The 576,716-nt window shown below is 43.9% G+C and overlaps 1 protein-coding gene across 1 annotated transcript; it reads right to left on the bottom strand.

Moving 5' to 3' along the window:
- Positions 1-117,130: 117,130 nt before the first annotated feature.
- VSNL1 (visinin like 1) lies at positions 117,131-552,048 on the bottom strand. Its single transcript, XM_069235970.1, has 4 exons — positions 551,873-552,048; positions 350,219-350,386; positions 179,333-179,548; positions 117,131-117,477 (listed from the first exon to the last, which is right to left on the bottom strand). Exons 2-4 carry the CDS (start codon positions 350,378-350,380, stop codon positions 117,280-117,282), a joined length of 576 nt encoding a protein of 191 aa, XP_069092071.1. The 5' UTR covers positions 350,381-350,386; positions 551,873-552,048; the 3' UTR covers positions 117,131-117,279.
- Between the last annotated feature and the right edge of the window lie 24,668 nt (positions 552,049-576,716).

Here is a 576,716-nt window from a genome sequence, read left to right as displayed (position 1 = left end):
CATGACGCCTACATCCTGCGCAATAGCAGCATCCCTGATATGATGGGTGAACTCCAGAGGCACAGTGTATGGCTATTAGGGGACTCTGGTTACCCCAACCTTTCCTGGCTACTGACCCCAGTGAGGAATCCCAGGACCAGGGCAGAGGAACGCTACAATGAGGCCCATGGGCGGACTAGGAGGGTGATCGAATGCACCTTCGGCCTCCTGAAGGCCAGGTTCAGGTGCCTCCATATGACAGGTGGGTCCCTATTCTACTCACCGAAGAAGGTGTGCGACATCATCATCGCCTGCTCGATGCTCCATAATTTGGCATTGCAACGCCAGGTGCCTTTTCTGCAGGAGGATGATCCAGTTGACGGTGTTATAGCAGCAGTGGAGCATGTGGAGCCTGTGGACAGTGATGAGGATGAAGCTGATGAAGAAGAAAACGACAACAGGGAGTCAGTCATACAGCAATATTTTCAGTGAGACACAGATGAGTACATGTTCATGTTTAACATTACATTAACTTTCACACGTCTACCTCTATCCTGTACCTACATTTCACTCATTATTTGTTAGCTGAATTGTCCCCTTCCATTTCAGTTTCACTAATGTGGTAACCTACGTGTCAACAGCTTGCACCCATGAAAGGCTTGTGATGTGTGACATTGGTATGCTGGCCTTCAAATGGGTAACCATTTTTGACACTGTAATTAACATTACAAAGTTCAAAATCATTAACTGACTCCAGTTTTATTAGTGTTTCCAGGGTATTTATTTAAGTGCATAACAATGAAGGGGGGTTGTGAGATGGGGATGGGTTATGGTGGAAGAATGTCCATGCCAGAGTTCAGTCTATTAGTCTCACAGGTACATTGCACATCTGGCCATTGGAAGTGGAGCTGGGGCAGTTCCGATTTGGACAGGGTAACAAAGTGGTACAGTGGGGGGACAATCAGGGTGGTCTTATTTCCTGGCGGGGTCTTGCCATCTTGCTCTGTCCTGTTCCTGGATCTCAGGGACCGCTGTCGTGGTGGTTGTCCGTCTGCAGGGGGTGGGGTGCTGGTGTGTTGGTCCTGTGGCGGGGCGTCCTGTCCACTAGCGCCGGCGGAGGTGGTGGGCATTTCATCGTCCTGGTTAGTGTCAGGGGCCCCTTGGAGTGCCACGGTGTCCCTCAAGGTCTTTTGAATGTCCGTCAGCACCCCTACAATGGTGCCCAGGGCGGAGCCGATGGTCCTGAGCTCCTCCCTGAACCCCAAATACTGCTCCTCCTGCAGACGCAGGGTCTCCTGCAACTTGCCCAGTACTGTTGCCATCGTCTCCTGGGAGTGGTGGTATGCTCCCATGATGGAGGAGAGGGCCTCGTGGAGGGTAGGTTCCCATTGGCCTGTCCTCCCTCTGTCGCACAGCAGCCCTCCCAGTTCCCCTGTGTTCCTGTGCCTCCGTCCCCTGGACCGTGTGCCCACTACCACTGCCCCCAGGTCCCTGTTGTTGCTGGGGTGTTGGGTTAGCCTGGGTGCCCTGTAGTGGTGGACACACCGCTGATTGACCTGTCCTGGGTAGGGAGGTTTGGGCCCGCTGGGTGGGTGCTGTGCTGGTGTTACCAGAGGCGTTGGGCTGTGGCTGGGCAAGGGGAACCGACTGTCCTGAGGCCCACAATGGTCCGGGCTGGTCATCAGGATCCATTAGGGCAGAGCTGCTGTTGTCACTGTGGGCCTCTTCTGGGGGTGGAGTGGTGTTGTCTGGACCCTCTGGTGTGGTGACGTTCCTTCGGTTTCCTGCGGGGGTATGAGCACATGATTATTGCATGTGTGTATTTCAAGGTATGCAATGGTTGGGTGTGCGTGTACACCAGTGCAGGCATTCCTGTGTGGTTGGTGTCATGGGTATATTAGTGAGGATTTGGGTTGATAGGGGAGGGTGTGAGGGTGGGGGTGTGTGATAGCATGCAGGTAGGGTGGGGGATATGATAGTTAACATTTGACTTACCAGTGTCCGTTCCTCCACTGACTCCTGCGAGGCCCTCAGGATGCAAGATGGACAAGACTTGCTTCTTCCATGTTGTTAGTTGTGGGGGAGGAGGTGGGGGTCCGCCGCCAGTCCGCTGTACCGTGATGTGGTGCCTGGATACCGTGGAACGCACCTTCCCCCGTAGGTCGTTCCACCTCTTCCTGATGTCCTCCCTATTTCTTGGGTGCTGTCCCACAGCGTTGACCCTGTCCACTATTCTTTGCCATAGCTCCATCTTCCTGGCTATGGATGTGTGCTGTACCTGTGATCCGAATAGCTGTGGCTCTACCCGGATGATTTCCTCCACCATGACCCTGAGCTCCTCCTCGGAGAAGCAGGGGGTGTCTTTGGCGTGACATGGGGTGGTGTGTGTGATGTGTTGGGTGGTGTATGTGTTGATGAGTGTGGTGAGTGTAGTGTTATGTGGTGTTTTGTGCGTGGGTGTTGTGTGGGTGATGGTGTTGTGTGCCTCTGTGTGATGGGATTGTCTATTCTGTGCTGTCTCTCTGGCCTTCGTGACTAATTATTGGTTTTAGGTGTTTGTGGGTGATGTGGGTGATGTGTTTTATATTGTGTTGGGTGTGTGGGAGTGGTGTTTGTATGTGTATCAGGTGTGTGTATTTTGTATTTTCCAAAGTGGCGGTGTTTTGGAGATGTGTGTGTATTTTGAGCGCGGCGGTGTGTACCGCCAATGAAATACCACGGTTGAAAGACCGCCGCGTGGATTCGTGGGTCATAATGGCATGGGCGTGTTTCTGTTGGCGTAAAGGTGGAGGAATTGTTTCCGCATGTTTATCGCTGACCTTTGGTGTGGCGGTGTTGTGTGGGTGTCTGAATTTCGGCAGATTCCGTGATGTGGGTCATAATAGCTGTGGCGGGATTCCGCGGCCGTGGCGGTGTGTTGGCGGTCTTCTGCACGGCGGTAAGCGCCTTTTACCGCCAATGTTGTAATGACCCCCTTTGTGTCCATGGGAAATGGCTATGCAGATCAAGTCGCAAGATTTTGCGCATTGAACTGTATATCGTTCAAGGATCAGTGGGAATTGTTATCGCAAACCGAAAATGACACATGTTTGAACCTTGCATTAAGGGTGGTTGATACACTAGATGAGTTAAAAAACACTACAGGGTCGTGCTAGCAAAGAAGAAAAATGCTCCTGGCAGAGAATGCAATGTGTACAAAGAGCTGACGACTTATGGGTCTCAGAGGAAGGGAAACTGGTTTTGCCAAACAGTCTTCTATCACAATTCGCGAGGCTTTACCATGGGCAGGCACATCTTGGTAGAGATGCAATGATCAGGTCATTCAAGATTGACTGGTTTAACCCAAAATTCAGACATGCCGCAGAGGTTACTTGTCACAGATGCATCATCTGTCAACAGATGAATGCCGGAAAAGGGACTGTGGTAACTTTGAGCCACATAGGGAGAGCTGGTGGTCCATTTAGCAAGATGCAAATGGATTTCATTGAGATGCCTGTTTGTGGAGGATTGAAATACGTGTTGAAGATTGTGTGTGTTTTCAGCCACTGGATTGAAGCTTACCCCACACATAGAAATGACAGTCTCACACTTGCAAAGCTGCTGCTTAGGGAACTAATACCCAGGTTCGGGTTTCCGGTCTCTATAGAATCAGATAGGGGCAGACACTTCGACAATGAGGTGATCAAACTCTTGTGTGCTGCATTAGACATTGAACAGAAACTGCATTGTAGCTACCGCCCTGAAGCATCAGGACTAGTAGAACAAATGAATGGTACCTTGAAGTTGAGAATGGCGAAGATGTGCGAAGCTACCAATATGAAATGGCCAGATGCATTGCCCTTAGTGCTGATGTCAATGAGGAACACCCCTGATAAGAAGACAGGACTATCACCCCACAAGATCCTTATGGGTAGAGCTATGAGGCTGCCCACAGTACCTGCAAATGCTCTTGTGAATATCACAGATGATATGGTGTTGGACTACTGCAAAGGTTTGGCTGCTGTGGTTCGCTCTTTTTTTCACCAGGTGGAAGCTAACACATTGCCACCGATCAGTGATCCAGGTCACACTTTGCAAGCCGGTGACTGGGTGGTTGTCAAGAAGCACATGAGAAAGTTGTGTTTGGAGCCGTGCTGGAAGGGGCCATATCAAGTAATATTGACAACAACCACTGCTGTGAAATGTGCAGGCGTTCCAAACTGGATACATGCCAGTCACACAAAGAAGGTAGCATGTCCAACTGATGAGGAACCTGAAGTTTCCGATTCAACAGTTCCAGAGAGGGAAGTCTCAGGGCCTGAAAATAGCCAAGAGAGAACTGAGACTGCTGGAGAGCCCACTGAGAACAGCCTTTTCCCTCAAACAGTAAATGAGTTTGAGAGAGGTGACAGTGTGCCTATCTCAGTAGAGGCAACATGAGAACTAAATCAAGGAGAGGTTCTCTCAGAAGCAGACGGATACGGGTTAGAGCTTGAACCCGTTACAGATCCAGAAGAAGAAGAAGAAGGGGAAATAATAGAAAGAGATCAAAGTACAACGGCATCCCCTGAGCCAGTTGCAGGTCCATCAAGAGAAAACACCACAGTAGAAGAGGAGGGTGCTGTTCAGCGTCCTGAAAGAACAAGCAGGAAAAAGACGCATAAGGGAGATCACTGGCCAGAGAAGCAGTCTTTAAAAGAAAAGGTCGTACCAGGTGAAACAATAACAGAGGAAACCAATACCACAAGAACAGAAGATCTGAGTGAAGTAGAATTTCAAGGCGAACGCCGATTAAAAAGAAAAAGAATCGCAAATAGAAGGTACGCAGGTCCAGAATGGGTATATGCAACAACATCTGAATGGCAACAAGAATTCTTAGCATTCTGTTTTGATCGAGAAGTACCAGGCCAGTACTACGGTACCTGAAAGCAATCAGGGAAAGAGACTGTGTTGGAACTAAAATATTGAAATTGGAAGGATGAGAAAGAGACTTATAAATTACCGGATGCGACACTGATAACCTGAATTGACTTTGAAAACCTGATTATGACAAGCTGCTAACCTGATTTGACGAAATGGTCCTGGAATGAGTGAAGCGCTGTAAATATACGCAGAGAGAAAGAGACTTTTTGCATTAAGAAAAAAAAAAAAAAAGAGTTTTATATCATCCTCAATTGATTATTGTTCTACTCTCTGATTCTTTATAGACATGGCTTATAATAGAGGTAGTAACAAAAAGGATAAGGTGTGTGGTTGGTTGAGTCTTATATTAGGTATTGTGTGTGCAGTAATAATTGTAGGAGTGATTGTGGGAATGCCGTGGTTAGATAAGAAGGCAATTAACAATGCTTCAAAACCTGAGACTACAACACTAACACCGTGGGAAAAGTTTGAGCAGGATGCAAGACACTTGCATGAGGGAACTAACTCAAAAGGGGAACTTTCCACTAATGTCTTCTATCGCTTGCTGAATGAGTACGTTGAAACAATGGATGCGAAAAACTGTTATGTGTGTACCAAGATTCCTTCATCATTGCAAGAGGGGGTCACTTACCATAGTCTTCCTCTGACTTACGGGATAAGTTGTAGCTTGCTATTAACAAGATTCTATAATCAAGAGCATGTGCAATATTTTTATTCAAATTTGGATGTAGTGTTTTCTTTTGTGCCAGTGATTGAGTTCTTGAACAAATTAGCAAAGGAGCATAGTATAAAATGAGTTAGGGGTTTCTTTGAACCAACGCTTACATTTGGGACAGATTATGCACACCGCAATAATCTGACTTGCTTATTGACACCTGTAGAGAAAAGCTTTTTAGATCACACTGATGATAGACGCAAAGCATTGAAAGAAACATTAGAAAAAGGGTTAGAGAAACGCACATATGCAAATGATTATGCTTACACTGCAATAAAGACGGAAGGCAAACTAGCTACAGATGCATTACATGTAGGAAGGCTTTGTACATACAGGCCAAAATCTGAGCAGGACACTTTATTTGTGGGAACGAGTGAATGCAGGCATGTGTTTTTGTTTCAGAGTAAATGGACATTCATGTTAAATGGACAGGATCCAGTGATCCCTGGGATCTATTATATCTGTGGACTTAATGCTTATTACTGTCTCCCTAAGGGGTGGTATGGGACATGTTATTTGGGGATAGTTTTCCCAAAGATTTACCAGATTGATGACTTAAAGCAAATACCTAAAATGTCTGAATTACAACATGCTAGACAAAAATGAGAGACATATTTGGAGCCATAATTCCTTCAGTAGGGGTTATCTTAAACTCCATAAAGATTCAAAAGTTGTCTACTATTGTGGATAACATGCTGACAAATTTTACAGGGGCTATACTCCTGATGGATACTGAACTTGCTGCGGAAAGAGCTATGACTCTCCAAAATCGGCTTGCTTTAGACATTCTTTTAGCAAAAAGTGGCGGAGTCTGCAAGATGCTCAACAAGCGTCATTGTTGCTCATATATACCATATAATAGTAAAAAGATTAGAGGTATGCTTACTAACCTAACTAAAGATAGTACAGATCTGAAGGATTTGAAGGAACCTGGAATGTGGGAGAAATTAGGAAAAGGAATTGCCAGAGTATGGAGCTGGTTTAGCAATATTTGGAATGGGGTACTTGCAAAAATATTAGGGGGTCTATTAATTGTTCTGGCCTGTCTATTAGGATTATGGGGAGCATGCTAAATTAATGATAAAATTAAAAGAAATTGGACAAAGAGAAACAAGAGAAATGAGGAAAGTGAAAGGGAGAAAATGTTTAATGAAATTTGGGAGAGTACACACAAGGGACAAGATGTTGAAATGCGCACTATGCGCAAGGTGAAAAATTAAAGAGAAAGGTCAAAGGCTTGTGTGATGACGAACGTCATCAGAGGAGGGACTGAGAGAGCATAGCTTATATAATCTATATTAGCATGAAATGTTCATGAATCAATGTGTGATAATGCTGCATAGAAACTATAATGATAGTAGTTTTGCTTAGACGTGCACTTGAATTGTGACCACGGGGAGTGGCCACCAATGTATACGTAGACTAATAATAATAACCAGAATTTTTATATTATGATTAAATAAGTTTATACTAATGATTGCGTTATTGAATCCGTACTGAAATCCTCATAGGCCTTAAGTTAGCATGAGCTGAAGCTTAGCTGCCTTGGCTCTCATATTAAATGCATTTTTCTATTTTTCAGCATACTGACTCACAAAGGGACATGACCCTGCGTGTTCTTTTTTTCTTCAAATTAGAAGACAAATGTAACGATGTTAGATCCGTTCTCACAGTTTCTCTCGTTTGCAGAATAAATGTTAAAAGTAAATTGAAACAGTGTAGATTAATGTAATGTACAAGGTCATTCAAACTGGTGAAAACAATGGAACTGCTGACCAAAAGATGTGCAAAGAATTCACCACTGTTAGAAATGGGGTTTTTGGTTGGCAGTTAGGTTGCCCTCTGTCCAAGCAAGAACCCTCACTCTAGTCAGGGTAAGTCACACACAATCCAAAATCAGCCTGTGCTCACCCTCCGGTAGCTTGGCACGAGCAGTCAGGCTTAACTTAGAAGGCAATGTGTAAAGCATTTGTGCAATAAATCATACAACACCATAGCATAACACCACAAAAATACACCACACAGTATTTAGAAAAATATATAATATTTATCTGGGTATCTTCAGGTCAAAACGATCAAAGTTGCAATATGAATTTGTAAAGATATCACTGAAAAGTGATATAAAGTGTCTTAAGTCTTTACAAAGTAAACAGGGTCTCTTTCAAACACAAAGTACCTGGTTTCTGGTGGAAAATCTCCTCAGAGGGCCACAAAGGAAGAGGTGCGTGGAAAAAGGGTGTGTGCGTCGATTTCTCCCCAGCACACACGGACTTGCGTCGTTATTTTCCACGCGGGGAAGTCGGGCGTCGTTTTCCGGCGCGCGGACAGTCTCTTTCTGTGGGTCGCGGGGATTACCAGATGTCCCGGGTCTGTGCGTGGATTTTCCTGCTTGTTGTCCGGCTGCGTGTCGTTCTGCGGGGCTGCGTGTCGAAGTTTCGATCTCACGGCAGGCGTCGCGTCGATTTCTCCTGCGGAGTCGGGCGGCGTTGTCCTTGCGAGGCCGTGCGTCAAAGTTTTGATCTCACGGCAGGCGTCATGTCGATTTCTCCTGCGGAGTCGGGCGGCGTTGTCCTTGCGAGGCCGTGCGTCAAAGTTTTGATCTCACGGCAGGCGTCGCGTCGATTTCTCCTGCGGAGTCGGGCGGCGTTGTCCTTGCGAGGCCGTGCGTCAAAGTTTTGATCTCACGGCAGGCGTCGCGTCGATTTCTCCCGGGAAGTCGGGCGGCGTTGTCCTTGCGAGGCCGTGCGTCAAAGTTTCGGTCGTCCCGAAGGCGTTGCGTTGATCAGCGTCGGTGTGCGGCGTTTTTTTTGCTGCGGAACAAACTGTGCGTCGAAAAGTTCGGCGCACGGAGCGTCCCAGAGGAAGAGTGAAGTCTTTTTGGTCCTGAGACTTCAGGGAACAGGAGGCAAGCTCTATCCAAGCCCTTGGAGAGCACTTTTACAGCCAGGCAAGAGTTCAGCAAGGCAGCAGGCCAACAGCAAGGCAGCAGTCCTTTGTAGAAAAGCAGACAGGTGAGTCCTTTGAGCAGCCAGGCAGTTCTTCTTGGCAGGATGTAGTTTCTGGTTCAGGTTTCTTCTCCAGCAAGTGTCTGATGAGGTAGGGCAGAGGCCCTGTTTTATACTAAGTTGTGCCTTTGAAGTGGGGGTGACTTCAAAGAGTCTCTAAGAAATGCACCAAGTTCCCTTTCAGCTCAATCCTGTCTGCCAGAGTCCCAGTAGGGGGTGTGGCAGTCCTTTGTGTGAGGGCAGGCCCTCCACCCTCCCAGCCCAGGAAACCCATTCAAAATGCAGATGTATGCAAATGAGGCTGAGTACCCTGTGTTTGGGGTGTGTCTGAGTGAATGCACAAGGAGCTGTCAACTTAACCTAGCCAGACGTGGATTGAAGGGCACAACAAGTTTTTAGTGCAAAGAAATGCTCACTTTCTAAAAGTGGCATTTCTAGAATAGTAATATTAAATCCGACTTCACCAGTCAGCAGGATTTTGTATTACCATTCTGGCCATACTAAATATGACCTTCCTGCTCCTTTCAGATCAGCAGCTGCCACTTCAACAGTGTATGAGGGCAGCCCCAATGTTAGCCTATGAAAGGAGCAGGCCTCACAGTAGTGTAAAAACGAATTTAGGAGTTTCACACTACCAGGACATATAACTACACAGGTACATGTCCTGCCTTTTACCTACACAGCACCCTGCTCTAGGGGTTACCTAGGGCACACATTAGGGATGACTTATATGTAGTAAAAGGGGAGTTCTAGGCTTGGCAAGTACTTTTAAATGCCAAGTTGAAGTGGCAGTGAAACTGCACACACAGGCCTTGCAATGGCAGGCCTGAGACAGGGTTAAGGGGCTACTGAGGTGGGTGGCACAACCAGTGCTGCAGGCCCACTAGTAGCATTTAATCTACCTGCCCTAGGCACATGTAGTGCACTCTACCAGGGACTTACAAGTAAATTAAATAGTCAATCATGGATAAACCAATCAGTAGTACAGTTTACCCAGAGAGCATATGCACTTTAGCACTGGTTAGCAGTGGTAAAGTGCCCAGAGGTCAAAAGCCAACAACAACAGGTCAGAAAAAATAGGAGGAAGGAGGCAAAAAGTTTGGGGATGTCCCTGTCAAAAAGCCAGGTCCAACATGACCCCCTACCAGCCTAAAGCCAGGGGAGAACAATCACTATCCTGATGTACTTCCCTGTTTGAGGCGACAGAACAAGGACCCAGGCCCACAACAGCAGGGGCATGCTCCAGTTCTTCGCCTTCCTGACTCCAATTGGATCACTCTGTCCATACTCTCAGGGCCCACTAAGCCAACCCATGGGGAACATTTCTCCTTACCTGCGGATCCCATCTGTGCAGCACCTAACCTTACTTTGCTCACAGATGTATCCCAGGAGCAGGATAGTACCACCATGACCAACACAGTGGTGTTGCCCACTCTACCCCTGGGGTGTGACACTTGTCCCCGCCCCAGGGATAACTCTGTCCACCCGGACAGCAAGCCACAGTGATTACTGACAGCTGCCAGGGATGAGAGCCAGGCCCCAGGCCTCTCAAAGCTCTCCAACCACTGTGGCTGTGGAGAGTGGGGGGCGGTAGCCCCAGGTGCTGGGCACCCTTTAACCACTCTCCCTTCCACCAGGTCAGGGATGACAGCCTGAACCTGGTCCTCCCCTCTGGGGCTTTGTACCCTCCCTCCTGGAGCGGTACCCCCAGAGTCCAACATGGTCAGGGTGCTTACAGAAGTCACCCTGTACCATTCCTCCACCAGTGCAGGGCTGTTAACCTGCAACTGGCCCTCCAACCTGGGGCCTGTACCTTCAGGTTGGACTAGGGCCCGGGGTGAGGCTTCCCTCCCCTGCCCTCCCTTCTGGGGTCCAGCACCCTCCAACTAGGAGTGGCCTCCTCAGAAGACAACATGGTAGGGGCACTGTTATCAGTAGCCCCTCCCTCCAGGTCCGGGGGGACACCCTGAACCTGGTCTTCCAGCCCAGGGTCTGTACCCTCAGACTGGATCACTGCCTGGCAAACCAGGACTTCCTGGGAGGCACACCTACCCCCCACCAGGTCAGAGTTTAACCTCTGCACCTGACCATTCAACTCAGAGTCACCACCCTGAAGTTGAACAATTGCCTGGCACGCCAGGACTTCCTGGAGGGCACACTGACCCTCCACCAGGTCAGAGTTTAACCTCTGCACTTGGCCATTCAACTCAGAGTCACCACCCTGAAGTTGAACAATTGCCTGGCACGCCAGGACTTCCTGGAGGGCACACTGACCCTCCTCCAGGTCAGAATTTAACCTCTGAACTGGGCCATTCAACTCAGAGTCACCACCCTGAAGTTGAACAATTGCCTGCCGCACCAGGACTTTCTGGGAGGCACACCTACCTCCCACCAGGTCAGAGTTTAACCTCTGAGCCTGGTTCCCCAACCCAGGGTCACCACCCTGAGGTTGGGCAATTGCCTGGCACGCCAGGACTTTCTGGGGGGCACACCTACCCCCCACCAGGTCAGAGTTTAACCTCTGAACCCGGTTATCCAACCCAGAGTCAGCACTCTGAGGTTGAACAATTGCCTGGCACGCCAGGACTTTCTGGGGGGCACACCTACCCCCCACCAGGTCAGAGTTTAACCTCTGAACCCGGTTATCCAACCCAGAGTCAGCACTCTGAGGTTGGACCACTGCCTGGTACACCAGGACTTTCTGGGGGGCACGCCTACCCCCCAACAGGTCAGAGCTTATCCCCTGAACCTGGTTAGCCAACCGAGAGTCACCACCCTGAGGTTGAACCATTGCCTGGCAGGCCAGGACTTCCAGGGAGGCACACCTACCTCCCACCAGGTCAGAGTTTAACCTCTGAGCCTGGTTCCCCAACCCAGGGTCACCACCCTGAGGTTGGGCAATTGCCTGGCACACCAGGACTTTCTGGGGGGCACACCTACCCCCCACCAGGTCAGAGTTTAACCTCTGAACCTGGTCATCCAACCCAGAGTCAACACCCTGAGGTTGGACAATTGCCTGGCACAGCAGGACTTCTTGGGAGGCACATCTACCTCCCACCAGGTCAGAGTTTAACCTCTGAACCTGGGTATCCAACCCAGAGTCACCACCCTGAGGTTGAATCTTTGCCTGGCATGCCAGGACTTCCTGGGGGGCACTCTCACCCCCCACAAGGGACACACCGTCCCCAAGGGCCACACAAGAGTCTGGTTGGCGCAGGTCTCCCGACCTCTGCCCATCCAGCAGAGTCTAGGTTTCCCCCAAACCAGAAACGGTTTCACCTGGGTCATTCCTGGGGGGCTCTGCTCTCAGAGCTGTCCCCTGACTCTCAAGGTCCTCCACTGGGGTCTGCAACCCCCTCTCAACCCTATGTCTGGACTTCTGCACCCCCTCACTAGGAGGGGTACTGCCAGACACCAGAACTGTTGGGATGCTGGCTACAGTCACCCCCCCAAGTTCTTCTGACACTGCGGGGCTTCCCTCAAAAGGTGGCCCTACGGTACAGGCTAGGCTTCCCTCCTGGTGTTCCCTCATGGAACCCTCTAGGACCTGGGACCTACCTGGAACACTACAATCCTCTCCCACCACACTCGGTTGGGAACCACCTAGACCACTCCCTTCAGGAGCACCCCCAAATGCCTCTTCAGACTCTCTGGTACTCACCCAGAAGTCTGCCTCCATTGTAAGTTCCCTGGGGTCAGAGAACTCACACTCCACCTGGTGTTGGCGTAGCTCTGGAAAATAAGGACCAGACATATGCTCTCCAGCAATTACATCACTCTGCCCTTCACATGTATTAACCACAGTACCCTTCACCCAACCACCCAGTAACTCAACCTTGGAAAAGCACTCTACTTCACCCTCCTGAGACTGGTGAGACAGTATCTGTCTGTCCCTGACACTGAACCCAAACTCTTCTGGGATGTCTCTACACTCTATATCCAGGACGTCCACCAGGGGGGAACCCTTTTCTCTGTCACTCTCTGCTAGAGTCAGTAAAGTGTCCCTCCCCCAGTAGGAATATGACTCCCTGTGCCAGTTCCCCAATCCTTCTCAGGGACCCTGTGCATAACGGGAACTACCTCATACCCTTGAACTGCCTGGGGTGTGTCAACTCCCTTCTTCAAGTTGGGCACCACATCTCTGGGCTTGTGCCCTTCTTCAGCAGTACTAGATGCAAGATTTTTGCTGCCACCATCTGAACTGGACTCAGCCCTTCCGGCCTCCAGTTTCAGCTCTTTACAGCTCAGCTCTTGAGCTGCAATCTTTTCTTCTTCCAGGGCTAAGAGTCTTTTTGCCTCAACCTCTGCAAGATACTCCTCTAATTGTTGCTCCTGTCGCCTTTGACTTCGGAGCCATTCATCTATTTCTGGGTCACTGTCCAACTCTGAGTAGTCTTCCTCCTCATCTGAGTAGTCCTCCTCCTCATCTGAGGGGTACTTAGTCATTTGGTTTCTTGCTGCCTCTCTCTCTGCCCATCTTTCCTCCCCCCAGACTATGTAGTGATGGAGCATCTCCGCTTTAGTAGATCTCCTTGCTACAGGAAGGCCCCATTGTCTGCAAAGCTTCCTTAGGTCAGCCTTAGTGAGGTGGTCAGTACGAACAAAGAATGAGTAGGTACACAATCCCATTTTGATAAGATCTTGTCAGCAAAAACCAAAATCCAAAGTCCAAAATATCAATAGTATATCCAGGAGGACATCAGAGAACCAAGAGCCAAAAAAGATGAAAAATCAAGTTGACCTTCAACTGTGGGTAGGTAGTGAAATACTTAGCTACTGTATGTCACTGCACAAACACAAGTCCTATCCTCACCGCTGATCACCAATGTTAGAAATGGGGTTTTTGGTTGGCAGTTAGGTTGCCCTCTGTCCAAGCAAGAACCCTCACTCTAGTCAGGGTAAGTCACACACAATCCAAAATCAGCCTGTGCTCACCCTCCGGTAGCTTGGCACGAGCAGTCAGGCTTAACTTAGAAGGCAATGTGTAAAGCATTTGTGCAATAAATCATACAACACCATAGCATAACACCACAAAAATACACCACACAGTATTTAGAAAAATATATAATATTTATCTGGGTATCTTCAGGTCAAAACGATCAAAGTTGCAATATGAATTTGTAAAGATATCACTGAAAAGTGATATAAAGTGTCTTAAGTCTTTAGAAAGTAAACAGAGTCTCTTTCAAACACAAAGTACCTGGTTTCTGGTGGAAAATCTCCTCAGAGGGCCACAAAGGAAGAGGTGCGTGGAAAAAGGGTGTGTGCGTCGATTTCTCCCCAGCACACACGGACTTGCGTCGTTATTTTCCACGCGGGGAAGTCGGGCGTCGTTTTCCGGCGCGCGGACAGTCTCTTTCTGTGGGTCGCGGGGATTACCAGATGTCCCGGGTCTGTGCGTGGATTTTCCTGCTTGTTGTCCGGCTGCGCGTCGTTCTGCGGGGCTGCGCGTCGAAGTTTCGATCTCACGGCAGGCGTCGCGCCGATTTCTCCTGCGGAGTCGGGCGGCGTTGTCCTTGCGAGGCCGTGCGTCAAAGTTTTGATCTCACGGCAGGCGTCGCGTCGATTTCTCCTGCGGAGTCGGGCGGCGTTGTCCTTGCGAGGCCGTGCGTCAAAGTTTTGATCTCACGGCAGGCGTCGCGTCGATTTCTCCCGGGAAGTCGGGCGGCGTTGTCCTTGCGAGGCCGTGCGTCAAAGTTTCAGTCGTCCCGAAGGCGTTGCGTTGATCAGCGTCGGTGTGCGGCGTTTTTCTTGCCGCGGAACAAGCTGTGTGTCGAAAAGTTCGGCGCACGGAGCGTCCCAGAGGAAGAGTGAAGTCTTTTTGGTCCTGAGACTTCAGGGAACAGGAGGCAAGCTCTATCCAAGCCCTTGGAGAGCACTTTTACAGCCAGGCAAGAGTTCAGCAAGGCAGCAGGCCAACAGCAAGGCAGCAGTCCTTTGTAGAAAAGCAGACAGGTGAGTCCTTTGAGCAGCCAGGCAGTTCTTCTTGGCAGGATGTAGTTTCTGGTTCAGGTTTCTTCTCCAGCAAGTGTCTGATGAGGTAGGGCAGAGGCCCTGTTTTATACTAAGTTGTGCCTTTGAAGTGGGGGTGACTTCAAAGAGTCTCTAAGAAATGCACCAAGTTCCCTTTCAGCTCAATCCTGTCTGCCAGAGTCCCAGTAGGGGGTGTGGCAGTCCTTTGTGTGAGGGCAGGCCCTCCACCCTCCCAGCCCAGGAAGACCCATTCAAAATGCAGATGTTTGCAAGTGAGGCTGAGTACCCTGTGTTTGGGGTGTGTCTGAGTGAATGCACAAGGAGCTGTCAACTAAACCTAGCCAGACATGGATTGAAGGGCACAACAAGTTTTTAGTGCAAAGAAATGCTCACTTTCTAAAAGTGGCATTTCTAGAATAGTAATATTAAATCTGACTTCACCAGTCAGCAGGATTTTGTATTACCATTCTGGCCATACTAAATATGACCTTCCTGCTCCTTTCAGATCAGCAGCTGCCACTTCAACAGTGTATGAGGGCAGCCCCAATGTTAGCCTATGAAAGGAGCAGGCCTCACAGTAGTGTAAAAACGAATTTAGGAGTTTCACACTACCAGGACATATAACTACACAGGTACATGTCCTGCCTTTTACCTACACAGCACCCTGCTCTAGGGGTTACCTAGGGCACACATTAGGGATGACTTATATGTAGTAAAAGGGGAGTTCTAGGCTTGGCAAGTACTTTTAAATGCCAAGTCGAAGTGGCAGTGAAACTGCACACACAGGCCTTGCAATGGCAGGCCTGAGACAGGGTTAAGGGGCTACTGAGGTGGGTGGCACAACCAGTGCTGCAGGCCCACTAGTAGCATTTAATCTACCTGCCCTAGGCACATGTAGTGCACTCTACCAGGGACTTACAAGTAAATTAAATAGTCAATCATGGATAAACCAATCAGTAGTACAATTTACCCAGAGAGCATATGCACTTTAGCACTGGTTAGCAGTGGTAAAGTGCCCAGAGGTCAAAAGCCAACAACAACAGGTCAGAAAAAATAGGAGGAAGGAGGCAAAAAGTTTGGGGATGTCCCTGTCAAAAAGCCAGGTCCAACAACCACAAATTCACGATTTTACAAAAAAACAGGCTATGTATAAAAGTCCTCGAATATAAAACATTAGACTGTATGTAAAAGTCCTCGAATATAAAACATTCTCCCTAGAAAAATTTGTGCCATATTATAAAATCGTGCAAGAATGCAAAAGTTTTTCATAATAAATATCATAGATCAAGTATATTCCTAACTAAAGACAATAAATAGGATAAAAATAGAAAATGTTCCCATTTAAAACATATAAGAATATAAAGACATAAAATATTTGTTGAACGGTAGAGAGTTGGTGTATGCATACATTATAATTCACAAGTAAGTTCGTCTATGACCACTCCCATCATCTGTTGTTTTTTTTCCCTGTTTTTTTAACATATTCAATCTGCAATGCCTAATAGATTCTAAAAATGTTGCTAAACAGCAAGCCACTAAAACAGATGGATCAGACTTAAAAACTCTCAGAGCCAATAGGCAATTCCTAAAACCCATTTTTTTACATAATGGAATAATCCAAGAAGCCCTCTGTTTGTGGTATGCAAAACATTGGAAGAGGACATGTGTTATGGATTCTTCCCTTGCGCAACCCATCGGACACATCTTGGAGCTACAGCTTATATTAGACCATTTATAAATTAGAGTGCGCAAAGGAAGAGAGCCTATCCTAAATCTGATGTATAATGCAAGTGCATGTGGGAAAGTAATGTGTCCGTGTATCGCTCAGGTTCATAATGGCATTTGATTTGTAAAAAACTGCCAGTCATAGATGATGGTGAGACTGCAGTCAATTGTAAGAATTGAGCATTAAGCCAGAATGCATCCTTCAGAATCTGAGTTGCATTTTTAGGAATAGATAACGGATCCTTCCAGTATGACCCCAAGCCAAGTGATACAAAGGTCCGTTCCACATAAGCACACCACTTAATTTTTGAACTGTTGTTAGTATCCATCAGGTTAATTAGCTCGCATCTATAGGGAATAAGAGAATCTAGTGACCATAGGCGAATCCAGAACAACAGAGGCCTCCGGGTGGCAATCTGGTTAATTGGAGGCAAATTTAGATCCATTCGAATAGGAAGTGTTGGGGTACTGGAGGGAACTCTTAGCAGCATCTTTAGGAAGGAGTTTTCCGCCCTTGCCAAATCATCTAAATTGCAATGACCCCACAATTCAGCTCCATATAGAACCCCCCCCCCCCTTGCTTGCGATTTATATATTTCTATAGCGGGTGTCATGGCAAAACTGGGGGATCTAGCTGCAAATCTTACAATGCCACTCGCCCTTTGTTTCAAGCGCAGGGTTGCTTTCTGGAGGTGGGAGTGCCATTTATGTGTGTCTTCTAATTTCAGACCTAAATAGTCGAAATCACCGACTCTTTCCAATGTGGCACCCTCTAAATAGATGGGTCTCATCCTGCCTTTTTTGTCCCCAAACTCCATGCATTTAGTTTTTAATCAATTGATTTCCAGGCCATGGTCATTACAAAAGTCTATAAACCTCGAGAGCAGGGTTGAAAGGCCTGTGGCTGTTTGGGATATCAACAAAGTGTCATCAGCAAATAGGAGGCAAGGAATCTTCTGCCCTCCTATTTTAGGGGCGTCATTGGAACACTCCATGAGATAGTGGATACATGCATTGATGAATAGGAGGAATAATGTGGGGGTGAGTACACAACCTTGTCTCACGCCGCGGGCAGTGGGAAACTCTTCAGTTAGTTCACCTCGCGGACCCCATCTAATTCTGGCATAATTGCCAGAATAAAGGTCTGTGATAATATTTAGGATAGAACAAGGAACTCCCAGTTTGTTCAAGACCTCCCACAACCTGTAGCGGGGTACTAAATCAAAAGCTGATTTCAAATCAACAAAAGCCACAAATAGGTGGCCTAGATCCACGTCAACAATTTTCCATTTGATGGAAATAAAACGGAAAATATGATCTATTGTGCTGACTTTTTCTCTAAAACCCGCTTGGAGGTGGCTTAAGATTTGATTTTCCACTATCCATTTCTTCAGCCTGCTCAACAGTTGGTAGCAAAATATTTTTTGAAGATTATCAAGGAGACTGAGAGGTCTGTAATTTCCTGGGGATTTTCTCTCTCCTTTCTTGTATATGGGCACAATAATTCCCTCCTTCCATGAGTTGGGATAGGATCTAGTGGTCAAAATGGCATTGGAGTGCCTATTGACGTACGGACTCCAGTTGTTCTGATCCGCTTTAAACATGTCTGAGGGGATCCCATCCGACCCTGGGGCCTTCCCTGCTTTCTGGGCAGTGATGGCCAACACAGTTTCTTTTAATGTGAAGGGAGGCAAGGGAGTCACAGGCGAGTGAGATGCTGTCATCTCTCCAGGACTTGGTGCATCATAATCCAGTGAGGAGCCATACAGTTCCTTGAAATGGGAGAGCCAGACATCGGGGATATTATGAGACTCTGGGTAGGATGCTCGATTTTGAGCGCTACAAGAAACCAAAAGCCAGAATCGTTTGGAGTCGTGGACCTTGGCTGCCTCAGCTAGCTCGCTCCAGAGCCCCTCTTCATACTCAAGTTTTCTCGTTTTGCATGTTAGTACATAATGGCACCTTGCGTTGGTAATTCCTAATCTATCCTTTGTCCTTAGCACCTTTATCAGGATGTTTTTAGCCTCTCTACACCTCTTGTTAAACCATTTACTGCTGAGTAGAACACAGGAGTTGGTCGGTGGCCTGACACATTTGGAGAACAATTCTTTCAAGATTGCAAAAAGATCCAAATAGAGAGACGTGACTTCGAGTGGGGCAAATGTGAAGTGGTCATCAAATAACTGGTGGGTAGAAGTTAATGCACGCAGTTAATCTCGAAGCTTATTAGATCTCTGGAAGTAGTCCCATCTTACCGTACACCTATTACTAGACAACTTCATGCCACCAGAAGGAGCGGAAGAAGTTGCATAGTTGTCTCGTACGTGATCTGAAGAGGGGCATGATCACTTGTAAACAGGTTACCCACTTCCACGTCTATTATGTGATGCCAAACTCTTAAGTCAAGGAAAATATAATCCAGTGTGCTACTGTATGAGCCCCTAAAAAAACAGGTCTGGCGGGGGTGTCAGCTGGAAAGCGACCGTTGCCAAGACGGAGACCATGGAGTATCATGAAATCTATTATCTGCGTGGCCCTAATGCAAGCTTTATATAAAGTTTGCTGTATAGGATAAGAGGGGATATTCCATATGTTGTCTTCGAGCTGCATAACCTCTATGAGGTCTGCGTTGAGTTCAAGTTGGGCATTAAAGTCCCCCGCTATTATGATGTAATATTTTAAATGGAGGTCCGGGATTAAGGTATTCAAAAGCTCGATAGTAGCTGAACGATGGTTAGAAGGACCAGGCCTACTATAGATGTTTATACATAGGACCGGGGGAGCCTGAGTTCGGTTGAATGGCTATGGCCAAGATGTCGGGGAGTCTACATATATCTCTGTGATTCCTCCCACCTCTGTCGATTTTACCCAAGTACATAAGCCCCCTGCTGCCCTACCTGCTAAAGATGGCTTAGCTGGTTTAAAGAAGGAGCAAAACCCCTGTCTATACGTACGATGTGTCGCCCAGGTTTCCTGGAACATACAGATATAAAAATTCTCGACATATGCCCCCATTCAGTATCAGCAAGTTTACTATTGATACCAGCCACATTCCAGGACAAGAATTTTGCTATCGCTTGGGCAGTGAAGCAGTTTGGATTGCGAAGAGTATCGTCTAAGGCATGGCTATTAGTATGCTCCACAGAAGGTAAATTTATAGGATTATTAATAGTAACAGATTGTATTTTCCATGGCGATGCAACACCTGGACTAGATGGATTAGGTGAAAAGCCTGTAGCTGGTAGATCAGGGCTAGTATTGGAAGTGCAGGAGTTGAAAAGACATAGGGGGTCATTACAACCCTGGCGGACGGTGTTAAAGCGGCGGTAAGACCGCCAACAGGCTGGCCGTCTTTTTTGAGGATTATGACCATGGTGGTTACCGCCATGGTCATCCGCCGCTTCTCCGTTCCGCCCGCTGGGTTGGAGACCTGGGTATTTTGACCCGGCTTACAGCTGTGGATTTCCAGCGGTAGGAACCGCCATGAAATCCATGCCAGTAAGCACTATCAGTGCCAGGGAATTCCTTCCCTGGCACTGATAGGGGTCTCCCCCACCACCACCCGACTCCCTCCCCTACACCCCCTACACTCCTGCCACCCCCCAAAAGTGGCAGGAGCCCCCTCCCCACCCCGACCTCCGACATTACCTTACACATACACACCCGACACACACGCAGGCACCACCAACACACATACACGCACACACACCGACATACATGCCAACATCCACACACACAGTCAGAAATGCACACCCACCTTCAAACATACACGCACACATCCATACAGACATACCCACAGAAAAACACGCACTCATTCCCAAAACACCCAACACCCCTGCAAGCATACACGCACTCACACACCCCCTCTACATACACCCACGCACACCCCCATGCACCCACACAACACACAACGCCCCCCACCCCCATCCCCTAACGGATGATCGACTTACCTGTTCCGTCGATCCTCCGGGAGGGGACATGGGGGCAGCTCCGCCGACACCACACCGCCAACAGAACACCGCCGCGCCGAATCACAGGACGTGATTCGCTGGGCGGTGTTCTGTTGGCGTGGAGGTGGAGCAACCTCCACTTCCCCGCCGCCCGTCACTATGGCTGTTGCCGGCTCTCCGTCGGAAAAATTACGGAGAGCTGCCAACAGTCATGATACGCCGAGTGGAAAACCGCCACCACTGGCGGTCTTCAGCATGGCGGTCCCTCGGCGGTCTTGTGAAAAGACCGCTGAGGTTGTAATGACCCCCATAGTCAGTCACTGTCTGAAATGGCCCCCTGGGAATCAAGTTCACATGCCGTTTGGCTGCTGGAAGCAGGACCCACTCTAATCATGAAGACTGGATCGGAAGGTGTACCATTAAGAACCTGGTGGCCTGATGGCCTAATATCTTGATAGCCTGTAGTACTACTCAAAGCCAAATTGTCAGTTCTGGAGGAAGGATTCAGCCGCGTGTTACCAGCAGAAAAGTAGCTATCGCTGAGAAAAATGGCAGAAATCTTCCTCTTTTTGTTGCGTGCTTCCATATCTAGAAGTCCTGTTACCAAGTTGGCGTTTTTAAGATTAAGTTTTATGAAATCCCGGCTTCCAGGTGGGCCATTTGCTCGTTCAGCCAATAGGATGTCATCGTGGATAACTGAGCCACAGCCTCTGACATGTCTCAGCCAGTGCGAGGCCTTGTTGACAAGTGAGGCTTTATCGTCCCGTACGTTTGGAGACAAGGGTGGAACATTGCACATATATATATAGTTGTTATTAGTCAGATGTAGATTCCGACGAGGAGCTTTTGTAGTGTCCCATTTAAGATGTACATTGGAAAAAAAGGAAGTATTGCTTTCAGGAGGGAGCACATGCGGGCTACAGAAACGATGCCTTTGCGTAGGGCGTGCTGCGCTTGCTGGTGTTGGCAGGGGCCCAGCTGCCAAAACGCCTTTTGCAAGAGGATATTTGGTTGGCACAGAAATTGACTTGGACTCACAGGTGTGAAGGAGATCTTTGTTTTTAAGAAGAGTAGTGATTTCAAGCAGTAAGGATTTCAGCTCGCCTACTTCGCTCTTAAGGCTAAACTCCAATGCTAGCAAGTCATCTTGCGGGGGGCACTCTCCATGTACAGCAAGGTCTGGGGGTTTAGTTGAGGATTTTCCAGATCTTGAGACTCCAAAGGGGAGAAACGGTTAGAACAAGGAATTGTAAAATTTGTTAGGTTGGTTTTGGATACTTCAGATTCGGAGTGGAATACAAGGGGGGTAGGAGAACTGGGGTTTTGGAAGAGCCTTGAAAGGCTGACACCTGGTAGCGAGAAGTAGTAACTTGTGGGTTGTGAACAGTATACGATCCTGAAGTTAAAAACGGAATAAGAGCGCCGGATTTAGGCCCCTTTCGTGGGGCTCTCTCCTTTTTGTTCAAAATCTGTTCCATCTCTTCAATCAGGTTATCAATTTCCTTGGTGACACAATTGGTATGGGATTGCATGGTCTTGTTAATTTTAGGTATTTTGGGTTTAACAGAGCCCAATACTGGGCTACCTTTCGCCTTGCGCTTTCCCATTGAGAAGTAGATACTTCAGTGCAATACAAAGAGTACTTGAAATGATTTCGAGCACTGAATAACCTGGCACCGTACCTTAGGGCTCAGAGGGGGGGCCCAGCCCAGTCTCCTTCGGTCTCTGACGGGCGCGGACGGGCCCGCCCTTGGCCTGGGCTTCGCCCGGGCGTGTCCCGCACGCATCCCACGCAGCGATGGTGCGCGGTGCGCTTAATAGCACCTGCGTTTCCTTGTTGATAGCCCCCAGGTGAGGGGCAGCAGCGAGGGAGCCTGGGACTTGTTGTCTCACCAGGCTTGATCAGGAGCAGCAGCGATGGTGTGCGGTGCGCTTAATAGCGCCCACGTTTCCTTGTTGATAGCCCCCAGGTGAGGGGCAGCAACGAGGGAGCCTGGGACTTGTTGTCCCACCAGGCTTGATCAGGAGCAGCAGCGATAGTGCGCGATGCGCTTAATAGCACCCGCGTTTCCTTGTTGATAGCCCCCAGGTGAGGGACAGCAGCGAGGGAGCCTGGGACTTGTTGTCCCACCAGGCTTGAACAGGAGCAGCAGCGATGGTGCGCGGTGCGCTTAATAGTGCCCGCGTTTCCTTGTTGATAGCCCCCAGGTGAGGGGCAGCAGTGAGGGAGCCTGGGACTTGTTGTCCCACCAGGCTTGATCCAACATGAGTCTAACATGTCGGTATAGTGAACCCCTTTATATCTAGGCATCTCTCGTAACCTTTTCTCTAAACTCTAGGCCTCTCTGATAACCTTTTCTATAACCTCCAGGGCCTAAGTTGCTATTGCTTTAATGTATGTGCAGCTAAATAATATTTTGTCACAGTTCGGCGAATCTACTTGATATTTTTTCAAAAAAGTTCACCTGATTTGGATTTAGCATGAAAGGGGAAGAGTGGTTAAAAAAAGTGACTTTTTCAATTTTTCATTCCCATCGGATTCTTTGCTGTCCAGTACAAAAAACTGCTGGATGGTATTACATCAAACTTGGCATGAAAGTAGAACTGTACTCCAAGACATGTGTTTGCTTGGTTTGGTGTAGAGTCATTCAGTAGTTTTTGAGGATTAGAATTTAAAAAAGTGAGCTTGAAAGGGTTCAAAAGTAGAGCTATCTAGATTGTTACGTCATAGATTGCCAATAAAACCAGGTTCAGTGAAAGTCCATGGGCTTCATTAAAAAAATGAATCCTGAATCTTATCTGATAATGTAAAGCAGGGCTCGTTGACTGAAAAATCTCTGCCAGATCTGTGCCATACAAGATGTGTGGGTAGATCTTGCATCATTAAGTAAATAACGTAAAGGAGCTATAAGGGCAGAGAGTTAACACTCCCTGACTATCTGGCTCGCCTGGAGGGCTCTAAAGAGACTCCAGGTGTCAACTTAAAAAATAAAATAGAAAATTTGGCATTGGTGTGCACGGACCCCAAAGCAGCGTTCACCGACTCTAGAATGCTGCAAGGTCTATGAACCCCTGTCATGCTTGCAAACCCTGGCTCAGGGTCCACTCGACTGCCTGAAGGCCAGTCTATTGAAGGTGGCCAACCCCTGCTGCATCTGCCCTTTGGTGGCCAAGGATAAGTTGGCCTCCATTTTCTTTTTTGAAGGAGGGCACAGTGCTGGTCAATTGTTGCTGCAAATGAGACATAGGCCAGGCCAAAGGTCAAGCCCTGGAGCCACCTTCCACTGTGCATGACTAACGGCAGATGGTGCACAGGCCTCGCTCAGGGTACCCACAGGAAATGTGTTTGTTGTTTTGCTAATAACTTTTGCGCTGAGGAATGAATCTTCACAAAACTTTCCAAAAAAGTGCTCTTTTTCTGTTTTATTTGTGCATGGAAAGTTTCATTGTGATCCATCAAGAAGGAACCAAGAAAAAAGGGGAGTTCCAAAATGCAAAATGCAAAATGGCCAGGCATTTTTGGTAGACTTTTTTTTAACAGTGCTACTGAAGAAACTGCTGAACGGAGTTATACCCAAATTCGTCAGGAAGCTAGATCTTGGTCCAGAAAGCATGCTGTAGTAAAAAGCCCTTTTTGACATGGTCAATCCCACTTTTTGCTCACTGGTTCTGAGGTTTTTTGACTGAGGTGCACTGGGTTCCTGCTAAACAGGTCCCCAGTGCCAGTGCTGTTTCCCTAAATACAGGTAAAACTGTGTACAATTGGAACGCTCTTTTACCTGTGTCAGTCCCTAATAAGTGGTACCCGTGGTACCTAGGGTATGGGTAGAGGAGAGGGTCCCTAAAGGTTGCAGCACATATTGTTCCACCCTCAAGGGGCACCCTAAAAATGAGTGACACACAGCTGCCATCTTACGTCTGTGTGTCCTGGTGCAAACCAAGTGAAAGCACAACATGGCACACCCCTCTTGTGCCATGTCACCGGCACTACATCTAAATATATGTAAGTCACCCCTACAGCAGGCCTTGGAGCCCTAAGGCAGTGCCTGGGCTAGTATGACCCTGTGATGCCCAGCCTCATTGCTGAACGATGCAAGTTCACATGGAAGCCATTTTAAGGCATGTGCTGGACACTTGCCAACAAGAGCGACCCAGTCACATAATGGCTTCACTAAACCTTATGGTGTTTGGTATCAAACACTTTGGCTTAATAAATCCAGGCTGATGCCAGCACCTTAGAGGTACCCCCTGAACCTCACTAGTCCCTGAGTATGTTGGCTGACTGGTCTCGACCAGCATGCCACCACAGATAGGTTTCTGCCCCCGTGGAGGTGAAAGCCTGTGCTCTCAGAGGTCAAAAACAAAGCCTGTGCCAGAGAGGGGTGTTGTCACCCACTCCAGCAGGATGGCTAGCAGGTCTTCATACCAAGGCCAGGGACTTCAAATGCCCTGTTACCTTTTGTATGCAACCCCTCACCACCCGCCGGCTTCCCCACACTGGGGTGTAGCCCCCCTGAGGCTCATTTGGCCCCAGGACAGGTGGGAAAATTAATCAATAAGTGTGTGCCACCTCTGGGCTAGCCACACCCGTAAGGTGTGCTACCCGAGGTGGACACTCAAAGATGGGTTCCACCATCTTCTTTTTGGTTGGAACCAGTTCTTCTGGGATAGGAATATGCCCACTCCCCACAGGAAGTGGTCATATTGGGGGTGTAGGCACCCAAGGGTAGGTAGCCCATTGGCTACTACCCTACACACCCCTACACAACCCTAAATTTATTATTTAGGTGGCTCTCTGACACCCAAAGACTGATTCTCTGGACCCAAGAAGAAAAAGGACACCAAAGAGCTACAGAAAGCAAGAACTGAGGAGCAGCTACTGACTTGGCCCAACTCTGCCAGCCTGTCTGCAGTCCTCAACAACTGCACCAAAGTCGACTCGTCCTGCAGCTGCACTGCCTCCAGAAGCCTCTGTGGGCTGCCTGCACTTCAAGAAGCACCAGGATCGTCAGTGGAGTAGCGGAGCTACTTCTCTGCACCCTACAGGCACCCAAGAAGGACAAAAAAAGGACACCGGAATGCACCACTGCACCTGTGCCCACTAGCCAGAGTCAAAGTGGTCAAATGGTGCCAGTGTGCTTCCCAGGCCCTCCAGGGTCCTTGAGTTCTTCAACTGTGGACTACCCGACGCCTCCTGCAGTCTCTTTGTGCAGGCCCCCTCTACCGCGACCGTCTTCTGTGACAAAGAACCAATGCCTCAGGACACCTCTGCACACGGCCATTCTGAACCAAGGAGAAGAGGACCAAAGGTGTTCCTACGTCCCTGAGCATCACAACACCTGAGCCCCCCAGGTTGGCTCAGTCAGACTGACCCCCCAAGGGTTTTGACGCAAAAGCACCATAAACCTACAAAATATAGGCCCATATGTATACTCGGTTTGCACTGAAATAGCATAATTTTTTTAGACTATTTCAGCACAAACCTAATTCAATATTTATTCTTTGGCGCTACTCATACCTAGCGCCAAAGTTATGGAGTTAACGTTGTTTTTCTGGATGGGAAAACCTACCTTGCGTCAATGAGCTGCAAGGTAGGCATTCCCGTCCAGAAAAGGATGATATGGCCTTTGCGCCATATTTATCCCCCCGTGCTAAAATCCAGCAAGGGGGCATAGGGGCCTTAAATAATGGTGCTAAGCGTGCTAAGGGCCATTTTTTAATGCCTGGGTATGGGCAGGCGTAAGGGGACCTGTAGGTATATTTCCATGGTCAGAGACCATGGAAATTGCCCACAGGTGCCCTTCCCTGGCCCCATGGACACCCCCACCCACACCAGGAGGACACCTAAGGAAGGGGGACCCATCCCAGGGAAGCTCGGGTATTTTGTTTTTTACACCAACACTGCTCGGGGGCCCAGACTTGGGGCCCTCTGCACAGAGCTTGCCCCAATGGCTGTACTGTACTCTGTAACAGTACTCTGTTCACTCTTTACAAAAGACAAGCACACCTATCCTGCCCTCATTATAACACCATCTTAGGAGTCGAGCACTCTGGTATTGCGCCGATAATTACATGCGTCACATGCTGACCAGGCATGTTGTCTGAACAGCTGCAAGGTAGCTGGTGATGGACCGACGACATTATGGTATTATTGTAAAATTGGATCCAGGTACGTGTTTTTATAATATTGTAAAAACACATAGAGTAACTTGTGTCCTTGTTTGCAACCTGATCATTTACTGAGCTTTTCATTCATTTCTTTTTTTATATAGCTCTGAAAGAATAAATTTTCCATTGCTCTCACCATTTGATTTGCTCCAGGTTGTTGAGGACACTGGTGGTAGAGAAAAGAGTTTTTGGACTCCAATGCGATCAATAAAAATGGCCCTTGTTCGGTATGTAATTGTTGGTGTGGCAAAAGTGGGCTATACAGCTTCGTTGCATTAAAGGCATTCCAGCCTATGCAACAAAAGGGAGCACTACAGTGAGTGGTGGCTTTGGCACAGGGGTGGCTGGAGAATGCCCATTCACCCGGGGGATTGGTGAGTGCCATTGCGATCAGAGTTTGAGGCACAACATCCAGTTCCTGAACAAATAGCTTAATCTCTCCATGGCTATGAAGTGCTTGGATACCTTCTTTGGGGTTTGCGCTTTGTGTAAAGTAGCAAATCAATTAAGAAAAAGAACTTCTGAAACCAAAATGTATGAACACAGTACTTGGCCCTCAGGACACTGAAAAGACCAAACACAAGAGGAACAAGCACTGGTAAATGCAAGAACTAGTGCTACAGCCAATAGAACAGAGGAAAAGTAAGTGACAAGCACAAGAACCAATGAAAAGCAACAAAAGCAAGGGAGCAGGAGCCCTTTTTAAGAGTTTTCATGATAATTAAATTAGACACCCGAGTTGTGCCAGAGCCCAGGGGTTTTCTCAAATATGTTTTTGGGGAGGGAAGTGTAGGTGAGCTATCTAGGGCCCCTGGGACCCCATCTCACTGGGCCAAATGTAATTACAAGGAGAGAGAGTCATGTCACCCACCTCGTGGGCTTGTACTGGGCTCCGGGGACTCCATCCAAGTGGTCAAAACAATTGGCTGGAGGAAGGGAGCAGCATGCCCTCTCCCTTATTTTAATACAAAAGGCCCCTGGTAGGTTTCTCCGAGGCCTGGAAAGTTTCGGGAAGGGGGGACCACATTCCCCCCACCTTGCCAAAATAATATATTGGTGTTCCCGGTGGGAACCGGAATATCCACAGTAAATACTTTTTTCAAAAGTGAATTATAAATGAGTGGCAGGAGCTGCTCATTTTTAATTCACAGCTTCTAAGGAGTGCCCCATAATGCCATGCAAGGGCTTTATTTTTTATATTTTGTTGAGCTTGGTGGTGCCCCTAGAATAGAGAGGGGCACCATGAAGTCTCAATTTTAATATTGTTGGGGTCTGCAGAGAGTCAAGCAGCCCCTCCAGCACAATTAAAAAATAAACAGAAAGTCTCCTGGGTCACTGAATCTATGACCGCAGGAGAACTTATCATATTTTTTTAGACCACGCCTAGTTGGAGCTCTAAACTCTACTGCTGGAGTGCAAGGGCCTCTTGTGGTTGTTTTTATGACTGCATTATCTGGGCTGAAAATATTTTTTTTTAAACTCAGACATGTTTGTTTTATTTATTTACTTTAAAAAAAATCTAGCTGATTATTCGTTTTGACATTTTTCACCCACAAAATATAATAATATCTGTGTAAAAAGAGTCAATAAATAATAATAAACTTTGCATTTTGTGAATTATTAAAATATACATTAAATTAAAAATATTCATGATTTTGAGAAACAGATTATCGATCTGCTTTATATATATTGATGTGCTCCCTTCTCAATAAAGCCAATAGGTTCCCTTTTTATATTTTGGTGTTGCCGAAGGCTGTGACTGGTAACTATAACTTGTGCCTTCACCAAGCACAGATAATTATCCCATATATTACATCTCTCATGACATGCTCTATAACATAATTGACAACATCACTGCAACATTTGAAATGGCATCATTGATGACAAAACTGTGAATGGCAGGCATGTGAGCTATAGTTACCTCAGGTCATGAGTTATAGTTACTAGAGATAACTACAAGTGTTGAGATTAAAAATTTACTTGTGATTGAAATTTTCCCTTAACTATAACATCACTTTAACCTTTGTTTTTTCAGTGAGAAAAAATCTATCTATCTATTTATCTAACTATCTATCTATCTATCTATCTATCTATCTATCTATCTATCTATCTATCTATCTATCTATCTATCTCAGTGTGAAAACAACCTGACCACCCGAGGACTTCGGGGGACTCCTCAAAGAGCTGCTCCCACCCCCAATCCAATAGTCAAAAATGTTGTTCTCATGTCAGGGTCTTTGAACTTGTTTTTGGGACTGTGGACCCAACACTCAAGATGGCAAACTGTATCTGAGTTTTGAGGCCCCTAGACTTAGGACCTCAAAAGTCCCAGACACTGCAAGCTCAATGTCCATAGTTTGGTGTCTCAGCACTGAGATTGTGGACTATGAAACTTGAGGACCCACATTGACTCCCCTTCCCAAGTCTGCTATCTCAGTATTTTGACCCTAGACTATGAAACCCAGGGACCATGTTAGGTACCCCTTCTAAGTACGCAGGCTCACTACTTTGCTCCCCCTTTTTGGGACTTTGTGAAACTTGGGTTTTCTGTACTATGTTTAACTTGCTAAATGCTTGCCAAATTTGCATACTTCTTATTTATTGTAGTAATATGTATTATCATTACTAATTATTTTTTTCAATATTATGCATGTATCTTCATTTTATTATTTATATTATTTATATTTTATGCTTATTTTCTTGCTGTGATTTTGTTATTTTGATTTTTTTTTTAATTAGAAGCTTTTTCTATCGATGTATATAAGGAGTTGGACTGATGCTTTGTGCTGAACATATCAGCAAAATCATACAATAAAAAGGAATCCTGGGGCTGATAAGTTTAGGGATTGCAACAATTTCAAAACCTCAGATAGTCTTTAGTATCGCACAATTTCAAATATTCACTGGATCAATTCAATAAAATATGTCATGACTTACACTTGCAGAAAAGAAGGGGCAACCAACCTGACTGTTGTGACCTTTGACCTGGGTGGCCCAGGTGGAGGGAGGACATACCACAGCTTGATTTCTTAGCCCATGAGAGTGGAGTTTAAATCTAATGCTAAACGAACAATACGAAAACAATAAGAAATGTACTTTGTATTACTTCCTGTACATGAAAACAGGTTTAAACTAGAGATTGCGTAATGCTTGTCAAAATCTCAGAGGATATTATGGGGCATACTTATACTTTTTGATCCAAAACTGTGCTAACGCAGTTTTGCATCAAAAAGATTAGCGCCGGCTTGCGCCATTCCACAGCACCAGCCGGGCTGCATACTTAAGGAATGGTGCAAGCCAGCACTAAGCTTGGACTAGTGTCAGAATAAAAGATGCTAGCCAGGTGGGGGTGGCGATAGAGAAGATTGAGCGTAAAACAATGAGGCTAGGCAGGTTGGAGGCAAATAAAATGCCGCTAACCAGCCTAGCATCATTTCATGATGCACAACGACCCATAACACATGACTCCTGTGTTATAAAAGACAGGAGTCATGCGCACCACCCCAATGGCCAGCACTGGGGCCAAGTGTCTCCTGGGCATGGCCATTGCACCCAGTGCCATGCAGGGGGCCCCGTGTCAGGGCCCCAAATGGCCCTGAAATATTTTATGACAATTACTTACCTATACTTACCCTACTTACCTGGGTGGGGGTCCCCCATCCTCTGGTGTCCCCCTGGTGTGGGTGGGGGTGTTCCTGGAGCTTGAGGTGGGCACCTGTGGCTCCATTTCCATGGTGTTTAGCCATGGAAATGGGTCCACAGGTCCCCTAATGCCTGGTCCGATCCTGGCGTTAAATATTGGTGCTAAGCAAGCTTAACGCCATTATTTGTGTCCTACCCGTTCGTCATTTTAGCATGAGAGATAAATATGGCGCTATGGGGAAGGCGTAAATTTTTGGATGGGAACACCCACCTTGCATCTCATTGACGCAAGGTGGTTCACGCATCCAAAAAATGACGATAACTCCAATATTTTGATGCTAAACGGGTCTAGCGTTGAACCATAAATATGGAGTTAAGTTTACACCGTTTTTGCATCTAAAAACATGACTCAAACGGCACAAACAGAGTATAAATATGCCCCTAAGGGGCTTATTTTCAAGGCCCTAGAGCCACTGTTGTGTTATTTTGTTGACGCAGCGGTGGCACTCAGCAGTCACCTATAGTGCGCCACATTTACAAACTGGTGCAATGGGACGATTGCCCCACTTTGTAAAGGCATTCCCCCGTTAAAAGCCACGCAGAACTGGCACTGTGAAATCTACAAGATTTCACTGCATCGTTCTGCGCCTTCAGTGCGTCAAAAATGTAGCGCCTGTTCAGAGCAAGCCTTTTTTAAATGGGATCCTTCCATGCATTGCTGGAGTAGCATCATTTTATTAACGCTTATCCAGCAATGTATGACCTTAGTGCCACAGATGGGTCAGAATTTCTGACGCACCTGTGAAAAATGTGCACCATGGAGCTCTGTATAGTAAATACAGCGCTACCACATTGTTGTTCGGGGGGGATGCAGGGCAGCGCAAGAAATCTGATGTATCGGAGCCGATACATCAGATTCTTGTAAATGAGACCCTAAATCCTAGACCTACTAGGCTCTGCTCTAGTTATTTGACAGAAATATTATGAAACCAAGTCAAGAATACTAAAATACATAAACACACACAAATGCAATACCCAGAGTAGAGCCTAGTTAGTCTAGGATTTAGTGTTCTAGGGTAAAATTGATGGGGTAAATGCATGTGTCACACTCAGTGGTCCCTCATTTTTTATCTTTTCCATCTCATAAGGTAAGAGGGCCAGCATCAAATCTCTTGAGATGTTCTGCTAAGTTTCCTGGTCCAGATCTGGATTTCCAAATAAAGTGGAAGATGCAAGCACAGGATGGAGGCTTCAACAGTGTTCTTCTGGCTTCTGTCCAGCAGCATCCCATTCAGCTCCTATCATTCTCTGGAGCTTGTGAAAGCAAGGTTTTATATTTGACACATCCACTCCCTCTAATTATGGATGGACAAATCAAACTACAATGTTCTCACCTCAGAGCTGAGCAAATCAGATAGAGGTGACATAATTCCTGACTTTTACGCATGTCTTAAAATGTATACATTTATCGACTGATAAAAGTTCTTTGTGTGACATAATCTATTTCTAACCAGATTTACCCTGATGTTACCTCTTTTTCACGCTGTTTGACTTCAGTCAGTAGCTGTACCTGTGTTACACAATTATTTATCCCAGAATTAGAGAATGCTTTTCATACCGAAGATGCTTCCTGCGCATGCCCTGGTCCAGGACATTGGCAGCCATCCACGACTGAAATAACCTTGGATGACATCCAAAGCAAGTCCTCACAATGTCCTCGCAGAGAAAAGGGAGGAGGGAAGCTGCAGGGGAGATGCACGTTGGTGCATCTGACTTACCTTTGAATTGCTTTTTATTCCAATATCGTTAATATTTTAACTGCACAATTTAGTAGGTTAGTGAAAACACACTTTAAATAAAAACACACCTACCTTTAGCACAAGTTTAAAGCTCAAGCACTGGGGATTTGGGGCCTAACTACGACCTTGGCGGATGGGATACTGCATCACAAAAGTGACGGATATCCCGTCTGCCGTATTACAAGTTCCATTATGTCCTATGGAACTTTTAAAAAGTCAGGAGGTCTATCTGTCACGTTTGTGACAGAGTATCCCATCCACTAAGGTCGTAATCATACCCTCAGTGTTAATAGTTTATGATTACTAGCTTTATCATACTTCACCATGAAGTGATAATTTCACTATATGACCCCCATAAGGCTGAACCAAAACAAGCCTGACAGCAGATCTTGGGGTTTGCTTGAAAGAGGATATGCTGGGACTTGGGGGAGGAGGGTCCCACTTTTAGAAGAAATAAGTGGCAAATAGGAAACAGAATTCCATGAAAAAGATGAGTTGGTGTGATTGACGGCAGATGTACAGTAATGATACTAAACAGTACAGCCAAAATCATGTTACTCCCAAAGGTCTCCAGTCCCTTTAGAACTGAATATGATGAAATGTTGTACAGAAGTAAAAACCTCATTTGTGCATTGGAATAGTCTAGGTGAAATCTCAAGACACAGATACAGATAAAAGGTGGCATAGAAAACACCATAAAATTGTTTTTCCAGGCACATTTGTCATGCAACTATGATATAACATTAGCAGAAGACGACAGGTCCCCATAATTTGTAATATCTGACCCTATAGGTAAGACGATAAAAAAATATATTTATCCTCAATGGTACTTTTCCTAAGTGGTTCCCATGATTTTGTGCCTTTTTATGAACTGTTTTTTTGTTAGGAATATGATTTTGGGTACGGTGACACTGTGAATCAGTATCACAGCATATGTGGTCTTCCCCTTTAGCATGCAGTAAAATTGGCTACACCAAATTATTGTATTTAAATTTCATGTAATGCCATGGTAAAGTGGCAGAGGAAACCCATCAGTGGTATGGAATTAAATGTTCCATGTGGGATGTTATGTACATTTATACCACCAATATATATGATGGAAAAAAGTATAGCTGCAGGTTCATGATTGTGACCTGGTGAGCTGCACTTTAAAAACAGCAGTAACACATGCTAACAAGTACTCTTCCATGTGCGGAACCTACATTTGTACATTACATAGGCTACCCATCATGTACCCAGTGGACTACAGGGTTGGGTGCTTAATGCAGAGTACCGAAGCATGCTGGGCTTGCAAACCCATGTACCTACAGTGACCAGCTGCAGAATATTTTTTGACACCACAGGGAAAGGTAGCCTTTTCCTTTGGAGAGATCTCATTTTGATACAACACTGTATTTCCTCAGATCATTTAGGGAACATCTAGGGAAATGTTTCAAAGTTCTTCCTTAGTGTTTATAAGAAATCTAGTCTAATTGTCAAGGTATTTTTGATGACTTACATCTGAAAGGTAACTTTTAATAATCATACTTTGTGCCATCTGAAATGTTAGCAGAAGTAAATCAGTTCTAATGACTTTTCTCCCCTCTAGCGGTGCTAATTAGCATCCTGATTGATTGTAAAAAAGTACACTACCAGAATACAATAGATCAACTTCTAAAAAGTGGGAAATCTGTTCTAGAGCAATGTCTGAACACTTATCTGGGACATGTCATTTGACAGTGGACAGGAACAGAAGACATAATAAACGACCAGAAAAGAGGCTGGCTTTTGATATTAACATCCGAGAGGGTGGTACAAATTACAAAATCCTTTAATCAAGAGAGTCCTTTCAGACGTTTGTCTCCTCTGCCTGCAGCAAGAGGGATGTCTGATCAATAGGAAGGGGTGGTTCCTCATTTCCAAATGGCTAAATCTGCAAGGGAACTTGTGCCATCTTGAACAGTGGGCTGTAGCCAAGTAAGACAGAAAGTTTTGAAACACTGGGATGAGATTTGGAGGCAAGTCTCCACTCAGTGGGCCTAATCACTGGCTAGTGCACTGAATGAAAATGCCATCCCACCGCAGGTTTCCTACACCATTAACTAGATGAAGGGAGAATCCTACTTGAACTGCATGTAAAAAACGACTGAGGTGTCTCCTGCTCTGCACTTGGAATCAAGTACAAAAATGTCTGAAAAGGATTTAATCTTGAATGAGAGAGGCAGCTTCCCAATTCGCAGTGGACCAAACTGGTCCGTGTGAGAGCCCTGTGTGGAGAGATAATTGAGCCTTCAGAGTTATCTTTGAGAGCCCATGAGCTGTGAGAGACACCAAAGAACCTTTTATTAAAAAAATTGGGGGTCTGAAACTACCAGAGTTAAAGGGTGACCTCAGAGGTCAAGATGTCTAGGTTTGTCTCTGTAAGGAAAAGGAAATAAATTGATGAGAGCAACCCCTCAGAACCAAGGGAATAGGGTATTTTGATCTAGACAAACCAACTAGCCTAGGTAACACAGTCTTCAAAGAATATATAATATATGCATCTATGCCTTCATGTTTGAATGACTGCGTAAGAGTCAGTACGGTTAACTAGCGGAGTTGATTTGTCTGTAAGAATATGGCCCTTTAAGTTGTATGGCGTGCACAAGTAATGGGTCAACATTGACCCCTTCACTGGGACCCAACACCCCATTGTCGCTCTTGATTTTCTCAGAATAGCAAAGCAGAGCAGTCCAAGGCCTACTCCAGGGAGGTGATGTGGGCTAGTAATCATGTTCACTGGCATGCAATAATAACACTCAATAAATTACTTTCCAGTCAGTGTTTTTTTATAGAAAAGCAAAGTCTGCTCTGCGCCAGGCTACCTGTGCCCTGTTACCAGGCTGCGCACAACAGTGGTCTCACATGGGCAGCCCTCAGGCAAGTGCCCATGTGTTCATGTGTAACCAGCCAAGTGCCCCCTTATCCTAGCTGAGATGCAGCAGCCTTAACTTAAAAGGCGGACACCGGTGGTAAACAAGTGCAGTCCATTTACCATGAATGAGTCACCAGTTGTGAGGCTCGCCTGCAGTAAAATGGCAAAAAATCAGGTGATCCAAATGTTACAAATCCGGGCGGATTACATGGGCAGAACCCATATTGTTACAGTCTCATTTGAATCTTTTTACTGTGAAGACAAAGCCTTCATATGGGCTTTGCAATGAAGGTGTCTTGCTTCACAGAGCCCTGCCTGTGGAGCCGTGCCCCATTAGAGTGTTCCGGCTAGCCCCACTATGTCAGAAGTTAAAACTTGGGATGGAGGCGATGTTGCCAATTAACCCCAGAACCAAAGTGAAATCAGTGGTTACAGAATCAGAGATTTTGGTGCCAAAACTAAAGTCGTCAGTTGGGGTCTAGACTTGAGCTATCTGACTTGAAAGGAATCTCACTGCTGGAAGAATCAGAGAACCATAAGAAAGTTGTAAATTCGCATGGAAAAGTGTTTGCCAGTGAGACCTTCAAGGCTTACCCCACACCTTCTCCATCACATTCAGCCTGAAATGTTTTGGTCCGAATCTACTGTGAACATTGAGGAAATTGTGCTAGTTTATAATGCAACACAGGACAGCAACTGACTTTGCTGCACTGCGTTGTGCAAGAGTTAAAACAGTGCTGTGCTGTCAGGTCAATATGAACTGGAGGCATACACTTCCTGTACAAATTTCTATGTCTAGACAAACATGGAAGGATACCACCAACTGCATGTGTGCTGTGAACTTCAGCACATATGCACTACTTGGAAATGAAAACAGTTTGCCTGATTCAAGGAGGCATTTTTTGTTTATGCAAAGTCTAGTCTGGTTATTTTAGTAGTCTGGGCTTCATGTAAAAAGCTATGGATGTTTGCATTATAAAGTCCCTTTGATGCAAAGTGACACAAAGTAGTGAAAAATGTTTTTTTTTGTGCTCAGACAGGGCACCCTTTCAGCGCGAAATTACTTTTACGATAGAAAGTAAATACCAATACCTTGTTTTGCACTATTTTTCAGGACTGTGTGTCACTCTGCAATGGCACAACGTGTTAGTAAATCTGGGCCATTTACCTGAATTGGTGCTTTGGACTTTTTTAGGTGATCTTTACCTTAAAACTTTAATAATCTATATCTCTGGTTTCCTTGTTCCAATTTTAACCATTCTGTGAAATTGTGCTTCTTGGTGCTTGTTGAATTCTCCTTACTTCTTCTAAATCGGAATGTTATTCTTATTTTGTTTTCAATGTAATAATGTTTTCCACTGCTTCAACTTATAGTGCACTTTTCTGGAGAATTGCCTGCTGCTCGGGCCACAGCTACCACGGGTTAGGCAGAGTTTTCTCAGAGAACACTTGTAACCTAAAAGAGTGTGTTACATAAAGTTGGGAGGGTCACACCTCTCCAGATGAATTACACAATTTCTCACGCATGTTCTTTTTGCTCTTATCGTATTTCCTATAGTTTGCTCTTTGCGTTTATTTGCCTTCCAGTAAGTACCTTCATGTCTCTTCGGGTCGTGTTAAGTGCTCTAGTAACCCCCATATTACCTGCTCAAGGTAAAGTATTGTACATTGCCCTGCTCTCAAATAGAAAGCTTAACATGTAGATACCCTATCCTAATGTTGATGACTAAACTATCTACCATACATATGTCTGTATTGAAAGCCTCCTTCAGTAGTGTCAATATGCTAAATTAAAAGAAGTAGCCAGTCCCACCAACACATGACCTCAATTAAATTAACCTAGTTTAAGACTATGCAAAGTGATTTTGGATGAATTTAATATGGTTATTTTGTCAAGCCGATAATATTTAGATTGTAAGTTCAAATACACATTAAAATGTTCAGTTTCTTTCTGTAGGAAGAGGGGAGATTTGGGTCTCGAAATGACCAGTTCTGAGTGCTCAAGATACCGCAAGTAAGTATGCTGAAATTAATACACTATGCAGCAAAATATGCATTCAAGTTTGAAAAACTGCACTGCCTTTTCAAGGATTTGAGCCCACAAGTCAGAGCACAATATTAGCACAAATGCAATGCACCCTCTGTGAGAGCACACTAATATTAAACAATTGGTATTATGAAAAGTAAAACAACGGCGGACAACGTTTTTGTTTAGAAATGAAATCAGAACTAATGTACCATCTAGACAGCGCCTGAAAAACTCTGAGTGCAACAAATCTGAAAGTAAATCTACCATGCAGCTGTGGATTTATGACTAAGGACCCAACAGCAATTCTGAAATGTGACAACATGCGAAATGATAACTACCATGTAATGAACAAAAAACCCACATTATAACAAATTGATGAAAGCACGGATAGGCAATTGAGTTACTGATAGCGGCACCATAGCTGATTTCAAAGTGTTGCTGCTATCAAACATGTCAATGGTGATGTGAGACATGATATCGTAATTGATGTTATCCAAGATGCAATTTGTGACGAAAACTGTGACACTATAAATTCATAATGAGTGCATTGAGGGAGTGATAATTTGTGGGACTGGATGCGTTGAAGGTCTGTTCAGTTCTCTTGTGAATTTCATGAGCAAATGGTGACTCCTCCCAGTAGCCACTATGTCACTGTGAACAGTATAACTAACAATGTAAAAAGGTTTAAGTTGTTTCCTTAGAAGAAGCCCACTCAATAGAGAAAAGGATAAAGGAAAAAAAAAACTCTTAGCAATAGTAAACGATTAGAGATGGAGATTTGTGTTGCAACATCAATCAATCAACCACAGGATTTGTAAAGCGCACAGCTACTCAAAGAGTGTTCCAGCGCTAACAGATTCAGCAAAAACCCAGACACCAAACTTTCCCTGGCATCAGGAATCGAAATGAGCAGGCCAAAATATCCACAAAGGGAATCCAAATGGAATGTGTCAGCAAGAAGCAAAAATCTAGGACAAAAATATAATACAAGAGGCTTATGCATAGGATGACAAACAGGGAACAAATGCACTTTTGTGCATGTTTCACTCGTAATTGCCTGAAACAAGGACTGACATCACAAGGAAGGCTCACGTTTCCTCTTCGATTGGGAACCTCCAACTGAGTTCTATGGCTAATGCACCATCTTGGGAGGGGTTGCTTCTAACCATGACACTTCCTTCAGATTCATGGCATCGCTAAACATGCAAGTAAGAAGACCAAGTTTGACATCCTTAGGGGCATATTTGCGACCCCTAGTGCCTCCCTGCACCACATTAGCGTAATTGTTTCTGACGCTAATGTGGCCCCACAAGGCCTAAATCCCGCGCCATATTTACAAAGTGGCACAATGCATGCATTGTTCTACTTTGTAGCTATTTGCCCCACATTATGCCTGTGCAAAGCATAATGTATACAAAGGGGGCATTCCCCGTTAATGGGGGTTGAACAAATGGTGCAAGAAAGTCTAAGAGATTGCCTTGCGTAATTTTTTTCGGCACTTTTAACGCCTGCTCTGAGCAGGCATTAAAAGGGGGCACACCATTGTTTACAATGGGCCCCTACGCACTCTGCAGGAGTAGCGCCAATATTTTGGTGCTGCTCCTGCAGAGTATATCAATAGCGCCATGAAAAATGCCACCCCTGCGTCATAGTGCACTGTATTTTAAATACGGTGCACACATGGTGGTGGTAGGGGGTCAGTGAAAGTGGCACTGCACTGTGTGAACTTTTCTTAAATATGCCCCTTTTTTACGCTGCTGGATTCTGCAGCCCCACCACTGCCTGCACTCTGGGCAGAACTTTCCTCCATGTGACCATGACCACAGTACCATCAGCATATCCCAGGCCAGCAATAGGTCAGTGTGAGTGCACAGTACTCACAGTCTTCCTCTGACTGAAGATAGTCTCTGGCAAGCCCTGGGCACAGATGCGACAAATGTTTGCATAGTTCACTATAACTAGTATTCAGTGACTTATGGGTTTTATTATATACTATACCTCTAGCCAAGTTAGCCATTAGGCACTAAGGGGCACATTCATGAGCCACTAGTGCCACCTTGTGCCACATTTGTGGGATTTATTTCAACGCAAATGTGGCATTAAGGTGGCCTTTCCCATGCACCATATTTACAAAGTGATGCAATGCTTGCATTGCACTACTTTGTAAACCCTTGCGCCCCAATGTGCCTGCACCAGGCATAATGTGTGCAAGGGGGCGTTCCCCCGTTTGGGGGGGGGGGCTGAAAAATGGTGCAAGGAAATCTGAGATTTCCTTGCACCATTTTTTCAGCACTTTTAATGCCTGCTTAGAGCAGACATTAAAAGGGGGCATACCATTATTTATAATGGGCCGCTATGTACTCTGCAGGAGTAGCGCCAACATTTTGGCGCTACTCCTGCAGAGTGCATCAATAGTGTTAGAAATGGGGTCTTTGGTTGGCAGTCATGTTACCCCCTGTCCAAGCAAGGACTCTCACTCTAGTCAGGGTAAAGGAGAATCACACTCAGTTAACCCCCGCTCACCCCCTTGGTAGCATGGCACGAGCAGGTAGGCTTAATTTCAGGGACAAGGTGTACAGTATTTGTACCAACACACACAATAATATAGTAAAAATACCACAAAATGACTCAACACCGGTTTAGAAAAATAGCCAATATTTATCTAAACAAAACAAGACCAAAACGACTAAAATCCAACATACACAAGTCAAGTTATGAATCTTTCAAGATTAAACAAAAAAATAGCGCTTAGAAACACAAAATGCTTCAATGAGGTGTTAACACGGCATCGTGACGGAGTCGTTCCCAGCAATCTGACGCCAACGGTGCTGGGCACGGAGTCACGTAGACCCCCATGTACAGTACCTTAGTAAAGTGTGAAAACAAGCCGGAGCGCGAAGTTGGGGATCGCAGCGTCGCTGGATCCGTGGCAGCACCGGTTCTGGTGCTGCGGGGCAAAGGAGCGGAGGCGCCACCAAGAGGGGTCGGGTCCTTCCTGCGGAGCGGTGGAGGTGAGGCAGTGTCGGTGTGAAGTGTTGAATCTGCGCACTCCGGGCGGAGTCGATGTCTGGTGGTCATGATGTGGTGCGGCGACTTCCATGGAGTCGCGCACTTCGGTGGGGCTGCAGCGGTGTCGGGCCTGCGAGGGTCGTCGCACTCCACTGAGGACCACGGAGTTGGGTGCAGGCGGCGTCACGGGATTCGGCAGCGGCGTCGGTCCGGAGTCGTCCGAAGTCAGTTTTCTTGAATTTTCACCAGCTTCTCCTTTCAAGGGCCCAGGGACTCAATAGGGCACCATTTGTCAGGGCAGGAGTCTCAGCAGAGAGTCCAGGTGCTGGGAGGAGACGTCTTTGATGGCCCTGTGACTTCAGAACAGGGAGCAAGCTCAGTCCAAGCCCTTGGAGATTCTTCTCAAGCAGGAATGCAAAACAAAGTCCAGTCTTTGTCCCCTTTCACAGGTAGAAGCAGCAACTGCAGGATAGCTCCACAAAGCACAGTCACCGGCAGGGCAGCACTTCTCCTCAGCTCTTCAGCTCTTCTCCTTGGCAGGGCTTCCTCTTGATTCCAGAAGTGATTTAATTTTCAGGGGTTTTGGGGGCTCTTCTTATACCCCTTTCTGCCTTTAAAGTAGGCCTACTTCAAAGGAAAGTTTCTCTTGTTTGTGAAATCCTGCCTTGCCCAGGCCAGGCCCCACACTCACACCAGGGGGTCGGAGACTGCGTTGTGTGAGGGCAGGCGCAGCCCTTTCAGGTGTGAGTGACCACTCCTCTCCTCCCTCCTAGCACAGATGGCTCATCAGGATATTCAGGCTACACCCCAGCTTCCTTTGAGTCACTGTCTAGAGAGAGGTGCAACCAGCCCAACTGTCAAACTGACCCAGACAGGGAATCCACAAACAGGCAGAGTCACAGAATGGTTTAAGCAAGAAAAGGCCTACTTTCTAAAAGTGGCATTTTCAAACACACAATCTAAAAACCAACTTCACTAAAATATGTATTTTTAAATTGTGAGCTCAGAGACCCTAAACTCCATATTTCCATCTGCTCCCTATGGGGATATGCACTTTAATAATATTTAAAGGCAGCCCCATGTTACCCTATGAGAGAGATAGGCCTTGCAGCAGTGAAAACCGAATTGGACAGTATTTCATTGTTGACATGTAAAACACATAAGTACATGTTCCACCTTTAACATACATTTCACCCTGCCCATGGGGCTACCTATGGCCTACCTTAGGGGTGCCTTACATGTATGAAAAGTGAAGGTTTAGGCCTGGCAAGTGGGTATTCTTGCCAAGTGGAATTGGCAATTTTTAAACTGCACATACAGACACTGCAGTGGCAGGTCTGAGCCAATGTTGCAGGCCCACTAGTAGCATTTGATTTACAGGCCCTGGGCACCTCTAGTGCACTGTACTAGGGACTTACTAGTAAATCAAATATGCCAATCATGGAAAGTCAATTACACATACATTTTACATAGGAGCACTTGTGCTTTACACTGGATAGCAGTGGTAAAGTGCCCAGAGTAACAACAACAGCAAAAGCAGAGTTGAGCACACATCAACAACCTGGGGAACAGAGGCAAAAAGTTAGGGGAGACCATGCCAAGGTTGCCAAGTCAAAAAAATAGCATTACATAAAATGACACTATTGCCCCCTACCCAGTGCCATGGTGCGCCATATTTTAAATATGGCGCACATATTGTGGCGCTAAGTGGCACAAGGAAAGTGGCACTGCACTGAGTACAGCGCCACTTTCCTTAAATCTGCCCCTCATAACTGTGCCCAGTTTTCCAGCTGTGAGAGTCTGCTCAAGCTCAGCTGACTTTAAACACAGGCCTTCAGCCCTGAGAGTCATAGAGTATGGCCTTCATTGACATCACCAATGATATTGATAGAGATGTGATATGAAATATCCCAAGTGATTTAATTTCTAGTGTTATTTCAAATGTGTGTTATGTTTCACAAGAACAAGGATAGGTGACATAGAAAACAGTTAATATTATTTGTCACCTACTGAAAGGTTGTACAACACATATTTTCTTAATCTGTTTTAATGGCAATAAAGCAAGATAGGAATATACTTGCTGTGTGAAATGCTATTCCATGTATGCCCCAAGACCTGCAGCTTCAACTCTGTATACATCAGGACTTCCATGACTCTGCTCCAAGTTAGGAAATAGATTAAAATATTCCGTACAGCTCTCCACTATCATTCAGCTAGGTTCACTCTTTATACATACACACATACACACTACTCATGTCATGCATGCTTGGGACCATTAGGAAATACAACAGTGCACAATGGTCACAACAGATGAAAACACATAAATATTTTTCATATTCATTTCCCCCCCTACTCAATAAGAGTTTGTTTTCTTTCTCTCTGTGGGGACGGGGCATGTCCAAAGGAGGGATTTCTGTCATGAGGTAGTGTATATATTTCCTGTGCTGCACCACAGCTTGTGAGTGGAGCAAGATTTGGCAGCTGACAGGTCCCCTGGCCTTCTAGGTGAATCACATTAAAGCATGCTTGAGAATTTAATATTTGATGAATGTCATTGAGGGGCGCTAATAAATTATTTATGATGCATGTTTTGTATGTATGCTTTGTTATTTGTAAATCGAAAACCTAGCTGGCTAACTATAGAGCGTTGTTTACAAAGAGCAAGCCCCAATGGGTATACATGAGTGGCTAGAGGACAGAGGGAGGATCCAGCAGAAGGGTTGAGAACTGTGATCAGATTTCTAGCAGATCCGTATTTGAGTGATGTGGGCAGCGGTCAGCCCAGGTTTCCCTTTTGATATATAGTCTAGGGCCCATATTTAAGAAAAAGTGGCACATGAGAGCTGATGCGCCACTTTTTCTGTGCCCCTCTCCTGGCACCTAACAACACCATAGTAGCGCCAAATTTATAATAGGGCACCCCATTGTGGTTGTTAGCACAATAGCGTCAACAATTTTGACACTATTGTGGTGCTTTACTACACTAGCATTAAACATTTTGACAATAGTGTAGCAGAGTGCAAGAATCTCTATAGGTTTCTAAGGGAGCGTCATTGTAACGCCTGCTCTGAGCGGGCGTTAAAAATTATGCCAAAAATGGTGCAGTGAAATCTGTTATATTTCACTGCGCCATTTTTGCGGGCCTCCTAGTGCCTGACTGCCGTCCTTGCATACATTATGCCTGGCGCAGGCATAATGTGGCGCAGGGGATGACAAAGTGGTGCAATATATGCAGTTCACCACTTTGTAAATATGGTCCGTGGAAAAAGCCACTTTAGCACCGGCTTAGTTTTTAAAAAAAGATGCTTTGGCAGCACTAACACAGCGCTAGGGGCTCCTAACCATGTGTGTTCTTTTCACATCAGTCCAAAGTTTTGCTCCCTAGCCCTTCCGACAGGTGAGAACATCAATGAACAGGTTTCCACTCTCAGAGATTACATTAACAGTCCTTGGGCAAGCCCAGAAGTATTGTTTACCATCAATATCATGGGAACGCCACAGACCCAGAAAGAGACAAACATGTATTCCTTTTGAAACCCTGAATGATGGTCTTTTCAAATTGGGGCAGAGTGCACGCAGGGGAGACTTCGCCACTGGTGATTGTCGGTCTACGGAGCTTTTAATTTGCATCTCCAATTTTGTTTTTCCTATTTTGGGTACAGTGTGCTGACTCATGAGGGACAAACAATTTCCCTTACTTTTGGTTGAAAGGGTAGATGTTAAAAGTTGTGTTGAGATAGAAATGTCCTTTGCATGGTGTACAATCGTGTTTCTGCCCTGTGTTCCCAACTGCAAGTATCTGGCATGATTTCTGGATTTTTGCCCCTAGCCTCAAACTAATGTGGTGAGCGTGCAAGAGCCTAAGCCTAGCCTTGACAAGGGAGTGGCCCTCAATCAGTCCTGGACCTGAATTGGCACACCACATGTGCCACTGTAGTGACAGAATACAACAGTTCATGCAATGGGTTCATTAGTGTAGCACCAGGGTGGCAGCATGCCATGTTTTAAAGCAATCGTATTGTTGCGTAGGCTCTCATTATCCTAATGAGACTACTGGATTTTGAGCAACAAGATCGTCCACAATGTGGGGGACTGAGTCTAACCCACAGTAGATGACGCTTGTCACTCCAAATCCAGGTTGTGCTCCAGCTAACTAGCAGTGCCTCATCCCTCCCAAATGGTAGAGACAATTGGGCAACCGAGCGCATGACATCCTAATACTTCTCAGGGAAGTCGTGGTCACTCAGGTCACAACCGGTTCTCTCATACACAGTGCGGTGTCATATATAAATGACAATAGAAGCAGTATAAGTTTTAAAGATTGGTTTAATAAAACGACTGCATTTTAGATAGCAAAGCGTGAGCTGCGATAACCAGAACTATACAACACAGCAATATTAAAATAGTGACAATGATAGTGAAGCACAAGAATAAAGCTATCATAGTGCCACTAGTTTATTCTCTCTCTAAGTTATATTTTCGAGCACAGCATCTTAAGCTCTAAGCCTGTCTTTCAGGTTCCCCCGGGAGGACATAGACCCTCATACCTGAGCAAAGGCCTGTAATCTGCATCAGCATCTGCAACTGGGCACTCGGCATACAGTTGTGGATCCCTGCCTGGAATCTCCCTCTTGACGTGTACTAGGACTAGAAAGTGTTTATATAACTAACACGCAGATGTTCTAAGAAAATGTCCCTACGTAAAGATGTGTATTTTCTACGAATGCTGGAGACTAAACTTCTACCACGTTTACCGGCAATGTACCAGACTGTAGCCTTGACTGAAGCACAGGGCGATCAAGAATGCATTATTTGAGAACACAGTGCTGAACTAAGCTAAACAGTGTGATAGAAGAAAATAAAACAAGACCGTAAAACTGGTTATTTTAAAATAACAGTGCGAAACTGAATAAAATATATCTAGGGCAAAGTGCACAGCGGCCTAGTATATTAAACTAACGTGCATGAAGCTATATTAAAGATGGCTACACTACAGTATTGTGGCCATGCCTGTCACAGGAGTGGGAGCTAACTGGACCCTTCATATAAATTTCTGCTTCTAACAGTCAACCCGGAATCCTAGCACTAAGGTCCTATGCATATGGATTAATATGTTGTGTGTGAGAATTGTGTTACACACTGCACGAGTGCCCAAGTGTACAAGAGTGACACAGGCCTCTGAGTTCCATTTTGGAAGCCCCTGGCCTGTTCATGTGCACAAGCTGGAGGTGAGGTTGCTTTGCCAGACAGTGGAAGTGTGATTCTGAGATTCCCGAGACTGAAGGGAGGGAACACAGACACTGAAGTGGGGGGGGGAAGAGAAGACTATCTTTTCCATAGAAATTTAATGAGGTCCTTTCTGATACAGAGATCTGCTGGAGAGCCTTCCTGAGACTTCTATTTGGAGGATGGTAGGTGTTAAGGTTGTGATTACAGTTTCTGTTGTCAGCGAGTGAAGGTTCCTTTTAGAAAGGTGTCAGACATTTGTCTCCCTTTCCAATCACTGTCATGTGTGGCTGTTGATAGGTGCAGACTGCTCAAAACTTAGAAGTCCTGCTTGAGCAAAAGGCAAGGATCAAGCCCATACTACAGGAGGCACTAACCGTTGGTGTGGACAGAAGTGGTTGATCCAGGTGGTGTGGTCCATCCACCAGAGATACACAATTTATTTGACTAGCATGCTCTAACCTGGCAGCCAGTTATTGAACTCCACAGAGGATCTGCAGCACCTCTGAAGCATGTCCGATTGCTCTCCACCATCACCCCTCTCATTCCAGGCCAAGTGTGCCCGACTTGTCTGCACAACTGAAGAAGGAATTGACACTGTTCTGCTACACTTATTCCTGTGATTGTGATCAGCATGGCTGTGGCACTAGCTGACCTCTGTTTGACTGGTCCCTGCTGCCTAGGAGCCAGAATCCTGCAAACCTGTAGTGCCTACTCAATGATGATTTGATTGAGTGGCTAGCCCAGCAGTGACCCAGTGAATACTAAATGGACTACACTGCTCTGAAGAAAAAAGTTGTTGCTTCAAAGCACTCTGTGCTGAAGCACTGATTGGCTGTCATGACACTAGAGATTTGCTCACTGAATTGGACTTGGTCACCTGTGTCCCACGCTCCACAAACCAGTAAAGTTACCACCAAAGCACTGAACCTGGAAGGTGGACTGCAACATTTCTGTATGCCACTGAGACCAAGCATGAATTCCAGTGAGACTCACCAGATTGGAGGAGCCAGGCTCGCTGCCACCTCGAGGTTCATTCACTGTTGGCACAGACAGGAGTCCAGAAAAAGGCCATGGTAAGAAAGCAGTCACTCCCATTGGTGTCTTACGCAATCTGTTGATTAGTCTGTTCCTGCATCATTTTAGTGGCTCTGTGTGACTCGACCATGGCCCAGCACAACTCCATGGAGCCAGACTGTGAGGAAAGGTCCATTGTGGTTTGCTGCTGCCCAATGGAAAGGATGAGAGAATATTTATCTGGCCTAGCCAGAGATAAACTATCTGCTAACAGAGGGTAAGCACTGCAACAGAAACTATTTCTATGCCACCAAGCCCTAGACTCTAAGAAGGGGAGGGTAGCGTAAGAGGGAACATATTGAATCGTATTGGAATTGCACTCCTATTTAGGGTATCTGATACGTTCTTGTGTTTTGTGTAGTATTGCTATCACTGAGAGTCAAGTGCTGAAGGGTTGTATTTGGTACAGTTTTTACAGAACCATAGCAGGATGGACCATAGGAAAGTAGAGGAAAACAAGCCCAGCCCTCACAGCTGTGGCCCCATAGCCCCTGCTTGCCCCTTGGTTCACTGAACAGGATGTGACAAATTGTATTTTTTATTTTTTTTATTTTGTGTCTAATTTAGAAATCCTGAATCATTATATTCTTCACTTTCAAACCTGGACTTCACTGGTGGAGGAGGGGGCCAGAGGGAAAATGGGTGTGCACCATACACTAGCATTGCCTCATTCTTTTTCAGGGCAAGTTTCTAGAATCAGCATAGCTAACTCTTGAACCTCATGAAGCAACTATGATCACTCCTCTCAGCTAGTCTTATTTTAGTATTTCTAATATCTGCTTGTCGACATTGTGAGGTCAGGAGCTTTGAATTATGGGAAGTTATGGTTGCATAGCTAACTGGCAAATAAAAGTGATTTAAGGTTTTAGGTCATACTTAGATTGTATGAGTGTGTGCGTGGGTGTGGTGTGTTCTTTAGGGGTGCTGCTCTAAGGCATCATAATTAAGGGGGATATTTCACTTGCCTTTAACTTTTGGGGCCTTTGACCAATCTAAGCTAAATAAATGAATTTAAAGCTATAATATGTTCTGCTGACTAGAAGACAAATGATACAGAGGCACGTGTAACATGTAGTCCAGCCAGTTACATGAGGAGTTGTTGCAAAACAGTTCATAAGTTCCAGTAGTTATATTTTAAGGTGTCCCAAATAGTTCTTGAATGTGAATTTGTACACAACTACTGGCAGCCGACAGGTGTTTCATCTAAATGTGACTTTTTCCAAGGCTCAGTCCAAGTTTCGAAATCAGTTAATTGTCAATGTGTGGTCTATGGAATCCACAATATGGAGAATATTTGGATATAATGTTCTCATAAGGTCAAATGAAATTTGAACTGTGTGAAGTATTGATGATTGTGGATTCTGAAAGGTAAAACAGATTGACTCAGTAACTCAATACCACTCAAGAAATGCTCTTTGTGGTTAGGTGCAGTACTGTGATTGAATAACCGGCAAACTGTCTAATACGGTCAAGTAAGTGGTTTAAAATGAAGGCTATGATAAGCTCAGGCTTGGTTGCATGTATCCACCCTAATGTAGGTAAACCTACTTTTGGGTGGTTACATGCAACTCAGCCTGGGCTTATCAATGCCTTCAGGCTGAGTTTACTTTGATACCTAAAAAGGTGAATAATGCACCTCAACTGTGTTTGAGTACATTGTGCATGTGTTATTTCTACATGTGTTCTGCTTATGTGATCTTGGCTACCATCAGGGAAAAGTTGGAGATTAGTGTAGGCAAAAAGCACAACAGGCCCAGTGACATCTTTATGATTTGTAGGGCCTTGGCCCAGATATATTTTGGGCCCTCCTGTTTGGAGAAATTTTTAACGTAATACCCTATTTCTACTTATTCAAACCCTCCTGATGCCAAAGAATATTGAACTATCTGTTAAACTTCAGGAACACGGGCACTGAAAACAGCCTAAAGCTCAAGTGGCATGGTTCCCACCAGCAGAATGGTATCAAACGAAAGCTTAAACAAGTATTGATCAAGCCATTTCTTTTTTAGTGTGGATCTTGAATTTTCTCTGTACAACAACATGTCATGGAAAATTCACTGTTTAATCTACTTGTTACGCCTGAGAGAGAGTATTTTATAAGAATGTTATTAAGCTGTATGAAAGTGTTTATATGCCTTAAGTAAACAGTGCATTTTTGACAAGGGTTTTGCATTTGAAGCCTGCATGACGACAACATGTACTTGGTTGAGCTGCTAACAAGGACAAATTCCTATTTCTTACTGTTCCTTTGTTATTTCCTAATTGTAAGTTTTGACCTGTGTCATGATCATAAGTATAACATCTCACGATCCAAATGTTCCATGACAACAAACAAGTGACTAGAGAGAGTTTTAGAGCTTTGTCTCATGACCATTTAACCAATGAAAATAATTACTGCAATGTTAGATTAATCTTAAAACGGTTTCTTTGTGAATAGGCTTTGCTAGAAAGATATGTGAGAATTGAAATGGAATCATTTGAAAAAAGTATCATGCTGACCTAACTGTTCTTTACCTTATAGACATTGACAGGTGGGAAGAAACTTGAGTGTTTCATTACTGTTTAGATAATAGCTAATTGTATTGTGTATTTAGAATGCTCTTTGTTAAAACTTGCATCTGGACAGAAGCTGTCCTGTTCACATGAAGACTTCAAGTGCTGACTGGCTAGAGCCGAAGATTATCTGCTCAAGCTTTATAATATGTGCAGTCTATATTATTATGAAAGTATGTTCCCAGACCAAGAGGAGGAAAGGCTAGACTCACCATACTCGCTAGACTGGAAGGACACACGAGACTCTTTACTCAGCTTCTGAAAGACATAACTCTGGCTCTGACCTATCGTGTCCAGTCTCTTGCTGATGTCTTGGATTCGTTCTGAGACTAACTTTATCTTGCCTGAACTTATTGCTGAGTGATTATACTGAAAACTCTCAGTAAGATGCCTGACTAGAAATTATATGCTTTCACATCTGAGATGAGAATTCTTCTGGGGTTCTGCTGACCTTTAATTACCTGAAACTAGATTAAAATAGGGACTAGGGCCCTCATTACGACCCCAGCGGTGGGTGGAACACTGGCGGTAACACCACCAACAGGCTGGTGGTGTTCCACCAGCATATTATGACCGTGGCACATTTGCCACGGTCATACCGCCACTCTCTCCACTATACCGCTAGGCTTCCGCCGGGCGGTCATAGCCCCGAGGGCAGTGCTGTAAGCAGCGCTGCCCTGGGAATTATGAGTCCCCAACCGCCAGCCTGTCCATGGCGGTAAACACAGCCATGGAAAGGCTGGCGGTAAGGGGGAATCGGGGTGCCCCTGGGGGCCCCTGCACTGCCCATGCACTTGGCATGGGCAGTGCAGGAGCCCCCAGGTACAGCCCCATCACACATTTCACTGCCCGAATTACGGGCAGTGAAATGCGCGACGGGTGCTGCTGCACCCGCTGCACATCAACATTGCCGCCGGCTCTATTATGAGCCGGATTCAGTGTTGATGTGACTTTTCCACTGGGCCAGCGGACGGAAATGCTGTTTCTGACCGCTGGGCCAGCGGAAAAGGCATAATAGGAGGCCAAGCATACCGCCAGCACTGGCGGCATGTTGGCACCTGCGGCTTCGTATGAGGGCCTAGATCTTTATGACATACACTTTATGCTCAGTTCTGTAATTTGCATTGATTCTAAATGATTTACCAATAAAGATATTGATGAACTAATGATGTGATAAAATCTTGAGAATAGAAACCAAGCTCTCATTATTGACCCTAATCACACTAAATTGAATGCTTTCTATTTATGAATGTGCAGTTCTTAATAGTATATATTATCTTCCTCCAGGGCTCAGTAGAGGTGCAAGACCTTTACTCATGGAAGGCTCCCAATAGTCCTCAGAGGCATTGTTTCAAACTTCGCTTTAAATCTCCCATTTTAGGAAAAACACTCTAAGGGGCATATTTAAAAGCCCTTAGCACCACCTTGCACCACCCTACCGCCATTTTTTTATGTTAAGGCGGTGTTTAGGAGGCCTTTCTCCCATGTCGTATTTGCAAAGCGGCCCAATGCTTGCACGTGGGGTGGGGGAGGCGTTCCGGTGCAGGGAGGCCCGAAAAAATGGTGCAGTGAAATTTACAACTTTTTAATGCCTGCTCAGACAGAGCAGGAGTTAAAATTACACATCCATTTTAATCAATGGGCCTCCCTGTGCTTTGCTGCACTAGAGTCAAAATGTTTAATGCTAGTGCAGCAAAGCGCCACAATGGCATCAAAAATTCTGAAACTATTGTCCTAATGACAGCCATGGTGCACTGTATTGGTGTATTTCACGAAGGAGAAATTTGGTGTAGAGCATAGTTAATAGACAGATGTAAAATAAAAAAAGAGAGCTGTGATATAGAAAAAGAGGAAGTTACGGTGAGGTGGAGAGATCTATAAAGAAGAGGTTTAGAGAAATAATTATGGTGGAGAGGGTGCGCTGAAATAGAGAAGGTGTATGTGAGCGAGATAGAGAGGGAAAGGAGCTGATGATAGAGAAAATTAGGCCTTCTGGAACTCCCCGGGGGGAGGGGAGAAGACACACTCCTTTTGGAAAGCAAAAGCAGCAGAGGAGGGCCTGGAATGGCATGGCGTCCCTGGGAGACCACCCAGCTGCATACAAAGGGGTGGGGGGCAGGGTCGGTTGGGGTGGGATGGGCCCGCAAAGTTGGACAGATTATTGCCATAAGTCCCAGCAGAAGCCTCGGTCGCCACTGGAAACAGACACTAGTGGAAAACAGCGCTGTGTCCTGTGCGAGTGAATGGTACTGGTGCAGATCCCCTGCCAGAGATCTGGGAAGACACAGGGGCTCCCACAGGAAGGCAGCATCGTAACAGAAGTTAAGGGGCATTGAGGAACTCGAGACTTGGGGTCTGCCTAGAGACTGGCTGGGAGAGCTTATGGTGCGGTCTGGGGAAAACCAACAGGTTGCAAGAGTGACTGGTTGTCGGCCTGCACTCCTGGCAGCTGATGGCAGCTACCTCAGTGACCCCTACGACTTCAAGTGCTGAAAACATCAAAATGACTGGGAAAGGGGAGTGTGATTAGTGCAGCAAATGAAACTGACAGATACCCCCTGCCCTGAGATGGCGGAAAGAAAACAACAACCAGGGATACCTGGGAAACAAATGATGAGACCCCTCGAGAAGGGGATGCCACTACACCTATGGACATTATGGCAGCTATACAAGGAGTACGGGGGTCCCTGGAACTTAAGATTGACATCATTGCCACTGAACTTATACTGGTAAGAGCAGCGAGTGAAGGCGGTGGAAGACTCGATCGTAATACTAAGAATCAACACGACCATCTTGGTGAAACAAGTTGCAGAGCTACAGCGGACTAATAGGAAACCTTAAGTGCCAAGCTTGAAGACATTGGGGGGCGCTCAATGTGCAACAATATCCACCTGGTTGGAGTGCCTGAAAGGGCATAGGGTGCTGCTGTGGACATATTTGTGGAGGACCTAATCCTCAAAGTGCTACAGCCAAGAGGTCTGTCAAACCTTTTTTGCAGGGGAAAAAGTACTTAGAATCCCGGGCACCCTTATGCCCTCCCCTGGACAATCATAGGCCGCATATTCAATTTCAGGGAATTCGCCAGGTGGCCTGCTGGGCACCACCAATCAAGGCTGAAAATGTGGAGATTGGCGCTTACCCAACTTCACCCTGAAAGTTCAGAGACTTTGCAACAGTTTCAATGATGTGAAAAGGGCCCTCCATGACGAATAATTGAAATACTTGCTAATGCGTCCTTCTATGTTAATTTATTACACATTAGGACTCGTTTTAGGCCAATTAATCTTTTGACCCAGTTGAGAGACACCGTAGGACGAGATAACTGATCAATATGTCAATCAATATATCAATAATGTCATCAATATTCACTACAACAATATATTTTATTTTAGTCAAAGTCATTAATCAAATTGGCGACACAACCATGACCTTTGAGCCATGAATAACCACACCAGTTGATAGAATTTTGTGAGTTTTATTCCCTATTAGTTACAATCTAAGATGAAGTGCGTTAATCTCAAAGCCAAGAAACACAACAGCATAGTCATGATATGACAACTTTGATACGATTTCAATAAGGCAAGAATCATAAACATTAGAATATAACACGACGTGAACATAGGTCAGAATATAGCAGAGTGTCGGTATTACGTCAGTTCAACAAAGCATTGTCAGTCATTTGTCCATTTGCGTCAATTTGATGATCACCTGTTCTAACCACTAATTAGCATTGGCATGTTGGGCTTCATGCAAACAATTTAGAACACCAATTTACAAAACATCTAGCTATGGTCTCTATCAAAGCAAGCAGTTGGTACCTAGAAAGGAAAAGCAAACAGACAAATTACAAATTGCATTGTCATAATTACCCTCCAAGGATTAGGTCAGCGAACAATTTCAGTCTTCGTCTTCAGGACATCAGTCGAACGCCATCAGTCAAGGCTCAACTAAAGGACATAATGGCATTTCCCTCATAGGGAGGAAAAGTGCAAAATGGGCAGTCTATGCGTGAGGATGGTTTCAATAAGTCTCAAAATCACCAAACAGAATGACAGAGTTTCTGGATAAATCAATAGCATTCCCTACCTAATTCTAAATGACTTCTCGTGACATGGGTTTTTATCCCTTTTTCCGTAGTACATTCCCCCAAATTCTATTGGACACTTACTATACCCCACTATCTCTAACCTATCAAATTTAACATTTGGTAATCCCAGTTGTCACCCCACATTAGTTCATGGTTCTTTGATTGGTCTTCATAATTGACGTCTTCAATGGTGGCACATCCGGTGTTACTTCACTCTTTGGCACGTCTTTTGGGTCAGCAGATTCATTGTCCATCGGTCTAAGTGACCTTGTACATTTCATTAATCTACATTTGTTTCAATTTATTCATAACTTTTAAACCAAGGCACCGAATATGCATTTGGGAACAGAATTAACATAGATACATTCGTCTTCCAAGTTGAAGAAAAATAACATTTGCAGGGTCATGGCCCTTAGGGAGTCAGCACACTGTAAAAACTAAATAAAATGCATTTAATATGAGAGCTGGTCAGCTAAATCTTGCAGCTCACGCTAACTTAAGGCCTATAAAGATTTTCCATATTGATGTATTAACATAAATGTTAATATAAGCTTAATTAAACATAACATAAACATTTTATTCATCATTATTAGTTTGCGTAGACATTGGTGGCCACTTCTTCGTGGTCATAGTTCGAGTACACGTTTAAGCAAAATCGCTATTATTATTATTTTCTATGCAGCATCATCACACATTAATATAAACATTTCATTTTAATATAGGTTTTGTAAGCTACGCTCTCTCAGTCCCTCCTCTGATGGCGCTCGTCATCACACCAACCTTTCCCTTTAACCTTCCATTTTAATTTTTCACTTTACGCATAATGCGCATTTCAACATCTTGTCCCTTATGTGAATTTTCCCAAATCTCATTGAACATTTTCTCTCTTTCACTTTCTTCATTTCTTCTGATTCTTTTGGTCCAATTTCTCTTAATTTTATCATTAATTTTGCATGCCCCCCATAATCCTAATAGACAGGCCAGAACAATTAATAGACCCATTAGTATTTTTGCAAGAACCCCATTCCAGATGTTGGTAAACCAGCTCCCTACTCTGGCAATTCCCTTTCCAAATGTCTCCCAAACTCCAGGTTCCTTCAAATCTTTCAAATCTGTACTATCTCTAGTTAGGTTAGTAAGCATACCTCTAATCTTTTTACTATTGTCCGGAATAAATGAGCAGCAATGGCACTCATTGAGCATCTTGCAGACCCCTCCACTCTTTGCTAAAAGAATGTCTAGAGCAAGCGGATTTTGAAGAGTCATAGCTCTTTCTGCAGCAAGTTCAGTATCCATCAGGAGTATAGCCCCTGTAAAATTTGTCAGCATGTTATCCATAATAGTAGACAACTTTTGAATCTTCATAGAATTCAAAATAACCCCTACTGAAGGGATTATAGCTCCAAATATATCACCAATGACAGCAGCCACTGATTCTCGTTTTTGTCTAGCATGTTGTAATTCAGACGTTTTAGGTATTTGCTTTAAGTCATCAATCTGGTAAATCTTTGGGAAGACTATTCCCAAATAACATGTCCCATACCATCCCTTAGGGAGACGGTAATAAGCATTAAGTCCACGGATGTAATAGATCCCAGGGATCGCTGGATCCTGTCCATTCAACATAAATGTCCATTTACTCTGAAACAAAAACAGATGTCTGCATTCATTCGTTCCTACAAACAATTTGTCCTGCTCAGATTTTGGTCTATATATACAAAGCCTACCTACATGTAATGCATCTATAGCTAGTTTGCCTTGTGTTTTGATTGCGGTGTAAGCATAATCATTTGCATATGTGCGTTTTTCTAATCCTTTTTCTAATCTTTCTTTTAATGCTTTGTGTCTATCATCAGTGTGATCTAAAAAGCTTTTCTCTACAGGTGATAGTAAGCAGGTCAGATTGTTGCGATGTGCATAAGCAGTTCCAAATGTAAGCGTCAGCTCAAAGAATCCTCTATTTTTGGATCCACTAGATCCAACCACGGCAATTTCAAGAGGTAACTGAATCGCATGTAACAAATCCTTTATTTGTTCACCATTTTTCACAGGGGAACCAGAAGAGGTCATAAAACCTCTCTGCGACCACAGTTGGCCAAAATCATGTACAATTCCGAATCCATATCTGCTGTCAGTATAAATAGTGACTCTCACATTCACAGCTGCGTGGCATGCCTTAGTAAGGGCAATTCATTCTGCTACTTGTGCGGAAAACACTTTCTCAAGCCAGGAAGCTTCGATGATACCAGCTATGGTACATACAGCGTAACCAGCTCTTAGTGTTCCGACGGAATCTCTTAAACAAGACCCATCAACAAACATGATGCAATCATTTTCTTTCAGCTGTGTGTCTTGAATATCTGGTCGTGGCTTGGTACATAATTCCGTTACCTCAAGACAATCATTCTCAAATTCTTCCTCATTGTTAATTTCAGTATTCTCAGCAGGAAGTAAAGTTGCCGGGTTTAACACAGTACATCGTTTCAGCGAAACATTAGGTGACCCCAATATGATTGTCTCATATTTGGTAAGTCGAGCATTTGTCATGTGCTGAGTTTTAGTTCGAGTCAACAATATTTCAACTGAATGTGGAACCATTACTGTTAGGGGGTATCCCATGACTATGCCTTCACACTGTGTAGGGCTCTGACCAACTGCTGCAACTGCGCGCAAACAACCCAGTAAGGCTGCTGCGACGGAGTCCAAGGTAGCTGAAAAATACGCTACAGGGCGATTTGCACCTCCATGGACCTGTGTCAAGACAGACAAAGAAAAAGCATCACGTTCATGACAAAACAGTAGAAAAGGCTTTGTATAATCAGGCATACCTAACGCTGGTGCCCTACACATGCACTCTCTCAATTCCATGAATGACTCAAACTCTTCTTTGGACAAGGCTATGGTATATGGCTCATCCTTGATCTCTTTGCCTGTCAGTTTTATCAAAGGTTTTGAGATGATCGAGAAGTTGGGTATCCACTGGCGGCAGTAGCCCACCATTCCCAGGAACATCCTGATATCTCTTTTTGGCATTGGGGGGTTCATTTGCAAAATGGCTGTTATTCTTTCCTTCAATATCCTCCTGGACCCTCTTTCGATTAGATGCCTTAGGTATTTTACTTCTTTCTGATAGTATTGCAGCTTCTTGGGTGACACCTTATGCCCGTTCTTTCCCAAATGATTCAGTAAGGCACTTGTATCATATTTACAGCTATCCCTTGTTTTGGATGCAGTCAGCAAGTCATCGATGTACTGCACTATAGTCGAGTTAAAAGGCAGTACTAAGGATTCCAAATCCTTTTTCAATATCTGATTAAAAATGGATGGTGATTCAGAAAACCCTTGAGGAATCCTGCACGAACTGTACACCTTATCCAGGAATTTGAAACTGAACAAAAATTGGCTGTCCTTGTGAAGAGGTATCGAAAAGAATGCCTGTGACAAGTCTATAACGGTGAACCATTCAGCATCACACAGAACCTGAAACATGATCACTGCTGGATTGGGCACTATGGGGCAACATTTTACCACAATCTCATTTATTTTCCTCAAATCCTGTACAATTCGAACTTTCCCACAGGACTTTTTCAGACCCATTATTGGAGAATTACATGGACTGCTCAAGACTTCCTTCAGGACTCCCTGTTTCAGAATATCTGCAATTATTTGTGACACTTCAATAAGAACATCTTGTGCCATGTGATATTGTGGCACCTGGGGAAACACTGCATTTGGCTTCACTTGTACTTTAACTGGTTCCACATCTTTTATTAGTCCCACTTCCTTTCCTGTCAGATCCCACACTTTCTCTGTCACTGTTCCCTGCAATTCGACAGGTAGATCAATCATTGTAAGCATCTGGAACAAGGTAATCAAAGGATAATCCCGATTTGCAGTCCTTGTCTCTTCCTCTGAGAACTGACCTTCGTCTCCTTCATCATCACTATTTGTCTGTACTTCGATTCCATCATTGGTACAGGTAATCGAACATTTTGTCTTGCACAGTAAGTCCCTTCCCAGTAGGGACACTGGACTTGAATCACAGACTACGAATCTATGTAGTCCCTGGAAGTTGCCGATCTCAACTTGCACTGGATCTGTAATCGGGTTTGTCAGGTACTGGTTTGCTACTCCAACTATCCTTATAGTACGCCCCGAAAGTGGTAGTTTCGGAACCTCCGCACTCCTGACTGTAGAGCGTGCAGCTCCTGTGTCGACCAAAAACGAGACTTTATAACCCATTACCTTCCCCTCTACATAGGGACCCCTCTGGCCCACCTCTAGGGATGCTGCAAGCCTGCACTCTTCACTATCTGAGCTATCATCCGACCATTCTTCATTCATGCCATTTTCATCTCGTAATGGGAATTGCTGTACTGTATTATTTTGACTCATTACCTGACCTGTGACCTGTTGAGGAAGCATGACCTGCTGCTGCTGTCCCATCAGAGCCATTGGTAATTGCATTTGCTGTCTGGGTACCAGGGGAACCTGCTATTGCACTTGCTGCATCTGCGCTGGCTGAAAACGCGGCATATGCATCTGCTGCATGGGCTGTACCCCTTGCATCTGTACCAGGTTATTTTGAAAGTTTGGATTTTGATGTCTTGGTTTTGGACCTCTTACATTTTGCAATGTACCAACATTAGTGCTTTGTTGAATGACACCGTCCTGCACCACATTCGGGCACTCCCGTTTCTAGTGCCCCACGCCCCGCACGCGTGACATGGTGACATCTTTTTCACCCCTTGTGCGTCATTTTGAACCACAACGGTATTCAAGTCTGGACCGCGACTCACGAACCCTCGGCCTCGACCTCTCGGTTGCGCCTGAAACACACCATTCATTTGTGGCTGCTGCTGTATCATCTGCTGGACTCCATTTCCCTGTATTCCTGCCTGTGCAGCCCTTATCTGCATAACCATCACTTTCTCTTTCAGCTTTTTCTGCTTTTACTCGATTTCATCGCTACAATATTTCGCGGACTGCAACACCTCATCAATTGGCTTCGCTTGCCAACAAATCAAATGATTCTTAATCATTTGACTGACTTCTGGTCTCAGCCCTTCAACAAATCTGAACACGAGATGGTTCATGTCCTTCGGCTCAATGGTCTCAGTACCACTGTAATGTTTGAATGCTTTTAACAACCTCTCATAGTAAGCATGTATTGATTCCTTAAACTCCTGTGAGGTCCGGTCAGTTTTCTGCCAATCAGTTCCCTTCGGCGACACCTTTTGTTTCAAAAACTCAATCACCTTATGATAGTACTTCATCACCTCTTCAGAGGGAGCTCCGGTCACCTTATCCCTTGCCGGCTCTTTCGTCTGCCAATTTACCCCTCTCTTACACTCGAGCCACTAATCAGGCGGAACAATGATCTCGAAGAAGGTATTCAAATCTTCCCAGAGACACTTTGCAAGTTTCATGAACCTGTCTGTTTGCTGATACCACTCAATTGGTTTCTCTCTCAATCTGTGATAATCGTTAGTAAAGGATAAGATATCTCCACTGGACCACGGTACATGTACTAAAACATCACCAGCTGTTTCTCTCATGGGTAGTATTTTTACTGATTCTGTATCGGGTGAGGCTTTGGTCTGACTTAACCCTGGACTGTCACCCTTTTCCTTAATTCTTTTCTTTGCCCATCTGCCTTCCCATTTTTCTAATGCACCCCAAATTTGCGCACTTTGCAATAGCTCTTTTAAGTGCGCCTTCATTCCGGCAGACCTCATGTGCTCAAAATCTTTCGAGTCAAAGTCTAATCTGTAACTTCTTTTCAAATGTTTAGGGGCATATTTATACTCCGTTTGCGCCGAAATTGCGTCGTTTTTTTTGACGCAATTTCGACGCAAAACTAACTCCATATTTATACTTTGGCGTTAGACGCGTCTAGCGCCAAAGTCCATGGAGTTAGCGTCATTTTTTTGCGTGGACACCTACTTTGCGTTAATTATATGCAAGGTAGGCGTTCCCGTCTAAAAAATCGACTCCGAGGCATGTGCGTGGGATTTATACTCCCGGGCAAAAATCACGCCCGATAGTGGGTGGGTCAAAAAAAATGACGTACGGCCGCTTTTGCGCCGTTTTTTTTGCGCCTGCAAAAGGCAGGCGTTAAGGGACCTGTGGGCTCTGAAGGAGCCCAGAGGTGCCCCCCCATTGCCCCAGGGACACCCCCTGTCACCCATGCCCACCCCAGGAGGACACCCAAGGCTGGAGGGACCCATCCCAGGGACATTAAGGTAAGTTCAGGTAAGTGTTTATTTTTTATTTTTTTTGTGGCATAGGGGGGCCTGATTTGTGCCCCCCTACATGCCACTATGCCCAATGACCATGCCCAGGGGACATAAGTCCCCTGGGCATGGCCATTGAGCAAGGGGGCATGACTCCTGTCTTTGCTAAGACAGGAGTCATTTCTATGGGGGTTGGGAGTGAAAAAAAATGGCGCAAATCGGGTTGAGGCGAAAAAATTGCCTCAACCTGACTTGCCCCATTTCTTGACGCCCAAGCTCCATATCCCCCTATGCCGGCGCTGCCTGGTGTACGTCGTTTTTTTTAACGCACACCAGAAGGCGCCGGCGGCTAACGCCGGCTAACGTCATTCAATAAATACGGCGCCCGCATGGTGCTTCAGAATGGCGTTAGCCGGCGCTAATTTTTTTGACGCAAAACTGCGTTGGCGCAGTTTTGCGTCAAAAAGTATAAATATGGGCCTTAGTGTTTTCAATGTCAATATTGTATTTGTCTGCCAAGTTTGCTAATCTCTGATGCACCTTGCCCACTTCTTTGGTAATCTTGGGGCACAGGAATCTCAGTTCTGCTTCAGTGTAGGACTCTAATCTGTTTACCCCCATTGTACTTTCCACTAATTCAGCAGCTTCCACTCCCAGTCTCACAAAAGTTAGGTAATCATCTTGCCCTACCTTTTTCGATTCCATTTCAGTCACTGTAGTCTTTTGTGAAGTATAGGTTTTCTCTAGCCATTCATTCAGCTGTTGCACTGCAAACCCTTGCAGTGAAATGTTTCCTGCAGGTATCATTGGCGACTGTGAAGTGTTCGTACTTATCGTCTGTGGAGTTAAAACCCCTAACCCTGCCTGACGCATTGCTTCCAAGGGTGCTTCTACTGGGCTAAGGTCTATTAAAGACCTCGGCTTTTCGACTGCTTGTTCTCCTGGGGCCATTATCTGGGGAGTTCCTATGGACCCTCCTCTTATCGCATCTTGGGTCATTACTCCCTGATCACATACGCCAGATATGCCCTGTGCATACAATGGCACCGGTGGACCGACAGTGATTGGTAACGATATAGCAGCAGGTGTCTGACCTGGTTCCAAACTCCGTGGAGCAGTAACTCCATAGGTCTGTTCCAAAGTACCCGGGACAGGTACTAATGGAGGACCAGCCACTGGGTTGTACCCAGGTATTAATTGTGGTTGCGGTTGGGACAGCAATTTAGGCGTTGACTCAATCTGCACTAACCTTGATTTTGTATATATCGGGTCTGGCACTATCAGATTTGTAGTAGTCTCAAGTACTGGGACGTCTGGATAGATTCTCTGTATCTGCGATGGAGGTTGCAACTGTATCTGCATGTCTGGCGCAGTGGGTACACTGACACCATTCTGTATCGAAGTTGTATCACTAGTCTGTACCGTATCAGTAACTCCCTTCTCCTGCGTCTGGTTCAAAGGGCCCACGCTGGTGCTTGGAACACTGTCGTTCACCGCATAAGGTGGCGGGCGATCGTGTAATAATAGGTCCATGAATTCTTCATCGTCTGAATCGTCTTGCTCTTCCCAAGATCTCTTATTCTCCTTGGACTTACTAGAGTCCTTATCTGTTTTACAGGAGGCTTTCTTTCCCTGTGACTCTTCTCCCTGAGCTATTGCTGGGAACAATTTTAATCCATCAACAATTCCCCGTCTCCACATTTTGTTCTCATTATCCCACCTAGCTTCTGCATAAGATTTTTCTGCCCTCTTCAGCCTTCTCTAGAACCTTTCTTGTCTATGTTTAAGAGCCATCAAATCCCAAATCGCTAAAGCCTCATATTGAGCTGGCCTCGGAGGTGGTTTTTGTGTACTTAACATCCACCTTAAATTCTCTAATACCTTTGGATTGAACGTCCCATGTTCTGGGAAAGCCAAACATCCCTCTTTCTCTGTTAATTTGCGCCACTGTTTCATCCATAAACAAGGCGCGACACCCTTCTCCTCCATACCCATGTAAACGGGAGTACCCTCAGTCGGTGTGGGCTCCCCATCAGTTGCCATAATTTATGCGTCTCCTTTCAGAGCGCTCTTTAATGCCTTGACAAAATTCATTTTGTGATTTCTCTTATTTGTACTTAATCAGAAAGTGACTTAGGGGGTTATTCTAACTTTGGAGGAGGTGTTAATCCGTCCCAAAAGTGACGGAAAAGTGACGGATTTACCACCAGCCGTATTACGAGTCCATTATATCCTATGGAACTCGTAATACGGCTGGTGGTATATCCGTCACTTTACCGTCACTTTTGGGACGGATTAACACTCCTCCAAAGTTAGAATAACCCCCTTAGTTCCCAGGACACTCTTCACCCACCTTTCTCAACCTATTGCCTCTCACGGATGGCAGCCAATCCGTGCGCGACCCCTCTCGACAACTGACCTATCTCAGCGCGGCACCACTGACATCACACTCACACACTGCAGCTGACAAAGTCTTGCAGCTCGTCCGCCCTCACTGAATTCACACAAACCAATGCAAAATTTTGTGACCACTTTAACAACAACACAAATCTGTCGATTTAATACAGGAAGGTAACACATTCGCTTCAGAACTTTACAGAGATTTCACTTGAAGCCTCGGCCGCTACTCTCTCCTTCTCGGCTCCCGCATACGCAAGCAGAATTCGACCCGCAAATTCTACACTCGACTTGTCAATGGTTCGCCCTGTGTTGCACTTTAGAACTTGCCAAATCTCCATCGAAGGTTTCACACATGCATTTTGATTCAAACTCTACTTGTCAACCACGCCCGATTGACCTATTAAACGGCACAGATTACAACATAAACCCAAGTGTCTCCTACACTTGTCAATATACTCCGGAGTCTTAGACCACGACGGGTCCGTACAAAACAACCAACCACGTGGATAATTTTTTAGCACAAAGCGCCACACTCATATGAAGTACGGCGACTTCCCTTCTCTCATACGCGGAGTACGCCCACTCCTACTAAAACAACATTTACTTGACCTAGATACACACAAACTTCACAATTCACCTGCAAAATGTATGAGCTGAGCAAGCGCAACACCCTATACCACACACGCTATGACGCCAAGAACATTCCCAACTCACTTAGATGGGCTCCGAGATCCCGGGAAAGTCATGGTGAATTTAGAAACCCATCATACCTCCAATTTGCATTATCACAGAAAAACAAATTTAAACAATGATTCTCCGTCCTAGGGCCCCAAAGGGTCAAACCGTCGCTCTGCTACCAGAACTGTAACGCGTCCTTCTATGTTAATTTATTACACATTAGGACTCGTTTTAGGCCAATTAATCTTTTGACCCAGTTGAGAGACACCGTAGGACGAGATAACTGATCAATATGTCAATCAATATATCAATAATGTCATCAATATTCACTACAACAATATATTTTATTTTAGTCAAAGTCATTAATCAAATTGGCGACGCAACCATGACCTTTCAGCCATGAATAACCACACCAGTTGATAGAATTTTGTGAGTTTTATTCCCTATTAGTTACAATCTAAGATGAAGTGCGTTAATCTCAAAGCCAAGAAACACAACAGCATAGTTATGATATGACAACTTTGATACGATTTCAATAAGGCAAGAATCATAAACATTAGAATATAACACGACGTGAACATAGGTCAGAATATAGCAGTGTCGGTATTACGTCAGTTCAACAAAGCATTGTCAGTCATTTGTCCATTTGCGTCAATTTGATGATCACCTGTCCTAACCACTAATTAGCATTGGCATGTTGGGCTTCATGCAAACAATTTAGAACACCAATTTAGAAAACATCTAGCTATGGTCTCTATCAAAGCAAGCAGTTGGTACCTAGAAAGGAAAAGCAAACAGATAAATTACAAATTGCATTGTCATAATTACCCTCCAAGGATTAGGTCAGCGCACAAGTTCAGTCTTCGTCTTCAGGATATCAGTCGAACGCCATCAGTCAAGGCTCAACTAAAGGACATAAGGGCATTTCCCTCATAGGGAGGAAAAGTGTAAAATGGGCAGTCTATGGGTGAGGATGGTTTCAATAAGTCTCAAAATCACCAAACAGAGTGACAGAGTTTCTGGATAAATCAATAGCATTCCCTACCTAATTCTAAATGACTTCTCGTGACCTGGGTCTTTATCCCTTTTTCCGTAGTACATTCCCCCAAATTCTATTGGACACTTACTATACCTCACTATCTCTAACCTATCAAATTTAACATTTGGTAATCCCAATTGTCACCCCACATTAGTTCATGGTTCTTTGATTGGTCTTCATAATTGACGTCTTCGGAGGTGGCACATCCGGTGTTACTTCACTCTTTGGCACGTCTTTTGGGTCAGCAGATTCATTGTCCATCGGTCTAAGTGACCTTGTACATTTCATTAATCTATATTTGTTTCAATTTATTCATAACTTTTAAACCAAGGCACCGAATATGCGCTTGAGAATGGAATTAACATAGATAAATTTGTCTTCCAAGTTGAAGAAAAAGAACATTTGCAGGGTCATGGCCCTTTGCGAGTCAGCACACTGGAAAAACAAAAAAAATGCATTTAATATGAGAGCTGGTCAGCTAAATCTTGCAGCTCACGCTAACTTAAGGCCTATAAAGATTTTCAATATCGATGTATTAACATAAATGTTAATATAAGCTTAATTAAACATAACATAAACATTTTATTCATCATTATTAGTTTGCATATACATTGGTGGCCACTTCTCCGTGGTCATAGTTCGAGTACACGTTTAAGCAAAATCGCTATTATTATTATTTTCTATGCAGCATCATCACACATTAATATAAACATTTCATTTTAATATAGGTTATGTAAGCTACGCGCTCTCATACTCAATGATGTTCCCAGTGCAATTTAGAGTGGTGGCGGAAAGGAAACCGTGGTTCTTTGTGACACCAGAAGCCGCTTGGGAATGGCTGGAGGGGAGGAAGAGAAGTAGAGGAGCCAGACCTACACATCAAGAGCAATGACAGTGGGGAGATCGCACCAGTACAGACCAACAGGGATCTGCAGACATGGGGCAAATCATGACAGCATCACCACAGCATCCTCCCTCCCAGCTACAGAATCTAATTTACAGTTGCCTTACTGGTTTGATGGGGTGGGCTGAACGGCCCACCTGTCAGCATTTCCTCCTGATGCTTGGACTTCACAACGGCGAGGCACTAAGAATGACTCGTCATGGCAGTACAGAGACACTGAGAGGAGTTCAGACAAAGAGTGCCAGGTCTAAGGACTCTTGGTAAAGTGTGAGGTTAAAAAAAAGGGGATGTGTGGGATCATTGTGGCAGGTCAACCACAGTCTTCCACTGAATTTTGAAGGGTTATGGGTGACAGGTACTCTGCAAGTTTGGGATGGCGGTAAGTTCGGAGTCCGCTATGCAGGGAGAGGGGAAGAGTTGGGGGCTAATGTTGGGGTTATCTGTTGCCCTCCACAGGGAGCATCTACACCACACACAGGGATAGACATTAAAGATCCTCTTAATAAGTACTACTGGATGGTCACCGAGGAAGCCCTAGCTGGGTTACTGAATCTAGTCAACCTCCTAAATGACCATGGGATCTTAAGTGTGGAAGTTTACACTTCTATCTTGGAACGTAAATGGCCTCCAAGCTAAATTCAAAAGGGGTATTGTCCTACAGCACCTTATAAAACATGCTCCAGATGTGGTTCTCCTGCAGGACACTTGATAAATGACAAATGCAGCAAGGGGGCATCTGGGAGCTCCATATTGACCCTGCACGAAAATAGTGGATCTTTGTCACACAGTCACTCGAAAATTGGCCTGGAAAAGGATAATCACACATGCCACTCCCCTCTGGGACACATTGAAGCTGGGAACAATGAGACGTCTCCTGGGCTTTGCCAAGTGGGAGCTGATTGGCACCTCCAAAGTGGGGGACTTATGGCAACAGTGAAATGTGGTCCTTTTTGCAGAACTACAACAGGAGTATCAACTAACTCCTACTGAAATATTTTGGTATCTACAAATCAGACATGCACTCAAATCAGTATTGCTGAAGGTTCCAATAATACTGCAATCAGCTTAGAGGACAGATTGTTGGATAAGCATATGCCTAGAAAAGACATTTCACTGACGTACAAGAAAATACTGTACAATATGCCAGACGGATGACGCTTCTGAGAGAGCAAAGGCCAACCAACCTGGAGGAATTTCAGGATGACAAATGGCAAGAGGCCCTCATCTCTCCTAAAGAGATAGCTATACCCTCAGGTTTTAGATTGGTTCATCTTGCATCGTACATACTATGCCCCCACTATATTGGCTAAGATGGGTAAAACAGCAAATACCAAGTGCAAGCAGGGTTACGGTCAGGAGGTTGCCTCTTTTCAAACACTTTGGGCCTGATCCCACATACAAACTTTCTGGGGAAGTGACTGCGTGAATGTTGAATTGCGATTAATCTCACCCCAAAGGTGAAGCTATACTTACCAATTGTATGAGAGGGAACAGAATTGACCCAAATGTGCATTATCTGTGTTACGCTGGGATGTGCCAATTGCGAAAAGAAATATAGCCAGACTGGGGGGATCTGAACAACTCCCCCAACAGGAGGACTGGAGGTGATTTTCATCCCACTGATGACTTTTGTTTGTGACTCAGTGATTACACTTTAAATTATGATACTCAGTCAGGCATGGAGAGGTTGTGTTGAACTTATACCACAATGCTAAAACTGGGTGGAAAAATGAAATGGGTTGTTGGAATTTGCCTTTTCGAAGGGTCATCATAAATCTTTTTGCCTCCTGCCTTCTATTTTTTCTGACCTGTTTCTGTTGGCTTTTGAACTCTGAGTACTTTACCACTGCTAACCAGTGGTAAAGTGCATATGCTCTCTGTGTAAATTGTATGAGTGATTGGTTTATCCATGATTGGCATATTTGATTTACTGGTAAGTCCCTAGTAAAGTGCACTAGAGGTGTCCAGGGCCTGTAAATCAAATGCCACTAGTGGGCCTGCAGCACTGGTTGTGCCACCCACATTAGTAGCTCTGTAATCATGTCTCAGACCTGCCACTGCAGTGTCTGTGTGTGCAGTTTTAACCTGCCAATTCGACTTGGCAAGTGTACCCACTTGCCAGGTCTAAACCTTCCCTTTTCTTACATATAAGACACCCCTAAGGTAGGCCCTAGGTAGCCCCAATGGTAGGGTGCAGTTTACGGTTAAGGTAGGACATATAATAATGTGTTTTATATATCCTGGCAGTGAAATACTGCTAAATTTGTTTTTCACTGTTGCAAGGCCTGTCACTCCCATAGGTTAACATGGGGGCTACCTTTAAATATGATTAAAGTGTAGATTCCCTTTGGGAGCGGATAGACATGTGGAGTTTGGGGTCTCTGAGCTCATAATTTAAAAATACATCTTTTAGTAAAGTTGATTTTAAGATTGTGTGTTTGAAAATCCCACTTTTAGAAAGTGAGCATTTTCTTGCTTAAACCATTTCAGTGACTCTGCCTGTTTGTGGATTCCCTGTCTGGGTCACTTTGACAGTTGGGCTGGTTGCACCTCTCACTAGACAGTGACACAAAGGGAGCTGGGGTGTAGTCTGCATTTCCTGATGGGCTATCTGTGCTAGGAGGGAGAGGAGGAGTGGTCACTTACATCTGAAAGAGCTGTGCCTGCCCTCACACAATGCAGTCTCCAACACCCTGGTGTGTGTCTGGGGCCTGGCCTGGGCACGGCAGGATCTCACAAACAAGAAAGACTTTCCTTTGAAGTAACCCTACTTTAAAGGGCAAAGTGGGTATAAGAAGGGCACCTAAAACCACAGACTTTAGAAGACTTCTGGAAACCAAGAGGAACCTCTGCCTGGAGAAGAGCTGAAGAGCTGAGGAAGAAGAGCTGCCCTGCCTGTGACTGTGTTTTGTGGAGCTATCCTGCAGTTGCTGCTTCTGCCTGTGCTAGAGGACAAAGACTGGACTTTGAGTTGCATTCCTGCTTGTGAAGAACTCTGCAAGGGCTTGACTTAGAGCTTGCATCCTGTTGTTTGAAGTCTCAGGGACAGCAAAGACTTCTATCTACCAGCACCTGGAGCCTCTGCTGAGACTCCTACCCTGCCAAGTGGTGCCCATTAATTTCCTGGGACCCTGAAAGGAGAAGCTGGCAGCCCAAGAGTGATAAATCCACGCACCGACTGCCGTGCGGGGAAAAGATCGATGCATCTCCAATCTGCGGCTCAAACATTGACGCGCCACCGCCGTTGTGGCTGAAAATTAACGCTCGCCTGCAAAGCGACCGGAAGATCGACGCCCGCGGCTGCAGAAATGATGCGCAACATTGCTGATGGAGACCGGTGAGATCGCAACCCGCGCTGCGTGGTTTTCGGATCATCGTGCGGCAGGATTTCTGATGCAAACATCGCTGGGCGTGCAAAAACAACACAAGGCCTACCCGGACCCGAGAGTGCGGTTCGAATCGACACATTGCTCTCCTGTGGAGAGAAGAAATGACGCACGCTGACTCAACTGAAGGAGAAACGACGCAAGGTCCCGCTCGTGAGTGATATTGACGCATCGCAAGCCCTTTTAGACACACATTCGCCCGTGTTATTTTTGACGCACCCAGGTATATTTTCACGCTAACAGCGTTAGCTTTGTGTTTAAAACTTCATGAAGACTCTTTTTGCTTTTTAATTGATAACTTGACTTGTGTATTGTGGATTTTTGTTGTTTTGGTCTTGTTTTGTTTAAATAAATATTTTCTATTTTTCTAAACCTGTGTGGTGTCATTTTGTAGTGTTTTCATGGAATTACTGTGTGTGTTGGTACAAATACTTTACACCTTGCACTCTGAGGTTAAGTCTGCCTGCTCGTGCCAAGCTACCATGGGGGTGAGCCGGGATTAGCTGAGGGTGATTCTCTTTTACCATGACTAGAGTGAGGGTCCTTGCTTGGACAGGGGGTAACATGACCACCAACTAAAGACCCCATTTCTAACAGGTTGGTGCATGCTGGCATAAACTGTACGATGTCTCCTTCCAAATGTGAGGAAATTGCAAGAAGTTATCCAGGTATCTGACAGATCGCAGGATAGAGGTGATTTTCAGCCCGCTGATTACTTTTGTTTTTGACTCCGTGGTTACATTTTAAATTATGATTCTCAAAGTCAGGCATGAAGAGGTTGTGTTGAACTTACATCTCGATGCTAAAACTGGGTGGAAAAATAACATGGATTGGTGCATGCTGGAAGAACAATTGATCTATGAGGGGCAGGCTGCCCACATAAGTGGACAAAGATCTGGAGATAATGGAATGGATATAGAAGAGACATTTGCCATAACCCATGGCCAGGAGGCACACTCAGGGGGAGAGGGTCTTTTTGGGGAGGTTAGAATATAAGACAAGTCAGGATGTTATGCCTAGACTTAATGTCACCGTAATGTGTTTGCTCCTATTGTTGTTGAAATTAATAAAAAGATTTATACAAAAAAATGCCCCACACTCTATATGTGCTGCACAGTGCGGTAAACATACATTATGTGCCATGGTTCCAGAAATGAAAACATTTCTCCATGTTAGCACCTGCTTCAAGAGGCATTACTGTTTGATGCAAAGCTCGATCAGGCTTTTTGTGAGCTGCTTTGCTTCATTTTGCATGACTTCTTCCTAGGGCAAATCCTTAGTAAATATGGCCCTGGGTTTCTGTTAAGCACATTCAGATATGAAATTAAAAAAGAAGCTGTTATTATAAGCAGTGGTATTCTGGTAGGAATTTGGAATTTCCACTCACTTTATAAGGGGACCCTTTGGAAGGGGGCCCTAGGCGATTGCCCACTCTTCCCATGCCTTAAAATGTCTCTGAATGGACCACAGTTTGGTCTCAACTCTAAAGGGCAGTAGTACAGTGTTATACTGGGAAAGAATACAGGCCTGAGCTCCAAACTAAAAGTGGCCCCTATTAGTGAATTTGATAGCTAGAAAAGTGGGTCATGATTCTAACTTGAGGCAGTTTTGAACTTGTAAAGACAAAGGAGAGGATTTATCAATCTTTCAATGCAGCAAGCCAATTATACAGCACATTCCTGTCCATTCCTAGTGCTGGCCCACTTTTGGCTGCCTAGCACACATGCAGGCACCCTTACATCAAGTTATAAGGGTGCCTGCATTGTAGGCAGGATTATTTTGTGCAGGAAGGGGCACCTTCCCGCACAGAAATGAATCCTGAGAGGCATTTTCCTCTTCTACGTGTGATTCAGAATGCAGCACATAAAGAAAGATGAAAAAACAAGGAAAAATAAAGATATTTCTCTTCGTTACATCTCACCTGGGAGGCGTAGCATTTTGACACATTCCCAGGACTACTAATAATGGTAATTGTGTTAATGCTCCAAAATCTATGGGTGGATGCATGGGAACACCCAGGCTGCACCAATGGAACGTCTCCCTTCCGCAGAGTAACGCAAGGCAGAAATTTGAGCTGCCTTGTGTTACTCTAGTTTTATCAAGCCATGCAAGGCTACGCAAGGTGGTCCTGTGCGGCTTGATAAATCTCACTTAGGTTTTGCATCGCCCCCCTGCGTGGTGCAAGGGCGACGCAAAGCCTAGACAAATTTGGGCCACACTGGCTAAGTGGTTTTCAAAGGATGGCAGGCTGCATGGATTTGAACTTGCTGCAGTCATTATTTGTGTTAATATCAGAGAAACAGACTGTGAAAACTCGTCCCAATAGACTATAAAAAAGGCCCAAAGAGCCAAAAAAACGGACCACACATTGAATTGTCAGACCAGCCCTCCGAGCACTGCCAAACTGCACTATAGATCAGTCTGTCACTGGCCTAGTGATAAAAGGTGCAAACGCAGTCCCATCCCTCTTTAGTACTGCTGACAAACTCTTAAGGAATGTTAGTGTTATTAAAGTCATACTTTTGGTATTCACGAAATGTAGATTCTTTAGTCATTTTACGAGAAAAGCCTCCCTCATTCTGCTTTTCATAAAATAGCATGTTTATTTCCTTTTCTTGAGGGGGCGGGGGGTTGAACTGCACCGTCAATAGAATTTTCATTAACATAAACTGGACCATTTATTCTCCCAAAACTCGAAAAAGTTTTCCAGGTACCTGAAAGACAGCAGGTTAGGGGTGATTTTCAGCCCGGTGATGACCTTTGTGGTTTTACTTCCTGATTAAACTTTAAATTGTGAGACTCAAGGTCAGGCATGGAGAGGTAGTGTTGAACGTACTCATCGACACTAAAACTGGGTGGAAAAAATGCCAACTCAATTAGCATGTAGACCACTTTTCTTCTGTGCTTTGGACCAGATGCGCATCTTCATGGGTGAAGGATGGAAATGAGATGCTCAAGCAGATAGTGCTCCCGCTTTGTGGTTGTTTTTTCCTTATGTGTTACTCTTTAGCGATTGCATTTATCACCCGGAAAGAGTGGTGGTTCCTGCAGCACAAAATGGGAATGATCGCAATTGGCGAACGGCTTCTAATCAGTGATAGTTAATAAGCAGCCTCCTATGTTATATTACACCCATTATACCACTAGTGCTTAGGCAAAAGGGATCAGTTTACTATGGCCTCAGATCCCCTACATGCAAATTCTTTCACTGGCATAGCACAAGGGATTAAAATCTGGATCCAAGTGGTCTTCAGAAGTTCAGGAGAACCACTGGCCATGCGAATTATTTCCATTTTTACGCAACTGTATCTTCTCTGGATATCGTGGAAATTTGACATGGATGCCCCCCTCCTCGACAACACTGTCACATTACAACATTGCATCGCAGCATGCTGCCCTGTCAGCTCCAAGCCTTCCTCTGTAGATCAGCCTATACGTCCTTGTACTCAGAGACCCCTTCTTGCAACAGGAACGCATCTAACAAAACTACAGGACTAGTCGAATGTTTTCAGGTCAAGAAAGACTGCCCGTTCACTGCGGGCCGGTATTATTGAGTAACTTATGAAAAAAAAGTCAATACATAATGTGCGACTGAATTTGGGACCCTGGAAGTGAAGAAGGGACTTACTCCAATAGAACTCTTGCCCTCTTTGTCTCTCTGCTATTTTCATAAAACTGGCCTCGCATAACCAATTAGTAACCTTCTGTTTGATGCTAATATTAGAGAGACCTTGAGCAGCGGGCCCCGGCCTTGATGATGCTCAGATGAATTGAAACCAGCAAGGGAATACACGGGCAGTGTCTGCTGTCAGTCCCTTATCTTGACTGAGCCGGGGAGAGCTTTGATAAAGATAAATATAGAGGGACGCTGCCCCTGATCAGTCACTTAGAGGTCGGACATGAAAAATACTCTGACTTAATTGAGGTATGCTTCAGAGACCAGCCAAGATGAAATCCCACTAATGACCACTGAACCGTGGCCCCCGCGTGGCTCGGCCTCAAGGCTTGCAGAAATGTTCCATCCCGGCCCATTTTCTGAAATTGTTGGCCTGTCAGCCGTATGGTTCAGTGACAGAGACTCCTGGAATTATGTGAGCTGGAGCTGTGACAGGCCCGCCTCGGCAGATGTCTGACTTGACACTGTTATTTTTTACTTTTCTGCTGCGGGAGCAGTAAAAACAAGCATTGCAATGTGATAGGTTTCGCATTTGTGAGAGTTAGAGCTTTTGGCGTTGTAAATGACAATGGGCCAGATGTATGACATTTTCTTTTGAAACTTGCTATTTGCGGGTCGCAGAAGAAAATGTACAACAGTGTCAAGCACAGTGTTTGTGATTTCCAATGAGGTCACAAATGACCTACCTCATTAATATTCATGAGGTAGGTCACAATTTGTGACCCCATTGGGAATGGCCACACTCACAGGGATGGTGGCCTGCCGGGGACAGCAGACCACCATGTCTCTGACTGCTTTATAAATATAATTTTTTTTTTTAATGCAGCCCATTTTTCTCAAAGGAAAACGGGATGCATTACAAAAAAAAATGAAAACGTTTCCTTTTCATTTTTTTCAGAGTAGGCAGTGGTCCGTGGGACCATTGCCTGCTCTGAAAAAATGTTGGCACCCCATTCACAATGCGTTTGCGCATGGGTTACAACCAACCTGAAGTTGGTGGTAACTGAGATTGTTTTGCGACCGAATTCATGGTCGCAAAACAATCGTACATAACACTGCGACTCACTATTTGGAAGGGACACCTTTGGCACACCCCTTCTAAATAGTGACTTGCAAACCTATTTTGCAATTCGGTAAACAGATTACCGAATCAGAAAAACAGGGTTTGCACATACCAAAATGCTTTTATGTTGTCGCAAACGGCACTATTCTGCACATAGGCCCGTTTGCGAAAAGAAAAAAGCTATATACATCTGGCCCAATTTCTTTTATCTATGTGTTTTGGTTTGGAGTGTAGTAGATGTATGCTAGGTGCCACAGCAACCCTCCCAGGCCTGTCACTGCAGGAGAGAGAACACAAGTCCACCATCTTGGGAGTGTTTTTGCCTCACTCCCACAGACTGTCTGTGATACCCTAGAGATGCCACCCTGTCTAGTCTGTTTACCAAAACTTTGTAGCACCAAACAAGCCACAAAGAGGCACCTTCATGGCATTTAGCCCAGAGAATGAGGGGGTCAAAAGAGTTAGAAGCAAACAAAAGGGGGCAGCCATATATATATGTGTGTTAAACTTTTAAAGGAATTATTCCTCTACATTGGCAATACCAGCCTAACTTTAAAAACATTAGCTATATACAAAGAGAATAACTGAAGAGGTACCTTAACTGAACAGAGGGCTACAAATGTGTGCAGGTGGGTCAAACAGAGCTTCAGTGGTAAATGGGCCGACAGGATATGTTCCAGATGTGCGACATCTGTGACCTTAGGTCAGTGTTTTAAATGGAAATATAGGAGGGCTGGTAGTCTGTATTCATTTAAAGCACCTCCTTGGATTATTAGTCTTATGACAGCCCTCAGCTCAGGACTGAAGTCTGTAGAACAGAGACGTGTACCAGAATCTCAAGGGCCTTGATGGTGCCTTTTCGGTGCATACATTTGTGCACTGGCTGATGGTTCTGAAGTCGGAATTATCTCTGTTGGGGTGGCTACTCAAAATTTGAAGTCTTGGTCTTGCTATCTGGACCATGCAGAGTAGAGCTGCAAGCCTGGGTTTGGACGATAGAGTATTTTTCGCTTAGATCCTGAGGCTTCTACAGGGCTGGTTCATTTATATTTTTTCAGCCTATGAAAAGGATTTGAATGTATGTTTTGTTGGGAGAATCCAAGGTAGGTCCAGAACCATGTCAGAGTTTCTTGATACCCACATAAGATAAATTACGTAAAAATAATTTATAAGGAACATATTTACACAGTGGTTACCCTGCAAGCCATGGATCCTGCCTGTCTGTTTGCTGTCTTATACAAAAGAAGACTTCAGTCACAACAACACATTTTGCAGAACTGTGCCCTGAGTGTAATCAAAATCTCGCCGGTTCAATCTGGGCGCTAGCCAATCAACCACAGACAAGGAGTCTGTTAAAAAGTGTCATAAGTTTATTGCATTGTACAATGAGGTGTAACACGCTCAGCAGAGGTCCGAGAGCGTGTCACACAGAGTGCTTCGTCAAGCACGTATTTATCCACTTTTTGCAGGTTACATATGGTGGGTAGGAATGTTCAAGAAAACAGTTCAGGCAATAAATCATATATATCTTAGGAGCGAGAGTAACAGAGAGATGGGCTCTGGCATTTTCATGTGACCCTCAAAAGACCCCAGTACCTGCTATTCATCCTATCTGATTAAAGCCACATCCCAAGCAGTCCTACACCTGCCGAAGTCTTCAGTTTCTCAGGACCTGAGGCAGACAGGGAGGAGCAGGAGCAGGTGTATGCACATATGCAGGTAGTCAAAGGTTCAATAGGTCACAGTACCAAACGTTCAGTCAAGAGTTCAACAGTTTCACTGTCACAGGACCCAACAGTTCATTACACAGGAGTTTGATATGTCATTTGATTTTCCCTCTCAACATTTGGGTTACATAAGTACAAGCAGTGGCTGGTTCTGGTGGCCACAGTTTGTGAAACAACAGTTCTCCTGTTGAAAACATCTCCTGCCCATGGAGTATTTACTCTTACTGTCCAGGATTGACTTTGAGATGTTGTCCTTAGGGTGTGTACCTATATAAACAAACATACATATGTTCCTATGGACACAGGGAGGCGTGGGGAAGCACTGAGAGGAACACCATTAGAAGCAGGAGAGAGAAAAGGGCCACTAGATAGGGCCAGAAAGATATTTTCTTGACATTGATTTTCCATGTACTTGGTAACCACCGCAGTCAGAAATTATGCATAGAGTTTACATCAAATGATGCATTGGAACTTAGTGGAGTGGTTACATGAAGCTTGGGTTGGAAGAGAGGAGAGCAGGTTAAACATTACTGGACTGTGACACACAATGCATGGATCATTATACACAGGAGTCCAGAGGGTGATAGGGAAGCGCTCTGCAATTGTGGAGGGTGTTCAAGGTGGTACCTCTTCAAACAGGAAGCAGTGCTATTCAAGCAATGTTTTAGACAGCACTTCTGGAAGTGGCATCTGCAAGGTCACAGTAGCTGTGAGAGGACTGTCATCAAAGCCATGACACCAATGAATTCTGGGAGGAGGAAGTGATGGAGTTTGCTCCACTTGTGTGCCCTCTGATAAGCTGGTCCTCTCACTTTGGCACCCTTGTGTTAGCTTCTTTGTGCTACAGGGTTAGGAAAATGGCTGCCTCTACTAACTGAACTCTGTTTGAAGAGGCCCAATTTACATCCAAAGGCTAGATGTGTTTTGCTGTCAAGCTTGAGGCCGTGAAGTGCTTAGGTCTGGAGTCATGACTCCTTTTCCACCATTTTGGGGACAACACCTTTTGCCATCTTCTTGTCTAGAACTAACTTATGTGCTTGGTTGGGGACCCTCTGGAGCTGATCAAGAGGACATGCTATTGCCTAGTGTTAAGCTCTACTCAAGGCAGTTGGTTAATGCAACCACTGCAGAGGTCGTGACAGAACGAGAATGTCACAGATTATAATCCTGACATAGTTTTTGCACCTCTTCATCTCTGCAAGGTTGATGCAAATGAATTATAACTATGTTGTTAAGAATGGCACCTGCTTTGCAGCTATGAAATCACAGAACCTGTATTACCAAGTGCTATATAGAAAAAAACCAAGTTACTCCCAGACTGCCCCAACACACACCAGGCAAAGAACCTTAGGAGAGAGAGAATGTGGCGTAAGTGCCAGAGCTGCCGACTTTGGAGCTGGGGAACACGGTTTGAGTCTCTTCACCGGCTCAACATTCTGTGATTCTGGGCAAATCACTTAATCTCCCCTTGCCACCAAAAATGAATGTGTTCTTGTGTAATGTAACTGGTGCTTGCGTAAAGTGTTGTAATATCTTTGTATCGAGTTTGCACTGTATGAAATTGCAAAAAGAAAAAATAAAGCGCTCCAATTCCTTTGTGTCGAGTTCACGCTACATATAATTGGAAAAAAATGAAAAAGACCTTTCAGGCATCGCAAAGTAACAGCAAGATGCCCGAAATCAAGGAAGACGAAGGAACAACATACCGCCATGAGCGCAAAGTGGTGAGGCAAAAGAAAACAAGGCGGTATGGGGCAAGCGGCCATGGTGGCCCAGGAGTTAACAAGCGACAGCGGGAGGACAGTGATTAGGTGGCGGGACAAGCAAGAATACGGCGTGGGGGAGTGCAATTTAAGTGCTATGGACAAAGCAGTAAGTTGCTTGTACAGTGTCCTCAAGTTCAGCATTGTAAGCACATTGACTCACGGAAGCAGTAAACCAAGAAAATAAAGTCCTCCAAGGAACAGATAAACACAACAGAGCGTATTTATACTGTAGTTAGTCCCTGATCCCAAAGAGAAAAAGGAAGGACAAAGAGGCATGACTGACCACTAGCAAGCATGGATTTTTAAATGACACTGAAATGAACAAATGAAATGGCTTTATGCCTACAGAAGTAAGTATACTAAAGATATACAAGAGGCCGTATGCTTAGGCTCAACCTAAAGAAGTGGTCCGGGAAAATCGTCTGCACACGTCTTGTTTTTTTAAACACATGGTCCCATATTTACAGGAAATGACACACTGTTGCATTGCGTCAATCATGCTTAAAAAAAACTTGCATCCAAGTATGACAGACTCCTACGCCATGGATGTGTCGTATTTACAATATGGTGCACCATGGCGTAAGGATCCTGCTAGTGTAAAAAAACTGACGCATCCATGTGTGTGATGCTGTAGCTAAATCTGACACTACTGCTGCAAAAGTGATGCAGGGCCGGCTTGTGGCACGTAAAGTGACACAAATTGACCCTGTATATGTTTTGAGTGCAAAATGCATAAAAAAGTACAAAAAAATGACGCTTCATGGAAAAAAAAATGGATCACTTCATAGAAGACAGCTGTAGGAAGCTGGCCTGGTGTGTGGTGGGTAACCAAGGTACTTACACCTTATACCAGGTTTAGGTATCCCCTGGAGTGAAGTGTGGGCAGTGTCTAGAAGCCAGGCTCTCTAGAGGTAGCTGTGGATGAGCAGCCAAGGCTTATCTAGCAGACATGCAAAGCTCATGCAATACCACTGTAGTCACACAGCACTTACACACATGAAAGAAACCACACAGTGTTACAAAAATAAAGGTACTTTATTTTAGTGACACCACACCAAAATTACTAGAACGGCAATACTCCCTTAGGAGGTAAGTAAACACACTAAATATGTACACTAGTAATCAGAAATAGCCATTGGAAAGGTTAGAAAACAATGCAAATAGCCATAACCAATAGTGACCCTAGCGGGAGAGCTAAACCATATACTAAAAAAATGTAATGCGAACACAGGACCCCCACCTAGGTAAGTGGAATGTGTAGAGGGTAGCTGGGAGTACTACAAAACCACAGAGGTAAGTAACACAGTACCCACGGGCGACCAGGAAAGCTGGAGTAAATCACTGGAATTTCCCCAACCCACTCAAAAGGAGGAAAAAGAAGAAAAGAAGACACCCAGACAAGACTGCAAGAAACCAGCAGTGGATTCCTGGGGAAGAAGACCTGTGGCGAGAGGGGACTAAATCCAAAAGTCACAGTGGAGTCCAGGAGGAGTAAGAGCTACTACCCACGCAGCTGTACATGTAGGAGTTGGTCGACAGTGAAGAGGAACAGGTCAGCGCTGCAGCCCTGGAGCCGGAGAAGAGTTCCTGATGGATGCAGATGATGTCCCACGCTGAAGTGAAGATTGCAGATTGGTGTTGGTGCAGAAATTCCACTAATAAGCCTTGGCAAAAGCAAATTTGCAGTTAGTGGAAAAGTGGTGCTGCCGGGGAGCAGCAAGGCCCAGAGGGACTCATCCCAGCAGGGGGAGCCAGAGGGGACCCTCAGCAACACACAGGACCCACAAAAATGGAGGCAGCACCCACAGGAGTCCCACAGGACTGGGACACAGAAGTTGCAGAAGGAGCCTATGCAGCACTACAGAAAGGGATCCCACGCCGCAGAGGGCTGTACAATGCAGGAAGGAGTGCTGGGGACTGAAGCTACACATCACCTGAATATCCCTTGGAGGAGATGCAAACAAGCCTTCACAGCTGCAAGAGATGTGGTGCACGGGGGTACTGTCCTGCGTGGAAAGGCAAATGCTTACCTCCATCAAAGTTGGACAGCTGGCAGAGAGGACCAAGAGGACTACTCTGGACCACCACCCATGATGCAGGATCCATGCAGCTCAGGAGGAGAGGAGATCCACGCAGCCGGTCGTCTTTGCAGCAGGTACCTGTGGATGGATGGGAGTGGCTCTTTCGCTCCAAGGAACATTCCTTCTTCTTGTGCAGGCTGAAGAGTTGCTGTCTTCTGGGGATGCACAGCTGGGGAAATGTTGCAAAGTTGGAAGGAGCAGTGGAAACAAAGTTGCAGAAGTGTTTTCTTCATGGATGGCAGCGTTGTCGGTTCCTGGAGGGTCAAGTCGCGGTTCAAGTGGCCAGAAGTCAAAGTGGAGGTTGCAGAGGAATCCTGCTGGAGTCTTGCAAGCCGAATCTGAGGACCCACCCAAGAGAGAGGCCCTATGTAGCCCTAAAAGGGGGATTGGCCACCTAGTCAGGTAAGCACATATCAGGACGGGGCTCTGACCTCACCTGCCTGGCCACTCAGATGCTCCCAGAGTTCCCTGCCAACCTTGGAAACAAGATGGCAGAACCCAGGGACCCTCTGGAGGAGCTCTGAACACCACCCCTTGGGTGGTGATGGACAGGGGAGTGCTCACTCCCCTTTCCATTGTCCAGTTTCGCGCCAGAGCAGGGACTGGGGTCCCTGAACCAGTGTGGAATGGTTTATGCAGGGAGTCACTAAATTTGCCCCTTAAAGCATACCAGTTGCTCGGGGAGGCTACCCCTCCCAAGCCAGTCACTTCTATTTCCAAAGGGAGAGGGTGATACCTCCCTCCCCAAAAGGAAATCCTTTGTTCTGCCTTCCTGGGATTGATCAGATCAAGCAGCAGGAGGGCAGAAACATATCTGAGGGGTGGCAGCAGCTTGGGCTGCTTGGAAAACCCTGTAAGACTGGTGGTAGCAATACTGGCAGTCCTCTAAGGAGCCCCCAAAGTGCATAGAATCATGCTTCCAATACATGCAACAGTATTGGGGTATGATTCTGACTTGTTTGATACCAAACATGCCCAGGTTCGGAGTTACCAGTATGTAGCTGGACATAGGGAGTGACCTATGTCCAGTAGAGTTATATAATGGTGTCCCCACACTCACAAAGACCAGGAAAATGGGCCTGTAGTTTGTGGGGGCACCTCTGCTAGTGCAGGGTTGCACTAATACACAGGTACCTGCACCCTGCCCTCTGGGCTGAGAGGGCCTACCATAGGGGTGACTTATAGTGACCTGGTGCAGTGACCTGTAGTGAAAACAGGTGCACGAACCCATTTCATGCAGACTGCAATGGCAGGCCTGCATAACCCTTTGCATGGGCTCCCTATTGGTGGCAGAATAACTGCTGCAGCCCACAGGGATCCCCTGGTACTCCAATGCCTTGGGTACCTAGGTACCATATACTAAGGACTTACATGGGGGGACCAGTATGCCAATTGTGGGAAGAAAAAGGTACAGTTAGCACAATTTACAGGCAAGAGCATAACCACTGGGGTCCTGGTTAGCAGGAACCCAGTTGACACAGTCAAACATACTGACAACATGTAGAAAATGGGGGCAACCATGCCAAGAAAGAGGGCACTTTCCCACAGCAGCCATGGACCAGGCAGCAGGTAGTAGTAGTAGCAGAGACAGCAACCCCAGCACCAGCTAGGATATCCAGACAGACTCACAGGGTCAGAGGAAGAGGAAGTGTAACTTCAGTGAGGAGGAGAATGACATCTTAATCACGGAGGTGACAGAACACCAACATCAGCTATTTGTCACCTCAAAATAGCCAGTAGGGAGGAAAGAGGCCATTTTGGCAGGCTATTGTGGAGAAGGTCAACAGCATGGGGCAAGCAAAGACGACCTTTATTGACAACAAGAAGCACTGGTACAATTAGAAGCATCAGACAAAGGAGAGACTGGAGAAGGACTTGAAGGCAGCAATGCAGACCAGAAGAGGGAGCCCTGCATCCTAGTAGGAGCTGGATGACTTGAAGGAGCAGGTGGCAGCAGTCTTCCCATACAAGTTGGTGGCTGCAGTTCCCAGAAAAGTTAGTGCAGCATTCGATGAACCACCACAGACACAGGGTAAGTAACTGAAAGGGGCAGTGTGTTCAACAAATGCAAGGTATGCACTTCCGGTAGCTATGTCCCAAGGCTCCGCTGTGCTGTCTGCAGGGCATAGGGAAGGAATCTGGATTATGTCCTGTCAAACACCACTGAAAGGTCACTCACACTGCTCAGTAATTTAAATGTGCAGCACCAGTCTTTCCTAACCTGTGGATTATGGCACATGTAGTGCAATGCACAAAATGAGCCTTCAAAACTACAGGCCATATTTACAAGAGGCTAGTGCCACCGGTGCATCTCTTTTTTGGATACACCGACAGCACAGGCTGCAGACCCATATCAACCAGGCCATGCAAAGCCATGCAATGTGGCTTTGCATGGCCTGGTAGATATGGAGTAAGGCAATGCAGCACAAATTGCTGCATTGGCTCACTCTGAGTCAAAGAGGCAGTCTATGGGTGTTGTGATGGGGATTCCCAACTAGCACCCATGGATATTGATGCATTCCCAGATTTACAAGGATTTGTAAACTTGGTAATGCGTCAAAAGCAGAAGTCTCCCCAGGGGAGGTATGAAGGAGGTGAAACAATGAGATTTACCTTCATGTAACCTTGTTTTTTCCTGTTCCCATGTGTGCTACATTATGCAGTGCACACACAGACAGATGAAAAAGCCTCCAGGCATTGTTATTGTGCAGGAAGGTGTCACTCCATGTACAAAAACAATCATCCCCACAGCGCCAACACCCTAGCACCATGGACCAAGGGTGTCTGCATTGAAGGAATTAATATTTATGTGAAGGAAGTGACAACTTCCTGCACAAATGCAATCATGTCAGGTTCTGTCCAGTGTATGGCAGAAGGCAGCACACATATAATAAAAAGTAAAACTAGTATAATCAATGACACAACTCCTTGCTATGGGTCACCTGGGAAGGTGTTTCACTTATTGGCAATACCAGAGTCACAAAATCTTGTAAGTGATGTATGTGCAGATGGAACTCCCACTGTCTGAATGGGGAAACAGTGCATAGCAACTATAACATAATGGATATATGTCCTGAAAGAATAAATATGCAGTGCTTGTCTCACAGTTTCACATTTGTGTTGCAGCTGGGAATGGATGACAGAGAATAGGTCATTGGGGCACAACAGCCTAAATCAGTGATACTCAAAGTATGGCCCGGGGGCTGCATGCAGCCCTCATGACATGCCGCCCCTGGGCTGCTGTTTACTCAACTCAAAGAGCAGTAACATCAAAAAGATGTCAAATAAACAGCCATGTACTTATGTAAAAGTTAAATGGAGTTCAAGTAGGAAGTAATTAGGGTGTCCTGGACCGCTTAACTTTAGGAACACCTTAAGTTTTAAAGACATTCTGCAGCGTTTAAAATTGATAAAGTCTTTTCAGAATTCAAAAAGTGTTTTTCATTAACTTGCAGAACCGTTTCACTTAAATACATCAGAAGTGCACTAAGGGAGTATTTTTTTTAAAGTGATAGTTTTTAAACATGAATTTAGAAACACTCACTCTTCTCTCAACCCAGACAACAATGGCAATAGTGAACTAAGAGACAAATCATTTGTTACAGTACTATATTTGGGTGGCCTGGGTTCTTCTTATACATGAGTAACATTATAGTTTCATAAATCAAACACAGGAGGTGGTTTTGTACAGTGCACATCCTGAAGTCATATATATAACGAAGTCATCATATGCAATAGTGAAGAAAAATGAGGGAAAGTGAACTAGAACAATTGCCTAGATCAAACAATTTGGATAAGTGGGAAATGCGGGATAAATCCCAGGTTTTCTGGTTTCACATTATGCAATTCAGCCCCTAGATGTATATGCTTTGCTTCTCCTACATCCACCTTACCATCACCCTACCTCCTGAAACCCCAGACTGCAGCTGCTGGTATCAATGTGGCCCTCGGTCACATCACAGACTGAACTATTTGGCCCCTTTGACAATATTTGAGAGTACCCATGGCCTACCTGTTATGTGGTTCTGAGTGAGGAAGTAGCATCAGGGAGGAGGGAGTCTGCAGGGAATTTGGGTCACCTTGCTTCATATTTCCCGGATGGATCATGTGAAACATGGATCTGTCAGGGGACATGTTAAAATAGTCAGCCAACTCAAAGGGCAGGAGTCAGTGATGTTTGGATACTGAGGTGGATGCTGTCAGTCATGTTGCAAAAACAGTTGGATACATGTCACAATTTCCAGCATTATTACCATGTGGGGTACAGCTTGGACTATAATCTGTAACAAAAGACAGACATATCAGTATGTTGCACATGGTCCCACATATTGTTGGTGTAGTATGCACAAGGGAGTCAGTGTAGGGCCTGGGGCACATCACTGTGTGGTAGTAAGTAGTGTCCCTGCCCAAAAGGATGAGCTGTATAGGATGATTGTACATGTCCAAGTGAATATACTTCAGTCGAAGAATGTGTCACACTATGCTGATACTCAAATCTGCCAAGTATCACCTTGGATGACTGCCAGTGCTACCAAAATCCCTAGTGTGACATTCACCATAGCTTATGATTGTGCACAAAGTACCATCCACAATGAGGCCCCAAAAGTGTATGCAAGTATTACAAATGAGGAGACCGAAATATGTGCTACATGGGAAGTACATGCCCACCCACATTTCTGCAGTCTATCACTTTTATAATGTGTGTAGGTTAGTGCAGGATAAGGGTAACAATTCCAATCCTTTAACACATTAACACATGATATGCATGGTAGACAGCACAACAATGCAGAGTCTCATAGTGCACCTTGTGAAACTCAGATCGCTGGATCATATCGACATCATGGGCAGAGCCATATCACATGCACAGAAGGAGTGGGATTAATACTGGCACAGGGAATGCAGCCACCATGGGGAATAGGTAGAATCAGAACAATACTGGACTCTACATGTAAAAAAAAACAATATAGGCATCATGTCAACCAATGCAAATCAACTTGACAGATGTGGACAAGATTTCTTTACATATGTCCAGGAATGGTAGGCCCAATTACCTGAGTAACAATGTTGCAATATGTGACCTGAGCCTAAATGGTGGTCGGGTCACACAGTGGTTGTAGTGATAATGCAGATTTGCAAGGCAATTAGAGTGCAACTTGTACTCCCTGTAATATTCATCCTAGACAAAAAAGTTTAGAAAGGCAAACATAACCAAGCTAGACTGTCAGTTTCGTCATGTCAACATATCACAAAGGACACCCTAACATTGCTCTCTGCCATTGCACAGGATGTAGCTACACCTACAGAGCAGCTGTCTTTCTGGAATGACTACCTGGCTGAGGATGACAGCCTGCCCAGCCTTGATCAAGTCACCCTACATAAAATCCTGGGCTCCCTTGACACGCCATATCCAGTTGTGGGAAGGGCCGCCAGTGTTGCAGTATCTCCAGAGGAGCCATCCAGTACACAACAAACACCACCTGCCAGACCAGCCCTGGACTCTGTGAACCCCCCAAGTAGAATTTCAATGTCGGGTGGTAGAAGTCCAGCAAGAGATGCTAGATGGGTGCTGGTAGGAATGGAGACCATGGCGGGCATCTTAGAGGCAGTCCATAGGTGTCTCAGTCCAACTAAGAACACATTATCCGCTAAACCAGGCACCTATACTCTGCTTTGTGACTCCGGCTGTTGTCACTGGTGTCATGAGGCAGAGGAATGAACAACTGCCCTGCCAAAGTGGCACCAGCAAGCTTGGCACACAGCTTGGGGCAATGCATAAGATCCTGGAGTCCATGGAGCAGAAGCAGGACACATACATCGCCATTATGGGTGCCTACCACCATGATCTTGGGGCTGTGTTGGTAAAGCAGCAGGCAAACCAGGAAGCCCTTCTCAGTGCACTGCTGCCTTACCTCTTGGCACAAAGAAATGCCACTGTGGACTGGGAAGCCACGTTTTCTGCCCCTGATGTATGTCCCCTCCCCCCTTTTCCACCACCTCCAGCACATACAATACCTCCTCAAGGGATACAACACACACATCAGAGAAAGAAGAGGTGGACTTCACATGTTTCCAAAGTAAAACTGACCGGTAGCCGTTTTCTGTGCCAAGATGCCACTTTCTCCTTTGCTCAGTGCTTATGACTATGCAACTAAACTGGTAATGATCTCAATTTGTAGTCCCACTTGTTGATCTCACCCATGTGTGTACTCTCAATGAGGCCTTCCCTTATGGCATTTTGTTAATTCTCGTCATCACTGAACCACTCCCCATGGCACATGCAGGGATTCACCCATGGACTCTGTCTGAACAGCCTATAAAAAAACAATGTTTGTGTAGTTGCTGCAACAGCTGTACCTGTGATTCAAACACTGTTGCACATGAAAATAAATGCATGAAAACAATTCTGTGTGTTGAATGTCCATAGGAGTATGTATTAAATCGAACCTGGTGTATTGTGTGAGGTAAAAAGTAAAGCAACTCACCAAAAGGACACATGTGTAATGGTGTCATGGATACAGCTCCACCATCTGAGGGAATTTGGTCATGTGAACCCTATGTGTCTGTAGCCTAGGTTGGAGTCATCCACGGTCCCAAGCATAGGGTGCAACATAAACCATCTAGTCAAAGTAGAGAGTGAATTAAGTCACAGTACTGGTGGGAACTCTATACATGGACACTAGGCTATGAACTACACTGCTGTGATAAGCAAAAAAGGGAAAGCTCTGTGCATAAAGTCCTGCCAAATAGTGTGTGACCACGGAGTGCCTGGATTGTTGACGATGCTTTCACATCACCGCACCAACAATGCATGTGGCATGACACACACACAGAGCAATAAAGTTACAAACATGCTTTGGCCTGTCTCCCTTTTTACATTAACAGTGTCACTTACATAGCACAAATATTTAAGCAATCATAGGGTCATTCCGTGACAAACCTGAAAGATTTCTCTCCATATGCATTTCACAGTCATACATGTCTAACAAACAATGCTAACACATCCAAATGCATGTAATTACCATTACGTAGGCACATACACAGAAAACATGAGCTAGACACTTATGTTTATTGAAAACAGATATTATGTAAAGATGAAACAGATCCTATTAAAAAAAACTATGTGCACTACCTTAACCTACTGAAACTAAACTATACATATTCTAAACTAAGATATATGACCTACACTAACATCCTAAAAACATCTAAAACTACCTTAACTTAGCATATTCTAAACATATAACACAACAGGCTAAACATCAACCTCACACCCACCTTGCTACACATCTACATACAGAAACAACACACACTACACCTATACAAAAAATACCTACACATATAAGCCTAAACAAATAGGTAATATTTTTTCAAATATGTTTTTGCTTTTTCTTTTTTTCAAAACACATAAAAAACAAATCAACCCCCTCACCTAAACTCCCTCAATAACCCTACCCACTAAAATCGTACCCACCCCACATAAAAACTATAAAATACTAAACCAACATTTACACTAACCTTACACTAAGCTATTAAAACATTAACAACTAAAAATAACTATATATATATATATATATATATATATATAGGGAAGAGCCAAAATGGTTCCTGTAGCTCATTGTGGTGGTGTAGGTTTCTGGACAGCCTGCTTCACTTCCTGCAAAAGCTGGATCACTGTGTCCATTTTATATTCCAGCCCAGCTGCCCTGTATTTAAGGTCTGAAATGTCCTTCAGAATAATTTGCTAAAAAGAGACCATCTGTCCTGTGGCTGAAGCTGGTGGTAATGTTGGTTCTGGTAGATTGGCTTCTGGAGGTGCTGGCAATGGGGTTGGCTGTCCCACCCTGGTCTGCACTGTCATCCATGGCTTTTGTACACTGGTCCTTTTTAGTGGGTGCCTCAGGTGTCATGCGCCATTTTCCAGAGGGGACCTCCTCTGTACATCTCCTTCCCATTGCCAAATAGGTCTTTGCAACAAGCTGGATGTGGGTGTAGCGTTCCGCCCAGATGTAATGTGCTCTCTTCTGCTCCGAGGTGATGTTGTCTGTGGAAGCAGAATGAGAAACTGTCAATCCAAAGGTCACTAGGAACTGGGTTGATCGACATGAAACCTACTTTCTGTCACAAACATCGCATGTGGCATTTCCTATTCCTAAAAATGAACCCAAACGTGATAGTGAGCATAAATCCACATATTGCTTCCCTTAAACAAATTGACTAAGTTTAAAGTACCCAGGCTTACCATAGTTTGTCCAATGTTTTTGCATAGGTCTAGTAAGTCTAGGTATGACCATATGAGAACAGAGTAGGCTCTGGATAAATGCTGTGCTGTAACCCTGGTATGGTACACATGTCATAATTACTGATTATTAGTGTCTCTTCTGCATCCTGCAATGGCCTGGATTCCATTGGCATCAGTCAAAGAATGATGAGCAATGTCTCCAAAGTACATATATTGTGTGACAGCATTGGGTACCTGATATAGCAAGGACACATGTCTGGACACATTACTACATAGACTTAACACGTGTCAGGTATGAGATCTCAGAATGGAGGGTGGATAGCTAATTCACATCACACAGGGAGTTCACAAACATCCCCTATATGAACTGATGTAGTACCATGGTGGAGCATGCCATTGCTCATTACATGCAGCCAATGTAAGAGCATGTGTCCCTCTGCACAGCCTAGTGCCTGTTCCTACGTGTCAGATATTAATGTCACCTTTCTGCACATCAGCACTCAGCACATCTATGTGATGGGTGTGTGCATGCATGCTCTACATCTCATCTGCCAAGGTATCTTGTAATGTAAATAGTCATTGCTGTCCAAAGTGTGATTCTGGTTGGTACAAATAATGAAGAGTACTGTGTGCGACACATTATGAAGGTGGATTGGGCAATGATATGTTAGATCACTATGCTGTGCAGACATGCCTCTGGTCAGACACACCTTGGCATTTCAGAAAATAAGACATGGCAAAGAAAATGTACTCACCATGGAGTATAGTGCATTGAACAACATGAGGGGGGCTTTCAAGTGCCTTACCTTGTGTGGAATGGTGACACATGTTTGATACACTTAGGGGCTTATTGTCAAGTCCTACTGTCCCGCCAGAACCGCCTGTGGCCCACACAGCAGTGCCATTTTTACTAGCACACATAAAGCAAGCCTGCTGGACTTTCCATGTTCTGCTAAAGATAGCCCATATAATTCCTAACCTTACTGTTGTCATTCATCACCTCCTGTGTGGACTTGCCAAACAAATTGGACATATAATGCAATGTTATTTACTACATCACAATTGGGCATCTGACATGCATTGGGAAGTGTTACCATCCCCAGCCATGTTCACATAAGAATCCACTACAACATATTTTAACTGGTTATGGCATTTGGGTCATTGTGCCTATGTCAGCCCACATATCATGTGGTCCATCAGATATTGGCAATATATTCACTCCGACACTAGTCAGATGTGTCTGCACATGCCTCCCATCAATTGTAGCCTTCCAATATAACTTTCATATGACATATGTTACTTTGTGTTAGGGATGCACATTGCATACAGCATTGCACACAGCATCCTACATCACACACAACCCTTGCACTACACAATAAGCTTTCAGGATGACACTCACTGATAATATCCGGGACCTTAAAGCTCTCGATCTCGCCAATTGTGTATGGCTAAGGTCCACCTACAAGACATAACTTGATTGTCGAACGCACACAGTGTGAGCAAGTGAAGTACAGTACATATGAATGGCAATTGGCTATGTATGTCTTCAGGTTGTAAATAATCAAAATGCACAGTTGAAATGCCATAATTACACACACTGTTAAGGCAGATTGAAGTTGGCACACATTGACACAACATGCATCTGGTGGCCAGTTTGTGGTACTAGTTGAAGTACCTCACTTCTCAAAAATGTCACAAGGGTAGTTATGGCTCTGGGCACCTAAAGAATTCACATAAAGCACTCTGCAAGGTACTGCATTTTCTGTGCCTTTCTCACATCTTTACATGTCCACTACTCTGCTATACACATCAGACATTGGCCATCCTTGTTCCTTAATTTAGCTGACATCGGTACCTGTCATTTCTGCATGGTGTCAGAGATTTTCCATATACAGTATGTCTTGTGCTGCCCCAAAGATGATAATTTGAAATTAGAACACCAAAATGTATGAAATACTTTCAAATGTGTATTATATAGCCTGTCATACATAGTGACAAAGTTACATGTGAGCGGGGTCCCCTGTAACATACATCTTTACAAGAGGCATGATCAACTAGAATGTCAATTATGAGTTGCAGTTCAGTGGCTCAGCCCTCTCAGTATTGTCTATGAGGCAAAGCCATGCCACCCTGCGTGGCTTGGCAGTGCAAAGCACAGTGTAACCATACTCTACAACAAGGAGACATACCTTTACCATAACAATTGCTGTCCCACACAACAGAAATGTTTCTCTACACCTTCTCAGGATTCACAAACAATGTGGAGCATGTAAGGCCTCCTTACTGGGTAGCTACGGAGGGGAGGCATAACAAGGAGGAGCATCACCATCTACATTTGCCGTTTTCAGTACTGTATGCGTGCTGCATTACAATGCACACATTGTGAAAGGCAAACACCTCCACTGAATGTCTTTGTGCAGGAAGGTGTCCCTTGCTGTCCAAATACAATTATGTCAACAATGCAGACACACCTGCACCATGGTGCAAGAATGGCTGGGTTTGCACATGCCAGCACATTGTGCACCAGCACAGGCGAAAAGGACAGAAATGCTTCGTATGTGATAAATATGTCTTTTTCCTGCACTTTTATTTTGACGCAGGGCAGCACAGCAAGATTTTTTACAGCCCTGCTATGTGCAAGAAAAAGGCAATTGTGCCCCGTAGTTTGGTGGAGGCATGACTCGTTTGTGCATACACATATGTGAAGCACTTAAAGTATTATCCCAATTCATGTATAGGCAAATTAAACATAGGTAAGTAATCACCAAATATATGTACCTGCCAACTTCTCCACCATCTTGCATGGGGAGGTGGTCCAAGAAGTCATGCTCACCAGTTCCGCCCAGCAATGTTTTAGTTGATGGGCTGTCCTCTCTATCTTAAACATGTGAAGCATGTGCCTGCACACTTTCTCCCACTTCTCCTTCCGCTCCTGTGTGGCAGCCTTGAATCACGCATCCAGCACTGGCTATCATGCTTGGCAGATAAGCCACAGGAAAACTCCAAACTCCTGGGCAGTCCTGTTCTTTGCACTTCCCTTACCAGATATTGCCTTCCCCAAAATCAAACCCCAACACTACCTGATTACCCCAACAAATCCAAAACCTCCCCTAAGTACAATGAAACCCCAAAAGACAGACACCCAACAATACACAACACAAAACTATATAATACACAATTACAAGGCAAAATAAAAAAAACATTAGTAACAGTACAGGGGCAGCACACACTACAACACTAGCAAAACAACACCAAACACTCTCCAGCACAGTCCAAACACACCCTCAACCAAGCAGAGACAGAAAGACTGTGAGGCTAAGTGAAACCAACTCCTCACTTAATTGTTTGCAGCATGCCACAGCCATTGCATTATTTCTTGGGTGGATATGTCATGTTTTCAGCTAATGCGTTGTTTTTTCACACAACAAATGGATACATAGAAAATCTGTGATATTTGCAAAAAACCTGTCAAGTCACCATGCGGTAATTCAGAGGCATTTGCTGCAAAAATCCATGAATTACGCAAATGCATGTATTTTGTTGATGGAATGGTGCAAATGTATGTGTTATAGTGTATTGTGTGTTGAAATGCATGTAAAGGAGTACACAGATCAGTGTATTGCATAAGACTATTGGACAGGACATGCTTGGTGTATACATGAATGTGTGGCATGTGCATGTTGGGAGTGCAAATATGTGTGAGTAACTCCATCACTGTAAAGCCAATAATAGGCATATCTACAATCCCTTTAGCACAGGGCAACACAGCAACTAACCTTGCTGAGCTGCCCTGCACCAAAGGGAAAGGGCATAAATTGGCTGTATCTACATGATATGATGCATTTCAGTACTCTCCCCCTGCATTGTGGCAAAATGGGCTGCATAGCCCTGATGCAGACACCCTTGTACCATGGTGCAAAGGAGCCTGCCTTGGTGCATGCCAGCCCAATGTGCACCAGTGCAGGGGAAAAGGACAGGAATGCACTGTATCTTGTAGTTACAGTGCATTACTGCCTTTTTCTTATGACACAGGACAGTGCAGCACAAATCCTTGCAGTACTGTCCTGAGCCAAAACGTCATGAATGAGGCCCTTAATCCACTTTATATGTGTGCTTCAGAATGCAGCACATATAGCAAGACGAGAAACAAGAAGAAATTAATAAATCTCTATTTGTTACGCTTCACCTGGGTGGGTATAAGATTGTGATGCATTCCCTAGTTTACAGTTTGTGGTAAATCTGGGAATGCATCAGAAGCCATGAGTGTTGCATGGGAACATCCCCTGCAAAGCTCATGGCACACCTCCCTGACGAAGTGTGGGGCATCACAAAGACATGCACTGCGTTGCCTTACACCATATGTATGAGGTCATAAAAAGCCACGCAAAGTGCCTTTGCCTGGCCTTGTAGATATGGGCATGCACAATGCACTGCTGCTGCAACACAAAGTATGACTCGCTTGTGGCCCCGGGGGCTTATAAATAAGTCCATACCAATGTTGGACATTTCTGACAATTGACTAACCACATAGCTTACAAGAGGTGCATCCTGCATTAACTCTGAAAATGCACACATTTTTTTTTATTGAACTAAGGCATGGGTTGGGGCAGAGTTGCATTGCTGTGGTGGCTGCACCGTGAAGTGTTACGTGGAGTATTATTTAAAAACAAAACACCTGCATTTTGCACTGTGTATGGGGTACTAAGCTTCCATTTCCTGGGCTATCACACATCCCCTTGCAGGCTAATCAGTGACATTATGCAGTGAAGCTAAGCCAGTTGATGGACTGGATTTTGTGAGAAGGAGAGGTCAGGAATCCACCATGAACAGGAAGAAATAGCGGTTTGGCTGGGCCTTCTTGCACTGATGCAGAGCAGGCAGACTGGCACCAACACAGGCACCCTTCCAGCATGGTGCAAGGGTGTCTGCATTGGTGCATGTCAGCCCATTGTGCGCCAGCTTCGGGGTCAAGGGCAGGAATGCCCCATATCTTGTAGATGTGGTGTATTCCTGCCCTTTTCTTCTGATGCAGGGCAGTGCAGTAAGAAGGCTTGTGGCGCTGCCCTGCATCAAAAGCTTGGAAATATGGCCCTAAGTACCCAACTGACAGTAATCAGACTATGAGTTCACTCTCCTATCCTTCACAAGTAAACTAAAAAAATACTTCTCCACTCGCCCTCCTATACAGACACACAGAAGTATAGATAGACCTATGAGTGAATTATCTATACAGGGCATAATAGACACAACAATCTTGCTCTCTCTTACAAATACTGATGAACAGTCTGTTAATAATAGAGATACAGTTGGGGCCTTGGGCATACATGTGGGTTTGAGCATTGACAGTGAATGTAAGCTTAAATCCAAATGGACTCCCAACTTACCATTGGATAACAACTGTGATGTATTTTTTTAAGAAATGTTTGTAAAGATTTGAACAAATTGAAAGAAAAGTCACAGAGGCCAGTAATTTTTGTTAGAGACAACTTGAATTTACAGGAAAGGAAGGCCCTTAAAGCCTTACAGGATAATGAGACGATTATGATCAGGGAAGCGGATAAGGGAAGGTGTATAGTGATCATGAATAAGAGAGATTATACACAAGAGATACTAAGTCAATTAAATAATACATCATGTTACAGCCCCCTATAGAGAAACTCCATCCCTGAGATCATAACCAAGTTCAACGAGAGGATAAAGCTATAGTATGTTGAAGGCCTTCTTACTTTTGATGTATACCTTCTCATAAAAATTGATAAACCTAGACATCCATGTCTCTATACTCTTCCCAAGGTTCATAAGGAAACCCCTTTTCCCCCAGGAAGACCTATTGTGTCGGGCATTGGGGGGACTACGGAAAAGTTGTCACAATTTATTGATGGGTTTCTTCAACCTATTGTTACTAATCTACCCTCACATATTTGTGATACCAAACATGTCCTGAATATACTTAGTTACATTGCTTGGACAGATGATATGTTACTAGCTACTTTGGATGTAGTTTTTTTGTATACCAACATATTAAATGAAATTGGCATGATTGGCATGATCCATTTTTTAAACAAAAGACCTACAGAATTTCTACTACACACTGAAATGCTTCTAGAGATGATATGTTTAGTCCTAGATAACAATGTGTTTATGTTTGAGGACAAGTGGTATCACCAGACATGTGAGACTGCAATGGGTTCCAGATTTGCTCCCTATTACAGTAACCTCTTTATGAGATGGTTTGAGGGGGAGTGGGTCTGGGGCCCTAAGGGTGTGAAGTGGGTACAACATATTTACTATTGCGGATGATATATAAATGACGTCCTGATGGTATGGACTGGGACAGTGGATGAATTTCTTACATTTGTAACTTACCTGAATAATAACACATGTAATATGTTCTTTACGGTGAAATATGACCCTGAGAAGATCCCATTTTTGGATGTAGGATTATTTGTGAGCAGCACTAGACTAGGGAGTTGCTTATACCATAAGGAAACATCATGTAACTCAGTGATTCATGCAACTGTGCTCACCCCAAACACCACATTAAAGCCATCCCATATGGTGAGATGGTTAAGGCAATGAGAAATCGTAGCTCAGATGAGGAATTTAGATATAACTTAAGAGACATTGAAAAATCTCTATCATAAGGGGTTAGGACAAGAATATGGTAAAAGGAGCATCTGATAGAACTTCTAGACTAAGGAGGGATTATACTCTCAGAGATCAAGGAGTGAGGACAAAGAGGTCTCCAGAACAGATTAGACTCATATCTACATATGGGAGAAACATTGGGGACACCAGTAAGGTTCTCAATAGACACTGGCATCTTTTACTTGATGACGATAAGATTAATCCATATATTACTAAATATCCAAACATAATTTTCTGTAAGGGTATAACATTAAGAAATATTGTTAGCCCCAGCTACCCCAAGTGTACACAATGAGGTAATTGGTTACAAAATGGTGTTAGAGGCCTTTTTAAATGTGGTGACTGCTCTATGTGCAGGATAGCCAAGGATGCCACTTCATTTTCATATAATAATAGTCCAGTTTGCTCAGTGAGGACGGATATCAATTGTATTTAATGCTTTGTGGTTTATGTTCTAGTATACAGATGTAATGGAATATATGTGGGAAGAACTATTAGACCAATGAAAGAGAGGATTTCTGAACACTATAGACCAGTCAAAATGGGCGATGAAAGATGCCCATTTTCTTTACATACCTGCACATGTGTAAAGCAGGGTCTTCACAAAGCTTTTCTATTTCATTATATAGATGTTATTCAGTAAGATCAAAGGGGTGGCAACCAGGAACTACAACTCAGACAATGTGAAACATAGTAGATTTTGAGGCTCAAAGCAGTTGAAGAGGGTCTCAATACAGATTATGATTTACATTATTTCCTTGGTGATTGAGATATAGGATCTAATCATTTTGGGCTGGTACCGGATACCTGGATACATTGCTGGCAGTTACAGTTATATGTAATCTACTATATCTAGGGCCCTTTGGGTTGTGTTACTGAATCTGTGATGTAGAGATTACTAAATACCACTAGCGAGATGAGGTACAACAGAAATTATTGATAGTCACTGGGATACTTCATATCTTGCCATTATGTTACAATTTTGTACATGTTTACTTTTGATGTGTCTATGATATGAAATTTTTCTTTAGAATAATATGATTACAAATGACTTACTTAGATACTTTGTTAGCAATCTGGAACAATGTACCTAGTTGTTGAAATGGTGTATGTGAGTAATGTTGGGGTTGACTGTTTTCCTTTAAACCTGGGACTTGTTATTACTCACAAGACCTTATATAACCTCCTCTTTGGACTGTCTCCCACTGTACCTCTTACACTAATAGGAGCTTTGTTGATCATATGCATTATGGGAATATACGATTGATTAAAATACAGGTTTCTGAATTCAGGATAGTCACATTAGATCATGCAGGGCTTAGTTACTGTAGATTCCTCTGCAACACTAATGAAGTAGTGAGGTCCTCTTGATACAATTGAACTGCATTGTTATAATAGTAAGGGTCAGAGCTTGGCCCGATTAATACCTAAGCTAATATAGGCTCTTTAGCTGGACCTACATTTGTGACACTTATTCTAGTTGAATGTTCGGTTAGTCTGGTACAATTGAGTTTATCACGTGCTGTATAAATTGAGATATTATTGATGACTATGCTTTATGGTTTACTTTTTGATGCTGTTATTATTATAGCTCAAGCTTCTCCGTGATATCCATTGTACTTTTAATTGCATTTGTACTGAGAGTGAAGGTGATCTGAATACATAAGCTGGTAAGCACATTGACATGTATTGTTTATTTATATATTCCAAGTTGTAGGACGCATTCATCTATTTGTAACTGCACACTTGTTACTCGGACATTGAATGAGCTCTGGGATTGATTGTGTACCCTATGGTCGCTTGTTTGTGATTTAAGGGGTTTAAACATGGTGCCCAGATTCCAGGCCACTACAGCGGCCAGGCACCCAGGACACAGGGAGCACTCTCCCCTTCTCCCGTAAGGTATGTTCAAGAGTGACACAGATTACACTTTTCACATAGCGGCACTTGCAAATTTAATTTTGGTAAATGTATATTTGTCTGGAGTACATGCCAAGATGTTAGATATTTATATACTCGTCCATAAGGTACATTCAAGAGTGACATAGATTACACTCTATAAACAGCGGCATATACAGATTTTATTTCAGCGAATGTAGATTTGCCTAGTATTTGTGACATTACGTGAGATGTCTAGATACATGTCTGAATTTCGCAAATACCGCAGTGCTGTATTATTATGTTTTTAACATGGGTGGACGCACCTCATTCTATGATATTTTAGACACTGCCTCTGCTTGAGTTTGCATATTGCGGGACTTCACAATTGTTTATGACTCTCACGTTCTATACATAACTTGGCACCAATATGATCTATGATGCTTAAACATGCCTCGGAGAGTCGTGTGTACTGCGATCAAATTAAATGATGAGCCTTTCGGTTGAGACATCAGTGGCTTATATGTGACTTTGAAATTAAATGTATTTTTGACACCGAGTAATGATTTGTGAAGACTAAATATTGTTTTTTGTGTTTTTCCATTACTCTATGGGACAAGTTGAAAACATTTGCTACCTATATACAAATTTGTCAAGTTTGAAATATGTTGCGTTTGAGGTAAGAGATAAGAAGGGGCTGTGAATTGACTAACCTGGCCATGCACCTGAGTAGGAGACTCTGATAATAAGGTGGTGCTTTTATATTTCAGGATGTGTTGTATAACATAGTTCCTGGATTTTGTATGCTTTATTACAGAGAATTAGGTAAGAAGTATTTGTTGTTGGTGAATTACTAACACACCAAGGGTGTCTGTTGATTATTTCAGATCTGGGCAAATGAGGTTCTCTCTATTTTGATTTGGTAGGATTGTAGTGATCTATCCACCCCCACACTAGGCAGCTCTTCACAATTCAATTTCTTCTCCACCTCTGGTGACTAGGTGATGGTATTTGAATACACATGACTGCTCCTTGAATTGACTTCATATATATCAATTTATTTTAGCCCTGAAGAAGTCCGCTGCCACCCATGCAGCACTGACGAAACACATGTTGGCTTGGGCACTGAAACTGTATAGGGCCTTTTTAGTGAACTGTGGAAGTAAAGAAGAACTTAAGTTGGAGGAATTGATAAAGATGTAATTGGCTGAGATGTTGAAATCTTAGGAAATATCTTCTGATATATTAAGAGAAGAATTAAAGTTGGAACTGTGGTTCATGAACACTACATGGTCTAATCATTGTGTGCTTGAAGTTTTCAAAAGTATCTTGGATGTATTAATTGAGGAAGTCAGAGTGGTTTTCTTCACTTCTTGAGCACCAGTTGCTTCTGCTGCCTTGTTACTCTTCAAACTACAACTGGGGCTCAGTGAGAGTGCCATAATTCCCAACCACCCGCTTAACTTAAGTGTATGTTTCACAAGTATGTGGTAGTACAAATGGGTAGCTAAACAACATATGCATGATATTTAGCAAATAATTACTTTTACGCCACTTTATAATGAGGTACTGGGGTGTGAGGCTTAAGATGGCATCAAGGATGGAGGGGAGAAAGGCAGAAAATGACGGCTGGGAGATTACTGCCAATCTGGCGGTTTGGAATGAGCCAGATACCAGCATGTGTAATACAGCCACCAGCTTAGCCTGAAGAGGGATGTTGGTGGACCTCTGTGATGTTCTCTGCAGCCTTGGTAAAATCTGGTGTAGGAGCTGGACAATGGACTCGCTCCTGAGCCTATGGTAGGTGATGACCTCCTCCTTCCTTAAGTCATTGAGGGTAGTCCTCTGGTAGTATATCCTCTCCCTTCTCCTGCAGTGTCTCTATGGTGGTCCCCGTCTTTGTCTTGGTGCTCCAAGCTGGAGTGGTAGTAGCTCCATGGCACAGTTGAGGTTGCCAGAGTGTTCTGCTTATGTACCAGCGCCAATTGCCATTTTTGCCCCAGGGTTGCCAATGCGTAGGAATTTTGACAAGTCTGTGCGTCATTTTATTGCAATGCATCACTTTCCAAAAATCTTGTTAATATGGATGCATCATTTCTGCATGGGTTTGTAAGTGGGAATGCCTACCTTGCACATGATTAACTTAACCTGATGCAGCCAATTGTAGCACAGGTTAAAAATTATGCACAGGAGAGAAAGGTGATGAGTTTTGCAAATGCAGCACTATGTAAATATGGAGCAGTGAAAGTGCAGTTGCTGTGTCAAAAAAATGATGCAACCATGGTGCAAGCTCCTTGTAAATCTGGGCTATGATTTGCAAAAGCACTGCATGAAAAGACACTCAGCAGTCTAACTCAAACAAGAAGGACCAAGAATATGGGTCTAGGCTCTCTAACATGCAGTGTCAAGCAAAGATTATGGAGCAGATTTAAGAAAGGTGGCACTGCACCCAGTACAGCACAATTTTCCTTGTGCTCCATAGTGCCCCCCCTACTGCCACCATGTGGCATTTAAAATACGGCGCACCATGGTGTAGGGTAGGGGGCAATAACATCAGAATTTTTGACGCTATTGATGTAATGTTCCGGGTTAGTGCCAACATTTTTCCGCTAACCCTGAACAGTAAACAGGGGCCCATTGTAACCAATGGTGTCCCCCCTTTTAAAAATGCTGAAAAAGTGACACATTTTTTCAGCCCCACTAACGGGGGAACGCCCCCTTGTATACATTATGCTTGACCCAGGCATAATGTGGCCCAAGGGGTTACAAAGTGGCACAATGCATGCATTGTGCTGCTTTGTAAATCTAGTGCTGTATTTTTGCCATAATATCGCCACATTAGCGTAAAAAAATGATGCTAATGTAGCGATATTATGGCTTAAGGGGTTCTTAAATCTGCCCCTATGTATTTTGCTGCAGCCACAGTCATGAATCTATTAGTAAAGTATAGGGAGGAGAGTCCACTCCCCAGACCCAGTGATTCTTCCATGCTGACCATTTTTTCTGTGTCTCTAGCTGTTCCCTAGAGTTAGCATTTTAGCAGAATTTGTGGGGGCCTTAATTCTGAGAGACACCACAAACTGCAGATCTGGTGCTCCTTAGTGCCCACAACTTGGGAGGGTCCTGAGAGGAGAGACTACCATTGGTTTCCCTACTATTTATTCTTACTGAGTGTCCCCCCTTTACCGAGTACCTTCTGCCAGCAGCTGGTTGGAAGAGCTTTGGAGTGACCACTGCTCTTAGAGGAGAGGCCTCTTGGTCCCTTTGTTAGTCCAAAGGGTCGCAGAAAAGGAGGCCCTTTGGAATGTCCAGTAAAGATTCATCAAATGTATTTTCATTAACTAAAATGTTTGCTCATATTCGATTTTAGCTTTCTCTGGCATGACCCTTTGAAAACATTATTATGTATGAATTGTGATAAGGGATTACAAATGTAACCTGTTTGCCTAAGTTAGTGTTATTCATACACGTTTGTGAACATTAACCATAATGTACGAATGGTGTTCACTAGATGGGAGAGCGGCTCCAGGAAAACAACCCATTCCCCACACTTCCTTATTGGCTGCCACCTTTGAATTGTAGAGAGGAATTTGTATTGATGGGGCAGCGGTCTGCTGCCAGCTACTCACCTTTGTTTTTATAAACAAAATATGCCATACAGCTTACTGAACTGCTTCTGAACTTAGACCTGCATGGGCCCCTTGTTGCTGAACTACCTTCAGATTGTGAAACCTCAATCTCAGTCACTTCCTCCTGGCTGCGATTAAGGAAAGGCCTGTCTGAAAGGCTATTTGTCTATTCTGCTGCTGCAACTCTTGTAGGGCATGTGTGCATTTTGCAGGTGGGTGTACATTGTATCTACTATAGGCTTTGTACTGGAAGTTTATTCTAGTTATAGTAGTAAATCTGACCTTTGAATCTATGCACTTACCCCAGTGTTTATTAGACTGGGGTTAGAGTAATCAATCTGACCCCCTCACTGTGTGAGCTTTCGTCTAGGTTTGTTAGACTGGAGTTAGAATAGTAATTCTGACCCGAGTCCCCAATACACTCACGTTCCCCAACGGTTGATGGCCTGGAGTTAAACAGTACATTTGTGTTAGACCTGACAGCCTTCGGGTGGTCATCTCCCAACTTTTTGCCTGCCTCCCTCCACTTTTCTGACAGTTTTTGCTGGTTTTAGGACTCTGCGAACTATACCACTGCTAATCAGTTCTGAAGTGCATATGCTCTCTCCCTACAAATATGGTAACATCGGTTTGTACCCAATTGGCATATTTGATTTACTTGTAAGGACCTAGTAAAGTGCACTACATGTTCCCAGGGCCTGTAAATTGAATGCTACTAGTGGGCCTACAGCACTGGTTGTGCCACCCACATAAGTAGCCCCTTAACCATATTTCAGGCCTGCCATTGCAAGGCATATGTGTGCAGTTTCAATGCCACTTCGACTTGGCATTTAAAAGTACTTGCCAAGCTCTAAACTCCCCTTTTTTACATATAAGTCACCCCTAAGGTAGGCCCTAGGTAACCCATAGGGCAGTGTGCTATGTAGGTAAAACACAGGACATGTACATGTGTGGTTTATATGTCCTGGTAGTGGAAAACTCCTAAGTTAGTTTTCCACTACTGTGAGACCTGCTCCTTTCATAGGATAGCAGGGGTACCCTCATATACTGTTTGAGTGGTAGATTCTGATCAGAAAGGGGTAACCAGGCCATATCTGGTATGACCAGAATGGTAATACAAAATCCTGCTTATTGGTGAGGTTGGATTTTATATTACTATTTTAGAAATGCCACTTTTAGAAAGGGAGCATTTCTCTGCACTTAAAATCCATCTGTGCCTTACAGGCTGTCTCCAATCCACGTCTGGGCTAGGCTGGTCGACAGCTCCCTTGTGCATTTCACCCAGACAACCCCAAACACAGGCTACTCAGTCACACCGGCACTCATCTGCATACTGAATGGGTCTTCCTGTGCTGGGAGGGTGGAGGGCCTGACACTTACACTTCAAAGGATAGTGGCCTGTCCTCACACAATGGACTGCCTAACCCCCTACTGGGACTCTGGCAGACAGACCTGTACTGAAAGGGGACCTTGTGCACTTAAAAACCAGACTTTGAAGTCTCCCCCACTTCAAAGGCATTTTTGGGTATATAAACTGGGTGCCTGACCCCACCAAATCAGACACTTCTGGACCTGAGCCTGCAACCTGTCAAGAGGAACTGCCTGGCTACCCAAAGGACTCATCTGGATGGCTTTGCTGAGAAAGAATGCTGCCCTGCTGTTGCCCTGCTGGCCTGCTGCCCTCTGACTTTGCTGAGAAGTGCTCTCCAAGGGCTTTGCTTGAGCTTGCCTCCTGTTTTCTGAAGTCTCAGGGCCGAAAAGACTTAGGCCCTCATTCTGACTTTGGCGGGCGGCGGTCGCCGCCCGCCAAAATCAGGCCGCCGAAAGACCGTTCTGCGGTCAAAAGACCGCGGCGGCCATTCTGGCTTTCCCGCTGGGCCGGCGGGCGCCCGCCAAAGGAGCGCCCGCCGGCCCAGCGGGAAAGGCCCTGCAACAATGAAGCCGGCTCCGAATGGAGCTGCAGGGGTGCGACGGGTGCAGTTGCACCCGTCGCGATTTTCACTGTCTGCAATGCAGACAGTGAAAATCTTTATGGGGCCCTGTTAGGGGGCCCCTGCACTGCCCATGCCAGTGGCATGGGCAGTGCAGGGGCCCCCAGGGGCCCCACGACACCCGTTCCCGCCATCCTGTTCCTGGCGGTAAAAACCGCCAGAAACAGGGTAGCGGTAAGGGGGTCGGAATCTCCATGGCGGCGCTGCTTGCAGCGCCGCCATAGAGATTCAGCCCATGCAGGGGAAATCCGGCGGGAAACCGCCGGATTCCTTTTTCTGACCGCGGCTTTACCGCCGCGGTCAGAATGGGCTGGGAAGCACCGCGGGCGGTGCTTCCGTGGTCCCCGGCCCTGGGTCGCCAGGGTCGGAATGACCCCCTTACTCTCTTCAAGGAACTCCTTGTGCCCCAAAAATCGATGCACAGCCTGCCGGAAACGACGTACAGCCTACCCTGTGATGAGAAAATCGCCGCACAGCCGAACCGGAACAACACAGCCCAACTTCCTGAGTGAAGATCGACACAGCGCCTGTGTTGCAACCAGAAATTCGATGCACGGCCCTAACGGATCGACGCACAGTGAGCCTGACTTCCTGAGTGAAGAATCGATGCAGCGCCTGCTATGCAACAGAAAATTAAACGCATCGCCTACCGGATCGACGCAATGCCTGTGACTTCTTCCTGCACGCCCAGGATTTTCCCTGCATCATCCCTGGGTGTCCAAAGATCACCGCATCGCAGTGAGGAACCAAGACTGCTCACCAAAAATCGACGCAAAGCTCCTTGCAGCATGGAAAGAAACAATGCATCATCTGTGCTGTGTCAGAAAATCTGACGCCCACCTTATTTTTCCACCCACCTTCTCCTCTGCGGCCTCAGTGCATGGTAATTTTGATGCAAACCAGGTACCTTGTGCAAACAAGAGACAACTGTTAATTTCTAAGATTAAGGAGCATATTTATACCCTGTTTGTGCAGAATTTGTGTCATTTTTTTTAACGCAAATTCGGTGCAAACCTAACTCCATATTTATATTTGGATGTTAGACACGTCTAACGTCAAAATATAGGAGTTTGCACCATTTTTTGGATGTGTGCACCTACCTTGCTTGCGTCAATAAGGTGCAAGGTAGGCGTATCCCTATAGCCCCATATTTATCCTGTGTGCTAAATTGACGCACGGGTGAGAGGAGGGGCCAAATAATGGTGCAAAGCTTGCTTTGCACCATTATTTAATGCGTGGGTAACACCAGGCATTAGGGGACCTGTGGACCAATTTCCATGGTTACGCCCCAGGAACACTCCCACCAACATCAGAGGGACACTGGAGTATGGGGGACCGCCATCCCAGGTAAGTCTGGGTAAGTATTATTATTATTATTGTTTTTGTCATTGGGGGCCCTAAATTGGGGCCCCCTGCATGGCACAAGCTGCCATGGGCATGCCCAGGGGAGACTTGCACCCTATGCTGGCCATTGGGGTGGTGGGCAGGACTCCTATCTTTCCTAAGACAGGAGTCATGTTTTTGGTGGTTGTGCGCCAGGAAATGGGGCTAGTCTGGTTAGAGGCATTTTTTGTCCTCTAACCAGGCTAGTGTAATTTTCTGATGCACAACCCCCTCCTTTCCCACCTCCACCCCAACCCGGGTAACGTCTTTTTTGAAGGCGCTAGCCCAAATTTAGCGCTGGCTTGCACCATTCAATAAATACAATGCCCGGCTGGTGTTGTTAAATGACGCGAGCTGGCGCTAAATTTGTTGCTGAAAAACTGCGTTAGCGCAGTTTTGCGGCAAAAAGCATAAATCTGGGCCTAAGACTCTTTTTAAACCTGCAAAAGTGATATTTTAACTTGTGCTTATTGAATCTTTATCGTTTGATCTTAATTTAACCAGATAAATATCCTATATTTTTCTAAACCTGTGTGGTGTATTTTTGTGGTGTTTTCATTGTTACTGTATGATTTATTGCACAAATACTTTACACATTGCCTTTTTACACATTTGCCTATTTGGAGAAGGGTGTATACATCTGCCTGCTAGAGACCCCATTTCTAACAATTTGTCACTCCTCTCTGATATGCATTTTTCCCTGCATAGATTAGACTGGAATAAAAATGTTTTTTCTCTGTACACCTTTGTCAAGTAGGCACACAATTTTGGAGCAAACTCAGGTTTACAAGTCTTTCTAAATCTGGGTTTGCATCAAAATACATAGGTGGGTGCATGGGATTACACCCGACTCAAAGTAACGCAGGATAGCACAGTGGCCTGCCTTGTGTTATTTGTATTTACTAAACAGCACAAAGTGGCTTTGCACGGCATAGTAAATGGAAAAAGTGATGCAACCCCAACCTAAAATCATACTAAATTTAGGCCAGTGTATAGAAGGAAAGAAATAGGTAACTGCGCACAACTTGTATTACTCTACCCTATCTGGAAATGCTTAACACCTGCGTGACGTATATGCATGTGGCTGTGGTGTGTGTGGTGTTTGTGTATGTGTATTTTTGGTGTCTTTGTGAATTGTGTATGTGTGAATCTGGTTGTGGTGTCAGTGTAAGTATTTTTGAGTGTTTTTTGGTGTGTGAATTTGTTTGTGGTTGTATGTTTGTGAAATGTGTGTGCCTTTGTAGTAGATAGTATCTACAGAACTATAAATTGTGTTGCATGAATTGTCTATTTCCGTGCTTTGGGGCTGCATACACCGCTGATTTAAGCACTATATAAAAACAATTCATAGTATTCCAATCTAGGAAAGACTTGTGTCTTTTACTTATCAGGTTGCATGAAAAGTGTTTTTTTTAATCCCTCTACTCTACACACTACTATTCCATATGCTTTGTGAAATGTTTGTGCCTTTGTAGTAGATAGTATCTACAGAACTATAAATTGTGTTGCATGAATTGTCTATTTCAGTGCTTTGGAGCCGCATACACCACTGATTTAAGCACTATATAAAAACAAATCATATTATTCCAATCTAGGAAAGACTTGTGTCTTTTTCTTATCAGGTTGGATGAAAAGTGTTTTTTTATCCCTCTACTCTACACACTACTATTCCATATGCCTTACTGCAAAAAGATTCAAATGTAGGTCTGGATTGAAAACGTCAGCTGTCCGACAGAGCATTTGTGACTACTCTACATTTGGGGGCATATTTATGAGAATGTGACGCAGCACAGCAAGTCACTCGCTGTGCTGCATCACAGGGAAAGGGCAGGAATGCTCTGTATTTAAAATAATAATGTGCATTCCTGTCTTTGACCTTGCACTAGCTCCATTTTGGCTGCCTAGCACCAATGCAGGCACCCTTTCACTATGGTACAAGTGTGCCTGCGTTGTAAGGAGGACTGCACAGAAACAATCCCCTGAGGCATTTTCATCTTTCTATGTGTGCTGCAGGATGCAGGACACATAGAAAGAGGAAAGAGCAAGGAGAAATAAAGATATTTCTCCTCGTTACACCTCACCTGAGAAGGCGTAGCATTTTGGCGCATTCCTAAGTTTACCACTCCTGGTAAATCTGGGAATGCATTAAAATCCATGGGTTTTGCACGGGAACACCCATGCAAATGCATGGAATATCTCCGTGGGGCATAGTAATGCAATGCAGCGATTTGTGCTGCATTGCTTTCCTCCAGATTTATGAAGCCACTCAGGACCACGCAAGGTGGCCTTATGTGGCTTCACAAATCGCATCTTAGTCTTGCGTAAAGCATGCACCACATTGTGAGGTGCAAGAACAAGGCAACCTAAGTTCTAAATATGCCCCTTAGTTTCAGAGGAGTAAACTCCTTAACCTCATTCTATTGGCTGTTTAGAGTATCATGTCACCTCCTAGAGAGTTTTTTTGTTGCAGTTATTAAAAAACGATTATATAACAACTACGATAAACCCTCACAATTTTTGTAACATTTTACCATAACGCCATTTTAAACATAAACCACTTAGCTTTTTAGGTACGACTTGAATGGCTGACTTGTCCTCTAGATGTCTCGTGAACAGTGGTGTGACAAAACTTGAAAGGGCCCCCTGCAAAGAACATGGAGGGGATCCCCTCCTACTCACACAGGAGCTCTCAGGGCAGGCTGGTGTGCTGAGGGGGTCCGCTGGAGCTCGGGCCCCCTAGACCCGCTGGGACCTTTGTCTCGGCACTGCTCTTGAATAGTACACAGAGAGTGGGCTTTTGGTTCGCCTCTTTCAGCCATTGGTTGCTTTGGGTCATTGTTTACAGCTAGTATTTTGAGATAGTGTCAATTACATCTTGGATCATCCCTAGAGGAATATTTCTGTCTCACGGTCATGCTACTGACTTTTAGATGTATTATTCTGCCTTATAAGGCAATACACTGTCCATATTAAACAAATGTGTACTTAAAGTCTGATATATGGAGGTATGTAGATACTACGTGTCAGGACTCCAGTTTAAGAAAATCACGTTTTGTGTGCAAACAACGCTGCATCAAAAATACAAAACCTGATCGCATTGAAAAAATGCGTCCTCCCAAAAATTAGACTAAGCTGACAAACTTTTTTTGATTGTACTTCAAGTAAACATCGTTTTCCTATATTATTTGTGTAGAATGAAAAACAAAAATTACACAGATGGGCTTTATGATGATCCCTTTCAGCCGCTGGTTTATTTTGGTCGGCCACGACCAGCCAGTACTTAATTAACGTTCTGCTCACTCCAGGCTCTATTAGACATAGGAAGTACAGAAATATTTTTTTATCAGGGGTAGATTGTTGTGGCAAATATGAATGGTGTTCTTGCTTCACAAAACTGAACAAATGCACTGCTTAATCCTATTTTGCAGCTAACTCATCCCCTATTTTTGAAAGTTTATTTTTTATTGTTCAATGTATTTTTTGGCACTTTGTAAAGAAAATGGCAAACATTTAACAAGATGACAGGGATGACAAAGGCAGAAGCAGCAGAGCAATCTAAAGTGAAATACAGGAAAATCTGTGCATCTGCACCCATTTTTAATTAGGATAAAGCGTGCAAGCGCTTTAGCGTGCTGTAATCTCTCTGTGGGCTTTTAACCATGGCCACCATACGCCCATCAGTTTCATTGATTTGTGGGCTTGCGTTTTAAAAATCTCTTGATTTTATTTGTGAAAGGCATGCATACGTCATACCTTTTCAAGTGCTTAGCCCTCCTCGAGCGCACCCATTGTATTGAAAATGCTCGTTTATTTCTTATTTCCAGCAATTCTGTTGTGGTCTATTAGCCAGACGGTGAGCATAAACACTTCCTCCAAGTGGTTAATTTGTAAATAAAAACGTGCCGGTGCCCAAAGCTCTCCTCTGAAACATGCGGCTGCTGCATTTCAATGTGCGAGCACAGAATACTGATGCAGAGTAATCCTAAAGCCATCTTGGCCCCTTTAATTCATTTATGGCCACTCCCTGCCCCTTCAGCTCACTCTTGCAGGTTTCTGCTTTCTCCATCTGTGACGCTTTTCCATCTTTGTTTGCTCCGTCTTTCCCATATGTGTCTTTTGCTCACAGTAATTTCCTGATGTGGAAAAATAATTGCCGACCCTCAAAAATAGGCACTGGTGCCCTCCACCGGCAACCACTGGCTAAAATTAAGTGCAGCTTCCTCCTCTCCTTTTGATACTTGGACACCCCTGTGATGGGTAAGTGTGCTCTGTTTGATCATCAGTGTGTGCGTAATAGATTGAGGAGTGTGAACATTTAGCACATCGTGAGTCGTTGGAAGACAGTGCTATGTACACCCTGCTGGCTTCTAAAGGGACACTTGCTGCTGTTGCAGTATATCTTTTTATCCAAAGGAAGATTGGCTGTAAAACATCCTCCCAAAAACAGGTGGCATGATACTATTTCCACAATTCATTGACAGTGAACAGGCCATGAGAAATATGGCAAAAGCGTGCAGCTTCTTCTAAAACTGGTTAAAGGCAGGGGTGGATTCTCCGCTAAGGCGGAAGAGTGGCGCCCCACTGGTTTGTGGGGAAAGGAAAAATAAAATGATAATAACGCGATGTTATTGTCATTTTATTTTTCTGGAAGTAAGGGGCGAGGCAGGACTGGGCTGGAGAGAGGGGTCCAGAGGAGGGCTTTTGCTGCACAAAGTGCGCATGTCTGTTTGGTATGCCGTGTTGGGCTGGCCAAACAGACATGCGCACTTTGTATGTTCTCTACCCGGCTGTATTGAACAGCAGAGTGGAGAACATGCCCAGGCTTCCACTCGCAGTCTGAGTGGTGAAGCAGGCCCCTCAGACCAATCACGACGCTGCTGTCATGCTGGTAACAGCAGCGTCGTGATAGCAGCGTTGTGATTGGCTTGGCGCCTGTGTGGAGCCAGAAAGAGGAAGAGGACGAGGACGAGGACGGAGGGGAGATAAACGTGTCTCCCCCAAAGGTAAGCTTTTAAAAAAAATATATATTAGCTCGCTTCCCCGTAACGCCCACCACCCCCGTTGAGTGGCAGCCGCCACAGGTTAAAGGGTTATACTAATCCCCAAATTGCTACACTTTTGAAATAATACTTATATAACAGAAGCTTTGTGTTGAAAACTATATAAACAGCATTACTTTCACTATCGATAAGGAGAATATTTTAACTCAAGCACACAACCGTTGACTGTTTCTGCATTACCAATTATGCTTTGGCAATTTAGCTGAATGCTGATTTACAAAGACATTTTGAAGTGGGGTTCTCAAGCAGCTCTGCCGGCTAACCCCCATCCTATCTTGCTGCACCCTATGCATTCAAATGCATGAGTGGTACATAAACCCGAGAAGACATTTGGCATCATTTCTAGCAAGGCCCTATACCATGCTGCTCACTGCTGATGACGGGCTAAATCCAGAAACATGTGTACAGGGATATACAGCACTTGCTGCGCCTACGGAGGTGAAAGACTTTATTACTTTCTGAATGGACTACACATTCGACTGCATTTGACTTGATGCATTGGGGTTGGACTTTGTTGCAGGAGTGCAGGCAGTGTGCTTCCTTTCTTTTTAATAAAAGTGCGCATGTCTGTTTGGCCAGCCCAACATGGCCGACCAAACAGACATACGCACTTTGTGCAGCAAAAGCTCTCCTCTGGACCCCTCCCTCCAGCCCAGTCCTGCAACAACCATTGCTGTTCATTAATCAGATTGTCCCATACATGCACCAGGGTACAGGTCTTTTCCTGCAGCACCCATTGCTGTCCATTGTGAGATCATAACTGTGAACCTGGATCCTGACCTGTAGCCGCCACTTATTTCGGACACTCTTATCTGCTTTCATGAGTTTGGGGCCAGTTGTATCAAGGGGTTTTACCCATTCAGTATCTGTGGGAAAATGTGTTCATACATATGGTCCTTGGATCTTACCTTGCAGCAACCAATGCTGTTAATTTCTGAGACCATTGTCAAACTGCACCAGGACAAAGAGTTCCTGGCCTGCAACCACTGCTGCTGTCCTTCACTGAGGCCTTTACATGGCTGCACCAGTGTATCTGGAACCTGATCTGCTGCAACCACTGCAGTTCATTACTGATGCACTCACACAGCTTCACCACAGCAGCTGGATTCTGCCATGCAACAAACTGCTGTTTATTTCTGACATCCTTATCTGCTCCATTGCACTCAGATCCTGACCTGCAGCATCCACTGCTGGTCATTACTGAGACAGTAACACAGCTCTGACAGCACGAAGCAGCAGAGCACAAGCCAGTGTCCTTAAGATAGCTAGGTCAAATGTCAAAAGTTACCATGTTGACCTGGCTTGTGTGTATTTTCACTGGAGATCTGTGGTATAAATGAGAAATTCTCTAGAAATATTTTCATATGGTCGTATTCCTTCTAGAAAAAGTTACAATCTGAAGAAACCGTAGTAAAAAATCATAGTAATGTTTTCCCAAATATTGAGAAAAGGACAGCTAACACTAACATTCTTGAACGTTTAGAAAGCTAGCCAATCGAAACATGCCTCTTCAGCTACCTCTTGAGAGTCTTTTTTTCAAGGTCCCCATCTCTCTCACCCCCCCAGCACATTCTTTCAACAACCTTTTCATGATTAATCGTCCGTTTTATACAGTGATCTCTGTGGTCAGTGTGATAGCAAGTTTACAAGGTCTCGACTGCCTTTTCTACCAACCCAGATATATCTCCTATCAAAATGCAGGGTTTGACATTCTGCTCAAATTTTCTGTTGAAGAACACTCGAAAATGTAGCTTTGTTTTCCTACTGCACAGATCGCCATAGACTTTTTATTGTAACGTGACGACGTGCAGCCAACCTGCCCCCAATATGGTCCTACCATTTATTATGAAAGCCATATTGGTGTGTATTTTGCAGATCTTTTGACCTAATACAAAGATGGTAACATTAACGCTTGCAAGATCGTTAACAAAATCCACAATCTCATGTGGTGCCTGGGAGGCCATCTTGAGGTCAACCCATCCCGATCTCAAAGAGAGAAATTCCAGTGTTTTTAGCTCTCAGAATCCATGCATCATGCATCAGTGGTGAGAAGGATGATTGAGTGATAAATATAAAACATAACATATTCCCCCCAGTGACTTCTTGGTGCCTAAACATAAAACACTTGCTGAGGAACAGATTGTTCCTAAGACCAGAGTCTAAGTTATTTTAACAGGAAGGCTTCAATAGCTTTGCTAAAGGCCAGATTTTAGATATGTCTGTTTTAAATTGGGGTGCGGTTTCAGAACATGGTGGCGAGCTATCAGCAAGCCTTTCTATGATGTGGAGAAGATAATGACCATATTATCCTAGAGGTCTTTGATATGAGCATCTTGGTCCTACATACGAGACTAACCCTATGTTTGAAATTTTGATTGCGAACCTTGCAAGTGGTGGCCTATACTAGACAATGGTCAAATCATTCACAAATTGCGGACCTATGCACATGCAAGAGGGGAGGCCAATAAACTGTGCCCCATTTGATGCTAATATGCAGCCACGCTGGAGTCAAGAAGGCAGATTCTTCGACCTTTGTTTTTAACTTATGATATTAGGAAGTGTAGCAAGGCTTTAACTTTCTGTCTCTGAACCCATCTAGATTGTCTGCCAAGAGGGTGGTCCTTTACATGTCCTGGGCATAGGCATTGACTAGATCCAACTACCTTCCTTAAACCTATGATCATCACAGCCTCATGAAACTAATAGTGACCAACTCTTAAGCTTATTCGTAGTGTTTTTAATCCTGATTTTACTATATTTTGTTCTGATTACTAAATTTTAACATTGACTGGGCAGGAACAAATAAATACATTGATAGATTGATTGACAGAGGTCTTTGAGTATAATGATGCTTTGGCTGGTCAACTGTGCCAAAGAAGAGAATTTTAACGTTTATCTTTTGATTAATGGCCAACCAGTGTAGACACCTTTGTGACAATGATCGTGTCATATTTCTTTAGTTTGCAGACCTATCTCACTGCATAGTTCTGAATGCACTAAAGCCGAGTAGCTCCTTCTGCTTGTACAGGGAATTACAGTAGTTTAGCGTACGCATGAAACTACTTCTGCACTGATTCATTGGGGAGGAAAGATAGAATTTTCCTAAGTGACTTCAGTAAGGCAAGTTAAGAACTAAACACAGAAGAAATGTGATGGTCAAAACCCAGTTTTTCTTCAAATATCACTCCTCAATGATTTAAATATGTGCCACAGGGATTAGAGAAATTCCCATGGTCCTGGACCATGGGCAGTTTTTCCAAATGAGTTCCTCTCTTCCGAAAGGTAGGAGCTCCATCTTGTCAGTGTTGAGATTCACAAAACTGTGACCCATCCATTCCTGTACTGCAAATAAGAGGATGTGTAGATTAGCTACTGAGTTATGTGCTTGATTGCTTAGCTGGACCTCATACTGTGTATCATCCGTATGAATATGACTGGCATTCAAATGAATGGATGATGTGCATAAGTAGTTAAACATAGATATTAAATAACATTGGGATTAAGAGGAGCTCTGAAGCATGCCATAGCTGATTGGGACACATAGGGCCTGATTACAACTTTGGAGGACGGTGTTAATCCGTCCCAAATGTGACGGATATACCACCTACCGTATTACGAGTCCATTATATCCTATGGAACTCGTAATACGGCTGGTGGTATATCTGTCACATTTGGGACGGATTAACACCGTCCTCCAAAGTTGTAATCAGGCCCATAGTGACCTAAAAGATAGTCAGCCTTAATGACTGAGAGCAATCAGTCAATAGTAGAGCAATTTCTCACTCTGTTGAAACTGGACTCTGCATCATTTTGGTGATCTACTGTATCAGATGCATCTTAGAGACTTATCACTCGCACTGCTTCATCTTCATCTAGGCAGGCTCTGATAATATCTGACACAGTAGCTAGAACCTCAACCACATCATCCAACAATTTGCCATCTTTGAGGGACCCTGAGAGTTATTTAGCTATCAGCTTTTCTAAGACTATGGACCTGATTGTCCAGGCAGTAGTGTTTGGTAAATTTCTACAGGGATGCCCACGTTGCTGCCTGACAGATGTCCTGGACTGGAACTTTGCATGCTAACACAGTCGTTGCAGCTGTCTCTCTGGTAGAATGAGTGCGCAAACCCTCTGGGGATTGCTTTTTAGCCAATGCGTAGCAGATTTTGATGCAGAGAGCAACCCATATAGGGATGGTTCACTTCTGCACTTCCTGACCATTCTTCACACCCACATACCCAACAAAGAGTTGATTATTCACCCGGAACTCTTTGGTACAATCAAGGTAGAATGCCAGCTCTCTTTTTGGGTCCAGGTGGTGGAGCTTCTCCTCTTCCTTAGAAGGATGAGGGGGTGCGTAAAAAGTATACAAGGTGAAGGATTGGCCTACATTAAAGGGCGTGACCACTTTTGGTAACAAGCATTTGCAATGCAGCCGATCTCGCATTATGTCGAGTTAGAGCTATTAGTGTTGTAAACTCTTAACCAGGCTTTTCTTGCCACATTAAATTTAAAAAAAATCGAGCGTGGTCTTGCTGTGAAATTAAGAGAAAAAGTAGACCAGAAACCATACGGAAAATACAAAGCCTCGTATGTTTCCAGTAATTTACATGTGCTCTCAAGGAGGGCTAAACACCGGAAAAGGCATGACGTATGCAAGCCTTTCACAAATCAAAACAAGCAGATTTTAAAAGGCAAGCCCACGTACCAATGAAAGTGACTGATGTGACATGGGCATGGTTAAAATCCCCCTAAAGAGGGATTAGAAGAGGGACAGAGCACTTTGAGCTCGCCCCTTAAAAAGGAAGGCCTGGTGCAAAGCACCACTTTGTCAGGATAGATGGAAAGGTAGTGTGGCGTAGATGACAATGCCTGCAGCTCTCTCACCCTACAGGCAGATGTGATGGCCACAAAGAAGGCTGTTTTTAATGTCCGAAGCCTGAAAGGACAGTTATGAAGTGACTTGAAGGGAACGCACATTAAGAAAGTAAGAACTAAATTCAAACCCCATTGGGGCATTATGAATGGCAATGGAGGAAACATATGGGTAAGACCTTTAAGGAATCTACTAACAATAGGAGATTTAAACAAAGAGGGTTGGTCAGGTAATCTCAGAAAAGCAGAGATAGCAGACAAATAACCTTTGAGGGTGCACAAAGCAGAGCCCTGCTGGGCCAAAAGTATAAACAAAAGGACCTCGGAAAGAGCAGCAGAGAGGGTCGTCAGCAGACTTGTCTGTTAACTGCTGCTGCACAATCTCTGCACAAGAAGGCGGAGACTGGACAGGTTCAGGAGGAGAACCCTCCCCTGCTGCTGCGGCAGAAGATCCTCCTGAAGGAGCAGTCTGATCAGAGGTTTGATGGCCATGCTCAATAGCTAAGGATACCATATTCTTCATGCCCAGTCCGGAGCTGCAAGGATTGCTTAGGCCCGGTTGTTCTTGATCTTCTTGAGAATTCTGGGCAGAAGTGGCATGGGCGGAAAGGTGTACAGGAGGCCTGAGGTCTACTCGAGATGCAAAGTGTCGCCGAGCGAGTGCCACCTTAGAAACTCCATTGTGGAATATTTCTGACTTTGCGCATACTCTGCGGAGGTGAACAGATCTAACCAAGGCCCTCCCCACTGCTGAAAGAGACCTTGCACCATCTCAGGATGGAGATGCCATTCATGATCAACCAGGCATTGATGGCTGAGTTCATCCTCTCTGGCAACCACCAGAGAAATACCCTGATGTTCCAGCCATATCCAGAGGTGCAGAGCCTCCTGACAAAGAGTCCTTGACCTCCCCCCCTGCTTGTTGCAATATCACATGGATGTGGTGTTGACTGTGAACACCTGCAGAGAGGAAAGAAATGCTTTTAATGCAAGTCTGATTGTCCTGAGCACCAAACGATTGATGGGGAGCCCGGACTCCGCCGGAGACCAGGCACCTCTGATCTCCGCCTCTACCATGTGGCTGTCCATCTGTCACATCTGTCACTACTGTCAGATCTGGTTGGGGAGTAGAGAGGGATCTGCCTCTGACCCAACTGTGGTTCAAGAGTCACCACTGCAGATCTTGTGCAGTACCTTCCGAAAACTGGACCAAGTCGGAGAGATTCCTATGATGCTGCACCCACTGGAACTTCAGGTCTCACTGCAGAGCCCCCATATGCCATCTGGCATGTGTCACCAGCAGGATGCGGGAGGCCATGTGGCCCAGTCACCTCAGAGTCATTATCACCGAAATCCAGGATAGAGGTTGAAACATTGGTATCATAGCCTGAATATCCTAAACTTGCAGCTCAGGAAGATAAGCCCAAAACTGCACCGTGTCCAGCACAGCTCAGATGAAGGGGAGTGTATGAGAGGGAGTCAGGTGTGACTATGGCACATTTATAGTGAACCTCAGCAAATGCAGGAGGTCCGCTGTAGTATAGAGGTAGGAGACAATAGCCTGGGACGAGCCCAACTTCAACAGCCAGTCGTTGAGGTAGGGGAAGACTGAAACCCCTGACCTGCACAGATGAGCTGCGACCACTGCTGTCACTTTGGTGAATGCCCGAGGAGCGCTGGTAAGGCCAAATGGGAGCTCGGTAAATGGAAAATGTTCACAGCCTACCGTGAACCACAAGTAACGTCTGTGGGCAGGCAGGATGGGTATATGGAAATAGGCGTCCTGGAAGTCCAATGCTACCATCCATTCTCCTGGGTCCAAGGCAGATAGAACCTGAGCCAGAATGAGCATTTTGAACCTCTCCTTCCTGAGGAAGAGATTGAGGGACCGAAGGCCTAGGATAGGGCTGAGGCCCTTGTCTTTTTTGGGCACCAGACGGTATCGGGAATAACAAAGATGACCTACTTCTGACAGGTACCCTCTCTATGGCTTCCTTGGCCAAGAGGGCTGTAACCCCCTCATGGAGAAGGTGATCCTTCGTCATCTGATTGTAGGATGGTGGTATGGATAGAGTAGTCTTGAAGGGGAAGGAGTAGCCCTTTTGGGCTATTTGCAAAACTGACCTGTCTGAGGTGAAGAACTGCCATTGAGGCAGGTGATGGCACTTCTTGCCTCTGACTGGTCCCTGGTGTTCAGACTAAGAAAAGTTTGGAGGATTTCGGGGGGTAATGGACTGGCTAGATGGCTGGCTCCCTGATCCATGAGGACATTGGATCCCACATCCCTAGCCATGCAGAGGCTAGGCAGCATGCGTGGTATGGTGGCTGAAGGCGAACGGATGTGGAGGGACATCCCTTCCATACCCACAAAAGGGGCAAAAAGCAGACAGGGGGGGGGGCAAGAGGCAGCTGCGAGGCCCAAGGACCTGGTGGTAGCCAGGGACTCCTTAAAGTGCTTGAGCACCGAGTCTGCTTTGTCTCCGAAGAGATGGGTGCCATCAAAGGGCATGTCCATAACAGTGGATTAGACATCCCCCAAAAAGCCCGATGTCCTCAACCAAGCGTGGCATCTTGAGGCCACCATCGATGTAACTGATCTGTCTAGTGAGTCGGTCGTATCCAGCCCACACTGTATTGTGAACTTAGCTGAGTATCTCCCATCAGCAACAGCTTGGGAGAGAATGGCCTAGGCCTCCCCACCGGAACTCACCCGGAACATGTGGCAACACTTGCTCAACTGTGTCCCATAAGGTATGGGTGTAATGTCCCAAAAGGCATGTGGTGTTCACTGACAGCAATGCCAGGCAGGAGGAAGAAAACATCTTATTCCCAAGTTGATCCAGCCTCTTGGACTCCCTATCAGGGGGTGCTGAATAGAATGCGCCTGGGGGCATAGAGGCTTGGATTACCAAGCTCTCAGGGATCGGTGTGTTGCGTCAGGAACACTGTGTCATTCTTACCTGGTCTATGGTGGCCGGCGATTGTCCTGTTCACGGGAGGCCCTGTGCTGGGTTTGGACCAAGACCCCAGCAGGACATCAGTGAGGGCTTCATTAAAGGGGCAAAGGGGTTCAGAAGAAGAAGCCCCAGGCTGAAGCACCTCTGTCAGGAGGTTAGTCCTCACTGCCACTGAAGGCAGCCCAAAGCCCTACACCTCGACCACTTTCCTTACCACCATGGAGTAGGATGCTCCCTCATCCATAGCCACGGTAGGGGAGAAAGCATGTCAGCATCAGGGGAAGTGTCCAGACCACTAGCCACATCCAGGTCCGTTCGCCGGTCCATGGGCTCTTCAAGCTGGTATTCAAAAGCGTCCAGCAACCTCAATCCTCACCATAGCCCAACCCAAGGGAATAGGGTCAGGATCTGACCTAGGGAGCAAGGCCCCTGCCGAAGTTGGAATTGGCGTCACGTGACACCAGTCTGGCTCCATGTCAGAGTCGCCAATAAAGATTGGGGCGATGCTGACCGTGGGCATGGGTGGCATCAGGACCATCATTAGGGAAAGTCCAGATGGTATGATTGATGCTGTTTTGGATCCAGGAACAGATCCATGAGTGCCCTCAGGAGCCGAGGACTAAGCAGAACCTGAGGGGGCCCCTGCCGTTTCTGCAGGACCTGAAGGCGCTCCAGCAAAGTTGGACTGCCCAAATATGAGGCGCATCACCTCATAGAACATGCAGAGTTGGGCAGGGGTTGCTCTGTGTTCTGGAAACTTGGGGAGGTGCAGAGGGACCCAGACACAGGCTCCGAGGATGGAGGCCTGGAACGATGATGCTCCTTTTCCCTCATCACGTCGGCTGACAGACAGGGGGGGTTAAAGAATGTTTGCTTTTCTTTAACGACTTCTTCTGCCTCAACTTACCCAATCGTCCCGAGGACTTGGAGTGGGACGACAAAGAATGGGGGCTCGGTGACCACTCTGCGGACCTTCCTCTCAACGAGATCGGGAGCGGCGCGGAGCACTGGGCCACAAGAAACTTTAGGGACTGCACCCTCAAAGCTTTCAGATTCATGGCCTGGCACTCGGTGCACAGCTTCAGGTCGTGGTCGCCCTTCAAGCACCACAAGCACACGAGGTGTGGCTTCGTCATGGACATCATTGGATGACAGGATTCGCAAGGCTTGAACCCTGTCTTGTATGACGACATCTTGACGCACCAGGAGTGAAAACACTGAAAAATATTCGACAAAACGTTGAAAAAGATGAGTCAAAAAGTAATTGGGGGTATAGAAAGAAAAGATGTGAAATCAGCACGCCAGGGTGCTGCCTATATAGCTTCTGCGACATCATATCTGGCACGCATGACACTGATGATGGAGGCAGAGCCGACCAATGCCACCTAATGATGTATAGGGGTACTGCTCATGAAAAATCTCCGGATCCAGACTGACGCCTCAATTAAATTCTAAGGTAAGGAATCTGCAAGTAGAAGTCTCTATCAGATACATGAAGTCCAGGGAGTGGGTTCCGAGAGAACCCATAGCCCATGCTATGCCCTCCACTGCATTTGTGACACCCAAGCACCGCCTGCTCCAATAGTAGGAAATTAAAGGTGGGGGAGACTTATACCCTCACTATAAGTTGCAGCCAATGGTTGCATATTAGAAAGTAGCAGCTGAATCAGCATGCCTCCAGCTCTCTACCACATCTTCCTGCTACCAAGAACAGAGCACCTCTACTGCAGTGTAATGGAAGCGTTCTTAAAATGAACTGTTAAACCTAATAGCCAATGACATAAAGATGAGAGAGAAATACTTTGATGTCCTGATCCAAAATGTGACTGAATTACCCTGTCATCAAGCAGTGGCTGGATGGGTTGACAGAAACAAAGTAATGGAAACCTAAATCCTCTCTCCATCTATATTTGTATGTTGATAGGATGCACTCTGTTTGACAGATAATGCTATCTACAGCCAGACCCAACATGGCACAGAAAGCCAACTGCAACACTGCAGATTTAATAAAAAAAGCCCCATCAGTGTAAAGCAAAATATTAGCACGAGAAACATTAATGTGATTGCCCAATTCTTCACGCTCTGAACAACTTTCAGCCGTGTCATTACGTACTTGGTAACTGTGTGCGAGAAATAAAATTGTCTGGGGAAAAAAGTCAAATGTTATAAATAATTTATTTTGGGACATATACTGTATTGCAACTTTTTTGGGAAGCTTTGAAAATCCAGGTAGACATCATCAATACACTGCCAATAAAATTGTACGTTAGTGTATACATGTATATACATGATTCAAGGGAATTTCTAAGCAGGCGACGTTTGTTCATAATGCATTCCTCTGACATAGAACTTTCCAGATTGAATGAATGCAAATGAGGTAATATTTAAGGCAGACCTAAAAGGCATGCAAATGAAGTACATTTAGATTTACCGACGACACAAGCACACATGTGGGGAGGGAGCAGACTCAGGAACATCCCCTCTGGTCTGTCCTGCACTACTTTACAGCAGATTCGAAAACGAGGCTTAGTGTGCACAGTTACATCACCTTAGGAATTCAGTGTCACTAAACAGCATTGGAGGTACACAGCTAGCATCAGTAAAACGTACAATAAATATTATCATTAAATGCAGCACATTTCTGATGCGCAGGCTCAGGAGGGTTAGAGTCCTCATGAAATGACATTGCACACGTCACGTGGTGGCAGTTTTTTTTATATATATATATATATTTATATATATATTATATCCTTTAAAATTTTTGTAGCAAATGACATTCTCATGCACACAAGTGTTTCAAACACAAGAAGCAAGTCCATTTATAGGTAGTCCAAGCATTTTTTTTTGTTTGTCGTTGTTTTTGTGGAAATAGCTGCAAACCGAATGGAACATTGAAACTTCTGTGCAGTCCATAATGCATGTATTGTGGGCTCATTTCTGAATGTCACACTGCAGCAGTAGCACAATGGAGGGGTCGCTCTTGGCGGCCTCTTTGAATTCATCCAAAGTGATCTGGTCGTCTTTGTTCTTATCCATCTTGCTGAAAATCTTGTCCACCCGCTGCTCGGGCGTCAGGCCGTCTTCGTTCATTTTCATCATTATCACTGTGCCAACCATTTTATAGATCGCCTTGGGGAGAAAGAGAGACAAAGAGGTGGTCATTAAGCAACCGTTCTGATAGTACATGAACTTTGATCAGAGGCATCCCTGTAAGTGAACTTTGTAAGGGGGAGGGGGTCTGGGCCTACAGATAAAGCTGGTGGGCCAACCTACACAAGATATATCTATATGTATCCAATCACTCTCCTCCACTTATTAAAGAGAGATTCAACGCGTTTCAGCGGCTAGCTTTGGTCATGATGTGACAGGAGTGAATGGAGTTATATCGATGACGGTGATCCCCAGAGAGGATGCCGTGCACCGCCTCTTCTTAGGTCCCTGGGGGCATTATGCCAAAGAAAGGCATATATATATCAGGGGTGGCTCCTCTGTAACGGCGGAGCGTCACACCCCTGCTCAGAGTCAGGCAGTGACAAATAAAATGATAATTAAACAATTTTATTATCATTTATTTGTCACTGTCTCTCTGACAGACATGGAATCTAGGGCGGGCGGGGAATAGGGAGGAGGAGTGATAGGCACTGTAAAGTGCGCATGTCGGCTGTCCAAGGGCGGGCAAACCGACGTGTGCACTTACATTTCTCCAACCCAGCTGTGCTACACAGCCAGGTGGAGAAAGGGTACAGGCTCCCTCTGCTTGAGCGAGTGTCAGACCAGCCTGCTCATGCCAATCCAGGAGATGAATATGTCCATGCGAATATAAGTTTTAATACAAAAAGGAAAAATCTTCTTAAATACATAAACATATACATATATATACAAAACATGAAGAAAATAAATGAATAGCCATCAGCCGACACGTGTTTCGTCCTGACTGGACTTCTTCAAGGCTGAGAAAATCACAACAGACAACAATCAATACACGACAAACATATATATACAATTTTACACAAAAGTTAAAACATATTTACATTTTATCCTATTGTTTTCCAAAATCACCAAACAAAGGTATTCTTTTGGTCAGTTAGGTGTCCAACATATTCTATACAAATCATATTTATAATATTGATTTGAATCTAAACCAGAAACTACACAGGAAGAGAAGAGAACCACCACCACATAGTTTTAGTGGCAAAGTGTTATTTAATGTCCAAAGATATAGCATAGAATACTCCCCACGTCTCAAAAAATTGGTATATCAAAGCCATATCCAAAGTTCAACATGCCACATGCACACCCAAGTGTAAAAAGACTTCTTTTGTTGGCATTCTAACAGTTCATATCTAGAATTCATATTTAGTTAATATTAGACCGCTCAATGCCTCAAGTGACCCCTCCTTATACCATGGTGTAGAATAATTATGTACCTTTGCTCACTTCTATGTCCGTTATATTCATATCACATCTACCATACTCTATAACAAGAGGGGGGAAAGAAAGACCATTTCATTAACCTCCTTTTGCTTTGTCCAAAATACTCCTAAAAAATGTGGAAGTTACTCATTATAATGCCATTACTGACCTGTTTCAAAACCACAATCAATCACATCTTTTCCTTCTTCATAATCAATTTAAATACTGGACATTGCTAGTTTCGTCTATTGGTGAGTCAACTGGAATAAAGACAAATAAAATATCTCTAGTAACCTTTCTACAAAACCAAATAGCCTTTAGTTTCTATCTACGTCCATTCACCTAACAGAATTTATATCAGTGTCTCCATAGTTTCCAACAATGAAACAAACACATTAATATGGCTCAATTTTTCCATTACTTACACTAAATACCATTACCAACTAACGTGCTATTAACTTACCTATTCACCCCTCTTTCTATTCTTTTCTATTTCTATTCTTCAGGAGAGATTTCGATACAAAGATCATATGTATCTCCAAACAATCGCCTTTTTTACAAAATTACTTTTTGTTGTAATTATGGAACTTGATGTAAAAAAGGCGATTGTTTGGAGATACATATGATCTTTGTATCGAAATCTCTCCTGGACATAATAGCCAGAGGACTAACGGAGGGCACACGATTCCCTCCGTCATTGCTATATATGATCGCGTTTTGAAGAAAAAACGCGGCATGCACTAATGCCGGCGAAGGGCTCATATTGATTTTCGGGCCCACAGAAGACTTACAGGAGGCACATACTTCCCTCGACGTTTCTTTGCCGAGATTTATCAGCAGACGGGCTTGGAGAGTAAACAAAAAGAATAGAAAGAGGGGTGAATAGGTAAGTTAATAGCACGTTAGTTGGTAATGGTATTTAGTGTAAGTAATGGAAAAATTGAGCCATATTAATGTGTTTGTTTCATTGTTGGAAACTATGGAGACACTGATATAAATTCTGTTAGGTGAATGGACGTAGATAGAAACTAAAGGCTATTTGGTTTTGTAGAAAGGTTACTAGAGATATTTTATTTGTCTTTATTCCAGTTGACTCACCAATAGACGAAACTAGCAATGTCCAGTATTTAAATTGATTATGAAGAAGGAAAAGATGTGATTGATTGTGGTTTTGAAACAGGTCAGTAATGGCATTATAATGAGTAACTTCCACATTTTTTAGGAGTATTTTGGACAAAGCAAAAGGAGGTTAATGAAATGGTCTTTCTTTCCCCCCTCTTGTTATAGAGTATGGTAGATGTGATATGAATATAACGGACATAGAAGTGAGCAAAGGTACATAATTATTCTACACCATGGTATAAGGAGGGGTCACTTGAGGCATTGAGCGGTCTAATATTAACTAAATATGAATTCTAGATATGAACTGTTAGAATGCCAACAAAAGAAGTCTTTTTACACTTGGGTGTGCATGTGGCATGTTGAACTTTGGATATGGCTTTGATATACCAATTTTTTGAGACGTGGGGAGTATTCTATGCTATATCTTTGGACATTAAATAACACTTTGCCACTAAAACTATGTGGTGGTGGTTCTCTTCTCTTCCTGTGTAGTTTCTGGTTTAGATTCAAATCAATATTATAAATATGATTTGTATAGAATATGTTGGACACCTAACTGACCAAAAGAATACCTTTGTTTGGTGATTTTGGAAAACAATAGGATAAAATGTAAATATGTTTTAACTTTTGTGTAAAATTGTATATATATGTTTGTCGTGTATTGATTGTTGTCTGTTGTGATTTTCTCAGCCTTGAAGAAGTCCAGTCAGGACGAAACACGTGTCGGCTGATGGCTATTCATTTATTTTCTTCATGTTTTGTATATATATGTATATGTTTATGTATTTAAGAAGATTTTTCCTTTTTGTATTAAAACTTATATTCGCATGGACATATTCATCTTTTGGTTAGTTGTATATTTGTTTACAGTATGTTCTGGTCAGATTTATGAATGTTTAGTTCATTTAAGGAAGAGAGAGGACCAAACAAGCATTCTAGGGGAATTTATTATGATATGTTAATTGGTTTCTTCAAGATATTTGACTATCTCTTAAGTAGAGATATTGTTTTGCTTGGTGTGCACCACTGGTTTGTTTTTGTAGTATTAGAACGGGTTTACTTAGAAACTCGGTTTTACACATCAGGGCAACGATGTGTTTCAGTGTATGAGCACCCATAAGTTTCTTCTTACATAATTCGAATGTGCATTGATTTCAACTAATGAGTTGCCATTTGTTTTTGACTATTCATGCCAATCCAGGCACTGCTCTCATGCTTGGTATAGCATGAGAGCAGCGTCTGGATTGGAAGCCAGTGCTTTGTGTCCCAGTTGACTGCCAGGAGGACGAAGAGCACCGAGGAAGCCTGTGCAGGGACCGGAGGGGCAGGTACATTTTTATTTTGTTATTCTTATTTCCTCCTGCACCCCACCACGTTACATTGGCAGCAGCCACCATTGATAAATATATGCACACAAAATAGGATTTAAACATTTTAAGCAAACAATACTGCTTTGCAAGCAAACGTAGTTTGAGAAATGAATGTGTGTAGCAAGGTGCAGTGTTTGCAGGGGTGGGGCAGGAGAAAAACAGCTGAGGCACATACCCTATCTGCCCACAGATACACCACTAAGTGATGTATTTTGGCTGTAGGTGAAATAAAACTCATGTTCACTATAGGTTTAAAATTATGAATATATGGTCTGTTATAATATGTTGAATTCATTACATTTTGTCATACTTCAAATGAATGCTCTTAAACATAGTAGAACTTCCCGTTTTTTGCTCCAATTGATTTAAACCCCTCACTCCCAAATAAAAAAAACAAGTGTTGGGGTCACTTTCTGACTTGCAAAGATGGCCGCCCATCAGCAGGGTTCTCTAGAGGATCACAGAATAACCACACAGAAAATCCCAGGCTAACTTACAGGACTCCTATTCAGTACTAAACATATCACTAGCGTTAAAGCTGGGCGCGCGTTCAGGGTGATGGCATGGCCTGAATACAGGAACGTTGGCTACATGCCCTCCTCAAGATCTGGGGTGACCTAATGCTATAGCAAAGCCGCCTTGGATTCTCATGCAAGTTAAACACCGGAGCCCCTCCCTCCTTCTAGGTAAGTAAAATACAGTCATTGTTCTGGATACTACCCGCCCCTCACCCCACTTCCCTCTGCCGCCACTGCATCTGCTGCACTAACGCAAGCTGCACCCCGGCATGGTCCTTTGCCCTGGAAGTTGTCTGCGAAAAGAAGGAAACATGGTGGCTGTGTCCAGTAGTTAAACTGCACCGAAAATGTGAGTATAACCCACACTGGCAGAGTCTTGGGTAGGCGGCTGGCAGCTGCCATTGGCAAACAGGTGTCCAGCAGACGGGCAGCAAGAGGACTGAAGCGGCCTCCTCTACTTGTGGAGATTAGTCACCTCAATGAGGGACAGTCTGCCCCGAAATGCATTAGGCCGGTACAATTATTGGTTGGTGAGCATTGCCTGCAAGCAAGCGAATAAGATGCTAATATTCTGAACTAAAGAAACTCAGTTTATTGGGTTTACATTTGAAGTGATGCTTCTTTATTTATTTTCTGTCTTACAACATGAGCACTGGGGTGCTTATGCCACACACATTAGACAAGACCTGTGCAAAGAAACAGGGGACAGGACCTATCAAAGATTTATCGGATGGAAAGATTGATTTTAAAAATGAAACGACAAGGTCAAACATTTATAGCAAAAATATAAAATATGCAGGGCAAACGCTGACAATAAAAGGGCAGATCCTACCGTAATAATTTTTACTACTATTTCTAGAGGTATTTGAGGAAAATAGATTGAGAACTTTGGTGAGAGGTATCAAACTAACGTTTAGCCTTCCAGTGGAAAGATGATTGACTCGAAGGAAATACAAACGGGAGAGATTTTGCTGAATAGAAGATTTGAAAAAACTATTGCACAACACACCTAGCAAAAGCTTTATGGAGGAGGCCATGGTAAAGGTCCAGGGCCAGATTTACAAAGCCTTTGTGTCACTCTTGCACTGTGATGCAGGGCAACACAAAGGCTAATTTGGGATTTGTAAATCTAAGCAAGGCCCTGATTTGCTTGGCTTTGTAAAGAAATGTAACACAACCCATTGGCTTGCACTGCGTTGTTTTACATTTTTTAGTGGTAGGCACTCCAAGAGTGGAGCAGAGGTGCTCCAGGGGAAATATGTTAAGTTTTCCTCATTACTTCCTCTTTCCATGCTTGTTGTATTCTGCAGCACACAAGGAAAGAGAAATATCCCTCTAACTATTGTTTTCTGTGTGGGAAGGTGTCCCTTCCCGCATAAAAAAATCCCTGTCCGTAATGCAGGCTGGTGCAAGGGTCCCTGCATTGGTGGTAGGCAACCACAAGTGTCCCAGTGCTGGGCGAGCACTGAAGAGTGCAACATCTTCGTGCATAAAGCTCTCTCTGATTCACACAAGGCAGCGCAGCAACTTGCCTTGCTGCACTGTGTTGCGTGAATTCTTTGTAAATATGCCCCCTCCCCAACAATTCCCTAGACTAAGACCAATGGTCAACCTATTTCTACAATGAAAGCATAAGTGCTATGAGGAGCTTAAAGAAAAACTAGACATTTAGGCCCATATTTATACTTTTTTAGCGCCGCATGTGCGTCGTTTTTTGACGCAAAATCAGCGCAAATTTACAAAATACAATTGCCTACTGGACAATTGTATTTTGTAAGTTTGCGCCAATTTTGCGTCAAGAAACGACGCACGTGCAGCGCTAAAAAAGTATAAATACGGGCCTAAGCTCCTCATAGCTTACAACACAACAGAGGAGCAGTCATTGGCTAGTTTTCAGATAAGCTTCTCACAGCACAGATCACAACAGAAGAGCAGTCATGATCAAGGGCAAGAACAGTAGTACATGAAACTGAGAAGAATGGTGGAATACAGGGGAGGGAATGGGTACCAATCACCAAGCAGGAAGGAAGAGGCAGAAATATATGGAGAAAGGTGTTGAGATACAGACCCGTCAATTAGCTTTTCATTGCAAGCATAGATGAGGCCGAAAAGAGGTTTAAGTTTAACGCTCTTCATAAGTCAGTGTACATCATACTTCATGCACAAATTAGGATACTAACTTAGGCATTAACTAAGCACCCCTAGGTTTCCCTGCAAGAATTTCACCTGGCAAAATGTGTTATAAATTGGGCAGACACACTGCATGAAATCTGAGTTTGCCCAATTTGCAAAAGGGGAGCATACACACGTAGCACACTGTTCCCATTGTTGAGACTGGAAATTTAGAATGATGCACAAGTTGTCCTCCTGGTAAATGCTACATATTAATTTCACATTCTGTGGAATAAGACCCCCAAAGGGGTTCATCTTCAGCCCAAAGAGTATTCAGTTAGTCTAGGAAGTTTTTTTTTCTTAATTACGTTCTTGGTATACCAGGGAGCCGGCCTTTTACTCCAGGTTCTTTTCTACTTGAATGGGACAAAGTGGTTTAGGATCCTTGACACTGTGTCACTGAAGTTATTAGTCAGTTACTTAACATCTTGATATTGTCCAATGCCAATCACATTTTCTCAGTGACTTCAACCTGCACTAGGGAAACCCTGAGCCATCCTCTTTTTTGCCTGAGAATGAAATCCCCTCAACCCACATGTTAGACCTGTCACTTTAGGGTGGTCATCCACCAGTCTTTTTGTCTTATTCCTCCATTTTTGCTGGCCTCATTGTTGCTGGCCTTAGGACTCTACTTTACTACTGCTAACTGTGTGCCAATGCAGCAACCTTGCACAGTAGTGCAAGGATGGCTGCGTTGAGGGGAAGATTTATTTTTGTGCAGGAAGGGACACCTTGCTGCACAAAACAACCTTAAATGGTGATTTGCTCTTTCTATTTGTGCTGCCAGATGCAGCACACATAGGAAGAGCAGATAACGAGGAGAAATGAAAGCATCCCCTGGGGTGGAGTTAGATTTTGGCACTGCCACAGGTTTATGAAAACTTGTAAATATGAGGCAGCGTAAAGATGCAATGGGTGTTGCTGTGGCACACCCACAGCACACCCATTGCACTCTCCTTCCAGACAAAGTGCTGCGTGAGAAGGGGCTGTATTTACAAGGTGGCGTTAAGGCACAAAAAGTGGCTTAACTCCACCTTGTAAATGCAGCGCAGGGCATAGCGCCACTGGAGCGTCACAAAAAGTGACCTTCCGGTGGCGCTAGGGGTCTTAAATATGCCCCTTAATGTTCTCATAAGACCCTAGTAAAGTGGTGCTGCATGTACCAAGGGTCTGTAAGTTAAATGCTATTAGTGGGCCTGCAGCACCGATTGTGCCACACACATAAGTAGCCATTTCAAATATGCCTCAGGCCTGCCACTGCAGCCTGAGTGTGCAGTTTTAAACTGTAATTTTGACTTGGCAAAATAAATCTTTTACCAGGGACCAAAATGTACTTTTTAATACATATATGTCACCCCTAAGGTAGGCCCTAAATAGCCAATATAGCAGGATGCAGTATATTTGAAAAGTAAGTCATGCACTTTTAAATTTTAATGTCCTGGTAGTAAACAACTCCGTTTTCACTACTGCATGGCCTGCCTCTCCCATAGGATAACATTGGGTTTCCTTGTTACATTTACTACATGCTAACCTTAATTTGTGAAAAGGTAGGAATGTTGAGTTTGGTGTGTCTAAAGAACTGTAATTTAAAGGTCTCTTTAACAGTAAAGTCAGATTTTAAGTCACAATTTTGAAAATGACACTTTTAGAAAGTTGGGACCTGCAGCTTTTATCCTTGGTTACATGACTAGGTGTAGGTAGCAGTTGCTCTTTGTGTATTGCTCCCAGACAGTGAGACAAAGGGGGAGTTGATGAAGGGGAGGAACTGTCAACTACCACACTTGCACACATAGCAAAGGCTCTGCCTCAGCACACTCACAAAGGGTCTCACATCAGACTAATGTGCCCCAGACAAGCTGAGGGCAGGGCAGGAAAGCAGGAAATTCCAAACACCTTGGGGGGAGGGGTGGAAGCCTCCGGAACCTTCCCCTACTTCAAAGCTGGCACTAACTATAACTATCAGACCCTCCAACCCAACTCTTCAGTACACTTCTCGACCTGTTGAAGACTCCGAAGGACTGTTGTGCTGTTGTGTAGCAAAGACAGGAGTCATGCCCCCTTGCCCAATGACCATGCCCAGGGAACTTATGTCCCCTGGGTATGGTCATTGGGCATAGTGGCATGTAGGGGGGCCCAAATCAGGCCCCCCTATGCCACAAACAAAATCTGAAAAAAATACTTACCCGAACTTACCTTTACTTTCCTGGGATGGGTCCCTCCATCCTTGGGTGTCCTCCTGGGGTGGGCAAGGGTGGCAGGGGGTGTCCCTGGGGGCAGGGGAGGGCACCTCTGGGCTCCTTCCGAGCCCACAGGTCCCTTAACGCCTGCCTGACCCAGGTGTTAAAAAATGGCGCCCATCAGGCTGTGCGTCGTTTTTTAAGGCCCACCCCCTCCTGTGCGTCAAAATGACGTCAGAGTATAAATAAGGGGCACAGGCCTTAAAGTCATTTTTTGGAAGGGAACGCCTACCTTGCATATAATTAACGCAAGGCTGGTTCCCCCTTCCAAAAAATGACGCACATGGTGGAATTTTGACGCCCGCGGGGTCGGACGTCAAAGTATAAATATGGTGCAGGGTTTGCGCCGATTGTGCGTCAAAATTTTTGACGCACATTCGGCGCAAACAGAGTATAAATATGCCCCCTAGTGTGTTACTTACCTCCTATTGGACAGTTGCCTCTCTAGTACTTTTTGGTAACTGTGTCACTAAAATAAAGTACCTTTATTTTTGTAACACAGTGTTTTCTTTCATGTGTGTAAGAGCTGTGTGACTACAATGTATTGCATGAGCTTTGCATGCCTCCTAGAAAAGCCTTGACTGCTCATCCACAGCTACCTCTAGAGAGCCTGGATTCTAGACACTGCCTACACTACACTAATAGGGGATACCTCGACCTGGTATAAGGTGTAAGTACCTTAGGGACCAACCACACACCAGGCCAGCTTTCTACATTGGTGGTGCACGGTGGGATTAGCACTTACAATTGCCCTATCACTCTATCACTTGGTACTTTCCACAGGAAAGACCACTTACTGACGAGGGGTACACACTGTACTTTAGCATCAGGGATCTAGTCTCCTAAGTTTGGGTAAGCTAGGGGTTTGGCCTAGCCCTTGCACCGAACTTCTGTAAGGAAACTAAGTTAGAGTAGTTAGGGACCCTACACCACTCTAGCTAGCTGACATGTCTTCAGCAGAGCACACCTCCTAGGCCAAGGATTTTCCCTATGAGAACCTGACCTTCCAAGACGTTAGGGAGATGTGTGCTGAGAGAAAGCTGAAGGCAGGGAGAAATCCCAGTAAGAGTCTGCTTCTGGGCCTGCTCCTCCAGGATGACCAGGCACATGCTGGTAGCCAGGAGGAGGGGGAGGAAGAAGTAGAGTCTGACGCTCCAGTGCTAGAAAAGGAAGACTTAGCTACTGAGGTTGGTCAGGTAGCACCCAGGGAGGGTCAGAGAGGCTCTAGGCAAACCCACAGTCCTGTTAGGAACTCTGTTAGCAGTGCAAAGGGGAGGGGGTCACATCAGTAGGTCCACCTTTGGCCCTAGAGGGCTGTTTGAGAGAGTGTCCAAGAATAGGAATAGATCCTCCTTCTCAGTATCTGAGCGGACCCACTGTTCAACCCTAGGGGAAGAATCCCTAGACAGGGAGCTCAAGCAACTGAGGCTGGAGGAGGCCAAGACAAGGCTGCAACAGCAACAGCTAGCCCTAGATAGGGAGGCCTTGGCTGTGGAGAGAGAGAGGCAGGGGTTATGGTCAGTAACCCATGGTGGCAGCGTACTAGTTTTAGAGACACCAGGGTCAGGGAGGATTCCTTTGACACTGGGAACCTGAACAAGGTAGCCCCACCATAGAAGGTGGGAGATGACATCTACAGGTGGTTCACTGCTCTTGAGAAGGCCTGTAAGATAAAGAGAGACCCTCAGAGGCACTGGGCAGCTATTTTGTGTCTCTCCTTCTCTGACAAGGGTAGGGACAGACTCCTCAGTGTCAGAGAAGAAGATGCAGACAACTACACAGTTTTGAAATCTACACTTTTGGATGGGTTTGGTCTGACTACTGAACAGTATAGGATCGAGTTCAGCGAGACCAGGAAAGAGTCCTCCCAGGATTGGGTTGATTTTGTGGATTGTTCTGTGAAGACTCTGGAAGGCTGGGTGCATGGGAGCAAAGTCGCGATTATCAGTGCTTATACAACCTAATCTTAAGAAAGTATATTTTGAATAATTGTGTGTCTGATCAACTGCATCAGTACCTGGTGGACTCTGATTTGACCTCTCCCCAAGAATTGGGAAAGAAGGCAGATAAATGGGTCCGCACCAGGGTGAGAAGGAAGGTGACAACAAAAAGAAGGAAGCAGGTAAGTCTCGGGATAATTCCTATAGTACTAATTTAACTTAAGTCTTTAAAACAGCATATCTCTGTTTTTTTTGGTAGTTTTGGTCTGAAGTATGATTGTTTTTTTGTAGTTTTGGTCTCAAATTATTTATTACATTTTACTCTATTTCTCTAAATTGGTGTGTGATGTTTCTTCCGTTGTGTTTTCCCTTTATTACTGTTCGGAGTGCTACATAAATACTTTACAGATTGCCTCTAAAGTTAAGCCTGACTGCTTTATGCCAAGCTACCAGAGGGTTGAGCACAGGTTAATTTGGGAGTTGCTTGTGAGTTCACCCTGAAAGGAATTGTGGTTTCTGCTTGAGTAGGGTTCCACCCCCCTCAAACAGTAACCCAATTTCCTACACCACACATTTAATAAGTTTCTAATGAGGACTTGACCCTTGCAAAAATGAACTTTCTAAGAATAAATTACCCTCTCCCAGTTGACTAGTATGATCATCTTCAAATTAATTTCCTCTTGTCCTTCTTATCAAAAATTTCAACCACAGTGATTTGCTCTATGTTTTTTGTCCTCTCCCTTATCCTAAGAATAGCCAAGATTTTAGTGAAATGACAAACAACATCTGTGACACACTAGTAAATATCATGAACCACCTTCCCATATTCAAGGATTAAACAACAAAGAGTAAAAGGGTTGCTCCTTTGTGTACACGGAACTTAATTAAGAAAATAACTCCTCAGATTGTGTAAACACTAATGGTGACAAAATGCATCCAGATCTAATGCTGAACAACTCTGTTCACTCAGAAGATAATATTTAAAAAAGTTTTGAAGGAAAATGGCTGTGTAAAATTTTGCAAAGCCTAGAAGAAACGGAAGAATCTCCTTGAGATAGTTAAAGCAGCTTAGTTGATCTTGACAAGAATGCAAATAATGTGCCTGTTTCTTTGATACCAAATTTAAAAAGACTGAAGTGGCCTCTCACTTCAACAAACTTCTACTCATCTTTTCATGTAGAGAGTCACCTAACAACTGGTCTACTTCAAAGAAATCTCCCAGACTGAGCTTCTCAACACCATCCCCAAACCAAGCGCTCTGATCACTTTACAAATCCACTACCAACAAAATAAGCCAAAGAGATGCGTGCTGACCTAGTCCCTCAAAGGTCAAACCATCCTAATCTATCTCACTCACCAGGAATGTTTGTAGATTACCTAAAAGTTACCTAAATGTTGAACAGTATTTCCCTCATACAAAAACGTGTCTGGGTGACATCATAAGAGTATATGGCCTATCTTATCTTCAATATGCTCAGCTCTAGTTAATGGTCTCTTCTCAGAATAATATCACCCTATTAGCCTTGACTCTTGATAATATAAAGTCTTGCATGGCGGCTCATCACCTCAAATGCAAACCCAACTGAGTACCTACTCATCTCACAATATAACTCCATTCCTCAATTCCAAACTGACTGAATTCCACAATTAGAGTGCCATATCACTTGACATTGTTCTTGACAACAGAGGTAACCTTCATAAAACATTAACACCATGGCTATAAATGTGAACCATCTGTGCAAACATAACAGGGGGATCAAACCTTTTGTTCCATAACAAGACATTAAGATCATAATTCCAGCTCTGGATCTATTAAGACTTGATTATGGAAGCCCAATACCACCTGGTATTCCTAAAATTGATCTGACTCCTCTCTAATCCCGCCCGTAGCTCACATGATATCATGGGCTGGATGCTACTACCATATTACCCCACTCCTCCATTCATTGAATTTGGTTTCTATTAAAGGTACTACTAAATGCAATTCTATTAAATTGCATGTTTTGTTCACAAACATATACACTCTGACCACTAGACACAACCTGACCAAGAACCAGAAGACCTCTGGGTGTACTCATAATCTGTTAGCTTTATCTTCTGATTATCGGAACCACAAGTCTGTAAATAAATGTACTTTAAACCAGTGTTTCTCTGGTTGCGCACACAGATGCCCTCACACATACCATCATCTCTTTACCAGCTTTCAAAAAGGAACAATAAAAGAATAACTATTTATTCATAAGCTGTATGTCTTGTATTCTACACACAAGACTTCTGTTTCTTCTGCTAAGCATCTGGAGAGTACTTATCTATGGCCACATCTGTTTTCTGCATAATCATGTGGACTTGTGAAACATCAAAATGAGTGAAGTACAAAACCTGCTTGCTATGGGCAAATTAACTATTAACTTACTTATGGGGCTACCGACTTCTTACAGCATGAGCATATGGGGATCTCTTCTGTCTTGAAACATGTTTCTGTGATGACTCTTACTCAGCCCAGTATGCTGTGTTCAGGGCATCTACAGGTAAAGCGATGATAACTGAGGGCCCAGGGTTAGACTGGCCTACATGGCAATCTGGCATTGCCAGAAGGGATGGACTGACAGGTTAGAATGTTGGCCATTTTTAGGTCTCACCTACACAGCACATGTGCTGTGCAGCAAGAAGTCTTGTTTACAAATTATCGGGCTTACAACCTACCCAGGGTGTACCATTACTTGTGTCTTTTTCACTCTTAGTTGCAATCTTTCAATTGCTGAGTTCCCGTAGGTTTCCCTTCCTTTCTTGTTTTAGCTCCTTTCTGGAGCATGGACTAAGTATAAGTGTTCTTCCTTTTCTTTGTTCTTCCTCCTCTTTTTGCAAAGCACTTTTTTTTTATTTTATACATGTTTCAGTATTATTCCTGGATGCGGAATGTGCTTCCCTACTTTTAATGCAGGCATATTGTAAGGAAATGCCTCCTTGGCATGGTTACCCCCTGACTTTTTGCCTTTGCTGATGCCAAGTTATGATTTGAAAGTGTGCTGGGGCCTGCTAATCAGGCCCCAGCACCAGTGTTCTTTCCCTAACCTGTACTTTTGTTTCCACAATTTGCACACCCTGGCATCCATGTAAGTCCCTTGTAACTGGTACCTCTGGTACCAAGGGCCCTGATGCCAGGGAAGGTCTCTAAGGGCTGCAGCATATCGTATGCCACCCTGGGGACCCCTCACTCAGCACAGACACACTGCTTGCCAGCTTGTGTGTGCTAGTGGGGATAAAAAGACTAAGTCAACATGGCACTCCCCTCAGGGTGCCATGCCAACCTCACACTGCCTATAGGTATAGATAAGTCACCCCTCTAGCAGGCCTTACAGCCCTAAGGCAGGGTGCACTATACCATAGGTGAGGGCATAAGTGCATGAGCACTATGCCCCTACAGTGTCTAAGCAAAACCTTAGACATTTTAAGTGCAGGGTAGCCAAAAGAGTATATGGTCTGGGAGTCTGTCATGCACGAACTCCACAGCACCATAATGGCTACACTGAAAACTGTGACGTTTGGTATCAAACTTCTCAGCACAATAAATGCACACTGATGCCAGTGTACATTTTATTGTAACATACACCCCAGAGGGCACCTTAGAGGTGCCCCCTGAAACCTTAACCGACTACCAGTGTGGGCTGACTATTTTAGCAGCCTGCCACACACCAGACATGTTGCTGGCCACATGGGGAGAGTGCCTTTGTCACTCTGTGGCTAGTAACAAAGCCTGTACTGGGTGGAGGTGCTTCTCACCTCCCCCTGCAGGAACTGTAACACCTGGCGGTGAGCCTCAAGGGGTCGCGCCCTTTGTTACAGCACCCCAGGGCACTCCAGCTAGTGGAGTTGCCCGCCCCCTCCGGCCATATCCCCACTTTTGGCGGCAAGGCCGGAGGAGATAATGAGAAAAACAAGGAGGAGTCACTGGCCAGTCAGGACAGCCCCTAAGGTGTCCTGAGCTGAGGTGACTCTGACTTTTAGAAATCCTCCATCTTGCAGATGGAGGATTCCCCCAATAGGGATAGGAATGTGCCCCCCTCCCCTCAGGGAGGAGGTACAAAGAGGGTGTAGCCACCCTCAGGGCTAGTAGCCATTGGCTACTAACCCCCAGACCTAAACACACCCCTAAATTGAGTATTTAGGGGCTCCCAGAACACAGCAAGATAGATTCCTGCAACCTAAGACGAAGAAGGACTGCTGAGCTGAAAAACCTGCAGAGAAGACGGAGACACCAACTGCTTTGGCCCTAGCTCTACCGGCCTGTCTCCCCACTTCTAAAGAAACTGCTCCAGCGACGCGTTCCACAGGGTCCAGCGACCTCTGAAGCCTCAGAGGACTACCCTGCATCTAGAAGGACCAAGAACTCCTGAGGACAGCGGCTCTGCTCCACAAAGACTGCAACTTTGCAACAAAGAAGCAACTTTGAAACAACACACGTTTCCCGCCGGAAGCGTGAGACTTTGCACTCTACACCCGACGCCCCCGGCTCGACTTGTGGAGAACAAACACTACAGGGAGGACTCCCCGGCGACTGCGAACCCGTGAGTAGCCAGAGTTGACCCCCCTGAACCCCCACAGCGACGCCTGCAGAGGGAATCCCGAGGCTCCCCGTGACGTCGACTGCCTGCTTCAAAGACCCGACGCCTGGTAAGGAGACTGCATCCGCTGCCCCCAGGACCTGAAGGATCCGACCTCCAGTGCAGGAGCAACCCCCAGGTGGCCCTCTCCCTTGCCCAGGTGGTGGGTACCCCGAGGAGCCCCCCCTTGCCTGCCTGCATCGCTGAAGAGACCCCTTGGTCTCCCATTGGATTACATTGCGAACCCAACGCCTGTTTGCACACTGCACCGGCTGCCGCTGAGGGTACACTTTTTGTGCTGACTCGTGTCCCCCCAGTGCCCTACAAAACCCTCCTGGTCTGCCCTCCGAAGACGTGGGTACTTACCTGCTGGCAGACTGGAAACGGGCACCCCCTTCTCCATTGAAGCCTATGCGTTTTGGGCACCACTTTGACCTCTGCACCTGACCGGCCCTGAGCTGCTGGTGTGGTAACTTTGGGGTTGCCCTGAACCCCCTACGGTGGGCTACCTTGGACCCAACTTTGAACCCCGTAGGTGGTTTACTTAGCTGCAAAACTAACAAACACTTACCTCCCAGAGGAACTGTTGAAAATTGCAGTGTCTAGTTTTAAAATAGCTATATGCCATTTGTGTGAAAACTGTTTGTGCTATTTTGCTAATTCAAAGTTCCTAAAGTTCCTAAGTGAAGTACCTTTCATTTAAAGTATTGTTTGTAAATCTTGAACCTGTGGTTCTTAAAATAAACTAAGAAAATATATTTTTCTATATAAAAACCTATTGGCCTGGAATTGTCATTGAGTGTGTGTTCCTCATTTATTGCCTGTGTGTGTACAACAAATGCTTAACACTACCCTCTGATAAGCCTACTGCTCGACCACACTACCACAAAACAGAGCATTAGAATTATCTCTTTTTGCCACTATCTTACCTCTAAGGGGAACCCTTGGACTCTGTGCATGCTATTTCTTACTTTGAAATAGTACATACAGAGCCAACTTCCTACACATATGGTTTCTGATTTATGTTACTTTCACCCTGTCTGCTATCTCTATTAACACTTTAGTTCCTTGCGTCCACAACTCTATTACTCTATGCCACTCTACTCTATGCCACTCTATTCTATGCCACTTAACTCTAGGCCACTACACTCTACGCCACTCCACTGTATGCCACTCCACTCCACCGCACTCTATGCTACTCTACTCCAATCTACTCTATGTCACTCGACTCAACACCACTCCACGCTACTCCACACTGCTTCACTCCACTCTACAGCACTCTACACTACTCTAGTATACGACACTTTACTGTACTTCACGCCACTCCATGCCACTCTGTGCCACTCTGCTCTACGGCACTTTGCACCACTTTACACCACTGTACACCACTCCACTCTACCCCACACCCACTCTATACCACTCAATTCTGCACAACTCTACAGCACCCACTCTACTTCACTTCACCCCACTCTATACCACTCCACTCTACAGCACCCTGCACTACTCCAATCTATGCCACTCTCCTGTACTCTACGCCACCCCACTCTATGCCACTCCACACCACTCTACTCTGCCATTCTGCATCATTCTACACCAGTGTATGCTATTCCACTTTACTCCATGCCTCTCTACTCCCACTCTGTCACTTTACTCTACGCCACTGTACTCTACATCCTTCTACTCTATGCCACTCAACTCTGTGCCATTCAAATCTACACAACTCAATGCCACTCCACAGCACTCTGCTCTATGCCACAGCACTCTGTGCTACTCTAATCTATGCCACTGGATTCCACTCTCAGCCACTGTACTCTAAGTCACTCTATTCAACTTAGCTCTACGCCACTGGCTCTACGCCCCTCTACTCATTGCCACTCCAGTCTGTGCTCCAATATGGTTAAAAGACATTGGGAAAGCCAATAATTCTCACAAAGGTGAGACCTACTGGCTGTACTAATGCTTGTTTTTGCTGTTGTGGGCCTGTTTTATAGTCTGGTGGGCTAGTTTTTTCCTTTTCATGTCCCTGATATTATCACAGTCATTGCCCATAGCAAGCAGAAATGCATGGAGTGGCCAATCCACTGGAAAATACCTATAAAACGTGTTTTTACAAGTTTAAAGCTATACCGATTTGCAAGTGTGGGCCACAATTTTAGCTGATTTGCTAATGGGGTTCTCTTTTGTTTTGGTGCTAGGTCCTATCGTCTTCCCAGTGCGACTCTGTTAGTATCTAGACACATCTAGAATAATGAAGATATTGATTTTTATACTTTCTATTGTTTTAAATTGTAAATTCTTTTTTATTTTTTTAGCTATCACTGTATGCAATGTTTGACCTTTGTTCTACACATTACCTTTGTTTTAGTTACTTACAGATCGTTCTATGTAGAGTGCTCTATTGCTCTACTGCCTAGCGCGTGCTGTAAAAAACATCTGCAAATGAAATTAAACCTCATTAAGATAGTTACATACAAAACACACTGCATGTGTGTTTGGGGGTCCACTTGCCCACTCATCACACCAGATTCTGCTAATGGCCATTTTCTGAGCGCAGTGGAAAACCAAAATAACAATGTATGTTTAGCTGGGACAACGTGAAACTAACATGCATATGTGAAAGCTTGCATAGCAGTGTGAAAACTGAAAGACTGTCACATCATTCACACCTGGGGTCATTCAATCAGCGCTCTGCACGGGATGGCACACTCAACATCATACTTTTTTAAAACACTAAAAATTTGGAAGCAGTCTGGAATATTTCTTTAACTCTCATACAGCCACTGAAAATATCCTGACATAGTGGAGAGGACGCTGGCGCGATAATATAGATTGGGAATTCATTTTATTTTCTGGTCCCCCTAATGTTTGCGTGCCACTGCTAATCGTTAGTACAGTGGACTGTAAACTTCACACTTGTATAGCACACTACTCACCCGTTAGGGTCACAAGGTGCTGTACACATACTGCTGTGGAACCCCTCCTGGCTTTTCCCTGTGAGGCACCCACTCCTGGACAGCCCCAGGGTGAAGCCAGGCATCCAAGTGCTGTGAGGGGCATTGTGGAGATGAAGCAAGCTATTATCTGGTCCAAGGGAATTGGAGCCCAAGACCCTCCAAGGTGGGAATTGAACCCTGGTCCTGGGTCAGATCTCTGCAACAGGGTTTGGTGCTCTAACCATTGTGCCACGCTTCTCCACCTCAGACTCAGGAAGTATCAGTAAGGACAGACTCATCTGAGGCAATATTTCTATCTTTGATGTATTTTTTGAGATGTCTCTTATTGGCTCTAATAGTGTTGGCTCTTACACTAAGCGTGGCTTTGTAGGGGCAATGGGGCTTTTATGTCCCCGTCCATTTATTGTAAAGCTGGAATGAGTGAGCTGTGACTGCCAAGCACAAAATCCCATTTGTGCAGTTCCGTGCACAGAGGTTATTAAATTCAGCACGCATGTGCACACTCAAACTTCTCTAGGCTCGGGAAAGCCTGGAGGAACGTGTGAAGCATCATGGGAGTGTTGGAATATTCACAATCCGTTCTATTGTTAGGAAAACTAGTTCTGCACGAAAAATGCAAGGGCTGCGCTGCATACCTTAAAAGACAGTGTTTGAAGCAGTCACTGGCTTTTCATTTTGCTTAGCATATAAGAGGCGCCCAGAAGAAGACTAAACTGCTTCCCTGCACTTCTAGTGCCAAACCGGGGACAGTCTGCTCTGTATAATAACAAAACACTGTGACCTTTGCAATCTGAACCGGTAGGTGATCTGTGCTTCCGGAAACCGTGGCCACTTCACGCGATTAAAACCTGATACATTAATTCAAAAACCAGATTATTTCACAAAAGACTGTTCCCTTTTTCATCATAACTGTTAGCATCGGACTATACGGCACAAAGCAGAGGTCTGGAGAATTCATTCCAATGATATCAAATTATCATGCACAAAAGCGAAGTTTATGCACATATAAGATAAAATCATCAGAATGCCCTGAAACAATAACATGGGGAATCCTATTAAGTGTCAGAGAAACACAAGCCCTGCGTAAATACAGTACTAATAATGTATTTCGATTTCAGTCGCCAGCTCAAGAGGCATCTGAACAAAGGGATTTAAGAGCTAGAAAATAATGCAAACATTAAGAAATATACAGTTTCCTGGAAAACGTGAGCCTCGTGCAGTCGACAAAAATAGTAACCAAACAGTGGCTTTCCACCCTTGAGTGGGAAGCAGGTCTAAATATTGAGTGGCATTGGGTTGTTTTTTAAATTACGCATACATAGTCAGGCGAAATAAAAAAAAAAGTATTGACCTTCTTGAAGGCAGCTGAAGTTTTCCGCTTTCAGCTAGTAAAAGCGTCTCCTCCGAGTGCCTGTGCTAACTTGCTGCTTTTCTTAGAAGGGGTACCTTGGGGCAGAAAATGGTGGATACACAAATTTGTACCCTGCCTTGATAAAAGGGGCAGGGGTGCTGAAGAGAGTAGCCACAGAGAATAGAGTGGCAGGGCCCCGGACAATGCACAGTGCAGACAGGCTGGCCAGGTGACTAGAGGACTGTGGCGGTGGGCTTCCAAAGCAGAGTCAGATAGAACAACTGGGAGACTGGGTTTGGATCTTAGAGCCGGACGCTGTGGCTAGCCCCTGGCAGCAGCAGCAATAATCTTCCACTGACTCTACCCCTAATTGTAATTTTTAACTCTACTTTGTGAAGGTTTCCTTTATTGTTAAAAAAATAATAATATTGGAGTTCTCCGGCTATGCACCCGGACACTTATAATGATGCCAAGATTACTATTGTTAGGAAAGGACTCACTGAGCAGAGTAACGTCCCTCATTGCCTTTGCGATACACTGTGTGAAACTCAGAATTACAAATACACAGGACTATACAGCAGAGTCAGACCCTGGACCATACAGCAGAGTCAATGAGGTCAAATGAATACAGTGGCATACCTCACCAGGAATTGAAGCAGATTGCATAAACTGGATGTAATAAACTTGACAGACCTATTCTCCTGTTTCTGCGATAAACTTCATTGTAATTATATTGTTGTGGAAAATACAAAGATTTCAATGCATTAAGATTCCTCAAGTGGAGCAGGCAAATGCAACCAAGCACCACCAAACATCGTAGGTATCAGAAACCACCACTTGTGCTAATAGCCCAAAATTAGATAAAATACCACCAACAAAATACCTCCACTACCTACTGAAAGATAATACTCAACTATGATGGATCAACCGCTTTCTATAATTTTTTACATCATTCACACCAAAGAAGTAATCTGTATTCTACCCAAAGGCATCCAAAAACCACAAGGCACATCAAGCAATGTTGCCATCTATGATGTATGGCATAAGCACTCAGGAAAATCACAAGAGCAAGCATGTTGTTCTATAGACCATCAGTATAATCACATGTCATACTGCCATCAACAATCACATGAGCCCTCAAACCCTTGAACAAAGGAACTTTTGAACAAAACAGATCACCAACATTTCAGAATGCTCTACACATTAACAAGCTGACCTTCATCGAAACTTGCATGGTACAAAGGATAGAATCATTAGCATTTACACACCACAAAGCTATTTTTTTAAATTATTTTTGTCGGATTTCAGCATACTAATGGCAGCACTCTCATCATGAAACTCCTATACTTTCTGTCAGAACCTTTGCCCGTTCAAGTATTCACCGCTGAATGCCATATATTTTATCATGAACCTAACACGAGGTCGAATGTCAAACACTCAACTACACAGAAAGAAAAAAAAATATTTTAAGTCATTTGAGCATTGTCAAAAACATTGTAAACCATAATTTGATAATTCTAACACTTTTAGACAGTTACTCCAATTATCTCCAGGTCAAAGGTATATCAGTCACACAATAAACTCGAGTCAAAACCTACAAAGCTAATAAGGGGAACTGAGGCTTTGCAGGCCAAATATGACCAGAACACTACATTTGTGGCTGGCAACGCTGTGGTGCATATTGTAGGCTCATGAGAAAAAACATGGGAGGCATGCTGTAGGAGGCAGTTTTTCGTAGGAGAGCCCATGTTGTAGCATTTTTGCGGGTGCTGGCCCTCCCAATGGTTTCCTAAACAATGAAGCCTCAATTGGCTCCAGTGTTGCAATTCACTGACCTCTAAAAAAGGAGAAACATGGGAAAGCTTTTACAGGGTATAGTCACCACCGTTTGCAACTGGCCCATTACTGCCCAGCTCTAATAGAAAGGGAATGTCACCTCCTGCACAAATGAGATACCCTACAGCAAACTACAAACCACTCTGTCACAATCACTCTTCAATATCACCAGTATCAAAAACCAACCAAATCCCACAATAACTGTACTTCATAAAAAGATTACTTCAACACCCGGGCATGCATCATATTGACATGCCTTCGTCATCTGAGCATGAAACTTGTGTTAGATTTACAGGGATTTGACTATGAAGTTCTGAGGCGACAAGCAAGCCTCTGCAGCAGGTATTTAGAATACTGATCCATTTCACCAGTCAGAAAAAAGGAACTACATTGTGAAGTCACCCCAAAAATCTTCACTGATGGCTAGGCCACATCACTATCAACACGCATTTGCAATGCACTGGGTCTCGCATTTGCTCGAGTTAGAGCTATTAGCGTTGTAGACTCCTAACCTGACTTTTCTTGCCACATAAATTGAAAATGAAAATTAAAACAGTTTCACATAAGCGAGGCGATTCAAAGCATCATGGCATCAGCGTGAAGAGACACACAAAAGGAAAAAGAAGTTCACTCGCAGCTAAACGTATTGGCAAAAGTGCAATTAGCCATGTAACAGGGTCGATGTCCAAGGCAGTAACCAAACCACCCCAAGGAGGGACAAACATAAAGCATTTACCAATGACAACAAAGGATTTTTGTAGGGCAAGCCCATGAACGAGCTATAGTGATGGGCGTGAGATGGGCATGGTTAAAGCCCAACTAGATAAGTCTGAAAAGCAGCGCTTGCGTGCTGCTATCCTTGATCTAAAAACGACTTAACCACAATGGCCCAACACCTTCTTACTATCAATAGTTCACTGTTTATCATGTACTGAAAAAATAAAGCTATCTTTCTAACACTAACACCACATTGCTAAGCACCTGCACAATCTATCAAACATTCAAGAGGAAATCGAAATCACTCTATAAATTTCTGGCTGGTCTCAGTGCAAGCTATCAACATGTGACCCATAAAGGTATTGACCTGCAGCTCTTTGGGCTATCGAAAGAAAAGGACTGTACCTGCTGTGTCCTACGTATGGAGAAGTTACTACCTAGCCAGAAGCAGAAACTCAGGGAGTCAGTTGGCTGACTTCCTGTTCGCAGCACAGGGCCACAAAAGGATGGAGAAGCCTGTTTGGGGGAATTGGTAGGCCAAATTGCAAGATCCCTGCTCTTCGCCCCCTTGCAGCAAAAGGGACTAGCACCCAATGCTCAAAAGTTGCAACCGAGTCTGATGGTCCTGGGAGAGTCGTTGGAATGCAGCTTGGTCACCCAGAAGGAGAAATACTGCCAAAAGGAAAGCTAATAGAGGACACTGCTGTAACTGGAGACTGGTAGCCCAGTGGCAACTGGACTTCTGCTGATCTGGAGAGGACTACGTGGGACTTATAACCCTGTGGCCAGAATCACCTCACCAGGACTGTGGAGCGAGGAGTAGGCCCAGGAAGACTTACTTTTGATTGAACAACTGCTTCGGCAATCTTGAGCATCTTCAGCATCCTGTCTTCCTTGTATCAAGACCACTACATAGAAGTCAATAGCAAGGAGCCAGTGACACTGGAACTGAATGGAAGACTGTTTTTCTTCTGGTGGTAACTGTTTTGCTGGACCTTACTGGTCCCTTTGACTGACTCCATGCCAGGGTTTGTGAACCAAATTATCCCTAAGAAGCTGTACTCCACTCTGACGAAGATTTTTTGGGAAAACAAGAGTCGATTTTGTTGTGTTTGTCAATGCTTGATTGCAGTTAAGTGAAAGGTCGTGATTTATTGTTTTTTGTACAATCCATATCTCCAGAACCCTCTGTGGAGCTATGTAATTTTAGTGCTCATAAATTCATACACATATACTCTTTTTTATATTGGTGATTGATTGAGTGTGGGGTTTCTTTTTTCTTCAATTATTTTGGTGCTGTTTAAAAGCTTTACACTTGCTCCTTTGTGTAAGTATGACTGCTCAGAGCTACAGCTACCCAGGTTTTAGCTAAGGTTTAACAAACGAAACCTGACTGGCCCTTCACGGATTGGTAGCATATTACATGGTGAGGTCACAAAACCACACCATATAATACACCCTATTTCCTCACAGCATCTTCATCCATTGATGTGTTTAGCTGTTGTACACATTTTGCTTTCTTCTATCCACCATAGAATGGGGCAATGTGTCAGTCAACTTTAGCCATTCTCGCTCTGGGTGGGTGATGCTATTTTTCTAAATCACTTGTGCACATTCAACCATTAGCTCTCTCACACTGTGGGTGATGCTATTTTAGATCACTTTTGCACATTTGCTTAACATGAATAGACTTCAGGGCTGGTGTTACCGGTTTACTCTGCCACTGCTTTTTTCTTTCTTTACGTATTTTAAACATTTTAAAACGTTCTGGTGTGTTTAAACCATGCCGTTGTTTCCGTGATTAACAGTCAATGGTCCCTTTCTTTATGCTTTTAAGAATCATATTTTTCTGTGTTGTATATTAAACTTAAAAAGAGTATGTACACGTCGTTCTTTTATTACTGTGGTTCAAAGTTGCAATAAAATCCATAAAAAGTTATCAAAAAAAATCCCAATTTATGTTTCTAATTTTGCAAAGATTCTCACCTGGCTTCAGCAGAAACAAAGTTTTTTCTATAAAATACGTTAACTGGAACTGAATGACAAGGTTGTTCCAGATTTTTGTGGCGCTGACTCTTCTCTGACTTCTCAAACTGACTTTCCCATTCACACCTAACCTGTACTATAGGCCCTCGCGATCATGACTCTAACCACAAATGAGTAAATAGAAACCAGGGGTTAGAAATGTTTGTGTTTTATTCATTGTTTGATGCTTCTTTATGGTTTGTATTTGTTTTAATAGTTTAAAAAATACACTTTTTCTCATTTTTAGCTCTGGCCTGGAGACAACTTAAACTGTCTGCAGACAAACCTATTTATTCCAATATATAACCTATATTTAGATTGGGCTTTGAATCAGCTCCTTGCTCATGATTGGATGGCTTTGTTTTCTATATCATTTGTCTCTTCTACCTCTTCCCACAGTGCCCACAATTGCACCTCTTCGGACTTCCCCTCCTATGATCTGTGATACTTCTGCCCCATTCCTGCTGCCAATTCATTTATTTAACTTCTCATGAGGGCCCAGCAGCTTCATAGTGCTGCTGGGGTGCTAAATTATTTAACTGCTTGATGCACAAGTTCTATTCATTTTTTGTACATTATACTTTACTGTTGTGCATTGTCTGTTGGCTATGTTAAAAAGGTCAATTAAGAATGGCTGCTTCAATGCATCATGACACATGCCCATGCATGCTTCGTGATCCATGTGTGTGCATGCCTCACGATGCATGCATGTGCATTGATAGCTATCTTGGGAAGGGCTATTTTCATACAAAATCCATTGCAAGATTACCAGGCATGCATATTAAAGAATTAGTTTGAATCCCTAGGCAGGAAGCATTGGCAAAGTCAATAGCTCAGCTTTTTTAGAGACAAAACCTGTTGGCTTTGACGATGCATGTTGTATAATGAAGCAGATGAACCAGTCAGTCCCTCAACTTCCGTTATGTTTAATTTGACAACATTTTTTTTGTGTTTTTGGAAAATTGATAATAATTATGTCCTGGCCCAATTGCATTTTGCACCTATTTAAAATTCACATTAAATAAATTCTTCTATGTCAATTGAAATTAAACTAGTTAACCTTGGAAACATTTCTTCTTTCATATGTGGTCTCATATAACAAATGCAAAACGAGAAAGTGCTAAAATGTTTGTTTTGCATTCTTTGCTTCTATGGGGAAAATGATCTGCATTCTATTAAAGCCCTTTCTTTAATGCAGCCCTCCATACTGCACTTTGTCTGTTTCTAAGCACTGTAAATAATAGGTTTTACTATCATCCTATTTATTAATCCTTAATTTACCAACCTCAGGAGAATGAAAGCCTGAGCTGCCTTGTCAGTGACCTGCGGATCACCACAGAACTCACAAGCCAATTTCCAGCATAAGGCGAATTGTGAGTACAGGAATCTACACTCTCTGAAGAGAGGATGCTGTGATCTTGAAAAGCCAATCGTTTCGGAAAGGAAGGCAAGTGTGTAATTATGTCTAGATAACAGGCCACTGTGGACTAAAATGGAGTGATTGAGGCATTGTGCAGTAAAAAGAGAAATGGAATGAACTGGGTCAGCAGTTGTGGGCCAGGAAGATGGCAGGGTTTGAAAATGTAACAGCAACCCATAGGTTACACAGCAGGCACCGAATCAAAACATTTCACAAATGTCTGACATTGTAAATCTGCAAACATAGTGGGAGATGAGTTCATTCAACCGACAACAGCCAATTAAGTAGAGGTCAGTTTAGTTTAACCTGCCTTCAGCTTTACCCTTTGGAAAAACAGAATAACAATTTATAACCAAACACAATTCCCTCGGGGAGAGATAAACTCACATAACAAAATCAGAAGTACCCGTGGCACTGATGAGGTTATGCATGCAACATTACAATATTCCTACTGTTTCTATATGTGGGTGAGAATATTTGCAATTAATAAGCAAAACGGTAGAGAACTCAGCATCAACGTTTAGACCCTCTTGTACAAAACCATTTTACATAATATAGGGCTCCTTATCAGAAATTCAGAGCCTTTACGACCGCAAAATTGCATTTTTTATTCATCAAATCCAAATAGCGATTCGGTAACATGTGACCGAATCTTGGAATAAATACAGGCCCGGTATTTGGAAGGGGGTGTGTTAAGGTACCGAATCTTTTAAGCTATGCATTATCATTTTGTGAATGAAATCCAGTGACAAAGCACTAATATTTGCCACCTCTTCAAAGGAGGTAATAAGACAATCACAAATGCGAAGGGGCTTCCAAGGGACCATTTCCCCTTTGTGAATGTTCAGAAAAATTGTGTTTTATGAGCTGGCAGTGGCCCATGAGACCACTGCAAGCTTATAAGAAAGGTTTGTGTCATTTTTCTTTTTTAAAGACATCCCGTTTTATTTTCGGAAAGCAGGCTCCCCTTTTTTTTCTTCAAAACTTTATTTAAAAACAATCACGGACGGTGGTTTGCTGACCCCCAACAAGCCACCATGCCTGTCATTGTAGACAATTGTAGTGGGTCTCAACTTATGACCTACCCCATGCATATTCATGAGGTCGGTCTAATTGCGACCCACTGCGAATCGGTATTTTGAAAGCCACCCTTTTAATATATAGGTCAGTTCTTAAAAAAACTATGGATTTGTTAGGAGTTGGCGCGCAAATTGCACCCACTTCTAACCAATTCATTTTTGTATAATCCATTTAAGGAATCACAAACTGCTAATCGTTATTTGTAGCAAATTATGATTCCTTAAATGGAAACTGTACATGAGGGCCATACTGTGGAATGACTGCACATGTTGATGTCTCCAATGCAGAAATACCATCTCATCCAAGCAACACATTTTCCCACAATACTACAAAACCTCCTTCGATTGGGGGCGATTCACAAACGCATTTATGATTAAGGGAAGTAGTTCTACAGCAGTACTCTTTTACGTACTCTTATGCCTTTGTGAAACTGTCCTGAAATGCCCAATTCCATATTAGTTCCAGGGCAAAGTCCTTTCTGCCTGCACTAACTGTATATGAATAGTCCCTGAATATTCCCACCTTATACCCATTTTAGATGTTTTGGTGCTAGTTCACAAAGGCATGCAAGAGTACGTGTAAGAGTACTACTTACATACTCCAAAATGTCTTCTTTGTGAATAGGCCCCACTATTTAAAAAAAAAAGTCCTATTCTCCTGATACCTTAAAAATCCCTAATCCCCATATCGGTGTCCTACTCTCCGCTCCCTCTTCTGCATGGAAGTTTGAATACACTTTCTTTGCTGGCGCCCTTGTCTTACTCAATGACCTTTTGAAAATGCTGACGCCTCTCTAACCAGCATGTACCGCAAAGTAACCCTTGGTTTGTTGTGTTAGTAACATTTATACTGCACATTTGTATGGTCCCACAGTACTTTTGGAACGAAGCACTCTTTACATTTATGGGATTCTCGCTGCTGGTAGTCATAGTGGTCTGTGGATGATATATTTGGTTGTTTTTGGTAGTGTTTTAGTTGTAAATTATTTTGGACAGTGGCTTCAAGGTTGCAAAAGACTGATGCATTATTGAGTAATGGATTATATTGTATAGTAGGCAGCTAGATCTGTATGTATACAGCTACCCAAGTGCCACTTGGGGCAACGTTCACGCAATATAAATACCCCAAGTAATATTAGTAATAATTTCGTGTCAGAGCTGCAGAGTAATAATGTTTGCGCCAGAGCTGCACAGATCTGATGAAACATAAAGATTAACAGGTAAACAGCACAAGGAAGGCGCACTCCCCTTGAAGAGGCCTGCCAGTGAAAAGAAAAAACAAAAAAGTCCTAGCGCCATCATCAAGTACCACCAAGAATCCTAGACTGTGCCTTTGTTTGATGATGGCTGCTGGATTTTGAGACCCATTGTGAACCATTTAATCTGCAGCGTTTACCTGCCACCCTCCTCCTCCTCCCCCCCAAGGGCACCAAATACAAAGAAAGCCAGAACATCACTGCCATTAAAACTGAAGTTTTATGGGGGGTTCGCACCCTTCTGGTTGAGTAGTTATGTCATGAAGGGCAGGAGTCCCAGAGGCAACTCAACATATTTCACGTAGATTTCCTCCGTTCCGTTTAACCGGAAGTGCCGAGGCACTAAAGTGTGACTAAGTTTCATCATATTGCACTGCACAGCTGTCTCCATTTGCTCAAAGGACTTTTTTGTGCAGTGTCTAAAATCAGCCATCAGTCGGCCTGCTTAAACAGACTTCCGCTGTAATAAGAGTGCAGTAGTAACTCAAACAAAGAATTCTCTAAGCAGATAGCATTCTCGTGGCTGAGTTGAAAAGGATGCTGTTATTCACCCATTTCTAGTAAGATGTAACAACAAGACTTTCCCAATCCTTCTCATTGCGATGCTAAACCTGAAAGGTTTCAGTCTGCTCTGTCCTATGTAATCTGGGATTTTCCAGCTGTTTCCGATATTGCTATCTACTTTGTTAAATGGACAATTTTCAAGAATAAGCCAGCTTCCCTTACCCGGATTATCTTTTTCATTCTATATGACCGCATCTGTATGTGCCCTTTACACAAACAGAGCCATCACAGGCATATATTGATCACATCGACCAGAGATCAATATATGCCAGAGGAGTCAGCAATTATTCAAATCTCTGAAAATGTATAAATTTCCCTAATTATGCAGGCTAACACAGCCACAGGACGACATGTATCCAATATGTGCCTTTGAAACCCACAAAAACAACCAAGGGCGCCCCTTCTTTTATAACTGATCTAAATGTGTATGATGGCAGTAACCTGAAATATTAAAGCCCCCAGAGGCAAACTAATACATTTCCGGTTTAAATTGAGTGATCAGATATTATCATTAATTTGACACACACATACACACTGTTTCAACTCAGATGATATTCAGTGACAGTCATCCTGTATTTATGCACTGGAAGAAAGAATGACCGTATCTATACATGTGTTTCTGTTGTAAACAAGAAGTCCAGCGGTGCGTGTGGTTAAAAGCAAATAATGATAGAATGAGGGACCCAGTGCTTAATTTGAGCTGGTGGTGTCCGGTTCTCATAGCTTTAGGGGCCTACCATAGTCTGAACTGTGACACATGTAGGAGAGTGATGGTTAGTGGTTGTGTTGGTATTGTTACTGGCAGCCCTGGGAGAACAAATGAGAGGTGCAAGCTGCAGTGATCTCCTGGCTAGGGCACTAGCACTCAGCAGGCCTGTGTTTACAAGGATCTCTTGCAGGTGTTCGTCATCTGAATAAATAATAACTGGTGGTTTCAGTCTAACTGACCTGTATCCACCTAGATGAATTTAAATGGGGGACAAAACCACTGTGCAAGCACAATTTGCAGACACTTCAGAATGTGAAGATGGGCACAAACACCACCTGCACCTGTTTCACCATTACTGTAGGTCTCCTGTGAGTTGAAGCAGCTCCTTCACAAACTTAAATGTGGCTAACTACCAGCTGAGCTTTCCAGGGCTTAACTTGTAATAGAATAAATGCTGGTGCCCAAGGGTCTGATCAGCATCCCGCGGCCGGTGCTTTTCAACATCGGTTCAACAAATGCCAGTGTTGAGTAGTTCTGAATCAACTTTATGGCTCTTCCATCCACTAAAAGACACTCCCTGCCCTTTTATTTCACCCATGCAGGTTACTGCTGTCTCCCTTTGCAATGATTTTTCTATCTTTCTCGGTCCACTTCTTTATCCTTTGTGTTTTTCCCCTCTCATGCTTGCAGTCAATGTCTGAAGAGGGAAAATAAGTGTCGGTCCCCTAAGATGAGTGCTGGTGGGCCCCACCAGCTGGCACTGGCTCAAATTAAGCACTGGAATTTACACTCCTAAATCAGGCTACCAGTATATATTCCAGGCTATTTGTGTGGCACACAAAATACCTCTATGGCCACTATAAAAAAGTGTATCAATTGTTTCACTTCTTCCTATCGCAGACCCTCTCTGACCTCCCAAAATCAGTTGGCCATCATCCAGCACCCCAAATGACATTGGGACATGCTTTAGTAATCTACAGCTTACTTTGTTTTATGCCCTTTTCATTTGCATATCCACCCGGCTACTCCTCCTTTATGATCAGTGCTTCCGCCCTCGTGTAACTGCTGCTGCTATTCAGTCATTCATATCATATTCAAAATACTTCTCTAGTAACATCAGTATTCTTGAAAGGAAATAAGCCATCACATTTTTCCAATGGTCTGTAAATCACGTTGTCAGTGTATTTTTGAAGTCCGGGCAGTCTGTGCTATACTAGCGGATGCTTTCTCTACTTGCCAAGCTATAGTCATTTTATCAAAGATCTTCAATGACTCAGGAAATAAAAATCAGTACTATCTGTGTAAACTCTCAAAAATGATCAATTCCTTGCACTCGTCATGATGCTTCCCTTCCACACATCAAGGAGGGACATCTCTAGGGCCTCCATCTCTGTGCTTTGGAAGAACACTGCTCTCAGTCCTTTTGTTATCCTTTCTGACTGTAATGAGGGTACGGAGAAAATGGCATATCTTCAACTGCCTTTGACAACCATCACTCCAGTTGAGCACTACCTTTTTCTTATCTGCATTCTATTTACATATCTGTTAGCTGCAAAATTTCATTTATATTTAGGATACATTTCCACTAACCCGAGGAGGGATCCTAAATCATCTTTATTCTAGATGAGAGGTTTCCTTATTTACTGTAAGCCCCTTCACAAGCAAAACGTCCAAAGCCCGAAAATACCTGCGATTGTGTCCTCTTGGCAGCATCCCACAAATAGGGGATAATCGTGGAACTACAACACCCATTCAATATCATTTAGCAGCTGCGCCTCAGTCTTTGAACACCACCAAACTAAAGGCTGACTCAAATGAGATTCTTTTCAACTGGAATGTATCAAGGGCATAAACTTTTGCTGCAACAGTATTTGATGTTTTGCAAACGATAGATCAGTGGGCATACGTACTAAGCCCTCTTATGTTTGCAAACCTGGAAATGTACAAAATCACCAGGTTTGTGGCTGCAAAAGGGCGTTCCCTAATGTACGAAGCCCCCTTTACAAGCTGTAAAAGTATTTCCGACTCGTAATTGGCTGTTGAAATCATTTCCAAATTGCAAATAGGAGGGGGCATGAACAGGGCGTCCCCTTCCTATTTCTGAATTCGAGAGGAATTTATCAAGGTTTTTTTGCAATTGTGGTCGCAAACCGTACCAACCTTCTACCTGGAGGTGCTAAGCCCCCTTGGGACGGTTTCCTCTTTGTAAATTATGTTGGCAGCATCAGGGGGAGTAGGCAGTGATCCAATGGACCACTGCCTGTTCTTCTTGATGAACCACAACATGGTTTTCAAAGCAGCTGGTTTCTTTAGGAAAACTGGGCTGTTTTGAAAACAAAAAAGTTTCCTGATTGAGAATGCAAATACATGGATGGTGGTTTGCTGTGTTTTGCAAGTCACAATCCCTGTGTTGGTAGCTACTCACAGGGTGTCAAAAATAGCGACCTATCTAATGAATATTTGTCAAGCAGGCCGTTCTGCAACTCCCTGCAAATAGATGTTTTACAATGAAACCCAAGAGTGCATAGGTCTCATCGCAATGCAGAATGAAAGGCTGGTCATAAACAAGCATTTGCAATGCAAAGGGTCTCACAATACATCGAGTTAGAGCTATTAGCGTTGTAAACTCCTAAATTGACTTTTTTTGCCAGATTAAATGAAGAAAAAAAAAACGAGCGTGATTGCGCTGGGAAATAAAGAGAAAAAGTAGTCCAGAAACCATACGGAAAACATGGAGCATCGTATGTTTCCAGTATTTTACTGGTGCTCTCGAGGAGGGCTAAACACTGGAAAAGGCTTGACGTATGAATGGCTTTCACGAATGAAAACAAGCAGATATTAAAAGGCAGGCCCACAAACCAATGAATGTGACTGACGTAACGTGGGCGTGGTTAAAATCCCCCTAAAGAGGGATTAGAAGAGGGACGGAGTGCTTTGCTCGCCCCTAAAAATCAGCAATTTGTGACCACTTTCTAAAAAGAGCACTTTAGTGCTGTTCTGGCCCAATGTTACTACACATAATGTGATCATGCACCAATCCCCATATTTCCCCTATATTGAGAAGAATATATCTATCCACTACAATGCTGTTATTTAATCCTCTTAAACTTTACATTAAATTTGACAATGGAATAGGGGGTTGGTACATCCTAAGAAATCATACATTTTGTTCAGTGATGGCTGCAGACTCATATTTATCCGGCCCTGGCACATCTTGCCATAGTGCACTTCTAATTTTGTGCATGTATTGTACAGCTGCTTTCCAAACTTCCTTCAAATTCCCCCTTTTCATACTTCTAAGAGGTAACACAACGTGGTCATCTGGAATCTATTAGAATATTAATGGGAGTTTTTCCGATCAATATATGAGACATATACAGGATTTAAAACTATTTTCTAACTTCAGAACAAAGGAACAATTGTATTCATCAACTCCCTTAGATTTCTAACGTAAATATTGTATTCCAAGTATCGTTTACAATAATAATGTCCAATTGGATGTAACTTTTATATAATTAACACAATATTTCTGTCAGATGTTATTTTTGGTTATATATTGGTCTATATATAGTCACACCCCTGTAGCATATATTTACATTCATATTATTGCTTCTTGGTCATGAATTGTGAAGTTTTTTTTAATGTTTTGCAATGTTGAACCATTTTGCCATGGCCACTAATTCATCATTCCAATGCTGCTATCACTCGGGTTCGTCTTAGCAGCACGGCACAGAGCCTACTCACTTTTGCCATGCATGCCTTGGCAATTGTGTCTTCCAGTTCAGCCTCCACATATACCCATAATGCTCATGCAAAGCTATGATGCTTATGAAACAAACAACACATTAATCAACGATCTCTTCCTTTCCTTGTTTGTTGTGAAATATTTTGTCGGTGTAAATAGGCACATACGTGCTTTGCATATAATTACAATCCGATTTTGCAGGGCTATTAATATATGAATGTCCCTCTTTTAACACTTCCCTCACTTTAATTGCCAATGGTACGTTGTTTCTGAGGATCTATCGAATATAAAACAATAGCTTATAATATTTTAGTGGTCCGCACCTCCACATCCAATGTTGCCAGGTGATTTACAAAATGCCCCTCTATGATTGGCTCCTGAGGTACCAGAAGAAATAACTTAAAAGGAGTAAGTGAACCCTTGCACAGGGTCGTGAATGGTAGGTAAAAACAGTAATCTTCACCACCAACAACGAATGCACTAGAACAGTTCAAGTCCACCTTTCAACACACTTGGAAATGGATCGTTACTTACCGGTGATCTTCATTACCGATTCTTGCCCCAGTCCTTACACAGTGAGGCGACCACACCTCCCGACTGGCCTCTGAAACGCTATTTTTTCAAGTGTTTATTAAATAAACGCATCCCACCCTCCGACATGCCAGCTAGTAACAAGACCAGACAACAACAGCGGGTGGTACGGAGGGAACAGGACTGGGATGAGGAGAACCTTAATCGTGGTATTGAAGATTACTGGTAAATAACGACCCATTACCGCGCATAGGACCTCCTCGTCCCAGTCCTTACATTAGTGAGGACTTCACAAGCCAAAACACAAAAAGAAAGCATGACACCAAAGAGACCTGCTGAACACAGAGTTTTATCAAAGTAAAACAAGCTTAAAACAGAGCTGCGTTCATAACACCAACAGCAAAATTGTCCATGGAAGCATGTAACACATTAAGACGATAATGCTTGACAAGAGTGTGATGTGACTGCCAGGTAGCCATAGACACACCAGCAGCCTCAGACCAGGAAGCAGACACAGACACTGAACATGAGCTGGAGGAGCCAGCCCGATAGGCTTATAAGACTGACAAACTGCTATGTGCACCCACCTACTGGTGGTGGATGTAGACACCTTTTTCCCCTTAGCCAACCTCTCCTCCCCCCTCCCCCCCCCACTGGACACAAAGAGAGCAGGGGAAAGACAAAAGCCCTGGGTACGCTGCAGATAAATCTGAAGGGGCTTCTGAACATCAAACACAGAACAAACTAGAGAATCCTTTTTCCCTGAAAAATCAGGATGAACTTCCTGCTGCAAGTGGAATTTATAAGAGACTTTAGGGAGAAAGGCCAGATCCAGCCTTAAAACTATCATGTCAGGTAATAACTGCAAACAGGAAAAAGGGTAAACAAGGCCCCCAAATCACCCAACCTGCGAGCTGAAGTAGTGGACAACAGGACGGTCAATTTAGCAGACACCTACATTTAACCGCCCTCCAACAAAGGCTCAAAAGGGGTCAATCGGAGACTCTGCAGGACAGTCGGCAGATCCCAACAGGGATCAATCACTGGAGCGACCGGGTGATCGAGGAGAAAACTTTGCAACAGCTGAGCCACCAAAGGAGCCACACCCTCCAGCATAACTTCCGAACCTCTACAGGCTTGCATACCTGCCCAGTAGCTAAAGTAGAGGAGGAAAATTTCTTCAGAAACCCATCCCTGAGAAATTAAACAATTTGGGTCAGTTCCAACGGCAACTTATCCACCCAACGAGAAGCACACCACCTGACAAAGGAGCCCCAAGGCTTATTGTACAACTCAAGGATGGAAGCCCTGCGGGAATGTTGACTATCCAATGTCACCATGGAATAACAACCCAAAGACTCCAATGTTAAACATTCAAGAGTCAGACTGTCAGCTTCAGCTGGCGGAGATGAGGCAATGACAGGCGGGGGAACTGAAGCGGGTATGGGATCACCCGAAGCCAGACAAAACTGCCCCGGACAACCTCAGCAACAGTAGGAACCAAAGGCGGTGAGGCCAAAAATTATCAATCAGGAGAACAGACAACTTCTCCACCTGAATCTCCTGCAGCACCCTCGGGAGGAGGGGAATAGGAGGGAAGACATACAGAAGGCCTGAAGGCCATGGGGTCAAAAGAGGATCCACTGCCCACACCTGGGGACACATCACCTCAGAACAGAAGCGGACAATGAGGCCATTGTGAGGAGATGCAAAGAGGTCGATCCATGGTTCCCCAAACCAAAGACAAATGACCTGAACAGGGGTACTGACAGACGGTACAGAACTGAAGAAGGCAGGTTTCGGCTCAGGCTGTCCACATGAAAGTTCAACTGACCCTGAATATTAACAGCCCACAAGGCCCTGAGGTGTGACTTTGCCCAGGAACAAATCAGGGATGCCAGATGATTCAGAGAGGAGCACCTCACCCCCCCTTGGGGATTCAAGTAACAGTAAGCTACTTGACTGTCGGTGTGGACCAATAGGTTTGCCCCTTGCAGCTAAACCTGAAAGAACTGCATTGCCTGCCAAACGGCTGCCAACTCACACGAATTTAAGGGGCAAGCACTGTCCTCCCAAAACCACTGACCCTTGGCCTCTAAAGACCCCAACATTACTCCCCAAACCCATAGACTGGCATCTACTGTAAGCAACAGAGGAGGAGGAAGCTGGGAACGTATCCCCTTCTCCAGGTTGCGACTGTGGAGCCACCAGCTCAGGGCCCGGAACAGGAGGGAGAGGAACCAGAGAATTGTAATCTGCATGGGAGGGATCCCATCTGAACAACAAATTATTCAGCAGTGGCTTAAGCTGCAGACAAGCCCAGGGAACCACAGCTGTGGTAGCAACCATCAACCCCTGGATCCTAAACCAAGTCTGAGACTGGGAGGACTGCTGAGTCAAGAGATCCAACAGGAGATGCAGCAGTGTAGCAATGCGATCTGGAGGGAGAAAGATCACCCCATCTGAGTGTCGAACAGACTGCAGGTAAACCACAGCCTCTGAACCAGAAATGTTGCCAGGTTCAGCTTAAAGCCCAAGTGTTGGAACATGATCATCGTCGCTTTCATTGCCAGCTGAGCCTTAGGAAGAGAGGAAGAAGAAATCAAACAATCATCAATGTAAGGAAACACAGAGAAGCCCTGAAGCTGCAAAAAACCCACAACCTGAGCCATTACCTTGGCAGAAGTCCGGGGAGCGATGGAGAGTCAAAAAGGCAACACCTGAAACTGGTAATGTGCCCCGTTCACAGCAAATCGCAGAAACCACTGGCTTTCTTGATGCAAAGGCACATGAAAATATGAGTCCTCCAAATCTAGGGGTGCCCAGAAATGTTTCCGGTTGGATGAGTGGAATGATGGACTGCAAAGTGGTCATCAGGAAAGCACCCAGCTTTACCCTTTTGTTCAAAGCCTTCAGATTCAGAATTGGGCGATAAAAACCTTCTGGTATTGGGACCAAGAAAAGAGTCCAGTCGAAGCTCATGCCCCTCTCTGCCTCTGGTACCTCAATATTAGCACCCTTTGTGAGCAATTTCTCCACTCCTGACAACATTGCAGTCCTCTTTCTGGTGTCGCCTGACACTGGAGTATCCCGAAAGGGAGTCTGGGGTGCCCAGGAACAGGATCCAATATCCCTTACTGATGACTGACAAAACCCACGGGTTGGAAATCAAGCTGGACCATTGAACCTGGAACCAACAAAGCTGGGCCCCCACCCTGGCATAGTCTTTTCTGTCCAGACACCTGGGAATGCTGATTCTTGGGTCGGAATTTGTTGGTGAACGCAGCCCCCCTGAACCTAGGTCCATCCACAAAACAGCTGAGAAGAGGAGAGTGCACCCTGAAAACTCTGCTTATGGAAAAATATGTTTTCTTCTGCACAGAGTGAAAAGGCTTCAGCAATTTCTTCTCCTCTGCAGAACGCTGCATCATCTTGTTGGACTCGTCTCCAAATAACTTAGGACCTTCAAATGGCAGCTTATGAATTAAGGACTTTTGAGCTGCCTCCAGACTCCAAAGCTTTGTCCACAGTGACTGTCAACCAGCCACTGCTGCCCCTGCCGAAGAGGAGAAAGCCCACAGGCTTTCAGACTAAAATTGGGCCAACACATTGGGCCAACACCTCCAACTGTGCCAAGAGAGGAGTGGGATCTCCTTGATCCCGGAGACAATCAAACAATTTCTCGAAATCCTTAATAAGGACTTGTGAGGCATAGGCTGAATAAGTACTTGCCCTGATCCCAAAATTAGAGGAAACGTAAGCCCACTTCAAGGCAGCCTCCACCTTCTTCTCAACAGGATCCAAAGGAGAAACCTCTTCAGAAGATGAGGAAGAGGAAGAAACCATGGAGGACAAATGGAATTGACCTTAGGGACCTGCAGAAACTGATAATCAAAATACACCAGGTGGTACCTCCTGTCCAAAAAGCACGGAATACCTTGCTTATTGGTGTCCTTCCATTTCTTCATCAGGATCTCCTTTATGATATCATGCACGTGTAAATCATCCACCACCGATGCACTATACTGGCAACAGAAGCCATTATACCACAAAGATTAAGGCTCAAAACCAACCATGTCCAAATATGAGCCAACATGTCCGAAAAAACTTTGTCTGGACATATTTGCCTTTTGGGGAATTGTCCAGCTCCTCCTCATCATCCCATTTATGCTTTTTTTGCAGAATGCTCAAGCAATGCAGCCTAAGCTGCAGAATACATAAAATCTTGTAAATCAGCCCTGGAAATCTATAAAAGGTCATCCTCCTCCAGGTCCTGAAAATGTTTCCTCTTGGAAACAGACTTGCTTGGCACGGACTCCTCATCCCCCATGATTGTAGAAATTAAGTAGAAAGTATACTGCAACTACTTTCTATTTATAACTGTCTCCTACCAACCAAGTCTCAAGCGTCATGAGACCTTGGAAGCTAACAAGACAGCCTTGCGCCTCCCCAGCAGTCACATACAAATGAGACTTGGCTGCAGGGACCAGGTGCTGCTAGAGTGTTCCCAGCACCCGAACGGCCCGCCCGCAACCGCCAAGAACGCTCACCACCCCAGCCAAGCACATGCGCAGAGAGCACGGTCATAAGAAGAGCAAGTACGTGACCAACCTCCAAACTAAAACGCTGTAAGGGAAGCACGAGAACTAACAAAGAAAGTTGTGAAAAAAGACATCCCAACTGAAAGAAAACCACAAATGTACTCATAGGTCTACTCGATCAGCACAGCACGTTCCACCAGCCCGTCTAGGGACAGGAAAACAAGCCGGTATGGCGGAGGGTGAAAGAGATTTATATAATCAAAATAACAAAAAGAATAGCATTTCAGAGGCCTGTCACTACTGTAATGACTGGGACAAGGAGGTCCTATGACGGGATAATGATTATGATAAATATGAAAAGCAGCCGTTAGTAAACTTCTTTCACAACATATAGGGCCTCATTACGAGTTTGGCGGAGGGGATTACTCCATCACAAACCTGACGGATATCCCGTCCGCCATATTACAAGTTCCATTATATCATATGGAACTTGTAATATGGCAGACGGGATATCTGTCACGTTTGTGATGGAGTAACCCCTCTGCCAAACTTGTAATGAGGCCCTTAGTGTCTAATCCAATGCATACTCAAGTGATGCCATAGTGCCTTAGTATGCTACGTTGTCATGGTCACCAGATAGTCACCAGATGTTCACCAGATCCTGCAATTTATAGTTCGCCCGCCACAGATTTTGCTTTGCATGTGTACTGATGACAGGCTATGCGTCCGTCCTTCTTCAGCCCAAGACTTTCCTGCTTTCTGTTTTATCTATGACTGTGACGTTCCCTAAGTGCATACAATGTTGTGATGCATATGACCCTCTTGCCCTACTAAAAGGCTGCCTTTTAACACAGTCATTTCTTTTGGTGTCTCTTTTCTGTGTTGTTGCATGTTACAACAGTTGCATTCACCTCTGTGTGTTCACCACTACCAGTGCACGATCCACCTAGAGTAGGCCATAACAATCCTGCTCATCTCCAAAATACAGCACAAGCTGATAGTTGTGAGCACTGAAGACCATGCACATACTTTTCCCTGTAAGTGAGTAAACAGTGGGCTACTCAGCCTTTTGCAGATGGTAGTTGGAAGCCCCCCAAATGAAGAGGTATCGCCAACAGGTGCAGAGTCCTGCTCTAGTGGTTCCCTGCAGCTACAGAAGGTTTTGAGCGCAGAACTCTGTATAGCGAGAAGGATATCAAAACACCACCCATATTGTTAGTCCTCCTGTTGTAAGGGTGGGAATTCCTTCAAACCATCTGACATGCCTCCAAGCGCAGCATTAGTAAATGTTTGAACAGGATGGTGGCAGCTGGCTGCAAGGACACACTGGAGCAACTACCTAGGCTGACCTATCTCCAAGCACCACTGAAACCTAGTGGGCCGTAATCAGGAAGTGCAATTGGAGGCAACCATTGTCAAACAGTCATACATTATTTATTTCAAGCACAACCTTCTACTCAGTAACTTACACCAGCATGATCTCCCAGAGCTGTAATTCATAAGGACAACACACATGGCATTCCAAACCATGTGCCCAAGATCTGAGACACCTCATGCAAAGGAGAGGGCTATGAAACAGCAGAAAGTTAGCCCTTGTGCTTGCTTTCACAGCAGGAGGTGTGGACTACAAGCTGTAGACGTCGCCATAACATTTCTATTTTAAGGCACAAATCAGATTCACGTCTTGAAAATGGCCATGTACAGCACGCTAAAAACAAACAGGTCGGTTTCTGTTAGTACTGTTTAGAAGCTGATGGGATCAATTTGAAATCAATGTAGATAGGACAATAACAAGACTATACACCAGAATTTGGTCAACTAAGGAAATACAATCATGTATTTACTGTTGTACCTGCAAGAGATAAAAGGGCATACAAGATCAAAATAAGGAAACCATCCTTCTATAAACGAAGCAGGCCAGATTTGGCACTTAAATATCATTGGAGGAGATACCCAACTCAATGAGAGATGCTTTATTAAACTCAGGAGAATACAACGTTTCACCTTAGAAAGGATCTGATCAACCAACTTGCCATAGGCACAGAAACCAACACACATACTCACCCACATTCGCTCTCTCTCTCTTCGAAGTTATATGTCAAGCTGTACATTTAATTACAAAAAAAATTGCATCACCAATGGGAGTTTCTCGGCTTGCTTTGGGAACATGAGCACAGTCGGATAAGATCCATCCTCACTGTTCCATCTAGAGCTCATCATACATATTCTTGTATTGCCAGCTCCCCTGCATCGTACTGAGGTCTTTTGTTGAGTTATTAAGACTGTGCCTTATGAATCCCGTTCCATGCATACTCACATGTATTGTGCATTAGATGGATTAGCTGCCTCTGCAATGACTCATCCAAGCCCTTGTATATGAGGCACAAAAAGAGGACTGGACTTGATGACCTTACCTGTAGCACTTGAAGGTTGAAGAGGAGCCACAGCTTTACTCTTTGTTCCAAGACTCCTTTTATGAGACACCCAATGCTTCAAACAATCTCTCTAACAAATCCTGTTTGTTATTAATGCAATGTACCTCTGGACTATCACTGTATAATGAGCAGGGCCACTGGAATAATGTGATTGCGCGGCTGTGGTGATTTTCACATAATAACAGATTTGCTGCATTTGCCACATATTTCATCACCTGCTGCATAATCTGTAGATTGTAACAAAATAATTGTTTCTAGCTCAAACGGTTCAAAATATTCTAAAAATGCATGGTACGTGTTGCTGCACAGTGGAAGGCCCTTTGCAAAGCTGGGCTGGTCACCTTTCTGTTGCTTATTGCTATATTTGGGTATTAAACTGGTACTAATGAGGTGCACCCAATACCCAGACGGTGTTACCAAGTTTAAAAATGTTAAAATAATGAAGCAATACTATTAGAAAATGTGCCGTATTCTGCTGCATAATTTGCCCTTTTTGACGCATAATTTATCTAGCCCTGGCCGCTCCTTTCATATAATTCCAGTGACCCTGATAATGAGTTAGTGGGTTAATTCGGAGTTTGTGGCTTTACTAGAAATTCACTTAAATTTCCCATGCATGACAAGCACTTATTGAGTGTGGCTCTAGAAAATATTATTTAGTAAGCATGCATGTTGTACACACAGAATGGTCTTGTACTAGAACACATATATTCGGCAAAGTCACTTTTTGAAAAAGTGTAGAAATCTAGGCCCATATTTATACTTTTTTAGCGCCGCATTTGCGTGCTTTTTTTACACAAAAGCAGCGCAAACTTACAAAATACAATTGTATTTTGTAAATTTGCGCCGATTTTGCATAAAAAAACGACGCAAATGCGGTGCAAAAAAAAAGTATAAATATGGACCCTAATGTTTTGTAGAAGAGAAAGGTGGTCTTTAGATCTCTCTTTCCCTTTTCTGAATTGTGGTAAATCTTTCAGGGGGAGTAGGCAGTGTCCAGGGGACTACATCAAACTTTCAATTAAACTTTTAAAAAACTTTTCTTAAACAGGAAATGTGGCTTTTTTTTTTTTTACATTTTCTTTATTTAAAGACATTCTCAAATATGATGGTTTGCTGGCCCTTGAAGGCCACCATTCCGGTCATTGTGACCAACTGGATTGAGCCACAATTTGCAACATACCTAATGAATATCATTAATTACGTAGGATTGTGACTCAATCTGAATCCTTATTTTGAGAACCAATTATTATAAGTTTCTGGTTCGGGGGTGTGGCCAGGCAAGATGGCCGAATAGATGTTGTTGAGCTTCCGTCCCCAGTAATTAAAATCCTGCATTAATCCTATGTGTTTTGAGACCATCCTCCCCCCTTTAATCTGCTCAGGGGTGGTGCGATGGAGTCTGTTTTGAGGCCTTTTGACTGCTGACTACCAATTTATGGTGTCCTAGCCTCTGCATGACTAATCTGTCTTGAGGGTGGAGCAGAATAGAGGCTAACAGCGGAGCCCCTGAAGATTGAAGGAAGATCTGCGGCGATTGTACCCCTGCCGAGGGGCGCATCCAAAACTGTTCCCATTGGTATTGAGACCTTGGGGACTGCATGAGAAAGAGGATGCCAGGGAAATCCACAGCAGCTGCCTCACAGGCAGATTCGCAGCTGAAAGGCGGTGTGAAACTTGCTACTGTAACAGGGCCTGGGATCCTGGAACTAAAGCCTTGGGGAGAGAACGAGTTGGACAAATACAAAACCTGCTGCAGCTGACTCCCCTGAGCTATGAGTGCCTGGCGTGCTTGAGGCTGGGTAAGACGTGCGCCTGGAGCCATGGAACTGAGGTCTTCTGGGCCTACCACTTTGCAGTGGAGAGTGTTATTGCAGCCTGCAGCGGTTGCTGCCTCAAGGCGATAGTATGGAAACCGGCCTTACGGGTGGGAGCAGAGTGCCGCCAGCTGTTGGAGATAGGCCAGGGGGCCTGAAACTGAGTCAGGGGTTTGTCGTTGGGGGCCTGGAACAGGCCGAGCTCCTGCTACGACCTGTGTGATTATGGGGACCAGCCTTGCCCCAGGGAATAAAAATAATGTAAGTCTGCTGAGTTCCTTCACTGCTGGGGCATATTAGACTGCGCTCCCACCGGGGTCTGGATGGACAAGGCGCTTGGTGAGTGCCCCTGTGATATAAAAGAGGCAAGATGCTGTGGACTGGCCACTGCTTCTCTACTGGGAAGAGAATTATAAGTGGATTCACTAACAGGGAACTCAGACGGGGCCTGCTCTCCATATCTATTCTGCCTCTCACGAACACAGAGCTGATGGCAGTGGGGAGTACGATCATCAGCCAAAGGTGCTTGGCCATCGCTGCCTAAAGACAGGAAAATTCGTCAACAACAGCATACAGATGGACACTTGAATCCAACCCCCTGCGCCCACTTCGGGTATTGGTGTCAGTATTGCGGGGGTCCTGCATGCCTGCATCCCATGGGGGCTCAATAGGGGGTTTAGCCCCGTGCTTGTACCTACTTGGGACGGGAAGCATGTGCACTCCTGGATGCTTCACCCCCTGCTACTCTGAGCTGCTTTGACCGCTCCCCGCTGACTACTGACACAACCCCTGAAGGGCCTGGAGATATCAGTAATCCCTGGTTGGTGCCAGTGGGATTGCTCCACTATTGACAGCTCTAGCCACTATGGTGAAGGATAAAAGCTCCAAGACGGCAAAGACAAACAAAATTGTCAATTATGCTCATTCACTGTCGCCTCCAACTCCAGGTAAGGAGCTGGAACAGGGGAAGGGTCTATCCCGTCGCTGACGTACCTCATGGCGGCGATCCAGGGATCCAAAGTGGAAGTGGTCAACAGGATTGATGGGGGTGCTATAGACATCAAAATACTCGGCGCAGACCTGCACAAAGTACCTGATAGTCTGGCTATAGCTGGACAAAATGTGAATACCCTACAACAAGAGCTTCGCAGCTTATGTACTACCATCTCTGACCTTCAGAAATTGACATCATGCCTAGACACATGTACACATGTATAGAGGACTACGCTGAGGGACACTCCCAAAGAAAAAACCTCTGCTCTGTTGGTTTTCCAGAGAAGGCGGAGGGGCTGTCCACTGACCTGTTTCTAGATGACTGGATAACAACATCCCTCCTGCCTAAGAAGCTCTCCAAGTTCTTCACGAGTGAACGGGACCACAGAGCATTGGCCCCTCTTACAAAACCTGCTCCTCCCCCGAAAGCCATCATTGCCTGCCTTTTTCATTTCTGCAATCATGATGCCATTCTTCAGTGGGTCAGGGTACAGAGGCCGCCACTGTTCCAAGGAAAAACAATATCTATATTCTCAGACTATACCCAAAGAGTACAAGACCAGGGAAAGACTTTCCTAGCTATTAAACAGTGAATTAGAGATCTGAATTTGAAATACAGCTTACTTTTCCCTGCAAAGCACTGAGTACAACATGAAGGTTTAGTCTTATTCTTTTTTAGTTCCGCAGAAGTTAGTGATTGGTTGAATACACTGCCACCAACTGTCGGTCAGAGTGTAGGTCACCGGAAGTGGGGCCCCCTCTAGCGCTCAGCACCAGTCTAACCACCGCTGAAGACAAAATGGACGATGGAGGAGTCTGGATGGCAGTCAACCCTTAGAAAGAATAAAAGTTTGTTCTGATGACCTTCTACAGGCTATAGCTGAGATACCAGGTTCTGAGGAGTCCTTCCGACAGCACCGAAGTGCACCTGACGCCGCTAATGACAGCACTGGCATGGACTCATTCTGAGGGTTTAAATACCAATCAGTGAGTACCAAGTATGATGGGCGAGGTGGCCCCGTGTGCATGTTGATCTAACCTTTCTGGGGCACATCCTGGTGGAACTGCCAGCCCTTTGGACTTCTCACATTTACATGCAACCGTCAAGCCTGAACTAATGCTAGGGGGGAAGGGGCCAAACGGATAACAATGTTGTTTGATGATTACTTATTTGTGCACTTATAATGATGATAGTCTCTAGGTGACAGCTGAGAAATACCGAATGGGAGCTTGAGTGTGATTCCTCTTGCACCCTCTCTGGTATCCTCACCTCTAGCATAGCAGAGAAGTTTAACTATTTTTTGGAGTCCTGACATAGTTAGCTTTCTTTTTTGGGTTAATGGAGTGGCTATGGCAGGCCCTTGGCCGACGTGATGCTGGGTGGGAGGACATGAGGCGGCTGCCCAGGGGGAGGTGGGTGTTGGGAGACTGTTTTTGGTTCAAAGGTTTGAAGAACTGGGGTATTCTTTATTGCTCTTGTGTATGGCTGATCCAACCACTGCTTCTATATCACCTAATCGGGGAGATGCTGGAGACGTAGATGTACCTATAGAGGAATGAAGGAGTCTACCAAAATTGTCCGATGATGGACCAGGCAACTAAATGTATGACATGGAATGTCCGTGGTATTGCCCAGCTGGAAAAACGTAGGAGGGTGCATGCAGTTCTCCAATGCATTCCTACAAGAGATGCATATTAGGGGTGGCTGTATACAGTCTCTCCAAAGGCATTGGAGAGGACAGATATATGCCACCTCCTACTCTGGATATGCCTGTGGGGTACTAATCTGGGTGTCTCCAGGGGTTCCCGTTCTCCACCAGGGTCACGTTCTGGATCCTGATGCCCCATATATAATTGTATATGTTTTGCTGGATAGATATGAGATTTGCTTGATTAATGTGTATGCACCCAATAGCGAATGCCCTGCATTCTACACTACTGTGGCTCAGGCTGTTGCCCCCTTCCTCGCAGTGGATATAATTATGGCAGAGACTGTAATAGTGTTTTAAATGGTAAAGTGGACAGGACCCCGCCCGCAGCACTTTAACCCCATATGATAGAAACACTTAGGAATATGATGCATGAACTGCACGTCAGTGACGTCTGGAGGATTCAACACCCACGTAGTTCTCGTGTTACACTCCAGCTACTGGTACCCACAGCCAGTTAGACTACTCCCTTACTTCCGGTGCTTTCGCTCCTCAGGTGTCCAGCATCACCTATTTGCCTCAATATCTATCGAACCATTTCCCTGTTCTTTTAACTCTGGGAAAATGTAATAGGAGGCTGTTGATCCTGCTCTGACGTCTCCACGCAGGGGCATTGACGGACCCACCATTTGAACACACAGTCGCAAACACATTGGTGTTCTATTTTCAGGAAAACTGGAGTACCTTGAATAGTAAGGCAATGGACTGGGAAGCGATGAAGTCGGTCCTTCGCAGTGTCTGCCTTAAGACGACCTACAGAGTCCGATAACTACTTGAAAAAGACATTCAGGTCTGTTAGCGAGATCGAAGTGCAATAGAAAAGGACCTACCAACACATTCCAAATGATTAATGGAATGGCGTGATACCCATAAATCCTCATTAGATAACTGGCGTAGATGAGAAAAGCACACATACATGGTGAATCATCAGCATCTTCATGCAGAGGGAGAGAAGACGTGAACCATGTTGTCCAGACTGGTCAAACGGGAGAAATACTGAACCCCTATCCTCACTATGACCGACCAAACCAGGCACCTAGTCTGCATGCAACAGGCCATAAGTGAAGTTTTCTGCTGTCATCTCAGTGTCATTTATGCAGAACACACACCTATCCAGTCACGAGACACCATGGATTACTTGCCGAAGGTGCCTCTCCCCAGTATTACCCCTGGCGCTCCGGATAACCTAGATAGGCCTGATATACGTGAGGTGACCTTGGTTGCAATCCGATCCTTAAAAACATCTAAAACACTGTAGAGTTTTGTCGTAGATATGCAGACACATTCGAGGATAAACTGTTGGAGGCCTATGAAGAGTCACTCCAGTGAGGACACATTCCTTCCACATTGCAAGAGGCCATCATAGTAATTGTCCACAAACTGGGTAAGGATCCCACCATGCCCTCGGTTTGTAGGCCTATCTATCTTTTAAACATTGATGTCAAATTGCTGAGCAGTATGCTAGCAGAATAACTTCTTCTGTACCTTTCCTTCCTAAGACATTCCGACCAGTCTGGATTTATCCCTAAGAGAAGCACCTTGCATAATTTAAGATGGCTCGCCCATGTTTATCATTCATCATAACACCTTGATGATGCATTTGCCGTATCACTTTTAGATACTGAACAAGCATTCGATTCTTTGAACTGGATATATCATTGGCACATCTTGAAGAGAGCCAAGCTAACAAGTGGGTAAGCAGGGGTTATCTAAATGTGTTTCTCCTTTGCCCTGACTAGAGTGAGGGTCCTTGCTTGGACAGGGGGTTACCTGACTGCCAACAAAAAAAAACATTTCTAACAATAGGAAAATCTCCGCCATGGCGAGGGAGATATGGCTTACCTTTCCAGATGCCCCACTTTGCTCCAGCACATTAACCACCCTCTTGGAAATGGTGAGAGGATGGTGTTTAGTCTCACATGCCTACAGGGCAGATTTGCTGGAGACACTTCTGCCAATCCAGTCTAAATGGGAGGAATTGATGTTGAAGCCACTATAGGTGAAAGACTGGAACCATATTAATGAGGGAATATGTTTAGCTAGTTCCAATGCACGCTTTAAACTAATACAATATAATTTAATTCACCAAACTTACCTTGCCCCGAGGACCTTACATGCTATTTACCCTACATGTCCTGACACATGCCCTTGATCTGGTGGTCCGAAGATGATCTGAGAATGCACAGCCTTTCGGTATATTAGAGTTTGATCCCGGAGGCCCTTAACAGAGTCTCCGGATGGTGAATACAATTGAATACACGTCAACTCATATTAGACCTTATCACCTCCTAATAAAAAGCTACGCAGAAAGTTTGTTCTATTGGGTCTTACTCTGGCGAAATGTCGAATAGCAACAAAATGACAAAGTGCTGTTCTCCCCCGACACCCAGTATGGGTGCAAAAAATTCCCGAATGGCCGGTGGCTGAGAGGGTCCAAATGAAACATGTTCGCACAGACACTAAATTGAAAGATGATCTCAGAGCCTGGGTGGCTGTGCTCAATGCCCTTAAAGATCCTTCCTCTGATGCCACTGATCATATAACTGACCCAGCTGAAATATAGACCGCATTATAATACAACCGTATCACGCATCAACTTAGGGTTATGCTTTATATTGTTTCACCCTGGATAACTGACACAAGAGTGGGGGGGGGAATTATGCATGTTAGCGGGGAAGTTATGCATGTTTATGTCAAATTGAAATGTGAGCTTTCTGATCTAATATTTATCCTATCTGAATCGGAACATACAGTGCAAAGTATTCTTGCATTTCGGTCTTCTTGTAAAAGTCAAAAAAGATCATATAAGAAAAAAAAGTTTCTGGTTGCAAAAAGAATGGTCACAAATTGCAACTACATTTGTCAATCAGACCTTTAGTACATCTGTCTCAAAATGTTTTACTTAAATGCAAATAAGTAAGCCAACAAACTAAACTGATCATTAATGCTCTAGGCACATTGTATGGACACCAGTACATTGTTGTATTCTGCGCATGCGCACTGGGTTGTCTCATTATGATTTTAGTCTTTGACTTGCCTTCTCCACAGTGGATGCCTGAAAGGCCACAGACTGAAAGTTGTACCAAAGCCACCATATTTTGGGATCACACTATCTATATCGCTGCTGAGATGATCTGGGAAGTACACTCATCAAGCATGCTGCGCAAAGAGACAGGTGCTGTAAAGGACTTGTTTCATTTGACAAAGACAACACTGATCTTACAGGCAAAACCAGCATAATAACCTAATACACTAAATAAGGACATATTACTTCGGGTTGAGAGTTTTGAAAATGTCATGGGCAGTATTTCTCCTCTACGCAATGCAACCACTGCTATGTTGTTGGCGCTAGCAGCATCGTTTGCCAGTTTCTACAGGTAGTAGTTTAGGGGGGGGACATCCTTAAATGTATAGCCTGACTCCTCTCAGAGCTCTTTCAGCTGGTGCAGCTTTCTTCTTTTTTTTTCTCAATAATTTGTATTAGTTTTTTAGTCAGATTCAATGACAAGACATCATTATGACGTTTTGGACAGCATCGCTATAGTACAAAACATAATCGCATACAGCGGTCACACATACATTTCACTTTGAAATAAAACTGGACTCCCAAGTGTCTTGCTGCTGATCATGAGGGAAGGGAGCAACAGTAAACACGATTAGCGAATGAAGACGATACTGTAGGAATCTCCCTTCAGTCTATCCTAAGACTGAATGGAATAACATACTAAAACACATTAGACCAAAAACGTAACAAATATATATGTAAATAAAAAGAAAGGGAGTGGAAACGTCTGGCAGGTATTGGACCTGAACAGTGTAGTCGAATCAGTGGAATGGCAGAAGCAGAAATTATAGGGGTCAATTAGTATGAACTTGAATCTAGGGGAGGGGTGTAGCTCCGGGGGAACATAGGGCCAGATGTAGCAAAGGGTTTTTCCCATTCTATGTCAATGGGAAAATGTGTTCGTACATATGGCCCATAGTTGTTTAAAGCTGAAACAGATGAAGGGCTCTTATGCGTGGATGATATGAGACCATCGGCAGGAACCGCACTAGGGGTCCCCATATATAGTCAAAGCTTTTCTGAGAGTCTGTAAGCCTGTCTGACATACATTCCATAGTGAGCCCTTGCCATAGTCGTGCGTGCCATTGTGACATAGACGGTGCAGCTGGCTTTTCCAAGCCATTGCAAGAGCCATTTTTTATAGCTTTCTGCTATTATTTTGATGTCTGGCCCGACTAAATGAATTGCAGTGCACAGCAAAGTTCTTCATTCTGACCTGCTCTGTTAGACCTGCCAGCCTTAGAGTGGTCTTCACCTTACTCCTCCATTTCTGCTGATCTCGTTTTTGTTGGCTTTAGAACCCTGCCCACTTTACCATAGCTAACCATTGCTTGCACTCTCTCCCTTAAACATGGTAAAATTAGCTTACAACCAAATGGCACATTTAATTTACTTGTAAATCCCCTAGTAAAGCAGTACTACATGAACCCAGAACCTGTAAATGAAATGCTACTAGTGGGCATGCAGCACCTATTGCGCCATAAACTTAAGTAGCTCTTTAAACATTTCTCAGACCTACCTCTGTGGCCGGTGTGTGCAGTTTAACCTGCCATTTTGGCCTGGCAAGATAAACCTCTTGGCAGGCCTAAACCTTCCTTTTTAATACATTTAAGTCAACCCTCGGGTAGGCCCTATACAGACCGCCCATAGGGCAGGACGCAGTGTATTTAAAAAGTTAGACAAATATTTTTAGCTTTTGTGCGTCCTGGTAGTGACAAACTCTTAAATTCATTTTCACTACTACAAGGCCTACCTCTCCCATTTTTTTTTTTTTTTAAACTATATTTTTATTAACATTTTGTTATTATACATTTGTATGTCTATTCAACGTAAACATTTGCACTCATTATACATGATCATTAAAACAATCCGCGCTTGTGGTGTACATTATTCTGCTTCTTTGTATATTCCTGTGGTGCTCACATTAACATTTATACGTTTGTTGGGCACTAACTCCAAAACTCCAGACCCATTGATAATCTGTGCAGCGCAGACCGTTGAACTATAGCATTGATCTGTGTCATGCATATGAGTAACAAGTTAAGGAAGAAAAGACCCGCTCCAATCTACAACTTAGAGGAGAAACCACACAGAGAGAAAAAAAAACGAGAATAAGGGGAGAAAAGGAAGATAAAGGGAGAAGAAGGGAAACTAGGGGGAGGGGTAGGAAGGGTATGTAACTAAACAGAGGGTCAACTTTACAGCGTTATGTGGGTGAGATTTATAGTTGATAATCTACAAGGAACTAGGCACAGTGACATAAATGAGTAAGCCTTGCCCAGGGCGCACCAGTGAGTAAATGGGGCATCAATCTTCACATTCCACCCCCGACCCCCGTGGAGTTGTGGCTGGCAGCGACTCGTTCTTCTCTTTTTCGCATTTCTCCATGGGGACTAGGTATCAGTGCAGGGATCTCAAGGCACCACCTGGGTGACTACCTCCTCGGGACCACCTCCCAAGGTGTGCTAACCCTCTCCCCCTTCCACTTCGGCGTTTGTTGTTCCCTTGGATAGCCCATCCCAAGTCGTTACCAGGTCTTCCCAAGTCGGGGCAATAGGAACCTGTCGAATGCCCTTAGCCTCCTCCGCCTTTAGGACCTGCAGTTCGGCCCTGGACCATTTCATAACATCCCTTTTCCAGTCAGCTAACGAGGGGTGGACCGAGGCCTTCCAGCCCTTTGAGATCAACCTTTTGTAAAGGGCCAGCGTTAGGTCCAGGAAACGCCTGCTTACCTTATCCTTTAACCCAGTAGGCCTGAGACCCAGCAAGCACAGTTCCGGGGTGGGCTGTAGCTCCGCTCCGATTAATTGAGAGAGGACAGCCAGCGCCTCCTTCCAGCCAATTTGAAGTACCGGGCACCCCCACACCATGTGGTCAAAGTCCGCTTCATCCCCCCAGCATCTTGGGCATGTTCTGGGGGCCCCCCGTATATTCGAGATAACCTGTGTGGTGTAAGGTACGTTCTGTGTAGGTAATTATATTGGATGTATCTTAGTCGTGTGTTACGAGAAATCGCCAGAGGGTATGCCAGTGCTTTGTTCCATTCTGAGTCAGACAGTTCCCACCCAATAGCGCCTGCCCAACGCTCCCTCAAGGATTGCAGGGGGTCTGATACAGCTTGGGCTTGAGCCCGATAGATTTTGGCTAATAGATGGGGTTCCCCCCCCGATGTCAACAGGAGGTGCAGTACTCCATGGACTGCGGGCTCTGCATTTATCTTGCACCAGTGGTCTTTCAGGGTGTGAATCAGTCTCCCAAAAAGTAGGAATTGGCCCCGGGGACACCCACTCCCGATAGGGCAGGGAATTCCCTCAGCACTCCCCCATCGAACAGCCCACCCACCGTCTCAATCCCCGCTCTCGTCCAAGGGCCAAGCCTGAGGTTCCCCGGGCCCTTCCCCCCAGATTCCAGAACCAGTGCCGAAAGTGGTAAGGCCGGAGAATACGGGGGCCCACTCCCACTCTCTTCATACATCTCTTCCAGCATGCCAATGCGACACTCATCATTATGTTGTTACCGGGTAGGGCTATTTTCCTGCCTATCATACGTGCCACGATCCATACTGCTTCCATTATCCCCTGGGGTGTGCATAGGTCTAGGAGTCCGCTGCCCGCCAGCCAGCCAGCCACCCACTGCAGTTGGGATGCCAAGTAATAAGCCTCAAAGTCGGGGGCGCCCAGTCCACCCATAAGAGTCGGCCTGCAGAGGGTCATAAGTGCAGTGCGTCTGCGGCCATCGTCCCAGATTAGTTCTCTTAGCAGCATGTTCAGGTCACGGAACCATGACGGGGGGATCAGCAGCGGTAAGTTAACAAAGTAATAGAGGAGTCGGGGAAGCATAATCATTTTGGACAGTGCCACTCTGGCCATTACTGAAAGCTTCAGGGAACGCCAGAACCCAACCGAGGACCTCAGGGATCGTGGTGCCCTGCCCAGATTGCCCTCCCTGAGATCTCCCAATTCGTGGAATATCTGAATACCCAGGTACTTGAAGGTACGTGGGGCCCAGTTCATGTCAGGCGGGCATGTTGCTGGGCGCACACTTCCAGTGGTCAGAGGGAACACATATGTTTTACCGCGGTTTAGGTGTAGCCCTGAGACTTCGCCAAAGTCCTCTAAGACCCTAAGGGCCCAGGGGAGACCACTAGCACCGTCCCTGAGGTATATTAGTATGTCGTCAGCATACAGGGAGATAATATGTTCAGTAGGCCCCCATATTACCCCCCTCCCGACTCCCTCCTCCCGCAGACGAGTCGCAAGGGGCTCAATCGCCAGGGCAAATAGCAGCGGGGAAAGGGGGCACCCCTGTCTGGTTCCGCGAAACACCGGGTATGTTCTGGATATTGTTTTACCTGTCTTCACTCTTGCCAGCGGGGACGAGTACAGTAGGTCCACCCAACTCACCCAATTCTCTTCCAAGCCCATTCCCACCATCACCGATCTCAGGTAATCCCATCTAATTGAGTCAAAGGCTTTCTCGAAATCCACCGCCAGCAGGAGCCCGGCCGGCGGAATCAATTCCTTGGGCATATGCATGATAGAGAAGATGCACCTAAGGTTCAGGGAGGTGCTGCGACCAGGAATGAAGCCGTTTTGGTCTGCATGTATCAGTATGGGCATATGGGGAAGCAGACGGTCGGCCAATATCCTACTGAGGATCTTAAAGTCACTGTTCAGCATTGATAGCGGGCGGAAGTCGGACACCGAAGCTTCCCTGTTGGTGGTCTTAGGGAGTGGCACCACCAGTGCTTCACGTAGCGTGCCTGGTAACTCTCCGCTCTGTACTGCTTCCGCGTCCATCTGCGCCAAGCTAGGAGCTAATCAGGATTTGTATTTTTTGTAAAAATCCATAGGAAGGCCGTCTGTACCGGGGGTCTTCCCGGGGGCTAGTTGTGCTATGGCATCATTGATCTCTTCTACGGTCACCGCCCCCCCCCCCAGGCTGTCCCTGTCCTCTAGACTCAGCACCCGGAGGGGGGTCTGTCGCAGATAATTGTCAAATGTCACTGGTTCAAGGTTACTGGGTCTCCTATACAGGTGCAAGTAATAATCTCTGAAAGCGTCATTGATGTGGCCTGGGCTAAGTCTGCGGTTTCCCTCTTTGTCTGATACACTTGTGATGGGTTCGCTGTCCCCACCCGGACGCACCAGCCACGCCAGAAGCTTGCCCGACCTCCCCTCCTCAGATTGTAGGGATGCCATGTGACTCTGCATGTTATGACATCTGAGCTTTTCTTAGGCCTGGGAGTGTTCCCTACGGGCACGATTATATTCTTCTTCCCCTTGTGTTGTAAGGCCCTGTCTTAGTTCCCCCTCGTGTATGACCTTCTCTAAAACAGTAAGCTCCTTTTCAAGCGTTTTCCTCACTCCTGCCGACTGCCCGAGGCAGAAACCCCTCGTCGCCACTTTAAGTGTCTCCCACTCCACTGCCCTGGAGGAGGCGGATCCCTTATTAATTTCGATGTGCTCTGACAGGTAGTTACGTAGCGCCTCTCTGTACGCCTGATCTTCCAGCGCTGCGGGGGCCAGCCGCCATGATGGAATCCTGTCTATCCTGTGATATTCTCAGTGTTAACAATAATGGGTTATGATCTGAAATTGTGCGGGCGAGGTATTCGGAATATGTCACCCCACGAGCTAGGCCCGGGGTGCAGACCACCCTGTCAATTCTAGTGTGCACCCGGTGGAGGCCCGAGTAGTACGAATAGTCCCTGTCGGTCGGGTGATGCACCCGCCAGACATCCACCAAACCCCATGCATCGAGCCACTTGACCAGGCTTTGTGCTATCTTAACTGATGTTGCACATTATTGGGGCGGGGTGGACCTATCCATGTTTATATCTAGCACTGCGTTAAAGTCCCCACATATTAGTACCTCCCCTACGTGTTGGCGGGTGAGGTGTCGTGATAGGCTCGTCATGAATGGAACCTGGTCTTGGTTAGGGGCGTAGATGCTACTCATGACTAATGGGGTCCCATGTAGTTTCCCTTCTAGTATTACAAACCTGCCCTCCTTGTCTATGTTTGAGGTTTCAATTGTCAGGGGAACACCCGCTCTGATCCATATCATTGCTCCCCTTGCGTAGGCTGAATACTCCGTGGCAAACACCTGCCCCCTCCATCTCCGCCTAAGTTTCTCTCCCTCTCCCGGGGCCAGGTGGGTCTCCTGTAACATTGCTATCTGCACACCCCTTCTCTTTAGGAATGATAGTATTCTATGTCTTTTGGCCGGAGTGCCCATCCCCCTGACGTTCCAGGTTATGATGTTGTAATCTGTCATCTTGTTCTTGGAGTCTGACAGTTGGGGGACCGGTGCGCCCAGTATTCTAATCCACCCACTCCTGTGCCTGTTCCTGTTTTGTAGTCAGATTCTATTGCCCATGCTGTTGATTTAACTCGAAACTGCAAACCCCAACTCCCCCGCCCCAGGGCACCTCCGGAACTATAGGTAGCCCAAAAGATTGTGCAAGAATGCAACTTTTCCAAACACATAACTGCAGTACTCGCCAGCCAAACAAGACAGGTGAGAGGTAAAGTCAGGGGGGAGTGGCCAGGTCCGGAGGGGCCACTCGTTCTCTCGGTTCGTCATGTCTCCAGGCGCAGCCACGCAGCCAGGCTATCCAAGTTCGTCGGCTGTTTGCGGGGTCACCTTTGGTGCTCGGGATGGGCTTCCCGGGTCCCTGGCGGGGGACACCATCATGTCGTCGGACTCTGCCCCCGAGCCCCCGCAAGGGGATACCTCGTTACTCACTCGGGCCACCGCCTCCAGGGCCGCCCTTCTGCCTGTTTCTCTCTGCGTTTGCGTCGGCGCCAAACGCGGATGATCTCTGGACCTCTTCCCCCTGGGTGCGCGGCGGGTCCGGCTCGCTCCAGAGTACACCCGCGCTGCACGTGCTGTTTGGGATCCGCGCCTCTCCAGCCAGTCCCATGCCTCCTCCGGAGATTGGAAGAATGTGGTTTTTCCCTCTACGATCACTCTCAGCTTTGCTGGGTTAAGAAGTGAGTACTGGATCCCCTCGGTACGTAGTGCTCTTTTGACCGCCAGGAATGAGGCTCGCCTGTTCTGAACCTCCAAAGTAAAGTCCGGAAATAGCGTCACTTCCCCATTTGCTACTTTAAACGGGCCTGTCTCTCTGGCTTTCTGTAGGAGAATGTCCCAGTCCTTGAAGTGCAAGAGTTTAGCGATTACAGCACGGGGGTCTGCCAGGAGCAAGAGGCCTCGACGGCACGCGGTGGGCGCGTTCCAGCGTGTAGTAGGGAGTCAGGCATCCCGGTGCAACCACCGTGCTCATCCATTTCTCCAGGAATTCCACCATGTTTGCCCCTTCGGACCCCTCGGGGAGGCCCACCACGCGTACGTTGTTCCTCCTATTTCTCCCTTCCGCGTCTTCAGCACGTTGTTCAAGTCTTGCTACTCTGTCGACCAGTGAGGTTACTTCCGCCGCCATGTCAATTTGCCTCGGGGCGATGTCCGCCAGAGTGGTTTCCGTTTCTTTGACTCTGTCAGCCAGTTTATGATCAGCTCTCAGGAGTCCCACCTCAATCGCGACTTGGTTGATGTCTCGTTGCAGTGTTGACTTTGTGTCCTCTATCGCCCCCAGTATCTTGTCTAGGGTGTCTTGGACCTTGGCATTTGGCTGGTTCAATGGGTCCGCCTCGCCGTCCCCCGGTGGTGTCAGGGGGTCCATGGCTCTGTTCTTGGGTCGGCCCTTGGGGGGCATCGGTCCAAACAGGGGGCGCTCCCCGGGGTGGCCCGGCAGCTGACCCGCGCGCCGCCGCGGGAGTCGCCACTGATCTCGGCCCCTCGTTTCGGTCTTCGCAGTTTTGGTTCTGTTTGTGAGCGCCGCAGGGCGGGCCCCAGGCCCTCCGCCGAATGCGCTCAGCCCCAGGGGCAGGGGGCCCCACTGTTGTCAGTCGCGGTTGCTCGCCTCCTGTGGTCGTTCCGGGCCCTCCGCCTGCCCCGCCGGCAGGGCCCGCCACACCAGTCGGAGTCAGGCGCGCTCCGCCTCCCTTGCCCAACAGATCCCCCGCATAAGACACCCACCTCTTCACTGGTGGTTTCGCTGTGCTCGTGGCCGTTCTTCCGCGCTCGCACGTCGCCTACGCTCATGGGCCTGCGGCGCCCCAGGATGCCCGGAGACTCCTTGGATCCTTCATGCTGACCCCCAAACAGTGGTTCTGAACAGCCCGCGCCCCTACCGGGGGGCGAGGCCAAGGGTGTCACACCCTCTTGCGGCGATCTCCAAGCTGAACATCGCCGGCCCACTGATGTTCCTTCAGGGCATGGATCAGTGCGCACGAGGCAGTCCCAATGGGAGTAGGGCCACTCCCGCTCCTCTGATTCCAGGTGGGGCGCTCCCTCAGGGTGGGCCTCGCCGGGTCCCCAGGTGCCCCCCCGCACTCACCGGGTCCCGCCGTCCAACTGCGGGGCCCGGCCGCTGCCGCCGTCCCCCACGGGCCGCTATCTCCACTCTCGCTGCGGCCCGCCCTTCCACGCAAGGCCGCGGCTTTAAATGGGAGGTGGGGCCGCCGGCCTCCGCTCGGTTCAGGCGGCCCCGCGCAGCCCACAGCGCCCCTCGGGTCCGACGCTGGGGCCCAGCCGCTCCGCCCGCCGGTCAGCCGCACGGCACACAGATTTAGTGCACGGACGGCCCGGGCTGGCGCGCCAGATCGGAGTTCTCCAACTCCGGAGCCGGATCGCTAGGCGTCCGCCATGTTCCGGCTCTCGGCCACGCCCCCAAGGCCTACCTCTCCCATATGATAACATTATGTTGCCTCACTACATCTAATACATGCTAACTTTAAATTGGAAGCAAGTAGGAATATCAAAGTTGTGTCTAAAGAGTTGTAATGTAAACCGATTTGTAATGGTAAAGTCAAATTTAAGTCACTTTTCTGAAAATGCCACTTTTATAAAATTAGCATTTACTTGCCCCAACCATTTGATGCCTGTACCCATTTACTGGCCCAAATGACCACACAGCTGGCACTGAGTCTTTGTATATTTAAGAGTAAGACAAAGGAGCATAGGTGTTGGAAGGATGGGCCATCTCTGATTTGATGAGGGGGAGGCGCTGTCACCTACCACATTTGCACATCAACACACTTACAAAGTTTTTAACACTAGTCTATTGTGGCCCCATCCAAGTTAGGGCCAGGGCAGGAAGACAAGAAATTCCAAACATCTCTGTGGGTGGAAACCTCCAGAACCTTCTCCTACTTTAAGGTGGGCAACAGGTATAAATATTGAATACTCAGACCCAGCTCTTCAGTACACCTCTTGATTTGTGGAAGACTCAGAAGGACTGCTGTGCTGCTCTGCTACAGGAAGAACGGCTGCTCTGCTGCCGTGCTACTCTACTGCTTGAGTGAAAGGACCTGACCTGCATCTTGAACCCAGGACCACCAGAGTCACTCCAAGGGCTAGTTTGCTGGCCTCCTGATCAGAGCCTCAGGGACAGAAAAGCCTCCAACCATCTTGAAACCAGCACCTGGGCTCTATCTGCTGTGATTTTAAGTTACTCTTGTTCAGCGGACCTACCTTGGTCCCTTGTATCTGGCCAGCGTTCCATTGTGGGCGGCCTGAACTTGTGACTTTGTCCTGGCCCGGCATGACCAGATAACCGCAAATGGACACTTTGTGCTTCTAGGCACTTAAAATGTTGAAATTGTATATCTCCGGTTCTACTGATTGGATTTTTGTTGTTCTGGTCTCAAATAATTTATAAAATATAAATCTATTTTTCTAATTTTGGTGTGGAGTTTTTCTTGTGTTGTTTCACTTTGTTGCTGTTTGAAGTGCTGCATAAATACTTTATACATTGCCTCTAGGTTAAGCCTGACTGCTTTGTGCCAAGCTACCAGAGGGTTATGCACATGTTAATTGGATGATTGCTTATGTTTCCTCCTGACAGAGATTGTGGTTGCTGCTTGAGTAGGGTTTCACCCCCTCAAACAGTAACCCAATTTCCAACATGCACTTTCCAATATCTTTGAAATTCTGTTTGTGTAATTTCATTTCTACTAGTTGAAGTTATTTTATTTACCTGGATGCAGATCTTGTTCAAAATAGATTTATGTAAAGCTATGGTATCTTCAGACTTGATGGACTGCTTGATGGATGTATGGCGGCGGATGCAAAACCATTTCCTTACACTAGGTGTCAGCATGACTGTGGTAACTAATGGTAGGCAACAGATTCATGTGGTCTCAAAACTTTTCCACATACTCTTAACCACTGTCTCACCCTATCTTACCCAGTAAAGGTTTGAGGCATCATGAATTAATGAATAATCATGAACTCTGCTCCGCAGACTGAGGACATCCCACAATCAATTCTGCATTGGTTCGCACTGCTTCTCTTTGAATCAAAACGCAGTCTAGAGATATGTTTTTTTTATCTCAGGCAATCTGGAGCACAGTAACAAACTATACTTGTGCTTCCCACAAAATATGAGAACCTGACCACAAACGCTATAATGTCTAGAGTCCACCTAGCAAATAACATCCCCAAATACCAACATATCTCTGTAATACTGGCACATTCTCACTGGTGGCCTGTACTGCAAACAGTTTTATGGTTAGGCCCTTTGTGTTATGCCTTAACCAGTAAAAGTCTTGTGTCGCTGTCCAGGAGTTTACCAGGAGGATGAGATGAGATTTGCACTCTGTCCAAGATATCCCAAACAAGGGGAAGGGCTCGCCTAGATAGTCCCTCCCCTTCGTTTATGCCTGCAAAATAATTATGTCGCATTTAGTGCCCAAGTGAAGAGCCGGGGGGAGATTTATCAAGACTGTGTGCTGCCGCAAAATCAAGCAAAGTGACACAAACCTTTGATATGGTGTTTACTTTCTAGCGCAAACCTTTCTGTGTTCGAAAAGTGTCCTTTTGTTGAGCAACTATCACTTGTGCTGCTTTGTACTACTTTGCAGAAAAATCTGATGAGAACCCCCCCACCCATGTTTTTATGCAAAGCCCTGTCTACAGAAATTGCTAGACTGGGCTTTGCATAAAAAAACGACAACTGCTTGAGGCAGGTGTATGGTAGGAGAAATTATTTTATTTCTGCTTACGTTTCACACAGTGCATGTGTGCTCCAAATTACAGCACAAATCCAACGTGTGAAATGTTTTAAAAAATCTCTAGGCAAGGGATTATTTCACTGGGCCAGTACAAAACCTATGCTAAACAGCATGTATACATCTTTGAACTATGGTACAAAGGTGTGTGTGTAGCACTAAGCAGCCTTAAGCACAGAGGAAGAGAGCAGCAGCAGAACATAATAAGTAAACATGGCTTTGCACAGCTCTTTCCTAGCGCAATGCAGTGCAACAAATTTGTCTGCTGCGCTGTTTTTGCTAAATTTACCTCCTGGTGTTTCACATAATTAGTTTCTATTGTCAAAAGGAGGCTTACACACTACTGCCTAATAAGGAGATTGAGTTCTGCTAATAAACATCTGCCGGTGCCTCCTAAGAATGCAAGGGAAAAAGCTAAAGTGAAGGATTTTCCTGCTTCCTGCTGTGTCCAGCTCTTTATGGAACTCCCTTCTGATGAACATTCCACAGTTTGTCTTTTAGAACACCCTTAAACATGCACCGGTTTATTTAAATTCTCGGCTTGGGCTACAGCTAGTGTTTAGTCACTCCAGGTTAACGGTAGGCCCGAGCATGATTTTAAGTCCGACGAATTTCGATAATTCTGTGTTACTCTTTGATGCAGAATTACTGATAATGGTGTATTTACGTCTGCGTACGTACAATTTGTGTTCTGCTTCAATTAGCACTATTGCTTAACACAAAATGCATCTTTGTGTCCACTTTGAAAGCAAGAGTGCATTTTGCACTAAGAAAATAGTACTAGATGCTGGGAATAAGTCGGTGGAAAATCTACTAGAATATTTCTTAGCCCAAAATGCTTTCTCGTACCTCTTTTGGATGCAAGGTGGGCATTGTGCAATAAGAAAATAGTGCTGAATGCCAGGGGTAAATTGGGTGAAAATCCTACCCCAAGAGCACACTTAGCGAGCATAAGCGGCTGCTCCCGCTTGATATTCATGTTCTATTGCATTTAGCACTATTTCTTAGTGCAAAATGGTTTCTTGCGCCCATTTTGGACGTGAAGGAGCATTTTTGTGTTAATAAATAGCACTAAATGCGAAGTTATGGATAATCTCACAGAATTTTTAGGTAATTTTGTTTGATTGTGCTATAGTGAATTACTCAAGTTAAGCCCACCCCTAATTAGGACCATTGAGTGCTATTTAAATTTTGATTGGATTGAGTATAATAGAACTAAGTCACATTTTCTCAGCTGACACCAAGAAGGCTCAGGTTATTTGAGCACCTTATACATACATATAAATAGACAGAGAGAAAAAATATATAAATAAATAAACAAACAAATAATATGCTGACCAATGTACAAAATTGGCATTTTTTACTGAAAGTATATAGTCAGTGGCTTGTATCTAGTATAGCTTACTAAGACTAGTGATTTTCTAACTAAAATACTCATCACCAATAAGAACATATGAGCCAATGTTTGAAGATTCTTGATGGGCCATCAGCAACTTTGAACGTGGCAATAGTACAAATAGGACATAGACTTGACAGCAGAATTACTTTCCCTACCTTGTAAATTCTGTGCTCAAGCAGTTGACATCAGGGATGGTCATTCAAAGAGAACATTATCAACGTATATGCGGTGTATAAACGTTTGATGAAGTCGGTAAAATCTTAGACCAAATTATAGTTGAATTCGAGGCGCTATGAGGTCTTCTGATAAAAACTGGGCATTCTAACTAGGATCTCAGCGGCCACACCTGCACCTTGACTTGCTTATAGACTGCAATGGCGATCAGAAACTACCATGGGCCGAATTTTCATGCTGGCTTCGAAGATTCTTTGGGAGTTTGCCTCTGCCCACATTCTGTGATTGTGCCAGCACCTAAACGAATCAATTTAATTTTAATCAGTGTGAAGCAGTGATTCCAGAAGGTATAAATAAAGTAACTACTTTTCACCTAAACTGGAGCTGAGTCCAATAAAAAATATAAACCTTGCTTAAATATATTGTCTTTCTGACTGTTATTGTCTTTAAAATGCCTTATACCCGTTCATTGTTCCCCTGTATCTGCATGCAGCTGCTTTGCAATGTTAGAAGTGTACTTTTGTAGTAATCATTCTTACTGTTGAGAATTACCCTCCATCTACCCCGTTAACCGATTATAATTTTATATATGTTTTCTCCTGATACTGGAAAGTAGTGCCTTACTAGAACAATCATCTTGAATTCCAGAATGCTTTTGACCACACTGGCCACACTGTGTAGTTTATCGCCTGGATTTGCAAGCTGGAGTCTGTCTGGGATGTCATTCTTTTTGAGCAATCACATGCAGCAGGTAGGCAAGATGACCACCTATCAGAAATCAGAAAGTGTTGTAGGGTTTGCACCAGATAATGAGTAGTGTGACAATAATAGAACGTTCTGACAGAAAAAGAGCAATACCTCCGCATTTTTTTAACTCTCAACACAGAGATTTGACAGTCACGCCAATCATGGCGCGGATACCCAAACTAAGTGCTGTTGCATGTAGTGACATGGATAGCCAAGAGATTTCAGCAAAGAAGGTGACACGGTGTTGCTTGGGTGGAGCAAATACAATTTTAAGGACTAGAGGAGCTGATGTTGTTGTGCATTGCATAGCAACAGGAGCCAACAATGGATTCCATTGGTTTAGAGTGATGCAGTGATACACTAATGTTCTGCTAGCAAAAATGAATTTTAATAAATTTGGAACTATTCACCCAAACAATAGCAGTCGTTGATGGTATTTATTATAATGAAGAAAAAATGATTGATACCTCTATTATTTCAAGCATCTCTACTCTTGTGATTTTGCCATCGCCATCCAAGTCGTACATGTTGAAGGCCCAGTTCAGTTTCTGTTCAAAGCTTCCCCTAGATGTGATGGACAGCGCACAGATGAATTCTCTGAAATCAATGGTCCCGTCACTGTTTTTATCAAAGGTTCTGAAAGCATGTTGGGCGAATTTTGAGGCATCACCATATGGGAAAAACTGCGAAAAAATAAAACATAAGTATTAAAGACGTGAGACAGACATCAAACACACAGGCCTTTCAACTCAGATATACATTCAAGTATACAGACTTCTGGTGCCCTCTTCTTCAGGGCATACTTTTGGAACATACAGTATTACACACTTTTAAGTGTCTTCTAGGATGTGGTGGTAAGCGGTTAGCACATGTAACAGCGAGTACTAGCCAATATCAGAACTAATGGACTAACATAGAAACTACTCGTGACATTCCGACATCTACTTGAAACATAAATGTGATTCTCCTTAATTAAAATTGAGTACATCATCTTAATGGATGTATTGTTTTCCGTTATATCTGCTTGAGTTTCTGAGGACTTCATTCCTTTTCAATGGATAAATGTGTTGTTTAAAATAGCAGCTCTCACAAAACAAGACAACTCAAGTTTGATCCTTGCTGCAAAAACACTTAGCCTTGACCAAGAAAATAATTAAAATCTGAAACCCAGATGCAAACTGCGCTTTTTATGAAAGTTAATGGTGAAGGTGGTAAACATACAACTTCTAGAGCATTTCATTAGTCAATACCTTCTGTGTAAATACCTGTCTGTGTTCTCACCAAAGTGGATCACAGACACTGCAATGCCTGCCTCACTGTTTAGCTTGACCACTCAACAAATGTTGATACCATCAACCACAAGGTCCTCCATTTTTCGCTTTCCAAGCATACAAGAATATGTGAGTCCTGCTGCACTCATTATTCAGATGAAATTCCCATGATGCCCTGCGATCGCGTTATCATGTAGAATAAACTGGAAGTCGACTTTTGCCACCAACATCTTGTATCTGTCTGCGGGCCACTGGAATTACGCATCTCAGGACACATTCATGGGCTGTCAGGCAATATACTGAAGGAGCCAAGTTATCCTCCTTTAGACACCTAGCAAATCTGGTAATTGGCTGTTCAATTCCACAAAATCAAACTAAAAACTCAACTTCTACTACTGTCCACCCAGAAAGCTGGAGAAATGTGACAATGTGCATCTACACCAACCCTTGTTTTACTTGCCAAATCCTTATGGCTCACCTTTGGTTCTACTAGTAATATGCAGGCCTTGTAACTCCACTAGACAGCAGAATTGTTGGTAAATCCTCAGCATCGCCTACGCAGCTGTAAACCTTCATCATACCCCTTTATCTTATAAACAATTTGCTAATGTTGATGGAAATACCAAAATATCCCAAGTCAAATCTGTAAACCAGGGTTTCTCTTGCTACATACTTTTATGTGTAAGTAATTTTCTACGAACTAGCGTCTTCATGGCTGACCTTTCAGAAAGCCCTTAAAACACAAATATTCAAGGATTTACTATTGAAATAATGTCCTTCGGCCCAGTGGGTTTGTTTATTACCTTGATGCTAGCTGATGTTCTCTCTCAAAGGAAAGATGATACAGTCTTCCTCCCAAATCCAGGCCTGGCAATCGCCTGGTCTGAAGCCACGTACGATTGAAAGGACTATACAAACTAGTTTTGCACAAGCTAAGAGTGACAACAACTTCTTGACGCTCGTTTTGAAATACTTTGCCCTGCTCCAGTGTGCAGTCAGTGCAGGGGAATCCCTGTAATGCCCATTGCACATTAGTGCAAGGCATTAGGGTATTTTAGAACACTGGAATTTTGAGAGTGCCATTAAAGACAATGTAGTGGCTGAAGGCTGATAATGGCTGGTATAAGACTAATAATGTTAGTCTGTGTATTTCTACTTTTTTAATTTAGAACATGTTACCTTCAGTGGGTGGAATGTTTTAAGCTATTCTTTCTCGTGCTATAACCGTTGTTCAAGGCCCTCTCCCTTGTTATACACTGTTTCAGAGCCTTTAACAACCAGTTTAGCTCTCAACGGGGGGTTATAAGGCTATAGTACTAGATCAGATTGCAATACATGTTGATAACTACTAAACTGGCTTGAACCAGTATAAGTGACCTTGAGAAAATAGACTTTTGAGACATATGCAAAAGATTGGGCCATTACCATTGGAAAACAGAAATGTACAACTGCATTCTAGTTCAAATATCAAAAAATAGAAAGACACTCTAAATACAATCCCATTCATCCAGTCTGTTTAAAATAGTGAGTGTTATATTTATATATCTCTCCAGAGGCTGGTTTCTATTTCTAGATGTCTGAAGGACACAAAAAAATGCTTTTAAGAGCCCTGACTATCCCTAAGTGCATTGTTATGTGCACTTGAAATCAAATACATTAACAGATACAGTAATTATAATGGGAACTGGCAAGCTTGTAGCGTACGAATGAGGATCCAATATGCAGCAGTGACATGCCGTTGAGCTAGCTGCACGCCATAGTCAATGGTATGTCGGTAACATTTTAAGTTAATGAGTGAAGTGATACATAAAACATGTTGAAAGTGTGAAACAGGCTGTTCTGCTGCTTACAACATCATGAGAAGTTAGAAACGTAGATGTAAAAATGGATTCAGACCTATCCTCGACAGTGCATGCTAACAGTGTCTCAAATAGTGCCTTCTACACAACAAAAATGCTACATGGGATCTTCCCATATCTTGCATACCAACATAAACTGAAAGCCATCCTCGCGCTCATAATATCCAAGCTTGACTATGGCAACAGCCTATACATTGGAGCACCCGCATTCATTATATGCACAATTCATCCAAAATGCTGCAGTATGGCTTCTTTTGCACCTTCACCCAAGACAGTGCATGACTCGTCCTGCAATCACTCCACTGGCTACCTATAGGTGGAATGGCAATGTTCAACAACCCTTACATTGGCAACAGAGCCTCCCAAGGAAAAGAATCACTATACCTACAAGCTAAATTCAATAAACACAAACCAAGCAAAACAATGCACTTCAGGCTTGCACAACTTATACCACCTCACCATAAGGAATGTGTAGGAGGCACTGTAATCTCAGTACAAGCCGCTAAGCTCTGGAACTCACTACGAGGTGCCATTAGAAGCACTGAGGATCATATACACATCCAAATATAGTTGATAAGTTGGCTATTTCCAAGATACCTACACCACCTCCATCCCAGTAACAGAGGCCAAAAACAGTTGTAGCCTCAAGTGTAATCCTCAGTTTACAACCTAGGAATTGCAAAAAACTCGATTTCATTAAGCAGGTAAGCAAAACAGAGCCTATGGTTTGCTGTGGCATTATATAGTTATGTACAATAGAATTATAGCTCGCTGTAGCGGGCTATACCGGCCATTAAAGGCCCTCTCCAGCGTTAAAGGCCCAAGCCGAAAGGCGTGGGCCTTCAACAAGGGAGTGGGCTTTTAATGGCCGGTGCAGCCCCGCTATGGTGCGCTATAAGGCCATTAAAACATTTCGCCACTATTGGGCAGAATGTTCTAATAAATAAAACATAGGTCTCACAGAACCCGAGGGGACTGAAATCCCCTCATACTCCGTGAGGCCTTTGTTTACAGCTGTTGCTGTGAGACAAACATTGGAATGGTGTTGCTCTGGCCTTTTACCAGCCATTAGAGCCTGCAGCACCCCATTGTCTTCAATGGAGATCCCTACATTCCAATGTTTTAATTCCATATATACCAGTTGTGCCCTGCAATAATACTGAAAGCATAACACGCAGTATTCAGCAACAAAGTGTAACTTATACCTCCTAAATTCACATAAGAGATATCTGCTATGAGGGTCGTCCATCACCACTGCTGTACAGAAAAAAAAAAAAACATCACCAAGTGAATAGGCATGGAATGACTGAAGAGATATGTCACACATTACTGGACAGTTTGGAGGGCTTTAACATAATCATTTACGGCGGGTCCCAAATATCTATGCAATCTGACTGCTTCTTTACAGCTCACAAAGAACCTCAGATGTGGGAAGATAGTAAAAGTATACATCCTAACATATCTCTCCACTTCTCACTCCCTCCAACCATGCTTGCTCAGGAACCCAACTATACACAAAATCTTAGATTGGATACCCCGTGCAATAACCAGATAAGCAGACTTAATCATATTAAATACCATAATGGGAGCTGCTGAACTGTCCAAAGCTACCAGCATGCTGAAAACCATAAAACTGCATGTGTCTCTTACATTTCATCTTCCAACACACTGCGTTCCATAACATGATAACCAAACTGCAATGGTTATCATGCACAATATAGAAACATTTCCCGCATAGGATGAAAACAAAAAAATCCTTCCAGTCACACTCCCCACACGGTGTAGTGTGCTACTCGTGCAGGCAAGCACTTCAGAGCTCCACATAAGGGTAGTGAGTGCTATATAAATGCTGCAGTACAATACTGTAAAATATTTTCCACATTATTCTTTGAAATTATGTATGGGACCAGCACTGTTTACACTTTGAAAGATATTTAATTACTACTATTTCACTTTTACTAGAAAACTTGAAATAGAAACAAACTAAGGCATTCAGGCTCTCATTACGAGTCTGGCGGTTCTAGGACCGCCAGACTCGCTGTGGCCGTTGGACTGCTGCCAAACCGGCGGTCCGAAAGCCACATTTTGACCGTGGTGAAAGCGCCACAGTCCGACCGCCTGCAGCACCACTTTTTCACTGGCCAATGGCCTGGTGGTGCAGGTAGTCTTAATCCTCTAGGGCAGCGCTGCCCTGAGGATTATGATTCCCGTGTCTGCCAGCCTTTGCATGGCGGTTTGACTGCCATGCAAAGGCTGGTGGAGACGGGGTGCCCAATGGGGCCCCTGCACTGCCCATGCATTTAGCCCTCTGTTACTTTGCTAGTCTCACGTGTTTTCACATAATGGTTTGCATAGAGCTCCAGAAAAAAATGGTTCCACTTGGATTCATTCAAATGTTTTCCATCTGCAAAGTGCCACGTGGAGCAGGAGGCTGATGGATGAAAGGAAGGGTGCCACCAGGCTTGATGTTCTTGTAAGTGGTTCCTCCTGAAACTCCAGTCATCCCAGTGTTTAATTTGATCTGGTGGTTGAAACTCTACCCGCCAACACTGATTTTTGGGAACAGGAACTTTTTTCCCTCAAAAGACAATGATCCAGAGCAAGAGAAAGAAAAACACAAAAGGGAACGGAGGAGGAGACAGATGGAAAAACATTACCAAAGGGAGAAAGCAGGGATTAAAAAGAACCTGCAAGACTGAGATAAAGAGGCAAGGAATGTCTGTTGCTGAATTAAAGAGGAATCAAGTTGAATCAATACTACGCAGTCTTGGTACTTGTCACCCTGACCTTAAATAGCACCTGCAGCAGCGTCTGAGCAAACCTCTGTAGCCTGGCACTGATTATTTGACAAATTAAGCGCTGGTCCTCCCATCACTTTCAGTCCAGATTTCATCTACATATGCAGTGTCATCTGGACTTAGAACTTGGTGCTCCCATTTCTTTCAATCATACACATGCTCACCAACACAAATTAGGAACGCTAATCTGTGTAAATTGGGCTGTGATACATTTTACAGGGAAGGCCTGTCTTGTATATGTCATGTTGGTTTTCTTCTCACAGGTAAATCGCAAGTTAGTTTTAAGTAAACAGATGATGGTGAAAAGAGTGTTTCCAACACATCCCTATGGGGCACCTGGAGTTAACTATAACACCCCCTCAGGCTCTGTTTTTGTGGGCATATACCAGTAATTAGGGGGTGACATGGCCGAGGAAGATTCCCATATTTCACCTTAAGCGAAGTTAGGGAGCTCTGACTTTCTGCATGGCGACCCAGACGACTGGAGATCAGCTGATGGTGAAATTGGTGGTGTACCTGCAGCAGCCCTCCGCATAGGTCAAATGCTGTCAGCGACTACAGTGTTTCATCAGGGAGAGTGAGCAGAGTGTGCAGATGTCATCGCCCTATTTGTGACCATCAGATAACAATAGTCGGTGGGTGTGCGGAAACTGTACTCATCAATTACCCAGGTTCCCTTCCTCAACACTCTACCAATGAACCTTAAATTAACGCCATAAAATGACGACTGAATCCTACAGTGGTTCACTGGTATCACTGCAACCGTACGCGTAGCTCACACATCCGGCTCTATCCATCACTTGTTTATTCAACTCTATGCATGACGTTCCAAAGCAGGCAAAACGTGCCCTGTCTTTCTGATATAAGACATAGAAATAAGTATGCAATATATATAAATGTAGTGATAAACCATGTTAAACAACATAGGTACATATGCATTTAAAGCAGAGCAATATTGCAACCACAGTGCACCAGTTCTGATCTGAGGCATTCCTATAATGGGAATGTGTGGCACAGCCGAGGTCTGTTTTATGCGCCTCTGGGGCGTAAACTGAACTCAATTAACCTGATATTTTTTGGTACTAGTACTTTATTTTCATGCAGAACAGCTCGGAAACAGAGAGCCACACCTTGCCTATTATTTCCAAGCTGTACATATAAAAGTAAAGGACTAACTGAAAGCAATATCAGCCTAAATAAATTCACTTTATGCCCTGCGGGCGCATAAAACATGCGCTTGGCTCTGCACTGTGCCAGAAAAGCCCCTCATGATGTGACTCCCAAGATATAACACAGCTCTCTACATCCTCTCCAGTGCGCGGGGGTGCATACTTTTAGGGGACCCACATTCATCTAATAGCCAGTGAATATTTGTGAGATATGAGCAGGGTTTTAAGTGAGATGAAAAAGAGGGGTTTGCTAAAAGGGTTGCATACAATGTAATTAGGGTTGTGGCTTAAAATACAAACTACATTTCTGGGATTTCCAGAGTGTGCCACTCGACCAGTATTTTGGTTCCTCTCTGAACTTTCAGTTATTGATTTCATATATATATATATCACAACAGCTGGGGTACACCTAAAACAGCCAAGAGTATTGGCGTTGTCAGTAGTTGCTAGGTGTTTAAGTTAAATGAGTAACAACAACGATTTTGCTGTATAGAATACTGAAACTGTTCAAATTCCAAAACCAAGCCTTTGAATGAAAAATTACTGAAGTATGTGGAAGGGGTAGATATGTTCAGAGTGCCTCAATCACTTCAGTTATTGTCAAAGACATGCCAACCTGAAAATAAAAATCGTAGTGTGAGAAGGGGGCATGGCTGTGGAGGGGGCGGGCTCTATGCTGAACTGCCTTTGATGCCCGCATTTTTCCTCCACATCTCATCCAGCTGCATATCTGACACTTCATCCCTTCCCTCTAAAGCACCCTCTTTCCTCTCTTGCCTGACTGCACTTCCTTGCATCACCATAACTTCAGCACCCCTAAACACACACAAGAAGAAGCAGGTGGTAAATGCCACAATGCTCGCACCTCCATATAAATATTGGTACAATGTCCATACACAGAAGTCCTTTACCACATCGAGTGATGAAAATATGATGGATGCCAACCCAGCAGGGCACCTTACCACCAGAGGTGTCCAAAAACCACTGACTGGGGAACAGTCAGGGGTTATCAAGAGTATATGCAGAATGCAAGGGCACACCGTAAGTAGTCCTGTGTGGTTGATCCAAGTGGTAGTTCAATCAGAGTCAAAGCCCAAAACGAGGATGAAAGTAGGAATTTATTCACAAAATGAATGGGTATGGTCAATCTCAGGCCAGTGACCCTATGCATCACAATCAGTCTAATATACAGCCAACAGCCGACACGTGTTTCATCTCCTAGACTTTATCAAGGCTGTGGAATAGATAGACAATGTATACATATTGGTATAATAGTACAGTGACTAGTACAGGATGTGAAAACAAAGTCTATAAAAGCTAAAAACTTAGAGGGATGCTAAAAGAAAGAATATATATATAAATAAACAGAAACCCATGTGTGATTGTATAACCAGCATATAAGGAGTATGTGAAGGTATATAGAAAACTGGATGCGCATAGAGCGTGTAAAGAAACAGGAACACAATAATCCCATGCAAGATGTAAAACCGAGAATAAATGCAATCATACCTAAGAGTGAGTGTAGGAGGCTGGCCTGGCTTGTAGTGGGTACCAAGGGGTACTTACACTCTGCAACCAGGTCCAGTTATCCCTTATTAGTGTAGAAGAGGTGTTTCTAGCAGCTTAGGCTGATAGAAGGTAGCTATAGCAGAGCAGCTTAGGCTGAACTAGGAGACATGCAAAGCTCCTACTATACCACTGGTGTCATATGCACAATATCATAAGAAAACACAGTACACAGATATACTAAAAATAAAGGTACTTTATTTTTATGACAATATGCCAAAAGTATCTCAGTGAGTACCCTCAGTATGAGGAAGCCAAATATACACAAGATATATGTACACAATACCAAAAATATGCAGTAATAGCAAAAGGAAGTAATGCAAGCAATGTAAAGTTACAGTAGATTGCAATAGGAGCACATAGGTATAGGGGCAACACAAACCATACACTCCAAAAGTGGAATGCGAACCACAAATGGACCCCAAACCTATGTGAGCTTGTAGAGGGTCGCTGGGGCTGTAAGAAAACAGTGAGGGTTAGAAAAATAGCCCAACCCAAGACCCTGAAAAGTAGGTGTAAAGTGCACCTATAACCCCCAGAGAACACAGAAGTCGTGATAGGGGGATTCTGCAAGGAAGACCAACACCAGCAATGCAACAACAGTGGATTTCCGGACCTGAGTACCTGTAAGACAAGGGGACCAAGTCCAAGAGTTGCGACAGTGTTGAGAGTGGGCAGATGCCCAGGAAATGCCAGCTGAGGGTGCAAGGAAGCTGCCACCGGATGGAAGAAGCTTTGTGTTCTGCAAGAACGAAGAGGACTAGGAACTTCCGCTTTGGAGGATAGATGTCCCACGTCGTGAAGAAGCTTGCAGAGGTGTTCCCACGCAGAAAGACCGCAAACAAGCCTTGCTAGCTGCAAGGGTCGCGGTTAGGGTTTTTGGATGCTGCTGTGGCCCAGGAGGGACCAGGATGTCGCCACTTGGATGAGGAGACAGAGGGGGCGCCCAGCAAGTCAGGAAGCCCTCACAGAAGCAGGCAGCACCCGCAGAAGTACCAGAACAGGCACTTAGAAGAGGAGTGAATCGGAGTCCACCCGAAGTCACAAAAGGGAGTCCCACGATGCCGGAGGACAACTCAGAAGGTTGTGCACTGCAGGTTAAGCGATACAAGGTTGCAGTAGTGGTCTTTGCTACTTTGTTGCGGTTTTGCAGGCGTCCTGAGCAGTCAGCGGTCGATCCTTTGGCAGAAGGTGAAGAGAGAGATGCAGAGGAACTCTGATGAGCTCTTGCATTCGGTATCTGAAGAATTCCCCAAAGCAGAGACCCTAAATAGCCAGAAAAGGAGGTTTGGCTACCCAGGCAGGAGGATAGGCTAGTAAGAAAGGTAAGAGCCTATCAGAAGGAGTCTCTGACGTCACCTGATGGCACTGGCCACTCAGAGCAGTCCAGTGTGCCAGCAACACCTCTGTTTCCAAGATGGCAGAGGCCTGGAGCACACTGGAGGCGCTCTGGGCACCTCGCCCGGGAGGTGCAGGTCAGGGGAGTGGTCACTCCCCTTTCCTTTGTCCAGTTTCGCGCCAGAGCATGGCTGGGGGATCCCTGAACCAGTGTAGACTGGCTTATGCAGAGATGGGCACCATCTGTGCCCATCAAAGCATTTCCAGAGGCTGGGGGAGGCTACTCCTCCCCTGCCCTGACACCTTTTTCCAAAGGAAGAGGGTGTAACACTCTCTCTCTGAGGAAGTCTTTTGTTCTGCCTTCCTGGGCCAAGCCTGGCTGGACCCCAGGAGGGCAGAAACCTGTCTGAGGGATTGGCAGCAGCAGCAGCTGCAGTGAAACCCCGGGAAAGGCAGTTTGGCAGTACCCAGGTCTGTGCTAGAGACTCGGGGGATCATGGAATTGTCTCCCCAATGCCAGAATGGCATTGGGGTGACAATTCCATGATCTTAGACATGTTACATGGCCATGTTCGGAGTTACCATTGTGACGATATAGATAGGTAGTGACCTATGTATTGTGCACGCGTGAAATGGTGTCCCCGCACTCACAAAGTCCGGGGAATTTGCCCTGAACGATGTGGGGGCACCTTGGCTAGTGCCAGGGTGCCCACACACTAAGTAACTTAGCACCCAACCTTCACCAGGTGAAGGTTAGACATATAGGTGACTTATAAGTTACTTAAGTGCAGTGGTAAATGGCTGTGAAATAACGTGGACGTTATTTCACTCAGGCGTCAGTGGCAGACCTGTGTAGGAATTGTCAGAGCTCCCTATGGGTGGCAAAAGAAATGCTGCAGCCCATAGGGATCTCCTGGAACCCCAATACCCTGGGTACCTCAGTACCATATACTAGGGAATTATAAGGGTGTTCCAGTATGCCAATGTGAATTGGTAAAATTGGTCACTAGCCTGTTAGTGACAATTTGTAAAGCAGAGAGAGCATAACCACTGAGGTTCTGGTTAGCCTAGTCTCAGTGAGACAGTTAGGCATGACACAGGGAACACATACAAATAGGCCACAAACTTATGAGCACTGGGGTTCTGGCTAGCAGGGTCCCAGTGACACATAACAAACATACTGAAAACATAGGGTTTTCACTATGAGCACTGGGCCCTGGCTAGCAGGATTCCAGTGAGACAGTGAAAACACCCTGACATATACTCACAAACAGGACAAAAGTGGGGGTAACAAGGCTAGAAAGAGGCTACTTTCTCACACAACCACCCCCCCCCCCAAACGAAGGACAATAAGGCTCACCTTGGTCAGTTGAGACTTTATTGTCTAAGTGGTGATAAGTGGAGAGTAGCTCTGCAATAGACTGATTACTTCCTTTATCATCCACTATATGGTTACTTCCCTGTGGGGATGTAAACCACCCTGTTTGACGTTTTTTAGCTAAGCAACAATGTGAAGATATATTTTCAGAGTTTCTATCAGTAAGTTTTAGTTTAGAGCAGTGGGAATTGTCCACTAGACCTATTTCTAGTGATGAGAATGCCAGACAGGGATGCTACCTCAGTAAAGCCATAGCTGGGCAAAAACTTTGTCCATATGGCTGGAAGAGAGAACAGGGATGCTGTTTCTCTTGAGTTGGAGCAGGGCAGGGATGCTGTCCTATGAGCTCCACACTAGGGCAGGGCTGCTGTCCTAAGTGTTGTGAGGCAGTGCAGGGTTTCTGCACTAAAGTTTCTCTTGGAGGGTTGGAGAGATGCTCCAAGTTAACTAAAATGGTGCTCTTTTTCTCACCAATATGAGTTATCCCACAGAGAGGTACTTCCACCTCAGGGAGTACAGCTATGCCAGCTGATGATTCCCTTGGAACAGGTGCCACCCCAGGAGAGGTTTCTCCCACCACAGGAATGCTATCCTGAATGGCAGGGTGGGTAGGGGATACTGTGATACCCTTTTTACCTGTTGTTGGAGAGGGATCCTGAGTTTTCAGGCCTTTTTCTCTCCTTTGCTTTTTCATTTCAGTAGAAATGAGAGGGAACAATTCCTCAGGGATACCCAGCATGGCTGCATGGGTATAAAACTTTACCTCAGCCCAACCTGAGGTCTCTAGGTCATTACCTAAGAGACAGTCTTCAGGTAAGCTAGGTGATACAACCACCTGCTTAGGGCCAGTAACTCCATCCTAACTAAGCTGAACTATAGCTAAGGGAAGAAACTTAGTGGAGTTGTGGACATCAATAATCTTGTACTGTTGTCCAATGATGTGTTGTTCAGAAGGCACTAAGGCCCGTATTTATACTCCGTTTGCGCCGAATTAGCGTCGTTTTTTTCGACGCAAATTCGGCGCAAAACTAACGCCATATTTATACTTTGGCGTTAGACGCGTCTAGCGCCAAAGTATGAAGAAAGAGCGTCATTTTTTAGCGTGAACGCCTTCCTTGCGTTAATGAGATGCAAGGAAGGCGTTCCCGTCTAAAAAAATGACGGCGACGCAAATGCGTCGTATTTATACTCCCGGGCAAAAATCACGCCCGGGAGGTGGCGGGTCAAAAAAACCCGCATTTGCACCTGAATTTAACGCCTGGGTCAGGGTAGGCGTTAAGGGACCTGTGGGCTCAGAATGAGCCCACAGGTGCCCTCCCCTGCCCCCAGGGACCCCCCCTGCCACCCCTGCCCACCCCAGGAGGACACCCAAGGATGGAGGGACCCATCCCAGTGAAGTACAGGTAAGTTCAGGTAAGTATAATTTTTTTTATTTTTTTATTTTTTTTGTGGCATAGGGGGGCCTTATTTGTGCCCCCCTACATGCCACTATGCCCAATGACCATGCCCAGGGGACACAAGTCCCCTGGGCATGGCCATTGGGCAAGGGGGCATGACTCCTGTCTTTACTAAGACAGGAGTCATGAAATGGCGTCTGGGCGTCGAAAAAATGGCGCAAATCGGGTTAAGACGATTTTTTAGCGTCAACCTGACTTGCGCCATTTTAAGACGCCCTAACGTCATTTTTTCCCAACGTCGGCGCTGCCTGGTCTATGTGGTTTTTTTCCACGCACACCAGGCAGCGCCGGTCTGATTGCGCCGTCTAACGCCATTCAATAAATACGGCGCCCGCATGGCGCTTCAGAATGGCGTTAGACGGCGCAAAATTTTTTGACGCTAAACTGCGTTAGCGCAGTTTAGCGTCAAAAAGTATAAATATGGGCCTAGGTTTTCAGTCACCAAAGTGATACTGGCACCTGTGTCCCTGTAGGCCTGGGCCTCAACACCATTTATTGAAACTGTCTGCCTGTACTTATCCATTGTAAGGGGACAAGCAGCCAGTGTGGCAAGGCCAATGCCACTAGGTGTGACAGAAACTGTCTTGGGACTGACTACCCCAGTTTCTATGATGGACCCATAAGTGAACCCAACTACACCCTTAGTTTGACTGTTGCCAGCAGTCCCACCACTATTACCACTACTGCTAGGGGCACTAGAGTTTGATGTATTAGTGGTGGTTGGCTCAGGGGGTTTACCTGGACAGGACTTATCCCCTTGCCAATGGCCTTTATTTTTACACACATAGCACCAAGGCTTTTTAATGTGTGTATGTTGTGAAGAAGAGGAAGAATTTGATTTATCGCCACCCCCTGAAGAGTGTTTAGGATGTGAAGAAGGATCTTTGGTTTTACCCTTATCCCCATGCTTATCCTGAGATTTCTCACCATCTTTCTTCTTGCCATCCTTGTCACACCATGTATGAACTTTTCTGTTCACTCTTGTTCTGACCCATTTGTCTGCCTTCTTTCCCAATTCTTGGGGAGAGGTCAGATCTGAGTCCACTAGATATTGGTGTAACAAATCAGACACACAGTTATTCAGAATAAGCTCTCTCAGGATTAGATTGTACAGGCTTTCATAGTCAGAAACTTTACTGCCATGTAACCACCCCTCCAAGGCCTTCACTGAATAGTCAACAAAGTCTACCCAGTCTTGTGAAGACTCTTTTCTGGTTTCTCTGAACTTAATCCTATATTGTTCAGTGGTTAAGCCAAATCCATCCAAGAGTGCATTCTTCAAAACTGTAAAATTATTGCATCACTTTCTTTAACAGTAAGGAGCCTATCCCTACCCTTTCCACTGAAAGATAGCCATAGGATAGCAGCCCACTGCCTTTGAGGGACCCCCTGTACCATACAGGCCCTCTCAAGTGCAGCAAACCACTTGTTAATGTCATCCCCCTCCTTGTAAGGGGGAACTATCTTGTGCAGATTCCTGGAATCATGCTCTCTAACAGGATTACTATCAGGAATACTGCTGCTGCCACCATGGGGTCCAAACTCCAACCTCTGTCTCTCCTTCTCTAAGTATAGGGATTCCCTGTCTAGAGCCAGCTGTTGCTGTTTAAGCTTCAGCCTGGTCTCTTCCACTCTCAACTTATTGAGTTCCCTTTCTAACAATTTGTCTTGAAGGTCTGTGGGTTGGGAATGCTTTGACACAGAAGAAATATTGGATTCCACAGAGGGAGACCTGCCTCTAACAGCTTGCACTCTAACAATCTGGCCTTCAGGAACAAAAACATCCCTACTATGATGGTAGCTTCTATTACTACCAGCATTGCTAGGTGGTCTGCTAAGGGGCAGATTAGGAGGAGAACCCTGTACCACTCTCTCAAGGGGCTCCCCTGAGTCAGAGTGTGAGCTATCTATCAACTTTTGAGATGAGGTGCCACCCTGGGCCTTATCATTCTCAATAAGCATATTAGACAATAATTCTCTAGTAGGGTTCTTTCCTACCACTAAACCTCTATCAATGCAGAGACTCCTTAGGCTCTTAAAGTTAAGATTGTCATAAGTTGTATTGACCAAATTAAGAGGAGTTCCTACACCAGACATGATAGAAGAAGGTTTAGAGACAGATAAAAGAGAAAAAGTTTCAGGACATTTTAAAGAACAGAAAAAAAAACTTTTTCAACTTTTTGAAACTTTTTGAAAGTTTAGGAGTACTTTTCAGCACTTAGCAGATAGTGTAAGAGAAGAAAAGCAAAACTTTTTGGTTAGGTGTACATACACTGAACTTGTTTTGTATATTATTCTCTTATGAAAAGTACAAAATGACAAAGTGGTAAGTAGTTACAAGTACTTATCCCACCGCTGCACAACCAATGTAGGAGGCTGGCCTGGCTTGTAGTGGGTACCAAGGGGTACTTACACTCTGTACCAGGTCCAGTTATCCCTTATTAGTGTAGAAGAGGTGTTTCTAGCAGCTTAGGCTGATAGAAGGTAGCTATAGCAGAGCAGCTTAGGCTGAACTAGGAGACATGCAAAGCTCCTACTATACCACTGGTGTCATATGCACAATATCATAAGAAAACACAGTACACAGATATACTAAAAATAAAGGTACTTTATTTTTATGACAATATGTCAAAAGTATCTCAGTGAGTACCCTCAGTATGAGGATGCCAAATATACACAAGATATATGTACACAATACCAAAAATATGCAGTAATAGCAAAAAGAAGTAATGCAAGCAATGTAAAGTTACAGTAGATGCAATAAGAGCACATAGGTAGAGGGGCAACACAAACCATATACTCCAAAATTGGAATGCGAACCACGAATGGACCCCAAACCTATGTGAGCTTGTAGAGGGTCGCTGGGGCTGTAAGAAAACAGTGAGGGTTAGAAAAATAGCCTACCCCAAGACCCTGAAAAGTAGGTGTAAAGTGCACCTATAACCCCCAGAGAACACAGAAGTCGTGATAGGGGGATTCTGCAAGGAAGACCAACACCAGCAATGCAACAACAGTGGATTTCCGGACCTGAGTACCTGTAAGACAAGGGGACCAAGTCCAAGAGTCGCGACAGTGTCGAGAGTGGGCAGATGACCATGAAATGCCAGCTGAGGGTGAAGGAAGCTGCCACCAGATGGAAGAAGCTTTGTGTTCTGCAAGAACGAAGAGGACTAGGAACTTCCCCTTTGGAGGATGGATGTCCCACGTCGTGAAGAAGCTTGCAGAGGTGTTCCCACGCAGAAAGACCGCAAACAAGCCTTGCTAGCTGCAAGGGTTGCGGTTAGGGTTTTTGGATGCTGCTGTGGCCCAGGAGGGACCAGGATGTCGCCATTTGGATGAGGAGACAGAGGGGGCACCCAGCAAGTCAGGGAGCCCTCACAGAAGCAGGCAGCACCCGCAGAAGTACCGGAACAGGCACTTAGAAGAGGGGAGAACCGGAGTCCACCCGCAGTCACAAAAGGGAGTCCCACGATGCCGGAGGACAACTCAGAAGGTTGTGCACTGCAGGTTAGAGTGTCGGGACCAAGGCTTGGCTGTGCACAAAGGAAATCCTGGAAGAGTGCACAGGAGCCGGAGCAGCTGCAAATCACGCGGTACCCAGCAATGCAGTCTAGCGTGGGGAGGCAAGGACTTACCTCCACCAAACTTGGACTGAAGAGTCACTGGACTGTGGGAGTCACTTGGACAGAGTTGCTGAGTTCCAGGGACCACGCTCGTCGTGCTGAGAGGGGACCCAGAAGACCGGTGATGCAGTCTTTTGTTGCCTGCGGTTGCAGGGGGAAGATTCCGTCGACCGAGGGAGATTTCTTCAGAGCTCCTGGTGCAAGAAGGAGGCAGGCTACCCCCAGAGCATGCACCACCAGGAAACAGGCAAGAAAGCCAGCAGGATGAAGCGATATAAGGTTGTAGTAGTCGTCTTTGCTACTTTGTTGCGGTTTTGCAGGCGTCCTGAGCAGTCAGCGGTTGATCCTTTGGCAGAAGGTGAAGAGGGAGATGCAGAGGAACTCTGATGAGCTCTTGCATTCGGTAACTGAAAAATTCCCCAAAGCAGAGACCCTAAATAGCCAGAAAAGGAGGTTTGGCTACCTAGGAAGGAGGATAGGCTAGTAAGAAAGGTAAGAGCCTATCAGAAGGAGTCTCTGACGTCACCTGATGGCACTGGCCACTCAGAGCAGTCCAGTGTGCCAGCAACACCTCTGTTTCCAAGATGGCAGAGGTCTGGAGCACACTGGAGGAGCTCTGGGCACCTCCCCCGGGAGGTGCAGGTCAGGGGAGTGGTCACTCCCCTTTCCTTTGTCCAGTTTCGCGCCAGAGCAGGGCTGGGGGATCCCTGAACCGGTGTAGACTGGCTTATGCAGAGATGGGCACCATCTGTACCCATCAAAGCATTTCCAGAGGCTGGGGGAGGCTACTCCTCCCCAGCCCTGACACCTTTTTTCAAAGGGAGAGGGTGTAACACCCTCTCTCTGAGGAAGTCCTTTGTTCTGCCTTCCTGGGCCAGGCCTGGCTGGACCCCAGGAGGGCAGAGTCCTGTCTGAGGGATTGGCAGCAGCTGCAGTGAAACCCCGGGAAAGGCAGTTTGGCAGTACCCGGGTCTGTGCTAGAGACTCTGGGGATCATGAAATTGTCTCCCCAATGCCAGAATGGCATTTGGGTGACAATTCCATGATCTTAGACATGTTACATGGCCATGTTAGGAGTTACCATTGTGACGCTAAACATAAGTAGTGACCTATGTATAGTGCACACATGAAATGGTGTCCCTGCACTCACAAAGTCCGGGGAATTTGCCCTGAACGATGTGTGCCCACACACTAAGTAACTTAGCACCCAACCTTCACCAGGTGAAGGTTAGACATATAGGTGACTTATAAGTTACTTAAGTGCAGTGGTAAATGGCTGTGAAATAACGTGGACGTTATTTCACTCAGGCTGCAGTGGCAGACCTGTGTAAGAATTGTCAAAGCTCCCTATGGGTGGCAAAAGAAATGCTGCAGCCCATAGGGATCTCCTGGAACCCCAATACCCTGGGTACCTCAGTACCATATACTAGGGAATTATAAGGGTGTTCCAGTATGCCAATGTGAATTGGTAAAATTGGTCACTAGCCTGTTAGTGACAATTTGTAAAGCAGAGAGAGCATAACCACTGAGGTTCTGCTTAGCAGAGCCTCAGTGAGACAGTTAGGCATGACACAGGGAACACATACATATAGGCCTCAAACTTATGAGCACTGGGGTCCTGGCTAGCAGGGTCCCAGTGACACATAACAAACATACTCAAAACATAGGGTTTTCACTATGAGCACTGGGCCCTGGCTAGCAGGATTCCAGTGAGACAGTGAAAACACCCTGACATATACTCACAAACAGGCCAAAAGCGGGGTTAACAAGGCTAGAAAGAGGCTACTTTCTCACAGTGAGCAACATTCAATGCGATATATTGTGCAAGCACTAGTGTGACCTGATCCATGCAGAGAGTGTAGTAAATAGACCACATGTGATAAAAGAAAAAATATCAAGGAGAGCCATAAATTATAAACAGTGTGTGTATAATCAAACCACACGGTAACTAGAATACCTTAAGCGAAAATCAATGAATATGTAAGTGGGCACTGTGGAAAGGTGTGCCTTCCAGAGCATGTAAAGTTTCGGCCTCAGAAAGGGCCAATGACGTCCAAATAGTCAAAGTGAAGTTGGCCCTGATAAGCCTGAGGAAAAAGAAAACATGAAAGCGACAAAAAGATGGAAGGAGGTCCAAGGAGTGAGGTTAATTGGGTAAACGGTGGTGAGTTAAGTGATACAGATACAAACAAAAACTGTATGGAACGTAAGTAGTGCTGGTACGGCCATAATGCGTGGAGTGCATAAAACTGACTTAAACAGTTCTATAAGGAAAAAAAACGATAATGCAAGAAGAGCGATTCCATTGTAAGTATGGATAGCCAGGGCTTGAAAAACTCTAAAATAGATTGCATGGAACCGTATCCAAGCGTATCTATATGGGGACCCGTGAGAATAATATAGAGCATGCTGAATAGTGTGAGGGGGGATTGAGAACGAGATTCTGAAATTACGGCGTAGTACCTTGAACCATAATTCAAAAACATTAGAATAAGTGCACCGCTGCAGAAGGGGTAATATGTGCGGGTGTAAACCGTTATGCACACGCAATGCACGGAGGGACGTAACACGTGTGGGAGTAACAGTAAACACCAAGTTTGCAGCGCGCCAAGAGGTCATGAAGAGAAGCAAAATAGACAGCCATAAGCTCGGTTCTTACCGATTGTCATGAAGTAATGCTGTGCCGATAGGTGTCGGTGGGTGAAGTAATCCACAGGCAGTGTGAAGGTTGTTCCTTAAAACACATGCGGGCACAGAGATATAAAGAGGACTACATTGAATGGAGAGGATGTTTGAGAGGCAAGCGTGGGTGCCATTTTGAAGAAGGTTACAAGTAAGTCACCAGTGTATAGAAACACATACACCAAGGTGGGATGCATTATAAAGTATAAGTAACCCTATGATTAGCATGGTGGAAAATAGATGTCTGGATTTAAAGAAAACCAAAAGGTTAAAATGAAGTAAATAGCCAAAATAAATTGTATGAGGTAGACACATTGTCTGCAGTACAGTAACATGCTCAAAACTGACATGGGCATGAATGTCCCCTAATTAAGTCAAAAGTGATGCTTGTTAGAAACTGAAAAACTAGAATACATACTGAGAGCACAATAAATATGTAGCATTCGTGGAATGTGAACACAATATATTTCATACAGAATTCTGGAAAATAACAGAAGAGAATATCTAGAGTATAACACAGTGTGAATCAAAATGATAGGCAATGAGAGAGGTACATTACAGGAAAATGTGTAGGTCCTTTTCAATGTTAATGCCCTCCTCCACTGCTCTGAGTCTAATGATCCAACTATTTTCCGACTCTGATTGAACTACCCCTAAACACACAGTGTACCTGTTCTGACACAGGCCTGCACCAAAAGGGGGCTTAGGGGCCAGAGCGTTAAACGACGTCAAGGCCCGGCAACGTCCGGTCCTGAGGGATGAAGGGACAAAGGAGGAGCAAAAATGACACCCTCCTTCCCCTCTAAGGTGAGGTGAAGGCGCAGGGGGTCAAGGGCACCAAAAGGTCAAGAACTGGTGCAAACAACCAGCAAATGGAAGGCAGAGCATTATTTTAATTGGGCCCACAGAGCATCAAGCCATTATACAGTGGGGGCAAATTAGGGGCCCAGCCTGTATTCCATGCTGGGATGACCGCTGGACAACAAAAGACCCACCCATGCCAAACAAACAAATATTAGTTGCAGCAGGAAAGGGGTGACCATGACCCAGCGAGTCAACGCCGTCACAACTTCCTGCTTCAACACCCTCCGTATGCTCCGCAAGATCTTCAGATGGATCCCCACCAAAACCAGAAGGACGGTCACCCATGCCCTCGTCAGCAGCAGACTGGACTATGGCAACGCTCTCTATGCTGGAACCACGGCCAAGCTCCAGAAAAAACTGCAACGTATACAGAACGCCTCTGCACACCTCATCCTCAACATCCCACGCTGCAACCACATCTCAGCCCACCTCAGAGACCTACACTGCCCCCCCATCAGCAAGAGGATCACCTTCAAACTCCTCATCCACGCCCACAAAGCTCTCCACAACGCAGGCCCTGCCTACCTCAACAAACGACTCACCTTCCACACTATCCAACCGCCAACTCCTCTCCGCCAACCTCACCCTCGCCACCGTCCCTCGCATCCACCGAGCTACAGCCTGTGGCAGATCCTTTTCCCACCTCGCCGCCAAGACCTGGAACTCCCTCCCCGTCCACCTACAACAGACCCAGGTCCTCCTGACCTTCAGGAAACGCCTCAAGACCTGGTTGTTCGTGCAGTAGCAGTCTCTTTCTCCCTTCCCCCATCAGCACCTTGAGACCCTAGCGGGTGAGTAGTGCGCTTTACAAATGTTTGATTGATTGATTGATTGAGCTAATGGAGCGTAAGGAGTGTTGAAGGGCCACCGTGGGTGGAAGACCTATTACTTACCTTGGGATGCCTCACGGCAGGGTAAGGCGGTCCAAGAGGGGAAGGGACTCACAACACAGCACTCGCAGCCTGGCCTGCCGGTCGGCAGAGCACACCGGTAGATACAAGGTAGCAAGTTGGGTCTAAAGTGAAGAGATGGTGGAATCCCCCTCCCCAACAGCACAAACAGTGAAGCTCAAGGACCCCAATCATCAGCAACAAAGGCTGGACTGACACAGGTTCTAAGTGTCTATCAATCATCATAAAAGTGCCAGGTCATTTGATTTGTGACATAATAACCTGCCAGATTGATTTATGGTTTGATTTAGCATCAGTTGTCAAAGTGTTGATGGATTAATTTACTTTTCTAAATGATTTATGGTTTGCTTTATGATCCGGTGGTGGCTTAATTGAATTACCTAAATGATTTATGACCTATTTACAGTACAGTATTCCCTTATTTTGGGGACAGTAAGATATTGGGATGATTTAAAGATGTCAATAAATCTGCGAAGTATAAGCTGTGCATTTTTGAGTGGGAGTGGCCATGTGCAAAGTTTAACCTACAATCACTGTATTTTCTTTTACTTTTGTCTTGTCAATATATTGACAAATGTGTACCTCCTTCACACACACACACACCTGTTCAGAGTCCCAATTGCAAGTGGAATACTTGAGCATTGCTCTTGTTCTGCAGAGGGGCCAAGAATTGGCTGTCTATGTATTCTAAACACCTTTATGTCCAACTGACAGGTAGGGTGAGAAACTCGCCTGCCTTCAGTCTCAACTCGAGTGCTCTCAGTTGAGGCCCATTATAAACACCTGGAGGAGACTCAGTTCAATGTATGCACTATAAAAGAATAACATGATACACAGAAAAAATACAGGAACACATCTACGAACTAGCTTAATTAATCTTGCATTCCCTCAGAGTGTTAAAGTAAACTATAATCAGGAAGTAAATAGCTGACATGGATTACCTAACCGTTTTCACATTTATTGTTCACAAATTAAGTATTTTACTTGAAAAGTTAAGAATATGAATATAGAGCCTGGTAGCAACCCGTTATAATGTCAGTATTCCATTACTACAGGGTCTGAGACCCGGAGGAAACGGGCCCACTTTCAGCCCTGGATATGGGAGACTCGGGGGCTCCGCCATTTTGCTTTACGTCCCTGGTGCTAATTCGTGAAACTCGGCAAAAGATTCGCCACTCTCGTAAGAGAGATAATGACCTTCTTGCAGAGCTTGAAATGGAAACAAGGAAGTGCAGGTACTCTGTACCAGAGTACCTGCTTATTTCAGAGAAGTGTCGGTACTCTCCAATTAAAAGCATTACGTTTTTCTTCCGAAGAGCAGGTACTCTCCCTCTAAAAATAAAAAAAAGTGCCGGTACTCCGTACCGGAGAGTACCGGCCCATTTAAAGCACGGCCCTCTTGACTTTTCGGTGATGGCCGAACGCAAGTACTTAGAAGCCGGGCAGCCTCGCCGCGCCTCGGCCTGCACTCTCACAAGTTCAGTCAGATGGGCCCTCCACTCCGAGCGCCCCCGGCAGCCCCTGAACGAGCTGCTGCCTGCGAGGATGGGGGGCCCTCGACAAACGGCAACGTGAGGGGCGGTGCACGTTCTGACCGCATCTGCTTATACTTGAGCTGTAATGCAAACAAACATTCCTCTCCCAGGATCCCTAGGCTGACTCAGGCATACATTGACCTTCCGCATTAACCTTGCGATGCTCTTCTTTCCATTCCGCGTCTAATCTTTGATGCTGACATTTCCTGTCACGGCTCACACGCCATGGCCCTAACTGAGAATCTATAAGAAGTGACTTAAATTGAAAGCCGCTTCTTTTCCGTCGGAGATGTAAAACTCCCTCCTGGTAATTGCCTGTACTTTAATGAAGCCTTGTGTCTCTTAATGGCAGCAGAAATGGGGCCCAGCGGTCGGTACTGCGAGCCATGGTATTAAATCAGCATGGCTCACCAGAGAGCCCGCCGGGAGCCGGAGGCCGCCCCTGGAAGCGCTGCAAGTTAGCCTTCTGCATGACTGCGAATAACACCAAGCGGCCAACACTTTCCTTAAAGTGCACACATTAAGACAAATGTCACAGCCTGCACAATACCAGTGTGCTGGCCTGTAATAACCAGCTCAGTAGCAGGGGACATTTACAACAAGCAGGCGGAGTTAAGGCTGAGAGGAAATGGGCTGAGTTTAGTGATCTGATATTTTACGGTGGTGGAGGTGGCTTTCCAAGTTGAAATGCTAGGCTACGGGGCCAGAGCTAGCCATAATGCGTCTCCATCATTCTGTGAGCATACGGCCTAAAAGGCCTTATACACCAATCCATGCTGGCACGGGATTATTTACCCACTTGCAATGTTGTCACATGAAGCGGTAGAATTAACCCTAGCTGACTTTATAGAGCATTGATCTATTGAACTGCCTACACAAAGATATTTTTCCGATTTTTTTCACCACTCATATAGTTCAATGACACGCAATAATAATTCATCTTTACGGGCCCTCAATGTTATTTTCACTCATTTCAACACTTAAGGGGTTATTTAGACACCACTGGTAAAACTAAGTACAAAGGCACTCTGATGCAAATGGCATATGCTCTTGGCAGAGAGTGTATATTTCCACCTAATTTTCAAATGGTGAGTCCTACACACAAGCTTTGTTTGCCCTCGTTTTGCACGCATTTACCTCACTTTTACATTATCACTCAGGTCAAAGTGGCCCAGTTTGGTTTAAAGTGGCTTCACACTCATCCAATACTGAGATAGCAGCACCCTTAGCAACCCAAGGACCCTCCAGACATAAGGATGGCAGGCACGTTTTGGATTGGATTCAGAAATGCACATCTGCCACCTGATTGTGTCTCTATAGCACCTAAACAGAATTCTGCCTTTTCATTGAAGAGAACAAACTTCCATGACAAGTACCTTTCCATCAATTGCTCACTGTTCCACCAAACCACAAAACTAACGAATTATATAGCATTACATTCTCTTGAAGTCCTGTTTATTGCCAGTCCGCTATCAATAGCCCCTTGTGTCAGGTGGGTTGAACCTGTTTAGGGGAGGGACCTTTTAAGGGCAATGGGGTTGCTGATCCAGTGGTACTGCCCACTTGACTGCTGTACTTTAAGAAGTGCCAATAACAAAGATCGAACCTGACATCACGAAGCACTTCACAGAAGAACTCCAATACATAAGAGACAAACGAAACCCCCCAGTCAGACCAGTCCGAACAGGACCCATGCTGATGCCCCATACAGTTCATTAGCCCGTCATGTCCCCCTCCTGTAGGATGTGAACCCTTCCTATTGGAAGCTGATTTCAGAACAACGGTTAAAGTCTTGGTCCTGTCCCACATAAAGACAATCAGAAACGCACAACTACATAGATACAGAAAAAAGCTAAACTGTTGAATGGTATGCGTAAAAAAGCGACACAGAAGTAGGATACAATTCCTTTAAATTTAATGGCAACGAAGTGTTGCGTAGATCAGAGCGCAGGCAGGAGCTCCAGCCATAGCTGCCATCCCGAAGAGTCCTCAAGAAAGAATCCTCGAGGAAGGCAGTTGCAACCAGGACAACAGAACAATACGAAGCACATAGTAAATATAAACAATGCAAGACAAATAAATATAATATAATGCAAGTAAATAACGTAAATACAACACCTCCTCAGACAGTTAGTGCAACACAAGGAGTAGGTACATTGTCAGACTGGAGAGAAAGAAATGCAATAAACTGAAGACCAGAAGACAGGACATCTCCAGCTACAGACCCAGGTTTCGGAACAACGTCCCAATCCACACCAAACTGACTCCAACCTTCCTTCAGTTCAGAAACAGATTAAAGACACATTTCTTCAAAGAGCACCACCACCCTACACAATAGGGATCTTGTTATACTGTGAATGTTCTTGAGTTGCATTTCAGGGCTCACTATTATTGTTCAGTGTTCTGGTGCTCCTCTCGTAGGTTTGCGCCATAAACATAGCAACAAACCAAGGCTCCTAAATTACTAGGCAGCAACCACCTCCTTGCCACACAGTATCTCTTGTTCTTGGTGCACATTCGTTACACTCATTCCTGTGTGATTTCTAAAGTGGGGTCTGTGAGTACGATTAAGCATAGCTGTGCCAGTCACTCATCATCTTTTCCTGCTGTTTTATTTGTGGCAGCCCCTCTCTTAATTACACTAATGATACCAGCACGCATCACCAGCTCTACATGCTGCGCATGCGAGTACTGTTGAACATATGTGACTGTGCAAACCAAAGAAATCAATACATACGTGTCCACACACAGTCCCCTTGTTATTTGTTTTGTTTCTTCAAAAGCATGCAATACTCTTTCCACAACTCTTTCATACAGCCCTGGTTTCCAAGCCTGCGGAATTCATTCCTTTATTCACAATGGTAGAAAATCAATCGTTAGCAAGCAACACAATAATGGATTTTCAATCCTAGCTGTTCTGTAATTAGATTTAAACAACGAGAGTTCCAATATCGCTGTCCTTCTGCCCCAGCTGAAGCAAGTGGTACCAATCAATATCTTAGAATTATTGCTTTAAAATAATTACTAGTAAGCTCCATGGCAGCAGGTCAGGGATGGTGACTGATTGACTGCGTCTTTTAGCTGACTGTGTTTTTTCCCCTTTAAAACACAGCCTGTCAGCCAACAGTCATGGGACATTTTATTTCCTTTCATCATAGCAGAGCACCAACCCAAGGTCAGCCACAGCTACTGTGCTGCTGCGATGGGAGAATTCTGTTATTAATTAGTGCATCCTTTCTGCTGCCACCGAGACTTGGCCTTCCCTAATCTAACTGCGCCCCAGAAGGTGCAGCAGTGAAATTAGCTTTTTCCGGGGAGTCATGCCTTTCCAAAGCCTCTGGCATGCTCACATGTATGCCTCTCCCAAACCTATCTTGAGGCAAGATTTTACTTCTCTGAAGTGCTTAATTTGTGAAAGAAAGAGTGCTAGTATTTGAAGCTCTGCTCAGAAGCCTGCAGTCAGTTCAATTAAAGGTCGACGCAGTGAATATCAAGGCTGGTGATCTTAAATAAACCTCATGCTTCTTTAGTCCACCTCGAGACTGTCCCTTTATCTCACATTTGCAGATTCCTGCTTTCTTCCTTTGTGATAGTTTTGCCGTCTTTTTCTTTCTCTGTTCTTCCCATCTGTGTGTTTTTCCCTCCCTTATACTATGAAAATATCTGTTGAAAAAAATAAATGCTGGTCACCAAAAATAAGTGCTAGTGCCCCCCACCGGCAACCATCAGCTCAAATTAAGCACTGCTTTTTCATGTGGTCAAGGCACGAGAGTATCAATACTTTAAAGAGGTCCTTGTGGTGGTGCCACCTGGCGTGAGTCAGAGTACCCAGCATCTGTCTCGGTCTGTGCCAGGTGTACCCTTGACTGTGTTAACACTGATTTTACTAATGAATAGTCATGTAACTTGAGTGTTGAATTTGTGTAGAATATGTAATAATATAGAGAAAAATAATGCACGCATTTATAGGTGCGCCCACATGAGTGGCCCCCAATGTTCACAAAGTGTACTTATTAATGGCTTATTAATATGAAATATTAAGCTTATGTTTGATTAATGTAGTAATATGTCATATTGAGGGTTATGCATTATGTATTAGCTTTATTAATTTTAGGCCTTAACTTTGCGGAGGTCGTAGCCTAGTTGCACGGCCTCATGTCAAGCTGCATTTCTTAGACGTTTAATAAAATGTCTGCTTAAAGAATTAAATTGTGATTTTCCACTGTGCTCACCAAAGGCTTGTAGCTAAAAGTCCTTCTCATGAGAACTGCTTGCTAGAAGATGATGTACTTGCTAATGCAACATTGTTAATGTAATGTGTGTGAGACTGACTCTTTCAGATGGAGACTCTGACTGGAGTATAAGCTCCAACAATATTGTTACTTGACGAACCGGATGATGAGAGCAGAACGAAAGGAGCCAATCATCGACATGTGAATCATGTACTAGTAAAAGTTGTAAATTTGAAGTTTTAGTTTTATTGGACAAAGTCTGAACATGCGATCCCTTGACCAATAGGGACTTGGGAAGTAGTTTTAGGGAATCTAACTTAGCCGGATTGCGCTGAGGGAAGACAGACCATTTTTGCCCATTTTCCGTTTTGAGAAGAGACATGCTCAATTTTAATGCTTAAAGAGACTTTGCAGTTTCTGAACTTTGATGCTGAATCCTGATGCCTTGCTGACCAGACTGATGTCCTGACAACGAAGACTGTCACAGCTTGCGGATCCAAACTGAGGACAGGTATATCGACTATGATGTTGTTTGCTATGCCTGTTTGCTTTTGTCTCTAGGTACAAACCACTATTTTGATAGAGCCACAGTTAGATGTTTTCCAAATTTATGTTGACTAAATTGTTTTGCATGAAGCCCAAACATGCTATGCTAATTTGATGTTAGTTAGGGTGCTCTCTAATGAGGTTCGCTACATGAAATAACAGCTGATGTCTTTTCTTTGCTGAATCTAAATGTATGTAATATCGTTTGCGCAATTATTCTTGCTATTCATTTGTACTGTAATTTTAGAATGTGTAGTAGCTCAAGCTTTGATTAGACTGCGATTCTTTAGTCGTTTCGGTCAGCCAGTGTTGTTTCTGTATGTTTATCAATTGATTTTGAGATTAACCTACATCACGTTAGCTTTGTTAATATAGGAAAATAAATATTCTAATGTTTGTATAAAAGGTGTGGTTATTCATGACTGCAAGACCATGGTGTGTGACAATTACTGACTCCAACTGATTACTAATGTTATCGATTGTTAATGATTATTGATCTGTAGGTACGGGATATATGGTGGGAACATCTTAAGCGTATTCAAAAGGTTCATCGGCATAATCACGTCCCCTTGTAAGTTTACTTATTAAGGTCAGATGCGTTAACAGTGTGCATGCTGCAGACTGAGACTGTGCACCTGATTTAAATAAAAATATCTCCCCAGGACTGGTGCACGCACAGTGGTGAAAAACGTTGTGCAGAGAAGTACCTCGGTGGTACCAGGAACCATTTGTATCCTCTCAAAAGGCACTTTCTGGGGAGTGCTGTGTGCTCTTTTCTATGTGGCACAAACACAGTGCGCCTCCTAAGAGAATGATTGCTTCTGGTTTTTTTTGGATAGTGCAGCATGAATACCAGGGCCCAGACATTCCCACAATGGCCCGGGGCCAGACCCCTAAACCAATGAGAGAACTCTCCTTTGACACTGTGTAAGCTTTTGCAGTGTATTTTGTAATACAGAGGTGCCACTGGGATTCTAAATGTGTATTCAAACACTTCCTGCACTCTTGGGGCGCTTCTATAATCCAGACCACGGTGTGATCAGCAGGTCACATGCTGGAATCGCAGAACGGTCAAATCAGCCTTTCATCCCTTTGAAGTTGATATATTGAGTACTATTACATCAGGTAATAGTAACACCTGTTACTTATAGAAACTGCAGATATGCTTTTTACAAATAACATTATTATTGTTGTTATAATCATACAGTCAAGGAAGGTCCATTTTGAACAACAATTTGTGCTTTTTTGGTTACAATTTGAGTCGGGATGGCCCACAATCCTAATAGTGAACAGTCACTGCAAATCCTATGAGAACATATGATTAACCCAGCCATTCCCTTAAACAAATGATAGGGCATTAGGATAGGGTACCATATTAGCAACTCATTTAACACTTTCTGAGTAAACTGCAAAACATAATTTGCATAAGTCTGGGTGGGTTTATTGCACTTTTGAATGATTAAAATAGCAAATAGCAAAGAAGATAATAAAACAAACAACTTTTCTCTTTGCAGACGTAGGATTTGAAAATCAACATTGAAAAAAACAGGAATGAACTAATGGTTACGTAGGAAAGAGAGATGTTTGTCAGTCATTTTCAGCCTGAGCTATAAAATAAATGTTCTGACTGGCTTATGCGTGTAAATAGAAGTAACTAATTCCTTTGTAAATTACCTTCAGGAGTTCTAAAACAGATGCAAGTCAGCAAAATAAAAGTGTTTTTTTCTTAAATGTTACTTAAGTGTTTAGATACATCCCAAACAAATGTGATGCACATAACTCAGCTGTAAGTTTTTGGTGATTTACCAGCATTTACAAGTGTATTTCCCTCACTCCGCTGCATACTTAAGTAGCAACAGGAAAGTCTAGACTATGGGTACTCGCAAACATTTTCCCAGGGGCCACAAAATTTGGTCTGTGATGTGACCAAGGGCCACATTAATACCAGCAGACAGGCAGGTGGATTTGGGGAGGGGTTGGTGGTAAGGTGGGTACGAGGGAAACCAGGCATACACATCTAGCGTCCAAATTTCAGAATGTGAAATCAAAAACTTGGGATTAATCCCGGCTTCTCCACTTATTCATATTGTGTGATTCTAGGCAAATTTGTATTTCAATTTCTCTCCTTTTACTTCATTATCACACAGAAGGACCTTACGATACATGGCTTCAGGACGTGTGCTGCACAAAATATTCTCCCTTGTTTGATTTAATAAACTATAGTGATCTTCATGTAGAATAGAAACACAGGCCACCCAAAGGTTGCACAAAACAACTGACTTGCCTCCTAGTACACTATTGGCATTATTTTCAGGGTGGGGAGAAGAATGATTGTTTGTGAATTCATGTTTGAAAACTACCACTTTTAAGAAATACATCTCAATGCATTGATATAATCTGATGTACTAAGCTGAAACCGTTCTGCAGGTTGATGAAATACACTATTTGAATTTTGAACAGACTGTCTAATATTTTTACACTTTTGCTGCAAGATGTTTTTTAAAATGAAGGTGTTTGTAAAGTTAAGCATGGTGCAGGATACCCTAGTTACTTCCTTTCTTTAATTTCCATTACATATTAGTAAATACTCCCAAGCAGGCACAACTTAATATCAGATGTAATTGTAACTTAATAAAGTTGTAAGTTAGGACAATATATGTAAATCCCCCTTCTGTCCTTGACAATGCATTAGAAAGAACTTCATTTGTATCAGGAGGTAATATGCTTTTGTTGCAAAACAGGTAGTCGTAAAGTTAGGTTTCACAATGAATGAAAATTTTCACTGGTGTACTGAGGTGGGGAAAATTATATAAATAGTTTCAATTTCGGATGGGGCATGAGCCCTAATGAAATGCCACATTGTTACTTATTTGAGATCTCTTAAGGTATGTGTAATGCAAGCACGTTCTCTAAATGTACTTAATGTACCAAGGTTTGTGTGCAAATGTACATTTAAATTTGGTTATTTTCTTCAAATAAATTTTTTGAGGGAATTACAAACACGTGGTAAGGCCTTTAACACATTTTTTTGTGAACACTAGTGTTATAGCCACACTAATCTATCAAAAGTATTAAAAAATTATGCAAATGTAGCCCAATCAGTCATTTTGTACCCCAAATGGTTGTAGGGAGGGGGTTAATGGATGCAAATAATAATTGATTCCAGAAAAAATAGTACAGCAAAACTAAATTCCTACATGGGTCATAATCCTACATGTGTAAAGTACAGAACCCTGACACCCTCATGTGCACAACATGGCATCAAAGCAATATAGTTGGCAAATTAGTCAATAGTATCTTTTTCTTACTACAGTAACGTACAACTATCATAAATGAAACAGTAATCTCCATCCAAATACAAACTCCAGTTTCTGGTTGAAATGGCATTACATGTTCCTAGACTTTACTGCACCTAGAATCACTGTGTGCATTAAAACCAAGGCACAAGTCCACCTGCCACAAACAAGTGGAATTCTTGCCCGGTAACTGTGTAAACATGCTGGAAATGTACATTCCATTTGTTATTGCCCATTACCAGACCATTAAAGTTTGAAGGCATTGTAGTAGCAGGTTTGTATTTCACAGAAATTCACGTTGCAAAAAATCTCCCCTGCCATTGCAGTGCAATTTGTGATAGTACCCAATTTACCAATCTCAGAAGGACGTAAGACTGAATTGCCTAGCTGGGATTCGGCCACACAGAGGCACACCACACCATCACCCACACAACATCCACGCACAAAACACCACATACCACTACACTCACCACACTCATCAACACATACACCACCCCACACATCACACACACCACCCCATGTCACGCCAAAGACACCCCCGCTTCTCCGAGGAGGAGCTCAGGGTCATGGTGGAGGAAATCATCCGGGTAGAGCCACAGCTATTTGGCTCACAGGTACAGCACACATCAATAGCCAGTAACCTGTAGTTTGCCACAGACATCACGTAACTCACTTATCCACCCTGCTACATATAGACTACAGGCTGCATATATTATGCTTGAGTTGCAAGTGAATGGTCAAACCAGTGTCCAGCACACACATGCTTAAATTTACTTTGCAGCTTACTTACGCAATCTAGTGTTTTTAGTGGTAATGCAATAAAGTTGAGATTCGGATCCGTGGCCTTTATTGGAAACAAAACCTACAGCTGTTGTAACAGTGATCAAAGTTTTTAACAAATAACTTGAAATTGACATGTAAAGAGGCAACACAAACTCCCGGTAGCCCCTCTCGTGTTTGTGATGAAATAACTGTTGCAAATTACGGGGGTACCATGATGGGATACATTGCACTACGCACATGATCGTCACAGGTCGACAGCATATGTATGAGTGCATTCTTCACTATCGCCCACACAGTTCTTTAACCCCTTCTGTGCCGCAGACATAGTGGTTACGTCCTGCGGCACAGTGCTGCTGTGCCGAGGACGTAACCACTACGTCCTCGGCACACAGCCCAGAGGGAGCGCTCTCGCTCCCTCTGTGTGCTTCCCCCCACCCCCCCAAAGTCAGGGATGGAAGGGGAAGCCCTTCCCCTTCCACCCCCGACCCCCCCACCCCCCCATAATGACGTCAGCGCGCGATCGCGCGCTGACTTCATTATGGGGATTTCGCCGTACAGGAAGCCATTTGCTTCCTGTGCGGCGACGAGGAAAGAGGTGAGTTCCTCTTCCCGGTGGGTGGGGGGTTTGGGCTAAAGAGGCACCGGGGGAAAGGAAAGGCTTTTCCTTTCCCCCGGTGTCTCTTTGAGCATTCCTGCTGCCCGATCGCATTGCGAGTGTGTGTGTGTGTGTGTTAGTGGATGGGGGGGGGCTTGGGCAAGGGTCGCCCCCCACTTTGGGGGCACATGTACCCAGGCCATTTCTGCACCCCTTGGAGACAGATCAGCCTATTATTTTTAGGCTGATCTGCCCCCAAGGGGGGCAGAAACCACTAGAACGCCAGGGTTTTTTTTTTATGTGTTTATTTTTGTGGGGGGGCGTCCCCTTGGGCACGGGGCGCCCCCCCAAGGGGGGCATTGACCTGTTGGCCATTTCTGCCCCCCCTGGGGGCAGATGGGCCTATTTTTCTAGACCCACCTGCCCCCAAGGGGGGCAGAAGCCACGTAGACACCAGGGATAGTGTGTGTGTGTGTGTGTGTTAGTGGATGGGGGGGGCTTGGGCAAGGGTCGCCCCCCACTTTGGGGGCACATGTACCCAGGCCATTTCTGCACCCCTTGGAGACAGATCAGCCTATTATTTTTAGGCTGATCTGCCCCCAAGGGGGGCAGAAACCACTAGAACGCCAGGGTTTTTTTTTTATGTGTTTATTTTTGTGGGGGGGCGTCCCCTTGGGCACGGGGCGCCCCCCCAAGGGGGGCATTGACCTGTTGGCCATTTCTGCCCCCCCTGGGGGCAGATGGGCCTATTTTTCTAGACCCACCTGCCCCCAAGGGGGGCAGAAGCCACGTAGACACCAGGGATAGTGTGTGTGTGTGTGTGTGTTAGTGGATGGGGGGGGGCTTGGGCAAGGGTCGCCCCCCACTTTGGGGGCACATGTACCCAGGCCATTTCTGCACCCCTTGGAGACAGATCAGCCTATTATTTTTAGGCTGATCTGCCCCCAAGGGGGGCAGAAACCACTAGAACGCCAGGGATTTTTTTTTATGTGTTTATTTTTGTGGGGGGTGTCCCCTTGGGCACAGGGCGCCCCCCCAAGGGGGGCATTGACCTGTTGGCCATTTCTGCCCCCCCTGGGGGCAGATGGGCCTATTTTTCTAGACCCACCTGCCCCCAAGGGGGGCAGAAGCCACGTAGACACCAGGGATAGTGTGTGTGTGTGTGTGTGTTAGTGGATGGGGGGGGGCTTGGGCAAGGGTCGCCCCCCACTTTGGGGGCACATGTACCCAGGCCATTTCTGCACCCCTTGGAGACAGATCAGCCTATTATTTTTAGGCTGATCTGCCCCCAAGGGGGGCAGAAACCACTAGAACGCCAGGGATTTTTTTTAATGTGTTTATTTTTGTGGGGGGGTGTCCCCTTGGGCACGGGGCGCCCCCCCAAGGGGGGCATTGACCTGTTGGCCATTTCTGCCCCCCCTGGGGGCAGATGGGCCTATTTTTCTAGACCCACCTGCCCCCAAGGGGGGCAGAAGCCACGTAGACACCAGGGATAGTGTGTGTGTGTGTGTGTGTTAGTGGATGGGGGGGGGGCTTGGGCAAGGGTCGCCCCCCACTTTGGGGGCACATGTACCCAGGCCATTTCTGCACCCCTTGGAGACAGATCAGCCTATTATTTTTAGGCTGATCTGCCCCCAAGGGGGGCAGAAACCACTAGAACGCCAGGGTTTTTTTTTTATGTGTTTATTTTTGTGGGGGGGCGTCCCCTTGGGCACGGGGCGCCCCCCCAAGGGGGGCATTGACCTGTTGGCCATTTCTGCCCCCCCTGGGGGCAGATGGGCCTATTTTTCTAGACCCACCTGCCCCCAAGGGGGGCAGAAGCCACGTAGACGCCAGGGATAGTGTGTGTGTGTGTGTGTGTTAGTGGATGGGGGGGGGCTTGGGCAAGGGTCGCCCCCCACTTTGGGGGCACATGTACCCAGGCCATTTCTGCACCCCTTGGAGACAGATCAGCCTATTATTTTTAGGCTGATCTGCCCCCAAGGGGGGCAGAAACCACTAGAACGCCAGGGTTTTTTTTTTATGTGTTTATTTTTGTGGGGGGGCGTCCCCTTGGGCACGGGGCGCCCCCCCAAGGGGGGCATTGACCTGTTGGCCATTTCTGCCCCCCCTGGGGGCACATGGGCCTATTTTTCTAGATCCACCTGCCCCCAAGGGGGGCAGAAGCCACGTAGACACCAGGGATAGTGTGTGTGTGTGTGTGTGTTAGTGGATGGGGGGGGGCTTGGGCAAGGGTCGCCCCCCACTTTGGGGGCACATGTACCCAGGCCATTTCTGCACCCCTTGGAGACAGATCAGCCTATTATTTTTAGGCTGATCTGCCCCCAAGGGGGGCAGAAACCACTAGAACGCCAGGGATTTTTTTTAATGTGTTTATTTTTGTGGGGGGGCGTCCCCTCGGGCACGGGGCGCCCCCCCAAGGGGGGCATTGACCTGTTGGCCATTTCTGCCCCCCCTGGGGGCAGATGGGCCTATTTTTCTAGACCCACCTGCCCCCAAGGGGGGCAGAAGCCACGTAGACACCAGGGATAGTGTGTGTGTGTGTGTGTGTTAGTGGATGGGGGGGGGCTTGGGCAAGGGTCGCCCCCCACTTTGGGGGCACATGTACCCAGGCCATTTCTGCACCCCTTGGAGACAGATCAGCCTATTATTTTTAGGCTGATCTGCCCCCAAGGGGGGCAGAAACAACTAGAACGCCAGGGATTTTTTTTTATGTGTTTATTTTTGTGGGGGGGTGTCCCCTTGGGCACGGGGCGCCCCCCCAAGGGGGGCATTGACCTGTTGGCCATTTCTGCCCCCCCTGGGGGCAGATGGGCCTATTTTTCTAGACCCACCTGCCCCCAAGGGGGGCAGAAGCCACGTAGACACCAGGGATAGTGTGTGTGTGTGTGTGTGTGTTAGTGGATGGGGGGGGGCTTGGGCAAGGGTCGCCCCCCACTTTGGGGGCACATGTACCCAGGCCATTTCTGCACCCCTTGGAGACAGATCAGCCTATTATTTTTAGGCTGATCTGCCCCCAAGGGGGGCAGAAACCACTAGAACGCCAGGGATTTTTTTTTATGTGTTTATTTTTGTGGGGGGCATTGACCTGTTGGCCATTTCTGCCCCCCCTGGGGGCAGATGGGCCTATTTTTCTAGACCCACCTGCCCCCAATGGGGGCAGAAGCCACGTAGACACCAGGGATAGTGTGTGTGTGTGTGTGTGTGTTAGTGGATGGGGGGGGGCTTGGGCAAGGGTCGCCCCCCACTTTGGGGGCACATGTACCCAGGCCATTTCTGCACCCCTTGGAGACAGATCAGCCTATTATTTTTAGGCTGATCTGCCCCCAAGGGGGGCAGAAACCACTAGAACGCCAGGGATTTTTTTTAATTTGTTTATTTTTGTGGGGGGGGCGTCCCCTTGGTCACGGGGCGCCCCCCCCAAGGGGGGCATTGACCTGTTGGCCATTTCTACACCCCCTGGGGGCAGATGGGCCTATTTTCTTAGGCCCACCTGCCCCCAAGGGGGCAGAAGCCACTTAGGCACCAGGGATAGTGTTGTGTGTGTTTTTTTTGTTTTTTTTTGTTTGAGGGCTGTCCCCTTTGGCAAGGGTCGCTCTCCATGGGGACACAGTACTAAAGGTATTTTCTGGCTTCCTTGGGGCAGACAGGCCTATTTTTTTAGTAGGCCCATCTGCCCCTATGACAGAATCCACTTAGGCACCAATTTCTAAAAATGTTTGATGGTGGGGTGTTTGTCAACTGAAGAAGTCTTTGCATTTGTGATAAAAAAAAATTGCCTCCTTTTTGTTCTAGTTCAAAGCTTTTGCTTTATTTGCTGTGGCTCCTTGCGGTTTTGGCGGTGGTTGACCTGCAGTTTGCACAGTTGCATGTTTTAGGTAAGTAAAAACAATTTACTCCAAAGGAGTATTGTTGCCATGCATGAATGACATGTTTGTAGGGGGTGTACTAAATGCAGGATTGTGTGTGAAATTGTCCTTAGGTTTGTGCACAATGATATTTGTTTTGTCTTATTTCTAATTTGCCTTTCTTTCTTTCTTTTTAGTGGGATATCATTGGTGATTGCTGTGTAGTTGCTGGTGAATCAAGCTTTTTCAGGCAAGTGAGCGGTATAGTTTTTGAGTTTGTAACTCTTACTAACAAAGCTACACTTTGTTACTTGTCTTACACAGTGCTGGTTGTTGGTGGTGAATTTGTCCAGTTAATTTTAGCAGGAGAGATCATGGCTAGCCGCAGGATGACCGCTCAGCAGGTGGTTGGTATGCTTTTTGAGTCACAGTCTGATCATGACTATGAGACGGACTCTGCATCTGAGGCAGAGGAGGAAGTCAGAGATTCTGGCAGTGATGTTTCTGTTGGAGGGGAATCTTCTGATGATGAAGCCACTCTCAGTGCAGATGAAGGTTCTGTTTTAGAGGAGGACATTGATGTGCCAATAGTGCAGCAACCTGGGGCTGAAAGGTTTCCCGTTATAAGACCTGATGTCTGGGTTGCCCCAAACATGGAGCAGCCAGGATTGCCTGCCTTTACTGGTCTCCCGGGGTGTAACGCCAATACAGAGAACTTTATGCCTATCAATTTCTTTGAGTTATTCATGGATGATGTGTTTTTGGAAGAGATTGTTGAGCAGACTAATTTGTATGCGGAGCAGCATTTGAGGGACAACGCTGCTAGACTTAGGCCACACTCTAGAGCTGCCCAGTGGATTCCCACAAATTTGGAGGAGATAAAAAAGTTTTTGGGTTTGACTTTTTTGATGGGGTTGATAAGGAAGCCGTCACTGGCTTCTTATTGGTCTACTAGTCCCTTGATGGCAACAGCTATATTTCCAGCTACCATGAGTCGTAATCGGTATTTGCTTCTTCTTAGGATGCTGCATTTTGTTGACAATGCATTAGCCTTGCCACGAGATCACCCAGATTCTGACCGTCTTTTTAAGATTAGGCCTGTCCTTGATCATTTTGTAGATCGGTTTTCGGAGGTCTATGTTCCAGGCAAAGAGTTAAGTGTGGACGAGTCTTTGGTCCTCTTCAAGGGTCGTTTGGTTTTTAGGCAGTACATTCCTAGCAAAAGGGCACGATATGGAATTAAATTGTATATGCTGTCTGAAAGTAGGACAGGATATGTGTATAGTTTCCTTGTGTACACTGGTAGGGATTCCAATATTGACCCCCCTGGTTGTCCTCCCACTTTTGGAGTTACTGAGAAAATTGTGTGGGATCTTGGTAGACGACTGTTCAACAAAGGTCACCATTTGTATGTAGACAACTTCTACACTGGTGTGCAGTTGTTCAAGGAATTGTTTAGAGTGGACACAGTTGCTTGTGGCACAATCCGTTCTAACCGGAAAGGCTATCCAAGGGAGCTTGTCTGTAAAAAACTTGAGAGGGGACAGTGCTGTGCCTTGCGGAACGAGGAGCTGCTAGCTTTGAAATTTTCAGACAAGAGGGATGTCTACATGCTAAGTACCATCCATGATGAGAGTACTTCCCCTGTGACTGTTTGGGGCCAGGTTGCTGAAGTGCGCAAACCTGTGTGCATTTTAGATTATAATAAGCACATGGGAGGTGTAGATAGAGTTGACCAGAGGTTGGAACCTTATACTGCTATTCGTAAGTCTTATGTTTGGTATAAGAAGTTAGCACTTCACCTCTTCCACTTAGCAACCTTCAATGCTTTTATTGTGTTTAGGGATAGGTCTCCAGACTCAAAGATGACATTTGTGAAATTTCAGGAGTCAGTGATAGAGAGCCTTATTGTGGTGGAACAGGCCAGAGTTCCTAGAGAAGCAGTGGTGGAGGATGTGGCTAGATTGAAAGATCGCCACTTTGCTGAGCACATTCCTCCCACACCCAAAAAAGACTTTCCAGCTAAGAAATGTAGAGTGTGTTTTCGAAGAGGTATCCGGAGGGAGTCTCGAATGTACTGCCCAGATTGTCCTTCAAAGCCTGGGCTGTGTGTCGGTGCTTGTTTTAAGAATTACCACACCCAGAAGAATTTCTGGGAACAACCATGAGTGTAAACTCATGTCTGGTTTGTATTTTCATGTGTTTAGTTTCATGGTTAGCATTTCTGTCATGTTCTTAGTTAGAGCTTTTGTGTTTGTTGTTTTGTAATTCTTTCTACTTAGTTAGGGGTTCCTCTGTTTAAAAAAAATATATATATATGATGCCATTGTGTGTGGAGTGGGGCTTGGCTGAGACTGTACATATTGACTTGATGTTGGCTACTGCAACACACTGCCAGCCAAACACCAGTCCACACACTCCCATCAGCTGGTGTGATTGTTGTATCAGGCATGTGGGCGTATGTAAGTGATGGGCCCTTGAGTGGCGCTGTCTGTCGATGTGAGTGTTGTAATGTGCTGGGCCCGTGGCTGGCGGTGTGAATGGCCTTGTGTGTGTCATGTATGAAAGTTGTGTGAATGGACTGTAAAGCGGTTGGTGCCTTGTCGCGGCTTTACAGCTCACGAGCTGTGAGTCATTGGTTCAGTTTTTTGCCTTTCAGTTACTAACAGTGCTTTTCATTTTTGTGAAAGCTCTTGTTAATAAAATTTGATCCACTGAACCATCACTCACCCTCGTGCCAAATCCAACCAGTATGTGTGGTAAAAATGACCAAACCTGCTCCGCTGTAATCAGGCGTCGCAGCACACCTATGACACGCTAGGTGCCTCAGGTGGGACCCCGATGATGAAGCATGCCACCAACTTGGTTGGTGGGTGAGGGGTCTTTTTCACATAACCTAAGTGTGTTTCTTTTCAAAATTTTAGTGTTTGGCACATCACGGACGTATGTGGGCACATCAAAACGATATATTACAAAACTACTTGTGTTTGGGGGGGGAGAGGGCACCTATGTTTTTGGTCCTGTGTGCGGCCTTCATCTAGGGAAACCTACCAAACCCAGACATTTTTTAAAACTAGACACCCCAAGGAGTCCAGGGAGGTGTGGCTTGCGTGGATCCCCCAACATTTTCTTACCCAGACTCCTCTGTTAACCTCAAAATGTGCTTAAAAAAAGCATATTTTCCTGACTTTTCTTTGTACGATCACCACTCCAGCACAAAATTCCTACTCCCCAGTGTTCCCCTCAGTCTCCCAAATAAAATGACACCTCACGTATGTGGGTCCCCAAAGCAGAGTCAGTCTAAAGATGTATAAAATAATATGTCCTTATAAACTCGCAGTGCTATCCCCTGTATCTCTACAAGTTTTGGGCCTTATTCTGTTGGAGGCACCTGGCCCACCCACACAAGTGAGGTATCATTTTTATCGGGAGACTTGGGGGAACGCTGGGTGGAAGGAAATTTGTGGCTCCTCTCAGATTCCAGAACTTTCTGCCACAGAAATATGAGGAACATGTGTTTTTTTAGCCAATTTTTGAGGTTTGCAAAGGATTCTGGGTAACAGAACCAGGTCCGAGCCCCGCCAGTCACCCCTCCTTGGATTCCCCTAGGTCTCTAGTTTTCAGAAATGTACAGGTTTGGTAGGTTTCCCTAGGTGGCGGCTGAGCTAGAGGCCAAAATCTACAGGTAGTCACTTTGCTAAAAACAGCTCTGTTTTCTGTGATATGTCCACGTTGTGTTTTGGGGCATATCCTGTCGCGGGCGCTAGGCCTACCCACGCAAGTGAGGTATCATTTTTATCGGGAGACGTGGGGGAACGCTGGGTGGAAGGAAATTTGTGGCTCCTCTCAGATTCCAGAACTTTCTGCCACAGAAATGTGAGGAACATGTGTTTTTTTAGCCAATTTTTGAGGTTTGCAAAGGATTCTGGGTAACAGAACCAGGTCCGAGCCCCGCCAGTCACCCCTCCTTGGATTCCCCTAGGTCTCTAGCTTTCAGAAATGTACAGGTTTGGTAGGTTTCCCTAGGTGGCGGCTGAGCTACAGGCCAAAATCTACAGGTAGTCACTTTGCTAAAAACAGCTCTGTTTTCTGTGATATGTCCACGTTGTGTTTTGGGGCATATCCTGTCGCGGGCGCTAGGCCTACCCACGCAAGTGAGGTATCATTTTTATCGGGAGACGTGGGGGAACGCTGGGTGGAAGGAAATTTGTGGCTCCTCTCAGATTCCAGAACTTTCTGCCACAGAAATGTGAGGAACATGTGTTTTTTTAGCCAATTTTTGAGGTTTGCAAAGGATTCTGGGTAACAGAACCAGGTCCGAGCCCCGCCAGTCACCCCTCCTTGGATTCCCCTAGGTCTCTAGTTTTCAGAAATGTACAGGTTTGGTAGGTTTCCCTAGGTGGCGGCTGAGCTACAGGCCAAAATCTACAGGTAGTCACTTTGCTAAAAACAGCTCTGTTTTCTGTGATATGTCCACGTTGTGTTTTGGGGCATATCCTGTCGCGGGCGCTAGGCCTACCCACGCAAGTGAGGTATCATTTTTATCGGGAGACGTGGGGGAACGCTGGGTGGAAGGAAATATGTGGCTCCTCTCAGATTCCAGAACTTTCTGCCACAGAAATGTGAGGAACATGTGTTTTTTTAGCCAATTTTTGAGGTTTGCAAAGGATTCTGGGTAACAGAACCAGGTCCGAGCCCCGCCAGTCACCCCTCCTTGGATTCCCCTAGGTCTCTAGTTTTCAGAAATGTACAGGTTTGGTAGGTTTCCCTAGGTGGCGGCTGAGCTACAGGCCAAAATCTACAGGTAGTCACTTTGCTAAAAACAGCTCTGTTTTCTGTGATATGTCCACGTTGTGTTTTGGGGCATATCCTGTCGCGGGCGCTAGGCCTACCCACGCAAGTGAGGTATCATTTTTATCGGGAGACGTGGGGGAACGCTGGGTGGAAGGAAATTTGTGGCTCCTCTCAGATTCCAGAACTTTCTGCCACAGAAATGTGAGGAACATGTGTTTTTTTAGCCAATTTTTGAGGTTTGCAAAGGATTCTGGGTAACAGAACCAGGTCCGAGCCCCGCCAGTCACCCCTCCTTGGATTCCCCTAGGTCTCTAGTTTTCAGAAATGTACAGGTTTGGTAGGTTTCCCTAGGTGGCGGCTGAGCTACAGGCCAAAATCTACAGGTAGTCACTTTGCTAAAAACAGCTCTGTTTTCTGTGATATGTCCACGTTGTGTTTTGGGGCATATCCTGTCGCGGGCGCTAGGCCTACCCACGCAAGTGAGGTATCATTTTTATCGGGAGACGTGGGGGAACGCTGGGTGGAAGGAAATTTGTGGCTCCTCTCAGATTCCAGAACTTTCTGCCACAGAAATGTGAGGAACATGTGTTTTTTTAGCCAATTTTTGAGGTTTGCAAAGGATTCTGGGTAACAGAACCAGGTCCGAGCCCCGCCAGTCACCCCTCCCTGGATTCCCCTAGGTCTCTAGTTTTCAGAAATGTACAGGTTTGGTAGGTTTCCCTAGGTGGCGGCTGAGCTACAGGCCAAAATCTACAGGTAGTCACTTTGCTAAAAACAGCTCTGTTTTCTGTGATATGTCCACGTTGTGTTTTGGGGCATATCCTGTCGCGGGTGCTAGGCCTACCCACGCAAGTGAGGTATCATTTTTATCGGGAGACGTGGGGGAACGCTGGGTGGAAGGAAATTTGTGGCTCCTCTCAGATTCCAGAACTTTCTGCCACAGAAATGTGAGGAACATGTGTTTTTTTAGCCAATTTTTGAGGTTTGCAAAGGATTCTGGGTAACAGAACCAGGTCCGAGCCCCGCCAGTCACCCCTCCTTGGATTCCCCTAAGTCTCTAGTTTTCAGAAATGTACAGGTTTGGTAGGTTTCCCTAGGTGGCGGCTGAGCTACAGGCCAAAATCTACAGGTAGTCACTTTGCTAAAAACAGCTCTGTTTTCTGTGATATGTTTACGTTGTGTTTTGGGGCATATCCTGTCGCGGGCGCTAGGCCTACCCACGCAAGTGAGGTATCATTTTTATCGGGAGACGTGGGGGAACGCTGGGTGGAAGGAAATTTGTGGCTCCTCTCAGATTCCAGAACTTTCTGCCACAGAAATGTGAGGAACATGTGTTTTTTTAGCCAATTTTTGAGGTTTGCAAAGGATTCTGGGTAACAGAACCAGGTCCGAGCCCCGCCAGTCACCCCTCCTTGGATTCCCCTAGGTCTCTAGTTTTCAGAAATGTACAGGTTTGGTAGGTTTCCCTAGGTGGCGGCTGAGCTACAGGCCAAAATCTACAGGTAGTCACTTTGCTAAAAACAGCTCTGTTTTCTGTGATATGTCCACGTTGTGTTTTGGGGCATATCCTGTCGCGGGCGCTAGGCCTACCCACGCAAGTGAGGTATCATTTTTATCGGGAGACGTGGGGGAACGCTGGGTGGAAGGAAATTTGTGGCTCCTCTCAGATTCCAGAACTTTCTGCCACAGAAATGTGAGGAACATGTGTTTTTTTAGCCAAATTTTGAGGTTTGCAAAGGATTCTGGGTAACAGAACCAGGTCCGAGCCCCGCCAGTCACCCCTCCTTGGATTCCCCTAGGTCTCTAGTTTTCAGAAATGTACAGGTTTGGTAGGTTTCCCTAGGTGGCGGCTGAGCTAGAGGCCAAAATCTACAGGTAGTCACTTTGCTAAAAACAGCTCTGTTTTCTGTGATATGTCCACGTTGTGTTTTGGGGCATATCCTGTCGCGGGCGCTAGGCCTACCCACACAAGTGAGGTACCATTTTTATCGGGAGACTTGGGGGAACATAGATTAGCAAAACAAGTACTATTGCCCCTTGTCTTTCTCTACATTTTTTCCTTCCAAATATAGGAGTGTGTGTAAAAAAGACATCTATTTGAGAAATTCCCTGTAATTCACGTGCTACTATGGTCACCCCGGAATTCAGAGATGTGCAAATAACCACTGCTCCTCAACACCTTATCTTGTGCCCTTTTTGGAAATGCAAAGGTTTTCTTGATAGCAATTTTTTACTCCTTATATTTCAGCAAATGAATTGCTGTATACCCGGTATAGAATGAAAACGCACTGCAGGGTGCAGCTCATTTATTGGCTCTGGGTTCCTCGGGTTCTTGATGAACCTACAAACCCTATATATCCCCGCAACCAGAGGAGTCCAGCAGACGTAACGGTATATTGCTTTCGATAATCTGACATTGCAGGGAAAAGTTACAGAGTAAAACGTAGAGAAAAATTGATGGTTTTTTCACCTCAATTTCAATATTTTTCTTTTTCAGCTGTTATTTTCTGTAGGAAACCCTTGTAGGATCTACACAAATGACCCCTTGCTGAATTCAGAATTTTGTCTACTTTTCAGAAATGTTTAGGTTTCTGGGATCCAGCATTGGTTTCATGACCATTCCTGTCACTGACTGGAAGGAGGCTGAAAGCACAAAAAATTGCACAAATGGGGTATGCCCCAGTAAAATGCCAAAATTGTGTTGAAAAATTGGGTTTTCTGATTCAAGTCTGCCTGTTCCTGAAAGCTGGGAAGCTGCTGAGTTTAGCACCGCAAACCCTTTGTTGATGCCATTTTCAGGGGAAAAACCACAAGCCTCCTTCTGCAGCCACTTTTTCCAATTTTTTTGAAAAAAACGAAAATTTCACTGTATTTTGGCCAATTTCTTGGCCTCCTTCAGGGGAACCCACAAAGTCTGGGTACCTTTAGAATCCCTAGGATGTTGGAAAAAAAGGACGCAAATTTGGCTTGGTTAGCTTATGTGGACAAAAAGTTATGAGGGCCTAAGCGCGAACTGCCCCGAATAGGCAAAAAAAGGCCTGGCAGAGGAGGGGGAAAAGGCCTGCCAGCGAAGGGGTTAAACGTCTATATTTATACTTTTTTAGCGCTGCATTTGCGCCGGTTTTTGACGCAAAAACAGCGCAAACATAAAAAAATACAATTGTATTTTGTAAGTTTGCGCCGATTGTGCGTCAAAAAACGACGCAATTCGGCGCTAAAAAAGTATAAATATGGGCCAATTGTATTTTGTGAGTTGACGCCGCTTTTGCGTCACAAAATGACGCAAATGCAGCGCTAAAAAAGTATAAATATGGGCCATAGTGCTCTACCCCCATTATTCCTGTGTGCTTGTACCACTAGCCACAAGAATGATCATTTAAGTTTGCCTTTTATCTCGTGCACATATTTCAAGAACCATACTATTTTGTGGAAAATGTAATTCTTCTTTAAGTACACATTTTAACGATTCAATCTATCTGGTAATGATGCTCTTTGCACCAGCCTTTTCAAGGAAAGCTTGCGGCCATTTTACTAGGCTAACTGGCACGCTGTCATTGTAAGTGAGCCAGTTAATTAATATGAAAATTGGGACATAATGAGCCAAATTCATATTGTGGAATTTCGACACACTTTTTGCGTTGGGCGCCATCGCAGGATTCCAGCAGTCTGCCTTTTTTAATTTTGTCCAAATTGCTGCCAAAAAAGGTGATTTAGAGTGCATGTTTCAAGACTCGATGGGGACAGACAGGAAGCTTTCTGTCTAGTATGGGACTGGAGCCTGGGCCTTATAGATAAGTAAAAAGTAAAGGCCATCCAGACAAAAATAAGCACAACATGGCAACATCCCATGCAGTCTGCAAACGTAATTCACCATCTTGCATCATCAGATTTTCTGGAGGATAAAAGAGCTATAATTTTTAATAGAAGATCCAAGAAAATTTTGGTTGTTGTGAAGAAACTTGTTGATGCCACACAAAAGACAAAAGCACGCAACATAAATGAAGAGTCCTACCCACATTACATCTCACAACTAGTTTTAGTCACACGTGTCTTATTGTTAAGTATATTTCTCAAACATTCCATGCAGGGCCGGCTTTAGCGTTGGTGGTGCCCTGTGCGACAGTCCTTTTTTGGCGCCCCCCCTCACCCTATGACCACCTCCTCAGATCCATCTCTACCACCCGGCAAATGTGCCCCTCATCTCTCCAGAGCCCCCTTTCACATACATTCATTTGTTTTAAAGTGCTTGTAAAGGCTGGCCTTACTAATCCACTCAGCCATCCACACAAAACCATTCTGCTCTTTGCAGCAGGCACATTAACCCTCTATGCTACTTTATGGCGAGTCAAAGCTGCCGCTAGACAATCCTCCGATCTCTCTCTAGCAAGAACATTAATACCAAGAGGAACCTTGACATTTTAATTGCTTCCTGAAGGCTGGACGCACAAGAAACTTTTCAGCAGGTGCTTTTAAGTCCCAAGTTTCCTCCCACCTAAAAGCCAGCCCTAATTCCATGTCAAAGGCACACAAAAAACTATTTCAGTAAAAACAAGATCACATCTAATTTGGCCATTTATTCTAAGTTTAGCAGAGACCCGGGTCATTTGGCGCTGTCATAGCATTCTGCTGATATAGATGTAGATTTTCCTTAAGGTCCAACTGCAACGAGATGTAGTAATTTAACCCCTACGCTGCCAGGCCTTTTCCACCTCAGGTGCCAGGCTTTTTGGGGCAGTTCGTGCTTAGGCCCTCATAACTTTTTGTCCACATAAGCTACTCACGCCAAATTTGCGTACTTTTTTTCAAACATCCTAGGGATTCTAGAGGTACCCAGAGTTTGTGGGTTTCCCTGGAGGAGACCAAGAAATTAGCCAAATACAGCAAACATTTTTGGCTGCAGAAGAAAGCTTGTGTTTTTTCCCCTGAAAATGGCATCATGGCATCAACAAAGGGTTTGTGGTGCTAAAATCACCAGCTTCCCAGCTTTCAGGAACAGGCAGTCTTGAATCAGAAAACCACATATTTCAACACACTTTTGGCATTTAACTGGGACATAACCCATTTTTACTTCCAGTTAGTGCCAAAAATGGGTGTGAAACCAATGCTGAATCCTGGAAAGCTAAACATTTCTGAAAAGTAGACAACATTTTGAATTCAGCAAGGGGTCACTTGTCTTTTCTACAGAAAGTAACAGCTAAAATAAAAAAGATTGAAATTGAGGTAAAACAAAAGAGCCATTTCTGTCCACGTTTTCATTTATAACTTTTTCCAGCTATGGCAGATTTTTTAAAGCAATGTACTGTTACATCTGCTGGACTCTTCTGGTTGTGGGGTTATATAGGGCTTGTAGGTTCATCAAGACCCCTAGGTAGCCAGAGCCAATAAAGGAGCTGCACCTTGAAATTGGTTTTCTTTGTATACCTGGTATACAGCAATTCATTTGGTGAAATATAGAGTGAAAAATAGGTGTAGAGGGAACCTTTGTACTTCCAAACTGGGCACAAGATACGGTGTTGAGAAGCAATGGTTATTTGCACATCTCTGAATTCCGGGGTCTCCATACTAGCATGTGAATTACAGGGATTTCTCAAATAGTCGTCTTTTTTACATACTGTCTTACATTTGGAAGGAAAAAAATGTAGAGAGACACTTTCTTTTCTATTTTGTGTTCCCCAAAGTCTCCCGATAAAAATGGTACCTCACTTGCGTTGGTAGGCCTAATGCCTACATCTTGGTGAAACCCACACAAGAGGTAATTCTTTTATAAAAGACTGCTGGATAAAGTAAGGGATCCAGATCAAGCATCCCTGACTTTATCCAGCAGTCTTTTATATAAGAACTCCCTCTGCTGTAGGTTTCACCAAGAGGTTGAGTCCACCCTGTTGGCATTATTCTACCAGGGTGGGGAGAGGTGGTCAAGGATGAAGCATGACACATAGGCCCTCATTACGACTTTGGGGGGTCTTTTTAAAAGACCGCTAAAGCCGCGGGCGCTAGAAGACCGCAGTGCTGGCGGTCTTCCGACCAGCATAATACGAGTACTGCTGAATTTCTGCCACATTTTGGGCAGAAATTCAGTAGTAGTCATGCTGGCTGTTGGAGGAGCTGTGGCAGTTTCACCACCAGCCCCACCCTGCCAGTATGACTCCACCAGCCATATTATGTGCAATAATACGCCCTGGTGGTGTCCTGCTGGTGGGGGGCTGCCGGCGGTGGAAGCGCCCCTACCCATTCCCTGCCGTATGACCTCCTCCCAGGACCAGGTAAGTTGATCTTCTGACAGGGGAAGAGGGTGGGAGGGTGGAGGGTGTTGTGTGTGCGTGTGTGAGTGTGTGGTGTCTGCGTGTGTTCATGAATGTGTATATTCGTGGTTGTATGCGTGTCTGTATGTGTGAGTGTTGCAGTGAATGTGTGTTTGTCTGCGTGTGAGTATCTGTGTTTGGATGGGTGTATGAGTGGTGAGGTGAATGCGAGTATGGATGCATGTGAGTGAATGCGTGTATGAATGTTGAAGTGAATGCATGTATGAATGTTGAAGTGAATGCATGTATGTAAGTGTAGGTGAATGAGTGTATGCATGGTGCATGTGGGTGTCTGTGTGAATGTGTGTGGGGAGGGAGGTGCTGTGTCTGGAGGAGGGGCGGTGGGGCGCTGTGTATGGATTTAGTGCTTGCAAGGGGGGAGTGGTCTACTGGTGGCAGGGAAGAAATTCCCTGTCACTGGTAGCCTTTCCACCATGGTTTTCCTGGTGGTGTTACCACCACGGAAATCCTGGTGGAAAGGTGGCTCCTAATACTGCCGGCAGTATTCTGTGGATCACCCGGTTGGAGATGATCATCTCCATCCCAGTGTTCCGACCGCCATGGTGGTATGAGTGGAGATGTGGCAGGTTGACTGCGGCCAACCCGCCACACTCATAATGTGGCGGTCTTCACCGCCAGCCTGTTTGCAGTGGGACAGCTACCTTTACCCTGGCAGTCAGAAGACCGCCAATGTCATAATGACCCCCATAGTGTGTGAGACCACTTCTTCTATTAAGATTAAGAACATTTTCTGGCTGATAGACTAGAACGTCATTCTCAAGACAAATGGTGACGAATGGCTTCACCTATCAGAAGTTGACAAAACGTCACACTTTGAGTCCCAACACCACCATACTGCTTGTGATTGGTATTTTTGTTGGGAGGGCGTGTGGTGTGCTTTCCTCTCTTTCTCTCTTTGTGTGTTATTGCTAGGGAAGCTATGGGACATCTCGCTCCCAACAAACCATGATTAGCTTTGATTATGCACCACCACTTACGATATCACCACTCTGTAGGAAGAGATGTGACCAGTAACCATTAGAAATCCTAACTACACAAATCTGATTAACATTATGCAACTACCTTAATTTCAATCATGGCACATTTTAATATATTTTTTTAAGGTTTTTTAGGAGACCTTCTTTCCTTCCTTTTCAGACACCTTATAGCACTATGCAAAAGGATGGGGAGACAATGGCAGAGCAGGAAAGTGACAATGGATGGAAACTCCCCTCAAAGTTGACTGAGGATGGAAATGGACCCATCTACTGATTAAGCAAATAATATTGTACATGTTAAGGTGTAACAGTGTTACTCTGCAAATCATGATTGTGCATCCGCACTTACTAACATTCTAACTCCGACATTAATTAGTAATGCATAGCCAAATGGAGTAGAAAAACTGGGAACCTTTTCATGTATGTGTACTACACATGCAATAACCACGTTATGCCCCATTCCAAGGTCAAAAACAGTAATTGCACCTTCACTAAATGTCACACCCGGCTGTATACATTTTTGGTGGTTCGCAGTTATCACACAGTACTTTAAGTAAGCTCCTTAGTAGTGGAGATCCAACAGAATTTCAATTTATTCCAAATGATGGTGATCAACACAAACCGATCTTAGGCATCTGGCCAGTAGTGGAGGGTACAGAAATAAATAACGTACAGATGGACATGAAATTCATGCAGATATGGCTGGTCCTTAAACCACATAGGAGCTTTATTAAGATGCTTTCAGTCTGAGATGTGCTTCTAGGGCATGCAACCTTCTGACAGTTTTTTTATTTGGTTAGACAGGTGGTGAGGAACAACCAATCGTACATCACTGGAAGGGTATAAATGGAAAGATCTTGGAGAGAGGACCAAGAATAGGACATACTAGGCACTTTCTCTTAAATTTTGATCTTTCGATAATTGAAAGCCAATGTAGGGTCTTGAATATTGATATTATGTCTTGTTTTTCAGACATGATATTAGCTTAGCTGCAAGGATTTGGATTCACAGAAAAATGAAAAACTATTTTTTGTCTAGCCTAAGTAGAAGGTATTGACTTCCTTTCCCCTACGTTACAAATTTTTACTCATTGGAATCACCTTCTCCTGGAAGGCTCCCTGACTGTGCCTACCCCTTTCTGGTTCCCATCTACAACTGCTCACCTGAATATATTTCTACAGTGTTCAGTTGATTTGTGGCAAAGTTTTGCCTCCACATACATAAATAAAAAATGTTGCAAATAGCCTAACGCATGACTGTAGCAAGTGCTGGTGCTATTTTATGCTAGAGATGTCTGAGTGAAAGGACATCAGAAAGCTGACTCAGATGAGAGAATCCATAGAATCCATAGAGCTGCATAAACATCTGTCATAAAGGAAAACTGAACATGGAAACCTTCTGTATTCGGGTGGATTGAGACTCCATCAGGCCTTGGTAAAGAAGTAGATGAAACAGATGAAGTAACTGTAGCCTCCAGAAGCCTAACACAATTTCTGATATTAAGTGGGCATCCAGACTTATTTAATTATGTGAGAAAAGATAGAAATATTTTTGAAGAAAGTGCTCTTTTTTTGGTTAACTCCTTCCTGGAAAGTTTCAGGGTGATCCGTCAAGTGGCGGCTGAGGAAAATGAGGGTCACAAAAATGCAAATCTTCATGCATGTTCCATAGACATCTTTCAAATGTGATGCCGCTAAAACTGCTTAGCGTCAAAATTTGCATATCTCACATATCTGGACAATTGTGTTCCTGCCCTCGCCATGCACTGCTTATGCCCTCATGACATGTTCAATGACACCACTGATAGCCTTACTGATGACAACTGAACTGACATCATTGATTGACAACACTGCACATAGCAATGGCACGAGTTATAGTTATTTTAGGGCATATGTTATAGTTACTTGATATAACTATAACTGGTGAATAATTTCAGTGTCTTTTCAGTCTAAAACATTATTTTGTCACTGAACGTTTCACATACCTACAACATTACTTTAACCTTTTTTCCAGTGGGAATATACGTATATATATATATATATATATATATATATATATATATATATATATATATATATATAAGAAAAACAGGTTGCTTTTTCTGCCACTCCCCCAGACCAGCTTCACAGCAGCACAAGAGCAGATGACTCATGGTCTAATTCCAGATATTTATTTGATTTTTGTTGTTATTTTCTCCATTGGCATCATAATGTTAAATTAAATAAAATGTGAAATGCATTACAAAAAGTTAAACGGCCTACGTGTTTTGGCTACACCTTCGACTGGGCTGCATAGAAACTTACAATAGGCTTCATTTATACAGTACTTTTTCCATTTTCCTAGGTCCAAACACTAGAGCTGTAATCATCCACTGAAATCACATACTTGTGCATCCGCCATTTTTACTCCTTTTTACAAAATGTAGCATAGAAAATATCTAGCATTTCATTTTCATTCATATCATTGTTATTTCCTTATTGTAACCTTCATTATATTTTTTTGTTATTCGTTTGTTTTATTCATTATGGATAAATGTACTAATGTCTATTATTGTTCATAGTGTCGATATTATGAAAGTGATCGTCATCTAGGATCACACAACGCTAGTTGCAATTTCAATTGCAATTCTCATTTTCTACTTCTAATGATATCGCATGACATGAAAACATTTTAATTTCCATTCATAACATTAATATTTTCATATTTTAAAATTCATTATATTTTTTTATATTTATTGTATGGATAAAATTAGCAACTTTCATTGATGTCACAATGTCCACCTTGTGAAGACAATCATCTCCCAAACCACCCAGCACTAATCACAATCTCAAAATATAACAAGATGAAATTACTAGTACTAATTGAATAAATATATTAATATCCACAATTAACTATTTACACAAATAGTTCAGTCAGGCAGTAAAGGACAGTAAGGTGCAGTAGAAATAGATATCTCAATGTTGGGTTGACCACATTAGTGCAAATCATGCAATAAAGTGCCCAAAGTTAGGTGTATCAATATGAAGATAAAAATAATAATAATTGAGATAGTACAAATCACGTAATAAAGTGCATAAGGCCAAGTGCATTAACGTATGGGGGTCCATAATAGTGCAAATCATGCAATAAAGTGCTATGTCTCAGGTACATCCATACCAAAATGGCCCAATTGGTACCACTTAAGCAATAAGGTGCAGAAGATCAAGTGGTAATCAAAGCAGCTCAAATGGTGCCCAGTTAGCAACATGGTGCTAACAGTCAGATACACTTTAAATTTCGTTAATAATTCAGAAGATCCAAATTCAACATGAGAGTCATAAAGTGCAGCAGTGTGTATCATCAAGAATCTACATATAGTTCAGCATCCAAATTGTGTTGTATGGGAGTCCATATTAGTGCAAATCATGCAATAAAGTGACAAGTCCCAGATACATCCATACCAAGATGGCCCAATTGGTACCACATAAGCAATAAGGTGCTGAGGCTCAAGTGGTGATCAAAGCCGCTCAAATAGTACACAGTTAGTAACATGGTGTTGACAGTCAGATACAATTTAAATGGAGTTAATAATTCAGGAGATCCAAGTTCAACATAAGAGCCGTAAAGTGCAGCAATGTGTATCATTGTAAATATACATATAGCTCAGCATCCAAATTGTTTCCATATGGGGCTTCAGTCCCCAACAATAATATTATTCTGGATATATATATATTTATATATATATATATATATATATATATATATATATATATATATATATATATGTATATTTAACCTACTGGCGATTGCCAGTAGCTCGTTATATTTAGAGCCAAGTTTCCATTGAAAAAGCATTTTTTGACTTGGCTATATATTTGTTGTTGTTTGACAAATCTTCACAAAATCTTTCAAAAAAAGTGTGTTTCCCATTTTAATTCCAACATGGGTTTTGAACACGACTACAGCTCGAACTACTGGACAGAATTACATCAAATTTGGCAAAAAGGTAGCTTTTGGTCCACAGATCATGCTTTTTCTTATTTGGTTCAAATTAATTCAGTAATATTTGAGATATTAAAGGAAAACTAAATGTGTATATCTCAGCGGAACCTAAGCACAGATCTTATGGTGAGATCTGATTGGCTATCAGCACTTCAACCAGAAAGTGATGGCAGCTATCTTGGGACCAATATACTTGAGAGCATCCCATTGAAATGCATTGTAGTGAATAGCAGGTTTTAAGGGTCACAAGAAGTAGAACATATAAAGGCTGATAACACATTTTAGTTACATTATAAATCATGTGTTGATGGTAGCATACTAATTTTAGGAATTGTGGTATGTTCATAGGTGATTTTACCCTGCTGGGATTTCATGAATCATTTTTGAGAGAAAACTGTTTTCTCATGATTTTCCCATAGAGGTTATGTAAGGTGCTCCAAAAGGCTAAAATGAGAGCATATTTTCTGTAAAGTCACACTATCCTTCTCAGCCATATGAGAATGAAGTCTGACATTCTCAGTAAAACATGTACTTACAACAGCTGCAGCATGTCACTTGATTCCCTTGTGTTCTATTGCAGCCTCCCAGAGTGTTCTAAAGCACAACTAGAGTGCTAACAGTTCTACTTATGACAACAGTGTGGCACATCTGAAACAATTTTGATTGAATCAAACTCTTAAAACTGCTAAAGCTTAAAGTATTTAATTTAGAAAGGAACAAATTGAGGGGGTTCATTTTATCATAGAAATTAAGGCTAGTGTCGCAGAAAGAAAAATTGGCACATTTCAAGTGAGTTCTCAAACATCTTTTTCTTCTATTTCATTAAAACATTCTGACATGCGGACTGAAACATGCACTTTCAACACCAGCAGCAGACTGCCAGTCTGAATTTATTATAAACGTGTAACACATCTGAATGGCATCTTGAAACGAAGGGAAAAACTAAAAGCATTTTTTTCTACTGAGGATACTGCAGTAGATAAGGAAATTAGGGAGCCGGGCCCTGCGCCCAACACCCCTACTGTGCATTGCGATGGACATTTTACATAATGTTAAAAAACCCTAGAAATTCACTGTAAAAAACAAAAGTTGCAGGGACATTATAGTTAGGAAACAGAATGTAAAAACCTTTGAAATTCACTAAACAACCAAAGGTTACCAGGACGTTATAGTTAGGTTCAGATTTAACACTCACAAAACCATAGAAATTCAGCTGTTCTAGTTAGAGTTAGTTCAGGTAACTATAACTTGTGCCCTCACCAGGAACTGCTAATTATCTGAGATATTACATCACTCATGACATGTTATTTGACATAACTGATAATATCATTGTAACATTTGCAGTAAAATTATTGGTAAAATAAAATTTGCATGGCGAGGGCACGAGTTGTAGTTACTAGAGATAACCATAACTAAAACTTCTAGATTTCTATGGTTTTGTGTGAGTAAAATGAGAACCTAGCTATAACAACCCTGCAATCTTTGTTTTTTTAAGTGAATTTCAATGTTTCCTAACTATAACGTCACACACACATACATGTATACTTGTAAACCATTATATTGGGCTGAGATATTCTTAAAAAGTAGATGATAGTAAGAAGAATAGAGAGCAAGGTTTTGGAGTGACTGCCACCCATGCAGAGCAACTTTGCTGTGGGCAGTAATAATGTAATACCTCCATGTTCTGGAAGATATTGAAGACACCTTAGGACAAGTTCAACAAAACCAAATACAACTACCTAATGTTAAAAATTTTACAAAGTCTTGATGATTACACATCAGTTGCAGTGCTGTTTATAGTCCACCTCAATTAGAGATGACTGTTAGATCTGTCAGCCTTCCACCTAACTTTTTGCCCTCCTCCTCCACTTTTTCTGACCTCGTTTTTGCTGGTGTTAGGACTCTGCACACCTTACCAGTGCTAACCAGTGCTAAAGTGCTTGTGCTCTCTCCTCTAAACATGGTAGTATTAGCTTATCCCCAACTGGCATATTTAGTTTACTCATAAGTCCCTAGTAAAGTGCTCTACATGTGCCCAGGGCCTGTAAATTAAATACTACTAGTGGGCTAGCAGCACTGATTGTACCACCCACTTAAGTAGTCCTTTAAGCATGTCTCAGGCCTGCCATTGCAGAGCCTGAGTGTGCAGTAAACTGCCATTTCCACCTGGTAATATATACCATTCTCCAGGCCAAAACCATCCCTTTTTGTATATATAAGTCATCCGTAGGTTAAGCCCTGAACAGCCCAGAGGACAAGGTGTGGTGTGTTTAAAGGTAGGACATGTACTGTTACATGTCCTGGTAGTGAAAAGCTCTTACATTCATTTTACACTACTGCAAGGCAATATCTCCAATAGGATAACATTGGTATTGTCTTATTACATTTTATAATTGTAACTTTCAAACGAGAAGAGGTAATCCCTACATGTTTAGTGTCTTTGGAATCAAAATTTAAAAAACCCTAACATGGTAAAAACAGATTTAAAATGCATTTCTGAAAGTGCTACTTTTACAAATTTAGATTGTTTTGCCTTAGCCATTTAGTACCTGCAGCCTGTTACATGGCTGTGTGTATTTGGCAGTTGTGCTTTGTGTATTCCTCCTGGACTCTTGGAAGTGGGTCAAAGGTGCTCTGCCAGCCTGTGGAGCCAGTGGAACCGATGCAGCTCCAGTTCTGCACGGCGCATACCTGAGCAGAACCAACTCATCGCCGCCACTGCGTGGATTGGACCTATCACAAAGACTTTAATTGCCACCACAGCCTGCACCGCCCTCGGAACTGCCACTGCGCAATGCACCCTCAGTATAGGCCCTCGCATCTCTTACCATTGGCAACCTCGAATACGACACCAGACTATGCATTGCAGCCTCGCAGCTCTTCTAAACCGATACATCGCCCCCTCCCCCCGATTGTGTGGTGCATCTCCAACACTGGACTTCACATTGAAAGCCCCGTTAATGGGATCCTCAACGCTAACACAATAGGATCTCGCACTGCAACCTCTCTGCATCTCAGAATAGACGCATCGCCTTGGCTGCATGACTTTTCTTTGACGTGGATCCAAGCAACGCTCCACAAACCAGGCTTAAAGGTACTTTTGTTCAGCAGGCCTAATTGGGTTCCTGTACCGGCCCGCTCTCCATCGCGGTCAGCCTGAACTTTTGACTTTGCCACTCTCTGGCATGACCAGATATCCACAGTTTGTGCTTTACGTATTATGGCGCTCTTTTCTTTAAAAACTTAAAAATTCAATATCTCCAGTTCCACTAACTGGTTCTTTGTTGTTCCTCTCTTGTTTTATTTATTAAAAACTTCTTTATTTTTCTAACTCTGTTGTGGGCTCCTTTTATGGTGTGTTTTCACTGTTCTACTGTCTGAAGTGCTGCACAAATACTTTTACAGATTGCCTCTAAGATAAGCCTGGCTGCTCTGTGCCAAGTTATCAGGGAGCTGAGCACAGGTTAATCTGGGGATTGCTTGTGAGTTACCCTGGCAAGGATTGTGGTTGCTGCTTGACCAGAGCTCTCACCCCAGTTAACCAACAGCCCAGTTTCGTACAGTAACTGAAAAGAGGATACAGATGCACAATCTCTTTATTAAAAAAAAAGATCTGAAGATGAACTCTGCATTTTAAGTGATGACTTTAAAAGGCTCACACACCTAAATATTGCATAATAGGTACTTTTGACCAAAGGTCTGTATTGTCGTTCTATATTTAGGAAAGCCTATGTGCACACGTCTTTATTTTGTGAACTAAAAAGCTGTAGACCCAAATGTTATCATGACAACTAGGTAAAACAAAATGAATGGGAGAGGGTGATGAGTGAATAAAACTTTAGCTTTATGACAAGGCACAGCATACAAACAATAAGCCAATTCCAAATAAGAAAGCAACAAATCAGCAATTAAAATGTTATTTCAGTAAAGTAAATACATTAAAGTGCACACACTGGCTATTATCGAACAAAAGGACTACTTGATATTTTCATCACCAAAACGTAATGGTAACCATCCATGAAAATGCCATGGCCTTGATGGACAGCCCACCCAAGCAATGTCAAACAACAAAAGACACATAAAAGTCGATGGCTGAATGGGGCTGACTCAACTCCCTTCCCCTAGCATTTCTTATTGTACTTTTTGGAAGAATTGAGGATATACAGACTTTTAGACAGCTAAACATTTTCTGTGGCCGGACCTACTAACAGTGGCTTAGACCACACATGTGATGGGCTTATGGATATAGAACCCAAAACTGTAGGACTGGAAAGCATTAGATTCAGTATAAACATTAGTTTTTCAAAGGCAATGAATCTGCTTTTCTGCAGCTCTTAAAAATTACAAAACATGTTATTGTATTAAAAGCACTACATAAAACCATAACAACAGTTGTTTAAGAACAAAGGTTTACTGTTGCTGTCGATGCTTCATGAGATCGGCCACTGAAGATCCTTTGAAAGAATCGATGTATGCATTTGATCCCTGCTGAGATCTTTGTGATCAGTGCCACCTCCACAAACCTACTGCCTCAGAGGTCAAGAGACAACATAGTTTTACATAGTCCTTAGCTACAAATACCGAGAAGCATCTGAATCATGGTAACACTTGCTAGTTCTAGTCTGATGCGGTAGCAAAAACAGTGACAGCAAACTCTGTATAAAGATTTCTTATCAGTTTTCTCTATATTTATGATATTGGGGGGATAATGTGAAACAGCATTGTGTAGACTACACAATATGCTCCTATCCTCTGCATAGGCCATTCGGCGCATAGAGCAGAGCACCATCTACTGCAGCCCATGTACATCTAAAGCCGCATCCCGTATAACTTTTCATCACTGGCTGAAATCACTTGTGATGAGTTAAAGTCACTGATGTAACGAGAGAGGAAAGTCTTCCGTGCACACACACTATCACATACAGCAAATGAAAAAGGTTTCAGATTCGAAACAGGCAGCTTTGCTGCACACCCCATTAGTTGTTATGGCAACAGCTAGGCAAGAATAATGAGGAAATAATTGTGCACAGATCCTGTTAGGAGAGGGAACACAGGCCTAATAAAAAGACACATATTTCTGCATCAGATAATAAAAACAGGCGTTCAGAGTCAAATATAAAATACAATATTGCTCTAATCGCATATGAAACAGGGATTCACGAAAGATCACCCTAGAAAGCCCTAAACCAATCTGTCTAGGGAACATTTAGGTGTACATGAACATGGCAGGTGACAGAGACCATCTAAATGAAGTTTGTGAAGTGGAAGGTCTGTACCGCCTTAACACACCTGTGACATCGGTACTGGATTTGGCCAGTAATATTTGCCCAATCATGTCACCAGCCTTGTGTCAGTAGTACTGGAATTTAACTGCGGTATTCGCTTTATCGTGTAAACAGCTTTGTGTCAGCGGCATTGAAATGTGACAGCGGTATTGCCTTCTTCGTGTAGGCAGCTTTGTGTCAGCGGTATTGTAATGTGACCGCGGTATTGCCTTCTTCATGTAAGCAGCTTTATGTCAGCGGTACTGCCTTCTTCGTGTAGGCAGATTTGTGTCAGCGATATTGTAATGTGACAGCGGTATTGCCTTCTTTACGTAAGCAGCTTTGGGTCAGCGGTACTGCCTTCTTCGTGTATGCAGCTTTGTGTCAGCGGTATTGTAGTGTGACAGCGGTATTGCCTTCTTCATGTAAGCAGCTTTGTGTCAGCGGTATGGTAGTGTGACAGCGGTATTGCCTTCTTCATGTAAGCAGCTTTGGGTCAGCGGTATTGTAATTTTACAGCGGTTCTGCTTTCATCATGTAAACAGGTGTGCAACGCGGTATTGTTATTTTACATAAACATCTGTACCTCAGCGGTGTTGGGAGTTGACAGAGATACTGTGTTGGGACAGATTAAGGCCCCCTGCATGGCTTGGACAAGCCTATGGCCTTGCCGCGAGTTTAACATTGCAAGTGGAAGTCTTTTGACTGCCTCCTACCTTTGCTAGAGGCACTTCTGGCACAGACTGAGTCCCGAACTGGGTCCCTGTGGTCTGGAGGGGCACCATGTGCTCTCACCTTACCGAACTTGACTATAGTGAGTTGACTAATCTGTAGAAGGCGACAGTGTTGGTAGCAACAACAAAAAACAAAAAAAGAATTATAGCCGCAAGGGCAGGACTTTTTATACTTGACCCCGCCTGGGAGAGACCCCTACTGGCCTCTTCCGCATTTCAAAAGTAGGACGCCAGTCCCCTAAAAGGGATCCTTTGCTCATCCATGTGGAATGTGTGTATACATATCTTCGTATGTAGAGTGTGTAGGGACGCTGTGTAACACATGACTGTAGCCACTTTTAAATTCATTTTGTATTTGTTACATCCAGTTCCAGAAACTTTGTTTTGGGGCCTGGAGGTCTGTAAATGAGTAGTCAGTAAAGCAGAGAGTTACTGTCCACATTACACTGAAAGGAAAGGCACTCACAATCCCTTTATTTTGGATGATTCACCAGTGAGGTTGAGGTGTTCACGATAAATTATCGAATGGATCAAACCAGGGTCAATAGGAGTCCCTGCAGTGGATGGTAGGACATTTGTGGATCTCTGCACTTAGAAATGTGAGGAAAAGTGAAGTGTGTTTTTACCCAAAGTGTGAGGTTTGCAAGGGCTTCTAGGTATGAAAACCTAGTGAAAGCCATACAAGTCACACACACCCGGACTCTCCCAGGTGTCTATTTTTCTAAAATGTGTACATTTGGTAGGTTTTTTTAGGTGCCAGCTAAGCTAGGGCCCAAAATTCACTGCTTACCAAATTACAAAAAACAGGGTTGATTTGCAGTGGAAAAAGTTGATGTGTTCATGCTGCTTTTTGGGCCATTTCGTGTGGCGGGGGCTAGGCCAACCCACACAAGTGAGGTACTATTTTTATCCGGAGTCTGAAGGAAATACTGGGTGATAGGAAATTTGTGGCTCCTGGAAGATTCCAGTGAGTTTTTAGCCTAAGTTTGAGGTTTGCAAGGTCTTCTAAGAAAATAACCTGGTGAGAGCCACACAAGTCATGCAACCCTGGACTACCTCGGGTGTCTAGTTTTCAGAAATATGCAGGTTTGGTAGGTTTCCCTCAGTCTCGGATAAGTAAGGGTCCAAAACTAAAAGTTAACTAATTCACAAAAAAAGGATAGGGTTTCAGTGGATAAAGTTGATGTGTCCATGTTGCATTTTGGCCCCTTTCTTTGTGTGGGCTAGGTGCACCCTTAGAAGTGACGTACTGTTTTTATTGGGTGACTTGGAGAACACGGGGTGGTAGGAAATGTGTGGGTCCCTGCAGATTCAAGAAATTTGCATCACAGAAACTTGGGGAAAGAGTGTGTTTTGTAGCTAAAGATTGAAGTTTGCAAGGGCTTCTGGGTAAAATATCCTGGTGAGAGCCATGCAAGTAATTCCACCCTTGATTCTCTTGGATGTCTAGTTTTCAGAAATGTGCAGGTTTCATAGTTTTTCCTAGGAACCAGCTGAGCTATGGCACACCTAGGCAAATTGCAAAAAAGAGTTTCATTTTAGTCACAAAAGTTGATGTGTCCATGTTGTTTTTTGGTCCCTTTTGTGTTTCGGAGGCTAGGCCCACCCACACAAGTGAGGTACCATTTTTAATGGGAGAGTTGAGGGAACACTTGGTGGTAGGAAATGTGTGGCTCTTGCAGAGTCAAGAAGTCACGGAAATATGTGGAAAATATGTGTTTTAGCCAAAGTTTGAGGTTTGCAAGGACTTCTGGGTAAAGCCACTTTGTTAGAACCATAGATGTCACATCAACTTGGACAGCCCTGGGCATCTCGTTTGCAAGAAATGTTTGAGTATGGTAGGGTTTCCCGGGTTGCACCTGAGCTAGGGCCCAAAATCCACAGCAACCAATGTTGTATAAAAAGCATGGATTCTGCTGGGTCATAATATGAGGCCTCCAGGTCGCATTTTGGGGTGCATTGTGTCGCAGGTGCTAGGCCTATTCACACAAATGGGGTACCATTTTCATCCACAGATGTATGGAAATAGAAGAATAGCAGAACATTTGTTATTACTAATTTGATATATTTGCATTTGTGCCTTCCAAATGTAAACCAGTGTTTAAGAAAGGACATATTTTACAAAATGTCTTCTGAATCACATGTCCGTGACCAGAAAAGTCTAGCAAACGTACCAGTGTACTACTTTTGTAAATCAGGTATCATGACAAGAAGATACAGATGAAAATGTCATATACAGCTGTTTCTTCATACCCATTTTCATATTTTTATTATTTCAACAGTCACTTCTTTTGGGAAAACCTTGAGGGATCTACACAAATAACCACTTTCTGAATTCAGTATTATGTTTACTTTTCAGAAATGTATATATGTTCGGCATCACTCATGTATTTCACACCAGTTTCCACCACAAATGTGAAGTAGATTTAAAGTTCAAAAATTCATAAAAATGAATTACTTTTTAGAATAATGCCAAAACTGTGGTAAAAATGTTTTTGATATAGCTCTGCATGCTCCTAAAAGGTGGGAAGATGGTGATTTAACACAACAAACCTTTTGCTGATATCATATTAAGGTCAAAAGCATTTTGTTCCCCTAAAGCCCAACATTTATCTATATTTTAGCTAAATGTGGAAAATAAGTTATGGAAGCCTAAGCACAAAGTACCCCAAATAGACAAAAAAGGGCTCAGTATTAGGGTGGAAAAGCCTCAGCAGTTAATGGATTTGAATGCAGCAGAAAGCTTTCCCTACCAACAAATTCCAGTACCGCAGACACATAACTACAAGAAACAAGAGGGGCAACAGGGCAACAGAAGTACCAGCTTACTGCACCCTGGTGACTGTTAAAGTTGTATGAGCCAATTAAATTGATGATCAAGGGGTGAAAGCATATAAAGACATACTGCTGCCCATGGATGTCAGTAAAAAAGTACACACGACTGACTTGAAACAAAGCATAGCTACAATGTTCACACTGCTCAATCATGAGAATAATCCACCAGAAAATCGCTGTCACGCAATTTCAGAAATACGGTCAGGTGAAGAGGAGCTCATGGGTAACTTAGGAGCTCAAAAAAGAAACTCCTGTGTGTAAACTCGACATCTCAACTCATACACTAAGGATCTGTAGACATTTACACTTGCATGATGTTCTAAGTACCAGATGAACCATGCTATAACAGCACATTTTCCCCTAGTCTAGATTTAGAGGTAAGAGCATTAACCTGTGTGTTTTTTCCAGGGGAGGGACTGAAGGGTTACACAAATAGGAAAGTAAGATAAACCACACAACATTATAACCTTGTGGGTATTCATACATCATCTCAATATTTTTTCTAACCTCATTTACACATGGAACCATACTCCAGAAAAGAAGAGACTATATAGTGGAAAGGGGTTCTCTTTAGGGAGAAATGTGATTATAAACAGAAAATAAAAATGCTGAGAAATTCCTTGAAGACAATGAAGTGGCTCAAGGAGCCAGTAATTGATGGTGCATAACTTTTATTCCAATATTCCAGTGCTTGTTTTTATGTCTCTTTTCATTTAGGTATGTTCTAGTCTCTGTGGTTGGAATATTCTTATAGCATTATAGACCTTCTACCTAAAGTCCCCCTCCCTCGGATTAGCTATCACAGCCCTCAGCAGCTGACAATAATGTTATATGATGGCACAATGGTTCTTAACCTGTGGTCCAGGGAGCCCTGGGGGTCCATGAAGCCTACTCAGGGGGCCAGGGACTAGAAAATTAAATATTATTAACAAATGATATATTTTACATAAAAAGGCAAGATTTAAAATTGAAAATGTTAACATGTTCTGTAAATGTGAACACATTTTAATTGGAGGCTAAAGATGAAGTAAGCGTCCTCAGATTGATTCGTGTAAGCAGCGCATCAAACAGAACATAGTATGGATAATGACTGGCCTCAATTGAATCTAAAAAAGCTCCAACCTTCCAATTAAAATTACAATTTTTCTTAGATTTGTTTGTGAATTAAAACGTGTTTTCATTTGTGTGTTTGTTTCATGAATGTTTGTTGCTGTACTTCTGTATATTGTTTTGTGGCGCAAATCATAGTTGAAATTCTTAGGCCGTGGTCCTCGACGTCCACTAATGACTCAGTGGGGGTTTCCAGATTCCGATAATGATTCGTGGGGTCTCCGGGTTCCTGTATTAAGTGTTGGGCCACAGAAGCCAAAAGATTCCGAACTTCTGTTTATAGCACATCATACATTAAATGCCCCATCACGATCATGGTCTTTGTTCTGCGCCTGTCATGTGGGACAACGGGTCATATTACCGCAGTGTTTTGTTCATGAAATGGGAATCTAATCTATAATGTCGATGCTAATGATCTCATAAAGACACCAGGCTCCAGGTAGTCCGAATAATGTTTCCAAACTACCAGCATTCGCTTAAAGGATTAAAGTTATGTGTCACGTGGCTTCCGTTCCATTTTAGTGGAAATGGACGTTATTTTCCATTTGCCATCAATAAACTCAATGGAAAGATGTCAGGTAATACCTGGCAGCTGCAGAGACAGCTTAACTTGAAAGGGAGTTGCGCGCTAATTGTCACTGGAACCCTTCTTTGAAGCACAGTTGATGTATTCTGGGTGCATTAACCTACTTTTCTGATATGATTTGCTCGTGGCTGGAGTTAGGCAGTGCTCGTGCACCTGCTCCTCGGGTACATATAGATCCATATACAGGGAACGCATGAATATATAATTAGGACGTACATACACATACAAATATATATATGTATATAGACACATGTATATACACACTTGTGTAATATGCATACACAAAGATAGATAAATAGTAAGACTGTTAGAAATGAGACTTTCTGCAGGGTTATCCCCAAACATTTTTACTTTCTCCTCCTATTTGTAGGGCCCTCTTTTTGTTGGCTTTAGGACTCTGGGCACTTGATCACTGTTAATCAGTGCTAAAGTGCATGTCCTCTCCCCTGAAACTTGGTATAATTGACTTACACCTGTTTGACATATTTAATTTACCTGTAAGTCCCTCGTAAAGTGGTATACTATATGCCCAGGGCTTGTAAATTAATTGCTACTAGTGGGCCTACAGCGCAGATTGTGCCACCCACAGAAGTAGCCTTTCAAACCTGTCTCAGGCCTGCCACTGCAGGGCCTGCATGTGCAGTTTACTGCCACACGGACTTGGCAATTCCAACTACTTGTCAAGGCCTAAACTCCGTTTTTGCTACTCCTAAGTCACCCCTAAGGTAGGTCCTAGGTAGCCATATGGGCAGGGTGCTGTGTATGTAAAAGATAGGACATATGTCTGTATGAACTACATGCCTAGGTGGTATCTTCTTATCTATAAGGAGTAGCATGGGCATGTTTACATTATTATTTTAGCAATGACAATTTTAGAAAGTGGTAATTTCTCTGTGCTTATAACACTAGTGCTTTGCAGCCTGACTCCAATCCACGTCTGGGGCAGAGTGATGGTTCCATTTGGTGCATACTTTCCGGACTGCCATAACACAGGAATGGCTGGGTGTGACAGAAGAGGCCTCTGCATATTCATAGTCTTCCTGGGCTGGGGAGAGGGAGGGTCGTTCATCCCTTAAATGTGAATAGACTGTGTCCTACCCTCACACATCGGACTGGTTATCCCCTACTGATGTCTAGAGACAGGGCTGGGTTGAAAGGGTTGTGTGCTTCACTTAAAAGGGCTCTTTTCAAGTTACCCCCTGAACAAAGTCATTTCTGAGAATAAGTAAAGGGGCTGTAGCCCCCTGATTTTTAGAGCATTTTTGGAACTAGGACAGAACCTCTGTCAGAAGAGTTACTGGACTGCATAAAGTACTCATCTGGACTGCCCTTCTGTTTGTTGACTTGTGGCCTGGTGTCTGCTGTGGGGCCCAAAGGACTCATCAGGATTGCTTTTCTGATTGTTGCCTTCTGCCAGTGCTCCCTGACTTGGACTTCCCTGGTACTGCTGGACCACCAGGAGATACAGCCACTGTTGGCCTTGGTGTGCAGGCCTGCCTGGCCCTGTGTGCCCCAGTGTTTCTGCCAGGAAGCCCAGTGCAAGGAGGGTGCTGGTTTTGCACCTTCAAGTTTAGCGCATGAGAAGCACTTCCTTTTTCTTTACTGATTATTACCTAGTGCAGGGAGAGCGCTTCATTCAGCGTACCCTGGCCACAAGCACAAAGTGAGTGTTGCCTTATTGTTCCTCAGTGCACGCAGATCGCACTCTGGTGCCAAGGAAGAATGTGTGGTCAGCGCCTTGCTTTCCCTTTAATTTGGTGCAAGGAGAAGGGGTAGTGAACATTCGTACTGCCCACTAGATGCTTGACAGTGCATTCTCTTCTGGTGCCCGGGGCGTGAGGAGCGGTTTCTCAATTGCATGGATGAAGCGCACTCACATCCGTGTCCCCGGGGCACAAGAAGGTCCTCATTCTGGCCGCTACATTTCTGAGTGAGGCTGCACCCAGCTTCTTCGTGTCAGGCTTTGTCACTGCATCAACCCCAGGAGATGGAGAGACCATCATCACCCATGCAGGGCAGAAAAACATTGCGGCCCTCCCGTGGGCGCCAGGAGGCTGCTGCCAGAGATGTGTGGCCGAGAGGAAGCCGAGCCACACACTGGAGGCAGCTGCACCGCATGTTCACGGGAAGCTGCACGACCCTGTTTCTGTACGCCGGGGGGAACTGGGAGAGTTCTCATCACCGACGAGGGAGGTGTGGGGGACTTTTCCCTTCTTACTGGCCAAACCACAGGCACATGAATCCCTAGTGGCTGCGCTGCACACTCACGGGCAGCCACACTGTTAGATCGTGCATGCGGGGAGATCAGGAAAGGTCTCCCCACTGACGTAGTATGTGCGTGGCAATGTTCCCTCTAATTTGTCTTTCTAATGTGCAGCAATAGAATGTTGGCGTGTACACTTTTCTTGCTTGTGTGCTCCACTGAGTGATAAGATGTTCACCAAGGCAAGTCGACCAACTACCACTGAAACATAGATAACAAGCAACAATGGCAATAAGTCTTACTTTTAATTTAAAGTTGCTTCCTAGTGACTGAGTGGTTTAGGCACTGACTAAGTCATCACACATGCACCCTGTCACTCATCCTTGCACTTGTGCACCCATAAAATACTTATTTATGCTTGCATTCACCAACTTACACAATCACAATACACCACATACACAAGTTCAGCCACATATGCAATATAAATTGAAAGAATAAATGAGGAAAAAAATAAAATATACTATTGCCTAAAAATAGCAGACATGTTTACATTAACAAAATTAAACAAAACAGCAGGTGGACGTCTTACAATGGTATTGTACATAGATGTGGATGCCCTACAATGACATTGTACATTGATCCACTTTTATCATAGTGTTTCTTCCCCTTGCACCACATAAGGGGGCGCAAGGGCAACGCAGCACTAATGTCAGATTGATCAAGCCACGCAAGGCCAGCTTGCATGGCTCTGCATGGCTTGATAAATCTGGAGTAATGGAAGGCAGCACAAATCGCTGTTTGTGTTACTCTGCCCCAGGGAGGCGTTCCTCTCTGAAAAATATGCGTAGTCACACTTCCTGTTTTGGGGAGAGGTAGAGGAGGTCTGGCAAAGTATTCACTGTGTTACACTGCCTAAGACTCCCACTGCAGAAAGCTCGATTTTCATTCTCTGATTACATTAATCACTCAAACACCTCTGCACCAATTCACTTAGCTTCTTATTCTCTCACTTGTTCACTGACACCCTCATTTTCTCAGTCACCGCTTCAAAATCTTGGTCGTCATTTGTTCGCTCACTCACTTCATGCTGGTCTCACTCACTTGCTTATTTACTCGTTTGTAAACTCACCAAATCGTTCTCATGTGCTCAGTCACTTACTCATTTGCTCACTCTTTCACTCACCGAACTTACATGCATAATCGTTCAGTTACTTACTGACATCTATTCTCTTTCACTTGCTTTCCCACTCATTTTCATGCTGCTCACCTTTAATTGTTTTTTTGTTTGCTTATTCACACACTATCTTGCACACTTGCGATACAATCCCTCACAGCTTCATTCACATACTCATTCCCACATTCAGTTGCTCACTAACTCACTTGCTCAATCACTTGGACTCTCACTTCTCATCCATTAACCCATTCAATCACTGTTTCACTTATCTACTCACTTGTTTATTCCCTTACTTGCTTTGACAGTCATATGCTCATCCAAAAACCCACAAATCCATTCACTTGACCATTCACTCACACATTCCCTATTTCTTATTCTTTTACCGCTTTTTAATTTGCATACACTCTAATTAATTAATTCAAATAATGTTACTGTATAACATATTGCCTCAGACAAGTATGTGTGACGGGCAGCCAAAATAGTGACTCTACGAGGCACAAAGACAGAGAAAGAGAAACAAAAAGTGGAGGAGTCACAGGTCTGCAGACCTGGCAGACTGGACTCAGGCTACAGGAAAAGCTTCAGAAATTCTCTCCAGTAATTTCTTGCTTGCCCTGCAGGCATTTATATGTCCTCCATTAGCATTTCTAAAGACAAAATCGTGTCTTTAAAGATGCATTTGGAAGCGTAGCGTCACCACTATCAGCGGCACTTCAAAGGCTCCAGTGAAGCTTTTAATGAACATAGTGGTGATTTGGAGTGTGCGCTGATTGTAGGTGCCTGTGCGGAGGGAAACCTAGGCGTGCGCGCTCGCATAGGCACACAGTTTAGAGGGAACTATGGTGCGTGGGCCCCCTTCTTTCTTTTTATCAGCTGCATTTACCAGGGGACTTGCAGGATGGGGAGGAAACCTCGACGGAGGTCCCGTGCAAGCTAAGTCCGCCTCCCTTCTGAGCGGCAATCTGTGTTACACGTGGGCAGGTGGCCTAATAACCCACGCCTGGGGGGCGGGAGACAAGTTACAGCATGTGGTATAATATAAGTGCAGGGGCTCAGTACTGCTGTGGTATTACTAGTAATATGTGATGGCTATAGTGATGTTTCATCTATGGATGTGCTGAGAGAAACAAGTACATTTTTAGGGTTCACGTTGCAAACATTGGGGTGAGTGTATAAGATTTTATGACATTTGCAATATGGAAATGTTTCTCCTGATTCTTGCATTCATAATGATGATGTTCTGACAACTGCTTGCTTGGCAGAGCACCACTTATTTATGTTGTGTTTGGTCTAATATTTTATGCAATACAGTTTATTCTTATATAACTTGTTGTGGCATTTTCTTTATAGTGTATTTATTGTGTCGCTGGGCTGTGTGTGTTGTGCAAACTCTTCACACATTGCCTCTGGGATAAGCCTGACTGCTCTTTGCCCAGCTACCAAGGGGGTGAGCAGGGGTAATCATGGGTGTGTAACTCCCTTACCCTGACTAGAGTGGTGGTTACTGCCTGGCTTAGGTGCCGACACTAGGCAACCAGAAACCCCATTTCTAACACAGACAGACAGAATGGATGGATGGGTGGGTGGATGGATGGATTTGCTGCAGTAAGAGTAGCTTGGAAGACTATAAGAAGCCACTCAAGCTGTTTACTTAGGTTTTATGTTGACAGTGGTCATTGCTAGCACACTGTCCTCTCGCCTGACTAGTTAGAATGTATGATTAAGGGCTATAATGCGTCTACAGCCGAGTCTGTTGCCTTGGTGTTCTGATGATTCCACTGCAGTGATCCGCCTTTAACCCCACTGGTCACATGCTCCAACCCTGCTCTACTGCTCTGCCTTTCATCTTTCTACGTTTGATAAAAAGAGTCGGGTTTGTTGGCAATAAATATCTGTAATTGCAACAAGAACATCCGCGGGGGTTAACGTGCACTCCAAACATGTTTGTTATATTATTGTCATTTGATAACTAGCGCCTACATCCGTCCACGCCTCAGCCAGCAAAATCCCGACGGAATCTGAGGAATTGTTGTATTACTTTATGAACCTCATTTTCGCTGGTTGCAACGAGTGAAAGGAGCTTTCATTTATATTGCACAAATTTCACTCATAGCTGGTTGAAGACTTGTATCGTAGAAAGGTGCCCTTTAGGCGTGCATGTGCACGCGAGGCCAGCATGACTCATGGCATCCTTAACACGGCGAACTCATCCAAAATCACTTTTTTGTCTCTGTGCACGTTTTTCACGTGTATCTCAATGTTTGCACACATTGTATTAGCTCTTCTACTTAAAATGTAGGGGCACGTGCACTTGAGTGAAATGACACTGGTACAAACAATGGAGCTTATTCACAATATTTTGGCGCAGGACAGGCCGCAAGGATTCTTCCTGCGCTGCCCTGTGTCAAAAGAAAAGGGAAGGAATGTGCCATATCCACGAGATAGTACGCATTCCTGTTCTTTTTCCCTGCGCTTTCACACATTTGGCTGCCATACACCAACGCAAGCACCCTCGCACTGTGGTGCAAGGGTGCCTGCGTTGTAGGAATGATTGCTTTTGTGCAGGAATGGACACCTTTGTGCCAAAAAACAAAAAAACAATCAATGGAGGGGTTTTCCTCCTTCTATGTGTCTCCCAGACATTAATTGGCTGTGGGCTAAAGGGAGCCCTCTGAAGGGTCAGGCAGGAAAGGGGGTGGGTTTGGGGGGCTCCCCCACCACTGTAGTGGTGCAGGTGCCCATGTTATGCCCCTGACCGAACCAAGGTTTGTTTTGAAAGTCTAGGGAGGGAGCTCATTGACCTATTCTTTCCAGAGCACACCAGTAACAATGAGGTCAGTCAGCCTTCTGGGTTTTCGTATTTCTTGTGTGTGTGTTGCCTGGCTATTAGTGGCACAAGAAATATTCACCAGATGACCACCAGAACTTCCTAAAACTCTGAAATATATAATCAATCAAACAAGTAACTAGGGATTTGTGGTGACGCCTCTTTACGTCAGTGATCCCATGGAACATTCAGTGTCACCCCCTGGTAATAGTCTTTTAATCCTTGTGTTTTCACTAAATGTGCGGAGATGGAAGGGCACTGTGATCGATCAATGCCATACTGACAGGGCAGAAAAATATAATTTCCCATGTAAAGGTCAAAGGATGGAAGACCGAAGAATTATAAGATGTTTTGAGAACTTAAGATGAACCAATGGTGCATTGCAGTCCAGTGACTGAGTTTCACAGGTTTATTTATGTAAAACACTCAACCCATCTGTATTTGCATTTTTCGTTGTGTAACACTTGAACCAACAGTGTGCATAATTTTTTCTGGTTTTACTGATGTTATCTGGTGATCGTTTTCACTGTGATTGTGTCTTGTTCCTCACAAAAACTTATTGCGAGTTTTCAGTAATTGGCATACTGCAGGTGACCAACCAATGTTATTTTTCCTTTGTCAGTGGAGAAAGAGCTGAAATTGTGAGATGGAGTGTTGCATTTGCCTTTTGTTCAATTGCACACATTTTGACATCACCTTCTGCACTTGTAGTTTCTTGAAAGTCAAAGCCACACGGGAAAATGTATGGCTGACCACTCTGTCAGCTGCATTTGCTCTATCAGCAATTTTGTATTGTCACTGTGCAGTTGCATCCATCTAGTGTTCAACTAGAGATTGGTGGGTGTGTCATAACTGTTGAGTGCATCCCGAATAGTTGATGGGTGCCCTGTGATTTTGAAAATGATTCGAGTATCATCAGTCTACATTTGAAAACGTGCCTCTCAGCTGTTAAAAGATGTTATAGAGCAGCCCGTAGTCCCGCGACCCCTTGGGGTCTGCGCTGCTTTCTTAGGGCATGCGTGACTGCTTAGAGAATTATATTATATTAACAGAATAATAAACTTTTGTTAAATAAATAAGCAAAATGCAAAATTAAAAAATTAAAACGTTATGTAATTGTGAAGGAATTTGAATTTGGAGGCTAAAAATGAACTTAGTATCCTCAGATTGCTATGTGGGAGCAGTACAAATACATCAAACAGAATATAGTATGTACGAGCGGCCTCAATTTAATTTAGAAATGCTCCAACATTCTAATTAAAATAATTTTTTTAACTATTTTATATTTGTGAATTAAATAAAATATTTCATCATTTGTGTATTTGCTTGATGAATGCTTGTTTCTGTATTTTTTATGTACTCTTGTGGTTCAAATCATTGACTATGCTTAGCCGGTGTCCCCGCCTTCCAAAAATAACTCAGTAGGGGGGGGAGGGCCTACGGATTCCAATAATTATTCAGTGGAGATCCCCAGGTTCCAGTAATAATTCAGTGGGGGTCCACAGAAGTTAAAAGGTTAAGAACAGCTAATATAGAGGTTCATATCATATCAATGTTGTCTGAATTTGGTGAATGAAATGCAAAATCTTTATATCAATATAAGCAACAAAAATACATTTGTAATTATAGTGGAACTATGAAGTTCAGGAGCAAAGGGGAAAATGACACAGCAATGTGTGATTCTGTCTACAGTTGAGCGAAAGACTATTTGTAATTGCCAGCCGCTCATCTATTCTGCTAGCTCTCATCGAGAATAAAGCTAAAAGACGGACTAACTCAGCCAAACAGTTCATCAAGAGCCAAATGCGGATCTGCATTTATCGGGTAAATATACCAGCATGCAGAAGGTTCCCTGCATGTCGGACATTAGATACACATGGAGGCTTCAAGCACCAGCATGGAGTGTAGGGGCAGACAAGGACCTTCCAAGAAGAAAGTAATTAGTAAACCCTAGATGTATCCATAGGAACGTGACTTTCTGAGCAAATGTACGGTAATTCATCTAGTTAGGTAAAATAAACATGCCACACCACAATCTGTCAATATACTTGTCTTGGTATTGGACTCCACCCCCTTGTAAGTGGACTTTCTTGCTACGGTCCCAACTCCGCTCTCACTCAATGGAACTTTTATGTCAGAATTTTCCCCATCAGAAATAGTAAGCCTGGGCCAAGTAACACCTTTTTGACATTTTCTTTTGTTGTTCTCAAACAGTAAAAATAGCATGTGCGATAGATAGTCAGTTTAGCGTGTATGGTAGACATTTATGCGGTAGGATAAAAAGAGGTAAATTCTGCTCTAGCAGGTAACATCTGAGCTGATAAGTGCGCATAATCTTTACACCATTCCCTAAAGCTGTTCTGCACACTTGTATCCTGGCCATACAAGTGTTTTTTATGAAAATGTCTTATTTTTAATGAAAACAGATCAAGGTCATTTTCCAAAAGTGGTCATTTGAAATTGTAATTTCTTTCCTTCATAGATCAACGGGTTCGGTGGAATGTATTCCTCCAGCATGCACAAATAACCTATACATGAGCTGCTGCTAATGCTACCAGACATTTGATGGTATTCAAATTATAGAGCTTGTATGAGAGTGGTAATTGATACGAAGCTTTGCAATGTATTACAGTCATTACAGGCGTGACATTGCTAAATGGGTTTCATTACAAAGATGACGGAAGGAATTATGCGCATAGCAAGAATCTATCAGACTCACTCCACCAGGCCTGGTGTGGGAGGCTGACACTTTGATTGGTGATCACGAGGACTGCTGGTTTCCACTTAAAATTAAGGAGATTTTAGTCACTTCCTACTCTGGATGCAGTGCTCTGCCATCCACAGCCAGGCCCCACAATGCACTCTCTCATTGCTAAAACCTCACACATAAGCCTTTGTTTTGTTGGCTCAGTGTTATAATCCTCTTTTCTTTCTAATCTTTGATGCTCGGTTTTAAATGGTGGTTGGAAATAATTTTCAGAGTGCCATTTTCCACATGTCTCTTATTTCAAGTTGACGGTGATGAGCCTGGAATTAGAAGCTTGTTGTTTCAGATTAATCTGCTCAGCCTTCGGGAAAAAAACATTGTTTTTCCAGAAACATGTGACTTTATCACTCTTTGCAAGCCAAATGAGAATTGATTGGGAGGTGCGGCATTCGAGCATTGACAGTGCCTGCCTGTTAAGTTTTGTTCTAGTTTTCTTTTAAAAACAGATTTGTCGCTAGTCATGAGCGTCAATTCACCAACATGGGAGGGGTAGTGAAAGTGACATCTCATGCCCTTTGACCTGTACATTCACTCTCACGCGCATGCTTACACATACACACATTATCACACACACTCTCTCACACAAACACACACTCACCTGCAAGCATGCATATTACATACATTTAAAGGCATTTTGTACTTACCTCAGCTGCCAGGGAGAGTCATGTTCCAGGTAATGGTACTCCATTTTTTAATTACACTAATAGTGACTATTAGTGTAATAAAAAAATGACAAAAACAAGAAGATTGGAGCCCCAATTGATGTTCTAAGGACAAGCTGCCTTGGTGTCCTGGCACTGATTTTGACAACTCTGAAGCCAGGGGTCGCAACGAGCAAGCCTGGAGTTGCAGCTGCGACCCCTGGCGACCCCTGAATGACGTTCAGATGTTGCTTCTTAGTGCAGCCAGGGGACGGGCAATCACCCCCGTGTGTAAATGCTTAGAACATGCAGCTCCCTGAAGGAACCCTACATCCATGACTATACCTAGGAAAAAAGGAGTTTGCTAGTGGAAGCATAACGCTTTTGCAGACATATTAAAGTGGATGCTGTGTTCTGATGGATTCTGTAGGCTAGCACACCACACTCCACCCCCTCCCCCTTCTTTCATAGCAGCCAAAACATGTACTGCCCTGCGAGTCTCTAACATGGCCCCAGAAATGTGCTCCTGATGTACACATTACCTGCCTTCATTAAAAAGAGGTGGCCTGACAGTGGCAGCCTTTCGGTAAATGGCTTTGGCAGGCAGCTGCCGGCAGCGCTAATATGAGTTGATAAACAACTGACGTGTTTGTTTTTTAATTTACTGAGTTTGTTTTACATGTAGTTGCTAATATGATGATTTTCGGTGGTTTAATTAAGTAGAACACATCTATATAAATCATTCAATTTCTTGTAGTTATATTTGTTTTCTAAGGTGCTTTCGTGAAAGCGCTGGGCTAAATAATTTGGACATTCGAACGAGCAACAGTGTTAAAGCAACAACGTAGGATTATAAAGCAGATGTCAATCAAAGTAGTGCCTTGAAGGTGAAGATGGAGATGGGGATTCCTAACCGCAGGATCAATAAAGCAGACAGCAGGAACAGCGAGAAAGAAGCGACTGAGGCAGGGCTTAAGTCGTAAAAGAATGAAGGGCATATTTACAAGGAAGTGGAGCATCTTAGATGATGTGCCACTTTTCTTGTGCCCTCCTTACCGGCACCTAAATACACCATGGTTGCACTTTATTTACAATACGGCGCACCATGGCGGTCGTTAGCACAATAGCGTTAACATTTTTGATGCTATTGTGCCGCTTTTCAACACTAGCATACATTTTTTTGACACTAGTGCAGCAAAGCACAGGGAGGCCCAATGAATATAATGGGTGCATCATTTGAATGCCTGCTCTGAGCAGGCTTAAAAAAAAAAAAAAATGGCGCAGTAAAATGTTGTACATTTCACTGCGCCATTTGTTTGGGCCTCCCTGCGCCGGAAGGCACCCTTTGCATACATTATGCCTGACACAGGCATAATGTGGCGCAAGGGGTCGCAAAATGGCTCAATGCAAGCATTGTGCCACTTTGTAAATACGGTGCAGCAGAAAATCCACCTTAGCGTAAACAAAAATGATTCTATGGCGGTGTTAAAGTGGCCCAAGGTGCTTGTCAATATGCCCCTACGTGCAGGGGCTCAAAGTTTTGCTCAGAAGCCCACAGTTTGTGCTATCAAATGTCTGTGTGCAGAATACCACTGCTGTACATTCTTGATTTCACGTCATGCCTCTTTAATCCACCACCAGACACTCCTTGATGCTTTTGCAGGTTCCCACTTTCCTCCTTTGTCAAGGTTTTTTAAAATCTTTTTCTACCTCCTTCTTTCCTCTTTGCATGTTTGTCTCTCTCTTCCAGCATGTCAGAGCAAGAGCTCAAAGATCTTTTGGGAGCCTGCTACTGGGCCTACTGAATGCCAAGGTTGATGAATACCATGGCTGCCTAGCGTTGATGCCATTTTACGCCTCTTTCTTTCACCACCCTACACTGCACATGCTCTTACCTAACTCTCGTAACTTCTCTTTCATCCATGCTTTCCCCCCTTGTCACTGTTTTCCTATAGTTCACTTCCCAATTCTTTCTACCTTCGCTACCATTCTCTCTGTTGCTCTGCATCAAAGTCTGATAAAAATAGGTCCCGGTCCCTACAAATGAGTGGCGATGCCCGCCACAACCAACTGCCACAAATTAAGGACTAGATAGTAAACAATGAATGAAATCAAGGCTGAGTCCCAGTTGGTGCTCAAACAAACTAGAGAAGCAGAGTGTAAATTGAATGAAGGGGTAATGATAGATGAAGATTAGTGGAAGCCAACCCATTGGAGTACATAGTAACCAACAAGAAAGGAAAGACAAGTTAAGACTGAAGTGTGAAAAACGAGAGAGATTAAGTGGGGATTCTGAGTAGAACAAAAGGCGAGGCAAAACCGGGGAGAAGTAAGATTTTATTTTCAAATTTAAGGCGGGTCACATATTGCAAACTGTGTTCAGTTGATAACAGCAGCTATAGGCATACGACGAATTATAGCTAGCGAAAAGAGATTGTTAACACAAACCTAATGCACAAGTTGCAAGCATCAGAAGGCTGCAGATGAGAAGAACAGAGAAATGAACCAGAGCTGGGAGGAAGATACACATGGAGTTACAATGCATGGTAAAATAAGATCCTGATATTGGAAGGATTGAGATGAAGGCAACAGGACTGGATGGCTCAAAGAAGAACAAATGCAATAGTGTGAAGTGCTTATGATGCTGTGCAGGGCACTTGTGGTTAAATAGACTGGTATGAAGTGTAGTGTGGTCAGGTACATCGGAAGTGTACCAGGCAATATAGAAGCTTACGGCCACGACAGTACATCGTAACTGTGCTATGCTGTACCACATGGTACATGCCGAGTCGCAGTATAGAATTTTATCGTTTGGATGCTATTCAGTGGATTAGTGTCCCTATGGAAAAATTAATTACTATCCTTAAGATGCAGGGTAATACAGTGGGTGAGTGTTTTGAGAATGCAGTGCAGCTGAAGGGTTCAGTATCTTGAAGACTGAATGCAGGGTGGTGGCTTAATGTACCTAGGATGGTATACATTGTCATGGCTTAGTATCTCTTGAATGGCCTGCACTATTACATTATTATCCCTATGCAGTGCCATGTAGAGGTTTAGATTCCTTAGGGTGCAAATATATGCGCAGAATGTATTCCTAGAATGCAGTTCATTGTGGTGTCTTTACGTTGAAGTATTTACGCGAACTATATGGGAACCTCTTTCTGTTCTTAGTCTCACAATGGTCTTGATTGGTGAATACTATACTGCTTTAAAAACTACCTCTCTGGGTATCCTGTTTTATCCAAGTAAATTCCAACAGGCCTAGCTGTTCACCCTCCCCTTTAACACAGAGGGGGTTATTACAACTTTGGAGGAGGTGTTAAACCATCCCAAAAGTGACGGTAAAGTGACGGATATACCACCAGCTGTATTACGATTCCATTATATCCTATGGAACTCGTAATACTTCTGGTGGTATATCCGTCACTTTACAGTCACTTTTGGGACGGTTTAACACCTCCTCCAAAGTTGTAATAACCCCCAAAGTGTCCCAAGATTTCATTCTTGTGCCAATGTTGTTAAACACCTTTATTCAGACAGAGGCCTTGCTGCAATAAAGGACTGGATGTTGCTTCACTTTTGGAAGGTGAATTCCTAAAAATATAGATTTTCACAACTCTTGAAATTTGGCTGAATACACTTTGCCCTCTGGGTATTGTTTCAACATTTGTTTTTAGGGTAATGTCTGTGGCCTTTCTTCTTCATAAAATTCCTACATTAATAAGATGTAAAATAATGGTGTAATCAACAGTCTTTGCTTTTCTTTGTGCTACTTTGCCTCAAAGGGGTATTCCATGGGTAGTACATGGACCTACACAATTAAACCCTCATGGATTGTGACAAAAGCCTATGTACTTAAAAAGGTAGACCGGACTTTGCCCCAAAAATTAACACCTCTTCAAGGCAGAAATAAAGTTAGAAAAGTTATTTGTTTTCTCAAAACTATTCCAACTTTGCATGTGTGCTGTGGTGTACGGCACACTTACAAAGCAGGAAAAGTGTTAAACAATGGCTAAGTACAGTATTTTTTAAAGAAATGGTAAACTTGCAGTTCATCCAGGGTTAAGTTCTCGCTTTTGCCTCGATGTCTCAATCTTTTCACCTTTTCTAAATCCGCAAGCACATGTTCCCAAAATTTATCAATTTTGTTGCCTGGTTTGTTTTCGGAACTTGTGCTTGCGGAGTTAGAGAAAGTGAAAAGATTGAGACATTGAGGCAAAAGAGAGAATTTAACTCTGGATTAACGGCTAGCATTGAAAAATCTAGCAACAAATGATAAAATCATTATAAAACTGGCCAAGGGAGGTAATATAGTGGTTCTCAACACACAGGACTATATGGACTATATGGCAGAAGCATACAGACAATTGAATAATGATAACCACTACAAAAGATTGCAAGAAAATGCAATTAACCAAATAGTTCATCTAGTCAATTCGAATTTAGAAATTTGGCATCAACAACTTCTTCTAAATGATGTTGAATATACATTTCTAAAAATTGAAAATCCAACAATTCCTGTGATTTATTTTCTTACAAAGATACATAAATCAATGACTAATCCTCTGGGTAGGCTCATTGTCTCAGCCTGTGAATCACCTTTTGAAAAAATCTCTGATTATGTGGATTAGATATTAAGCTCCTATATCAAAGACTCAGGAGATTTCTTAAGGGTTTTGGCGAATACCAACTGGAATAATGAGTACCTGCTGGCAACCATCAATGTAGTATCATTGTACACATCAATAAATCATGAAGTAGGCTTAGCAGCATGGAATATTAAAGAACTGGAACATTCCAAAATGCTGCTTTCTATGATATAGCTGTGCTTGAAAAACATCCTTTTTATTTTTAATTATGAACTTTTTCATCAGATGTGTGGCACAGCAATGGGCATTTCTCTATCTCCAAACTATGCCAATTTGGTAATGGGTTGGTGGGAGAAACAAATGGCATGGGGCCCAGCAAAGGAAATCTACCTTGAAAAGATCGCTTTGTGGGTAAGATACATAGATGATTTGTTTAGAATATGGCATGGAACACAGGACAAATTCATGACTTACTTCTCCATCTTAAACTGCAATGAATTAGGACTACAATTTACATGTGAGGTAAGTTGTGAAAGATTACATTTCGTGGACTTTACAGTATATATTCAAAATGATCAGATAGAAACCACACTGTACCAGAAAGAGACATCCACAAACAGCATCTTGCATGGAGAGAGTTTCCATCTGAAAGCATTGCTAACCAGCATACCACAGGGTGAATTATTAAGAATGCGTAGAAATTGCTCAAATGATAAAGATGCGCAAATCAAATTTAGAGACACAGTGCACAGGTTCAAGATGAGAGGATACAAACAGAGTACCTTCAAGAAAAGCATGGAAAAGACAATGAATGTGAAATGTAATGATGTATTAATTCCAAAACAGAAGAAGAAGAACAATGAGGAAGACAACTCCTTGAGCGTACTAACTACTTACAGTAAAGAATGTGGGATCATAAGAATTATTTTTACAAAAACATTGGGATCTGATTTGTAAAGATCCGGATGTTGGCCCTAGAGTTGGAAATAAACCATCAATAACATATCGTAAAACACCCTCCATTAAGGAAAAGTTGGTGAGAAGCCATTTTTCTTTAAAATCAGTAAATAATTGTCTAACAGGGCAACAGATGGGCTTTGTTAAATGTAACAACTGCAAAGCTTGCAAAATTGGACAAACAACCAAAACATTTTTGGTAGAGAACAACACTGAAGTTCATATCAAATATAGAATAGCGTGTGAAACAAAGTTCACGGTATATGTCATTAAATGCCACTGTGGTCTCAAGTATATAGGAAGCATCACTTGTATACTCAGAAAGAGGATCCTAGAGCATAAAAGAGCAATCACAATAATGATCAGACTTATACAGTAGCAAAATACCTACAAACACTTGGGACAAACAATTGGAGATCGTTGAGATATTGTGCCATTGACCATGTGTTGGATCATGAAAGAGGAGGGGACAGAACAAAGAAATTACGTCAACTTGAAAATACATCATTCGACTTTGAGCTAGGATTCCTGCTGGGTTGAATTGCGATGAAAAACTTTACGTTCAGCTCTGAGAACAAAAAATTTCAAATAGTAGCCTTACACAGATTCTGATATGACAATTGCATCATTATTTGTATTAGTGGTAGGATAATAATAATACACAATAATTGTTTTTCTTCATATTGACTTTATCATATTGATTGTGTGAAAAAGCAAACTAACTTTTCGTTTGTGATTTTAACATGGTTTTGACTTTAGTGACCTACTACAGTTCCCATAGTGCCTCATAATGGGCCTTATAAAAGGGAAACCTAGTGAAAGGACTCACTAACTGTGATAAAGACCAGTTTGGTCGAAACGTGTCGGTGCAGTTGCTACGTTTGTAATAATAAAGGATTCACAAAGTTCACGGAGTGTGGTGCAAACTATTTTGGAATAGAGATCGTTAGTGAGGGGTTTGGTCTCCCCTCTCCTCCCAGCCATTGAGCGTGTCATTGGAATGACCGCATTGTGGAAATCAACATATATATATATGTACATATATATATATGATATTCCCTCATCGATCGCCGCCGCACTATACTTGTCAATACCGCGACTCCACCACACCAGACACAAGACACAGCAGGGCAAGTTGATTTTCTTTAGTAGCGTGAAGTGCATCAAACTCAACAAACAGGATGCTAATGAGTTTTGGCTTACGCCTTCGATTGGACAACCCATTGTAGAGTTACCACAGTGTTTTAAAACAGTCCCTCTTCTATTGCACCACCCCATGCTACAAATACTGGACTTTTATGCCTCATCCTCACATCGCTAAGCGGGTGCCATCTTGGAATACTCTGCATACTTCTGTCTCGCATAGAATCATTGTAAACATTGCTCATACATGAATGAATATGGAAAAGATGCAATATAATTGAGCCATCTCCATATCATCAAACGGCCCAAATGCAATATCACACAGTACTATAATAAAGTGCAGAGTGCTATGGTGGACCTAGAAAATATATATACATTAGTGTATTATACAATAACAGATTGATGACTGTCAGCGCATGCAAAAATTAGTGAAAAATATCAGGGGTGCCCTGTTGGAGTGCCCACCATACATCGTAACAGTTTCATAAGGGGAGCAGCATTGTTCCCCAAAGATGACATGCACCTCATTTATCATGGTGAAGCACTATCAAACGGAATAAATGGGCATTTATCTTTTACCACATCAAGAGCCTATTCAATCCAAGATAAAGTGACTCTGGGCAAACTATAAAATATCCCTGAATATGCGATATTAAATATCAATTTATATGGTCCTGCATCGATAATATTTCTCATTTCAATTAAAAACCGTGCCATGAGCTTTACAATCCATTTTTATGGCTCTACATTAGCAGCTCTGCAAATAAAGTGGGTCTGTGCAAAATACAATGAGAGGTAAAAAAGGCCCCTATTTTGTAATACACTGGAAAACAATGATAGGATACCTTATCGAACATTTCTATTTAAAAAAAAGTGCCTTATGCTATAAAATGATTACAATCCTTGAGCTAGCCCATGTAATTGGATCATCTGAGTGGCTCCTTCTCCAAATCCATAGCTGACAACAACAGAGAAGTGAGTGAGTTGCTAAATCCCCCTGGATATAAGAGGTGTTTCTGGGTGGCAAGGTGGCCAATACTGGAGCTCACTCACTGGACCAAAATCATTCACTGTGTGCTGATGTGGTACTTATGCCAAAAGGAAGACGGTGGGGTGTGCGCTGAATTGTGGGTGTCCTCATGTCCTGACATTGTGTCAGACTCTATCATCTGAAGTACCTGGACAACAATGTAGATATATTAAAGCATACAAACCTTTGCCTTTTAATAGCCATACACTGGAATGGTCGATGTGCATAAGTGATGCCAGGGGGATCTGAAAGAGTGCTACAATTCTAAGGAGTACTGGAGAAAAAGCTAGCCATACATCATAAAACAATACAAAGGGGGTTCTTGGTGCAAACTTAGAATGTTCACACAAAATTGTGTGAATGTTGGGACCAAACGAGACACAAAACATAATGTGACAATAAAAACATGAGCCAAATCCTGTAGTAAAAACAAGCCTACGTGTCACATCTCATGAAGTGCTAAAATACCATTTTAACAACAGTGTGTCATATGAGAGATGCCTCGGACAGCTGTGCAAAACCAATGACATATGAGGACAAAGGCAGCTGCAGCCCAGTCTGGTACAGGGTGGAGAATCATCACTGGATCGCTATGTGTGGACATGCAGTTCTGTATCCAGATTGTGTCCCCGTGGTCTCTCTGTTCTCAGTGATATTATCATTCTATACTCAGCTTTGCACAGTTCCAGTTCTCGATCTGTGTGGATCTACTTTGATATATTTAATACCGTAAACAGTCAGACTGCTGGGGCCACCCCCATGTACATCCTAGGATTTAATCAACAATACACGTTTCGGCCCTCACCGCGGCCTTGATGAAGGCCGCAGGGACAGCCGAAAGGCGAAATGTTTATTAAATCCTTGTATTATTTTAGTGCGCATAATTTAATTTGTTGGATTTATAATTATTGCCGGTGTGCTCCGCCGGCGAACGCTCCACCCTCCATGGGGGAGTGGGTCCTCTTCGGAGCACTTCTTCTTTGGACGATATATATATATATATATATATATATATATATATATATATATATATTTATTAGTTTAAAGCAGAAGACATGATCTTGTAGATGGCCTTGTTATGCTCTGTCTGACGTCTGAAGGAGGATGATGGTCATGCACCAGTTCTACTTGGAATTCCTCATTATGCTAAGGAAACTACGAAGCAGAGGTGATTATCGCACCCAGTAAATGCAGTGCATCGCTATATCCAGAGTCTGGGAAATACCTCATCCCATTGTTAAACTGCCCACGATGCTTTTCCCAATCCGGTACAGCGCGCTGCACCACGCTTCCTCTATTTTGTTCCACCTTCTGTACAACCCACAATCCACACTTGACAATGACAATGGCATCATAAACAAAATCAACCAATCAGCAAATCAGCCTGATTTGAATTAATACGATCAATTGTCTCATACGCATAAACAGATGAAAACACTGCGCAGAAAGGGCACAGATGAAGCACAGCAGGACGAGGCATCAGGAGCAAATGTGTGCTGCATGCTCACAATAGCTTCTAATTAGGAAAACAGCAGAGAGGCAGCCTCCTTAATGATAATACCAGGGGGGAGCAGCAGACTGGTGATTGGCATCAAGCAAAGGCGAGTTCTCTCCTCCTCAGCAGCACTTGCTGCACCGTGTACACTGTGGAACAAAACAAATACACGGCCACAAACTATTTATGCAGATATAGATGAACAGGAATTAATTGTGGTGCAATTCCATGCGCAGACCTTTGTGTCTGCTTGTTAGGCTTTTAGCCAAGTCATTATTAAGGCTGAAAATAACATGGTTCATGGCGTTTCTTCAATAATGTCATTGTCTGCTGGAGGAAAGTCTTTTCAGAGCGAAGTAATGGCTGGGCTTGAAAGAGAAAGCCTCTGGAAATGGACCGGGTAGCCGCTAAAAATGGAACTTTAATGGGATTTTGAAAAAAAAAAAAAAGATGTGGCAGGATTTTTCACTTCAGCTCAGGGAGCCATCCAGTTAATTATGAAAGGTCGGTTACCGAAAATAGCTTTTATTTGAAATTAGTCAATTGGCTGTTCACATATCTTTATTTTATGCAGCTGCGTGGTGAGTACAGAACCTCCTACTTCTGACTAGTCTTGTACCTCAAAAAAACAGATGGTTAGAAAACGGACACGAAAGTACTCTCTGCCCCTGAAGGGCATGTGAAAAAAAGGCTCTAAGTTAAAATGACATACTCGCAGGCGTGAATGATTTTATTTTTGTAGGTTTATTTTGCAGAGTTTTATGCGTTTTCAAATCTGTTCCAATTTAAAATGAAATACTTTTTTTTACAGAAATACCTGGCTGCAAAACACAGGCTGCATGGAAACACAGCAAGTGTTGAATGCTGAGAAGAATTTTAGCTGGAAGCAAATTCACAAGATTTGACTGCAGCTACAGAAAACAGAAATAAAGAAGAGACAACGATCACTATAGAGGGCTACATTTTCCCATGGCAATCCCCATGAGCACACCTTGTTTCAAAGGCAGGATGTAGGTGTTTCATTGTCATGGCAACAACACAGACTCACAAGAACATTGTAAGTATTCACAAACTTTTGAAGGGTCCAGTCAGTGTAGAGGAAATAATGTTCCCTATGCCCATTCCTGCATCTCTAACAAAAACCAACAAACGTTAGCGAAGCTCCTGGATCAAGAGTTGTCTGCCAAGTTTTCGGTTTTGTCAGTGCTAGTTCTGTCAGGTTTTTGCAAATCGGTATTGTTGTGGGAGCTGCTGGACCCTGGCTAATGTAAAAAAACATTGGTTAAAAGCAAAGATATGTTTTGGACCCGAAAAGCACACATTTCCGTATCAGTCCCTTGCAACAAAGGGAACAACTTTGTATGGGCATGTCATCCTTGTGAAAGACTGACAGTGAATTTAGGCAGTAACTGAAGTGGGCTGACCCACTGCCCCATGCTGTATCATGCAGTGTGCAGAAGAAAAATATGAATGACACAACAACAGGCCAATGGATAAAGATGGCTTGCATCCTCTCTACAATGTATATAATTTTAGTAATATCAAAAGGACTTTGCTAAACCAAGAAATAAAAAGAGGCATTCTCAAATGTTTATTGGTTTGATGACGTCATCTGGGGTTGAGGTCTATTCTGACATTTTTCATCCTCTGGCCCCTTTAACAGGCTGCTTCACATCCTGAAATCAGAGGCAAAGTGGGATAGGGGAAGGAGCACCCCCCATAATTATTGACGCTCTTGGGCTAGTAGTATTCTGTAAGACAAATTAGAGCGCGTATATCCAAATGTGCCACATTTACTTTTGTACAAAGTGGTTACTTGAGGTTGAAACCAACTAAATAACTTAAGTGGAATCAAAATATTTTACAGCATCTAAACATCTTATCAAAGGGTAAAACAATACAATGATCTGTACCCATTTTTGGCATTGAATAATACAAGAAAACAGCAGTTCATTAGCTCCAGACCCTATGATGAATAAGCTTGGTATCTAACCACACGAAGAAATGATACAGGACAAGGGAACAAAACATGGTGTTTAGGCTCTTCGCCTGCATTACAGAGCAGAAATTAGAAAACTGTGATCCGTAACAGAGATGGCACATCGTATCTTGATACATTTGTGTATTACAAAGTGGCATCTCAAGTACCATGATTAGGGACCCAATCACATAAATCACAAAATAGTTAATAGGCTGCAACTTCTCCCAAACTCAGCCTGTAAGGATACAGGGTTGGAGTGAGACAGAAAACAGACCCAGCCACCAAAATAAAAGTGGCTGCAAATAGTGAATTACAAAGCTAAAAGCGTGGCCCATTTATGTAAATTGAGTCAGTTTGAAACTTGCAAAGACTCACTGTAAGACTGTTTTGCAAGGTATTTGTTGGACCTGGCTTTTTGACAGGGACATCCCCAAACTTTTTGCCTCCTTCCTCCTATTTTTTCTGACCTGTTGTTGTTGGCTTTTGACCTCTGAGCACTTTACCACTGCTAACCAGTGCTAAAGTGCATATGCTCTCTGTGTAAATTGTACTATTGATTGGTTTATCCATGATTGACTATTTAATTTACCTGTAAGTCCCTATTAGAGTGCACTACATGTGCCTAGGGCATGTAGATTAAATGCTACTAGTGGGCCTGCAGCACTGGTTGTGCCACCCACCTCAGTAGCCCCTTAACCTTGTCTCAGGCCTGCCATTGCAAGGCCTGTGTGTGCAGTTTCACTGCCACTTCGACTTGGCATTTAAAAGTACTTGCCAAGCCTAGAACTCCCCTTTTTTCTACATATAAGTCATCCCTAATGTGTGCCCTAGGTATCCCCTAGAGCCGGGTGCTGTGTAGGTAAAAGGCAGGACATGTACCTGTGTAGTTATATGTCCTGGTAGTGTAAAACTCCTAAATTCGTTTTTACACTACTGTGAGGCCTGCTCCCTTCATAGGCTAACATTGGGGCTGCCCTCATACACTGTTGAAGTGGCAGCTGCTGATCTGAAAGGAGCAGGAAGGTCATATTTAGTATGGCCAGAATGGTAATACAAAATCCTGCTGACTGGTGAAGTCGGATTTAATATTACTATTCTAGAAATGCCACTTTTAGAAAGTGAGCATTTCTTTGCACTAAAATCTTGTTGTGCCCTTCAATCCACGTCTGGCTAGGTTTAGTTGACAGCTCCTTGTGCATTCACTCAGACACACCCCAAACACAGGGTACTCAGCCTCACTTGCATACATCTGCATTTTGAATGGGTCTTCCTGGGCTGGGAGGGTGGAGGGCCTGCCCTCACACAAAGGACTGCCACACCCCCTACTGGGACTCTGGCAGACAGGATTGAGCTGAAAGGGAACTTGGTGCATTTCTTAGAGACTCTTTGAAGTCACCCCCCACTTCAAAGGCACAACTTAGTATAAAACAGGGCCTCTGCCCTACCTCATCAGACACTTGCTGGAGAAGAAACCTGAACCAGAAACTACATCCTGCCAAGAAGAACTGCCTGGCTGCTCAAAGGACTCACCTGTCTGCTTTCTCCAAAGGACTGCTGTCTTGCTGTTGCCCTGCTGCCTTGCTGAACTCTTGTCTGGCTGTGAAAGTGCTCTCCAAGGGCTTGGATAGAGCTTGCCTCCTGTTCCTTGAAGTCTCAGGACCAAAAAGACTTCTTCCTTTCACGTGGACGCTCCGTGCGCCGAAAATTTCGACGCACAGCTTGTTTCGCGGCGAGAAAAACGCCGCACACCGACGCTGATCAACGCGACGCCCTCGGGACGATCGAGACTTCGACGCACAACCTCGCAAGGACAAAGCCGCCCGACTTCCAAGGAGAAATCGACGCGACGCCTACCGTGAGTGCGAAACTTTGACGCACGGCCTCGCAAGGACAACGCCGCCCGACTTCCAAGGAGAAATCGACGCGACGCCTGCCGTGAGACCAAAATTTCGACGCACGGCCTCGCAAGGACAACGCCGCCCGACTTCCAAGGAGAAATCGACGCGACGCCTACCGTGAGATCGAAACTTCGACGCGCAGCCCCGCAGAACGACGCGCAGCCGGAAAATAAGCAGGAGAATCCACGCACAGACCCGGGACATCTGGTAATCCTCGCGATCCACAAAAAGAGACTGTCTGCGCGCCGGAAAACGACGCCCGACTTCCCCGCGTGGAAAAGAACGACGCAAGTCTGTGTGTGCTGAGCGGAAATCGACGCACACACCCCTTTTTCCACGCATCTCTTCTCCTGTGGCCCTCTGAGGAGATTTCCCACCAGAACCCAGGTACTCTGTGCTTGAAAGACACTTTATTGCTTTTTAAAGACTTAAAGACTCTTAATATCACTTTTCAGTGATATCTTTACAAATTCGTATTGCAACTTTGATCGTTTTGACCTACAATTATCCAGATAAATATTCTATATTTTTCTAAACACTGTGTGGTGTATTTTTGTGGTGTTATACTATGGTATTGTATGATTTATTGCACAAATGCTTTACACATTGCCTTCTAAGTTAAGCCTGACTGCTCGTGCCAAGCTACCGGAGGGTGAGCACAGGCTGATTTTGGATTGTGTGTGACTTACCCTGACTAGAGTGAGGGTTCTTGCTGGGACAGAGGGCAACCTAACTGCCCACCAAAAACCCCATTTCTAACAGTATTGAAGACTATTTGTATTTGAGCTTATTACAGGTAATTTATTTTAGTTTTAATATTAGGGAAGTCAACATTAAAAAGTGGCCCAGCAGATTGTTCTATAGGCTAGCCCGACCTTCTAAAGATATCAATTATCGTCAAATAAATTGCTAACCATAGGTGCACGGTAAGTAAGGATTAGTTAATTAGCACACACAAGCAGTCATAAAGAAAGGTCATCACAGTGAACATTGAAAGACTTAAATTCAGTTGTCAATATAAACCCCCAAATATGTTTTTAGGTAGTAACGTTATACAAATTGCGACCCTCAATGAACTACGAAATGACAAAGGGCGGCACCCTAAATACTATTCTATGGGTCTTTTCATACTTAATTTGAAGAGAGTTGACCTGTGCATAGATGTGAAACTGCAGACCACTAACAAACAGTCAGAGGCACTTTTGGAATGTAGATGACCTACTCATTTTTGACCATACTACTACATTCACGCCTGTGCGCATGACTGCATGGGAGTAACATGTGTTTACAAAAATCTCCAGAATTACGCCTAGGAGTCCGCAACAATTACAAACTCATAGAAGGATCCCTGATATCATGGATGAATACCATGGTAAGTGGAAATTCACTCCAAATGCAGCTACGAGCCTACAGGAGTACATTACTCTATAAGGTTTTTAACCTGAGAGTGCCTAACAGGAGAAATTAGACAAGCTGGGGCAGTGGTGTATCTAAAAGAACAGAAGTAAGAAGTACGCATTGATGGGACCATTTTATTAGAGCTTCCCTTTGGTTCATGAGATCTTGTATACTGAGGTCGATGATGACATCACATTAATGCAAGAATACAAATGGTTCAAAACATATTCACATAATTTAATTAAGCTGCATGAATATAGATGTGAGGGTTAAATAGCTAAGAGAGCTTCACATAGAACCAACTAAGTTACTTTTGAAAGCAGATTCTATATTGAACTTGACACAGATTCACACAGGCTTCATTAGGCAGTGGAATCCATATTGTAGATTCTCAGAAATTAAATGGAAAAAATGCCTCATCTGCCAATTGCAGTTCTCGCAATGTTGCACAAAACATAAGAAGTACCTCGGTGTTTCTACAGAACATACGAGATAGATCTTCTAGCATACAACCCCACATAGTTTTGATATCCCATTTAGGAGGTTAACATTTACCATCATTCCTCAGACTGTCCTTCTGAAATGTGCTTCCCCAGCAGTTCATGTTCAACAGACCACAATGTCATAAGATATGATGGCACCATGATCATGTAGTTAACAAAGCATTGATATCACAGCGGCTTAACTCAAACATACCATACCTCCATGCACACAGCATTGCAGTGGAGCCAGACAACTGGCTAAAGGTGCTCTTCACTACAGCTCCCCACTCCTGCTGAGCTACTGACACAGTTCAGCCAGCATTATCTAATAACCTACACATCACTTGCAAGAACAAGTCTGGTTTGTTATTTCCATTTCTAGGGCACTCATCTGGATTGTCGCATCCAGACTTCGAGGCCTGATCTGGAGGACTAATTTGTTTCTAAAGGCCATGTCTGGCATGGTTTACCCACTTCTCCGGACCACCTGTGCTCTACTCTAACAGGTTCCTGGTATTCACTTTGGCATATTGGGTATCTGGAGCTGAGAGCTGGTTCTTTCTTCAGGTCGCAAATAGTGCCACTGAAAAGCTGGTGTTTTGAAATTCGCAGCACACTTCTTTATCCTGGCTGCTCACATAGAAAGGAGATGTAACTATGTCTATTATGCACATGTGCATGTCAGACAGAGGCAGTACAAAGGTCCATGCATCTCAGAACATTTTTTAACCGCTTTGGTGCGGGCGTCGGCCACTGGTGCGGGTCACGACCAGTGGCCGACACCAGGAAGGGCATTAATAAATCCTCGGGTGCGTCGCACCCGAGGATTTATATTTTTTTTTTTACTCCCCCCGGGAGACACGGAAGCTACCGTGTCTCCCCCCGCCCCCCACCCGCCCCTTTGTGACGTCAGCGCGCCGCGAGGCGCGCTGACGTTTCAAAGGTGTTTTCCGCTTCCTGCTTTGATGGGGACAACGGCCTTTTCCACGTTCGGGAAGGCCTCGTAAGAAAGGGGAGAGTCTCCCCTTTCTTACGAGGCCTTCCTGAAAGTGTTTCCTGGCCCCCGATCGCAGCACAGCCGGAAAACGGTAGGTGCCCCCTGGGGTGAGGGGGCGCGATCGCGCCCCCCCCAGGGGATTTTTTTTTTTTAAAGTAAATAAAAAAAAAATGAAATGACAGGGGGTCGTCCGTGGGCAGGGTGACCCCCTGTGGGGGCGATTTTTTTTTTTAGATGTTGTAGGGTTTCCCTGGGGGCCATTTTGGCCCCCAAGGAAACCATACAACAAAAAAAAAATATATGTATATATATATCTATATATATCTATGTAGATAGATATATCTAGGTACATGGATATATCTATAGATATATCTATGTAGATATATATATATATATATATATATATATATATAGAGGTAGATCTGTATCAAAGAGATTTATAAAGCGCGCTACTCACCTGTGAGGGTCTCAAGGCGCTGGGGGGAGGGGGACGGGGGGAGGGAAAGGGGCTGGGAGGTTCACTGTTCAAAAAGCCAGGTTTTGAGGCCCTTCCTGAAAAGAAGTAGGTTTTGGGTCTTGCGAAGGTGGGTTGTGAGTGCGTTCCAGGTTTTGGGTGCAAGGTAGGAGAAGGATCTGCCTCCGGTGGTGGTGTGTTTGATGCGGGGGACAGAGGCGAGAGAGAGGTCAGCTGAGCGGACGTTTCGTGTGGGGGTGTGGAAGGTGACTCTCGTTGAGGTAGGCAGGGCCTGTGTTGTGGAGTGATTTGTGTGCGAGGATGAGGATCTTGAAGGTGATCCTTTTGTCAATGGGGAGCCAGTGGAGGGATTTGAGGTGTGGAGAGATGTGTTCGTGTCGGCGGAGGTCGAGGATGAGTCGTGCTGCTGAGTTCTGGATGCGTGTAGTTTGCGCTTGAGTTTTAGAGTGGTGCCGGCGTAGAGGGCGTTTCCGTAATCAAGCCTGCTGCTGATGAGTGCGTGAGTGACAGTTTTTCTGGTCTCTGTGGGGATCCATTTGAATGTTTTTCAGTATACGGAGTTTGTTGAAGCATGAGGAGGTAAGAGCGTTGATTTGTTGGGTCATCGAGAGGGAGGAGTCTAGGATGATGCTGAGGTTGCGTGCGTGGTTGGCGGGGGTGGGTGCAGGGCCTAGCGTGGTGGGCCACCATGGGGGGTCCCAGGTGTTTTTGTGTGGGCCAAAGAGGATTATTTCGGTTTTGCTTGAGTTGAGTTTCAGGTGGTTGGCTGTCATATATATATCACTTTTGTCAATATGTGTGTGGTTTCCCTCGGGGGAAAAGGGTCCGACTTGTCTAGTGGCAGTTTTAGTGCCATAAAGAAGCGCAGAAGGTTTATATGCCTACTGCAAAGAGCACATCTGTATTTTATGTAAATAGCTGAGTACATTAGTAAAGTCTATGGAGAGATGAAGGGCACTTTTGCTGGGTGGTAATGAGGGAATCCGAGGAGGAGGGAGTGGGAGCACCAATAATGATTGTTGGACTGGGCGCAGGAGGTGCTAAAGACTTTGACGAACGGTATGTGACAAGGTGTTTTTTGAGTGTCTTGAAAGTACGTGCTGATTGAGGGAAGAAGCGCAGGTAAGGTGGCCTCTACTGTTGCACGTATCTCACACACACCATCGATTTTGTGACTGTCTACGTAGTCTAGTGTTTTAGAGCAACAAATTAGCCAATAGCAGAGATGGCAACTTGATGGATGACTGCTGCCTGCACTCGGGTTATAGAGGACCGCTCTGACATAGGATCAGAGACTGAGACATCAGATACTGAGACAGCATCTGAGGGATAGGACAATGGCGCAGACTCTGGGAGTGATTTTTCAGTCAGAGGAGTCCCATTCGAAAACTCCTCTTCCAGTACATTATGAGGGAGGTGATGAGGACAGTCCTGCTGTCCCTTCGCAAGCTGTTCGTGCAACTGGGTAATAGTGGGTTAGGCCAACCCAGAGAGCAGGTGAATGCAGCGGCAAGCAGAGAGAGAGTGCTCTCTTGGGAGCTCCCCAATTTAGTTCAGCCCCAAATTCCACCACCCAAATCATATTGTGGAGACATCAAAATTGTCTATGGCAAAACAAACTGGTTTTGTAAGGCAGGCACCTGTGTTTTTGGTCCTGGATTCGGCGGCCATATAGAGAAACACACTAAACCCAAACATTTCTGGAAACTAGACATTCAGGGGAGTCCACAGAGGTGTGACTTGTGTGGATTCCCCAAAGTTTTCTTACCCAGAATACCCTGCAAAGCTGAAATGTTGAAAAAAAACCTTTATTTTTCTCGCATTTCTGTCACACAAACTACAGGAATATGCTGGGATCCACAACATTCCTACCACCCAGTGACTCCTCACCTGTCCTGATAAAAACACTACCCCACTTGAGTGCCTACACCTAGTGCCTGTGTCAGGAATGGATCACCCCAGGGTCAACAGCTGCCTCACGTAAGGACCAACATTGACCGTTGTGTGATCTATTCCTGTCGCAGGCACCAGGCCTAACCACACAAGTGAGGTATCATATTTATCGGAAGACTTGGGGGAACGCCGGGTGGAAGGAAATTTGTGGCTCCTCTCAGATTCCAGAACTTTCTGTCACCGAAATGTGAGGAAAACTTGTTTTTTTAGCCACTTTTTGAGGTTTGCAAAGGATTCTGGGTAACAGAACCTGGTCCGAGCCCCGCAAGTCACCCCTCCTTGGATTCCCCTAGGTCTCTAGTTTTCAGAAATGCACAGGTTTGGTAGGTTTCCGTAGGTGCCGGCTGAGCTAGAGGCCAAAATCTACAGGTAGGCACTTCTCAAAAAACACCTCTGTTTTCTTCCAAAAATGTGGATGTGTCCACGTTGCGCTTTGGGGCGTTTCCTGTCGCAGGCGCTAGGCCTACCCACACAAGTGAGGTATCATTTTTATCGGGAGGCTTGGGGGAACGCCGGGTGGAAGGAAATTTGTGGCTCCTCTCAGATTCCAGAACTTTCTGTCACCGAAATGTGAGGAAAACTTGTTTTTTTAGCCACTTTTTGAGGTTTGCAAAGGATTCTGGGTAACAGAACCTGGTCCGAGCCCCGCAAGTCACCCCTCCTTGGATTCCCCTAGGTCTCTAGTTTTCAGAAATGCACAGGTTTGGTAGATTTCCCTAGGTGCCGGCTGAGCTAGAGGCCAAAATCTACAGGTAGGCACTTCTCAAAAAACACCTCTGTTTTCTTCCAAAAATTTGGATGTGTCCACGTTGCGCTTTGGGGCGTTTCCTGTCGCGGGCGCTAGGCCTACCCACACAAGTGAGGTATCATTTTTATCGGGAGACTTGGGGGAACGCCGGGTGGAAGGAAATTTGTGGCTCCTCTCTGATTCCAGAACTTTCTGTCACCGAAATGTGAGGAAAACTTGTTTTTTTAGCCACTTTTTGAGGTTTGCAAAGGATTCTGGGTAACAGAACCTGGTCCGAGCCCTGCAAGTCACCCCTCCTTGGATTCCCCTAGGTCTCTAGTTTTCAAAAATGCACAGGTTTGGTAGGTTTCCCTAGGTGCCGGCTGAGCTAGAGGCCAAAATCTTCAGGTAGGCACTTCGCAAAAAACACCTCTGTTTTCTTCAAAAAATTTGGATGTGTCAACGTTGCGCTTTGGGGCGTTTCCTGTCGCGGGCGCTAGGCCTACCCACACAAGTGAGGTATCATTTTTATCGGGAGACTTGGGGGAACGGCGGGTGGAAGGAAATTTGAGGATCCTCTCAGATTCCAGAACTTTCTGTCACCGAAATGTTAGGAAAACTTGTTTTTTTAGCCACTTTTTGAGGTTTGCAAAGGATTCTGGGTAACAGAACCTGGTCCGAGCCCCGCAAGTCACCCCTCCTTGGATTCCCCTAGGTCTCTAGTTTTCAGAAATGCACAGGTTTGGTAGGTTTCCTTATGTGTCGGCTGAGCTAGAGGCCAAAATCTACAGGTAGGCACTTTGGAAAAAACAGCTGTGTTTTCTCTAAAAAAAATAGGATGTGTCCATGTTGTGTTTTGGGGCATTTCCTGTCGCGGGCACTAGGCCTACCCACACAAGTGAGGTATCATTTTTATCGGGAGACTTGGGGGAACATAGAATAGCAAAACAAGTGTTATTGCCCCTTATCTTTCTCTACATTTTTTCCTTCCAAATATAAGAGAGTGTGTAAAAAAGACGTCTATTTGAGAAATGCCCTGCAATTCACATGCTAGTATGGGCACCTCGGAATTCAGCGATGTGCAAATAACCACTGCTCCTCAAAACCTTATCTTGATCCCATTTTGGAAATGCTAAGGTTTTCTTGATACCTCTTTTTCACTCTTCATATTTCAGCAAATGAATTGCTGTATACCCAGTATAGAATGAAAACCAACTGCAGGGTGCATCTCATTTATTGGCTCTGGGTACCTAGGGTTCTTGATGAACCTACAAGCCCTTTATATCCCCGCAACCAGAAGAGTCCAGCAGACAAAACGGTATATTGCTTTCAGAAATCTGACATCGCAGGAAAAAGTTACAGAGTAAAACATAAAGAAAAATGGCTGTTGTTTTCAGCTCAATTTCAATATTATTTTATTTCAGCTGTTATTTTCTGTAGGAAAACCTTGTAGGATCTACACAAATGACCCCTTGCTGAATTCAGAATTTTGTCTAGTTTCCAGAAATGTTTAGCATTCCTGGATCCAGCATTGGTTTCACACCCATTCCTGTCACTAACTGGAAGGAGGCTGAAAGCACCAAATATAGTAGAAATGGGGTATGTCCCAGTAAAATGCCAAATTTGTGTTGAAAAATTTGGTTTTCTGATTCAAGTCTGCCCGTTCCTGAAAGGTGGGAAGATAGTGATTTCAGCACCAGAAACCCTTTGTTGATGGCATTTTCAGGGAAAAAACCACCAGCCTTCTTCGGCAGCCCTTTTTTCCCATTTTTTTGGAAAAAACAAAATGTTCACTGTATTTTGGCTATTTTCTTGGTCTCCTCCAGGGGAAACCACCAACTCTGGGTACCATTAGAATCCCTAGGATGTTGGAAAAAAAGGACGCAAATTTGGCGTGGTTAGCTTATGTGGACAAAAAGTTATGAAGCCCTAAGCGCGAACTACCCCAAATAGCCAAAAAAGGGCTCAGCACTGGGGGGGAAAAGGCCCAGCAGCTAAGGGGTTAAATAATTAAAATGTTTATACTGTGCACCTGGACCGAGTTCATTACATACAACACTTTAAGAAGGTCTGTCTTCCAAGGAACAAGGGGCCAGATGTATCAAAGAATTTTGCATTTGCAAACGGTGCGAATTGCAAAATTCGGCTGTTTGCGAATGCAAAATCACCTTTCTGAATGTAAGAAAGGCATTCACAGTGCAATTTTTAGTAATCGCTAAAATAGCGATTCCTTAAAATTGCGACCCCATTTAGAGAATTGCTAATTGCTATTCTCTAAATAAGAAATCGCAAATAAGGAATCCTTATTTGCGATTTCTTAAGCACATGTATGAAGCAATTCCTTAATGCAAAATGGGCATTAAGGAATCGCTAATTACCACCAAGTTGAACTTGGTGGTAACCATGTGCAAAATTAAAAAATGCATTTAAAATGCATTTTTAAATTGTACATGTAAAGCACACATGCCCTTTTGGCATGTGTGCACCTTACATGTCCCCCCCAAAAAAATTGGGGTGCAGCAGAGGGGGCCTTAGGCCCGCAGCACCCTGGGGTTTTGCATTTCCAAAATTGCGATTTCTGGTTCAGAAATCGCAATTTCGGAAATGCAAAAAATTCACAGATATGGGCCAACAGGCCCATAGCTGCGAATAGGGCCGGTATCGCAATTTGCGATTCGGTAATAGCATTTGCGATTTGTAAGAAATCGCTATTAACGAATCGCAAATGTGATACATGGCACTTTGCGAGTCGGAAATAGCGATTTCTTAAAAAGCGCTATTTCCGAATCGCAAAGGGCTGTGATGATACATCTGGCCCAAGATGTAGTATAAATCCATACAGTGATCCATATTGAATTAAGAAACACATATCTGCATGCTTAATTACATTACCGTGAGCATGAAGACCATCACTTGGTGAATCCAGAGAACTGAGACCAAGACTTAGGGCAGAGGAAGGTTGCATGGAGGGATCAGGTGAAGGTAGAAGTAGAAACTGGAGATCTGAGATGCCTCAGAGAATCATGTGGGAGTGTTAAAAAAGGAGCAAGAGGAAGGTAAAAGAAAATAGTGGGAGAAGAGGCACTGAGTTAACGTCTCATGAGGGTTACAATAATTAGGATGAGAAAAATAAGTGTAAGGAGAGATATGGTGAGTCCGAGTAGAGTACAGCAGTTCATTTCTTGTAACTCATGTTGACAGTTCAGGTGATCTAGCAATGGGATGAAGGTTTGGTGTAACAGGAAGAATTAAGATTAGGTGCATGAACCATAAAGTGGAAGATCAAGGGATTAGTGAAAAAGAGAGACGAGTCAGGAGAGAGTTGTAAAGTTGTCAGTTTTAAAGCACAGTCAATTCATATGGATGGGAAGAAGGCGATTCCCGAGCTTTTTCCTAATAGAACACAGGCCAAAGGTATACCTGATGTCTTCTGGTAATGAAATCCAGAGGGCTGGAGCACACCTGAAAAAGCTATCCAATGGTTTAAGAATGAAGCGTCTTTGCTCTTCTGTTTTTTTGCCCGCTGGACATTTTTTAGTGAATTGGGCAGGCATTCTGGTTGTTTTCCAAGGTCAGCTTTGAAAATAAAGCAGGAAGTTTTGCACGTTATCCTCGTTAACCTTGGGAATCAGTTCAGGTCTCTTTCAACAGGGGTGATATGATCAGATTATTTGGTCCAAAGACCAGCATGACACCGAGCAAAGTACTGCTTCTAATGCCTCAGGGTTAGATTTATAGACTAACAGGTAGTATAAAACCCAAATGTTGTAGGAAAGACATTAGCTTTTAAAGGAAGCACAGCCTTGCTCCAGGGGCAGAAACTGTGGAGCATATTTACAAGCCTGTAGCACAACTTTGCTCAGCCATAGTGTCATTTTTTTTTTTAATGCTAAGGCGACGCTAGGGTGGCTTTCCCCTGTGCCGTATTTACAAAGTGGTGCAATGCTTGCATTGTGCCACTTTGCAACTCTCTGTTCCACATTATGTCTGTGTCAGGCATAATGTATGCAAGGGGGGCGTTCCGATGCAGGGAGGCCCCAAAAAAATGACGCTCTGAAATGTAAATTATTTTCTGTCATTATTAACACCGCCCAGAGCAGGCTTTAAAATGATGCACCCATTTTAATCAATGGGGCTCTCTGCTTTGCTGCAGTAGGGTCAAAATTTTTGTACCGAAACCGCCCTCATTGCCACCACCGATGACATAACCATACTGGACAGCGGCGAAACCGCAGTCCTCATCCCAATGGACCTCTCAGCCGCATTCAACACCATCTGCCCCCACACCCTATGCTCACGCCTCAGCAATGCTGGAATCCGCAACAGAGCCCTGGATTGGGTCACCTACTTTCTCATCGGCAGATCCCAGAGAGTACGTCTCCCCCCATTCCGCTCAGAGGCCACCGAAATCATCTGCGGCATACCCCAGGGCTCGTCCCTCAGCACGACCCTCTTCAACGTCTACATGGCCCCGCTCTCTAGCATCGCCCGATCCCACAACCTCAACATCATCTCATACGCTAACGACACCCAGCTGATCCTCTCCCTCACCAAGGACTCCGCCAAGACCTACCTCCATGAAGGAATGAAGGCCATCGTGAATGGATGAAGAGCAGCTGCTTCAAACTAAATTCCGACTAGACGGAAGTCTTCATCTTCGGCTCCACCCCCTCCGCATGGGATGACTCCTGGTGGCCTGCCACTCTCGGAACAGCTCCGACTCCCACTGACCACACAGGTAAGCTAGGATTCATCTTGGACCCCTCACTATCCATGACCCAGCAATTCAATGCCATCTCCTCCTCCTGCTTTAACACCCTCCACATGATCCAAAAGATCTACAAATGGATACCCACTGAAACCAGAAGAACAGTCACCCAAGCCCTCGTAAGCAGCAAGCTGGACTACTAATTCAATGCCCTTTACGCAGGAACCACGGCCAAACTCCAGAAGAGGCTGCAACGCATTCAGAACGCCTCCACATGCCTCATTCTGGACATCCCCCGCCACTGCCACATCACAGACCACCTGAAAAACCTACACTGGCTCCCAGTCAACAAGAGAATCACCTTCAAACTCCTCATCCACGCTCACAAAGCACTGCACAGCACCGGACCAGAATACCTCAACAGACGACTCTCCTTCTACATCCCGACCCGGCATCTCCGCTCCATTGACCTCGCCCTCGCAACCGTCCCTCATGTCTGCAGAACTACAACCGGCGGTAGATCATTCTCGCACCTCGCCGCCAGAACATGGAACACTCTTCCCACCCACCTGCGCAAGACCAAAGACCGCCTTACCTTCAGGAAACTTCTCAAGACCTGGCTGATCGAGCAATAGCAACACCTCCCCCACCTTCTCCCCCTCCACTCCTCAGCGCCTTGAGACCCTCACGGGTGAGTAGTGCGCTTTACAAATCCCTGATTGATTGATTGATTGATTGTCGATAGTGCAGTAAAGTGCCACAATAGCATAAAAAATGTTGATGCAATTGTCCTAACGACCGCCATGGTGCACCATATTGTAAATACGGCGCAACTATGGTGTCGTTAGGTGGGGCAGGGGCAACTCAAGAAAAGTGGCTCATCCAGACCGATGGGTCACTTTCTTGTAAATATGCCCCTGTTTGTGCAATGCTGAAATACACAGTAAGATGGTTATCTAACCTGATACCCAGAGATTTTACCTCCTTTTCTGGAGGGGAGAGCTTCTGATAAACTTGAAGCTCGGACAGCTAACTGAGATGATGTTTAATATCATTAGATTTATGTAATAAGATGCTCTGTTTTTTAGGATTAAGTCTCAGGATGTGTGAGACATTCATTATTAAGTTATGATAGGCAGGATTTTAAGGCTCCGATGTTGTGGCGTTACAATAGATTTAGATGCAATGGATTATTATCTACATATGTAAAATTATGATGTTGTTACCTTTTGGATAATCTGAGTGGCGCCAAAGAGATGTGCAAAGGGATAAGGGCCAAACTAGATCCTTAAGGAACACCACATGATATCAGAGCTGTGGAAGTATTTCAACTGCCAATGCACACTAGGTTTTCATGATTTAATAGGTAAAATGAAAACCGCTGAAGAACTATTCCTTTAATTATCATGCACTGCTCAAAAGTGTGTATATTAATTTATGATAGCCTATAGTGTCAAATGCTGTCAAACAAATACAGACGGAAGACTAGGTAGACATCACCTTTGTCCATGATGGTATGAGCATAATCCATTGTTTCTAATGCAGCAGTTTCCAAGATGTGTCCCTTGGGGAATCCTGATTGATAAGGGACATGTAGGTTATGATTGTCTAGAAATGCAGTCAATTAGTTGGAAACACATTTTCAGTCACTTTCTCCATCCAAAATAAGTAAATGACAGATGTGAAGTTTGAAAGCACATTAGGTTCTGAAGAGGATTTTGTTGCTTACCGAGTAATTTGACAATTGTTTATCATATCTGGAAATATGCCATTTTGAAATGGGCTGTTCATAGTAGAATATGCATCTCAGGGCCGATTTGCGGATTGGAAGAACAGATGAAGGACTGAAACAAGGCCAATGGAGGTTGACCTGAGCAAGCCCAGCTCACAGTGGGGATGAGGCGCTGCTGCAATAGTAAACTGTGAGACGTAGGGCCAGATTTAAAGAAAAGTGGTGCAGTGCGGTGCTGCGCTAAAATTGCCAGCGCTGCTCTTTTAAGGGAATACGGTGCACTCCTGAGTTTCCCCCTGAGCTGGCGTTAAATTTAGCTGCCAACATAGTCATCCTTGCATCGTGCAAGGATGTCTGTGTTGAGGGGTATGATTGTTTATGTGCGGGAAGGTGTCCCTTCCTGCACATAAACAATAACTAATGGCGCTTTGGCACTTCTGTGTGTGCTGCACAATGAAGGGACACACAGAAGTGCCAAAGCGTCATTTTCAAATGATTGTGGATTTTACTCCTTTACGAATAAGCTGTGTTCATTGAAGGCTGAACTTGCATGTGTCAGGATGGGGTTTAACTTGCTTCCAGCAACACAAGAGCGCATTGCTTTATAGCACAGCAAGGGTGTGTAATGGATCTTCATTCATAATGGTGTCCATTTCATTTCTTGAAATATATTATTGAATATATATACTAGGTTTACCCTAGTGGTGCTGGAGCAGTATTATGCAAACACATAGAAAGGAGAGGAGTACTGGCAGACATGAGCAAATAAACCAGCAAAGGTGGATGAACTGTAGCCTCAGGCTTGATGAAATGAATTAAATTCTGAAGGCAATTAGATGATATTCAGAAATAATGCTTCAGAGAAATGTAGGTTCAGTGTCTCTACGCTTCCACTAAATCCTAAATCTAGGATTTTCCAGCTCATGAAGAAAATTCTGGAAAGTTCTCAAAGGTCTAATTTTTCGGGTGCAAATTTAAAGAAGACTTTTAAATCTTTTAAATCTTTTAAATCTTGCCAAGTTATTAAATGCCCTGCATCAAAAACATACAGATTAAAATGGCAAAGCCTGATGAAAACATGGAACACATTTCACTTTATATTTATTCATTTTGTTGCTTTAATGTTGGAGCTGGACCAGGTGAGTTGTCCGAACATATAATCCAGGCTGGCTTGTAGTGGCAGCCATAATCTGTCTGTTTAATATGTTGGTATTTACCTTATACTGTGCTGAGTATGTATCTCATATAGCCCTTCCGGTTTCCCTTCTCAGACAAATCCCTTTGTTTTCAGTAGGTCCTATGTTTTCAACTCTGTATGTGTAACTTCAATTTGAAAGCAATTTTCTCTTGGCAGGGCCCCTAGTTCCTGGCACAGAGTCCTAAGTAGAACTAATTAGAAAAATGCTGCAGGGCAGCAGGAGTTCCAACACCATGGGTGCTCTAAATAGTCTCAGATTGGATTGGAGCGCTCTGTAGAGTCACAAGCAAATTGTAGCAAATGAGGAGAGAAAACGAAGATCCCTGTTTTGTGAGTACTGTGAGAATAAAGGGAACGCGATTTCAAGTAGCACTGATATTTGTTTGTCATGTTATTGTTTTAGGCTGAATATTACACACTGCGTCAATTTATTGTAGTTGGCCAGACAAGGGGTGGGCTGTAGATGTGTGCCCTGGATATCAGACTGCGCTGAAAATATGTTGTTTGGTTTTCTGCTTGCAGAGTTTGGGTTTTGGCTTGTAGAGGGCTCCCTTGTTCTTCTAAGTTCCCATTTCGACCTCTGAACTGAGTGAGTATCAAATGACAAAATGAGTGATTTTTATAGTACTCAGGCCCAGATTTATACTTTCTTTGCGCTGACTTAGCGTCTTTTTTTATGCTAATTCAACGCAAACCTAACTCCATATTCATATTTTGACGCAAGACTAGTCAAAATATTGGAGTTAAAGTCATTTTTGGGATGCGTAAACCCACCTTGCGTCAATGAGATGCAAGGTGGACGTTCCCATCCAAAAATGTACTCTAAGGCCCTGGTGCCTTATTTGTCCTCTCGTGCAAAAACGGTGCACGGGAGGGAGGCAGGCCTAAATAATGGTGTTAAGCTTGCTTAGCTCCATTATTTAACACCTGGGTCAGGGCAGGCGTTAGGGGACCTGTGGGCCCATTTCCATGGTGGAACACCATGGAATAAGTCCACGGGTGCCCTCCCCAGGGACACCCCCACCCACACCAGAGGGATACCGGAGGATGGGGGACCCTATCCCAAGTAAGTAGGGTAAGTAGAGGTAAGTATTTTGTAAATATATTTCAAGTGCCATAGGGGGCCCTGAAATGGGTCCCCCTACATGGCACTGGGTGCAATGGCCATGCCCAGGGGACCCTTGTCTCCTGTGCTGGCCATTGGGGTGGTGGGCATGACTCCTGTATTTTATAATACAAGAGTCTTGTGGTCAAGAAATGACACTCGGCTGGTTAGAGTCATTTATTTTACTCTAACCATCCTAACGTCATTTTTCAGTGCTAAACCCCCTTCTCCCATACTGCCACCCCTACCCGGCTAATGTAATTTTCTTGACTTTAGCCCACCCTTTGCGCCGGATTGCACCATTCAATAATTTTGCCTCCTGGCTGGCGTCCTAGATTAGCACAGGCTGGCGCTATACTTTTTGACGCAAAACTGCATTTGTGCAGTTTTGCGTCAACAAGTATAAATCTGGGCCTCAGTGTTTGTGGAAGGTGCTAGAATGAGCACTGTGACCACTTAGGTATTACAGCTTAGTTCACATATTAATACACTTTGCTCTAACAGTGATTTTGTTCCATTTCTTCTGCCCATGGTCTCTACTCAAGCTGCTAGCAACGTCTCCTAATTTTGATGGTTAGGGTCTGGCTTTGCAGCACAGCTGTTGCCAGACAACTATGTGAGAATGCCAAGAGAGGGGCTTTGGCTTCACCCACATGTTGGAAGTCATGACTACATGTTTTGATTGGGCAGAAGTTGTGTGCTTCCACAAAAACGTGCAGGCTCTCCCCACAACTGTGATCATTTGGTTTATTTATCAAGTTGCTTAAGGTTGAAATTTCAAGGGAACACACATGCTACTAAATGATCTTAGTTAACCAGTGAAATTTATGGTGTTTTTCTCTGACAGAAGCAAGGAAGGCAGACATGACTGTACATGTATTTTTAGATCTGGCTTGGCAGTGCAACTATCAACTGGCCCTTTTACCTACACTAATATTATTCTACAGTTCTTTGCTTGTACACAAATACATATCTATTCTCATGCTATCTACTAGTAATTCCTAACATTACCATACAACTTTCTTTTAAAGCCAGACCTATTGGTGTTGCTAATGTTTGTTTTTTGCTTGTGAATTGTCTTGTAGGCATTTACCAAGCAGAGGAGGAGGTGGACTAGTGTGAGACCTCACTTTCATTTCACAGAGCTCACCAGGCAGTTCAGCATGCATTCATGATAGATCTCACCCCATCTTTACAGAGCGTACTTCTGCATTAGTGCCGTAATCTGTAAATATTCTCAGCCCTGTCTGGGTGATTGGCCACTTCTGACCACCTCTAGCTAAATCCTTCACCTTCAGTGCTAAAAACTTTCATTTTGCGTGTTGGGTGCCCACTTTCAGCACCCTCTTTAATTCACTACTTTTGGTTTGTGCTCGTAGGGAAACACTCCTCTAAAGTGCCTCCCAACCCTGTAGGGTGAGGCATGGCAAGAGGCAGAGTGGGGAACATGTCTAATCTACTTCCCACATTACCATACCTGAAAGCCAGGGGATGGTCATATCACTCAACCTCCCTTTCGATGGAGACCGGCAGTTGTGGTCACCCACAAACTGTAAATGTCTGTCTGCCCATGAGACAATAAGGAGCCAAAAAGTTCAAGGAGTTGGCAAATGATGTGCCCTACCAAAAGACCAACATGTAACCGCACATAAAAACAAGCATTTGCAATGCACTAGGGTCTTGCATTTCTCTGAGTTACAGCTATTAGCAGTTGTAAACTACCAACCGGATTTTTCTTTCCACATTGAAAGAAAAAAACTGCGCGATTGCACTGCTACAGTTCACTCTTAATGAAACCTATAGGCAAAAGTGCAATTATCTACGTAACCGGCAAAAGTGCAATTAACTATGTAACATCGTCGATGTTATGCAAAGCGTTCGACTTCTGCCAAGCAAGATCTTGCTGCGAACAAAAGAGAAAATGTAGGCCACAAACCGGACGGGAAACCGTGAGCCTTGCATGTTTTCAGTACTTGGCGGCTGCGCTACAGGAGGGGTAATAACCGGAAAAGGCATGACGTATGCATGCCTTTCACTAATGAAAGAAAGCTGATTTTAACAGGCAAGCCCATGAACCAATAAAAGACAACTGACGTGACGTGAACGGGGCTCCGAGCCCTTTTCTGACCCCTAAAGCGTCTCGCAAGCGAAACGCATGCACAAGCTCATGCGACACAAGCTCGACCCTAAAAACTGAATGCTTGAAACCGAGGAACCTTACCCTGCACACATGAATTGTTGTTGACTCCGAAAGCAGGGCCATTCTGGCATCCAGTCCTGAGAACTCTGTGCCACATAAGGACAGAAGACATGCTGGCCTTCTGTGCATCTCATTATTTTGTCCAGGAGAATCCATTATTCCAGAATAGGAATGTTGAGACATGAAAACCAGTGTTTCTCACAGTTTATAAGCCCTGAATGCCGTCTTTCAACTTTACGTTTCTAACTCAACGCCTTATATAGATTGCTTTTATGTTAGCTGCTTACTCGGGAGTGTTTGCTTTTGCAAAGGGACACATACATTTGCCAACACTAAAGTTAAAAAGTTAAAAGGGGCAGAAAATACAGTATTAAATCACGGAAGAGATGTGGCTATCTCCTGACTATGGAACAGACGAACCAGGTTTGAGGCCCGATTACCGCTCAACATACTGTGACTCTGGGACAATCACTTAAATGCTTTGTGCCTAAAAAATTGAATCTCGCCTTGTTTAATAATCTGGCGCGCCTGGAAAGCCCTCTAATGCCCTAGGACAAGTTTGTGCTGTGTACAAAAAAGCTTCATAAAGCTTCATAAAGAAAAAGTATGTGGGGCTGATTACACACACAGAATATATGTGTGCCTGCAGGAGGGAATGATCTACACCGCCTGAGAGATCATTTTCTAGACAGGGATTTCTATCCAGGCACTCTTCTTTTAAGGCTTCTTGTTAAGAAAAGCCCCCAATGCTTCTAGCTAAGAAAGCAAGATTTCATGGCAAAAACGAGGGCTCGACTCTTCAATACACCAAACAGTAATGTGCAGTCTGTGCCTTTCACGGTGACCCAAAAACAACACAAGCAATCTCTATTCAAATGATTACATTTACCTCTGTCATGCGTTCCCATTGGGGCCATTCTGGAAACCTGCCTGGACTTTACTGGCTGTGATGGGTGGTAAATTTACTCACATTCCTTCTTTGATGTGCAGATACAATGCTCCCCATCAGCATCATTCTGACCACCCATTGTGTCTATGGCAGCACTGGGAGGCCCCTGGGTAGCCATGCGCTATATAAGACTGCAAGAATAGAATAGAATGCTTTGCAAGACCTGTTGAGATGCTTTAGTTTCCAATGGCTCACTGAGGTATGTTAAGTTTTTGTACTAGAGAATCGGATCACATTTAAAGTAGATTATACAAATCGGCAGTTAAGTAGCAGGTTTCAAGAAAGGCTAAGGACAAATGCAAAATCCAAGGTTAAGGCTGGAAATTCATTTGACATGGCTGGTGGTTCCATCTGTCTGTGCTACTTGTGTTTCTCTTCGAGGGTGTTTCCAATGGCCAAACAGGAGATGGAAGGTACCTACAGGCGATACAAGTCGCAACCCCATTTAAGCCCTTGTTCTAACTTGTGGGGAAACATTGGAATCAGTAGCAAACATGGATTGTGCTTGTCCCTGGCATTCCCAGAAGTTCAGTAATTTTATACTTTTGAGATTTCTCCCTGTGCAAAATCTTCGTTGTGAAATTTGTGTAGAAAAAGAAACCACAGTCAAGGAAAGTGTGCTACAATGCGTGTAGCAAGTCAGATTCCCCCACATTACTACTAATTCCAAACTCGTAACAAGGTGGTAATTTCAAATTGCGGTAAACTGGTAAGCTGGGGAAAAGGATTTACTTGGGGGTGCAATTACGCACGGTAAGTCCTGTGAAGTCAGAATGAGGGTCTAACTACGGTATCTCAATCGAGCCTTCCTGAAGTTGCTTCACCGCGTGGTGCACTCCACATACCCGAGGTAGTCCTACTGGAACAGTGCTGTGGTGTGCGAACATGCATGGACCATGGGATGCAGCATCTCCTGAGAGAGACAAAGGAAGCTTTCCCATTGTAACAGGGGGAGAAAAGGAACAGAAACAGGAGCTGGCCCGAAATCCAGGGCTATTATTCTAAAACTTCCAAATGATTTATAAACATTCCATTTTTGCCGAGAAAAGGTTTACATTTTTTCACCCAACCCCGTGATAATTTCCGCTGAGCTGTTACACGCCGACCAGCTGCCTAGCAACAGAGCCCGAGCTGCCTCCTCAAGGCTGGGGATTCAAAACTCAATTCTACTGAGACACATATTTAGTTACATAAATGCATCGTGCTTTAAATAGCAGCAACAGAACCGCTCTATGGCTTATGTGCTACAGTTCTGAGATCACTCAGAAAAACAGAAGCAGCGATGCCCCTAGAAAAAAGATGCTTCTGCAATTTGCAGGAAGAATGTGTCTTTACTGAGTATGGGTTACTAGTTCCTACATAAATACAGACATTTGGCTAAATAAATCAAAGGCTTTGGTATGTCCTGTAGTTTGCTTAAGCATTGCCGTCTGCAGCTGCAGACTCTGCTGGGAGCACATTTCCCGCCAACGGAAGTAAAATGTCTGAAGCAGAAAGTGAGGACGACGAAGGATAGTTAACAACAATTATGTGGTGTGTTGTTCAGATGAGATCCTGGAAGCTTTAGAGTTTAGATAGAATTCACTCGAGTCCTGAGGGATCTCTGCCGTCTGAGGTGCCTCGTTGTAGTTGGCCCAGTGGTCCTGGAACAATATTCAGAGTGGAGGTGCTGCTATCAATGTTTACATCACTGAACTCATAGTGATTCTGAAAAATACAAGTGTCACACAAAGAACAGGTGCAGCAAAGGATGCACCTCCATTCGTGGGAAGGTTGTAGTATGTAGCTAGTGGTGCATTTTGGAACACTCTGTTAGGATTATATTACTAACACGTAGTGTGGTACTGCAATGTTATTTATGGACAGAACATTCTTCACTGAATTGGCCATTAAATTTGCAAAGACCATTTTACAGATAAAACTATATAGCGCCCAAATGATAATATACAGAAATCAACTTTCAGCTTATTTTTGTCACCTGGGTATCACCAAGTGTTTTTAATTTGGTTTCATCTAATTCAAATTTGTGTTTCCATCACATTTCAAAATAACAAAAAAAGCTCTTCATTTGTACTTTACTGATGATATATTTTGAAATATATGTACAATTAATTATTAGGTATTTAAATGTTGTTGTGTTAGACAAAAATGACATCCTGCAGCCTTGCCTTTCTCACAGACAAGATTATCACATACCTTATATTACAAAATTCTCTCAATCAGAAAAAGAAAGGTAAACATGAATCTCGATGTTAAAAGAATAAGCAGCAACTTGTCAGAAGACACAGCTCGGCATCTGACCTCTGTCATTGAATACACAGCAAATGTGACATGATAAAAACTAAGTTTAAAGGTATCTTTATTATTCATTCACCTTTGGAACTCCAACATGGTTATTTTGGGTGTGCTGCAGCACACCATGCACCCTTACTTCCAGCGCATATGGGCTGGTGTGAGAGTAAAGAATAATAAGCAGTGTGAACCCGGTGCACAAGGAGGAGGGGCATGAGAGAGCAGTGGCTAGGCAGAGTCCCTCTGCCCCACTGTCATTCCAGAGTCTGTGCAGTGGGTAGTGGAGTGTGATGTAGCAGAAACTTTAGTGCTGTCCTTCATGTCACAGGAATCGTCCATATGTGACAGTTTATGCATTTTGTTAAATAAAATACTAATAGTTTGATTGTACAGTGATGCACTGAGAAGCCATTTTAAATGTGCACTTGTATAGACTAATATTAGAAATCCTGGAGGTATCAAAGTTTAATTAAATGTTTGAAGGATTTAATTGATATTATGTTATAATTTAGACTCTAAACTAATAGTGGTTATTAAAACAATATTGCATTTTTAATGATTAATGTTTTAAATGCGTGTGCAAAAGTGGAGAAATGTAGTTCCATCTTATACTGACTGAAATGTATTAACAGAGTAATTTCGTTTAAAGTTACTGTAACATGAATGCTAATGAAGAATTAACGTCAAACTTATAAGTTTGCATATTAAAACGTGTTTATTAAAATGTATAAATTAATGTGCTGTTTTAACTCATTTGCATTAGCTTAAATGAAGCCTGTGACTGTGCACAAAATGCTATATCATTCTGTTAACGTGAATTTTCATTCGGACTTTGCTCCCATGAGAAGACTAGTTTGGTAATAGGCGTCTATTGTTTTACGCATAGAGAGTTATAGGTATTCAACCTTGGATGTGGAATATCTTCGACTGTGGACTAGCAAAATTAAACATTTGTTTCAATATTGTGTGAAGCTACATGGATGGATGCCGTTCTCATGACACCTGGGAAGAAATGGGATTTTTTAACTTGGAGTTGTGTGGTTGATTGCTATTGGATGATACACCTTCAACGTCAAATGAAATGTTATCCTGAACAAATCAGATTGTTGTACGAACTTTGATATAATGAAAACCAGTTAGACTTTGGTCACAAGCAGTCAGAGTCCCATCAGAATCCAGACAGATGCCTTGTAGATGAAGAACCCAGCATGTTGAACCCCTTGGAGAGGTATCTTCCTCTCTGCCTGGTTCCTTTGTTATGCCTTGCTGATACTTAGAGATTGTCTCCCTAACCCTTGCAGAAGACTCTTGACTGAGCTTCTGACATGCTGACGCTTTCCCTTTTTACCTGCCTTTTGCCCACCTTGTAAGTAAGTACCCCCTTTTGGCATGGTTACCCTCATTTGCCTGCTGTCAGTGTGTTTTGACTGTTTTCACTGGGATCCTGCTAACCAGGACCCCCGTGATTGTGCGCTCTCCCTCTAAATGTGGATGCTTAGGACTTTTCACACCCCACAATTGGCATACTGGTGTCCCCATATAAGTCCCTAGTATATGGTACTTAGGTACCCAGGGCATTGGGGCACCAGGGGTTCCCCATGGGCTGCAGCATGTATTATGCCACCCATGGGAGCCCATGCAAAATGCCTCTGCAGGCCTGCCATTGCAGCCTGTGTGAAAAGGTGCATGCACCCTTTCACACCAGGTTACGGTAAGTTACCCCTATGATAGGCCCTCCTAGCCCAGAGGGCAGGGTGCAGGTACCTGTGTGTGAGTGCACCCCTGCATGAGCAGAGGTGCCCCTACGAACTCCAGCTCCATTACACTGGACATCGTAAGTGAGGGGAAGCCATTTTACTTGTGTACTGGACACAGGTCACTACCTGTGTCTAGATACATAATGGTAACTCTGAACCTGGGCATTTTTGGTAACAAACATGTCGGAATCATACCCTAATGCTGTTGCCAGTATTGTTTGCATGATTCCATGCATTCTGGACCCCCAGCATTGCTCCTACCAGTCTTCTGGGGATTTCCGGTCAGCCTGCACTGCTGCCACCCCTCAGACAGGCTCTGCCCTCCTGATGCTTTGCCAGAGGAAGGCAGAACAAAGGATTTCCTGTGGGAGAGGAAGGGTGAAGGGTGCATTTAGTGCCCTCCTTGCATAAACTGGTTTGCAGCAGTCCAGGGACCCCCAGTCCCTGCTCTAGCACAAAACTGTACAAAGGAAAGGAGAGTGACCACTCCCCTGTCCATCACCACCCTAGGGGTGGTGCCCAGAGCACCTCTAGGTGGCCACTTGATTCTGCCATCTTGAATCCAAGGTGGGCAGAGGCCCCTGGTAGCATCTGAGTGGCTAGGTCTGGTAGGTGACATCACATCTCCCTCCTGATAGGTGGTCACCCTGCTAGGTGACCAATCCCCCCTTCCTGGGCTTTTTAGGATCTCCCTCTTGGGTGGGTCCTCAGATTTGATGTGCAAGATTCCAGCAGGACTCCTCTGCATCGTTTGATTAATCTTCTGGCCATTGGGACTGCAACTGGACCCTCCAGGAACCAACAATCTGCAACTTCAGCAACGACTCCGCTCTGCAACATTGTTTCTCCGGCTCCTTCCAGCAACTGCAACATTTCACTGGCTGTGCATCCTCTGAGGGCGACAGGTCTTCAGCTTGCATAAGAAGTAAGAAGGAATCTCCCTTGGAGTGAAGGGGTCACCCCTCTGCATCTGCAGGCACCAACTGCAATGACGATGGCTGCAAGGATTTTCACTCCTCTGAAGCTGCATGGAACCGAACCTGCATCACAGCTAGTGGTCTGGAGTGGTTCCCATGGTCCTCTCTACCAGCTATCCAACTTGGGAGATGGTAAGCCCTTGCCGTTCCTTGCAGGACAGTACCCCTGCGCACCACGGCTCTTGCAGCTACCAAGGTTTGTATGTTTCTCTTCCAAGGGATCTTCAAACTCCATGTAGCCCCGGCCTCCAGCACTCCTTCCTGCACAGTCTCCTGCCTGCTGCTCCAGCAGCGTGGGACTTCCTTTCAGGTGTGCTGAGTGGGCCACATTGCGACTCCTGTGCCTGCTGCCAGTGGGTTGCCTGTGGGGGCTGATTTCTCATCTTGTGACTCTCCCAGCTGCTGAGGGTCACCCTGGACTACCCTTCTTGGGTCAAGAACCCTGAACCTTGCTGGTCCTCTTCAGCCTTACAAAACCTTCTTCTCTGACACTTGCATTTGCCAAGGTTTATTGGTGGTTTTCAGCACCACTGACCAACTGCATCTCGACTGCCAACGTGAGACATCACTTGCATCACTTCTGGGACTCCTCTTCGGCTCCTGTGCTGCACTGCTGACCTTCTTCGTCCACCGTCGACCTGGTCCTGCTTCCACAGAAGGGTGGGTAGTGGCTCCTGCCACAATGAGACACTCCATCTCAAAGTGGACTTAGTCCCCTTCCTTTGCAGAACCTCTTCTTTCTGTCAGGATCCACCTTTGGGTTCTTCCAGTATTGGTTGGGTCTTGCATAATCCTTTTCCAAATTTCTCCTGTTGGTTTTGGCGGAAACCAGGTACTTACCTCTGCCCTCCTGGTCGCTGGGGGTTACCCTGGTCCTCACCTCTTGGAGTTCATAGTTTCTCCATTTCCCCTCTAATGATTCCACTTCCCTGGGTGGGGGACTGCCTTTCACATTCCACTTTTTTAGTATGCGGTTTGGCGCACCCCTAGGGCCCTCACTATCTGCTGTTGCTTTTACCAGTGCCTATTGCTTTCTATGCTATTTACTGATTGCTAATGTGTATACGATAGTGTGTCTACTTACCTCCAGTTGGGAGACTGCCTATTCAATATTCTAGTATTTGTGGTACTATAATAAAGTACCTTTATTTTTGTAACACTCTGTGGTTCTTTCATGTGTGTGAGTGCTGTGTGACTATAGTGGTATTGCATTAGCTTTGCATGTCTCCTTGATAAGTCTTGGCTGCTCATCAAAAGCTACCCCTAGAGAGCACTGGCTTCCTAGACACTGCCTACATTTCACTAATAGGGGCTAACTGGACCTTGTATAAGATGATAACACCATAGTTGCTCACCACATACCAAGTCAGCTTTCTACACACCTTAGTTAGTACCCTGTTGGTGGAGATTGAATTTTTCCAAAATCTTTGGTGCTTTTTAAAAATCTTTTTTATCTTTTGCCGGCCTGTGTTCCACCCCACACATGTTTTCCCATGATTGGCTAACTGTAGGGTTTACCCGGTGCCCAGCTAAATTGAATCTTGATGATCTGAAATTGCATGAATGCTTATTACAACTGAGCAACATTTATTTTCTGTATCTCAGATTCTCTTGTTGATGTTTTGTATAGTCCTTGTCGAATGTTTGGTTTTATTAATGTTAATTTGCCTATACTTGTTTTGTCACCATGGGCAACCCTTCGTGATTTTGTTTCTCTATAACTTTGTCTTGCAAATTGTCTACATGAATTGAGCTTAGGTTTGCAATAAATCCTTTAACTTTACTCTTGACTGGAGTTTTCTTTGTATGACTAAATTAGCCATACTGTGTAACTTAATTGTTTGGTATTGGAAGTGAGTTGTATGGTTCTTCCACATCCTATCTATGCAGGGGTCCAAAGATCTGTTGACCTTATTGAGCTTTGATTCCCATGAAGTATGAAAATGCTCCAGAAGATCTAGTAGCAGAGGAATGGTGGGTCCCACAAGGAGGGAGAACCATTCAAGTATAGTGGTAGGGAGATAGGATTGGCCCCATGCGATTGCCCAGTCCAAATTTTGCCCTTCATAATTGACTTTGACTTCTGTCTCGCAGCCCATTCTGAAGACTGACGAGGTTCCAGTGTTGTGCCTACAAGAGATGGATGTGTGAACATTAACGGTTTTTGTGCTTGCATTGCTTTTGGCCTGAAGACTCTGGTAAAGTTTGATTTTGTCAAGTGGTTTGCAGAGTTGGGTCCATTATGGCTTTAGATCCCGGTATAACGCACAATTGTAGTAGACACTTGGTTAATTTATTGTCTGCAGTGACATACCTGTTATGAGACATCACTGACAGTGCCAGTATTTTTCCTTCAATGAGTGTGAGTTGTGGTTAGTATTAAGTGAATTTTGAGGGCCCATGGAGGATCTCTGGTCAAGTTTTACTTGTTGTATAATTGTGAAATCTACAGCTGAAAAGTGCATCTCCATATAGCTTTGAAGTGTTTGAGTTCTTACCCTGTAGTGTGCAGAAAGGTTCTTGGTTTTGCTCATAATATTTGCATCAGGTGTGTGTGAGTGACTGTGAGAGACAATTGCAAAACGACTGCAGTGCTGAAAGAAGTGAGCGTGACTTCATTGTGTGCTGTGCTGGTATAGGTCGGTTGGTGTGAAGCCATGCTGGTATTGGTGGATAGTGCTGCATTGTTATTGGTTGAGAACACTGAAAGGAAAGCATTGTGGGATTGAAGTTACTTCCTGATTTGACTGCAAGTTATTGTGACTAACTACTTATGGAGACACCAACCAATGGAACTCCAGGTCATTATGTATCATCTGTTAAAAGATTTCATGCATGTTTGTGGCATGGACAAAAGCACAAAATTACTGAGAAAAAGGGTGTTTTAGTATTTCCCTGTTATGGAACTTTTAATCTGAGAATTTTAGACAATCTGAGGCAAGTGCTTTGTGAGATGAAAGCGCCTTCAAGACCTGCACAGTTTGAAGCTCTCAGCATTTGAGAACTCATACAACAAGATAAAGTTACAAACAAATATGAGAACAGAATGCAAAAAAAGCAATTAAGACACTCACAGAAGCTAGATAGGATGCGGAACAGAAAATGTGGAGAGCAAATGTGATTGAAGATGTCAGAATGTATCCAGCTAACACAAATGAAGATGGTAAAATCACTAAACCCAAGACTATGAAAAAGACAGGAAGAGCAGAAGAGACTACAGTAGCTAAGGATAAAAAGACAGCAACATATGAGAGTGATTCAGATGATGAGTTTATAAATCAGACCTTGATGAATTGTCCGCCTCCGTACCTGTTGAGGTAGGTGCAAGAAGTGAAGCAGCACAAAATGTAACCCCAAATGTGCCTACTGCTCAAGTTATACAGTCCCCAAATCAGCAAGTACCAGGTACCAATCAAGTACTTCAAATTCAGTGACACACATTTCTGAAGTGAATCAACCAGTAGAGAGTTTTAATACTGTTCAGCCTATACTAAGTCCAGTTGTGAACCAGGTTGTGTCAAATTCTAATGTGAACCAGATGGTGCAGTCACCTTATGCAAATTCTCCTGTGCTAAATTGTATCCAAAATCAGCCTGTGCCACTGTTTACTCCAGTTCAGTCAATGCCAAATGTTACCCAGAGTCACACAGGACAAAGTTTCAGCACTGTCTTAACAGGACAGAATGTAGGAATCATAATTCCTGAGAATAAGGCAAATTATATGGGTCGAGATGCATTAACGATCCCTGTACCTGTAGGTCTTATTGTTCCTTTGTATGCTTGAGGAAAGTCAGAAAGCAATGCACACTCAATAACCATTCCAACAGTTCCAAATACACCAGTTACATCAGCTGGGATATCACCAATTAGAATGCAGAGATCAGTATATTCCAACAACTCAGAGATAGAGGGAACAGTTTCCCTAGTTAGACTGTTAACCCCTACACAAATTGCAAATCTAAACCCAATGACAAGTCAGACAGGATTTACTCCTGATGCAAGGTTTCCTTTTGGAACCCCACCTTATTTTGTGCCCAGACTGAATCAGATCCTGAATGTAACTTGCAGCACTCCCCAAGAAGTGTACCCTTTAATACACCATCAAACATGTCAAATTTCAATTTCCCAAGTCAGCAGAATGCAGATCCATTAAGAGCAGGAGTATTATTGAATAATAATATCAGTTTACAAGGTTACACTGTACAGCAGTTAATTGAGTTGTTAAACAATTTGAATCCTGAAGGTGCAACAGGTGTGACCAACTGCAATGCGAGGATATAAGACACTCCAGAGAGAGAAAGACCAGTGAATGTGCTTAGATTGAAACTGGAATTAAATGAAGTGATTTTAGGAACATTAGAATTAGCCCAGTTGGAAACTTGCACAGAAAACAAACTGTGGTTTGTGTGCAAAGACATTACTCAACGTGCAGGACAGGTTTATGCTGAAGTAGCAGAGAAATATGATGTGGATTTGGAAAAATCAAAAACCCTAAAGAGAAGTTACAGATTGGAGTTCAGTACAAAGGATATTGTCAGCATAACATATTCTGGAATGAAAATGCATGTTAAGGAATTGATTACATACATTCAGAAATGGGGAGCTATAGATAAGTGGGAAGGGAGAGGGGAGAAGAAAATAAATCAGAAGAAATCAAAGCCTAACTTGCATCAGGCATAAGTAAATCAAGCTGAGGACAATGTAAAAATGCTGTCAGTGGGTGAGATACTAGGTGGAGGCAATGTTCATGTACTCCGGAATAGGAGTGATATTTTGTCATTCACAAATGATTACCAGAGATTGAGAGAAAAATCAGTGGAGTGGTACAAGCAGACAGAAAGATTTGTGAAACTTTCACAATGTCTGTGGCAGGATTTGAACACGTTGTTTGACGTGGTTCTGACTGATTTGTGGACTGAATGTAAAGTTAATGTCGATTGGCCTGACTATGAACCATGAAGAGATCCAGTAAATTTATTTCAAATTCCATGTGAAACAGAATGGTTTACAGAGGTTGAATTGTGCAAAGCATTTTTCTCCAAACCATTGCACGAGGAACGTCATTTCCTCTGCATTCAAATCTGGCAGTTGTGTTTTGGCATGGTGCTGAACTCTTCAGTGGTATACAGAGTCACCAACCATTTTCAACCAGATCTTGCAAAGAAATCTGGAGTCCCTCTAGATGCTCTATCAATCAGTCTTAGGCCCATATTCATACTTTTTTTAAACCGCGTTTGCATAATTTTTTAATGCAAAAATGGTGCAAACTTACAAAATACGGTTGTATTTTGTAAATTTGTGCCGGTTTTGCGTTAAAAAGTGGCGCAAATGTGGAGCTAAAAAAGTATAAATATGGGCCTTAGTGTAGTAACATAGATGATTTACTTGTTGCATGAAACACCCGAGAAGCATGCAAGAGACATAATAGCTCTTCTGAATCATGTAGGAGAAAATGGACATCAGGTTTCCCCAGCAAATTAACAGTATTGCAAGTAAGAGGTCCTGTATTTAGGTCACCACATTGCGAAAAGTGTCACAAGAAAGAATCTCAGCAATAATGAAAATGAATCCTCCTGCCATGCAGAAAAAAGTCAGAATGTTCATCGGAATGGTTGGCTACTGCCATCAGTGAATTCCAAACTTTTCCCATTTGGCCAAGCCTTTACAGAGGCTGAAACATAAAGATGTTTTTGATTTGGTACCACTGAATGATAATCGCATACGTGCCTTCACAGAGCTGAGAGAAAGCCTATGCTGAGCCGCAGCTCTGGGAATGCCTGATAATAACAAGTGTTTTTCTTTGCTTTTCTGTGATAGGGATGGATGTGCTCTCTCAGTTTTGACACAGCTGCATGAAAATGCGAAAAAGCCAGTGGCTTATTGTTCTGCCACTCTTGATCCTGTGGCTGCAGTGCTGCCTGGTTGTTTGAAGGCAGTCACTGCTCTGAGCGTCAGCATAGAACAGTGCGAAGACATTGTTATGGGTCATCACTTGAATGTTTTTATTCCCCACTTAGTGGAAATTTTGTTGACCTGAACCAAGACCTAGTACTTGACCTGTTATGAGCAAGTTATCCTAGCATTTCAGAGTGGTAATATCAAAAGGAGTACCGTTTTGAATCCCGCTACTTTATTACCATATCCTGTTGAAAATGTAAATGACCGTGAGAACGAGGTTGAATATTACTCTTTCGATGTGACTCAATTGTGCACCAAACCACGACCTGACATTCAAGATGTCCCCTTAAATGAAAATGACTATGTCATGTTTGTTGATGGCTCCTGTTTAAGAGATAAATATGGTATCCTGAGAGCTGGTTATGTAGTTTGCACGGTCTCAGGTGAGAGAGAAGCCTCCTGGCTTCAAGGAGTCTTTTCTGCCCAAGTCCCCGAACTGTTCGCTCTTACCAGAGCATGCTGTGTTTCTGAACAGATAAAAGTGACAATCTTCACTGATAGTCAGAATGGGTTTGGTGCTGTTCATGACTTCGGACAGTTGTGGTCCCAGCGAGGGTACATGACCTCCTCTGGATCCCATATCCAAAACGTTGATAAGTTTTGTAATCTGTTTAATGCATTAAAGATGCCTGCAAAAATTGCTGTCATGAAGTGCATAGCACATAGAAAAACTACTGACACCGTGACCTTAGGCAATACATATGTGGACGAAGTGGCGAGATACTGTGCCCTTAGTTGTACCTCCTTTAATGAGAGTAGAATAATGAGAATAATGATGAGACAAGTCAAAATTTCATGTTAACTGCTGTTGATATTAGGGAAGAAATTAAGAGATTGCAGGAAGAAGTGACTGGAAGAAGAGCAACAGATTTGGATTAGAGAAGGATGTGTCAAAAAGAAATGAAGATGATGTTTGCATTTCCAGTGATGGAAGAGCAGTGTTGCCAAATTGCTTGTGGTCACCTATGGCTAGATTCTATGATGGACAGGCACATATAGGTAGAGATGCAATGATCTGAATGCTTAGACAGACATGGGTTAAACCCAGATTATGAGTGATTGCAGAAGCCTTGTGCCACAGATGTGTTGCAATCCAGCAGATGAATGTAGGAAAATGCACAGTTGCCACACTGAGTCATACAGGTAGATTAGGAGGACCATTCAACAGGATGCAGCTGGATTTCATGAGCTGCCTGTGCACAGTGGAGTGAGATTTGTCTTAGTGATTCTATGCATTTTTTCACATTGGGTTGAAGCCTAGTCGACCAGGAGAAATGATTCCATGATTCTGATTCCCGGCTTCTTTAGAGTTAGGCCAATGAACCAATTTCAACTGTTAGGTCCTGAAATTGTTATGTGCAACATTACAAGTTGAGCAAAGATTACATTGCAGCTACATACCTGAGGCTTCAGGACTTGTAGAGCAGATTAATGGAACCCCAAAGTCCAGACTGGCTAAAGTATGTGCATCCACCACTTTCAAATGACCAGACGCATTGCCTCTTGTCTTGATGAGTATGGACAGTGCATCTGACAGAAAGACTGGGTTGTCCCCTCATGAAATCTTCATTGGGAGGGCCATGAGATTGCCAGCAGTACCTGCGAATGCGCCTGTGAACCTTACAAATGAGTTGGGGCTGGATTATTGCAAAGGACTGGCTGACGTGGTTCTTTCTTTGTCTCAACTGGTTGGAGAAGCTACAGTATAGCAGCAGCAGGAGCTTTGTCATGACCTATGTCCAGGCGACTGGGTCATTATTATGAAGCATATAAAGACAAGCTGCTTGGAACTGAGTTGGAGAGGTCCTCATCAAGTAGTTTTGGTAGCCAACACAGTTGTGAAGTGTGCTGTTATCCCTAGCTGGGTACATGCAAGCCATACTCGCAAAGTTCCAGGTCCCCTAGATGATACAGCATCTATTCCAGAAGGGTTGGTTACAGTGAGCGAGAGGGATCAGGTTAGCTAAGCTGTTAGGACTGGACAAGTGGCTGCAACAGCACAAGAATGGTCTGAAGGGAGTCTGAGCAAGTGGATGGTACAGAAGGGTCGAGGCAGAATCAGTTGACTCATGCAAACTCAAATGCTGATGAAAGGCAAGTTGCTGTAGATAAAAGAGCTATACCAGGAGGTAGGTGGTCTAAAGAGCACTCAGTGCCTCCGACTATTGATGAAGAGACTGAAGAGTCAAATCAAAGTGATAGTGAAGCTGAGGGTTGAGTAAATAGAAGATCAAAGAGAAAGAGAGTACCAAGCCATCATCTGAATGGACATATTTTGTTGCAAATGACCAAGATAAGGAATTTGCAACCTTTTGCTTTAACAATTCAAATTCAGTTCAACATTCTTGAGTTTGAAATTGTAGTGGAGCTGTACTTTGAAATATCATTGCTGCTTGATGAACAAAGAAAACAGGTTTTGGGAGTGATTATTAGTGATTACGAGCTGTGCCTTTATTAGATACATTTGAACTTTTTAATATACACTTTGAACATTTGCAAGTAGAGAAAAATCTTGCTGAACTTTTTAGAAGACCAATGAACTTTTGGGAACAGTTTACATCTTTAAAGAGACTATTCTAGATTATTGCTTTGCTCAGTGATATATTAAAGCCACTTTGCAGTTTTGATTTTGAGTTCAAACTTTTTGGTCTTAAATTAGAGAACTGATGGAGTCGATAGTAAGTGCTCCTTGATGCAATATGCATTAGTTGAATGTCAGACACATTCAAGAGTGCAGTTTATGTTTTTAGAGCTTGAGCTTAATATGTTGTTTGGTGAATGCTATCCCCTTCTCCTCGATTTATTACGTTCAGCAGGTATTTTATAGCACAATACTTTTAGGGGGAGCTGAACATTTACCACTTGATTCTACTCCAGATTTAGCCCCTCTTTTTGAAATCTGAGCATACTTGATTGCCAGTAAAAAGCTCAACCAAGTTCTCTACATTTACATATTGTGACTGTTATGTTGAGAATGAATTGTGTCAATATTATGCCCTTGCTGAGAACATATTTATTTGGAATAACTACACTGTAAGCACACAGTTCAAGTGGTGGGAGAACTTTAACAAAGGCAGTAACAAGCCCCATGGAAGAAGTGTCGTAGTAGTTTGCACTCAGCTGTTCTTCATTCGAGTTTTAAACTAAGAATACAACCGCTTGGATGCTGATATGATAACTGAAATAGTTGTGCTGCTCACAACTTCCCAGTCTCCCTTGTTGACATTTTATTTCATGGCCCTCTCGTGCTTTGTTAAAATAAATTGATAGAGCGTGCAGACTGCAATATACTCAGTGTGAAACACAAATAAATCTTTTGGCTTTGTTGGTCATTACCCTGAAAGGATGAGCTGTGCATCACAGGAGCTACAAGATTCTGAAGCATAAGCTATAATTTTGTGACAGTCAATTCATTATTTTTTTTGTTTGTCACTTTATAGGCAACGATTATCAGAAATCTATTATTTACATATGTGTGTATATAAATAGATGGGTTTTGATTAACACATACAGAACCAATTAACAGTAGAAATATATTTGAAGTATATATTAAAATTATTATCCAGACACCACAGAAATGATAAAACTTGTTAAGCCATTGATGCACTTTTCAAGTTGATTAGTTATAAATTTGCTTTGAAGATTGTTCAGGAAAAGTTAACCAAAGGCCGCAGGTAACCTTAGAATAACTAATTCCAGAGTCCAGATGGTCAGACTTGCATTTCCTTTAAAATCTCATAACTCAATCATGCCAGAACAAATCAAAATCACACTCTTTGTCCTCAGTGACACATGGCATTAAATCATAGATGGTTTAATCTATATTGTAAGAGCAGTTGATAGAACAATTAGTCCGTCAGACCTGCAAATGGCCCTTTCTGCAGGGTCATCCCTAGACTTTTCGCCTTCCTCCTCCTCATTTTCTGACCTAGGTTTTGTTGGCTTTAGGTCTCTGGGCCCTTTATCAATGCTACCTGTGCTGAAGTGCATGTGTTCTCTGCTTAAAACATAGTAACACCGGTGTGTCCACAAATGACAGATTTAATTTACCTATAAGTCCCTAGTAAAGTGCACAATATGTGCCCAGGGCCTGTAAATGATAGGCTACTAGTGAGCCTGCAGCACTAATTGGTCCACACACTAGAATAGCCTTTCAAACATGTCTCTGGCCTGTGACTGAGGGCCTGTGTATGCAGTTTTAAACTGCTAATTCAACCTGGCAAGTGCACCCCCTTGCCAGGCTCAAGCCTTCCTTTTTATTACACATGTCACCTACAAGATAGGCCCTGGTTATCCCCAAGGGCAGAGTGTAGTGTATTTAAAAAGTTGGACATGTACTTTTAAGTTTAACATGCCATCGTAGTGAAAAACTGCTGAATTTGTTTTTCCCTTCAGCACAGCCTGTCTCTCCCTTAGGTGAACATTGGGATTGCCTTCAAACATCTTTTAAGTGTAATTTCCAATAGGGAAAAGACATAAATGCAGAGTTTGGTTACTCTGGACTCACAATTTAAAATCACATGTCGTGGAGTCGGATTTTAAATTGTAAGTCTGAAAATGGCACTTTTAGGCAGTTGGTATTTTCTTACTTTAACCATTCTATGCCTGCTGCCTGTCTCCAATACACATCTGGCGTAGGTGACAGCTGGGCCTTGTGCATTCCCTCTGGATAGCCACACATAATGGGAGATTAGGTGTGGTTTGATGGGCCTTAATGTGCCATTAACTGGCTTGATGGAGGGCAGAGCTTAGCACTTCCTCACTTACACCTGAATAGGCTTTATTTGTCCACCCACAATAGGGCTTAACAAAGTTGCATTGTCACTCCAGCCAGCCTGGAGCCATGAAAGGGGAGGCAGGGCATTTGTGCACTTCAAAGGCATGTCTATAGAAGATTCTCCCACCTTCCAGAACCAGGGCACCAAAGTATAAATACTGGACCTCAGACTCTACCACTTCAATGCACTTCTGCCAGGAAGAAGGACTGCTGTCCTTCCAGGAGGGACTGTCATTCTGATAACTACATTGCTGTGCTGGCAAAATGCTTGTTGTGTGCTGTGCTGTAGGAGGGACTGCCACTGCGCTACCTGAATTGCTGTGTTGGTCTGATCCTTGTCACTAAAATGTGAATTTAACGTTTGTTTTAATAGAATAAAATAGATAGATAGATAGATAGATAGATAGATAGATAGATAGATAGATAGATAGATAGATAGATAGATAGATAGATAGATAGCCAGGCATAATACACTGCAGATGCCGGCGCCAGTGTTCTTATAGTTAGGTCAGACTTATGTATGGGAAAGGCACTGTTTGTTTCTTCAATAACTTTGGTGCTGTTCAATGAATCTGCATGAAATGTTTGGCATAGCGATAGATAGATAGATAGATAGATAGATAGATAGATAGATAGATAGATAGATAGATAGATAGATAGATCAGTGTGCTAATGCAACTAGAAACACGTAGCAGATTGGAAACGTTATCCCAAGTGCTTATGTATGCTTATATATAATACTGTACTACACAGCAATCTGTATGAAGAAACGGATTCCTATTCTTGCTCCTGTTTGACAGATATAAACTTGTCACTTCACCACGTCCTTTCCAAGTTACAAAAGCTGATAATCATCCACCTGAAGAAAAATAAAACAATGCTGATGTCAATGACCAGTGCAGCTAGTGACCCTAGGGGTGAGGCAAAGGTATTTAAAAGGAAGATAACCTAACATCAGCACAATACACAGAAAGATAATCCTTTTTGCAGAAGCATAAAATAGGCTTTCGACCAGCCAGAGTTCGTAATGCTACTGAATCTCCTGGTGGTCGATGATATTGGCAATCACCCCAGAACAACTTAGGTATTACTGAGATAGACTCAGCATGGGTCAGACAGTCCATACTGAAATGTACTCAGTAAAGGAAGCTGAGTCCATTGACTTAGCAAAACAGGGAATATCATGAAGGATTAGTCAAGGATTGTCCATGTGTGGTTCTTTAATGAGCACTTATGCTCATTAGTCAGCATGACTGACGGGTATAATATGTACGCAGGTGACATGCAGAACATCATCCACTTAGGAAGACATTGGGTGATCGGCCAGGGTATTACTAAACATTACTACCTGCTAAGATGTCAAACAGCAAACACCTCAAAGTACTTAATGTCACTGTGGCCATTTTATGAACAAGGCAATGGGACCACATTCTGATGTTGTTATGCCAGGCAATGCTTTCTTTCAGAATGGTTGCACAAGCAAAGTAGCAGTGCTATATTCAGAACCATCTAATCCAACAGGTAATGACTGGTCTGGTCCAGGGAGTTCGGGCATTCTGAAGGCAAGCTGCTTCAGGGCGTTAACAAGGAGAGCAGCTGGAAAATGTTAAAGACTGAACTGTGGTGGCAAGATAAGGTGGAGCTGAAGAAGGAACAACGTTAATAAAGAATTAGCTTTATGCATTAGGGATATTGCTTACTTATTTTTTATCAATATTAGGACTCCATCATCCACCTCACTAAATGAATCCCAGTTACTATTGCTACGCACCTACTGAAAGTTTGTAAAACAAGTAAGCATTAATAGTAGATGCAATGTAGCAGATTCAGTGGGCATTTTACATTTATTTGTGAACTGCACATGACTAAATTCATGTTTGGGCATGTGTTCCACTAATCAGAAAAATAAAAAAGAGTCATCTTGCGTTTGTTCATAAAGGATGTATGATGGAACCACGCATGCGGCAACCACTCATGCCTGAACAACGCGGTCAGAACAACAACCGTGTTGTTTCGACGAATGTCTTTACCACGCATGCCTTTACAATGATTTTTCATTGTAAAAGCATGCCTAGTAAAGGTATGTGTGGAAACCGCATGCGTGGTTGTCGCATGCCACTCCCCACCCCCCACCCTAAAAACAGAAGCACTCCGACCCCCCCACCCTCAAAAACTACCCTGATACCCCTCCACCCACCCTGAGTCCTAAAACAGACCCCACCCCAAAAATGAAACCCAACCCCTAAAAACAAAATTGCCCTGGCCCCCCACCAGCCCCTAAAAACAGAAGTACCCCGCCCCTCACCTTTAAAAACCACGCCGATACCCCCACCCACCCTGAGCCCTAAAACCGACCCCCACCCCCAAAAATGAAACTACCCAACCCCTAAACACAAAATTACCCGAACCCCGACCCCCGCCCCTAAGAACACAACCCTTCGCCTGCCCTGAATACAAATTTACCCCAACCCCCCTCCTCCTCCCCTAAATACCCAACCCCCACACCCACCCTAAATACAAAATTACCCCACCCCAAAAAACCCACCCTGCCCTAAATACAAAATTACTTCGACACCCCCACCCTACTCCTAATAACCCACCCCCACCTGCCCTAAATACAAAATTACCCCAACCCCCACCCCTAAAAACCGGACCTCTCACCTGCCCTGAATACAAAATTACCCCAAACCCCCACCCCTACCACTAAAAACCCGACCCCCCCACCTCCCTGAACACAAAATTACCCCAACCCCCCCCCACCTCGTCCCTAAAAACCCAACCCCCCCCATCGGCCCTAAATACAAAATTACCCCGACCCCCACCCCTAAAAACCCACCCTGCACTAAATACAAAATTACCCCGACGCCCCACACCCACCCCCACCCGCCCTAAATACAAAATTACCCTGACCCCCACCTCTAACAGACCGACCCCCCACCCGCCCTAAAAACATATTTACCCCAACCCAAATACAAAATTACCCTGACCCCCACCCTGCCCCTAAAATCCCGATTCCTCCACCCGCCCTACATACAAAATTACCCCAACCCACCGCCCCTAAAAACCCTACCCCCCCACCCCTAAGTACAAAATCACCCCAACCTCCCACCCCACCCCTAAAAACGAAATAACCCCGACCCCCACCCTAAAAACCATAGTACCGGCCCCCCGTTTAAATAAATAAAATAACCTAACCACCCCAACCCCTTCACCCCCGCCCCACCCCTAAAAAGTACACTCAAACCTGCCCCAGCCCCACTTACCTGACTCCTTCCTCTCCCGATGGATCTTCCTTTTTCTCTGCCTTAACCACAAATGTGTGTTGTTCAGAGAAAAAGGCAGAGAAAAAGGCCTGCATTGTTCAGGCAAGCGTCGTTCCGCTTGCGTGAACAACGTAGGCGTGGTTCCGGACGCGTTGTTCTGGATCTTTCCTGTTCAAAAACAGGCTGAATTATTGTCTTGGTTTGTTCAGTTCTTACACACTGTTCTTCTAGTAAGTGATGCAATGGCATTCCACATTTCCACAGCCACAAGACATTTGATGCAAGTGAAGTGTCCACCAACACGGTTGTCACTGGCAAGCAAGCAGGTGCATAACTTCACTGTTTGTATTGACCCCGAGGAAGATGCAAACATTTATTGGTGAATCAAACAAACTTGTAACGATTGATCTGTTAAGCCTGCTTCCAAGGCTTTCTGTCTTTTCCCAGATGAATTGAGTCATACGGTTCTCAAGATTTCAACCTTGGAATAGCAGTGTCTAGGTGATGGTTATTTCTTCTCTTGCCATTATGTTTTTTTTCGTTTTGGCCTAAGGGTAAGGGTAAGAGGAAATAATTTCTGCTTGTACAGCTGAATGCCTGCATGCATACTTGTCGCCCAGTGTTGTCAGGATTTGTGCTTTATTATGAGGGACGCCAATGTATTGCATGTTTCCTGTGTTCTATGTGCCTGGTCAACCTTACAGATGATGCATCTGTTGAATGAGTATATATGATGGAGGAGACTTACGAACTTTTGGTGCAATGCAGCAACCAAAGTTGCTGCAAGGTATTGCGTCAAAGGGAGAACGAAATCTCTTAAGATATAGTGCTATTGTTCTTCCCCCTGTGCTGGCACACTTTTGCATTGTAAACCCTTGCATTGCAGTGTAAGGGTGTGTGCCTTCTGTCAAACTCAGGTTTTGAACTGGAAGGTGTCCATCCAGTACAAAAACAATGCTTTAATATTTTCTTCTCTTGTATGTGTGTTTTACGGTGCAGCACATAGGCAAAGGAGCAAAAATGTGCAGAGTTTTAAAACTTGTTCCACAGTTACCTCTGCCTCGAGGAGGCATGCGATTTTGGTGCAAATCCCGCCCTGGCAATGTAAGCAGAAAGGGATTTGTGTTAAAACCTATGGATGGGTGCATGGGAACACCCATGTACTACCCTCGGAAGGACCTCTTGACGCAAAGTAACGCAAAGATGTGCACAGCTTTCCACAGCTTCGACGTAGATTAGAATGTGTGTTGTCAGCTCCAACACAACACTCTGCACTGGGTTTGAGCCACGTGTCATGCAAACCCGGCACAAAGTGTTAGTAAAACTGGGCCCGTGTGAGTGTGGAACTGTGGGCACTTACCACAGCTAAGTCCGGAGGTTCAGCATTAAAATCTTTGCACCTGATGGAATGTGTAATTTAACTCTTATAATCTGTCTCCCCACCTTTGAGTGCGCCTGAAAAGTGAACTTTAAAGAAAAATTCTACATGAGCAGCAACATTTTCTGGCTCATCATTAAGAAAAACAGATTGCTTTTTTACAATGTGCTTGCATACAGGTAGTGCTATGGGCTACCCAGGGTTGCGGGGGGCGAAGTAGGCAGGGCAAAAGTAGGGAACTGGTATGAACTGCTGAGGGCAAGAGATGTTGCAATATAGGTGAAGGTGGAGGCCATCATTAAGAGACGCAGGTGTGGCTTAGACATAAGGATGAAACCAACTTTCAATTATGGTGATGGGGTCTTTGGACCTACAATCGGAATCAAAGTGGTGGGTTTTAAAGCTAGTCTCTTTGTATGTGAATCTGACCATGAGTAGCAGGAATGACAGGAAATCAGCAGCAGGAGGGAAGAAAAGCTCATAGTCTGTAGCTAGCCTTGTGGTAGAGAGGGATTTAAAACATAGGGTCAGATTAGCACGGCTGCTCATAAAGGCAGGAAAAGGGTGAGGAAGAAAGTAAATAGAAAAAGGAACATGGTGAGAAGAGTGGGTGAAAGTGGAGCACTAGGTGAGAGCTGAGAAATGCTGGGGCTGGAAGCAGTCAAAGAGGTAGGATCGCATTGAAATAGATGATGGTAGGACAAGTTTTGTGGTGCTGAATCGAGGTAGGATGAAGAGCTCTATACCAAAGTAGGGTGGAGGGCCCTGAAATTCAGGACGTGGGAAAAACTATTTGAGTCAGATGTGACGGTGGACCAGGTGAGGAGACTGATAGGTAGGAACTTGTTGTGTGAGACTCGATGAAGGTTGGCTTTTCAAAAAAAGGGAATAGGAGAGTGGGCAGAACAGCAATTTGCTAGGGTGTGTGGCAGGACAGGCGATGGACCCTTGGCATCACCACCTTGCACCGGAAAGGCACAGCTAAGAGTTCTAATTGGAAAGATCATAAAATTGATGTCAATATAAACTGTGACTCCTGTCTGAACGTTTACCAAGCAGCTAACCAAAAAATATTTATCACTGTGAGAGTGTCTGGGAGAAGGGGTGTTGCCTTGGTGAGGGGAAGAGGTCATGGAAGGTGGGGCTTTGGACCCGTGCTCTGTCTGAAAGTCAGAGTTACCGTTCCCCACAGAAATAAGGATTTTTTATCGTGCCACCTTCCATTTTTTGTCGAGGTTTTAATTGGATCGCAGCTGTGTAGAGCATTCACACCTGAGCTGGAAACGCCTTCTATGCAAGGGTTTCCATCTCACCATGTGATTGTGCCTCTTCACTGTGTGATGAGACTTGGAACTGCGCTGTGTTCTAATAAGTGGCACCTTACGAGTTGGCAGGCGTGCATGTGCACTGACATGGCACTTCAATTTTTCAAATACACAATATTATAATTATTGAAAGAACTGAAGTACCACAGGTGTGTTATTAAGACTGAGCACACTTTCTAAATCTGATTTTGGAAAGCAAAGACATTACCCATTACTGAGATGTTTTGCCACTTTCCATCAGTTCTTTAATCTCCAAGCATTAGGATCTTCTTGGTGCATTCAGACCACGCGATCGGCGCATTCTGCTGGAAATGCAGTTGAACACAGAAGTAGCTGTCAACTGGGATGTTTACGTCGTTTGTCAGTGCCCCCACAGATACGACATTACAAGAGAACTGACAAGGTGGAGCTAGGAGACAGACTTCGCATCCATGAGACGCGCGATTGGCTTCCCAGGTCAACCACGCGGTTTCCGTGATTCTAATCGTGCCCTATGTCGTCGTCTACAGAAACAAAACGATCAGATTCGCCGAGGGCTTCAAAAGTTGACCTTGCCAAGGCATGTGAAGTCAGGGCTGTTGTCAAGGAAAATTTTTGTCACTAGCATAACGACATTAACTCTGAGGGCTGACAGAGTGGCTTCTTTGTATTGCTGGTTTTAGAGAACACTGCACAGTTGTAGTACATTTTCCACTCAGCACTGAAACAGAAATGTTTTGTTAATAGCAGGCAGACATGACACAGTTTGGTAATCCCGGCGCGTCACGTTTCATCACAACCTATCCTGATAGTATCTTAGCCCTTTTGGGGCAGCCAATGGCACTGCCTCTCTCCCATCAGTGTACTATGGGTGGAGCGTTTTTAATGCCACGGACCATATACTGACCATGCCGAATACAAGCTGAGGATAGTAAGGTTTCTGCGGTGAGAGTATGTGGAGAATTTGAAGCATGAGACGAAGTAGGCGGGGAATCAATGGTGATGCAAGCTACAGTAAATTTAAGCAGAAAGAGCATAGACCTGCATATGAAACCCAGGCAATCACCGCCTTCAGCGGGAACCATTTCAATGGGGTGTGAGAACTCAAACCAGAGCACGAGGGAGGGAATGGTCATGCCCATCACTAATTTGGATAGTGAGGTGCAAAGATTATTTCAGGGGCGACGCAATATAAGAAGATGAGGCCATGGGACATGCGCAGTGTGATTTATCATTTCTTGTATCTAATGTTGTGGCAACACTATTCCTAATAATATTAAATGGTGAGCTGCCGGCTAACTAAAACATATCTAGTTTCCATCCCCACATTATTTAAGTTATGTCCCGTGCTTCTGCCCCAACCTGGCTCAAAGAATACTAGTTTTCTTTGACACAGGAATAAAAACATACCTACTGCATTCTCCAGGTCAAAGTATACCCGAGGCCGGATTAACTGACATTCAAGTGGTGCATAAATGCATGAAAGTCTGTGGTGCGCCAATGGAAAAAAACTGCGTAGTGCCTATTGCGTTGTGTGCTGAGGATATCACCAGTCATGCTTGCACTAAAATGCTGTTATAGCGACACCAAAAATGTTATTTTCACATTGTGCTACGGTGCAACTTTGAGCTTGTAGCGTCTTGCACTGGATTTGTATTTAAGGTGGACCTTCCAATACAGATCCAGCACAAAGGCAACAGGATCAAGGGTAGCCTGTGTGAGGTATGTAATCTTGCATAAAGTGCATACGTTACGCATAGGAAGGGCCCTTTTTTGCTCCCGAGTTTTTTTGGGATTGGAATTTTGAGTAATTCCAGGTCGTGCTATTGTAGTAAAAAGGGCTTTGCATGAAAACCAGTGGGAGATTGCATTAGTCCCACCAAGCTGTACCTCCTTTTCACAGATAACACAGGGGCTTGCCCTCCACGATTATGGCACTGCACTCATATCAACGTTCGGCGCAATACAGCTTTTGTACGTGAAAGCTGACTGGCACTGCCACTTGCCCAACAAAGCCCTGCCTTGTGTTGCATAACTATAGAGTAAATCTGGGCCATGGTGTCTTATCCAACTTTATCTACTTCCTTGCAATGCTCTCCTCCTCCTTTTCCTGATATATCAACAAATTCTTTAGTTGTGCAAGTCATTGTTAATCTCAAGACACTGAAAGCACTTCACACGTCCATGGTCCAGTGAGGAGGGTACTGCCCTCTCCGCTCAGGGATATTTGGAAGGAGAGAAACGCAGACAAAGCAGTAACGCAGCAGAAAGATGTAGTGAGATTTGTGATGGGGTTGATTGATAAAAAGAGTTTGCCAGTAATGCTTGCTGTGGTACTGGCAGCCAAGGCATTTTACGGAAAATGTTCTTAGAGCTATTGGAAAAGGAGACCTGGTAAAAAAGATATTGGAAGGATGGGCAAGGGAACAAGGAAAAAAGGTGAATCAGAGGTGATAATTTATTGAGGAAATATTGGGTAAAGTAGTGGAACAGGTTTGATATGAGCATCCGCATTGGAATTTGCACTGTTTAGGGCAATGTTCATGTCGATGTCTTCTGGGGCATGTAGGAGGTCTGAAGTAGTAGGATCAAGTTCTTCAGTGGTCTTAGATGGGATGATGTAGGGATACAGGACAACGATGTACGGGTGAACTTGAAAAGGAGCAAGATGAATCAGAAAGGAAAGGGCAGTTTAGTGCATATGAAACCCAAACCAGGGGAGTCCCTTTGCCCGGTGCAGGTGATAAAACTTTGTCTCAGACTCTGGAGGAAGAGGTGGAATCCACTGTTTGGGCACTCTGATGGGAGCACGGTGATGGCACAGCACGTACCTGGTGCTGCGACTATGCCTAGCAATTGAGGGCTTGAATGTGCAGGATTGTGGTACGCACTCTTCTTGTAAGAGCTGTCACAGGATTCAGGCAGGGATTAGGGGAATGGGAGATCAGACAGCTAGTGTGGTGGAAGAGTGACTGTATGTGGGGATTTGTGAGACTGTCATTGGGATGAGATGTGACTGAAGAAGTATTCTTTTGACCGACAGGTCAGGATCCAAGGGGAATGCGGAAACAGGAAGTCTGGACTGTGGACACTTCATCAACAGGTGGGCTTGAGTGCAGGTGGAGAAGCAGAGGGAAGGTGCTCAGTTGGGACTAAATGGGGACGAAGTAGTGGTGTGATGGTATCAGATGGGTGATGCGGTGGATCAGTGACTCTGCGGCACTGCAGCTGTCGTGACTGCGTCACCGCTACAATAAACCTATGAGAACAGCTGTAGAATGCAGAGCCCACCCACTCACCCTGGTACAAACGGAAGTTTGTTAGCACGCTGGCGGTATCGGAGATCAGGAAGGTGACTGATATGGAGAAGGAATAGGCGGGATTAAATGGGAGCAAGGGGTATGGAGGGTGCTAAGGACGAGACTAGGGGTAATAGGCAATATAACAATGGAAAGTAAAAGGAGAATTAGGGAATGAAAGAAAGGCTGGCTTCGTCGAGGGAGGGGCAAGACAGTGAGGCGGAAAAGAAACTGGGGGGCAGCAGAAAGGCCCGTGGGAGCTAAGAAAGACACAAAAAAGAGGTTGTCAAGTTGAAGTTAAAGATTGTTATGTTAAAAGGGAAGGTGGAGCTGTTGAGTGGTGGGGGATGGGTTAGTTGATATTTGTTGGAATATTGTGAGGGCATATTTGTGTGTGGGTCATGAAGCCGAAGTGTGTTTTTGTGTTTGCCCTCCTAGCTCCCCGATAAAGCGCTTCGTGAAAACAGTAAGGCTTCTATGGCAATATTCCTTCCAAGGTCAAAGATCAGAAACTATCTGTCTTATTGATCCCTGCAGTGAGCTGATCCTCTGCTAGTTCCCTGAAGAAAATGCAAATCACAGGGAAATTGGAGAGTTTCTATACTTGGACAAACTCTTTTTACACCTTTGGAAGGAGCAATGTGTTTTCAGAAACAGCTAAAAATGTGGTTGTTTTGTTAAATAAATATACTTACATTGGCTCCATTTCTGGCCCCAAGACTGTTGCTCATTCGATGCCTCGATATGGCCCAACATATTAAATAAATAACTAAATAGATCAAATAATAACAGAAATCCCAATGCCTCGCACAAAGCACTCATGCCATCTACCCTGCCTATCCGGGTATTCACTGAGGAAGGCAAAAATAAAAGAGTGGTCGCTGGTGGCAACTCTGTGGATGCCCAGTAGCATGTTCTGCACACCAGCAGTGAGATCAGAAAGGTGGCTGAACAAGTTTGTGCAGATATTAGATAATGTCAAAATCTGCCTGCAGGATATTGTTGTTGGTGTGTTCATAGTTCAGTTTCCCCATTGTAAGTGAGTCTTCCAAGAAAGTAAATTGTGGGATTTAGTTGTTGAGTGCTCATTGTGATATACTGCGCTTTAAGAAGCTGGCACTATTTTAAGGCAGTTGCATATATTCACCACAAGGAGGCACCCAACTCCTACAAAAGGCCTCAGTTATGGTTCCGCTGCTAGTTAAGCGGAGGCCCAAACAGCAAAATGCCATTTGACCCCAAGTTCTATACAGCTTCCTAAAACTCTACTATGATTCACGATTACCAGTTCTACCAGGCTAGAGGCAAACAAGACATGTAACCCAGAGCATTTGGAAGGGAGATGAGGCCATACATGTATTTCTTTAAATGCCAGGGTGAACAAAGCCTGTCCGCGTGCAGCGGATGTGCATGGCACATTGTGCCAGTGCTCTTTCAAGCAGGTTATAATTAATCTTGAGAAATGACTTCCCTATATGATTCTCAACCTACCACAATAGCCGAATGGCAAAGCAGTAACAATAATGTTAGCATTGTGTATTCTGTACTAGCTGGAATGAACGTAGGAGTAGGCATATTCTTTCAGTTATAAATTTACACTGTGACCTTTAAAATATATGACGGAAATCAGAGGAAATTAGTCACAGCTACGTGAAATGCTAATCTTTCTTTTCTTTTCCAAATGATTCAAAATTGGAAGCAGTTGCTGATTCGGGCACAGCGGAGGCCACATTTTCTTTTTGGTGAGGAAACCATAGAGACCGAGGCTCTCGCTCCATTTTTTGAACTTCACACTGACCTTCAAACAGTGCTGAGCCTAAGACTCAAACACGGATTCTACCAGTACATCAGTGGAAATTCATCTGCCAGCTTTGGAAGAGCATCCTGGCATTTAAGGAGCTAACCTGTTCCTGATTTTGCTGTCTTAGAGGCATCTGGATGAATATGCCATTTGAACTTGCAAATAAAATTGTTTTTGTGGGTTAAAGTCTTACTGTCAAATATTTCTCAGGAAAAAATAGTAATTGAAGATGTACCCCTCAAATAAAGCCATACCTATCGCCTTCTCTGATCAAAAAATTCGGTCGTATTACAGAAACGTCACACTGCTGCAAAAAACATGTCAGGGCAAACTCATTTGCACTACATTTGTTGTTTGTGTAATAGGAAATGGAGCAAATGGTATTTGCAGCACGGCACGGATGGCACAAACTGATTTCATAATATGAAAAGGAGAAAATGCATAGGGGGTCAGTACGACCCTGGTGGACGGCAGTAATTTGGCAAAAGGTACTGCCAACAGGCTGGCGGTACCTTTCCCTAAATTATGACATTGGCGGTTTGGCTCAGGCCAAACCGCCAATGTAGCACTCTGTCCGCCAGGGTGGTAACAGCTTCCGGGCTAGAGACTTCAGTCTCCAGCCAGACGGCCGTCACAATTCCACCCTCGGGGTTATGACCTGCCTACCGCCATGGTTTTCGTGGCAATCTTACCGCCATGAAAACCATGGCGGTAGGCACTATCAGGGAATTCCTTCCCTGGCACTGAAAGGGGTCTCCCCCGCCCCCTCCCCAGAGGCCTCTCCTCTCCCTCTCCCACTCCCATCCCTCCCCCGACATCCACACACCCACACGCGCACACATCCATCCATCCACGCATGCACACGTACATACCCACACACCACAACACACACCAACATACATTGATGCACACACACATTCACAACACACAATATACACATACACTCACATACATTCATTCACACCTGCATGCACGCATCCAAAAACAGACACCCCCCCACACACAACACCCCCCTCTCCTGTCGGAGAACCCAACTTATCTGTTTGCAGGGGTTCCTCCGGCAGGAGGAGGGATGCGGCGCTGCTGCCAGCAGCAGCGTCTGCCAGCAAAACACCACCAGGTGGTCCGCCACCATGACCTTCAACGGAATTCCGCCAGCCTTCTGGCGGAATTCTGCCTACGGTCATAGTGCGGTTGGAGGCTGGTAGCCACATCAACGGTATGTTGGCGGCCGTCGCCGTGGTGGTAGGTGGCATTTGCCGCCAATGTCATAATGAGGGCCATAGTTTCCACCTTTTAAAGGGACCATGGTACGATGCTTGATGCAATCTAGGTTTGTTCTGTTGTTATTATATAAATGACAAAAGCAGCGCACCCTGTTTTCTCTATATTTTATTAAATGGTTGAACATGGAATAGGGTTTGGTAAATTATTTATGCCACACGTAAAATATTTTGCAAGCAAAACACGTCATATAAGTTTAGTAATGGAGCCACAATCCTTTTAACATGTCTGTGCTTTCGCAAACTTTTTCTGCAATTCGCACTTGTGGGAAATGTATTTGCTCCTTTCTATATTCCACATCAAGCATGTAGTGATACAGGACCAAATGTTTTTTCTAACCAGCCTTAATATGGTAAGGTGCCCTGGCAGGGCTCAGCGTACTTACATTTAATAATGCTAACAAAGGTAGATTGCAGCTCATATATTCGCAATGTGACCGGTCAGCAATATGGGACCAAGCCACTATCAATCAGCAAGACTAGCTCAAGATGTTATGACAAGCCTTAATGTGTCAGGGGGTAGTTTGATATCACCTGGAGAGTAGGGTACAGCATTCTGATACTGATAAAGGCAGACTACGTAATTTCCTCACAATGGGAAGGGTCAGCAGGATGAGACCAATTTGACAGCTCTGAGTATAGCTAGCCTGAGACATTGCAACATGTTTAATTTAGTAGGGCTTGTTGGAATGATTCAGAGTACGGGTATCTTCTGACACTGAGAAAGGCAGATTCTGGTCATATCTCCGCTATGTAAAGGTTCAGCAGCTTGGGACCAAGCATCCAAGTCTTACAAATTTTCCCTCTGCAAAGTGGTTGTATGGTCCAAGACTAGGGTTACCACCTTTTCCGAGGAAAAATAACATCCATTCTACATTAACCCAATTTTTAGGTTTCACCAGCAGGTGCGCTTGTGGCGTGCTTGCAAAATCTTTTGTTAGTAAAAAACTTAAAAGGGGCTTGGAACCAGCCCTTTACTTACCTGACCTTACTCCAGTGTCGCTCTGATTTACCTGCTTCAGATTGGCCAGCACATCGTCTTCACGTCACTTCCTGTCATCGTCTTCGTCTTCTTCACTGATCTTGCTGTCGAGTTGCCTGTGGACCAAGTATTCCTTCCGGTCACTTCCTATTGGACACTGGCCAGTGTCCCTCCTCTGGCTGTAATGCTGAAGGTACTTGTTATTTCTTTTTGCATGCCATCTTCTTTCTTTACTGCTGTCTTCTCTGTCTTCTTTCTTTGTTGCTGTCTTCTTTTTTCTTCCAGCATGCCATTGTCTTATTTCACTGATGTCTTCTTTCTTCGATCCCTTCTTCTTCATCTTCTTTCTTTGTTGCTAACCATCTTCATTTTCTTTGTGCATACTGTCTTCTGTCTTCGCTGTCTTCTTTACCACATGCCGTCTTCTGTTTTCCCACATCTGCACTCTTCTCACGTCTTCTGTCTTCTCATGCCTTTTGTTTTCTTCCGTCTTCTATCGTCTTCTCTCTTCTTCCATCTTCTGTAGTCTTCTGTCTTCTCACGCCTTTTGTTTTCATCTGTCTTCTGTCTTCTTCTGTCTTCTTCCATCTTTTGTTGTCTCAAGCCTTCTGTTTTCTGCTGTCTTCTTCTGTCTTCTCTATTCTTTTGTCTCCTGTCTTCTCACATCTTCTGTCTTCTCATGCCTTCCGTCTTCTGTCTTCTTCCGTCTTCTCATGCTTTCTGTCTTATGCCGTTTTCTGTCTTCTCACGCCTTCTGTCTTTTTCTGTTTTCTTCCGTTTCTGTCTCCTTCTGCCTTCTGTCATCTGCCATCTCCTGTCTTCTCCTGTCTTTTGTCTTGTGCTGTCTTCTGTCTTCTTCCATCTTTTGTCTTCTTTCTTCTAAAATGCATGCCAATACATTTCGTCTTTGTCTTTTTTTCTATGTAACTGACTTACAAATATTAGAAAAATGTTATAATAATGTTTGCTTTTAATTTAATAAAACAAACATTATTATAACATTTCTCGAATATTTGTAAGCCAGTTACATAGAAAAAAAGAAAAGTGAAACCTACTGGCTTTGCCCATGCTTGCTATTCTTTCTTACAGTGACTATACAACATATTAATCTATTGTTCTATGAAGGGACGATGCTTGGACAGGATGAGTGGGGTGTGTTAGCTTCAGATTTCCCAACAATCACGGTGGCACATGATGTTAAAATACATTATACAACAAGCAGGGTGCAAGAGCGGGGCTTAAGGGGCAGTGGAAAGAGGGAGGAATGTGTATTGGAAGGTGGGCTACTTGAGAGAAAGCACATTATTTAGTGAAATAACCAACATTTTTGAAGTCTTTCCAAACAGACAGAGGGAGTGTGTGCGTTTTTGTCTGTGGGGGTAAACATTCCTGGTGAAATCCGACAGACACCTCACCATTCCCGACTGAAAGCACCTGCACCCAACTATTTATCACAAAATACGTTTATTAGGGGAGTGCAAAACCACCCACGCCCCCTGAAGCTACGCCCCTGGTTCTTCGGTCCTGTCGTAAAAAAAAGTAAAATAGATTTTAAGCGCCTGTGGGTCTACCACGTTCTCACATTCTGCCACTCTACTGTAAACCTGTCAGCTCGCCCTTTCCTTGTAGCTGTCTCCCACACTGCTTGCTTCAATCTCTTTCAAAATAGCAGGTGCACCCCGACACCCGGCCCCCGCTCCACTTTGGGTTTAGACGGTGTCTGCAGTCCAGCAATTCACAGTCCTAAAACAAGCTGACGTATCTACGGCTCGCTGCTGTAAGTTATATATTTTCTCAGTAGAGTTTGAAAATTCTGCTAACCTGCCTTCTTGGCACGTGCAAGCAAAATTGTCCCCGCTCCACTGACAGCAGCTCTTAAAAGGATTTCTCTTGCTTGTTGGGTAAGGTGGGGTTCTCTCAAGTCTCATCTGCACACTCTGTCCACAATTCCTCAAAGGCCTCGCCTAGTACAGCGCCTCCCAGACCCGGCATCTAAACCTGCTCTCAACAAGTACTGGCGGGCAGTCCAGCTCCTTGGGGCAGGCTTGAGGCGGCTCTTTGAAGCAACAGCGTCTAGCTATTAAATGAATAATAACAAGCCGGGCAAAGCCTGAGGGGGTTCTTAATATTGTACAGTTTTATCTCCACCGTCATCAAAAGTGTTTTCTTCACAAGTTACCACATCTGAGGCCAGAGACGTCAATGCTACTGGTGTTTCTGCACGCAGAGGCCCACAATAGAAATACGAGCTACGTAACTACTGGTGTTTATTAATCACCAGCACACACGGTTGGTGCAGGTAAAATATAGGTGGCACCCAACCCACGACTGAATAAAGAAGTCAGGCAAACGTTCTGCTCTTCCGGAGAGGATCAGCGTTGCAGTATCCAACAGACCTGATCAGCACACACTGCAGCCTGGAACCAGCAATTAGAGGGACACAATCAGGAGCTGCCCAAGACAGGAAATTACACCTATTAGCTACTATTGTTTTGGTCCAAAAGTCTGTCTCTGTAGGGTCTCTCTCTCTCTACCGGGAGGAGAAGAGTGGGTACAGACCAGACCCAGGAGCTTGGGGCGAACTTCGTTTGTGGAGGCCTATATAAAGAGTGTTTTTCACCCAGCACACAGGTCAGAGAAGAGTTGGGCTAAGATTGACTAGTTTGACAACTATCAAATTTGTGCCACACTGTTGTCCTAGCTAAAATAATGGAGGTTGTTCTGGGAGGAAATTCTTGAAGGTCAGGAGACTGACTCACTATGTGAACTCGAAAGAGCAAGGGTTTGTGGGGTTCATAAAATGTAGTGGGGTGCCTAAAGGGGTGAGGACAGCAGCTAAAACAAGGCAAGCCAATTCACTCTTGCGCTGTCAGGGCAGCAACCTAGTGAGTGCTCCTTTTCTCACGCTCACATGCATGACTGCTTGGTGCATGTCGGTGTATAGATTATTGGGCCTTCTATGACTACCCCTCAGTTTAGTGTAGTGCACACAGCACCCCACTGCCCCTGCAGCTAAGCTTTAGTCTTTATTCTAATTATAATTTGCACATTGATCACTCACAAAGCCTCACCTATCACCTCACCTATCACGGTGCTGCGTTTCATAACACAATAACTGCACATTGGCGGCCATGTTGCACAACATGACAACACTTCCCATTTAGTGTCATAACAATGTTGCTAGCTGTCCATGTGGGTAAGTGGTTTAGTGCGCCATACAGCGGTAGTAAACACTATACAAATGCTACAATGTAACATTTGCACTGCTGCTTTACCTGCCCATATGTAGGGCTCAAACCTGCTATCTGTCAGCTGCTTTGGATAGCCAGAAGACCCGCTTTCACCAAGGCATCAATCCATCAAATCATTCACCCCCTCAATGCTTAATCCTGTTTGAACTCTGTGCTCATCTAATTTGTTATCCTTATTCCCCATCCCTTGACACTCTGAGGCAGTCTAACAAACAGCAATCAGTGCTTCACATAAACTAATATTACATAAATACATTTTTCTAGCAAATTTCCAATTTAAGATTCAGTGTTGCTGGCCTATAAGATGCAATATTTTCCACATTCGCTGCTGGCTGCTTATGAGAAAGTCTCCTTACAGCAAATGATCTTGTGCCGCTTTACAGAAAATGTAATTGATTGCATGATTTTTATATTTGCAACGCTAAAGTGTGCAGTAGTGGCACCCCAATCCTGTTTCTTAATATGTTAGCATTAGAACATAATGTATGCTGTCCAATAGCATTGGCTCTTTTTGTGCATCCTTGTCCCAATTCACTATGAAGTTTGCCAGTCTGGACCTGCCCGTCAATGATTTTGTTAAGGCACTGGGGCAGATTTAAGAAGAGTGGAGCTGCACCCAGGGTAGCACCACTTTTCTTGCGCCCCTTAGTTCTGCCCCCCCTACTGCCAGCATGTGTGCAAATTATTAAAAATACGGCGCACCAAGGTGCAGGGGAGGGGGCAACAGCATCAACATTTTTGACGCTATTGATGTACTGTTCAGGGTTAGCGCCAAAATGATGGTGCTAGCCCTGAACAGTACTTAGTGACCCATTGTAACCAATGGTGTGTCCCTTCTTAATGCCTGCTCTGAGCCGGTGTTAAAAGTAGCCGCAAAATATGACAGAGTGGAATCTCTTATATTCCAGTGCGCCATTTTTGTGGTCCCCCTAACATGGCGCATGCATAATGTGGAGCAAAGGGTTACAAAGTGGCGCAATGCATGCATCGAGCCACTTTGTAAATATGGCGTGGCTATTTTTGAAGCCTAACGCCACATTAGTGTAAACAAAAAAATGATGCTACTGTGGCACAAGAGCTTCTTAAATCTGGGCCACAATGTATTAAGGCATTGGAATTCTTGTAGGCGTATATTATGCAAAGTGGCTGGAATCACAGGATGTTAATGAGGCTTCCTATTTCTTTAGTTCTACAGCAGTTAAGCAGAACTATATTCATCTTCCACAAAAGAGCATATAGTGAGATTGAGGTAGTTATTCTAAACATAGAGAGATATGTGAATGTATACTTATTAAGTAAGATATCCTTGTTTATTTATAAATAGATTATGCCAGGACTTCAACCAGATAACATTGGAATGGAGATGTGCTGGAGGTTTATTTCTTTTGAATTTTATCTGCATTTGGAGGATGTTTGGCTGAACCTGGCAGTGCTTGTTTACATGAAGGATGCCTCAGTAAGCAGGGAGTTTACATGTGGGAGGATACCCGGCATTGCTTGTAATATTAAGATGAAACAGCTGTTGCTTTCCATTCGGGGCAGAGCTTGACAGAGGCCCTCAGCTATTAGGACATATAGTCAAGTAGTGCAAGTGAAAGTAAATATTTGAGGACTTAATTACAATGGTTTTTCATAATAACACGTTTGTGGCAGACATGATATGCAATGATGCCTACATTGCCAACGTAGAAGAAACCCATCTTTGGTACATATGGTGAACTTGCTTTTAGATGCTGAGCTGGCACATAATCCTGTGAAAAATAATCCCCCCCGTCCCCTGGGGGAAATTCATACTCCTTTGAGAAATACACTGAAGGGGACAGTTGTAGCTGTCTCTTTTAAGAGAATTATTACTACTGCCCTTTGACTCTCTGGAGCAGTGGTTACAAAAGTGTGGTCCGGGGACCCCTCGTGGCCTGTGAAGCCTCCTCAAGGGGTCCCCGACTGCTTCGAAAATTAAATAATATTAACAGATTATTAAAGTGCATATATATAAAGTGGATAAATATACAGCTCAAACTGTTAGAACTTACTGGAAATGTCAAGGAATTTGAAATTGAAGGCTAAAAATTAAATTAGCACCCTCAGATTGATTAGTAGGAGCAGTGTAGGTGCATCAAACAGAATATATTATGGATGATGTGGGGCTTCAATTAAATTACAAAAGTGCCAACATTCCTATACATTTTTTATTTGTAAATTAAATAAGATATTTTCATTTGTGTATGTGTTTGATGAATGCTTGTTAAGAATTGTTTTGTGGTTCAAATCATTGACATTGTTTAGGTCAGGATCCCTGGCTTCCAGTGATGACTCAGTTGGGGCGGGGTCCCCAGATTCCAATAATGATTCCGTGGGGGTCCCTGTGTTCCAGTAATGATAAAGTGGGGGTCCATAGAAGTCAAAATGTCAGGAACCACTGCTCTGGAGGATCAAAAGTAATTGTGGTATCATGTCCTATAAAGTAGTTTTTGTTTTACTATCTCTTCCTATAGGTTGTCATTCTCGCAATGTTAAGGGAGTCATCGCAGTAACATATGGAGCAAAATTGCTGTCAGCGATCACCCTCACAATTGAACTTCCCTGCGTCCACATTCTAAGAGGGTTTCTTAAATTTACTGTTAAAAATGAAATGACAAAATGTTGCCTCGTCCCTTGGCGGAATTAAGATTTCCATTTTGGTTTGTCTATAGTTTTAGAAAAGTGGCAACTCAAAGACACATTGGCATTCATTGCGGCTTATACCGATAAACACACACACACAGGCACGGTCAACAAGTAGATTATCGAGAGGTGTACCAACTGTTTGTTGCCAGTCAGGAATCAGAATTACCTTTGCAACAATGAACCAATATTAGATAGATATTATGATTTGTAAACTGTTTCAGATTACTTAGCTGGGATGCTTTGATAGATTCTGTTCAGGTGTCTTCTATTGCTGGACATTTTCAAGGATACTGATTGTCTGAGGTTTGCTGGGCCAAACCAGGGTAGATGGTCAACACACACTCACTCACTCGATCGCTCATCCTTTTTTCAATCTGAATTTAGTCTACAAAAATTAAGAGTGGTGACAATTTACAACACAGTGCATCCTTGATACATTAATTTAGTGTTTACTAAATATATAGCTATTGATATAAGAGCATCATAAAAAGCAAGAAGGCAGTACCTTGTAAAATCCAGTCATTAAGGGACGTATTACATCCCTTCAAGAATTCAATGCAATCATTTAACGATTGTTTTCTTGCCATTACAATGTTGATGTGTGCTAAATATACATCCAGAAGTAGTATGCTATTGTTTATCGTTGTTGCCATCAAGTCTCACTTCCCTGTACTCCTTACATACCACTGCTTTGGGTTGTGGGGTTCTACAAGGTGCCTCCCTGATTCCTGTTCTTTTAACCCTTCATGGGTGTCCTTAGGTGAACTCACAGCCTCTTTCAGGCTGCACTTTACTCTATAACTGAAGACGCAGAGATCACGCCGAGAGTGATTGTGATCCTGAGCCGTCATTGCACACTCATCATTGCTGTCTGTCCCATGTACAGACAGACGTGGGCCAATGTTGAGAAGGTTTGGCCCCTACTAAAGGCCTGGATGCATGGACCTCTGCCCTAATCTGACCACTGTGGTTAGGTATTGGGGTTATTACAGGTTGACAAGCTGATCCTAGTTGCTCAATCTATTGTTAAGTAAAAAAAAAATCGAGCAGAAGGCTCAAGAAAATCCTACTTTCTTAACCCACACTCTCTGAGTGTCTTCAGAGCACGCCATCCTTTGCATGAGGCATACCCCCTAGTCACTTGTGCCAAATACCAGAGTCAGTTTAGCATTCTGCAATGCAACTACAGAATCCTTATCAGAGGCTCCACTCCACCAGCTAAACAAGGATCAAAAAATATAGTTCGATACCATCGATAAATGTTCCATTTTCTTTTTCTAAACACTTTATTTGATTCTTTAACTCAAATGATATTGCAAATCTCACAATCAATCCCCTATGTTAAAACATGGGCACACCGTGACTGTGCGCAGTGACTGTGCATGCCTCCACTTTCAGAAGTTCCACTTCATGGACGACGATTCAACAAAATGTTATTGGCTGCAGAAATAACACCAGACTCCCTCTGAGCCCTGAGGACATGCGAGGCTCCTATCCTAGCCCCACCATCCTTTTATTTACTGTTACGGAGGTAGGCGAAGGACAAGGATGGGAAATATCCGAATATAACAGGGCTCATAGTGGACTCATACAGTTCCGGACAAGGTCTTCTGACTAATGAGAGCATCGGTGTTGGGGGGGGTGGGCAGTATCAGGTACAGAGAAGGACAAGCACATGCTACCCCTTGCTGCTTGTAATTGACAACCATGTTACCTTCAGCAGGAGTATGCTCGAGCCAACAGAAAAGTAAATATGGTTGTACAGGGACATATTATTTCTCTAGTTCAAATTGCTTAAGTTTTTTTGCAGTCCAGCTAGATTGTTAATGAGCAATTGTGCCTTTATTTGTATTACTAAAAACATTCTTAAATATTTTAACGTATTAAAAACCGAGAATAAGTTAGATGTTTCTATACTTTTCTACCCTCACCATTTCCTACTACTCGAGGCTCTAATATGACCAGCAGTGAAGCCAATGTTTGACTCTTGGAATACGCAGATTGCTCAAAAAAGGATGAAAGCCCAATATGACCTCATAAACACTAGTGGATGAAGCAGCAATCCGACGAGGGCGGTTGGCTCTACTTTGGTTCTAGTTTTTTTTTTATTTGAAGTCGTGTAGAGTTAACACATGTGAATAACACGTTTCACAAAAAGCTCTTTCAGTGAGGAGAAAAGCTGTTACACTGGTTATAGCGAAGCCATCAAATTAAGCAGGGAGTACATTGTTTCTTATAATGTTTCGTGAAAATGATGCACACGCTGAAGACAAGAACCATGTCTAATAACCTTTTCAAATTTTTGATAATTGTTTTTAGCCAACTGAATGTTGTAAAATATATTTTTTTTCATTATTTAAATTTTTCATGGATGGAAGTTATCTTCAATTGCTTTGGGTTTATAAGAAACTAGGGGCCTGATTTATTTATGGTGGTCTTTACTCTGTCCGTCAGGGTGGCAGGGAACATAACATCTGTCACCCTTACAGAAAGCTGTCCACCATATTTAGAGATCATTGCCAGCCCAACGGTGATCTCTGTGTGTTCACAGGAGCCACCATAGGGACAGCTCCTGTGAAGGCACCGAAAGGGAGGTGCACAGCGCCATCTTTAAGGCAGCTGTGCCCCAGATGTTTTTGTTTTTCAAAACTCCCAAAGTGGAAGTATCTTTCGGTAAAGAAAACACCCTACATCCTGGGAGTTCTCTCCCAGGGTGTGGAGTCATTCATTTTTTTCTCTTCATGACTGCAATGATCTTACCTGCCAGTGATGGACAGAAAGGGGCAACATCATGCTATCTGCTCCAAACAGGTGATCTGATGTCAGTACTCTAGAGGCTCCTACTTTGTTCGGGCTCAGGAGTAAGTTTTTTAATAACAGAGCCAATGAGTGACCCCTGTCGGAACACTGATGGTCCACGCTACTCGTATTTGAGCAGGCAGCAAACCCTAAATTGGGCTCAAAGGGTGTTATTTAGAGTTTGGCGGACTAGATACTCTGCTGAAATGTGGTGGTTACCCCGTACACCATTTTACAAGTGCCATATGCTATAATGCTGTTGCAATATGGTGCACTGGAAATCCGCCATGTTTGTGGCTAAGTAACTTGTCAGCCAAACTCTAAATAAGACCCAATGTAAGCTATTTATTAAAAAAAGACCCACTGCAACGTTCATGAGCATATAAAGATGTATTTTTGTCTAAAAAATGTGAATTTCTCTCCTGCATGCAGCCCACAAGTAATAATACTTTTCCTTTAGTGGTTGACATTTAAATGTCACTTGCCCTCAACAGCATGAACAAACCACATAAATCAAAAGTGTCAGAACCTGGGAGGAAAACTACAATTTTGCAAACCAGAACATCGTGCTCATTTTTCATTTTTAAGTCACAGAGCTTCATTTGTAGCAGAACATGTTTAAATACACTTTACTTATGCTGCATCCAGATCCCTGAGCACTGTCGATCTGATTGTTAATGAGTTAATGTTAAAATATACAATTTATTTGGTGTTTAATTGTGCTTTTCCTTTCTAAAACAATTGTTTTTTTCGGCTCAAAATGTTTAATTTGAAATTATTGAAGAGTATAACACTTTAATTTCTTTATTATTTTTGTGTTTAAATGTCACATCGTGTTACATGCAGGATGACACCAATCTGGTTGATCAAAAGAAAAGCAGGTGAGGCAATTATGGTCAATATTTTTTCAACTGGTGGGCAATTTATGTTTTTTTTTTTTTTTTAATCACATGCTCACCTCCAGCTGCTTCAGAGCAAGACTGCTGCAATAGCCCTTGTGTGCTACTTGGGATCTCACACGAACATTATTTGGTTAATGTGGGAGATCAATTTCAGGATCTCGATGCATTGACAAAGACATTAGGTCTGGCCTTCGCAAAGAAGCAACTTTGCAAATGTTATCAGCACAAAGCTATCCATCATGACAACTACCTTTTATCGTGCCTGCAGGCCAAATTCAATAGAGTTGATGAATATTGCAGTAGGGTTCCTCAACAAATCCCCTGAAATATGAAGGTTATTAGTCTTCAAAGTAACTTTAGACCATGTAATAACATTAGGATAACCCTCTAATCCACCAAACTGAAGATACTCAATGAAGGTACGCAAGCAAAACCTTTTTTAAAATACTGCACAGACTCGGGTCAGACTCGACAAATCTTAACCAGTCACTAGAGATGTTGCTACACAGAACACAGGACTGTGATCCAAAGTGTAATAAAACAATGGTCAAGCATCCACATGGCCATGGTGCAACACTAAGGATCTGTGATTTTATTCTACAGTCCTTCACGATACCAACAGAGCTGTCAATGGTGAAAACTTCTATACAGATCGCAAATAGGCATTACAAATTAAGACTTTAGAACCACAGCAGCAATCGAGCATCATCTATGACCCACCAATACTACTGTTGGAAATCAGGTAGTGATGGTCCCTGGCAAAAGCACCTCCTGCCAAATTATACATCCCTTCTAGCCACATGTATGTTCTATAGAAGTGCAAAGTGTCACACCAGAAAATATATAAAGTCACTCCTGCCCAAACCAGAAATAAACGGCCCTGGGTTAGGAAATATCAAATATAATCAAGGTGGCATTGGGTCTGGAACCTTGCTTTGAGTTTGAAAGTCACAGTTTAATCATTAACTCACAGGTTACGCTCTATCAACGATATAAAGTGCATCTTCATCTACAAGAGTACTCTGGCGCTGAATAACAGATGCTTACTGTCATTCAACTCAGTAGCACCCATTTAATTGATTTCAGAAGGATGAAAGGCTGAGTAGACTTGCAGGGATCCAAATGGGTGACCATGAGACCAAATAGCTTTTTGTAGTAAAAGCATGAGATCCAGCGCTTCAACCAAAGCAAACTGAGGTAAAGGTTAATAGCATAAACACGTTGGCCCAGGTAGGGGCACACGTGACGAGAGTAATAAAAAAAGCTAGACCTATGTCTAGGCATACCCATCCCACTCAGGGTAACACACAAAGGGCCAGATGTAGCAAAGGTTTTTACCCATTCTGTGTCTATGGGAAAAAGTGTTCGTACATATGGCCCTAAGTTATACAAAAAACGATGGATAGAATGCATGAATTAGTCTCAGCCACTGGTAATTACTCGGGTCGCATCTCAGACAATCATTATTGTTAGCGCAGAATCATCAAACTAGAGAGGTTTCAACTTTATGCCTCAGCTGTCATTTGTGGAAACGTTAGGTCAGCCCCGTTTCAGCTCCCCTGTGTGGGTGCCACAAAGGTCCTATCTCAGCCCCACCTTGTTTAATCTCTGTGTGGCCCATCTTGCTATTTTAGTACATTCATTTGGTTTTCAGGTACTTTGCTATGCAGATGACACCCAGATTATAGTCTCGATTTCAGGCGATCTGCTCTCTGTGGCAGATAAGTTTAAACTTTGTATTATAAACTGAGGGATCTGGCTGAAAAACAACTATTTGAAATTAAATGCTGAAAAGATAGATATCCTCATTTTCGGAGCACAACACTTGGTGTGATCAGAGCTGTGGTGTTCAGAGACGTGTGGCCCCCTTCCCACTCCAGTGGAATTGGCAAAAAAGTTTCTGAGTGACACTTGATAACACTCTTACTTTTGTATGCAGGTTAACGGGATTACAAGCTCATGTTTTGACATCATTATGATTTTTTAAAAAGTTTTCCCCTCCTTCCACCGGAACATAGAACGGTAGTATTCATGGCTTTGATTAGTTCTCGCCTTGTCTATTGCAATGCACTATATCTAAACATCAACAAATAATCTCTTAGAAAACTACACTACAGGTGATTCAGAATGCAGCCACCTGAATGGTACTAAATATTCCTAAATGCTCTTTTGTCACAGAAGGCTTGCGTTCTCTTCATTGGCTTCCTGACACAAAGCAAGTCACCTTTTAAGCGGACTGCTACAATGGACAATGCACTGCTGCTGTACTGCTGTAAGGCCAGTTCACAGTAGGATGAACAATGCCTCTTTGCAAGCTGGGGTACAGCACCTGGGGCAAATAGTCATGTTCCTTGCACTGGCATCAGCCGCAGGTAAAGAATAAATTAAATGTTTCTGCACTGGCTCGAGACCAGTCTGCTAATGTAAAAATAGGGATCCCTCCTGCCCTGGCAAGAGCATGCCAATGGGGTAGGATAAACCAAAAAAGTAAGAACAAACCTACCATATGAGCAATAAGTATTGTCTCTGCAGAATGAGGGATTAAAAAAAGGATGTTTCAGAGGAATGTTCCCTATTTAAGGCACTTAGGAGGGGGAAGAGCGAGAGTTAGAACTATGACCAAGATTTACTAAGATTTTGTGCCAGGGTTGTGTCAGGGTTTCGTCACTTTTGTGGTGGAGCCGATGCAAAATTATTTTTGGCATTTACTAAGCCACGCAGAGTCGATTTGTTTGGCTTTACGTGGCTTAGAAGATACAAAGTAATTGTTGTACCTGGCTTTTTGACAGGGACATCCCCAAACTTTTTGCCTCCTTCCTCCTATTTGTTCTAACCTGTTGTTGTTGGCTTTTGACCTCTGGGCACTTTACCACTGCTAACCAGTGCTAAATTGCATATGCTCTCTGTGTAAATTGTACTATTGATTGGTTTATCCATGATTGGCTATTTAATTTACTTATAAGTCCCTAGTAGAGTGCACTATATGTGCCTAGGGCCTGTAGATTAAATGCTGCTAGTGGGCCTGCAGCACTGGTTGTGCCACCCACTTCAGTAGCCCCTTAACCTTGCCTCAGGCCTGCCATTGCAAGGCCTGTGTTTGCAGTTTCACTGCCACTTCGACTTGGCATTTAAAAGTACTTGCCAAGCCTAGAACTCCCCTTTTTCTACATATAAGTCATCCCTAATGTGTGCCCTAGGTAACCCCTAGAGCAGGGTGCTGTGTGGGTAAAAGCCAGGACATGTACCTGTGTAGTTTTATGTCCTGGTAGTGTAAAACTCCTAAATTCGTTTTTACACTACTGTGAGGCCTGCTCCCTTCATAGGCTAACATTGGGGCTGCCCTCATACACTGTTGAAGTGGCAGCTGCTGATCTGAAAGGAGCAAGAAGGTCATATTTAGTATGGCCAGAATGGTAATATAAAGTCCTGCTGACTGGTGAAGTCGGATTTAATATTACTATTCTAGAAATGCCACTTTTAGAAAGTGAGCATTTCTTTGCACTTAAATCTTGTTGTGCCCTTCAATCCACGTCTGGCTAGGTTTAGTTGACAGCTCCTTGTGCATTCACTCAGACACACCCCAAACACAGGGTACTCAGCCTCACTTGCATACATCTGCATTTTGAATGGGTCTTCCTGGGCTGGGAGGGTGGAGGGCCTGCCCTCACACAAAGGACTGCCACACCCCCTACTGGGACTCTGGCAGACAGGATTGAACTGAAAGGGGGCTTGGTGCATTTCTTAGACACTCTTTGAAGTCACCCCCACTTCAAAGGCACAACTTAGTATAAAACAGGGCCTTTGCCCTACCTCATCAGACACTTGCTGGAGAAGAAACCTGAACCAGAAACTACAACCTGCCAAGAAGAACTGCCTGGCTGCTTAAAGGACTCACCTGTCTGCTTTTCTACAAAGGACTGCTGCCTTGCTGTTGGCCTGCTGCCTTGCTGAACTGCCTGGCTGCTTAAAGGACTCACCTGTCTGCTTTTCTACGAAGGACTGCTGCCTTGCTGTTGGCCTGCTGCCTTGCTGAACTCTTGTCTGGCTGTAAAAGTGCTCTCCAAGGGTTTGGATAGAGCTTGCCTCCTGTTCCCTGAAGTCTCATGACCAAAAAGACTTCTCTTCTTCACTTGGACGCTTCGTGCGGCGACATTTTCGACGCACAGCTTGTTCCGCAGCGAGAAACACGCCGCACACCGACGCTGATCGACGCGATGCCTTCGGGACGACTGAAACTTTGACGCACGGCCTCGCAAGGACAACGCCGCCCGACTTCCAAGGAGAAATCGACGCGACGCATGCCGTGAGAGTGAAATTTCGACGCACAGCCCCACGGAATGACGCGCAGCCGGAAAACAAGCAGGAGAATCCATGCACAGACCCGGGACATCTGGTAATCCCCGCAATCCACAGAAAGAGACTGTCCGCGCGCCGGAAAACGACGCACTACTTCCCCGCGTGAAAAAGAACGACGTAAATCCGTGTGTGCTGGGGAGAAATCGACGCACACACCATTTTTCCACATATCTCTTCTTCTGCGGCCCTTTGCGGAGATTTTCCACCAGAAACCAGGTACTTTGTGCTTGAAAGAGACTTTGTTTGCTTTTTAAAGACTTAAGACACTTTACATCACTTTTCAGTGATATCTTTACAAATTCATATTGCATTTTTAATCGTTTTGACCTGCAAATACCCAGATAAATATTATATATTTTTCTAAACACTGTGTGGTGTATTTTTGTGGTGCTATATTATGGTATTGTATGATTTATTGCACAAATGCTTTACACATTGCCTTCTAAGTTAAGCCTGACTGCTCGTGCCAAGCTACCAGAGGGTGGGCACAGGCTAATTTTGGATTGTGTGTGACTTACCCTGACTAGAGTGAGGGTTCTTGCTTGGACAGAGGGCAACCTGACTGCCAACCAAAAAAACAATTTCTAACATTGGTGATCAGCGGTGAGGATAGGACTTGTGTTTGTGCAGTGACATACAGTAGCTAAGTATTTCACTACCTACCCACAGTTGAAGGTCAACTTGATTTTTCATCTTTTTGCTTTTGGTTCTCTGATGTCCTCCTGGATATACTATTGATATTTTGGACTTTGGATTTTGTTTTTTTGCCGGTAAGACCTTATCAGCAATGAGATTGCTTACCTACTCACTCTTTGTGCCTACTGACCACCTCACTAAGGCTGACCTAAGGAGGCTTTGCAGAAAATGGGGCCTTCCTGTATCAAGGAGATCTACTAAGATGGAAATGCTACATGCCTACATAGTCTGGGGGGAAGAAAGATGGGCAGAGAGAGAGGCATAAAAAGATCAAATGACTAAGTACCCCTCAGATGAGGAGGGGGACTGCTCAAATGAGGAGGAAGGCTACTCAGATGAGGAAAGAGAACCAGTGAGAGATGAATGGCTCCTAGCTCGAGAGTGGTGGATGGAAGAGCTAGATGAGTTTCTTGAAAGGGCTGAGGCAGCAAGACTCTTAGCCCTGGAAGAAGAAAAGATTGCAGCTCAAGAGCTGAGCTGTAAAGAGCTGAAACTGGAGGCCGGAAGGGCTGAGTCCAGTTCAGATGGTGGCAGCAAAAATCTTGCATCTAGTACTGATGAAGAAGGGCACAAGCCCAGAGATGTGGTGCCCAACTTGAAGAAGGGAGTTGACACACCCCAGGCGGTTCAAGGGTATGAGGTAGTTCCCTTTATGCACAGGGCCCCTGAGAAGGATTGGGGAACTGGCACAGGGAGTCATATTCCTACTGGGGGGAGGGACACTTTACTGGCTCTAGCAGCAGAGAGTGACAGAGAAAAGGGTTCCCCCCTGGTGGATGTCCTGGATATAGAGTGTAGAGACATCCCAGAAGAGTGTGGGTTGAGTGTCAGGGACAGTCAGATACTGTCTCACCAGTCTCAGAAGGGTAATGTAGAGTGCTTTTTCAAGGTTGAGTCACTGGATGGTTGGGTGAAGGGTACTGTGGTTAATACATGTGAAGGGCAGAGTGATGTAATTGCTGGAGAGCATATGTCTGGTCCTTATTTTCCAGAGCTACGGAAACACCAGGTGGAGTGTGAGTTCTCTGACCCCAGGGAACTTACAATGGAGGCAGACTTCTGGGTGAGTACCAGAGAGTCTGAAGAGGCATTTGGGGGTGCTCCTGAAGGGAGTGGTCTAGGTGGTTCCCAACCAAGTGAGGTGGGAGAGGATTGTAGTGTCACAGGTAGGTCCCAGGTCCTGGAGGGTTCCATGAGGGAACACCAGGAGGGAAGCCTAGCCTGTACCGTAGGGCCACCTTTTGAGGGAAGCCCCACAGTGTCAGAAGAACTTGGGGGAGGTGACTGTAGCCAGCATCCCAACAGTTCTGGTGTCTGGCAGTACCACTCCTAGTGAGGGGGTGCAGAAGTCCAGACATAGGGTTGAGAGGGGGTTGCAGACCACAGTGGAGGACCGGGAGAGTCAGGGGTCAGCTCTGAGAGCAGAGCCCCCCAGGAATGACCCAGGTGAAACCGTTTCTGGTTTGGGAGAGACCCAGACTCTGCCGGATGGGCAGAGGTCAGGAGACCTGCGCCAACCAGACTCTTGTGTGGCCCTTGGGGACGGTGTGTACCTTGTGGGGGGTGAGAGTGCCCCCCAGGAAGTCCTGGCATGCCAGGCAAAGATTCAACCTCAGGGTGGTGACTCTGGGTTGGATAACCAGGTTCAGAGGTTAAACTCTGACCTGGTGGGGGGTAGGTGTGCCCCCCAGAAAGTCCTGGTATGCCAGGCAAAGATTCAACCTCAGGGTGGTGACTCTGGGTTGGATAGCCAGGTTCAGAGGTTAAACTCTGACCTGGTGGGAGGTAGGTGTGCCTCCCAGGAAGTCCTGGCCTGCCAGGCAATGGTTCAACCTCAGGGTGGTGACTCTGGGTTGGCTAACCAGGTTCAGAGGGTAAACTCTGACCTGGTGGGGGGTAGGTGTGCCCCCCAGAAAGTCCTGGTATGCCAGGCAAATGTTCAACGTCAGGGTGGTGACCCTGGGTTGGAGAACCCAGTTCAGAGATTAAACTCTGACCCGGTGGGGGGTAGGTGTGCCCCCCATGAAGTCCTGGCGTGCCAGGCAATTGTTCAACCTCAGGGTGGTGACTCTGGGTTGGATGGTCAGGTGCAGAGGTTAAACTATGACCTGGTGGAGGGTAGGTGTGCCCCCCAGAAAGTCCTGGTTTGCCAGGCAGTGATCCAGTCTGAGGGTACAGACCCTGGAGCATGCCCCTGCTGTTGTGGGCCTGGGTCCTTGTTCTGTCGCCTCAAACAGGGAAGTACATCAGGATAGTGATTGTGCTCCCCTGGCTTTAGGCTGGTAGGGGGTCATGTTGTACCTGGCTTTTTGACAGGGACATCCCCAAACTTTTTGCCTCCTTCCTCCTATTTTTTCTGACCTGTTGTTGTTGGCTTTTGACCTCTGGGCACTTTACCACTGCTAACCAGTGCTAAAGTGCATATGCTCTCTGTGTAAATTGTACTATTGATTGGTTTATCCATGATTGGCTATTTAATTTACTTATAAGTCCCTAGTAGAGTGCACTATATGGGCCTAGGGCCTGTAGATTAAATGCTGCTAGTGGGCCTGCAGCACTGGTTGTGCCACCCACTTCAGTAGCCCCTTAACCTTGTCTCAGGCCTGCCATTGCAAGGCCTGTGTGTGCAGTTTCACTGCCACTTCGACTTGTCATTTAAAAGTACTTGCCAAGCCTAGAACTCACATTTTTCTACATATAAGTCATCCCTAATGTGTGCCCTAGGTAACCCCTAGAGCAGGGTGCTGTGTGGGTAAAAGCCAGGACATGTACCTGTGTAGTTATATGTCCTGGTAGTGTAAAACTCCTAAATTCGTTTTTACACTACTGTGAGGCCTGCTCCCTTCATAGGCTAACATTGGGGCTGCCCTCATACACTGTTGAAGTGGCAGCTGCTGATCTGAAAGGAGCAGGAAGGTCATAATTAGTATGGCCAGAATGGTAATATAAAGTCCTGCTGTCTGGTGAAATCAGATTTAATATTACTATTCTAGAAATGCCACTTTTAGAAAGTGAGCATTTCTTTGCACTTAAATCTTGTTGTGCCCTTCAATCCACGTCTGGCTAGATTTAGTTGGCAGCTCCTTGTGCATTCACTCAGACACACCCCAAACACAGGGTACTCAGCCTCACTTGCATACATCTGCATTTTGAATGGGTCTTCCTGGGCTGGGAGGGTGGAGGGCCTGCCCTCACACAAAGGACTGCCACACCCCCTACTGGGACTCTGGCAGACAGGATTGAACTGAAAGGGGGCTTGGTGCATTTCTTAGACACTCTTTGAAGTCACCCCCACTTCAAAGGCACAACTTAGTATAAAACAGGGCCTCTGCCCTACCTCATCAGACACTTGCTGGAGAAGAAACCTGAACCAGAAACTACAACCTGCCAAGAAGAACTGCCTGGCTGCTCAAAGGACTCACCTGTCTGCTTTTCTACAAAGGACTGCTGCCTTGCTGTTGGCCTGCTGCCTTGCTGAACTGCCTGGCTGCTTAAAGGACTCACCTGTCTGCTTTTCTACGAAGGACTGCTGCCTTGCTGTTGGCGTGCTGCCTTGCTGAACTCTTGTCTGGCTGTAAAAGTGCTCTCCTAGGGCTTGGATAGAGCTTGCCTCCTGTTCCCTGAAGTCTCAGGACCAAAAAGACTTCTCTTCTTCACTTGGATGCTTCGTGCACCGAAATTTTCGACGCACAGCTTGTTCCGTGGCGAGAAAAACGCCGCACACCGACGCTGATTGACGCGACGCCTTCGGGACGACCGAAACTTTGACGCACGGCCTTGCAAGGACAACGCCGCCCGACTTCCAAGGAGAAATCGACGCGACGCCTGCTGTGAGAGTGAAATTTCAACGCACAGCCCCGCGGAACGACGCGCACCGGAAAACAAGCAGGAGAATCCACGCACAGACCCGGGACATGTGGTAATCCCTGCGATCCACAGAAAGAGACTGTCCGCGCGCCAGAAAACGACGCACGACTTCCCAGCGTGAAAAATAACGACGCAAGTCCGTGTGTGCAGGGGAGAAATCGACGCACACACCATTTTTCCACGTATCTCTTCTTCTGCGGCCCTTTGCGGAGATTTTCCACCAGAAACCAGGTACTTTGTGCTTGAAAGAGACTTTGTTTGCTTTTTAAAGAGTTAAGACACTTTGGGGGTCATTCTGACCCCGGCCGGCGGCGGTAGCCGCCGGCCTGGCTGGGACCGCCAGAAGACCGGCGGTCATTCTGGGTTTCCCACTGGGCTGGCGGGCGACCGCCAAAAGGCCGCCCGCCAGCCCAGTGGGAAACACCCTTCCACGAGGAAGCCGGCTCCGAATGGAGCCGTCGGAGTGGAAGGTGTGCAACGGGTGCAGTAGCACCCGTTGCGAATTTCAGTGTCTGCTGAGCAGACACTGAAATTCAAAGTGGGGCCCTCTTACGGGGGCCCCTGCAGTGCCCATGCCTTTGGCATGGGTACTGCAGGGGCCCCCAGGGGCCCCACGACACCCCTCACCGCCATCCTGTTCCTGGCAGTCGAAACCGCCAGGAACAGGATGGCGGTGAGGGGGTCGGAATCCCCATGGCGGCGCAGCGCCGCCATGGAGAATTCCCATGGGCAGCGGAAAGTCGGCGGTACACCGCCGACTTTCCGTTTCTGGCCGCGGCTGTACCGCCGCGGTCAGAATGCCCTGCGGAGCACCGCCAGCCTGTTGGCGGTGCTCCCTCCGGCCCCGGCGGTCTTTGACCGCCGGGGTCAGAATGACCCCCTTTATATCACTTTTCAGTGATATCTTTACAAATTCATATTGCATCTTTAATCGTTTTGACCTGCAAATCCCCAGATAAATATTATATATTTTTCTAAACACTTTGTGGTGTATTTTTGTGGTGCTATATTATGGTAATGTATGATTTATTGCACAAATGCTTTACACATTGCCTTCTAAGTTAAGCCTGTCTGCTCGTGCCAAGCTACCAGAGGGTGGGCACAGGCTAATTTTGGATTGTGTGTGACTTACCCTGACTAGAGTGAGGGTTCTTGCTTGGACAGAGGGCAACCTGACTGCCAACCAAAAACCCAATTTCTAACAAAAATGCAATGCAGCACATAGCTCTGCCTTTCATTACTTTACGTCTGGGAGGTATTAAATGGATGGAGCATGGGCGTTTCCATGCATTCACCTATGTACAGTGATGCAAACCCACATTTACAAAAACTTGTAAACCTCAGTTTGAGTCAAAATGGTGTGCCTACCTCACAGAGGCATAACGAGGAAAAATATCTTAATTATGGCCTCAAGTGATCCCAGAGGGTGCGTCAGGCTCTGGCCAAAAGAAGCATTATACAGATAACAGGGCTTTGTTTTAAGCAGGAGCTTGTTATTACTCTTTTTAAAAAGGTATCAGTACTTAACTGCAATGTTTAAATTGTGAACAATTCCTAGGGGGGCCCAATGATGTTTATTGTTCAAGTGGGGGGGTGCTGCATTAAAATGTTTGGAGACCACTGCTATAAGGATTGTGCAGAAAGATATCCTTTCCTGCGCAAAAACAATCCTGCCTGTAAAGCAAGCACCCTAGCACCACTGCACGAGGGTGCCTGCATTGCTGCTTGGCAGCCTCAAGTGCACCAACACAGGGACAGAGCTTAAGAGCGCCATATTGTGGTGGAGAGGGCACGTTTCAGCTCTCTCCCATTCATGCAAAGCTGCACAGAAACCTTCCTTGCTGCCCTGCGTGAACGTTTAATAAATATGATATATTTCTATTTTTTTTTAAATTTACCTTTAGGTCTCGAATAGGTAAATTCTGTTTGTTGAACGAGGCAAACCTCACTCCTAGGGCTACGACGAGGAAGACTACCTGCGGATAATGATGGTTTTAGTCGTTTGATTGTATAAATCGAATTAAATGTATTTTGCATTTGAATTTGGGTTGTTATACTGGGCCCACTGTCAGGGTAAACATATGTGTTGAAGAAAGAAGGAAAGGAGACAGCCTACATTTGTAGCAAATTAATGTGGGGAAATACAAGGGAACATAATTAATGACTACAAGCATAGCAGCCAGGACATGTTTATGACACAAAAAATGACTAAGATACTTTTCACAAGCAGTACTGTCAGAACAGTAACATGAGCGTTTTGTTAAAAATCTGTCTTTTGAGGAAAAGTACACCTTTTTTGGCAAAAAAGTCCTTCAAAAGGAAAGCACACGAAGTACTCTGTTTCCGGTCTCAGGATGTCTGGACCAAGGCTCAGCACATTCGTGCTTTCCTGACCCAAAAAATGAAAAAGCCTCTGGTCTTTTAAAGTACATGGGCATATGGCAGAGCAAGCTTATGAGCTCTTATTGGTGAGAAGGAAGTGCATTGTATTAAAAATAGCAAAAGCGCTGTCACTAATTGGATAAAAAGCAGTACAGTTTTCTGCACTGCCAAATAACAGACCTCCTTGGCAATTTGCTTCTATCAAGGATATTTCCTATCCTGGAATACATTTCATAAATAAATGAAACCTTTCCTCAATGCTCTAAAGACAGGCGATTTTTCCTTGTGAATTAAGCAATAGATTTTTTCCACATCCAGATTCTATTACAGGAATGGGACAATTAAAGTAATCATAAAACTGAAACACTGAGACCTCTGTTATGCATTATGGTAAAATAGATTGGCAACATGCAGTGCTTAATTTGTGCTTGTTGCTTTCGGTGCTGAGCACCTGCACTTATTTTTGAGGGCCGCGGCTTATTCTTCTGCCTCAAGCATTTGCTGCGAGCAAAAGACACATATGGGAGAGAAGGATGAAGGGGAAAACGAGAAAGCGTCACAAAGGGAGAAAGTTGCAATAGTGAGCTGAAGGGGCAGGGAGTGGCTTTACATGGATTGAAGAGGCCCGAGATGGCCCCATGATTACGCCGCCTCAGTATTCCATGTTCACACATTTAATTGCAGCAGCCGCGTGTTTAAGAGAAGGGCTTTGAGCACCGGCACCTTTTTATTTACAAATTAAGCACTGGCAACATGTTTTTATGTTGAAAATGGGATTATGCGGGAACACCGCTCTTCCATTTCTTTCCCCTCCCACGTGAAATGTGTCTGTGGAAGTCGAGCCAAAACGATGGGCTAACCTGCAGGAATTCAACACCTAGGTCCCCTTTCTCAGAGGAGAAACAGGGGCATGATGTTATATCTTGAACCGGAGTAGCTTCCATTCTAGCAATAGTGATGATGCTTCCACGTAGGAATTCCACACAAAGTCAGTTGGTACGGCTGACTGGTGGGAAAGGACTGCGTGAGGCTGTTTTATATGGACTAAATGTATCCTGGGGCGGCTCCTCCGCAGTGCTGGAGGGGCTGCGCTCCCCTGGATGAGCCAGCAGACGATAAATAAAATGATAGCTTGATATTGTTTTATTTTTCATTTTTCAAATGCTGGCTCAGCCAGCAGGTGCAGGGAGGGGCGGGGCTGGGCCACATGGAGGTGGGAAGGGGGAGGTGGGAGAGTGAACTAAGCACCCAAGTGTGTTTGGCTGGCCGTTTCAGGCTGGCCAAACACACATGCGCACTTGGGTTTCTCCAACCCGGCTGTATACACAGCTGGGCTGGAGAAACACCACAGACCCCAGGCATGTGTCATGACGCTGCTTACATGCCATGTTTAGCATGTAAGCAGCGCCAGAATTGCTGGGGAGCCTGTGCTGGTGTTCCAGCAAATGCTGGGACACCACAAGAGGAGTGAGGCGGCAGGAGACGGTGATGGGAGACAGTGGGCGCAAGGTAAGTGTTTTTTTTTTTTTTTATGTTTCCCCTGTCGTTCCCCCCCCTTGACAAATCAGGCGGCCGCCACTGAATGTATCTCTAAATAAACTGAAATTGTGGAAGATTTCAACTATGACACATATCTACAAGTGGTGCAGCAGGTGTAGAGGCACTGGGGTCCAACTGCATGAGGGGCACATTGACCACTCATTTTTGCTGTATTTTATTACCTAATAAAGAATCGAGGGTGGCGTTTTCCTTATTTGCATTAGGGCCCCTGACACCCTTGCTACAACACTGATGACATCCCGTAATGGCATGGTAATTTTGCATCCTGTCGTATTGCTAATTCTGGGTATGAAATTACCTATGAGGTTCCTCTGCATGTAGTCAAAAAAATAAGAGCCCAAGTGGTCACCCTCTCACAAGGAAACTTACATGCACTCCTATTACATCACTGAACTGCTAGGTGCAGAGGGATACCATGAGTGCCCTTGAGAGGGGAGTTGGGGTAGGGTAACCTTGTATGAAAAGCACACATGCTGCCTCAGTGCTGGTAGTGTTACAGTACACTTATTCATAATACCAGCAAAAATCAGTCCATAAAAAGGTGAACATTTAGATAGCCAGGGTCGTCTTGCATAGAATATAGGATGAGTTACCAAAATAAAAGCAGCATCCATTAGAGAATCACACAGCTTAAAAAGTGGGCCACATTTACAAACAGGGGCAGTTTTGTACTTACTGCAGGCACCTTATGTGGCAACATCAGGGAAATCAACAGTAAAAACTGGCTCGCCATACCTTAAAACTGGCCCAGAAACAGGCAAAAAATAACCCACACACTGACCTGTCAGAATAGCCCCTTGCGGGTTACCATATTGCCCCATAGACAAGTCTGTCCCTAAGGGAGACATACTAAAAGGTTCCCATTGCTATAGAATACAATTAAACCTTCAACCCCACCCACCCACACAACTACCTCACTAATACTGGAACAGAATATGTTTGGGCTCAGAGATCATGCCTATGGTGTTTATATGTCACTATGCAAAATACAACTACATTGAGATACCACTACCTAAACTCAACTACATCAAAATTAACACTGGTGTTAATACCACTATTGAGAATACCACTACATTGAATGATCTAAGTATAAGGGAAATGTACAATCCTTAAGCCTAGCCCTAAACTTGATCTAACTGTAAGTCTAAATATAACCCTAGGTTTAGACATAAGCCTAAGCCTCGTTAGATGTAGTGGTCTTGTCAGTAGTGGTCATTTGGATGAGGTGGAATCTATGTAATTGCACATCAATGTAATTCTAACATCAGTGTATCATTGAGACTTGTTGAAACCAATGTCCCACTTCTATTCTCAGCCTTACTTGCTTGTGATGAATACAAGACATACAAGGCATATATCTTTGTGATCTCTTTGGTGCGATGACATCAGTAAACCACTGATGTTCCAAGTAGTTATGTGATTGATTTATCAAGCTATGAATTTTACATTTTAAAATGTGCAGTTTATTTACACTGACCTGGTCCTAGATAGTCCAGCATCTACTTTTTGGCCTTTCATTTGAAAAGATGTGATTTTCTCGAGAATAGAAGGTAGACTGACATATCATGGGAATAAGCATCACACATGGTTGCAAGGACACCCAGCATCATCTCTGAGCCCCCAGGCGGGTCCATTTGCGCTTGGGATAAACATCACTGCTGATTCACACATGATGGCTATGTTTACCTGTAATTGGTAGATCTGGCCACAAACTCACTGGTGTGGTGTGACGTGTATAGGCAATGTGTAATCCACGCAAAGTGCATAGCTGTTGGCCAATTTGACCACTGGGTTCAATGCCACGGACTGATCCCATCTGAGCGTACGTTTCCATTTCTTCCGAAGTCAGATGTATGCTTGAAGAGTTGTGCCAGGCGTTCTTCTGGAAAGGTTAGGTGACTTTAAAAAAAAAAAAGTTTCGTACTCTGCCTGTGCACAATTCTCCAATATGGAGAAGTCCGCACAGGGGGATTCGAGTGCAAATGTAACTTTGTTTCTCTACAGAAAAATCATTTCTCCCCGTGGAGAATGCACTTTCTCTACACCGGTCTCAAATGCAGAGGTGATTCGTTTTCCTTCCTTCCTGTGAAGGGGACTTACTCCAGTCCTATTCAGCAGTAAATCTCTGAATATTTTCTGAATGTGAGTTGGAGGGGTCTTTGGAATTCCCACAAATATTTAAGGCAAACACACCTTGGAAGACCCTCCGTCCACCCCTTGATTGGGAATTACGAGCTCAGGTTTCTCCACACTCATGGTTGAGAATCTACCCTCATAAACATGCTTACCATAAATATCTTTGTGAATTCCTGGCACGCATAAAATAAGGAAATTCAGTTTTAAACTTACATATATGAGCAAATCACCTGTGTGAAACTGCTCCTTTTTGTGTGTCATGGTGTTTTCAAGTTGTTAGTACCAGTTGGCATTACAGTACTATGCACTGCCCTATGCTATTCAGTGATTGTTACCCTACTTGCTTCTAGTACAGTATAGTGGCCCAGTAACATTGAAGCCACTACAATTGAATATCAATACACTCTGGGCCCTGAAGATCCCTCTCTATCTTATTAGTTTACTATCCTACACTACACCCTGAATGTATAAATATGCAGTAATAACTCTGGCCATATATTTCAACAGGGCTCATTATGAAATCCTGCATCAAATGAAGCAAGCATAGACCAGGCTCCATTGTCCCATTTTGGGGCCAAATACATACGGATGTTACCCACTCTTCAACTCCACCTCCTATAAACAATTTGGAAACATCTCATGATCAGCTTTTGATTCACTCTATAATTATTGTTGTGTTCACTAAAATTCCTATTCCACTGAATTACTCCATTTCTTCTCAGAGACACGGATGCGTCTTGTGTTCAATCAAATTACTCCATAGTTCCCTACCCAGATTAATAATATCCTGCCCAATTCTAGCTTCTGGAAACTCAAGTTGACAGCACTTTATGCATGTCTTCAACTTCATGGCTTCTGCCAACTTCTGCCCTCCACAATCGCTTATCTTCTGCGTAATACCATGCACAAAGGCAGTCACTGACCACCTAGTGTCTATACAACCATCAGTAGAAAGACATTTCCTAACTAGTACATTTTTGCATAATCATGAGGCATCGATTGTCTGTCATATACAGGAACTAAAGGCATTACAGCATTTTTCCTTTATTCAGTGCCCAGCAGGCAGTCAGTCTTGGTGTTGTACGCATGTCTGGTAACCAAACCAGCAACCTATGGTGGCAAGTTATCCAATTTGGCACACTTGGCAAAAGTATTTCCCAGCCATTCAATAATTCAGGGCAAGAACAAAGTCCCCTGGTCACACACAGTGCATGTAACTCAGCATGCATCCATTTCGTACATCTCTCAAGTAGGATGAATAAGTGGGCGCAGAGTGAACCTTGAACATTACTACTATATTCCTTTAAGCATCTACAGTGTTTCAGGAGGGTGACTGCTGACCACTTAATGGGGAGTAGTTTTTCTGGAATGGACAGGAACACTTAGCATTACAATGGGCAGATGTGACTCACCTCTTTTGTCTTGGAGATAGCAAGGGCTTTTTTATTCATCCCCAGGACCCTCCTAGACAGTTAGGTTCCAGCCACAGTAAGAGAGAAAGAGTTTTGACCCTGTCAGATAAGGGAGTTGCCAAGAAGCCAAAGACAGGCCTCCCAGCTGAGTCGCACCACCTTGAAATAAGAGCTTTTAGGTTATTGTAAGAAAATTGTTGGGATTTGACAGTAGAATTCCTGCAAACACTGCCAAGTGTACAGGATAATTCTGACACGTCCTACCACCCACTTCTCAGAACATTCCTGGATCTGGGAACAGCCCATCTGAAGAAAAAAGCCCTCTTGGAAGAAGAATCCTGACTTCTAACTCATGACTCTGAAAGAAGAGGACACACACAAGGACACAAGGACTCCTGAATCCTGCTGGGAATTGCTGGCTAATTGTGCCATAGCTACCCGAGTCATGCAGATATTCTCTCAGAACAGTGTTTTACCTAACCAGAGAGAATTTATCGAGTTGGCAGGGATGCCATATCTCTCAAATTAATAACCCTATTTCTAATAAGACCACATCTATTTTCAAAAAATAACTTGACTTGGTTGCATTTTTCATTTTTGTTGTGGCATGCACGTCTCACCCACAAAACCCCTCTGTAGCCTTTTCTCTCAATGTACCTTTGAACAAGATTTATTTACAAAATGTATAAAAGCATTGGTTACCGCAGGCTACAAAGAGACAAAGCACAAACAGTCTATGAGCGTTTGTGCATGCTGACTTTGCATGCATTGGAAGATTAAAGGCAGACCTACTGGCTTTGCCAATAATTTTTTTAAAGAGTTAGTTTGCAGATGAATGTAGCAACCGCTGTAAAAAAAATGAATCCTTCCTGTGTTCTTCTATGACTAACACCAAATTCAGCCCAATTTGTGGAATACAGACTTCAGGTCAGGAACCGATGACTCATGAATAGGGCTAACTAGGCCAAAGCATCTGAGTCAGTGCTCCATGTGTACTTTGGCTTCACCATGTGCTTTCTGCTTCTCAGTAAACCTACTCACCCCACTGCCAGACATCTATTTCTTTCAGTATTCATAAATGCACATGCTTGGGCATTATACTAAGTATATCACCTATTTCAAATTAATTTAATGAAAGCACTGGCATATGCTGAGATTGCAGTGTTAATATGCTGCCTTACCTTCATGGTGTCACATACTTATGGTAATAGCATTAACAATCTGTGTGCAATTCACTATGTATTTATGCATACACAAACATACAGACGTCTTAACGTTTATATTCTTAAAACAGTGGTATTTAATCTTTTGAATTGTGTGGAACTAAATCATTACTGGGATTGGGAGAACCCCCCCACCGATGAATCATTATTGGTATTCGGGGACCCACACTGAGTCATTACTGGGAGCCCTGGCATAAGGAATTTTAATGATTTGAACTGCAGAATAAGACACAAAATACACAGAAACAAGCATTTATCAAACAAATACACAAGTGATAAAATATTAAATTTAATTCACAAACAAGTATACACAAAAATCGAAATGTAATTTTGACACCTTCGCTGCTAGGCCTTCCACCCCCATGTGTTAAGCCTTTATTTGGCTATTTGGGGTAGTTCACTCGTAGGCCCTACAACTTTTGGCCACATAAGCTATCCATGCCAAATTTGTGTCCTTTTTTCCAACATCCTGGGGATTCTAAAGGCACCAATGGTTTGTGGATTCCCCTGGAGGGGACCAAGAAAATAGGCAAAATATAGCTACATTTTGAGTTTTTTTGGACAAAATGGGAAAAATGTGCGGCTGAAGAAAGTGTCTGTTTTTTTCCCTGCAAATGGCATCAGCAATGGGTTTGCGGTGCTAAAATCACCATCTTCCCAGCTTCCAGGAACAGACAGACTTGAATCAGAAAAACACATTTTTCAACACAGTTTTGGCATTTTACTGTTACTGGGACATAGTCCATGTTTCCTATTTTTGTACTTTCAACCTCTTTCCAGTTGTGGCAGAAACAGGTGTGAAATCAATGGTTAATCCCGGAAAACTATACATTTCTGAAGAGTAGACACCATTCTGAATTCATCAAGGGGTCATTTATGTAGATCCTTCAAAGTTTTCCTATAGAAAGTAACAATTGAAATAAAAAATATTGAAATTGAGTTGGGAAAACAGCCATTTTTGTCTATTTTTTTATCTGTAATGTTTTCTAACTATGGCAGATTTTCAAAAGGAATATACAGTTATTTCCGCTGGACCCTTCTGGTAGCAGGGATATATAGGGCTTGTAGATTCACCAAGAACCGAAGGTACCCAAAGCCAGTAACTGAGCTGCACCTTGCAATGGTTTTTCATTGTGTACTGGGTATACAGCAATTCATATTGTAAAATATAAATAGTGAAAAATAGGTATTAAGGAAACCAATGTATTTATAAAATGGGCACAAGATATTCAGTGTAGAAGCACATCTCTGAATTTGTGGGTACCCATACCAGCATGTGAATTAGAGGGTATTTCTCAAAATTACTTCTTTCTTGCACATTGTCTTATATTTGGAAGGTGAAAATGCAGATAAATGCAATTGGTAATAACACTTGCTCTACTATTCTGTGTTCCCTTAAGACTCCCAATAAAAATGGTATTTCACTTGTGTGGGTAGGTCTTGTGCCTGCAACAAGAAACAGCCCAAAACACAACACTGATACATCACATTTTTCCACACAAAACTGACTTTTTTTGCAAAGTGGGTAGCTGTGGTGTTTGGGCTCAACCTCAGTTAGTACCTAGGGAAAACTTGCAAACCTATACATATTTGAAAAAAACATAGACACTTAAGCGAATGCAGGACTGGGTGACTTGTGAAGCTCTCACCAGATTGTTTTACCCAGAATCCCTTGCAACCCTCAAACTTTGACAAAAAATGTATTTTCCTCACATTTCTATGATGTAAAGTTCTAGAATCTGCACAGAGGCACAAACTTTCACCCAGCATTCTCCTATGTCTGCTGATTTAAATGGTACCTCACTTGTGTGGGTAGACATAGTGCCCCCTACAGGAAATGTCCCAAAATGCAACATGGATACATCCGATTTTTTCTAAGCAAAACTGACCAGTTTTTTGCAAAGTGGGTAGCTGTGGTTTTTGGGCCCTACCTCAGCTGGCACATAGGGAAATATTGTACTTAGGTCTGTGATTTTCCATATGTCAAAGTGAATGCATCTTTAAATGTAGAATGTTGTAGGATCTCTGTTCTAGTATCCTGTGCAGTGCGACTCAGCTGGGTTCTCTCTGGAGACAGTTGTATGCTGACTGGAGAAGAGACACCAATTGTAGCTATCAGTGGCATAATAAAGAATACACTTGAATATCATATGAGCTCCTGAGGGTGTAATTGAAGATTGCCGATGAGTTCCAGCCCATAAGACACTACAGATGACTGCATAATTTTATTGGTCAAGGAAGAGTTGATGTAGGACCCACCTGGTGAAGTAAGACTATTTATTGAGCTCATTATTACCTCATAAATCTCAGAAAGCAGCGATAAGTACTACTGACAACAGCAACATATATTGTGTGAAGTGAAGAAGCGATCAGCATACTTAACACATTTTATGAGTGAAAGACTTGCCTAACGGTTACAGCGGCACGTGTCTAAGCACATGGAAACCACAGCTGTGTAGGCAACCTGTCATGGTAACCAGCGCATGAGTTTTCTTCAGAGTACCCAGTGAGTGAGTCTCCTTTATCTGAATGGTGGCTTAGGCATTTTGGGCTTGTAAAAAAGTGACATACGCCACTCAGGGGAGACAAGCTCTATAGCTTGGGGAAACCACGACTTCCACCACATATGCTGCACAAAGGAAACAAGCTCTATTGTTTGCAAAAAAGCGAAGCAAAACTACACATTGGTGGCCATCTTTTTGCTTGGGAAGCTTCTCATAGGTGTCTATAGTGATTAAGGCATATCGCACAGTGTTAAAGTGGTAACTAACACAGTGATAGGCACACCTTTCAACAAAGCGTCTGACGCATACCCGTAGCGATTGAAGTATCCGAAACGATTGAGGCAAATTGCAGATTACTAAAGAGGAAACTAACAGTGTGACAGGCACAACTCTGAACTAAGTGTCTGACGTATACTAGAAATGGATGCTGTGATAGGTACATCTCGGCATACAGTGCCTGAACAAACAGCTAACTGAACATTACAAAGTAAGTTAATTCACAAATAACGGGGATAGGCACACCAACTGCCTATATTTGACCACTGAGTATGGTGATAGGCACACCTTAAAGAATTGACTGTATAATACCATATTATTTAGGTGCCTAAATTCAACCATTGTGTATGGTGATAGGTACACCTTAAAGAATTAACTGTATAATAGTTGTGACATAGTGCGATTTTGTGACAATAAGTACACCATTATAACATTTTGTTGTGACTAAGGTGAATTTAGAGTGCAATGGAGGCAGCAGTCATACCCCCAACATTATTTCTGTCACAATCAAGTGTTTCACCTATTGAGCGGGAGGAGTGGGCGGAGATATTGGAAAACTACATTGAAGCTTTAGATGGGAGAGAATTTAGAGCATCAAGAAAAAAGCCCTCTTGTTAAGTACATTATGCGAAGAAGGTTAGCATGTTTTCAAATACCTACCATATCAGTTGGTAATGACGGACAACTTATTAGTAATGCGTGCTTAGAAGCAAAAGCAAGATTAGAAAAGCGGTTTGAAAAAGATACAAATATAGTCATGTGCAGACATAAGTTCCATACTTAGCCACAGAAAGTAGAGGAGTCAGTGGAACAGTTTTTTATGAGGTTGTGTGAACTGTCTGTGAAATGTCAATTTAGAACCATGAGGGACAAGATGATATGGGATTGGTTAATAGTACAATGTAGGAACAAAAAGATGCAGGAAAGATGCAAAAAGATAGGCAGCGAAAAACCCATTGTTATAGGATGCCACTGAAATAGCAAAGGTTGTAGAACTGTCAGACCAGTGTATGAAGGAAATGGATAAAAGATAGCAATGTGAAAATATCGGATGTTGAGCAGGAAGAAATAGGAGCACTCAACACTAGGAAAAAGGGGAGTTCTAAGCTGACAAAAGTGTGCTTGACAAGAAAAAACTAATGAAGATAGTTTTAAATAACCAGTGAAAATGTGTACCAGATTTGTGAGTAGGTGACATGATGCTGATTTTAAGAATTGCTTTGCTGTAGGAAAGGAGTGCAGGCAATGTGGCTGGAAGGGGCACTTTGCCCGTATCTGTAGGATGAAAAACAAATACAAAATAGCTGCAGTACAAGAGACTGAAGAGGATGATATTGAGGAAGACAGAATTCTTTGTATATCTGAGAATTAGACTGACATGGGAAGAAGGTGCAGACCCAAATCTACATTTATCTTTACGGGACAAAGAGTTCAACTTATGGTGGATTCTGGATCTCTTTATACAATAATTCCAAAAGATATGTTTATGTAACATTGGCCAAAAGTGCATCTACATTCCCAAAAATATCAACCAAGGAGAATATCAAGGAGAAAAGTTGTACATTATAGGTTTTATGTTGACAAAAATGTAATTTCAAGAAAGATTTGTGAAAGGAAAAGTGTATGTTGCAAAAAGGGACCCCCAATATTAGGGTGGGCCCATGAATACGATCTTCATTTAATTATTGACCCGAGGGCACCCAATCAGATAATGGTAGTTGATGAGGTCACAGTAGAAGATATCATGGAAGGAGCGAGCAAGTATTTTCAAACAGAATAGTTGAACTCAAAAACAATGTTCATAAAATAGTAGTTAAACTGGATGCTGTATCAGTTCAACATTGAGTGAGTTAAGTACCCATTATTGCAAGAAACGAAGTCAAAAGAATGCTTGAGGAGATGGTGGAACAAAAATTGAACCAACAGAACCGTCCAGTTGGATTTTACCTGTTGTGATCATGGGCAATTCTGATGGCAGTTTTAGGTTTTGTGTAGACTTACGAAATGTGACCAGAACATAGTGGTAGACAATTACCCTGTCCCAAACATCGATGAGCTTGTGTTGTTATTAAAAGGGGGTAGTTTTTGTTTTTTACTAAACGTGACTTATGTAATGCATCCCATCAAATTAAGCTTCACCAAGATTCTAAACATCTCACTGCATTTATTACAACGGAAGGAGTATTCCAGTTTACAAGAATGCCATTTGGACTCTCCTCGGCAGCAAGTGTTTTCCAAAGGATGATGGTACAAATTTTTAAAGGAATTAATGGAGTTGTCTATTCCCAAGATTACATTTTAATATTTGGAGAGTCGATTGAAAGTCATAATATGGTTCTCAAAAGAGTTTTGGACAAAATTGCAAACTTTCTGTGTCAAGAAAGTTGACTACTTTGGGTACGCTTTGTCGGCCTCAGGAGTCAAACCAAAGAAAGACATTGGAGACAATAAGGAAAGCACCCATACAAACAGGTAAGGACCAGTTAAAGTCCTTTCTTGGACTAATCGAATACTATGCAAAATTTGTAAAACAAATTGCAGAAAAAACAGAGCATATAAAGAAGTAGTTGAGGAAAGGTTGTTTATTCCTATGGGCGGAAGAACAGCAAAAACACTTTTGAGAATATAAAACTGGAAATTTGTTCAGCCAAAGTATTAACTTTGTTTGACACCAGACTTACAACTATACTTACTGTTGATGCAAGTGCTGTCAGTGCTGTTTTGTTACAATTACATAAAGATGGTAAAAAAATGGTAGCTTTTACCTCCCGATCTTTGGCTGATTTTGAGAGGAATTATTCAGTCATTGAGAGGGAGTCATTAACTGCTGATGATTGTGGCTGGCAAGGGATCTGCAGGACTAGAACGGTTGGCTGCCCGCTTACAACATTATCAATATAAGTTAGAATACATACCAGGTTGGAAAATTTCCCAGGCTGATGGGTTGTCTAGATTGCCTCTGCCTTGGCAAGATATAGACAATATAGAAGTGGAAACATTTGACAAAGAAGGAGCAGTTGCAAATATTTATGACCTTGTGGAGTGGAGTCAGTGTGCTATAGGGAAAGAAAAGTGATTCAAAGGCATGCATAATGAAATAGTACTGTATCAAATGGTGGACATAATTTTAAAAGGAAGTAGGCGTGAGAGTGCTGTGCCAGTTGGAGTGAGACATTTTGTTAAAACAGTGGATGAATTAACAGTATGTGAAGGTAAATTGATATCAAGAAGAGATAAATATATACGCCCGAGAGTTTAAGGTTTGAAATATTTAAGATAGCACTGAAGGTCACTTAGGGCAAACTCTTACTAGGAAAAGATTATGTGAAGGTTTTTGGTGGCCAGGCACAAATCAGGATGTTGCTGAATGGGTGGTGCAATGTTTTGATTGTAAAGATGGAGAGAAAAGGCTAAAAGTGAGTGACCAGTCAGTTGTAGGTGAAATAAAAGATCCAGGATTGCCATAACATACTGTATTTTTAGATTTAATTGGATCGATGAGTGGTGTCGCAGAACTAAGATTTGCTCTTGTGATGGTAGATGTGTACTCCAAATGGCTTGTGGTGAAATTTATGTGGGAGATCACAACAAAGAATTAACTATTAGAGTGTTGAAGGAAATATTCAGGGAAGAAGGTTATCCCATTAAATTGATCACAGATAATGAGACACAAATGATGCCAGAGGAATTGACATGATTTTTGAATTTTTGTGATATCTGACGTTCCAGAAAATGTGACTTAAAATACACATTTTCCTCACATCTCTGTGATAACAAGTGCTAGAATATGGGGGGAGCCACATATTTCCTACCACTCAGCGTTCCCCTCTGTCTCCTGATAAAAATTATACCTCACTTCTGTGGGTAGGCCAAGTCCCTGCGACAGGAAAGAGCAAAAAAAATGTATTTCCAGTGGTTCCTACGGGCAGTTTTAAAAAATATGTTTTAGGCTGACCCTGCATTTGGTACCCACACAAGAGAGGTATCCCTTTTATCAGGAGACAGAAGGGAACACTGGGTGAGTAGGAAATATGTGGTTTATTTTTGTTTCTGGAAGAATATGGCACAGAAATGCAAGGAACATTTCTGATTTATGTTACATTTTGAGGTTTGCAGGGTAAGGTTTGTGGGTAAGAAAATGTTGTCGGATGGATGCAAAGCACACGACCCTGGACTCCCCCATATGGCTAATCTTTAGAATTGTGTGGTAGGTTTTTTGAGGTGGCAGCCTACCCAAACCCAAAAAGTGCAACTGTTCACCATTACACGTGGGATGATACTGGGAGTTAGCAAAACTCTCCAGGCCTAATTTTCTAAAAACAACACCAAATATCCCCTTGCTTGCCACTGGGGTGCAATGCTTTAGACTGTAGGATAGCAGAGAGACTGTTTGCCCATTTGTGAGGGGATGGCATGGCCATGCCGATGCTGGGCACCCTCACCCCTACAAATAAAGTAATCCCTGGTGTCTAGAGGGATTTCTGCCCCACCGGGGAAGGTGGGCAGATGGGAAAAGTGCCCCATATGCCCCCCCCAGGGGCAAAAAGACTGTTTCCCTATTTGTTTTGGTGGGGGCATGGCCACGGCCATGCTGGGCAGCCCTCACCTATACAATTGCAAAAAAGTAATCCCTGTTGTCCAGTGGGCTTTCTACCCCTCATGGGGGCCAGAGGGATTTGGAGCACATGTGATGAAGACGGAATGGTTCCGCCCTCTACACAAGAGTGATAGTGCGCATGATGAAATCGTTCCATCATGCGCCAAAGGGGTTAATGGGAAGGTTGGAGCTTTTTTGAAATTCAATCGAGGCCACCTATCATCCACACTATATTGTGTTTGATGTACTTGCATTGCACCCATGAATCAATCTAAGGCCATCAACATAACTTTTAGTCGCAAATTTCAAATCCTTCACATGTACAGATCATTTAAAAATGTTCAAGTTTATATTTTGTTTCTTTATTTACAAACATTTTGTTATTCTGTTAATATTATTTATTTTCTAAGCAGTCAGAGTAGGTGTTGTGGACCCCCAGGGGTACAAGGACCACAGGTTAAGAACTGCTGTTTTAGATTATACATACACATTCAAGACCAGACTGCAGTGCCCCTAAATTTCAACACATATTTAATATGATTCTTGCTACATCTGTGAGCAGTGATGATAATAATGTTCATTTGAGAAGCAGTCCAATTCCTGTGGTTGATTTCATGTGTACATCAAATCGCAATAAATGCATATGAATACATGCCTTGCATTGCACAGTAATCTTAACTATGGACGTCTGCCCATACATCCATCTATCCACTCATCCATCACACTTATCCATCCATCCAACCACCAATCACATTCTATAAAGCCCTATCACTAATGTGGAACATGGTTACAACGTAAAAGAGTACAAACAAAGCCAGTGATACTTTGTATACATTTATTTATATGACAGTTATGCAGATTGGCATATTGATTCCTGCTCGCTATAGCAGCATTTATTAAAGTGTGTGTGATAAGCAATGAAAGTGTATCATGTTTTTTCGTTAAAACACTATTGGGATACTACATAGTTAAGGCACAGCAAGCCAAGTACTAGTTCTTATTGCTTAAAATTAAGCTTTGTGCTGTTTCTTATGCAGGCTTTTTCTGCTCCTGTAGATAGTAACAGTCATCTACCATGCAATTAAATGGTTGGCATGGTCTAATGTCTTTGTGGACGAAAGTAATGTATACTTTTTTCATCTCACAGCTTGTCTTTTCATAAAAGCAACTAATATTACCAATATTTGACTCATCTTAAAGTGCCAGGCCTACCACCTCCCTGAAAATCTAGAACATGTTCACCCTGTCATTTGGGTCGCTTCTTAGCCATTGCTGCCATTGCAATGCAGACCTTATGGCATGCCTGTTTACATACAGACCAGCGCGTTTATTGAAATTTGTTACTCAGTGAGAAATTAGCCTCTTCCCAACCTCCCATCTCTCCACTCTTGTGGTCAAGAGGACTACCTTGACTGTCTAATATAGTGATCATCATCTCAGTTTAATGACCGCACAGTGTGCCCTACTCAACGCTATCAGCAAGCTTCAAGGACCTGCAACCACTAAACACTACCATCCTGGAGCTCCAGGGAGCCCTACCTGGCCTTTTCAGCTGCTGTGCCTGACGGGATAATGGAATTTCAGTAGACGTGGATGATGGTGAGTGGGATCCGTCCACAATAAGAACATGGTAAAGGTTACTGGACTTGCCCAATTTATTTAAGAAGATCACGAGGGGCTTGCATGGAGCAGATCTACCTCCTTTCAAGAAGGCACCACTCAAATAATAGGGCACGCCTCCAGAAGGCATAATGCATAGACGATGGTCATGGGATTTCAAAGATCAGACTATACACTAGGGATTGATTTCATAAAAGTGTTTCCCATCTCTTGTTGACCAACTTATCCACAATGTCACTCTAAGTAGGGACTGTTTTCTGAATCTAGTAACCATAACCTGGGCAGGGTTGTCAACCTTCCTCAAAGGGTCATGTTCTGGCTGCATGTCTGTCTATACCTGAAGTTCAATGCTTGGTTTCTTGATGAACTAGTTTTTCCTATCTGAATCTTTATGAATGTAACTTAAGGTTCTATCTTTTTTTCACACCTGTACTATCCTCCATCTCCTATAGCTATACGTGTTCCTATGTCCATATATTTCATCTACCTGCTGCTCTCATTTAATTTTCTTAGCTCTTCCTTTGACACCCTTGCTCCTCCCTTCTCCCAGCCATTTGCTTAATTTTTGTTATGCCATACCCTTTTTTGCAAAACTTCTAATTTATTTTTTTCATACTTGTTTCTCAGCCTTTTAGGGGTTTTGTACATCATCCAGATTCAGGATTTAATAACAGGTCTGCATTCATTTTTTCTAATTCCTTTCAAATCTAACCTTAAATATTCTGTTTTTCTTAGTTTAGTTTTTGCAAATGAGTTTTTCACTTATCTCCATGCTACAATTTTTCTATGATCTATTGCATATATCAATGCCATTTTTTAACACTGTGCGACAAAGCGAAGCTATAGATCAGAAAGATCACATCTACTCGTTCCACACCTCTGACCACAAGTTAATTTCTGAATGATTCATTTTGTTTCGTCTGCAGTGTTCTTGGAAATACCATCTCTCTTTTTAGATAAATTAAAATATCTTACTTAGCGTAGATGAAATATTACCAAGTCTGCAGTTCACAGTTCTTATTACAGACCTTTCTATGAATCAATATTGAAGAGGGATGAAGGCTAGGCAGTTTTTAGATACAAATCATGTTTTATGGAAGGCTTGCTGCAAATGAATTGAATATCTCAGAAAATATTTAAACCCACACTGCTGTAAGTTCAAGCAATACGTTTCCCAGCATCTCAGAATATTTAGGCACCAGAACAGCAGTGATCTAAGAGCGAACTTTGTATGTTTAGGTAGAGGTTTACACACTGAAGGGCAGATTTATTAAGTCTTTTCACAGCCATAAAGCCATGCAAAGTGACGCAAAGTGGCACACAGTCTTGAAAGTTCCAGAGCAATATTTTTCCCTGCAGAAAAAAGTGCCTTTTTTTTAGGCCAAATAACATTTTGCCCTGCTTTGCATCTGGGGGCATACCATGGGTGGTAGTTGGCTATTCCAGCACAAACACCCATGGTTTCTGATGCAAAGCCCTATCTACTACAATTATTAGGCTAGACATTGCATAACAAAATAATGCCTCCTTCATGCAGGTGCAAGGGTGGAGAAAGCTTTAATTTCTCCTAGCACTTCACAAATTGTGTGTGCTGCACCGCACAGCACCCATCTTTATTTTAACTTTTGCCTTGGCATAGGATTTCGTACTGGAAGGCTGCCTGTTTGTTCGCTAGGGCAGAAGAGGAAAGGAACAGTGGGCCATAATTAGCCAATATCACTATTTGATGCTCTCTTACCTCTAGTGCAGCGCAGTGCACCATCTGTGGTTGTTGTGCTGCACTGTTTTATAATTTAGCAAGGTGCTGCACACTTTCCAAAGTTCCACTGCAATGGGGGTATGCTGCCAGTTCTTATCCAATGCATCTTCAAAGTCATAAAGTTTGATCTCTACTGGCTGGTACTTAATAGTAGGGGAGGGCGAAACTGGTGTAATTATCTCTAGCATAATTGCAGCAAAATTACTCGTAATTATGTGAGAAATGTAATCCAGGAATTAGTGGGGCTTTTCTTATGCAAAATACACCCTTGCTTCCAATTTGGGCCTGAGAAAATAGCACCAAATGCTACAGAACATGAACAACACTAGCCAGCAACGGTTCGCTCTCTCTTAGATCATTGTTCCTGTGCTCCTCTGGTAGGATTTTTGACTCAAATTAGTATTATTTACTCAAGCTGGTGTTATTGCATAGTTTCTGAAATTTCACATTACATGAGCAATGCGTAATTACTGAAATTACTCCAGCGTAATTAAAACATCACCCAGATCTACTTAAAAGATGTCATATGTACTATTGTACAAGACACAAAAAACAGAATTTCGGTTTGACATTCATATATCAAGTTTAATTAAACTTCTGTGATAACTAGACATATAAGCATGTCTTAGTGAGACCTACACAATGAGCCTAAAACATAGGAAATCAGAGTAAGCCAAAACCCTATATTCTTGCCTATCCACTGCTCCATTTGGGTGCTATTGAACTCCTAGAATTTCTAATGTTCGAAATTAGACATAGGGCCTGATTTAGATATCAGTGGATGGGTTACTCTCTCACAACAGGGACTGATACCCAGTCCGCCGAAATCTAAAACCCTAAGGACACAAGGGGATTTAGATTTTGGTAGATGAGATATCCGTCACCATTGTGACAGAGTAACCCTGCTGGCGAAATTTAAATCAGGACCATAGGGATTTGTACTGTGAAGTTCAAAGCTGTGGAAGTATCTTGCTTAGCTTTGAAACTGGCTTATGTCGTTTCCTAAAGACCGGGGACCAGGCTATTTTCATATGTTCAGGCTTTGTAAGAAATTGACAATAGTGACAATGCCACTCAGATCCTGAAAATGGAAAGCATCCCCACTAATAACATCTCCCCATCCACAGTTGTGAATGATTCTTCATTGACACTCATAGTGACGTCTCAGAGCCCTCTAAAGTGGTAATAGCGCTATGTAAAACATCTTGACAAGCATAGTAGTCAGTAGATCTTACTTATAGGCGAGAAATACAGGCTTATATGGCCAGGCAAAAATAAAGTCCCAACATACCTTTACATAGAGCTGCTGAAACTCGTCAAGATTAAGTCTCCCGCTTGGACAGTCCTTTAGAAATCCCTTGTACCACTGTTTCAGCTCATGTTCGTTGAACTCCGTGCTCTTCACCAGATCTTCCATCACCTCGGGAGCCAGTTTGCTGTTCTGTTTTCCCATGTTGCCCTAAAAAAGGTAAACTTGGAGTTAGCTGCAGGGCACGTGTGGGCCTGGACTCACTCGTGTAAAGCTGTTTGTCATCCCCCCTGCCGTGTCCAGACCCTGCAGAAATCCCACACTTGCATTTGTCAGCTTTATTTCATTACCAGAACAGATATGTTTATTGTTGAAAAAGTACTCTAAACATTTATCTTTCATTTTAACAGAAAGAATGCTGGAGCCAGGGAGTTGGGAATTTGGCTTTAAAAAGATTTAAAAAGCAGCTTTTGTGTAGAAATGTCAGCTGCTGAGAAAAGTAGGTAGTTTTCATCAGCAAGAGAAAAATAATTTCAAATTCTATACACATATAGAGGTTTGAAACAATAACCCATCTTTTGATATTGAGTTAGTTCAACGCTGCTTAAACTTTTGGATTCTATGGACCCCCAATTGATTATTACTGGAATACAGTGACCCCCCCAACTGAATCATTACTTGAAGTCAGGGACCCCCGACCTCAGCAGTCTCTCTGATTTGGATCTCAAAACGATACCCAAAAATACAACAACAAATATACACCAAACAAATGCTCAAATATTTCTATATTTTGTGTAATCCACAATCAAACATAGAACACTTTCACATTTTCAATGCTGCTTCCTTATTTCTATGCAGTTTATTAATTTTCATTGATTAGTTTTAATATTATTTCATTTCATAAAACAGTTGTGATAAAATAGAAACCTTTCATCTGGGATCAGGAAGCTGAGGGGAGAGAGTGTGCTATGGGGGGAATCTTTACCTAAATCTCTGTTCTCTACATTCGACCTGCCACAACAGCTGCTCGACACCATACAGGCAGAAGAACTAAAGTCCTCCCTTTATTTATGTTATCGTTTGTCGAAGTGGAATAAGAGCTGAAAATACAACCAAAGGAAAAGAATAACTGCATCTGCTGTCCTTTGTTTATTTACATATTTCATTTTAGACATATAAAAGGTACTTCTCTGTTGCCTAATGCTGCTCGGAGAATTAAAGCAGCCACCGGTTGGTACAGTGACACTGACAGTGTAGAAGGTGTTGAGATCCCACAATTAAGGCCCATATTTATACTTTTTTGCGCCGCATTTGCGTCATTTTTTGACGCAAAATCGACGCAAACTTTTTTGCATTTTGTAAGTTTGAGACAATTTTGCGTCAAAAAATGACGCAAATACGGCGCAAAAAAGTATAAATATGGGCCTAAGGACCAGATGTAGGTAGAAAGCAAATTGCGAGTTGCAAATTGCGAGTCCTTCCGACTCGCAATTTGCAACTAGCAATTTGCTATGCAGAAAGGTGTCTCAGACACCTTCTGGGACTTGCTATGGGGTCGCAAAGACCCACCTCATTAATATTCATGAGGTGGGTCGCAGTTTGCGACCCCATAGCGAGTCTGGGCACTCACGGAGATGGTGGCCTGCTGGAGACAGCAGACCACCATGTCCGTGACTGCTTTTAAATAAAGCAGTTTTTTTTTTCCTATCTGCAGCCCGTTTTCCTTAAAGGAAAACGAGCTGCAAATAGAAAAAATTACCGAAACCTTTTGTTTCGGTTTTTTTCAGAGTAGGCAAAGGTCCATAGGACCACTGCCTGCTCTGAAAAAATAATTTTGTGATCATTCACAAAGGGGAAGGGGTCCCACGGGGACCCCTTCCCGTTTGCGAATGAGTTACCATCCACTTCAAGTGGATGGTAACTGCGAGTTGATTTGCGACCGCTTTTGCGGTCGCAAATCAACTTACATCGCGGTGCGAGTCGCAAATAGGAAGGGAACACCCCTTCCTATTTGCGAGTCGGAAACACTTTTTGCGAGTGGGTTCCGACTCGCAAAATGTGCTTCTGCATCGCGTGCTGGCATTAGCGCCTCGCAAACGGCGTTTTTCGCCATTTGCGAGGCGCTAATGCCTTGCTACATCTGGCCCTAAGTGTCAGTAGGGCTCACCACCGAAAATTAAGTACCAACATTTAACTGTTATCCAAAATCTGGAGTTGCTTTCTATGGCCCTCACTAATTTTTAATTCTTGTATGCACAGTACTCCTCTCACAGTACGTGCTGCAACATTGTTGGTGAGAGGAACACATGCAAAAGTTTATAAAAACAGGTCCATTTGTTATGGTGAGGATCCCTTTGTCAAGAGAATACATTACAACTATATGGCCTTGCACCTTCAGAGGAAAGTTCATTAACAGAGCTATAGTATGAACAGGAACTGGGGGGTTCGGAAGGGGGATGTAAAAGTTGAGGTTGCAGGCTCAACTTTTTTGAGGAAGGCTGCGGAATTTAGGTGCATTTTACCAAACGAAAGGGTTCTTTCAGCAATTGTTAGATTATTTTGGTAATGCCATTTTATGGGTTCATATTTTGAGGCATTTTTGAGGCAGCGTAGGGTGCAACATTGCTCAGTTGAGCTTGCTTCTCCTTAGCCACAGAGTGCAGATGGAACAAAAACACTTTGCTAATTTGGACTCTATACCCAATGAAAGATACAAATGATTGCTCCTGTGCCTCTTACCTTCGGCTTTCCTTGGTTGCCATGTTGCTAGTCTTCCTTAGAGTACATAAAGCTGTGTCACATCGCAAGTATTTTTAATGAGATTTGAACTTCGAGTATATTGCTGGTATATCTGAGCTTGCCTATCACCAAACTTTTCACAATTCTACAGCGTGTCTGCAGAGAACAAGAGGTAAAGATGTGAAGAAGAGCAGAGAACCTAGTGGAAGAGTCATGTCTGTAGCTGTTGCTAAACTCCTTGATGGCTCTGCGTGCTGTCAATTAGTATCTATGCAAAGTGTTACAAAGGTTGACAGCCATCACAAAGAATGCTCCTCCATCCAGTATGGTTTTCTGAGTTCTGGGGAATGATCACAGAGGTCTCAGATGCCTGGAATGAATGTAATGTTTGAAAGTACTGTAGGTGAGAAGTTCGGGCCCTATGCACTTTAATGCCTTATATGACTGGCACCAGGGCTTGAATTGACCAAACCTGTCAATGGAGAGCGAATGGATCCGTTTCAAGAAGAGTTTTGCTATGCGTCTCCCTTCTAACTCCTGCTATCAAGCAGAACTGCGTTTGGGCCCATTTTGCCCTTCCCTTAATTAAATATCAGTGGCCTGTTATATTGTTTTTCATGTCCTTACTGGTAAATTAAAGCAGTGCTTGGCACAAACATCTCGTGCCACCATATTATGAAAGCAAGTTTCTGGATGCGGTAAATGTCTGACAAGATTGTTTGTGCATATTTGTTGAATCGCATTTTGTTGTACTGGTGGTGTGCTTTGTTGTTCATTGTGCTGCTTTACTGCAATATGATATTGTTGGTTGTAGTGTGTTTGGTGTGCTACAGTGTGGTAGTCTCCATCCGGATTTGAGTGCATATCTGCAGAGGAGCTGGTAGCAGTGCCTGGCTGTGTCACTGAGTTCTTGGTACAGGTTACTGAAGATAAATACATCATCTCGCAACCTTGATCAACAACCCGGAATAATGATCTACAGTTCACAGATATGGAACAGCACAACCAAGTTACACCTTTCTATGTCCAGCTAAGTTATGATTGGCTAACCTCAATTTAGGTTGGGGTAGTCTATAGTAATGTCAATTTCTTACTCAGCTTTCAGGCAGTCAATTGTAGTTTGTACAGGCTGCATTATGAATCCCTTATACTGCTTGACCCCCTCACCCACATAAGACAGTTCTGCTACAGGTCATGTTGACTACCCAATATAGCACCAGTCAATAACAATAATCGACCCATCACTAACTGCACATGCATTGACTAACTAAAGCGATCCGCAACATACTGCTGGCAAACAGATGACTCTAGTCTACCACTGGAAGTTCCAACATGAGATGGAAACACCTCCCCCATAGGAGACAACACCTTTCCAACAACACCTCCTACATGGTGTAGCATGATACCCATCTATTCACCTCAGCGCTCCTCACAGGTTAGTAAGTTCTATATAAATGTTGCAATACCGTACAGTGATTTAGTAAATTTTTTGCTGCAACCAATAATTGTGATTTTATAGCAAACAGAGATTTAAATATTAAACAACAAGCTGTAATACTGTTCCCGTGTTTCCTTCTGCATTTAAAGCTGTGATGTCACCATCGGCTTGTTGCTGCTGCTGATGGGCACGGATGTTCCATGCAGGACAGGAAAGTGATACTACTGAATTTTGTTTGAGGGTGAGAAGCATATTGTATAAATATGCTCCTTACCCTCTCTTAATAAGGCCCTTAGAAATGTATAGATTAGGGGTGTTCGGGCAACAATGAAGTGAAACTATCTAATCGAAGAACCGTATGAGTGCACAGTATTGAAAGCAATATTATAGTACCTACTCTCACAATTCCAGTTCCACCGATACAACAAGATTGAGAATAGTGACAAAACTCTAATGTGTTAAGAAACCGCCAATACCAGGGTTCGTTTTACACCCCGTTTCTCATTCAATCATGTTCTAGCGGTCCAGATCTAGACTTTGCATAGAAATCCTTGAATCCTGAGGTCTCATGTTAGAAAGAGTACATAAGGTGGTTTTCAGACAGACCAATGGGCATGTCTTGCTAACCTTTATTTCCATTTGAAATATAATCATCTGTACCTGTAAGTCAGTTGCTGATCTAACCATATCATTTCAAAGACATGAGGTGGTTTTACTAAGCATTTGTGAAACAACTCCTGGCTGGATATATGAGGGAAATGGCACCTGGATATTCATAGGTGAACCAGTTGGACACCCATGCACAGGCAATATCTGAGCTGTCACACCCCACAGCAGCAAAATGGTGTCCCATACATCCACCCCACATGCCTTTATGTATGTGTAAACAAATGTGGTATTTTTAGAGAGTGAACCTAGTGGAAAGGCAGCGGAGATAGTGTAAGAATGGACCCAGAGTGGTGAGGGGACAGTGACATAACTGAACCTATCAGAACTGTGGACACTTAGGGGCATATATAGGAGAAGCTTGTACCACTTGAGCGGCACTTTTTTGACGCTCTGGCAGCGCAAGCCTCTCAGCCATATCTAGGAGACCACCCAAAGTCACTTTGTGTGGCTTTTCATGCCTAATAGATATGGAGTAAGACAAAGCAACGCAAGTTGCTGTGTTGCTTTACTCATGCACCAAGGGGGCATTCCATGGGCATTGTGGTGGGTTTTCCCATGCAACATCCATGGATTTTGAGGCTGCCCCAGATTTACTTAATCATGTAAACCTGGGGCAGCGCCAAAACCGTATGCCTCTCAAGAGCAGGCATAACGAGGGGAAATATTTTCATTTCGACTCATTCTTTCCTTTTTCCATGTGTGCTGTATTCTGCAGCACACATAGATAGAGGAAAATGCCTCTGGGGATTGTGTTTGTGCAGGAATGTGTCCCTTACGGCACAAAAACAATCCTGTATCCAACGCAGGCACCCTGGCACAATGGTGCCAGGGTGCCTGCATTGGCGCTAGGCAGCTAGTTGTGTTCCAGTGCAGGGGGAAATGACAGGAACGTACCACATTGCATTCCATCCCATTCACATTGGCGTAGGGCAGAGCGTCGAGAAGACTTGTGGCGCTGCCCTACACCAATTCCCCATAATGTATATGCTGGACCAGTAGTGACCTTAATGCAAGATCTACATTTACGTGGAAAGCAAATATGAAGGGTTTACAAATTCCAAATATGTTAGAATTATGTAGAGTCCATCAACAATAGCAGGTAACTGAGATGATAGCGACATTCGGTACCTAGACCCTGGGAAATACATTTAAATTGACCGTCTGCTGAATGATGTAACAATATTCTCAAAACCTAAGCAGACATCACTAAATAAAGTGACATTCTGGAGTGCGTATTGTTGGTTATTGTTACTTATGGAGAACTGGTAAAGGCTGATTGGCACCTTTATACTCTGAGACTTTCTGTTAGTGTGAGGTGGCAAAGGATTATACATGTTGTTACCTGGTGCTGTTTCCCACATAGGGTAGGACTATACATTTGCAGAACTTTAAAGAAATCTCTTTGGCACCTCTCGGCTGAGGTTGTGTTATTGAAAACCCTTTACACTGAAGAAACGTTAAAATACGTGTAAAGGTAACCAATGAAAGGATTTTATTTCTGACTATCTGGCTTATTCTGGACGTAGAGGTGTGAATCCTGAGTGTTTGTAATATTACATTCCTGAATAACATCTTCTGGCAACAGGGAGTGCCAGGATTGGCAACAACGCTTCTCGAGAGTGGTGAAAGTTGAATGCCAGTGGTACTGCATGAGCTGAGCACAACATTCTCTAGCGAACACAGGACTTGCTGCCTCAGAGGTGATTTGTGTTTTTCTGTAACTTTTGAAGTACTCCAGGAGGCGAGTGCACAGCTGTCTGTCTAGAATGCCAATAGAATCAATGAGTCTGGGAAGAGGCAACTGCATCTGGGTTCTGATTGCAACAACATCTGCACTCTTCTAATGAAGCAAGGGCTGCATGTATCCAAGATGCCCTATGCTGCGTGAATACAGTGGAGGAGGTGTATTTTCATCATCTGTTTACCTTGAGCTTTTAAATCTAGTTGTGACGTGCAGTTACCCTTATGTTATTATTAAGCTAATTATTATTAGTAAAAAATATTCTGACATTTCTTCATGAGCCATACAGAAGCCATCACTTCACAAAATACCCGCCTCCCACAAAAGTTCGCATTTCATAACAAAATAAAACAAATAATTTTATTGCTAAATAAAATGATGGAACATGAGCTTTTCAATCTGCAAAGGGAGAAAAAAACATTCTTAATGTGTTGGAGCCTCGAGTGGCTAAATATAAACTTCAAATAGAAATCCATTACTATGCATTACAAGGAAATGGAATAACAGCTGCACAACCCCAAGGCTCTTCAAATGCAGAGGAGGTCACACACTAATGAATAGAATGCGCTGCTATTACAAACTAATTCTTGGTTGTTTGTTCGCGGAGTTATTTTAGTGCGTGGCTGCTTTAAAGCTATTCCTGTACACGTGGTGTGTTCTGGCCTGTTCTGGCACATCTGTTTCCAAGTACTGGCTGTTATGACAGACCATACAATACCCTGCTGACCTGTGGTGACACAGAACATTTTTGTTCTGCTTACTATTTCTGCTTTCAAATTCTGTTGAAAAGCATTTTGTTCATTGAAAAGGATCTAAGGAAACTTATTGGGGACGCACGTTTGATGGTACTTTCATGATTTGGGAAAAGGGGGTGGTCAACATTGGCTAAGATTTGACATTACAAGCGCTTACCACCAGTCTTATTTTGCTGCCCGTCAAAAAAAAAAAAAAAAAAAAAAAACACTGGGTTCCAGTACTAAATATTTCTAGGATAAATTATTGCCACGTTGGGTTATCAAAATGAGCATATATGATGGCAAAAATCCATGCCAGAAGAGTTCAATGAGTTACCACTGGACTATGTAAGTACAAGATATATGCCATTGTGAAGTGGCTATAAATATAAGTAAAATTGAGGGCAGCTGTAAAGTAGATTTAAATAGAAGAGCACACCCAATCGCCAGCACTCGCAATGTAGTCCAGATATCTGCAAGAACAACGCAGGAGAGGGCAGAGGACAATAATGATGTACAGAACAGGAGACCATCAATGAGTCTATGCAAAGTGAACAAGTTGTCGAGGGCACACTAAGCAACATTAAGGTGGACAAATCCGAAATATGCAGATCAGTGATGAAAGAGTCCCACTTTTCAAGATCACTACTTTCCTGCATCATAGTCGCAGGTCACGTCCACCCTCATCCAGCCCACAGCATCACTTTCCACCAAGCTAGCCATTCTTCCTGCATCAGACAGAAGGTCCGAGAACACTCGTCCGCTTAGGACTAATTCAATAAACTAATAGCTCGGTAGACTGAAACAGTCTACAAACACATTCCCTTGGGCATTGAGCAGCAGCAACCAATTGATTTCAGAGAAATGCGTTTTATGGGCAATATTATAACATAGACAAAAGGGCTCAGAGCAATTACACAAACATACCAAAAGGTGAGAGGATTGCATATACTACTCAAGTTTGTTTTTTCTTGCTGTTATGTTTACAAAGATTAACTTCTAATTATTTTTTTGTATCTTGAACTTATTCATGAATTAATAATGTAGTAATTATGCAATATACACAGGCATGCACACACACACACACACATATATATATATATATATATATATATATATATATATATATATATATCTGATAAATTGCATTTACTTTGTTTTCTGCTGGAACATTATGGAAAATGCTGTCTTTAAATTTCTAAAACATGAAATTAAAAACCCTTCTTTCTTTTTGTATAAACTACTTCACCTCTGTCACACTCATATAGCTAATATCAATTCCGAACCAGTTTTCGTGATCGGTCCACAATCATAAGAGCTAGTGGCAGGCTTACAATGTTGACCACAAGCGCAATTTGAACATGCAACACCCAAAAAGTATACGAACATACCAACGAATGGAGCCTTGCATTGTGCTCTGCAGAGAAGTGCACCCAGTGCACAGTTTGTGGCTTGCTCATATCCTTCTAAAAGACTTGGATTTTTATATATGTGTTCGTTTAGTCTCAAACAGAGATCTTACGATGGATTACATTATATAATAGCTTAATCAATCATGGATTTTTGACGTGCTGCACTACTCAAACTAACATCATATAAACAAGTGGGGTCTATTCAATTCGCCTGGAGTATTCAACACAGTGGGAGGCAACTGCATGTTGACGAGAAGTTTTTTTTTTTACTTTGCCAAAAGTAATTTTTCACAGAAGTGTAAATGTAAAAAAGTAAAAACAGAGTTCTTAGGAAGAACTGTAACTTCTGCACCATGAGCGAGACTGATTTACTCAAAATACTCAGGGCCCGAGTCACAACGAGACTTACGACTTATAAAGTTGCACATGTGGAGTCTCCGCACCCAGGGTGGAATCTATGCATTCGTGGCACAATCTATGCACTGAACATCGCAAGACGCAGAGATTCCGCTTGTGTGGAGAGACTCCGCACTCGTAACTTTACAAGTCACGATTCTGCACCTTGGGCTGCCTAGCGGCAATGCAGACACCTTTGGGCTATGCAATGGTGTCTGTGTTGTGTTCAGGATAGTGTTTGTGCAGGAAGGGGTACCTTTAAACACATAAATTATCTTCTGAGACTATACCTGCTTTGTATATGTGCTCAGAATGCAGCACGCACGCACAGAGGAAACAACAAAGAGAAATAAAGAAGTAAAGCTATTTCCCCTTGTTACGCTAGCCTCAGGCAGGTGCATCATTTTGGTTTTGCACAGGAATACCCTTGCACCACCCATGGAACGCATACCTGACACAAAGTAATGCAAGGCCGTACATTGCATTGCGTTATGATACTTTTTCTTACAAAGCCACGCAAATCAACATTTGGGCGTCTTTGAAAATACCCATAAGGATTTTGCGTTACAACTGCGTCACAAAGCCCCGCCACCCCCACGTAAATCTGAGCCAAGGGGTTCTAGTGAATGTTTTGGTCTCATGTTTGGCTGTTGAAAACAGTATTGTGATACATATGTGATGCCTATATCTTAACATTTTACAAGCAGTGTCATTCAGAAGTTCAGTGACATTTACAATTATACTTCCACTCAGTAAAAGCAACATCAACAAGGCCTTAGTCCCATTCTTGATAAAGCTGAGCATTTTTTAAATGTTCTTAAGTATTATAGTTGATTTTTTCACATTGCGGTATGTTTCTTTTATACATATCACAGCATTTACCCGGATAGTGGAGACAAACTCCCCCCCATTTACAATGCACCATATGTTTTGTGTTTCCATGCTATATTTTGTATTTGCTAAGGGCTAGGATTCTTCCATGTGGGCAACCTCATGTTTTGCTAAAAGCCTGTGCAGAGGGGAGATTTGTGGCCTGTCTGGGACATTGGCAGCAACACACAGAATTTGTTATAAGTTGGTTTTCCACATTTATTTATGGAAAATCTGTTCTGTCATGTTACAAATACATGTCTAATGAAATGTTCACATTTTCTGTCTCCCTGCAGCTCCCTTGATGGTTACCAATTTGGTGATGATTTGACCTCAAATGAAGGTTATTCACATTATGAATCATGCTGAGATACCCCTCAGCCTAACCCTCTGTGTGTTAAGAAACCTCAATAATAGCTGACTTTTGGTTGTAGGTTTTCAGTTTGAGAAACCAGTGGGTTCTTCTTGTTACGTATCACCACCTGTGTCAGTATTTTACGATAGGAAATGCCTGCTGCACTAATTGATTTGTTGCAGGCATGTTATGCTTGTTTGTGTCGTCAGCTTCCTTGACAGTATCAGCTGCAATCAGACCTCTAAAAAGCCTGGGATAAAGGAACTAACTTGTCATTGGCAGAGCATCTTTACAAAGGAAAAACAATAGATCTCGATGCCCAAACCAGGCATCATCAATCAAGAAAGAGTTCTGGAATCCACTCATCTGTGCCCTCGCTCTCTCACTCACTCGACCATATTACCATTGGGAATACTGTGGCCTTTTTCACTGTTTTCAATTTACCCTGGTTTCTTTTTACATACTTCAAAGCACCACATATGTGAATGTTATAAATGGCAGAAATGTATTTTCCATGCACCCACGCAATTATTTAATGCAAGTAGACATGGTAAATCCAGGAGTAGGTGAACATACGGGTACTCACAATGATATTTCTTTCTGAAACCAGGAATTCAACTTCAACATTTCACATTAATTGGTTGCAAAACACTCCTCGCCCTGCAATAGCTCAATGCTCAAAAACATATCCCTGGGGCAGTAAGTCAGGAAAATCTAATTTGATTAGTTAATATAAAAAATCATGCTTGGCAAGCTCACATATAATACCTTTTAATTAAAATGGGATTCCCCAGGTTTTGGAATAACTCAATAATTAGAAGTCAGAATACCTGTCAGAAGACATATTCGAAAATCAGCTATAGTGGTAAGCCAGGGAGGTAGCGTGGTAGACTAAAGCATTAATTATAGACATCTACATCCGTGGAACCGCAAGGTTACATGTTTCAATACTGACGCGTGCACTCAAGATTTCATCCTGCCAAGGTCAATCAAATGAGTATCACCTAGTTTGTTAACAATTAACACTAGTTGTCACTACCACAGACCTGCCAACTAAAACAAACACTTCACAGAATGTGAGGAGTGATGGGGTTTAGGAGATGGCATGGCCTTGTGTCAAGAAGCACCTATGATACACTCTTTCCCATGCCCCGTCCCCAAACACACTCCTCCACAACAAGAAAAATGCTGATGTCCTGGGATGTTTTTACACCCCTTAATGGACACAGTTCAAAGCCTCCAAAAACGATCTGGAAATCTAGTGTTCAAAGTGGTTCCCAGCTCTTTTTACCTACCATGTGTGATATTGGTTCCTCACCGGATGACTGTGTGAAGAAAGCCAATACTATGTGTCACATGATGGCCTGTGTGAGTTGACAGGTCTGCTACCTACTTACCAGAGAAATTGTAGAGTGTGTTATATAAGTGTACTAATTATTATGACTGGCTAAATCCAATTTGAGCTGCGACTAGACAAATTACATAAATCCTACTGATGTGTTTTCCAATATTACCTACATTTCAGAGAAAGTTCCAATGGTTGGCTTTAAATCTACTGCATGAAGAAATATTTTAGCACTGTCATAAAGGAGCAGGGCTGCAGATCTTTCCAATCTAATATGTAAACATTTTCGTTCCATGGATTAGGAGGACACCGAAGCATGACTTGCCTTCATTTTGCAACAGTGCAGTATTTAGCTCTGTTTTGTCTTTTCTATGGTCCCTGGAGTTTTGCACCCAACAAAACCAATTTTATACTAGTTTACCTGCAACTAGGATTCTGGGTGTCTGTCCTTCCGGGTCCAGGCAGGTGATACACTTGTCTGTGTCTACTTTTATCTGAGGATGCCTGGACAGTGGGACAGTCTGAAAAGTTTACTGACGTAGGGGAGGAGAGAGGAAATGACAAATGGAAATCAGTGATGTCACTTCTTGTACAGGTGAATGCTGAAGAATGTAGTGATGTAACTTCCAATAGAGACTGATGTGGAAATATAGTGGTCACTTACTATTGAGATGTATGACAGAAAATCTGGAGATTGCGTTCTGTTGAGATGAATTCTGGGAAACACTGTAAGCTTGCCTGGCCTCTTCATTTAAAGGTGGTTTAAACAAAAAAACTAATGATGTTGCCTCTTGTAGAGATGGATGCTGGGAAATGCAGTGATAGTGATGTTAGTGATGCAATCATCTTAACTCACAGGATTAACTTTTAAATAATATTTTATAAACTCTTATGAAATAAACAAATAGCAACCAATCTACTGGGAAAAAGAAAATATATTTGCTAGTTTCATCTTACATTACACATTCCTTTCAATTTTCATCAACGTGTGCTTACAACTAGGAAGATGTGAATTTATGTTTCAGATTACATGAGTGATCAATTTATGATTTGGCTGATGGCATCTTTTCTGTCTTCATGTTTGGCATTAGCTAACACAATGGCAGACAACATCGAAGAAGTTGAAGACAGGTGAAATTTCCTTTACTGTTTACTTTGTTAGTAATACATTGTTAAACAAGGACCAACAACTGGTATGCACCAATTTTATTATGCAATGTATATTCTAAACCTAGTAACTTATTTTTAACTAGTTGAGAGGAAAATGTATGAAGCAGGGTTTTTTGGTCTCCAGATTAATTCTATGGTGCACGATTTGTGGGTTGATTTAGGATTCAGTAGGAGGTTACTTTCCAGAGGGCAGAGATGGAGTGCAATATAAAGGGAAGCTTTCGCTGTGGTCTGGGTACTGAAGAAGCTAAGACCCTACTTGTTTGGCACTCACTTTTGGGTTCAGACAGACCACAGGCCCCTCAAACGGCTAATGCAGATAAGGAGTGAGAATCCTAAACTGTTGAGGTGGTCCATCTCCCTACAGGAATTAGACTTTATGGGGGAACACCACCCTGGAACAGATCATGCCAGCGCTGATGGTCTTTCCAGGTTTGTCCGACATAGTGAAAAGAACTCCCAAGAGGTTGGGTAGTTCTTCCCACTTTCAGCTTGAGGGGACATGTCAGCAAAACTAAGGGCCTCATTTACACGGCCCTAGTGGCACACTGTGCTACTGGAGCATCATTTGGTGGTAGGCAGCAATTTGTGCACCAGCGCAGGGGACAAGGATAGAAATGCGACGTTACGGTGCATTCCTGCCCTTTTGTTTTGACACAGGGAAGAGCAGCAAAAAGGCTTGCGGCACTGCCCTGCGCCAAAACATAGTAAATGAGGCCCTAAATGTAGTATAAAGAACCAATGGTTCATCACTAGAAGTGTTGCTGATATAAGTACTTGGCAAGTTCAACAAGAATTGGAGTGCTAAATGTTGTATTTGCAGTGATTCAGCTATGTATGTGAAAATTTTGTGTGGCAATCTGTCAAAATTAATATCTGAGTTGAAATGCTTCTCTGTACGAGATCCTTGCCACTTGCTAGATGGTATGCTGAAAGCAACTTTACAGTGTGCAGTGTCAACGAGGAATGCTAGTGACTTTGTAGTCCAATGTGGTGCAGTGTTTTGGTATGCATGTGAGCTAAAGCACACATTTTTCTAATTTTGTGTTTGGAGTGGCATCAAAGCATGAGTTATTCCAATAGTGCCATTTAGCCAGTGGTTCACAGTGATAGGGGCTGTGAATGCTATACCTTTAACGTGGTGAATGTTTACAGGCTTTTTTCCTAGTGATGTTGCCACAGGCAGGAAATGTCAGGACCTTCGGTTGCATATTGATAACTTTGTGAAAAATGTACATTGTACTGCACTCGTAGATCTTCTCAGGAAAACATGGCTCTTCTAGTGGACATAACGAAAAACCAAATTTTTTCACCATGTGTGCTGAGAAATTGGTAGAGTTCTGAAACCTCTGATTTAGAGAATGTTAGAGGACACTTTTAGTGACTTTTTCCCTGCAGCATGTTCCATGTTAGAATACTTGCCACTTGGTAAGCAAAAAAATGTTGACAAGCAATTCCAGAAAATGCATGAGAAAAGGCTTGCAATGATGCATACACATCTCCCATCGGCAACAATAGCATTTGAATTCAGCAATGTATGTGATACTCTGCACAAGTTCAGTACCTCTTCCATAAGAATTTTCTCCAGACTTTGAAAAGTAGTGCTTGATTTTTGACCAATTCAATGGCTCTGCATCCAGTTCAACTCAAGTGCCAATGTTAAAAGGGCCTTTTCACAATTGAGGTTTTTATGGGACGGAAAGAGTGAGCATGGATGACTCACTGAAGAAGTATTGTATGGTGTACTATGATACAGTTGATTTATAAAAATTTAATTGAACTTTATATATACTGTAGGAATACTGTCTAGACATAAGCAAGATCAGGACAGAAAGCAAGCAATAATGAAAGCAAAACGCCTCATCAACGCCAGAAATTCAATTTCTATGTTTTTCAAAGACGCAGGAAAGTGTACACAGTGATGCCCACTTAGTGAACTGAAAACACTGGAAACCACTGACAAAACTCCACAATAACTAAACAACATATAACCTGAAAACTGGAAAGCCTGAATATGTGTGTAATTCACATGTCTGTTGTAGTACTGAGCACACCTCTTCTTAACCGGCCCATTCATATGGGCAAATAGAAAGTGTTTTTTAAAGCCATTTTTGTATTAAATGTCAGTATTGAAGACAAACTGATTTTGACTTTTTGTTAAAAATGGCTACCGCATTGCTGTTGGTCAATTATAAGTGTAAAGCATTTCAAACTTTGTGTGCAAAATACCTTATTAAACTTGTTTATTAGAAAACAAAATGAACAGAGATAAGGTCTACACTTTTCAACAAAGGCATACGAGGTCTAAAGCACATTTATAGTTCTTAGACATCAGAGGAGTTCAAAATCCATGGAGCAGCAATAATAAAAACATGTTATGAGTTTCAATAGAGTAGGTCTACTTCACTGAACAAACCATTTATTTCAATAACTATTCTGAAAGTAATGTTAATCAGAGTTTGTGTTGTATCTAAGTAAAATATAACATATGGTGTTTATTAATAGAAAATATTTAAAAGTGAATGTGTTATATCGCCATCACGACTGGACTGTGAACTAATAGCAGCCCTGGCAACCATGTCCAAACCAGCCTCACTCTCTTTAACCTTTCTCTCTCTCTCTCTCTCTCTCTCTCTCTCTCTCTCTCTCTCTCTCTCTCTCTCTCTAATTCCATGCATCCATTGCAATCTCTGTTTCTTTGCTTCCTCTCTCTCTCCGTGCCCTCAAATCTCTCCAAAAATAGCCCTGCACGGGCGAGTGTGCGTCAAAAAGGGCTTGCGATGCATCTATTTCACTCACGAGCGAGACCTTGCATCGTCTCTCCTTTCGTCGGGTTGGGGTGTGTTGTTTCTTCTCTCCGCAGAACAGCGATGCGTCGATCCGGTCAGCACTCTCGGGTCTGGGCAGGCCTTGCGTTGTTTTTACATGCCCAGCGGTACTTGCTTTGGAAATCCAACCGCACGATGATCCAAAAACCACACAGTCCGGGTTGCGATCTCACCAGCCTCTGTCAGCGGTCAGCGATGCTGTGCATCATTTCTCCAGCTCCGTGCGTTGATTCTTCGGTTGCGTTGCAGGCGAACGTCGATTTTCAGCCGCGAAGCCGGCGGTGCATTGATTTTTCAGCCGCAGATTGGAGTTGCGTCAATCTTTTCCCCGCACGGCGTTCTGTGCGTGGATTTCTTCCTCTTCGGATGCCAGCTTCTCCTTTCAGGGTCGCAGGAACTGGATGGGCGCCACAGGGCAGAGTAGGAGTCTCTCCAGAGACCCCAGGTGCTGGCAGAGAGAAGTCTTTGCTATCCCTGAGACTTCAAACAACAGGAGGCAAGCTCTAAATCAAGCTCCTGGAGATCTTCACAAGAAGGAAGGCAACACAAAGTCCAGTCTTTTCCCTCTTACTCTGGCAGAAGCAACAACTGCAGGATAGCTCCACAAAGCACAGTCACAGGCAGGGCAGCTCCTCTTCTTCCTCAGCTCTTCAGCTCTTCTCCAGGCAGAGGTTCCTCTTGGTTTCTAGAAGTGTTGTAAACCCTGTGGTTTGGGATCCCCTTCTTATACCCAATTTCTCATTTGAAGTAGGCCTACTTCAAAGCAAAGTCCCTCTTGAATATGAAATCCTGCCTTGCCCAGGCCAGGCCCCAGACACTCACCAGGGGGTTGGAGACTGCATTGTGTAAGGGCAGGCACAGCCCTTTCAGGTGTGAGTGACTACTCCTCCCCTCCCTGTCTAGTGTGAGGTGCAACCAGCCCAACTGTCAAACTGACCCAGACAGGGAATCCACAAACAGGCAGAGTCACAGAAATGGTATAAGCAAGAAATGCTCACTTTCTAAAAGTGGCATTTTCAAACACACAATCTTAAAATCAACTTTACTAAAAGATGTATTTTTAAATTGTGAGCTCAGGGACCCCAAACTCCACATGTCCATTTGCTCCCAAAGGGAATCTACACTTTAATCATATTTAAAGGTAGCCCCCATGTTAACCTGTGAGAGGGACAGGTCTTGCAACAGTGAAAAACGAATGTAGCAATATTTCACTGTCAGGACATTTAAAAGTCAATACTATATGTCCTACCTTAACCATACACTGCACCCTGCCCTTGGGGCTATGTAGGGCCTGCCTTAGGGGTGCCTTACATGTAAGAAAAGAGAAGGTGGGTACACTTGCCAAGTCGAATTTACAGTTAAAACTGCACACACAGACACTGCAGTGGCAGGTCTGAGACATGATTACAGAGCTACTTATGTGGGTGGTACAACCAGTGCTGCAGGCCCACTAGTTGCATTTGATTTACAGGTCCTGGGCACCTCTAGTGAACTGTACCAGGGTCTTACTATTAAATCAAATATGCCAATCATGGAGAAGCCAGTTACATACAAATTTTGTAAAGGAGCACTTGCATTTTAGCACTGGTTAGCAGTGGTAAAGTGCCCAGAGTAACAAAAACAGCAAAATCAGAGTCCAGCACACATCAACAACCTGGGAAACAGAGGCAAAAAGTTAAGGGAGACCACGCCAAGATGGAAAGTCTAACACATGTCCCCCCCAGCTGAAAGTGGGGATAAACTCCCCAACCTCATAGGAGTTCTCATCACTAAGGCGGAAAGTGTAACAATATGTTTGTGTAGTGCATAAATCTCTGTAGTCTGGGACTCAAGGCCCCTCCAAAAATAACTCTTTCTATAGGAATGCATTCTCTTTTGACTTCTGACATGAGCATCCATCTTCAAAAAGGTATGTGGACTTTGTGGTGCGCCATTCTTGGTGGGCATTCGCTGTCTGCACCACAGTGCCTAATTAAATGGTGCTGCAGTTGGGGGCCAATGGCCTTTGGCAGGGTGAAAAGGGGAGGTGGGGCATTGAGGAAAAGAGCATCCCCATAAAAAACAAAGGAAAGCAGCAATCACCGGAGGACACATTCCTGCATCGAGAATGAGTTGATGTTTGCCCTGCGCTGAAATTTCCACAAAACTTTCAAAAATCAACGTACTCTTTCACAATCCTTTTCTGGCAATGCAGCCTTGTCTAAAATCCTATGCCTCCTGATATACAGAAAACCCTATGATACATACATATAGACATCGCTTCGTTTTATAACCTCAGTAATATAATAATTATTTATATATATATATATATATATATACACACACATTTGTCTTAAATTGTAATCAGGTATTATTTACATGCAAGTTGAACTAAGGGGTCATCTATTATATAGCACTGTTTTGAACCTTTATGTGCAGTAATATAACCTCCTACAGCGAATCTAAATTGAATCTGAATTTAAGCCAACATTATCCCATTTGTAAAGTTTTCTAACACCCCTTGGACTTGCTTTGTGCTCAATAAAACAGCAAATAAATAAATAAATAAACAAACACAGACAGACATAAATGAATAATTAAATAAAACTGTGCTAATTGACTGCAGAGTTCTTATAAAAGTTATGAAACAAATAAGGTGTTAAGCGCCCTGGGATGTCAGGGTCTTGAATAATTGCCATCAGTGCACTGCAGAGGCACGCTCTGCCACGGGTTTTCCAGGGCGTCTGCTTGGGGAGGCTGTTTCCCAACTAAGTAATAAAGAAGGGAAAAGAAACCGTACACAAGTGCTCCAGATGGATGAATCGGTTAACCTTTCAACCGTGAGTCAGCCCTTCCTGATAAAACCATGAACTGCTCTGAAAGAAGGGAGTCGGTATCTGCACTATGCACTGAAAAGAACATGAAGGCACATAATGCATATTTAAATAAAGCATCACTAGCTGTAGCTATTTTGAAGATACTGCATTATTCAAACAAAGTGGACAGAACAGATAGAAACAAGAACTCAAAGAAACATGTTTTTTTTATTCTTTCAACACAGACAAGCACACGAAAACGAATATGATGCCAATGTCGTTTTTTTAAGACACAATATGCTATGCAGGATGTTCTCGCTGCTTTTTCGGGCCCATGATTTAGTTTTCATCATCAGACTTTGACCCAGAGAGAGCGCAAAAGAGACAGGAAGAAAGGGGAGAAACAAGGCAGAAGAGAAGAGAGAGAGACTGGCAAATTGTGATAGAGGGAGAAAACGGGAATGAAAAAGAACCTACAACAGAGCTGAGGAGGCAGGTATAGGGTAGTGGAAGAAAAAAGGCAGCCCTGACATTCAAACATGCTGTCAGAGGGATCCTAAGGAAAGAACTGGACCTTGCATTTATTGTATTTAATTGAATAATCACTAATTACGTTTGCAAATTAGGTGCTCCATCAGATTATTGTGCTTGCCTGGATGAGCTTTTTTTTTTTTTTAATGACATCAAGTTGCAAAATTCACAAAGGTGTAGGGAAAAAAGGCAAACATTCACAGCAGCAGGCTTAAACCTAGCTGAAAGAAAGGTTTGGATATTTTTCAATTCAGAAACAAACACAAGACTACCCCTGATCTCTGTCACAAATGCTCATTAATTCCTCCATTGCATAATCATTTCTGCATAAAGAAATGTGGTGAGGGCACATTTTGGCATACTTAAAGCTAACATTTCCATGTACTGAACTGTCACACACAAGTAAACCAGCAGAAGAAAAACTTGCAATTTTCTGTTTTCCATTTTCTATTTCTGTAGTGTGATTATTTCACCATAATCCCATTTCACCGCACCACCATCAATTTTGAGGGTGTTTTTTCATTGCCGCCACAAAAATGTTTTCACTTCTGTATTTGTGAGGAGTACATATGCAAGCATATTTGAGTAGGAAAATACCTAGATGCTGTTGGTGAACACCACAAATATGCCACTTTGTGGTTGTTCACCAAGATTTGCTCGTGGACATATCTAGCAATGCTAACAAAAAGACCTTTAGTTTTAGATTTTTTGACAAGGAACGTCTGCTATAATTGCATTGTCGTCTGAGCAAATCCCATTTTGCAAGAGCATTATCCGTCTAAGAGAAGGCATTTTTGCACTGCAAAAGAGAATTTATCTGCACAAAAAAAGAATTGTGCTGTTAGAGATGCGCATACTTAAGAGCATTGAGTTGATTAATTCTTGTGAAAGATTTTATTTGCATTAGGTATAAAAATAATTCGAAGTAAATTATATTTTTGTCTTAATATGTCTAGTAGACTTTGTTTTTCAAACGATATAGAGCATCTGACATCGACTCTATGTTCCTTTCTTTCTGATTCCTCCTTAGTCATTCCTAGTCTATTTCTTGGCACCTATGTGCAGTTATTTGCGAGTGGAACTCAGTTTGACATCTCCATAAAGAATGTTCCCTCTCAATATAATATCCAATAAATGTATAGTGTATTTTGTTAACACTGTACTCTAAATGCTGCATTATAAATTGTATTCAAATGGTGGTTTGACTTATGAGCCATGTTAGCTGGGATGTAATGCCAAGTCTTCCTTTGAGGGCAACTCAACCTTGAATACCATGTGGGCATCTCCACGCTATCGCCAGTCAGTCTCTCATACATAATGAAGCCTTTGTCCTCATATCAAAGGGTAAGTATCAACACCCTATAATGTCTTGCTATATATTGATTATAATCGGAAACATAATATGTATGCAGAATTAGCAAAGTATGAAACAAGGACAACGTTTAGCCCAACGAGATGATTTAAGATCACATTCATGAGTAAAAGGAGTAAGGGTGGGGGGACGAAACGTAGCAGTCACAGTATGGCAAATCTTGTGTAGGTGCCAGATGTTGAGCTTAAATAGCACTTATGCACTCATTCAGAATGCCGTGGGTCCGAAATATCGAGTAATCGAGTAGGGAATATTGTTGTACCTTAAAAAAATAGCCAAAATATCAAGCACAACATATATCAACAGGTATGCATAGATTTTCTGTAGCTAACTTCAAACCCATTTATATATATAGATAGATAGATAGATAGATAGATAGATAGATAGATCGATAGATAGATAGATAGATAGATTGATTTATATATACACACACACATATATATACATATTCACTGAAAAAACAAAGGTTACAGGGACATTATAGTTAGGTTGACATGTTACCTGTACAAAACCATAAAAACTCAGCAGTTATAATTATACTTATAGTTACGCTTATGATAAGAAACTAGAACTTGTTGCCTAAAGTTACTTTCCGGCACAAATTATAGTTCATTCAGATAAGTGTAACTACAAGTATAGCTATAACTGCTAAATTTCCATGGTTTTGTATTGGTAAAACATCAACCGAACTATAATGTCCATGTAACCTTTGTTTTTTTTCAGTGACTTTCTATGCTTTTTTTACTGCGCACACTAATATAACCACTGCGGTGCACAGCCTTTGACCATGCACTGCAGGGTTGGGCAACCCTCTAGCATGCACCCACAAAGTATGCTGCACACAGCCCTTGGTCGTAAGCAGTAGGGGGTTGGATGCAGTGGGTGTATTTCTCCCATTTTTTAATGAATCTGCAGATCCTTCCAAAGTTTACACTGGGGTCTCAGGATACCTTTATACTGACCCCATAAACCTTTTTACACTCTTGTTTCCTACCCCTTAGCCTGTGACACAAAGGTAGGCACAACTTTTCTGTCGGGCTGCGGCCAGCCAATCAGTGCCTTGCTTTTCCCCGGGATTCGTGGATCCTCTGTAAGTGGATCCGCTGAGGATCTGCATTCCTATATATCTATTCCTTGAAACCTTAAATAACTCTGAAACTACTGAACATATTTACATCAAATCACAAAAAACGACATCTGTGGACCTCTTCTTGCCAAATTTGGTGTAATTCCTTTCAGTGGTTTGGGCTATAGCTGTGTCTAAGGAATGCAAAATCCCCATAGACACAGAATAGGGAATAAGTATTTGGGACCCCCCCCCTTTTTTCTCGGCACCTACTTGCTGAATCATCCCAAAATGTTCAACACTGCAGCTGAACTGACTGGCATATTAGTTTTGAAACTTTTGTGAAGGTTTGTCAAAAAGTGCCAATCTTATTGGCAAAACAAAAAATGCTCCAGCTATGGAAAACGTTGGTCCTAAATATAACTACCTACTGGTTAGTGCCAGTAGGCAAACAAAAAAAATATATATATATATTTATACCCTTAAAAACCAAAGATTACAGGGACGTTATAGTTAGGCTCACATTTTAAACATGACAAACTATAGTAATTCACCAGTTGTAGTTAGAGTTACCTCAAGTAACTATAACTCATGCCCTAAGGTAACTATAACTCATGCCCCCGCCATTCATCAAAGCTTTTACTGCAAATATTACATTTACATTATCAATGATGTTATCAGAGATGCCATGAGGGCCGTAATTTGTGGGTAATTAGCAGTGCATTGCAAGTTATAGTTACCTCAGGGCACGAGTTATAGTTACTTGATGTAACTCTAACTATAACTGGTGAATTTCTATGATTTAGTACATTTAAAATGCAAGCCTAACTATAACGTCCCTGTAACCTTTGATTTTTTCTTTGAATTTTTATGTTTTTTTTAACATATAGTAATTTTAATAACTATATGCTAATCCAACCGCCGCCACGGCCAACCCCTTAAAGGCACCCAACCTTGCAGCATGCACGTCATTCACCTGTGCACAGGGGAGGTTGCCTGCAAGACCTGGCCTGTAGCCAGACCCTGCGGCCAACACCCACTAACCACCCAAACTCACACGGTGCACAGCCATTTGGCTGTGCGCAGCAGGAGCTGTCAGCGGTTTCTCTGGATGTAAGAATAGGTGTGAGGGGGTGTATCTGGGGGTGAGAGTGGCTGTCAGATTGTCTGTCTGGGTGTGAGAGTACGTATATCAGTATTTTAGTTGGTGTGCGGGAGAAAGAGAAAGAGAAAGAGACAATGTCCATAGATGTGGAGTTCAGAATGGTAAATCTATGCTCTATATTCCCCAATATGCACTTAACTTCCAATATTTTTATCCTCAATATTTTAGCTACAATATTAAGGTATGATATTCCATATTCAAAATAGAGACTATAATCAATGAGCGCCCAGGATGAATTTGAAACAAAGCATAAAGTGGTTTGTTCCTAATGTCACATTCTGAAGCGATAAAAATTGTGCTTTGAGCCGTGGTTTTGCAATGTGCAAATCACTTCACTCTTTGAAAAAATGATATACAAAAAGGAATTACATGAAACAACAAACTACTATTACAATAAAACTTAAGAAGACTGTTGCTGGGAAGGCCAGCGGTCCACCTGATAAAGAAGAAGACTCACGCACACACACAACCTTAAAGTTTTAGAAAGGTGTGAGAAAGAGACATTGAAGCTACCTAGTTGCACATAATTATGAAGAGAGCTCTTGCAGCAAGAAAACTAAAATCTTCTAATGCACTGTGCCTGTCTCTATGGACCCTAAGGACTGTTGTATATGTGGGTTTAGCTAAGAGGACAAGGTAAGATTCAGCATAGGCTCTGGTTAAGGAGAGACCATGATCGGGGCAGGGGTTGATGGCAGGTGCGTCTCTTGCTCTGAAGGCCTACAGGTGGGAGGTGATGGATGCCTTACCAGTATTTTCATGATAAAGAGAATAAATGGTAGATCTAAAATTAAAAGCATTTTTACAAACGATTCCTAAACTCTCAGTTCATTACAACCTGCATATATTTTCACAACCCAGGTAGTCATTGTTTTTACTACGAAAGCATCTCACTCGGGAACACATAAGTCTGTTTTCCTTTGAGATAAGGAGACAACTAGTTTACTTACCATTATAACTAGGAGCTACAACACTGACTCAAGAGTTCCCATTGGCTATTCAGCATTTAACAAAAACTGTTGTCCCTTTCCCCTTTAATAAATTGTATACTGCAGCTGCTGTCAGCGATGGCCGGCGCAAATCTGAAGGGGAGGGAGGAGGGACGGAGGAACAAAAAAGAGAAAAATAAATAAATAAACTTACCTTACCGCCGTCTCCCGCAGTTTCCTGCCACCTCGCTCCTGTTCCCTCGATGAGGTGTCCCAGCATTCACTGGGGCACCAGCACAGGCTCCCCAGCAATCCTCGTGCTGCTTTCATGCTACACCTAGCATGAAAGCAGCACCATGATTGGTCTCAGTGGCTCGACCTGCCACTCAGACACAGCCCTGTGGTCTGTGCAGGTTCTCCAGACCTCCCTGAGACGGCCAGCCAAACACACATGCGCACTTAGGTGCACTCTCTCCTCCTCCCACCTCCTGTGGCCCAGTCCCATCCCTCCCTGCACTGTTGGCTGAGCCAGTAGCAGAAAAATAAAATCACTATGTTTTTTTTTACTGCTGCTAGCTCAGCCATGGGGGTGACGCTCCTTCACTATAGCGAAGGAGCCGCTTCTGGCTGCTGCATGTATATTGTAGCTATTCATTTGTGTAGCTGAGTATGTTTTTTCGTTTGACTGGACAGCGATTTTAAGTCGACTGTCATTAATATTACTGCCAAGCATGCTTAGGCCAAGGACACGTCGACTTTGAAAAACATATGGGCTTCCTCACGCTGTCTTCAATCCGTAAAGTATACCCTAGGCACAGCCTAATGTAATGAAATACTTGCCTCAAATCAGAGGTTATGTTTCCTTATATTAAACTGTCTTTCTATACCAATTCTCAGTAGTGACATCTTGTCACATGCCTATGAAAAATGTGACAAGCGCTTCCACCTTTTTTACATTCCCTATTCACTCACACTTAGATCCATTAACTAACACTTGGATACATTACATAAGATTAAAAAGATCTTTAGCTCTACCTATCACCTCTTGGACATTTCTTATGTAAGAATTCTTTATTTTATTCTTTTGCTCTGTTTTATATGGGTATTTATAAAGTCAAACATAGCTTCGAAAATTTATGGAGGTGCTTTACACGGCACAGATAGGGCATTCTGCTCTGGTAGGGAATTCCATTGTATGCTTTTGTTAAATTTTGCTATTAATGAGAGGCTTGATATCTTCAGATGGAATGTGAATGATCTGAACACTAAGATCAAAGAAGTGTGATAGCACAATATGTACACAGCATACCCCTGATCTGCTACTGCTGCAAGAAACCCATCTGATGGGATGCAAGTTCTGTGACAGGTGAGAGTATGTCCCACAATCAAAGGAATTGAGGACAGCTTCTGTCAGTACGAAAGACACTGACATTGAGGGTGTACATATTATCAATCTTTCCAGTATGCTATTAACTTGTGAACAAATAATGGTGTTACACACGGGGCGAGGTTTTTGTCCTACGTCTTCTCCGGATTATGCCCAGATACACATTGACCTTTACAAGTTTGTGAGACAATTGAAACTTTGAGCAAAGACCTATTTATTCCATTTCACCTGCACCACCCACTGTGGAGTGCAACAAGAACCTTAGAGATCTACAGGCCATCCATTTTTAGATGTCCCTGGAACATACAGACCAGCCACCACCATCTATGGAGGACCTGTTAGCTCACCTTGATATCATACCTAACCTGGGACTTGACAGTGGCCTTAAACCTAGGTCTGTCTTCACTCACATTCTTCCGGCTGATAATCATATTGATGTGTTCTATAAGGCTGTTACTCACGATTTGTATAAATTGGAAGACAGACATGTATCAAGGGGAAAGAAAAGAAAAACTAACTTGAGTACCAGAGATTTGAAAGTAGTTCGCCCGCCAGGAACAGGATGGCGGTAGGGGGTGTCGCGGGGCCCCTGGGGGCCCCTGCAGTGCCCATGCCAATGGCATGGGCACTGCAGGGGCCCCCGTAAGAGGGCCCCGCTTGTATTTCACTGTCTGCATAGCAGACAGTGAAATACGCGACGGGTGCAGTAGCACCCGTCGCACCTTCCCACTCCGCCGGCTCGATTCCGAGCCGGCGTCCTCGTGGGAAGGTTGTTTCCCGCTGGGCTGGCGGGCGGCCTTAAGGCGGCCGCCCGCCTGCCCAGCGGGAAACTCAGAATGCCGGCCGCGGTCTTCAGACCGCGGTGCGGTATTCCTGCGGCGCAACTTTGGCGGGCGGCCTCCGCCGCCCGTCAAAGTTGTAATGAGGGCCTATATGTCCTACCTTAACCATACACTGCACCCTGCCCTTGGGGCTATGTAGGGCCTGCCTTAGGGGTGCCTTACATGTAAGAAAAGAGAAGGTGGGTACACTTGCCAAGTCGAATTTACAGTTAAAACTGCACACACAGACACTGCAGTGGCAGGTCTGAGACATGATTACAGAGCTACTTATGTGGGTGGTACAACCAGTGCTGCAGGCCCACTAGTTGCATTTGATTTACAGGTCCTGGGCACCTCTAGTGAACTGTACCAGGGTCTTACTATTAAGTCAAATATGCCAATCATGGAGAAGCCAGTTACATACAAATTTTGTCAAGGAGCACTTGCATTTTAGCACTGGTTAGCAGTGGTAAAGTGCCCAGAGTAACAAAAACAGCAAAATCAGAGTCCAGCACACATCAACAACCTGGGAAACAGAGGCAAAAAGTTAAGGGAGACCACGCCAAGATGGAAAGTCTAACACATGTCCCCCCCAGCTGAAAGTGGGGAGAAACTCCCCAACCTCATAGGAGTTCTCATCACTAAGGCGGAAAGTGTAACAATATGTTTGTGTAGTGCATAAATCTCTGTAGTCTGGGACTCAAGGCCCCTCCAAAAATAACTCTTTCTATAGGAATGCATTCTCTTTTGACTTCTGACATGAGCATCCATCTTCAAAAAGGTATGTGGACTTTGTGGTGCGCCATTCTTGGTGGGCATTCGCTGTCTGCACCACAGTGCCTAATTAAATGGTGCTGCAGTTGGGGGCAAATGGCCTTTGGCAGGGTGAAAAGGGGAGGTGGGGCATTGAGGAAAAGAGCATCCCCATAAAAAACAAAGGAAAGCAGCAATCACCGGAGGACACATTCCTGCATCGAGAATGAGTTGATGTTTGCCCTGCGCTGAAATTTCCACAAAACTTTCAAAAATCAACGTACTCTTTCACAATCCTTTTCTGGCAATGCAGCCTTGTCTAAAATCCTATGCCTCCTGATATACAGAAAACCCTATGATACATACATATAGACATCGCTTCGTTTTATAACCTCAGTAATATAATAATTATTTATATATATATATATATATATATATATACACACACATTTGTCTTAAATTGTAATCAGGTATTATTTACATGCAAGTTGAACTAAGGGGTCATCTATTATATAGCACTGTTTTGAACCTTTATGTGCAGTAATATAACCTCCTACAGCGAATCTAAATTGAATCTGAATTTAAGCCAACATTATCCCATTTGTAAAGTTTTCTAACACCCCTTGGGCTTGCTTTGTGCTCAATAAAACAGCAAATAAATAAATAAATAAACAAACAAACACAGACAGACATAAATGAATAATTAAATAAAACTGTGCTAATTGACTGCAGAGTTCTTATAAAAGTTATGAAACAAATAAGGTGTTAAGCGCCCTGGGATGTCAGGGTCTTGAATAATTGCCATCAGTGCACTGCAGAGGCACGCTCTGCCACGGGTTTTCCAGGGCGTCTGCTTGGGGTGGCTGTTTCCCAACTAAGTAATAAAGAAGGGAAAAGAAACCGTACACAAGTGCTCCAGATGGATGAATCGGTTAACCTTTCAACCGTGAGTCAGCCCTTCCTGATAAAACCATGAACTGCTCTGAAAGAAGGGAGTCGGTATCTGCACTATGCACTGAAAAGAACATGAAGGCACATAATGCATATTTAAATAAAGCATCACTAGCTGTAGCTATTTTGAAGATACTGCATTATTCAAACAAAGTGGACAGAACAGAGAGAAACAAGAACTCAAAGAAACATGTTTTTTTTATTCTTTCAACACAGACAAGCACACGAAAACGAATATGATGCCAATGTCGTTTTTTTAAGACACAATATGCTATGCAGGATGTTCTCGCTGCTTTTTCGGGCCCATGATTTAGTTTTCATCATCAGACTTTGACCCAGAGAGAGCGCAAAAGAGACAGGAAGAAAGGGGAGAAACAAGGCAGAAGAGAAGAGAGAGAGACTGGCAAATTGTGATAGAGGGAGAAAACGGGAATGAAAAAGAACCTACAACAGAGCTGAGGAGGCAGGTATAGGGTAGTGGAAGAAAAAAGGCAGCCCTGACATTCAAACATGCTGTCAGAGGGATCCTAAGGAAAGAACTGGACCTTGCATTTATTGTATTTAATTGAATAATCACTAATTACGTTTGCAAATTAGGTGCTCCATCAGATTATTGTGCTTGCCTGGATGAGCTTTTTTTTTTTTTTAATGACATCAAGTTGCAAAATTCACAAAGGTGTAGGGAAAAAAGGCAAACATTCACAGCAGCAGGCTTAAACCTAGCTGAAAGAAAGGTTTGGATATTTTTCAATTCAGAAACAAACACAAGACTACCCCTGATCTCTGTCACAAATGCTCATTAATTCCTCCATTGCATAATCATTTCTGCATAAAGAAATGTGGTGAGGGCACATTTTGGCATACTTAAAGCTAACATTTCCATGTACTGAACTGTCACACACAAGTAAACCAGCAGAAGAAAAACTTGCAATTTTCTGTTTTCCATTTTCTATTTCTGTAGTGTGAGTATTTCACCATAATCCCATTTCACCGCACCACCATCAGTTTTGAGGGTGTTTTTTCATTGCCGCCACAAAAATGTTTTCACTTCTGTATTTGTGAGGAGTACATATGCAAGCATATTTGAGTAGGAAAATACCTAGATGCTGTTGGTGAACACCACAAATATGCCACTTTGTGGTTGTTCACCAAGATTTGCTCGTGGACATATCTAGCAATGCTAACAAAAAGACCTTTAGTTTTAGATTTTTTGACAAGGAACGTCTGCTATAATTGCATTGTCGTCTGAGCAAATCCCATTTTGCAAGAGCATCATCCGTCTAAGAGAAGGCATTTTTGCACTGCAAAAGATAATTTATCTGCACAAAAAAAGAATTGTGCTGTTAGAGATGCGCATACTTAAGAGCATTGAGTTGATTAATTCTTTATTTGCATTAGGTATAAAAATAATTCGAAGTAAATTATATTTTTGTCTTAATATGTCTAGTAGACTTTGTTTTTCAAACGATATAGAGCATCTGACATCGACTCTATGTTCCTTTCTTTCTGATTCCTGCTTAGTCATTCCTAGTCTATTTCTTGGCATCTATGTGCAGTTATTTGCGAGTGGAACTCAGTTTGACATCTCCATAAAGAATGTTCCCTCTCAATATAATATCCAATAAATGTATAGTGTATTTTGTTAACACTGTACTCTAAATGCTGCATTATAAATTGTATTCAAATGGTGGTTTGACTTATGAGCCATTTTAGCTGGGATGTAATGCCAAGTCTTCCTTTGAGGGCAACTCAACCTTGAATACCATGTGGGCATCTCCACGCTATCGCCAGTGAGTCTCTCATACATAATGAAGCCTTTGTCCTCATATCAAAGGGTAAGTATCAACACCCTATAATGTCTTGCTATATATTGATTATAATCGGAAACATAATATGTATGCAGAATTAGCAAAGTATGAAACAAGGACAACGTTTAGCCCAACGAGATGATTTAAGATCACATTCATGAGTAAAAGGAGTAAGGGTGGGGGGACGAAACGTAGCAGTCACAGTATGGCAAATCTTGTGTAGGTGCCAGATGTTGAGCTTAAATAGCACTTATGCACTCATTCAGAATGCCGTGGGTCCGAAATATCGAGTAATCGAGTAGGGAATATTGTTGTACCTTAAAAAAATAGCCAAAATATCAAGCACAACATATATCAACAGGTATGCATAGATTTTCTGTAGCTAACTTCAAACCCATTTATATATATAGATAGATAGATAGATAGATTTATATATACACACACACATATATATACATATTCACTGAAAAAACAAAGGTTACAGGGACATTATAGTTAGGTTGACATGTTACCCGTACAAAACCATAAAAACTCAGCAGTTATAATTATACTTATAGTTACGCTTATGATAAGAAACTAGAACTTGTTGCCTAAAGTTACTTTCCGGCACAAATTATAGTTTATTCAGATAAGTGTAACTACAAGTATAGCTATAACTGCTAAATTTCTATGGTTTTGTATTGGTAAAACATGAACCGAACTATAATGTCCATGTAACCTTTGTTTTTTTTCAGTCACTTTCTATGCTTTTTTTACTGCGCACACTAATATAACCACTGCGGTGCACAGTCTTTGACCATGCACTGCAGGGTTGGGCAACCCTCTAGCATGCACCCACAAAGTATGCTGCACACAGCCTTTGGTCGTAAGCAGTAGGGGGTTGGATGCAGTGGGTGTATTTCTCCCATTTTTTAATGAATCTGCAGATTCTTTCAAAGTTTACACTGGGGTCTCAGGATACCTTTATACTGACCCCATAAACCTTTTTACACTCTTGTTTCCTACCCCTTAGCCTGTGACACAAAGGTAGGCACAACTTTTCTGTCGGGCTGCGGCCAGCCAATCAGTGCCTTGCTTTTCCCCGGGATTCGTGGATCCTCTGTAAGTGGATCCACGGAGGATCTGCATTCCTATATATCTATTCCTTGAAACCTTAAATAACTCTGAAACTACTGAACATATTTACATAAAATCACAAAAAACGACATCTGTGGACCTCTTCTTGCCAAATTTGGTGTAATTCCTTTCAGTGGTTTGGGCTATAGCTGTGTCTAAGGAATGCAAAATCCCCATAGACACAGAATAGGGAATAAGTATTTAGGACCCCCCCCTTTTTTCTCGCCACCTACTTGACGAATCATCCCAAAATGTTCAACACTGCAGCTGAACTGACTGGCATATTAGTTTTAAAACTTTTGTGAAGGTTTGTCAAAAAGTGCCAATCTTATTGGCAAAACAAAAAATGCTCCAGCTATGGAAAACGTTGGTCCTAAATATAACTACCTACTGGTTAGTGCCAGTAGGCAAACAAAAAAAATAATATATATATATATATTTATACCCTTAAAAACCAAAGATTACAGGGACGTTATAGTTAGGCTCACATTTTAAACATGACAAACTATAGTAATTCACCCGTTATAGTTAGAGTTACCTCAAGTAACTATAACTCATGCCCTAAGGTAACTATAACTCATGCCCCCGCCATTCATCAAAGCTTTTACTGCAAATATTACATTTACATTATCAATGATTTTATCAGAGATGCCATGAGTGCCGTAATTTGTGGGTAATTAGCAGTGCATTGCGAGTTATAGTTACCTCAGGGCACGAGTTATAGTTACTTGATGTAACTCTAACTATAACTGGTGAATTTCTATGATTTAGTACATTTAAAATGCAAGCCTAACTATAACGTCCTGTACCCTTTGATTTTTTCTTTGAATTTTTATGTTTTTTTTAACATATATTAATTTTAATAACTATATGCTAATCCAACCGCCGTCACGGGCGGCAGTTGGCCACGGCCAACCCCTTAAAGGCACCCAACCTTGCAGCATGCACGTCATTCACCTGTGCACAGGGGAGGTTGCCTGCAAGACCTGGCCTGCAGCCAGACTCTGCGGCCAACACCCACTAACCACCCAAACCCACGCGATGCACAGCCATTTGGCTGTGCTCAGCAGGAGCTGAAAGCGGTTTCTCTGGATGTAAGAATAGGTGTGAGGGGGTGTATCTGGGGGTGAGAGTGGCTGTCAGATTGTCTGTCTGGGTGTGAGAGTACGTATATCAGTATTTTAGTTGGTGTGCAGGAGAAAGAGAAAGAGAGAGAGACAATGTCCATAGATGTGGAGTTCAGAATGGTAAATCTATGCTCTATATTCCCCAATATGCACTTAACTTCCAATATTTTTATCCTCAATATTTTAGCTACAATATTAAGCTATGATATTCCATATTCAAAATAGAGACTATAATCAATGAGTGCCCAGGATGAATTTGAAACAAAGCATAAAGTGGTTTGTTCCTAATGTCACATTCTGAAACGGTGAAAATTGTGCTTTGAGACGTGGTTTTGCAATGTGCAAATCACTTCACTCTTTGAAAAAATGATATACAAAAAGGAATTACATGAAACAACAAACTACTATTACAATAAAATTTAAGAAGACTGTTGCTGGGAAGGCCAGCGGTCCACCTGATAAAGAAGAAGACTCACGCACACACACAACCTTAAAGTTTTAGAAAGGAGGTGTGAGAAAGAGACATTGAAGCTACCTGGTTGCACATAATTATGAAGAGAGCTCTTGCAGCAAGAAAACTAAAATCTTCTAATGCACTGTGCCTGTCTCTATGGACCCTAAGGACTGTTGTATGCGTGGGCCTAGCTAAGAGGACAAGGTAAGATTCAGCATAGGCTCTGGTTAAGGAGAGACCATGATCGGGGCAGGGGTTGATGGCAGGTGCGTCTCTTGCTCTGCAGGCCTACAGGTGGGAGGTGATGGATGCCTTACCAGTATTTTCATGATAAAGAGAATAAATGGTAGATCTAAAATGAAAAGCATTTTTACAAACGATTCCTAAACGCTCAGTTCATTACAACCTGCATATATTTTCACAACCCAGGTAGTCATTGTTTTTACTACGAAAGCATCTCACTCGGGAACACATAAGTCTGTTTTCCTTTGAGATAAGGAGACAACTAGTTTACTTACCATTATAACTAGGAGCTACAACACTGACTCAAGAGTTCCCATTGGCTATTCAGCATTTAACAAAAACTGTTGTCCCTTTCCCCTTTAATAAATTGTATACTGCAGCTGCTGTCAGCGATGGCCGGCGCAAATCTGAAGGGGAGGGAGGAGGGACGGAGGAACAAAAAAGAAAAAAATAAATAAATAAACTTACCTTACCGCCGTCTCCCGCAGTTTCCTGCCACCTCGCTCCTGTTCCCTCGATGAGGTGTCCCAGCATTCACTGGGGCACCAGCACAGGCTCCCCAGCAATCCTCATGCTGCTTTCATGCTACACCTAGCATGAAAGCAGCACCATGATTGGTCTCAGTGGCTCGACCTGCCACTCAGACACAGCCCTGTGGTCTGTGCAGGTTCTCCAGACCTCCCTGAGACGGCCAGCCAAACACACATGCGCACTTAGGTGCACTCTCTCCTCCTCCCACCTCCTGTGGCCCAGTCCCATCCCTCCCTGCACTGTTGGCTGAGCCAGTAGCAGAAAAATAAAATCACTATGTTTTTTTTTACTGCTGCTAGCTCAGCCATGGGGGTGACGCTCCTTCACTATAGCGAAGGAGCCGCTTCTGGCTGCTGCATGTATATTGTAGCTATTCATTTGTGTAGCTGAGTATGTTTTTTCGTTTGACTGGACAGCGATTTTAAGTCGACTGTCATTAATATTACTGCCAAGCATGCTTAGGCCAAGGACACGTCGACTTTGAAAAACATATGGGCTTCCTCACGCTGTCTTCAATCCGTAAAGTATACCCTAGGCACAGCCTAATGTAATGAAATACTTGCCTCAAATCAGAGGTTATGTTTCCTTATATTAAACTGTCTTTCTATACCAATTCTCAGTAGTGACATCTTGTCACATGCCTATGAAAAATGTGACAAGCGCTTCCACCTTTTTTACATTCCCTATTCACTCACACTTAGATCCATTAACTAACACTTGGATACATTACATAAGATTAAAAAGATCTTTAGCTCTACCTATCACCTCTTGGACATTTCTTATGTAAGAATTCTTTATTTTATTCTTTTGCTCTGTTTTATATGGGTATTTATAAAGTCAAACATAGCTTCGAAAATTTATGGAGGTGCTTTACACGGCACAGATAGGGCATTCTGCTCTGGTAGGGAATTCCATTGTATGCTTTTGTTAAATTTTGCTATTAATGAGAGGCTTGATATCTTCAGATGGAATGTGAATGATCTGAACACTAAGATCAAAGAAGTGTGATAGCACAATATGTACGCAGCATACCCCTGATCTGCTACTGCTGCAAGAAACCCATCTGATGGGATGCAAGTTCTGTGACAGGTGAGAGTATGTCCCACAATCAAAGGAATTGAGGACAGCTTCTGTCAGTACGAAAGACACTGACATTGAGGGTGTACATATTATCAATCTTTCCAGTATGCTATTAACTTGTGAACAAATAATGGTGTTACACACGGGGCGAGGTTTTTGTCCTACGTCTTCTCCGGATTATGCCCAGATACACATTGACCTTTACAAGTTTGTGAGACAATTGAAACTTTGAGCAAAGACCTATTTATTCCATTTCACCTGCACCACCCACTGTGGAGTGCAACAAGAACCTTAGAGATCTACAGGCCATCCATTTTTAGATGTCCCTGGAACATACAGACCAGCCACCACCATCTATGGAGGACCTGTTAGCTCACCTTGATATCATACCTAACCTGGGACTTGACAGTGGCCTTAAACCTAGGTCTGTCTTCACTCACATTCTTCAGGCTGATAATCATATTGATGTGTTCTATAAGGCTGTTACTCACGATTTGTATAAATTGGAAGACAGACATGTATCAAGGGGTAAGAAAAGAAAAACTAACTTGAGTACCAGAGATTTGAAAGCAAAAATGACTTGAGCAATAATACTGACATTGTTATCGGGGAGGCAGAAAAGGGAAGCAACGTGGTGATTATGAATCACTCAGATTACATCAGTGAGATTACCAGGCATTAGTCTGATAGCAACACATTTCTTAGACTTTTTACTAATCCTCTCACTGATATCACCTATTTCATCACACAAAGACTGACACATTGGAGGGACCTGTGCTTCATCTATGACCTGGAACATACATGCTAAATACTACATTATGTGCACCATGTATTTATATTTCACCAAAAATACATAAACCTGGTCATTTTCCACCTGGAAGGCTGATCATTTATGGAATAGGATCACCAACAGAACATATCTCAGTGTGTATTGCCACCTATCTGCAGCCTTTGGTGCGGAATCTACCTTCTTTCATCCATGACACAAAGAACTACTTTGCCAACTTGAGGATATAGAGTGGACAGCAGCCTGTATGTTTGTTATTCTAGATATTAATTCACTTTACACCTGCATTCCTTTGGAGAAAGGTATTTCCGTCTTTGCTTCTACGCTCTCTTATAGGAATGCTACTTTTCAACACATGGAGATGCTCATTGATCTCAGTAGGCTGGTTTTGGAGGACAATGTCTTTTTACATAATGGCAAATGGTTTAAACTAACCCAGCGGGTAGCTATGGGAGCCACATTTTCACCCCCATATGCTAATTTATACATGGGTCAGTTTGAGAAACATCATTTGTGGTCATCTTGTCCCCCAGAGGTGTCAGAACACAGGTTTTTACTGGGGTAGATATAGCAATTATACTTTTGTCATATGGACAAGAGGTCTAACACAATTGGAAAGACTGTTCGAGCATTTTAATGATAAACAGTATAATATCAGCATCACTTAGCAAGTGACCTCGAAACAAATCAAGTTTCTTGATGTTGTCTTGTACAATGAGGGCCCAAAAATCATGCCGAGGCTATATAGGGAGTCTACAGCCGGTAACTCTATCTTACATGCTCATAGTGCACACCCGGTCACCCACATTAATGCCATCCTACTGGAGGAGCTGACTAGGATACGTAGCAGTTGCAGTGATGATCACATCTTTACTCAGGAACTGGTCTCACTGGAACAATGATTTCATCAAAGGGGTTACGATAACTAACGTTTCCCGGGAATCCTTACTAACCCATAAGACATGTAAGCATAGTCAAGACAGATGTATGACACTGATCACAAGATATAATGCACAAATCTCTGCAATTTATCAAATTATGAAACGCCATTGGTACCTACTTTTGTTGGACAAAGCTTTGAACAAATTTGTAAATAATGGGCCTCAGATCACCTATAGCAGGAGACTGACTTTAAAAAACAGGCTGTGTCCTAGCTATGTCAGTTCCACCTCATGGAAGCAGACCACTAGTTGGTAACCCCCTCAACCTGTGGGTTTTTACAAGTGCAAGTGTTGCAATGTGTGCCAGTTTGCCATAGACAAGAAAATTGACTTTTCGTATAACTCTGCTAACGTGCTTCCTTTACATCACTTCATTAGTTGTAATAACAAATTTACAGTGTATTGCATTGTATGCCAGTGTGGTTTGATTTATGTGGGCAGTACCATTCGGCCTCTGAAAGAACGTATCCAAGGGCATGTTAGGGTTATAAAAAACAATGGGCCAGATGTAGGAAACGATTTGCGCCTCGCAAACGGCAAAAATTGCCGTTTGCGAGTCGCAAATGAGTGTTTCCTATGCAGAAATGCATTTTCCGACTCGCAAATAGGAAGGGGTGTTCCCTTCCTATTTGTGACTTGCAGTGGGATGCAATTCCATTTGCGACCGCGTACGCGGTCGCAAATGGAGTCGCAGTTACCATCCACTTGAAGTGGATGGTAACCCACTCGCAAATTGGAAGGGGTCCCCATGGGACCCCTTCCACTTTGTGAATGGACCCAAAAATATTTTTTCAGGGCAGGGAGTGGTCCAAGGGACCGCTCCCTGCTCTGAAAAAATACCGAAACTAAAGGTTTCGGTTTTTTCTTAAGTGCAGCTCGTTTTCCTTTAAGGAAAACGGGCTACACTTAAAAAAAAAAAAAACTGCTTTATTTAAAGCAGTCACGAACACGGAGGTCTGCTGACTACAGCAGGCCTCCATGTTTGCGAGTGCCTTGACTCGCTATGGGGCCGCAATTTGCGACCCACCTCATAAATATTCATGTGGTGGGTCATTGCGACCCCATAGCGAGTCGCAGTCGGTGTCTGAGACACCGTACTGCATAACATTTTGCGAGTTGCAAATAGCGAGTCGCTATGACTCGCTATTTGCAAGTCGCAAAATGTTTCTTTCCTACATCTGGCCCAATATTACTAGCTATCTGTTGGTGAATCATTACAACTCTGCTCATGCAGGCTCAGAATTGATTGGTATCAAATTTCATGGGATAACACGTTACCAACAATGTAAGGGGGAGGAGGGCAGAGCTGCTAAACTAATGAAATATGAAGCAAAATGGATTGTCAAACTACTTGCAGTGGACAAAGGTCTTATCACTGATAGAGAACTACATGTCTTTCTCTGAGTATAAAATAAGTTTGTTCTTTTTTTTGATGATTAGCAAGGCCCGAAAATGTGCACACATGTGCATACAAACATTATTGTAGTGTCTTTATTAAGACTGTGCATATGTTTGTTTTGATTACCTACTTGTTTATTCTTGTGTGTATTGGGCTACTAATCTAATATTTGATCATTGTATCCACAAGATTATATACATGTGTTCTGTGTGTCCCTGGACACTATGGCCCTCATTACAACTCCGCCGCCCGCCAAGTTAGGACCACCGAGCCGCCGCCTATGCGGCCGTAAACCCACTGGCCGCATTACAACATCCCCGCTGGGCCGGCGGGCAGAAACAGAGTTTCCGCCCGCCGGCCCAGCGGAGATGTTGGCCACAACATTGCAGCCGGCACCTAATGGAGCCGGCGGTGTTGCGGCCGCTTTTCACTGTCTGCTGTGAAAAGCAGGGTGGGGCTGTGCCTGGGGGCGTCTGCACTGCCCATGCCAAGTGCATGGGCAGTGCAAGGGCCCCCAGGGGCCCGCGACTCCCCTTCCCGCCAGCCTTTCCATGGCGGTCTCTACCACCATGGACAGGCTGGCGGGAAGGGGAGTCATAATCCCCAGGGCAGCGCTGCAAGCAGCACTGCCCTGGTGGATTATAACCGCCGGGACAACGATGGCGGGAAACCGCAGGTCCCGGCGGTGCGACTGCGGCGCTACCGCTGCGGTCATAATATGGCGATTTGTTCTGCCAGCCTGTTGGCGGTACCATCGCCAAAACAACCCTGGTGGTCTTTGACCGCCAGGATTGTAATGAGGGCCTATATAATATATGTTTATTATATTTGTTTATGCTTGTGCATCCCGACTTCTCTTATCCTTTAAGTAAGATTGGTGGCGGTCTTCACTTTCTTTATAATGACACCATTGGTTTCAGTAGTACTGGCTTCTTCAGATGCAGCTTTAAATAGAAGTTTGGCATCTCTTTTTCTTAGTTTTTATATTCTATATCGTCTTTTGTTGTTCCATATGTTTGATGGGTGTCGATTTTTTGGGTAAAATGTAGGCAGGAAATCTATTTCACACATCACCAGTATACAGCATATGTAGTTTTCCTATTAGTGTCACTATCAATATGCCTGCTGTCCTTTTACTATAGCTTTTGGGGTGTATCAGTTGTTTCTCATGCTTATTTGAATAGGGAAAGACAAAGTGCTATTCATATTTGAGATGTCACGTTCATACTCTCTAGAACTTCTGGGATGCTTGGATCCTTCTTATGAATGGTTTTAATATTCATGTATGGTTTTGTTCAGTTTGCGTGTACGAATATGACTACCTTTAGGTTTTGAATTACTAACATGGCACTGAGCATGCACCGTGGTTCTTTGGGTCACGTTTGCCCATCTTCCATTTCTGAGATAGTGATTTACATTTGAATTGGGAGAGGAAAATGGCATCTCCTTGTACTGAGGACGCCATGTTTTGCACTATGCGGGCAGTTGGGTACGTTTTTTTTTTTCTGGAAGCTACATTTGGTCTTTTTGCTGTGTATGTGGGGCTGGACTACCAAGCATGATTCTCATCATGTGAAGGTTGTGAATATGGAATACGTCCTGATACCGAGAAATATATTGAACCATGTTAGAAATGGGGTTTTTGGTTGGCAGTCAGGTTACCCTCTGTCCAAGCAAGAACGCTCACTCTAGTGAGGGTAAGTCACACACAATCCATATTATCCTGTGCCCACCCACTGGTAGCTTGGCACGAGCAGTAAGGCTCAACTTAGAAGGCAATGTGTAAAGCGTTTGTGCAATAAATCATACAATAACACAATATAGCACCACAAAAATACACCACACAGTGTTTAGAAAAATACATAATATTTATCTGGGTATTTGCAGGTCAAAACGATCAAAGATGCAATATGAATTTGTAAAGATATCACTAAAAAGTGATATAAAGTATCTTAAGTCTTTAAAAAGCAAACAAAGTCTCTTTCAAGCACAAAGTACCTGGTTTAAAGTGGAAAATCTCCGCAAAGGGCCGCAGAGGAGGAGATACGTGGAAAAATGGTGTGTGCGTCAGTTTCGCCCCTTCACACACAGACTTGCGTCATTACTTTTCACATGGGGAAGTCGTGCGTCATTTTCCGGTGCGCGGACAGTCTCCTTCTGTGGTTCATGGGATTACCAGATGTCCCAAGGTCTGTGTGTGGAATCCTGGGCTTGTTATACGGCGCTGCGTCGTTCCGGTGGGCTGTGCGTGGAATCTTCTCCCTCACGGCAGGCGTCGCGTCGATTTCCTCTCTAGAAGTCGGGCGGCGTTGTCCAGGCGAGGCCGTGCATCGAAGTTCCGGTTGCACCGCAGGCGTCGCGTCGAGCGGCGTCTTTCCGGATCGGCGTGCAGTGAATTTTTCACCGCGGAGCAAGCTGTGCGTTGAATTTTTCAGTGCACAAGGCGTCCAGTTGAAAAAGAGAAGTCTTTTTGGTCCTGAGACTTCAGGGAACAGGAGGCAAGCTCTATCCAAGCCCTTGGAGAGCACTTCTGCAGTAAGGCAAGAGTTCATCAAGACAGCAGGGCAACAGCAAGGCAGCAGTCCTGTGTAGAAAGCAGTCAGGTGAGTCCTTTAGGCAGCCAGGCAGTTCTTCTTGGCAGGATGCAGGTTCTGGTTCAGGTTTCTTCTCCAGCAAGTGTCTGAGGTGGTAGGGCAGAGGCCCTGTTTTATACCCAAATGTGCCTTTGAAGTGGGGGAGACTTCAAAGAGTAGCTAAGAAGTGCACCAGGTCCCCTTTGAGTTCAATCCTGTCTGCCAGGGTCCCAGTAGGGGGTGTGGCAGTCCTTTGTGTGAGAGCAGGCCCTCCACCCTCCCAGCCCAGGAAGACCCATTCAAAATGCAGATGTATGCAAGTGAGGCTGAGTACCCTGTGTTTGGGGTGTGTCTGAGTGAATGCCCAAGGAGCTGTCAACTAAACCCAGCCAGACGTGGATTGTAAGGCACAGAAAGATTTAAGTGCAAAGAAATGCTCACTTTCTAAAAGTGGCATTTCTAGAATAGTAATATTAAATCCATCTGCACCAGTCAGTAGGATTTTGTATTACCATTCTGGCCATACTGAATATGACCTTCCTACTCCTTTCAGATCAGCAGCTACCACTTCAATAATGTATGAGGGCAGCCCCAATGTTAGCCTATGAAGGGAGCAGGCCTCACAGTAGTGTAAAAACAAATTTAGGAGTTTTACACTACCAGGACATGTAAACTACACAGGTACATGTCCTGCCTTTCACCCACACAGCACCCTGCTCTAGGGGTTTCCTAGGGCACACATTAGAGGTGACTTATATGTAGAGAAAGGGGAGGTTTAGGCTTGGAAAGTACTTTTAAATGCCAAGTTGAGGTGACAGTGAAACTGCACACACAAGCCTTGCAATGGCAGGCCTGAGACAAGGTAAATGGGCTACTTAAGTGGGTGGCACAACCAGTGCTGCAGGCCCACTAGTAGCATTTAATCTACAGGCCCTAGGCACATATAGTGCACATTACTAGGGACTTTTAAGTAAATTAAATAGTCCAATCAGGTATGATCCAAGGTTATCATGTTTAAAGGGAGAGAGCATATGCACTTTAGCACTGGTTAGCAGCGGTAAAGTGCGCAGAGTCTAAAAGCCAGCAAAAACTGTGTCCAAAAAGTGGAGGGAGGCAGGCAAAGAGTTAGGGGTGACCACCCTAAGGCTGTCAGGTCTAACAATCCATTACAATGTTGTGGGTTTGGTAGACTCACGCACGGGCATGACTCGATTTGCACTGTGGAGTTCTTACTCTGCGCATGTTGTTACCAATTATTACTAAGTTTGAGTTTGACCTACTGTAATGCAGTTTTCCTTAATAGTGGAATGTTCACTTACTGCCACACAGTTATGACTCTTTAGTTATTTACTAGGTGCACTAGACTATGGATCTGATATATTCATGTTGTTTGTGTACCATAAAGGAACAATGGTTGATGAGATCCTTTTATACTATTTTATGTTAGACATTCAGCAGGGTGTGTACATGTGTACTTTCCAACTTTCCAACTTTCCAACTTTACATATCTTGGTTACTCCTTTTTTATCGTGGCACGGTTGTTTGCAACCTTTTTAGTGACATTACTTCTGGTCTCTATGCACGTTCTGTGGTACAGTTTTTTCTTTCCAGGCATTTGACTTATTATGGTCACCCACCATTGAGAATTTCGGGTTTCACAGTATGTTGGTGTGAGGACAACTGCTGTAAATTCTTGGCATTAGATGTTACTGTGCTCTCTCAAACCCAAATACTTATAGGGTAGGTATTATGTTGTTGAATTACATCCAGATGGATGCTTGGTTTGGACTACCATATACAACCATATACTGTCTTTCTAGTGTTGTGTACAATCTGATTTCAGATAGTGGTTTTCAGAATACTTGTTCAGCCCTGATTGACATCAACTGCCTTTACTATCGTTGTTGCGTTTGGGACACGAGCTACGCTGACTCCTGATGCTTTTTTTAGAGTTCATGGCATTATTTGCAGAACCTAGGTAATCTTTTTATGTGGTCTTTATTGGGGCTTACTTGTCTACGACAATTCAGAGTCTTACACATGTGGCTTGACTTCTTTTTACAGAACTACATTTCACTGCATCACTTCTTGAGTAGCCTGTCTCGGATGTAATTTGTTATGCATTTGGTCAGTATCAACTTGACACAGTTTTAGATTCTTATCTTTTACTTATAGACACAGGTTTTTTAGGTGGTGGCATCCCAATTGATTTTATTTTTATCTTCTTTCACTCCTTTTTTTCTTATTGGTTAAGTTATGTTCCATCTTTGTGTTGATTCACGTTTTCTTTCCTTAGAATATCAAGGTGGACAATCTTTTCACCAATGCATGTTTCTAATTTATCAGCCACTAATATTGTATGGACTGTACACCTGTTGCTTTCCTGTCATTTTCCTCAAAGGATACATCACCATGTAATTGTCTGTATTCTGCATACCTTACAGCCTTGAAAAAGTGACGCTGGTGACGAAACATGTGTTGACTGTGGCTGTGGATGTTTCTACATTTGTACGCTCGCAAGACCGATGCTTTCAAACATCAATAAAAGGATCTAACCTTGCAAGTTTTCTATGGGCTCATCTTGGTTGACAATATATTGTGGACTGTCTATGAGTGTTGTGGTATTCTTGTATCCATTATATGTACTGTTACCTTTCAGGTTGCACTAATATACCTATAGGTAGTAGGGCATAATCTACTGTTCAGCACCACATTATACGGTAAGGGTTGTTTGCTCTTCTTACTTGTTTTTGCCAATTACATTTAGATACATAAAGAATGCGCACCCACAAATACCACTACTACCAGGCTATGCTCAATTAGTATGTCGCATTGACTTGTGGGCTTTACTCAGGAATCATGAGGGTGGGGGGAGCATCCTGGAAAAAAGTCATCCACCTTCCAGATGCCCTGACAAGCCTGCAACATATTAAAATAGGTCCCATAGTGCTGGAAATTGACCCACTCCCTACACATAGTGGGGGTGGACTTCAACGATGTGATGTCATCCAAAATAGAATAACAGTCTCAGTAGCAATGCCCTGAGCACCGACCCATTTGGCACAATTCACTAGGCCTTAGGCATGACAGATATATGAAGTATGGATCACCCAACAGATAACCAATTCTCATGCTTATTCAGAGCACATAGAACGCTGTCATGACTAGACTATTTGTTTCTACCGAGAGAGATTCCTTCAGTATCACAGAGTATCTAGCAAGATGGATATCAGTCCACTGTCCCCATGTAATGATGATAGGGGAAAACAATAGGAATAATAGAAACAATTGAAGATTAAGGGGGTCATTACAAGCTTGGAACCGCCGTGCGGCCGCCAATGCGGCCGCACTCCCGCGGACCCCATTACAACATCCCCGCTGGGCCGGCGGGCGCAAACCTAGTTTACGCCCGCCGGCCCAGCGGGGATGCGGCCGCAACATAGGAGCTGGCTCCTAATGGAGCCGGCGGTGTTGCGGCCGTGCGACGGGTGCAGTAGCACCCGGCGCGCTTTTCACTGTCTGCTATGCAGACAGTGAAAAGCGGCATGGGGCACTGTTAGGGGGCCCCTGCACTGCCCATGCAAGGGTCGTAATGACCCCCTAAATTCCTGGTAATTAAAAGTCCCCAAGATAATGGTTGGAATTCATGCAGATAGTTACATATTTCAAAGAAAGCACCAGATCAGTGGTATCCCCCAGAATACTGTCAGGGCATAGAAAATAGTGGTCAGGCATAGTGTGCAAAATTTAATTGCCGCAATGAAAACCTTAGACAGCTGGAGATACTCTGGAGGAGATAAAAACAAAACAGAGATGCAGTAAAACTGTGATATCTGTATTTGCAAAGAAAGCTGTACAGTGTAGGAGACAAAGCCGGCCGCTTTCTATCTGGTATGACCATCAAAAGAAGGAGGCCAGATGAGTGGTAGAAGTAATCAGTGAAACGGAGACAGTCATAACCAACCTAGAAAAACATTTTCAGACTGTTACAGAGACCTTGCACGGTTAAGCAGGCAGAAGCGGAGGCAGAGCAAGCAGCTTTCCTTGAGGAACTGGATATACCGACTCTACACAAAGAAGATATGGTGAATTAAGAAAGGGTGTTAAGCGATAGATGAAGTAATACAGACTGCTATACAGCTACAGACTAAGAAAGGTCTTGGTCCAAATGAGCTTCCAAAGGAATTGTATAAAAGAGTCTCCCCATCAGATCACCACATCAACGTAACATGTTTAAAAGACGACAGGGGGAGTTATCCCCAGACCTCAGGCATGCAATATATCTACTGAAAAAAAAAACAAAGATAAAATAATGTTATAGTTAGGAGTCAAAATGAGAGGGGAATTAAGGTTGAAAAACCCAACAACCACTGAAATTCATCCGTTATGGTTAATGAACTAATTATAACTTGCACCCTCATCATACACTGCTAACATAGTACATTACCCATGTTAAATGACATCACTAATGAAATCTCAAATTACATCATTGATTTTATTATCCATTATTCAATGATTGCCACAGTGTGCTATATGATTTGGAGACTGGAAGTAATTCAACAAACTATACCTTTGCCCAATTTTCTATCACCAGTCAATTGGTGATAGACACACCTTTTTGCCACATGCTGGACATATAGCTTAACTCAACCAAATTTGGTGGATGTTACCCAGTGTTTACTAGTAGTCACCCACATATCAAACAAAATGTGTTCATACACATTAGTGGGGTCACACACTTGAACACCGTCCAAAAATAGCGTTGTTCTCCTGTCACCCTAACGGAATCACCCTCTTAAAGACCTCAAAGGTTCTTCAATTTTAAGGCAATAGGTTGACAGGTATGCATTAACCACTGAAAAGCCACCTTCAGCCAGGCCATATGGAGAACCCTCCATATACTGCAAAAATACACTACAGACATTACTAAGATCATCAGAAATACATACAACCAAAGGGCCATTGTTTTAACCACACTAGGAGTTACACCAACTCTAAGTGGGTTAATCCTACATTGTACATTATTTCAGAATCTACAGTGGCACTAAATCATCAGGGAAGTCCTGCAAATTAATGTCAACAACTTGAAAACACCTGGAACACTCATTATAACAGTAAACTTGGTGGTAGGTAAACTGTGCACCATGTGACTTTCTCCATGAAGATCCAGACTTGGCTCCAGGGCCTACGCTACTTTCATTCTATACACACAATACTTCTATGCTGCATATGACTATCGCCCTTTACTACTACCATATTTTTTAAAAGATGTAAAGGTTTATTGAGGAATGTGAATAGCACTGATATGGGTGATGCCATCAGTGATGTCATCAATGATTTCCTTTAACATGTGTTAAATTTAACAGCAAATTACAACTAGCAAATTTCAGTGTTTTTGTTTTTTAACATTAGTTTTTATATAATTTCAACACCTAACTATAGTGCTACTGTTTTTGTTAATGTAAGCTAAGATCTTATTACTGTATCTAACTATAACATCAATTTAACAGTTGTCCGTCCATGAGGGTTGTCCCAGTCCCTTCACCCACCCTCCCAACTGTGGTCAATCTCCTGCATCCAACTCCCCACGTGCAGACAAACCCCAAATGTGGACAACTCTGCATGCGCAGAGACTTCTGTTGTGTGCAGCAGATCTTGACAGCCAGGTAGCTTTCTGCTAGGCCCTATGCCCAATACACTACAGGCAGGCACCCCCCCTATGCAGGGCTTCTGGCTGTGCAAAGTGGCAGGTAAGCAGCCAGGCCCTGTGCCCAACCTAACAACAGTGCCCAACCTCCAGGACTGGCTTTTAGCCAGGCGCTTTGTATCCAACCCCCCATGTGCAGACAATCCCTGTTGCACAGGACCTTTGGACATGCGAAGCAGGGTTGGAGGCAGGGATGGGATGGCTGCAGGGCCTGGCCTTCGGCATTCTACTTAACATAACTTGAATATAACAATATGGCAATGGAACAGACACTAATATTTCAAGCCTGTCTGAAGCACTCCCAACAACTATATAATTGTCTTGATTGAATGATTGATTGTTTAAATAAGAAATGAAAAACAAAACCATTTAAAAATTGTATGTAGCAGGGCAGCAAGGGGGAGATATGGAGGAAGCTAGAGATGGCAGTATGGAAAATCTCCCTGTGCTATCTTGCATGGGAGGTAGAGCGATACAACTAAGATATATCTCCCTATTGCTGGTGCACATTTAGGCTGCCAAGTACCACACACACACCTTTGAGCCATAGTGCAAAGGTGTCTGCATGAGTGTTGCATAGGCTTTGTACTGGTAGGGTGTCCTTCCAGTACAAAATAGTTTGCCTAGAAAAACTTTAAAATGTTTACCACTTCGGATGTGTGCTGTACGGTGCAGCACACTTGCAAAGCGAGAAAAGTTAAGAGAAATACAAGCACTTCTCCTTTTTAATGTCTGCTTTCAAGTGATGTTATTTTTCGGCACAAAGCCCTGTCTACTAATATTAGTAGATGGGATTTTGCATAAAAAAAACATGGGTGGCTGCATGGCAACGGCTAGGTACCACCCTTGGAGCACCCTCTTGATATAGAGTAATCTTTCCAGCACTAAATAAGGTTTGTGCCAGAAAGTAAATGAAAAAAAAACATTTTGTGCAGGCTTGCATCACATTTGTGACGCAAAGCCAGCACAAAATCTTTGTTAATCTGGGCCAGAGTGCCATTCAAATTGCGAGAGGGCTTATTATGTTTCTCCTTTTACAAAAATGCCAAACACAGAGTAACAAAAATAAATCAATAATCAATTAAAATGGAGAACATTGTTCGATGGAGGTCTACTTTGTCATCCTGGCACAGAGCACAAACATTAATAGTATTGAAAGACTATATGCAAGGAAGACTCAGAAGACCAATCTTCTGGGAGAGCTGTAGCAGCCAACAACTCAGAACAGTATCTGAATTTATCATACTGTGTTCTCGGCTCTATGGACATTAAATGTATATGTGTATCCAGAAGTATTTATAAAGTGGAAGCCTAGCTAAGACTTGGAGGTACGATTTTGAGTTGTATATACATACACGTAGTTATTCACAAAAGTATTAATACATTTGGGAAGTAGTGTGGTAGGATCATTGTTTTATGTACTTCTACATCCCTTTGTGAATTTGCCTCATAGAAAACATGATCTGGGATGGTAGCAGGGAAGTCTCTTTAGGGTTATGCCTGCCATACCTACTGACTGAAGATTCTGGATATCTTTGCAGTAATGGATGAGGCACTTTTTGAACAATTCCTTTCTTTAGCATATTAAGTTGGATGAATGGAATGCTATTTCATTTAATTATATATATATATATATATATATATATATATATATATATATATATATATACTATTTTTCAATCAGGAAATGTTTGTCTTTTTATGTTTAGCTTTTAGGAATTCCCAAGGCATAGAAAGTTGGTTATAGAGAGATATTAGTAAGGTATATTACAAGTTACTTAAGAGCCTTCCTTGACCCCCACGTGACGAGGCAGTCATTCACCATTCTCCTTCTCTCACTTCTGCAACTGCCTCTCATGTTCAAGTGCAAGTGGTCACTTGTGAGGCTTCCATTCATGTTGCTCACAGTTTTTGTGCAAAACCTGATAGACCACCCATCCTATGTTATCATTCAGCTCTTTCTTGGATCCTCAAAATCACAGCTAAATGATTACAAGAAGTCAGTTTAGTCAGATCAGAGAATAATGCTATTCATTTAGAGCGAGGAAATAGCTAGAGCTAGAAAAAAATAAACAGGAGATGGTAATGTGTTGAAGCCAGTGTAAAAAGATGAAAGTCACATTCCCTTACCGTCAGATGATAAAGGTTCAAGTTCGTAGTCATTCTCACTAAGGCCTCATTGCAAGTGTGTCAGTGTTTATAGACCCCCCTGTGTAAACCAGTTTGCACATGGATTGGAATTCTGTGGTCTGTGGTATTTACCACATTCAGTAATTAAACCATCTATTCAATATCTCACTTTTCGTTAAATTCTGGCATGTCAAACCTGTCAGAATGTATGCAGATTTTGGTGTGCAATGCATAGAAATATGCTTTTTATACTCCAGAAACTCATAATAAGTGCTATTTATTACACCCACTAAAGGACGTACACCAGGACATCGTTATTTATCGGGTGTGATAGAAAGCACTAGGATTGTTATGGTATATGTATTTGTAAAGCGCACTATCATCCTAGATGATATCCTGGTGCTGAGTAGATGTGTGTGCCTAGCCCTCTGGTTGGTTGGTTTGGTAATTGAAAAGCCAGGTCTTAACCTTCTAGTGGAATTGAAAAAGAGAGAAGGAGGCTGTGATGTGGAGAGGGAGGTCCGACAAACTCTGATTCATAGCCTTTGTCTTTTTCACATATTTGTTCAATCCTTGCAGATGATCAAACTAAAGTGGCCTTTGCCTTTTGTATTTAAGTGGGAATCCTGCAAATTTGAGTATTCTATTGGTAGAGAGAAATTATCCTTCTTTACTTTACAATTTTTTGGTCTTTTGTGATCAGATGCTGAAGTTGCTTTTTAGAATATCACATACCCTTTCTTTAGATACAGAGTTGTTGTATTTAGAACAGGGCCATCAAGAACTGATTAGTTAAATCACTACATTCATTAATTTGGTAGGTCAAACTGATTGGCCAGAAGTAATAAGGGCATCTTTGTTTTTATTAAGGCCATCGGAGTGAATGGAAAGAAACCTGAAAATGGGAAAGGCACCTTATGAAGAGAAGATCAGTTACAGAATGAAAATTAAGTGACAGAGAATCCACCACTTATTTTGTATTCAAAGCAGCTGTATGATTATTTTGTTTCATTGATTAATGTTGGTTCAATGTCAGTTAAGGTATGTCCAGAGGGGCAATTGATTAAAAAGGTTTGATTAAAAGAACAAAAAATAGGCATGAAAATGATGGATTGCTGTATCATGCAAATGCAACGCAGAGTAGTTAGGATAGAAGGCTATGAATTGGCTTCATAATTTCAAAATGGCTGGTCATCCTGGAATTGCTAAAACTTTGGCAGCAGTATGAAGACATTTTTGGTTGCCAATGCTAATGCTGAAACCTATATACGAGTATATTCAGTCACTGCCCAAGTGAAGTAAACAAGTGGGATTGTTGAGACCTTTGCATGTTCCACTTAGACCTTGGCATACAGTGTCAATTGATTTTATTGTACAGTTGCCTAAGAGTCAAGGCTGTATAGAGATTCTAGTGGTTGTGGACCATTTCACCAAGGTGGGTCATTTTTATAGCTTTTCCTAACCTACATACATCTGAGTAATTAGTTCAGATATGTTTACAGCATGGTTGTGGACCATTTCACCAAGGTGGGTCTTTTTATAGCTTTTCCTAATTACATACATCTAAGTAATTAGTTCAGATATGTTTACAGCATGCTGTTCAGTTATATGGTGCTCCACAGGTACTAATTACTGACAGAGGGTCACACTTCATTATAATGTTTTGGACTGCCTTGTTTAAAGAGTTAGAAATGGATGTTCATCTATTTACCATTTACCATCCTCAGAAGGGTGGATAGTCTGAAAGATTCAATTAGTGTGCTGAAAAGTACCTAAGATATCACACTTTGGTATTAGAGAATGGTTGGAGCAAGCCGCTGTGATTTGTAGTATTAACCTAAAACAAAACAGAGCATTCTGTTGGGGTGCCTCCTTGCTTTTGAATGCATAGCCATTGTTGTCATATATTTCTTCTAAATCAGTCTGTAGAGGAGAAAGCTTGGTTGTTTGCAAAGAATTTGAATTTGAAAACAATCACTAAAGTGCAGACTAAATTTGTGGGGTTCATTTGTCATCGAGCAAACTGTGAACCCATTTACTGTAAGATTAAAACAGCATGTTTTAGATTTTAAATACTTTAAGCCTGTAAATTAAGAACAGAATGCAAAAAGGATCAGTAAGTGGCAGAAATGAAAAGACAACTTTTGCCAATGCCTAATTTACTTTCAGACTCAGAACTGAAACAAATGCTCTGGCCATTTGATGCACAGCAGCAACCTGGGGAGCAGATTCCTAGCAGCCTGTCACCTCCTCAATGCCATAAATGCAGCCTATGGCCTGGTTGTTCCTGAGACACAGCGAATGCAGGAGATAAAACAAAACCGACCTGTTAAGGTATACTCTTTAGTTAGACCCCAGAAAAAATATACCTGTTGCTGAGCTTTTATGGATGAGCTGCAACTGTTTTGCAGGAACATTGAAAGTGTGGGGACCGGAATGTATGTGTAGGAAGCAGAACATTGAATAGATAGCTAGAAACCTCAAGGATGTGCTCAAAGAAAAAGAAAAAAGTAGTTCCCTGATGTGAGCCATGGAAGAATACAAGTCATCCAACTAAAAGGATGGCAAAGAAGCTGTGCTCTAGGGAAGTGACAAATAAACGCAAAGGAAGGAAAGCCAATGAATAAGAAGTAAGCAAATGAGATTAACAACAAAGTCAACCGATAATAAGCAAAGGGTTGACTCAATTCGCAGTTTAAGTATTGGTTTTGTGCACAATAGCTATTTGCGAACCTCCTGCAGGTGGGCCCTAAATATGAATGTAACTAGAGCAGTTGGAAAGGCTACAAAGATCCCAATTACTTTCATTTTATGTGTGGTTCTTTCTCTTTCTGTGTCTTTGGTGCAGTGAGTGAAATGTTCACTACTGAGAAATGTGGTGATTACTAGGGGATGAGTTCAAACATTGGCAATGGTGACTCAACCTTCCTTTCGAGGACGGTCAACTAAATAACATTAAAAAGGGTAACTGTAACAACCTAAAGGGCTGATTTTACAAGTTGTGTAGGTCTTTTTTGGCTGTTTGTGGACCTGTTTTAAGGTCTGCTGGGCCTGTTTTTACTATTGATTTCTCTAATAGTAAAACAAACATTTCCTGAAGCATGCTCAAATCCATGCAGTCGTCTATACCTTGCAAGAAACATATACAGCCCATCTTAACAAGTTCAAAACTAAAACAGACCCAGCTTGCACACATGAGTCCCATTTTTAACTACTTTATCCACCAATGGGGGCCACTTTTACTTTGGTGACTATGCCTATTTTCTGATGCAGTCCGACCCTGACAATGCAAAAAAAATGCAATCCAATGGAGGGCAGGGTTTCTCTAATGTTCACTGTGTCAGTGTGTCATGCACACAGAAATGCAGATCCTACGAAAAAAGCCACGAGAGGTGCAATATGATATATGGAACCATACCGTTTAGGATGTAGGTGGCAGAATATCTCAGACACACTTTATCAAACACTTCCCTATTTGACAATACAGTTCCTAAATCTGTGGTATATGCATTTTGTGGTCAAATGGACCGTGATATTTATTACTGTTTTTTTCAATCTGTTTATTGATTTTATCAATACACAGTATATAAAGCAATTAAATGTCAAAACGAAAAATGCTTACACATGTTTACATAATAGATAAACTTTATCATGCATCCATTATTTAATATCAAAGAAGGTAGATTTAACAGCAGATCTCAAATATACTTTGCCTTTTCTATGTAAGGTAGGAATTGTGCAAACTGGTGTGGACAAAATGATGAAGAACAATGCATCCCAATGCATTAAACGTTGATAACCCAACTACCTCTCCTATCACTTGGTAAACTCTATGCTTGTGTTTGACTCTGTATAGTGCTCTGCTGTCTTTTGGCTAGGTTTGCGCTATTCAGATACTATATGTACATACATACAGGGACATTTGTGGATGGGCATTGCATATGCACATGCACAAATATTTGAAAAACAACACTTACACAAAAAAAGCTGACACGGTCTGATTATAACATTTTGTTGTGTTGTCTGGGTAGTAAATTTACGCACAAAGCTTATGGTCTCACATGGTAATACAGCACCAGTACTGTGCAATAATGAGCTGAACCCCATGGATAAGTTAACTACCATGTAGAAAAGGATTTACCTTTCTTAAGGCCACACACATTTTCCAATTCAAGGGATTTTAATGCACACATTTACCACCTCTTCTGAGCAGAAGGTAAAGATATGCAGTGCCTTCGGTCTAGGTTGGGGGTGGAGGAAGGGAGTGTGGGGAGAGGGAAAGGGAGGCTGAGTTCAGGGGGAGGGAAGCACTGTATGTTCCTCTTGCAGAAACAAAATGGAGGAAAATTATTGGCTCTTCCTCCTGCCAACGCCTCAAGCAATTTAAATAGATTTAATTACTAGTGTGGGAAAACCGGCCCACTCAGACTCAGGCGGAGCAGGTTTCCATATGGTAGTTCAGCTCTGATTGACTCATAATCCGGGCCTTAGCCCATGTCATTGCCAGTGCAGCCCATTATCATAAAGGGATGCTTTGGTGTGAGCCTCAAAAATTTCCATTTATTCCTGTCATCTCATGCAGTTTCATTTGGAATGTGCATGAACTAGGGATCGCCAACAAACCTCTGCAACAGTCCCCACTGTGCAACTGTTTTCAAGAGTACAGTTCCACCATATTCATTTCCATCCCATGTCTAGGGGTTAACAGCAATGAACTCATCAATGTGGGCTCATTAAGACAGCTCTCCTAGACTACTGTAGGTTTAAGAGGGCCAATGCATGTCATACTTTCTTAGTAATCCGTATGTAAAATAGTTCCATTGAAATTCATTGAGTGCAAATCTCTTATGTGGATATCCCAAAAAACTGACATGGATCTGGCTCTCTTGAACCTAGAGTGGATGGACACTCATGCATTAAGATTTGTCAATGTCAATATATTAATGCTCAGGAAATTAGTTTTTATTCCTTCGTAAGGTTCTGACTAGTAAAGCCTTTATTAAATCAAAGGCTTTTCCTCATGAGCCCTCCCACATCTACCATTCAACACACATTAATCTAGTGTCTCTAGTAAGCCAAAACTCCTCCTCCACATACTTGCTTATTAATGTACCCAGCATTTATTTGTGTGATGGTTGTGCAAAGTTGTGCTAAGCAGTCGGCTGCTTAACATTACAAAAATGGGAGTGTAGACAGACATAGGGCCTGATTATTAGTTCAGCGAATGGGATGACTCATCTGCCGAACTTCTGACGGGGAGGTTGCTGCCACACTGGTTACCTCGCTGCCTGGCCCATTATGACTTTCTGGCTGGGCTGACTGGCGGAATCCATGGTTTCTGCCCGTCAGCCCAGTGCAAAAGTGGTGGCAGCATTGTCGCCGGCTCGTAAAATGTTTTATTTTATATTTTTTTCTATTTTCAACATAATGTATGCATAGACACAAGACATTCACTAAGGAGGTCATTTTGACCTCGGCGGTCTTTTTGAAAGACCGCCGAGGGACCGCCGTGCGGAAGACCGCAAGTGGTGACGGTTTTCCGCTCGGCCTATTATGACCGTTGGCAGCTCTCCGTCCTTTTTCTGACGGAGAGCCGCCAACAGCCATACTGGCGGGAGGCGGGGAAGTAGAGGTTGCTCCACCTCCACCGCCACGCCAACAGAACACCGCCCAGCGAATCACGTCCTGTGATTCGCCGTGGCCGTGTTCTGTTGGCGGTGTGGTGTCGGCGGAGCTGCCCCCATGGCTCCCGTCCCCTCCTGGAGGATCGTCGGACCAGGTAAGTTGATCGTCCGTGAGGGGAGGGGGGGGTGTTGGGTGTTGTGTGCGTGCATGGTGGGGTGCGTGTGTGTATGTGAAGGGGGGGGGTGAGTGTGTGTATGCTTGCGGGGGTGTTGTGTGTATGGGAATGAGTGCGTGTATGTCAGTATGGATGTGTGCGTGAATGTTTGAATGTGGGTGTGCGTGTCTGCCTGTGTGTGTGTATGTAGGCATGTATGTTGGCGTGTGTGCTTGTGAGTGTGTAGGTGGTGCCTGCGTGCGTGTCGTGTGGGAATGGGTGATGTGATGTTGGGGGTCGGGTTGGGGAGGGGGACCCTGCCACCTTTGGGGGGTGGCAGGGGTGGTGAGGGGGGTAGGGGAGGGAGTCAGGGAAGGGTTGGGGGAGACCCCTGACCAGGGAAGGAATTCCCTGGCACTGATAGTGTTTACCGCCATGGATTTCATGGCGGTTCAAACCGCAGGAAATCCACGGCGGTAAGCCGGGTCAAAATACCGGCGGCGGTATAGTGACGGCCGCCGGGCTGGAGACCCAGGTCTCCAGCCCGGCGGTCGTCTCCACCCTGGCGGGCGGAACGGAGAACCGGCGGATGACCATGGCGGTAACCGCCATGGTCATAATCCCATGAGGGGAGACCGCCAGCCTGTTGGCGGTCTTACCGCCGGTTCTCCTCCTTCCGCCAGGGTCGTAATGACCCCCTAAGTGTTTTAGAATAAGACGTTCAAATACAGACATAAGCATCACACCACATGAAACAGGAAGTTCAATATGCTAATAGGTACTAACATAGAAGTGTTTTTATTAAATGGTTTCATGGATTACAGGCCAACACCTCATATAAGAGCATCTTGGACACAGTAGAAAAAAATACAACTGAGCCACTACGTGGAGGTAACATTCTCATTCTTCACAACTATGTGTGGGTTATATCAGGTTATAGATTGAAATAACAGACACAATGGTGGTCCTTCACAATGTCTGAAGTGTCGTATTACCTGCACAATTGTACAGTTCAAATGGGCAGTTTAATTGAAGTTGAGCATGAACACACTCTGGGTCTGATTTAGATCTTGGTGGGTGGAATACTCTATCACAAACGTGACGGATATCCCGTCTGCTGTATTACGATCGCCATAGGATATAGTAAGATCATAAAATGGCGGACGGGATATCCGTCACGTTTGTGACGGAGTATTCCTCTCTGTCAAGAGCTAAATCAGGCCCCATATCTCTTGGCACAGATAATTAATAATCCAATTGAATGTTTGGTATATCTCAGTAAGTGAACTCAGTAAGATATCTAGTTTTGAGATCATGCACCATTTAAAGATGGCCACAATGTTGTAAGTTGTCCATGCACCCAGTTACTACTGTTGTGTAGCCATTTTAGCTATAGTTTTATACACGTTATTTTAGCAAACTAGGCCTGCGCTGTGCACTTTAACCTAGATATGTTTCATTCTAGCTTTGTTATATTATTTTAACAATAGCCACATTTGCGGTCTTGTTTTATTTTCTCTATCTAGCTGTTCTTCGCCTAGGTCAGCACTATGTTCTTAAACAAGACATTTCTTTCACTCTGTGCTTTTCTCAAGGCTGTAATAGGATAGGTTGCTGGCAAAAGTGGTACGCTTTGTCTCCAATGTTCACAGAAACATACACACTCTTATGTGGGGATCCTTTTTTGGAACATCAGCTGTTTTATTATAAAAACACTACTTTGACCCATGTACGTTAGAGGGAGATTCCAGCCAGATGACCACAACTGTATGCTGATTGCTGAGTGCTTCACTGCAGCTGCTTATGTAGACTACAGGCCTCTTGCTCAGGTATGAGGGATGATGTCTTCCCAGGGGAACCTGAAGGGCAGAATTAGAGCTTAACATGCTGTGCTCTAACATAGCCTAGGTAGGAGCTATTCTTAACGATCTTAGGGGGTCATTACAACATTGGCGGTATAAGGTGCTTACCGCCGTGCAGAAGACCGCCAATACACCGCCGCGGTAGACCGCCACAGCTATTATGACACACATCACGGAATCTGCCGAAATTCAGACACCCACACAATACCGCCACACCAAAGGTCAGCGATAAACATGCGGAAACAAATCCTCCACCTCCACGCCAACAGAGACACGCCCATGCTATTATGACCCACGAATCCATGCTGCGGTCTTTCAACTGCGGTATTCCATTGGCGGTACACACCGCCGCGCTCAAAATACACACACATCTCCAAAACACCGCCACATTGGACCTGATACACATACAAACAACACTCCCACACACCCAACACAATATAAAACACACACCCACATCACCCACAAACCCCTATGACCACAATTTTGAGTTGAAGGCGACAGAGAGAGCACAGCAATAGACAACCCCACCACACAGAGGCACACCACACCATCACCCACACAACATCCACGCACAAAACACCACATACCACTACACTCACCACACTCATCAACACATACACCACCCCACACATCACACACACCACCCCATGTCACACCAAAGACACCCCCGCTTCTCCGAGGAGGAGCTCAGGGTCATGGTGGAGGAAATCATCCGGGTAGAGCCACAGCTATTTGGCTCACAGGTACAGCACACATCAATAGCCAGGAAGATGGAGCTTTGGCAAAGAATAGTGGACAGGGTCAACGCTGTGGGACAGCACCCAAGGAATAGGGAGGACATCAGGAAGAGGTGGAACGACCTACGGGGGAAGGTGCGTTCAACGGTATCCAGGCACCACATCGCGGTACAGCAGACTGGCGGCGGACCACCACCTCCTCCCCCTCAACTAACAACATGGGAGGAGCAAGTCTTGTCCATCTTGCATCCTGAGGGCCTCGGAGGAGTCGTTGGAGGAACGGACACTGGTAAGTCAAATCTTAACTATCATAACCCCCACCCTACCTGCATGATATCACACACCCCCACCATCACACCCTCCCCTATCACCCCAAATCCTCACCTATCTACCCATTACACCAACCACCCATCCCAAACCCAAGCCCTGCATGACATAACTAAGCATCGACACCCATCACCAAAGCATGCCCACTGCACAGACCCAGAACACCCCCCAACCATCAGCACACCAGAGGGTCCAGACAACACCACTCCACCCCTAGCAGAGGCCCACAGTGACGATAGCAGCTCTGCCTCACTGGATCTTGATGACCAGCCCGGACCATCGTGGGCCTCGGGACAGTCGGTTCCCCTTGCACAGCCACAGCCCAACACCGAGCTGCCACCCTCTGGTAACACCAGCACAGCACCCACCAAGCGGGCCCAAACCTCTCTACCCACGACAGGTCAATCAGCTGTGTGTCCACCACTACAGGGCACCCAGGGTAACCCACCACCCCAACAACAACAGGGACCTGGGGGCAGTGGTAGTGGGCACACGGTCCAGGGGACGGAGGCACAGGAACATAGGGGAACTGGGAGGGCTGCTGTGCGACAGAGGGAGGACAGGCCAAGGGAACCCACTCTCAACGAGGCCCTCTCCTCCATCATGGGAGCATACCACCACTCCCAGGAGACGATGGCCACGGTCCTGGACAAGTTGCAGGAGACCCTGCATCTGCAGGAGGAACAATATTTGAGGTTCAGGGAGGAGCTCAGGACCATCAGCTCCGCCCTGGGGACCATCGTAGGGGTGCTGACGGACATTCAAAAGACCTTGAGGGACACTGAGGCACTCCAAGGGGCCCCTAACACTAGGCAGGACGACGAACTGCCCACCACCTCCGCCGGCGCTAGTTGACAGGACGTCCCGCCACAGGACCACCACACCAGCACACCACCCCCTGCAGACGGACAACCACCACGCAAGCGGGCACTGAGATCCAGGAACAGGACAGAGCAAGATGGCAAGACCCCCGCCAGGAAATAAGACCACCCTGATAGTCCTCCCACTGTCCCACTTTGTTACCCTGCCCAAATCGGAACTGGCCCAGCTCCACTTCCAATGCCCAGATGGGCAATGTACCTGTGAGACTAATAGACTGGACTCTGCCATGGACATTCCTCCACCATCACCCATCACCATTTTACAACCCCCTTCATTTTTGTACACTTAAATAAACACCCTTCAAACACCCAAAAAAACGGAGTCAGTCAATGATTTGTAAATCTGTATAATCAATTACATTTGCATAATGGGTTACCCATTGGAAGGCTAACATACCTATGTCACACATCACAAGCCCTTCAAGGATGCAAACAGTTGACACGTAGGTTACCACATTTGTGGAACTGAAATGGAAGGGGACAACTCAGTTAACAAATAGTGAGTGAAATTGAGGTACAGGATATAGGTAGATGTGTGAAAGTGAATGTAAAGGTAAAATAGAAAATGTGCTCACCTGTGTCTCACTGGAAATATTGCTGTATGACTGACTCCCTGTTGTTGTTTTCATCTTCCTCAGCTTCATCCTCATCACTGTCCACAGGCTCCACAGCTGCTACAACACCGTCATCTGGATCATCCTCCTGCAGAAAAGGCACCTGGCGTCGCAAAGCCAAGTTATGGAGCATGGAGCAGGCGATGATGATGTCGCACACCTTCTTCGGTGAGTAGAATAGGGATCCACCTGTCATATGGAGGCACCTGAACCTGGCCTTTAGAAGGCCGAAGGTGCGCTCGATAACCCTCCTAGTCCGCCCATGGGCCTCATTGTACCGTTCCTCTGCCCTGGTTCTGGGATTCCTCACTGGGGTCAATAGCCACGAAAGGTTGGGGTAACCAGAGTCCCCCAATAGCCATACACGGTGCCTCTGGAGTTCACCCATCATATCAGGGATGCTGCTATTGCGCAGGATGTAGGCGTCATGCACTGAGCCAGGGAACATAGCATTTACCTGCGAGATGTACTGGTCTGCCAAACACACCATCTGGACATTCATAGAATGATAACTCTTCCTGTTCACCTGTTCACTCCTGCGGGGGGACCAGAGCTACATGGGTCCCATCAATGGCACCTATGACGTTGGGGATATGTCCAAGGGCATAGAAGTCACCTTTCACTGTAGGCAAATCCTCCACCTCAGGGAAAATTATGTATCTCCTTACGTGTTTCAGCAGGGCAGACAACACTCTGGACAAGACGTTGGAAAACATAGGCTGGGACATCCCTGATGCCATGGCCACTGTTGTTTGAAATGACCCACTTGCAAGGAAATGGAGCACTGACAGCACCTGCACGTCAGGGGGGGATTCCAGTCGGATGGCGGATTGGTGACATCAGCTCTGGCTCCAACTGGGTACACAGTTCCTGGATTGTGGCACGGTCAAACCTGTAGGTCACGATTAAATGTCGCTCCTCCATTGTCAACAGGTCCACCAGCGGTCGGTACACCGGTGGATTCCGCCATCTTCTCATATGTCCCAGCTGGCGGTGCCTACGAAGGACAACAGCGAAGAAACAGTCACTATTCTTCCAGGTATGTACCCACAGTCACACACAAGACTACCCCAGACAATAAACCCTTCCTGTATGTGTGTTGAGTGTAGGCCTCAGTATGTGTGACGCATTTGAAAATGAATCCATGTGGGCCCCTGAAATGGCGGCTGCCTGCCCTCTAAACTGGGACAATGGGATTGTGGGGTAACAGCGCTGGCGTTGCACACCATCGCGGTAGGCGTTCGTAGAGCGCGGCGCAATGCTGCATTGGTTAACAATGGACCCTATGGGTCCCAGGAGCCAATGAACAGGTGCGCCGGCGGTGATGATGCGCCCCACCGCGGACGTCACCGCCGCGGTCGTCACCGGCATTTTCTATCTCTTCAATCACTAGATACCTGACCTTCGACAGGAGAGGAACTACACTGCTAGTGCTGCTGTGACCTCGGTCTGGAAGCAATGATGGCTGCTGCGTCTGGGGAAAGGGCCCCTGCCTTCACATCGGAGGAGTTGGAGAAACTTGTGGATGGGGTCCTCCCCCAGTACACGCTACTCTGCGGTCCTCCAGACCAACAGGTTAGTACACAGGGAGCACGTTGTAGAAGCTAGGCCTGGGTAGAAGTCATACTACAGTAAAGCATGGGAATAAATGGGCCACATGGTCAGAGTATGGAGGGGGCCACACACATTGATGGTGCAATTGGTAATGACTGTTCCTCTTCCCTTGTGCATGTCATGTAGGTCAGCGCCCACCAGAAGAGGGACATTTGGCATGCCATCGCCAAGGACGTCCGGACCCTGGGGGCCCACCAGAGACGGGGTACCCACTGCCGGAAGAGATGGGAGGACATTCGCCGCTGCAGCAAGAAGACGGCGGAGGCTCAGCTGGGGATGGCCTCCCAATGTGGGAGGGGTGCCTGTCGTAACATGACCCCCCTGATGTTCCAGATCCTGGCGGTGGCCTACCCGGAGTTGGATGGGCGCTTAAGGTCATCACAGCAGACACAAGGGGGTGAGTACAAACTCATTCTGCGGACTTTGCGTGCAGTGACGGTGTGTGGGTGGGGGAGGTGGATTGTGGGTGTCCATAGGCCAGGGCTAGTTAGTTAGGCAAGGCCCCTCCGTAATGTAGGCCATGTGGCACTCTACCCCACCTCAGAAAACTAGCAAGTTGAGGTATAGTTGCCCCTGTGGCATCCATGTGCGCAGATTTCCAGCATTGCCATGTAGCCCATATCCATGAAATTGCATGTGCAGAGGGCAGGAGCGTGGCGTTGTGCATGGGGCTGCTGCGTCTGTCTTGTCCGCCAACGGTAGCGGTATGCCATGTACTAAAACTCTCTTTCTTCTGTCTCCCCCCCTTTTCCTGCTCTCCCTGTCCGTTTGTACATCAGCATCAACAGGCGGAGGTACAGTGGCACCGGAGCACGAGGGAGCTGCATCCAACATGGCCATGGAGGGCCACACCACAGACTCTGAATACACCAGTGGGACGGAGGGCGAGGGGAGCTTCACATTGGCCACCGGATCACCAACCAGCAACACAGACTCGTCCGCCGATGTGAGGTCTCCTGTGGTGGCGGCACCATCTGTGCGCCACACTTCTACAGGTACAGCCGCCACCCCCCCTACCAGCACCGCCCTCCCAGCAGCCCCTCACCGTTCGCCCCGTGCCCGCTCACCCAGGAGGGTGGGCATCACCTTCGCCTCTGGCACCTCAGGCCCTGCCCCAGTCACCCCTGCTGCCCTCAGTGAGGAGGCCATTGACCTCCTCAGGTCACTCACTGTTGGGCAGTCTACCATTGTGAATGCCATCCAGGGTGTTGCAACACGGTAATGCATTCCTGGAGGGCATTCATTCTGGTCAGGCTGCCCTTCAGCGAACCCTGCAATCTCTGGCCTCAGCACTGATGCAGCAATTGTCCCTGTGTCCAGCCTCCCCCCTCCAACTTCCTCCACCCAGACCCAAAGCCCTGTATCCCAGCCCATCCCAAGCACACCTACAGACCAGCATGCAGACAAGTCAACAAACCCAAGTAGCTCAAGCAAAAATAGGCACCACACACACCACAAGCACTCACACAAGCATCACACCCATACAGACACTGCAACATCCACTGTCTCCACTGTGTCCCCCTCCTCCTCTTCTCCGTCCTCCCTCACAGTCTCGTCTACACACACACCTGCATGCACCACATCTACAGGCAATAGGACTCGCACCAGGACACCCAGCACCACACGCCGCTCACCTGCACTCACCACCTCCACTGCCATTTACACGTCCCCTGTGTCCTCTCCCAGTGTGTCTGTGACGCCCCCTCCCAAAGTACCCAAACGCCGGCAATCACTCCCCCAACATCCATCCACCTCACGACAGCCTCCAGTACCTGCACCTGCACCCAAAACAGCTAAAGTGACACCTCCTACAACCACCTCCTCTTCCTCCACTCCCAGACCCCCTCCAGCTACCCATCCCAGTGTTCGTCAGAAACTGTCCCTCTGTCAAATTGACCTTTTTGCCCCCACCCTCCCCCCTCCAATTCATCAGTCCCGTTGTAGCGCCTCGGCCAAAAAGCCTCCAGGACCAGTGGTGCCTGTTCAAGGTTTTTGGAGTGCACCGTCCACCAGGGCAGGCAGTAGGACCCGGAGCCAAGGAACAGGCAGCCCACCCCCTGTAAAGGCTCCGAAATTGGAGAGTGGACGACGGGACCGTGGCAAGACTCCTGGTGGGACAACAAGTGAAATGGGATCGAAGGCGATTGGTGAGTCAGCTGTAACTCCAAAAAAGGTGGGGAAGGTCCAGAGGAAGTCTGCCCAGCCTGTTGTGAGTGTCACGGCGGAGAAGTGCGCCATCATTTCCGGCGGTCCAGACACAACCGCCAGCACCGTTGTCACTGGTCCAGAGACCACCGCCAGAGTCACAGCCCAGGAGGGTCAAGTATCGTCACTGGTCCAGAGACCACCGCCAGAGTCACAGCCCAGGAGGGCTCAAGTATCGTCACTGGTCCAGAGACCACCGCCAGAGTCACAGCCCAGGAGGGCTCAAGTATCGTCACTGGTCCAGAGACCACCGCCAGAGTCACAGCCCAGGAGGGCTCAAATATCGTAACTGGTCCAGAGACCACCGCCAGAGTCACAGCCCAGGAGGGCTCAAGTATCGACACTGGTCCAGAGACCACCGCCGGAGTCACAGCCCAGGCAGGGCCAGGATGCCACAGCCCCGCTGGGCAATGATGGAACGTCATGCCACACACCAATGTCCAGTGTGGAAATCGTCATGCCACACACCAATGTCCAGAGTGGAAATCGTCATGCCACACACCAATGTCCGTATCAGAACCGCCATGTCATAGCACCGCTGAAGAGGGCAAAGACCGCCATGTCATAGCACCGCTGAAGAGGGCAAAGACCGCCATGTCATAGCACCGCTGAACAGTCCTGAAACGCCATGTCATAGCACCGCTGAAGAGGGCAAAGACCGCCATGTCATAGCACCGCTGAAGAGGGCAAAGACCGCCATGTCAAAGCACCGCTGAAGAGGGCAAAGACCGCCATGTCAAAGCACCGCTGAACAGTCCTGAAACGCCATGTCATAGCACTGCTGAAGAGGGCAAAGACCGCCATGTCAAAGCACCGCTGAACAGTCCTGAAACGCCATGTGATAGCACCGCTGAAGAGGGCAAAGACCGCCATGTCAAAGCACCGCTGAAGAGGGCAATGCACCGGGTAGGAATGAATGGCCCACCACATCAGGCATCCTTATCCCATGTGCAGCTGGGACAGTGACAGGACACTACCATTCACGGGGAGACTCATCCAGTCTGGGCACCAGTCACCCCCCAGTATCAGTATGGACCTGCATCAACTTGAGAGACTGTGGCTTTGCACTCCCCAGGATTGAACAGTGGGCAAACCTCCCACTGTATGGACTTGAGAGACTGTGGCTTTGCACTCCCCAGGATTGAACAGTGGTCAACCCACCCACTGTAGAGACTTGTGAGACTGTGGCTTTGCACTCCCCAGGATTGAACAGTGGGCAAACCACCCACTGTATGGACTTGAGAGACTGTGGCTTTGCACTCCCCAGGATGTAACAGTGGGCAACCCACCCACTGTATAGACTTGAGAGACTGTGGCTTTGCACTCCCCGGGATACATCAATGGGCATGGAGCCCCGTCGTGGATCTGGCTTTGCGTTTATGTGGCTGAGGTGCCCCCCCTTCCCTTCCCCCTGAGGTGCCTGTAGAGTTTCTATCTGATGCCCCGGCAGAGTTCTCTCCGATTTTGGTCAGGTATCTATTGTGGGCCTCGCCCATGCATTTTTGGACTGTTTGTGCACGGACATTGTTGTGTACATATCTGCACTACTTCTCGGATTGTATATATGTAAATAAGAGTGATTTTAGTATACATATCTTTGTTTATTTTTGTATGACATGTATATTGGCACATTACAAAGTTTGACCGAAATTCGCATTGTCTTTGCATTCTTCCGGGGGAATTGTGGGTTGTTACTGTGATGTTTGTGACTGCATTGGTGTGTATGTTGTCATATGCGAGGGTGGGGGTGTGGGTGTTTGGTGGGTGTCCCCCTAACTTTTGCCTCCCCTCTCCCCCGTGTCGTAGGCGCTGTACTCACCGGTATCTTCTGCCCCTACCTCGCTGTTGGTCGTGAAGGAGCAGTAAGACAAGGGCAGGTAGTATATGGAGTTCGGGGTCCATGGAGTCGTCGTTCCTCGTGGGATATGTTAAGGTGAGCGTTTTCCCATAGCAAAAGCTGTTTCCGCCGTGTTTTTATCCACGGTGAATCCGCCCCGGAAAAGGTGGCGGATTGGCCTGTTGTGATGCTGTGGGCGGTACATTGTCTCCCGCCTGTCTGTTGGCGGTGACCACCACGCTGCTTGTCTGTACCGCCGTGGCGGGCGAAGTGTTAAAGTGGCTGTCTTTGTTGGCGGTTTCCGCCAGGGTCAGAATTCCCTTTTTTTGTCCGTGTGACTGTTTGCGGTATTACCGCATCTTTAACACCGTCTGCCAGGGTTGTAATGACCACCTCAGTGACAATATGGTAGTATTATTTTTATGTTTCACTCTCATTGTCACAATTTGAATCCTGTCATGCTTCATAGTTATTGCAATACATGCTTTATTATCTAAGATGCAGTTGCTTCATTAAAACCAAATTGAACTATACGCTGCCTCTGATTGTCCTTGCATATGTGAGACTAATGTAACTGAGAGAAACGGATGAGATCCAAACGACCACGATTTCCCTGAGGAGTCATTTGTGTCATGCGCCTGGTTGCCCCGTCATCCCTGCTCCTGTGTAGAGATGAGGCACTGCTAGCTAGCAGGGACAAAACCCGAATTAGGTCAACAGGTGTCACCTGGTGTGGGTTTAGACTCAGTCCCCCGCAATACAAGTGATTTCGCTGCCCGAATCCAGTAGTTTCATTAGGATAATGAGAACCTACGCAACAGTACATCACTCTTGTATAAGTGTTAAGTGTATTAAGTGAGTTGATTTATATTTTATTGTAGATATTCATGAAATGTGATAATGTCCCCCAGATGAAGGACTTGGGAGGTCAGAAATTCAATGGAGCTATAAATGTATAGAGCATTACAGCAAATTGAATTGATGAGATAATCATGACCATTGACATAATGGATTGATTTGGATTCAATTGATAACTTGAGACTCAATTAGATGAATTTGTTTGATGATTCAAATAAAGATTCACAGTATAATGAATTAAAATATCTATATGCAAAGAGATAAGAGTGGGGTTTCAATCATTAAAACTTATCTGAGCATTTTCAACCCTGTGCACTTTGGGACTGAACTAACAGGAGTACAGCTGTTTGTCAACTGAAGTGGTAAAAGCCAACAAGCTTGCCTTATGTATTCATCTGGTGACCCCATTGACAAAGCCCTTAGGCTTGCCTTATATACTTAGGCTGCTTTATTTAGCATGGCACCCACTTATATTGAGATATTGCATCTATTATAAGTGGGAGTATTGTGATATTGGGGGTCATGACCCACTAAGGCTCAAACGTGATTCAAAACTGTCATGAGATGCCATCTGCCTCATGTATATATTTGTAAATTAATGTATAGTATTTAGCAGTGTGTGTGTGTGTAAAAAATGATTTTTTTCTTTTAAGAATAGAAATCACTGACTGGACAATGATTTATTGAGTGTTGTTGCATGCCAGCAGATGGAAATACTAGCCCACACCACGACTATGAGTAGGCCAGGGTCTGTAACCAACATTAATTGGAATTGTGAGTTTTAAATACAGGTAAACACTTTTCATTTCATATAAAACTGATTGAGCTGCACAAAGCGTTTGCGTTTTCATGGATATCATTCACCCAGTTGAAAGAGAAAACACTTTCATTATAAGTCAGTCACCGGAATGCTCCCCCTTGTCTGCCCTTGGTAGCATGTTATTGACTGTCCTTGATGGTATATTATTAAATGGATGGGAAATCCATTGCCAAGAACATGAATCATAACCTTTTTCTTTTTATACGATACTCGAAGCAGTGGTCAGTGCTGTTCGTGCTTTATCCGAACTATGCTTGAAATAAACTGTTGATGGGCAAAAATACTAGATGAATGTCAAAAAAGGCAGTTTACCTAAAGATTACAAAATACTGTATGCAATCACCCATCACCTTCAAGACTAAGCCTGATTCACAAAGGTAAACTGGGACATTTGTGTAAGTTTACAACTGTTTGAAATTCACAAAGGCATTTTACTAGTAGCATCTTTAAAACTGTGGAGTCTCCAGACATGATAAGATAGGAATGTCTTATCTTTTTATGTACAGAGACTCCGCAGTCTTAAAGATACTACAAGTAAAATGCCTTTGTGAATAGCAAACAATCATACCCAACGACTTAAATATAGAAAGTGTGTCCCAAGGAGAGGACCAGATTCACATTTGCTATGATTTAAATTTTTAGACTTAACGTTCGGAAAAATACCAACATATGGATATATTTGAGCATGTGATTGTATAATGTAATATAAACCTTGAGTTAGCATTTGGAAAATAAGGGAGAAGTGCTCTAGCACCTTGGAGAGTAATAGCCGGGGTACACTTTACAGAGGCCTATCCAGGCTGCATGCGTGCATTTATATTGCAAAAGCCCCAAAAACCCTTAAGAGAGGGAAGGGCTCTCCTGTCACCTTCTCAGGGTGTGCCTATGGACTCTTTGCATTTGAAAGAGGATCTGAGGGTCCACTCAAGGGAAAGTGTGTGGTCCCTGACTACAACAGGTTAATAGCATACCTAGGGTCATATTGCGAGGTTCTCTGGATCTGATCTAGGATGCATAGACCAAGTCATTTAGCTCAGCACCAGAAAACATTTGGCCTGTCTTTAAGAGCAGAGAAAGGCCAACCCTAATCCAGGCAGTTCAGTCTTTGACCGCACCCTCTAGGTTACACAGAGATTCTAATGTAGCTCCCAGACCACATTCTGGCTGGAGGATTATACGATATAAATTGAAGGCCACTGACTTGGTCGTCTACATTCTGTGACTTCATGGAGTGCTGTTGTACCAATGCATTATGTGTTTGGAAATGTATTTCTCATCAATGGACACTGTATTGTGCATGGTAACGTCCAACAAACATGACTGTTCTGAGTGGAAGTCTGTAGCTCATCCTCACTGCTAGAAATATAAATTTTACTTAGGGGAACCCAGAGTTTGGGGGTCATGAAAAGCAAAGTATGACAGTCAGCTTATGCACTTATATTTAAAAAATGTGCAGCAATGAAATTGGTGACAGTAACTTTGTTCTAGGCTGCATTTTAAAACATCTTACAGGATTAACAAACCTGCTGCAAAACTGTGTGCCCAGCAGTGTTGCGGGGATTATAATAATAGTAGGGAAACTCTGGAGGCTAATGCAGTCCTGGGATAATTCTATGTTTTGTCCAGTCACAGTTGTAACTTCTAAAGTAGCATAGAGGGTTAATGTGCCTGCTGCAAAGAACATCCCTTATATAGATAGGTGTGTTACTGCTTTTGAAACAGAGATCATTTTGCTACTTCCAGTTCATAACTTGCAATCCTTCTCATATAGTACAGTAGGCTATGAACCTGCACCCAAGGAGCTGCATGCAAACTGCAAATCATGGGTTTCGATCCCTATTGTATTTTTTCTCAATCTGTTATTCTGGGTTTGCAAAGAAGGGTTCCTTTGAGAGGCAATAATGTCTTGTTAGTACAGACAACCCCAATCATTGTGTTACATTTTAAATCCTGACTGTGCCTATCCCAACCATGCACTCTTAATATATAGGGCCAGATTATTCATTCTTTCATGCAATGCAGTACAGCAAGAAAACTTGCTGCACTGTGCTGTGTGAAAGAGAGAGGGCAGGTGTTAGAAATGGTGTCTTTGGTTGGCAGTCAGGTTACCCCTTGTTCAAGCAAGGACCCTCACTCTAGTCAGGGTAAGTCACACACAATCCAAATTATCCTGTGCCCACCATCTGGTAGCTTAGCACTGAGCAGTCAGGCTTAACTTAGAAGGCAATGTGTAAAGTATTTGTGCAATAAATCATACAATAACAACATATAGCACCACAAAAATACACCACACCGTGTTTAGAAAAATATATAATATTTATCTGATAAGATGCAGGTCAAAACGATTAAAATGCAATAAGTAAATACTGAGATATCACTGTAAAAGTGATATAGAGTGTCTTAAGTCTTTTAAAAACAAATGAATGTCTCTTAAAAACAATAAAGGTCTCTTGCAAGCACAAAGTACCTAGTTTGCATTCAAAATCTCCACAAGGGACCGCAGAGGAGGCGATGCGTGGAAAACGGGAAGTGTGCGTCACCCACTGACTTGCGCCACTATTTTGCACTGAGGGAAAGGCTTTGCGTCGATTTCCGACGTGCTGACTTGGTTCCTCTTTGGGTTTTGGGGATTTCTGGCACCCCGGGGATGGTGCGTGGAATCCTGGGCTTGCGGAACAAAGTCACAAGCACAGTGTCGATCCAGTGGGCGTTGCTTGGAAATTTCTCCTGCATGGCAGGCGCTGCGTCAATTCCTCTCTGGAAGTCAGACTGCATCGCCCCGAGTCAGCTGTACATTGATCCGGTGGGCCGTGCTTCGAAATTCCGGTCGCTACGCAGGCGCTGCGTCAATCTTATCCTTGCGAAGTTGGGCTGCGTTGTTCCAGTTCGGTGTGTGGTGAATTTCTCACCGTGGGGCAGGCTGCGCGTCATTTTTAGCAGACTGTGCATCGAATTTTCGCCGAAAAAGGAGTCCAGTTGCAGGAGTGAAGTCTTTTTGGTCCTGAGACTTCAGGGAACAGGAGCCAAGCTCTATCCAAGCCCCCGGAGAGCACTCCTCAGCACAGCCAGAGAGCAGCAAGGCAGCAGGGCAACAGCAAGGCAGCAGTCCTTCTCAGAAAAGCAGTCCCAGTGAGCCCTTTGGGCAGCCAGGCAGTTCTACTTGGCAGGTCTGGTCTGTCCAGAAGTGTCTGTCAGTTAGAGTGTCTACCCCAAAAAGTGTCTAAGGTCTGTGGTTTTTGGGTGCTCTTCTTATACCCATTGTGGCCTTTGAAGTAGACTTACTTCAAAGGAAAGTCTCACTTGTTTGTAAAATCCTGCCTTGTCCAGGCAAGGCCTCAGTCACACACCAGAGGGTTGGAGACTGCATTGTGTGAGGGCAGGCACAGCCCTTTCAGGAGCGAGGGACCACTCCTTCCCCCCCTCCTAGCACAGATGGCTCATCAGATTATGCAGGGTACACCCCAGCCCCCTTTGTGTCACTGTCTGGAGAGAGGTGCAAACAGCCCCACTGTCAAACTCACCCAGACAGGGAATCCACAAACAGGCAGAGTCACAAACATGGTTTAAGCAAGAAAATGCTCACTTTCTAAAAGTGGCATTTTCAAACACACAATCTTAAAATCAACTTTACTAAAAGATGTATTTTTAAATTGTGAGTTCAGAGATCCCAAACTCCTTACGTCTATCTGCTCCCAAAGGAAATCAATGCTTTAATCATGTTTAAAGGCAGCCCACAGGTTAACCTATGAGAGAGATAGGCCTTACAACAGTAAAACATGAATTTGGCAGTATTGCACTGTCAGGACATATAAAACACATTAGTATATGTCCTACCTTAACCATACACTGCACCCTGACCAAGGGGCTACCTAGGGCCTACCTTAGGGGTGTCTTATATATAGAAAAAGGGAAGGGTTAGGCCTGGCAAGTGGGGACACTTGCCAAGTCGAATTTACAGTTTAAAAACTGCACACACAGACACTGCAGTGGCAGGTCTGAGACATGATTACAGAGCTACTCAGGCAGGTGGCACAACTAGTGCTGAACGCCCACTAGTAGCATTTGATTTACAGGCACCTCTAGTGCACTTTACTAGGGACTTACTAGTAAATCAAATATGCCAATCATGGATAAACCAATCAACAGTACAATTTACACAGAGAGCATATGCACTTTAGCACAGGGTAGCAGTGGTAAAGTGCTCAGAGTTCTAAAGCCAACAAAAACAGGTCAGGAAAAATAGGAGGAAGGAGGCAAAAGGTTTGGGGATGACCCTGAAAAAAGGGCCAGGTCCAACAGCAGGAATGTGCCATATCAAGTCAAGATATGGCACTTTCCTTCTGTGTGCCTGCACTTGCACAGGCACCTAGTGCAAATGTAGGTACCCTTGCTCCATGGTGCAAGGGTGTTTGCTTTTCAGGCAGGATTGTTTTTGTGCAGGAAGGGACACTTTTCTGCACAAAAACAACCCCTTTGAGGCATTTAACTATTTCCAAGTGTGCTGTAAAATGCAGTACACTTTGAAAGAGGAAATAATGAGGAGAAATAAAGTTATTTCTCTTTGTTGGACCTCCCCAGGAAGGCTCGTATTTTGACATTTCCCAGGTGTACAAGTATTGGTAAATCAGGGAATGCATGAAAAGGCATCATTATTTATTGCCTGGCCTTTCATGACATACCAAGAATTGGCTCACGAACGACCTACAGTTTGGGTAACACTGTTCTAAAGTACTTGTGAAGTGTTAAGCTGTGTGCCTTTGTTTCCTTCCTTGGCGACTACATGTTAGGCTCCAGATGGCTCACAGCCAAAAACATATGTGAACAAAAGATGGGCTAATGGCTTTTTAAATCAGGCCTTTGTTTTGGGCCCAGCTGGAAGTGGGAAATAAGAAAGCCTCCTAATCTCCTGCAAGTTGCAGCTCCGTACTGAAAGCAGACATGGTGCTAACACTGATGAATTGTATCCCTGTGTCAGAAAATGCCAGGTCCAGCAGATATCACTGGGTCAGCCGAACCCTAGATCCCTCTCTAAAACTGCAGCGGAACACAGATCCTGTGGGATTCCCCTAATTTCCTGTACTTCTTATCCTTTATTATGAAAAGGAGCTTGTGGCCCCTTCTTTAATCAACTTAAATTGGAGTTGCTAAACATAGGTGATTTCGGAATGTGTTGCAAATCCAGCTATGGTCCTTACACATAAAGGCGGTCATTCCTACCCTGGCGGTCCGAGACCGCCAGGGTAGGGTACCGCGGATGCACCGCCAACAGGCTGGCGGTGCATCCAGGGCAATTCTGACCGCGGCGGTACAGCCGCGGTCAGAAACGGGAAACTGGCGGTGTCCCGCCAGTTTCCCGCTGCCCTGGGGAATCCTCCATGGCGGTGCAGCTTGCTGCGCCGCCATGGGGATTCCGACCCCCATACCGCCATCCTGTTCCTGGCGGTTTTGGCCGCCAGGAACAGGATGGCGGTATGGGGTGTCGTGGGGCCCCTGGGGGCCCCTGCAGTGCCCATGCCAACGGTATGGGCACTGCAGGGGCCCCCGTAAGAGGGCCCCACTTTGAATTTCAGTGTCTGCTTAGCAGACACTGAAATTCGCGACGGGTGCTACTGCACCCGTCGCACCCCTTCCACTCCGCCGGCTCCATTCGGAGCCGGCTTCCTCGTGGAAGGGTGTTTCCCACTGGGCTGGCGGGCGGCCTTTTGGCGGCCGCCCGCCAGCCCAGTGGGAAACCCAGAATGACTGCCGCGGTCTTGTGACCGCGGTACGGTCTTCTGGCGGTTCCCGCTTGGCGGGCGGTGGGAGGGCCAAAATCTACAATACAACTTTTAATATTGAGCAAGCAATTAAAGCTGGTTAACAGAAAAAATGTGACACAAACCTTTGTTTTGCAGTACATTCAAAACATTTTAGAAACAATATCGTATTGAGAAGCAAAAATGGTAAAGCATTCTGTTGCAAACATGACAATTTTCCATCTAGTGCCGTTGGCTAGCTTCAGAAATGCGCCAAATACGCCTTGATTAACCTATGTACTTGACTGCACACTAATAAATCGGAAGTATTATCTTAAAGAGATAAACAGTCACAAATGAGCTTTAACAGGTGTTAGAATAGGTTTTAACCTGTATAAAGTGTGAGAATATATATAAGCTCCCCTCATTTTAATTCACTTGCATTGGTTGATGTCCTTATGCTATATGTTCTGTGCATGCTTAATTGTGTAGGCCATTCCACCCGATTCTTTAGGTATGGCTTTCCAGTGCAGCTTTTTTTCAAGACCTATCTTTGTCCATTTCTTTTCAATATACATAGTTTAAAGTTGAGGGGTTTTACTCTCTCACCCCAGGCTGTTTTCTCTTGGCTGAATCATTCTGCCTCTTAAAAAGTGCTTGTATTGCCAAGCCAGGGGGACTATCTAACATCACAAAAGTACCCTAAATCATCAGCCACTAAATTCTTTGTCCAATAGATGAAGTGTATACAGAAGTCAGTCTTTTTTTGGTTTTGTTTGAGCATTACTGAGGGCTTTTGTAAATGTTTGGCAGATCTCAAATGCAAGCCAGACCTACCGGCTTTGCCAATGCTTGGCTATTGATTGTAATTAGTCTGAGTCTGGCTTGTATATGTGTGTGCTCGGAGTCAAAGAGACTGTGAAAAACTAGTCATCAAGTTGCCATCTCAGACTGTCAAACTTATGTTATGAAAATGTGCAACATGCTGACATGCACAGTTACATAAGAGATACAACCATTGGCAAAAGCTTATAGGTATGGTATTGGGATACTTGGGACATGGTTATGTTTTTTTTACATTTTTATTGCAAGGATGTGGCACATTAATAAAACGAAAAGAGAAAAAATTAGGACAGATTGCCACATAAAAATGGTACCCACATGCTTGCAATAAACCTGTTAAATTGAAAACACATTCACTGGTGAGGCTGTTTTAGTATTGATGGTTTAAGAGCATTTTTATATAGGCATCAGCACTCCTTAAAGTCACATAACAGTACAATCATGTAATAAACCAGATTATGTAAAATTGGTGTTCAGAATGACCATACACTTAACACAGTGCCCACAATGGAACTATGACAGGTTGGCAAAGTGTTCTGATAGGTTGTCCCTTATACTTGTCTTTTCTTGTACCATTAATGAAGGTGTATGAAAACATTTGAGATAATATGGCATGTAATATTCATAGCTCAAACTGTTATGTTTAATTGCGGAGGTATGCATTATATACAGTTTGCATATTATTTTCCTAGTAATTAGAAATATTGGTTATCTACATATTACATTTTATTTTTGCAAACCATAAATAGCGAAGTGACAATTTGTATTCCACTATACGAACATTTGCAATACCAAGACACCTATTGCGGATTTTGGAGTTCATACTACCTATAAGGTATATTTATGTGTAAAATATTTGTGTACATGCATGTATTAAATAGATAAATAGGTTAGCATAATGACTTATTTTGTATACAAATAGATTGATTCATGTTCCTTGTTTACTGGCGTTATTTTAGAAGACACGTGTGAAAAGGAAACTTTAGGAGTTACAACAAACTGACTGGGAGGCGTATGACTGCAAGAGTTAATTTTGAACTAAGTAAGGCTGCGTGAGATGTTGTACTGCCCAACACGTTATGAACGTCATACTTATGTTGTTAATTATTCAGGATCAAATGAGATTACAAACTGGGTATGCTACTGTGTTTGTAATCAAGATCTCAATAGCATTTTTCATTTCTAGTGTCCTCTGCCCTTTTCCTTCAAGCACCATGTAGTGAGAAAAATGAGTTAAGGTATTCCGTTGTAAGATAATAAATGATATTGAAATATCTATAGTTTACCCGGTAAACCTGTATAACTATAACAAGCCTTTCTGGGGATATCTATTCTACTGAATGTTAATATAAAAGGTTTATCTGGTTTTAAACAAAATAAAATGGGTTTTGTTTGTATATAATGTGTATGTTGTGTGTATGTTAATTATATCCCTGAAGAAGTTCAGATAGAATGCAACACATTGATTGTAGTTAATGATTAATGTTTATGCTACAAGCAAATTTGCAGCATATGATCTTCGAACGAAGCAACCCTTTAAAGCAAAACGGATCATCGCATATATTGTTTCATCACTGATGTGATCTAATTGACACACTCGTTTATTACATGAGTGTAATGTTATGAGACTTTAGGAAGTGCTGAGTCCTAGAGGAAAAATTAAGTTGGAAGACAACTTTGGAGGTCTTCATTAAGGGATTGTGGTGGATAATGTGCACTCAAAATTTAAAATTATTTCGTACTTGTACAGTATTAATAACAGTGATAAGTGCATTTCTCTGCAACTGCCATATGTATATTATTTTTTAAAAGGCAAGCCTGTTAGTTGTGCCATGCATTTTATCATTACTTTTTATGAAGGCGACAGGAAGAAATTATCACACAACGAAATACTCAGTTTACAGGCAGCTGCAATTTCACAATGTCACACAAACACTGTAACAGCAACTAAAGGATGCAAGAAATAAATCACCATCTAACTGGACATTGGAAGTGAATGGAAAATAAATAGCTATTTTTTAATATTATTATACAAATGTGAACAATGTGCGTAAACTTTGTGCAGTTACTCAGAGTGAAGTGAGCCAATTGGTAGAAAGAGCTGACCCACTGCCCCACGCTTTGGTGAGTGGAAGCAAAACGTGAATGATAATTCAACAGACCAGTGGATGAAGCCATCTGACCAAAAGGCCTTCTATGCATGTATCTTTTGTATAAATGTTTTGAGAAACAATATTCTAGTGAAACCGCTAAAAGATGTCTCAAAGTGAGGCCTTCAGAAGGATCTTCTTTCCAGTGGCACAATGCCACGTTTGTTTCATTTTCAAAAGGGACAAAAGCAACCTATTTTTGTGATAAACGAAAAGCATATTTTTTAAAACGTTCTTCCTTTCCACCTATTGCCAAGAAGAGAAAATGGCGGCCTTAGTTCAGATCCCTCTCGCATTGACCCTTTTTCTAAACAAGTGCAAATAGAAGCAGAATGACTGCAGAATGAAATGATAAAGTATGACTTGTTATATCATCAAAGAGTTTTGTCCAAAGTGTTATTAATGTCGCGGAGAGGCTGAAAAGTCAGTCATAGATTTCTTAGAGGACTCATTCGTCCAGGGTTTTTATCCGCACCGCCTTCTTGATTCTATGGAATGGGTTTCACTAACGACTCGTTCTCAATGGACTCATTAAACTCTGCGTCTGGAGATGTAAAAGCTCCATTTCATGTCCCATAAGCGTACTGCGCATGCCCGGAGATCATTAGAATGGATTCTCGACGGCTACTGTCGGATTGAAAGGGGCAGTTTGCTCATTCATCCTACAAGCAAAGGAGCAGCCATGTAAATTCATGAGACTTCACAAGGAAAATTCCTCACCCTGAACCACTTCATAAAACACTGCTGACAAATGTTCACTGCTTTGCAATGCCTTGAATATTTATACATCCCTGTTCAGGGGAAGACCCCAAATCTGTAGGTCTGGCTAATATCTTGAAATGTTAACATTTAATGCCACTTAGCAAAAGTGAAAGCCATGTGAAAGCACATTCTAGAATTTCTGGGGAAAACAACTCAAAGGTGTTTTGTAGTATCGAGTTCTGGTTCAAGAATTAGTAAGTGAACATATTTAAAATACTGGGAATTGATGAATATATGCGCCTTGAAAATGCAGGTACATTCTTCCAGACACAGCTGGTAATACAGAAGTATTTAAGACAGGAAGGTGATGGAAATACGGAACGTTTATTAAAACATTAAAATGAAGGGAGCTCCATTGAAGTCAAAGGAATGGCTCACGACCAAAAATGTTTGGTATAGACCTGCTCGATTGTTTGTTTTTGTATTCCTCCCTTTTTAGGTTCACCTGCTTAGCGCTTGCACTGTGGCGAAATCTATTGTAAAAAAAAAAAAAATCTGACAAGGGTCTTAGAGCCCGCCCATTACTTACCTCTATTTACCATACCATTGGCTGGCTCGCATGTCACTAAAATTACCATTGGCTGGGTCTCACATGAGTCTCATTTCCTTGCATCTTATCGGTCAGCAGCTGTTTACTCACCATTGGCTGGCTCCGATGTGGGTCTCCTTTCCTTGCTCCAGATCAGTGCTCATCCAGGCCTCGGCGTCCTCCTCCTGGGCTTGGAATCATTGTCCATGCTGTGGCTCTTGGACCAAGTACTTCTTCCGGTGGCCAGTGTCCTTCCACTGACCACATTCTTCCCCAAGGTGCTTTTTTTCTTACTTTACAAATACACTCTCTATGAACGCATGTGTCTGAAGTCCGAGGTCTATGCTTTTGCCAACTTTCTTCTTCCACACCTCTGTTTGCCCAAACCTCACTGTCCCACCCGCCATATTGCTTCCTTGTCCACCCTACTCCCCACCTCCCACTGCACATCACCCAGCATGCACCCTTTGGCTCTCATGTACGTCAAACATGCATTTTAACCCATACTCCCCTTTGTTTCCACCCACCACTCTTCCGCCTGCTGCTCCCAGGAACGCTTTAACGTGACTCCCTTGTTTAAACATGTTGGAAAGGAGCATAAGCTGCTGTAAAACATGGCTTAAAGTAAATAAAAACAAAGTACAATGGTGGGGTCAATGCTGGCCACACCATTGCGCTTTGCTTTTATGTACTTTAAACTATGTTACACAGCAGCTCATGTAGCTGTGTAACATCTTTAAAAAACACTGACAACGCAAAAGGTCTCACATAGGTGAAATCTATTGGCAATGACAATGTTTGTTAATTTAGAAAGTGCTAAACTAAGCGGGTGGGATGTTCTTAGGTTATATTGATTGTTAATGGTCCTGTCTCTTGTTATACATCCTTGCCTGTTACTTGAGACTGTAAGTCGGGGAGAGCACCTTTAACAACCAATACAGCCCCCAGAGAGTTCATTCTATGGCTATATTAAAACAAAGATATATTCTGCCATTTACAATGTCTCATCTCAGGAATCACATTGGCCACTTTTTCATGTTAACATATGCAAGTGCATTTGAACTAGTAAGTCTCAGTTGAAATCAGAGAGCATCCTACCGGAAGACCCTATAGGACTGGCATGAAAAAGGTAAAGTGTGGCTGAGAAAACACAATTCAGGAGATAAGGGTCCAGATGCTGAACATGCTAGTACCCAGTTCTCAATCATCCATGTGGAGACAAACAGTAAAGGAGTGTTAACGCGTCCCTTTATGATAATTTATTACACCTCAGGACTCGTTTTAGGCAAATGAATCTTTCGACCCAGTTGAGAGACACCTTAGGACGAGATAGCTAATCAATACGTCAATAATGTCATCAATATTTATCACAATAATACATTTCTCTTTAGTCAAAGACATTAATCAATTCAAGACACCACCATGACCTGACAGTCATGAATAACCACACAAGTTTAGTAGACTTTTTTATGAGTTTTATTCCCTATTGGTTACATATCAAAGAGCAAATGCGTTAATCTCAAAACCAAAAAGCAAAGTAGCATAGTCACAATATGGCAACTCTGATAAGATTTCATCAAGGCAAGGATCACAAACATCAAAGCATAACACGGCGTGAACGTAGATCAACAGAGTATTATTAACGCGTCGGTTCAACAAAGCATAGATTCAATCGTTTGTCTATTTGTGTCAGTTTAGTGAACCCCTGTCCTAACCGCTGATTAGCATTAGCATGTTGGGCATCATGCAAAACAATTTAGAACACCAATTTGGAAAATACTAACTATGGTCTCTGTCAAAAGTAAGCAGTTGGTACCTAGAAAGGAAAAGCAAACAGACAAATCACAATTTCATTGTCATAGTTACCCTCCAAGGTTTAGGTCAGCACTCAGGTTCAGTCTTCGTCTTCAGGACATCAGTCGATTCGCCATCAGTCAAAACTCAGCTCCGGGACAAAAGGGGCACTTCCCTCTTAAGGAGGTAAAGTGTAAATGGGCAATCTAAGGAAGAGGATGGTTTTAATAAACCAATCAGTCACCAAACAGAGTGACAGAGTTTCTGGATAAAATCAATAGCATTCCCTAACACCTCTCTCAGGCTCTTCGGGTCATGGGTTTTTATCCCTTTTTCGTAGTACATTCCCCTAAAATTTCATGGGTCCATGGCTATACCCCACTATCTTTATCCAGTTAGAAAATAGATTATGCCATTAATCTTTCACTCCATATTAGTTTACAGACATTTTATTGGTCCATATGATTGACGTCTTCAGAGGTAGCATGTCCGGTATGATTTCATCCTTCTGTAATTCTTTGCACATCTTTTGCTCAGTTGCTCCATTGTCTTCACCGGTTTAAATGACCTTGTACATTATATTAGTCTACACTGTTGCCTTTCAATTAAACATTTCTACAAGCAGTATGAATTTCATGAGAACAGATCCACTATGGTTACATTCGGCTTCTAGTTGGAAGAAAACAAGAGGTCATGTCCTTTTGCGAGTCAGCACACTGCACGTTAGAGAAACACATTTAATATGAGAGCCAGGCAGCTAAGCTTCGGCTCATGCTAACTTAAGGCCTACAAGATTTATTTAGCATAACTTTAATAACATAATCATTAATAATTAGTGCAAATCATTCATTAATTGGAATATTCATAGGCATTAGTCAAATTTTATTAGTCTGCGTATACATTGGCGGCCACTCCCAGTGGTCGAATTTCAAGTGCTCGTTTTAGCAAAACAGGTCAATACATCTTCTATATGGCATTACCACACATTAGTTCATAAACATTTCATGTTAATATAGATTTTATAAGCTACGCTCTCTCAGGAGCAACAGGTGAACGAAACATGTTACAAAAAAAAAGGTTACAATCCGGGTTATCAGTATGCTTCAAGGATGTAATGATAGAGGTCAGTCTTAGAACCCTAAGTGCCACACTAGGGAATGGTTGTCTACTGTGGGTCTGATAACGCTAGATCCATAGGAGTCAGATCGCAAGGCAGAACAGTTGAAGAAATTACAGTATGGATTGGAAAACAAATTAATTGAGATGCCCCGCAGAAGAAGGGAATTAATAAATGTTTCCTGAAGAACAGAGGTGTTGTTCAGTTCTTATACCTAGAAGAAGGGCATTACGAGAGATAATGATATGAGAATATTGTCTTCTCCTTTATGTTTTTATGGTGAAAAGGCTCCTTATACTGACCTTCCCTTTTCTATACCCTTCATAACATAGGAATCTCTTGTCTATCACTGACTTTTAGTATCCATTAGAACTAGTTGTAATCCTCAATTACAGGCTTTGTCACTGCTTCGTTCTACACCTCACAACTCTATTCCTGGACTTACTCAAGTCATCACCAACTTTATTCTCTAGCTCACCATACACCTGCTGCCATCTATTTCTGAGGACATCTAAATGTTAACCTCTTGGCTCCTTCTGGTATTTGCTTATGCTCGGCTTTTGCTATTTGTAGACCCTTATGGGTAGAGGATGTCTGACCTCTAGAATAGTGTATTGAGGGTAAGCTCCATCATGTTTGTATTAATTGGTTGTATCTCCTTCATCATGCTTTCCCCCCTTGTAAATCACTCTCAATCAAGATTCACTGATATACCCTATTGTGATTCACTACTAGCCCTGCATGGAAGAATGCTTTGCTAAAATACTAGTGCACATATATTTATTAGGATCACCTTTGCATTCAATTCTATCAAATGTTGATGCTCTTTATATGAATCAAATAACACTAAGTCAATTTGGTTTGACTGATTGCCACATGTTAAAGTGTAGGGCGACATGAGCCACTAATGAGTGGAATTCAAACTTTAAAAATAACTATTAAATAAATAAATGAATAAGTAAATAACAAAATAAATAAACGCAGTAATGTACTTGGGGTTCAAATGGTGTTGACGCTTCTGCTACCTATGGCATTTTAATAAATACACACCATTTAGGCAGCATTTGGAGACCTTCCCAGTATTAACTTCTATAGTGTAGCAGCACACAGGTAGAATACACGATGCCTTTTCTGCAGTTTGGGGTCACAAACAGGGACTACAGCCCCCAGCGACCAGTACGAGCCAAGGTGGAGGGCTCCAACAACGAGAGAGCGCTTATTAGTGCACCGGGCTTCCACCAGCATGGGTCACAGTTTCTGCAGTTTCAGACTGCAAACAGGGATTACAGCAAACAGTACTAGCCCAGGAGGAGGGCTCCAACAACAAGAGAACGCTTACTAGCACACCACACATTACATTCAGGATTAACAAAGGGTTTGGAATAAAATGCGATCAGGTTGATCGGAAACTCTTTGAGGGGAAAACTGCGACTGAAAATTATGAGCTAATTGCCTTCTAGGAGGTCCTCCTTGGTGTGGTATATATTTACCCCTAGGTATTTGAATGTAGTAGGCGACCAAGACAAGCCTCTTATTTCATTCGGTTCGGTTGTACTTCTATGTGCGGGGAATATGGTGGACTTCCTTCAATTAATACGGAGTCCGGAAGCCCCTCCATAGTTCTCTAGCATGGTTATTACTCCTGGTAGGTCTTCTTCCAAACTTCGAAGGAAGAGCACCATGTCGTCAGCATAAAGGGCGATGTAGTGTGTCCAGTTATTAATAGATATGCCTTTGTAGTGTCTTCCAGTTCTGGCCATTTGTGCCAGGGGCTCTACTGCCACTGCGAAAAGAAGAGGGGATAGTGGGCAGCCCTGTCTAGTTCCCCTGCCTATCGAGAAGGAGTCAGATATAGTACTACCTGTTTTCACTCTAGCAGTTGGATTTGAGTACAATAGCTTAGTCCAACGTGTAAATCCCTCTCCCATTCCCTATTTCAGCATGACCTGTTCCAGGTAGTCCCATCGCAGGCAGTCAAATGCCTTCTCTATGTCTATCGAGATGACTGCTGACTGCGACATTTCCGGGTGTATGGAGTGGAGAACCGACACTAGACGCCTAATATTTTGTGCAGTGCTGCGTTGTGGGATGAAACCGTACTGATCCTGGTGGATTAAAGATGGCATATGTGGTAAAAGTGTGTTCGCCAATATCTGGCTCAATATTTTATAGTCTATATTAAGCATGGACAATGGGCGATAGGAGCGGACATCGGATGGAGGCCTGTCAGGTTTTAATTAAGGGATCATGATGGCTTCATTAATAGATTGAGGCAGGTCATTACTGTTCCATGCTTCCGTGCATACTGCGCAGAGGTGTGGGGCTATCAGGTCCTGGTATAGAAGGTAGAACTCGAGTGGGAGTCCGTCAGATCCAGGGACTTTGCCCTTGGCCATGCCTTGTATCGCCGTTTTGATTTCTGCAGTTGTGATTGGGGCTGCTAAGACTGCGTTCTCCTCCTCTCCAAGTTTGGGGAGGGCGAGATCTTCCAGATCTTGTAGTTTTAGAGATTAGTTAGTGTCTTGGGGGGGGTGCATATAATGTTGTATAGTAGTTAACAAAACTTGTATACATTTTTTTTTTACTGTAAACATTGGTGCCTGGGGTGTCTTCAATTTCCACTATAATAGTTTGTTATTTGGGTGGGTTAGCCAGCCATGCAAGTAAGACTCCTGCCATATCCCCCTCTGAATGTTGTTTGACTAGATATTGTTTATAGTCATGTCGCGATAATCTAATGTTCACCTCCGCAATTTTATTTTTGGTGTCTTTCAACAGGGGCGCCAGCTCAGGCTGTGTGGGGCGTCTACACTCGAGGTCCCTGAGGGAGTCCTCCAATCTACGCAGCTCATTTTCCATTGATTTCCGGACCCCTATGTTCTCGCTAATACAGGTGCCCCTCACAACCCTCTTGAATGCTTCCCATTCAATGGATCTTGAGGATGCTGTCTGCGTGTTTTGTTTAAAGAACTCTACTATGGTTGTATGTAAGAGGTATCTGAGTGCTTCGTCTTCGAGCATTTCTGCTTTCAGGCGCCATGTTGGTATCGTCGCTCTTACTCTTCCCCATGACAGCGACATCAACAGGGGGTTATGATCAGAGATTGTACGGCTCAGATATTCAATAGAAACTACTTCATTTTGAATTTCAGGGGAAGCTAAAAAAGTGTCCAGCCTGACATGCAGATCATGTACCGCAGAGTAGTATGAATAGTCCTGAGTTTTTGGATTGAACTGTCTCCAGCTATCTCTTAATTGCCAGTGTTTCTGCCAGTCTGCGAATGATTTGGCGGTTTTCAGTGTTGGGGAGGGTGCGATCTGTCCAAGTCAATATTGGCTATGCAGTTAAAATCTCCTCCAGTCAAGTTAGGGCCCGTCAAGTGGGAGCCTATTTCCAGAGACAATTTATCAAGGAATTTCCCCTCTTCCTGATTGGGTGCGTATATCCCGCTTAGTGTTATTTCTCTTCCCTCTAGCCTCCTGGATACCACTACGAATCTGCCATCGTTGTCTATAGTCTTGTGTAGGACCTGAAAGGGCACCCCTGGGTGAATCCAGATCAGAACCCCCCTTGCAAACGCTGAATAACTAGTGGCAATTATTTGGCCTCTCCATCTTTTCTTAAGGGCGTTAACTTCCTGTTCCACCAGGTGGGTCTCTTGTAATAAAGCTATGTGGATTCCCCTGCGTTTTAAATAATTGTACACTTTATATCGTTTGGATATGTTGTTAAGGCCTCTTACGTTCCAGGTTATTATTTTATACGTTGTAGTCCCTATTTTGGTTACTTAGCTTGTGGTGGGGCGCGTTTTGTTGCTTGAACTGCCAGCTACATTAGTGATAAGTGCATAACTAACTCCCTGTATTAACTTGAAAGATTAAATTCCCAACTCCCACTCCCCAGGACCGGTGATCGTAACTTTCCCCGTCCAAACCATTTTAACTTGTCTTAAGGTCCTATAGGTGGGTGGCGTGCCAGTGACCTAGAGCCTACACTCCAGGTCGGTTCCGGGGCCCAGCGTGGTTAAATTAAGCTGCCCAATTAGCTATTACACAAGCCGAACATAGTGTGGAACCACCGGGCCATCTACTTCTATTTAGCTATATCATGCCGGTTGGTTCGCCATATCTTTCTTTTAATGCCAGTTCTGACGGTGGAGGGTCAGATAATTTCTTCTGAGGTTCTCGGAGTCACTTTTGGTAGGCTGGTGAGGGTGTTGCGCGATGAGATCGATGACCCTCCACAGCTCGAGTCGCGATCTGAGGTGTGACCAGAGTTTTGTGATGTGAGGAAGAGGCCTCCGCTCAGTGCCGCAGCTGCATCTAATGCCTCACGCATTTCTTGAAGTGCTTGGTGTCTCGGGGGAGCAATCTCTTTGTTTCATTTGGAGGGTATACTGTGTTTCTTGGAAGTTGTATTATGCGTCTCTCCTCGGGGGCCCGGAGTTATGATGTTCTTGGATTCCAGCCATTCCTCAACTACTTGTGGGGAGGTAAAAAAATGTGACTTCCCTTCGTATTCCACTCTAAGTTTGGCCGGGAAAAGCATGGCATATTTGATTCCATTTTCGCGGAGGGTACGTTTGGGGTTATTGAAAGAGGCCCTCTGTGCCTGTGTGCTTTTGGTGAAGTCCGGAAAGAGCATAACCCGCTGGTTATCTAACATGATTTTGCCTTTCAAGCGTGATTGTGCCAGAATGTAATTTCTGTCCTTAAAATGCAGGAGTTTTGCCACTATTGGGCGAGCTCTTGCTCCAGGGTGAGGAGGTCTGCCTGGTACCCTATGAGCTCTTTGTATGGCAAAAAACGAGGATAAACCTTCAGGTGGAATTGTGACTTTAATCCAGTTTTCTAAGAAGGATTCCATGTTTGCTGCCGCCATTTCCGCTCCTTCTGGAATGCCAATTAATCTTAAGTTACTCCTGCGGGCGCCGTTTTCAGTGTCTTCCGCTGTTGTTTCTAGGGCCTTTATACGAGAGGTAATGTCCAGGATTTCTTTGGTGGCTGATTTCTGAGTCGAGGAAACAAGCTCAAGCACCTTTTCATTTGTTCCCACTCTCTCTGTGATTCTGCGATGGTCGTCGTGTAGCAGGGAGAGGTCGGCCAATAGGTTGTCTATTTTCTGTTCGAGTGCTTCTCTAGATTCTCTGATGGCCAGATGCACTGTGTCAAGGGTTGTTTCCTGTTGGGTCGTGCTGTCCTGAGAGTTTGTTTTATGGGACTGATCTGAGATCTGGATGCCGGAGGGGTTCTCCGGGCCTTGCCCCTCTCGTCTTTTGGGCTTGCCCATCCTCAAGGGCAGGTGCTTGTTCACTAGTGTAGGTGGTCTCAGTCAGTAATGGCCCGGGCTTAGTACATCAACTATGCTGACAGTCTTTCTAGCTACTTCTCAGACTCTTTGTTAAATCACAGCGGTGGGAGAACTAGTTCTTTATAGTTGCATTCGGCACTTTACTCCTCCAGCACTTGCCACGCTCAAGCTTAGTGTTCAGTGCCTCTAGGCATTGTGGGATCGAATGTAGAGTGCTCCCCCGTTACTCGTTCCCTCAGTCGTGGGGGCCCGTGAATGTCAACTGGGTTCCCCCCCTTTCGTGACGGTATCCAGTGTGTCGGTAGGCGTGCAGGGTGCTTAATATGGGACCAGACTTGTGTTACTCCTGCCACTCACACCAGGGTTCGGGTGCGCAGGCCATGCTTCTCGCACTCTCTCTTTTGTGGCTCCCCCCTCCTTCTGTGTTCTCGCCTCCGTACCTTGCACGATGTGAGAGTAGGGGGCTCCCTTAGTATCGTCAGGCCGCCTGGCGGGATCCACTCACGTCTGCCGCTCACACCTCCCGGGTAGTTGGTTAGTAGTTTCCCTTTCTAGAGTTCTTTTGGGTTACGGCTCAGGGGGCTCTCGTCGTACTGGTGCTGGGATCGGGTGCGCAAGCCTTGCTTCACGCGCTCTCTCTGTTGTAGCTCCCCCCTTCTTCGTGTCTTCGCCTCCGTTCCTTGCACGATGTGGGAGTAGGGGGCTCCCTTAGTGTCATCAGGCCACCTGGCGGGATCCGTTCACGCCTGCCGCCCACCCCTCCTGGGTAGTTGGTTTGTAGTTTCCCCTTCTAGAGTTCTTTTGGATTGCAGCTCAGGGGGCCCTCGTCGTAATGGTGCTAGGGTCGGGTGCACAAGCCATGCTTCTCGCGCTCTCACTGTTTTGGCTCCCCCCCATCTTCCGTGCCCTCGCCTCCGTACCTTGCACGATGTGGAAGTAAAGGCTCCCTTAGTGTCAACAGGCCGCCTGGTGGGGTCCGCTCACGCTCCGGTTCCTCCGGCGCGTCCCCTTCCAGCCTCCTCCGTACGGTCTCGCCTCCTCTCCAAACTCTGCAGAAGCGCAGGGTTGTCGCCGGAACAGTCCAGGGGTGCGGGCTGGTCCCCCCTGTTCTAGTCAGGCTCTCAGTTCCTTTCCCATAAGTCCGGGGTCCAGCCGACTCGAGGCCCGGAGGGGGCCGCCATTTTGGTTCCTCGTGGTCGGTGAGGGTTTGTGCTATTTTCTCTGCAGTCTCTGTACCTCGTGCTTTGGCATTTTCGTCTCGTTTGTCGGGCGGGTTTCCGCTTGCTGGATTGTGTTTTGCCGTATTCTTAAGGGGCTTGGAAACGCTAGTATTACAGGTGGGCCCCGTTCGCGGCCCCGGAGCTCCGCACTAAGCGTGCAGCTTCATCGGCTGCAGGCCACGTCCCCTGGGCTCCTATGCTTACTAATATTTTTAGAGCTGCCATTATTGGTCCATTTCCTTCAACTTGGAAAGAGGTTAGTGTCGTACTGATATTTTAAAAAGGTGATACAGCTGATCCAGCGTGTTAGAGGCTGATTTAATTACTAGACTCTACAGTTGAGATTTTGGCTGGGGTTCTCTTTGCACTCTTGGAAGGGTGAGCTACTTCAAATAATATACTCTTGGAAGACCAATATGTCTTCCAACAGAGAATGGTTAAGTAGTCTTTAAATATATGGCTTATTGTTGGCAAGTACAATAAGTCTATGAAGGGCTGTCTACATCTAGCATTCATGGACTTGTCATTGTACCTTTGACACTGTCAACCGGGCTAAATTGTGGGACATTTTGGGCAATATGGGGAAAAAGAACGTCTGGTCACTCTCCTTCGGAGACTACATTGGAACACCATGGTCAAGATTCGATTGGCCCGGGGGTGAATGCACAGCATCTTTAGTTTCAACACATGATGTCTGAAAGGGATATATTCCATCACCTTTCCTGTTCCTTATTTATATAAATAGCCTAGAAGCCCACCTATTGCAAAAGAAATTGGACTTTCTGAGGATAGGCACGTACTTTATTCCACGCTCCTTTACGCAGATGATGCTGTCAATTTAGCAAAGACTGCAATCAGCCTGCAAAAAAAGCATAAACTTTGCTGAGTTTATGTCATCCCTAGATTTGAAATTTAACCATCGGAAGTCCTTTATAATGGTCTGTGGACCAAAACAAAAACAAGTTCAAAACTTTCCACATTGAAGGGGATCCAGTTTAAAGTAATTATTTTTTGCTATCTGGGACTTTCCTTTAATAGACAGTTAAAGTGGGACTCGTTGGTATTGAGGGTGCAACATACAGATAGAGCCATTGAAGCAATTTTTCACTTTGCGGCAAAGCTAAGCCATAAACCTGCAGGGGAAATGATTGCTCTCTATAAAGCTAAGTACCTTTTCAATCGACATATATGGGGCTCGAGTGTGGGGGTACTGTGACTGCTCCAGACTTAAAGTTGTAGAGAACAGTTTTCTCCATAGACTTTTGATGGCCCCGCAGGGAGCTTCAACTTCTTTTTGTCACATGGAGGTGGGATTAAATTATGTAGAGCAGTGGTTCCCAAACTTTTGACCCCAGAGGACCCCCCCGAATCACTCCTGGAAGCCAGGGACCCCCAAGCAATTTGTACGATTTAAATTTCAAACATTAAAATAGTAATTCGCAAAAAATACAAACAAGTACACACCAAACACTTGAATTACTAAATACATAATTATTTTATATTGAAAAAATATGCAAAATCAAAATATCTTATTAATTGGAAGGTTGGAGCTGCATCTCAATGACTAACCTTACAATGTGTGGTTTTATTCAGGAAAGCTGAATCCTCAAGTCAGATTCCACATTTCCTAGCGATTTCTGATTTTATTTTTTAGGTACATAAGATCTAAGAAAGCTTTTTCACATAAATATATGGTGGGGAAAGGAAGTAAAACCATAAGGGCCTACCTTCTCTCCATAACCTCTCTTCCACATGTAATTCATTTGTTTTTATAGCACCTCTCTTACCAGTGTAAGGTGTCTGAGCACTTTACAGAGGACTACAAGGTGTAGGATTCACATGTAATCCATACTGGTGACTTTGCAGGGGACTGCAAGGTATAGGATTCACATGTAATCCATACTGGTAGACATTTTTAAAGAGTGCTTGGTCTGGAGAAGCACAAACTCTGGATACAGAACATAACACAGTGGTTAGAGGTTGTTAGTGGTTGTTAATAAAGAATGTATTTCTATGCAAGCAAACCTTTATTAGCAGCATAAGGATAATGAAAGACGGGGAAAAAACATAACTTTCTAATTTGTGCCATACAGATTTGCATGCAGCTCTTTGATGGCAATACATAGCTCACTGTGCTGTATTATGATTGCAAATTATTATCTGCACAGTGACAGTGACAAAAATATATCTGTCACAAAAGGTGTAACCTACTGTGCTATGCACATAAAATACTGTTTTTTGCATCATACACGTTCTTTGCAGCAGGCATAATAACCATCTGCGCTACCTTAGATGAGTCAAAACTGCCACTAGACAAAACTCCCATCTCTCTCCAGCAAGAACATTAATCACTAGAGTTATATTGACCCTTTTATTCTTGCCCAAAAGCTGCTGGATGCACAAGGAAATGTGCAGCGCTTTTAAACTGCTGTGCAAATGAAGTAAATAATATACAAATATGCACTTGTTTCTGAGAGACCCCAGCTGGAGAAGTGCCTTCCTGCCGGCCCAGGCCTGCGGACCCCCTGGGAATGTGCCATAGACCTCTTGGGGTCCGCGGACCACAGGTTGGGAACAGCTGATTTAGAGGATTGCTTGGGCCTGGCCCCACTGTTACTTTGGTTAAACATTTGGCAAACTCCGGAGCTGGAATTTTCAAAATACATCCTCCAGGACTGTCTGGCTCTGGATAATGTCGAGTGCATACCCTGTGCTGGTTGTGTTAAGCTTACTCTCAGTGGGCTGGGATTTATGTCTTTTTTTTTAAGATTCAGCCTAAATTCCGTGTTCAGCCAGAGCCCAAGTTAAGGCCATTTACCTTGAACAGGCGCTTCTTAAGTGCTGACACAATACTTCAGGGCTCACCTCTTTGGGAAATTATTATGCTACTGTACCTAGCAAAGAACTGAAATGTTCTCTTTCTTATATAGAAAACTCACAATATAGATTTTATCTGACTAGGCTCCGTCTGAGCACCTTGCACTTGCGTTTAGCTTTTCCAGTGCAACCAGGTGATTCAAGAACCCTGTTTAACAGCAAGATCAAATTTTCTGCTCCCACTTCTGCTTATACACAGTTTTAGTTCACACCAGGAAGATGTTAGATTTTCATAAGTTTTGACTACCCAGAAATGTGTCTTGCTGTTGTAAGTTTAATTAGAGGGGCACTTTCTATTAGGAAGAGATATTGCAACTGTTCTCTATGGTGGGCAGATTTGGGGTTTGTCTGTTAGCATAGAGGTATACATTCTCTTTCTTTTTATTGGTGAAAAATGTTTTTATTGATTTAATGCTTAAATCGCATATGATAACTATATTGTGGAATGGTCTTTCTTGGCTTTTTTTTTGCCGAATTAAGTTTTATGACTCACTGACTGAACCCTCTAAACTCAATTAAGTGAAATGTGCAGAAAAAAGGACAAGTGTGACTTATTTATTGTTACATATCCGAAATAAACAACAAAGGCTGCAACAAATGCCATGCTGGAATGAGGAGCTAGGTCAGGAAGTCAATGTATACACAAAAACACACAGGAAAATCTGGCTGCCATGTACAGATTAGGTAGACAAGCTGGTCCGACAAATAGCTGCAATGATTTCAAAAAGTGCATGTGTTGTCGCTACACAGCATTTTCATTCAAAACTAACTGCACTGGCTCGTGAGTTATCATGGAGTGCCAGAGAAACAGGCAGCATGCTGTGCTTTTCCTGAAAACCGCAGACATGTCTTCATTTGTATGATCTCATAATGCATTTGTAATACCGACATGGTCATTAAGCAGGAAGTCCTGCTGCTTACTTTGTTTAAGTGATGGTGTTGTGTTTACTCTTTAAACGATGCAGGCCTACTGCCAGTTTTAACCACAGAATGGGACTGAGGTGCACGAAGGAACGCTACTTTTCTATTGCCAATCCCACTTTCAACATGTTATATCCATATTAGTGCCAGCTGGTTAGCTTTTGAAGCGGTGTCACAAAGTGCACCCTGGCAGCTAGCCCAACCCATTGCTGATAGATGGGGGGCTTGGAATGTTTCAACGATATGTGTATATGAACCCAAAAACTGCATTTTACAGCATAACTTTAAAGTAAATCAGATATAGTCTAATAGATTTTACAGGCAGATCTCAACTGAAGTTTCAGTGAACTATAGGCCTCATTATGAGTCTGGCTCGCGGTGGCAGTCGGACCACGTACTCCTGGCCAGGGGACCGCCACTACTGCCAGGAACATAGTTCCTGATGGGTGGCAGCAGTCGAAGTCGTGATCAGCCACGGCAGTGCTGAGTTCAGCACTGCCATGTTGATCATGAGTCCCCTTTCCGCTTGCCTTTCAATGCCTTTTAATGGCGGGGTCTCTGCCTTGAAAAGGCTGGCGGAAAGGCAGTGCAGGGTCCCCCCTTCCTAGCACCTTTGGAATGTGCACTGTCTCCTAAGACAGTGCGCATTCCGAGGGTGCAGAGGGCACCCTCTGTACAAAGGCATTGGCCCCGGCTCCTGTTTTCACTGTTCTGACCGGCGGAAACCTCCTAATAGAGAGGGTTCCGCCAGTCAGCCCAGTGGAAATATTGTTATTGGCCCGGGGGGAGACCACCTGCTCCGCAGTGGACTCTTCTCCATGGCGTGTCTCGTAATGAGGTCCTATGTATTTCGTGGAACAATGTTTTCCAAAAATAAAATACATGGAGTATGAAATCTAGCATAGCATCGAATTATGTTGCCCAATTTATATAGCAACATGCAAAACGTATTACTGTCACTTCCTTACATTTTTTCACCATGCCATTTCCTGGTACATTCCCAATCATAAAATAGATTTTTAGGAATCTTCTTGGGAGGGAAGGGAACATGAAAAATCGCACAATTTCTTGGTGTGAATAGTATGGATATCCATCTGATTTGACAGGTCTTGCAGGCTGAGATAGAAGGTGTATCGCTTATAGGCTTAGGCCTCAGAAAGAGCACCTGGTGATAATTTAAAAAAACTATGAATGTAGATCAGAAATTGTTCTTATGTTAGTCATAAAATACCACCAAAGGCAGTAGGCACCCTCTGGCACCAAAGCATTAAATCCAGAAATTTAGCCTTGATTTAGATCTTAGCAGAGAGTGACATTAGCGTTCCTTATTTAAGTTTACAACATTCACCTATAACATGATGGAAACAAAGAATTTGTCAATCAGACTAAGGGCCCTATTATGAGTCTGGAGGACCGAAGACCGTCAGACTCGCAGTGGAGGTCGGACTGCTCTGGCGGTTCGACTGCCACATTACGACCCTGTCGGTCAGACCTCCAAAAGACCGGCATCTCCGCCAGGATCTTTGATGCCAATGGGATGGCGGCGGGAGTGGTTGTAAGCATCCACGGCTGCGCTGAAGTCAGCGCTGCTGTACTGATTACAATCATGTTCTTCACCAGCCTTTTCATGGCAGTTTAACAAGTGCTCAGGGCCACAGAGGGGCAATATCGTAGGCAGTGCAAGGGCCCCGTACCCAGCACTGTTGGAATGTGCACTGTCTGCCCAGCAGACAGTGAGCATTGCGAGGGTGCTAGAGAGACCCCCTGTGTGATGTCATCAAACTCTGCTCCATGAGGAGCTGAGTACAATGCTGCTGCACGTTTTTCACTGGGCTGACCGCAGTAACTCGTAATGGACCCAGTGGGGAGCCCACCAGCACTGTGGTGGTCTCCTCATCGGGAGTTTGGCAGTCGAATTTTTCCGACCGCCAAGCTTGTAATCAGCCACAGAGTGTATCTTGCTTTGACCAGTGGCCTACCAAACTCCCTCCATATTAGAATGAAATGAACTTGCCACGCAATTCCAACAAAGGCATGTGACAAGACAAGATAACTGGTCCTTGATGGTTTGGATTGCATCTCTCAGATGGCTGTAGTCAACAGTGTCCCCCACCCCAGTGCTTAAAGTGTTTTGAGTTATTCTTGTGGATCACTGTGCATATACAGCCAAGGAAAACCCTGAGGAATTGCTGAACCCTGGGAAGAGGAATTAGGTCTCATCACCAGTGCATCTTGGAGTATCCTTATAACCCAAAGTTTCCATTCAGTAAGGGAGTAATACTGTGGAATGCCTACCAGGCTACATGCGCGATGCCAGCAAAAGTGAGGGAATCCCCAGAACAATCCTTTGACCAAGATGTCACACCGGGGGGGGCAGTTTTTTCAATGCATGCATATAAATGCATACCAATGCAGAGAAAAATCCTGGCTTTAGGGGATTCAGGTGACCTTATAAAAGGCTGGGGAAATGCTCTATTTTTTTAATCAATGGTAAGCAGTTGTAAAACTCTGGGCAATTCTGCTTATTTGCACAAGTTTTATATTTACCTCCCTCGAATTAAAAAAAAAAGTGAAATGGGGGAAGAATACACTGCAGCACAAAAAGTCCTTGTTCTGTGGAGTGAAAAATGCACAAATAAGGAATTATTGTGCTGTCCAGCATTGTCAGGGGCAATGGAATTACCTAAATGCTAATTGTACCAAGTTAAGTATCCTGTCTGTCCCCTTACAGTGCATCAAAGCAAGGTCTACAGCAGGGCTGCCTGTGCATGGCACCTGCTTGCTAAGAGGGCCCTGCAGAAATGCATTGTGGAACGGCTTTCCTGCTAGGAAAGTGGCTTTCAAGAGCACAGACAAGGGGGTAGGTAATGTATTTACCTTAATTTAATTATAAATAAGGCAAGTATATTGCCTGACCCCTCACAGTGATTTAAAAAGTAACTGTGTCGGGCTTTTTTTTGTCTGCACAGCAGAGAAACCCTCATTCTGCTCCGCGTGGGGGAAAAAAATGGGTGAATCTTTTTGCATATTTACTGAATCATCTGAATATTGCACCATGCCTACCTTTGTAGTGTTAGCCACCGGCTACATTAGTTGGGTTTAGCTTCAAGTTTTAATGAGAATACTTTTTCCATCTGATGCAAACTGAGAGGTGCCAGCTATTACTGGAACCTAACCATTTCTTCCTGTGAGCAATAAAAAATAATTCCTGCTGATTCCTTTAAACTTCCACTTAAAACTTAACATGTTGATATGAGGCAAACCTTAATATTGTTGCAAAAATCATGTAAAAATATTGTGATGTCAAGAATATCATAGGATAGAATATTGCAGGTAGGAATATTGTTTCTTTTAGTGTGTTATATCATTTGTTTTCATATATGTATGTAATATTGTTTTTCCATTTTTTGTGGTTTATTATTTTTTCTAATAAATTATTTAATTTTAATGTTAATTATGTGTAATTTTTTCCTAGTTGAGTATATCATATTTTTGTTTTGGTTAATATATTTAGTTTTTTTAATTTATTTTAATTTTCTTTATTGGTGGGCTGTTGAGTTTGTAGTAGAGTAGGATGGGAAGTTTTTTTTAATGTATGTTTTATAATTGTTTAGAAATAATTATATTACTCTGTATAATTCTACATCATTTATATAGTATTGAAATTATATAGTTTATTTGGTTAATTTGATTATTAGTTAAGTAGCATATTTATTTTTTAAATTAATTGCTTAAATTTAATGTTGAATGATTTCGAAATTTTATTTAATTTGTATTTTTAATTTTTATATCTTTATAATTATTGCTTAATATTTATTGTGTTCTAGTATTAATTTAGTTAATTTGTTTTTGGGTTGTTGAGTTTATTGGAAAGTAGGATGGGAAGTAAGTTAATATACATTTTCTAATTGTTTATCAGTAGAATTATTATTCATTTTCTACATTTTGATGTGATTGTTTGGATTATCAATTATGTAAACTATTTTGTTTGTAAATCAATTATTAGATTTTTTAATGAGTTTAAATTTAGCTGATAATTGCTTACTTCAATTATTAATTCTGTAAATTATTTATTTGTTTCAATACATTTTCTATTGTCTTGAAATGTGTTATGATTTAGTATTTTTATATTATAATGGAAATACATTGTCCAGTAATATATATTTATGTTTTGTGGGTTGCTTTGTTAGGGTAGTACGTTATTAAATGTATATATTTATTAATGTTTTTAATGAGTAAATACGTTATATTATTAGATTTTTATTCTTTATATTTAATAATGTATTTTTAATTTTAATCTTGCCTATTAATATGTATTTTGAAACTATTTTATATTTTGATATATTTGTTGAAATACATTTCTATGTTGTTATCAGCTGGTCTTTTTTTCATTATAGGTTTGCACGTAGTAAGTCCAAACCATGCAAAGTTCAACACTTTTCCTAATGGTGCTCAGACTGGAGTGAGAATAAAAATTCTGAACTGAATAAAGTGTAACACTTATTCTACTATTGCTGAGGTTGAAGTGAGAACAGTAAATCTGACCCCTCCAAAGTCCAGCTTTTTCCCTCATGTTGCCAAGGTTCATTGGGAACAGTAAATCTAACCCTCCTAAAGTTCAACATTTTCCCTACAGTTGGTCAGATTAAAGTGGGAACAGTAAATCTGACCCCAGTCGATGTCCAATACTTTCCCTACTGTTGTTTCATTTGGGTTGGGAATCTGGCCCCACCAAAGTCCACCACTTTCCTTCGTGTTCCTTAGATTAGATTGGGAATAATAAATCTGACCACTCCAAAATCCAACACTTTCCATACTGTTGCTTATGGTGAAATGGGAATAATAAATATGACTGCTCCATAGTCCAACACTTTCCCTGCTGTGGGTTAAGTTGCAGTAGGAATAGTACATCCAAACCCTACAATGTCCAACACTTTCTCTACTGTTACTTAGTTTGAGGGCTCAGATTTACTGTTATCACTCAAAAAGTCAAATCCTGTCTCTACTGTTGCCTAGGTTGGCGTGGGATTAGTGAAAATGCACTCCCAAAAATACCAAAATTTCTGTACTGTTGCTTAGATTTGAGTCAGAATAGTAAATTTGACTGCTCCAAAGTCCTACATGTTCCCTAATTTGGCTTACATTGGAGTGGGAATAGTAAATCTGACCGCTCAAAAGACTTGAGTCAGAATAGTAAATTTGACTGCTCCAAAGTCCTACATGTTCCCTAATTTGGCTTATACTGGAGTGGGAATAGTACATCTGACCACTCAAAAGGCCAACATTTTTCTAACATTCTTTGGGATGTAAAAGTAATGTTAATTTTTGTTTTACATGTGTTTTTCTTTTTTTGTTTCACTCGAGTTATATGTTCGTTTTTTATATATTTTTTTTTATTATTACTTTGGAGATAAGATTGTAATGATTTTTTTCTTTGTAGTTAAGTTGCATTTTTTATTAGCAATGTTTGTAGTTTGTTACTTACATTAAGTTCTGTTGTGTATTCATTTTTTATTTAAAGTTTTATATTTGTTTGATTTTTAAAATATATTTTTGTGAGTTAATACAATTTTATTGTTATTTTTAATATTTGACTAACATGTTAAATTGTTTTTTAATAAATTAATAATTGTATTATATTTTTTATTTTCCTATAATGTTTTAATATGTAGTGTTTTACTTATTTTCAATTATTATTAGCATTTTTATATTTTGTTTATGGTTATTCAATAATTTTGTTAAATATAATTATTATTACCACCACAGAAACTGTCTCCTTAATGATTTGGCTTTCTCTAGGTTCTCTGCAACCACATAAGGTGACAAAGACATCCTTTGAGTGGACTGAGTCCGCAGTGAGGTATTGAGTTCAGCATATCAACACCTGGGTATGTTCTGATTTGCAGAGAAGCTGTGGTCACACCTTCTGGAATAAATAGATGTTTGCCTTGCTACTCAAACAGAGGGATAAGTCCAAAGAGGTTGATGAGTTGTATGTGCCTGCTGTAGAGATTTGGGTATAACTGGAAGAAACATCCTTTAATTCCTTTCTTTATATTTTGAAAACTTCTGCGTAGGACCCTCTTTCCATCTGCTTTTCCAGAATTTGGAATCCCACTGGGTTTGGAGACAAATTTGTATGAATATGCGTATAGGTATTCTTCCACAGGAAAAACTTGCAAGTGTTGGCACCATCTTGTATAAAGCCCCTCAGACCAACTCAGCTTAGCTGAATATGCTCAATGTCATGCCTAAAATTAGGGGTTTCCAAACTTTTCTTTTATAAGAGCCGGGCTACTAATATTATTGGTGTAATGGTGATCATGTCAGACCATATTACATTAGAAGCCAAACTATGGAAGATTACTTGCAGTGATCCCCTCAATACACCAGGCAGGGTAACGAGCAGTATTGGAAAAATTAATATAAAAATGTAAAAAGTAATTTTCCAATTTGGAATACTCCTAAATGGTTAACATTGGACAGGCACCGCTAAAATGCCCCTTGCTCTAAGGTAATACTATTAGTATTATTCACGATTTATCACTCAAATATCACCCTTAATGCGCCTAAGGCTCTTGTTTCCAAACACAAGCCTATAAGTTTGGAAGATACAGATAGTTTGAACTTGAACACATGCTTTCATTTTTGAGATATGTAGATTAATTCAACCTAAAAAAACTTCTCATATAATACGCTGAGTTGCACATCGGAGAGCTACTTCCGAAAACTGGAGAGCCACGAGTAGCTACCGAGCTACTCGTTGGAGAAGCCTGCCTTAAACATAATTTACAGCTTGGGGAAGCCTTTCTTGTTTCCCATGATCAGAAAGTAAAAAGTACACATACATTCTGTAACTTTGTTGCTTTCTTGTTGCAAGATGGGACAGTGACAAAATGTAATATGGTGCAAAGCGCTGAACGGGAAGAGGGGTCCCTCAGTCTCTCAAATCTCACAGATATTCATTGAACTTGAATTTGGACTAAATGGAGACTCCCTGAGGGTTGAGGGTGCTTGAAAGCTTGGTGCCCCCCTGCACTACAGAGGCAGCAGGGACCTCTGTTACACCCCTGTGCTGCAAATAAGAAACATGTGTAAGAGAGCGGTAAAAGACAAAGATTGAAAGAGAAATACAAAGTGAGGGATAGAGAGGCTGACAGGGGATCAAGAGAAGAAGTTTAGATGAAATGGACATGACAGAGAGACCATTGCTTAATTTGACACAGTGGTTTCTGGTGCTCAGCACTAGCACTTAATTGTCAACAACAGCAATCATGGCAGTCTTCCAAACGGTGGTGCTGTTTGTCCAATTTACAGATAAGCACAGCAACCATCGTTTATTAATTCAATATACATTAAAGTGACGGATACCTGCCTTCCAAGCAATTCTTATAATTTTGGGGGCCTGTAATAGTCTGAATTGTCACACTCGCAGGAGTGTGATGGATAGTAGTTATACTGGTGCTGTCATTGGCAGTACTGGCAGGGCCAATTGGTGGGTTGACATCCGAGAGAGTATGGGAAAGAGAGAGGGTAATCAAAAGGGAAAGAATGAAGGAGAAAAGCTAGAAGCTCAGAGATGGGTCCATAGAGGGAGAGCGCGGTAGGTAGAAAAAAGACAAGCGCTTATGCATCTTAATATCGAGTGGGATAGCTTAACTCCGGGAGACCTCATGACGGTGGGAGGTGGCGGACAAGAATGGGGTGGGTGTGTAGTCGGGGCATCCATCCTCGCTGTACCTTGCGGGGGTTTGTAAGGTTTTCTTATGCCACCGGCTGCCGGATCCTGAAGGGCAGAAAGTGAGAAGGGCAAAAGGGGCTGCTCCTTGAAGCTGAGCACACTGTGCTCAGATCCCTATTCCTAAGTCCCGCAGGACGTCGGAGAGGCATTGAGACATGTTTCCTAGCACTATACAAACACATTATATTGTACTTTGGATATGGTCATAAGGAGACAGCTTTGAAAATTGTAATGTGAGTCGTCCTTGCACAAATGCAAGGATGTGTTCAAAATAGTATCGGCTAAAATGTCAACTCTAAACAAAAATCTGATCATTTACAAAATAATCACAATAGTTTACAAGACCCCAAGCGCCATGGTTCCTTCACCCTCAGCCGCCCTCCCCACCCCCGCGCACTTTCAACTTGAATGAGAGAAGTTTTAAAACTTGTGAAGAAAAATGAGCCATGCTCAGCTATAGCGGCTGCCTTCCTAAGGCGCACCTTTTGGTGCCGATAAATTATTTCTTCAGCTGGCAGAGTGAAACACGTGTGAAACAACACACTGTATAGGGATGCTGCGGGGACGCGCACATCTGATAAGCCTCACTTTTCAGTACATTTTATCAACGCTTATTATACAACCAGAACCACTCTAGTTATTGCTAACGCATGGCGTGACATCGATTTTTATTCAAATTCATAAAAGACGGGACAATAACTCATACATCTTTCCCCTGCTGTGTGATGACATGAGCGCAAGTGTATGTTGTATATTATTTCGTGATAGGTCAATAAATCACCCCTTTCGCCATTTCATGAAATTGCTATGCAGAAACACTAGAAAACATATTTTGACGGTCTCGAGGGAAAACAATCATGAAAACAATGCATTTCTTTATTTCTGCTATAATGAAAGGGTACTTTCGCTGTGGCCTCCATCATTTTTGTAACATCCACCTGCATAACGTTCAGTGACCCATTACCTTTTCAGTTCTCTGTTTGCTGGCATGGATACTGCTTCTCCTCATCCATAGGATAGCAGTATTTTATGACTCATTAAATGTATTTACATTTCTAAGCCCCCTGGGTGCTTAGCTGAAAACTAGGACAACCCTCTTAAAAACACAATTAAAAGCATTTTTGATGGTTTGCATGAATTTTCACTAAGAAAGTAGGCGGGCAGTGATGAGAACATCCAATTAAATAAAACTATAATGTTGCACACAATAATAGACACTTTACTTATTCAGGGCCTCATTATGAGGCTGGTGGTCTTGAGACCACTAGCCTCGCGGTGGCAGTCAGGACTGTCTCTGCCAGGATCAGTGATCCTGATGGATTGACGGCAGGTGGAGATCACAATCACAACCTCATTCTGGTGGTTTTACCGTCATGAAAAGGCTTGGGGAGAACAGGTGCAGGGTGCCACAGGGCAGCCCCCCCACAGCCAATGCACCTGGCATGGGCAGTGCATTGGTCCCACTGCCCAGCAGACAGTGAACATTGCGAGGGTGCTGGTGCACCCTGCAGGCGACAGCATTGCCGACGGCTTGATTTCAAGCCAGAGACAATATTGTTGCTTGTTTCCCGCTAGGCTGACGGACAGAAACCTCTGTTTCTGCCCGTCAGCCTGGCGGGAAAATCGTAATGGGTTGGAAGTTCGGCGGACTGGTCATTACGTCCGCCGAACTGAAAATTAAGCCCTTAGTTTGGTAATTGCAGAGCAAAAGTTTTAAGATTTAAAAAAACACAGAATTTAAACATTTCAGAAATAACACTATGGCAAAGCGGTGGCAAAGCCAATAGGTCTGGCTTGGATTTTGAGTTCTGGTTGAAACAATAGAGCCTGCTGCACTAATATAGCAAAGCAAACAATGATTGCTTTTGCTATGCAGTTATGAGTATAAGATGTTAATGTCTGATGATTAAATGTACTTTTCTGATATAATATAACAACTCACGCACTGCAAAGCAAGGTTTTCATAAGACGCAGAGTGATACAACAAACAGCCAATAGCATGAGAAGAGAGGGAAATACACCTCTAGTTGAAGCCAAGGCCAGTCTATGTACATTTTAAAGGCTTGATAACAATAGGTATTGCAGACAGCTGTGCTGCTAAGTCAAACCTAAAAAGCACAGATATACAGATTAAAAAATAATAATCACTGGTAGAAAATACTTACAAATGGGGCTCAGAATAAAGTAGCCATCCTATGAAAACCAAAGTAGGATAAAGTAATACAAAATATTGGACATAATGTGGTAGGTTTAAAATGTTAACGACCGTTAGGTACTAGGTGATGCAGCACTATTTTACCATACATAAAATATTGACCTGGATAAAACGGGGAACTATGCCCAAACAGTAAATTGGCCAATTGGTTTGACAGCTTCATACTACAGGAAACATCTGTACAGAAATGGGGTTATACTCCTCTGGCACAAATGAACCAGAACCATACTAGGACAACAAAGAATGGAACCACACCATCAATGTTCTGTGCTTGAGGACACAGTAATTCAAGAAATAAGGGGGGCAAATAACCCAAAATCACCTCGACTGGATGGGGCTTGCTTTAACCAGGAGGCCGTTACCACAATTGAGCAGGAACAACGCTGAATAGTGACTTGAGATCTTATGTATGTAACACCAAGGCATGCTATTTGAACTCATGGTTCGCCCATAATTCACTAAAGAAGGCGCATTTGTTGATCAAGTTCTAGAAAATGCAGGGTAATACAGAAAGGGGGACATTACCAATAAGACTATTGTATTGGTAATTGCATATTAACAGACACATATGCCAACTCGCACTCACTCATTTCTCATTGATTGATGAAGTGCGATTATTAGTGCATTGTACTCGGAATATGATACATTGGGTCTCATTATGAGTGTGGCTGTATTCAGACCACCACACTCATTGTGGCAGTCAGGACTGCCGCTGTTGCAGTGGTCCGATCACCACATTTAAACCCTGGGGGTCAGACCGCCAGGAAACCGCCAGCACCGCCAGGATCCATGATCCCGGCGGCCTGGTGGTGGCGGAGATCATAATCCTCCAGCCTTTTCATGGAGGGAACACTGCATGAAAAGGCTAGAGGAGAACAGGTGCAGGGGGCCACGGGGGGCTGCACTGCCCATCCCCTTGGCATGGGCAGTGCAGAGGCCCCCTGCCCAGCTCAGTTGCAACATTCACTGTCTGCTTTGCAGACAGCGAACATTACGAGGGTACTGGTGCACCTGCGGGCTACAGCATTGCCGTCGGCTCGATTACAAGCTGGAGACAATGCTTTAGCCTGTTTTCACTAGGCCAGCGGGCGAAAACTGAGGTTTCTGCCTGCTGACATAGTGGGAAACTCTTAATAACTCTGGCGAAGTGGTCGCCAGGAAGGCGGCGGCCACTCTTTCGGGAGTTTGGCAGACGGACTTTCCCATCCACTAAACTGTTAATGAGGGCCATTGTCTTTCTTCTGTCCAGAGGAGGCCTCCACATTTCGTATGGCCGAAACGTATCACCTTTATAAGTGGAGGAGACTTTGGCGGTCATTCCAACCCTGGCGGTCCGAGACCGCCAGGGTTGGGGACCGCGGGAGCACCGCCAACAGGCTGGCGGTGCTCCCATGGGCATTCTGACTGCGGCGGTACAGCCGCGGTCAGTGACGGAAAACCGGCGGTGTACCGCTGGTTTTCCGCTGCCCTGGGGAATCCTTCATGCCATGGGGATTCCGACCCCCATACTGCCATCCTGTTCCTGGCGGTTTAGGCCGCCAGGAACAGGATGGCGGTATGGGGTGTTGTGGGGCCCCTGGGGGCCCCTGCAGCGCCCATGCCAATGGCATGGGCACTGCAGGGGCCCCCTAACAGGGCCCCAATAAGATTTTCAGTGTCTGCCATGCAGACACTGAAAATTGCGACGGGTGCAACAGCACCCGTCGCACCCCTTCCACTCCGCCGGCTCCATTCGGAGCAGGCATCCTCGTGGAAGGGTGTTTCCCGCTGGGCTGGCGGGTGGCCTTCTGGCGGTCGCCCGCCAGCCCAGCGGGAAACCCAGAATAACCGCGGCGGTCTTCTGACCGCGCAGCGGTATTCTGGCGGCTCCCGCCGGCCCTGCGGTTACCGCGGCCGGCGGGAGTCAGAATGACCCCCTTTATGTGTAAAGTGGAATATGAACTAATTACGTTTCACTACCAGGAGCAATTAATAAGCCGAGGGCTCTTCATTTGAGTCCTTTCCATTGTGACTATCTCAAGGTGGATTACAAATTGATATTAAAAGTTAAAAACGTCTCACTGTACATTAAAACAGTGAGGGGCAAGGACTAAAAGGATTGTGGAAAAAAACCATGTTGTATATTGATGGTATATATTTGTCTGTATGTTTGTATAATTTCCAAATACATAGAACCATATAGGAAAATGTAGAATTATTTATGGTTTGACACTTTAAATAAATAATGTCGACCAGAAGACAATTTCTTAATTTGGCCAGGTTCCAGATGACAATTATGAAATTAATTGTTGAAAAAGTACCATAGATCATAATCAATCCCTAAAGTTTATCGTACATTTATTATTTCTATGTAAGTTAGTGGAGAGAGTTTACATTTGTTTGCACAAACATCTCTAGGTCTGTAGGTAAATGATGACTTTTTTTTGCTGATGAAAACCCGAGCACTGCTCCCCGACTAAATCATCTTCTGCAGAGAAGTGAAATTGATGGACTCTTTACAGTATCCTATTTATGTGCAGCCCGAACCAATGTGGAATGTCACTCTCACTGATGCTCAAGTTCTTGAACGACTTTCTCTGACTTCTGCTTTCAGCTGTCAAGAATGGTTTGGATTCTGAGCACAGAAAAATGGTCCTTCTAGGCTGGCCACAGCCATCATGGTCAGTGTGAAGGATAGTTTGCTCCTTATGCTCTTTGGAGAGGTATGTTACGTTTTTCTGATGTATCCAAGAGAACTGTTTATTTGTTGTAGAGAGATGGGTTTCCACCAACAGACTCAGCATATCAGTCCAAAACCCAGCATTTAAAGTGCAAGTATGTGTGTGGTTTGGTACATTCAGGTTTTGTCTGAGTCAAGTAACTGAGTATGGATAAGAGAGAGTAGTCCGTTAAGGGATGGCTGGAAGATGTAAGGAGGGAGAGGAGTCTGAGAATCTTTTATTCGATACCCTATGTAATCATTTTGTTTGCTGTATCAGATGTATTTTACATAGTTGACCATAGCATCTTAGTTTGCCATTTCAACAAAGTGCATATTGGATGCGTTACCATTGCTTGACTTGAGTATTTCTTGTCCAATCAATGGCAGGCTGTACCGCCTCCTCCCTACAAGAAGTTTTGTTTAAGAACATGCGGTGTTTGCAAGCCTGTCTAACATTTATTTCACGATCTAGCTGGTCTCATCCTGTCCTATTCCATTCCAACATGCATTCTGATGACGCCCAGATCCTTCTCAAATTTCAGGAGGGAGGCATGTAATCGCTTAGCACTTGCAATAATGCCACATGGAAATTTTAAACCGTATAGGCAGCCACTCAGGAAAACGTAACATGGAGAAAGATAAAATTATTCTGGTCGTCAGCAGGATCAACATATGGTACTGCACTTACCAACTTCAGGTATGGGCGCCTGCTCAAAGTCAAAGATGTAAAAGACAGTGGTTTAAAAGTAGATGTTGTGTTGCTTTGAAAAACTTTAAAGGTAGGATGCATTCTTACATGCTATTACCCACTTTAGGCCCTGCCACATTTCCTCTGCTTAATCCTAAGCTGCCATCATTCAGTGGTACATAACTGTGGAGCCCTACTCTGACAACAGGCAAGCACTTTATGAAGTCCAGATCAGTCAAAGAATATTGACAGTATCTGATGTGGATACTCTCCTGGCTTTGCTTTCACAAGTCCCTTCAAGACTACATGGAACACCTATCTTGACTGCTGTATCCAGCAAAGGATATGATTAGGTAGTTGAGCTGCCACTAAAAAATTCCATAAGGAACCTGCACAATAATTAACGAGATCTGAATCATACAAACTCTGTGTCCTGCACGGTTTACTGTTCTCCCTCCAGCCATATTTCTAAATGCTGCAACCCCAGCAGTGTAGTGATCAGTAATCTGGCAGGTGCGATTGCACCGGGACAGTTATGGCTACTTTATACTACTCAACAGGGGGCTGGTGGCCAATTTTCATTGCTCACACTCAGGTTTAGGCCACTGTTCTACCCAAGGCAGAATAAGAACACTGCTGTGATCACGCACATATGACGCTAACCTATCAAAAATAGACCTCACTTTTAACCAAGGGCTAACCCCACAGTGTAACAAGCTGCCCATTCAATAATATGAAGCTGTATAAAACTGCAACTACAATTACAGTTACTGTTGTTTATTACAGATGTCCCAGGGTAACCACAGCTATTGCTCTGGAATGAGAAAACCAAGTTATTACACTTAGGTACTTAATGTTGCTGTAGCAACAAAGTCAACCGGTCTAGGTTTACTCTAAGAGATGCTAGTGCTTATAAATTCAAGTACAGCATGACAGAGTAAATACCACTGAATAAACCATATGTACAATGAGTGCACCCTACTCAAATCACTGCACTGACTTTCTGTGGCACACAATTTATAGGATCCTCCTCACATATAGATGTGTAGTTCACAATTTCACTATACAGAAAAGGGGTTGTTCTACATTTTCTGTTAGCCTCCTTAGGTAGAACAATGTGCCTTTATCCATGTCGCAATAAAACAAAATTACTGTTGACGCAAGAGAAAAAAAGATTTGAATGATCCGTTTGACATTCCAACATTTAATTTCAATGTTGTTTCATTGTGTAGTTGTCCTCTGTCCTCACAACAGCCAGTGGAAAGGAAACCTCAGTGACTCTGTGCTCAAACTATCAATGCGCACTACACCACACCACACAGTAATATAATTACTTGGCAATCTTAACTTGGATATCCTGATCCTTTGATCTTCAGGCTGGGGCTGGTTAGAAGTTCCTACTGAATGAAGTTGGATGGCACTGTGTGCCCCTCTGTTTTATATTCTTTGTTCCCTCGGTGATGCCACTGCTGTGCCCAATGTACGCACACGTTGGTAACACAATTTGATGCCATTGATCGGTCTAATATTTGACCATCAGAGTGACCTTAGCTTGGTGCTATGGATGCCTTTTTGATTTCCTAAAAACCACACCAATTTAAAGTAATGTTGCATCTAAACCTTATTTCACCTTTCCCAACTCTCTGCTCCTGCCCTTGGTTGAGGTAAACATTACCAGTGTACAGTACAGTACTGGAGCAGAGGGCTCAGGTCAACGTCCCATTTCACTGCAATACATAGTGCATCAGCCTGCTGAGTGAGACTGTTCATCAATGTCTGTGCTGTCTCCTTCCTCCGTTCCCATGGTGACAGAGGGTCTCATTACTTCTCAAATGACTACTTACCATCCCACCCACTTACTTGATACTTCTTGGGACCATTCATCTCTCCACTAGTCAACGCCTAACGGAAACCCAAACGGCTGCTGATCTGCATGACATAGGTGAACTCCCAAGAATTGAAATTCAGCCTGGTTTCTGCAGAAAGAGTTATTTACCGGAGGCATGCCATGAGTGGCCTTCCCCGACTGAGCTAATACATACTGATGCAGTCATCCTCAGCCATGCCAAGCACTGCCAACCAGACTTTATGAATGTAACGTCGGGCCTGCCACATCACAGGTCATGCAACCAGGATCTATGCAGAGCACAGAAGTCAGAGGATGAAAGCCTGGCAAGGGGTCAAAGTGGAACTCAAGCAGACAGCCGTAGATAGTAAAGTAAGAAAAAGTCTTGAATATGCTGGGGCAGATTTGTCATCTTTTTTATGCAATACAGCAGTGCAACCAAAGTTTCTGCACTGCATGACAGGGAGAGAGCAGAACAGCACCATATCTACTAAGATATGGCACTGTTTTCCTCTCTTCCTGTGTGGCATACTTTAGACTACCATGCATCAATGCACATACCCTTGCCACACAGTGAAGGGTATGTGCGTCCAATCAAGCATAGGCTGTGTACCCTCTAGTACAAAATCTATGCTTTCATACTTTTCCCACCGTGAATGTGTGCCATATAGTGGAGAACACCTGCAAAGCTGGAAAAATGTGGAGGGCTTTAAAACTTGCTCCATAGGTATGCATGTCTTGAGGCGACATTCGTTTTTAATGCAAATCCCTGTCTACCAATGTTAGCAGACAGTGGCTGGCATCAAAACCCATGGGTGGTTGCTAACCCCGATGTACCGCCCATGGAACAGCCCCTTGATGCAAAGTTATGCAAAGTAGACCACAGTGGTAGTTTGCATCACTTTTGACAACTTTCCCATGCAATCCTTTGTGTGGGAAAATAAATATAACTAAAAAACTTTTACACAAGCAAGGTAAAGAGGGCACAAAAGGCCTCATTCAACCCTGGCAGTCTAATGACCGCCAGGGTTGCGGTGGTGGTCGGACCACCAGCACTGCCAGATTACAACCTCACGATGGCCTGGTGGTGCTGGTGGTCCTAATCTGCCAGGACAGCGCTGCCCTGGGGATTACACCCCCCTTCTCCACCAGCGGTTTCATGACGGAAGCACTGTCATGAAAAGGCTGGCAGAGACAGGGTGCAGAGGGCCCCCGGGGGCCCCTGCACTGCCTATGCACTTGGCATGGGTAGTGCAGACGCCCCTCTGGCCAGTCCCATCACAAAGTTCACTGTCTGCTTTGCGGACAGTGAACATTGCAATGGGTGCTGGTGCACCCTACGCACTACAGCGTTGTCTCTGACTCTATTATGAGCCGGAGACAATGCTGTAGGCCATCTCTCACTGGGCCAGTGGGCGGAAACTGAGTTCCTGCCAGAGACCCAGCAGGAAACTCGTAATGGCCCCGGTGGGGAGGCAGCCACACTGGTGGCAACCTACCCGTCTGATCTGCGGCGGACAGGCGTTTCTGTCCGCCAAAGTAATAATGAGGCCCATAGTGTTAGCAAATCTGCACCTCTTTATGTGTTTGTGTGTGTGCAGTTGAATGCAGGTGTGCAGGTGTGAGTGACTGTGTGTGAGAATGTATGTTTGTGGGTATGTGCAAAAGCATTGTGCTGGCAGGTTGGGAGGAAATTCTTGACATTTCAGGGCCATCTACAGCATGATGCTGGCCGCCTTTAATCTTCATCTGGCCAATCGATGTGAGGTGAAGTAAGAAAATATGAGCGTCATGAAGAAGAATGTAGAAATGTGGATACCAGTGTGGCCACAAGGCACGCATTTCATGACACCTTTTTATGCCAAGGAAGACTTGTCTAAACCCTTTAAAAGAAAAACTGACAACATATGCGAAACAAGCATTTGCAATGCAATTGGTCTCGCATTTGCTCGAGTTAGAGCTATTAGCATTGTAAATTCCTAACTTGACTTTTCTTGCCACATAAATTGAAAATCAAAAGTAAAACAGTTAACATAGTCAAGTCAATTCAAAGCACCATGGCCGCCATGAGTATGAGTGCGAGAGTTATTTGCTCCCTACGTGAATGTTTAGAAAGGATCGCAGCTGGGATGAAAGGCAAACCGAAACCGGAGGAGGGGACGGCACACGCTGTAACAGGAGGAAGCGTGACGTAGTGTGATGGCCAACAAAAATGTTCACTTAGTGAAATCGCCAGGGAGGGAACTCAGCACACAAAGGAGAGACATTTCACAAAATGCACCAATAAAAATGAAGCATTTAAAACAAGCACAACAAAGAATGTATAGCTAGATTGGATGTGGTTAAAAGCCCATAGAGAGATTATAACAGGCCAGAGCACTTGTGCGCTCGACCCTAAAAATATAGAGCCTACCAAGAACCCAGAGCAGCTGTCTAACTACTCTTAAATCTCCCTCTAAGCACATAGAGCTAGAATGTGCATGCTATCCATTGAAACCACCACAGCATTAGCTCCTAGTCTTCCAGGAACACCGAGCATCAGCGGTTGAATAGATTGATGGTATCTTTACCTTAAAAAGGTGGCGGGAGATCTGAGGATGGAAGCAAAGGGCCCAGAACCAAAAGGTGCATATAGACGATTACCACATAACCAGCGAGTGCGCTTGAAAGATGTTGCTGTCCGACGACCAGATGCAAAGTGAAGAATGAACAGATAAGAGAGGCTTAGAGGAAGCTCCTGACCCGGAAGTGCATTGAGGGAGACAGGGAAAAAAGAACACATAAAAAAGAGAGAGAGACGAGGGGGCAAGGGATACCTTATAGGTGAAGAGATTACAACAGGGGATGAATGAAAGTACATGCACTGAAGTTGAAAGAAAGAAAAAAAAGGAGTCTGAAGGATCAAAGGGAAATTTAGCAAAAGGAGAGAGAGAGAAAACGTAAGGAAGGCTTGAACGGAAGAGTGCAGGGCTGCGGCTCTATGGAGGTTCAGTCATTCAAATGTGCCAAAATAAGCAACTACAGACTGTTGGACTTTTGCTTATGCAGGGTCATCCCCAGACTTTTTTGCCTCCTGCCTCCTATATTTTTCTGACATGTTGCTGTTGGCTTTTCAACTCTGAGCACTTTACCACTGCTAACCAGTGCTAAAGTGCATATGCTCTCCTGTTTAAATTGTATGTAAGTGGTTTATCCATGATTGGCATATTTGATTTACTAGTAAGTCCCTAGTAAGGTGCACTAGAGGTGCCAGGGCCTGTAAATCAAATGCTACTAGTGGGCCTGCAGCACTGGTTGTGCCACCCACATAAGTAGCTCTGTAATCATGTCTCAGACCTGCCACTGCAGTGTCTGTATGTGTATTTTTACACTGTAAATTCGACTTGGCAAGTGTACCCACTTGCCAGGCCTAAACCTTCCCTTTCCTTACATGTAAGGCACCCCTAAGGTAGGCCCTAGGTAGCCCCAAGGGCAGGGTGCAGTGTATGGATAAGGTAGGACATATAGTAATGTGGTTTATATGTCCTGACAGTGAAATACTGCCAATTTCGTTTTCACTGTTGCAAGGTCTGTCTCTCTCATAGGATAATATGGGGGCTACCTTTAAATATGATTAAAGTGTAGATTCCCCTAGAGAGTAGATGGACATGTGGAGTTTGGGATCCCTGAACTCACAATTTAAAAATACATCTTTTAGTAAAGTTGATTTTAAGATTGTGCGTTTGGAAATGCCACTTTTAGAAAGTGAGCATTTTCTTGCTTAAACCATTCTGTGACTCTGCCTGGTTTGTGGATTCCCTGTCTGGGTCAGTTTGACAGTTGGGTTGTTTTTCACCTCACACCAGACAGTGACACAAAGGGAGCTGGGGTGTGATCTGCATTTCCTGATTAGCCATCTCTGCTAGGAGGGAGGGGTGGAGTGGTCACTCTCATCTGAAAGGACTGTGCCTGCCTCTGACAATGCTGTCTCCAGCCCCCTGGTGTGTGTCTGAGGCCTTGCCTGGGCAAGGCAGGATTTCACAAGAAGGTGTGAGTCCCCTTTGAAGAAAGGTGACTTCAAAGACTAAAATGGGTATAAGAAGGGCACCCAAACTTACAAACTTTAGAAACACTTCTGGAATCAAGGGGAACCTCTGCCTGGAGAAGAGCTGATCGCTGAGGAACAAGTGCTGCCCTGCCTGTGACTGTGCTTTGTGGAGCTTTCCTGCAGTGCTGCTTCTGCCAGAGTAAGAGGGCAAAGACTGGACTTTGTGTGCCTTCCATCTTGAAGAAGAAATCTCCAAGGGCTTGATGTAGAGCTTGCCTCCTGTTGTTGAAGTCTCAGGGATAGCAAAGACTTCTTCCTGCCAGCACCTGGAGTCTCTGGAGAGACCCCTACTCTGCTCTGTGGTGCCCTTCCAGTTCCTGGGACCCTGAAAGGAGAGGCTGGCAGCCTAAGGACAAAAATACACGCACCGAGCACCGTGCGGAGAAAAGATCGACGCGAATCCGATCGCGGCTGAGAAAACGACGCGACGCCGGTTCCGCAGCTGAGAAACGACGCCGCAGGAAACGCGACCGAAAAACCGACGCCCGGAGCAGGAGAAACGACGCGCAGCATCGCTGACGGAGGCTGAGAGATCGCACCCTGCGCCGCGGGACTTTCGGATCGTCGTGTGGCTGGCTTTTTCAACGCGCACCGCCGTGCCGAGTTGTTTTCGACGCACACAGCCGTGCAGGGTTACTTTCGACGCACACCGCCCGTGCGGGGTTATTTTTGACGCAAACCAGGTACATTTACACGCTAGCAGCGCTAGTGTGTTGTTACAACTACCTAAAGACTCTTTTTATTTTAAACCTTTAAAAAATCATAACTTGACTTGTGTATGTTGGATTTTTGTCGTTTTGGTCTTGTTTTGTCTAGATAAATATTTCCTATTTTTCTAAACTGGTGTTGTGTCATTTTGTAGTGTTTTCATTAAGTTACTGTGTGTGTTGGTACAAATACTTTACGCCCAGCACTCTGAGGTTAAGCCTACTGCTCTGCCAAGCTACCAAGGGGGTAAGCAGGGGTTAGCTGAGGGTGATTCTCTTTTATCCTAACTAGAGTGAGGGTCCTTGCTTGAACAGGGGGTAACCTGACTGTCAACCAAAGACCCCATTTCTAACACAGACTCATTGTCAAGGTCATGAAACGCTATTATGCTCTGAATTGGGGTGACGCGTTTACCCGCTCAGAGGTTTCTATTTTTCAACATGCAACAACTGGCCTAGCCTCACGGAGGCGCTATTGAGACATCTTGCCCTTGAGCTGCCCTTCCTCGGTGATACTCCTGCAGCGTCTGGCTTTAAGCACTGCATACTGATGCTGTCCTTCCTGCTGTCACCGACTAGACATTGGGAGGACGAGGGGACACGGTGTTTTTGCTAATGGCGTTAAATGCTTCAAGTTATTAGGACTGTCGGGTTCTAGTCCGCTCGTTTCCTACAAGAGAAAAATCCGTCGAGTAAATTATTCATTCAGATGGCGAGCAGAGTACACCATTAACATATCCTTCTGTTTAAACATCCATTTACCTAGGACAAAAATGTGAGTAAATGGAAGTAAACTTTGCTTCTCTGATCTCGGTTCTTACTGTTGCGAGAGATGGTCCATCATTAACTACGTGTTCTGTTGGTTGTTAGCTCAAATGTTCGGAATAAATTATTTTGGACTATCTTGCAAACGCTACTTTTACACTGAATGTTTTTGAAAGCATTGTTTTTCACGCTTTGTGCAGCGTTACAACTGTTCAGGGAATATAATTATGTCTCACTTGGCTACAACCCAGGCCAGTCTACTGGCAGGCAGCAATGAAATATATTTTCTAGTTGAAGGCTGGTCCTTTCACTTCTCTAAAACTGAAAAATGCCAGATTGACCATGTGTTTCATAGCATTTCGTTTTTCGCTATTTTATGATATAGGCCCTCACTAATGAGATGGGCTTTACCCACTCTCGGTTTACAGATACCGGGGGTAGCAATAACTTCAAGAGCTGGGAGAGTCCAGATCATTACAAGTTGGACACTGAGGGCCCAGGAAGGCACGACGAATTACCGGAGTCATTCTGGGTCTGATTCTCAGGGTAATTTCATTTTGATCCCCACTTCGCCAGGAGATTTTGTTGCTAATTAAGAGATCTTTGGTGTTCCCACAGACCACATAATTCTGATGGGGCCAGTAACTGCTGATACCGAGCCTATCAGAATTACGAGGACACTCAGAATGTGGGCCACAGTTGTTAAACGAAAACACTGCGGTATAATGCTATGGTTAGTCATCTGCAAAAGTAAATTACCTGGATACGTTTTTTTTTTACTATTTGTTGGTTTTGACCTAGTGAGTCCATCTCACTAGTTTACAAAGCGGCTTGGGTACGGTTATGGTTAAATATTGACTCTAGGGGCTGTATGTCAAAATATTAAATACACAAATATTGATCTGTATAATCAAGACTGCAAGATATTAAACTGCACAACTACTTACCATGATGATATTGTGCAAGTCAATATCTGTCAGTTAATATTGTGGGTCGATATTTAAAAGTCGATGCTGTGGTGCCACACCCTATGAAGATGCAATAGTTCTTCAGTTTATTTGCACAGTAAGGTAACAACAATTATATACGATTTACCTCAGAAACTCTACACTAAGAGTAATCTCCATTTCCTATAGTGAGGCCACTGGGGCTCTTGGAGGTGCGTGAGCCCCTTCCTGCGGAGGCTAATGTGATCACGAGGTACCGCATTTCAGAGTTTTCCCCGGGTGCTGCACATTACACAGTTTTCATTTCGAGTCAGGCCCTTTACTGATAATATTTTAAGAAATAACCTGCCATAGTGTAGGCGTGCACTTATCGAGCTTGCTATTTTTGTAAGGGGCGGTGGAAGGGCTTAAGCTCGGAAGGGCCTCCTGCAGCAATAGACTTATTCCACTAAATATGTTATCTCCCTCCTCCAGAATAGCTTTTCCTTGTTAGTGATCTGGGCTCAAGGTTAGAAGTTTTCGGAACTTGAGTTTATTTCAATCCTTGTGAAAAGACAGTGGTGTGAGCCCCTCCCTGCTGTTCATTTCAGTTCTTTAGTACCGGAGATAATGTAATCAAGAATTAGCCTGGGCCCACTCTCTGCCATTCCAATTCATGTTTTCTCTTGGTGTACTTTATCTAAATTGTTTTCCTGTTTATGGGGTGGCCAAATATTTCAAAACACAACCCTAGTTTCTCTAGTTTCTTGGTGATTGGCTTACTCATAATTCACTGAATTTCCCACTTTTCCCTCATCCGCATACACTCTCTATCGTGGTGGGAAATCACAGACATTTTGCCTTGCAAGTGTATATCTGTTTAGCTTTTTCTCATGAGTACTCTGGAACCATGTTGCACCAGTAACTCGCAAGCATTTTGTATGTAGGTGCATACCCTGCATACTCACCACAAATTAAGCTGTCAAACAAAATACTGGAAAAAGACCAATATTGTCACAACTGCCTGACTCACATGGAGCTTAGCACAGTTCTTGTGTTTTTTATTTTTTTTTGCAAAATTAGTTGAAGTTGGAAAAAAGCGAATCTTCGCACACCCCAAATACATTGAACATGTCACAGGTGTCATGTAGAGGACGATATGTAACCATGAGGGTAATACGGTTTTTAACCCAACGATGATCATTTCCAGTTTGTTTGCCTAGGGTTGTATTTGGCTCACAGAACGCTAAATTAGTAAGACATGCATATGCATATACAGAAAAAAACTTTTTTTTAGCTGAGCAAAGACACCATCTAATTAATGTGAAAGGGGGTGAAACTCTGGCTATCTGTAAGTCAGCAAGCACCTGGTGGATGTTTACTGCAAGGTGTTTAGAATCTCATGGTTGCGTGAAATGCCTTTAAGTTGATGAGTTGCAAGAGAAGGTGGTGGATAGTTACTCCTCATGCTGTAATTTTCATTCAACTACAGCATGAGGCGTAATAAAAGTACAAAATATAATGAAATGCCTTCATGGGATGTAATAAGAACACTCAAAGCACTTGGGAAAATTCAATTCCCTCTGAAAGATATCTTAAAAACCACAGTGTATTTTGTACACTCTGCTCCCATCAAATTCACACTCATGCTGAGAAGTCTTAGTAGCCAACATCTTTTGAGAAATTGAGTTTTTCATGACACAAGGCACCAACAAGCTGCACTCTTATTGCTATGTGGTGATATACTCTTGATAACATTGGAAAGAGTCTTTAGTGCTGCAGTATTTGGTTTTACAGATATCAATCCCTATAGTATGATAACACAACCAGTAGCTTACAGTTACAATTGGCAGTGGGAGACTGGCAATTGCTTAGTAAGCTTGCAGAAGGGATCTGGAACAGCATTACACAAAAATATCTACTATCACAGTTTCCTGATCTTCAGGGGGCATTTTTAATTCACAAAATCCTCATACATTTTCCATACACTTTTTTAGGATGCACAAACTGCTGACCTGAATTACACCACATTTGGAAGGAAGCTACATCTTGGTCTAGAGTGTGTTTTTTGTGATTTGGTGTAAGACACCATGAACATTCTCTCTTACACATCAAGGGCATAGCACATTTGAATTACAGCACAATAGTTCAGTCCTGAAATATGAATACATTTTTCCCAAAAGGTAACTGTCTTCATTGCTAGTGAAATCATAGATTTAACTGTTATTCAGTCTCTACTGTATGCTCATTTTATGTTGGTAATCATAGTAAATTGGTAAAATAATTTTGACGGGTGGGCATCTCTTCCAGAATGTACAGCTCAGATCTTCAAAAGCTGATTACTGGTCAAATTTACAAGAATATTTATGGGCCTCTATAATACATTAATTGATACATATATGTTTTCTTATGTTTTTCTGGGCAGTGTGACAAGCCCTTAGACAGTGCCTGGCGGAGCAAGAGGAAGAAAGGAACTGCGGGGAGTTCTGCTGATCCATAATCTGACATTCCATATGACCCTGCTTTGCCAAGGCCAAGAGTTGATCAAAAGCCAGTCTTGGCAGTTCATCTTCCATGATACTCCGAATTAAGAGAAAATCCTTGGCAGTAGTCAGGAAGTGTTGGATTTGGAGTTTCCACAGTCTGGGTCCTTAAACCCCAAGACCCTTCCTCTATGCTGCTGCCGCTCAGTAATCCTTGTTCATGATGCTGAGATCTTTATTTTTGTCCTTTGATTCCATACAGAAGCATGAGGTATGACTTGCCTCATATTATCACATTAGCCTAGATTCAGCACAGTCTAGTTAACTGATTCTGTCTCATTTGCAGTTTGTTAGTGTTACTATGATGCAGTCCCAAGGAGATTGTCTTGCAGTAGTCAATGAGAACCTTAGCCAGGGCTCCTGGTGAATCTACTCAATGATTGCCGCAGAAGTGCATGAGGATTTTTTTGCAGAAAAGCCAGTAGAATGTTGGCCTACTCGAGCTCTTCCTTCTGGTTTCCTTTTGAGCCGAGTAGGCATGCGATGTACCACAGCGCCAGGGTACCCTTCTTGGGCAGCTGTCCCACTCTACAAATACCCTATATTCATTCATTCAGTCATTCGTGAGGTTAAAGGGAAATCTAATTCTTGGGTTTTCAACTTTTGTCCTGGGAAAGGGTATATATACTGTAAGAAATGGGGTCTTTGGTTGACAGTCAGGTTACCCCCTGTTCAAGCAAGGACCCTCAATCTAGTGAGGGTAAAAGAGAACCACCCTCAGCTAACCCCTGCTTACCCGCTTGGTAGCTTGGCAGAGCAGTAGGCTTAACTTCAGAGTGCTAGGTGTAAAGTATTTATACCAACACACACAGTAACTTAATGAAAACACTACAAAATGACACAACACAGGTTTAGAAAAATAGGAAATATTTATCTAAACAAAACAAGACCAAAACGACAAAAATCCACAATACACAAGTCAAGTTATCAATTAAAAAACAAAAAGAGTCTTTATGTAGTTTAAAACACACACTAACATTGTTAGCATGAAAAGGTACCTTGGGTGCGTCAAAAATAACCCAGCACGGGCGAGTGTGCGTCAAAAAGGGCTTGTGATGCGTCGATTTCACTCACTCACGAGACCTTGTGTCATTTCTCCTTTCATCAGGTCGGGCACGTTGTTTCTTCTCTCTGCAGGAGAGCGATGCGTTGATCCGATCAGCACTGTCGGGTCCAGGCAGGCCTTGTGTTGTTTTTACATGCCCAGTTATACTTGCGTCGGAAATCCAGATGCACGATCATTCAAAAACCACGCAGCATGGGTTTCGATCTTCGAGTATCCATCAGCGATGCTGTGCATCGTTTCTCCAGCTTCGTGCGTCGATTCTTCGGTCGCGTTTCCGGCGAGCGTCGATTTTCAGCCGCAGAGCCAGCGGCGCGTCATTTTTTCAGCCACAGATCAGAGTCACGTTGATCTTTTCCCCGCACGGCACTCTGTGCGTGGATTTCTTCCTCTTAGGCTGCCAGCTTCTCCTGTCCGGGTCCCAGGAACTGGATGGGAACCACTTGGCAGAGTAGGAGTCTCTCCAGAGACTCCAGGTGCTGGCAGAGAGAAGTCTTTGCTGTCCCTGAAACTTCAAACACAGCAGGCAAGCTCTAAATCAAGCCCTTGGAGATCTTCACAAGATGGAAGGCACACAAAGTTCAGTCTTGGCCTCTTACTCTGGCAGAAGCAGCAACTGCAGGATAGCTCCACAAAGCACAGTCACAGGCAGGGCAGCTCTTCTTCCTCAGCTTATCAGCTCTTCTCCAGGCAGAGGTTCCTCTTGTTTCCAGAAGTGTTCTAAAGTCTGTGGTTTTGGGTGCCCTTCTTATACCCAATTTCTCCTTTGGAGTAGGCCTACTTCAAAGTAAAGTCTCTTTTGAATGTGAAATCCTGCCTTGCCCAGGCCAGGCCCCAGTCACTCACCAGGGGGTTGGAGACTGCATTGTGTGAGGGCAGGCACAGCCCTGTCAGGTGTGAGTGACCACTCCTCTCCTCCCTCCTAGCACAGATGGGTCATCAGGAAATGCAGACTACACTGCAGCTCCCTTTGTGTCACTGTCTAGTGTGAGGTACAACCAGCCAAACTGTCAAACTGACCCAGACAGGGAATCCACAAACAGGCAGAGTCACAGAAATGGTATAGGCAAGAAAATGCTCACTCTCTAAAAGTGGCATTTTCAAACATACAATCTCAAAATCAACTTTACTAAAAGATGTATTTTTAAATTGTGAGCTCAGAGACCCCAACCTCCACATGTCCATCTGCTCCCAAAGGGAATCTACACTTTAATCAGATTTAAAGGTAACCCCCATGTTAACCTATGAGAGGGACAGGCCTTGCAACAGTGAAAAACGAATTTAGCAATATTTCACTGTCAGGACATATAAAACACATTACTATATGTCCTACCTTACCCATACACTGCACACTGACCTTGGGGCTACCTAGGACCTACCTTAGGGGTGTCTGGCATGTAAGAGAAGGGAATATTTAGGCCTGGCAAGTGGGTACACTTGCCAAGTCAAATTTACAGTTAACACTGCACACAGACACTGCAGTGGCAGGTCTGAGACATGATTACAGAGCTACTCATGTGGGTGGCACAACCAGTGCTGCAGGCCCACTAGTAGCATTTGATTTACAGGCCCTGGCACCTCTAGTGCACTTTACTAGGGACTGATTAGTAAATCCAATATGCCAATCAGGGATAAACCAATCAGCAATACAACTTACACAGAGCACATATGCACTTTAGCACTGGTTAGCAGTGGTAAAGTGCTCAGAGTTCAAAAACCAACAGCAACAGGTCAGAACAAAATAGGAGGCAGGAGGCAAAAGATTGGGGATGACCCTGCGTAGGCAAAAATGTCCAAAATATACCAACCTTGAATGCTAGCAGAACATGATTACTGTAAGTGCCCTCTTCTAGGGTTAGAAGTTTAGTGTGTGCTATGTTCAGGTGGAGGAACTCCTTCTTTAGCCAGTTGTGGATGTGATGAATACCCTCAGCAATACTTGCTTAAATATTGTGGTTGCTACCCAATAAAGTGTAAATTCGAGAGCCATTGCTGTGTACTTGGAAGTTTAACAATCCCTTGTCCTCCTATTATTTTAAAAGGACATATAAATAAATAAGATTGTAGTGTGTGTGACATAAGCGGCAAAACATGATAGATCCATAATAAAACCACAGCTATTACTAACTTTGTTGACTTGACCATCACATTTTGTAATGCTAGGATAGTATACACCTTCCTACCCCTCACTATTTTCTTTTCTAGTAACATTCTTGAGAATGTTTTTCAAGATCATGTGCGTGAAATTACATGTCACAATCCACATTAGCCACCGAAGGGCAGGAAATTATTTTAGTGTAAAACGAGAGCTAATGAGGCAGTGACATATTGAATCCTGTGCGTATCTCAAAACACCATTTGAAACATGTTATATCCAGTGAAGGAGGCAAATATAATACTTGCTTATCTCCAACTTTCAGACTGAGATTGGCTGGACAAACTGTCAATCATGGATCTAGATTATCATAGGCTGGGCTTGTGTTGCCTGGTAAATGTAGCAGTTGTACCATTGCCCTTCCTCCGCAAAAATAGCAAGATCGATAAGTGCACGCCTACACTTGGCAGTTTGATTCTGAAAATAACATCAGTAAAGGGCCTGACTCGAAATGAAAACTGTGTAATGTGCAGCACCGGGGGAATACTCTGAAATGCGGTACCTCGTGATCACATTAGCCTCCGCGGAGTTCCCCATTTGAGCTGCATTATGTGCAGAAATAATTTGCATTGATTGCAGCAAACATCATGAATGCGCCGTACAATCTAGAGAGCCCTGCAGCCAGATTGCCGTATACTCCTACGCAAAGCAATGTAAACATGTATAATAAACCGTCGTCGAAACTAGAAGGGTATAATTCGTGTATGTTTTTATTGGTGATTCTTGTAATACGCCGAGTGGATTTCTAAGGATTTCTTAAACAAGATAAATCTATGGGCGACCAGTAAGAAAAATGTATGCAAGGCTTATTTTAGGTCAGTCTTATAGGGGCGTTGAAAGACTACTGCAGTACAGTATGCTGTGTAGTGCCACAGGAGTTGTTAATGTGAAAACAAAAATCGTAATTATTTTCAGAAGTGTAGCTGTAACCCGCTTCAGACATGTTTTTTTCTTGCACAAGCCAACTTTACGCAAAGGAAGTGCCCATTTCTAATGTGGAGTCTCTTTTCAAATCGGCTCCTGGGGTGTGCAAAACTGAGAAGTGCTTATTCAGACCAATGTGTTTACTTTTCTGCTACTATCTAAAGTACATCCTTTCTTATTTTCATAGGCTCAGGTTAGGAACCTTCTAGGATCTTTGTAAGAATTAGATACATGACTACTTCTTGAAGCTTGGGTAAAATAAAGTGTAAAGTTGAGTTTTGCCTTTTGCTTATTAGCTGGCTCAACTGACTATTGCTGGGGGAATCCCTGACTGGTTGAGTCTGTGACTGACAGATTATTCATCGCTTCAGATTCCAGATGTATACAGATCAGACACATCCATTGCCACAGAATAAATTGATCTGGAATCAAGCCATGATGGTGGCCATCCAAACTAGAACCCATTCCCACCCACACAAACCATGTCAGAATCCTTGGGATCATCCTAGACAGCAAACTCACATTGAATAAACAGATTAATACTGTGACTGTATCCTGTGGTCTAATTCTCAGAATGCTTCGCAAGATTTTCAAATGGTCCCCATGCACCCAAGACGCGTGGTCACCAAGACACTCTTAACTGGCAGACTTGACTACAGCAACACGCTTTAAAAAGCCATCTCCAACCAGCTCACACAAAGACTAAACTATCCAAAACACCACTGCCAAAGTCATCCTAGCCATCCTCAAGAGTGCTCGAATCACTCCACACCTCACTGAACTAAACTGGCTACCCATCCAGAAATGTTGCCAGTTCAAACTGCTTGTCTGTGCGTACAAAGCCCTCCACAACACAGACCAACTTACCTCAACAACCGCCTTCAGCTCTACCATCCATCCAGATAGCTATGTTCAACCACTCTCTCCCTCACACAGACCCCCCACATTCGCAGAAGCAACTCAGGACTGCGCTTCTTCTCCTACATCACCACCAAGACCTGGAATGAGCTTCCTCAGCATATTAGGACAGCTCCCTCTCTACTCAACCTCCTCAGGTAACTGAAGACCTGGCTGTTGAACTAGGAGCTCCGTTCAGCCTACGTTCCTGCTCCAGTGCCTGGATACATTCACAGGTGATAAGTTGTGCCAAACAAATCAACTTAACATAACATACATAACAAGCCAGCAGCCAGATAAACTGGGGGACATCTTTTATTGTGTGGGAGCCGGTGTCCTATGTAAGAGCAGCACTAATTCTGAAATGCTGCTAAAGATAGCAGCATCCTACTCTATGTATTTATTGATTTGAGGTTGCATATAGCATTTACAAGGACAGAATGAACATCACAGTGCTTTAAAGAAGAAAAAAGAATACATAATTACAACCAATATGGATTCAGGGAACATGGGTTACAAAAATACAGCAATGTTAGGCAGGAATTGATTACAGGAAATCAATTAATATGTAACAGTAATTTATTACAAATAAAGTGATGTTAAGATCATAGGAGATACTGTTCGTACCACAAGAATCATAATCTCAAACATATTTACAAAACATGGTAGATGTCAGGATTTTGGTACAGCCTTTAGCCTGGGATCACAGTAAAACATCTGGGTATGGTGTTCGACTGTAAGCTATAGTTCTCCATCCTGGTTAATGCAGCTTTCTAGGGAACAAATTCACAATGGAACATGCTTATAACACTCCCACCTCTGTTCCAGGACAGTCGCTGAATGAGAATAACTTGATTGCTGGTCCTGTCAGACTCTACTACAATATCACCATTTCTGACTTTTTCCAAAAAATAGACACATAAGCTCCAAAACAAAAAATTAAGAACCATGATACCGGGCTATATCTATATCTGAAAAACGCACATGACCAGATGTCTCTGATATTTATATCTCCACACTGGCTTCCATTGAAGCCAATTATTGTAATAAAACCTAGTCATGTTTCACAGTGCCTCAAAGAGATCCTTCTTAGTCCAACCAGACCTAGCCAGACCTACAATTCTTTGTACAATCAGTTCAAAAGGAAAAGAGATGACATGAACCATCAAGACACAGGGACCTATGCTCGAAATGTTCAGGCCTGTCAATCTGAGCCCAGAATCGCCACAAATCATGCTGCAGTTCATCAAGAGGCTAAGCATATGGCTGCTCGGTGTAGGGGGCTGGTGGGGGAGCCCGGCAGTTGGTAGCCTGAATAGGGGAGGTGCAATATACTGCAAACTGATTGACCTCAACAGCTGGGAAACCTTCAGAGACCTTGCTGTCCCCTTCACGTGACAAGGAGGTGTAAGGAAGGTGTGGTGGTTTGACGCTGTACCACTGTTGGGCTCCTGGGTGAGCTTGTAATTTGAATGACCCTTGGTGCTTTGGCAGGGACATTCCATGCCCAAATTGACTTCTGTCTATGCGATCAGATTGCCCCCGTGCCTTCTGGCCCACCCATACTAACTCTAACACCAACAGAGCCACACTCTACTGCAGGAGCAACCTACATTACCTGTATTGGGAAGCCGAAGAACAAACCGACAGGCACACTGCCTGACACAGGAGAGCCCTCCCCAACCCGGGCTGGGGAGGTTGAGGGTCAGAAATCTCCAGATGCCTCCATACACTTACATCTTGATAAAGTTCTAAATAAGTTCACCCTCCAGCAAGACATTAGTGCGGTGTCGGTGGGCCTAGGCTTACTACAAGCTGAGCATTACAAGCTGGCTGACCGAGTTAAGAGGATGGACATTTCCATAGAAGAATTACAACCTGAACGCAAGAGGTTGACCCATAGAGTGGAGGCCCTATCAGAAAGGGTGTGTGTACTAGAACATCGAGCCGAAGATGCAGAAGGACATAACCACTGCAACAACATCAGAGAGGAGGGGCTCCCTGAGGGTGCAGAAGGAACTGATATGGTGTCTGTCTTGGAAAATTGACTTAGGACGGAAGTAGCACCAAATCACCTTACACCTTTCTTTGCGGTGAAGAGAGCCCACATGGTACCAGCTCGCCCATTGGCACCTGGAAACCCAGGCCCATATTTATACTTTTTTAGCGCCCTATTTGCACCACTTTTTGACGCAAAATCCAATTGTATTTTGTAAGTTTGCGCAAATGTGGCTCTAAGAAAAGTATAAATATGGGCCCAAATGTTTCATAGGGTGGATGTTTAAAGGAATGATTACATCCAGCACCCAGACTGGTGGAGGCACAATGCCTGCTGACCTTAACAGGCCATTGCCCCATCACTCATCATGGCGCTGGTAGTTATTAAACAGCTAAACATTGTGCATATGCCCTACACTGTGTCATGCAGAATGCCCCACATCTTGCAGGCTCATGTTATGTTGTTTAGCTACATGGAATGCTAAGTAAATTTAGAATGTAATCTTTTAGGTGTAAGAGTTGGGATGTGTACTGTTGGGGAAGTACACTCAAGAGATAAGAGTGTCCATCTGTTCTCCTCAGCTGAAATAAATACTTACTGATATATACGGAGAAAAAAGTGTCAACTTCACAACAGCTCTTCATCTCTGAATGCAGGACCTTCGTGTTTCTCTTGACTGCTTGAAAATCCTAGGTCTATTTACCATGACTTTGACTTCTAGGAAACCACCCCTGTTCTACCATCAGTTTCTAAAAGATTTCGGAATGTGTAGAGCTGCCAAGAAACGTCATGGTTTATTTTCTTCTTTTTAAATCCTTTCTACTGAATTTATTTTTCTTTTGTAGACATGTTTCCTTCTTGGTACTGGGGAAATTTGAATGAGCTTGACTGCGGCACTTCAAAATCTTCACCACTCACCACCCTTTCACTAAATGTTTTTAATCTCCAGCAGTGAAAGCTGTAATTTAGATTTATAGTAGGCAGCTTAATGCCAGAAAGAATAACTCAACAACAACGCTGCTACAAAACACGTTTTCTCTTGTGTCACTGAAATAAAACAGAAGCAGCGTGAAAACACTTTAAGCAACGCTTTATGGAAGAGAGTGGAAGATGTTATATAATCCTTTTCCAGCACAAAAAAATGCCTAGACGTGATTATGTATTTTATGCATTCCCTGCTAATCTTTACTAGAGAGTTAGGATAAGTATTTTGTCTTTGACTTTGGAACCGGACCACATTGTAGAAGGCACGGCAAACATGAAGTACAAAGCTGTATTTTAAAATGTTGTTGAAAATATGCATTTCAGATCCAGGGGGGAGCTAAATTATAGTTGTTTCAGGAGGTTGAAACATGGGAGGAGATATTTGGGAGTTACGTTTGCAAAAATGTGAAATGTTCTTAATCCTCCCATGAGATCTGAACCCAAACACCTTTGATTCAGCAAAGGTAAGCAGAAGTAATTAATCAGCGCCTCTCTAAAAGGGAAATGCACATAGAAGACAGGCTGGCTTCTGTATAGAAATTAAGATGATGAATTGATGAAAATATTGCTGACAAAGAATGAATGAAATGAACTGGTGAGCTGAAGTGATGGTCTGGAGGCTTCTTTCAAACACCACAAACTTTGTGCACTCTGGTCTGGTCAATACAACTATAAGCATTTGCAGGAGTGAAGGGAATCGTGGATATGCACCCTAGATCTGAATACAATCAATACTGAAATCAAATATTTGAGTGTGACAAGGCCTCAAAGCATTAAATACGACAAGCCCATAATCTCTCTTGATCTATTCACAAAGCTCTCAATGTCTCCATCTTCCTTGGGTTACTTTACCTAGGAATGTGTGAGCGGAGCTCAACCTTTCCCAAGATTACGAGCCACAAGATCTGAGGCTAAATCTCACTGTTGTATGCACGACACTAGGGATCTCACGCTGTGAGACAGTATGTATTGATGTGCAATTTTGGAAGTAATTGAAAGTTTCACATTTGTTTATTTACAAGCTGCTGGAAAGGATGGTTGTGTTTGACCAAATATGGAGTGCGTTTTTGGATTCCTACCGTACCGGATGCATGCCCCGATATACTGTGTTTGTTGTCTCTGATATATTTTCTCTACTGTTCTTTGCTAACTCACCATCCTTCTGATGTATATTCTCAAATATTGGTCAGGTACGTTAACTATATGTAATCTTCCTTTTATAACCTAATTTCTCTATAATCTATAATCCCGATTCCTTTTGTTGCAGTCTGAATATTCTTGCAGTTATATTCAGTTATATAAACTGAAAGTTCTTGCGGTTATGTAAAGCATGGCTTTGATATTAACCTAAGGACTGCACCTACTTCATTGATTGCATCACAGAACGAACCCCTCAAATTTTGTTTAATATCGTTCTACTTCCCTTCCTACCTTCTTCTCGCCGACTTTCTGACAAGAATTGGCATCACTTTTCTTTAATCAACGATCCAACGTTGTTTTTCCTTCAAACATTGTTTCATTGTATGCCGATATACGGAATGGACTGTAGGCACAATGTTGCCTGTTCTGTTCAGGCCACAGATCAGCCCTGCAGTTCAGTTTTTGTCAAAGACATCTTCTGCGATCCTGTGCATTCCGTTACAGCGGTCTAAGCAGGATGGTGCCGATGCGTGGGTGAGGTCCACTCTGCCAACTATGTGACTTTGCTGAGCAGTTGTAATTTGAGAATTGCTGTGCTCCGTCTCAGTGATCCACACACAAAAAAAACCCTAACGCATGCATAAATATAATAGACTCTCATTAAACCTAATTTTAAACTCAATTTGCTCTGAAAATTGCAAACCTGTTTGTTCTTAGCTTGCCAGGCAGCCATTATCCGAAGTTGTGAGAAGTGCTTCTTAATCTGGGCATGAGAGCAGAGCAGGATTGCCAGCCTGTTCTTGATGGGATTCAAACAATGCAAATTCCTCCTCCCACCAAGTGTCAGCATCCTCTGCCAAAACTCCTGCTGAGTCAACACCATGCGGTTGGCTAATATTGTCCCTATACAGAAAGATGGTTGGATTTTGCAGAGTGCCACGTATCCCAGGAAGGGGCTGTTCCTTTGGTACCACTGGCAATGCTCTTGCAGTCTCTGTGGTCATGAAGGCAGTGCTAGGAACACAAAGCAAAGAGGGCAGAGACAGTCCTGTGTACTAAATATTGTATACACTCACTGTCATTGGCAGCAAGACAGATAACAAAGAATGCATGCTGAGGTGACATGGATAGTCAAAGGGTGCATGATGTAATTTCTGTTACCACTAACATTTTGGTGAATCACTGCCCAGGAGAAGTTGAATTTAAGGTGGTCTTTGAAACTATGCAGCAAAGTTTATTCTGTGTTCCAGATACCTGTGCCATTTTGGGTACAAATAACAGAGCAAAAAAGAAGTCATAAACTGGCTTAATTCCAGGAGCAGTTAGCATGCTACTATCAGTTGATCAATCTTCTGTGCAAACCCAGGTTTTACTACCTATATTGACATACCTATCACTGCCATGACAATCTTTGTAATATGGCACTGAGAGAGCGTAGTTTATATAATCTATATTAACATGAAATATTTATGAATCAATGCGTGATAATGCTGCATAGAAACTATAATAATGGTAATTTTACTTAAACGTGCACTTGAATTGTGACCACGGGGAGTGGCCACCAATATATACGTGGACTAATAATGATGACCAAAATGTTTATATCATGTTTAAATAAGTTTACACTAATGATTGCGTTATTGAATCTGTACTGAAATCCTCATAGGCCTTAAGTTAGCATGACCCGAAGCTTAGCTGCTTGGCTCTCATATTAAATGCATTTTTCTACTTTGCAGTTGCTGACTCACAAAGGGACATGACCCTGCGTGTTCTTTTCTTCAAATTAGAAGACGAATGTAACTATGTTAGATCCGTTCTCACTGCCTTTGCAGAATAAATGTTAAAGTAAACTGAAACAGTGTAGATTAATGTTACGTACAAGGTCATTCAAACCGATGAAGACAATGGAACTGCTGACCATAAGATGTGCAAAGAATTACAGAAAGATGAAATCATACCCCTCTGAAGACGTCAATTATGAAGACCAATCAAAGACTTGTAAAATAATATGGGGTGAAGAGTTGGGTTACCTAATGTACTTTCTGATAGGTTAAAGATAGTGGGGTATAACAAATGTCCAATAAAATTTTGGGGGAATGTACAATGGAAAAGGGATAAAAACCCCTGTCACGGGGAGTCATTTAGGTGGGTTAGGGAATGCTATTGATTTTATACAGAAACGCTGTCACTCCGCTTCGTGACTTATTACTTTATTAAAACCATCCTTGCCCTTAGTTTATCCATTTACACTTTTCCTCCTTATGAGGGAAGTGCCCTTCTTGCCCCAGAGACGAGTCCTGACTGATGGCGATTTGACTGGTATCCTGAGGACGAAGACTGAACCTGTGCGCTGATCTAAACTTTGGAGGGTAATTATGACATTGCAATTGTGATTTGTCTGTTTGCTTTTCCTTCCTAGGTACCAACTGCTTACTTTTGACAGAGACCATAGTTAGATGTTTTCCAAATTGGTGTTCTAAATTATTATGCATGAAGCTCAACATGCTAATGCTAATCAGTGGTTAGGACAGGTGTTCACTAAACTGACGCAAATAGACAAACGACCGAATCTATGCTTTGTTGAACTGAAGCGTTATTGACACTCTACTAATTTTGATATATGTTCACTCCGTGTTATGTTCTGATATTTGTGATTCTTGCTCTAATGAAGTCCTATCAAAGTTGCCATATCGTGACTATGCTAATATGTTTCTTGGTGTTGAGATTAACGCATCTGCTTATAGTCTGTAATTAATAGGGAATACAATTCATAAAATTCTACTAAACAAGGTGTGGTTATTCATGGCTGAAAGGTCATGGTAGCGTCTTTGAATTGATTAATGACTTTGACTAAAGTGAGATACATTGTCGTGATAAATATTGATGACATTATTGATGTATTGATTGACATATTGATTAGTTATCTCATCCTAAGGTGTCTCTCAACTGGGTCAAAAGATTAATTGGCCTAAAACGAGTCCTGATGTGTAATAAATTATCATAAAGGGACGCGTTAACAGTTCTGGTAGCAGAGGATGGTTTGACCCTTTGGGGCCCTAGGATGGAAAATCATTGTTTAGATTGTTTTTCTGAGATAACGCAAAGTGGAGGTATGATGTGTTTCTAAATTCACCATGACTTTCCCGGGATCTCCGAACCTGCCTAAGTGAGTTGGGAATGTTCTCGGCATCATAGCATGTGTGGTGTAGTATTTGCGCTTGCTCAGCTCATGCATTTTGCAGGTGATTTGTGAAGTTTGTGTGCATTTAGGCCAGGTAAATGTTGTTTTGGTAGGAGTGAACGTACTCCGCAGTATGAGAGTATGGAAGTCGGCGTACTTCATATGAGTGTGGCGCTTTGTGCTCAAAATTATCCACGTGGTTGGTTGTTCATGTATGGACCAATCGTGGTCTAAGACTCCGGAGTATATTGACAAGTGTAGGAGACACTTGGGTTTATGTTGTAATTTGTGCGGTTTAAGTAGGTCAATCGGGCGTGGTTGACAAATTGAGTTTGAGTCAAATTGTATTTATGAAACCTTCGATGGAGATTTGGAAAGTTCTAAAGTGCACTAGGACGAACCATTGACAAGTCTGGAGTAGGATTTGCGGGTCGAATTCTGCTTGCGTATACGGGGACTGAGAAGGAGAGAGTAGCGGCAGAGGCTTCAAGTGAAATCTCTATAAAGCTCTGAAGCGAATGTGTTACCCTTCCTGTAGTAAACCGGCAAATTTGTGTTGTTGTTAAGGTGCTCACAGTAATATTGCATTAGTTTGGTGTGAATCCAGTGAGGGGCGGACGAGCTGCAAGACTTTGTCAGTTGCAGAGTGTGAGTGAGACGTCAGTGGTGCCACACTGAGATAGGTCAGTTGTCAAGAGGAGTCGCGCACGGATTGGCTGCCGCCGTGAGAGGCAATAGGTTGAGAAAGGTGGGTGAAGAGTGTCCTGGGAATTAAAGTCACTTTTTGATTAAATACAAACAAAAGAAAAGACGCAAAAGATGTATTTTGTCAAAGCTTTTAAGAGTGCTCTGAAAGGAGACGCATACATTATGGCGAGTGAAGGGGAGCCTACACCGCCTGAGGGAACTCCAGCTTACATAGTCATGGAGGAAAAAGGTGTCGCGCCTTGTTTATGGATGAAACAGTGGCACAAATTGACAGAAAAAAAGGGATGTTTGGCGTTCCCAGAACATGGGACGTTCAATACGAGAGTTCTAGAGAATTTAAGGTGGATGTTAAGTGTACAGAAACCACATCCGAGGCCAGCTCAGTATGAGGCTTTAGCGATTTGGGTTTTAATGGCCCTTAAACAGAGACAAGAGAAATTCCAAAGAAGAATAAAAAGGGCAGAAAAGACTTATGCGGAAGCCAGGTGGGATAACGAAAGCAAAATTTGGAGATGAGGAATAGTTGATGGATTAAAATTGTTCCCAGCTATAACACAGGGAGATGAGACGCAGGGAAAGAAAGCCACATGTAAAACAGACAAAGGCTCTAGTAAGCCTAAAGAAACTAAGAGACCTTGGGACGAAGAATATGATTCAGACGATGAAGAATTCCTGAATCAGATATTACATGATCGCCTGACACCTTATGCGGTAAGTGATAAAGTCCAGAGCACTATCGCGGGTCCTGGGAACCAGACACAGGAGAAGGGAGTTACTGATACAGTACAGACTAGTGATATGGGTTTGATACAGAATGGTGTCAGTGTACCCACTGCGCCAGACATGCAGATACCGTTGCAACCTCCACTGCAGATACAGAGAATCTATCCAGACGTCCCAGTACTAGAGACTGCTACAAACCTGATAGTGCCGCCAGACCCGATATATACAAAATCGAGATTAGTGCAGATTGAGTCAACTCCGCAATTGCTGCCCCAGCCACAACTGATACCAGGGTATAATCCAGCAGCAGGTCCTCCATTAATACCTGCCCCGGCTTCACTGGATCAGACCTTTGGAGTTGCTTCTCCACGAGGTTTGGGACCAGGTCAGACACCAGCTTCAATATCATTGCCAATTACTGTTGGTCCACCGGTGCCATTGTTTGCACAAGGTAAGCCTGGTGTATGTGATCAGGGAGTAATGACCCAAGAGGTAATAAGAGGAGGGTCCATAGGAACCCCTCAGTTAATGGCCCCAGGAGAGCAAGCAGTTGAAAAGCCAAGGTCTTTGATAGACCTTAGCCCAGTTGAAGCACCGTTGGAGGCAATGAGACAGGCAGGGCTAGGGGTATTAACCCCACAAACAACAAGTACGAATGCTTCACAGTCGCCGATGATGCATGCGAGAAACATCTCATTGCAAGGTTTTACGGTACAACAGTTGAATGAGTGGTTAGAGAAGACCTTTACTACACAAAAGACTACAGTAACAGCAGTGGAACCGGAAAGGTCAGAGAAAAATGATTATCTGCATTTTGTGAGACTGGCCGTGGAAGCTGCTGAATTAGTGGACGGAACAATAGGGGTGAACAGATTAGAGTCATACGCAGAAGCAGAGTTGAGATACCTGTGCCCTAAGATCACTAAAGAAGTAGGAAAGGTACATCAGAAATTAGCGAACCTGGCAGACAAGTACAATATTGATATTGAGAACACTAAACATTTGAAAAGAAGTTACAGGTTAGACTTTGATTCAAAAGACTTCGAGCATATGAGATCTGCCAGAATGAAAGGGCATTTAAAGGAAATATTGGAAAGTGTGCAAATCTGGGGAGCATTAGAAAACTGGGAGGGCAGATGGGCTAAGAAAAGAGACAAGGAGAAAGGTGACAGCCCAGAATCAAGTAAAGCTAAAACTACACCAGATACGGAATCAGTAAAGATACTACCAATGAGAGAAACCACTGGTGGGGTTCTAATTCATGTACCGTGGTCCAGGGGAGACATCCTATCTTTCACAAATGATTATCCCAGGTTGAGGGAGAAACCGATCGAGTGGAACCAACAAACAGATAGGTTTGTGAAGCTTGCAAAGTGTCTCTGGGAAGACCTGAATACCTTGTTTGAGATCATTTTTTCGCCCGACTTATGGCTTGAGTGCAAGAGAGGGGTAGACTGGCCGACGCAGGAGCCGACAAGGGATAAGGTGACCGGAGCACCCTCTGAGGAGGTGATGAAGTACTATCATAAAGTGATTGAGTTTTTGAAGCAGAAGGTGTTGCCGAAAGTGACTGATTGGCAGAAAATCGACCGGACCTCACAGGAGGTTAAGGAATCGATACATGCTTATTATGAAAGGTTGTTGAAGGCATTCAAACATTACAGTGGTACTGAGACCATTGAGCCGAAAGACATGAACCATCTCGTGTTCAGATTTGTTGAAGGACTGAGACCAGAGGTTAGCCAGATGATTAAGAATCATTTGATCTGTTGGCAGGCAAAGCTGATTGATGAGGTATTGCAATATGCAAAATACTGTAGTGATGAGATCGAGCTGAAGCAGAAAAAGTTGAAGGAGAAAGTGATGGTGATGCAGATAAGGGCTGCACAGGCAGGAATGCAGGGAAATGGGATTCAGCAGATGATACAGCAGCAACCGCAAGGGAATGGTGTGTTTCAGGCACAACCAAGAGGTCGAGGTTTTGTGAATCGCTTGAATACTGTTGTGATTCAAAATTACGCTCAAGGGATAAAAAAGATGTTACCATGTCACACATGCGGGAGCGTGGGGCATTGGAAGCGGGAATGCCCAAATGTGGTGCAGAATGGTGTCGTTCAACAAAGCACTAATGTCGGTACATTCCAAAATATGAAAGGTCCACAATTTAGAAATCAAAACCCGAACTTTAAAATAACATGGTCCAGATGCAAGGGTTACAGCCCATGCAGCAAATGCAAATGCTGCATGTTCAACCAGCGCAAATACAGCAAGTACAACAGCAGGTTCCCATGGTACCTAGACAGCAAATGCAACTACCAATGGCTCCAAAGGGACAGCAACAGGTGATGCTTCCTCAGCAGGTCACAGGTCAAGTGATGAGCCAAAATAATACAGTACAGCAATTCCCATTGCGTGGCGAAGATGGAATGAATGAGGAATGGTCGGATGACAGTTCAGACACTGAAGAGTGCAGGCTTGCAGCATCCCTAGAAGTAGATCAGAGGGGACCCTATGTAGAGGGAAAGGTAATGGGTCACAAGGTTTCATTCTTGGTTGATACTGGAGCTACACGCTCCACAGTCAGGAGTGCAGGGGTTTCCGAAATTTCCTCTTTCGGGGCATACCATAAGAGTGGTCGGAGTAGCTAATCAGTACTTGACGAATCCAATTACAGATCCAGTGCAAGTTGAGATTGGCAACTTCCAGGGACTGCATAAGTTTGTAGTCTGCGATTCAAGTCCAGTATCCCTACTGGGAAGAGACTTACTGTGCAAGACGAAATGTTTGATTACCTGTTCCAATGATGGAATTGAGGTGCAGACAAACAGTGATGATGAAGGGGATGATGGTCAGTTCTCAGAGTTAGAGACAGAGACCGCAAATGACGATTACCCTTTGATAACATTATTCCCAATGCTTACAGTGACTGACTTACCGGCTGAATTACAGGGAACGGTGACAGAGAAAGTATGGGATTTGACAGGAAAGGAAGTGGGACTGATAAAAGGAGTGGAACCAGTTAAAGTTCAAGTGAAACCAAACGCAGTGTTTCCCCAGGTGCCGCAGTACCATATGGCACAGGATGTTCTTATCCAGGTGGCACAAATAATTGCAGACTTTGTGAAACAGGGAGTCCTGAAGGAAGTATTGAGCAGCCCATGTAATTCACCGATAATGGGTCTGAAAAAGCCTTGTGGGAAAGTTCGAATTGTGCAGGACTTGAGGAAAATAAACAAGATTGTGGTAATATGTTGTCCTATAGTGCCAAATCCAGCAGTGATCATGTTTCAGGTTCCTTGTGATGCTGAATGGTTCACCGCTGTAGACTTGTCACAAGCTTTCTTTTCGATACCTCTTCATGAGGACAGCCAGTTTTTATTCAGTTTCAGATTCCTGGACAAAGTGTACAGTTGGTGCAGAATTCCTCAAGGGTTTTCTGAGTCACCTTCCATCTTCAATCAGATATTGAAAAAGGACTTAGAATCCTTAGTACTGCCTTTCAATTTGACACTAGTACAGTACATTGACGACTTGTTGATTGCATCCAGGACAAAAGATGACTGTAAATATGACACAATTGCCTTATTGAATCATTTGGGTAAGAACGGACATAAAGTGTCGCCAAAGAAGCTGCAGTACTGTCAGAAAGAGTTGAAATACTTAGGACACTTGATTGAGAGAGGGTCCAGGAGAATATCGAAGGAAAGGGTGACAGCTATTTTGCAAATGACCCCCCCGACAACAAAGAGAGATGTCAGGATGTTTTTGGGAATGATGGGCTACTGTCGCCAGTGGATACCCAACTTCTCAATTATCTCAAAACCTGATAAAGCTGACAGGCAAAGAGATTAAGGATGAACCGTACACCATAACCCTATCCAAAGAGGAGCTTGAGTCATTCATGGAATTGAGAGAGTGCATGTGCAGGGCACCAGCTTTGGGTATGCCTGATTACACGAAACCTTTTCTACTGTTTTGTCATGAACTTGATGCTTGTTCTTTGTCTGTCAAACACAGGTCCATGGAGGTGCAAATCGCCCTGTAGCATATTTTTCAGCTACCTTGGACCCAGTCGCAGCAGCCTTACCAGGTTGTTTGCGCACAGTTTGCAGCAGTTGGTCAAAGCCTCACGCAGTGTGACGGCATAGTGATGGGACATCCCTTGACAGTAATGGTTCCCCATTCAGTTGAAATTTTGCTGACTCGAACTAAAACTAAGCACATGACAAATGCCCGAATTACCAGATATGAGACAATCATTTTGGGGTTGCCTAATGTTTCACTGAAGCGATGTTCTGTATTAAACCCGGCAACTCTGCTTCCTGTTGAGAATACCGAGATTAATAATGAAGAGGAAGTGGAGCATGACTGTCTTGAGGTAACAGAACTATGTACCATGCCCCGACCTGACATTCAAGATACACAGTTAAAAGAAAATGACTGCATTATGTTTGTTGATGGATCCTGTTTGAGAGACTCAGTCGGAATGCTGAGAGCTGGTTACGCTGTATGTACCATAGCTGGTATCATTGAAGCTTCCTGGCTCGAGAGAGTGTATTCCACGCAAGTGGCAGAATTAATTGCCCTTACTAAGGCATGCCATGCAGCTGAAAATCTGAGAGTCACTATCTATACTGACACCAGGTACGGATTTGGAATTGTACATGATTTTGGCCAATTGTTGTCGCAGAGAGGTTTCATGACCTCTTCTGGTTCTCCTGTGAAAAATGGTGAACAAATTAAGGATTTGTTACATGCGATTCAGTTACCTCTTGAAATTGCCGTGGTGAAATGCAATGCTCATGTTAAGTCGCAAGACTGTATATCCATGGGACACGGTTATGCAGATCAAGTCGCAAGATTTTGAGCATTGAACTTCAAGGACCAGTGGGAATTGTTACCACAAACCGAAAATGACACATGTTTGAACCTTGCATTAAGGGTGGTTGATACACTAGATGAGCTAAAAACACTACAGGGTCGTGCTAGCAAAGAGGAAAAACGCTCCTGGCAGAGAATGCAATGTGTACAAAGAGCTGACGACTTATGGGTCTCAGAGGAGGGGAAACTGGTTTTGCCAAACAGTCTTCTATCACAATTCGCGAGGCTTTACCATGGGCAGGCACATCTTGGGAGAGACGCAATGATCAGGTCATTCAAGATTGACTGGTTTAACCCAAAATTCAGACATGCCGCAGAGGTTACTTGTCACAGATGCATCATCTGTCAACAGATGAATGCCGGAAAAGGGACTGTGTGGACTGTTTGAGCCACATAGGGAGAGCTGGTGGTCCATTTAGCAAGATGCAAATGGATTTCATTGAAATGCCTGTTTGTGGAGGACTGAAATACGTGTTGGTGATTGTGTGTGTTTTTAGCCACTGGATCGAAGCTTATCCCACATGTAGAAATGACAGTCTCACAGTTGCAAAGCTGCTGCTCAGGGAACTAATACCCAGGTTCGTGTTTCCGGTCTCTATAGAATCAGATAGGGGCAGACACTTTGACAATGAGGTGATTAAGCTCTTGTGTGCCGCATTAGACATTGAACAGAAACTGCATTGTAGCTACCGCCCTGAAGCATCAGGACTAGCAGAACAAATGAATGGTACCTTGAAATCGAGAATGGTGAAGATGTGCGCAGCTACCAATATGAAATGGCCAGATGCATTGCCCTTAGTGCTGATGTCGATGAGGAACACCCCTGATAAGAAGACAGGATTATCACCCCACGAGATCCTTATGGGCAGAGCTATGAGGCTGCCCGCAGTTCCTGCAAATGCTCTTGTGAATATCACGGATGATATGGTGTTGGACTACTGCAAAGGTTTGGCTGATGTGGTTCGCTCTTTTTCTCACCAGGTGGAAGCCAACACATTGCCACCGATCAGTGATCCAGGTCACACTCTGCAAGCCGGTGACTGGGTGGTTGTTCAGAAGCACGTGAGAAAATCGTGTTTGGAGCCGCGCTTTAAGGGGCCATATCAAGTAATATTGACAACAACCACTGCTGTGAAATGTGCAGGCGTTCCAAACTGGATACATGCCAGTCACACAAAGAAGGTAACGTGTCCAACTGATGAGGAACTTGAAGTTTCCGACTCAACAGTTCCAGAGAGGGAAGTCTCAGGGCCCGAAAATAGCCAAGAGGGAACTGAGATTCCAGGAGAGCCCACTGAGAACAGCCTAGTCCCTCAAACAGTAAACAAGTTCGAGAGAGGTGACAATGTGCCTATCTCATTAGAGGCAGCAGGAGAACTAAATCAAGGAGAGGTTCTCCCAGAAGCAGACGGATACGGGTAAGAGCTTGAACCCGTTACAGATCCAGTAGAAGAAGGGGAAATAGTAGAAAGAGATCAGAGGACACCTACATCCCCTGAGCCAGTTGCAGGTCCGTCAAGAGAAAACACCATAGCACAAGAGGAGGGTGCTGTTCAGCGTACTGAAAGGACAAGCAGGAAAAAGACGCATAAGGGAGATAACTGGCCAGAGAAACAGTCTGTGAAAGAAAAGATCGTACCAGGTGAAACAATAACAGAAGAAATTGATACTTCCCGAATAGAGGATCTAAGTGAAGGAGAATTGCAAGGTGAACGCAGGTTGAAAAGAAAGAGAACTGCAAATAGAAGGTACGCAGGTTCTGAATGGGCATATGCAACAAAATCGGAATGGCAACAAGAATTCTTAGCATTCTGTTTTGATCGACAAGTACCAGTCCAGTACTACGGTACCTGAAAACAATCAGGGAAAGAGACTGAAGGAACTAAAATATTGAAACTGAAAAGTTGGGAAAGAGACTTATAAATTACCGGATGCGACACTGATAACCTGAATTGACTTTGAAAACCTGATTGTGACAAGCTGCTAACCTGATTTGACAAGAGGGTCCTGGACTGAGTAAAACGCTGTAAATACACGCAGAGAGAAAGAGACTTTTGCATTAAGAAAAAAAAAATATATATATATATCTTTATCATCCTCAAGTTGATTATTGTTCTACTATCTGATTCTTTACAGACATGGCTTATAATAGAGGTAGAAACAAAAAGGGTAAGGTGTGTGGTTGGTTAAGTCTTATATTAGGTATTGTGTGTGCAATAATAATTGTAAGTGTGATTGTAGGAATGCCGTGGTTGGATAAGAAAGTGACTAACAATGCTTTAAAACCTGAGACTAGAACCCTAACACGTGGGAAAGGTTTGAGCAGGATGCAAAACACTTGCATGAGGGAACTAATTCAAGCGGGGAACTTTCTACTAATGTTTTCTATTGCTTGCTGAATTAGTATGTTGAGACCATGGATGCTAAAAATTGTTATGTGTGCACAAAGATTCCTTCATCAGTACAAGAGGGGATCACCTATCATAGCTTGCCACTTACTTACGGGATAAGTTGTAGTTTGCTACTAACAAGATTCTATGGATCAAGAGCATGTGCAATACTTCTATTCAAATTTGGATGTTGTGTTTTCTTTTGTGCCTGTGATTGAGTTTCTGAACAAGCTAGCTCAGGAGCATAGTATAAAATTAGTGAGAGGTTTCTTTGAACCAACACTTACATTTGGGACAGCTTATGCACACCGCAATAATTTGACTTGCTTATTGACACCTGTAGAGAAAAGCTTTTTAGATCACACTGATGATAGATGCAAAGCACTGAAAGAAAGATTAGAAAAAGGGTCGGAGAAATGCACATATGCAAATGATTATGCTTACACTGCAATAAAGACACAAGGCAAACTAGCTATAGATGCGTTACATGTAGGAAGGCTTTGTATATATAGGCCGAAATCTGAGCAAGACACTTTATTTGTGGGAATGAGTGAATGCAGGCATGTGTTTTTGTTTCAGAGTAAATGGACATTCATGTTAAATGGACAGGACCCAGAGATCCCTGGGATCTATTATATCTGTGGACTTGATGCTTACTACCGTCTTCCTAAGGGATGGTATGGGACATGTTATTTGGGAATAGTTTTCCCAAAGATTTAACAGATTGTTGACTTAAAGCAAATACCTAAAACATCTGAATTACAACATACTAGACAAAAACGAGAGACGGCGGCTGCTGTTGTTGGAGACATATTTTGAGCCATAATTCCTTCAGTAGGGGTTATTTTAAACTCCATAAAGATTCAAAAGTTGTCTACTATTGTGGATAACATGCTGACAAATTTTACAGGGGCTATACTCCTGATGGATACTGAACTTGCTGCTGAAAGAGCTATGACTCTTCAAAATCGGCTTGCTTTAGACATTCTTTTAGCAAAAAGTGGCAGAGTCTGCAAGATGCTCAACGAGCGTCATTGTTGCTCATATATACCAGACAATAGTAAAAAGATTAGAGGTATGCTTACTAACCTAACTAAAAATAGTGCAGATTTGAAGGAATTGAAAGAACCTGGAGTGTGGGAAAAATTAGGAAAAGGAATTGCCAGAGTAGGGAGCTGGTTTAGCAATATTTGGAATGGGGTACTTGCAAAAATATTAGGGGGTCTATTAATTGTTCTGGCCTGTCTATTAGGATTATGGGGAGCATGCAAAATTAATGACAAAATTAAAAGGAATTGGACAAAGAGAAACAGGAGAAATTAGGAAAGTGAAAGGGAGAAAATGTTTAATGAAATTTGGGAGAGTTCACATAAGGGACAAGATGTTGAAATGCGCATTATGCGTAAAGTGAAAAATTAAAGTGAAAGGTCAAGGGAAGGTTTGTGTGATGATGAACATCATCAGAGGAGGGACTGAAAGAGCATAGCTTATATAATCTATATTAACATGAAATATTTATGAATCAATGCGTGATAATGCTGCATAGAAACTATAATAATGGTAATTTTGCTTAAACGTGCACTTGAATTGTGACCACGGGGAGTGGCCACCAATATATACGTGGACTAATAATGATGACCAAAATGTTTATATCATGTTTAAGTAAGTTTACACTAATGATTGCGTTATTGAATCTGTACTGAAATCCTCATAGGCCTTAAGTCAGCATGAGCCGAAGCTTAGCTGCTTGGCTCTCATATTAAATGCATTTTTCTATTTTGCAGTGTGCTGACTCACAAAGGAAAATTTGAAGACGAATTAGAAGACGAATGTAATAAGGATAGATCTGTTCTCACCGCCTTTGCAGAATAAATGTTAAAGTAAACTGAAACAGTGTAGATTAATGTTACGTACAAGGTCATTCAAACCGATGAAGACAATGGAACTGCTGACCAAAAGATGTGGAAAGAATTACAGAAAGATTAAATCATACCGGATGTGCCACCTCTGAAGACGTCAATTATGAAGACCAATCAAAGACTTGTAAAATAATATGGGGTGAAGAGTTGGGTTACCTAATGTACTTTCTGATAGGTTAAAGATAGTGGGGTATAACAAATGTCCAATAAAATTTTGGGGGAAAGTACAATGCGAAAGGGATAAAAAACCCTTTGACAGGGAGTCATTTAGGTGGGTTAGGGAATGCTATTGATTTTATCCAGAAACTCTGTCACTCCGCTTGGTGACTTATTACTTTATTAAAACCATCCTTGCCCTTAGTTTATCCATTTACACTTTTCCTCCTTATGAGAGAAGTGCCCTTTTTGCCCCGGAGACGAGTCCTGATTGATGGCGATCTGACTGGTGTCCTGAGGACGAAGACTGAACCTGTGCGCTGATCTAAACTTTGGAGGGTGATTATGACAATGCAATTGTGATTTGTCTGTTTGCTTTTCCTTTCTAGGTACTAACTGCTTACTTTTGACAGAGACCATAGTTAGATGTTTTCGAAATTGGTGTTCTAAATTGTTTTCCATGAAGCTCAACATGCTAATGCCAATCAGTGGTTAGGACAGGTGTTCACTAAACTGACGCAAATAGACAAACAACCAAATCTATGCTTTGTTGAACTGACGTGTTATTGACACTCTGCTAATTTTGATATATGTTCACTCTGTGTTATGTTCTGATATTTGTGATTCTTGCTCTAATGAAGTCCTATCAAAGTTGCCATATCGTGACTATGCTATTATGTTTCTTGGTGTTGAGATTAATGCATTTGCTTATAGTCTGTAATTAATAGGGAATAAAATTCATTAAATTCTACTAAACAAGGTGTAGTTATTCATGGCTGAAAGGTCATGGTAGCGTCTTTGTATTGATTAATGACTTTGACTAAAGTGAGATACATTGTCGTGATAAATATTGATGACATTATTGATGTATTGATTGACATATTGATTAGTTATCTCGTCCTAAGGTGTCTCTCAACTGGGTCAAAAGATTAATTGGCCTAAAACGAGTCCAGATGTGTAATAAATTATCATAAAGGGACGCGTTAACAGCACCTATAAACCAAAATAACACATTATCATGTACCTCTTTTCTAAATATACACATAATACCTCAAGCCATGTTTTCCATTTAACTGCTAATTCTTAGCAGTAGATACTCAATAGAAAAGGGAAATATCAAGAATCCCATGGTGCATCTGTTTAGCATTTTTCAATTTTTTATATTTACTATTACCACAATATCTGTGATATTAGCTATTACTGTTTTGCATATCTTCTGGACTATCTCGGTTTTTAATAGCACTAGCTCAGATGTTTTGTGTCTATGCTGGCTCTACGGAAATTGTGCTGGAGTCCAGAAAAATAGACTTTGTCTCTGGCAGGTTTATCTGTTTCTTGTGTGAATCATTTCCAGGTAAGTGATGGTAGAGGGTCACAGGACACCTGTCCGTTTTCATCTGCTCCAAATGGTGAATTGGTGTGTTTGTACTGCCTCAGAATCTTCTGGGTATGACCAAGATTGTGTGCCCACATGACAAAATAAATGCCTTATTCAGTCTGGTAAGATTTTAATGAGTATCAATATGCAGGACATATGCAATAGCAGTGCTCTTAGGCCTTCAGTCTCAAAAATGTGTATGCTGGAATCTTTGTATGTGTTGTATGCCTATGATTTAGACAGATTTCCACCTTTATTGTGATTTACAAAAATTGACATGATTATGCTTCAAACTCCACACAAATCAAATTATAGAATTTCATGTGTTTTAATTTGTGGAGAATCCCACCCTATTACCGCCACAAATATAGGATTTTAAAGAATGTTAACACCTGTGTCCATGACTTCCAAGTGTTTGTCTCATTCAGGCTTGTTTGGCAAAAATGGGATGGATATAAGTGCCAGTGCACAAACAGTGTAAAACTATTGTGGTTCAAGAGCCACAAATGGACCACCTCCCCTATGATCACCTTCCTCCTCCATCCATGAAGACAACTCTGTTCCTGCCCCTCAACATATACCTACAACTTCAAAGTTGTGAGTTTTCCATCTCCTGGCTAAATACCAGCAGAACATGATTCCATGAATCAGGATTTGTCCACTACTCTTCCATTTGGCACTTTCTGATCACTTAAGTGAAACATGGGTGCACAAAAACAATTGTGAATCGGGCCCTTTGCTGCATAGGGAGCTAAATTACAGTTCCCCCCTTAGTTTAGGGTTACAGATAGAATTAATAATGTACAGGTTGAACTGCCCTACCAATCAGCTGCCATTATAAAGTAACTGAATATAGTTTTACAAAGAGGTACATAAAATAAACAAAGATAACATTGAGTTGTGAAGAAATTAAAGACATTGTAACTCCTACCGCAGAGGTATCCTTCAGATATGATAGACATAAACCCTATTTCTTTTGGCAAGTATTGACCATTATACGTATTGTAGGCCATTAGCCGCTGGTGTGGTCTCTTGGCACTATTAATAGGTAAGATGCCCAATGTTTATTGTTAACCATCGCAATGGTGGTCAATTTTACAAACTACAGAAGTATGAGTATTTGGTCTTGCAACCAAGGGATTACACACAGATATCTAGAGTACATTGGCCATTCCTCTGAGCCGCATGAATTTGCTATGATTGTGTGGATAAAAAGGTCCCATTAATAAACTAGAAAACAAAAATGCAGAAGCAAAAAAATAGACCACATTCATCCCTGCATCTGGTCTCTTGGCAATATTGACAAAAACTGATGTTTATTGTTACTCCACTAACATGTGAACCTGTGAACTTAAAGACCAGCACAGATTTGTGCAATGAATGAATCAGTCCACTGATCCACCAGATCCAGCTGCGTCCTTGTTTGTAATCCAGTGCATGCCAATTGGATTTCTTATTGATCTATGTGAGCACATGTTTGGTAACCTGATACAGTTAGATTAGTGAAAAGCACTATAGGCTGATTACGCTGCACTACATGAACATCCTTTCTCCTCCCATGAACAAGCAAGCACAACATATAGAACCCATCTTTTCAGCTCCTCTGAGTCCTTGTCAGGAGGATGTGGTAACCTGTCCATTAGTCCGGCCTTCTACAATCCTACATATCTTCATAAAATGAGCAAACACTTTTCCTCTGTGCCTGTGCCCTATTAGAGACTCAGACACAGAGGCAAAGAGGCATCAGGAGGCACAATGACTGTGTGTCACATAGAGGTGGCCCACAATCCAGGCACCCATCAATGGTGGGAGCTCATCAGGAAGGGGGGTAAGAGGGCTCCAGTGATCCCCTACCCCACCTTGCATGCCCCTGCAGCCAGATGCACTCACTCACTTTTTCCTCCTGCAAGGGGATCACTGCCACCCTTTGAAATGCTTGCCTGGTTACCACTTGCACAGTGAAAGGTACCGGTGACTTCAAAAAGCTTGTCTGCCAATCACTAATACCCTGTTTCCAGCGCAGGTGTACGTTTGTATTTGCATTGGCAACAGTGCATTCACTGTAACAGTGTGACCAATGCAATGAGCTAGAGGTGTGCCACACGCAGACCGGGGCAGTGACATGATTGTAGAAATGCTGCTAATATGGAAAAGTCAAATCATAAGTGAGGTACAAACATGAATGTCAGTGCTCAAGATATTTTGAGAATGACTCGGATGAATCCATAGTCTTTCAACCTCAAGTACTAACTGTAGAACGAACATGTACATGTACAAAAGGTTTCAGAGAGACTTCAAGCTATGAAGTCGCACAGCGTGATATGAGATAATAACAAGTTTATTAGTTAATTAAAACCATTAAACTTTTCCTTCCACGTAAACAATAACAGAACAATTTTAGTTCAAAAAGACAATTACAGTTCTTTGGCTTAGGGTGAAATGGTAAGTAAAATTTCCTTCCACATAAAATGTTTTAGAAAAGACATACTAGTGCTATAAGGTATTGATAATAGGGCAACAGAATAATCTTATTGAAGGTAAGAAAAAATACAGCACAAAATAAAATCTTGTGATTAAAATGAAATGATATATGAAGTTTTCCTTCCACAAAGAAATATAAACAGTAACCCAATGAGGTATTGGTAAAAATAGTGCAAAGTGGGAAGAGACCTTCTATCGATTTTATTTACCCCTACTTAAGTCTGGTTTTTGGTACCAGACTTTATTATGACATAAGCTAAACAACCCAATGGACTACCTAGGAGCCTTCCCTTCTTTAAGAGGTTCAATGCGGGTTATAGGGATTTCGCTATCGTTTCAGCCCTCCCTCTGAGTTGGTTATTTCGAGAGGCTGTGGTTTTTAGAGTGAAAATTTCCAAAAATTGAACCAGCCTAATGTTCAATATTGTATTTCGAGGGTTAAAGGCTGCAATTAATGCTTGTCTGCAAGATCTAATTTTTAAACAGTTAAATTCTTTTTTTAGTAAGAGTCTCCTTTCAGCCGCCAGGGCTTGGCAAATGCAGACCACATGCATCAGGTTTTCATCTGCTAGATGACAGAGACGGCACTCCAGGGAGCCTACTTGCCGCTCCTTCTTCCATTTTGGCGTGAGGTCTAAAGTAGGGACTTCACCCATCCTAAGTCTGAGAAAGGATTGCTTGATTTTCCTTGAGTAGGGGCCAGCCATAAGTGGTGATTCTTTAAATGTTTTGTAGGAGTTAAGAATCAACCAACTATGCTCCCTTTTGGCCAATGAGATCTTATCTTCTATCAAGCTCTGTAATTTACTTGCTTTATTCACTGCTTTATTGAAAATGGGGATGGATAGAGACCGGTTCCATACATCATCTAAGTTCAAAAGATTCTTACTTTTTTCTAGATACCTTATGTAGTTGGGGTTCCCTCTTTCTAGGATAATTTCCTGCCAGACTAGATTGGTTTAAGACCCTTTTGAAGCGCGACTCAGTTTGTAGCAGCATTTAATGTATGCTGCCGGTCGGGCTAACGACTGTTTGACCAGCATAAATTCCAATCTGACCTGGGCTGGCGATGCACGTCCGGGCAGCCGAAAAACGCGCTTATAGGTTTTTATCAGAAGTTTATCCAGAAGACCTACCTCCATCCCCCTCATTATTTCGGTCCCATAGGTAATAGATGGAAGTAGTTTCGCTCTCATTACAGCTGGTAATGGGTTCAGAGCATGACCACAGATTGAGATTGCTAGCTTGCAAAAGGCGTAAGTAAGGGCCTGCGTCTTGTTTTTTATAGCCTCTTTTTGTGGCGTGTAATTACCTCTAGCATCTACCACCAATCCTAGGTATCTGTATGATGTTACTTCCTCTAGGGTTTTCCCATTCATATGCCATTTGCCTTGCGTGGTTGGCCTGCGGTTTAAGGTAATCATTTTAGATTTTTTATGATTAATTTCTAAATCATTAGAACCTGAGTATTCTTCTAATGCCTTTAACAATTTCTGCATGCCTATTCTGGTATTACTGATTAGTAGTAGGTCATCTGCATATAATAGGTTGGATACTTGTTGACCGCCCAGTGATGGAGAGTGGGATGAGTGACCATTTAACTTGGCGGGGAGATCTGCTATGTACAGGTTGAAGAGTGCTGGAGCCAATACACAGCCTTGCTTCACCCCCACTGTTGTTTTGACTGCCCTGGATAGGTGAAAGCCTTCCCCCAATTTAACCTTTACCCAAGTATCAGAGTATAACATTTTGATTGACATTTAAAATAGGGTGTGGCAGCCCCCACTGTAGTAATTTGGCCCACATTTTGCCACGGGGGACACAGTCAAAAGCAGCTTTAAAGTCAACAAAACATAAATAAGTTGGAGTCCCCTTTGCTTTTGCTCTGTTTATGATCAAACCTAGCTCCATAAGATTTGTTAATGTTCCTTGGTGCTTGGTAAACCCGGTTTGATTAAAGGGTAGAATATTGTTCTCTGTAATCCAGGCTTCTAGATGTTTAAGCACACAGCAGGAAAAGTACTTGAGGTCAACGTCTAAAAGAGCGATTAGTCTGTAGTTGCTTGGGGAGAGCGCGCTCCCACCGTTATAGATGGGGTGGATTATTGAGCCTTTCCAGGATGCCGGGACAATGCCTGTTGTGATCACCTCATTAAACATTGCTGCCAGGAAATTGGCCCATCTTTCCGTGTCTTGTTTAAATAGTGCTTGGGGTAGGCCATTGGAGCCAGGGGCACAGTCCATTCGTGACTTTCCAATGATTTTTAATAGTTCTGGTGCCGTAAATTTCAAAGGTTCAGGGGTGTTGGGATCCCCACCAATCATATATGACTGCATTTGGGGGCCTTCTTCGATGGTTGATTCTTTTAGATGTGACCTTAAATGGGACACCCATACTTCCTCTGTTATGTTTGCATTATTGCCTGCTTTTGCACCATTGTCTATTGTATTGATGATTTTCCAAAATCTTTTGGAGTCAGATGTTTTGGTCGCAAAATGTAGTTTGGCCCACAGGGCCTCCTGTTGGCCTTTTTTAAAGGTCCATAGAACCCTTTTATACAATTTCCTTTGCTCTCTAAGGGCGGTCAATATTGATCCATTATCTGGGCATTTACGCGGTGACCTTAATAATTTGCCTACTGCTGCTTTCCTTTTGCGCACTGGCAGCGGTAAAAGTGAACTTTGGTGGTGATTCAATTGTGCTCCCTTTCTCGTGTTACTTAAGGAATCTTTTTTTATGAGGTTGTGGGCAAAGTTCTCCCAGACTGTTGTCAACTTTGCCCCACCTGTGATAGTTGATTCTAGGTTCCGTAGGGCCTCTTTTGCTTGTCTTTCAATGGTGTCAGAGGACCATTTGAGTCGCTTTAGATTTTCGGAGCCTAGTGTCCCGTTTAGGGCTGCCACTTTCTCCGGTTTTTGCGGTGATGCACAAATCCCAAATACCTGTGGTTTGTGGTCGCTTTCCGTGCGGTCCATGATGGTAAAGGTGTTTACTAACTTATATAAAGCAGGGGACACCAAAGTGTAGTCTAGATAGGAGACCGACTTCCCAGAGAATCTTGTCCATGCCGGTGGAATATCCGGGCACTTCCGTCCGTTTAGCGCGAAGAGGCCTACTAATTCACAGGTGCGTATGAAACTCTCCCCTATTTTATCTTTCCTAAGTTTTTTTGGGAGGGTTTGGGCGGGCATTCTTGCAACTGTCTGGATGTGATCCTCACTGGGGTTGTGGAATAAGCCGAGATTGAAGTCGCCCGACATTAACCAGAATGCTGATTTTATTGTTCCTTTTATCCTTAATAGTTGAGTTAGAAGTTTGTTTGCTTCAATTTATTTATTTTTAGGATTGATGTATGTGTTGACCAGAATCAATGGCTCCTGTGTGTTTTTCCCCCAATCGTCTAGCTGGAGCAATTGGAAAGGTTGGTCTTCCTCCTTATGCTCAGAGATTTTTACCAAAAGGCTGGTGCTAACGTAAATGGCGAGGCCTCCCTTTGGCCTTCCACACCTATTTGTTTTCGTTGCTGGGCTAAGGTATTCCATGAATCCGATTATCGGTATTGATTCCATTGCCCAGGATTCCTGTATGAGTAAGATGTCGAAGGAGCTGAAAAAATGTATTACTGCAGGATCCTCCAGTTTTGACCGTAGGCCACTGACGTTCCAGGAGCAAATGGATAAAATGCCGTGTGCGGGTTGATCCTTACCAATTCAATTATTGCCCATCGGTCTTGGGGGTAAAACCGTCGCTACCCGTTCCCTATCTGGATACTTTTGTTGACCCAAGACCACTCTTTCCCTCCCGTCTTCTCTCCATACTTGGACTGTCAGCGGGTAGTTAGGTGGATTCTCCTCACTACATCTTTCTTCAATGGGTCTGCTGGCCTGATGTACTTCTTTCAGAACTGACCATGTGCCTTTGGGAGTTCCCAGGTGTTGTGAGGCTAGTAACGGAGTTGGATAGCGGTCTCCTTTGTAGGTGGTTACCTCAATGCCCCAGGCTTTCAATAGGTCCTTTCTATTCAAGATCCGCTTTGGGATATCTGGTGCCGAGAAGATGGTGAGTGTTGGATCCGTGTATTGGTTGCCTCTTGCTTGCATAAATTTTATAGCTGCCAGGTCCTCCGAGGCTACAAACTGAAGATCCGGTAAGGCTTTTATGATTCTTAAGATCGAAGAGCGATTAAGAACATCTGTGGGGGACCTGGAGGTGAATTCTGGAATCCAGAGTAACTGGAGGGTATTCATGTCTGTTATACATGACTGATTTTGCTCTATGCGCGGGTCTTGCTCCATATAGCCATCTTCCCTCTGACTAATGGCAGACTTGCTGCCCAAATTGACCAGTGTTAGTTGGGGAGGCAGCGCAGGTGTAATGGGTTTAGGTTTTGTGCTCTGCTGGACCCTTGTGGGGCTTGGTCTTCGGTTTGTTATAGTGCCAATCGCTTCGGGAGGTCTCAGGGGGGACCTTGTTAAGTGGGTGACGTCTGCTGTGGCTGGGAGTATTGTCACATCTATTATTGTGTTAGAGCTTGTACTTGTGTGGGTAGTAATGTTTCTATTATACCCTCCATTTGACGTCGCCTGGTCTTTAGATGGGTCCTTTGATGAGTTGAATTGATGGGGTTGGGCGGACTTCCTTCCCTTCCTTGCCCGCTTTCGTTCTCTTTTTGAGAGGGTCAGAGTTATGGGAAACTCAGGGTTCCCAGGCTTATTGTTGGGCTGTAGAGGAGGATGATTCACCATGGGTTCCCAGTGGACACTTGCTAGTTGGCGGCTGTCAGCCAATATTCTCTCCTCACTTAAAAACAATGAGACAGGCGCAAGGGAGGAAAGGGGCTGCTGCTCTTTTTGTTTCTGCTCCCTCGGAGTAGATTTTAGCATGGTGGCGAGTGGTTTAGGCCATGTATGTTCATCCTTCCGGGTGGAGCGGATTTCTTGAAGTATTCCCTCTAAGATTTGCGGCAGTTGAGATATCTTTTCTACTACCTCCTTACAGGAACAAATTGTATAGTCATTAGAGTGAGTGACTTGCGCCCTTGTTATAAGTGCGTTTAATTTTTCCAACTTACTGTCAATCCCGGAGACAAATACTGCCAGGGTGTTTAGCAAGTCAACTTGAATGTCCATTTTGTTTGAATGAAATTGCAGTGCCATGACCGTTGCTTGCATTGAATTTAGGATTGCAGCCCACATTTCTTCTGACCTGACTGCCACGGGGGCTTGTGACTTTAAGTCGGGCGCTTGGTTACCACTTGATAGAACTTTGTTTATTGTTGTTTTATGGGGGACTTTCTGTGCCGCTGTCACTGTTTCTGTTTTTACTGGCCCGTTTGTGATGACCTGTTCTATACCCCAGAGGTCCTGTTCTTCTTTTTCACAGTTATACATTGGGAATGAGTGAAGTTTCGGACTTTGACAGAATGGGCCACCTTCCTGAGATTCTTGTTCTAAATGTTCTGCAATTGCTACCAGTTCTGAGTCCAGGATGGGTAGTTTCGCTGGACTAGATGTCCATTGGCATTTAGTGGCGTCTAGGGGCTTATTACATAGAGTTAAGTCTTGCCTAGGATTGTAGAGGGATCCTGGTGAAGGGGTAGCTGGCATTGCATTGTCCTGAACTATACTTGATGCGTCTACTTTCGTGGGTGATTTTTCCTGATCACTACTGGAGGAGGAGAATTCATTCTGAGTTTCTTTTCGCTGCTTCCTTGCTGTTGCCGGTGTTGGCTGAGTGGGGTTATTTCCCCAAAACTTGTTTGGGTTGGAGCCAGGGAGTCGAACCTTTTTGTGGTGGCAATGGTACCAGCAGTAGGGAAATAGTCGGTTATCTTGTGATGCTTGGGAGAGGCTACGGTCTCTGGAACCCCCACCGGCGGAGTCGCCGGTTTCCAAAAGCCGGGCTCCCCCCAGATCGTTTCTTCCATGCTTGAAATTTGGTCGCCTCCCCCGGTGTGTGCCCTTTGTTAGGTTTTGCCTCCTGCCTGGGAGGGGGTGGGGGAGATCCTGTTCGCTGCTTGCTCTCCTTTTTGGGGTTGCTTCATCCAGAGCCAGGTCTCCCTTCCTTTTTCTCTTTCCTTGTTTTGCTGGACGGTTGGTAATACTGCCTCGTGCTTTGCCTGATCTCATGATCGGTATGTTTTGCTGCCTTGGAGCAGGATGATTTTGGGCGGGCTGTTGGAGTGAGGGAGAAGGGCCTTGTTGGGCCTTGTTGTGCCTTTTGTTGTTTTGGGGCAGTTAGGAGTGCCGTCCTCCAAAAAGAGGCTCTAACGGATGTTGATATCTGAGTGTGCGATCGCCCTCAGGGGTTTTGGAGTTTTTGAGGGCCCGAGTCCGGAGATACTGGACCGTGCCAGTCCTTGTTGTGTTGTGTCGGTCTCTCCCGCACCTGGCACTTGCTGCCCTGGGCAAGGGCGGGTGGAGGAGCAGGTCAAAGAGGGGGGGGGGGAGGGGGGAGGCCACGGACTGCCTGGTGGATCTACCAGGGTGGGTCGGGGTGGGGGGTGCTGCGCGCCCTTGCAGTGGGACCAATACCAGAGCCTGGACCAGCTTCCCTCTGCCCTGTTGCCCTCCTTGCCCCCCTTGCCCCTTTCCCCTTCGCCCTCCGCCCTCGCCCTTCGCCCTCTGTTGCTCACTTGCCTCTTGCTGGGTGGTTGCGGGCAGCAACTGGAGCACCTGGAGGAGAGGGCCGATAGCGAATGTCCTGAGCCTGATGCTTGATGCCTGGTGTGCAGTCCTTGAGGGGTCCTTTCTTCTTCTTGCCACCCAAAGATTTACAGGCAAAGGACCCCCTATGCCCCTATGCCCCCCCGCAAGCCGCACCCGCGATCGGGCTGCTTCCGCGGGGGTCCGCGGAGGGGGGAGGGGATGGGGGACGCTGACCTCCTCTGCTCGCTGTCACGGTGCTGGGGGCACCGGTGGCAGGCTCGGTTGAGAGTCAAGCTATGGGTAGGGCGCTCCTGATGGTCCCGTGATCCGTGGCCCGTGATCCGGAGGCTGGGAGGCTCACCAGTGCGGGCGAGCTGTGTGCGGCGCTCGGCGCGCTGACCCGAGAACCGGAACCGGAAATGCCTCTCGTCGGAACTGGAAAATGTTGATATGATTCATTGGTCATCTTAAGCCAAGGATCTCTTTGGTCTTCAAACAGCAAAGACTGCTCTCACCGGAGTTGTAAATCTATATTCGACAGACTAAACAAAAAAGCTTCCTTAAAAGCTTAACATCAAGATCAATGAGCAAAAAACAGTGACACATCCATGACATCCAATCAGAAAAACCAAGCAGTTGATGTTCAGGAATGCTGATCCTCCTTAGCAGTCTCATTAGGAGTCAACTTTCACTAAATGTATGTTAGGTCACTGTCAATCATACGTTCATAGGTGAGCCATATTTCCCTGTGCAGCTGGTAATGTGAGCTAAATTTGCATCTGAATTACAGGAACAGCAGGAAAACTATGGCTTCTGTATTATTCACAAAGAATTTCACCTGCTCAAGGCAGGCAGAACGGATGAAAATTGGCTCTCAAATGAAGAATGCCATGCGACAATCAATGCAGAAAAACAATTCTGGCATGTTATTCCCCAGCTCCCGGGGAAATCCTATAAAGGGTTGCTATTTTCACAACTCAGAAGTAGTAACAATGCTGTATTCTCACACCATGCGTAATGTATGGACAATATAGTATTTTTACTCTTAGTTGTGGCAGGGGTAATGACTGAGAAAACTTGAAGAGATTCATAATTCATTTTGTCTTTAAAAATGCAAAAAGGGAGAAGGTATCTACTTTACATACACATGGTTTGCCAGATGTTGCCTCTCTGCCCAACCTCAAAATATTGGGCCTGATTACCATCTTGGTGGATGGAATACTCCATCATAAACGTGACGGATATTCGGTCCGCAATATTAAGATCTCTATAGAATATAATGAGATTAATATGGCGGATGAGATAACCGTCACATTTGTGATGGAGTAAACCTGTCCGCCAAGATTGAATCAGGCTCATAGTCTCTGAAGTGAATACCTAGATGAGAAATAAAAAAAATAATAAACATCAACATGGTTCATTAAATTTGACATCCAGAGACCCTTTAAAATCGCCCTTACAGACATGCTACAACACTTTACACGAAAGCTAAGAAGAACCTAAAAAGCACTCTTGTTCCTAACCAGAGCAAGAAGCCTAAAAAATTGGCCATGTGTATGCTGCTACTGTGCATTTCACACTACCAGACGTTTAGCAAGACCAGCATTTGCCCCTTCTAGTTAGACAGCAATATACTCACATCACTGATATGGAATGAGGCTTGGTCCAAACAACATCTACAGCTCCAGAGCACTCCAAATACAAAGATACAGAAAGCTTCAACCAGACCTGACGGCAAACGTAGAAGGCATGGAGCTAGACGGTGGGCAGCAAATGAGTACCACTCAGAACATGTAAAATGGCCACTGGCTTTAAGAGTTCGTATAGAACTAAAGAACATAATAATCCTGCTCAGCCATTGCTCGCCCAGTCTTATCTTTCAGCACAATTCCCACGCAGAAGACACAAATAGAGTAGGAAGAAATGATGAGGAGCAGTATGTTTGAGATAACATTATATCTAAATGAGACTGTTGTTTCCATTTGTAGACATCAATTAAAGTCCACTTCTGTTGAGATGGAATTGAAAGTAATGCGGGGTTGTTCCCTTCAAGTCTTTGTTATACACTTGCCATAAAATGCTGACTCCAGCAACAAAGCTCCTGTGCAAGATAAGCGGCTCTCTTCCCATTTTTGTTTACTCCTGTAAATTCTGTAATGCATTTATTATTGTCAAATGAAATTCTGTAACATTTAATCATTTTCTGCCTCTATATATGCTGATATGGCTAATGCGGTTATCTCTGCTGTCTTCCTTACAGGCTGCAGAAACTTGAAACTTTCTAAGGATTACTTTAAAAGAGATTACAAGTTAAATGTAAGCATTGGCAATGACAATTGTTTTAGCATTTGCATCCTGAAGAGTCGTTTGCAGGCTTCAGTAATAAACAGAAGAGGTTGCAAATGGGTAGCAGTTGTGGATGCTAATTTCCCACACAGAATGAATGCTGCATTACTGCTCCACATGTTATGCATCGTCTACATGCTCGGAAACGTGCTCTGATCACACCCCTTTGACACTTTTTGTGTTGTTGAAGGTTGCACTTCTGCTGCATTTGCTGAACCTCCTCTCTGTGTGAGGAAACATACATTAATACCACCTACCCTGTGAAGGTTTATGTCCGCATCATGAAGGTTGGACAGACCTGTTCCCGGTCTGACGAAACGTACATTGATGTCAGCTGCCCCCTAAATATTGTGCGGATGTAGCCTGTGCTGCCGCTGTACATGTTGTGCCTGTTCTGTAGTCATTCTTCGTGCTGAGGAAGTTCGCGCTGCTGCAGCATAGGATGCGCTTGTTCTCAATGTGAGGAAATATACATGATTTATACCACTTGTCCTGTAAGTGTTCTTTGTATTGATCAAGCTTGCACTGCTGCTCATGTACCTGTTCTAGGTGTGAGTAAACTTGAATTGATATCACGTGTTATATGACTGTTCTTTGTGCTGGAGAAGCTTGCGCTGCTACTACACATGTTGTCCCTGTTCTGGGTCTGAGGGAACATGAATGTCATGTGACTGTTTTGGGAACCGTCCTGAACGATGCGTTGTAAAGAACGCAGACATTTCCCACGCAAGCACAACCACGCTTGCCATAACAACGACTGGCTTTTTATGTGCCTTGACCACGCATGTGCCAAACTACACATATGCGTGGTTAGGGCACAGAAAAAGGCAGAGTGGATCAGAAGAGGACGCCGTGAGGTAAGTGGGCTGGGGCAGCGGTGGGGGGTAGTTTTTAGGGATGGGGTGGATTAAGGTCTTGGAGTGGTGGGGGTTGAGCTTTTTTTTTAGGGGTGGGGGTTTGGGTATTTCGTTTTTGAGGGCTTAGGTTGGGGGTTGGGCTATTTTATTTTTTGGGAGCGGGGGTGGGGGTTTGGTTATTTTTAGTTAGGGCTTAGGGTGGGGGTGGGGTAGTTTATTTTTAAAGGGGTGGGTGAAGGTTTAAGGAAGGGCAGGAGGAGGGAGGATCGGGAGAGGATGCAGCAGTGGTGGGCAGAAATTTTAGCAGGGTTGTTCCCCTCCCCACTCCCCTCTCCCACTTTGCCAGACGATGAGCCAGATGTGTTGGGTGTGCTGTTGGGTGTTCTGGGCTCTGGTCACTCCAGGGGCATATAGAGCATATTGAGCTGAGCTGCCTCCAATACCATCTTTGCCATCATTGGCATCACTGCCTGCCTTCATTGCCTCAAAACAGTTGCTTTAATGCTGAAATAACGCACTTTCACGACCTGTCAAGGCCACCTGCCCGCCTGTCACCTGTTTTTCAAGGGTCACAGACTACGGCGACCCACTGAACTCCTGTGTTCTTGTGTGCTGGTGCTGAGAAGCGCTTTTTGTTCAGTGTTCGGAGCTCGGAGTGTGATTTGTGACCTGTTATCTGTAACTTGTACAGTGGCCAAAGTGCTGTACAAAAGGGAAAAAAGGGAAAAGACGACTAAATTACCCCCAGCTTTCCAGAAAGTATCTCAAACTTGCAATGAGGTCGGGAAAAGTAAGGAAGGAACCTGTTGAAGCCAGGAGGCTTAAGAACAGCAGTAGGGGAGGCCAGGGTGAAGGCCCAGCACCAAGTGTTACAACTCCTGTGGGGGGTCATATATCCATCACCCCATCACGGCAACACCCCCCCAGATTATACAGCCCTCGGAGGCATCATCCCATCAGGATATGACTGTCACATTGCCACAGTGCAATATACTGTAACAACGTAAACCCTCGCTGCTGGGAGTACTTTAAAAAGAAACCTCTTGTAGTGGTAACAGAGAGTTGTGTGGCGGACAGCCATTCCCCTCTGACCCTGGACACTGTGGAGAATTCAGAGGAGAAGGCATCATTGGTGCCCCGCTTGTTGGAAATACGTGCTATAGTCCATAGCCCCAGGCAAGCGTACATCTCTGACAGCCCCGCAAGTCCTGCAAGCCCCATTGAGGTGGGATTAGGGTATAGGCAGTCTTGTGTAAACAGTCAACTATTGATCAACAAAATGGCGAATCACTACCAACAGCAATCCCTTGTCACAGTTTTTCAGATGCCATGGACTGGGACACTCTGCCAGGTGGCTTGACTGGAACATCGGGGCAGGGCTTACCTAGTTCGGTTTATTCATTGGATCAAGGTGCTGCACTGATGACCAGATCTCCGGCCGCCCAATGGACTTGGAGTCCAAATGGTAATATTCTTCCAATGCTTTCCTTGAAATGCCTGAGTGGTTGGTAGTGACAGTCCGGGAGTGGATTGTAAAAGACAAGAGCTCAATGATCAATCACTCCTGGATCTCTCCTGTCTTCATTTAGATGTTCCAGAAGATGTGGAAATTCAATTAATCTGGCCATCCCCCCGCCAGTCACCACTTGTAGCCCTGCTTGGTCACAGCTCCTTCAAACCTTGCAGTCCACAATTTTGGCCCTGAACTACCACTCAGACAAGTTGGATGTTCAAGTTGACTTGTTGAACACATTAGCCACATACGTAGTGTGGATTGACTATAAACTTGATTCTCTAAATCAGTTAATCGTTAGAGCACAATCAAGCTCCAATGTAGTTCAGGCAGTCTGTTGATGTTCCCCAATTATTGACAGTTTGTCATCCCTGCCTACATTTTTGGCTACAGTTCTGACGGAGATCAAGAGGGTCTCGGAGAGGATGGTACCCCCTGCTGACCCATTGAGTTGTAGGCCCATTGTAGAGGCAACTGGTTATACAACCAAATGTAAAACTCTTGATGATTACTTTGGTGTGGCAACAACTTCATCGAATTTTATATCAGCCTGCCAGACGACTCTAAGGTTCCTGAATGGATCAACCAGGAGGCCTTGGTTCAATCAATGACTGATTTGGCAGTTGCGGGCCAAATCCCCCGTTCAATCTCAGATCTATGCCTATAAGTGAGACGGGGAAAGTATCATGTCCTGATATGGGTCCAGGGGTATACCCTGTTTTGAGAAAAAGGGGGAAAAAAAGCTTTATAAGCAACAAAACAAAAGGAGGAGCGCTCAGTCCATTGTTCTAGCAGTTAAAAGGCATCACTCATCGCAACAAGACCTGTGTGAGTCGCCTGCTATGAAAACTGTGATCTCCCCGCCTAGGGTCCCCGGGGCTATGTCAGTCAGCCGCATTGTGACGAGCAAGCCAGCTCAAGCAGTCTAGGCAACTGTTCATGGTGAGAAGGATGGAGCATCCCCTCAGGATCCAAAGGGGTCAGATAAGGAATGTTCAGCAGCACCCCGGGCCCTCAATGATGTTCTATGCCCAGAGGATGCTGATTTTGTTGGGTTGTCACTGACTGTTCAATTAGGGCTTTTTCCACAGAGCCTGGGTCATCGTCCGACGGCCGTGTCAACACATAGTCAAAATCAAATATTTGAGGCACGGGGTGAAGCAAGAGTTAATAATGATCTCCCCTGGTCTGGATGCCCACTCTTATTCAAAACTCCCCACCTGTTCTTCAAGAGGTATACCTGATCGCACCTGTACAAAATTACTTCTTATACCGGAATACCAATCAAAGAGTTCACATGATATCCTAAATAGAGGAAATATTTTAAAACATTTTAAGGCCGTTCCATAATTGAATGCTATTGATTCTGGGGATATTACATCAATCGAATTTTTACCACAGATGGGGATGCGGTCAAGGGAAACTACCCTGGTGACATTGGCCACAGCTGACTTGGCACAGGCAATTTGTGATAAAAAGGACATCTTTGATTTCTGGGGCATTATGATCTCCCCGTATAGTTCTCCTGGTTATAATGTGCTTTGTCGGCTGCCTCTAGCTCCAAATCAACAATAGTGCGGAAGCCATTTTCAATTTTAAAGGGAGCCCAGAGCAGCTCCCCCAATATTGTAGGGATGTCTGATACGAGTAGCCAACTGTTGGCTGCTCCTGGAACATCAACGGGTTGGCATGTAAACTTGAATCCACGGATTTAATATCTTTTTTCAATGATCATGAGATTATTGCCTTGCAGGAAACTTGGGCGGAGAATGAGATCCCACTGTTGTGGTTCCAGGAGTTCTGGAAATCCGCTCATCGTGAAAAGAAATGTGGCCGAGCTAAGGGGGGGGGGTTTAACTGTTTATGTTGCTGTCAAGCTTATAGGGTACATCACGTAACTGGGATGGGAGGAGAACTGGGTTCAAGGGATTAAGATTAACAAGGGGAATTTACAGCAAATACTTATCATGATTAATGTTTACATAGCACCTGGGACAAGGGAGAAAAGAGGGAAGCTGACCCAGTTAATTCAGTTGCTGGGTGACTTAGTAGACGGTTATCCACATGCTGATTTTTGGTCACGGGGACTTTAATAAAAACTTATTTCAGGACCTGTGAGAAGCCCCGGAAGGGCCCTATCTTGGGGATAATTATTGTCTCTTGGATCAGATAAGAGCTAGGGATTGTCCATACAGTGCCCTGGGAGAAAATATTATCACACTCTTGAACAGCCTGGGATTCAAAGCCCTGAATGCCAGCTTCCAGCAAGATGTATCACCGGAGTGGATGCGGTCAGATGGGCGTTCTTAGAAATATCTAAATTATACTTTCTGTAATAAGAAATATCTTTCCTATGTAGAAAGTTTTAGGATCTGTTCTCGCAGTTACAGTGATCACCGCCCCCAGATAGTAGCTATGAGATCAAGATTTGACCGATACACTAAGGTATGGTCGGTAGGAGGTGGTGTGTGTTATGAGACCCTGAAGCGCATCTCATGGAGCTCCTCTTTAGGAGCAGTCATGAAGAAGGAGTGTGCCAACTTGTTTGGCCTGGATGATGTTGACCATGGATCTTTTGTTGAGCAGTGGGACAAGTTTATTCTTTTTTTTATCTTATAAATATCAGCGACCTGTGAGTAACCCTGTTTCCCGTCCCTCCAATGTGACTCTTCGGGGGAGGTGGCTTAATTTAAAGAAAGCACAGAATAGAGTTTCCAGGGCACTCCGGAAGCACCCCTATTCTGAGGTACTGACTACTAAACTTAGAGAAGCTCAGAAAGAGTACAAGAAGGCAGTTTTTTTTAGAAAAACAGAGGCGTTCAAATGTATTCTGGGAAAAACTCCTTGGTTGAAGCGAAGATTCAAACCCACTAAAGTTTTAGTGCCTAGTAAACAACCCAAAAGGGATTCAGCGGAGAACTGCCTTTGCCAACATTGCAGAGAATGACTGGGTTATTTTCTTGACAAACCATTTTGCTGCTAGAGAACAGGAATGCACTGAGCTGAGCAGAGGTTGCAATGGATCGGCTGTACCTTAGGAAAATCAGTATTTGCAGGTGGTTGGCCGTGTGGCCCCTGCCCTGGCTGTTGATTTTTTTTCTCTGACAAGCCTCTGCCATATTATTGATAGGGCAAGATGGGACAGTGCCCCTGGGCCCAATGGTATTCCGCAGGCAGTGTTCAAACAGGACGCCCCTTTTTTGGGTGGACAATTTTGCAAGCTTGTTTGATCAATGTCTTTTTTCTTCGAGGATTCCCGATTTGTGGCAAGGTTCCATTATCCATCCAATTTCCAAATGCGGCCCAATGTCAGATCCAGTCAATTTTAGGTTAGTAGCTCTCCTCGATAATGAGGCCAAGTATTACGCTAGCCATCTTCTAGAGGATCTTCGATCCTGGCCTGACCAGAACGGTATAATTTCCATTTCCCAAACAAGGTTTTCAGCCACTAGTGGTACATCCATGAATCTTTTAGAATTGTCCATTTTGATAGACACGACACAAATTTTGACCTCGGTGATGCATTGCTGCTTTGTCGATTTTAGGGCAGCATTTGATCAGGTACCCAGGCCTGCTCTTTGGATAAAACTACAATGCTGGGGTATTCTCTCCTTGCTTTTGGGGGCTATTATAGAACTGCATACCGCCACCTGGATGTGCATCAAACTAGGAGACGGTTGTTCCGTCTGTAGAAAAATTCCAGTGTTTCACGGGGTAATGCAGGGTTGTGTCCTCACTCCCTTACTGTTTAATTTATATATATCCGACCTGTCATCTGCCCTCGATTCAGTAAATTCACAGTCCCCCAAAATTGGGGGCCTGCGATTAAGCCATCTGCTGTATGCAGACAACCTGGCAATGCTTAGTTATACGTGGGTTGGCCTTCAACGGCTGGTGGATAAACTGGCCTCGTATACAGCTGAGAATGACCTCGAGGTAAATCTGCTTAAGACAAAAGTGGTTTCATTTGGCAGTAGAAGGCAGTCAAGCAACAGTTGGTTTTATAAGGCTAACAAGCTGACCTATCTGAAATATCTGGGAGTGGTGTACCTTGATGCCAGAGGCAGCTTTTTTGTCCAAAGGAAGAAGATGGAAGCTAAAGCGCTTGCCTTGCAAGTTGCCTTTGCTGAATTATCTAGAACATTGAGGGGGCCTAGCTTGGCCCCCCTTTTGAAGGTTATGAGTGTAAAGATTATCCCCTCACTGTCTTATGGTCGAGAAGCAATGATGGATATTGGCACTGGGCTACTAAGGTCACTAGGATCTACAAGAGGGTCCTCCACCTACCGCAAACTGCATTGCCCATGCAGGTGAGGTTGGAACTTCGGCTTTTGGACCAGCAAGCTGTGGGTGCTGGGGTTTTCTTGAAACTCTGTGTACAGAAGAGTAAAGGATCATACCGCCGCTTTTAGGGTAAATGTAGACAGTTGCCAATCTTCCACAAGCAGCATTTAAGCTGGGGATCAAAAGGAGTGTTCAGCTCTGGTCTTATCATAGTGACTGAGCTCTTTTAGCTAATTGGAAGCACGCCTGGTCAGTGATTAACTCATCATGGGCTATCTCTCCTGCACCTATGGCATCCATCTGATAGAAAAATGTATGGCATTGAGGATGGGTGACTGGGGCTTCTTGAAACATGATCCGTCTTGGCATTTAGCTCCAGGGGAGAGAGTCACGTGTAGGGGTTGTGGTATAGGGGAGAAATCCCTTGAACATGTGGTTTGTTTGTGCCCATCATTGCTTCAAGAGCGAAGAAGATTGCTGCAAATTAAGTGGAATGAACTGGGGGTCCGTTCCTGTCACCAGGCTGTAATAGCGCTATTGGACTCTAGGATTATAATGCTAAATGTTTTGGTGGTCAAATTTATCAAGGCCGCCTTGCTCACATTTCTTCGGGGCACTACGAGCGTGAGTTAACGGGTTCCTGCCCTGTTTCGGTTAGGCCAAATTGCACATTACTTTAAATTTTATTTTGACCATGTGCCATGTGCCTTAGGGTTCTCAATGGCACGTTTGCACTTTAAGGGTAGGGGGTTTATTATTTAATTGATGTACTGACGAGTTCCTCATGCTCATTGGTAGCCTTTGGGATGTACTGTCAATGATTTTGTGGTCATGTTTTTTATTGCTATTTATAAGGACAATTATTTATTGTATTATCGACCGGCATTGGTTTTTATTTTTGTGATTGATTTTTAAAATGTAATGAATTTTATTATCCAAACAACAAAGATATAACTCACGATAAACAGAATAAATTGTTGATCTGCAAGTGAAGACAACAAAACAATCTACTCCAAGACGTATTTTACAAAGCTCTTTAATGCCTGCAAGCTGTGTATTTAATTTGTATAAATGTATTGAATTGAAATGACAAGTCATGGCTCACATAATATTGCAGGTGTTGCCCCCCAGGGAGATTGTCTTAACCTTGGAGTGTTGCCTGGCTCTGTAATCAAATTGAAATTGTTGTACACAAAGCTATATACAAGAGGAATGTAATTATGATTTTCCATAGTGACGTGTCAGGCTGTCAGGTATTCTTGCGGAGAGCTTCAAATCATTCATTTGTTAAATATGCAACTCATTGTTTTTGTTGAATGCATTTGCTAAATTTCGGCAAACTCTAAACAAAACAAAGAGCTTTTAGTCTTGTAATGTTCCCAAATCTTTTAAAATGAATATTCAGTTGCACTGGACAAGGCATAATATCTGGGATCATCTTCAGTAACTAAATCGCAAATCACAACACTACTTCCTGCATCTTATTTTACTGTTATAAGCACAATACAGTGTATGTACCAACAAACTGCCAATCATTGTATGGATCAAAGTGAATATGGTATTTGTTAGAAACCATTCTTCAATATTGTTTCTAACAACTTAAGATGGGACTGGGGAGTAAGCAGATGGTGGGTGTGAGAAAAAAACTCTTTTTGGGTGATCACCCACAATTTGTATTGATACTACTGGTTTTGGAGCTCTGCACACTTGACACTGCTGTACAGCCACCAAGGTGTGTGGTGTGACCTCCAAAACATGGTATTGTTGTCTAATCCCCAATTTGAATACCATGGTATATGGTGCAGGAAGTACGTCAATTGCAAGGATGTTAAATGTCATCTGTAGACTGAAAAACGTATTGCGCTATCCACTAGGCTGACATGTAAAATATAACTCTAGGCCTACACGTGTAGCCTGTCTGCTTCAACATTTAATCAGGCAAGTGATTCTGCCAAAAATAACACTTTATGCCTCAAATTAGCCCTACTTTTAAATATTAAGTAAGACATTCCCAAGTAGGCTATGCAGCAATCAAGGTATGGTGTATAATATTTAAAAGTGGAACACATAAGAATAAGAATGCCATGTTGACATATCTCTACACTGGCTTGCCCCATACGCTATGTTCACTGTATAGAGTCTAAGTGTTCCTATGAGAAATAATAAAGTACAATTAAAATACTATTTTTGCTAACTTTGATTTGGAATAACCTACAGAATCCATTCAACCACTGTTTTCAATATTTATTTAAAATCCACATCATTAGTGAAGTTATATGTTTCATGAATATGCAGGAAAAGTAACTTTTGAAAAGTTAGACTTTTCCTGCCTGAAACGCCAGCATTAGCCAGACAGTAGCTGCCCCTTGACAGTGCTTTCCCTTTGATGGGGTGTGAAAACTAATCTTGGAGCAGAAAGAATGACCTGTACCCTGTGGCAGGAAGGCCTGGGATTGAACTGAGACTGCCCATTCATAGGTAACTGAAAATTAAGACCTGGGGAGTGGGGTCCTTTCATCCAAGTGTCAACTGTCGCAAGTCTGGATCCATCCCAGTGGGAGAGGGAGCTGGCCCTAAAATCTGTTTGATGTGGTTGATGAGGAGGGGACTACTCAATTCTCTGGATCTACTCCTGGGTACGCCAGATCTTGTTGGCTTTGTTGTCAGAAAACTTCCTCCAACAGCCTGACAGAGTAGGAACTGTCAGAAGAAGGACATAACACCATCCGTCCTATTTTGGTGTAATTTCCTTTTATCTCTGTCCATCACTGCCAGGAAAAACCTGAGTGAGGAGCAGTAAAACAATAATAACCTCCACACACTGGGAGAAAGCTCTCAGGGTGTGGAGGCAGTACCTTTCAATGTAAAGAAATGACCACTAGCCAGAGGGCATCTCTAAATTTGATGGATGGTCATCCATCAGGATGGTGAAGGTAAAGTCCTCTGCCACCCCGTGGATGGAGTACCATCAATCAAACACTGAACCAGCCTTAAGTAAGAAGATAAAATCCTTTACAGGGATGACCCGCTTGATGAATCTGACTTCAACTCCATCACAGTTGCCCTGAAGTTGTGCTCAGGTCCGGATTAACTGCTACAGCTAAGACTTGATTATTAGAAACCTATTTGTTGGTGTGTAGAGACTCTACCACAATGATGAATCTGGACTGCAATATGAGAAATTAATGAAATTAAAAGTGCAGGATTCCTGCTCCAGATTGGTGCAATAAATAATATGACTGCAGTGTGATGGCATCACTTCCAGCTCAAAAGACATTTTCATGGAGCGCTATCAAAAGCTTGCTACGCAACCTTCGATTTTTGTTCAACCTCATCCTATGACCATGGCCTGTTAAAGATATCTGTGCTCCTTATCCAATGCACAAGAAAAAGTGACTGAATGAAGCTGCTCAGTCGATGCAGTGACCTTACATCCCTCCACCACAGCCCGTCCCCAGAAACTGGAAGTCTCAGACAGAGTTCTGGAAAATCCAAAAATAAACATATGCACTATTGTCTGATGATAAGCACTAGAGCTGATTGCCTATGAAGATGAAACTCAGGCACAGTTGTCACCTGATAAGCACTAAAGATAGTTCCCATCCCTTGCCTATGAGAACAAAAAAGGTCTGTACATTTTTTTAAGAGTAAATGTACATCGACAAATCCCTGCATTCTTGGTTGAATGCTGAGACACAGCTGTCAGAAGAACACCCTAAAACCTATGAACTTTGAAAGAAAGCATAAGGCAAAGATAGTAAAGCTACACCCCAACTGGGGTGTTGATATGTGGTACATATGAGCAAATTTCGAGCTACTTTGGTTAGAATAAATTTCAGAAGTCTCCTGATGAATTCTTACCCTTTAGGAACACTCCCTTCCTGTTCGAAGGTTATTTCCATGTAAGAATGAAGTGTAAGTAAGATAAATTTGTTTCTTTTCCAATTTTAGATTTGTACAAGAAAAAAGATAATGTGTCATCTGGTACCTTGGCTTCCCCGCAGACTTACTAAGTATGAGAAAATAATAAAATGATTAACACTTTTGAATTAAAGAGAGATTTCTCCAGTTGAACATATGTATACTTTCCATAACAACACAACATAATAGGATTCTAAAAAACACAAAGGTTTCAAAAGCATACATCATTTTAATAAAAAACGTGAGGTAAGAGTTGAAGTGCCATGTCCTATGAATCCGCGAGTATAGGAAATGCGGAACCCCAAACTGGCTTGAAAACAAGAACTTTAAAAGTATCTCGCCATGATCCATCAAGCATTTTTTCATTATACTCTGTTTCTTTGCAATGTGTGCTAATGAAATACTTTTGAAAAAATGATGCATAGATCATTATAAGGCGACCGAAAAGAGCAATCTGGCTTTGCATCTCAATTCGAAAAAGTGCAGCATTTGTCAGTGTCCTTCCATAAATGTCAACTACTGCACTGAATTTCAATGCTGAATTAATATGTGTGCTTTGTCCTCCAAGCTGACTCTCCTAAACTATTTATTTCTTAGCATTTGTACTCCTGCCCTGCAGCATCACATTCTTGACATCAGAAAAGGCTTAGTATATGTGTGTATTGTTTCCTCTGGTGTAGTGTGTAGTTAAGACCTATACATTGTTTTACATCAAAAAATAAGAAATTAGCATTTATCCTGCACGCTTGCACTAAAGTCGGTAAAGAAATCATTATTGTATCCTTTGGAAAACAATGTTGGTTTCTATTACTTTCCAAATAAATTATGTCTCCAGGACATAGGCACAGCTATATAAAAAATATAAGCCTCATTAACAAGTAATCAGTCTGCCATGGGTATTAACACATCATAGATGTCTTGTTACAATCTGCATGTATTTCCTTAAACCAGAGAGCTCACAAAAATCCACAAGACAACAAAAATCCTAGATTTACGTATGTTCAATTCACTATATCCGTTCATTTTTCACTGGTGAAAAATCCTCTGATTTGTGGTTACATTTACAGTACAAGTGCGCCTTAACTTTTTATTTGACTTTTTGTCCATTTATGTAGAAATGTTCCCTTAGGAAGTACTACTTCCCCGACACACCCATTAAATATGGGAGTGTTTTGGTGCCCTTCACATCCTGTTTAGACACGTATGCAAGCATCACTTACTGAAGCATTTGCTCTCACAATCTTTCTGTGAGTAAATGGGATGTGAAACAATAAGGAATGATTGTGACTACCCACTATGTTATACCTTTGTATGTAGTCACTGCTTTCTCCATAGCTTTTTTCACCTTCTCCACTGCACACATTTCTGCCACAACACCGCCCCACAACTTAGGGACATATTTACTTGAAGTGGCGCAGCGCGGCCAATGCGCCAAAATTGGCAGCGCTGTGCACATCACTTCTAAAACACAGGGATGAGCTGTATTTAAAAGAATATGGTGCATTCCTGTGTTTCCGTCTGCGCTAAATTAGCTGCCAAGCACCAACGCAGCCGCCCTTGAGCCATGGTGCACTGCAGGGGAGACTGTTTTTGTGCAGGAAGGGGTACCTTCCTGCACAAAAACATTCTTCAATGACGATTTTCTCTTTCTATGTGTGAACAAAAAAACAAGAAGAAATTAAAGCATGTCTCCTCATTGTGCCATGCTAACGCCACCCTTGTTGTGGCATTAGATTTTGGTGCTGCCTCAGGTTAACGAAATTTCGTAAATCTGCGGCAGCATCAAAATGCAATGGGTGTTGCTGTGGAATGCACAGCAACACCCATTCCACGCCCCTTACACACAAAGAGCTGCATGTGAATGGGCCGTATTTGCAAGGTGTCGTCAAGCTACAAAAAGTGGCTTAACACCGCCTTGTAAATACAGCGCAGTGCACAGCGCCACTACAGTCTGGCATCTGACTTTGTCCGTCTGGTGAGGGAGTGTGCTGGGTAAGTATGAGCTCCCAGTCTAGGCCTTCATAAGTTATCCGTGGCCCCACACCTTCTGGGACTTCCTAGGGCAGCTTCTTGCTTCATTGTCTACTCTTTCGGACTCCATACAGTATCATAGCAGTTACCCAATGAGTCTTAGAAGGAAGGACGGGGCTACCCCACGTACTAGCTATGTTTCTCTTAGCTATGCAAAAACTCAACGGGCAAAATATGAGTTGTTTCTGGAAAGGTCTATATCACTTGGTATTTCCAGTACCTGGAACTGTAGCATGGATGAGGGATATTGGCACCCAGCATGTCTGCCAGCTCACTCTGTCCAGTAGGTCTGTATGCTTGGATCTGTTATAGTTAGAGTTATCTCAAATAACTATAACTTGTGCCCTAAGTAACTATAACTTGCACCCTTGCCAGGCACTGCTAATTACCCCACAAATTACAGCACTCATAAGATCTTTGATAACATCATTGATAATGTCACTGTAACAAGTGCAGTAAAATTATTGATCAGAAAGCTGTGCATGGCGGGGGTGAGTTAGAGTTACCTTAGGGCACAAGTTATAGTTACTTGAAATAACTCTAAATATGACAGGTGAATTTCTATGTTTGGTATGTTTAAAATGTGAGCCTAAAAATAACGTCCCTGTAACTTTTGGTTTCATAAGTGAAAAAAAATTACATATATATATATATATATATATATATATATATATATATATATATATATATATGTGTGTGTGTGTGTTTGTGTGTATTTTGAAGAGCAAAAAATGGTGTACAAAATATAAAAAGAAAGAGAATGAGATTCCACATGATATGCTTCATCTGCATTTATGATTACAGAACAATATATCATCAAAGCGCCTGGCCACCCTTGCAGGTGAGTAGCAGTGCTTTACAAATACTTGATTGATTGACTGAAAGAAATTATTATTTTAGAATCTAAGGGACTGATTTAGATATTGGCAGACCGGTTACTCCATCAAAACGGTGACGGATTAACCTGTCTGTCAATATCTAAATCAGGTCCTAAATGCCAAGGCATTCATTAACTTAAGCAAACTAATGGAAGGCCTTTTAGCATTGACTATTTTATGATCGCTTTAATGTTTTACTTGATAAATATTCATCAAGCAACCTAAAATTACTGTCATAGACAACTTAATTGATAACAAGCTTCAAAATGTCTACATCTATAGAGTCTCTGTATAGAGATCCTCCATTATAATGCCCATTACCAAATAACATAATACATATCTAATTCCAACAATAATGTCTAATGCCATTGGGGTTAACAGATAGTGTCAATGGTCATCGTCTTGACACATATGTGGTTTGCCACTCAAGAGGTCAACAAAATCAATTACATCACGATGACTTTGTTCTTGTTTCTTTCAAGTTGAACACTGCATTAAAATGCCAGTGGATTACAATGCTCAATGTTTTCATTAGGGAACCATCAAAGATTCTCTTTATTCCCCTCCTATTCACACTGGTGAAATCGTGTGAAGTACAATTGGCCTCTACATTGTTTTTTAAGCCTGCACGTTTGGTGCATTCTGATGATTTTAATTTCTCTCAATTGTTTTACTACATACAGAAGAAAAATGGGATCCTCATCTTCACGTAACTCACAGGCAAGTTCTTTCCAATTCCTTTAGTTTGTTTACTGTAGGAAAATGTATAAGGCGAGGTATAGATTGCAGAGTAACTGATTGTGTTCCAGGAGCAGATATTCAGTCATTTTGGGAAAAAACAACAAACTAGTAGTAACATTAAAAATAATGCAAATGTGAATGACAATAATAATAATGGTACTCTTAAATTGCTTTTTCTTGCATATAAGCAAAGGCCCAGTTATTCCATTTCTAATTACCACTTCTTGTTGTGTTGTCCTTTTTTTCTTTTGTTTAGGCATAGATATCTGGTCCTGTATTTAAAAAATAGGTATGCTTTTTTGTTTCCATCAAATGTATGGATCCGTTTAATGTAATTGTTAGCCTAGAACAGGACTATCATCATTTCAAATTGTTTTTACATTTTGACACAAATGGTTTGATGCATATTTGTAAAATTCTGTGTGGTAATGTTTCACTTTTTAAAAAATACAACAGTCTTAATAGGCTAAATTTTACATTTTTTAAATTGAAGTGTTGTAAATAAGTATTCCAATATTTGTGATTTTACATAAAAAAACACACACTGTGTTTTGATGGGTTCAGATTCAAATACAAATGTGGTTAGTAGAACTTAAAAATCCAGGTATATACTCTGTCACTGTAGCCTTAAGATCATATTGATAAGTTCCTGACTAGCTTACACACTCTTGGTAACTTTTCTGTAGGAGACCTTCTTTACAGAGTGAGTGAGTGAGTGCCATAACGGAGTAGATCACTGATATGCATGCCCTTAAAGCAGGGGTCTTGAACCTGTGGGCCTCATGTGATTTCGGGGGTGGGTGCCAACCTCTGGCCAAAAGAAGCATTATACTGATAACAGTGTTTTGTTTTATTGAGCTGCCGCTCTGTAACGGGCCATCACTAACATCTTTTGTCATTTATATCCTGACTGGGAGAAGCTATCAAAAGGGAAGGGACTTCAAATATTCTTCTACTACCTCACCCCCATTTCTAATAATCACACTGTGGATACGTTTACACGTTAGTAAAGCCTGCCTGACCATAATAATATGTTTAGCATTCAGGTATTTGATTGCAATTTTAAATTGGTAACACAACTTAACTGCAATTTTTAAATAAGACTGGACATATTTAAACATTTCCAGTTTAATAAACTATTCATGAAACATTTAGAGGGGGCCCCAATTATTTGTTTTTCACAGGGGGTGCAGCATTAAATAGTTTGAAGACTAGTGCCTTGAAGGAAGGGTGAATGAGAACTAGGTGCTTGCTCCCATTGACCCTCCTAGGCTGTTGTTTCATACACAATCTACTGGGAGGTGGATAATTGGTAAGTAATGGCTAGTGAGGGAAGGGTGGTCTGACAGTCTGCATGGGAAAACATGGCTGCCAGTGTGCCTCATGTGAGCGCTTTATGGGCCAGGCAGATGGATCGGAGTTTGTGAAGCATGGATGAGCCAGAATAGTTTGTAACTTCACGAAAGAGTCTGAGATAAGCTACTTACTTAGAAGAAGTGTCTAAGCACAGTGGTACCCCGAACAATGAGAAAGGTACCGTTGTACTGGGTCTGTCCGAGGACCTGATGGTGATGCACAGAGAGGGACAGGTGGGCAAAAGACCCCCCTGAGCTCCTGGCAGGTGGAACCAACCATCCTCTGCCCTCCCTTGAACTCCACTCCCCTCACTTTCTCTTCCCTCTCCTTCTCTCACCTCTACTCTCCTCTCCCCTCCCTTGTCGATACAAATGCTTGAAAGAAAGCGGTAAGAGGGAACACCAGAAATTGTGAAGGACGGTAATATTCTCGGATCTGACTCCAGCAACCACTGGAATGACAGTGGAGAGTGCAAATGCAGAAGTAAAAACAAAACATTGCGACACCGAAACATCACTGTGGCAAATTGATAGCGCGAGAAATCCCAGAAATTAGAAGCGCCTACAGCTGAAGGAGGGTTGTAGCAAATATATGAAAAAAATAAAGCGCAACTCGGATGTTGTTGGTAGAAATTAATTTTGCAGCTGTCTGTTCAGTGATGACTCGAAACGGATATTTATCCCCTGCAATGCAGATGTGTTGAGTGTTTTATGAAACCGGCGTTCAGCTGCATAATTCATCGTAGACTCAATCAGTAAGTTGCATCCAAGCATCAAAGCATCTACCGGTGCAATTGGGCAGGACGCCTGCCTCCCGCCTAAATGCTGGCCTGTGAACTAGGAAGGCAGTCTTCACGGATGAAGAATTTTGAGGGAGGATCCGTTTAAAAGGCAATACAAATGACTTTGAAATTAGGAGATGGTTACAGGCACAGACAACCAGGACCACCTTCTTTTCAAAATGCCTAGCCGTTTACAAACATATCACCGGAAGGGGACAGCGTGAGAGAAGGCACGAAACAGGCAGCTTCTGTTTCACGCATCTCGCAGCAAGGTGTGCACACCAAAGACTGCCTGAAAATGGCATCCGCTTTAAAACTGTGAAAAGACTGAATGCATGCCTGCCGCTGTAAAGGTGACATCTCCGCAGCCACAGATCACTCTATATCTCAGAGATAATGTGGTACTGAGGAATGGCTAGTTGGCCTATATTTCCGGCCACTTCACTTATGTAATTATGTGGCCACTATGTTTTCCACATACTTACGGATTCGCCGCACTTGGCACGTAATTATCTTCTGCATAATTTGCATATTTTGACAAAAACTGTTTCTAGCTCGATCACATCAAAAGTTATTAAAAATGCTGCCATACATGTTGCAGCACAATTGCAGGTCACCTTGCAGTTACTGGTTGCTGTATTTAAGTGTTAAACAGACACTAATGAAATGAAACCTTTGCCCAGACAGTGTTAATTTGTTCTAAACAAACAATGGTGACATAGTATCGCCATAAAATGTGTCACATTATGCTGCAGAAGTTGCCTTTTCTTACGACATAATTTAATCGATCGCGCCACATAGCTCGTTCCTTTTTGTCACATACTTCCAGTGGCCCTGTCTTCATTTTATGAAGGATTTTTCCACCGGGCTCAAAAAAGGACATAAGATTTAGTGCCTTTTTACCACTATCTAGGCCCGGAAGTAAGTGAATAGAAAGAGGTGAAAATTTCAGTCTCATACATTACAGGCAACAGCGAAGCAACACATCTTCCCTAAATTCCATGACTGCAGTGATTTTAAGGACATTATTCATATTTATTTTTTAATCTGTAAATGGGTTATGCAGCGTCAGCCCCTTCTCTGCCAAGTTTTAAGGGTATATTGCAGACGGGAGTCTGGTATTTTTTGTGATGTATTTTAAGTAGCATGCAGTCTGAGAATATTTGAGGTTTCCTTCCTGATAATTAGACGTGGTGTAGGTCTGTTAGTTGTGGCTAGAGAGCTATCCACGGTGCACATGGGCTCACTGGGTTATCTAGTATAGATAGTTACACCCCTCCTCTGCTCTTGCTTAGTGCTGTTTTTTAAGCCATTGCTAAGCATAGCCTGCCAGGCAGTGCTTTTGGTGGGATGAAGCAATTAGGGGAGTGACTAAAAGGAACACAGCCAAATAAACACAACTAGCAATCCTTTATAAGAGGTGTGACCTATGTAATTAAGGGTGTGGCTTAAAATCTTTAAACTACAATCATGTGCTTCTTGCAGCATTCCACCCAAACACTATTTGTGTACGTCCCTTTGAATTTTTGGCATATAGAACATCAATGGACCTACGATTAAAACAATCCAGAACTATTGGATCTACAATGTATCAAATAAATGAGCAAAACACAATAATTTTGTTGTGAATTATTAAAATGTAAAATGTTTCAATTCTGAAATTATGTGTGTGAATAAAATATTACTAAGGGTTTCAAGAGAGTGTCATCCCCTCCTAATCTTCCCCTAAACAGCTCCTCACAACACTTTTATTTACAGACTCTCTCTCTCTAGTAGACACTTGGACCTCTCTTCTCTTCACATAGTTCTGAAATTCTCCAGCTGCGTATAACACACCTCAGGTCTTTGTACTTCAGCACCTCTTTTCACTACCTTCTACGCACACTTCCTTTCATCTCCTCCAATTCACCATCCCACTCGTCTCACTTCAAAACGCAGCATTTTCATTTCCTTTGGTGCTGCCTATATTTTGACAGCTGTGGACCCACTCTGCACACTTTCCCACAGTTATAATTGGCACATCTGTGACCATCACTCTGTGCTCTCCGTAGATAGGTCAAGGAATGGGCGTGCAGATATTTTAACCACTTCTGTGATCCATCGATAGGCACTGTGAGAAGCTCGCACTGCCTTCAACCTCAGCTCCAGCACTCATAATCTTCCCCCACCTTAAACATCCACTCACATCTGAACTCACCCAGACACCTGGAGGTGACTCATTTCACAGTATGAACTACGCAATAGGATATTGGTCCCAAAAGGGACCTGTTTCAAACTGTTTTTAATTACTATTGGCTCTGAGATTCTAAAGGACCTAGCCCACCTAAAGCCTGCTTTTGGGCCAATACAGTACTTATAACTAGCTAGTTAAAGGCCAGGGAGTAGTTAAGCATGCACTTCAGGCAGATTAGCTATGGGAGCCCATGGATAGAAGTTTGCAAGAAACAATATGCCTTTGTCCGTGGAGTTGTGACACTAGCCTCTATAAAATGGAATATTAGTAGCAGTTTAATATTTAACACAATATTTTTGAGGCCTTGTTTTTTTTTTATGCCACCAAGGGGTTTTTAATCAATCAGGCCCTGTACCTCATGGTCACATTTGCTAGCAGCAAATGATCCATATGCCTCATGTATACATCAAGTTATCCATGCTTTTGGTGGTTGCAAATGGCCAAGTATGTCCACCCAGAGATCATGTTATTATGAACACATAACACTTAAGAAATAATGTGCTTATAAAATTGTGGGGCATAAATAGCCATAGGTCACATTTAGCCTCTTTTTCCTACTTTCCTGATTTCAGGTGTTGGGGAGGTATGTGGCATGCTCACTGCAACCTGCAACATTAGAGGGTGTAAACTAAAACACATAAAGGACATATAAAAGGAGTAGGCATCATCAGAGAAGTGTTTTTCCAATGGGTATGCGATCTGTCATCAGCCGTCTCGCTGTTGATATTCATGGATATAAGAAGAGATCCCTGTAAATGGGTAGCTAATTTGTGCTCATTAGCTGAACGCGTGAACATATCATCCAAAGGAATTTTGGTATCTTAAAGGTAGAGTGAAGTCAGAGTCAAGTTTGCCTGCAGTGCACGTGTCCATAAATCCTGTCTACCCCTTAGTTTGATGATACTGCTCTGTTTAGGGATCATCTTAGAGCTGTAATTTAGTGTTAAATAGTTGTTTACGTAGAAGATGACAAGACAATTCCTTCCCCGGTCAAGCATGGACTGGTTGGCCATTGGTTGCATTTGTAGAGTATTTGTTGGGCTTAAACCGTCTCCCATGGCCCATGGTTCACATCTCTTTGGCCACAAACATACTTGCGACTACAAAAATTAAATGGACATTGAGTTTTAGCAATTATGACACATGTTGGAGAAAGGCTACAATGCCACTGACAGCTCTGCAACTGGTCGAGGAATAACAAGATCAATTTTATCCCCAGAGCTCATTATCTGGAACGTTTCAGGAAAACAAAACAACTCATACACATTTAGGTATTTTTGTTAATATTATAGTTGTCTAGCACTCATAAATTGTATGGACATATCACCTTTAGTAGACAAATCATGTATTAAGTAACGACGGATGAATGCTTCATTATAGTGCTTACAATTTCATGATCATCATAACAAGGGGTAAGTTTAACTGATAACAATGGTCCTTTATGAGTCTTAATGACAAATCCCTTGTTACAAACTCAACACTAGATATGGCCGTTAATGGCTTCTCTTTGTTGACAAACCAGCAAAAATTGCAGGTATCTCCAAAAGGTAGATCTTAGTGTCCACATCTGGTTAAACAAGAGCAGTAATTTGCTGTTTGGCTGTTTGAAAAAAATAACAAGAAAGTCCCAGGAGAGTGGTCTGTTCTTTTCAATCTCTTTGGAAATGAATCTGCAGCAGGGCTTAAATTTCACAATTTCCTGTTAAAATAGGCGGAAAGAGAAACTAGGACTTATCAGATACTATCCACATGCAGTGGACAGGTTACATTGTTTGCCAACAGAGTAGTATGTGGTGCACTTGCTTATAATGTAATGCAAAAAATATGGACTTAAGCGGTTGTAAGAATGTACCAGAAACTTACATTGTAGACTGTGGACATGAAAGACATCAGATTCTCCCTCCACGCAAAAAGAAAGTTTACACACCTCTCACTGATAAATTTGCACTGGGTCGGATTTGTTACATATAAAACTTAAAAACCCATGTACAGAAATCACAAAATTACAATTCAAGGGTATCCCTGACATTTCAATAAACGTTTTAAAGAAATTCGACATGGCATGACCAATTATCAAGTTATATTGAGGACAAAAACTACATCCGAAGCTTTTTCAGCTCAATTGTCAAAAATCGCCCTCAAGCAAACATTAGGGCATAATACTAGGCAACTCTCCAGTGCAAGACAAGATTGCGTATATTGTTAATGCCACTGGAGCGAGGCTCTTTCTTCATCAACATAAGACAAAAAATATCGGATTCACATAATTCTATTTGCACAACTACATACTTGGAAAGGCCGTGAGTGGGAATTGTGTGCAAGCGCATGGCCAAGCCGCAAGCTCTTCTGCTGCCCTTGTGTATTAGCACATTAGAGGTGTGGCTACATGCCAGCCACTTATGTACTGCCTACTTTCACATTATGTTTTAACATTCTGTTAGTAATTCTGTAATTTTGTTTTAACTTAGGATGTCTGACACGGAAAGCCTAAGTGTTGAATAAAAAAACACAAATTCCTAAGAACCCTGAGAGTTCAGGGACCTGACATCAGCAGCCCCCACCCCTTCTGCCTCACCACCCAGGCGAGTGGGATTAAATGCCATGCACGTTAATTACAACTAATTCCCTGAGTTAGGGACAGAAATAATAATTCTGCTCTACACAGGCAATGGAGAACATAAGGTCTGGAATGTTGACTGAGGGTGTTTGTGCCCTATCAGCCTTTCTCACTCCCTGTGCCACGCAGTACTGGCGCAGGGGACTGCAGTGTCCACAAGAACCCATTCTCCTGCAACTGTTTTGTGAATAAACAATGCATCACGATATGCTGCTGCCACAGCTCTTGTCTTGTCCCTCAACTCACAAGTTGGACCCTAGAACACTTGCAGTATAAAAATTAAAAGCGTGCCCTGGGAGCACACTATGCACATGTTCAGATTCAGTCTGTGAATTGACACATGCATTGAATGAGTTTTTTGCTCATCTGCACTTGCGCAACCAGTGAATGCATGTTTGTGAATGAATCCCTGGGTGTGATTAACTGCCAATCCTACAGCTAGCACTGTTTTGGAAATCAGTGTGGCCATTCCCTCTAGACCTATGGCTGTGTTGGTAAAAGCATTCACTCATATTTTTTTAAAATAGATAAATAAATGGCTCGGAAGAAAACCCCACCACAAGAGGTGGAATACAATTGAAAAATGCAAGATTGCTCCACCCCTGCGGATCTTCCGCCTTCCTGGTGACAACTGAACATTCCGCTTTCATGGTATAGATGCTCCACCACAAACAATTGTGGAATGTCCATTCTGTGATTCTGTACCTTGTTTCTGTACTCAATCTTTTTGGCAAACCATTTTCATTCTGCCAATCCGCGTGCCCAAACAAAGAGTTGGCCAGAAACATAAATGTTCATGACGCTGCATTCCAGTTTTGGTGTGGTGCAGAAATGGTTTGTGGTTGTATTACCAACTGGTGAAGCGGCTGGGCCACAACTTACCTACAAGTACTTTTTGCATTCTTATGCTTTGCTTTTTGAGCTAGCAAAGTTTTTTTTATCGTTTATCACTGTTGTTTAGTAGCTATATTGCCTGGGTTTTCAATAAGTTTCTTGAGAAGGAACAGGAAAGCGAACTAGAGGAGGGTGTTAGGTTGTGCTGTGTTAATGCTGTATACATTAACCTTTCGAAGGATTACAGTAATTGCAGGGTGAACATACATTTATTAGTAGTCCACTTCGGTATTTTTCCAAGTGTAGACTGAGCAGCTAATGATTTTATAGTTCAAAGACCACTCAAATGTATGGAATAGTTGATGAGCAATTATCACAATTTAATTAGTTCAATCAGGTTGTCTCCTCACGAGTCGATTAGTCTCTTTCTTCCGTAAGCAAGACGACCCTGTTGCATAATCAAAAGACGGGATTTAATGTGGTTAGTTCTCTGTTCTCTTCACACGTTGTTCTCCGAGTGTAAAAAAAAACTAAAAAAAATATACATTCCCTGCAATTAGCTTCCCATTTACAGCCCTCGACCAAAAATCAAAACAGGCTGCTAAAACAAGTCACTGCAGCTCTGATACCGCGATTCTATAAACTGAGTTTTCAAATAAGAAAAAGTCTTCGCTAAAACCCAACCTGGTGTTTAAGGTTAGCATATATGAGCATTTTTATTCTTTTTTTACTACATACTTCCTATTTTTTTTAAAATCACTATACTAATTTTTAAATTTTTCACTTGCAAAAAATATACATTTGCCTTGCTATTTTCATCCAAACGAAATCAGAAAAAGTCGATTATGTACTTGTTAATTATGAGCCAGCATTTTCTTCTCTTTTTTTATTTTATTTTAGTGTGGTACTTATATTGCGCAGATCTCACTACATAGCAGTGGAGCACTTCACATAAAACAATAGGTGACAATAAACTAACAACATCTGAAGGTACAATATATAGCTGTTAGTCAAAAAACCTAGACTACAAATTAAATTAAGCAAGCAAACAACTGCAGAAAATAGACATGAGTATCAACAGAGTCAATTAATAAACTACTTTGAAGTAGAGCATGAACAGGTGAGATTTCACAGCCTTTTGGAAAGCAAGGAAGTCCAGATTGTGTCTACATTCTTCAGAGTGGGTGTTCCAAGTTCTGAGAGCTTGACAGGAGAACGTTTATTGAGAGTTTTAGATTTTTAGCTTGGAGATTTCCCGATTGTTGGAAAATGGGTTATTGGTAGGGCAGGTAGGTACCTACACCTAGCAACAAGCCACTAACCTCCACATAGGTACAGTTAGGTCTCAGTAAATTAATCCCAGCTCAACCCTTGGTAGCTTGGCAACGAGCGTCAAGGCTTAATTTAGGAGACAAAGTGTAAAGCATTCAAATATCACAAAACAGTAATTAAATAAAACACAGGAAACAGTTTAAAAATCCAAAACCAATTTATAAAAATAGTTTATATTTTTATCTTTAAAATGACACAAAAACGATTAAAATCGGTTCAGGGGAACCGGAGATATGAATTTTTAAAGTATTATTATTTTTCTAGCGCTTAGAAACAAAAAGCGCCAATCGGGTCATCTGGTTGCACCAGGACCGGGACAAAGTCAAAGTTTCAGGCCGACCGCGATGAAGCCCTGCTCGGCTACAAGTCGCGGGAGGCCTCGGTTGAAAAGTTACCTTCTGACTTAGTCTTTATTTTGAAGTTTTTTCTTCACCGGGACGAACCTGCCAGTTGAATCCGACCTCCTGGAGCCCTTGTCCGGATACGCGATGTGGGTTTCCTCGGTGGAGACTTTTACCTTCGGACTTAGTCGTTTTTTCGAGATGAAAATCCTTCGACCGGGGTAAACCTGGATCTTGATCCGACGTCCATGGAGCCCTTCTCGGATACGATGGCTGGGAGGTCCCGGTCAACTTTTTACGTTCGGACTTAGTCTCTTTTTTGGATGTTTTTCTTTACCGGGACGAACCACGAAGTCAGGCCGGGTCGCGGTTGAGGCAAGCCGGCTAGAATTTCCGCAGCGGGTCGGTCCCTCTCTGGAGCTTTTTTCCAAAAATTCTCAAATCTTTTCCAAACTTCTGGGGCTTCACCCAGATGTTCTTTTAAGGTTCTTTTGGGGTCCACAGCTCACCCCAAGGGTCCAGAAGTTCTGTGATGGTCCTTGGGGGGTGCGGACTTCAACTCCCAGAATGCACCTGGCGCAAACTCCTTTTTGGCCACTGGACAGTGGTCAGCTGGTCGCTTTCTTCAGGAGTTGGTGCAGGGGACTCTGGTTTAGCAATTTTTCACCTGTAGCAAACAGGGAGTCCCTCCTTGAACCAGTTGAAGCCAGGCAAAGTCCTTCTTGTGGTGAAGCCCAAGTGTGCAGCTGGTGCAGTCCTTCTGAGTGCAGGGTCCAGGTGCAGGCCAGGGGTCCAGCAGGGCAGTCCTTCTTCTTCTTTAGTTCCTTTCTTGTTGAATTCTGGAGGGGATCTGAGGCGTGGGTGCAGGTCTGCCAGTTTTATCCTTGCTCCTGGGTGAAAAGCAGGGGGGCCCTGGTTCTCCAATCAGGGACAGGGTCGTCCCCCTGTGATGACCACTTCCTGGGAAGTGTGGCAAAAATCCATCCCAGAAGGCAACAGTCTCTAAAAATCCAACATGGATGAATCTGATTTTTGGAGGTTACATCTGGCTGAGCCCACCCACTGGTGTGGCTAAAAATCATAAACACACCCCTCTCCTGCCCTTTCCTAATCTAATCAAGGGGGCACCTAATTGTCTGGGGTTGCAGGATGTGGGGGTGTTGCTGGGTGCTTCAAATGTCCTTCTCTGCCTTTGAAGACCAGTTTGGCCGCCCTCCCCCTTCCTGCCTCACCATCTGCTGAGGGGAGATTCTCTCCCCCAAGCACATTCCTTTGTGTGAAGCCTGGCCACTTCACACCTCATCAAGGCAGCCTGGCAGAAGCTGCTGCAGGCTGGCCAATCAGAGCACAGCAGCAAAAACAATGCAGAGCTGAAATTGGCAACTTTTTAGGTAAAGTCTAAACTTTTTACCTGAACAAGTTATATTAAATCCAACAACTGGAAGTTGTAGGATGTATTACAACAATTAATTTGATACCAAATTCTTGGTATGCAACATTTAAGGAGACTTTAAAATTTAAAATAAAGTCTGCCCATTCTAGCCTATGAAGGCCATTTACTTCAATGAGGGAAAAACGAATTTGGCTGTTTTTACCTCACCAGGGCTTATAAATCTATTTTTATAAAGTCCCTGCTTATAGTTACATGGCACCCAGCCCTAGGGGCACATAGGGCACACCTTAGGGGTGACTTATATGTAAAAATAAGGTAGTTTAAGACTTTGGAAGTACCTTTAATTCCAAAGTCGAATTTGCATATAATTTTAATTTAAAAGCAGCCAGCAAGGCAGGCCTGCCTTTAAAATGACACTGGGCACCTCAGCAGTGCACCTAGGTGTGCACCACCTATGCTGTGGTCCCTAAACCTACATGCCCTACCATATACTAGGGACTTATAGGTAGGTTAACTTAGCCAATTATAATTAGCCTAATTTGCATATCCATTTTACACAGAGCACTGGCCCTGGGACTGGTAAGCAGTACCCAGGGCACAGCCAAGAGTCAGTAACCACCAGTACCTATCCAGAAAGAGTGGGGGTGATCAGGCAAAAAAAAAGGACTTTCCTACACCGATGCAGAGTTGATTTGGCGCTGGTGTTTCTTTGATCTCATGTGAAGTTTGTTTTCTTAACATTAGATTAATTGTTGTCAAATGGATTTTTAATTTCCTTGACCAGACATGGAGCAGAGTGTAAAATGGCGCTGAGATGTGCCTTGGTGCATATGGGTTGACTACCTATCAAGGTGTTGCTATCTTCCACGCCAGTCACAAGCAATGATTGAACTAGTGTTCTGAAACCTGCTTATGGGATAATGGGTTTGAGCCTCCTTAGGGGGTAGATTTGGAAGGCTGCAGTTATGGCTAGCGTTGATTCGTGGGTTTGAATGGTATGTTTTGGTGAATGTAACAACTAAGAGATTTTGTTGATGCTATCAATGAAGTGGAGAGGCCTACAGTGAAAGTATATAAAGCCAAGATTGTACAGGGTCCTCTATATTTTGCTGCCATTAGTGCAGGCCCTTTTCAAGGTTCAGTGGCAAAATAACAACAATGATGATTTTTGTGACAAAATAACTCACTATGTTGAAAATTGTGTGGTTTATTACTGACACCAGGACCCCTTTACCGGACTTTAATCATAACAAAACTACTGGTTCTTCATCTAAGGTTATTTTTAAAAGCTATCATCTTAGGAACAAAAAACACATACTTAGAGGATCGAGTTATATTGGATAAATATATATTTTTTTAAATGAAATCTTTTCAGAACCACTTAATAAATGGCAAATGAGCATGGTATTTTTTGCTGTATATGCCATGTCAGCTCCCTCACTCTGTTAGGAGATTTCTGCGGGGTGAGAAACTTTGAAAACTGTATGTCATTAGTCGTGTTTGTCACAGTTGCATTAAACATAGAACATTCTCTGTGGAGATGCCTGAATTAAATAAGTATGCATAAGAGGAGAGAAATATTAACGTTCTTAAACACTGAGGTCTATATTCAACACAAACCATGAGGGATATTTCTCTCCTACTGATAGGGGAAAATTGGCATCGAGCAGGACCGAACTCCTGTGGTAAAGTTTTCCTTGGTTCCAAAATCCAGAATCCTACACCATTGGTGAAGCTCAGCAAGGTGGTTTCTTGATGCCATTATTTAAATGGATCCTCGAACTTAGAGACTAATTATGTGGAAGGAAAATCACTGACTAAGGGCCTGATTACGACCCTGGCGGTCCGATTGTCAGACCGCCAATACTCAGTCCGGAGGACGCCACAAAGCGGGCAGCCTCCAGGCCGCCATATTATGAAATGCCTGCTGGGCTGGCGGGTCAGTGTGGCGGCATTGGCTTTGGCTCTATAAGAGAGCCGAGGCCAATACCAGCCGCACTGATTGTGCACGGGTGGTGCAGGTGCCCCCGTCACCCCATCTCTGCCTTTACACCAGCCTTTTCATGGCAACATCCTTGCCATGAAAAGGCCTGCAGAAAGGCAAGTCGTGATCAGCAAACATTACAAATTCTAAAGTTATAGTTATACCTTAGATTTATACACTACTTGCCACCTTAATATATTAAAATAACTTTATTTATTTTTTAACTACAAATCAAAATTAAACTACATAAATATTAAAATGTGTCACCTTATACTAATACATTTACCCATGCAGCTCCATACACAGTGTATTCAACTCTGTAGTCTCACTACAGTAACTATAACTCGCCACTTTAACATGCACTGAGATCTCTCAAAAGTTGTGATTTGTATTATCATAACTATTATTATAAATACTATTATTTTAAATGTTATAAGTGTTATAATATAAAATGGTTTAAGCAGTACATGACGAAGGTGCAAGTCATAGTTAATGTATAAATTTAAGGTATAACTATAACTTTAGTATTTGTAATGTTTATGTATTTTAGGTTAGGCTTGTATAGAAAGAATAAAGTTTCCCTACCTATACCACCGGTTTAAACTTTGTTTTTTCTTTGAATTTCGATATTTTATTTTTTTTATAAAAATGTGTTTCAAATGATAGAGTTTTCTGTCATTGAGTGGAGTATCATTAGGTGGAGTGTGGTACAGTACAGTGGAGAAGAGTGTTGTATAGTGTACTGTCATAGAATGCATTGTCGTAGAGTGAAGTTGAGTGGAGTGGAGTAGTGGAACAGCATACATTGGAGTGATGCAGAGTGGAGTGGTATGGTGCAGAGTCGACTGTTGTAGAGTGGGGTACAATGGAGTAGAGTGGAGTGGGGTAGTGGGGTAGAGTGGAGTGTCTTGGAGTAGAGTAGGGTGGAGTGGAGTAGAGTGGAGCAGCACAGGGTACAATGGAGTGAATTCTAATATAGTGCAGTTGCATGTTATATAGTAAAGTGACGTGGAGAGCACAAAAGAAGACAGACGTAACGAAAAGTCGAGTACAATTTTATAAATTGGAATGGTATCTTGTGCAGTTCAGTAGAGTGGTGTGTTGGAGAGTGCTGAGTGAAGGGGCATAGAGTGGAGTAGAGGGTTGTGTAGTGTAGGAGCATAAAGTGGATTACAGTGTTGTATAGTGGCACAAAGTGCAGTAGAGTCTTGTAGAGTAGGGTTGCACAAAGCGGAGTGGAGTGCGATACACTGGATTGGTATAGAGTGGCGTTATACAATGACATAGAGTGAGGTAAACAGTTGTGCATTGGAGTACAGTGGAGTGGGGCCCAGTGGAGTAGCATAGCATAGAGTGGAGTAGTGTCTTCAACAGTACAGTGGTGTGAAGTTGACTAGAGTAGAATGGCATAGTATACAGTGGAGTACAGTTTTGCACAGTGGAGTAGTGTGTGATGAGGTGGAGTGGAGTGGTGTGTTGTACTGTGTCAGAAAGTGGTAGAGTGGGATAGAGTATGGTGTCAGAGATTGGATTAAAGTGTTGTACAGTGGAGTTGTGTGGAGTAGAGTAGAGTGTGGCCCAGTATGGTACAGTGGCATGGGATAGACTGTTGTACAGTTGAGTGGCATAGAGTAGGATACAGTGGAGGGGCATAGAGTGCAGAAGTGGGTTACAGTGGAGTAGTGTCTCATAGAGTAGATATATTAACTGGGGTGGAGCACTGTAGGGGGAGTTGCACAGAGTGAAGTACAGTGTTGTAAAGTGCTCTAGAACAAAGTAGAGTGCTATCAAGTGTGGTACAGTGGAGGGGTGTAGACTGTTGAGTGTAGAATAGTGTTGTTGAGCGGAGCACACTGGCGGGCCATGAAGTGTAGCTGGGTAGAGTGGAATGGCATAGAATGAAGTAGCATAGAGGGGAGTGATGTAGAGTGGAGTGGCATACAGTGCAATAGCATGAGGTTAAGTGGGGTACAGTGGAGTGGCGTATAGTGAACTGAAATAGAATGGGATAGTGAATAATGGAGTAGGGTAGAGTGGAGTTACATACAATGGAATAGCATAGATTAGAATGTCAGAGTGGAATGGCATGCAATGGAGTGGTGTTGACTGCAGCGGCATAGAGCGGAGTTACAGAGTGGAATAGTGTACAGTCGAGTGCTGTAGAGTGAAGTGACATAGATACCAGTGGGGGAAAGTCAAGTGGCATACAGTGGAACAGCATAAAGTTGAGCGATGTACAGGGGAGTGGCATAGAGTGGAGTGACACAGATTAGAGTGGTGTGGAGTGGGGTAGAGTACAGAGGTGTACAGCGGAATAGAGTACAATGGCACTTCATGCAGTAGCATAGAGTACAGTAGACTACCATACACTGAAACAGTGTACAGTGGAGTAGCTTAGAGTGGAGTGTCATACAGTGGAGTGGCATAGAGTGGAGTAGTGTATAATGGAGTGAGGTAGAGTGGACGGCATAGAATCGAATAGCATAGAGTTGAGTTGCAAAGAGTGTAGTTGTGTAGAGTGGAATAGCACATAGGTGAGTGGAGTAGGATTGAGTAGGGTGCAGTGGAGTGGTGTATACTGGAGTGGCATAGATTGGAATGCTGTACATTGGAGTTGCATAGAGTGCAGTGATGTACAGTGGAGTGGCATACAGTGTACTGGGTATCGTGGAATAGCATACAATGGAATAGCATACAGTGGAGTGGTGTACACTGGAGTGGAGTGAAGTGGCATAGAGTCAAATAGCATAGAGTTGAGTGACGTAGAGTGTAATTGCATACAGTGGAATAGCAGATAGTAGAGTGGAATAGAATGCAGTGGAGTACAATGGAGTGGCGTAGAGCAGAGTGGCACAGAGTGGAATAGTATAGAACGGAGGGAGGTACAGTGTAGTGGTATACAGTACAAAAGTGTACAGTGGAGTTGTGTAGAGTGGCGTAGAGTGGAATAGCGTATATTGAAGAGGTGTAGGATTGAGTGGCATAGAGTGGAGTGGGGTATAGTTCTGTAGCATACAGTGGAGTGGCATACAGTGGAGTGATGTACACTGGAGTGGCGGACAGGTGAGTGGCATAGAGTCGAATAGCATAAAGTTGAGTGGCGTAGAGTGTAGTTGAATACAGTGGAAAGGCTTATAGTGGGATGACACAGAATAGAGTGGCATAGAGTGGAGTGGTGTAGAGTGGAGTGGCGTAGGATGTAGTGTGGTAGAGTGTAACCACATAGAGTGGTGTAGTGACAGGGTGGAGCTATGTGTAGTGAAGTGAGGTACAGTGTAATGGCATACAGCAGAATGGCGTAGAATGGAGTGGCATAGAGTAGAATGGAATAGAGTGGAACAGCATATAGTGGAGTGGTGTAGAGTGGGGTGGAATATAGTGGAGTGGCATGGAATGGTATGGCATACAGGGAAGTGGTGTAGAGTGGATTAGCATATGACGGAGAGGCGTATACCGGATTGGTATGGAGTACAGTGGGATAGCGTAGAGTGTGGTGGTGATAGTGGAGTTGCATACCGTGGAACAGCATAGAGTGGAGCAGCATAGAATGGAGTGGTGTACACTGGAGTGGTGTAAAGTGGAGTTGCATACAGTGGAGTTGTGTAGAGTGGAGTGGCATAGAGTGGAGAGGGGTATAGTAGAGGGGCGTACAGGGGAATGGTGTACAAAGGAATCAGTATAGTAGAGTGGTGGACAGTGGAGTGGGGTACAGTGAAGTGGCGTAGAGTGGAGTGGCATGGAGTAGGATGACAGAGTGGACTGTCGTACAGTGAACTTGCGTACAATGTTATAGTGTAGAGTGGATTAGTGTACATGTAGTGGCGTACAGTGGAACGGTGTTGACTGGAGTGTTGCACAGTGGATGACATACAGTGGAATAGTGTACAGTGGAGTGGTGTACAGTACAGTGGCATCGAGTGGAGTGTGGTACAGTGGACTGGTGAACAGTAGAAAAACACAGAGCGGAGTGGCATAGAGTGGGGTGGCATTAAGTGGAGTCACGTAGAGTTGAGTGGTGTAGAGTGGATGCATATAGTAGAGTGAGGTAAAGTGTAGTGCTGCACAGTTCAATAGTGTAGAATTGAGTGGTGTAGGGTGGATTGGGGTACAGTGGAGTGGCATACAGCTGAATAACATACAATGAAGTGGCATAGAGTGGAGTGGTGTAGAGAGGAATAGTGTAGAGTGGAGTGGCACAGAGTGGGGTGGTATACAATTGAATGGCATAGAGTGGTGTGTTGTGGAGTGGAAAATCGTAGAGTGGAGTGTTGTAGAGTGAAGCAGGGTAGAGTGCACTTGGGTAGATTGTAGTGGCATACACTGTAAAAGTGTACTGTGGAGTGGTGTAGAGTGGATTGTTGTAAAGTGGAGTAGCATACAGAGGAATAGCAGATAGTGTAGTGGTGTAGAAAAAAGTGTAATTGAGTGGAAGTGCATACAGTGGAATAGCATAGAGAAGAGTGGCATTTAGTGGAGTCTCATACAGTGGAATAGCATAAAGTGTAGTGATACAGAGTGGAGTGGCGTAGAATGGAGTGGTGTACAGTGTAATAGCGTACAGTAGATTGTCAGAGAGTGGAGTGGTGTATAGCGGAGTTCCCTACAGTGGAGTGGCGTAGAGTGGCGTACAGTGGAATAGCATAAAGTGTAGCGTTGTCCATCAAGTGGAGCATGGTGGAGTGGCATAGAATAGAATAAAGCAGAATGTAGTGATGTACAGTGGAGTATCATACAGTGGAATAGTGTACAGTGGAGCAGCGCAGAGTGGAGGGGTGTACAGTGGACTTAGAGGGAGTGGCGTAGACTTCAGTGTCATAGAACAGAGTGGCACAGATTGTAATATTGTACAGTGGAGTGGTGTAGAGTGGGGTGGCTTAGAGTGAAGTGGAGTATAGCAGAGTGGTATTCACTAGATTAGCATAGAGTCAAATAGCATATAGTGGAGTGACAGTAGAATGGCGTAGAGTGTAATAGTGTAGAAAGGAGTGGTGTAGAGTGGAGTGGTGTACAGTGGAGCATGATAATTGAAACAGAAATACTGTGGAATTGTGTAAATGGATGCAGATGCAATGTGTCAGAATATACATTCTGAGGTGCAAATGATCATTTCAATAGTATATGTGAATAGTGGCAGCAGTGTTGAAGTTATACATTTTTAAATATATTGGGCTGTGGTATACCGCAGTAAGTTCAGGTATTTCATGGTTTATGCCGATGAGAAGGCACTATGTGATCGACTAATGGCTGGGTTTACCAAACATAAAAAGCAGCCAGGTAGCTTTATGCACAGTTCGGCTACATTCTGTGCTTCGCTGCAATCTAGGTTAGAGTCTTAGATATAGATAAATAGTAGGTTTTATTCCTGTTCCATAACTATTACAACTTTATTAATGTGCTACTAGGAAGAGAAATGTATTTAAAAATGTCTATATATTTTTACATGACTTTAGGGAGAACTCTGCATTTAAAAAAAAATTGTAAGTAGCGCAGTAATTTGTAAATATTACTGCACTACTCCATAGACTTTTTGTGCATATTTAAACGTTAAAATAGAAAATGCACTTTCACTATATTTGTAAAATATAAAGTATTACAGTGTATTTTAAAATTTTTAACATATTTTATTATTTTTTAATTTAAGTACCGTAGGTACTTCCGAGGCAGTACTGCGGTGCTTTCTGCATTTTTTAAATGTAGAAAAAAGAATAATTATTTTTCCCTACCTATAATAAAGTGGTATAGGTACGGAAAAATATTAAACCTAATACTTCTCTATATCTGAAAGTGTAACGCTGAACACAGCTAAAGTCAAAAACAAAATTGTTGCCTTTAACTTTTGTAATGGCAGTCATCATCCAAACTCATAATGACTTGCCATCACTATGCACTGCAGTACTGTTGGACCTGGCTTTTTGACGGGGTCATCCCCAAACTTTTTGCCTCCTTCCTCCTATTTTTTCTGACCTGTTGTTGTTGGCTTTTGACCTCTGGGCACTTTACCACTGCTAACCAGTGCTAACGTGCATATGCTCTCTGTGTAAATTGTACTATTGATTGGTTTATCCATGATTGGCTATTTAATTTACTTATAAGTCCCTAGTAGAGTGCACTATATGTGCCTAGGGCCTGTAGATTAAATGCTACTAGTGGGCCTGCAGCACTGGTTGTGCCACCCACTTCAGTAGCCCCTTAAACTTGTCTCAGGCCTGCCATTGCAAGGCCTGTGTGTGCAGTTTCACTGCCACTTCGACTTGGCATTTAAAAGTACTTGCCAAGCTTAGAACTCCCCTTTTTCTACATATAAGTCACCCCTAATGTGCGCCCTAGGTAACCCCTAGAGCAGGGTGCTGTGTGGGTAAAAGGCAGGACATGTACCTGTGTAGTTATATGTTCTGGTAGTATAAAACTCCTAAATTCGTTTTTAAACTACTGTGAGGCCCGCTCCCTTCATAGGCTAACATTGGGGCTGCCCTCATACACTGTTGAAGTGGCAGCTGCTGATCTGAAAGGAGCAGGAAGGTCATATTTAGTATGGCCAGAATGGTAATATAAAATCCTGCTGACTGGTGAAGTCGGATTTAATATTACTGTTCTAGAAATGCCACTTTTAGAAAGTGAGCATTTCTTTGCACTAAAATCTTGTTGTGCCCTTCAATCCACGTCTGGCTAGGTTTAGTTGACAGCTCCTTGTGCATTCACTCAGACACACTCCAAACACAGGGTACTCAGCCTCACTTGCATACATCTGCATTTTGAATGAGTCTTCCTGGGCTGGGAGGGTGGAGGGCCTGCCCTCACACAAAGGACTGCCACACCCCCTACTGGGACTCTGGCAGACAGGATTGAACTGAAAGGGGGCTTGGTGCATTTCTTAGACACTCTTTGAAGTCACCCCCACTTCAAAGGCACAACTTAGTATAAAAGAGGGCCTCTGCCCTACCTTATCAGACACTTGCTGGAGAAGAAACCTGAACCAGAAACTACATCCTGCCAAGAAGAACTGCCTGGCTGCTCAAAGGACTCACCTGTCTGCTTTCTACAAAGGACTGCTGCCTTGCTGTTGGCCTGCTGCCTTGCTGGACTCTTGTCTGGCTGTGAAAGTGCTCTCCAAGGGCTTGGATAGAGGTTGCCTCCTGTTCCCTGAAGTCTCAGGACCAAAAATACTTCTCTTTTTCACTTGGACGCTCCGTGCGCCGAAATTTTCGATGCACAGCTTGTTCCGCGGCGAGAAAAAACGCCGCACACCAACGCTGATCGACGCGACGCCTTCGGGACGACCGGAACTTCGACGCACGGCTTCGCAAGGACAACGCCGCCCGACCTCCAGAGGAGAAATCGACGCAACGCCTGCCGTGAGATCGAAATTTCAACGCACAGCCCCGCAGAACGACGCGCAGCCGGAAAACAAGCAGGAAAATCCCCGCACAGACCCGGGACATCTGGTAATCCCTGCGATCCACAGAAAGAGACTGTCCGCGCGCCGGAAAACGACGCACGACTTCCCCGCGTGAAAAATAACGACGCAAGTCCGTGTGTGCTGGGGAGAAATCGACGCACACACCCTTTTTCCACGTATCTCTTCTTCTGTGGCCCTCTGAGGAGATTTTCCACTCCAAACCAGGTACTTTGTGCTTGAAAGAGACTTTGTTTGCTTTTTAAAGACTTAAGACTCTTTATATCACTTTTCAGTGATATCTTTACAAATTCATATTGCATCTTTAATCGTTTTGACCTGCAAATACCCAGATAAATATTATATATTTTTCTAAACACTATGTGGTGTATTTTTGTGGTGTTATATTATGGTTTTGTATGATTTATTGCACAAATGCTTTACACATTGCCTTCTAAGTTAAGCCTGACTGCTCGTGCCAAAGTACCAGAGGGTGGGCACAGGCTAATTTTGGATTATGTGTGACTTACCCTGACTAGAGTGAGGGTTCTTGCTTGGACAGAGGGCAACCTGACTGCCAACCAAAAACCCAATTTCTAACATTGGTGATCAGCGGTGAGGATAGGACTTGTGTTTGTGCAGTGACATACAGTAGCTAAGTATTTCACTACCTACCCACAGTGGAAGGTCAACTTGATTTTTCATCTTTTTTGCTTTTGGTTCTCTGATGTCCTCCTGGATATACTATTGATATTTTGGACTTTGGATTTTGGTTTTTGCTGGCAAGACCTTATCAGAATGGGATTGTGTACCTACTCATTCTTTGTACTTGCTGACCACCTCACTAAGTCTGACCTAAGGAAGCTTTGCAGAAAATGGGGCCTTCCTGTAGCAAGGAGATCTACTAAAGAGGAAATGCTACATAACTACATAGTCTGGGGGGAAGAAAGATGGGCAGAGAGAGAGGCAGCAAGAAACCAAATGACTAAGTACCCCTCAGATGAGGAGGAGGACTGCTCACATGAGGAGGAAGACTGCTCACATGAGGAGGAAGATTACTCAGATGAGGAAAGAGACCCAGAGAGAGATGAATGGCTCCGAGGTCAAAGGCGGCAGGAGCAACAATTAGAGGAGTATCTTGCAAGGGTTGAGGCAAAAAGACTCTTAACCCTGGAAGAAGAAAAGATTGCAGCTCAAGAGCTGAGCTGTAAAGAGCTGAAACTGGAGGCCGGAAGGGCTGAGTCCAGTTCAGATGGTGGCAGCAACAATCTTGCATCCAGTACTGCTGAAGAAGGGCACAAGCCCAGAGATGTGGTGCCCAACTTGAAGAAGGGAGTTGACACACCAGGTGGTTCAAGGGTATGAGGTAGTTCCCGTTATGCACAGGGTCCCTGAGAAGGATTGGGGAACTGGCACAGGGAGTCATATTCCTACTAGGGGGAGGGACACTTTACTGGCTCTAGCAGAGAGTGACATAGAAAAGGGTTCCCCCCTGGTGGTCGTCCTGGATATAGAGTGTAGAGACATCCCAGAAGAGTATGGGTTGAGTGTCAGGGACAGTCAGATACTGTCTCACCAGTCTCAGGAGGGTGATGTAGAGTGCTTTTCCAAGGCTGAGTTACTGGATGGTTGGGTGAAGGGTACTGTGGTTAATACGTGTGAAGGGCAGAGTGATGTAATTGCTGGAGAGCATATGTCTGGTTCTTATTTTCCAGAGCTACGCCAACACCAGGTGGAGTGTGAGTTCTCTGACCCCAGGGAACTTACAATGGAGGCAGACTTCTGGGTGAGTACCAGAGAGTCTGAAGAGGCATTTGGGGGTGCTCCTGAAGGGAGTGGTCTAGGTGGTTCCCAACCAAGTGAGGTGGGAGAGGATTGTAGTGTCCCAGGTAGGTTCCAGGTCCTAGAGGGTTCCATGAGGGAACACCAGGAGGGAAGCCTAGCCTGTACCGTAGGGCCACCTTTTGAGGGAAGCCCCGCAGTGTCAGAAGAACTTGGGGGGGTGACTGTAGCCAGCATCCCAACAGTTCTGGTGTCTGGCAGTACCACTCCTAGTGAGGGGATGCAGAAGTCCAGACATAGGGTTGAGAGGGGGTTGCAGACCCCAGTGGAGGACCTTGAGAGTCAGGGGTTAGCTCTGAGAGCAGAGCCCCCCAGGAATGACCCAGGTGCAACCGTTTCTGGTTTGGGGGAAACCCACACTCTGCCGGATGGGCAGAGGTCGGGAGACCTGCGCCAACCAGACTCTTGTGTGGCCCTTGGGGACGGTGTGTCCCTGGTGGGGGGTAGGTGTGCTCCCCAGAAAGTCCTGGTATGTCAGGCAATGGTTCAACCTCAGGGTGGTGACTCTGGGTTGGATACCCAGGTTCAGCGGTTAAACTCTGACCTGGTGGGAGGTAGGTGTGCCTCCAAGGAAGTCCTGCTGTGCCAGGCAATTGTCCAACCTCAGGGTATTGACTCTGGGTTGGATGGCCAGGTTCAGAGGTTAAACTCTGACCTGGTGGGGGGTAGGTGTGCCCCCCAGAAAGCCCTGGTGTGCCAGGCAACTTCCCAACCTCAGGGTGGTGACCCTGGGTTGGAGAACCAGGTTCAGAGGTTAAACTCTGACCTGGTGGGAGGTAGGTGTGCCTCCCCGAAAGACCTGGTGTGCCAGGCAATTGCCCAACCTCAGGGTGGTGACCCTGGGTTGGAGAACCAGGTTCAGAGGTTAAACTCTGACCTGGTGGTAGGTAGGTGTGCCTCCCAGAAAGTCCTGGTGTGCCAGGCAATTGCACAACCTCAGGGTGGTGACCCTGGGTTGGATGGCCAGGTTCAGAGGTTAAACTCTGACCCGGTGGGGGGTAGGTGTGCCCCCCAGAAAGTCCTGGCATGCCAGGCAATTGTTCAACCTCAGGGTGGTGACCCTGGGTTGGATGGCCAGGTTCAGAGGTTAAACTCTGACCTGGTAGAGGGTCAGTGTGCCCTCCAGGAAGTCCTGGGGTGCCAGGCAATTGTTCAACTTCAGGGTGGTGACTCTGAGTTGGATGGCCAAGTTCAGAGGTTAAACTCTGACCTGGCGGGGGTAGACGTGCCCCCCAGAAAGTCCTGGTTTGCCAGGCAGTGATCCAGTCTGAGGGTACAGACCCTGGGCTGGAAGACCAGATTCAGGGTGTCCCCCCGGACCTGGAGGGAGGGGCTACTGATAACAGTGCCCCTAACATGTTGTCTTCTGAGGAGGCCACTCCTAGTTGGTGGGTGCTGGACCCCAGAAGGGAGGGCAGGGGGAGGGAAGCCTCACCCCGGGCCCTAGTCCAACCTGAAGGTACAGACCCCAGGTTGGAGGGCCAGTTGCAGGTTAACAGCCCTGCACTGGTGGAGGAATGGTATAGGGCGACTTCTATAAGCACCCTGACCAGGTTGGACTCTGGGGGTACCGCTCCAGGAGGGAGGGTACAGAGCCCCAGAGGGGAGGACCAGGTTCAGGCTGTCATCCCTGACCTGGTGGAAGGGAGAGTGGTTAAAGGGTGCCCAGCACCTGGGGCTACTGCCCCCCACTCTCCCCAGCCACAGTGGTGGGAGAGCTTCGAGAGGCCTAGGGCCTGGCTCTCATCCCTGGCAGCTGTCAGTAACCACTGTGGCTTGCTGTCCGGGTGGACAGAGTTATCCCTGGGGAGGGGACAAGTGTCACGCCCCGGGGGTAGAGTGGGCAACACCACTGTGTTGGTCCTGGTGGTACTATCCTGCTCCTGAGATACATCTGTGAGCAAAGTAAGGTTAGGCGCTGCACAGATGGGATCCGCAGGTAAGAAGAAAGGTTCCCCATGGGTTGGCTTATTGGGCCCTGAGAGTATGGACAGAGGGATCCAATTGGAGTCAGGAAGGCGAAGAACTGGAGCATGCCCCTGCTGTTGTGGGCCTGGGTCCTTGTTCTGTCACCTCAAACAGGGAAGTACATCAGGATAGTGATTGTTCTCCCCTGGCTTTAGGCTGGTAGGGGGTCATGTTGGACCTGGCTTTTTGACGGGGTCATCCCCAAACTTTTTGCCTCCTTCCTCCTATTTTTTCTGACCTGTTGTTGTTGGCTTTTGACCTCTGGGCACTTTACCACTGCTAACCAGCGCTAAAGTGCATATGCTCTCTGTGTAAATTGTACTATTGATTGGTTTATCCATAATTGGCTATTTAATTTACTTATAAGTCCCTAGTAGAGTGCACTATATGTGCCTAGGGCCTGTAGATTAAATGCTACTAGTGGGCCTGCAGCACTGGTTGTGCCACCCACTTCAGTAGCCCCTTAACCTTGTCTCAGGCCTGCCATTGGAAGGCCTGTGTGTGCAGTTTCACTGCCACTTCGACTTGGCATTTAAAAGTACTTGCCAAGCTTAGAACTCCCCTTTTTCTACATATAAGTCACCCCTAATGTGCGCCCTAGGTAACCCCTAGAGCAGGGTGCTGTGTGGGTAAAAGGCAGGACATGTACCTGTGTAGTTATATGTTCTGGTAGTGTAACACTCCTAAATTCGTTTTTACACTACTGTGAGGCCTGCTCCCTTCATAGGCTAACATTGGGGCTGCCCTCATACACTGTTGAAGTGGCAGCTGCTGATCTGAAAGGAGCAGGAAGGTTATATTTAGTATGGCCAGAATGGTAATATAAAATCCTGCTGACTGGTGAAGTCGGATTTAATATTACTATTCTAGAAATGCCACTTTTAGAAAGTGAGCATTTCTTTGCACTAAAATCTTGTTGTGCCCTTCAATCCACGTCTGGCTAGGTTTAGTTGACAGCTCCTTGTGCATTCACTCAGACACACCCCAAACACAGGGTACTCAGCCTCACTTGCATACATCTGCATTTTGAATGGGTCTTCCTGAGCTGGGAGGGTGGAGGGCCTGCCCTCACACAAAGGACTGCCACACCCCCTACTGGGACTCTGGCAGACAGGATTGAACTGAAAGGGGGCTTGGTGCATTTCTTAGACACTCTTTGAAGTCACCCCCACTTCAAAGGCACAACTTAGTATAAAAGAGGGCCTCTGCCCTACCTCATCAGACACTTGCTGGAGAAGAAACCTGAACCATAAACTACATCCTGCTAAGAAGAACTGCCTGGCTGCTCAAAGGACTCACCTGTCTGCTTTCTACAAAGGACTGCTGCCTTGCTGTTGGCCTGCTGCCTTGCTGAACTCTTGTCTGGCTGTGAAAGTGCTCTCCAAGGGCTTGGATAGAGCTTGCCTCCTGTTCCCTGAAGTCTCAGAACCAAAAAGACTTCTTTTTTTCACTTGGACGCTCCGTGCGCGAAATTTTCGACGCACAGCTTGTTCCGCGGCGAGAAAAACGCCGCACACCGACGCTGATCGACGCGACGCCTTCGGGACGACCGGAACGTCGACGCACGGCTTCGCAAGGACAACGCCACCCGACCTCCAGAGGAGAAATCGACGCAACGCCTGCTGTGAGATCGAAATTACGACGCGCAGCCCCGCAGAACGACGCGCAGCCGGAAAACAAGCAGGAAAATCCCCGCACAGACCCGGGACATCTGGTAATCCCCGCGATCCACAGAAAGAGACTGTCCGCGCGCCGGAAAACGACGCACGACTTCCCCGCGTGAAAAATAACGACGCAAGTCCGTGTGTGCTGGGGAGAAATCGACGCACACACCCTTTTTCCACGTATCTCTTCTTCTGTGGCCCTCTGAGGAGATTTTCCACTCCAAACCAGGTACTTTGTGCTTGAAAGAGACTTTGTTTGCTTTTTAAAGACTTAAGACACTTTATATCACTTTTCAGTGATATCTTTACAAATTCATATTGCATCTTTAATCGTTTTGACCTGCAAATACCCAGATAAATATTATATATTTTTCTAAACACTGTGGTGTATTTTTGTGGTGTTATATTATGGTATTGTATGATTTATTGCACAAATGCTTTACACATTGCCTTCTAAGTTAAGCCTGACTGCTCGTGCCAAGCTACCAGAGGGTGGGCACAGGCTAATTTTGGATTGTGTGTGACTTACCCTGACTAGAGTGAGGGTTCTTGCTTGGACAGAGGGCAACCTGACTGCCAACCAAAAACCCCATTTCTAACAAGTACTTTCGCAAAATGCTGTGAAATACTGTGAAATTTCACAAAAGTACTGCGACTACAGTTATCACTAAGTTAAAATGCTTTATAGCTTAAAGAACACTTACCCTACTTAACTGCTGTACTCAAAATGAACATCTGTGCACCATAATCTATAATCCTGCCACATTTCATTGAATTCCAACCAGCCGTTTTTGCGCTATGCATGATATAAAAGTTGTGGAAAATGCATTGGTGGAAAAACCTTTTATGGACTCCCCCTTTTTTTTCTTTGCACCCTTTTAACAAATCACTGCAAAACATTTTATCCTCAGCATGCAAAAATCCAAGGAATTCCTATCTCTGGCAACTCAAACTATAACTACAGATGTACTGTATATAGTATACAAATATACTATAATGTAATGTACTAAAGTTACTTTATATATGTATATATAGATAGATAGATAGATAGATAGATAGATAGATAGATAGATAGATAGATAGATAGATAGATAGATAGATAGATAGATATACAAAGGTTACAGGGATGTTAGAGTGAAGCTCACATTTCAAACGTACAAAACCATAGAAATTCAGCTGTTATAACAAGAGTTATTTCAACTAACTATAACTCATGCCCTAAAGTAACTATACCTCATACCGTGGCCCCGCGGTCAACCTCCTATAATCACCCAACCCCATGCGTGCGGGCATGGAAAGTGATGAAAACTACGCTTAACCACTTGGGCGCCATGGATGTAATGGTTACGTCCATGGCTGCGGCGCTCAGGCACCACGGACGTAACCATTACGTCCTAGTACTGGCCCTCGGGGGAAGCATGCTTGCAGCACGATGTGGAAGAGAAATGTTCAGCATTTCTCTTCGACTCGGGAGGAGGGGGCAGGCAGAGGCATGAAAGGAAAGGCCTTTCCTTTCCTTTCATGACTCTGCAAGCATTTCTGCTGTCCGATCGCGATGCGACCAGGCAGCAGAAATGCGCACTAGACACCATGGAATGTTTTTTTTTTAAATACTTACATGTAATGGGAGTGGCCTTTGGGCAAGGGCCGCTCCCCAGGCGGTCAAAATATTTTAAGGCCTTTTCTGCCCCCCCCCCCCCCCCCGGGGACCAATCAGACTATTATAATTAGACCGATCTGCCCCCTGGGGGCAGAAACCCCTAGACACCAGGGATATCTTTTTTGTGTTTACTTTATGTTTTTTGTATGGGGAATGACCCCTTAGGCAAGGGTCGCTCCCCTGGGGGGGAAATTGTATTTAGGCCAATTCTGCCCCCAAGGGGGCCAGAAACCAATAGACACCAGGGAATTTTTATTTTATTTATATTTATACAGTAGGCCCCTTGGGCAAGGGCTGCTCCCCAGGGGGGGGCAAAATATTTTTAGGCCTTTTCTGCCCCCGGGGGGGTGGGGGGGGAAGAAACCCCTAGACACCAGGGATATATATTTTTTTTTACTTTCTTTTTTTATATTTGGGGAGTGACCCCTTAGGCAAGGGTCGCTCCCCTGGTAGGCAAATTGTATTTAGGCCATTTCTGTCCCCACTTTTCTTAGGCCAATCTGCCCACAAGGGGGGCAAAAACCACTAGACACCAGGGATTTTTATTTTTTTGCGTCAATTTCACGCAAGGGGAGCGACCCCTTAGGCAAGGGTCGTTCCCCTGGGAGGGCACTTTTATTTTAGTATATTTCTGCCCCACTTGGGGGCCGATCAGCCTATTTTCATTAGGCCGATCTGCCCCCCTTGGGGGCAGAAACCACTAAGCACCAGGGATATATATATTTTTTTTACTTTATTTCTTTATATGTGGGACGTGACCCCTTAGGCAAGGGTCGCTCCCCTGGCGGACAAATTGTATTTAGGCCATTTCTGTCCCCCCTTGGAGGCAGATCGGCCTATTTTTCTTAGGCCAATCAGCCCCCAAGGAGGGCAGAAACCGCTAGACACCAGGGATTTTTATTTTTTTGCGTCAATTTCACACAAAGGGAGAGACCCCTTAGGCAAGGGTCGTTCCCCTGGGAGGGCACATTTATTTTACGCTATTTCTGCCCCACTTGGGGGCCAATCTGCCTATTTTTATTAGGCTGATCTGCCCCCAAGGGGGGGCAGAAACCACTAGGCACCAGGGATTTTTTTTTGCGCCAATTTCATACAAGGGGAACAACCCCTAAGGCAAGGGTCGCTCCCCTGGGGGGGCAAATTTATTTTAGGCCATTTCTACTCCCCTTGGGGCCAGATCAGCCTATTTCTATTAGGCCGATCTGCCCCCGGGGGGGGGCAGAAACCACTTATGTTGTGTTTTGTTAGGGGGGCAGCCCTTTGGGCAAGGGTGGCTGCCTGTGGGGGCACATTACTGTTGTCCATATCTGCCCCCTTTGGGGGCAGATTGGCCTATTTTTGGAAGGCCCATGTGGCCCATGGGGCAGAAAGCCCACCAGAGACTAGGGAAGATTTTTGTTTTTTAAAATAAGAGGGTGGGGGTTTGGCTATACCCCCACCCCAAATAAATGAGGCCAAGGTTGTTCTGCCCACCAGTGGGCAGATGGGGCAATTACCTCCAATCCACACCCCGGGGGGCACAAAGTCTACTAGATGCCAGGGAATTAAAACAAAAAAAATAGTGTGGTGGTGGCCACCAACCAATATGAGCATTGTTATGCCCCCATCCCCACTGAAGGGAGTAACAGTCTTTCAGCTCTCCCCCCGCACACTAAAACATTTTATCCCACGGCAAGCAAGAGGACAGCTGATTATTTTGGGGTTTGGTTTTACATTTGGGCCATGAGAGCTTGGCTAACTCTCAAAATCGTCCTATTTGGAATGGTGAGGGCTGCACTTTTTGGACTTTGGGACACTGCCATGTAGAAAAATCCACAGGACCTAGAAAACTAAACATCTGAGTGAGTCCAGGGTGGTGTGCTTCACATGCACCTGCACCATTTTCTTACCCACAATGCCCTGCAAACCTCCAACTTTTCTGAAAATCACACATTTTTGTGATGGAACCTTCAGGAATCCACAAAATTCCTACCACCCAGCATTGTCTCATCTATACCGATTCTGGGTAACAGAACCTGGCGAGAGCCCCACAAGTCACCCCATCTTGGATTCCCCTCTGTGTCTAGTTTTAAAAAATGTGCAGGTTTGGTAGGTTTCCCTCTTTTCCGGCTGAGCTAGAGCCAAAATCCACCACTTGGCACGTTGCAAAAAACAGGTCTGTTTTCTTTGAAAAAATGTGATGAGTCCACGTTGTGTTTTGGGGCATTTCCTGTCACGGGCGTGAGGCCTACCCACACAAGTGAGGTACCATTTTATAGGGAGACTTGGGGGAACGATGAGTGGAAGGAAATTTGTGGCTCCTCTCAGATTCCAGAACTTTCTGTCACGGAAATATGAGGAAAAAGTGTTTTTTGGCCAGATTTTGAGGTTTGCAAAGGATTCTGGGTAACAGAACCTGATGAGAGCCCCGAAAGTCATCCCGTCTTGGATTCCCCAAGGTAGTTAGTTTTGAAAAATGCACAGGTTTGGTAGGTTTCCCTAGGTGCCAGCTGAGCTAGAGCCCGAAATTCACAGCTAGGCACTTTGCAAAAAACATGTCTGTTTTCTTTGGGAAAATGTGATGTATCCACGTTGTGTTTTGGGGCATTTCCTGTCACTGGCGCTAGGTCTACCCACACAAGTGAGGTACCATTTGTATCGGGAGACTTGTAGGAATGCTGGGTGGAAGGAAATTTGTAGCTCATTTCAGATTCCAGAACTTTCTGTCACAAAAATATTAGGAAAAGGTGTTTTTTTAGCCAAATGTTGAGGTTTGGAAAGGATTCTGGGTAACAGAACCTGGTGAGAGCCCCACAAGTCACCCCATCCTGCATTCCGCCAGATGTCTAGCTTTCAAAAATGCACAGGTTTGGTAGGTTTCCCTAGGTGCCAGCTGAGCTAGAGGCCAAAATCTACAGCTAGGCACTTTGCAAAAACACATCAGATTTCAATGTAAAAATGTGATGTGTCCATGTTGCGTTTCATGTCGCGAGCATTAGGCCTACCCACGCAAGTGAGGTACCATTTTTATCAGGAGGCTTAGGGGAACACAGAATAGCAAAACAAGTGTTATTGCCCCTTCTCTTTCTCTACATTTTTTACTTCCAAATATAAGACTGTGTGTAAAAAAGACATCTATTTGAGAAATGCCCTGTAATACACATGCTAGTATGGGCACCCTGGAATTCAGAGATGTGCAAATAACCACTGCTTCTCAATACCTTATCTTGTGCTGCTTTTGGAAATACAAAGGTTTTCTTGATACCTATTTTTCACTCTTTATATTATAGCAAATTAATTGATGCATACCCAGTATAGAATGAAAACCCATTGCAAGGTGCAGCTCATTTATTGGCTCTGGGTGCCTAGGGTTCTTGATGATCCTACAAGCAACCAGAAGAGTCCGGCAGACATAACTGTATATTGCTTTCAAAAATCTGAAATCGCAGGAAAAAGTTACAGAGTAAAACGTGGAGAAAAATGGCTGTTTTTTTCACCTCAATTTCAATATTTTCTTTATTTCAGCTGTTATTTTCTGTAGGAAAACCTTGTAGGATCTACACAAATTACCCCTTGCTGAATTCAGAATTGTGTCTACTTTTCAGAAATGTTTCGCTTTCTGGGATCCAGCATTGGTTTCACACACTTTTCTGTCACTAACTGGAAGGAGGCTAAAAGCACAAAAAATAGTAAAAATGGGGTATGTCCCAGTAAAATGCCAAAATTGTGTTGAAAAATGGGGTTTGCTGATTCAAGTCTCCCTATTCCTGAAAGCTGGGAAGCTGGTGATTTTAGCACCATAAACCCTTTGTTGATGCCATTTTCAGGGGAAAAAAACACAAGCCATGTTCTGCAGGCCTTTTTTCCCTGTTTTTTAACTAAATTGTTGCTGTATTTCGGCTAATTTCTTGGTATCCTTCAGGCGAACTCACAAACTCTGGCTACCTCTAGAATCCCTGGAATGTTGGGAAAAAAGTATGCAAATTTGTGGTGGGTAGCTTATGTGGACAAAAAGTTATGAGGGCCGAAGCGCGAACTGCTCCAAATAGCCCATAAAAAGGCCTGGCACCTGAGGGGGAAAAAGGCCTGGTAGCGAAGGGGTTAAAGCAAGTGGGAGCATTTTGACAGCTCCTGCTTGCTGGAAGCGGAGTGTTTGCTTTTGCTTTGCAGTAGCTGTCACAGCCCCAATCAAGCAAAAGCAAACAGCTGTCTCCCGGGTTTTGGCACCTCGGGAAGTAGCACGAGTCAGACCTGGGGGACGGTGGCCCCCAGGGCCATATATCACTCCAGGAGGGGGACCGCATGCCCCCCTCCTTTAAAAAAAAAAAAAATTGTCCCGTGGAGGTGGTGGTCCCCGGGCCAGGGTTCCATGTGGACACACTCTTTAATGTTTATTTTAGCCCTGGGCATGTGGTGGTCCCCGGGGCCTGTAGTAGTCTTTGCAGCCCCCCATATAATTTTTTGTTTATAGCCCCAGGGAGGTGGTGGTCCCTGGGCCTGGGGGTTGGAGGATCTGTGCGCCTCAACCACATAATAGCTTTAGCCCCAGCGATTTGGTGGTCATTGGGACATTATTAAGCCCTTGGAGGGGGCACCCCACGCACACCTCCATTGTTTTTAAATAAACTCAGAATGTCTCCGGGACTTAGCCCACTTGAGGGCTTCATTTATTACAAGCATGGGAGACTGCACTTGTTTTTTTTTTTATTTACGGTAAAATGTGTGAATATTCGCGAATTTTTCAGTGAACTGAAAACAAATGCTTGTTTGCCCTGGCAGACTCTCAGAGGAGCCCTAGAACCAAAGCTAGGGGGATAGGGTATTCCAACCCTGCCCCCTTTAATTTTCTTTTTGCATTTGTTTTGAGACTCGGCTGAAGCTGGGTCCCAAAATGGCTGCTAACACTTCCTGGTTGAAGTGTTGGCAGCCAATCAGATCTCTGCATGAGATTGGGACTATTCGTGAATTATTTGTGTTTCTAGATTGACAAATTTGGATTTTTAAACAAAATCTCATAAAATACTGAACAGATTCACAACAAACAAGAGGACCTTCCTACCAAATTTGGTGTAATTCCGTCCAACGGTTCGACCTGCAGTCGTGTCTAAAATCCCTATGGGAATTAACATGGAAAATGCATTTTTTTACCCCTCCCTTTTTCTCAGCCCCCACTTGACGGATCACCCCAAAACTTTCCATGCACAACAAGACCCAACATGACAATTTTGGGGTGGAAATTTCAAGAAGATTTGTTAAACAGCACCAAAGATAAAGCCGAGTGAAAAAATGCTTTTCCTATGAAAACTAGGTCCAACCTATAACTCCCTACTGGTGACCATAGTAGGAAGATGGAGTCATGTAACTGTGTACTGTGGTCCAATACTGTCATTTATGGTTTCAAGTGACATCATAAACTGTGATGCCCTTGTCTCCAGAACTCTTAGTTGGGAACAGAGGACCATAGAATGCCCAGACATTGGTTCCATGCACACTGGGTCACAAAGTGATGGATTAATCTCAGCCACTAGTAATTACCCAGGCCACATCCCAATCCATCATTATTGTGCACGCCATTCCACCTCAGTTTGGAACCAGCCATATGCAAATCAGTTTCAGGGAGGACCTGCCCTTGCAGTTTGAAATGGTCTGTTCCTGTTCAAGTATGGTCAAGACTGATTTGTATATGGCTGGGTCTAAACTGAGGTGGCATGGTGTGCAAAGTAATGATGGCCTGGGATGTGACCCTAAGTGATTACCAATGACTGGGGGTAATTCAAGCATTCCATCCATCACTTTTTGAATACTTTAGTGTTGCCCTAAGTGGGGCAGGTATGCCTAGACATGGGTCCTGTGCACACTGTGACACTGGAACCAATTTGTATCTGGGTGATGAGCCCTAACTAGGGTGAAACCAGTCCTGGTTTTCTTGTGCACCGGTTCAGGGAGGACCTGGCATGGTAGTTTGGGCTCAACTATTGCCATTAAAGCAGAGTTACGACTGATTCATAAAGGGCTGTGTCCAAAATTAGGTGACATGGTGTGCACAATAATGATGGATTGGGATGAGGCCCAGAGTGATTACAAGAGACTGTGATTAATTAAAGCATTCCATCCATCGCTTTTTTGCATAATTTAATTTCCATTTTAGTCACATATCCTTGCTACATAATGTGTTTCTCCATACAACATAATCCTGGTAATTCTGATAATGGTAAAGTTCTGCGGAGATGTTTGCAGGATTATTGATTAGAACCATATTTCACACAGGATATTAAAATATTTTTCATATTTCATGGTCCCCTGAGTAATATGAATCTTTGTTAGACTATGTACAAACATTTTTTTGGGACCTACCCATCTCTGCAGGGTCACCCACAAACTTTTTGCCCTCACCTCTCCTGTTTGGCTCAATTTGTTTTTGTTGGCCTAGGACTATGCACTTTACTACTGCTAATTAGTGCTAAAGTTCATGCGCATTCTCCCTAAAACATGGTACAACAGGCCTACACCTTATTGGCACATTTAATTTACTTGTTAATCCCTAGTAAACAGTATTCCATGTACCCAGGGCCTGTGAATTAAATGCTACGAGTGGGACTGCAGCCTTCATTGTACAATCCACTAAAGTAGCCTTTTACAAATGTTTCAGGCCTGCCACTGCACCCTGTAGTGCGCTTTTAAACTATCATTTCGACCTGGTAAATAAACCTTTTGCCAGGCCTAAACTTTCTTTTTTAATACGTATGTCACCCATAAGGTAGACCCCAAAAGCTCACACATCAGGGTGCAATGTATTTAAAAAGTAGGACATGTGAAAAGCTCCTAAATTTATTTTTCACTATGTAAGGCCTATCACTCCCATGGGATTATATTAGGTTGCCCTATTAAACTTAATGTGTGATAGCTTCAGTTTGGGAGCACATGCAATATGATGCTTACAGTCAAATGAATTGAGCAATAAATTGAATGTAATGGTAAATTTGGATTATAAGTCCTGATTCTGAAACTGCCACTGAAAATGCCACTCTTAGAAAGTTGCCATTTTTGTCCTGTTTGTGTCTTCTGTCAGTATCCTGGGTCACATGACTGTGATTGGCTTAACTGTTATCCCTTGTTAATTCCTCCCAAACAGAGAGGCAAAGGGGGAATAGGTTTTGGCAGGATGGAACATCCTGCCAGGGTGGGTGGGGTGGAGCCGCACTTGGATTTCAAAGGGCTGCTTCCAGTACAATCACAAAGAAACTTGACAATAGTCCTTTCTCACCCTGGACTACTTGGAGCCTTGGCAGGAGAAGAAATGAACTTTCCAGAACCAGATGTGGGGGTAGTTTAGTTGATTTCCCCACTTCAGAGGCTGAAACAAGGTATAAATATTGGACTGCCTGAATCACTCATCAGATTGCTTCTGGACTTGTGGTACCCTCAAAAGGAAATCCACTCTGCTGCCCTGCTACTGAAAGGACTTCCATGATGCTCTGCTGCGTGCCGAAGGGAGTCTGAATCTGTTCTGTGAGCCCATGACCACCATTGTGACCCCCAAGAGCTATCAGGCTGGCCTCCTGCATGAGCTACAGGGACATAACAAGCTCTAAACACCCGTCCTGCATCTGCCCAGCTGACCAGACCAAACTGGATCTTTTTGTGCCTGGCTGGTGACACAAGTCCCCCCAGGTCCTGGTCCTTTGGCTGGCATCAGAGTGTACTCCTCCTGGTCCAACTGCGGGTTCCCTTGAAACTGACACAGCGTGATGCAACTCAATACAGGACCTGGCATCTCAGCACCTCGCCGCTTCTGATCGGTGGCCTCATCAAAACTGATGCAGTGTGATCCAGCTCAATGCATGACCTCACATCTCAGCACCTGGCAGTTCCTGATCAGCAGGCTCCTCAGAACCTACACAGCACCTTCCAGCTCCTGATCAGCTGCCTCATCATAAATTACACAATTCGAAGCAGTTCAATGCAGGGCCTCATATCTCATTCCAAGTACAACCAGGTACATTGTCCAGTGGGCCAAACTTGGTCCTGTACCCAGCCTGCACCCCATCATGGTCAGACTAAACTTGTGACTTTGTCCCGGTCCGGTGCAACCAGCTTACCACAGTTGGTGCTTGGTGCTTTTTGGCGCAACTTTACTTAAGACTTTAAAATTGCATAGTTCCAGTTCTACTGACTGGAGTGTTGTCATTCTGGTATCATTTTATGTATTTAAATGTACTCTACTTTTCTAGATTGGTGAGGGTTTTTTCTTATGTTGTGTTTTCACTTTACTGATTCTTGTATGTTGCATACATTTTTAAACATTGCCTCTAAGTTTAACCCGAATGCTTTTGTGCCTATCCAACCGAGGGTTAATCACAGGCTAATTTAGTGACTTTTGTGGTTCACCCTGACAAGGATTGTGGTTGTTGCTTTAGAAGGATTTTCAACCCCCTCAACCAACAACCCAATGTCTTAATTTCTTATGTATGTATATATATATATGGGCATTCTCTCATTCTCACAAAAATTAATTATCAGTATAAAGGAGATGGACATCATGACCCACTTGAGAGTCTCTGCCTCTCATGAGTCAAACCCAACACACAGGAATGGAAATAAACAGTACATTATACTGGTTCACCTGCCTGCATGCATTACATATGAATAAACACACACAAATAAATGCTAATGGGTTTTATATATATATTACTGATCTGTGGGAAGAAGGCCACAGCTCAAGAAAGATGAAAAAGCAGTAGTACATTGTTCACTGGCACATACTTAATCCAGATCCTTCTGAATGCTGTAGAAAGCAGCGTTGATAATATTTTCAATACCAATATTGTTTGAGAAATTTGTAGTATCTGTACATTTATTATGAATTTTCTTTCGCAGATTATCAGACATAGTTCCCTCAGGATCAATACAATGCTAATTCGTGAAGGTTTCGATCAATGTGCCTGCGTAAAGTTAGCTGCGAACATAGAGGCTCCTGCGAAGGTCAGGGAGGAAAGGGCTTTAGCGCCTGGAACGCTACTTTGAAGCGCGTGTAATGTACTTAAAGAAGTCGCTTACACTGTCGAAGGCCAACTGCGCCAGGAGCACTGCGTCCACGCCAGTGTCTTCTGCAGGGATGACGGACGAACGGTAGGTGTGGGGGACGCGTGGGGGGGGGTGGGGGGGGGGGGGGTGACGTAGGAAACCAGCCTATGGGGCATTGGCAGCTGCTCTACTTCTTCGAAGTTGCCCCAAGGGCACCTAATATACATTTCAAAACAGCTCAACAACAAATGTTTAAAATCCTTAGTGTTTACTTTAAAGACTAATGTTTTATGAAAGGATGCAATATGTTCAACAATCATCGACGCAGTGTATTTGTCGCTGGGCAAGTAAAAAAACGCATTTCATTGTCAAATAGTTGCTTTTAATACAGCCTATTCTTTTAAGAGCCGCAGCTCTGCGTACCGAAATTTGTGCGTGGTGTTGTGGAACGCTGCTTATTCCAGCGGCCGTTCAAAATGCTTTTTTGCGGGAAACGGTGTCATAATGTTGCCTACAATAGCACGTTCAAAATTGTCACATATCTTCAGAAATGGACGACTGGCCTCGAAAACGAGAACTGTGAGCGCCAGTGCATTATAAATGTAATAAGAGGCTGCTGTCCTGCAGCGACCCCCACAACACACACACCTCCTCCCTCACACACCCCTGGCTTCCTTCCCCTGCCTGGAATGCCACGTATAACCCCATAATCAGCTAGCACGGGGAGTGACGGGGTCAAAAGCACAGCTCAGAGCAGCCTGAGGGCTGAACACTGCTTGTGCCCGTGACCTGTAGGGTAATGCTTTACCCCGTGCCATACTCTTCTGCTGGCCAGCCTTCGCTCCTCCTCTCTGCAGCACTTGTACCGGTCCCCTAAAATATCGCAACACTGGTCAACGCCCGCCCAATGCCCTCGGCGTTCCCAGGGCCCACCTTGACAACGGTCATCCAATTCCCCTTCGATAATCTGGCACCTGTGACGGTGCCACTCCCTACCCCATCAGTATTCTGCCACTTCTACGTCGGCACCCGCTCTAAATGTGTCTGTCGCTGCCCTCGGCAAATTGGCATTTGACATGGCCACTCTATGTCCCAACTGCACCTTGCCAAGTGTCTGCCAATATTTACCAGGCATGTGCCATCCAGTGCCCCCTGAATATCCACCGCGTGCGCGTCCGTGATTGCCCGCGCTCCACTTTGTTATTAGTAGCTCTCAATGTCCCCTCTGTATCTTGCACTCGATTATCAGAGTCCAAAGGATGCCATAGCGGTGTCCTGGCACTAATTCTGAACTGCTCACTTTTCAGTCCCCTGCCAGTGCCCACGCAGTGCCACTCACTGTCCTGACACTTGACTGACGGGCAATGGTGCCGTCACACGTGCATCGCCCGTCCCTGACACTCGTCGCAGGGCTGCGGGGAAGCACAAATTGAATCAAGTGCACGTCAAGTGCACGCACTCTGCAGGGTTGTGCAAGCACTGCAGCTCTCACGTGGTCTGGCATATAGAACAGAGTCACTATCGGAGCTTCCCCGTCCGTGTAACTCCCCTACCCCTCCAGTCCCTCTGCCACACACCCTCCCCAACCTCTCCCCCCCACCCCACGCTGAGGACACTGGGATTTCTAACCACGGAGTAGAAACCAGCCATCATAGCCTAGGGGGTGCTTTCAAGCGGTGTGTATTGCCATCCCACCAGCACTCTAATTGCAGCTTCCTCCCCTGTCCTCGACTGCCCCTTCTAGCCCTCACAAGTCTTGCAGGAAATGTATATATTTTCTATTTCACTCAGTGCCATGCATGTCAATGCCAATTTCGAGAAGTTTCCCACTTTCCGCCGGCGCCCCCACCAAGTCAGTGCTCTTTGAGTAAATGCCTTGTGTGTTTATCCAGCCTTTGCAATGCCATGTGCACAATGCCACCTCACCAATGTCTTTGCCAAACGCCTCTGCACGTTTACTCCCGTACAATGCACTCGAATATTTCTCACAATGCCCATTGTAAACTTGCGCACAGCCCCTGTTCGCTACAATACACCTGCACCCCCTTTAATGCACAATAGCCCCCCCTCAGCCCACCTGTACAGTACCCCTGCCCAATACTGCCCATTGATTACCCATGTTCAGTGCCCCATCGCAAGGTGCGCACATATTGCCCCTACATCATGATGTACATCGAATACCCATGAAAGTGTTAATGTATGACACTCCTGTTTCATGCTCCATCACAAGAAACCAGCACATTGCCACTGCACTCTGTTCACTACTCGGCACTCCTTCACTATAAACAATTCACAAAACTCCTGGGCGATGCTGCTGCCCATTGCCATACAAAAAGTCCTCGTTACATTATTACTGCATTATACCTATGCAACTTACCCATGCATTATAGCCCTAAAGTACAATAGCTCTGTAAATTACCCTTGGCCGTCGAACTCGTGCAGTGCCACTCTACATAACACAGCCCTGCACCATGCCCGGTACATTAATACTCCGAACAAATAACACAGCCGTGCACCATGCCCCGAACATTATTGCTCCGAACAATTTTATACAGATGGAAATTAATATAAAGCCCCGGAAAATCCATCAGCTACATGCCCCTGTGTGAGGCGGTGCAACATGCCCTCTCCAAGTGCTCTCACACTACCCCCTGCAAGGTATCCCTTCCCACCACCCCTGCAGAGAGCCTCTTGCATGGATTTCTAGTTCGGAAACACTTACTTAGGGTGTCTGCGCACGGTCCCTCGCTAGAAGCTGCACGGACGGATGCTGGCAGTGATGGAGGATGACGGAGGCGCGCGCGGTGACTGGAGCCGGTCCCCTTTGGGTGTCACGCGCCGCTCCTCCTCGAGCCCCCTCTGCACGAGCTCCGCTCCGTCCGTGTGTTAGGCAACAATGAGCAGGAATCTCCCGGAGAGAGCTGCACGGTCCCCGGGAGCCCCAGCGCATGCGCCGCCCTGCCCGCTGCCGCCGCTGCACTCGGGCTCTCGCGCTCAGGGTGCACACGCCGCAGCTGCTAGCGCTTGAACATCTGGACTGTCACCAGAGGCCGGCGGAGATACTGGGGCATCTCCCAGGCCGTGCACTCGAGCCTGGGCCAGACACCCAATCACACCAGAGGCCGGCGGAGATACTGGGGCATCTCCCAGGCCGTGCACTCGAGCCTGGGCCAGACACCCAATCACAGCCCACGAGTGTTACACACTAGCCCGAACTGTGCACTAGTCTCCCAGTAGAAACCATGTGCACCTTACGATAAACCGTGCGTGGAGTGGAGCATGCAAGAATCTTCGACTGACGGGGCCCATTGGCGTGCCCCTGAATGGATACATTTCTGGAAAGTAAGCGCCACACCCTAACCAGGGATATGCAATTAACTGAAACAGACCACTCAAATTTGAAATGTATCGTGCGCTTCTCGAGGAGATGATGCCATGGGGCAAACGTTGAAGTGCGCCTGCACGCCATTTGTTTACATAGACCCTACTCTATTCTCGTGTTGTTCCAGTGACAGGCACTGTGCTATGTTCGAGTGGTAGGGAGCATTCACTATCTGTACGAAAGGAATGCTCCAGCATAGAGACCGTGCAACGCCGTTTACTTGGTACATTTGACTCATATATAATAGGGTCTGCATGGTATTAATGTTGTAGAGACCACGCACCACAGTCAAATCGGGACAGTATCATTTGTATTTTAGTGCAGGCCGTGCGCTGTCCGCGATTCCTGTAATTGAGACCCTGCAGTCATCCTTTTCTAGGGAACTTAAACTGTTCCTTTGATTGGTACAGTGTCTGTTAACTGGGAAACATACCGTATTCGTTTAATAGGGACTGTGAAGTGTTGGTTTGACAGGAGCTATATGCACTAATATGTCCTTAGTGTAACCAGGGCCGTTTAGTAAGCAAATAGGCCTTGCCAGTCTGCGATTTCAGGACCGTGGGACTTCCCTTGCACTACTGAGACAGCAGACTCTTCCCTCGCCATGGAAACCCTCCCTTGTGGCTGTAAATCGTCGAAATGCCTTGAGGCTCTGACTAACTGCACATTCGAGGAGCGAGGGTGATTCACTGCCGCAGAGCTACCACCACACCTGTTTGTGACTGGCTGCGTTTGTAATGCACACAAGTGCTCGAGGTACAGTTGTGTGGTGTCCGGGCCGCGCAGTCCTGTTCCAGTGGTAGATGATGCTCAGGGTTCGAGCTCGCCCCATCTTGGCCCCGACTAGAAAGGGAAGCCGGGGGCCCGAGACACTCACATCAAGGTCAGCATAGTCTTGAGCGAAACAAGGCCCAGGGGCATTTCTCGTTCTGCTGGTCCCTGGGTGAAAATGAAGTAAGTGCTGATTTGAAACGCCCCAGGAAAGCGCATGGTGGAATTGCAGATACAAAGGATGCGCTTCATGTTCTCTGCAGGGGAGCGACGCACTACGATGTCGCCCAATGCGGTACAAAACCCCATTCCACCCCCTCCCCGGGACGGCCCCCAGACCATTCAGAGGAGCCCCATTCCGCCCAAGACCAATGGATATCTTACAAATATGTGAGACTGAGGGGTCCCTCTCCACATTATGCGGTGGGCCCCATCATTGTACGGTAAAGCCACTGGCTGTCTTTCTGGGCTACACGTAAACCTTCTCCCGCGGGAGCGCATAGCTCTCCAGCCTCGGTCTCCGTGCGCAGCGCCGCCTCCTCTCGCATTCTTTCCCAAGCAGCAGCGCGGCTCCACTGCAGACCGGCTCCAGATCACAAGGCAGGGCTGCGGCCTGCGGGCGGGCGCCGTGCGCGCCGACTGCTTGCTCCTTCTTTCCCTCAGGGTCAGCATTTCTAGGCTGTGCTCAGTTTAAAAACCTGTAAATGAAACTCACCTGAGTCCAGGAGAAACTGTTAAATCTCTAGAAACTACCTAGGGGCATAGCCACCAAGAGCACCTTTGGAAATCCCCTCCCACCTAGTGGCGTAACAAAGGCCCCCGTGCTGCGGGGGGCCCATGACCTCCGGGGGGGGGGGGGGGTGCCCTCAGCACAGAACACTGTGCACGTGCGGCAGGCTCCAAACTGAGTCCAGGTGGAAGGCCCACCTCCTCCAGCTCCCTTGCGGGGGACCCCTCTCAAGTTTCGTTACGCCACTGCTCCCACCAACCATTCCATATGGTGGCTGTGTCTATTAGGTTAGCACTTCCTCCAGGAATAGGATTTTTCATTGCGACCGAGCTCTAAAGCCCATATTTTAAGTCGGGCTCTTTTCTGGGTGCAGTTTAATACAGACTGTGCCAGGTCTGGCATTTAGCAAGTGTGCAATTAGAACGCCATTTTGAAATGTGAGCTCAGAATGGGGAATAATATGGGACCTGCGCTGGCTGTCTCCATTCCCAAGGCGTGTATACGCGAAACCCCTCTATTTACTCACAACACTTGCAAATATCCACAAGGAAGGAATTTGAAGGAAAGGTGACACGTGTCATCTCATTCTCTTCCTCCTAGACGCCAGTTCTGACATACAGAGACAGTTGACTTTCATTAATATTACATGCTGTGACTTTTAAACCCCCTTCCTCCTACAAAATAACCTCTTCTCTGTTCTTTTTTTTGCCCTTACCTATTGATGATGTATTTTCAAAGATCCCATACATACTCTCTTGGGCAACAGCTGTGCCCTCATCGCCTCCTGGCCCAGGCTGGGCACCCCCACTACTTATCTTATTCATCCCTTTAGCAAACTACCCTAGAAGCATGCAGTAAACGATTTTCCTCTTAATGTGTCTGCAGTACATCTGGGTGCCTCCTAAGCTTACATTTGGCAAACCATTTCCCTCCCTTTTTGCTCCACTTACCCCGCACAGCTCATCATAGTGTCTTCTTTAAAACCTGCTTGTCCTAATCTTGGTTTACATGTTACCCCCTTAACCAGTGAGATGCCAAAGATTGATTATATGCACGCAGTTTTTCGCTGGTACTTTCCCCATCTGCATCAATGTGATATCGAATCGAAAATAAGGCAAAACTCTATGGCAGGAGGTGAGTGTACAGAGCCAAGAGTACACATTTTGTTCAAATAACCCACTGTAAACACATCTGCCATTATAGCTGAGTTACTGACGCCAGCTGTCTAGTCACGCTGTGTAAGATTTTCTCTTGTGTTAAGGAGTGATCCTACCCAATCTGTGGTTTTTCCTAAAATATCCCAATCTCTGCAATTATGCAAGGTACCAGGCAATGTCTTTCATATGAAAGTGGTCAATCTCCTGATCGTTGCTTCTGATCCCTTCACCCATCTCAGTTCAGTGGCCATATATCAGCTACTGTTGCTTCTCCTCAGTGAATTTACCCTATTTATCTATGAAAAGCATCTGTCAATATCTCTTAAGGATTATCTCTCATTCTCTGCTTGACCCTTCCTGAAAAACATCTCAACTATGTAGTTGAGAGTTGTAAGGGAACACCTCTTTTTGCATGATCACTCTCAAGTTTTGGAATGCTGCTGCTGTTTTTTTTGACTCTATAGGTGCATTGATTCCTGACCCTTTAAAAGGAATATGTCTATTTATGTCACCCACAATTGGCATGAGTCACAATACTTATAACTCCAAGGGTACTCTGGGCCTATAAAGTAAAGTGTCCCCCAAGGACTGCAACATTCATTGTGCAACCATGAGTGTGACAAAGCAAAGCTTGACTCTTAGCTGCCATATGCTGGCTGCCATAGCAGTTTAAACTGCTAATTCGACTTTGCCATTTAAAGTAATGGCAAAAGTCCAAACCTTCCTGTTTAATATTTATAAGCCACCCCTGAGGCAGATCTATTGAGCCCTAAAGCTGGGGGCGTGATATTAAGACGTTAGACATGTTATTTTAACTTTATATGTCCTGACTGTAAAACAACATTGACATTTTTACTGTGGAGACATTAGTAACCCCATTGCTAAGTGCAGAGTCACACACTGACAGCTCAGCAGTGCTAACTTCTGAATAGGACTACTAATGTTCTTCAAAGTTATCAACAGAATTGTCACATTAAACCCAACTTGTTGCTCTAGGCAAATTTAATGTAACTTTTGAAAAAATGGCAACTTTGGAAAGTTGGCACTTTGTTGCCCAAAACATTCCAGGGACCGTTCATGGTTGAACACAAGTTGCTGTTCTCGAGACAGCCTTCTGTCCTACTGAGAAGAGGTGTGAACAACTCTCAGGAAGGAACACAAAAGATCTGCCAAGGCAAGTGGTGTGATCTTCTCCTGGCAAGAAGGCCAAACAGGATGTGAGCCCATAAGGTGAGCTTCAAAGGGAAAGCGGCCTTTCAAGGGCAAATGGTAGTCACAGATGAGAGGGGATTGTTATGTTGTTATTTGAAGTGTTATGTTGTTACTTGAAAAACTATTGTACTTGTGCGAGTCTGTTGCGTGTCTCCGTTCGGATTCCAGAGTGAAGAGATTCGGAGGTCGGTGGTAGAGGAGTCGGAGGAGAGACACTCAACACGCACGGCAGACTCGGCAAGCCTTGTAATTATTATTCCTAAAATAAAAGCTTTTTTAACGAAAGTACAAGGACCCCGATTTACCAGATTGGTGACGAGGATGCCCCTGAACCAGTCATAGTAGTGGATGAAGAAGAAAGTGTTACAAAAGTAATGTTAAAAAAAATTCCTAAGGTTTTTAGCGGGAAGATTGGTGTTTTAGATGGTTTTGAACATAGTATTGTTCTCAAGTCAAATGCCAGTCCAGAGATTCACAAGGTAAGAAACATCCCCATTCTAATCAGAAGTGAAGTTGAGAAAGAATTAGATAAGTTGAAGGAAGCCAACATCATCGAACCAATTGAATCTTCAGAGTGGATTTCTCCAGTGGTAGTAGCAAAACGTGCGAATGGAAAGATTCGTTTATGTATAGATTTGCGCCACCTGAATAAGAATATTGTAGTGGACAAATTTCCCCTACCACGAATTTCAGAGATGTTGATACTAATTAAGGGGGCAAAGTGGTTTTCCACCATAGATTTATCTGCAGCGTAACATCAGATCAAATTAAGTGAAGTGAGTAAGAAGTATAAGGCGTTTATTACTCCAGTGGGGTGTTTCCAATACAAAAGACTACCGTTTGGTTTAGCTTCGGCAGCTGCAATCATTCAGAGGTTAATGTATCAGTTATTTTGGAAACATTCCACTGTAAGATGTTTCCAAGATGATATATTACTATTTGGTAGGGATAGAACGGAACATGATAAAGTCTTGGAGGAGGTGCTAGGTATTCTGGAAGAAAAAGGTTTGACTGTGGAACACTTGAAGTGTAAGTTTGGGGTACAATCAGTAACCTATCTTGGTCATGTGTTATGTGCTGATGGTGTGACCATGAAACCTAAGTTAGTAGATGCCATCCTGAATTCTCCACACCCTACGTGTAAAGACGATGTCAAATCATTCTTAGGAATGGTTGAGTTTTATGCGAAATTCGTGAAGGGTTTCTCTAGCAGGGTATACAACATCAGACAGTTGCTGAAAAACCACGTTAAATTCAATTGGTCACGAGAATGTGAAGTGGAGTTTGAAGATGTAAAAAATGCAATTGTACAAGCTCCTATTTTGAGTAGTTCTGATCCTGAATGTACAAGTGTAGTGACCGTGGATGCCAGCAACAAAGGATTGGGTGGTGTGTTGACACAAATTGATGTTTCAGGAAAGGAAGCTATAATTGCTTTTGCTTCTCGTGCATTCTCACAGAATGAAGACATTTTTTCGGTAATAGAGAAGGAGACACTTGCATGTTTTTGGGCACTGGAGCATTACAGATCTTTGGTTTCTGCCCATCAGCCTAGGAGGACAGTCGTAATAGGGCTGGTGGGGAGGACGCCAGTAAGTAGCAACCTCCCCTTCAGACGTTCAGCAGACAGGTCTTCCCGTCCACCGATCTTGTAATCCGCTCCACAGTGAGGGCTTATTGGGCTGTTCTAAAATTCAGGATAAGGATTTTCTATATTTTGATGAACTGTGAGTGGTTCAGCAAGACCTGGTGAAGTAGACACCATATTTGGACAGTTCCTCCTCTTCCGCCCCCCTTTTAAGGGACTAACCATCCTCTTCCTTTTACTGTTTGTTGCATGTTATGTTGCAATAATAACATCTGTTTTAATTCAACATTCTCTTTTTTCTTTCTTGCAAAGCCACGCAATGGTCACTAATCCTGCTAATTTCTTAGTTTGCCATCTGGTGCATATTGTCATCAGCTGGCTTCTCACATTTGATAATAATCCCTCCATGAAAGATACACTAAAAGCTTCCTAAGCCATGTCTTTTGGATAGGCTGACCCCAAATACCTGTCTAGCTAATCTGCGGGTGCTTCACCCTTACTCTGCTTACAATTCGAGATCTTAGGGCCTCATACATAATAGGTGGTACATACTTCTCAGTTCAAGCAGCCAAACTATGGAATTCATTACCCCCAACTATAAGATCCACAGATAACTATCTTGTCTTCAGAAAACTACTCAAGAGTTGGCTCTTTCCTTCATAACCACTATATTCAAACAACTATGGACTGCATATGCCTATGTTGATAAATATATTTTCTGATTATGTGTATATTTCAAGTTATGTATAGTTCTTTGAAAATATGTATTGCTACTATGTCATAACAATAAACTACACTCACACTCTTTAAACCTGTTTAACTAAGTATATTTACCATGGTTTTAAATATGTATTGTATGTACATATATGTGTGCATATGTGTGGTGTGTGTATTCATGTGTGTATGTATGTGTCTGTGTGTGTGTGTGTGTGTGTGTGTGTGTAGATATATATATATATATGTATGTATGTATGTGAGAAAACAGGGCTGATTGCAGAGGCCCCATAACTTTTTGCCCTGGTACTGCTAACCAGTCCCAGGGCCTGTGCTCTGTGTAAAATGGATATGCAAATTAGGCTAATTATAAGTGGCTAAGTTAACCTACCTATAAGTCCCTAGTATATGGTAGGGCATGTAGGTTTAGGGACCACAGCATAGGTGGTGCACACCTAGGTGCATTGCTGAGGTGCCCAGTGTCATTTTAAAAGCAAGCCTGCCTTGCTGGCTGCTTTTAAATTAAAGTTATATGCAAATTCGACTTTGGAATTAAAGGTACTTCCAAAGTCTTAAACTACCTTATTTTTACATATAAGTCACCCCTAAGGTGTGCCCTATGTGCCCCTAGGGCTGGGTGCCATGTAACTATAAGCAGGGACTTTATAAAAATAGATTTATAAGCCCTGGTGAGGTAAAAACAGCCAAATTCGTTTTTCCCTCATTGAAGTAAATGGCCTTCATAGGCTAGAATGGGCAGACTTTATTTTAAATTTTAAAGTCTCCTTAAATGTTGCATACCATGAATTTGGTATCAAATTAATTGTTGTAATAAATCCTACAACTTCCAGTTGTTGGATTTAATATAACTAGTTCAGGTAAAAAGTTTAGACTTTACCTAAAAAGTTGCCAATTTCAGCTCTGCATTGTTTTTGCTGCTGTGCTCTGATTGGCCAGCCTGCAGCAGCTTCTGCCAGGCTGCCTTGATGAAGTGTGAAATGGCCAGGCTTCACACAAAGGAATGTGCTTGGGGGAGAGAATCTCCCCTCAGCAGATGGTGAGGCAGGAAGGGGGAGGGCTGCCAAACTGGTCTTCAAAGGCAGAGAAGGACATTTGCAGCACCCAGCAACACCCCCACATCCTGCAACCCCAGACAATTAGGTGCCCCCTTGATTAGATTAGGAGAGGGCAGGAGAGGGGTGTGTTTATGATTTTTAGCCACACCAGTGGGTGGGCTCAGCCAGATGTAACCTCCAAAAATCAGATTCATCCATGTTGGATTTTTAGAGACTGTTGCCTTCTGGGATGGATTTTTGCCACACTTCCCAGGAAGTGGTCATCCCAGGGGGACGACCCTGTCCCTGATTGGAGAACCAGGGCCCCCCTGCTTTTCACCCAGGAGCAAGGATAAAACTGGCAGACCTGCACCCACGCCTCAGATCCCCTCCAGAATTCAACAAAAAAGGAACTAAAGAAGAAGAAGGACTGCCCTGCTGGACCCCTGGCCTGCACCTGGAACCTGCACTTAGAAGGACTGCACCAGCTGCACACTTGGGCTTCACCACAAGAAGGACTTTGCCTGGCTTCAACTGGTTCAAGGAGGGACTCCCTGTTTGCTACAGGTGAAAAATTGCTAACCAGAGTCCCCTGCACCAACTCCTGAAGAAAGCGACCAGCTGACCACTGTCCAGTGGCCAAAAAGGAGTTTGCGCCAGGTGCATTCTGGGAGTTGAAGTCCGCACCCCCCAAGGACCATCACAGAACTTCTGGACCCTTGGGGTGAGCTGTGGACCCCAAAAGAACCTTAAAAGAACATCTGGGTGAAGCCCCAGAAGTTTGGAAAAGATTTGAGAATTTTTGGAAAAAAGCTCCAGAGAGGGACCGACCCGCCGCGGAAATTCTAGCCGGCTTGCCTCAACCGCGACCCGGCCTGACTTCGTGGTTCGTCCCGGTAAAGAAAAACATCCAAAAAAGAGACTAAGTCCGAACGTAAAAAGTTGACCGGGACCTCCCAGCCATCGTATCCGAGAAGGGCTCCACGAACGTCGGATCAAGATCCAGGTTTACCCCGGTCGAAGGATTTTCATCTCGAAAAAACGACTAAGTCCGAAGGTAAAAATCACCACCGAGGAAACCCACATCGCGTATCCGGACAAGGGCTCCAGGAGGTCGGATTCAACTGGCAGGTTCGTCCCGGTGAAGAAAAACTTCAAAATAAAGACTAAGTCAGAAGGTAACTTTTTAACCGAGGCCTCCCGCGACTTGTAGCCGAGCAGGGCTCCATCGCGGTCGGCCTGAAACTTTGACTTTGCCCCGGTCCTGGTGCAACCAGATGACCCGATTGGCGCTTTTTGTTTCTAAGCGCTAGAAAAGTAATAATTCTTTAAAAATTCATATCTCCGGTTCCCCTGAACCGATTTTAATCGTTTTGGTGTCATTTTAAAGATAAAAATATAAACTATTTTTATAAATTGGTGTTGGATTTTTAAACTGTTTCCTGTGTTTTATTTAATTACTGTTTTGTGATATTTGAATGCTTTACACTTTGTCTCCTAAGTTAAGCCTTGACGCTCGTTGCCAAGCTATCAAGGGTTGAGCTGGGATTAATTTACTGAGACCTAACTGTACCTAGGTGGAGGTTAGTGGCTTGTTGCTAGGTGTAGGTACCTACCTGCCCTACCAATAACCCATTTTCCAACAATGTGTCAATGTTGTTCTATGCTTTGCATGTTTGTGGGTCATTGCATGGCTCCTGGGTAAGTTGTTATACTAGATATCTACGAATCCCTGCTCTCATTTTATATCACACTCATCTATCCATCATCATAATCTCTATCAGTCTATCCTCCATTCCCACTCTGACGCATCCCAAATCCATTCTACTATTTTCATCTTCTAAATAACTCTCCCTAAGCTCTTCCCTCCGCTTCCACATCTTACTCACCAAACCTCACTTTACTACCATGACCTCCCAAACAACCCTACTAAATTCGCCCTCATATATCTCACCCTGCTACTATGATTTCCCTAACCCCTTCCACAGACTCTTCCCTCCTCCATCCTCCTTTACTCATCCCAAGCCTAAATCCTATTACCATATACTCCCAATTAACACTTCTGGATTCTTTCCTCCTCCACCACTCCATTACTCCAGTCAATCTAGCTAACAAACTCTCATATCCGTGGCTCCAATGAAATCATAAAAGTACTAAAACTGTACTCATATTTTCCCGATACTAATCCATCACTAACTCTTGTTGGGTTCCGGAGTAGCGTGCTACTCACCGAAAAACGCTTTGACGCCTCGCCAGGGGTAGTAAGCGCTATATAAATACTATTACAATATAATACAATAATGAGGCTGGCGATCTTGAGTCCGCCAGCCTTGCGGTGGTGATCAGGACTGTTGCTGCTGTTGTGGTCCGACAGCCACATTAAGACCTTGAGGGTCAGACCACCAGGGTTCCGCCATCTCTGCTGGGATCGGTGATCCCGACAGGTTGACAGCGGGTGGAGGGCGCAATTAGCCAGGGCGACGCTTCATGCAGCACTGCCCTGCTGATTAAGACCTTGTTCTCTATCAGCCTTTTCATTGCGGTTTTACCACTGTGAAAAGGCTGGTGGAGAACAGATGCAGGGGACCACAGAGGGACCCCTGCACTGCCCATGCACTTGGCAAAGGCAATGCAGGGGTCCCCATAACCATCACTCTTGGGTGACAGCATTACAGCTGGTTTGATTTTGAGCCAGAGACAATGCTGCCACCAGTTTCCCGCTAGGCTGACTAGCCCATCAGTAACCTCCCCACTGGAAATCAGGCCCTATGTCCAATCTGATTTCACTGGGCATACATTGTCAATTTTCTATAGCATGCAATGCATAATTTGTAGCATTTAACAGCCTGACATTTCTGGAACTAGGGGCTAGATGTATGAAAGCATTTTGCATTTGCAAACGGTGCGAATGCCCATTTGCGAATGCAAAATGCCATTTCAGAATGTATGAAATACATTCTGAACGCAATTTTAAGGAATCGAAAAAATAGCGATTCCTTAAAATTGCGACCCTGTTTAGAGAGCAATTTTGGAAATGCAAAACATTTGTGGATATGGGCCAACAGGCCCATAGGTGCGAATGGGGCCAGTATCGCAATTTGCGATTCGGTAATAGCATTTGCGATTTTTAAGAAATCGCTATTACCTATTCACAAATGTGATACATGGCACTTTGCGAGTCGGAAATAGCGATTTCTTAAAAATCGCTATTTCCGAATCACAAAAGGCCTTGATGATACATCTGGCCCTTAGCCTCTTGCACACTAATTTTTCTACCAACTGATCTTTTATCTCAGTAGGCACCACAAACAACAGTAACTAATTTGCATCTGCCCATTTGGGCCTGTACACTTCAAACACACTGTTTAGTTCTTTCCAGGAATGGGTTGGACTTTCACCTCACAGGGACAGATTGCACACATTCGTTAGGAAGATCCAAAACATTGGAAATGGCATCTTGTTGTGCCACTTGCACCCCTCTACCTGAAGCTTTACTGTCGGTCAGTTGTATTGCAGTACTTGCATACACCTCCATTTGCAGGGATTTCCACAGGTGCTCCACTGTTTCCAGGTGCATCTGCAGCTACACCCCAGCCTCCTGGGCCGTCACAGGGAACACATCCAGCAAATCCTCCTTTCTGGTGTCTTTCCTTTCCTTCTCTTTCTCTTGTGGGTCAGTGATCTAGGGAACTAAATAGAGAGGAGAAAGGGCAATTGGAGCACAACTCATAATCCTGCCCCCTAAAGTGGCTTATTTGGTATTACAGTTTTCCTAGGTATTTTTCATAACAGGGACTTGGGGTTTCTGTTTTCGTTTATGGGCCTCTTCATGCAATTGCAAAAAGAGCAGCAAAAGCTCTGTGTGTTTGGATCATTCAGTTTTGTTTGTAAATTCCCGAATCTCTCTATATCAAGGGTACACATTCAGGAAAGGATTTCATCCCATTCTCATTAATGAGTGCCACCTACTCCTTTAAATACCTGCACATGGTTTTACCATACTCACGGTACATAATGTTGGCACAAGTTCTTTTGGTGGGAGCTCGCTAGGTTTAGTCTTTCCGGCCCCTATCACAGCTTCCTGCTGCTCACCCATACATGGGAAACAATGAGAAGGATCTGCAGGCCTTCTGCCTTGAGGAGGAGGAGCGGAAATATGAAAGGAGTTTCTGCAGATAATCCTCTACCTAATTTTGTGATGGGAGGGAAGGAAAAGTATTGCACGTTCCCCATGAAAAATCCCCTTGCATTCAGGTGCGTTCAGTAGGGTGCCTGGAGGGGCTTACAAGGGCCTCAGGCAGGAGTATAATCAGAGGATTCCTTCAAGTGTCTGTGCTTTGTAGTCCTACCTGTCTTCCCCTGTTCGGCACTATTTCTAAAACCCAATCATCATACACTATGAATTCACACAAACTGCTTTCTGTCTTTGGACTCCTTCCATTACTCTCTACCCAACCAGTCTATTATTCATCTGTCTCCTACCTAGAAAATGCCATTTTTGTGCACTTTTAACAGATTTTTGACAAAACACAGAGCAATACAGGCCATGCAAGCAAGAAAACAAAGAACGGTAAGTGTAGTTAGACTTTACCTACATTTGGTTCAACATGCTTATACTGTGCAGCCAAATAACTAGAGCCAGCACTGAGCTGTACTCCATCCCAGTCTCCCTGGGGAAACTTCTCCCTTACCTCTGGTACCTGTGCTCGCTGAGTGGAGTTCAGTCTAGTGCTCTCCTATTCGCCGAATGTAGACGGTTCCTGGCATATAATGCACATCAGTGCGAAAGAAAACAGAACACTTGAGATAGCCTCGAAAGCCTAACAAGCATGTAATGCAAAAAAAACAAAATGCAAGCAAAATAATGCAAGGCAATTGTCATTTCAATGGGCCAAAGCTTTCGCCCTAAGTTGGTTGAAGCATATAATGCAAAAATACATACAGTAGCTTGCAATTTTTTACAGTTTCTTCTCAATACAAATGAATGGAAGCATATGATTGAGAATACAGTTCACTGATACTCGCTAATGAGCAAGTACTAGGATCTTCCCATAAGATGGGAAGTAAGAAGACTTTAAACAACTGATACTGAGGCACAAATAGACACTGACTACATTAATTTAAACAGTTCTTGCTTCGTGATCTCAATCCTCAGAACACGTTTATGCTTAGTACACATTGCAGAAAATGTGCAATTGTACAGCACAAAATAAAATGGTGTGGTGCATCAGAAATGCATGCAAATATCAGTCATTATAAGACATTAGTGGGCTGTAGGTTGGCATAAAAATGACAAAGCAATTCAATAATAAATGTAACGTTACAAGTTAAGGCATAAATAAGCATTGACATTTTAATGTTTGTATAAAATATAAAAATATTTTGTGAGTGACCATTGTGTCTAGAATATTGTGACGTCCAAAATATTGTGAAAAGAAATATCAAAGGTAAGACTATTGTTTAAAGTGTTTGTTTTATCGCATTGTAAAAATATATAGGGGGTCATTCTGACCCTGGCGGCCGGTGGCCGCCAGGGCCACCGACCACGGGAGCACCGCCAACAGGCTGGCGGTGCTCCCACGAGCATTCTGACCGCGGCGGTTCAGCCGCGGTCAGAAGCGGAAAGTCGGCGGTCCCCCGCCGACTTTCCGCTGCTCGGGGGAATCCTCCATGGCGGCGGAGCGCGCTCCGCCGCCATGGGGATTCTGACACCCCCTACCGCCATCCTGTTCCTGGCGGGTCTCCCGCCAGGAACAGGATGGCGGTAGGGGGTGCCGCGGGGACCCTGGGGGCCCCGCAAGGTATTTCAGTGTCTGCTTTGCAGACACTGAAATACGCGACGGGTGCAACAGCACCCGTCGCACCTTCCCACTACGCCGGCTCCATTCGGAGCCGGCGTCCTCGTGGGAAGGTAGATTTGCCCTGGGCTGGCGGGCGGCCTTTTGGCGGCCGCCCGCCAGCCCAGGGCAAATCTCAAAATACCCTCAGTGGTCTTGTGACCGCGGAGCGGTATTTTGACGGGGGAACATTGGCGGGCGGCCTCCGCCGCCCGTCAATGTCAGAATCACCCCCATAGTGTTCTAAAGTATTGCTGAATACAATCTCTTAATTTAGAGGTTTTTTATTAGGTTTATTTGTAGTATTTAATTAGTATTGTATGTAAATTGTTGTGTTAGTTTTTCATTTCTAATGTATTTAATGTCATTTAAATATGATAATGTCTTAAAAATATTATTTAAAGTAATTGTTTATTTTTCTAAGTTTTTTTAAGTTTAATTATTTTATACGTTTAGTTTGGTGGTTTTATGAGGGAAATGGTTGTGGAGATTTTTAAAATATGTTGTGATAAATTTGAAAAATGATTTGCTGTATGAGAGATAATCTGTTATTTTCTTTTTTTAATTTGCAACTTTAAATGTATTGTTTTATATTTTATGACAAAATATTTGTCAAAATATTTTGAAACATCTATTTTAAAAAAATGTGTTGATGTGTTCTTATGTTTTACTGTTTTCTTTTTATTGTTGATACATTTGATAATTAGAACGTATTAAATTGTTTATTTTGTCACTTATGTTGACAATATTTTTAATGCTTGATTTAAATCAATATTGTTTAAAAAATGAGTTATAGTGTGATCATTTAATATATTTTAGTTATTTTTTTAATGTCTAGTGCAGTGCTACATTTTATTTATTTATTTATTATGTAGTAATTGGTTAAATCTTTGTTTTTTCAATTTTTAAAGTTGTAATACATTTTAGTTATTACATTAATTATTATTTATAATTGTGTATATTAGGTATAAAAAAAATTGCCAATTTGTAGATGTCAGATAAATTCTAGTTTCATAAACAATTTATTAGTTTAAAATTTAATTTATTTCATATTTGAATATAAATAGTAATAACTTATATGTTTACTTGAATAATTTTGCTCCTAAGCATGTTGTTGGGAAAGTAAATTAAGTACACATTTTTAACACAGGTCTATACTGTAACATTGACTTTTTCATTGGTGCATGAATTTTTTTATAGTTTTGTATAACTATATTTTTAGGGTACGAGACTGCAGGTGCATGCGTTTACACATGCGTCTCGTGTGCGAGACGCTGTTGTGTTCAGTAAGGGGCTTAGAGCCTGCCTGTCGCTCGCCATTTGTTGGTTTGTGTGGCACTTTTCTTTACAGCCTCGTAATTCATCAATGCCTGTCTGGCATTATTTCCGTTCCACTGTGTGGAGCAGGGTTAAAGCACTGATTTATTTCAACTTAGTTAGTGCCCATCCACTGTTCCCATCGTGATGGAGGTAATATTTTGTTCTAACTTCCTCGAACAGAAGGCTTGTGACTGGCAAAAACATGCCCAGCAGTAGAAACAAAATTGCAAAGTTTTTTGTTTTTAAAGCTAACTTTATTTTATTTTGTTAAGTCATCTTTTCTCACTTTCCAATCATGTTTTTTTTTTTGTTTTTGCTCTTGGGCGCTGTTGTCAAAAGATGACAATTGCCATGTTGATAATGCAAGACCTGTTGCATTGCAAATGCTTGTTATAATTATGTTGGTTATATTTTTGAATATATTTAGCTATATATTGTGCTTTTTAATGTGGTATTTTTTATTCTGTGAGGTGGAAAATGATTATATACAAAGTACATTTAATAAATATAAATTCATTTGAATTAATACATAAGTTACTACTAATTTCATATTATATTTTGTTGTTATAAAATATAAATAATTTTTTATGGTTATTTCAAACACTTAATATTGTTTAGATAATAATATACATCCTTTTAATGGAGTGGTAAATATATGTTATGCTATCATTTGTGTTAAACACCAACACCTTCATAAAATTAATTTAGATTGGAATGAAAATACTTCATGTGACCACTTTAGTGTCCAAAATTGTCCCCTAAGTAGTTTAAATTGGAGAAGGAATAGTAAATGTGAACCCTTTAGTGTCCAAGTCCCTCCCACAAATGACATATATTGGAGTGGGAATACTACATTTGTTCCCTTTAGTGTTCAGCACCTTCCCCAAAAGAGTTTAGATTGGAATGGGTATAGTAAACTACCTCCTTTAGTATCCAAAACCCTTAGCAAATGGTTTAGATTGGAGTGGGAATAGTAAATGTGACTACTTTAGTGCCCAAAGCCTTTCCCTGAATAGTCTTGATTAGAGTGGGAATAGCAACTGTGACCCCTTTAGTGTCCAACACCTTCCCCTAAATGGCTTAGGTTGTTTTGGTTATAGTAAATGTAACCCTTTTGGGTCCAACACCTTTCCTGTAATGGCTTAGGGTGGAGTGAGAATAGTATATTTTACCCCTTTAGTGTCCAACACCTTCCCGTAAATGGTTTAGGGCCTCATTACAAGTTTGGCAGTCCGTGGACCACCATAGCTGCATTGGCGGTTGGAGCAAAGACCACCACAGTCCCAGCGGCACCGCCAGGCAGTGCGAACTGCCGTGTCACGAGGCTGCACAAACAGACCGTCAGAGCCTGTTTTTCCACTGGACACATTATGAGGTTGCACAACGCCATTGTGACAGTAGCGGTCCAACCATCACATCTTAGCAGGCAGAAACAGGGAGTATAAATGGAGACACTTACCTGCAGGCAGCCTTACACGTCCGGTGCCACCATGGAGCCCATCACACATGTCCTGCGGCTGCTGATGATCATTGAAGGAGCACAAAATCCATGCTGCCGTGGACGCAACTGACCGTAAGCACAAACACCTACCAGTGTCACTATGCTCAACAATAGATCGTCTCATTATCATCCACATCACATGGGGGTCAAGCTACGGGCACCAAATACCCTTGTCATTGTGTCCTGGGTTGGAATCAGACACAAATAAGGACACATTTGCGGTCACAATACAATCCCTTTGGGCAGGTCACTCATACTGCACCACAACACTACACAAAAACGTCTACTCATCTCAGGCACTGGGACAGTGACGTGTACACAACATTGTCTCACACAACACCAACAACACAGCAACATCACATCTACAAATGTAACTCACACGCTCACTTTGCACATGGACTGTCATCACATTAAACACATATGTATGGACGTGGCATGGAACACAAATCCCACTAGCATTAAACAGCCTTGGACATACACATCACCCACATTTGGCACACAATGGAAGGACAATGGGATACACAATAGACAGAGAGGCAAATATAGAAACTTCATCATGCAAACATGCCTCCTGTGCAAACAGCATTTGCACAGAAACTGGCCCTACATGTATCTCAGGGACAAACAAAGCACATACAACTCTAACTACATGGGACATACATCTACATGAAGTAGCCGCAAGGTACACACAGCTAAGTGGACACATGCACAGTCAAATGCAAGCAAAAGTAGCATAATTGAACACACTCCATGTCTGCAGAAACAAAACTCAAGCTGCTACACATTAGATGAATCTATAATCCATACCAGGGGGGAAAGTCTAACACCATACATGCTTACATTGGAAAACCCAAGTTGAAATAGTTACCATACCAAACAGTACACAATGCTATGGCACCACCATCTCATTTACACCCACATATCCATACTGTCAACATATAATTTGTATTGGAAGACACCAGCACTGCCCACAAAGTCAGATGCTTCAAACAAAAACAAATGGATCAGCAAGCAGGATGAAACACGCACATCTGTAGGCAGGCAACACAAGTTACTCAGGAACAACATACAGGTAAAAAAATTAATTACAAGCAAATGTGTGGCCAAAAAAACAGCTGTTTGGGTTTATTAATATTCAAACTTGAAATGTCCAAGGCCATTGGTCAGTCCATTTTGAAATGTACAGGCACATCATTATGCTGCCACTTGACTCCTAACTGCTGGGGAACCTCCATAGGAAGGAGCATCAAGTGGGCAGGCACGCACCTCTGGGTTCATCTTTGCGGGGGGTAGGTCAGTTTTGAGATGGGTGGGTGTGAGTTTGCGTTTGGGAGGCATGGACTGTTTCTTAGTAGTGGTGGGCTTCTTTTTGGGGAGAGGTGTATGAGTGCTTGCAGGGGGCAAGTGTGAAAAAAGAGGACTTGGAGGTGGAAGGTATGGGTTAGGATTTGGGTCGTGGCCTCTTGGATTTGGGACTGGTGGTGGTGGGACAAGGGGAAAGGGCAAGATCAAACAAAAAATCAGACTTAGGAACATGGGGATGGTCAGCAAAATGGGGTGGCATTTTGGAGATTGAGGGATTTGTTGTCTGATGTGTTGGTGTGGATGTCTTGGGTGTGTGTGTGTGGAAGGCATGCTTGTGTTTGGGTGGTGTCTGTTGTGTGGGTGAGTGTGGGTGTTTGCGTGTCTTGGGGGACCGCAAGGTGGAGGTACTGGGTGATGTGGGAGCAGTGGATGTCTATGTGTCTGTTGTGGTGGTGTCTGCTGTGTGCTGGATGTGGTGGATGTCTTTGTGTCTGTTTGGGTGGTGTCTATGGATATTATGGTTGTGGTAGATGTCTGTGTGTCTGTTTGGGTGGTATTTGTGGGTATGCTGGGTATGCTGGGTGGTGTGGCATGTGTGTCACTGACTGTTGTGGTGGTGCCTGTGGGCATGCTTGATGTATTGTGTAGGTCAGTGGGGGTGGTAGGAGTGTCTGGGGAAGTGGTGTCTGATGTGTGTGTGGGTGTCTGTTGTTTGCTTGTGTGCTGGGGTGTTTTGAAGTGCGTGTGTCTATGTGTGTTGCTCTTGAGTGTTGAGGTGGATCCCTGTGGATCAGTCTGTTTGCTTGGAGTAGGTAGGGGAATGGGGGATTTGAGTTGGGAAGATGGAGGTGGAGGGGGACAGAAGGTAGAGGGTGATTGGCTGCTGTCAGTGTGGAGGCCAGAGTCTGAAAGGTCTGTAGGCCAAACATCGTACCATGAATGCTTTCCAGGAATGCAGTGGGGTTGCCAATCCCTGGATGGCATTCACAGTGGCTGTCTGACCCACAGAGATACTCCTCAAGAGGTCAATATCCTCCTCACCGAGGGCAGTAGGGGTAACAGGGGCTAAGGCGGAGGTGGCTGTGCAAAAGAGGCGCTTACCCTCTTGGGTGAGCGGGCACGGCCAACTGGGTGGAGCAACAGACAGGGTGGGGGAAGAACAGTGGGTGGCGGACATAGATGGCACTGGGGACACCCGATGGCTCTGCTACCACTAGGGGGTTTCCACTGGAGGAAGAATCTGATGAAGTTCCGGTCTCCCCTGTGGCACTCCACTCACTCTCAGGGCCACTCGATCCCTCTGTGTCAGTGGTGTCTTGCCCCGAGGTCCCGTGGCCAGATGCGTCCCAACTCAGCTGTTCCCTGTCTCCTTTCCTTCCTTGGGCTGATGCTGCAAATACAAAGAGAAATAGGGTCATCACATATCTATGATCACACTTGAACAACAGCTCTGATTAGCAAACGTTACCATGATGTCAAGTAGGCCAGAGCAACAAACTCCACCTAAGTGACCCATAGATGTGCCATACCATATGCATGCCTCCCATCTGAATTGTCAACAGTTGCTCACAGGAAAATCAGGATCTCAGACAAATACAATTGCATGGCTGGAGTTGTGCAATCACAGTAACCATTGAACTAGTAGGAGACCCCATCACCATCAAAGCTTTGCCCCATGGACCATACCTCAGTTACATGTTGTCAGGACCCAACAACTCTGCCTAAAGTGTCAACGTCCTCGGGGGCATTGTTTTAATCATGTGCGTGTAGCACCACTGGTTTGCTTGTAATGTCATTGTACTGTCTGCATTTCAGGATAGATATTGCCAATGTTTGATATGTACTTGATGTTACCAATGCTTGTTGTGCATTTAAATGTGTCCGGTTCACTTGTTTAGCAGTTGCCAGGCAACCACCTCACCCTCAAGGTCCCCAAGGAGTAGCTGCTTCGTGTTTTCAAAGACATGAGCCATGCTGACTATAAATACTCTTGCTGTGCACATGACTCTGCTTGGCTTTCTATCTGTCTAGAAAGGAAAGCCCTCTGCACTCTGGAATTTCCTCCAGGGCACACCCGCTGCCCTCTTGACTGGCTGGCAGCAAAGAGCCTCAGCAGACATCTTCTGGAAAGAACACACTTCTGTCAGCTAAGTGGAGCATGCTGTCTGGAATCTGTGTAGAATTTTATTATGGTCGCTTTGGTTTTTTGGTGAAAGCTGAAAACTGAGACTGATTGCACCCTAGCCTTCTTGAGACTTTGAAAGGCCTCTTCTAAGGACACAGACATGATTTATGAGTGGAACCTTGATGAGGGTTGAATAACAGATTTAGCGTGGGGGCCTTGACAACTTTTATAGCTAAGAACTGGGACAGAACTTCACTATCCTCTACCTGTTTAGTTTTGTACTAAGAGTGATTACACGATTCAATGCTAGGATTACTTTATGTGTAAGTGTACTTGCTTTTGGTATTGCGATTCATTTTATGTTAATAGTGATTATGCAATTCAGTGCTAGGAATACTCTATATGTGAGTTTTCTTGCTTTTGGTATTGCAATTCATTTTATGTTAATAGTGATTATGAAATTAAGTGCTAGGAATACTCTATATGTGAGTTTTCTTGCTTTTGGTATTGCAACTCTTTTTATGTTGTAGTTTTACCATGGAAAACCTAATGTGAAAGTGCAGATCCATGAAGCAGATACTTGCTTTTGGTATTGCGATTCATTTTATGTTAATAGTGATTATGCAATTCAGTGCTAGGAATACTCTATATGTGAGTTTTCTTGCTTTTGGTATTGCAATTCATTTTATGTTAATAGTGATTATGAAATTAAGTGCTAGGAATACTCTATATGTGAGTTTTCTTGCTTTTGGTATTGCAACTCTTTTTATGTTGTAGTTTTACCATGGAAAACCTAATGTGAAATTGCAGATCCATGAAAGAGGCTTGCAGAACTTCCCACTTTGTTTAGAGACATTCAGATTTCATCACCTTTTATATATATTAACCTGTGAGAAGAGAGAGAGGGCCAAGTTGCTGATATTACCAGGTGAATGTGCTGTGATAACCAAATTAGACGAACTTAATGAGATCAGTGCATACCTTTTTTAATGCTGTTTAATGAGACCAGTGCATGCTTTATTGAATGTTGTGAAACAGTGTCATAATAGCACATAGCTTCACCAATACTGTAATTCATCACAGAAAGGCAACTTCCAGGGGCTCAATTGACAGTCCTCCATAACCCGAAGAATCACACCCGACTGGACTTGGTGAAAAAGAGTGCAGTGTTTCTTTCTCTCTTTTTCCAAATCCCCTTCCCTTTTGGGGCACCTGCTGGGGCTTCTGTTGAAGTCAGCAGCACTGAGAAGTGCCTCAGGAGGTTGAGAGAACAGTCATCGTCCCTGCAGATAGCCTGGTTTTCAAGAGAGTGGCAGCGCCCCAACGCCTGTTGTCATATAATAGTAGGCCAGTGCCAACTGCATTCCCACAGATCCCACACAAAGTCATGCACACATCTATGTGTCACATACAATATGACCCAACAATAAGAAATGATGCTCCAATAAACTGCCATGTTGAAATTGACATGGAATCACTCATGTCACACTGGAAGCAGCTCCACAATGCACACTTCACCAAGTGATATTTGCCCCAATGTAGGTAGTACAAATGTTGTAGAGATAGGCCACACATGTGGCATGGAAATGGACACTGTAGACACCAGTGCAAATTGACAGAGGGAGATGTTTCTAAACACCACAACACACTGAATCAGCAATCCCCTGAGAAATCACCACTAATGTCTGGCATCCCTTACAATGACATACTTTGAGTCCATCAGTAGATACTGTTAGCCCCAAGGATGTTGGAGAGGCACAGAAATTTGCAAGTACTTCTTGAAGGTCCTCAACATGTTGCCCAGTTGGAAGCTACATCATTGTCTCCATTATGGTCATGCAAATCTAGATGTCTGTGGATGAATGCTTGTACCCAAACACATGTGATTTTAACATAACTGCAAGTCACTCCATGATGCATGCCAACAGTCAGGTTACAAACCTAACCCATTTCACATGTGCTAAGCACCTTGCTACATGATGCCACATCAATGGCATAGAAATGCACACTGTGGCAAAAAACTCCAGGCCTACCTGTCATGTCTCTCATTGCCCCTGCAGTTGTACATGCTAAATGACATGTTATGATGCATGTGGGTATGTGTCAGCCAATAAACAATGGTGACACACTCCTGTATGTGGCACAGCATGAAATGTCCCCCCACTGTAAATGTCTTTTTCCACATACAGGTTGCCATGTACATATATGTGAGGGAACACATACATCATCCCATCATCACAGGTAGACAATGCATGACACATCAGCATACACATGTTTTGCTAAGGAGAAAGGGCCACGTGCTGACCTGTAGGCACAATGAATGTTGGCAACAATGAGGGCACATAAATCATGTCAATAGGCATTCCCCACTTACCAAGGGAAAGTATTGATCAGTAGCTGCACCCAAAGAACAATGTATGCTCTGTCACATGTATGATGGCCATCTTCACATTATAGACTGTAGTGAGGCACCAACACTCATCATACGCTGAAGCAAACCTTCCTCTGGTTGGCAGATGCCAAAATACTCATTTAACCAGACACATAGCTGAGGACAGTGATCCATCACTTCCTTGCCTTTGGCCTCTAACACTGAGGAGTAGTGATCTGTTGCATAGAATTCATACCCACTACAACAACAAACAATACTTGATTGATCACAGTACACAGCCTTATGTTGTCCCTGGAGAGAAGGTTGTTTGTGGATTGTACACAATTGTGTCCTAGATCCCTGGGCCAATAGGCTAGACACATCAGTATACAACACGACATGTCTACACAATCACACATCCACTGTTACACATGCTCATCTATAATTGTCAGGGGTGGCTGTCAGAACACATTTACTGTGACAGGCAGGAATATGCCCTGTACTCACCCACTGATGGCTGCTGTGCTGTCCTCAAATGCCCATCAAGTTCTGGGTAGGCCCCCACTAGAATGCCTGTCATTAGGGGAGTCATGCTCCTCTGTGATCTTCCAGGCCCAGTGTCTCAGGTCCTCCCACCTCTTCCAACAGTGGGTGCTCCGTAGGATGTGGATCCCCAGTGTCCACACCTTCTTGGTGATGGCCCTCCATAGTTCCTTTTTCATATGGGTGTAGACGTGCATGGATGCAAAATACAAATCAATAGATTACAATTACAGGTTTTATCACAAATGGTTGAATCACATACATATTAGTAACACCAAGTTAGGACTTTTCTACTTGTTAATTCTCCCTAAGTGTGAAACATAGAACCAATAAGTAACGAGACCTGACTACAGATTTATGTATTTGCATCTACAGACTAATCCACTACCCTGCCCATGTCCTACAATGACTACGCAAGCTTACTGACATCAGGTAGCCCATGCTATAGCAACCTGTACTGTGAAATGAGCCACGATGAAACATTACATACCTATGTGGCTTCTGAAGGGTAAACTCTTTAGACATGAATGGACCAACACATTCACACCCTGTGAGATTGACTCACTACATAAGTCCCTACAGGCAAGTGCCAGAGTACAAACTTCAACATTACACATGAGTAACAATAAAGGGGCTACCATTGTGGGTATAGAAAGTGTCTTCCTAACAAATGCAGACTAATGCATTTTCAGAGGGTGGGGTCCTGTGGTATGTACCTGCACCACAGAACACTCCTTTGGACATATGTGTATATCCTACAGAGATGGCATTCAACAAACAAAGGCATATAATGTACAGTTACCGCTACGTGACCAAGTTACTGAGTCACATATCATGGCCTCCCTGGAATCAATACACTGTTTACACTGTGGGACTGTCAGTTATGCAATAAGCCTGTACAGAACAATATGACCTGTGTGAAGGTGACAACACAGTTGTGGGTGTAAGGGACTTGTCATGAGTCTAAGACTCACATTGACAATGATGCTAAATGTACAAATGGACTTGATTAATGATTTGCCTCTGTACCCATTCCTAATCTAGTCAAAGGAATTAGGCATTCAGGGCAGATTTTGCCACCAGAGTATCACATTGGCAACATGGCAAGATCTGCTGGAGTACAGGGACTGGGTATAGTGCCACAGTTGCACAGCCTCTGTGACTCTCCCCAGCCTACACTAGGCCCATACTGGGAGATACATTTGACAGGCACTGGTCTTTGCAGGCTGAACAGACAGAACCTACATGACACTTCATTCCCAATACTGCCATGCACGACAAATCATCATGTAGCCAGCAGCAATTTTGCACGTGGGGTGTGGCAACCAGAAGGGCAGAGTGACTCATGATATGCCTTCCACTCAACAGTTTAGCAATGTCAGGTGTGGTTTGAATGATCGGTGGCAATATACACAATGCATCCATGACTCTCAAATGACTCATACAGCATGCATACAGAGTTCATGCTGTCATGCACATGCATGTTGTTTGACCTTTTCAACAATCATGAGGTAAGAGATTTCAGTGGATGGCAGTAATGTCTCCTTGCCTTGTTATGTACATCCAACACATGGATGATCTAGGATCACAAAAACCTCACACAAGACAATGTAACTGAACTTAATATATGGCAATGACCACCAATACCTGCACATTGTCCATCCCATTGATGCCACAAAGACTGCAGCAACAGGCACAAAAGAAGTCTAACTGGCATATGGGTACATTCTAGCCTGTGAGGAGGAAAAATATGGTTAAGTACTGAGAAAATTGTGCACATGAGGTATGTACCTGCTCCTCTGGTGAACCCTAGAGCAGTCCTTACAGGAGTGGAACCTTAGTCAGTAGCCTCTCCAGCTCCTCTGATGTGGCATGATTGCTCCCAGAGATGGCACACAGCAGCTCAGTTCGTGGAGGTGTTGCTGCCAGCAGTGTCAGAAGGCAAGTGAGTAAAT

This window comes from Pleurodeles waltl, chromosome 5 (assembly GCF_031143425.1).
Source record: "Pleurodeles waltl isolate 20211129_DDA chromosome 5, aPleWal1.hap1.20221129, whole genome shotgun sequence".
In the NCBI taxonomy this organism is placed as follows: Eukaryota; Metazoa; Chordata; class Amphibia; order Caudata; family Salamandridae; genus Pleurodeles; species Pleurodeles waltl.
This window is presented reverse-complemented; position numbering and strand designations above follow the sequence as displayed.

Excerpts from the sequence above, each read along its gene's own strand:
- VSNL1 (XM_069235970.1), bottom strand. The coding sequence starts at position 350,380 with ATGGGAAAACAGAACAGCAAACTGGCTCCCGAGGTGATGGAAGATCTG. Across the intron at positions 179,549-350,218 it reads TTCAGCAGCTCTATGTAAAG|TTTTTCCCATATGGTGATGC; the intron begins GTATGTTGGGAC and ends ATTTTTTCGCAG. Across the intron at positions 117,478-179,332 it reads AGATGCTTGAAATAATAGAG|GCGATCTATAAAATGGTTGG; the intron begins GTATCAATCATT and ends TTTCTCCCCAAG.